This window comes from Neolamprologus multifasciatus, chromosome 1 (assembly GCF_963576455.1).
Source record: "Neolamprologus multifasciatus chromosome 1, fNeoMul1.2, whole genome shotgun sequence".
NCBI classification, from domain to species: domain Eukaryota; kingdom Metazoa; phylum Chordata; class Actinopteri; order Cichliformes; family Cichlidae; genus Neolamprologus; species Neolamprologus multifasciatus.
The window spans coordinates 12,901,271-13,465,537 of record NC_140439.1 but is presented as its reverse complement, the minus strand read 5'-3'; the positions used below and the strand labels follow the sequence as shown (position 1 = coordinate 13,465,537).

General features: G+C 40.1%; 31 protein-coding genes and 1 long non-coding RNA gene across 61 annotated transcripts; 11 read left to right on the top strand and 21 right to left on the bottom strand.

The window, feature by feature from the left end:
- The first annotated feature begins 22,124 nt into the window (after window positions 1–22,124).
- On the top strand, window positions 22,125–32,117 carry LOC146525448 (serine protease 23-like). The gene is made up of 2 exons (XM_085156685.1): window positions 22,125–26,279; window positions 27,003–32,117. The coding sequence occupies exons 1-2, from the start codon at window positions 26,251–26,253 to the stop codon at window positions 28,201–28,203; spliced, it is 1,230 nt and encodes a 409-aa protein (XP_085012811.1). The 5' UTR covers window positions 22,125–26,250; the 3' UTR covers window positions 28,204–32,117.
- On the bottom strand, window positions 29,088–44,568 carry tmem39a (transmembrane protein 39A). The gene is made up of 9 exons (XM_085156673.1): window positions 44,260–44,568; window positions 38,916–39,129; window positions 36,938–37,160; window positions 36,618–36,701; window positions 36,335–36,489; window positions 35,329–35,686; window positions 35,039–35,226; window positions 34,820–34,940; window positions 29,088–32,117 (listed from the first exon to the last, which is right to left on the bottom strand). The coding sequence occupies exons 2-9, from the start codon at window positions 39,026–39,028 to the stop codon at window positions 31,878–31,880; spliced, it is 1,482 nt and encodes a 493-aa protein (XP_085012799.1). The 5' UTR covers window positions 39,029–39,129; window positions 44,260–44,568; the 3' UTR covers window positions 29,088–31,877.
- A 1,937-nt stretch (window positions 44,569–46,505) lies between these two features.
- On the bottom strand, window positions 46,506–52,748 carry ildr1a (immunoglobulin-like domain containing receptor 1a). Its single transcript, XM_085156663.1, has 9 exons — window positions 52,462–52,748; window positions 51,667–51,837; window positions 51,060–51,209; window positions 50,575–50,694; window positions 50,270–50,416; window positions 49,809–49,931; window positions 49,513–49,694; window positions 48,188–48,814; window positions 46,506–48,043 (listed from the first exon to the last, which is right to left on the bottom strand). Exons 1-9 carry the CDS (start codon window positions 52,505–52,507, stop codon window positions 48,005–48,007), a joined length of 1,605 nt encoding a protein of 534 aa, XP_085012789.1. The 5' UTR covers window positions 52,508–52,748; the 3' UTR covers window positions 46,506–48,004.
- A 1,735-nt stretch (window positions 52,749–54,483) lies between these two features.
- On the bottom strand, window positions 54,484–58,350 carry LOC146525445 (coiled-coil domain-containing protein 42 homolog). Of its 2 annotated transcripts, XM_085156696.1 has the most exons (7): window positions 57,670–57,886; window positions 57,458–57,563; window positions 55,823–55,915; window positions 55,554–55,745; window positions 54,964–55,185; window positions 54,705–54,863; window positions 54,484–54,609 (listed from the first exon to the last, which is right to left on the bottom strand). In XM_085156696.1, the coding sequence occupies exons 1-7, from the start codon at window positions 57,705–57,707 to the stop codon at window positions 54,490–54,492; spliced, it is 930 nt and encodes a 309-aa protein (XP_085012822.1). In that variant the 5' UTR covers window positions 57,708–57,886; the 3' UTR covers window positions 54,484–54,489. The 2 variants fall into 2 exon arrangements, with proteins under 2 accessions (XP_085012822.1, XP_085012831.1); XM_085156705.1 differs by lacking the exons at window positions 57,458–57,563; window positions 57,670–57,886 and adding an exon at window positions 58,201–58,350.
- Window positions 58,351–59,490: 1,140 nt separating this feature from the next.
- Window positions 59,491–79,269, bottom strand: LOC146525444 (uncharacterized). Of its 4 annotated transcripts, XM_085156633.1 has the most exons (11): window positions 79,068–79,269; window positions 75,635–76,021; window positions 71,990–72,109; window positions 67,684–67,740; window positions 65,686–65,832; window positions 65,379–65,546; window positions 65,023–65,151; window positions 64,343–64,688; window positions 63,542–64,265; window positions 62,531–62,563; window positions 59,491–62,200 (listed from the first exon to the last, which is right to left on the bottom strand). In XM_085156633.1, the coding sequence occupies exons 1-10, from the start codon at window positions 79,111–79,113 to the stop codon at window positions 62,531–62,533; spliced, it is 2,157 nt and encodes a 718-aa protein (XP_085012759.1). In that variant the 5' UTR covers window positions 79,114–79,269; the 3' UTR covers window positions 59,491–62,200. The 4 variants fall into 4 exon arrangements, with proteins under 4 accessions (XP_085012759.1, XP_085012753.1, XP_085012777.1 ...); XM_085156627.1 differs by lacking the exon at window positions 62,531–62,563 and having other exon boundaries at window positions 79,068–79,266; XM_085156651.1 differs by lacking the exons at window positions 62,531–62,563; window positions 65,023–65,151 and having other exon boundaries at window positions 79,068–79,267.
- A 3,205-nt stretch (window positions 79,270–82,474) lies between these two features.
- LOC146525443 (cell surface A33 antigen-like) lies at window positions 82,475–84,117 on the bottom strand. The gene is given in 3 exon segments (XM_085165939.1): window positions 82,475–82,896; window positions 83,179–83,398; window positions 83,510–84,117. Coding segments are annotated over 3 exon segments (579 nt in total). The 5' UTR covers window positions 83,696–84,117; the 3' UTR covers window positions 82,475–82,723.
- Window positions 84,118–90,179: 6,062 nt separating this feature from the next.
- On the bottom strand, window positions 90,180–94,407 carry LOC146525442 (cell surface A33 antigen-like). Of its 2 annotated transcripts, XR_014875025.1 has the most exons (8): window positions 94,211–94,407; window positions 93,568–93,740; window positions 93,253–93,469; window positions 92,896–93,060; window positions 92,150–92,266; window positions 91,864–91,996; window positions 90,434–91,313; window positions 90,180–90,396 (listed from the first exon to the last, which is right to left on the bottom strand). XR_014875025.1 is itself a non-coding variant. In XM_085165920.1 (7 exons), exons 1-7 carry the CDS (start codon window positions 94,248–94,250, stop codon window positions 90,875–90,877), a joined length of 1,284 nt encoding a protein of 427 aa, XP_085022046.1. In that variant the 5' UTR covers window positions 94,251–94,407; the 3' UTR covers window positions 90,180–90,874. The 2 variants fall into 2 exon arrangements, 1 of the variants encoding a protein (XP_085022046.1); XM_085165920.1 differs by having other exon boundaries at window positions 90,180–91,313.
- A 16,542-nt stretch (window positions 94,408–110,949) lies between these two features.
- On the bottom strand, window positions 110,950–116,865 carry LOC146525441 (uncharacterized). Of its 3 annotated transcripts, XM_085164394.1 has the most exons (5): window positions 116,650–116,846; window positions 112,483–113,527; window positions 112,228–112,374; window positions 111,532–111,633; window positions 110,950–111,346 (listed from the first exon to the last, which is right to left on the bottom strand). In XM_085164394.1, the coding sequence occupies exons 2-5, from the start codon at window positions 113,515–113,517 to the stop codon at window positions 111,041–111,043; spliced, it is 1,590 nt and encodes a 529-aa protein (XP_085020520.1). In that variant the 5' UTR covers window positions 113,518–113,527; window positions 116,650–116,846; the 3' UTR covers window positions 110,950–111,040. The 3 variants fall into 3 exon arrangements, with proteins under 3 accessions (XP_085020520.1, XP_085020507.1, XP_085020514.1); XM_085164381.1 differs by having other exon boundaries at window positions 112,228–113,527; window positions 116,650–116,865; XM_085164388.1 differs by lacking the exon at window positions 116,650–116,846 and having other exon boundaries at window positions 112,228–113,761.
- Window positions 116,866–130,640: 13,775 nt separating this feature from the next.
- grpr (gastrin-releasing peptide receptor) lies at window positions 130,641–135,959 on the top strand. Its single transcript, XM_085174893.1, has 4 exons — window positions 130,641–131,217; window positions 132,405–132,756; window positions 133,069–133,182; window positions 133,835–135,959. Exons 1-4 carry the CDS (start codon window positions 130,847–130,849, stop codon window positions 134,096–134,098), a joined length of 1,101 nt encoding a protein of 366 aa, XP_085031019.1. The 5' UTR covers window positions 130,641–130,846; the 3' UTR covers window positions 134,099–135,959.
- A 6,578-nt stretch (window positions 135,960–142,537) lies between these two features.
- vegfd (vascular endothelial growth factor D) lies at window positions 142,538–160,427 on the bottom strand. Its single transcript, XM_085167593.1, has 8 exons — window positions 157,274–160,427; window positions 147,100–147,301; window positions 146,899–147,019; window positions 145,003–145,072; window positions 144,743–144,870; window positions 144,542–144,654; window positions 143,506–143,671; window positions 142,538–142,808 (listed from the first exon to the last, which is right to left on the bottom strand). The coding sequence occupies exons 1-8, from the start codon at window positions 157,385–157,387 to the stop codon at window positions 142,790–142,792; spliced, it is 933 nt and encodes a 310-aa protein (XP_085023719.1). The 5' UTR covers window positions 157,388–160,427; the 3' UTR covers window positions 142,538–142,789.
- A 122-nt stretch (window positions 160,428–160,549) lies between these two features.
- Window positions 160,550–171,194, bottom strand: pir (pirin). Of its 2 annotated transcripts, none has more exons than XM_085167569.1 (10): window positions 171,012–171,194; window positions 169,844–169,962; window positions 169,668–169,760; window positions 168,115–168,195; window positions 165,814–166,020; window positions 163,929–164,013; window positions 163,109–163,153; window positions 161,299–161,381; window positions 160,865–160,931; window positions 160,550–160,731 (listed from the first exon to the last, which is right to left on the bottom strand). In XM_085167569.1, the coding sequence occupies exons 1-10, from the start codon at window positions 171,130–171,132 to the stop codon at window positions 160,613–160,615; spliced, it is 1,020 nt and encodes a 339-aa protein (XP_085023695.1). In that variant the 5' UTR covers window positions 171,133–171,194; the 3' UTR covers window positions 160,550–160,612. The 2 variants fall into 2 exon arrangements, with proteins under 2 accessions (XP_085023695.1, XP_085023705.1); XM_085167579.1 differs by having other exon boundaries at window positions 169,844–169,940; window positions 171,012–171,124.
- A 2,994-nt stretch (window positions 171,195–174,188) lies between these two features.
- On the bottom strand, window positions 174,189–181,288 carry LOC146525437 (uncharacterized). Its single transcript, XM_085167541.1, has 10 exons — window positions 180,192–181,288; window positions 179,648–179,858; window positions 178,833–179,017; window positions 178,534–178,749; window positions 177,216–177,630; window positions 176,851–176,972; window positions 176,516–176,755; window positions 176,121–176,282; window positions 175,882–175,971; window positions 174,189–175,792 (listed from the first exon to the last, which is right to left on the bottom strand). The coding sequence occupies exons 1-10, from the start codon at window positions 180,315–180,317 to the stop codon at window positions 175,622–175,624; spliced, it is 1,938 nt and encodes a 645-aa protein (XP_085023667.1). The 5' UTR covers window positions 180,318–181,288; the 3' UTR covers window positions 174,189–175,621.
- Window positions 181,289–185,493: 4,205 nt separating this feature from the next.
- Window positions 185,494–192,176, top strand: LOC146525436 (uncharacterized). Its single transcript, XM_085167554.1, has 7 exons — window positions 185,494–185,617; window positions 185,730–185,848; window positions 186,810–186,906; window positions 187,162–187,504; window positions 187,985–188,110; window positions 188,278–188,417; window positions 190,265–192,176. Exons 1-7 carry the CDS (start codon window positions 185,606–185,608, stop codon window positions 190,481–190,483), a joined length of 1,056 nt encoding a protein of 351 aa, XP_085023680.1. The 5' UTR covers window positions 185,494–185,605; the 3' UTR covers window positions 190,484–192,176.
- Window positions 191,634–239,272, bottom strand: ace2 (angiotensin I converting enzyme 2). 2 transcript variants are annotated; one of them, XM_085167511.1, is made up of 19 exons: window positions 239,166–239,272; window positions 203,010–203,141; window positions 202,771–202,929; window positions 202,550–202,643; window positions 201,765–201,908; window positions 201,302–201,417; window positions 201,058–201,163; window positions 200,194–200,291; window positions 199,857–200,029; window positions 197,468–197,694; window positions 196,683–196,827; window positions 195,457–195,555; window positions 195,171–195,293; window positions 194,772–194,944; window positions 194,166–194,224; window positions 193,945–194,042; window positions 193,747–193,863; window positions 193,074–193,268; window positions 191,634–192,627 (listed from the first exon to the last, which is right to left on the bottom strand). In XM_085167511.1, exons 2-19 carry the CDS (start codon window positions 203,076–203,078, stop codon window positions 192,531–192,533), a joined length of 2,292 nt encoding a protein of 763 aa, XP_085023637.1. In that variant the 5' UTR covers window positions 203,079–203,141; window positions 239,166–239,272; the 3' UTR covers window positions 191,634–192,530. The 2 variants fall into 2 exon arrangements, with proteins under 2 accessions (XP_085023637.1, XP_085023628.1); XM_085167502.1 differs by lacking the exon at window positions 239,166–239,272 and having other exon boundaries at window positions 203,010–203,342.
- On the top strand, window positions 207,327–268,599 carry nhsb (Nance-Horan syndrome b (congenital cataracts and dental anomalies)). Its single transcript, XM_085167446.1, has 14 exons — window positions 207,327–207,960; window positions 250,641–250,793; window positions 250,879–251,015; window positions 253,230–253,277; window positions 253,509–253,553; window positions 253,679–253,720; window positions 254,072–254,134; window positions 254,949–255,141; window positions 256,214–256,345; window positions 256,699–256,851; window positions 257,131–260,319; window positions 260,557–260,680; window positions 261,770–267,128; window positions 268,432–268,599. The coding sequence occupies exons 1-13, from the start codon at window positions 207,681–207,683 to the stop codon at window positions 262,401–262,403; spliced, it is 5,193 nt and encodes a 1,730-aa protein (XP_085023572.1). The 5' UTR covers window positions 207,327–207,680; the 3' UTR covers window positions 262,404–267,128; window positions 268,432–268,599.
- scml2 (Scm polycomb group protein like 2) lies at window positions 266,643–299,511 on the bottom strand. Of its 3 annotated transcripts, none has more exons than XM_085167519.1 (14): window positions 299,395–299,511; window positions 295,680–295,753; window positions 295,338–295,406; window positions 294,844–294,914; window positions 292,624–292,858; window positions 291,995–292,083; window positions 291,458–291,701; window positions 274,464–274,768; window positions 274,070–274,202; window positions 272,797–273,003; window positions 271,967–272,140; window positions 271,482–271,697; window positions 271,061–271,215; window positions 266,643–270,784 (listed from the first exon to the last, which is right to left on the bottom strand). In XM_085167519.1, the coding sequence occupies exons 2-14, from the start codon at window positions 295,699–295,701 to the stop codon at window positions 270,659–270,661; spliced, it is 2,046 nt and encodes a 681-aa protein (XP_085023645.1). In that variant the 5' UTR covers window positions 295,702–295,753; window positions 299,395–299,511; the 3' UTR covers window positions 266,643–270,658. The 3 variants fall into 3 exon arrangements, with proteins under 3 accessions (XP_085023645.1, XP_085023658.1, XP_085023653.1); XM_085167532.1 differs by having other exon boundaries at window positions 271,061–271,212; XM_085167527.1 differs by having other exon boundaries at window positions 299,391–299,486.
- Window positions 299,512–301,734: 2,223 nt separating this feature from the next.
- Window positions 301,735–343,452, top strand: cdkl5 (cyclin dependent kinase like 5). Of its 5 annotated transcripts, none has more exons than XM_085167464.1 (21): window positions 301,735–302,205; window positions 305,134–305,503; window positions 309,244–309,278; window positions 321,625–321,670; window positions 321,749–321,885; window positions 322,272–322,392; window positions 322,684–322,743; window positions 323,644–323,734; window positions 326,120–326,222; window positions 328,462–328,548; window positions 329,016–329,096; window positions 329,234–329,409; window positions 331,814–332,655; window positions 332,882–333,222; window positions 334,584–334,685; window positions 335,013–335,118; window positions 335,268–335,400; window positions 337,510–337,615; window positions 337,997–338,158; window positions 339,593–339,850; window positions 341,305–343,452. In XM_085167464.1, the coding sequence occupies exons 2-21, from the start codon at window positions 305,467–305,469 to the stop codon at window positions 341,713–341,715; spliced, it is 3,435 nt and encodes a 1,144-aa protein (XP_085023590.1). In that variant the 5' UTR covers window positions 301,735–302,205; window positions 305,134–305,466; the 3' UTR covers window positions 341,716–343,452. The 5 variants fall into 5 exon arrangements, with proteins under 5 accessions (XP_085023590.1, XP_085023598.1, XP_085023584.1 ...); XM_085167472.1 differs by having other exon boundaries at window positions 301,735–302,385; window positions 337,997–338,119; XM_085167458.1 differs by having other exon boundaries at window positions 301,735–302,385.
- A 1,618-nt stretch (window positions 343,453–345,070) lies between these two features.
- Window positions 345,071–350,283, bottom strand: rs1a (retinoschisin 1a). The gene is made up of 6 exons (XM_085167605.1): window positions 350,165–350,283; window positions 349,921–349,946; window positions 349,582–349,702; window positions 347,399–347,540; window positions 346,686–346,881; window positions 345,071–346,227 (listed from the first exon to the last, which is right to left on the bottom strand). The coding sequence occupies exons 1-6, from the start codon at window positions 350,253–350,255 to the stop codon at window positions 346,075–346,077; spliced, it is 729 nt and encodes a 242-aa protein (XP_085023731.1). The 5' UTR covers window positions 350,256–350,283; the 3' UTR covers window positions 345,071–346,074.
- A 565-nt stretch (window positions 350,284–350,848) lies between these two features.
- LOC146525430 (uncharacterized) lies at window positions 350,849–351,777 on the top strand. Its single transcript, XR_014873276.1, has 2 exons — window positions 350,849–351,427; window positions 351,526–351,777. It is a non-coding gene; the product is annotated as an uncharacterized LOC146525430 (long non-coding RNA).
- Window positions 351,778–352,552: 775 nt separating this feature from the next.
- On the top strand, window positions 352,553–366,703 carry ppef1 (protein phosphatase, EF-hand calcium binding domain 1). Of its 4 annotated transcripts, none has more exons than XM_085166670.1 (19): window positions 352,554–352,908; window positions 353,225–353,332; window positions 354,343–354,375; window positions 356,336–356,463; window positions 356,546–356,606; window positions 357,997–358,160; window positions 358,251–358,365; window positions 358,788–358,834; window positions 359,153–359,319; window positions 359,429–359,465; window positions 359,586–359,735; window positions 361,680–361,831; window positions 361,949–362,189; window positions 362,294–362,479; window positions 364,662–364,804; window positions 364,966–365,072; window positions 365,183–365,346; window positions 365,746–365,830; window positions 365,922–366,703. In XM_085166670.1, exons 1-19 carry the CDS (start codon window positions 352,866–352,868, stop codon window positions 366,149–366,151), a joined length of 2,361 nt encoding a protein of 786 aa, XP_085022796.1. In that variant the 5' UTR covers window positions 352,554–352,865; the 3' UTR covers window positions 366,152–366,703. The 4 variants fall into 4 exon arrangements, with proteins under 4 accessions (XP_085022805.1, XP_085022796.1, XP_085022813.1 ...); XM_085166687.1 differs by having other exon boundaries at window positions 353,173–353,332; XM_085166679.1 differs by lacking the exon at window positions 354,343–354,375 and having other exon boundaries at window positions 352,553–352,908.
- A 3,123-nt stretch (window positions 366,704–369,826) lies between these two features.
- On the bottom strand, window positions 369,827–383,773 carry phka2 (phosphorylase kinase, alpha 2 (liver)). 4 transcript variants are annotated; one of them, XM_085166610.1, is made up of 33 exons: window positions 383,470–383,773; window positions 383,269–383,356; window positions 381,418–381,576; window positions 380,575–380,622; window positions 380,228–380,396; window positions 380,000–380,082; window positions 379,540–379,620; window positions 379,340–379,438; window positions 379,108–379,254; window positions 378,950–379,003; window positions 378,678–378,800; window positions 378,469–378,564; window positions 377,013–377,120; window positions 376,725–376,803; window positions 376,176–376,310; window positions 375,974–376,083; window positions 375,721–375,865; window positions 375,446–375,524; window positions 375,208–375,359; window positions 374,945–375,115; window positions 374,196–374,305; window positions 373,959–374,095; window positions 373,704–373,866; window positions 373,147–373,226; window positions 372,986–373,064; window positions 372,772–372,901; window positions 372,551–372,652; window positions 372,214–372,332; window positions 371,991–372,014; window positions 371,481–371,534; window positions 370,423–370,656; window positions 370,146–370,346; window positions 369,827–370,065 (listed from the first exon to the last, which is right to left on the bottom strand). In XM_085166610.1, exons 2-33 carry the CDS (start codon window positions 383,344–383,346, stop codon window positions 369,892–369,894), a joined length of 3,723 nt encoding a protein of 1,240 aa, XP_085022736.1. In that variant the 5' UTR covers window positions 383,347–383,356; window positions 383,470–383,773; the 3' UTR covers window positions 369,827–369,891. The 4 variants fall into 4 exon arrangements, with proteins under 4 accessions (XP_085022736.1, XP_085022755.1, XP_085022745.1 ...); XM_085166629.1 differs by lacking the exon at window positions 371,481–371,534; XM_085166619.1 differs by lacking the exon at window positions 371,991–372,014.
- Window positions 383,774–386,098: 2,325 nt separating this feature from the next.
- Window positions 386,099–390,953, top strand: LOC146525427 (AP-1 complex subunit sigma-2-like). 2 transcript variants are annotated; one of them, XM_085166839.1, is made up of 5 exons: window positions 386,099–386,282; window positions 386,737–386,915; window positions 388,829–388,937; window positions 389,081–389,218; window positions 389,882–390,953. In XM_085166839.1, exons 2-5 carry the CDS (start codon window positions 386,737–386,739, stop codon window positions 389,912–389,914), a joined length of 459 nt encoding a protein of 152 aa, XP_085022965.1. In that variant the 5' UTR covers window positions 386,099–386,282; the 3' UTR covers window positions 389,915–390,953. The 2 variants fall into 2 exon arrangements, with proteins under 2 accessions (XP_085022965.1, XP_085022959.1); XM_085166833.1 differs by having other exon boundaries at window positions 386,100–386,282; window positions 389,907–390,953.
- A 323-nt stretch (window positions 390,954–391,276) lies between these two features.
- On the bottom strand, window positions 391,277–399,091 carry zrsr2 (zinc finger (CCCH type), RNA-binding motif and serine/arginine rich 2). The gene is made up of 11 exons (XM_085166757.1): window positions 398,810–399,091; window positions 398,243–398,322; window positions 398,061–398,148; window positions 397,844–397,952; window positions 396,614–396,700; window positions 396,178–396,216; window positions 394,531–394,661; window positions 393,526–393,739; window positions 393,357–393,412; window positions 393,156–393,265; window positions 391,277–393,071 (listed from the first exon to the last, which is right to left on the bottom strand). Exons 1-11 carry the CDS (start codon window positions 398,851–398,853, stop codon window positions 392,293–392,295), a joined length of 1,737 nt encoding a protein of 578 aa, XP_085022883.1. The 5' UTR covers window positions 398,854–399,091; the 3' UTR covers window positions 391,277–392,292.
- A 100-nt stretch (window positions 399,092–399,191) lies between these two features.
- Window positions 399,192–408,039, bottom strand: LOC146525425 (transmembrane 6 superfamily member 1-like). 2 transcript variants are annotated; one of them, XM_085166799.1, is made up of 10 exons: window positions 407,931–408,039; window positions 405,351–405,454; window positions 405,031–405,132; window positions 404,849–404,948; window positions 404,588–404,670; window positions 404,278–404,396; window positions 403,582–403,686; window positions 403,381–403,473; window positions 403,165–403,284; window positions 399,192–401,094 (listed from the first exon to the last, which is right to left on the bottom strand). In XM_085166799.1, exons 2-10 carry the CDS (start codon window positions 405,388–405,390, stop codon window positions 400,903–400,905), a joined length of 954 nt encoding a protein of 317 aa, XP_085022925.1. In that variant the 5' UTR covers window positions 405,391–405,454; window positions 407,931–408,039; the 3' UTR covers window positions 399,192–400,902. The 2 variants fall into 2 exon arrangements, with proteins under 2 accessions (XP_085022925.1, XP_085022916.1); XM_085166790.1 differs by lacking the exon at window positions 407,931–408,039 and adding an exon at window positions 405,565–407,808.
- Window positions 408,040–408,100: 61 nt separating this feature from the next.
- LOC146525424 (BTB/POZ domain-containing protein 1-like) lies at window positions 408,101–415,051 on the top strand. Of its 2 annotated transcripts, none has more exons than XM_085166778.1 (8): window positions 408,101–408,516; window positions 409,947–410,103; window positions 410,940–411,045; window positions 411,137–411,334; window positions 411,552–411,681; window positions 411,778–411,865; window positions 414,012–414,158; window positions 414,253–415,051. In XM_085166778.1, the coding sequence occupies exons 1-8, from the start codon at window positions 408,101–408,103 to the stop codon at window positions 414,409–414,411; spliced, it is 1,401 nt and encodes a 466-aa protein (XP_085022904.1). In that variant the 3' UTR covers window positions 414,412–415,051. The 2 variants fall into 2 exon arrangements, with proteins under 2 accessions (XP_085022904.1, XP_085022898.1); XM_085166772.1 differs by having other exon boundaries at window positions 411,489–411,681.
- Window positions 415,052–423,506: 8,455 nt separating this feature from the next.
- Window positions 423,507–428,067, bottom strand: LOC146525423 (uncharacterized). 2 transcript variants are annotated; one of them, XM_085166852.1, is made up of 3 exons: window positions 427,940–428,067; window positions 426,943–427,113; window positions 423,507–424,458 (listed from the first exon to the last, which is right to left on the bottom strand). In XM_085166852.1, the coding sequence occupies exons 2-3, from the start codon at window positions 427,110–427,112 to the stop codon at window positions 424,224–424,226; spliced, it is 405 nt and encodes a 134-aa protein (XP_085022978.1). In that variant the 5' UTR covers window position 427,113; window positions 427,940–428,067; the 3' UTR covers window positions 423,507–424,223. The 2 variants fall into 2 exon arrangements, with proteins under 2 accessions (XP_085022978.1, XP_085022971.1); XM_085166845.1 differs by lacking the exon at window positions 427,940–428,067 and adding an exon at window positions 427,321–427,438.
- Window positions 427,527–459,153, top strand: homer2 (homer scaffold protein 2). 2 transcript variants are annotated; one of them, XM_085166820.1, is made up of 9 exons: window positions 427,527–427,655; window positions 440,015–440,171; window positions 449,328–449,459; window positions 450,023–450,115; window positions 450,854–450,996; window positions 453,205–453,361; window positions 453,845–453,955; window positions 455,670–455,750; window positions 457,223–459,153. In XM_085166820.1, coding segments are annotated over exons 1-9 (1,065 nt in total). In that variant the 5' UTR covers window positions 427,527–427,653; the 3' UTR covers window positions 457,412–459,153. The 2 variants fall into 2 exon arrangements, with proteins under 2 accessions (XP_085022946.1, XP_085022939.1); XM_085166813.1 differs by lacking the exon at window positions 427,527–427,655 and adding an exon at window positions 428,176–428,317.
- Window positions 459,154–459,738: 585 nt separating this feature from the next.
- whamm (WASP homolog associated with actin, golgi membranes and microtubules) lies at window positions 459,739–478,673 on the bottom strand. Its single transcript, XM_085166708.1, has 11 exons — window positions 477,997–478,673; window positions 475,618–475,791; window positions 473,776–473,926; window positions 473,307–473,476; window positions 471,465–471,672; window positions 468,786–468,970; window positions 468,172–468,258; window positions 467,991–468,086; window positions 465,426–465,837; window positions 464,864–465,006; window positions 459,739–463,496 (listed from the first exon to the last, which is right to left on the bottom strand). The coding sequence occupies exons 1-11, from the start codon at window positions 478,570–478,572 to the stop codon at window positions 463,341–463,343; spliced, it is 2,358 nt and encodes a 785-aa protein (XP_085022834.1). The 5' UTR covers window positions 478,573–478,673; the 3' UTR covers window positions 459,739–463,340.
- Window positions 478,674–478,757: 84 nt separating this feature from the next.
- On the top strand, window positions 478,758–485,340 carry fsd2 (fibronectin type III and SPRY domain containing 2). Of its 3 annotated transcripts, none has more exons than XM_085166736.1 (13): window positions 478,758–479,183; window positions 479,257–479,482; window positions 479,732–479,827; window positions 480,063–480,296; window positions 480,459–480,481; window positions 481,374–481,495; window positions 481,750–481,914; window positions 482,050–482,184; window positions 482,333–482,486; window positions 483,170–483,303; window positions 483,630–483,762; window positions 483,837–484,013; window positions 484,937–485,340. In XM_085166736.1, the coding sequence occupies exons 2-13, from the start codon at window positions 479,306–479,308 to the stop codon at window positions 485,184–485,186; spliced, it is 1,800 nt and encodes a 599-aa protein (XP_085022862.1). In that variant the 5' UTR covers window positions 478,758–479,183; window positions 479,257–479,305; the 3' UTR covers window positions 485,187–485,340. The 3 variants fall into 3 exon arrangements, with proteins under 3 accessions (XP_085022862.1, XP_085022856.1, XP_085022847.1); XM_085166730.1 differs by having other exon boundaries at window positions 479,251–479,482; XM_085166721.1 differs by having other exon boundaries at window positions 478,758–479,482.
- Window positions 485,341–485,511: 171 nt separating this feature from the next.
- Window positions 485,512–495,629, bottom strand: LOC146525419 (KH homology domain-containing protein 4-like). Its single transcript, XM_085166748.1, has 14 exons — window positions 495,365–495,629; window positions 494,168–494,432; window positions 493,951–494,070; window positions 493,745–493,821; window positions 493,467–493,519; window positions 493,131–493,336; window positions 492,405–492,613; window positions 491,511–491,571; window positions 491,188–491,245; window positions 490,728–490,963; window positions 490,347–490,451; window positions 487,080–487,165; window positions 486,876–486,994; window positions 485,512–486,405 (listed from the first exon to the last, which is right to left on the bottom strand). Exons 1-14 carry the CDS (start codon window positions 495,391–495,393, stop codon window positions 486,275–486,277), a joined length of 1,755 nt encoding a protein of 584 aa, XP_085022874.1. The 5' UTR covers window positions 495,394–495,629; the 3' UTR covers window positions 485,512–486,274.
- Window positions 495,630–496,940: 1,311 nt separating this feature from the next.
- pde8a (phosphodiesterase 8A) lies at window positions 496,941–546,875 on the bottom strand. Of its 2 annotated transcripts, XM_085166649.1 has the most exons (22): window positions 545,328–546,875; window positions 520,938–520,994; window positions 516,785–516,975; window positions 515,658–515,714; window positions 515,458–515,512; window positions 514,539–514,627; window positions 514,242–514,320; window positions 512,620–512,760; window positions 511,988–512,076; window positions 511,798–511,849; window positions 511,671–511,713; window positions 510,047–510,124; window positions 509,749–509,819; window positions 508,009–508,173; window positions 505,462–505,510; window positions 505,099–505,234; window positions 504,780–504,978; window positions 502,673–502,890; window positions 501,741–501,873; window positions 500,836–501,000; window positions 500,585–500,714; window positions 496,941–499,125 (listed from the first exon to the last, which is right to left on the bottom strand). In XM_085166649.1, the coding sequence occupies exons 1-22, from the start codon at window positions 545,478–545,480 to the stop codon at window positions 499,019–499,021; spliced, it is 2,457 nt and encodes an 818-aa protein (XP_085022775.1). In that variant the 5' UTR covers window positions 545,481–546,875; the 3' UTR covers window positions 496,941–499,018. The 2 variants fall into 2 exon arrangements, with proteins under 2 accessions (XP_085022775.1, XP_085022784.1); XM_085166658.1 differs by lacking the exon at window positions 512,620–512,760.
- Window positions 546,876–556,498: 9,623 nt separating this feature from the next.
- On the bottom strand, window positions 556,499–560,766 carry gatm (glycine amidinotransferase (L-arginine:glycine amidinotransferase)). Its single transcript, XM_085157568.1, has 9 exons — window positions 560,588–560,766; window positions 559,503–559,721; window positions 559,205–559,400; window positions 558,895–559,085; window positions 558,532–558,669; window positions 558,176–558,340; window positions 558,014–558,077; window positions 557,798–557,914; window positions 556,499–557,683 (listed from the first exon to the last, which is right to left on the bottom strand). The coding sequence occupies exons 1-9, from the start codon at window positions 560,654–560,656 to the stop codon at window positions 557,571–557,573; spliced, it is 1,272 nt and encodes a 423-aa protein (XP_085013694.1). The 5' UTR covers window positions 560,657–560,766; the 3' UTR covers window positions 556,499–557,570.
- Between the last annotated feature and the right edge of the window lie 3,501 nt (window positions 560,767–564,267).

Sequence of the window (564,267 nt, the reverse complement as noted above, 5' to 3'; positions counted from 1 at the left end):
ATATTTATAACGTGACTTCTGTTACAGCTCACAGGCTTGAGCAGACGATCCACATGCCAAAAGGCTACAGTGCACCCCCCAAAAAACAATGACTAACATGTGTTTGTGAGTTTTTGATTAGAGCCTGAGCAAACTCTAATCACTAATACTTATTACTGAAAATCTCATGGAACAATGTTATCACTCAAACATCTGAACACCCAACGTTTTAATAAACTGCAGCCTTCTGCACTGCGCACAGACTAGACGCTGCACATGTTGTAAAGATTTTATCACCAATTTTCCCACATAGAACAAAAAAAACGTGTGGATTTGTTCAAAACTTTAAGCCTTTCCCAAATTGTAGTCCTGTTGTTTTTTTTTTTGTTGTTGTTTGTTTTAGATTTTCCAGCAATGTGCTGTAAAATATGTTGCACTGTTCATGAAAATGAATGAACAAATATATGTTCAGTGGGTCTCTTTTGGTTTGGTTCAGAAGCCCATTGTTAATAAGAGAGCTTCCACTGCATTCAGAATTCATAACAGCACTCGTGTTCATGTCCAGTCTAGAAAAATAATAGGCAATATTTGCTGTTTCTCAGTGCTAGTCTTTTCTCTCTGCATTCCCTGAACCCCAACTACTTGAGGCAGATGGCCATGGAGGTTTTTCTCTTAAAGTTTTTCTCTTAAAGTTTTTATCTTTTAAAGTTTTTTTGTTTGTTTGTTTGTTTTTTAAACACTTGTTACTACGTTACTATGTAAAATACCCAAATATGACTAATGCTGTGATTTGGTGCTATGTAAGTGCAACAAAGTAGAATAACACTGACTGTAAAAAAAGGAAGTAAATAAAGGAGGCGTAAATAAGCAGATCTAAACACTGAACGTGGGGTTCGTCAGTGCAGCTCAGCAGTCAGATGACTAATGAAGCCGTCTGTGGGGAAGTCCCTTCTACTGTGATGTAGCTATCCCACATGTGCTCCTCAGCACAGGTGTGTGACTCAGAATGCACAGAAAACATTACAAAATGATGAAAAGCAAGAGGCCCCAAGTTTGTGACGACTGTGTGGATGGAAATAGAAAATACAAACCATTAGGAATAGCTATGGATTTTTTCCATCCATCATTAATGTAAAAACAAATTGAAGCAAAGATAAAAGTGAGGAAAATGGAGCAAGATGATGATAAACCGTTTCTTCGGTATGGGAGGATGTGTTCTGGCAGTGGGGAGTTTTTATAGCTGATAAATGTTGTGTTGCAGGATTGTAACAACAGTCTTCTGGCTGGAGTTGCAGTTTTCCGATTATCCAAAACTCCCTTGATTAGCTCATGAAGGGTTTCTGAAAGGTTTAAAACACAGCTGTAAAAAACTGGCCACACATTCTGCATGAGAGTTTACTAAACAGCAAACTGCACTGTTTTATAGGAAAAAAGACTTGTAAAAGCAAGTTTCTTTGTTTGTTTTTTGTACTTAATCTATCCTCTGCCCTAAGTGTTTATCTCTCAGTGTTTGTACTTGCTGCACTCTCAGAGAGTTTTCGTGAGTTAAGTCTGTTAAGTGTGCTGGAAACCCCTGAAGTCGACCACTGATGTCAATAACTATCATGGACTCTTTTCTTACAGTGATAAAAGGTTCGAAGAGAATAAATCCCACTGACTCTCCTGACCTCATTTCGGTTTTCTCTGGTTTTATTGAAACGTGGTGACACATATTGGATATTTTTATGACTTTTAGACCAGATAGCAATGCAGAAGATAGAAGCCTGTTCAGTGATGATCACTAATGTCGCCTTAGGGCATTTGTTGCTTTCTGTGAAATGTAAACTATAAGTTTGCTTCATTTTGATTGTTCTGCCTTGTACCTAATACTACTGGGCCTTGTACATTTTTGTCAGTACAATATGCACTTTGACCCAGAACAGGAAGTCAGACATGTCATCTATTCTATTCAATTCAGTATTATTTATACAGCACCAGATCACAACAACAGTCGCCTCAAAGCGCTTTATATTGTAAGGTAACCCCACAATAACACATAGAGAGATAAACCCAAACAATCATATGACCCCCTATGAGCAAGGCCTTTGGCAACAGTGAGAAGGAAAAACTCCCTTTTAACAGGAAGAAACCTCCAGCAGAACCAGGCTCGGGGAGGGGCGGCCATCTGCTGCGACTGGTTGGGGTGAGAGAAGGAAGACAGGATAAAAGACATGCTGTGGACGAGAAACAGAGATTAATAACAAGTATGATTCAGTGCAGAGAAGTCTGCTAACACGTATTGAGTGAGAAGGGTGACTGAAGAAGAAATACTCAGTGCATCATGGGAGTCCTCCAGCAGCCTACGCTTATTACAGAATAACTAAGGGAGGATTCAGGGTCACTTGATCCAGCCCTAAATATATGCTTCACGTGCGTCACTCTGAGACGTGACATTTCTAATTTTAGAGACATTGTGCAAATGGAAAATTGCTACATATTTGATTAATACGTGCACTTAAGTCAAAAATGACTCAAGGAACCCTCACAGTGTTACTGGAGGACAAGGCAATGCTATCCAGTATCTGGTTAGATACCAAATTTCTAGGATTTTTAGGGCCAAGTACAATAACCTGAGTTTTATCTGAATTTAGAAGCAGAAAATTAGAGATCATCCAGATCTTTATGTCTTTAGACCTGGATGACCTCTAATTTTCTGGGTCAAAGTGTTATCTGGGGTTAGCAGGTGCACACTTCCTGAAGGGTTCCTGTAAGCTTGCAGCATAGGAAAAAAAAAAGTAAAGCCCAATATAATCCTGTTTTGAAAAACATGTTTACAATGTTCATGAGGGCTTCTGGAACTACAAACAAGTAAATTACTACTCCTATTATGGTGTATTATTAATGTTCAAATCATGGCTGTATCTTTGTAAAATATTTAAAATGTATTTGTTTGTTTCTTTATTTGTGTGAAATATGAGATACTGATCCACCACACAGAGGAAAATAGCATACCTTCTCAGATTCCCCAAAACAGCAAGCAGGAACAGGAAATCTTTCTTTTGAAACCAGTGGAATTATTTACTCATCTGCACTGCTGACCTGGGTGACAGCGTAGCAGCCTTCCCCTCATTTGATAAACGGTCATTCTCAAAGAGAAAAAGAAAGCCTGTGATTCCACAATAGTTCTTTTCATGATCCCGATTTCAACCCGGACTTGTGTGCTGGACTTTTCCATATGGACATCTTTCATTGCCATCTTTTGTGGAGGGCACTGCCTCATGGGACATCTTTCCTCCCCTTTGTGAGAACACAGCAGGAGAGCAAGTGACGACATACTTAATGCACTTTTCCTCCCACGTGACGATTGATGGCGGGTGGAAGGGGTTATGTGAGGCTGAGCAGTTTTGTTCTGCACAAGCACAAATATGTAAGCAACATAACTGGTTCAAATGTGATCACAGTGCCTGTGGAACAAATCTGTGAAATGTCTGAAATTATAGAAACACAAAACATATGAAGACTCTCTACTCTCTGTTCTCCCAGCTGTGCATGCGTGCGCATGTGTTTGTGTATTTTGCCATTTCCAGATTCCAAGGGATAGTAGATCAAATGGCTAATGGACAGTCATTATAGTTTTACTGGCATGCATGTAGTAGTTGGGTTCCTGACAGCAAGTGTCCAGCTCCACTTCGTATCCAGAAGTTCCCACCCTGCCTGCAAACCACATTTACCACAAGTACAATTTCCACAAAGCAAGCAAATCGTGAGTGGAGGGAACTGCTGTGTGACTGAGCAACAGCCAGAGCAATAATGGATAGAATCAGTGTTTGCAGGGGGAAACCATGTGAAACATTGTTATTAAACACTACAAATTGTCTCAAGATCATTTGTGACGTGATTTTTGTCAGAATTGTTGATCTCTGGTGTTCACAAATTGAGTTTAGCATTTAGCTCAGTAAAGACTGATGCTCTGTGTTTGCTATGTGGATAAATACTCAAAAGATCTAACATTCATTTCAAATGTTATCAAGCAATTTGACATGTTAATCTGACAGTAGAGCTTTTATCTGTGTAGTCCAGAATGTGCACAATTAGTGTTGTTATTGATGAGGCTGACCCAGATATAAAGTATAACTCATCTAAGATTCATCTGGCCCACTCGAGTGGGTAATATAAGATGATTGGAGAAGAAAACTGTAATCAGCATCAAAAGTGAGCTCTGTTATTGATTAGAGTCGTTTGCAGGACATCTGAGAACCAAAAGCTGGAGTCCAGAAAAACCACACCTGCTCCCTCGGCCTCTGAACAGCACGTCCTACATGGTAACATGTGAGAATGCTCACACTCAAAGGTGCACACAGTCTCCATCTTCATATGTCACGCAAACAATGAACTCACAAAGTCACACACACGCACACAGTGAGGGCATCACATGTCACACGCTCTGCACTGCAAGAAATGCCATTTCCTGAGAAAAATAGGATGTGCTGTTCTGATGAAGCCTCCTCCTTTCCTGTTCCCCTCATAACTGTAACACACACCCTAATGTTTCACACTTAACCTCAGTCTTGTTGCCTAAGAGCTGCTGTGACAAAACCTGGACAAAAACAACCTCATATTTTGGGCTTTCAGTTTTCATTCCCTTCCTCACTTCCTTTGCTTCCAACCTCAGAGTTCCCCAAATTTATCTGCATTTCGCTGCTTCTCTGACCAGCTAAGAGTGCAGGCGCCTTGAGGTTTTTCTCCTCCTCTTGTTTCCTTTTTTCTCCTTTTCTTCCTTTGCTTTTAAACTTTGATTAATGATCTCTTCTGAGACTTCAATTCGCCGACCAGCACCTCACCTTCCCTTCATGAATGTCCTCATGCATAGATCCATGTTAAATCTGCTTGTTGCTCAGATTCAGCTGTTCCTCATGCCTGTTTATGGTCAAGCTATGCTAAGAGGGTCGCTCAAAACACAGCCAGAGGGCATGGGAACAAGTAGAGAGAGTAACTGAGTGTGCAGACACAGAAAGAGGGAGGAACAGAGGATACTTGATTTACAAATGTATAAAATTAAATAAGAAGCCCCCATTACTAACAAATTTGACAGTAATTTTGTGTTCTGACATAAGTTCAACTTAGTATTTTACACACAAAGCAGCAGCAGGCATGATATCCACAAAATTTAATCGATAGTTAGATGAATGGATGATAGATAGATTGATAGTGTCACGAATAACTGTGTGACGCAGGCAGCATAGGACCAAACACAGACTCAAGGAGGCAAAAATAAACTCAAAACTCAGCTTTATTGCTGGTCCAGAGAAAATATAAACTAAACTGGGAAATTACTAAACATAGCAGGAGACACAGTCATGAGGGATGAGATCCCAACAACAGACAGAGTAAAACAGAGGCCTTAAATACACAAGGAATCATGGGGGAAGGAGAAACAGGAGGGAAACACAGCTGGGGCTAATCAGACACAACGAGACAGGAAACAGAACTGAACATAACACACCTTCAGAGTAAGACAGGAAGTGACATGCACAGTGAGAGCCAGACAAAGACGTAAGCTCGACAATGGCACACGCAGGCATGAACACATATGACAGACTGGGGAGACGAGATGGAGCACAAGGAGAGAAACACGGGAACACGTAAGGGAGACGAAACAGAGACACCGCTAAGAGGGTAAGGGCGAGCGAGAGGGGAACACAAAGGCAAGGGTGAGAGAGAACATGAAAGAGCAGGAGAGAGAGGCATAACAGGCTGGGGGAACATGGGCAAACATGACAGACAGGGGAGGCATGGAATAAATGCGAGGAGAGGAACATTCCTAAATGGGGAAAACCCCACGTAAATAAACAGAGACACACAGAGAGGAACACAGAGGACAAAGACACAAGGGGCGCCTAAATTTACAAGAAACCAACATAGATTAAACTCAGGACTAGTAAATGAACCTTAAATAATAAACCATAATACAAAATGACATCAAAATACCAGAAACTCAGAATGCTGCGTAAAAATAACCCATAACCATGACAGATACATTACTTTGATAAATGTAAGCACATTCACACCTTGTGTTAAGTGACCTGGCACATCGCTGAGCACATGAAGACAAAATGAATATCAACCCATCATAAAAAAAAACCCTGTAAGTGAAGAAATTGGGTAGTCCCCTAAAAAATGTGATTCTTTTCTAGTGGGATGACTGGTTGCAATGTGACAGAATTTTCCAGTAGCTATTCCTCACATGTTTCCTGAAAAAAGGGACTCTGTAATATTAGATCTGATAAATAATGTCCTAACCCCTCCTTCTTGCATACACAAACACTTCATGGTACTGCACGCGGGTACTGCATGTCATCACCTGTTAATCTGCTGCAGTTCGTGTCCTCATGTCTCTCTGCACTTGCTCTGTATTCTTTAATAACCGGGCGTCTCCTGACATTTAGATGTAAAGGCTCCCAGTGAGCTGCAGTAACAGGCCGTGTCTGACACAACAATCCTTAATGCGTCACTTCGGCAGAAAAGAAGCCTTCAGAGAATTCAGTGTAATTCTCTATGTGTGGTTGTTTTAAAATAATGTGTGCCTCATTATCTAGGATACAGAGATATAGTACTGGAAGAGTACTTACCCCTCCTCCATTACACCGCAAGAGGGAGCATCTCCTAAAATGAGCAGCTGTAGTGGGAGTAAACCTGCCAGGCCACTCACTCTAGCAGTGTGCCTAGCAAAAGCCTAGAGACTGTGTACAAGTGTGTAACGGTTACTATGTCTATATATTTGCAGGTAAGCAGATAAAAAATAGTAAATAAGTTGACTTTGGCCTAAGGATAGTTCACAGGTTTGCAGACAATGTGGGAAAGTTGGCTGTTAATCCTCGTTGTGTATGTTTATTGTGTATTTATCGGTTAGCGGTGTAGATTAGCCTTGAAGCTAGCAATTAGCAGCTAGAGCTAATTGACTAGGCGGCTTGCAGACCTCATGAGGCTGTATTTATACACGTACCTGTCTGTAGTTACTGTCAATTAAGACTGAGAAGTGTTTGCATGTGTGTGTGTCATTCTGTTCTAAATATGATAATGCTGGATGTTTTGGTTAGATTGTGATAATGTCATGTTCTCTCCAATCAGGAAATGATACTGGTACATGGGGATTTTAAATATCACATTATTTTGCATCCAAATATGACCTGTGATCTTTTACATTTCACATCTGCCTTTCTTTCAAGTTGACCCCAAAATGTGTTATTTTTCACTGCACTACAAACTTACAGTACTTAATGTAATGCTGGCAAGCCCTGACTAACTCCCTTTCTATTTTTTCTGCTTTTTTCTATTTTGTTCACAGAATTATTCATCAGTGTCACGGCCAGGGTAGCAGTGTGTGGTGTTTGTAGAAAAAGGATCCAATATGCAGGAAACGACTAGATGCAGGTGAGCGTTTATTTACAAAGTGGAAAACAGGAAATGAGGCACAAGAAACCACTAACAACCTAAACTGGGAACACTAATGAGGAGACCTGAAATAATAAAAAAGCGGGATGTAGAGCAGAGAGATGCAGGATGAATGAAGAGAACATCATGAAACCGATGAGGAGCAGAGGTAGACGCACACTATAAATACACACACAAGGTAATCAGGAAATAACACTCAGGAGGAAAACACAGCTGAAACTAATGAGCAAGACGAGACACAGACATTTAATGTAAAATATGAAATTCACAGACTGTTTTACCAACACAGAGACACGAACAGAGCACTGGAGGAGGACACAGGTAGGAATAACAGAACATTAAACACAAAACATCATGTCGTTAGACTCAGGACCATGACAATCGGATCTTTCAAATACATGGTTTTGTGTGATGAAGGAGTAAGCATACACTAGCAGTTTACAATAATGACATTGGATGAAGTAAGATACTTACTGTAATAAGCTGCAACAGCTTCCTCCACTGTGGACTCATTGGCCTCCTATCATATCAGACATTGTTTCACTGCCAGCTCAGAAATGAAACAGACTAATGAGCAGTGTTGGGTAAGTTACTTTAAAATAGTAACTTAGTTACATTACTAGTTACTTCTATCAAAAGTAACTCAGTTACTTCAAGTTACTCGTTACTTTCAAAGTAACTAGTTACTAGGGAAAGTAACTTTGGTTTTACTCAGAATTCTCTTGTTAATGTGTTGCTTCCGTAACTTTGCCAGTCTTCTAGCTTGCTTACTTGCCACAAGTGCACTGTGCCACCTACCAATAGAAAGGAAAAGATAATGTGCATATTTCCACAAGAGAAATCCCACGCCTGGACCGTCATTGACTGCTGCCATGATTCTAGCCTAGGTCACAGCGTCATGTGCGCCTTTTACATCCAACACGAAAACTGCAGTCGTGGTGCTTTGATTGTACTCAGAACTCGGAAATTCTGCCTTCTGAATAGGAAGATGTAGGTAACACCAGACTGCAGATGAGCTGCATACAGGGCTGGACTGGGACAAAAAATTGGCCCGGGCATTTTGACTAGAGACTGGCCCACCATTATAGGAAAAATCATAAAGCCTTTGAATGAAAGCAAACGCTGTTGTGACAGTGATGTTCACTGTTTGATGGTATATATGCATCAATCTATCAATCCTTTGTTGTAAGATTCAGATAATTATTTTTTAAAAGCTAGACATTTTAAATGAGAATATGAAAGAAAAGTACTTCTTTGTGCCCCCCTCTCCCTGTTAATGCCCTACCTGGCCCCCCTGGCAAAACTTTGCTAGATCCACACCTGCACAGTTACCAGCTGTCAGCTACCTAAAAAGGATCCTGGGGTTATCTGTCTCTCAGAAACAGTTCATAACTTCCCTTCAACTCATTCATGTCACCTAAAAGGTAAACCTGTTTCTCCATCACCTGTTCAGCTCTGATTCAGTAAGGACATCTCCTGGTTTCATCTTCATGTTTCCCTCTCACCAGATAACCAAACCGACACCATGACCAGCAGCTATACAGCTGTGGCTCCAGCAAACATCAACTGATACTAGAAATTAATATTAAATAAATGCTAACAACAGCTGATCAAGCTTAAACGTGCTGCTGTTGTTTAACGCGACATGGTTTCCTCTTTCTGGCGCAAAGTGGGCGATAAACAAACAAGAGAGCCGATCAGCTGATCATTGATGAGTTTTCATGATTGAAGTAGAAATGGGAGAGGGAGGGGGGAGAATGAAAGAAGAAGAGGCAGCTGTGCAGCAAAGACAGAATAACTCCAGCTTTGTGTCTTTTTCATTGTAGCTGAATTACGGGACAAACTGTTCCTTTTCACCTCAATAAGAAACGCATAATATTTTCTGTGAATACCAGACGGGACGGTTGGCAACTCTAATAACTTATGAACAAAATAAAGTTCAACATCATTAACTTCATAGCACCCACCCAGCTGTATAGAAACTCCGTCATGCTAGCTAGTACGCAGTATGGAAAAAGTCAGAATAACGAAAATAAACTCCACCTAAACGTGGTTTATATCTGACCCAGATAGACTGCAGGTCATAACTTCTTACCTGAAGTTCAGTTCACACTTGGACCGGCGGCCACCTCGGGTCTCTTTTCCTTCTGCGTCCCCTTTCCCTCATCCACCTGCTGGCCTCCACCACTTGCTAATGTTACTGAATCGGTGGAAGCTCCGCGATAGCCACCACACGAAGTAACGAGTAACGACCCTATCTAAATCCCAGTAACGACTAACGCGTTCCTGATTTTGGCATAATAACTAGTTACCGTGCTCGTTACCACAATAATAACGTAGTTACTGTAACGCGTTACTTAATAACGCGTTAGTCCCAACACTGCTAATGAGTAATATTGACTTTACTGTGAAATTTCACTGTGTGTGTGTCCAGTGTTACAACACTTGAACTGCAGCTTGATAGATTACAGTGAAAAACAAGAGAACTGCAATCAGTTTCATAAATATTACAGGAAGGGATCCCAGGAGGAGCTGCTGGAGGTCACGTAAATTCTACTGAGACAAACTGCAACACGTCCATCCATCTTAATCAAAAACGTCTTGTTCAGATCCTCTTTTTAAAACTGGATTAGTTTTACAAGCTGTGTCTACAAATCTGTGTGTAAAAAACCAAAATACAGAATGATAAAGTTATTTTTTAACAGAATGAAGATGTCAAAATACCGATGACATGACAGGTAACGATCGCGTGAATAAGTAAAGTTAGGACCATAAAATAGGGCTGCAGTCACCCATTTCCTAATAACTCTGGGAAAATTACACTTAGTTCGTTCTGACTCATTTTGATATGCGGAAATATTTCACAGCTATCGCACACAATGGATGCAATAAAACGGGCCGGATGGAGCGAACCGGCTGTAGGAACTAACAGAGTAACACTGGAACAATATTCCCATTGTCATAAAAACAAGGAAAACCCCTTTGTTGGCAGAATGACGCAGAGGACTCCCTCCTGCTGTGAGTGCACCTCTTCCCACACGGAAGCTCTCATTAACCCAAAATGCACCACTCTTCCTGCTGGTTGGTAATTGTGACCTGGGTAACAGCTCACTATGGAAACTCTTCTTATTTTTGTGGAGACAAATGAGCGAGGTTTAATGATGGCTGCAGAAACAAAGACTGAAGTGCAGTGAAGTAACTGACCTGTTCCTCTAACAAATTCTAAAAAAAAAAAGCTGCAGTAAAAAAAAGAAAATCTGTAAAAACAGACATAATGTGCCTACTTGTAATGCACAGGAACATAACAGGAAGCTTTCTGCTGGACAAAAATGAGTGTACTGATGGGTATAGCAGGTCCCTGCAACACAGTAGAAAACAGCTGTCCTTAAAAACGCATCGCACTTAATCTTTGTGCTTTAGCACATTAAGCTACATGAAGGCTCCCTGCAGACCTTACTTTGAAAAAAACAACAACAACAATTGTCTTCTGGAAGCAGTACAATACTTCCAATGCACTGTCACAGCAAACACGTCATCAGATTGACGTTATCTGTGTTGCTATACATAACAGCAACCAGCAAAAAGCAGCTTCTGCTGTTTACCAAGTACAAAGCATGAAATATAAGAATTTAAGCTCATCATGGACTACACTTATATAACCGTTTCTACTCTTAAGGACCAGACACTTCATGTAGCATGCATCCAGTATTTCTTTTTCCTGTTTTGTTGTTTTTATTTTTTATTTGCTCTTTAAGTGGTTTATTTACAATAAAACATTTAAAAAAATAAATAAATGAATAACAAAACAGTCGAATGATGCTTATTACAACTCAACAAACCCTGTAAGAGAAGGCTTTCTTTCCACACTCTTGTAAGAGGCTGTAGAGTGTTTGTGGGAGTGGTGGTAGTTTTCCAGCCCTCGGGCCCAATATTGTTCTGGGGGCCTCTCGCACTAAACTTGCACGCCTGCTTTTGGGTCACTCCAGGGAAACAGTGACTCAGTGATGACCTCAGACCCTCAGAATCAGTTATTTTTTATACATTAGCTTAACGTATGTATTACTTGACCATCGTGGGTCCAAGTTAAAGGCCCTAAAAGTACAGTCAATACATTTAACTCGCACTCAAGTGTCATTAAAGCCACATTTTTTTCTGTAACAGTGTTTGAGCATCAGTGTTGTAAGGTGTGCTAGGTTTTAATGCCAAAGTTTACCTATATTTTTAAACGAGGATCATAACCTTGCAAGTGGAGAAACTAGATTAGTGTTTAGTCTAAGGAGCCTGGAAAGAAAAGCGTCTGGACTTCTTTAAGTTGCTTGAGATTAGTGTTTACGTGCTTCATATAATAGTTCGGATACGTCACATCAATTAACAACTTTAGGCACTAAATATGTTTGTTTGTTTTTTTAAATCTGCCATCTAAGCATGCAGAAAGGGCCTGAATTACAGAGGGTCTCAGAACAAATCAGTTTGCAATTTGTTGCTTTATTGCTTGTTCAGCTTGTGACAATTTTCTTTTGGCAAAAATGTAAACTTTTAAGGGATCTGTTTGTTGATTTTGGCCCATGTCCTTGGTTAACTAGCTTTCATAGCATAAAGCTAAAATATTGCACTCCTTCAAATATACTAAAGCTGTTGTAAAAAGTAATAATAATCTGCTCATTCTGAGGAGGTCAGATGGGAGCTCTTCTCAGATTTGATTGATTTCATAAAGAATGAGCTTTGTGAGGCTACAGGGAGAAGAAAATTCAACTAATAATTTGGACCAGAGTTTAACAACTCCGTCATTTGCTTATAAAAAATCACCTGTGAGATTTTCAACAAAAGATTTGCACCCAGAGAACTGCCGCCTACTGACAAGCAGCAGTTGAATTACACCACCTTGGTTGAGGTACTAACCTTAAAGCACTCAGCTGTAAGGCCTTTTAGAGCTGGTAATGTGACAGCTGACTGCCTTTCTTCTAACTTCTGTTTTTTGGGGAAAACAAAGGTCAAGAGAAAGCAGCAATAATTCAATTCAGTTTTATTTATATAGCGACAAATGACAACAATAGTCACATCAAGGTAAAGCAAGCATTCAGGGTCACCTGCTCAGCTCTTACTGTACACTTTACGTCAAGTCTAAAAGCCCACTTAAACATGAACACATCCTTGTACACAGTCAGTTTACCAAAAGAGCAGAAGAGTTTACAGGTCAAGGATCTGGAACTGACTGAGAAGTCACTAACCCCATCATCAGCATTCCTAAGGCCTCCCACATGGAAGCACAGAAAGGAAAACTGAGTCTGGAGCAGAGAAATGGAGATTATTTCATCATCAAAAGTGCAAAAGGAGCCGATCACAATCTCCTGAATGTTTTCTATGGTCAGCAGTGACTTTACTGGAAGGCTGACTGAAATAATAACTTGTGTTATGTGCTCACATTATGTCTCATGGCTGGAGGAGTTTACCCTCTGACCTTCAGCACTCATTTAATCAGAAATAAAGAGTAGTGACTTGAGGGAAAAGAGGTTTTAGAATAACAGGAAAGCTAATGCTGAAAATGTTATTGTTCTGATGGTATTTGGGTTATCTGAGTCACACTGTAAAAGGTTTATGTGACTTACATGAATGGTTCCTGCAGCTCTGCAGGGATTAACAGCGCCTCCTGCACAGCAGATCCTAATTTTGCATTGTACCTCATACTCTACCACTTGTTGCTGTCTAAAAAAGTCCACATGCTCACACATGTGCAGATTTAGGTGCTCTGAGAATGAGACAATTTCTGGTTAAAAGCCCTGGAGTGTCCTTTGAGTTCCAAGAAGGATTTGATTCACAGGCATTCCTGATATGCGGGGGTCCATATGGTTTACATGCTGCCACTTTTCCTCAGTATGGGATTTCTCTCTCAGGGATGGGTGGATACTCAGTGTGACTCAGAAGATCTGATCGCCACTAAATAATATTTTGTGCCAGAGAGCCAACAAAATAAATAAATACATTTTAAAGCGTTGAACAGTCACATTAAGGTTTGCCAGTTGTCCACTTGCTATTAGGAAGTGGAAGTGGAAGGGGTGTCAATAGCCTGACGTTCCAGCATCTCAGCAGTGTACTCACTTCCATCTGGACCTCTACTCCACCGCAGAATGGGGTATTATATGTGGTGCACCACTGCACTCATCCATCCAACCATTTTTTAACTGCTTTTCAAAATGAAGCATGATGCATAAATTCAGCGAGGAAGATCTGTAGTCGCATATCTGTTTGCTTCCAATGTGTTTGTGGCAAATCTAAGCTTTACATCATTTCCACTTCCCCACACTGTCAAGCTGATTGTGGCATCACTGGTCTAGTCCAATCATCTATCTGATGAATAATCATTTCCACCACCAGCATCTAGACTCCGGTTTGGTCCTGCTCTAATCCCTGTCACCGCTGGGTTCTCTTTTCCTGTGCTGGGCCATCGGAATCTAACTGCCAGAGTTTTGGTTCCTGTATTGGCTTCTTGCTTACTCTGGTAATTAGTTTTAGTTCCCTATAATGGGGAAGGGATAGCTCAATAGGTAGAGTGGGGCCCCGTCAGGGGTTCGAATCATCCTACTCTAAGGTACCCCTGAGCAAGGTACCGTCCCTACACACTGCTCCCCAGGCACCCAATGGCTGCCCACTGCTTCACTGAGAGAATGAGTTAAATGGAGAGAGGAATTTCCCCACGGGGATCAATAAAGTATACATTATTATTGATATTACATGTTTTCAGTTTCTGCTGTGGTGGTATTTTTATATTTTCTCTTGCTTCTAGTGTTTTTCTAGTTACTTCTTCGGTTTTGTGTCAGTGTTGGTGATGTGTCGTTTGTCGATTTGGACAACAGAAGATCAGAAAAATGTTGCCTGATCTGATGAAACTCAATATTTGAGAAATTGGTCACAATTTCGTGTAAACAATATAAAATCAGTTATGACCACAGCCTACACATCTTCTGATGGCTGCTTCCAGCAGGATAACACACCATTTCGCAAAACTTGGATAATCTCAAACATGGCAATGTGTTCATTGTACTCAAATGACCTCCACAGTCACCAGATCTTATTCCAATACAGCAGCGGTGGGATGTGGTGGAACAGGAGATTTGCATTAGGCTCCATTTTATCTTAAGGATCTCAAAGTACCATATCAACCAAGTGGAGCACTTTGCTCTTAAGCTGCTGGCTTGCTTGTGATTTGGGAGACAGACATGCTCTCTGGTTTTAATATTAGGCTTAAAACTTTCTTTATGATAAAACTTATAGTTAGGGCTAAATCAGGAGACCCTGAATCCTCCCTTAGTTGTGCTGCAATAAGCCTAGGCTGCTTTAGACTTTCCATAATGAAGTGTTTCTTGTTTACTCACCTTTTTCCCTAAGTGAATCCAGGTTGTATTTGACTGAACCTTGATTAATACTGACAGGTATATGACTGAGTCACAATGAAAAATCTTTTCATATGAGTTATTCTAAGCACATCTGTAACCTCTCACCGCAGCTCCTTAGGTGTCCTCCTAAAACTGCATCCTTCATGATTTAGTTGGAATCAAGTTTCAAAGTATATTGCATAAAACATGACGGTATGAAATAATTAACTTGGAAATGAACTAGCCCAAACCGGGAAACTATTGCAACAAAATCCAACTTTTGCTTTCACATTTGTATTACCTAGAAAGCTTACAGAGATTTTACAGATAGCAAGATGACAAGGCTGGAAAGGAGAAAGAGCATGAAACAGCAAAGAAGGGAGATCAAAGCAATCTCAGGAGAGGGCAATATATTTAGAAAAATAAAAACATTGAGCGGCTCCTTCTCGTGATTCCTTCGCCGTCTGTGCTGTCAGATGACGAGTGATTAAACTGCACCCATGACCAGCATTCCTGTTTCCGAAGGGTAAATACCACCGATCTTTTGCATTATGTGGATATAATGGATGTTTTGATCAAGTTACCCTGTGATCTGATTACAAGCATTGGCCTTGTGAGTGAAAATGACTTCAGAGGAAAGGAGAGTTCAACATAGACTTTACCTACCACATGAACCAAATTAAGTTTGCAAGGACATCAAATCATATCAAACACAAAACCAAAGAACCAGAAACAAAACCACAACTCCTGAAGGATGTCATACATGGTTTGAAATACCTATCACAAGGATATGAGTCATTTTCCTAAAGCTAGAATATCACATGCCTTGCCAGATAACTGTGCTCATCCATAGTAACGGTGCAAAACTGAATGTCCCTTTAAAAAAAACACAAAGCTGTTATTGGAAGAAAAAAAAGAATCCCTTGCATCACATTTCTGGCACGTCACATTTCCCAGTTTGTATTCTGTTTAGCTTATAGGCTGAAAGCACGATGAGCTGAGCCACACTCAAAATCCTGTGGAGGATGATCACTGCCCTCTATGGTCAAATCTCAAGAAACAACGAGTTTGCTGTGTTCAGAAATGTGTTCTGTTGCATTGAATGTGGAAACAGGGCATGACCCACTCCCATAAAATCTCAAATTCTGCATTCGTAAATTCTGACTTGCAATTTTTATGTATTATTTACAACAAAGTAACTCAAAGAGAAAATTTTAAAAGCTTATCAAAAAAAGGTATAAATTACAGTTTTCACATTATTTAAAGGAGTACTGTGGAGTACTAAAGGAGTACTGCGTACTGTGCTGTAGAGAAGTCGGCTGAAGTAAGCATGCTATCTGTAGACAGACCCTTGAGAGAACATGAGAAAATGAAGACACGCCCATGTTGTAGTAATACACAGCTGTACTTCAGAACTGCGCAGTGATAAGGTGTGGTTACAGGTACAAATATCTGTAGGAGAGATTTTCAGCCTGGTGTTAAGAAACTCTTTAAAAGGTTTACATTTAAAAGGTTTACATTTTGACTGCTAACAGCTATTTGGAAGCACAGCTTTGATGGGAGGATACCTGAGAGAGATGCCACAAAGGAAGCCAGGCTTTCTCTGTGTTAGTTGCCTCTATGAAACTGAAAAAAACAGTCAGTTTTAACAGGTATGACATCGGTGTGACGTCTTTAGGTTCTATGTGTGCTCACATAAAAAGTTGTCTATGTAGATCATCAGTCATCCAGGTTATGGTAGTCTAACAAAGAAAGCCACTGGACTGCTCTAAGTTTCATAAAGACTCATCCATGAGGCTTCTTCAGTTCTAAACTAAAGAAGCCTCATGGATGAGACGGGGAACTTCACTAAAATTAAAAAAGTCCAGCTCTGATTCATGACTTTTGCACAAAGTGATCCCATTATGAGTACCTCTTCTCCAATCAGAGACTTATCTGATGATGATGATAAAAAATTGACAAAAATCTATAAGTAAAAAGAAGTAAAATGCAACAGGGCTGCAAATGAGATGATTTTAATGCTGCAGAGAATCATAGCTCTTGGAATTTAATGTACAGAGCACTAAAATAAATCTTTATAAAATTAGTTAATCGTTTTACTGCTGTGCTGCTGTTAATTTCTAAGGTGAACTGAAGACATTTAAATATAAAATGCTACTATGTGCCACAGCCTGATAAAAGAGATGGAGAAATCACTTCAGCTTGTAATAATGAATTTGATTGATTAAACAGCTTTTCATGTATGCTCTGTGTTCTAGTGGCTGCAGTTCCAGCAGTGTAAAAGAAAACATCATTCACATAGAAAATGTATCCCCCAACAGACACGCTATGTGCATTACACTTAAAACATGCTTCAATAAAAAAAAAAAAGTGAAATGTTTCCATTCCCAGATGATTATAAATGAAAACTGTCATTATAACTGGCTCCTGACCAGAGGGGTGCACTGTGAAGCGAGAGTGGTGGGTTAGCAAGCTATGTCAAGCTTAAAGTCAGAGTTTTCTGTGTCATGTTCTTAGTTTTAGTTTAAAATCATGTGCGTATAAAATCATCCGCGAAGTAGCCATCTTTATTTGGTGCAGTTATTATAGATGTTTTAAGGCTGGAAACCCCACACTACACACTTTATACACTTTTCTCAGACAGGCATGAACTTTTTCAGACTCTTGTCTCTTGTTTAAACACTCTCAAAGGTAAAGGTCTAGAACATGGGAATAGAGCAGCTGCGAGACAATTCAACATTAGTGACTCAATGGTACAGAAGTAGAGGAAGCAAGAAGAATGAGTTGAGAGCTTTCTCTGACAAATTCAAGTGTTCAACCATAAATTAAACAATTAGAAGAGTGAGTAGTTGAAAGGAATTGTTTTTAGTCAACTGAAAGATTTTATAGATGATAATGGCATCTTTGAGGTTTTTCAATCAGGTTTTAAAACCCTTCACAGCACAGAATCTGCATTATTAAGGGTTTTTAATGACATCCTTCTGGCATGTGATTCTGGTAACCATGTTGTTCTTGTCTTGCTTGACCTAACTGCTGCCTTTGACACCGTAGACCACAATATTCTAATTTCTCGATTACATGATGTAGTGGGTATTGGTGGAACTGCACTTAATTGGTTTAGGTCTTATTTGTCAGATAGAACTTTCTCTGTCAGCCTTCTCGGTTACGAATCGTCTTCTGCTCCTCTGTCATGCGGCGTCCCACAGGGCTCAATTTTAGGGCCACTGCTCTTTTCACTGTATCTATTGCCTCTGGGTTCTATCCTTAGAAGGCATGGGATCTCATTTCATTGTTATGCCGATGACTGCCAAATTTATTTGCCACTAAAACACAAGGATGGCATCTCCATAAAACCTCTCTTGACATGTCTAGATGAAATTAAAGCTTGGTTGGCTCTAAACTTTTTAAATTTTAATGAAAAGAAAACAGAAGTGTTGGTGTTTGGACCCAGTGGTCCCTGTGAGTCCTCCTCTGTTGTTTTAGGATCCCTGGAAGTCTATTTTAAACCTGTTGTTACTGACCTTGGTTTTAAGTTGGACAGTGATTTTAAATTGGACAACCAAATCAGAGCAGTGGTGAAGTCCAGTTTTTATCATTTAAGGCGACTGGCAAGAGTAAAATCTTTTCTTTCGAGGCAGCATCTTGAAACAGTGATCCATGCTTTTATTTCTTCCCGCCTGGACTACTGTAACTCACTTTATGTGGGGGTCAGTCAGTCATTGCTCTCACGTCTGCAGCTGGTTCAAAATGCGGCTGCACGACTCCTAACAGGAACTCGAAAAAGAGAGCATATAACCCCCGTGCTCGCCTCTCTGCACTGGCTGCCTGTGTCTTTTAGAGTTAATTTTAAACTTCTTATGTTTGTTTTTAAATGCCTTCATAGTCTTGCCCCGCCTTACCTCTCTGAGCTTCTTCATCCCCACACACCCTGTCGGTCTCTCAGGTCAGCTGACCAGCTGCTCCTGGAGGTACCGAGATCCAGGAGGAAGCTCAGAGGGGACAGGGCCTTCTCTATTGTGGCTCCAAAATTATGGAATAATTTGCCCATGCACGTTAGAGAGGCCCCTTCACTGTCCACTTTTAAATCACGTCTTAAAACCCACTTTTATTCCTTGGCTTTTAACCTCAGCGAGACTTAGTTTCTCTTTTAATTGAAGTAGTTATTTAATGATTTCACTCTTATTTTATTTGGTTTTTACTTATATCTTATGTAATTTTATTTTACAGTTCAAATGTACAGCACTTTGTGTCAGCTGTGGTTGTTTTTAAAGTGCTTTATAAATAAAGTTGATGATGATGATGATGAGTAAAGTTTGACTTATCCTACTGCTTTGTTTCGCTTAATGTGCCTTATGGTCCCAAAAATATGGTAACATCTACCTTCCTTTAGCATGTCCAGAAGAACTTTTTGTGCGATGGTTAGCATCTTCCTCTGCCTTTTGGGTGTCCTTGACGGTGCAAAACGTTTTGTCGACATTGTTGTGTTTGTTGGGGAGAAAACATACAAACATACAGTACAGCACTTCAGAGTCACACCGGTAGCGATCAAAGATTTATGTAAATTTGACAAGCTGAACGCATTCTGTACTGTACAGGAGACACGGCATGGAGGGGATTGATTGACAATGGTCTACAGCCGATTAGGACGCAGACCACAATGCGCTGTAAGAAAAGAAAAGCACACAAAATTGCACAAACAAAATCCGCGAAACTGCGAGGCCGTGAAAGGTGAACCGTACTGTAGCGAGGGACCACTGTAAATGAAAACTGTCATTATATCTGGCTCCTGACCAGAGGGGTGCGCTGTGAAGCGAGAGTGGTGGGTTAGCAAGCTATGTCGAGCTTAAAGTCAGAGTTTTCTGTGTCATGTTCTTAGTTTTAGTTTAAAATCATGTGGAAGCACCACATTTTCACTGATTATTTAATTCACAGCATGCTTAAAATGCAATATAGATTCTATAGTGGTGGAATACGTTCTAGGCTTCGTGGACAATTTGTTAAGGCATAGCTGCCAGACTAAAACAACTGAATAAACCACTGCATTGTCACTGGCATACCTGTTCAGTCAGTCATTTCTAATCCATTCCACTTTAATCTGATCCAAAAAAAACCCCAAAATGATTTCATGTCTCCTGTTTTTTGCCACATGGAGCAAAAATGTTTCATGTTTAAATGTAGCCAGTTTAAAGTTTCAGAGCTCTGATGTGCAGCTGCATCTTTATTGTCTGATAACATCTCTGGCTGGAGTTGGTGGCGCTCATAGGAATCATTTTATGTGGAAGAAGAGTCACATGATCCATAAAATACCCATATTCTTGTGAGCACACAGAGATCCTGAGAACCTAGTTTAACAGAGAAAGACACCTGTTAGCCACACTTGAGGTTTTAGGTTTTCTTGAGCCAGCTTGTCCAAAGAAAGCCTGAGTGTGTTGAACTTTGTTTCTTATTTTACCCCTCAGGTTATGTATTCAGTATAAGTTACCACAGTGATTCAGCCAGGTAAAAAGGGAGCCATTAATTTCACTTTGTAGCACATCTCTTCAGATTATTTGTAGTTTGTGCTCTGCATTCTGCACAATTATTTGTTATTCTGTTGATTGAAAGTTGGTGGAAGTTATGCACCAACTCACTCTTTTTTAAAATGTATGCACCTATATCACTTTATAAATGTATCCTTTTTTGATTTCACAATAATAACATCTCATCTATCTTCACAAAAGCTGAATTATGCATAATGTACTATTACAGCGTGATTGTGTTGTCTAGCAATCAACTAGCAGTAGATTAAAATTCCCATTTTGTGCACTAAAAAAACATCTTTTTATTGTTTTCAGTGTGATTAAATCTTTTTGCCGAAGCAAAAATAGACCAAACAATACACCCACATGGTCACTAGTTATATTTACTATATATGTTTTGAAGTGAGAAATAATAGCACCACCACTTTTCCATTATAGTATCACTTCATTACCGTGTTGTATGAACAAATTTAATTTTTAACTTAACCTATTATGCTCGTCCTTACTTTTTCTCATATATGTCCTGTTACAGTGGTGGATGCATCATGATTATATATGAACCAGTGATCACGATGAGCAATATTTTCCAACTGCTTTTTTTCCCTATTATTGGCTCTATGTGATGTCACTGAGAGCATATATCCTTAATTTTGTCACCTTAGGAACACAGCAGCTCCCCACTCTGTACTGTGGAAAGCTTTTGTTTGTGAGGGGTAACCAATCAGAAGAAAGCTGGCTTAAAGCGAGTGGGACAGGAACTGGAATGGATGAACTGGGGAGCTGCACTAAAGCTCAGTATACAGCAAGTAAGACTGTGACTGGGAAACATATAAAACTATTATTGCAATGTCCAAGAAAAGGGGATATAGGGCCCCTTTAAATAACTTACAGGCAGGATCCCATCAACCCAGCTGTGTCTACACAGTTGATTTCCCAGTGTCGACATTATAGTGCATGAGAGCGAGTTCCCTATTTTATATAGTTTGCTTTCAGTATGTGGAATGTTCACCATGATTTCAGGGCCAGCAGGCTGAGACCACTTTAGGAATAAAGTTGCTCTATTGGCACTGCTTTTCAAACACAATAATTGTGGTTTTTCTGAAAGCAAAGACTCCAAGCAGGAAATTAGAAGTCTTCATCAGAAAATAACTGGAATGCACTTGGTGTGAACAATGGAGCTGTCTATTAGCTGCAGCTGAGCACGCCAGTTTTTATCATCTTTTATAAGAAGGAATTATAAATTATGTTTCAAATCTTCTTGCCAACAGTCACATTATCTCCTTTTTGGCTTTGCCTTGAGTTTTACATGTCTTAAACTCACCCCAAGATTTCACAGTGAATAATTTCTCAAAGAACCTCTGTGGTTCTGATCTCATTTTGCCAAACAGCTGTTCCGTGGCCACGAGGGACGAGTGAGAGAAGAGGTCCAGGAAGGGAGAGATTATTCAAACTCGAGAGGCTCGGAGACGGGAAAATACAAAGAGCGTACAGAGTAAACAGAAAGAGACATGAGGACATGAAGGGACAGAATTCAGACTTGCGAGTCTGTCCACACTTGCTTGATTGTGTCTGTCAGAAGCGAGAGGAGGACAGTGGGAGGAATAAAACAATTAATATGAACAGTACTCTGGGGAATGTTCGTTTCCTTGACAACAGCAGGCACAGCCAAACAAACGGGCACTTTCATAACCATTCAAAACAAACAGAAACTTTATTAGCAACCTTGCATTAGTTTTTTTGGGGGTTTTTTTAAAAAAAAGAGGTGTCCCTTTCTGTCATCCTGGAGACGGAATTCATACATTTTGCCAAATTGAATTCAGCTCCCGTGCTCCTTATTTCAAGTCGTTTAATGTGGATTTGCACAGTTTTGAAAATGTAGTCTTGCATTCATGTGAAAGTGTGAGAAACAAGCCGAGCCTAGAAAGGCTATGGAGCTGATTAGAGGTAAGTGGGAGGAGGATGAGACCCCGCTGTTCCAGACAGTGTTCCACAGAGAGACGGAGAGAGGGAAAGAGACGTACAGCAGGGTGAGAAACCAAAATGAAAAACCTGAACCCTTGATCCATACAGTGAGGGGATTCTGTGTGTCTGTAATGCATTTCCCTGGCTTGGCCTGGATCTGGTCTGGAGTGATAGCCTTTTCTGTCTTAATGAGAAGAATCCACATCCATAGTGAACTATGAGTCAAGTGAACGGTATGATAATGTGATTCTATGCCACAGTCACCAGATTTCAGACGACTGAAACTCCTACAGGGGAGGTTTGCACGGGTGTGTTAGACCGTGCTTTCATCACCAAAGGAGGAATGCTGTTTTTAGAGTTTCAGAGAGTTGGAAGATTGATGCCAACACCCTCTGAAGCTGGTCTAATACCACATAGTTGCCCAACAGCCTTTCTAAGACCCCTTTTTGGATTTTTCCCCTTGAACTTGTTGCCTCGTCTGTATGTGTGTGCCTTTTCTTCGCAAATTTGTGTTGCTGGATGGGCGCGGTTATTGTTACTCAGAGAAGTTTTATGATGAGACAGCCAGTACACCCTGTTTCTTGGCAAAGGTGATGCGCTTTAATCAGCTGCAGGATATCTTCAACAATGGCTCAGCATTTTCTTTCTTTTCTTGCATTGGGTAAGAAGTGAACACAAACTGCAAAGCAAACACACAACTACAGTCAACAGCTGAGCATATGGTAGCACGTGGTATAAGGTAAACCCTCAAAGCATAACCTGCTTTATTCTCACTCATTCAGACACAGTTTGCAAATCAAAGACATTCTGTATTCAATAAGCCCTGAAACTGTTGACTTGAAACATAAACTCATGGGAAAAGTGTTTATTGAGGTCATAGATCAAGTGAGCAGCTTTTTTTTTTTTTTACCACAGGCTTCAATACAATCTGCCTTCTTTACTTTTCATTATAAACCTCCTAATTCAGACCAAGAGGAAGAAGATGATGAAGAAGAAAAACAGGATGAGTTTATATGGAACATAAAAGGTGAGGTTCTGAGGTCTTTTTTTGTTGTTCTCCAGAAACAGAAACTAACCTCACTCTCATGACTAACACAGATGTGTTTTGACTGATTTTAATTACAAAGTGAAGGCTCTGCACAACAGACAGGGATGGGTGGAGGTTGGTTAGAGAAGCACTAATCCCACCATTTACCCTCTAGTTATGTTCTTTCTTTCTCCAAGTCTTTCTGGTGGCTCTCACTCCAAATGAAGTCATAACATGTACTAACAGCTTGCACATTCAGCATGGGTGGTTTAAATATCAAGCAGGCTTCCAACATTTGCATTAGGAGCAGTTTCTTCCCACTAGATTCATTCCTCTGAGTCATCAGTGACAATGGACGGAGGTTTATAAACATACAGCAAATGTCAGTTTTTCACAGAGAAAAAAGAATAAAAAAATCACAGCTGCAAGATGTGAAACACAACTTTTATTGTGAAATAAACACCTTTCCCCGAAGCTGGCTGTTGCCAAGAGTCACGAGATTGATCACCGCAGTTCAACATATCTGAGAGTTTGTTTAGGCAAAACACTGATGTATGCGTGTTACATAGTTATCTAATGAGGCTTTTGACAAGTGTTTGTGGATGTACTTGAGTTTGATACAGGAAAGAAGAGAGGAGAAGGAATCTGGCCGTGTTGACCTAGCTAAACAATGGATGTGGGTCAGTGTTTGTGTGAGTCTGTTGAGGTATGCGCAGTATCTCAGTATCTCAACAAACATACACTCTTCAGTTTCCTCTGTCATAATCCTCTCTGCAAGTTTTCCGTCTCTCTGTCTCTTTATGACAAGCGACTTGGTTCAGGTGGGCCAATTTTAAGGTTTTCATTAGTAGTATTTGATGAGTATTAGCACAAATATAAGTTCTACTTCTTCTACAAAGTGGATAAGTTTGTGTAATTGCTTTTTTGGGGGAGTAGTTTTGCCCCTGTACATCACCCAGATTGCTTTTAAACCAAACAATCAATGTGTTTTTACTGAATATGCAGACTTTCAGTTTTGATTTTAAGAGATTTAACAAAACTTTTGCATTAAGTGTTTAAAAATGAAAGCCATTTTTATACATTTATACTTTTTTAGAGGTTCAATTAATGAGGTAATGTAAGATCATTTAAAATATGGGGGGTTTTGATAGTTGGATGAAAGTAATTTTCAGTCAATAACAGAAGAATATAATTTCTTTGCCTTAAGAAACTCTTGGGTTGCTTTTGTGGTATATTTTGGTTCATTATCCATTTTCACTGTGATCAGGTTTTCATCATGTGGCTGAATCAGAGCAGAGATTAAACAACATCACACAATTCAATGTGCTGGTTGTAGCAGCGGCCACATCATCATTAACCACTGACTCACATCCACTGGCAGCCGTGAAATTGCCTCCACATGTTTGACAGGTAATGTGATAGTTTCATCTTGGTTTCATCTGTGGGGAAGTTTATTTTTCATTTCCAGAACTGTGCTGGCTCTTTTAGACGCTTTCTGGTAAACGCTAAATGGTTTTGCACATTTCCATTCATAAAGGCATCTCTTGATCTTCACAATCACACCTTCCTCCCACAGAGTGCTCTTGGCTTTGTTAGATGTTTTGAAGTTGTTTTTCTTAGCCAAGGAAGTAATTCTATCATTATGCACTTCAGATGTCTTCTGTGTCTTTTCAGGCATTTTTGTTGTTGCTGAGCTTGTCAGTGCATTCCTTCTTTTTAACAATGCACCAGATTGTTGATCCAGCCACTCCTAAAGTTTCTGCTATCTTACAGATTTATTTTGGCCTCACTCATCACTTTGGATCTCAAATTTAAAATGACAGCGAAAAGCTCTAAATTCAGTACTTTGAATCAACGTCTGCGTCAAAACTAAAAAAAGAAATGGTGTCTTTGTTCAACAAATTATAAACCTAAGTGTAGTCAGTTTGCCTGTGGCCAGATTTTACCGATGTGATAGAATTGCAACCACGCACATGACTTTACATTTGGATATCAGACATTACTTTGTAGGCACCACGATAGATGTTGTAAGACAGATGGTCTCAACACCAAAAACAAAATAATATAAGTGAATGAGGGGAATAGATAGTTAGATTCATTTTTAATAAAATGTGTAATAAAGAAAAAATCTTTAGTGTGATTAAAGTTCAAACTCTTGAGGTGATCTCAACTGCACACCTGCTGAAGTAGGCAAAACTCTACAGTCTCTTTAGCAGACCATCTTCAGCAGCAGTTTGCATTTTGAGATCTTTATCATTTCAACAGCATTGCACTTATTTGCCAGATAGTTTTCCTCATAAGCAATTATTGATCAGAAACATTTTAATTGCTCATTCTTTGCATCTTGTTTTAAAGGGTGAAAATCCACGTTATACTCTTTGGGAGCACGTGCGTGTTTCATGAAAATGTCATTGTGTCACAGACTGTCTGTCTTTTTCTCTGTTTGATCATCGCTGCCAGAAATTCTAAATAATAAAATCGAGCTATTGATTATACTGAATCCAGCTGCAGAAACGACGTGTGATACAAAAATACAGCACACACGCTTTTTTTGGATTTGATTTTACGCGCAGCAGAAAGTTCGTAACGGTAACCCGCACCTGTGATAGAAAAAGTCACGTGACCGGGTGGTTACACTCCATCCGCATCGGATGTGACTGCTTGACTCCAGACAGGCAGGCAGGAGACCTGCCCCTCCTCCTGCAGCAGCAGCAGCAGCAGCGCGCAATGATTCAACGCGTCCGCTGTCGACTCCTTTTTGGATTCACGGCTCAGCAGCTGAGGTCTGCAGTTCCTGAGTGAAGAGCTGAGAGAAGAGCTGAGAGAAGAGCTGGTTTGCTTTCGCAGCAGGAGTTCTTCACCGCTTCACAGCTTCCATCGAGGGCGCTGTCTGCTCTGGTTTGAGGGGTTTTGTCCCTCTGTCGGTGTTCAGCCAACAGCTCACCTGCAGAGACTCCTGACAATGCCTCGCTCCCGGGCGGAGCTCCCCCGGTAAGCCACATCTATGGCAGGTTTCACCCAGTTTATAGGAGGGTAGGGGGGCTGGGTGTGAACCGTGAAAAATCTCCATAGGGCGAGGTTGTAAAATAACGAAATAAACCTGTAAAGAAGAAGAATTACCGCCGGCAATTAGAAAACCAGTGCTGAAAATAGATATTTAGCCTTCTGATTTTATGAGTTAAAAAATTTTTTTTTTTTAATCCAAGAGGCAGATATGGATTTTTTTTTTTTCTATCACCGTTCCTGACAGCAGTGTATCAAGTAGTTGATCTGACAGAGGGCAGAGAAAGGTCTGAGCGTATTTAAAATACAAAATTGAGGCTTTTGTCACCCTAACCTATTTACAAGCAACAGAGCCTGTATTTAGTGCAGTAACAATGTTATTCCACCACTCTGGCAGGCTTAAGCCAATCCCTCAGGCCACTTTAGGAATTTTCCATCCGAGCATAGTACAGCCTGATCTTTGCCCTTGTTCATGGTATCGGCTGCATTTTTTTAAGTGGAAGATTGTGGCTGCCAGATTTCAGTGGAGTTAAAAATTCTTCAAGTTGAAAAAAAAGAAACTCTCCCGGCTGTAGTGATGTAATCTGAAATGCATTCTAGATGTTGTTTTTAGTTATGTTTGCTGAGGGGTCCAAACGTCCGGTCACGATATGATGAATTTTATCTTTTCAGTGCTGCTGTTCACTCACCTTTCCTGCCTCTTATCCGCAGGTTGACCGGCCTCCTTGTTCTCCTTTTTCTTCTACCTGTTTTCCCGTTTTCCTCATCATCCTCCTCCTCCTCTCACCCTCAGTGGGTCCTCCAGCGTATCCCTGTGGTCATCCCCCAGCACACGGAGGCTCGACCGGCCCCTCATTTTCTGTCTCAGGCCCGCTTGGATGTCACCTCAACCTGTGACCCCGAATGCCACAAGAAGGCCCCTCATCCAAGCTACTGGGACCTGCGGAGTCTCCTGGCATATGAGACTCTCCACTCTAATGGTCAGCTCACTGAGACTGCCATTAGGATCTATGGCTACAACCCCAACTCTAACACCAGCCCAGCCTACTTAACTGGGTCCTCAGGCAAGGCTGAGAGGTCACATGTTAGAAGAAAGCGCCAGATCTTTGGCCACGATGGGCGATTTAGTATTGCTGGGCAGGACTTCTTGCTTAAATATCCATTCTCAGTGGCTGTCAAACTGTCCACTGGGTGTTCTGGTACACTGGTGGGAGACCGTCATGTTCTCACAGCTGCTCATTGTGTTCACGATGGTAAAAACTATGTGAAAGGAGCTCAGAGGCTCCGAGTTGGCTTTTTAAAACCTAAGCAACGAGACACACAACAGTCTTCCTTCCACCTTCTCTCCAACTTCACCAACCATGTTGAAGGAGGTCCGAGTCCCTACGCACCACCTACCAGTGACATAATGAAGTTCCAGTGGATCAGAGCCAAGCGCACCCACGTTCCCAAAGGCTGGATAAAAGGGAATGCTAATGACATAGGAATGGACTATGACTATGCTTTGCTTGAACTCAAGAAACCCCACAAACGGCGCCACATGAAGCTGGGAGTCAGCCCCCCCGCTCAGGGACTGCCTGGTCGCCGAGTCCACTTCTCAGGATTCGATAACGACCGGCCAGGACAGCTGGTGTATCGGTTCTGTCGTGCCGGCGAGGAGACTTCAGACCTGTTGTACCAGCACTGCGACGCTCAACCCGGGGCTAGCGGCTCGGGAGTCTACGCGCGGATGTGGGATGGTCGGCGCCGACGCTGGGAGCGGAAGGTGATAGGTGTGTTTTCCGGGCATCAGTGGGTGGAGCGACAAGGTGCGTCCCAGGAATTTAATGTAGCGGTGAGAATCACGCCTCTGAAATATGCTCAGATCTGCTACTGGATAAAAGGAAACTTCATGGACTGTAGGGAGGGGTAAAAGCAAAAACATGAGGACCACACAAGGGATGTAAAACCACAGCCACAAATCCTTTTGGCATAACAGGAGCCACACTTTTCAACCCCACTGCCCGCAGCACTGATATGTTAACATAAATATGCCAATATCTACACGCAGACGAGACTCCGATCCAGTAATGACATGACAAATGGGCCACTTTAATTTGTGCCTTTGCTTAGTTTTTGATCATCACTCACATTTCTAAGATATCAAGAAAGTCTTTTTCTCCCTTTTAGAACATTTATCAGGATAACCAAGTTTTATTTGGACTCATTTAATCTGAAACATGGACTGATGGGGTGGGACCAGAGAAACTGTTTATCTAGACACTGCAGCATTTAAACTGAGCTAATACTAAAGATTGCACTGTTTTCTCTACTGAAATTTATATTTGTGAACGAATGTACAAGTCAGCTACCAAAGTTGCCAACTGTTTCCTTCCAAACCTCTCAGTGGAAACAGTAGTTATCTACAAGCATAGCATGCTTTATTTACAGTGGGAGGCGGGGTGGAAGCATTTTGCAGAGGTTGATATTTCAGGACTTTTGCAAGTCTGCAGATTACTTGGTAAATGAAGCAGTTTGTGGAGTGTTGTTTCTTATTGCCAAGCGCCATCTGCTGGCCACATAAGAACACTGCAGGTGTCCACATGAACATGATGGCAACCCAAGTTAGTTTAGGCCTACATAAGCACTTTTTACTTATTTGTGACGTTTCTAAAGAAACCAGAAAACTGGCAGATTTAATGAAATATATGCTTTGAAATAAGGCAAGTGTCTTCTATTTTTTCCCAGTCCACTCACAAGACACATTAAAACAAACACAACGTTGGTTTGACAAGTTGTTTTTATTTCCAATTTCAAAAAAAAAAAAAAAAAAAAAAAAAAATCAGAAATGCTGTGGGGAACCTGAACACTGTAAAAAGCCGAAATATGAGGACCAGCTCCTTTGACTTCTCCAGCACTGACATACTCAACGGGTTCAACATTGACTCTGAATGTGGAAACGTGGATATGTCATGTTTTTTTAAAACTATTTGAAGTAAATGAGCAACAACTTGACTAAAATCGAGAGGGTAGAGCAGTAATAAATTTAGAATCTATTCATATCTCAATTCTTCAGCTTTTATTCAAAGCAGACTCTCCACAGAAGCGGGAGTTACAGAGTTAAATTGTGTCATTTCAGAATTATCCTGGGCAAATTAAAAGATGAGAGCCATTCAAAACTCATTTCAGCAATGGCGCTCAACTGAAGGCAACAGCACGGAGAAAGAAAAAAACAAAATACCGATTCACATCAACAGCACAATTCAGCTGCAAGACTTTGCTACATTCAAGTGTAAAGTGACCACAAAGTATAAGCACCAAAGAAAGGGGAGACGTTTGCAGACAAACTAGAACATGTATGACATGTGAATTAGAGGATCTGTCAAACATGTGTGCTCCACATGTACACTGGTTCATCTCAAAGGTAGTTTCCTCAACTATTTAACACTCAACCTGAAAGCAGATGGTAGCAATGTGAAAAAAAATCCACTTTGTCAAACTAAAGTTTAATACTGCCTGAAGTTACGCACTGGCTGCAGAGTGACGCTGGTGATGGAGAGGTGGAGGAACATAAAGGCAAAACTACTGACGGGTAAGGTGATGATCGCAAAGTGTAGCTACACAGAAAGGCAACAACAATGGCAAGGCAACCTGTTCCGGTAACTGAGAATACATGAAGTGGCATTGAGGTGGCTGTCTTTCCACACCCTGTGATTACACATTCAGTCCCCACTGAAGTGTCACTATTAAACACCCTCTGCATTCAAACCTAAATGAGAGCATGGTGACAGTGACTTATTTGCAGTGGGTCAAGGGTGATGATGAAGGATGTTCCAGTCCACAACAGACACAGACCTGATGTGATACAGTCCTATATCCCATCATACTTGAAACATTCAAGTGACTGGATGAACATTAAGTAACATGGTGTATTGTAGCCAGATTTCAGTGTGTGAAAGTGTGCTCAGGCATCACCCTCTCACAGCAGCAGCCTTTCTCTCTTTAAGTACTGCACTTGGACTTTCATGAGTGCGCAGTGAGTTTAAGGAAGCCAGACAAAAGATTTTCTGTCTGACGCTTGTGAGGTTGTTTCGAGACTGGTGCTGTTACTCCACCCTCCAGTTAGCCAGTGATACGAAGCAAGCAGATACTAACTGTGAAAACATGGTTAGAAGCTGAATGAGAAGAACACGGCATTGTCTGCGGAGGCCGCGGATTGGAGTACCAACTTTGTTTTTCTTCCAGACTGCTCTCGAGTCAGTTTGCATGAACAGTTTATTGGACTTTGAGTAAAAAATAACAGACTGAGACTTTGCTTAAAGGAATACTTACTCTCAGGAAATGTTCTCATCCTTTTACATTTCGATAATAAGATTCATATCACACTCTTGCCTCGATCGTAGCTTCAGCTGACTTTTTAACGTAGGTTTAAGTATTTATACAGTGGAACAGCCAATCCTGTACAAACCAAAAATCACTAAAATTACCTACAACGACCCCTAAAGCTCATTAATATGAACATGTTTCACATGTACCGACTGGACAGATTTATTTTTACCCTTTGACTTTTGTTTCAATTAAATAAATAAATATTTTTAAAAAAAGTTTCACTCACAGGGAATCAGATTCTGCCATTATGTCAAAGCCATCTCAGAGATATAAACAAAAAGATGTCCTTTAGGGTCACTACAGAGGTTGCAGCAGTGGAAACAGTGATATATCTAACACGGACGCCTGTACAGCAGCCCTTGGTATTTAAATTTAAACACACTGGGAACCTTTAAGTGTTGCTTTTCTTTAGAGAGCTAACTTTGCAAAGGGACATTTAACCCAAATCATGAAAAATGGCCAATCCCCAAGTAAATAAAAACAAAAGGGGGAAGGACAAAACACAAGCAGTCTACTAATGTGCATCTTTGTGACGGCAGAGACTTGTAGCAGAACAGCAGGATTTGACTCCCAGGTATGAAAAGGTACGGTAATCATTTGTCAGACTAGCTATTTTTCTTGCATTTGCTAATGTTAACAGATTGAGTGTCTAACTTTGATCAAAAGACAATAAGCACATTTCCCAAAAATCTCAAATGATTCCTTTTAGAGACGAAGAGGTGCACCAATACTGAAATGAAGAAATCGTGCTGATGCCCCCAAAAACGACTGGTTCCAGATTTAAGACTGAAGCAGAATAAAGGACAATCAGGACCCAAGCATGAAACCTCCCTCTGCTCTGAATCGAACGCCTGTTTTAACCGACTGTCAAAGGCAAAGTCTGTGCCATCATTGGCCGCCTGCACTTAAAATATCTTTGGTGAAAAGTCACTTCCTGGCATTCCCTGACTTCCCTGTCACCTAGCAACAACATAACACAACATGCTAATGACATGAGCGTCGTAATGCCCGGTGTAACTCGAAATAGTATACAAAATAAAAATATTCTTTTAAATAGGTCTATATATAAACACTGCATTAAAAATTGAACCGTATCAAAACACAATTATGAGTTCACAGTCTGTCCCTTAATCTCCAAGTGCCTTCCACTTCCATCAGGCCTCCATCCGTCTCGCCTCCGCGTCCAGAGTTTGTAGGAGAGGTCTCGCCGTGTAGTCTTTACTGCGACTTGAGCCCCAAACTGTTGGAGGACAGAGGGTAGGAATAGGCTTTGCCCAGCACGATGCGGTCTCGGAGTAGTTTGAAGAGGACATAGTAGTTGCAGAAGAGAATAAGGCCCAGAGACAATGTGTGGTTCCAGCGCTCAGAGCGCAGCAGAGAGTATAACTGGTACAAAACCACGCTGGACTCGATCCAGATCAGCAGGTTCAAGATCCGCAGCGGCTTGTGGAACAGGAACTGGAAGCCAAACAGACACAAAGAACGGGGGGGGGAAAATGACAGTGTGTCATAGATTTAAAAATAAAATAAAATAAAAAATTCAATATGTGCAGTGGTTAGCGCTGCTGCCTCACAGCAAGAAAGTTCTGGAAACCTGCTGATGGGCTGGAGCCTTTCTGGTTGGAGTTCCCCTGTTAACACCGTGCCTGCACAGGTTTCCTCCCACACTCCAAAGACAGTTTAAAGACAATTTAAACTGGCTGCTCATGTGAATGTGAGAGAGTGTGGGTTTCTGTCAAAGTGTCCAGGATTGGCTATAGCTTTGTGGGGTGGGAAAGCCAAAAAAAAAAAAAAAAAAAAAAAAAAAGACTGAATAGAGTACACATGTATGGACACTTAGCAGGTTAGGGTGGCAGACAACTTGACCTGCTGTGGACTGTGGGAGACAGCCAGGGCACTCAGAGGGGGCAGCGGTAAATAAATACTCAGAAATGTTGGGCGCAACAGGCCTTCCTAATCACTTCACCGCTGTGTGAATCCAGCTGTTTCAGGGAATCCCATTAAAGATCTTACTGCATGTTTTTCTTCTCCAATATCTGTTTAAAGACAATATCTGTGGTTGAGCAGCCACACAAATTTTGCCGCTGTGCTTGACCACAGGCTGATGATTTTTTGAAGCTCGGCTTCAGAGTCAGCGAAAAGTAAAGATGCTAGCTCAACTCTATCAATGAGTGAGAAGTGCCAGACATCAGCGCTTCTGTACCGGCAGTCTGAACACGGTGCATTAGCCTCTGAGGAAACTCGTACTTTACTCACTTTATTCACTTGTTGCAGTAGTTTGTGTTTAGAAATGGGCCACGTGGAGCTCTGTTCTAAACATCTGGGGTGCAGACTCAGTGAAGAGCTACATGATGGACGCAGCAGTGATGCCAAATCTTGTTTTTGCTGACAGGTAAGAGCCCAAACCATCATTAGTGTTACTGTGGACCCTTCTGTCCAAACCATTCAAACAGCTTGATTTTCAAACCCCAGCCCAAACATTCATACCAGGGCTCGGTAATTATTTTTTAAAAGTCAGGTCAAGCCTCAAAAAGCCCAAAGGCAATATATCTGTTGTGAGCCACCACCCTTATATATAAGGGTGGTGGCTCACAACAGTTTTTCTTTGCTACATTGATCATTTTAGTTCAGTTTTCCTTTTGTTATATTTCTGTAAAAGTTCAAAATGTGTTAATTACATAAATAAGATATAATTTTCTCTGTAGCACTTCATGGATTTCATAAGCAACACGCTTTAGTTGTTCACACAAAGCAGTGTTTTCTTTCGCGTGGAAATTGGGTCCAAATGGCTCTTTGGGTGTTAAAGGTTGCAGACCCCTGATTCATACTATGATCCCAACATGCTATATGGGCCTCTTATATACCATCTTATAATTTTCTCTAAAGCAGTGATTTGTATTTTCTGGAACAGTGGGACGACTTTAAAGAGGAGAGATTGCTGCTTTCCGGTTTTCCCGTCCTGTTTTGTCCTTGAATCCAGTATTTTGTGTTAATGATCTTTTTTTTCAACTAAGTGCAAAAGTCTGTTAAAACCCCAAAAAATAAAAATACATGTAATACCGTCTCTATTGTTTGTTTGTTTTGTGCAACTTAAAATGTGGCACAAGTAATTTCTACCTGATGGATTGACTAAAAGAGTTTGTCATTATAATTTATTCAGGTCTACTGTATTAAACAAACAGTTTCTAGAATATCGCTCTTAAATTCAGGACAATTGTGAGAACACGGCATCTCCTCAGGAGAAAATGTTGGTTTCAACAGCAAAAACAAACACAAATCTAATTTCGTCCACTCGGCAGAAACAAGTAGGAAAATCTCATTTTAATTGGTAAAGCTCTAATGTCCCGTTTCAATAAAGGCAGCATGAGGTTGTGCTTAGTTTATGAGTACTGTGACCCGTCCTTTCTCTTATTTCCCAATCAGCTGATCAGAATTAAGGTCAGTTCATGCTCACACAAATACACAGAAAATAGCTCCAATACGGTAATTTACCTTGGCAACATGTAAATAAAGTGCTTGAATTCACTGGAGCTGAAAACGTTATACACACCAGTTATGTTTCTCCTAAAAGACATTGACTGAGTTAACACTAGACTAACCTGCTGAATGTTGATCATAATCACAGATCAAACAGAAGTCTGCAAAAAATAATCACCAAGCAAACAATAACTGAAAAATTAGAGTTGAACCAATTTCAGATCTTCTCTTTGATCTATAACATGAAGTTTTGTACAAGAAATCAACACAAGTCAAAGTTTTTGTGAGGAAAGCGCCACCTCTTGGTGACACTCTGCAACTGAATTTTCATAATCAAACGCCTCAGTAGGAGGGAGGAGGTTTCCCAGGGATCATGAAAAGGCTTGGGTGTGTCTGTACCTAAACCTGCCTTCAGTGGCGATAAGCTAGTACTCTTGTAATGCTTGCAAGTAATCAAATACTGCTGCAAGAGGGACACTGCTGAACAGCACAGAGCAGTGACTACATAATAAGGAAGGCAGTTCCACCAGAGCTGATGTTTTTTGTTTGTTTTTTCCTCATTTCTGAACACATTTGAAAAACATTTTATTAGAGACCAGAAGGGAATAAGGACCAAAACTACAGATAATCTGAAAAATGGTGAACATCAGTGTAGTTAATATAGGAAATTCACAGGTACTCACATAAAATCTTGCATGAGAAACATCAGAGGGGAGAGCCACATTATAGGGACCGACCGCCTTATACAGACTTCGACTATGTCGTACTAACACCCCCTGAGGCCAAATGGTGCTTTCTGACCACCTGCAAAACATTAACACCACAGTTATACATAACCTATTAAATAGACATTTCTAAACTTCTCTAAGTACACCTAGGTGTGCGCACACTGGGCCACTCACATGTGTTGAGGTGCGTTACTGTATGAGCCGTGCTCCAGCTTCTGCCAGCGGCCGAGGTGAGCCGCCGAGCGATGAAGCAGGTCGCAGTAACTGGGGGGCAGCAGCTGGCTCATCAGCATCACGAATGCATTGATCCACACCATGATGAGATGCTCACATGACCAGCGCATGTCATAGTACTGGGTGCTCTGTAGGAGTAAGAAGAACGAGTAAGAAACCAGAAGCAACCCTACGCAACACGAAAGGTCGGGAATTTATGACAGAGAAAGAGACGCAAGTGAAACACCCACCTCAACAAAGCAGAGGGGCAGAAAGGCTACGTAGTAAGCGCTGAAGAGCGAGTTGAAAAGCACTTCCTTGATTCGCCGGTTGAAGTCGCTCTTCAGCTCCTCCACCTCTGCTCGAATCAGCTCTGGTGTGTGAGAGTGTGTGGGTGGCGGGCAGGTGTGTGTGGGCATGTGTGGGGGGCTGGAAAACTGCTCTCTGAGGTTCTCTCGTAACAGGAAGAGGAAGTCGCGTGGTCGGAAGAAGGGGGTTTCTGTTAGGTCGGTCTGCTGGTGGTCAGCTGTGTAATCGCAGTCGGCTGGTGCCGCCTGGCTTTTCCCTCCCTCTTGATGGAAACAGCAGAGTGGGACATAAACACCGAATCTGGGGATGAAAAATAAATAAACGACACAAAAGCATTTTTTACCTTCAGATGAGGATGGAATGAAAATTGAGATGGTAAATACAATGTCTACATGAACTTAAAGCTATCTGCACCATTTCTGGTTAATGGCTAGAAAATGTGTAGTAGCTAAATTATTCCTTTTTCAATATTTAGGATTTTTTCCCACTGCTGCAGCCATAAACCGTGTATGTGAGCAAGGTTTTTACTTTTACACAGTCCCATCAGAAAAATGTCTTTTAGAATTTGATGCCACAGCAAGCAGGAAAAAAAAAGACAATTTAAGTCCTGCTGACAGATGTTCATTTGACAGTTGTGGCAACCATTTGTGGGAAGCACTTCAGATAAAGCGCTTATCAGATCACCACACAACCTGTGCACATATATTTACAATACTTCATTCAGGAGCTGCACAGCCCAGTTTCTGTTATTTCTTATAAAGCAACTGACTCTTATTCCAAATATAAAAATTATCCCCATTTTTTACAATTTGCATGCATTGCGCCTCTGATAGCAGACTTTGACTGCTTCACTCCAGATAATTCAAAACACTTAGAAATACTTAGCTTTGAGACAAATTATTCAGTGGTAGACTGGCCTTTAGAGAGTGAAGTGGACCAAACACTCACGGATATCCCAGGAAGAGGAGGTTAAGAACAGAGTTTTCCTTGTAGAGGTTGACCAGCGTCCAGCACAGCACCCAGCCGCACAGGGTCAGCAGGCTGAGTCGAGCTGCGATTAGAAGCACGTAGCGCAGCAGAGACCCCCCGCTGCACTGAGACACCTGTGCGAGACAGAAGCAGAACAACACGCCGTTATGAGAGAGAGCACGGCAGCAACACTGACATCATGAGGGATCAGGTCCCTACAGTGTGCTTGCTGACTGCTTACAGAGATAGAATCTGTGTTTACCTCAGAAACAATTGTCCAAACGAGCCTCCTGGCCAGCATTACTGTGATGAAGATAGCCAGGTGGTAGTCCATTAAATGAAAGTTCTGTTGTGGGAAGATAAAAAGATAGGGGTTTTTTTTTCTCCACAGAGAAATTGTTGCTTATTAGATTAAACCTCTTAATAAGAAAGTGGTATGTTATGAGTTGTGGAAAGACAGCAACATATTGATGCAGTTTTATTTACAGTTTTAAAACTGTGATAACAGAAAACTGAAATGATGACCTTTTTTTAGGACTACTGAGGGAACTGGTGGGAAAAGAGTGTGTTAAGTGTTCTTACGAGCGAGGTAGAGGCAGCAGGGTGGCTGTATGGGTACCACCACACTGTCCTGTAGATGTTTATGTACTGGACAAACAAGGCCACCAGCAAATAGAGAAAAAGCAGGAACTCAAACAGCAGACTGCTGTCCAATGGCAGCTCGGGGATCCTCGAGTGACGCACCGGCTCCGGAGTAATGAGGGCTGAGATGGGTGGAGCAGATAGACCCAGCGTGTTACTGCTCCTGGAGGGAAAAAGAGAAAAAAGAAAGCACGCAACACAGGGAGAGAGAGAGAGAGAGAAATATAAATACTCAAACACATCTGGGTGTGTGTTTAAAAATGTGACACCTACTGCAAGGTGTGTATGCAAATAAAGTGGGATGTGGAGACTAGTCTACAACACCCTGGCAACAAGTGGTTGCTTTTTTTCCTTTCCTTGTAACCTCCTTGTGATCACCAACTAGTCGGGGGTAGGGATGGGTATCGAAAACCGGTTCTTGTTGAGAACCGGTTCCCACTGTTTCAATTCCTTGGAATTGTTTGCCATTTTTGCAAACGATTCCCTTATTGATTCCAGTCGCCCCGAATGACGTCACCACATTGCAGAGCGTCATTTACCTGGCAGGAAACATGGCGCCTAAGCGGCTCAAACGCTTAAAAGTTTGATTATACTTTACGAGAATGGATGACAACAGGGCAACTTGCAATACTTGCAAAGCAGATATTTCATTTAAGGCAGGAAACACTACGAACATGCAAAAGCATTTGCTCACAAAACACACGATGACCTTAAATGAATGTCGTGTTTTTAATTCCGCTCCAGACTCGTGAATCTCAACCCAGCAGCAGCGGTAACGTTTGCACGTCCTCTCCCGTTAATGCGGCAGGTAAATAATCAACTAACAGTGCATATTATGTTAGCGCGATCTGCCTTATTACAAAACCTGCCATTACTGTGCATTTAGGTGACCATGATGAGAGAGACAGACAGAGTCTGGCTCAGATGCTGGCAGTTCTCGCTGCAGTCTACCGGTAGCGTCTCCTTTAAGGCCAGGATAGACGAATGTCACCGAGCAGTGCCTAAGTTTGTGGTCAAAGGCTTGCACCCATTTGCCACAGCAGATGCCCCGATTTTCGGTAAGTGAATGTGTTTAATTGTAGGCAGGGACATTACTGGATATTCTTGTGTAATTGCTACAGAATAATTTATGTTATACTTTGTTATTGCTACAGAAGAATATTTATTTTATTATTTTACATTTACAATTTTTTTCCCCGGGGACCCTGTGACACCCCATTGAAGAGCCGTAGGCTGTGGATCTCTTAAGATCTCACTGTTGGGTTTGTAAGGCCATGTTACTCCTAAATTTCTATCTTGTTCAAAGAGAAGATATAAAACAAGGTTCTAAGCTAATCGACCTTAGTGTTCTCCTTTTTTAAAAAGAATCAATAAGAGAATCAATAAAGAATCGAATTGTTAAACAGAATCAAAAATGGAATCAGAATCGTGAAAATCTTATCAATACCCATCCCTAGTCGGGGGGCAACAATCCAAGATCCTTTAAGTTGATCGTTGGTTTGTCTACATTACAACAAATGTTTTGCTCAAAGCACAATAATAGCAAATGTACAAAAATAACAGTTGCAGTGAATTTCTGAATCTAAATTTGACCTTCAAAATTATTCTTTAGTGGCCTTGTAAAGAAGCATGTTCATGTGCATCACAGCTTAAAAGACAGTGTGATGATTCATAATAAATGTCTCATTTAGATGAAAATGATTCAGAAATCTTGATGACACATGAATCATGCATCATCAAGATTTCTGACTTTCACCTCACACAGAAAGTTGACATAATACAAGAAAAAAAAAAGTTCTATATTGTGAATTGGCTCAGAATTTCTCAATCAGTCCATTCCTGCTTTAAATACATTAATGAATCAAAACCTCTTTATTACTGCATCTTGACAGCACTGAGAGGCTCTCTGTGTGCATACCTGTTCCTGAGGCCTGTACCATTCCCGACGTTTCCTCCGACCAGAGTCTGCAGGGACGGCAGAGCGGAGCGACTTAGCTGCTGTCTGCTGGGACCCCTGCGACCTCCTGGCATGGTCGCCTATTACTGTGGCAACCAAGGGCAGAGCCCACCAACCAAAAGCCACTGGGACTTCCCCCTTCCTCCTCAGTGAGCCACCATGTACTGCCAGGCCACTGTGAACCGAACCAAAAGAGAAGACAACGTTTCATAAGACAAGACAGATTATGAAAAACCCACAGCACCCCATTCAAACTGAACTGACAAAAACCCAAAGCCCTCTACTCGGCGAGAACGGAGCTTTGTCATTTTTTTTGTTAAATCATTTTAATTGTATGTAACTGTTTTCAGAATGAAAGGCAACATCAACAAGAGTTTACAAGCTTGTCAAAGCTGCTGTGTTTGATACAACTAGCACATTACTATGTAATGTCAATCATATTTGAACTATACTTGAAATAATCTGTTAAAGCCTAAGAGGGATAATAAACAAGGTTGTCTTCATTCACATATAAAACACTTACAGGTCCTCTGAACCATCTTTTCTACAATAAGCGGAATTTCTTTGGAATGTTGTGAGGATAGTTTCTAGCTGCTCTTTTAACTCACAACCTTATGTCAATGACAGAAATGGAACAGATAAATTATCTGACACACTTTCGATTACAACACAGTGAAAGTTCCACCACAAACTACAGCCACTCAAATGAGCTCACAATTTTTTTATTGAATGATAAAAAAAAAGTCAAACAGAGGTTAAGACTTATAGTAGGGCTGCTGAATTGCTTTAACCTTGGTTTGCCTAATATACTAATATACACACATACAGAGTCATCTGCACAGAAAACAGCACACATGCTCTGCAGTCTGCAACTCTTGTCGGCACTACCTAGTAGTGAAAATGGAAATGTCTTACTCAGCTGGATAAGCCTTCAAAGGGAGTTTAACTAGTGCAAAGTCTGTGTGAGGTCCCACTGATCATCCATGTGAGGACAGAGCAAGTAAAAGTCCTGTGAATCCACAGCAAGTGTCCTCCTGCATGTTCTACTTACATGCTTTGTGTAGGATGTGGGAAAAAACAAAAAAAACTTTAGAAGACTTCTCGATTCGAGTTTTGAGATGCTGCCCATTTCATCTCCAGTCTATGTAAAAGCGGCTATAGAAATAGACACAGAGACCCCCTTTATCTTTTCAGAGGCTACACTCTCCTGTCAAACTCCCTGTTAAGCAAGGCAAAAAGACCCGTCACTGCTCTCCGACTGCACAGACAAGAAAACCTGAACGTAAGCAGTTGGGCATGCTTACGCTGATTTTGGGAAACAAAGGCCCACAGGCATTTACAGAGGGATTTTTAAGTGTCTTCATGCCAAAGAATTCAAATGCTAACACACCTCTGAGGGTGTGTGCAAACGTGTTTAGTGAGACTGATATACACAGAAAATGACAACCTGCCAGACAAAACCTGCTCTCTGCTCCTTTAGAGAACACAAACAAATGTCCCCGTGCTTACTCATATCTGGCCTAATTCACAGACTGTTACTCATTACACCTGAGCTTTTTCTATCAAGGTGCCCAATGAGCTGTGGTAATAGGTCAGCTAGCTGATCCTCTGCAGCACACATTTATAAAATAGAAGTCCACAGATACACAGCTTTTTTTAAATTTAAAGTTTAAACGGTTCCATATTTAAAGGATTAAAATCTGAAGTGGGAGCACGCAAGAGTCACTTTTTGTTTTGTTTGTCTGATTTTTTTTTTTTTTTCACGTGCGTGTGCACGAGTGTGTGTGTTTTAAAAACAATTTCGCAATTGTTTTCCACAAATCTCCAAGATCTCTGAAGTCATGTCAACCAAAGAATAGTAATCTTACAGATATTCAGTTTATGGCACAATTAAAACAGTAAACAGGTCACATACAAAGAGTTGTAACTGGTTCATTTTTATAAATATTAAATAAATATTTGAATACTCTTCTGTTTAACTAGCAATTAGGTGACTGGATGATTAACAAGTATAAGTGAGGGATTTTTTTGTTGTTGTTTTTTAAATCAGTGCATTGCTGAGCTTACTGGTCAGGTAAACACAATAACTTTGATTTCTCAAATGTGCTTTATTTTCATTGTAAATTAATTATTCTAACCTTTCTGTGCTTGCTCAAAAAATACTGATGCAATGAGACAATTTTTAAAAATCTGATCATTTTATTTCATGGTTTTAACACTGATTGTGTTAATCGGACATTGGGTCTTTATCTGAGCTGGAGGTCGAGCTAAACGATTCTAATAGCAACTCTTGGGCTGTTCGATATAACGATACATATCGGATGACGATATAAAAACATCTATCGTTTCATTTTACGCTGTCGTTTGTTTCGTGGTGTCGCAAAATAAACTGTTTACGGCAATATTTTTTCATCGTTCTGATGGTCACTGTAGTGGCTATATTAATTTCTCTCTTTCTCTTATATGTAATATAACCACACTACTGACGGACAAGCGCCTGTTTTTATGCGTTGTCGTTAGCAACAGCTACAGTAACACCTTCGCGTGTCCGCTTGTTTATGTTCCACATAAACCTTTCACAATAAAGCTCGAGATCCTGTTGAGACTTTTCAAAATAAACTGAATCACGTGAAAGAGCAGATTATTTACGGATGAGAAGTAAAAAAGAGCCGCCAGGTGCTAAAAAATAAACCTTAGACTCAAACGTTAGAACAGGCAACCCGCAGCACGCCGTGTAATAAATACAAAGAAAACGGCGGCATTACAACTTATGTCTAAAAATGTATAGCTTCATGCATCGGTTAAAACACTCGACTCCGGGTAAAGGACGCACAGCTGGAAACACTTCACGCAAGTCGAGCTGAGATTCACAAAATTTACAGAAAATGTTACATTTTTGTGATTTATATCGTTATCGGGACGATAGAATTCTTATATCGGGATATGAGATTTTGGTCATATCGCACAGCTCTACATGTACACGTTTTTGGACAGCAGCCAGTTGAATAAAGTAAATTTAGTTCAGTCGGACGTCTGAAAATATCAAACTATGGGAGTTTAGAGTTGAAACGATGACAGGTTTTTACAGACCGGATGCATAAAAACTGTGCAAAAGTGTCCTGTGTTACAAATACTTTTCAGACTCACCTATTCTTAATGGAGACGTTCACACTAACCAACAGTAGCAATTTATATGTAGTAAAGTGCAATAAGTGCAATAAAATCATGTATATTATATAAAAGAAAAGGGGGAATTCAATGTAAGACACTTTTAACAGCTCAATAATTGAAATAATTTGTAGTCAGTTCCAGATTTTTAAGAATTTGCTGCTGTTTTATCTCGTGATTACTAGTCACTTTATTAGGTACACCTTACTAGCACTGGGTTGGACACTCCTTTGTCTTCACAACTGACATAATTCTTCGTGGCACAGATTGAACAAGGTGCTGGAGACCCTATTCAGATTTGACATGACAGCATCACATAGCTGCTGCAGATTTGTCTGCTGAACATCCGTAATGCAAATCTTCCTTTCTGCTACGTTCCAACAATGCTCGACTGGACTGAGATTTGGAGACTGTGGAGATCATTTGTGCACAGTGAACTCAATGTGATCAGAAGATGGCCAAACTGTGATCATAAAGGCATACACAAGTTCAGCAACAATACTCAGCTGGTTCTAAAAGGCCCGAAGTACAGCAAGCAAATACCCTACACACCATTACACATCAGTTTCCTGTTTTTAGCTGACAGAAACAGCACCTAGTGTGGTATTCTGCCACCATAGCCCATCTGCTTCAAGGTTGGAGGTGTTCAGAGATGCTCTTCTGCACATCTTGGTTGGAGCAAGCTGTTGTTTTAAGTTACTGTTGCCTTCCTATCAGCTCAAAGCAGTTTGGCCATTCTCCACTCTTGGCATCTTTCACAAGAAAACTGCCACTCACTAGAAAGTTTCTATTCTTCTGACCATTTTCTGTAAACCATAGAGATGGTTATGAGGGAAAATCCCAGTAGATTAGCAGTTTCTCCATTGCTGTCTGGCACAACCATGCTACTTTCATCATCACCTTTGTTCCTCATTCTGATGGTTTGAACTTCAGCAGGTCGTCTCGATCATATCTACACAACTAAATGCACAGAGTTACGACCCTGTGACTGACTGCTTAGATTTTTTGATTAAATATCTGAGTGATTAGATATTTCTGTCGACAAGAAGTTGTACAGGTGTTCCTAATGAAGCGGCCAGTGAGAGCATACATATGATTCTGAGGGTTTCAGCGTTTTGGTTTTCCTTCTTCTGTCAAAGGTATGGTGGCATTTATGAGTAGAAAACAGGCTGGGTATATGTGTGAGCCTGTTCACTCACCATTATAGATATACTGTAAAATATGAAACGCATACTAAAAACTAAAATAATGATACCCTACAATAAAAAGAGACACTTGAGACTTTTTCCCCATTATTCTCTTGTTTGCTTGTTGCAGGGCTGCAAACAACAGAACATACAAACCCCCAGGAAGTGTAGCTACAACTCAAATCCTTGTCACTCTCATTATATAGATTCTTATGATTACCCAGTGACTTAAAACACACACACACACCAAGAACGTAGACCCGCTTTTTCTCATCAACCAGTGACAGACTTCTAAACGAAACATAAACCAGAGCCAGATAAGCAGCAGCCTCTATGTATACCAACATTTCCTTTATGCTGATGGAGCTTGTGAAACATGATGGAAAAGATAAAACAGCTTGCTCACAGGCCACTGTGCGGCATCAATATCGAGCACTGGAGCTGACTGTACAAACAGGAAACCGACGTTAACTCACGCACACGCGACTCAAACAGAGCGCAGGGACGGAAGATGACAACTCGGAAAAAAAGAAGCCAAAAGTGAAAACGGGAACTGAGGCGTACAGAAATGAACTACAATGAAGGGATTGCAGGATGGTGTTTAGCAATTTTGTGGAAGTGCAACGTGTTTCTTACTTTAAGCGCGACTCCTTATAATTGTGAAATGCTTTTGTTGCACTCTGCAGAACATTTTGAGAGACGGTGTTTTGGGTTTTTATTTTTTTGTTCTTCTTGGGGGTGGTTAAGGGGGGGTGTTAGACTTGCTAAGACGTGCACTGAAAGCTGCTCGTCTGGATCATGACATCAGGCGGCGTTGTCATTTTTTTAAGACTGCGGAAACTTGGGAGCGCACTTTAAAAAGAGCGCTAAAAACGGACACACACAATAGCTTTTAGCTCGGTGGCAAACGTGGACAGTTTGAAAGCTGTGTAAAAGCCGTCGTTACTCACAAAACATCGACAACATGCGGGCGGCTGAGCTGGACGAGGATGCATCAGTCAGTTGTGCGGCGAGTCCGGGCAGTACCGAGCATTTCTCCGCCTTTCAGCTTCAATTCCCTGGACTGAGCTCCTGTGGCGACGGGCTACAGCGGCGAGGGCGACACTGGGGGGGTCGCCTTTTCTCGGGGGGAGAGCACTAAACGCCTCAAAAAGTTAGCCCTGGGCTGGAAGAGCAACAGTGTAAATGCGTTGCACAGAGACCGACGTGGCAAACCCGCACCGCCTCTGCGCGTGTCGTCATCAGCGCGCGACTAAAGCAAGCTGCACAGTCGCAGTTTGATTAAAAAAAAACTTACAAAAAAAGCTGATCTGGAGTCAGTGCATCGTTTTTTCATCTTTTATTCTTAGTGATCATCTCAATGCTGCACTTCACTCTTGTACTGTACTATCAGAACATTTTGCATGCACGGTTTTACTGCCCATAATGTTGTTTGTAGTGACAAACTATTCAGCTTTGCCCCTAAGCCCACAGTCTCTCCTACTGCCCCACAATGGTAAAATACATAAATAACAATAATAATAATAAATTATGGAATTGCGATTGAAGATAAAATTTCAAAAGAGAAAAAGAAAGAAAAAAAAATCGAGATTAAATATCATATCTTTCTAAGAATGTAATTCATATTCACCATAATAAAAGTAATTTAAGTGACTTTGAACAAGACGTCTTTTTGCTGGCACCACATTACTTTTTAATGTTTTTTGCATAATTATGTGTGTGCAATTTCTTTAGTGCAGTATTTCAGAAACTGCTTATCTACTGGGGTTTGCCCACACAAACATCTCAAGGGTTTACAGAGAGTGGTTTCAAAAAAGAGAAAATATCCAGTGACCAGCAGTTCTCTGGGTGAAAATGCCTTGTTGATGTCAGAGGATAATGGCCAGACTGCTTTGAGGAAGCAACAATGGTTGAAAGAGCCAGTTGTTCCAACCAAGGTATGCAGAAGAGCATCTCTGCATCACCAGGTGTGGTCTTCTGCCTGTACACAGCAGTAGAAAATCACACCTGGTACCACCCCTGTCAGCTAAGAACAGGTAATTGAGGCTACAGTTCACTAAGGCTCACCAAAACTGGACAAGAGAAGATTGTAAAATTGTTGCCTGGTCTGAAGTTTTTGTTTTGAATTTCTGCAGAGACAACTAAATGTTAGGAGAATTTAGCATAAACAACATGAAACATAAATCCATCCTGCCTTGCATCAGTGCTTCAGTGGTGTAGGATATTTTCTTGGCACACTTTGGACCCCTTGGACATTGTTTAAATACTACAGCTTGCCTGAGTATTGTTTGTGACCATGTTCATTCTTTTATGACCCCACAGTGCCCATCTTCTAATGGCTGTTTGCAGCAGGACAACATGTCATGTCACAAAGTTCAAATCATCTGAAATTAGTTTACTGAACATGAAAATGAGTTATCTGTACTCCTTCACAGTCAAAAGATCCCAATCCAGTAGAGCACCTGTTGGAGGGGGTAGAACAAAAGAGTCTCATCTTAGATGAGCAGCTAACAAATCTGCAGCAACTGTGTGATCCTGTCATGTCAGTATGGAGCAAAATCTCAGAAGAACGTTTCCAGCTCCTTTCTGAATATATGCTATGAAGAATTAAGTCAGCTCTGAAGTCACAAGGGGATTCAACCCATTACTAGCCAGATGTAACTGGTAAATTGGCTGGTAAGTGTACAACAAGAGCATCAAGTGATAAACAATATTTGAGAAACCACTGTGTGGCTGCATTAGGGCATGCTGCTGAAACAGTGATAATGATAATGCATTCAGAAGTGCTGTTTGTGTTTGCCTCATTAACAGAAGCAGGTATAATTAGCATCTGGTTTCTCAGTTCAGCTTCATCATGTGCACTTTCAACAAAGACAGTGTAAACAGGAAACGGGAAAAAAAAAAAAAAACCTCATGCACTTTTAAATCTGAGAAAAATACATATTATTTTACATTTAACTTTGCTACTGTCCTTTTTGCCAAATAACCTAATTAGCTGTTCTTCCAGTTGTTTCTTTTTAGTGCGAGTTACTTTCAGTTTTTTGTTGCCCCTGTCCCAGGACTTCTGAGATTAAACTGCTGCCATCAAATTGAGAATGAGCTCATGTTTTCCATGAAATGGTGAAGTCTCCTATTTAAACATTTCACATTTTCTGTGTTCGGTTTTGAATAAAATAAAACTTTTGAGATTTCCAAATTCTTACATTCTCATTTTTATTTACATTTTACACAGGTTCCCAATTTTTGGGAAGTAGGTTTGTACAATGACTTTACAGAAAACAGTTTCATTTAAAAAAATTAAAAAATAAAAGCACCATATAACAGAAAAAGAAAAAACCCAGCTGAAAATTACATTAAGACAATAAAAAGAAAGAAAGAAAATCGACATTAAAGCGCAAAACCAACTGACTTTGCCAGTATGTAAAAAGCCCACAAACAAACAAAAAACACCCCAAAACTATAATTCCCCTGCAACACCTTCACCTTTACATAAACCGTCCTGCCATCAGCTTTAATTTGCATCATATTTAGGCTTTTAGAAGTTTTACAGTTCTACTGTGAATTGTTTTGGGGTTTGGGGTGTATAGTCGATGTCTGATAATTTATAGGTTTTGGATACATACTTTGATATTGCTTTTGCATTTTAGGCTATATTTAGATATGCAAATAGTTCAGAATATTAAAAACTATGGCTGTCAAGAAAACAGTGGCAGTGTGATAAGATATGGCAACCTACTTTGATGATTTCTCTCTACATGTGGAACATCGCAAAGATTTGAAGCCCTTATCGACACAACATGTGCGACTATCAAGTTGCTCAAAGGTCAAACAGGAAGAAGAGCAACTCACAGGTATGTTGTACCCCAGATGTCAAAGACTTATTGAAGTACTATGACAAAGTGACTGTACAGTTTTTTAAAAAGAGAAAAAACAGCTTGTAATAATAGTGAATGAATCAAAAAGGTCCGTCACTCCATTGACTGTATGACTAATTTACTCCTAGTATCTCCTAGATACAAGTTATGTACACATGCATTTTCTAACCATAGCCAAGTAATGTATGCATTTTCTTTTAAAATATAGTAAATACAAAAGACACAAAAGACATTATGGAGATGTGAAAGCAATATTTTGTGATTTAACAAAAGCATAAAATGTAATCATATTGATGTGGTTTAAACTATAAATTATAACATAACAAAAACAAAAATGCTTACTCACCCTGAGAGACTTTTGTTTTGCACCTTGTAGCGTTTGTTTTATGACTTTATCCCTTATAAGAATTAACTACCAAATAAATAGATCTTCAGCACAAAAAAAATAAAAAAATAAAAAAAACCGCAAAAAGCTTTTAGTCCAAATTTCCTTCTGAATAATTTCTTTAGACTAACTAACCAGCTGAGGGGAGTATTACCACAAGGGTTAGGGTTAGGTTAAGGTTTCCCTTCTCTCATGAGCCATTTGACCTCTATCCACCTGTAAGAGGGGAAAGCATGACGAATATCTGGATTTTTCAATCTCAGAGTTTATGTCCTTCATCAGATGTACAAAGAGTTAATCATTTCACAGATTTAAAAAAAGAAATAAAATAAAATATATATGGGCATATAAAGGGTTTACCCAGAGCCAGACAACAGGCTAATGAGTTGGCTTGCTCTCTGAAACAGAAGTCAGTGTGTTTCGCAGATGGAGGGCTCAGATGACGATGCTGTTCCCACTGCGAGACGCCTTGTCCTGAGAGAGACATACTAACTTTAGATTCACTGCACTAGCAAACAGAGGTTTTATTTATAATAGTGACTGCATGTTTGAGAAATGTGTGATACAAGTGCATTGGTGTACTTGCAAGTTTGCAAACTAAAGCAAAGTATTCCTTACAGAGTAATAATCATTTCTTCGTGCTCCTGGTTTCTGTCCCGGCTCGTACTCTGTGTAACTGGGAGGTTTATCAGACCAGCCTCCACCTCCTCTCCTTGCACCTCCCACCGCCCCTCTTCTGCTGCTTCCCTCATCTGAGCTCCAGGACCCTCCCCTCGAGTGTCGTGCTGCTGGGGGAGAGTAATTCCCTCTGGACCTGCTGTCAAACAAGTCATCCCTGGAACGGGATCGAGGGCGGTCCATGCCTTCTCGTGCCCGGCTGCGACCCCGCCCATCCAGTGACTCCTCGCTGTAGCTCCGGGGAATACCTCTAGATCTGGTAGGTGACGGGTAACGTCTGCCCGCTCCCCCTTGCTCGTCGCGACGAGTGTAGCCACTGCGGCTGCTTTCACTGGAACTCGGTGGCCGGGTCTTGGGCGCAGGAGGTGGAACTCTGCCTAACTGCGACTCCCTTATTGGCGGAAGCGTAATGACACGACGCTCTGCTGGGCCATCGTTGAGGGCAGAGATCATGCTGGGGGGGCCTGGTGAAAATGGGACATTGACAGGCATGTGGTGGGAAGGAGGCGCGTATTGCTGGGCAGGAGGTGCATAGTGCTGGGCGTGAGATGGGGGGGCTGGCTGGGACTGAAAGAAGAGAGAGATAAGAAGAAATAAATATAACTAAAACTTAAAAACAAAACTAAAACTGTGCCCAGGTTCAATGCTACAAATAGAGAATATACTGTTATGGTAATTGCATCATTAAAATAAATAAATAAATATCAGGGACTTATCGTCAATCAGTCAATATGATAAGCCTCAGAAATGAAGTGAACCACTACAGGGAACTTCAGGTTTAGAAAAGCAGAAAATGTTCCACCATTTTAAGAATTTTTGTTTCCTGAGGAAACTAAAATTACGAGGTTGAAGACACCAAGTCAGTTGTGACCTTCTAAAGTGTAATATTTAATTTTCTAACACAATGCTGTGATTAACATGTTGTGTCAAGTCTGGATGTCTCCAACTATGCATTCTTAACATATAACGTGAAAGACGTGTTTAAAACTAAGCAAAAAGCTCTCTCTTCACTGTGGGTTTGATGAGCCCGTCTGAAACGGTCACACTTTAATTTTCCGATGACATCAGTCAGACATAAGTCATAAAAAGTCGGCGCAACTGACTTGTGTTAGCTCAAAAAACAATACAGAAAGCAAAAGTATTCAAACAAGTGCAACGTCCATGACGTAGTAGGCCATGAAGCATAGGAGCCATTACAATTCACAGATTGTTGCTGTAAACCAATAAATGTGTTTTTGTTTACATTAAAAGTCGTGGGAACATACCTGTAGAAGAGGACTGGTCATGTCCAACCCCCTCACTTGGTTCTCCAGGTAGTCGAGCATGTGATTGTTATTGGCTGGTGTGCGGTTACCTTGGACACTGGGAGGGGGCATGCTGTAAGCTGAAGACTGAGGAGGAGGGAGAGGCATAGTCTTTAAAGGGATGTTGCTCCCTGCAACAGACGCTGAAGACAAAAAAGAAAAGAAAAAAAAAGCATTTAGAAAATTTAAGGAAACAGCAAATTAAAACCTATTTAAGTCTGTCACTTTAATATGTGCAGATTAATGTGTGCATGTACCAGCGTAGAGCATTGGGTTCATCTGGCTGGAGGCGTGGCTCAGTGGTGCATATATTGGTTGTCCTCCTAACCAAGGATTCATGGCATTCTGAGCCTGCTTCACCATACGATGCTGCATCACAGCTAAAACATGAGAACAACAATTTCTAGTATGTACAGATTCAGTGAGGCTATTTCAAAGTATATGGGCTTTTTATTTGCAGCATGATAAGGTCACATGTTTGATTTCACTAAGGCTATTAGCAATAGATACTTTCAAACACAAATGAAGGCCTGCAGAAAGGATCTGTTAATGACCAAACTGAGTGGAGCAATGGAAACAGCAATCAAACATTCACTAGATATACAGGCAATGAAATATTCTCCCTTCCTTCATGCTTGTTTTTTTTTCCTCCTCAACTCCCAAGCTGCCTTATTCCTTGACTTCTGTTGTTGAAGCGCCCTTAAATGAAAGCTTTTACCTTTCTCAGGACAGCAGCACCTCTGTGGGCAGCAGGGACAGCGGACATAGCAGCAGCATATCTGAGGGCAGCACTGGCAGCAGCAGATGCATAAGAGCATGATGAGAAGGAGGGCACCGATGATGATGAGCAACGCAGTCAACCAGTCTGTAGGAAGACGAAGAAAAAGGGAGACGCTCTGTGTTCTGTGTCTTAAGAAGCAGACTAGGTTTTTGCGTATGTTACAGCATTAATAACATTAACAGAAGCTGCAGCGCACACAATTATTTGTGTTTAATCCTATGCATTCATATTTTCTTTCTTACTGTAGACAATGAGTTTGACTTCTTTGGAAGTGATCCCACTGGTGTCTCCAGGAGCATTAACATTGCAGACATACATCCCGTTGTCCCACCACATCACCTCATTGATCACCAGATCTGCCACTGTCCAGACAATGCAAACATACATGATTAAATTCAACTTCCTCTGTTGTGCCCTCATTTCAGAAGCTCAAAGAACTGGACAGCATTCGTCAATTCACTTCCATCTCTACAAATTAAAAGGCCATCGGGATAACATACTATTAATCTTTTATTTCTGCAAAAATGATCACATAATGAAAATGAAGGAAGAACAACCAAAAAAGAAAAGTTCTCACAGTTATTTGAACAAAACTACCAATTCATATTGTACCAAGCATCTATTTAAAAGATTTATACAGGTGCTTCAGCTTACAAACAAAACAAAACAAAACAAAACAAAACAAAAAAACCCAAATCACATTTAGGCTCATCTTTGGTGAACTCACGGTTTTGGACGGAAATCTTCCGTTCCTGGTACTCTGTTCCCAGTATAGGCTGGTTGCTTCCTGTTTTCTGGACCACAGTGCGTATTGTCCGGTCTCGGTCTGGACAGTCATTTGATGGATCTTGTCCCAACTGTAGTTGAGCCTGGTATGCTGCAAAACCAGACGTAAAAGCTTAATAATGCAAAGACTGACAACTGGCCAAAACATGTTACTGGCTGTTTGGGATAAAACTGGTGGTTCACAAAAGACAAGATCATCAGGTACAACCCACAAATGATCATAGATGAAATTATTATTCTTATTGTTATTGTTCATTGCAGCCTTGGGAATAGCAAAAATGAAACGTGTGCAGTAGGAAGCACCACACCAAGTGAGGTGAGAGTAAAAAAAAAAAAATAAAATAAAATAAATAACTGATTGAAAAAAAAAAACAAGAATTAGATCAAATTAATGCAGAAATGCAAAGAAATGTATATGCATTTAAATCTACATAGATTTCTATCTTTGTCACCATTGCCAAAAGTTTTTTGGCACTTTAATCCCACTCTGTGGCGGCACCCCCCCCCCCCCTCTCCCCCCACCCCTCAGGTGACAGTTGCTTTTGTACCTGTGGAGTAATACTGCAGTACAGGGTCCATGCAGAAAGACTTGAAAGTCCATGTGAGAATAACGTTTTGGGGGTTTGCAGAGGTGGAGTAGTCGCAGCGGAGGACCACTTTGGCAAACAAAAGCGTGCTGTACTGCGTGTAGGGAACGATCACCTGAACGCATACTGACACTGCAGAAAGACAACAAACAGAGAGTTAACCACATATAGTACTATACAATGATCCATTAGGTTACATTATTTATCAGCAAAAGTCCATGAGGAAGAATAGTGGAAAGGAGACAACGAGTGAGCGCTACTATGAGCCAAGGAGTTAATGTCAAAGTAGCAGGACCAGAAAAACAGGTGGCACAGACAAAGACACAGGAAGTGGCCTACTGTGAAACTACCAAGCAAACACTGAAAAGGTGGAATGAAACCCGATGAGTTCATCTAAGTGTGGGCATAGCGCAGTGACTCTTTCCAGAGTGGAAATAAAGAAAATCGTTGGTTTAACTTTAAAGAGTGACTCAATGGGTCCCAAGTATCTCTAAAGTGACCCAAATATTAATAATCTCCGACAGACAAATGTTTAAATTAATTAATAATTAAATTAATTATTAAATTTGCTTAACCAACTATGAAACAAGACGGTCATGTTTGATTGCTTCATGTAAACACCTGTGTCATGTGACCGATACTTAAACTTATGTTCATTTTTGTAAGTGTTTTTTTTTTTTAACATTTACTTGATAAACTGGTTTAGTACACTTGTTTTTACACAAACATGAAGCTAACATGTAAAAAAAAAAATACCTTTCAGAAGCGACAGCAGTACGACAGCGACAGGAAGTCTCTCCATGATTACCAAAGGGTACAAACCCCCTCACCCCAAAAAAACCTTCGGCTCCAAATACAAACAGAGAGGCAACACTCCCAAGATTAAAAAAAAAAAAATAACCACAAAAAACTCCACAAAACACGAGTTTCTATCTTCACTTTGGCCTAACCACAACTGCTCATTGTTTCCGCCTACGAGTGCCACTGAAGAGTAGCCAATGTTTGTAGCTGATCCCTGAGACTGAGCTCATCTGTGGCTCCACCCCGAAACAGGTGAGCTTTCCTGTGGCGTAGGCGGGTGTAAAGCAGGAAAATGCCACGATTATTTGCAAGCGCATAAACAGATACTACCTGTAACATCTCACTGGTCTTATCTGATTTTCTCTGGCTGTAGGAGTATTTTGTTTGTATGACACTGTGACAAATGTGTTCTGAACTCTAGATTCAATCTTTTGACTGGGCTGGAGAGAAACCATCACTGGATTAGGAAAAAAAATATGTTCAGCTTATTCATATTAAGCAAATATTTGCTCTTCCAGGTGTTAGGAAATGTTTTTCGAAATCCCTTCAAAACAGCTGTGTGACTCATGAATGAATAATACAGGAGAGGGAAAAACTGAAGCTGGGCTTTGCTCTTCATGCCTTTGTTTCCTAGACTAATCAAAGTCTTTTCTAAGTCTTTCATAAAAACCTCAGCAATAATAATCTGTGTTTTAGTGAAAACAAATTACACTCATATAACCACACACAGATCCAACCTCTTTGGTATGTTCATATTCAAGTGTACTTACCAACTGCGCTTGTGTAAAACTATTGTAGCTTAACTGTTCTGAATGATCAGCATCATCATTTCTTCTATTCCAACTTCCAAGTGGAAACAGCTCTAATTAACCAAGTAAGTAAAACTGGAACAATTCACTGGGTTCATGAGTTGTGCACTGACATGTTTATTAGTAGGCGTCAGGGATTAAACAAGTGTCATTATTCCCAAGTTACAAGTTAACTAATGATTTGCACTGGCTCCCTGTCAAATACCATATTGAATTTAAAATATTGCTGCTTACCTTTAAAATCATAAACAATATAGCACCTAGCTATCTCATTGAACTCCGTAGACCATACACCCCTGGGAGAGCCCTCAGATCATCAGCCCAATTACTCTTGGTACAGCCTAGATCTCGGCTTAAGACCAGAGGTGACCGTGCATTTGCCCTGGTTGCTCCTCCTAACAACCTTCCCATTGCTATTTGTGCGTCCGACTACATCCAAACATTTAAATCATGAGTAAAAACTCACTTGCTTTTCCAGTTAGTTAATACTCCTATACCATCTTCATTTTACGTGCTTACCATTATATATATCTCTTCACTTGATGTCCATGTGTTTCTATTGATTGTGATTTGATATTTACTCTTTGTTTAACTGTTATTCTTGCCCAATTAGTGTCATTGACCCGCTAGCATAGCGGGTTATTCATAATTATTCATGTTTTAATCTGCTGTACTATTGTGAAGCACTTTGGTGTACCCTTGGTCTTTAAGTGTGCTAAATAAATAAAGTTGTCGTTGTTAATTTATTGGATTAAGATCACATAAGAAGCTAAATGACTGTCGTACTGACCAATTAACTCATTATGTGTGCACTACAAGTGTTTGTTGTGTATTTGTAGTTAGATGGAAAGTTGCTCAGTTCTGGCACATGCCTGCTAGTTTTATGCGCTCCCTTATTACTTTAATCCTGACAGTACATAAATATACGGTAAACGCAAAGCAGCTGCTGATTGCAGTTCATGTTCATCAGTGTTTGCTGAATTCATTTCTGAAGATGAGTCAGCGAATTAAATTTTAAAGCCGTAAGCACTTATATATACACACATTACAGTACTTATTTCATCTTCAGTTAATTCATTTAAATCATAAACACACAAATGAACTTTACTATAAAAATAGTAATAACAATATTTAAACAGATCCAGTGTACAAATAATTTCATAAGACAGTTTGTTCACATTTCTTTATTTGTGGGTTTTTTGCTTTTCTGTCTTCCCTGATCGTTGTTACGCCTTTGTGAGTGAGGCTGATATTGTTGCACTATGTCCGTCTGGTCCTCGAAGAACTGCTTGACCTAAGGAAAAGACAGTAGGGAGGTGTGTGTTACAATCTTCATTTTAATGTTTCACTGTCAGCTGCTCACCATCTCTGCTCTGTGAAGGTACACACCTGCTCCAGCTGTTTCTCAGTGTCATTCACATCCACACCTTCCTCTCCTCCTTCCTGGCCACCAGTCATTTCATACAGATTTAAAATTGACATCTTAATCTGTCCCAGCTTCAGTGTTTTCCTGGCAGCCGTTTCCTGTATGTTATTCCATTTCTTCTCCTGCATGAACAGGACAACCAGAGTTCATTCAGAAGACGCCAACATCTAAGGCCGTCTTAGCACTGAAGCTGGGATTTTGATCCAGGATTATGTGTCATACCCATATTAGACCTTCAGAGTGAGTTTTCTCCAGCTTTGTCTGGAGCTGAGACAGCTGGTTGTTCCTATGCAGCAACAGCAGGTTGTGCTGTTGCTCCAGTGTCAGCAGTGCTTTTCTCTGCTCGTCAGCCTGCTCCTGTGCCTTACTCTCCCTCTCAGAGAGCTGGCATCTGAAGTGGAGGAGACTCTCTAAATGATCCGTGAGCGCCGCCACATCTTTAAACTGCAACACAATTACACTCTCATTGTAGCCCGAAAAGCAAATTAACATCTATTTCAAACATGCCAGAGTTTGCCTGCGATCTGAAACAAATCCACTGCTATCATCAGCAATCGTTACCCCAAATCCCAAAAAAGATGGGACGCTCTGTAAAATGCAAATACAAACTGAATGCAGTGATTTGCAAATTCCATAAATCCATATCCATATCCATCACATTCAAATTGAGCTGATATTTTTTATGAGACAGTCAAATATCTCACTTTAACCATATATGTTAAAAACAGGCATTAAAGCATCAGATGATGTACTGAATTCAGAATAATATTTGTCACATTTATTGTAATACTTGCATTCAAAAGCTACAGTACCTTAGTTATTTTGAGCAGCTGCTCCATGAGATCTCTGTACACAGAGTGTCTCTTCAGCTGATGCTCGAGCTCCTGTTTCTCCTCAGTCAGTTTGGCAAACTGCTCCTTCAGCCTCTCTATCTCTGCCTCTTTTTGAAGCACCCTTTGTCTCTCCTGCTCTGCTTTCTCGATTGCTCGATTAGCTTCTTCATCCTAGAAGCAGATTGAGGGCCTTACTTTTTTTTTCCTCCCATAACATTTATAGCATGTAACGTGATCGCCTGTCGTACCTTGTGATACATGTCAAAGCTTAAATGCAGGTCCTGTATTTCCTTTATCTTCTTGTGCAACTCCTCTTCACGCTGTTGCAAACTCTCCAACACCTACATAAACCCACATAATAGGGTTAAAAATAAATTAATTATGCCAAAATTTGTATGAGACTTTTGCTACAAGAAGACAAGCATGTCGCAGTTCTGGGCTGTAATGAAAGTACAGTTTAGAGATACTTATATTTTACTTGCAATTCTGAATTCTTATGCTGTCCTACTCTTCTTCTTCCCTCTGAAATTATGAGCATGGGTAGCAAAATTAAGATATTTGTATACAAAACATATCAAGTGCTTATAAAACTAGTTGCTGTACATTAAGTTGCACTGTTTAAAACAATTAAGAGAAACATTTGATCATTACAGTAAAACACAAACTTAACGATCTCCATCTGTCCAGTTAGGAAGCATAAACCAATGTGAATCAATTTCACCTGCTTTAGCCCAAATGAAAGTGACAACAGGTACACTGGAGAGGCACAAATAAGACATGTCTCCAAAAAGGGAATGGTTTTGCAGGTGGTGACCACAGACCTCTGTTCTTGTCAGGAAACACCAAAACTGGCACTGATTCACACTGAGCATATTTAACACACGTTAAAGAGTCTGGAGACACTATGGCAAATGTTATGCTGCCTGCAACATCAACCAGCATGACTGGTTTGGCAGTGGGTGCATGATAGTGTGAAGATGCCTTCATATTCTTTGTGAATTTCAATCCAGTTGGTCCCCCTAAACGAGGTGGGTCCCTCATGCCTCCCTCATGGAGTCTGATTCTGATAGTTTGTTCAGAAACATGCACGAGTAGCGTACTGGAGGTCAAGTGCAGATGCTGGTGCCCAGCTGGGTTGATGCCCTTCTACAGCCCTCTGGTATAGCCAATCTCCTATTATCTCTACTACTAAGACTGTGCTGGGAGGAACAACAGGCTTCTTCTTTTTTTTTTTTTTTTTTTTTGGGGGGGGGGGGCGCGGCGGCGGCACATACAGCTCCTCCAACATGTGTAATCCTGGAGGAGCTGCTCAACCAGTGAAACCTCAATGGGCTGAAGGAACCATCTCATGCAACCACTACTGACAAGGACACTAGCAAAAACTAAATGTACAGAAAAATCTCTCAGGAATAAAGAGAGAGCAATGGCCTGTGACCACCACCTGCAAGCTGCATAGTCGTTTAAATTCATTAGTGTTGTACTGCAATGAACGATCCCTTAATTCTTTTAAAGATTATGGCATTTATATGAATAGTTCCTGATATATCATATAATATAGTCATACACTTTTACAGCAAATAGATTTTATTTATTATTTAGAGTTTATTGTTAACAACACTGAATGATGGGACAGCCCTGCCACTGCCTTTAAGTGGCAGATAACTGTCTGTTTAGATAATTGTTTATAATGAATAGATGCTCCCAATAAAGTGCTCTTAATTCGTTTGATGAAACTTAAATACATTTGTTCGTTTTTAAGATAAGAAATACTTAAACATTCAGTATTGTTACAGTGCGTTGGTAAAGTTCACGCTACCCTTCAGACTGATCATTCAGCTATCGCGAGAAGTGACTGCCTCGCGTCTCGAGAAATAATTCCGCACCTGTTTGCTTTCCTCGTACTTAGCTTTGAGCGCTTCCTGCTCTCGCTGTAATACTTGTAGCTCTACGAGGACATAGCTACTGTCGCGTCCCGCTGCTGTCCACATCCTGTTCACACACAAGCAGCGGCAGAAAGTTAGCAGCACTGACCGCTCAGATTGATGTTGGCTGGGCTTCACTCGCTCGGACGGAAAGAAGCAGCACACAAACTCACCGTGAAGCCGACTCCTCAGGCGTTAGCTGCGAGAACATGACTTTATGTGTTGTCTTTTCAAATTTCAGCCAGAGTAAACCGTACGGTCTCCAAGTTTTACTGTCCTTCCTGCAGAAGACTACATTCGAAACTTTCTAACGACGCACGACTCTGTAGCGTTTCTATGGTAACAGTGCTGGGAACCTTTAAAGGCGCAGGTCTCCGCGGCAGCGGCTAAAGTTGGTGCTGTCAGCCGAGACCCGTAGAAAACTGCACCATTTTGGTGCATTTCATTTTATATCATACAGATGGAAACCTGCAATCATTTACATTGAATACTCAAACATTTGTAATTAAATTGTTGACTAAATAACTGAAATGCTATTGATTAAACAGGTAGATTTCTAGGTGTTTACCACTTGTTTAACCTACATCTGCAGTTTAATCAGAATTAACTGATTAACTGACTGTTTGACAGTAACCAAACAGTCCACTGATTGCCATAAGATTTTTGACCAGAAACAGTTGGTAGCTAATTACTTCCATCCACACCAAACCTTTAAGATCCATCCGTGGCGTATGTTGATATCATATTCCTTTGCAGCCATGTTTCATTACAGATGAGAGTTGCTCAACAGCATTCCTGACATTTCACAAGCTGTGAGTGGTCACTGAACCCTCCCATCACAAGCATGCAGTGAAGGAGCTCACATAAACTCACAGAATAATAGCTCAAAAAGTGAATTATTTCCTTCCTATTAATATCTTAAGTAATTACAAATTGTATCCAAATCTTTCACTTGGGTAAAAGTGCAACAGTAACGTGAACATGCTACATCACGGCCATGTTTAAGTAAGTATTAAGTCTTTATCAGAAAAAATTAGACATGAAAGGGAACATTTCATTCTTTGGCCCAGAGTAGTTCTACTGTTCAGTTCTTATTTATTTATTTGTACCGAACCTTTATGCAGCAATCACAGTGTTATGGGAACATTATGGTTCAGTGGTGGCAGTCTGTGGGCAGAAAGTCAAACTGCATCAAAAATATGTGGTACAACCAGTCAGTGGGCTAATCTTGCTTGTGCTGTTGTTGGTCCATCAGCCACCCATGGTGAAGAATGAAGTTATACAACAAGTGAAAAGTGTCTACAGCAGCCGCTGCTTGTACCCTTCATGTTCTATTTTTTTTGGTCTTTGATGGTCTTTTTGTGCTTCATCTAGATGTGCAGCTGGGATTTTGGAGGACTCCACGGGAACATACCTGCAGTGGTTGAAAGCCCCTCTCTGTAGGCAAATACTAATGCAAACGGACACAAGTGTAATAGTGCAAACTAAGCATAATTCTACCTGTTTTGGATCTCCAAGGCTGCCCCTCCTTAAAAGCCACCTTTGTTTTGACTGGCTGCTCCTCACCTGCTAAACCCTCCCTTTGGAGGAGTGGCCAGATAACAGAAATCGCAACAAACTGATGTCGGCTTGGCACGCAAACAAAAATAAACCCCAAAAAAGAAAGAAAAAGCTTCCAATTAAAGTATTTCTTATGCAGGATTATAGATTTGATGATGTGTTGATTAGTATGGAAACAAATAAATGGCTATTATTGGTTTGTTTACACAGACATGTTTTTAGATGGACAACATTTTATAATCTCAACGTTCTGGTTAAGGTTTAAAATATTTATCCACAAAAGTAAGTAGAAACTACAATTACACAGTAAAGGCAGTAAAGTTTGCATACCGACGCAACAGAAATACTGAGCAGCATGAAAGAGAAACACCCTCATTCCACTGATGTCTCTGCAGTTTAAAACAAATAATCTGAACTTTCAATAAACCCTGGAGTTTTATTTCTGCTGACTTTATTTTGCTGCGTAGTCAAACACTGCTGGCCTTAATGTTTGCCACCCTGCAAGTAGGCACTTCAGCAACCTATTATCTGCAATTGTAACAAATGTGGTATGTCGGCGACAAACAGGGACAATATCTGCGGCTTAGCTGGAAGACCCGATATGTGAGTGTCGAGCCAGCTGTGTAGTCAAGACAGGCAGTCTGTGATTAAAACAATGAACAAAGACATGAGTCATACGCAATCACACATTGTCTCCTTAACAGAAAAATAAAGAGTCATCTCTCTCATTCCTGCTAACTCCCGCACACAGAGTTGTCTGTACCAAACACAAGAGAAAACAAAGGGAGAATTTTTCACCAACCATTAAAAAAATAATTACACAGGTGTCACCAACATGGGAGCGATGAATTACTGGACAGTGTAATATTAGAACAAAATATTTGATATGACTGTTCCATAAAGCACGCTTAGTGTGTGGCTGCTGATAACACTGAGTTGGTTTAAGTGCTCACTCAACAGTGATAAGCAATGGCTGAATTATGGTGATAGAAATACAGACTTCATCTTATGTACGCACTTGAGTGCTTACACACACAAGATCATTTACAAATTTTAAACACAAACACACCACGTGCACAAACAGTTCCGTACAAAAGTGTAGTACAAAAATCTTTCAAAGGCAAATTGCAGTTCAATACCTTTAAATGTTTACAGACAATACAAAATGTAACTTTTAGTTATACATTGTAACATGTTTTTATTAGAGGAGGGAAAGCTCCACAAAGTAATGTTACTGTTGCATAATAATCTTGACCTATGATTAAATCTCTAAAACTAATATGGGGGGAATTTCCAATGGGATTCATATAGTGAAAAAAAAGTTGTTGTTGTCGTTTTTCTTTGCGAGGGGAGGGGGTCATTAACAATTCCCTCATTTTTCACTAATTTCATACAGTTTCAGTTTGTCATGTACTGTTGTATATTAAAATATTGTGATGGGAATCATGTTTTAGCATGTATCATGTAAATATATACCCGTCATTAGTGATAATGTTACAAAACTGCACTGGGGTTAACTGCATCACCGCTGCTAATGCTACAGCAAATGTGGGTCATATTTGGGTCAGAGGTCAGCATAGGTTAGTCCACACCTTCATCACTTTAGTGCTGCGTCAGTGCAGCTTTATGAGTTATGACTGATTTTCAAAACCATTTCTTATTTCTCACCATCAAAATATACTTTTGCTGTTTGGGAACAGATTATTAGGCCTCTTCTGGTGCTTCTACTTCTTTTCTGGGTGTTTCGTTCACACAGTGATGAAAAATCATTGTCTTTTTAATACAGTTTTTTTTATCCAGACTTAACAGGTATTTTAAAATGTTTAAAAATGCATAGATTTCTGTCATATTAGGTCATTTACAGATTATATACAGACAGCTTAATGCTCACATTTGTAACCATCTACAAGAGGCCCATTCTGAGGTATCCTGTTGCTATAAACTTTTAATAATAGACATACAAAACTAAATCAATTCAGACGTTTCTAGCTGATACATGTTGCTACATGGAATTAAACCTTATATTACAAACCTCATTTGTATAAGTGACTATATCAGTCGAAGTTACCACAAGTTACCATTTATTTAGAGTTGTGTTTTTACCCAAATAAGGAATTTATGTTAGATATTCTTCTCGTGTAGCTCTGCTTTGTTCCTCTCTGACTTTTGAGAACCTCCACTATGTCCACCATCTAATCACTAACTGTGCCTCTAAGTGATTTGGTGCTGAACAGTGTGTTTATCCCCGGTCTGATGAGAGGGAAGCTAAAGCGTTTAAAGAATTTGTTAGTCAGCATCACTTTTGCATTCGATCTACTAAGGGGGAACTTGTTGACAGTCTTTAATTGTTTGTGTTGTTTCAGATTGCTGGTGCCGTGTCATATTGTCAGCACTGTCTTATTTCTCCTATTTTTATCCTTATTTTAAGTAGAAAAAGCTTTACCTCCTTTGGTCATTTTAGTTGTATTCAGATGATGGATCCACAATAGCTGTTGAGCTCTGACACATAAACACTGTTGTTTCATTAATGTCCACTGTCCCATAAAATAAATAAGCGTAAACATTTGGTAATACTGATTACTGCTGCAGAAGCTTTCTGACTAAGGTGCCTTAGTCCCTGAATATACTACAGAATGACACAGCGGTCCTTTACAATAACTGTGCTGTCATACCGTTGTCATGCTACAGAAGTTCTTTTTCATTCACGTAACTCATCAGATGGAAATGAATGCATGCATTGTGCTGAAAGTGTAACGTAAATCTCTCTGCTTCAGAGCCTTTTCTGACAGGAACAAGGGGAGACCAACAGCACACTGCTCGCAGGAACGGTCCAGGTCATACTCCCTGCACGCATTAGCTCAGTCTTAGTCCACATAACACACAGCCAGTGACTTCACCATGACATCACAAGCAGCTGAGTAACAATCTCGGGTGCCTCTGCTGTCCTTGTCTTCACTCATCAGTACTGATTCAGCTCTCCCACAGTCTGCTGTCCTTGACGTTATCTTTATGAATCCACGTTTGTCATCTTTTATCAGCTGACAAGCAGTTCCTGTAGAGCATCAAGGCTGCACAACGCTTTCAGTCTGTACTGAAGACTGAAGTCCATCAGACGATAAGGGAGTCTCGGCTGAGGAGAGTGCTCTGATGAGGACAAAAAAAAGTGTAAATGATCAAAGCAACAACACAGCTTATCTTATTGAACAGTGTGAGGCAGTAAAGAGAGAGTGGACATTAGCCAAACATGGTTATTCTGGTGAAGTGGAACCTGGGACAAAGTGCCTTCAACTCTTTTGTGACTTGAAGATTCGTTTCAAGACCTTACTTGAGGTCAAAACACTGACTCTTCTTAATCGATGTGTTTTGTAGAAGACGTCTTTGACACGATATAACATTTTGACCCAGGTTTGTGAGTAAGGAGACAACCAGTTATTATTGTTATAGTGGAGTTGGAGATAGAACAGAATCTTCTACCTAGTTTTCATTCTGGTAGCATCTGAACCTGACCTGCCAAAGGTACAACAACAACACTTACTACAGGCCTACAAACCTTTTTTCAACTCTTCCCCAGCCAGTTCCCTGAAGAAGACATTTTAATATGAGGTATTTTCAATTATAAAATACATTAGCTTTTGTGTATAATTCAGCTAGAGCTTTCTTCAAGTTCAGGTCACACGGAAACTTTGAGGCCTAAAAAGTTGCAAGTCCACATTAGCAATTTCTGCATATTTTAGACACTGTTGGCTTTATTTCAGGTGCAGAAATCGACCAGCCAGGGACCGGAGTCAGACAGTGTGTCTCATTTCAAGACTTTCTGCAAATGCAACAGGCGCACAGCAGGGTGAATAAATAGTTGGTAGCATACTCCGAGCCATATGCTATGAGCAGCCAAACTTTGCTAGCATGGGGTTGTGGCTATTAGTGAGTTCTTCATTGTGAGCGAAGACACAAAGTTTCCCAAAGTAAACCGTGGGGACAACCACCATGAAAACGTTTGTAACAACAAACCGAATGAGACACCCTCACTTTTACCAAGCTGAAAATGTTAAAGATGCTAACCAAAGATAAGCAGCTAAAGCTATAGCTACAGAATGAAGCTCTGCTTAGCTCTGCCCACTTTTTCTAGAAACTGAAAAGAACTTTAACCTAATCTGTAAAACCAGAATGATCAATTATTTCTTTATTTATAGAATGAAGTGGCTGCTGTGTTCGACTGCCCTTGTTAACGTGACACTTTGTCCTCAAACTATTGTACAGGATCTCTAAGCTCATGAGTTCCTCAACAGTTTTGTGGGCTCCTAGCCAAGTGCACTTTATTGGAAACACTGGGTGTTTAGTGATTTGAAGCTAGCCTAGTGTTATCATTTTTCTAGTCTGTATCTTCATTAATTACACACCAGTACCAAGAAAATATATTGAATATATACTCTATACTTTAAATCCTTAAATTTGCATACAATCCCAGTAATTCACGATGTTACTCACCACTTTCCTGGACTTGTTTCTGGGATCCTCTCTGTGACTCGCTAAGGAATGAATGGGCGGCTGAGGGGAGTGAGTGTTTCCTGGTGACGACCTGTCAGTTCTTACTCGCTCTGTCTCCGTGTGAGGAGGCAGCAAATCTGTGTCGGGCCTGTTACTAGGTGAGCGACTGCAGTGCCGACTGGATTCCCCGCTGCTCTTTTTCAGGCTGCTCTTCGAGGGTGTGTCTGAATCTTCATCACCCCGGGCCCCAGTCCTCCCCTGGGTAACCCCTCGCAACTTAGCTTTACGGTCCAGCAGGCTGTTGAGGAAGGTAGCATCATAGTCCTTCTCTTGAGAAGAAGTTGAAGGTGGACCTGCTGTGGGAGGAGGTGGGACGGCGCGCTCCCTGTCTGACGTGTCCCTCCTCTTTTTGGGTGAAGGTAGTGGGCTGATGTCATGTCTGTTTTTCTTGATCCGCCTGGGTTGCTCTTCGCGGTCGCTGATGTCCTCAACCTCATTTTCATTACTGTGATAATGCTGAGGTGGGGCATCTCGGTGAGAAGGGTATCGGCTGTACTCCAGATGCTCCATCTCATACTCTCGCTGTTCTTCGTCCCTCCTCTCTGCCCCTCTGCCTCCTCTCTGCTTGTAACAAGCAGCAAACTCCTCCAGCTCGTCCAGTGAGCCGGTTCGCCCTGCAGTTCGGTATGTTTTTCTGTGAAGATGTTCAGAGCGAGGGTTCCACCTGTAAAATATGACATGAGTTAAGTGTACACCTGTATCTCTGCATAAGGCATTCTGTGTATTCAGACAGTCCTCCACCTGTTGTGGTTTTCCTCATTGTTGTGGTTTTGCTGCCGCTGATTTCGTCCGGGCCTGCGCGACTGAGACGAAGATGGAGGGTCATCGCTGTATCGCCGCGGAGGAAGAGGCTCGTCCCGTACGTGGCGAGGCTCTGGGTCAGGGTCATCATGATAATGGTGGGGAGATGGGGGATTATCGCGGTAACTCTCTGGCTCCGGACTGCGGTTTTCACGGTAGCGCTGAGGTTCAGGCTGAGTGTCGTGATCGGGGATGGCTGGCAGAGCGTTCTTCTGGATGTTGCGATATGTTTGGCGGAAGCCACTTTCTCCCTCATGGAGGGAGCTCAGTTCAGACAGGGCACAGGCTAGATAGAACAAAATTAATGAATTAATCAAATAAGTAACACCTGCCAAAAAATGAATTAAAAGAGCCCTTCTCCCAGAACAAGACCCTGCAGATGAAGAATATCAAGGTTTTAAAGAAGCTGCCTTAAGTGTGAAGTGAGAGTCATTAAAAAAAATACACTTTCAGGGAAGTAGGCATGCAAAACGGCAACTAGATAACATCCAGACTACAGGAAATTCAGGAGGTCATGCCAAGAGAAGAGAAAACAAATAAAAGACACTACCAAAGCTGCAGACAGCATCAGAACACTTTAGTAGTACAGTAAAGCCACAGAGCAGGTTTATGAGGCTTACACTGGTGGCTGGTGGACCTGGCAGGGTTGAAGTGAGCCAGCTGTTTCTCTACATACTGCAGCACCCTGAGAGAATCCTGATCCTGAGGTGAAGGCACGCGGTAGGGAACCCCTACAGCGTGCATGGGCACTGCAGATACACACTCGAGTCATCAGAAAGGGAACTTGGATGTGTGTTTTATTAGTTTGAGGACCATACTGGTGTTTTTCTACTTTACCATAAACTGAATAAATCACAAATAGTTTATCACAGGGACATTCGGGCTGACTACATTTCTTTTAACCTTTTTTTCTAGCTCAAATGACAAAAAATATAGTTAACAAATGGCAATCAGGTAATCAGGAGTAAGTCCCCACCTGCTGTGAGTAGGGTCCCATCTGAGCCAGGGACTGAAGATATCTTGTCCACCAGAGAGGGAGGAGCAATTGGGACCATGGTTGGGACACCAGAGACGAAATACGGTGGGTAGGGAGGTGTCTGAGGTGAGGAGGTGGTTGTCTTTATACCTTTTCCTGCCTCATACACTTAAAGAAAGAAAAGAAGAAGAAGAAGAAGAAGAAGAAGAAGAAGAAGAAGAAGAAAAGCAAAATATAATCTCATTCAGACATGCGTCAGTTCTCCGAGCACAAACTTGTGCATTTCTGAGTGTATGTTCATACTCACAGTGTCTGGGGCAGCAGCACGTGTCGGGGCAGCACCAGCAGCTGACGTAGCAGCAGCAGGAGTGAGGGCAACACTGACACCAACAAACTCCAATCAAGAGCAGGAATAACACACTGCCAAGTGCCACTGCCACCACAAACACCCACTCTGCAAGCACACACAGCACAAAATCCTGCACATAAATAAATACGTATGTCCTACTCAGCACACTGATACAGGATCAGGTTCATTTGATCATTCTGGAGCCATACTGTATTCTGAGAATGCCACGTGAAAAATAATGAGTAAAAACAAAACACAAAAAACCTTTGAAAATGAAAAAGTCGTGTAAAACAGTTCAAGCAACCTGCTCATAAACACAATGGCCGTAAAATGTAATGCTGAGAGAAACTGAAGGCTAAAAATGTTATTATCAGCAGCAACCTTTATTCTTCATCCGTGTTTATATAATCTCTAAAGCAGGGCTGTCAAAAAAGGTAGGGACTAAAATTGGCTCAGCACAGGCTCCAATCCAGCCCCAGTGCATGGCTTTGGTAAATGTGAAAGAGAGCATACATATTGGACTTTCAACTGTTTTCTTAGCTCAGCTTTGGCCACGTTCATACTTCAGCAAAGCAACTAAGTAACAGAAAAACAATTAAATGACAGAAAGGGTTTTGTTTTTTTAGTATCTACTTACTTTGTATCTAGAAATGGCAGGGGAGGTTTGTTTGGTAAGACAAAAACATTTGTTGTGAATTAACAGAACTCTGTTTTATAATTACAGGACAGTCTGACCAGTGAGCTACCAGAAGATTCAAAACTTTTATTTTATTTAACACTTTTATTCATCACAACTGCAGCCCAAGGAGTCATGCTAACAGATTTATTTTAATCACTAAAGCAGCATTTCTCTATAAGGTAAAACACTGACATCTATGACTTTGTGTGTAGCCTGATTTAATTCTACCATTTTTTTAATGTGATGTATTTCCTGTCAAAGCAGGAAAAAGGAAAAGTGAACTGGAGCGCACTGGGACATCACAAAGGAACAAAAGGCTGGAAAGCTGCAAGTTTATGTCCCCTCGTAGATTTCGTAGATTTTCTTGCACTTATTAACCTTGTCGGGTTGTTTTTGGAGAGGAAAATGGGAACAAATGACATCTTAGTTGGAATATGAGTTACAGGAAAAAGGAATGATTGTACAAACTGTTATTAAATACCACAGCTTTGGAGAGAAGGATAAAGTGAGTACAAGAGATAACCTACATGTATCTGTCTGGGGGGAAGGCAAAGGAAAGGGAAGGCGAGCGCAGATAAGGAAGTCTTTAACAATATAAAACTAAAGATGTTTTCTCTCATACAAACAGACTAAAGGACACCAGAAGAAAACACACACTCATGTGCAGGAAACCTGTTTTTGCTACAGGAAGGAAAAGGACAGTTTACTGAACGCTTGGCTGTTACCACCAAATTGCTTGTTATGTGATATCGTTTGGAACCGTAATGACTCCTTAACACACGCACAGATACACACACGCACACTGTGGGAGTCATCGTGGACAGCAAGTCATGCTGGGAGTTGCTTCCATACAATCTGCACATTTATACATTTATATAAAAGAATCCGATACATCATGTGTTTTTGACTGGATATTATCCAAATGGTGTGGGAATAGTTGCTGACCACAACCACAAATAACTTTAATGACCATAATAGCTGTTTTCCAGAGCAGCTCATCTTAGTGGGAGCAATGACCAGCTCATTACTTGATGGGTGTGGATGAGTCTCTGAGTTAAAAGAAGGTGAATCACCAGTACTTGCTGTATTATTAGATGTTGTGGGTGAAGAACAGGTTAGACAGTGTTACAGGCAGTATTAGCACAGGAACCACTGAACATGGTGTAAAAAGTGATCTTTTTTTATTCATAGTTCCTATTTTCATAGTCCGAGAGGTAAGTAGTGTTAGTATGAATGAAAGAAAGCAGGTGCAGGGGGGGAATGCACTAAGCCCCTACCTGGCATTATCTTCAAATCAAAGTCTGGCAGGAGGTCTTCAGGAACACCTGAGAAACCTGGAGAGAGAGCACAGTGGACGAGAGGAGATTGGAAAAGAGAGAGGAGAGGCAATGGAGTTGATATAAACTGAAATGACTGATTCAAAGAAAGTTATTGCAGTAGCGGCATGCATGCATTAAAAGTGATTTAAGAGAAAGACAGAGCAAAATACAAAGAAGGAATGAAAAAAGACAGATAAACAGCATGCATGAGAGGACATTGTGGTTTTTCACTGGAACAGGGGTGTCCAAACATAAGGCCTAGGGGTCTGAATTGGTCTGGCAAAGACAACAATCCAGTCCACGAGGCAACTTTCGAAAATAGGAAGGAAGATCCAAATCTTTTACTTTAAACTGTATTTTTAATGTTTTACAGCTTCTATTAGTGATAAAAACCTTCCCCACGGCTTTTCATATCACACCAAAGTAGCAAAGATAAACAATTAAGTGACAGAAAAGAGCTACCAGAGCTTAAACTTTGTTACACATCACCAGCATTTATTGTTATGGTGAAAAGCTGAGATTTACTATTAAAATTACATGTCTTTTTCTTATATCTCAGGGATTAAATATGTAGTTAAACATCTTTACACTGACAGAAATGGAAGTTTTACTGATCTGACACACTTAAGATCAAAGTGGGCTGTATGTGGCCCTCGACGTACGGTTTATGGTCCCTGCTCTAGAAACATTTCAAATCGACTGATTAGAAGATTGATTGTCTGACTGCTGAAAAAAAACGAAAACAGACTGGAGTTTGAACGAGTCTCATGAAGATAACTGCCAAGTCAATGAGACTTTGTTTTTATAGAAGACGACAAATGTTCCTGAGAAAGTTCAAGTGTATCACGTAGCTTTTAGCTTCAAGAACTATAAATATCTTCATTCATAGTGCTGAAAGATGCACCTGAAATATTGAAGTATTTCCTGAAATGCCAAACTACTCCAACTATTCAGGTCAACCAAATGGTGAAGATTGGCTGTTGAGGTCGCTGCTACAGCAAAAAACACTAAAAATGTCGGCTAAAATCAGAACTCCAGATGGCTCTTCTTTTACTGATTCCTATTTATACAGTTACTTTTCTTATGCTGCTTGTAACATTTTGGAAACAATTTACCTATTAAGCAAAAGTTTTCTTCCAAGAACTTAATAATTACATTAATCCCAAGCCAGCTTTATTGGGGTGAAATAAAGACACATGTTAGATACCTAACTGCACAATTTTACACTTCATTTAATTTAATGTTTTCCACTAAAATGGCAGTGTGCCTGGTGATGCATGTTAAGGCTGATGTGTTGTCGATAATATTACATATAGAGTTTGTGCCTTTTGTCTTCCTCCCCTCACCCCCAACCAGTCACAGCAGATGGCTGCCTCTCACTGAGCCTGGTCCCACTGGTGTTTTCTTCCTGTTAAAAGGGTTTTTTTCTTCCCACTGTTGCCAAGTACTTGCTCATAAGGGGTCATTTGAGGTGGGTTTCTCTTCAATTTATTGTAGGGGTCTTACAATGTAAAGCACCTTGTCATGTCTATTGTTGTGATTTGGTGCTATACAAATAAAACTGAATTGTACTGAATCAATTTTAGATAATACTTTTAGTTTAGGGTTAGACAGATTAAAGTCATATCAAGATAAAAAAAAAAAATACTAGTTTACTAGTTGTTTTTTAAATTTCTCAAATGTTCCTTAACACATCTTTAAAGAAGAAGTCAAACAAATGTCTGAATAAAACATGTTACATGAGCGGAACTGTGTCACGAGCTGGTGCAGAAATGTGTGTGAATGTGTTTGGTTTGGGTGCGCAAGTGAAAAAGCCAGCATATGAGTGTGTGATACAAACAAACACTGGTATTTTGCTGCTGAGTGTGTCATTCTGGCAAAGAGAGGAAAGGAGTGGTAAGTATAAAAAAACAGTTTGGAAAGGGTGCAAGCTGGACTACTTTGGCCTGATTCTAGCTGACAGTGCACATACCTTATTTTATATCTTTCTAGTAGGCTATACATGTTCTTTGCTGGATTTGAAAACAGAAAAAACCTATTAAGGTTATTGCATTTAAAAACGATGTCGACATTTATATTGCTTTACTTCAGACCGCTGCAATTTTGTTTGTATCTGCTGCTGTGTCTTCTGTGATTCTCATGCTGTTGAAGGATAACACTTGTCCAGCTTCTATTAAATCCAGAATTTGCCCGAAGGCTGGTGATAAACCAAGGTTTTCTTTCAGATATGCAGGGATTGCATACTTGACCCTACATGCGATCCCAAAGGGTGACGTTTAACAAAGCCATTTATACATCTCCTTCAGAGATTAAATGTATGGGGAAAGTGAGACTATATGTTGGGGCTGTTTTCACACACTAAAACCAGACAATATTGAGCCCTTCCTTCCTGTAGGCTTATAGTCAGGGTTAAATCAAACTTGTCTAAACAGTTTCAAGAGATCAGTCTATCACACTAACCATGTATCTAGAATTTTCCATTAATATGTATAAACTAGATACAATAAAGTGTATCAGATCTTTGCATTTTAGGCCATTAAACATGTATCAATAAGTATTAGGACCAGATTAAGAAAAATAAATACATTACCGACCATCTTTTCAATGTCCTTATACTGATCATCACACTGTGTTTATGAGGTAAAAGATAAATTCTTTCCTTCCTTTTACTGAAACCAATTCTGAAGTACGATTTCACTAAGTCAGCGGGTATAGCAACCGCAGCAGTTTGTCTTGAAACAACAACTGTAATCTTCACATCTCGACTTTTTTCTCAAAATAGATTTTCCTTTTATTTTTTCTAATGTGACCTAAAATCTCCATTGTAAATGTGCACTACGAATTACTTGCTATGCTATTTTTGTAAATATCCAGATAGACTGTATACAGTGGCTTGCAAAAGTATTTGGCCCCCTTGAACTTTTCCACATTTTGTCACATCACAGCCACAAACATGAATCAATTTTATTGGAATTTCATGTGAAAGACCAATACAAAGTGGTGTACACGTACACGTAGATCTGAAAACTGCTGTTCACAAACGCTGTCCATCTAATCTGACTGAGCTGGAGCTGTTTTGCAAAGAAGAATGGGCAATAATTTCAGTCTCTAGATGTGCAAAACTGGTAGAGACATACCCTTAAAGACTGGCAGCTGTAATTGCAGCAAAATGTGGTTCTACAAAGTATTGACTCAGGGGGCTGAATAATTACGCACACCCCACTTTTCAGTTATTTATTTGTAAAAAATGTTGGAATCATATATGATTTTCCTTCCACTGAAAAATGAGTCAAAGTCCCAAAAGAGACCACATGAGAAACGTGGACTGGCAGAGCTTGACCAAAAGAGGGAAGTCTAGCTGACCCAGAAAAGCAGCAGAAAATTGTTGAATTATTTTCTCTATGTGCATTTTGTTTTTTAATGAAAATTTTGTATCAGAAGCATATCGTTTCTGACTGTAAATTTAAAACCAGACTGTTTGGCTGCAGGATTGAGCTCTCAAAGGCCCACATTAGCATCGCCCTCATCTATTGTCTATCACTGTGCTCTGCCGACCCTCCTCCACATCATTAAATCTTCCCTGTCTTCTTTGCTGTGAACCCATTTGCTCAAAAGACAAAAGATCCCCTCAGCCATTCACTGTGGCCTCAACTGTTGTTATGGAGACACAAGAAGCGCTTCACATGCCATATTAGCTACACTAAAACCAGAAAATATAGCATTTTAGCACCATGGTGGATTTATCACATCAGGGTGAAAACTCACAGTTATGGAACCTGTAACACAACTATGGAGTGGAACTCACTCTGTCAAGAGGAAACTGTAAAAGCTTACTGCTGATTACCTCTGTGTATGTGTGAGAGAGACTGTGTCCTTTCGTGCATACACATAAGTCTTTGAGTGTCAGCCTAACAAAAGTTCAGCCTGAGTGTTTTAAGGCACCAAGAGCTACATAGCCTCTCAACAGTTTCTCTGGTAACATGTAAGTGAACAAAGACAAGTACACTGTTACTGTAACACAACACCCTACTGATACATTCAAAATACACACGTGTGCAGACACACAGTGACGCTGAAGGACTTAGTTTTCAAGTCTAACATCGTACAGATTTCTGTGAAATCAATGACTTTTAACACAGTGTTTCAGTTGATTTACAAGCTACATATATTTGCAGGTTACATCAATAATTATGACACTTCTTAGTTTTGACTGCAAGTTCTTATCTTTCATTTAAAAATGAAATGTAAATTACAAGCAACTCACCAAGAACCAAAAGCTCCACAGATGCTTCGTTCTGTCCCTCCAGGTCATCAGATATGACCACTTTGCAGATGTATACTCCACTGTCTCCCCACTGGACCTCTCCTATCCTCAGGTCAGCCTCTGAATTGGAGGAGTTAAAATAAAAACAAGTGTCTTACAATTTTTGGCACTCTGGAATCAAAAAGAATTAAAAAAAAAAAAAAAAAAGCATGACTTTCAAAATCAGGTTTATGATGCATGGTTGGAATTATTACCCTGAATATTTCTTCCCTGTTTGTTTGCATTTCTACAAAGTTCAAAGACTCAGATACAAAGTACTACACACATTACACTGCCAAACATCTCATTAAATACCACAAGCATTAATTAGGCTAACTGCCATTGTGGAAAAGCTTTCAATAAGATCTCAGAGCCTGGCAGCAGGTTTGTTTCCTTTCAGCCACTTAATAGTCCCTTAGTGAAGTGGCCACTGATGTTGGGCAATAAGGCCGGTCTCACAGTCTGCGTAGCAAAGTAGTTCAGGGATATGTGTAGGCTAGTTAGGTTTTTCAGTATATTGTCTGTGAGCTCAGGATAATGTATGAAGTCATTTGTTTTTATTTTTTCATGACTGTGAAAGGATTCAGAAAAATGTCATTTAGCATATTTGAAAATCCCTGACACATTAAAAGAGCAAAATACAGTTAGGATTTAAAGGTCCAAGCTAATCGTCTACACTCACTAGCCACTTTATTTTGTAGAACTGTTAAACTTCTTGTTACAAAACTAAGAAATCAGCCAATAACACGGCAGCAGCTCAGTGCATTTAGGTATGAAGACATCTCAGTGGGAAAGAAAGGTGATTTATTTGTCTTGATGCATGCTCAATGATCCAGGTAAGGAAATCCCAAAAAGTTGATTCTGTTCATTTGGACGTAGCATTTTCAGTTGAACAGTAAGATTGGAAAAACATTGCTTATTGTCAATTTCTCTACCACATTCAGATGGTAGCAATCACAATTTGGCATAAACAACATTGCTGCATGGCTGCATCCTGCATTGCATCAACAGTAGAATAGAATAGAATAGAATAGAATAGAATAGAATTCAACTTTGTTGTCATTGCACATGTCACAGGTGCAAGGCAACAAAATGCAGTTTGCATCCATCCAGAAGCTTTAGCCATACTATAGATATATCACAAATATATATTAGCAATAATATAGGTATATAGATATCTATAATACTGTATATATAGATATATTACAGTACAGGTTGGTGGTAATGGTATAATGATATGGGGGTGTTTTCTTGGCACACTTTGGGCCCCTTAGTACCACCCAAGCATTATTTAAACCCCACAGCCAACATGAGTATTGCTGCTGACCATTTATGACTACAATGTACCCATCTTCTGATGGCTATTTCCCGCAGGATGATGTACCATGTCAACAAGCTCAAATATATAATATATAATTCTTAAACATGACAATGGCCTCCACAGTCACCAGATCTCAATTCAGTGGAATGGGAGATGTTTCTAGAAACCTGCTGAATCTATGCCACAAAGAATTAAGGCAAAGTGGGTCCAACCCAGCACAGCAATGTGTACCTAATAAAAAAACAAACAGTGATTATATGTTACATATAGAAATCTAGTGATAAAAGGAACATGTTGTCATGGTCCTGGGTCGGTGACCCAGCGCTTTGAGTTTGTTATTAGTGTTTTCTAGTTTATTTCTGATCTTGTATTGGTTGTTGGTGTTTGGTTGTGTTTATCTTCCCTACCTGCGTCTCCCTCGGTGCTCTGTTCATGTCCTCGTGTTATGTAAAACAGTCTGTGTGTTTCCTGTTTTACTTTGTAGGGTTGTGTCTCGTTATGTCCATTAGTTCCAGCTGTGTCCCCTCCTGTGTGCCATTTCCTGATTACCTGGTGTGTGTATTTATAGTGGGTGTCGGTCTGTGTTCGTTGTCGGCTCGTCTGTGTTTCATGGTGTCTGTTCCTCGTCTGTGTCTCTCTGCCTCCCACCCCATTTGTATGATCCGGTTTGTCATTTAGCTCACCCAGTTTAGGTTATGTTCTGTCCTGCTTTCAGTTCTGTTATTTGTATACTGTAAATAAACCCTCACACTCATCATCTTATCGGCTGTCTGCATTTTGGGTCCTCCGTTTCCTCCACACCACACGGCTCACCCCGCCAGCCGTGACACATGTCATTGTCACAGTTGAGGAAAATCACAGAGCTTAGCTAGAACACCAAATAAGAGGGTGGGTTTGGTGTAAGATGTAATATGATGGTGATATGATGTAAAGAGGGAGAGCCATGTGCATAAACATGACTAGCTTGCAGACTTTGCTCAATTTGGCTCAGGAGTCAAAATAAAAGACAATGTTGGTCCAATGATTCTATTGTGAGGAGGTTGACATATAAATACAGACAGGAAATGGGTTGTATAATTCACTTCCTTTTCCTGCTAACTGAGGAAGGGGAGGAGAGACAAGCTGCCACCAGTCTGGAATACAATCTACTTTTACTACTTAATACTACTTTTTTCATTTAAAACTACATCTCCTTTTGTTTTCTTTTGATTCTTGCTGTCTTCAGAGTATGTTATAATTTCCTTTAAACTGTGTGCGTACCATGTACGCCATTTAGTTAGCAGAACACCCCCCCTACCCAGTGCATGCTGGCACAGACTCCAACCTCCCTGTGACCCTGAATAGGATTACATGGGAATGGATGACTGGGCGTCTCCAAAGGCAACAAGGTTGAAATTTTTCACTTTTTTTTGTCCATTTACAACACTGACCTGTTTCGTGATAGGAGGTGGAGTGGGGACAGAAAGAGGCAAGAAGAGAAGGAGAAAATAGGAACTCAAAGAGCCTTACACTGAGAGAAGTGACTGTTGGTAGGGTGGGATGTCCAGTGATCAAGAGAGTGAAACTAAAAGCGGGACATTGAGGTACATCAGAGGGAGGAGTCAGAGGTCAGAGTGAATAAGTGAACAGCGTGAAAACCATTTCTTTTGTCTGCAGCCCTGGCTGGTGAAGAGAAGGCCAGTTCTTCAAGAAGCTCCATAAATCTGAGGCTGGCACACAAGACTACCTCTCTGTATTCAACAAGAACACACACATACAGGCACACACAACTACACACAATCCTGTATACACCGCGTTCAGATATTTATATACATATTTTACGTCTCTGTTGGTCTCTGAAAAGATGGTTTTGAAAAAGTATTCACACTCAGAACAACTGAAAGTGTTAAAAAGTATGCCGATTTTAGCAACAGGTTAATAGACTCCACATGTTGCAGCATCTGACTTGTTCCTTTTGGATATTTAAGTATTAAGGAATCTGGGAGAAAGGTGAGCCTGTGCCCAGGCTGTGGGTTTTATGAACCTTGCCAGGCTTGGCAAAACAAGAAAGAAGAACATAAGACTGAATCAATGCACTGAGGGAAATCTTTGATGCTGAAAATATTGTTCAGACATTATTTTATCTTTGCAGCCCTTGCCAATTGGAAGCAAGCGTGCTGTAATTCCTTTTATAATGCTGGTGAGCTCAATTTCAGCCTGTTATGCCACAAAAAAGTGCTGCTGTATGACCTGAATGTATCTTAGAAAAATAAAACACAACCAGAGGTAGTGCCACAGACGCTTACTGTTAATGATGGAGATGTCTCTGTTCTTGTAGTACTCTGACAATGTGACTGAGGAACCAGAGATGGAAGCCACAGTTCGGACGGTCCGACTGTTGTCAGAGCAGTCGAGGTAGCTGGCTGTCATCCCCTTCTCGTACCCTCTGCTGATTCCTCCCGTTCCGCTTGTCAGCCCTCCCCCACCCAGGCTTCCGCCCAAGTTGTCGGAAAAGCTAAATGAATCCCTGGTGCGGTCACGACAGTACGACTTGTAGACCCACTGCACCACGGCGGTTTGGTAGGACACGGTGGTGTACTGGCACGGCAGAACCACTGACTGGAACAGCACAGCATACTTCTTCTCATCTCTCACAAACACTTGGACGCCGGAGCTGGATGGAGGGAAGACACCTGTGGGAGAAGATGATGAAGGCTTAGTAAAGTGTGAGAGATGTTCTTCAAACAATCCAGTGACAGCTCTCTGGATTCAGAAGGAAGACACTCCCTCTGCTTTTAAGATTAGACTGAAACATTTCCTTTGTGGTTAAGCTTACAGTTAGGCTGTAGTGTGGGAATTCACGTGAGACCACTAAGCACTTCTTCTCCACTCACCTCGTTTCACTCCCCCAGTGTGCTACTACAATGTTGTTACATTTTGTCCAATTTACTCTGTCAGCCATGGCAAATTGAACCCTGAGCCTGGGTCTGCTAGAAGATTCTTCTGTTTAAGATAGTTTTTCCTCCTCACTATTTTAGGAATACCACTGCAGACAGCAACACAATGATTCAGATACTGAATAGAGCCCTGAAGAGACACCTGCTCCTGTTTTCAAAGTTTAAAAATATCTGAAAAACATGCTACCAGAGGATGGTGAATGACGTCATCTAGATATACCTTAAAAGACTTAAAAGAATTTCCAAGAATTCTTTCCTCCTTTAGCTGTAATGAAATGAAGCAGCGTGTGTGTTGGTTTGAGTTGCTTCAGCTCAGTGAAATCTGACTCTGAGCTGACCTGATGTTGCTGTGGGGCATCTGAAGCTGTGCTACTCAGGGTCACATGATGAAGGTGGGCCTGGGATCGACAGTCCACTAACAACATTACACAGGAGAGGTAGTCATGTGAAATAAAACACACACACACACGCCCAGGAACATATGTGCGGATTTGTGTATATGTGTCAAGCCAAGCTGTGGGAGGACTGGAACAGCGAAGAAGGGCAGAGGTAGGAATGAAGAGGGAGGGGACTTGGCTTAATCAAGACCAGACCCTTTTATTTTCATTCTGTTACTGAGAATGAAGCACACCCGCTCCTGAGGGAGAGAGCTGAGTAAATTTATCCAAAATGCAACAAGCTACAGCAAGGGCAAGCACAGTGTTGTGTTTACTAGCGGTGTAACAACTGCAACAGAAACACTACACAAATGTTCATATTATACCAGAGTTCCAACATACCCACATATATCTTTTGAAGCTCAATTAAAGCATACCACCCTTGTGAAAGCTGTTGTGTGTAAAGATCGCTCAGTTTGGAAGAGAATACAACAGAATAATCTATTAGTACTGCGCAAAATTTTAGGCAGGTGTGAAAAAATGCTGTAAACAAAGAATGCTTTCAGAAATATACATTTTTGTTCATTGGCCCCAAATGTATTCTGCAGCAGGACAACGACCTCAAACATTCAGCCAAAGTCATTAAGAACTATCTTCAGCGTCAAGAAGAACAAGAAGTGCTGGAAATGATGGTATGGCCCCTTCAGAGCCCTGATCTCAACACCATCGAGTGTGTCTGGGATTACATGAAGAGACGGAAGGATGTCTCTTCATTTATCTGCATCCACAGAAGATCTGTGGTTAGTTCTCCAAAATGTTTGGAACAACCTACCAGCCAAGTTCCTTCAAAAACTGTGTGCAAGTGTACGTAGAACTGATGCTGTTTTAAAGGCAAAGGGTGGTCACACCAAATATTGATATGATTTATCTACTGTGGTTTTGGAGAACTTTTAGATTTCTAATGTTAAACAATGGCTTAGTACAATTTATTTACATTATTTTCATTACTTTACATTATTTAGTACAACAGGAACAATTAGTCAGCTGACTGATGTGGACTTTTTTGGATTCGGAAGTTCAGCATGCTGCAAAATGCTTGGGGACCACTTGGTTAGCTGATCAACCAAAAATCAAATGACATATTATTTACATGTATTTACCATTAATTCAATTATGCGAAAGATATTCTGGTTTATCAGATTTAAAATGATTATTTTCTTTGTTTTAAATACCTGTACGCTGAATATTTGAAGTTGTCCTCTAATTTATTTTTATTATTAGTATCATCAGCTCATATTTTCAGGTAAAAGTCTTAGGTTTTTAAATAAATGAAGCAATGAATTGACTCAAACTAAAGTCTGCTGAAACATAAATTCATCAGGTGGGAACCTCACTCTGATTTCTAAGAACTGGAGCCCAAAAACAAACAAACCCACAAGTCAGCTCTTTCTGGGATCACAGACTGTGGGGTCATCCTGGCTTTATTAAGTTTTCAGAGCCGCTCTTGTTCCAGATGAGAAAATAAAAGTCAGAGGAGGGGCTCTGTGTTTTGGATATTAGTACTGAGGAGATGGGAGTGGCTAGCAAATGTTTTTTCCTGCTGTCGGTCAAACGTGTTGTCTTCATGTGAAAAGAATCAGATGAAAACATGTGGCACTTAAAAATCTGTAAATCTGCTTCTTAAATGATTTGCCATTACTTTTTCAGAGCTGTTCTCCAGTCATAGTCAATAATGTTGGTACCCCTAATTAATATAATTAATATATATGTCGGTTTGATTAAAGATAGCACTTTAAAAAACAACTTTAAAGCACATAACATTTACTTATAGCTGGCAGCTCCAGTGTGTCTATATAGTACTATAAATTTCGTAAACATGTTACATAAACTGTAACAAAGAATGTAGGTGTTTTATGGAATATTCCACATACTCCTGATTACAGTCACTTTGCATGGATCAGGACATAAATAAAAATGATGAACTGCAGTTTTCTAGTTTTACTTGTCATTTGTAAACATTTTTACTTGTTGTTGTTTTTTTTTACCCAGTAAACGTGTCTGATGTTAGACCTCCTAATCCACAGCCTCCTTTAAAGCTTTTGGTCGGATCATTCACACATGACTGAAGCCCACAAACAGTCGACTGCAGCTCAGCGGACCTACAAGCATTAAAACCCAAGTTAAAGGTTAACTGATGTGACTATTAACGTGAGGGGGAAATGTTTGCATCTAAATGCTTAATTCTCCCCCACTACATCCAGTCATTATCCCACAAAGTAGGCAGGGCACCTTACTTATCCACAAAGACTACGTTACCGTTACTCCAATCTCAGTTTAACAACCTGTTGCAGCGCTGTACACGCACGGGAATCACATTGGAATTTTTAAATGCTCCTCTTTCTTACCTGCCAGAAAAACAGTAACAATCCAGCACTTATGGGAGGACAACATATTCCAAATCTTGGAGTTGAATTTCGTAACTGTTTTCTGGCCAGTGCCGCCTTCTCTTCGCCTCCTTCTCGCCCCTGATCCGTATCCAAGCTCCAGTTAACTGGCACTTAACGGGACGGCGTCTCCACAAAAGCGGGACCTCCGGCAAGTTTATCAAAATAAGACGACTTCCGGAAACTGCTTTCGAAAAATAAAAGCCCAGATAAACCAACATTTTTCGGTATTGTATTTATTTTAGTTTACTCAGGGTGTCATGGGGAGCATTCTATAAGACTATATAAATACAAATTTACATTACATTAACTAAATGATAACTTTAGACAAGATTTTCAGTTCATTATACATTTATTAACCGACTGCAGACGAAGTTCCAAACTCCACTCAGTATTTAGGTTATATAAAAATAATAATAAATATTCAAAATATTCAGTAGTAACCACCTTTTTCAAAATATATTATTCTGGTGTTGTATTGTAATCACTCAATATTTTTAATATGTAATATCCTGTAACAGTTTTATATTGTGACATTTTGAAGTAATACGTGTTGAGATAAAAAAGCAGATCACCTCCATGGCTTCTCAGATGTTACTGAGGGAAGATTTTCACCACTGACCGATTGTAATTTTATTCTGAAGTTCAAATGTTGCCATATTCACAATCAGTTGTGCAGCTTTACACAGGCTCCCAGTTGTACCTTCCAGCGTCTGCAACAACGGATGGCGGCAGTGAAGTCTTAACCAAGGTGAGGAAAATAAAATTAAAGTTGCTGTTGAAAATATGTCACCCTTTCCACCCTTAGTTAAAAGCTCAGTAATCACTTTAATGATAACAACGGAAGTGCAGGTTATTTTGGTTATTAGCTGATGAACACAGCTTTTTGGGAGGTTCTATGTTGCCATCTAGTGTTTAGAAATCAAAGATATTGTTTTATTAATTAACGTATTCATCCTACTACAGCGCTCCATGTGTGTTTCTCTCGCCCCTTTCACCCTTCAAACTACCCAACTTTGTTATCGCTGATATATTTTAATTACTGTTAACACTACATAGGGAGATAAACTACTCAGCTGGTTTATATTGTACTTTTAAATCCTTTAATTAATTAACACATTAATTAAAATGAATTAAAAACAAGAAATTCATTAACACCTCCCTTGGTACAGGTGTGTCCTGTCATGTTTTAAGTAGTATAGTTCTCTTCTTAAAAACACAGCCTGGACCCAACTGTTCTGACTAATTACAGGCCAGTTTCGAAACCCCCCTTTCTCTCAAAAGTTCTGGAGAAAGTGATCTATTTACAGTTGCAGGCCCACCTTGATCTTAATCAAGATTGATTAATCACCTTGTTGCATCTTCAAAAAATAAAAATAAAATAACTGAGGCTTACAATGGAGTACGGTTGCAACTTGTTTACTGAACCGTCTTGTCGGTTCATGTTCAGAACATCAGTGTCCATTTTTACTGCCTCCTACAGGACACTCTCTTCTCCCACTTTCTTACAACATAAATGTAACACAGAACCTATACTGCCTCTCCTGGCATTACCATTGTAACGACACACTCATTCTGTTTCTTTCAGATGAATAACAGGAACTTAGGATGTAGGTATCTATGAATAATAGCTATTATGCATACTCATATATTTATATAACCAACTAATTTCTTGCGATACCACACACCTTGATCTCTGAAAAGCTTCAGTCTGGTTCTAAATCACTACACAGCACCGAGACAGCACTTTTAAGGGTTTTTAATTATTTTCTCTTAACTCTGGATTCTGGCAGCTCTGCTGCCCTCTTGTTGTTGGCCCTGACAGCAGCCTCTGACATGATCGACCATGATATCCTGCTATCATGGCTGGAGTATGCTAGGCTAAAAGGGTCTGCTCTCCAGGGGTTTTGGCCCTACTTATCTGGAAGGACTTTTTATGACAACATGGGCCTCCACAGCTCCAAAATAGCCCCTCTTAATCATGGTCCTGCCCTGTTTGCACTGTATATGTTGCCTCTGGGCTCTATTTTTTCATGGTACAACCTTTCATTTCACTGTTTTGCAGATGACTTGCAGGTCTATCTGACTTTAAAAGCAGGGACAGACCCACTTCAGCTGTTATTACGTTGCCTTGATGACTTTAAACATTGGATGGCTTTACATTTTTTTTAAATGAATTAAAAACAAAACAGAAGTTGTCATTTTTGGCAACATTGTTAATAAACACAGTGACAGTGCTCTGGGCCCCTTATCTTCCTACTGTAAGTCAAATGTAAAAAACCTCAGTGCGTACCTCGAAGGTTCTTTTAAACTGTGTAGGCAGCTGAACCTAATCCAATCCAGCTTTTTTCATGTGAGACAGCTAGCCAAGGTTATGCCATACCTTCCAGCTAATGTCTTTGAACATGTTATTCATCTTTTTATTACTTGCAGACTGGACTACTGCAATTCTCTATATTTTTGGTTTGAACCAGGCTTCTATCTATCGTCTCCAGTTGATCCAAAATGCAACTGTTCATCTGCTAGCTGGTACAAAACAGAAGGAGCATATTATCCCAGTTTTGGCCTGTCTACACTGGCTGCCAGTTTCTTACAGGATCCAATTTAAAAATTTTCATTTTGTTTTTAAATCACTAAACAGTCTGAGCTCCTTTTTATTTACGCTCCAGATAGAACCATGAGGTTCTGGTTAAAACTAACCTTATCTATTCCACAGACTAAACCTAAATCTTGTGGCGACAGAGCCTTCTCTGTCCCAGATTCTGGAATAGTCTGCCTCTTAATATTAGATCTGCACAAATGCTCGAACATTTTAAATTGTTACTAGAGACACATTTTCATGGTGTGCCTTTTAGCACACATCAACCTGAATATTTTGGTTTTAACAACCTTAGCTTTTGTTGCTGTTTTAATACTTGTTTCTTGACTTGTTGTATTTTTTCTCTTCTATATTTTACTACAACATTGTTGTGCATTTTATTTGTTAAGCACATCACTCCATGTGCTCACAGTGGGATGTCTTCATGTCAAACACAGGATCACCAGCAGATTGTGCTACGAGTGCACCAGGCATAGGTCACTGCTCTGTCACCAAGGGAAAGTTAGCTTACTGTATTTATAAGTGATCAGTAGATGCTGAAGTGCATGCTTATCTTTTATGAGTCTGTATATAGTTTTATATAAGATACAGCCATGTGTTTGTATTCATGTGTGATTAGAAATGTATTTCAGTTTAGTTTCACTTTTATTTGTCATATGCAAGTTAGGGTCAACACTGCAATGAAGACAGTCACTCAGCAGTATAGTGCAAAATATTTATAAAATATAGTACAACCCCCCCCCCCCCCCCCCCCAAAAAAAAAAAACTAAACTAAACTAAACTAAAATACATACAGTAACAGTAACATACAGATTAAGCATAACTGCAAAACAGGATTTTGATGCCTTAGTGCTGACCATAATCAGATTCTTAAATCAATGAGATTGCACAAATTTACATGGACTTACAGATAATGGCTGTGAAACAAAAGTAAAGCTCACTTTTACACCAAGCGTAGTGTCGCTCTGATCATGTCCACATTTGTTCTTGTTAGCAAAGATTTTAAAGGATCAAAGTGTCACTTACTGTCAGTGGTTTGGGGGTCTTGAGGAACTGGCTGATTATGCTCACAATAACGTTTCCAGCTATAAGTGGGCGTTGGAGATCCTTCTGCAGATGCACAGGTTAAGGTGATATTCTGGCCATACTGTGCTGTTCCCTGGATCTTACAGACGGGTGTAGAGGGGGCCACTAAAAGAAGGCAAATATAAATGTAGTGTGTTTACTTTAGTAATGGAATGCAAGGTGTACAGGAGATGGACTCAGCAACAGTCATATCTCTGAACAGCAGGAGGAAGCCCACAATCATTATGACCATTAAAAACATACATATACAGGATACAGTAAGTGTTGAAACATGCACAGACACTCTTTTAGATAAGAATAACCAACATATCAGAACATATAAAGGTTAAACATCAGAGTGTAACATCTTATGATATATAAATGCGGAAACGACAGCCGACATATTACCTAGAACCACCAAGTTTATGATGGCAGTTTGTTTGCCCGTCTTGTCACCTGGGGTCTGCACACGACACTCAAAATTTCTATTGTCAGCTAGTGAGATGGAGGAAAGCTTCAGGTTAGCCTTTCCCTGAGTGACATCTACATCCAGGGACACCCGACCTTCATAGTCAGTGTCTATGTCAGTAGCTGGGGAAGGGCCATGATAGTAGGTGATGATCCGGGTCTGTTAGAAAATGACAGGATTAGAAGAAGAATAAAAAACACAAGGACGTGTTTGCATCTCAGGATTTTAATATTTATTTCGAGAGATTCATAAAGACAGGTAGATGCCAACCTCTTCAATGGGTGTTTGCTGACTAAAAACAGACCAGGTGATGATGACTAATGTCTGGGAGTTTATGGGAGCTGTAGTTGTAAAGGAGCAGGGCAGTGTGATGTTGTCCCCTCAGGCGTACTCATACTGACTTTGGGGGATGGTAACAACAATGGCACTGACACCTGACAGCACTGTGATGGACATAAAAACAAAATCAAACAGATCATTATGCACTTATTATTATACACTTGCAGTTATAAACACAGTAAGTTCTGATATTTAATCATTTGTCTTTGTAGCTCTCTTCGCGACAACACAGACACAGGTCGGTTCTTTGAAACGGGCGTTTATTACTTGGGCTTTCTCTCCTCAGCTTCATCATCACCAGCACGCCGATACGCCAATACGCCGTGAGAACTGGTCAGTGAGTGAACAGTACAAACCAATTAGCAACTTTACAGTACACATATTAAGTTCAAACACAAATAAAACCATTTCTCAAATGTCCTGAAAAGAAGTCCTTAAGTCCTTGGGCCATTTGCTAGAAATGGTTCAGCAGAAACTCAGACCTGACCAGAAAATCACTGCTCCACCCTCCACCACCCGCCCACTAAATAAACATCTGTGTAGTTTATAAATCAAGAATGAATAGTTCAGACGCTAGTTATTGTTTCAAAGTAAACTGGATTTATTTTTGATTTTGGGAAACAAAACCATTAAAACCTCCCCTGCTGACCGTGGAATATTATGATGAGCATTTTATTTTTGACTTTACTATTTTCATTACCCAACAAAAGAGAGAAAAATGCCCAGTAGTAAAAATAACTCCATAAGTGGTCACTCCATAAGTGGTCGCATGTTTTTGCGACCACTTATGGAGCAAAAACATGTTACAAAATCCTGAAGGTGAATTTCACAACAGTTTCCTAATACACAAGCTAAGGGTGCAGATCAGTCTAAATATCATTAGTATTGATACTAAATGGTTATACTGGTATCAGAACAATGCTAGCGTAATAGGATCGATGCCTTAGTTCATGGATGTCAAAGTCATATTACATCGCAGGCCACATACAACCCAATTTGATCCTAAGTGGGCCAGACCAGATAAACTCACTGTTCTTCAGTCTAAGGATGTGTAACTACACATTAACTACCCGGATTAAAAACGAGGAATTAGATAGGAAAGTTCCAGGGTTTTCACTATCATGTAATTGTTTTGGTGTAGTACGATAGGCATGGGGGAGGTCTTTATTAGCTGGAAAAGTTTAAAAACCTGTGAAAATACAGTCAAAAGTCCAATGTTTTCCAATGCCATTCAGTGGGCCGGATTGAAGTCCCTGCCGGGCCAATTCTGGCTGTCGGGCTTAGTGTTTGACACCCCTGCTTAAGTTTGTTTGTCTTGTGTAAGTTCAGTGTGATGCTCCCGTTCATCAGAAATGAAACATGTCACTGCAAACAGCGCTCCTCTCATGCATCCACACTTTGCACTGACCTTTCCTCCCTGCTCTGCTGTGTTTAGCTGCCATGCAGTCACATGACTCTGAACCATGGCCAGGGAAAACAAAAACAAAAGTCCCAGTTGGAAATAAGCCAGCCCCTTCCACCATATCACTGGCCCTGTAGCTCGTTTATCAGCGGATACACTTCTGGTTCTGTGCTACCACCTAGTGTTTATAAATCAGAGATACACTTTATTACATGCATGATATTTAATGTGATCTTACCGCAATATAACTCCACAGCGGTCCATTTGTGTGTTTGTGTCTCCCATGACTTCTTAATGCACATCATCTCACTCTTCAAGCTCCTACACATTGTTTGCGACGCTGTCTTTGCTTATATTTTGTTATCACGGAGACATTTTAATTAATGTCGCACATAGAGGAACTACTTCTCTGTTACCAAGGCAGCTAAGGAGGTGTGCCACATAAAGGCGACCATGAAAACATGTGTATTAGGGTTAACTTATGTATTTATCAGTGCTCAGTAGACGCTCAGTTTTTGAAATACATTTATGTGAGATACTGGCTACATTTCTGAATTTGATTTTTTTTTCCGGGTGCTTCTACATTCAGTTGTTCAAAATGTAAAAATTATTGTAACTCACTATTACGTAACTGTTTTGCTGTTATTCATGCATGATTAGAAATGTAATTCAGCAACATAGAGATTTTTTATTACTATTAAACAAAGCTGTGGCTCCTTCCAGAAATCTCTTTAACATTTGAACTTCAGCTTCTCAAATCTCCCTGAACAAAATTAAACATGTTAAAAAATTATTGAATAGTGCTGGCAGGTAGGGCTGCGCCGGTTTGAACACACAGCAGACCCTCAAATGCAGTCTGAGAATTAATTCATGATGCAGCATTTGTGCAGCAAAATTATAAACTTCTGTAGGAGCATCAGTAGGAGTGACAGTGTGAGTATTGTCTGAAAGTAAATGAACAAGGAAATAACAATTACATTAACAAAATACAATATGCAGATAATTATGAATATAACATCCCCGGTTAATTAAAGAAATGTTAACATCAGTATTATTCTAGAGATGTGTCTTTAAACCAAATTTCCTTGCTCTATGGAAATTAGGGCATTCACATTCAAATTCGTCCAACAGTGCCATCTAGTGGCCATAGCGGCCATACGCGAGATAGACATGCCCTCACATGCCCCCTCCACAAACAAGTTATCGAGCTACTAGTTTGCCCCTAGTTTACACGTAATGTAAACATTACATACAAGGCATAATAAAGTTCAGCTACGTTCCTAAAGTCCAACAGACTACACAAGTGGTTACAGCTTTGATAAAACACACTGCAACATACATCACAAACCTGATGACAAGCTTCACATCTCATAAACTGCAACAGCAGCAATGCTGTAACAAGAAAACCCCTTCGATAAATTAAAAACGTTGCTCGAAAATCCTGCTTCCTGATTTTTACAATTACAGCAATATCAGTGTCACTTACATTGTATGTGTGTGTGGCATTAAAGCAGTGTAAGCTGCTTGCATTATTTAAGTTATTTTTTCGATAACTTGATATTGTTTTTTAATAGTAAGATTTTGATGCATTTGTGAACATACTGCACCACAATTTTGGTTGATATAATAAAAGAGATATAGTTAAAATAAATCTGCTGTGATGAATAAGCGTGAGTCCTTGATGTGTTTATTAAAGTCTAAAGAACAATAAGATATGAGACACACTTCCACATACAGCAGACTGTTCAGCTCCTGAGCCAAGGTGCAGTATTCCAGGTACACACCTTTGTGGGCCCATCCATCAACTGCAGCTAGTTTTAGATGACAGAGAATGAAAGACATAATACTGAGTCGCTGCTGCTTTACTTCTATTAGCCATAACGAGGATTATATAATGAAATGCCACTACTACAGTTAACCTGGAAAATCTAATGCAGTGAATCCCATTAAAACCACAGTGTTGGTTTTACATCAATAACTAATTGTTGTTGTGAACAAGTAGAACAATTACACTGTAGTTATGTTTTTTTAAATTTAGCCCACACTCGAACTCACCTTTCCTGTGATGGTATGGGAGTTCATATCATTTTTAGCTGTACTTAAGAGATTAACAAAGGCAAACTTTCTGTGCACCAGCTTTTCAAGAATGAAGACTTGCTGTGTGTCACCCTGTAACTGTAAACAGAAAAACTCTGAGCACTAGGTGTCTCTGTTTTTGGTTTTGGATTGTGGTGCAGGTACTGACCTAAATGTGCTCACCTGTAGGAGCTCCCTCCCTCTTTCACTGTGTACGTTACTTCTCTTGCTCTGCCATATATAAGCTGTGTCCCAATCCAGCGACCGCACGCTTATGAGTACGCACAGTTCGCGTACAATGTACTAGGAAGTACGAGAAGTGCGGAAGTGAGAGGCGTGTGAAATGAGACGGTCTAGCCGTCGTCGCGCTGCTTAGGCTGCCTAGCAACCATGATACTAACCGCGAGAAACTTTTCATACAGCATTGTGTGACAGAAATGAAGGATAAAAAATGTTTTGTTGTTCATTCATGTTTTATGACATCACTTTGATTAGTTGAGTATCTGAGGTTGAGACCACGGGACTGTAAAACATGATTGTTGGGCTTCATTTTTGTACTGAGCAGTCATTTCAAGATTAGCTAGTAAATAACAATTAGCTAATGTTGTTCATGAGACTAAAATCATCTCACTTTGGTAATGTAAATATAATATGGCCAATATTATAGTTATTGTCAGATTATTATGATATATATTATATATATATTACAGGATATATTACAGCAGTGAGCCTGAACTCTGTCAAATACTGAGCTTCAGTAAAGATTCAAGTTAAATTTCCAATCACCTTAAATCTTCACTCAAAGACAAGTATCTTTTACAGTGTATATATAGATGTATTATATATATGAGACAAATATTGTTCTTTTAATATGTTGGCATTACTAAATTTGGCTCAATGCTTACATATATGTGTAAAAGAAAATGTACGAGCTGTGATAACTGTTTCTGATCGAATGAAGAGTACTGATATATTAAGTATTCCTTTATTGGGTGAGAAAATCAGACCATGTCATAACTGCTTTAAGTCATACAGAATAGATATCAGAGCCTTTAATCTGTCTGACTTCTGCTAAATGGGTCAAACTGGGCAGAAGGTATACAAACACATAACATCCTTATAGAATATGATGTAACACTATAGATCAACTTACCTCACAATATATAAAGCATATAAACAATTACAGCAATATGATGCATCAAACACAGCAGTACTACTAATCCAAAATACTCAAAGCTTCATAGAACTGAAACAAACATTTATTTTTAGGTCCATTCTGCTGCTGATACATACTTTAGGTTTCTGAATATTAAACTTGTTTCTGCCTTTCATAGTGTGTAACTTGAAGGCCCTGAGTACTTTCTCCCACACTGAAAACACTGGGATGATCAAATTATTTGAACATTACCTAATAAGACTGATTCAGGACAGACAATTAGTTATGTTAAACTTTCCTAGCAGTCCGTCACAAACAGGGAACAGTCTGTCTATTCTCTCCATCTGTCAGCTGCTGCTGGCTCTTCCTCCTCCTCTTCCTCACACACTGCTGAGTTTGTCCTGGTGGATCATCAGGGGTGCAAAGCCTCACAGATGATGTGCAGCAGTGGGTCCCTCAGTCTGTCCTCACTCTGGACACTTGCAGTTGTCACACATGGAAATCAAATGTGTGATAAGCTGCAGGATTCAAACACAAGTGTAACTTATAAATACATGTTCATACTTTTATTCCACAATCAGAGAGAAAGAAAGAGAGAGAGAGTGCAGGACAGAGTTCCCAGATGGTAAAGTGGACACATGTGTGACTCCTGTGATTAAAGCATCTTTCTTTCAGCTTAACGAATGAACCGTCAGCTCGTTCAAACACACGTTAAAGTCCGTTTGGCTCGACACCACCGAACAGAGGCAGCAATATAACATAGCTAACATTAACAGTGCAGTGACTCCTGCTTGTGCCGTGATATTCAGGACTGCAAACCGAGCAGCATCACTGACTTTCTGCTTGTTGTGTTTGTGGATATATGACTGACTTTAATTATCCATAAAATCATCACATTCTCTGTAAGATTAAGGTCAACTATATATATATTTAGAAGTAGAGGCTTTAAAACCAAGTTAACGCTGCAAGTACAAACATTACTAATATCACACAACTTTGCTGACATGTGGCCAACAGTAATGTTTTAATGTTCTTAGTTATTACACATTCGCACATAAATAAGTTACATAATATTCAGTACTTACTTTTGACAGTTTACTCTTCGGCAGCTCCCTTCTGCCTTCTGCCGTATTTTGCTGCAAAATTATCCACACCCACCGCCGCGCTATGAATTGTGGGATATATGGGACCACGAAGCGTGCACCGGACCTCGCTTGATATTTGAGGAACAACGGCACATTTGGAGTATGCATTGGAAGTACACTTCGAATTGGGACAGCCGTCGTCGCGTGGCGGTGACGTAATCGCACTTAATATTGCGTACTTCAAGCGTGCAGACCCTGAATTGGGACACAGCCATACTTGTTTTACACCGCTGCCTTATGAATACTCCACCTTTTATGTTTCTGTTTCCTGCTTTCTAAGTTATCATCTTATGTTTTCTCCCAATCCTTGTCACAGTATTTGATCCGGGCTGTGACACTGTCTTAAATATGTGTTGAAAGGCACCATTTATATCTATATGCCATTAAAAGAGTCATCAAACAATCAAAAACTATAAACTTCTGTAAAATGTAACGCACTAAAAATTCAATCTACAAAAACAATGTGGCCACGTCATTGGAAAACCTGCTCAGCAATGCAGTTTCCTAATCAACTGATTATGTAATGACCACACAGACATATTAAGAGGTTTAGTTGTTGAGAGCAAATATGGAACTGAACATAAAGCAACAGAGCTCTGGTGTCACATGCCGAAAACTAAGCCCAGTCAACTTCATCTTTTTTAAGAGCATTTTTCACACAACAGGTTTAAAAAGATTTTGATGATTATCATTTATAGTCATAACATCGCCAATGCAAAATATGTACAAAACAGCATCTATGTAATTATACAGCATAACAAAAAGAATGTTTGAATTTGATAAAAAGTAGTCAATGTTCTAGTTCCACATTTTGTGAGTTTATTTTATTTTTTAAAGATACGGAAACTGAAAGCACTCAATAGAAAATTAAAAGTAAATGTTCTGAGTCTATACAACTGTATACAAAAACATTTGAGTAATTGCTAATAACTCTTTGGATTGGAAAAAGAAAACTACCCCCAGCGATGCTAATAAAGAAGTTACATTAAATTGTATTGTAAACAGCAAGAGAGACAAAATGTATTTGATTAACTGAAAACTTAAGCAACAATAACACTTGTGACAGCATGTTTTGCCTGTGTTTGTGTGTCAAGCCATGACACATTACCAGACCATTCAAACTCCCACAATTCACAGGAAACATGACGCATGCATGGAAATATTACAGACAAAAACTTAAAACGTGTCACACAGTAGAAATAAATTCTTTATTTACACATAAAACTGGCAGTACACAGAGAGACAAGCGTTTCACTGTTCCCTGACTGTACGACACACAAAAAGTAACATAGGACAAATATATCAGATATATAAAATCTGAAAAATTACTTTAAAAGACCTAAAAATCTAAGACACAAAACTATTCCTCCCAAACAAATTATTACATATTATTCTTTCAGCTCTAATTTTGCAGTTTCCTGGCGATCCATTATGTAACAGCTTGGCCACCATTTGATAACCTGGTTGTATGTAAGAAAAAACAACAACAACAGAAACTGGTTTACAGGTTGGAGGCTTTAGTCATGGTAGTCCTTCCTTGTGGGCTTATTGTTGGGCACCGGTGGTCTATCACGGTCCCGATCATCGTAGCGGTTGTCATCACGACGACGGTCTTGGTAGCGGCGATCATCATCGTAGCGCTCACGACGGTCGTCGTAGTCGCGGCGGCGATCGTCGTAGTCGCTGCGGCGGTCGTGGTAGTCGCTGCGGCGGTCGTGGTAGTCGCTGCGGCGGTCGTCGTAGTCGCTGCGGCGGTCGTCGTAGTCGCTGCGGCGGTCGTCGTAGTCGCTGCGGCGGTCGTCGTAGTCGCGGCGATCCGGATCCCTTCTTTCCTCATTGCGTTCAGTCCTCTTTACACTCGAGTCCTCATAACTGTCCTTCCCCTGGACTTCAACACGTCGACCCTCACCGTTTCTATCCGGCTCCTTGTCGTGGTACTCCTCCCCCTCATGAACTCTAGAAAGTGGAAACAACACCCGCACACAATCAGTGCAGTCAAAAGCATCCAATGAACAGATAATATTCACTCACAGAAAAAAAAAAAAAAAAAAAAAAAATCACAAAAGTTCTGTGAATGTACTTGTCTAACGAACGGAAGTTGGTTTTTTTCTGACGCTCAGATGAAGAAATCATATGGACTTTGAATTCAAAATTCATATGGCACAGTGCAAAAAAACAAAAACAAAAAAAACAAAAAACAGGCACCCCCCTTTGTCTCCTCTCCATTTCGTTAGAGTTCGTTCTTGTCATCATTAATTAACTATGAAGTTAATTTAAAAACACAAAGGGAGTTTTTTGTCCCCTGCATGCTCAGGAATAATGGCAATTTCCTTTGATTACAGCCATACGAATAGGTCCCTTTACACCACAGACATGTTATGTGCACATTTTATTCTTTTTTTCATGAAAAAAGATTGTATTCTTAAAATCCCACAAAATATTCAGTTCTGTCAGCATGAGTGCCTCTGTGTTGATTGCTTGTATTAATAAGAGGATGGAACGTTACCCCATTTCATATTCATCATCTTTGTTCTTCTTCCTGCAACAGCAGCAACAGATGATGATGATGAGGATGAGTAGAATCAAGCCACCGACAGCTGCACCAATTATTGCTGGAGTGGAAGCAATGTTCATGGATGCTGCAGGGTTGAAGACAGACATGTTAGGAGGGGGAACAACACCGGGGTGTGCGTCATAATTTGAGTAAAGATTTATTTACTTAAAAAAGACAAATAACAAGAACAACAACAATAAAAAAGAAAAGCCTTTTCTCTATTAAATGTTTCTCTTACGTGGCATGACCGCAAGGGTGAGGTTGCAGGTAGCAAAGCGGATCTTGTTTCGTGAAGTGCAGATGTAGTATCCTGATGTATCTTTGGAGATATTATAGAGAGACAGGATGCCGTCCTCTGAAACACAAAGAATTAGTCACATATACTGAAGGTACATATAACCGCTCCATGCTTCTTCTTTTTTTAAATTTCATATGCAGAAAAAATTAAATCCTGAGTTTTCTGAATAGTATGTTCAATAATCAATAATTGCAGGGTGTGACGTCAGATGTGCAGTAAGTCTGCTAGTATCATTGTGTAACTGCCTTTCCTCTCTGTCACTTCCTAAAAACAAAATAGTCCCTAGCAAGTCTCGCTTTATAAATGAGACCAGACTGCGGCAGAGAGTAAATATTTATAAAACAATTCTGAAACTGTGGTGGCTTGTGTTGCTAGTGCAAAAAAAAGAAAGAAAGAAAGAATGAAAACTTAAAAAGTTACAGTGAATGAAAATATTCAAATGTTCTACTATGAAACACAGCTGCCACTGTTGTAGTAGTTCAAGTAAAAGTCCTGATTTGGGAGCATCAAACAGCACCATGTGGTTCAATATTAAACCCCTAATGGCTATGTGACAAAAGGTAAGGTCACTCGTACCGTTAAGTGTGGAGCATCACTCTGATAGCCACAGTGGTTCTTGCAATGATTAGTAAAACTTTATGTACTCATATGTGACATTAATTTTTCAGGATCAATGTGTCACTTACTGTCAGTGGTTTTGGGGGGTTGAGGAACAGACTGATTTTGCACGTTACGACGTTCCCAGCTATAGGTAGGTGGTGGAGATCCTTCTGCTGACAAACAGCTTAGGGTGATATCCTGGCCGTACTGTGCTGTTCCCTGGATCTTACAGACGGGCGTAGAGGGAGCCACTAAAAAAAGAGAAATATAAATATAGTGTGATTTCTCTTTGACTGAATTGCTATAAAACTCCTAAGTAGTAATGGATAAAAAGGCAAGTCACACCCTGCGCAGGGTTGACATGTAGCAGATAGACTTTCCAGTTAACTTAACAGTCACATCTCTGAACAGTAGGAGGAAGCCCACAACAGGTGATATATTACCTAGAACCACCAAGCGTGCGGAGGCAGCTTGGTTGCCTTCTTCGTCATCTGGGATCTGCACATGACACTCAAAGTCTTTGTTGTCAGCTAGTGAGATGGAGGAAAGCTTTAGGTTAGCCTTTCCATTCAGGACATCCACGTCCAGGGACACCCGACCTTTATAGGCGGGTGTGATGCCAGTTTTCTTTATAGGATAGTAGTAAGTGAGGATCGTAGCCTGTTAGAAAATTACAGGATTAGAAGAGTAATAAAAACACAAAGACATGTTCTCATGATTTTTGATCACAAATACAAAGATTAAAGGTAGATACCAACATCTTTGACATTTGCTTCCAAAGCCAAAGCCGTCCATGTGATGACAACTGCTTCGGCAGTGTTTATGTTAATTGCAGATTTAAAGGAGCAGGGCAGTGTGATGTTGTCACCTCTGGCGAACTCATACTGAGTTTGGGGCATGGTAACGTCAATGGCACGAACACCTGTCAGCACTGTCATGGACATAAAAACAAAATCAAAGAGATCAGTATTATTCACTTGCAGTTATAAACACAGTAAGTTCTGATATCTAACCATTTGTATTCTTTGGGTCCAACCCACTCCCCTGCTGACTGTAGGAAATTGTCTTGAACATTTGTGTTTAAAAAAAAAACATAGGGTGTGTTACAACTACTTCCTGAGTGTCAGCTCAACTTTGGAGCCAGTTTCATATGCAAATGATAAACGAAAAAGACAGAGAAAGAGATATATTCTGTGTGGTTTCCAAATCCCATTTCTACTTTATTTGATCGCAGTTAAATATAGTACTTTAAAAGACATTCAGCAATAATAATGATGACTACGGGCTTCTTGGGCCCGCTCCTCTTTTTTAATACGCGACCCTGACGGTGCACAAACAGGTGTGGCAGGTCGGTGAGGCCCAGAGGAAAGAAATGTTTATTAAAAGAAAAAAAATACTCACCCATACACAGAATCGTCCAGTACAAAATCCTCTTCTCCATGGCAAACACTTACTGTTCAAACTAACCCCCACCGACGGCTCAGTATCTACTTATTTCCTTTATAAGAAAAATGAGAAACCAACACACACACACACCCGACAGCCCCGTAAAGAATGATCCGCCAGCAGCCCAACCTTGACTGGTAGCGCTCCCTGCCAATCGCGTCGCCTTTGGAGGTTCAGATGACGTTTCTGTTCCGCCCACCTAACGAGTTTTAGCTTGTCCTTTGCTCCAGCATACCTGCCTTTTCGGGGATATTTCATTAATTAGATTCGGCTTTTCAGGATTTAAGAACAAGTTTATTCCCACCGCAGGTCTCATTTTAAAATTAAACATGCCAAATTTTGACATTTGGACCTCGAAATCTTTAGTTCATCTTGTGGAGGGCACAAAAAATGAAAAGAATCACATTTTACTTAATATTTAAGTATCTCTTTTATTTAGCTTGGTTTCTTTTGGAACATTCGCTTTTATTTCGTAAGAATGAGAAAAACGAGGTACGTTTAAAACGACAGAGAATAGCAAACACAAGACAGTCTGACTAGGCGGGGCGGGTGTGTGTTCCCAAGGAAAAAGCAACCATTAACACCACCAGTGGTTGTTTCCTTGTCAGACTGGTTTGACGAGGTGCTATCACCTAAACACACACGCAAAGGCGCAACGCAGAAACTGAAGCTAAGGGTGTTGTCATCTTAAAATGTCCGATTTTAAGATATTAATGCCCATACGGTAAAAAAAATACATTTTTCCTGGCCAAAATATATTTCAAATATATGGTAAATATATGTTGTATTTGTGATGCTCAAAATATCAAAATATATTTTGGAATTTGAAAATATATTTTTTTCAAACCAAAATGCATTTCAAAAGATATTTCAGAGTGAAGAAAATACATTTTCAACCTTACAGTAGAATGTATATCAAAGTATCCTTTATTTAAAATGTATTTAGTGCAATAATGATGATGAAATAATAATAATAATACTAAAAGTAACAACATGTTTTATGTACATCTGCAAAAAACAGTTGGATTCAAACAAAACAGAGTCAAAGGTTTAGCAAAAATTTGGTTGTTTATTCATTTGCTTACAGTATTTCACATTACACAATATCTCACTATAATGTAGCGTTCGCTTGACTTTGAAATTATCTGTCAGTGATACAGTAGACAAGATACAACAACTGCTATGTACACTTTAGTTTTTGACAATATATACAATATAGTACTTAAAGGAACACACTCCACTTTTTTTGGAAATAGGCTCATTCTCCATCTCCCTCAGAGTTAAAAATGCAGCTTCTTCTTTCTAGATCTTTACGTTAATAGGGCTCTGGAGCGTGATCTTACTGGATGGGGCGTAGCCAGGATTTTTCATTTAGGCGCCATATTAGCAGGCCAAACAAATGCTTGCTGTGTGGTTGGTTGTAATGTTAGATTGCACTACCGGCAAAGGAATAAGCTTGAAAATGGGCTCTCTTTTCATTGTTTCCTCACCTGGAAGCATCATGAGGGAGCTTATGTGTTGGATGTTATCAAAAGAAGGCCTCTATCCTGGATAGCAGCTGTGAGACGAGCTGATATTCAGTTCTCTACCATCCACAGATATCTGTTGGTGTGCTGCTGACTCCAAAGGAGTTGAGTTTCCTAAGGAGGTATAGCCATTGGTGGCACCTCCTGAGAATCTCCTCCATGTTGGCAGAGAATTTCAGGAGGTTGTCAAAGATAGTTCCCAGGTATTTGTACTCCTCAACTACCTCCACTAGATTCCTGTGGATGATGGTGATGACTGAAGCAGCCAGATCCCTCTGCCTACTGGAGAAGGTCACCACCATCTCTTTGGTTTTGCTCATGTTCAGTTCAAGTTTGGAGCTGTCACGCCACTCTACAAACTCCTGAAGAGTGGGCCCGTGGTGTTGTGAGGGGCCTGACAGCAGTGACAGGAGAACTCTGTCGTCAGCATATTTCACCAGGTGACAGTTGGGCTGTGTGGATCTGCAGTCATCCGTGTAGAGGATGAAGAGCAGGGGGGAGAGCACACAGCCCTGGGGGGAGCCAGTGGAGGTGGAACGTAGACCGGAAAGAGAGTTGTTGACCAAAACTTTCTGAGTCCTGTTGGTCAAAACGTCCAATATCCACAGGATTAGCTGATCATCCAGGTGAAATCAGGTGGAAAGTTTAGTGGCCAGGATCGGAGGCTGCAGCGTGTTGAACTCTGATGAGAAATTAGCAAACAGAAGTCTGGCAGAGGAGTCAGGGAGTTCTAGATGACTTTTTGTCAGCCTGGCTACAGTGCTGAAGAGAAACCTAGGGTTGTTCTTGTTTTCTTCAATCAGTGATGAACAGTAAGATATTCTGGCTTTGCGGAGGGCTTTCTTACAAAGCAGCAAAGTGTAACTCCAGGCTAAATGATGATCTTCTAAATTTGTGACACGCCATTTCCAGCTTACGAGTTATCTGCTTTAGGCTGCGTGTTTGAGAATTATACCACGGAGTCAGGTACTTCTGATTTGAAGCCTTATTTTTCACAGGAGCTACAGTATCCAGTGTCATATGCGGTGAAGAGGCAAAATCAGTTCACCTATATATTGTGTATTGTGTCTTTTTTTTTTTTTTTTTTTTTTTTTTTTTTTGCCTGTCCCGTTTGGTTCTTTTGCCATCAGAATTATTGTCTAAAGGCGAAGAAAGATGCCCAACGGATTTTCTTTACCAAATTGACCATCCCAGCTTTGCCGTAATGGTCCATTTGATTCACCTTTTATTCTTTATTTTATTTTCACTTGCTGAATACGGGACAGACTTGACTGGGGGAAAGAAAAGGGAGAAAGAAAGAGGGGAAGAAAAACAGTTGAGAAGAGGGACGGGGGAGAAGGGCAAAAAACAAAAACCAACAGAATAAGCAGAAGAAAAAAAAAAAAAAAAAAAAAAAAATACATATGTCGATCACCTGGATCACCTGTTGAGAAAGAAAAAAGAAAACAAGCAGAAGAAAACGAGAGTAATACAATAAACCACATCACAATGATATATGGGAATATGACAGTAAATACTAAATATTAAACATTATTGTGCAGCACGTAAGATCGACAGCACAGTGTGCATTGAGGTAGGAGCCAAAAAGGGTGTAGTTTGTGTGTGTGATCACCCGTGTGTACACCTGTGAGCATGGACGCGCTTGTTTTCTTAAAAGGTTCCCTCATGTAATGATCTGCTAGAGGGTGTGGGGGGCCACTGCCCCGTCCTCCAGGGCATGAAGCAGGTATGGAGGAGATCAAAACCCCAGACATCCAGAGGCCCCCAGAACACAAGAGACCAAGGAAGACCAACAGAGGGGCAGCCGCGCCACTGTCCCAGAAAGAGCTGAGGAGAGTCCCAGATGAGGGGTCACCCAGCAGCCACGGAGCAGAAGCCAGGGGGGGCTGCAGTGACGTGCCCGTGAGCTCCGCCGGCAGCCAGCTGTGCCTGAGTGACCGAGCCCCAGGCCGAGAGGCCGGGGGCACCCCACCTCCGAAGTGGCCCAAGCGAGCCCCAGGCTCCAGGCCCCGATAAGCAGCCGCCAAGGAGTGAGCCGGTGTGTACCCGGACGCCCACCCCCGGACACAAAGAACCACCAACGCACCGACGTCTGAGGGAGTCCGCCCCCGGCAGGGGAAGTGGTGGGGGGAGATAGGCCTCCAAACCTTGGAGGGCCTGAGCTGTCCTCAGAGAGGTGGCATCTGATACCCAACCTGACATACAGACACAGACATACAGGCACACACAGATACAAACATCCATTCCCACCCTCATGCTCTCATATGCACTTACTCCACACTCAACCAACGTGGAGACAGACATAAAGAGACGCTGTACACACAATCACACTCCCCAAGCGTACTCTACGAACCGGGTCTAGGTACCCTTGCCCCTGGAGGGGGGAACTGCACCCAGACCCAGGTTGTGTTACCCTTTTCCCTGCAGTGGGGAGAAGCAGACCGCCCCGACTCCGCAGCAGCAGGGAGGCCCCACACTCCGGACCCCAGTCGGACGGCCAACTCCTCCTCCTAGCCCCCCTGCTCCAGCAGAAAGCAGAGAACGAGGGTGAGAGAAGACTCCTAACCTCCCTCCACCCGCTCATTGTAGTGTTGATGTATGTGTGTTCTAAGGTGCGTTTAAAACCCAGGAGGGCATGGAGCTACCTGCCAGAGAGCAGCAGGTAAGCGCATAGTCCCTCCTGCTAGCCCTCAATGTCTACGTGTATTTAAAATTGAGAGGTGGGCAACGACGCCGGGGGTGAGGTGTACACCCTGATGGTAATTGGGATTCCGTGTAGCGTGCCCACCCCCAAGATCCTATATTTATGTGTAATGAGAATGTGAGTAATGTGAATGTCTAAGTTGCGGGATAAAATTGAGGCAGAGGCAGCCAGAAGGGGACAGAGGGGGGGGGGTTACCTCCTCTGCACCCTGGTGACACACCCCCACTCCAAGGCCCTGCATGTGTGGGTGGTTGTGGTGGAGCGGGAAGAGGGAGGCAGCTGGAGATGGGGAGGGAAGGAAGGGAGGAGCAAGTGACCCCTCCCTGGGGCCAGCTCCCCCGCTGACCCCAGTAGGCACCCCCATACTCCGCGACCCACCAGGGAAGGGGGGCCCAGGCCCATCCGAACCGGGGCCCAGCGCAGCGGCGCCGCCCGGCCCCACAGAGCCCGGGGCAGTCCACTCAACCCCACAACAGAGAAAACTGCACCCACCCCATCATCCACTCATCTTCCAGACTACATAAGACAATAGACGCCCAGGCTGAGATCTTCCTCCACCTCTCCTGTATCTCCCCCTCTTGCAGAGAGAGTTCCTGAGAGAGGAAAGCCCCTGCAAGATGTGACAACCCCCCCCCCACCAGTTGAAGAGCCCCCCAGCTGGCTCGGCGCACCGGCGGCACCCTGCGCCAGTGGCGGGCCCCCATATACCCACCGGCCCACAACCCCGGCAACACACCAACCAGGACCCAGGCCCCCGAGGCCCGGCCAGGGCCCCAGGCCAGAGCCGGAGCGCCCCCAGAACCTCACGCCCGTCCCGGACCCACCCAGGGGCAGCCAGGCTACCAGGTCAGTAACCCCCGTCCGTCAGCACAGACCCTCCCCTAGCCCCGCTGCACGTAGCCACGAGGAAGCCGTCACCTAAGAGCCAACAGAGCCCCTAATTGGCCATGACCGCTACCCCGGGTTGAGCCCCCCAAGGAAGATGCTCCTGGGGAACCCCCCGACGCCCAAGCCTGACCCTACCCCCACACCAATCACAACAGTGAAGGCGAGACCAAAATATGACCCCCCACCCCCACTAGGTGATGGAGCTGATCAGAGGAGCCCAGAGCGATTGATCTGATGTGGTGGCAGAGGCTGTATCAAGACTAATGTAATCTAATAGATAATTTCTATATTGGTTAGAATTAAGATTGTTTTTATTTTTCCAGTTCATGAGGACTGTTTTCTTGGCTATGCATAGAGCAGTGAAAACCATATGGGCTATATTCTTTTCTGAAGTGACATTATCTAAGCTGCCCAACAAACACACTAAGGGGGAAGTTGGAATGTTACATTTCAGACACTTTGATAAGTCTTCACATATCTCGCGCCAAAACTTCTGAACTGGTGGACAGAACCAAAGAGCGTGGATATAATTGTCCGGTGAATTGGTTTGGCAGTGTGAGCAGTTGTTGGTAGATGCAAAGCCCATCTTGAACATCCGATGACCTGTATAGTGCACTCTATGTAGTATTTTGTATTGAATTAATTGAAGACTGGGATTTCTGATTAGATGAAAGGTTTTTAAGCAAATCTGAGACCAGAAGTTTTGGTCTAAGTTAACTGATAAATCCGCTTCCCATTTTGCAATAGGAAGTGATATTGATTCATCTGTTTTAGAAAGCATTCTGTATATTTTGGATAGTAATTTGGGGGTTTTAAGAGTAAAAAATTGAACCACACTTGGTGGTGTTTGTAGTTCAACTTGACCCAGTTTAAATTTCTTTTTTATTATGGATTTAATTTGTTGATATTCTAAAAATCTTTTCTTGTTGATCCCATATTGTGTAACTAGTCTGTCAAATGAAATAAATTCTGTTCCTTCTAGTATATGTTCTACATATTTGATTCCTTTACCATTCCAATCTGAAAAGTTTATCATATTATTGTTTTGTAATATGTCAGGGTTGTTCCAGATAGGTGTACGTTTGCATGGGATTAATGAAGACTCTGTCAACTTCAGAAACTCCCACCATGCTGTCAGAGAAGAGCTGATGTTGATGCTTTTGAAGCATTCATGTTGTTGGATGTTTGAGCTGATAAATGGTAGATCTGAAATCTCTAGATTATTGCAAAGTGCTTGTTCTACATCTAGCCAAGGTTCATCTAAGAGGGTATGTTTTAGCCATCCTGAGATAAACTGAAGCCTGTTGGCTAAGAAGTAGTGCTGAAAGTTAGGTAGTTCTAATCCTCCTTTATCCTTGGTCTTTTGTAGTGTTTTTAAGCTTATACGTGGGGGCTTATTTTTCCAAAGGAATTTGGACATATATGAATCTAGAGATCTGAACCAATCTTGCGGCGGTTTAGTTGGGATCATTGAGAATAAATAATTTATTTTTGGTAATACCATCATTTTTATAGCAGCAACCCTTCCCATGAGTGATATGGGTAGACATTTCCATCTAGCCAGATCACCTTCTACTTTCTTTAAAAGTGGGGTATGGTTTAATTTAGTTAGATCTGCAAGCTTGGGAGAAATATTAATACCTAAATATTTTATATTTCCCGATTGCAGTGGAGTAGAAGAGGAATTATGGAAGCAGCAATTAATAGGAAGGACTGTAGATTTTGACCAGTTAATTGAGTAATCTGATATTCTTGCAAAAGAGTTTATCAATGTGTATTGTGTCTTAATGAAGTGTTCCCTGGTGTTTCCTAGTTGCAGTGTGTGTTACTATCAGTAAGTTTGGTAGTTCATGAAATAGAAGAGCTTCTGTTCCTGTAATATTGAATGTTGTTTTAAAAGGTGTCCAAAACAGAAAATAAAGTATTTCAAAAGACAAGGAGTATATCACAATGAATATATAATTTGAATTTATACAGTTTAATTAATTCCAGTGTTAGCAGTTAAATGTTATGTATTTAGTACCAAATCACAACAGCAGTCGCCTAATGACACTTTATGTTACTGGGTAAAAACACAACAATAATACAAAGAAAACCCCAACAATTTAATTACCCCGTATGAGCTAACAATTAGTGAGAGTGGGAAGGAAAAACTCCATTTGAAGAGGTAGAAACATCTGGCAGAAACAAGCTCAAGGAGAGACAGCCATCTACTGTGACTGGCTGAGGTTGATGAAAAGGAGACAGGACAACATATACACTGTGCAAGAGAGCAAGAGATACATACTAACTAATGATTAAATGCAGAGAAATGTATAAACACAGAACGAGCAAAGAAGGAAATAATTCATACATCATGGGAAGCCCGCAAGAGCCTAGGCTTATTGCAGCACAAATAAGGGAAGATTCAGGGTCACCTGATCCACTATAACGGTATTATTTGTCAAAACTGAGGGTTTTAAGGCTAATCTCAAAAGCTGAGATGGGTGTTTGTCTTCTGAATTAATATTGTGAGCTGCATCCACAGAAGAGAGGCCTGAGAGATGAAGACTCTGATTCCCGTTCAACCTTAAAATTCTGTAGGAACCACAAGTACACCTAATATTCTAAAATTAAAATCTGGATTTCAAAGCAAGTCAGTGAAGACAAGCAAATATGGCTGAAATATGCTGTCTCTTTATAGTCCCTGTCATGACTTTCTCAGCAGCACTTTTGATCCATTAATATTAAACAATTATTGATGCAGCAGATTGAGATGAAACTTGGCCCAGAGGTACAGTAGGTGTTCCAGAGGAGGAATGTGTTGAAAGTTGGACCTCAACTATTCAGGATGATCTTTAATTAATTTTTCAAAATGTCATAATTCTATTGACTGTATTGCATTGAATACAAGTTTCCTGTAATTTCATAGGAGTATTACAGTGAATCTGGATGAAACTTGACCCAGAGGTACAGTAGGTGTCCCAGAGTAAGAATGTGTTGAAAGTTGGACCTCAACTATTCCGGATGATTTTTAATGAATTTTTGAATATGCGACCAGACTTTGGGCTGTCCCAAAGCAGTGTATGCGTGCATGTCTGAGTCCGCGCGCGTGAATGTGTGAGTGCGTGCGCGCGTGTACTTGTGCGCGGGTATATGCTTTCGATCGGGAAAGAAAGAGAAAAGGCGCTGCCGTAAATGCCGGTGTAGAAGCGCAAGAAAATTAATGCGACTGAAAAGAGGCGGATGGCTTGACTGCGGCTCACAACTGACGGCTCACTTGACCGCGGTGACAACTTGCTACGTTGTCTTTTGTCTTCCTCATACCACCAGACGGTTGCAGCAGATGCCTGAGCCTGGAACTTCCAGGGGTTTTCCTTTCTGCTGTCACTAAGTGCTTACTCACAAGGAATCATCTGACCTGATCTCTATATAGGGTCTTTACATTGCAACATAAAGCATCTTGAGGTGACTGTTTTTGTATTTTGGTGCTATATAAAGAAAATTGAATTGAACTGAATTGACTTTGATAACTACAAATGCATAGTAGTCGAAAAAGGAGGTGTTTGCCACTGAGTGTAATGTGGCAAAACCAAACCTGAAGGAGCGCAAGAGGTAACTGGGAAGCAAAGGAATTAAGGAGCCAGATAGGGGTGCAAAACATTAGGCAAGGTGTTCAACGACTTAAATAAATCAGAGTGTAGAAAAGAAAGGTTCTTGCACATTAGTGATGTGGTGGGTCATTTTCTTCACTCTTAAAATATTGGTGTTCTTTATTTACTATCCCATTAAACTCAGTGTCAGTGCTCACATGTCTGCAGGCCAATCACATATATTACAGAATTAAAACTTAGCATTTTGATTTGACATTTTATTTCTTTCACAGTAGCATCATTTCTGAGATTTCTGAGTCGTATTTAAAAATGTTCACGGTATTTGTTATTCCTTCCCTGGTACTTGGTGACTTCCTGCCTTTCACTTGTGCTTGACTTTTTTTTTTTTTGCTGCCCGACCGTTTACTATCCTAAAAAAAAAAGAAAATTGCAATTAAGAGTTGGTAAATAAAAACAAGCCTCAGTCAGCAACACTGCACAGAAAACCTGCACAGCTGATAAATACAGAAAATCTAAACACGACCGAGGAAGTAGAGCAGATAAAAGTGTATGCCCATGTTTAACTGATGTGTAACACATACTGTGAGAATACTTTCATTATTATCGTCTGCATGTGGTAAAACCAAAGGCACCGTTGCCACTTCCTCTTGATGATGAGTGTCTTTTTTAAACCTTGGTAGGAAGCAACAATAGTTAGGTCAGCACATTAAAAAAGACAAACATTTTTCTCACACTGCTCAGCAAAATACATATTTTTAACTTTCAAAAAGACCCTATTGTAGAATTATTTCCTGCAGTTTTCATAAAGTTGCCATTTTATGCTGTATCACATAACAGGCAAGGAGGTGTGGTAAAAGAGCAGTGTGTATTTTCACTATAATATTATACACTGAATGTCTGCAAAATCATCACCACATTGTTTACTTGCTACTCTATTCCCCAAACTCTTCCCTTTTCTGGCTTCACACACATGTAAACTTGAGTGACATCCCATTCTTAATTTGTAGGGTTTCATTACAGAAATTCAATCTGCACATTTCACGAGTCACAGAAAACCTAACTGGCATACAACGACATGGGTGACTTAACAAAACCTTCAAACCGACAACACTGACTGTACCCGGATTCAGTGTTTCATCTTCAGATTCACACAGTGAGTGACAGCGCATAAAGAAACTGATACAGAAACACTCACGGCATTCCCAGTCTTTTTGAAAGTTTTTTAAATTTAATCTGGGAATGTCATGAGTGTAAGAGTTATTTTGCTGTTTGTCTGTTTTAATGTGCTGAGACCTAACTGTTGTTGCTCCCTAGCAAAGTAAAAAAAGACAAATACACTCCTCATCAAGAGGAAGTGGCAACAGTATCCGTGTTTTTACCACATGCAGATGATAATCATGAAAGTATTCTCACACGATGTTTTACAAATCAGTTAAATATGTACATACACTTTTATCTCACACCCCTACAGTTTCACCAGTAGTCAGCCTGAAAATCCAGAGCCACACCATTGTGTCTCCTTCTTTCTCCACATAGCACTCCACATAGCCACCTATCACTTTCACTCATGACTAGGTTCAGAGGCAAATGAGGAGACTCTACTCATGTAAGTCTTCTGGATCAGATGGGTTGAGTCCCTGCATCCTCAAGGCCTGTGAGCCCCCAGCTTTGTGGAGTCTTTCATAAACTGTTCATGCTGAGTCTGTGTCTCCAGAGGGTCCCAGTGCTGTGGAAGACATCATATCATGCCTTGTCCCTGTACCAAAGATGCCACGTCTCAGTGGCCCCCAGGATTCCCAGTCATCATGAAGACTCTGTAAAGACTCATCCTGGACCAGCTCCGACCCATAGTCAGACCACATCAGGATCCCCTTCAGTTTGCTTATCAGCAACAGCTCAACATGGCAAAGACTAACGAATTGATTGTGGACTTTAGGAAGACCAGGAAAACCTTGTCCCCTGTTTCAATCCAAGGGGTTTATGTGGAAATTGTGGAGGACTATAAATACCTTGGAGTACACATAGACAATAAACTGGACTGGGTTAAAACCACCACTGCATATTACAGGAGGAGCCAGAGTCATCTCTATTTTCTAAGGCGGCTGAAGTCCTTTAACATCTGTTGGGCAATGCTCAGGATTTTCTATGAGTCTGTTGTGGCCAGTGCTATCCTCTATGCTGTTGCATGCTGGGGCAGCAGGTTGAGGGTCGCAGATGCCAACAGGCTAAATAAATTGATCTGCAAGGCCAGTAATGTTGGGGGATGGACCTGGACTCCCTTAGAGTCGTGTCGGAGGGGCAGATGTTGTCCAAGATAAAGACAATGTTGGATAATACCTCCCACTCACTCCATGACATGCTGGCTAGTCACAGGAGCACGTTTAGTGAGAGACCGAGATTCCCAAAAAGCACCACTGAACAACACAGGAAATCATTCCTGCCTGTGGCCATCTCCCTGTATAACTCATCCATCTAATACATTGCAAACACTGCAATAGATACACCCTTTTTTCACACTCTCTTTTCTACTCAGTAATATTCTTGTCAATATTCTTGATATTTATTTCTAATCACCTCTGTCAGTCCTTGATATATATTATTGAGTGATTTGTATACATTGTGCTATTTCTTAACTTTGTAAATCTGTAATGTATTGTATCGTTAAATAGTTTAGTCTGTTACTGTTACTGTATTGGAGCAACTGCAACCCATATAATTTCCCTAGGGATTAATAAAGTATGCTGATTCGGATGATTCATATGATGTCGGTCCACACTTTGCAGCTATAACAGCTTCAATTCTTCTGGGAAGTTGTTCCACAAGGTTTAAAAGTGTTTATGGGAATTTTTGACCATTCTTCCAGAAGCACATTTGTGAGGTTAGACACAGATGTCACACTGAAAGGCCTGACTTGGAGTCTCCACTCTAATTCATCAGGACTCTGTGACCAATCACGTTCTTCCACACCAATTTCACTCATCTATGTCTTTATGGACCTTGCTTTGTGCACTGGTGCAAGGCACTGATGTAAGGCTGTGATGCAGCTGCTCGGCCATGGAAACCCTTTCCTTGGAGCTCTCCGTGCACTGTTCTTGAGCCAATCTGAAGGCCAGTTTGGAGGTCTGTAGTAACTGACTCTGATGGTTGGCGACCTCTGCACATTATGGGCTTCAGCATCTGCTGATCCCACTCTGTGATTTTACATGGTCTGCTGGAATATTTAGCAGTGAGAAAATTTCACAACTGTATCTGTTGCACAGTTTACGTCTATACCGTTCCAGAGTTCACTGTGCTCCTGAGAGTAACCTACTCTTTCAGAAATGTTTGTAGAAGCGTCATGCCTACATGCTTCATCTTATACACCTGTGGGCATGGCAGTGATATGAGCACCTGAATTCAATGATTTGGATGGGTGCGTGAATACTTTTGTCAATGTTGTGTATATGCATGACATTTGAGATTTAATGAGTAACATTTCCTTATAAAATGCTTGGCACAAGAACAGAGGTTTTATAAAGGATAAAAAAAATAGTGAAAATATGAGCTTTTGTTTGCATGAAGTCTGCTTTTTCCACTTGTGCATACGCGTATATGTGTGTTTTTGAAATTTGGCTAGTACATGCCCTCAGCTCCTCCTCCTAATATCCATTTTTCTTGTTTTCTTGACTTTTTTTTCTCACCTCCACATAATGGCTTCAGACCTTGCTGACATCATTTGCTATGTGAGACAATTACAGCATATTAAATTACCCCGCAGTTCTTGAGAGCAACAGGAATGAGATTAGAAATGTTCATTATCCATGTGTTACGACTGTGGTCATAATTATATGTAAATTTGAGTGTGCAGGTGCTCCTCCGTGATTGGTGCATCCAGGGTGGATGGCTCGCACCGATTGGCTAAGGACCGGGAGGCAGCGGATAAGAAGACACTGCTAGGGACTGCCATGTCATTCATCCTCGGCCCAACCCAACCGGCAGACCGTTCACTGTGTCACTATGTTGGTTAATGTAAGAGCATGTAGGGGTGAACCGCCTTTTTGTTTGATCAGTTTTCTCCTGTTTTTGTTAGGCAGGGAGGATAGTGATTGTCGTTTGAGTTAGTTCTTTTGAGTAGGTAAGTTGTGTTTATTCCTGAGATAGGCTACCTTTTGTTTGTTGTTTTGGCCTTGGGTTCACCCTGAAGTTATGATATGCTCCCTTCCTTTGTTTAACTGCACTCATTGTAAATAAATCACTGTCACAAAATATTAAGTGTGTGACGTGCTGCTTGGGGTTGAACGGGGATGAATCACCCTTTATGTTGTGGTCTGGCCGCGCCTAGATGGGCCATCACACATGACACATCCGACCTTGCTGGTTTTTTGGTTGCTTTTTTTAGGGGGTGGGTGGGTGGGGTGGGGGTGTTAGTGTTTTTACCTGTGAAATCTGTGTAGAATAAATGTTACTGTGGATCAACCATAATTGGTCTCTCACAGCTAAACTTTCTGGCTGACTGCTTGCATCCATTGGCTCTTGTTTCTCCCTGATGTCCGTGAAGTTCCTTTATGGTGTGGCAGCTCAGAGTTCATTGAGACATCACTTTCTGCAGGAACCTGCTGGGAAACTGGCAGATTTGAGGCCTCAGGGAAAATCATCTGGTTAGTTGATGAGTGCACAAGATCTCATGTACTTCACAGGAGCATAACGTGGCTCCATCTGATTGTTGTATCTCAACAACTTCTGGACCACACTGGTCATGGTTTAAAATAACTGACTGAAATTTTCTGCAGGTTTAAAAGACATTAGACCGCAGTCTGCAGTGACAAAGGTAATCATCCACACAGCCACTCGGGAGTGCAGATTTAATGACTTTATTAATTATTAATTTTGCATTGCAACATTTGGCACAGTATATGCATTCCTATCACCCTCTGAATGAACCTTAGAAATGTTCCTTATCCATTATGTTTCTGCTATCATCTGCTCTTCACTTACCACTGGAACTGTTCCTGCTTCCCTCAAAATTGCCGCCATCACCCCAATATTGAAAAAAACTGGACTAGATCTAGATTTTTGGCCTATTTCCAATCTACCATTCCTTTCAAAAATTCTTGAGAAAATAGTTGCCACACAACTCCACTCACATTTAACTAATAATAATCTGTATGAACAGTTCCAGTCCCATAGCACTGAAACAGCACTTATAAAAATAACCAATGATCTTCTTATGGCAGCTGACTCCGGTTTACTTTCCATTCTTATTCTCCTCAATCTGAGTGCTGCTTTCGACACTATTTCTCACTCTATACTTCTCAGTAGGCTAGCCTCTATCGGTCTCTCCCATACTCCACTAGCCTGATTTAAATCATACCTGTCTGATCACACTCAGTTCATTCAACTCAAATCCTTTACTTCTCAGCCCTTCCCTCTGACCACTGGCATGCCCCAGGGATCTGTCCTGGGGCCCTTTCTTTTCATTATCTACCTTCTACCGCTTGGACATATTTTCCGTAAATACAATATCCATTTTCACTGTTATGCCGATGACACCCAGCTTTATCTGTCCACTAAACCTGATTCTGCTCTTCCCCCATCCTCCCTTACCCTCTGTTTAGCTGAACTAAATTCATGGTTCTCTTCTAATTTTCTCAAACTCAATAGTAATAAATCCGAGCTCCTCTTGGTAGGCACTAAATCAAAGAAATCCAGAACCAACAGTTTCTCTATTACTATCAATAACTCACCGGTCTTCATTTCTTCCTCTGTGAAAAGTTTGGGTGTCATCCTTGACAGTACTTTATCTTTCAATTCACACATTAATAATGTTACTCGGTCTGCATATTTTCAATTGCGCAACATTAATCGTCTCCGTCCTTTTCTCACCCCACATGCCACTGCCATTCTTCTCCATAGCCTTGTTACTTCCCAGATTGACTATTGTAATTCACTTCTTTTTGGTCTTACTCAAAAATCCATCCACAAGCTCCAACGCATCCACAACTCTGCTGCCCGTATCATCACCAGGACCCCTTCTGTCCACCACATCACTCCTGCCTTGCAGCAGCTTCATTGACTCCCGGTCAAATACCGCATCAATTTCAAAATACTCTTGTACACATTTAAGGCTATTCATCATCTCTCTCCTCCATATCTCTCTGATCTGGTTAAGATCACCGCCCCATCTCGTTGTCTCAGATCTTCTTCTTCCCTTTCACTCTCCGTCCCTTCCCCCCGTCTTGCAACCATGGGGAGCAGGGCTTTCAGCTGCTCTGCTCCACGACTCTGGAATTCCCTACCTCCTAATTTAAGAAATATCTCTTCCTTCTCACTCTTTAAGTCCAAACTCAAATTTTATTTTATTTGTTTATGTCTTATGCTTTTATGATTCTGTAAACTGCTTGCTTTTATGTTGCTTTTATGTTGCTTTTATTCTACTATGTACAGTGACCTTGAGTGTTTTGAAAGGCACTTTCAAATAAAATGTATTATTATGTTGTCATGTAGCACCACCTTCTGACTGAAATTAAAATGTATGACTAATATCCCAAAGGGTCATTCCATCTTAAATCAACAACGGTCTTCTGTCTGAATGGTATACAGCTGCATTTTATGAAAATGCAGAAATAAAACATGTGGATTACTTTTAATGTGAAAATCAAGAAAATGCCATATTTTCATCCAACTTCTATGCACATCACAAGTAGCACCATCCATCCATCCATCCATCCATCCATCCATTCTCTTCCACTTCCACTTACAACCGCCACACCACCATGCTGACCAAGTAGCACCACACTGTAAAAACTGTGACTAGAGGTTACTTAAAAAAGTTATGGCAACAAAGTGACACTTGAAATACTTAAGTAGATTTTAATTTCAAAAGATTTATGTAAAATGTAGAGAAAATGTTAATTAAATTCAAATAGAAAACAAAAGTAGATATTAATAGAATTAAACTGTAAATATGGGTTGGATTTAGGGACAAAATCTCAAACTGAAGGTTGAAATTGCCCAACTTTAACAAAAAAAAAATTGATATGAAATAAGTCTCTGAGAAAAATTACTTTGAATTTACTAACTATCTAGCAAAGGTTTAGTAAAAACTTCCTAAAATATCCATTACAAAGAAATGAATTTTTTTTGTTTTTTCAGTAAAACTCAAATTGGATTCAATAATTTTCCAAATAAACCTTAAAAATAATGACTGAATAATAAGAGAAAATCAAATGAATTTAACTTATTTTCTGAGTAAAATGAATCAATTTCACAAAGAAAACATCAAAACAGTCATTTGTTTTATTGTGGAAAACAAAACACAGTAATTTATAATATAACATTTTTCTGCTTGTATACACTGAATTCTTATCAACAATCTCCTGATCTCCAAAATACATACTGCTGTAAATTTGTTTTAGTGTCATAAACAGTTTTTCACACAGCTTTGTGTACAGAGCAACAGCAACATAAAGGAACTGCATGAATGTAAACCAGTTTTGTAAAAAAGAAATGAATCTTTAGATTAGACTGTAATATCAACATGAACCTGAAATTTGAATATCATTTACTGTTTCCTTTATCTCTGTTACTTATTTATGATTGACTAACAAAAACCTTTTAAAAAAATTGAATCACTCAATATAACTGTAGAACAAAGGTTTTTCACTCATGTACATGGAATATCAATAATGTAAATCAACCTTTTATCCCAATTTGGATGTTTAACCTGAGAAAATCTAAGACACATGTAAGAGGAAGTAACATTTCTACAGCTACAGGACTGCACTTCTGTTAAATTTTAAAGTTGTTTTAAACTAATGTTTTATAGTAACATACACTATAAACAAAGAAAAGCTTCACTAGTGATTCCTCCAATTTGTTGCCTTTCAAACAGAATATTCCTAAGAAACTTGTAGGTAATAAAAAACAAACATTAAAATGAAGAGCACAAATACAGCCTGACACATTGCAGGTCATTTGGGTAAGATATGAATAAGTTGAAATAAACTTGAAAACTGAAAAAATAGCTGCATCTAACAAAGACAAACCAAAGGTTTTCAGTGAGCTTACTTCCCTTTCATTCTTTCAGAGTCCTCGTTTAAGCCAACAACTTGTTCTTGAGGCTGTTCACTTTTGGTGAGAGCTTAGCACAATCCAGTTCAAGGAAAAGTTTCTGGAATACTTCCAAGGTGTATTTTAGTTCTTTGGGATAGGCAAGATCGACTGCATATGTCAATCCAACCAGCATTGCGCATGCTCTTGGAAAATTACCCAGAGCAGGCATAACTCTCACACCCTCCAGCACAATGCCAATGTCATCCTCCTCAGATCCAACAGCCTTGATTTTGTAGATTTTCATCCTCTGTTCAGAAAGATCTTGTGACACACCATCCTCATCAGCATCCTGAAACAACAAACACGTGGGTTTTCTGACTGTAGTTGCACACGTGAAATATTTCCTGGACACATCCTGTAGCTGAATGACAAATAAAACATGATAATGCCTCAAATTATTTGACACTTGACAAACACATACACAAACACATATAAATAACAAAAACACAATAATGTTTCTACTTCAACACTTACACTGTACTCTTTGATCAGTTGATCAATGGACTCCCCAAGGTACACCATCAAGCACTGAATAACCAGATTTCTGGTTATGTTATTGCTAGGATTGCTTGGTGACTGAAAATGAGCAAGAATTCCAAAAATTACCATCAGATAAGTGACCATTTATTAAGACAAAACTGTGAGAATTGACAGTATTAAAAAAAAACTGTTAAATATCAAATTATCATCACATGGAACATTATGTGCGATAATTAGCTGATGTTAATGCACATGCCTGGGTGCTGACAGTGAACACAAAGGTATTGTCAACATTGTATAGGTAAAGACAATTCCAAGTTGTATGCTTCAACAAGTTGTATGCTTGTAAGCTTCAATCTTTAAATGTGTAGTTTTAGTAAATTACATTAATTAAGTCATTTAGTTTTTTATCTAATTTAGTTTATGTTTGTCAGAAAGGGACAGCAATACCTGTACTTGTGGGGTTTTGTTTTGTTTTTTTACTAAGAAGAGACATGTATTTAAAATACAATTAAAACATGAAACCCATAATTGTGTTGTTAATTATATCAGTGATGTCCTGACGTCCCCTTGCACTGACAAAAACATGCAAACAAGTTAGTGAAGCTATGCACCATGCAAATGACTCTTGAAATTTGACAAAAAAATTCTTTAAATAAAATTCCAAGCTGAAATGTCTGTGGAAAATACCTTGGCTATGATAGCCTGCAACTTCAATCCCATGGCTCCCCCCTTGGAATGGAAAAGGGCCAACAGTTTGGGAGTGTACTCATCCAGCATGGACATGAATTTGGGTTCAAGGTGTACCAGGGTGATCCTGTAGAACTCATCCTGCAGCTGAATGACAAATAAAACACGATAAAGCCTCAAATTATTTGAAGTTTGAAAGATTACATTAAAAAAAAAAAAAAAAAAAAGCCTACCCAAAATGAATTTGGAACTCACATGAGATGCCTCAAACAAAGCTGGCCATCTGGCTTTGATGTCTTCAATGCTGGGGGACAGGTTGACAATTTCATGTCGTCTATGTGCAAATGTTTTAGCCATTTTTTCTTTTATCACTTTGTTGTTGTCTCTTTTCTTGACTTCAGTAAGCAACTGAATTCTCTCTTCTTCTTGACTGTCCTCATCTTCACCTGCTGGATATAGTGGAAGGTAATTTACCTCTGCTTTCCGAGGCTTTTTCACTTTATTTGCAGACTTCTGGTCACCTGGACTCTTGTGTTTCATGGCATTGCATGTCAACTCAGGAACACCAAACCCTCTAAGTTTTGTACGATAATTGGCCATCTTGTATTTGATGCTTTGTTGCCAACCATAATAACCTGAGAAAGAGCCAGGTTCCTTGAGACAAGGGTATTTTGTCACAAGTGCCTCAGCAACATAACTAACCTGTGCACTTGAAGGATAGGCCGTAAATGTAAATATAGTTTCAGCCAACTTCTCAAGAATATCAGTCTTTACTTTGGAGGTGGGCAGAAGATTTCCATTCTTTTTATACTCCTCAGAGGCTCTTTCCAGGTACATCTCAGTTTCATATGCAAACTGTGGAATGGGAAACTGTTTCGGCCAGGGCTCACAACGTTCTGTGGTCTTCTGCCTTTTGAAAATAATGGTGTCCTGAGAAGAAGTAGTTGCAGCAGAGTCTGCATTGGATACAACTGACTCAGCATATGAGGAGTCATAGTCAGACAGTTGGCCAGAGGGGCTGCCAAAACTGTCATCAACCGGAGTCAAGCTTAGCATGACCGGGGTGATGCCAACAACCTTCACAGTGTCTTTGTCTTTTATCTGGTCAGCTCTGTGAAGAGTGAAGTAGTCCTGAAATTCTGGGTCAAAATACTGAAGACTGAAGTCATTTGAAATCCCAAAAGTATCCTTCACAACACTCTGCAGCTCCTCCAATGTTGGTGGGATCCCTGATGGAAGAACCAACTTCTCGATTCGGTCGTCAATAATTACACGAAGCTTTGCCTCCATCTTGTTCAACCTAGAATAAAATGTAAATGGGCAGAGTTAAATTTCCCTTCAATTAAATAAAATTAGTTATTACTTTTCATTTATACAATAGTTGAGATATAAAACTATAAAACTAAAAGCACACTTCAACACACCAAATGTTGCAAATAACAAATACTTGGGAGATGTACATGTTATCAAGTTCTTGTTGTTGTCGTTTTGTTTTTTGGTTTTTTTACATATTATTCACAGCAGATGTAACGTTTCAGGGTTACCAAGCATTTTCTTCCCACATTGTAAGAAGCCAAGGGCCACATGTCACCAAGTTTCTGCTGCTCCAAAAGACTGATCTTGCCAGTGTCCTCCAGTTGAAAAGATCTCAGATGCTCTACATACCATGCAGCAAGTAACTTCACAATGAAATATACACAATTGTCCAAAACGACTATCTGTATTATCTCAGCAAAGTCTGGTAGTCCACATGTTGAACCATTAGACAGGATCATCCCAGCAGTGTATCTTGTTCCACTGTAGGTGACAGTGGTGGCAAGCTGCACACAAGTCAGAGATGGTGATCTTGCTCTTAAATCTGCCTGTATGTCTGGATGCAGCACATCTACAGGCATTCTGGATATTTTTGTGACAAGCAGGGCAGGTTTCACCTCTTTTGATTGCATGTGGTATGCCATCATCATTTGATGCCTTGTAGAAAGGGTCAGCAACACATTTTTGAAATTGTTAGTGTGTCTCACAACTTGCTTGAAGAATCTGTGTTTCGCCTCAAAGCGCATTGTCCATACTCCAACCAATGGCCCATATTTTTCTATTAAAGCAGGGTAGTGCTCCAAAAAATGGTGTTTTGGTGTGAGCCTTTGATCAGGAAAAACTTCCAAATATCTGACACGATGTTCAGATATTTTAAATTCAAGGTAGGCAATACTTTGTGTTGTGTGAACAGGGGCAACCACTAACTCAACAATGTCCTTCAAAGTCAGAAGAAGTTGCCAAACAAGATCATCTTCAGGTACACGTAAACCAACAAGGAGAGGCAACAAACATATTAGGGCCCAATTTTCATGAGCATTTCCTCCTATAGTTTTGCGACCAGCAAAATTTGAAGGGATTGCTTGTGGACTGTTCAATTTGTCTGAGCCCTTATATGGAAAACATGTGATTATATTATTCAGTTCAGTCAAACTGAAGTAGTGCTTCTTCAAAAAAACTTGAAAACACAATGCTAACTCTCGTGGCACTATTCCCTCAAAAAGGTCATGAAGGACATCTGGTGGGTATCCAGACACAAAGTGAAAATTATTAAGTTGATCAGTTAATGGACATGACCGCTTTAAGCCAAAATGAGGCACTAAATTTGGATTTTCTTTGACAGCTTGTACGTGTAAAACATAGTCATCCTTTTTTCGAAGTGGGAAGACCCCAGACCGTACTTCATATGTCTGGTACTCTGAAGAATGTCCAAGGCAGAATCTACAAACATATGGCCCGTTAAAACTTTCAACAAGTCCACTAATTGCATGAGCACCAAGGTTATCAGCTACAACACAGTGTAGGGCGCCTTTAATATTTCTCCCTAAACATGAAATAAAAACCCCCTCCTGTTCAAGAGTGACAAGATCTTTCAAAAGTGGATCCAATACTACTTTGTATTCAAACTGTTTCACATCAACAGATTTGCAAAGTAAAGCTAGTTGTATTGATGTTAAGGCAGACTGTAATCTCAATGGCAAATTGGCCAAAACCCAATAAACTGCAGTTATTTTATGTTTTTTTCGAGAGGTTACTAATGGGTTACAGACCTCAAATTCATCAACATAAATTATTATAGAGAGTCTTGTTTCTTCTACAGCATAAAAGTCATTGTCCTTAAAACACGTACCATCAAAAATGGACTCAAAATGCCCAGTGCTACTTGAGCACCTCGAAAAGGCTTCCACTGCAATATCTTTGTTCTTCAGTACTTCTTGCAAAGTCTTTAGAACTGGTACATATTGAAAGCTCTTTTTTTGTTGAGCATCAAGAATATACTCAATAGGATCCACAAACTGGAAATGCTCCTTAAAATACTTATTTCTCTTAAAAGCTGAACCAAGTGGCCTGCCTGCTCCAAGAGCTCTGCTAATGGGATGAGAGCTGCACAACTGTTCAGCCAAGTCCTTTATGATAGTGTGGTCAACTGTGCATTTGTTAGATTTCAGTGCTGAATCAATTATATTTTTAACCGCCTCCACAGATGCTGAAGAAGAAATATAGAAGAGATCTTCAACCAAAGCATTAATGCACCTCACTGAAACATTATAAGTGCTTTCTAACTTGAGTAGAAGTAAGCCAAGTCCTTGAAGAACAGTACAAGATGCACTTTCTGGATCAACATCACTAGAGCATTCATCACTGTTGAGTTCAGGGACATCAGAATGGTCAGTGTTCTGACTAGGATGACTTTCCAAGACTTCTTTCTTAAAATCAGTTAAGGAACAACATGTATGTCTCCTGCCTTTGTGCTTTAGAAATGTATTGTATATATTTGTGCGAAAGTCACATCCATTAAAAACGCAAAATACAGTTTCGTGTCTCTTCAAGTGATTTCCTATATGCTGAAAATAGTCCTTCTGAGTAGAGCAAAAAGCAGTGCAAGCCAAACACTTAAATGCAGTGATCACTCCAGGCCTTGGACTCTCTTCAGCGGCATGGTATCTGGACAAATGTGTGCGAAGGGCTCCTTGTGTTTTAAATGTGCAAGGACAACTGCCATACAGACATGGCTGGTGCTGTCCACGACCAAATGTTGCGTGTTGTAATCTGTAATGACGTAGTAGATTCCCCTTTGTAGTAGAAAAAGATTTGCATATCTTACACTGCCATCCCATTTGCCAGGTCCTAAAGTGATGGAAAAATATATATCTAAGAATCTAAATAGTTTTTCATGACAAATGTAAGAGCATGGGTATCTATACACATTTGATGTTGAGATTATAGAGAAGAAGAAAAAAATCCTACAAATAATAAGCAATTATTTTCTACTTATTATTTTTACAAAAACAAATAAGTTAGATTAAGTGGGGTCAACTTGGTAATTTTCTGCCGCTTCAATTTCAAAACCATTAGTTTAATTTAATATAACATGTTATCACAACTTACTTTATAATGCACAGTCTACATGCTGATCAGGTGAATTTAAGTTGAGGGATCTTCCATTACCTGAAAGGAAAGCAACATTATCATTAATAGCAGTCTCCAAAATAAAAAAATTTACACAAACACACGCAGATTGTTAAAGACATGTTTAAATTAATGCGAAAATTTTAAAGGTCAGGTTCCTATTTAACACAAGGAAACTCTTTATTAGATTAAAAAGGGGATAGGCCCTGGTTTCTGTAGCAATTTGGTGACAGATCACAACATGAAATATCTCCCCCCCCCCCCCCCCTACAATCTATATATAAGTCTAGATATCACAGATTTGTTAAACAGTAATAGGTAAAGTAATAAAATCTCTGACTAAAGATGTTTAAGATAATTCTTCCCCCTTTTTTCAAAATTGCAAATGTGATATGCAGTCATTCCAATAGATTAACACATTTCAAAACATATAAGGATGTTTACTGTTATTTTCTAATAATGATTCTACAAATTTTCTGGTGAGATATTTACTCTTAACAGTAAATATAAATTCACTGACACTGACTTAACGCCTCTAAACGAACACAAAACATTAGAGCACTTAAAAGTTGATTTTGTGACCCAGAAAGAGTAATATTTCAAACTCCGCCACTCTGGTCGTGTCCAAATTCATGGGCTGCATCCTCCTGAGGACCCGGCCTTCGCGGTCTACGTGGGCCGGGTCCTCATAAGGTCGGGTAGGCTGGAAGTAAACGGTGTTGTGCCAAAAAGTGATTGTCTGCCAAAAAGTGATTTCCGGTATTTGCCAAAAACTGATTGCTCGTATTTAAACTGCTATAAGTAACTTGTTGGGCTATAATATGTGAAACATATGTTAAATGCATCCCTCATGGATGACATAAAGTCATATTGAGCCACAAACAATATTCGTGTAACAAGGTAGAAGCCGCAATCAGTTTTTGGCAGTGACTTTTATATAACCTTTATTTATGCAGTTAAAAAAAATCTCATTAACATTAAAAATGTCTTTTGTAAGAGTAAGTTGGCCAAGAGAACAGCAGAAATGGCAGCAAATATGACAATAGTTCTGTAAAAATATTTTAAACAAGGATAAAGGACCGGATTGGTTATAATGTAAGTACAATAACACAGAGCTGTAAAGATACTTGAAAAACAGATAATTTTTTAATTCTATGAATAACCCCTTTGTAAACGCTGTTCATCGAAGTCTATTTACCAACATACACAAAGATATTACACATAAAAAAAATACACGGAAACATTGGAAATCGGTTTTTGGCAGGCAATCACTTTTTGGCACAACAACAACGGCTAGGGAAATTGAACGGTCTAGCCTTCTGATTAGCGTCACCGCTGTCTAGGTGGAGTTTAATAAACTCGGCCGTCTGCTCCTTGCTATCTAAAATATAACAGGACACTGGCGTAAATTCTCGACCGTCTCACAATTTTGTTTAATCGGTTTTCTTTTTGACGTTTATTCAGCTGTGTGAAAATCCCGGAGGATTAATAAAGTTTTATTTTATCTAATCTAATAACTTTAATCTCAGCCAAACCGATTTACTCACAAACAAATAAAACACTGAAAAAAGCCCAACAATAACATTTTTAGGTTGTCTAAGTGACTTATATATTACGTTTAACCTGAGTAGCGAAACTCCGCGGTGATCTGAAAATGATGTGCCGGGTGTTGTGCCGTTCTCAGCGGCTTCAGTGACGCTCGAGCTCCCGGCTTGCTATCGAGCTGGTGGGTAGCAGATGCTCCGAAAACGTCGAAGCACTTTTGCAAATATGCAAAATAAATACTTATTTAAAATTTAAATACTTATTTTCCACCCTGATTTACGAATAAATTCTTTACAAATCCTACCATGTGAATTCATGGATTTTTTTTTCACATTCTGTCTCTCACAGTTGAAGTGTACCTCTGGTGCAAATTACTGACCTCTGTCATCATTTTAAGTGGGGAAACTTGCACAATCGGTGGCTGACTAAATACTTTTTTGCCCCACTGTATATATTGTGTATTGTGTCTTAATGAAGTGTTCCCTGGTGTTTCCTAGTTGCAGTGTGTGTTACTATCAGTAAGTTTGGTAGTTCATGAAATAGAAGAGCTTCTGTTCCTGTAATATTGAATGTTGTTTTAAAAGGTGTCCAAAACAGAAAATAAAGTATTTCAAAAGACAAGGAGTATATCACAATGAATATATAATTTGAATTTATACAATTTAATTAATTCCAGTGTTAGCAGTTAAATGTTATGTATTTAGTACCAAATCACAACAGCAGTCGCCTAATGACACTTTATGTTACTGGGTAAAAACACAACAATAATACAAAGAAAACCCCAACAATTTAATTACCCCGTATGAGCTAACAATTAGGATTGTTAGCTATTATGGAAAAACTCCATTTGAAGAGGTAGAAACATCTGGCAGAAACAAGCTCAAGGAGAGACAGCCATCTACTGTGACTGGCTGAGGTTGATGAAAAGGAGACAGGACAACATATACACTGTGCAAGAGAGCAAGAGATACATACTAACTAATGATTAAATGCAGAGAAATGTATAAACACAGAACGAGCAAAGAAGGAAATAATTCATACATCATGGGAAGCCCGCAAGAGCCTAGGCTTATTGCAGCACAAATAAGGGAAGATTCAGGGTCACCTGATCCACTATAACTGTATTATTTGTCAAAACTGAGGGTTTTAAGGCTAATCTCAAAAGCTGAGATGGGTGTTTGTCTTCTGAATTAATATTGTGAGCTGCATCCACAGAAGAGAGGCCTGAGAGATGAAGACTCTGATTCCCGTTCAACCTTAAAATTCTGTAGGAACCACAAGTACACCTAATATTCTAAAATTAAAATCTGGATTTCAAAGCAAGTCAGTGAAGACAAGCAAATATGGCTGAAATATGCTGTCTCTTTATAGTCCCTGTCATGACTTTCTCAGCAGCACTTTTGATCCATTAATATTAAACAATTATTGATGCAGCAGATTGAGATGAAACTTGGCCCAGAGGTACAGTAGGTGTCCCAGAGGAGGAATGTGTTGAAAGTTGGACCTCAACTATTCAGGATGATCTTTAATTAATTTTTCAAAATGTCATAATTCTATTGACTGTATTGCATTGAATACAAGTTTCCTGTAATTTCATAGGCGTATTACAGTGAATCTGGATGAAACTTGACCCAGAGGTACAGTAGGTGTCCCAGAGTAAGAATGTGTTGAAAGTTGGACCTCAACTATTCCGGATGATTTTTAATGAATTTTTGAATATGCGACCAGACTTTGGGCTGTCCCAAAGCAGTGTATGCGTGCATGTCTGAGTCCGCGCGCGTGAATGTGTGAATGCGTGCGCGCGTGTACTTGACTGCGGCTCACAACTGACGTTGTCTTTTGTCTTCCCCATACCACCAGACGGTTGCAGCAGATGCCTGAGCCTGGAACTTCCAGCGGTTTTCCTTTCTGCTGTCACTAAGTGCTTACTCACAAGGAATCATCTGACCTGATCTCTATATAGGGTCTTTACATTGCAACATAAAGCATCTTGAGGTGACTGTTATTGTATTTTGGTGCTATATAAAGAAAACTGAATTGAACTGAATTGACTTTGATAACTACAAATGCATAGTAGTCGAAAAAGGAGGTGTTTGCCACTGAGTGTAATGTGGCAAAACCAAACCTGAAGGAGCTCAAGAGGTAACTGGGAAAGAAAATATTGAGGATCCAGACTAAGGGTGAAACCTGCAGGCTGTGGAAATAAAGGGGTGGAGAAGGCCTCAGATGAACATTCAGATAGACTCCCCCCCCCCCCCCCCCCCCCCACAAACAAACAAACAAGCAAACAAACAAAAAACCCAAAGAACAAAACAAAAAACACTCCCTACAGCAAGCAAGCACTCTGGGAAGCAAAGGAATTAAGGAGCCAGATAGGGGTGCAAAACATTAGGCAAGGTGTTCAACGACTTAAGTAAATCAGAGTGTAGAAAAGAAAGGTTCTTGCACATTAGTGATGTGGTGGGTCATTTTCTTCACTCTTAAAATATTGGTGTTCTTTATTTACTATCCCATTAAACTCAGTGTCAGTGCTCACATGTCTGCGGGCCAATCACATATATTACAGAATTAAAACTTAGCATTTTGATTTGACATTTTATTTCTTTCACAGTAGCATCATTTCTGAGATTCCTGAGTCGTATTTAAAAATGTTCACGGTATTTGTTATTCCTTCCCTGGTACTTGGTGACTTCCTTCCTTTCACTTGTGCTTGACTTTTTTTTTTTTTGCTGCCCGACCGTTTACTATCCTAAAAAAAAAAGAAAATTGCAATTAAGAGTTGGTAAATAAAAGCAAGCCTCAGTCAGCAACACTGCACAGAAAACCTGCACAGCTGATAAATACAGAAAATCTAAACACGACCGAGGAAGTAGAGCAGATAAAAGTGTATGCCCATGTTTAACTGATGTGTAACACATACTGTGAGAATACTTTCATTATTATCGTCTGCATGTGGTAAAACCAAAGGCACCGTTGCCACTTCCTCTTGATGATGAGTGTCTTTTTTAATCCTTGGTAGGAAGCAACAATAGTTAGGTCAGCACATTAAAAAAGACAAACATTTTTCTCACACTGCTCAGCAAAATACATATTTTTAACTTTCAAAAAGACCCTATTGTAGAATTATTTCCTGCAGTTTTCATAAAGTTGCCATTTTATGCTGTATCACATAACAGGCAAGAAGGTGTGGTAAAAGAGCAGTGTGTATTTTCACTATAATATTATACACTGAATGTCTGCAAAATCATCACCACATTGTTTACTTGCTACTCTATTCCCCAAACTCTTCCCTTTTCTGGCTTCACACACATGTAAATTTGAGTGACATCCCATTCTTAATTTGTAGGGTTTCATTACAGAAATTCAATCTGCACATTTCACGAGTCACAGAAAACCTAACTGGCATACAACGACATGGGTGACTTAACAAAACCTTCAAACCGACAACACTGACTGTACCCGGATTCAGTGTTTCATCTTCAGATTCACACAGTGAGTGACAGCGCATAAAGAAACTGATACAGAAACACTCACGGCATTCCCAGTCTTTTTGAAAGTTTTTTAAATTTAATCTGGGAATGTCATGAGTGTAAGAGTTATTTTGCTGTTTGTCTGTTTTAATGTGCTGAGACCTAACTGTTGTTGCTCCCTAGCAAAGTAAAAAAAGACAAATACACTCCTCATCAAGAGGAAGTGGCAACAGTATCCGTGTTTTTACCACATGCAGATGATAATCATGAAAGTATTCTCACACGATGTTTTACAAATCAGTTAAATATGTACATACACTTTTATCTCACACCCCTACAGTTTCACCAGTAGTCAGCCTGAAAATCCAGAGCCACACCATTGTGTCTCCTTCTTTCTCCACATAGCACTCCACATAGCCACCTATCACTTTCACTCATGACTAGGTTCAGAGGCAAATGAGGAGACTCTACTCATGTAAGTCTTCTGGATCAGATGGGTTGAGTCCCTGCATCCTCAAGGCCTGTGAGCCCCAGCTTTGTGGAGTCTTTCATAAACTGTTCATGCTGAGTCTGTGTCTCCAGAGGGTCCCAGTGCTGTGGAAGACATCATATCATGCCTTGTCCCTGTACCAAAGATGCCACGTCTCAGTGGCCCCCAGGATTCCCAGTCATCACGAAGACTCTGTAAAGACTCATCCTGGACCAGCTCCGACCCATAGTCAGACCACATCAGGATCCCCTTCAGTTTGCTTATCAGCAACAGCTCAACATGGCAAAGACTAACGAATTGATTGTGGACTTTAGGAAGACCAGGAAAACCTTGTCCCCTGTTTCAATCCAAGGGGTTTATGTGGAAATTGTGGAGGACTATAAATACCTTGGAGTACACATAGACAATAAACTGGACTGGGTTAAAACCACCACTGCATATTACAGGAGGAGCCAGAGTCATCTCTATTTTCTAAGGCGGCTGAAGTCCTTTAACATCTGTTGGGCAATGCTCAGGATTTTCTATGAGTCTGTTGTGGCCAGTGCTATCCTCTATGCTGTTGCATGCTGGGGCAGCAGGTTGAGGGTCGCAGATGCCAACAGGCTAAATAAATTGATCTGCAAGGCCAGTAATGTTGGGGGGATGGACCTGGACTCCCTTAGAGTCGTGTCGGAGGGGCAGATGTTGTCCAAGATAAAGACAATGTTGGATAATACCTCCCACTCACTCCATGACATGCTGGCTAGTCACAGGAGCACGTTTAGTGAGAGACCGAGATTCCCAAAAAGCACCACTGAACAACACAGGAAATCATTCCTGCCTGTGGCCATCTCCCTGTATAACTCATCCATCTAATACATTGCAAACACTGCAATAGATACACCCTTTTTTCACACTCTCTTTTCTACTCAGTAATATTCTTGTCAATATTCTTGATATTTATTTCTAATCACCTCTGTCAGTCCTTGATATATATTATTGAGTGATTTGTATACATTGTGCTATTTCTTAACTTTGTAAATCTGTAATGTATTGTATCGTTAAATAGTTTAGTCTGTTACTGTTACTGTATTGGAGCAACTGCAACCCATATAATTTCCCTAGGGATTAATAAAGTATGCTGATTCGGATGATTCATATGATGTCGGTCCACACTTTGCAGCTATAACAGCTTCAATTCTTCTGGGAAGTTGTTCCACAAGGTTTAAAAGTGTTTATGGGAATTTTTGACCATTCTTCCAGAAGCACATTTGTGAGGTTAGACACAGATGTCACACTGAAAGGCCTGACTTGGAGTCTCCACTCTAATTCATCAGGACTCTGTGACCAATCACGTTCTTCCACACCAATTTCACTCATCTATGTCTTTATGGACCTTGCTTTGTGCACTGGTGCAAAGCACTGATGTAAGGCTGTGATGCAGCTGCTCGGCCATGGAAACCCTTTCCTTGGAGCTCTCCGTGCACTGTTCTTGAGCCAATCTGAAGGCCAGTTTGGAGGTCTGTAGTAACTGACTCTGCTGGTTGGCGACCTCTGCACATTATGGGCTTCAGCATCTGCTGATCCCACTCTGTGATTTTACATGGTCTGCTGGAATATTTAGCAGTGAGAAAATTTCACAACTGTATCTGTTGCACAGGTTACGTCTATACCGTTCAAGAGTTCACTGTGCTCCTGAGAGTAACCTACTCTTTCAGAAATGTTTGTAGAAGCGTCATGCCTACATGCTTCATCTTATACACCTGTGGGCATGGCAGTGATATGAGCACCTGAATTCAATGATTTGGATGGGTGCGTGAATATTTTTGTCAATGTTGTGTATATGCATGACATTTGAGATTTAATGAGTAACATTTCCTTATAAAATGCTTGGCACAAGAACAGAGGTTTTATAAAGGATAAAAAAAATAGTGAAAATATGAGCTTTTGTTTGCATGAAGTCTGCTTTTTCCACTTGTGCATACGTGTATATGTGTGTTTTTGAAATTTGGCTAGTACATGCCCTCAGCTCCTCCTCCTAATATCCATTTTTCTTGTTTTCTTGACTTTTTTTTCTCACCTCCACATAATGGCTTCAGACCTCGCTGACATCATTTGCTATGTGAGACAATTACAGCATATTAAATTACCCCGCAGTTCTTGAGAGCAACAGGAATGAGATTAGAAATGTTCATTATCCATGTGTTACGACTGTGGTCGTAATTATATGTAAATTTGAGTGTGCAGGTGCTCCTCCGCGATTGGTGCATCCAGGGTGGATGGCTCGCACCGATTGGCTAAGGACCGGGAGGCAGCGGATAAGAAGACACCGCTAGGCACTGCCATGTCATTCATCCTCGGCCCAACCCAACCGGCAGACCGTTCACTGTGTCACTATGTTGGTTAATGTAAGAGCATGTAGGGGTGAACCGCCTTTTTGTTTGATCAGTTTTCTCCTGTTTTTGTTAGGCAGGGAGGATAGTGATTGTCGTTTGAGTTAGTTCTTTTGAGTAGGCAAGTTGTGTTTATTCCTGAGATAGGCTACCTTTTGTTTGTTGTTTTGGCCTTGGGTTCACCCTGAAGTTATGATATGCTCCCTTCCTTTGTTTAACTGCACTCATTGTAAATAAATCACTGTCACAAAATATTAAGTGTGTGACGTGCTGCTTGGGGTTGAACGGGGATGAATCACCCTTTATGTTGTGGTCTGGCCGCGCCTAGATGGGCCATCACACATGACACATCCGACCTTGCTGGTTTTTTGGTTGCTTTTTTTAGGGGGTGGGTGGGTGGGGTGGGGGTGTTAGTGTTTTTACCTGTGAAATCTGTGTAGAATAAATGTTACTGTGGATCAACCATAATTGGTCTCTCACGGCTAAACTTTCTGGCTGACTGCTTGCATCCATTGGCTCTTTTTTCTCCCTGATGTCCGTGAAGTTCCTTTATGGTGTGGCAGCTCAGAGTTCATTGAGACATCACTTTCTGCAGGAACCTGCTGGGAAACTGGCAGATTTGAGGCCTCAGGGAAAATCATCTGGTTAGTTGATGAGTGCACAAGATCTCATGTACTTCACAGGAGTATAACGTGGTTCACTCTGATTGTTGTATCTCAGCAACTTCTGGACCACACTGGTGATGGTTTAAAATAACTGACTGAAATTTTCTGCAGGTTTAAAAGACATTAGACCGCAGTCTGCAGTGACAAAGGTAATCACCCACACAGCCACTCGGCAGTGCAGATTTAATGACTTTATTAATTATTAATTTTGCATTGCAACATTTAGCACAGTATATGCATTCCTATCACCCTCTAAATGAACCTTAGAAATGTTCCTTATCCATTATGTTTCTGCTATCATCTGCTCTGCACTTACCACTGGAACCGTTCCTGCTTCCCTCAAAATTGCCGCCATCACCCCAATATTGAAAAAAACTGGACTAGAGCCCAATAATTTTGAGATTTTTTGGCCTATTTCCAATCTACCATTCCTTTCGAAAATTCTTGAGAAAATAGTTGCCACACAACTCCACTCACATTTAACTAATAATAATCTGTATGAACAGTTCCAGTCCCATAGCACTGAAACAGCACTTATAAAAATAACCAATGATCTTCTTATGGCAGCTGACTCCGGTTTACTTTCCATTCTTATTCTCCTCAATCTGAGTGCTGCTTTCGACACTATTTCTCACTCTATACTTCTCAGTAGGCTAGCCTCTATCGGTCTCTCCCATACTCCACTAGCCTGATTTAAATCCTTCCCTCTGACCACTGGCATGCCCCAGGGATCTGTCCTGGGGCCCTTTCTTTTCATTATCTACCTTCTACCGCTTGGACATATTTTCCGTAAATACAATATCCATTTTCACTGTTATGCCGATGACACCCAGCTTTATCTGTCCACTAAACCTGATTCTGCTCTTCCCCCATCCTCCCTTACCCTCTGTTTAGCTGAACTAAATTCATGGTTCTCTTCTAATTTTCTCAAACTCAATAGTAATAAATCCGAGCTCCTCTTGGTAGGCACTAAATCAACATTATCCAGAACCAACAGTTTCTCTATTACTATCGATAACTCATTTCTTCCTCTGTGAAAAGTTTGGGTGTCATCCTCGACAGCACTTTATCTTTCAATTCACACATTAATAATGTTACTCGGTCTGCATATTTTCAATTGCGCAACATTAATCGTCTCCGTCCTTTTCTCACCCCACATGCCACTGCCATTCTTGTCCATAGCCTTGTTACTTCCCAGATTGACTATTGTAATTCACTTCTTTTTGGTCTTACTCAAAAATCCATCCACAAGCTCCAACGCATCCAGAACTCTGCTGCCCGTATCATCACCAGGACCCCTTCTGTCCACCACATCACTCCTGCCTTGCAGCAGCTTCACTGGCTCCCGGTCAAATACCGCATCAATTTCAAAATACTCTTGTACACATTTAAGGCTATTCATCATCTCTCTCCTCCATATCTCTCTGATCTGGTTAAGATCACCGCCCCATCTCGTTGTCTCAGATCTTCTTCTTCCCTTTCACTCTCCGTCCCTTCCCCCCGTCTTGCAACCATGGGGAGCAGGGCTTTCAGCTGCTCTGCTCCACGACTCTGGAATTCCCTACCTCCTAATTTAAGAAATATCTCTTCCTTCTCACTCTTTAAGTCCAAACTCAAAACCCACTTGTACAAAATAGCTTATCCCACATAACCTCTCCACTCTGCTATTTTATTTGTTTATGTCTTATGCTTTTATGATTCTGTAAACTGCTTGCTTTTATGTTGCTTTTATGTTGCTTTTAATCTACTATGTACAGTGACCTTGAGCGTTTTGAAAGGCGCTTTCAAATAAAATGTATTATTATGTTGTCATGTAGCGCCACCTTCTGACTGAAATTAAAATTTTATGACTAATATCCCAAAGGGTCATTCCATCTTAAATCAACAACGGTCTTCTGTCTGAATGGTATACAGCTGCATTTTATGAAAATGCAGAAATAAAACATGTGGATTACTTTTAATGTGAAAATCAAGAAAATGCCATATTTTCATCCAACTTCTATGCACATCACAAGTAGCGCCATCCATCCATCCATCCATCCATTCTCTTCCACTTCCACTTACAACCGCCACACCACCATGCTGACCAAGTAGCACCAGAAAAACAAAAACATCAGTAGACAGTGTAATCTGAATAGAACAAAACTCTGGAGCGTCCAGATGGTCCGATTATAACTGTGTATTGTGATCCATCATAGATCACAATACACGCAAGCAGTTTGAAATACACAAGTGCAAATAGTTTTGCTATATTAATAGTCCCATATACTGTAGGCTAAAAGCACAGCATTTGAAGAACCTCCTCACTTTGTGTTTTTAGTGACTGTTATTAATGCAGCCTTCCATTAGGCGTCGCATTACTATCAAGACATACACAATAAGGTGGAACTGCAAATCAGGCAACACTTAAAAACTTGCAAAATATTTTCAAAATAAACTCAGCAAATGGCTACATGTGTTCAGTAGAAGATATATGGAGATGAAACAGAGAAGATATAGAAGATATAAATTAATTTCTGTAATTCTGAATGATTTTCAAGATTTTCACTTAGCCTTTATATGAAAACAACGAGACCAAATGTTTAATTTTTATATAGTGCCCTCTTGAAATGGATGAATCTTGTAATGTAAGAGTACCTTCCATATAAAGCATCAGTATCTATATGTGTCATCACTCAATGGGGGGTTTTGATTACAGTCTGACAGATAGACACAGACTTCATAAATCCCACACTGGGGAAATTCATTTCCCAAGTAAATAAGAAAAACATTTTGTAAATACTATACAGATACTATACACACTGTTGTGGTTTTAAAGGTTTTTGTCCGTCAGTTAGATTTCCCATGACTCTTGTGAAACCTGTAGACCGAATTTCTGTAAATCCTGCAGAATTATGTGCAGTTTCATAAAGTTCAGCACAGCGTTTCATGCTGTATCACATAACTGGCAGGGAGCTATGGTAAAAGGTTATTGAGCTGTCTACCTCCACTGTAAAATTACACACAGTGAATCTCTGTAAGAGCATCACAATATTGCTTCCTTGATATTTACATGACATTTAAGGCTTTGTGTAACCTTTTCCTCGTGAAATGATTAATGATTTTACAAGGTCAAAGTCATTTTTATAAAGAGTGAAAAGTAATCAAACAGTTTTGGGTTGCATAAATGTGTTTTCTGTTGTGAAGTGTAAATGTCTCTGTGCTTTCAAATTTAGACCAGATCATCCTTTCAGCTCCAGGTTTTCTCTCCAGGCTCTAATCCCCCTTTTTCCTTGTTCTCTTGACTTTATCTCGCCTTCACATAATGGCTCAAGACCTCACTGCCATCATTTGCTATTACAGTTGAACCATATTAACTTACACGTCTCCACACACACACACACACACACACACACACACACACACACACACACACACACACACACACACACACACACACACACACACACACACAAACAGGGATTAGATTAGATATGTTCTTTATCAGTGACACATTGGATGCTCGCTGGGTTCTTTGTTATTGTTCTGTGAAATCGGTGTTGAATAAATGTTTCAGTGGATCAGCAGTAATCAGTCTCTCACAGACCATTTTTTCTACTTGAGTGTGTGCCTTGGTTTTTCTCTCTGATGCCCGAGAAGTTCCATTATGTTGTGGCAGCTGAGAGTCCATTGAGACATCACTTTCTACTGAAACCTGCTGGGTAATTGTCAGATTTAAGGCCTCCAGGAGATCAGGAAAAATCACCCAAGCAGCTAATCTGTGAGCACACAGCATCTGCTTAAAGAAGCAGAAGAAAGCCTTCCTAATAGAGTTCAGGCTACACTGAAGGATAGAGGTGGTCATACCATACATTGACTTTCAAGCTTGTTAGAACTGTACAAACTCTATTTTTGCCTTATTTCTATGTATGTATGCATATGCTTCAACTGATTTTCAGTCCCTCCCTTAAGGTTCTGATTTCCAAGCTCCTTAGATTACCATGACCTGGATGACTGAGAACCGACTGAGAGATTTCTGATGAGGCTTCGTGAATAGTGGATGAATCAACTGAACAGCCTGATGCAGCTCGATGCTGGATTTTCTTTTTTTAGACCTGCCACCTTTCTCCTCCACTTGTCCAATTTCTTCATTCTTTTTAAGCACAGACTGCACACCATGTCAAGTTGTCAGGTTTTTTAGCTGATCTTTTGTTGGTACCAAAATACATTTTTATGCCTGTCAAACAGTTATCTTTGGCTGTATGACATTTCTCCCTCTCTCCCGATCTATCTATCTATATATGCACACAGTGGTGGGAAAATGTGTTTGCCCACTTCCTGATTTCCTTTTTTCTATATTTGTCACACTTAAATGTTTCTGATTATCAAGAAAAATGTAAATATTAGACAAAGATAACACAAGTAAACACAATATGCTGTTTCTAAATGAAAATGTTTAGGGAGAAAAAAAAATCCAAACCTAAATATCCCTGCGTGAAAAAATGATTTCCCCATAAACCTAATAAATGGTTGAGCCACCTTTGGCAGCAAGACCTGCAATCAAGTGTTTGCAATAACTGGCAGTGTTCTGGCAGTGCTTTATAGTGCTGTGGAGGAATTTTGGCCCACTCATCTTTATAGAATTGTTGTAATTCAGCCACATTGGAGGGTTTTCAAGTATGAGCCACCTTTTTAAGGCTGTGCTACAGCATCTTAATCTGATTCAGTGCAGGACTTTAACTAGGCCACTCCAACATCTTCATTTTGTTTTTCTTAAGCTATTCAGAGGTGGCCTTGCTGGTGTGTTTGGGATCATTGTCCCTCTGCAGAACCCAAGTGCGCTTCAGCTTGAGGTCAAAAACCTCTTAGATGAGTAGTTGATGGAGCAATTTTGGTTGGCCATCCAGTCATGGGAAGGTCCACCGCTGTTCCAGGATTTCTCCATGTATGGATAATGGCCCTCACTGTGGTTCGCTGGAGTCCCAGCTGGCTTTATAACCTTTTCAAGAGGGAAAGATCTGAGTTACTTTGTTTCTCACTTGTTCCTGACAAGTGTCTGGCTTTTGCAGATTTTTTGGTCAACTCTACTTTCCAGGCAGGTCCTATTTAATGTTTTCTTGTTTGAACAGGTGTGGCAGTTATCAGGCCTGGGTGTGGCTAAAGAAATTAAACTCAGCTTTCCAAAGATGTGATATAGTGTAAAAACAGACTTAATATGACCTTTGTTTACATGTTTTCTACAGTACATACCCTCCGTGTTTCATAAAGTAAATACATAGACAAGACTATTTTAGTGATACTTAAAGTTATACAATTATAAAACGTCTTTCTATTTTGATCCACCTTTAGAGAAAAATGTAACTGTAAAATAATAGATTTTTTTTGCTTCTTTTGTGTGTTTCATTTTCAGGCTTTCTGTCTAAAATCAAATACCACTGACGCACTTATTGATTGCTCTTTATTGGTGCGCTTTGAGTTCCACTAAGCGCACCGGGTGGCCGCTTGAGACCTGCACACGTCATCAAAATATCACGATAACTTCTCCAGTTCTTTTATTTTTTGGAAACCCTGAAAGGACGTGTTGTCATATCTCAGAGTTTAGACATTTATCCCAAATTATCTCTGGAACAGTCCGTTGGTTTGACGGTGGGGGAGATGGAGCATCAGCATACAAACGCGTCGCGCAGCCTCATTTCTCCTCCAACCCCGGCGCAGACGATGTTGTACACCGGTGTAGCCATCGCTTCTATTTACGGTGTAATCATTGTGTTGGGGCTAATCGGCAACATCACACTCATCAAGACGTTTTGCTCTGCCAAATCCGTCCGAAATGTGCCGAATCTCTTCATGTCGAGTCTTGCGCTCGGGGATGTTTTACTGCTGGTGACCTGCGCTCCGGTGGATGCCAGCCGCTACCTGTCAGAGGAGTGGCTGTTCGGCAGACTGGGCTGTAAAGTCATCCCCTTCATCCAGCTCACCTCGGTTGGGGTTTCTGTGTTCACTCTCACAGCCCTGTCCGCTGACAGGTAGGTTTTTACCAGTGTACCTCACCATAACTAAGGATAACTTAGAGCAGCGTCCATAAAGAAGTTAAACGACTGTATGTCTTCTATTGAAACCACAGGACGTAAAAACTTAAAGTGTAAGTAGATATTTACCTGTGTATCGATCCTCGGAAAATTACGCATGACAGAGCTTCTGCTCTGGTCTGTTGCCACGTGTAAAGCTATAAATGCAATCAATAGCTACACAATCATAATTATCTGCTATAAATGTATTAGTTAGTATTAGGAAACTATTGCTATTATATATAACAGTCACTGGTACAGCTTCGTAAAGGAATTAAAAGATGTTCTAAGTTTTGGTGAAAAACATAAATGCTGCACCTATATTGTTCCTGTGCATCCTGTGTTTCAAGAGTTTGTTATCTGAATAGGGGTTAGGGGTTAGGGTTTTTATTATCTTTGACAATAAACACGATTGTTTACATGTTTGAATGTAAGTATGCGAGGACAATCAATTCATTTTGCTGCACATTTCCTAGACATCTTTTCTCCACTCCTCTCTAAATAAAGAATGTTAAAGGATTTTACATAGAAAGTTTGTTCACGCTGCATTTTTCAGAAAGAGAAATCACAGCTTTAAAGATGGTAATGTCACATCTGCACTTGTGTGCAAGAGCAGGCTGATATCTATGGTGCTGATGATGATAATGCCCATCGAATGTACTGGTATAGCATCTGAAGCAGGTGTCTCAAACCATTGAGAGCATAAACAGTCAAAGACAAGAGATTCATTCACAGTATGCAAATATGCAAATAACAAGAAAAAAAAGCTGCTGACCTCTGAGTTTTCCCAGCTCCAGACTGTTAATGGGACAGGAACACACCTTTGAAAACAACAGAAGCTGTAGATTCCAAACTAGTCTGAGTCAGTCACTATTAAGCTAGCTTCCAGGAACACTGGCCAATGAGATGGAAATAATGTGAAACGTACTTTGATGGAAACAGGCAATGGGAGATCCTTTATGGGACAAAACCCTGTTTTAGATGCAAGGATGTGGTAGGTTTAATTAATGTCTACTTTTAGATTTCACTTAGAAAGCACTCACTGCCTTGCATTCCTCTACAGAACACACAAGGTCTCTTTGTCTCTTTGTCTAACTGCGCGTGCATGTGTGTGTGTTTAATTTACCTCTGTCTGTGTCTTTTAGGTACAGGGCCATTGTAAGACCCTTGGATGTTCAAACATCAACCTCCACTACTAGCATTGTCCTGCAAGCATTGCTTATCTGGGTCTTGTCCCTGATCCTGGCAATACCTGAGGCTGTGTTCTCTGACCTCCACACCTTCAACATCACCTCCACTAATGAGAGTTTTGTTACCTGTGCTCCTTATCCCCATGGAGTTGAACTGCATCCTCAGATTCACTCCATGGCCTCTTTCCTCATTTTCTACATAATACCACTGCTGGTCATATCTGTGTACTACAGTTTCATCGCTCAGAGCCTGATGAGGAGCACCTGCAACCTGCCAGTGGAGGGAAATGTGCATGCAAGACGACAGGCTAGTGTTAAATTTGTTACTTGGCAGGCTATAGATCAGTTTGGGTTATTCTTATGACATGAATCCCCACTAGAAATTTACTGTCAACTTAAAAATGATCGTTGCTTGTCTGTTGTCTTTATTACGCTACCAAGGAAACAAAAACAGTCAAAACAAAAAATTAGGGGAATAATTCTCCATACTGGATAAAAATGTATTTCCACCATGTTTGTAGTCTTTTAAAATGTACCATATATTTCCCCTGTAAATGTTTGTAATGGTCCTCAAAATCTGAATTAATCTAAACATTTTGTTTTTGTATGTGAACAGCAGATTGAATCAAGAAAACGCTTGGCCAAGACAGTGCTGGTGTTTGTTGGTCTGTTTGCACTATGCTGGCTACCCAGTCACGTTATATACTTATACCGCTCCTATCACTACTCCCAGGTAGGCAAATATATATATATATTTTTATCAGAATCAGAATACTTTATTGATCCCTAGGAGAAATATTGTGGGTTACAGTCATCCAGTACAAACAGTAACAATAGACAATACAAGAAGTAAGAAATAGCCCAATATCTATCTATCTATCTATCTATCTATCTATCTATCTATCTATCTATCTATCTATCTATCTATCTATCTATCTATCTATCTAAGTATCAAAGTCACTTACTAATAAATATCTGAATATCAAAGAAGAGCATGTGCAAAACGGGTGCAGCTATTGCAGTATTTGCACTGTTACAACTCATCCATCTAACACACTGTGTGTTAGGTGGATGAGTTGTAACAGTGCAAATCAGTTGATTTGTTTTTGTCTTTTTGTGTATTGTAAGTGTAAGTTATCTGATATATCCATTGATTTATTAATATTGGTTCCATCCCTTTTTTGAAAATGCCATCAGCGCTTTTTGATTTAAAATATGCTATTTAAATAGAAATTGTTGTTTTGGAGTGTATGAGAAATCTGTTCCTGTTGGCTCACATAAAATAGATCTTTTTAAAAAGAGTCAAGTCAGATGAATTTAGGTTTTTTAAAAAATATTTTTAGATACCTCAAATCTAATCTTTTAATCTCTTTCTCGCCTGCCAGGTGGACACCTCGTTGCTTCATTTCGTCTGCAGCGTTGTAGCTCGTATCCTGGCCTTCACCAACTCCTGCCTGAACCCCTTTGCCCTCTATCTGCTGAGCAAGTCCTTCAAGAAGCAGTTCAACCAGCACCTGTGCTGTTGCTGTCGCATCATCATCAAACACTCACAGAGCCCGATACATTACAGTACACGTGTGACTTCTGTCCGCAGCTCAAATCACTCTATGACCGTCATTAGGCAGCTCGGTCAGGAGGACTGTGTGTGAGCGTGAAAGTGAACTGCATCATGCATGTAACATATGTTTGTGTGGTTTTCTTGTGGCTTCAGTTCTCCACATGATACAATAAGCCCAAATAGTGATGTCTTCTCAAAAGACATTACACATCTACACAGTCAATTCAATCAATGTTTTGTTGATGTCCTTGAATCTTTTGCGGTGTGTAATATTTGTCTTTGTTAACTGTTAACTGTCACACAAAACACAACAGAAATAGGAAAAAACACAAGGAAAGTGTTTCTGGGGAGACAATAAACCGACGGACCAGTTGCAGGAACCCAAAACATGGTAGGTGTGTTTTATCATGATTCATATAATACTGATGACAGATTTTTAGGCTAATAGTTAGGCTAACACACTTACCTCTCATCTTTTCTTTCCTCACAAAACTGATAAATCCTTCACTTCTTTTAAGTGTTTCCCAGTGCAATTCTTAGCATATTTTGGTTCCTGCAACTGGTCTGTTGGGTTATTGTCTCCCCAGAAACACTTCCCTTGTGCTTTTGGAAATCAGTTTTTTCCTATTTCCGTTGTTGTTTTTCCTATTTCCGTTGTGTTTTGTGTGCTTTTGCAGCGTATTTCTTATTGTTGGTGTTTTCTTAAGTTGCAGTCCGTTTGGCCTCTCAGGGCCACCGTAGGATAATCATTTTCCTTAAATAAGAAATTTACACAATATATTAATGTTTTCTATAACTGTTATAGGAAGCGAACAGTTATTCAGTGCAACTCAGTTTGAATTTTACAGGGCCAATTCACAACAGTACAACACTTCAAAGCGGTTTGCATTGCTGGGTAACGACCCTGCAATACTAGAAGGAAAACCCCAACAATCAGTTTAGCTCCTGTGAGCAAACACTTGGTGACAGTGGAAATTAAAAACTGAAAAGGAGAATACGTGGGCAAAGTTAGCTTAAAGACACCAGAATTCAACAAAAGCAAATCTTGAACTAATAATTCAACAGTATCCTGTTCTTTTAATGACAAAGAAACGGTCCCTAGTGAAAATGTGACCTTTTCATTTCCTACAGACTTAGTGGACTTGCTTTTTTATATAGAGGAGAGTTTTTTCTCTCTCTCTCTCTTATTTTCCTTGTCTCATGTTGCTGTGTCATCAGCAACATGACTGATTAGTTGGCCAATCATTTTAATTAATATGATGAATTAGAAACAACACCAGCACTGTGTAATTGGATATATCTGGTACTTTTGTCTTCTGCCTTATTTCCCAAAGGGAAATACCACAAGAGGGTGAGAAAAACCTCAAGCCTGGATAAATGGTCTGCTTCTTGAGAAATATCTCAAGCTTTAATTCCCAAAGGGAATGAAGCAGACCATGTATCCAGGCTTGAGTCTGGTAGTAGAAGTATACTAGCTTGTGACTCCCTGAGGTTGTTTGCGTCTCCTCCTGGTTTGAACCAGGGGTCTTTTGTGTGTTAGCTACATATTTTAACTACTGTACCACAAATAGGAAAACAGCTATTGAAACGTTGACACATTAAACAGTATTGTATGCATTTGCTATTATTTTGTTTTTAAAAATAAGCTTATCCTATGTAATCCATATGCAGCCCCATTGATTGAACAAAACCAAATACAGCTGTGATGCTCACCCTCAGAAATGTATTTTGAATATTAACTGCCTCAGTTGGCATCGTGAGTAGTAAACAGTGAATGTAAATCCACACCTGTGGTATTTGGCAGCACAATCCACAGCGATATTTTTGTTGTGTAATTTTGCATTTAAATGCATTTCTTGGGCAAGTTAAATTTTGAAAATGTCATATAATTTGTCAGACTATTGTGTATTGATCACTTTTCTCTTACAATAGGATAAAACTCATTTAAAACCAGAGCCACATATATGCCACATATTTTCTACACCAGTGTGCTCACTACCCATGATTATTCTGTACTGTCACATAATTAGATTTACCATCAGCATGTCACATCCCAATGTCCTAATTTGGTGTTTCACAGGGGGAGAAGATGTTGCCTGTAGTGTTTGTTTAGTTGTGGTTTGAGGACTTTGCCAAATTTCTGTCCTGCATGGTCTTAACCCCCTACTTAACATGTCATCTGTACAGACAGGCTCATTCGGTGAAGAGTCTCAAATGTAAATAGGTTATAAACTTTAACAGTTAAATAATGGAGAAAGTCCGATACAGACCAAATCCGGACACACACTTTCTTTTGCGATCTGGAGGCTCCCCTAAAAAGCTCTCGGGTTATTTATTGTATGTTAAATGTTCTGCCAAATGGTGAGATGTCCACTTAGCATATCCTCCTGTTCCTCTGTTGCTGTTTGACTTGCTGCTTCTGTAAGCAGTGAAATTATCAATAAATTCCAGTGTGTCTGTTCCATTTGCAGCTGTATACAATGTGTCCAAAGTGTAAATAGACCACCATGTTTGGTAGATAAGGAGGCATGGTCTGGGCCATGAACTGTTCCTGTTCCTGTTTTTTTTTCCTGCAGTTTTTACTCTCTGTTAGCTTTGTTTCTGTTGATTGTTCATCTGGAAATGTACATCTAAATCCTGCAGAACAGCCTGCATCTTAATGAGCTGTGCAGTCTTACAAGGGGGTTTCTTCACCATCAAAATGATTTCTGTTCATTTTTTAGTTACCGCTGCGCTCTGGTTAAATTTAAGTAGTGCAATTCAATTAACTTGGTACAAATTTTAACTGTAATTCAACCACCAGCTCTCACTCCTGTTCTCACTGAATGTAGAAAAACTGGGTTTACAAGCTTAAAAAAATCTAACTGCAGTTAAATTTCCACGGTGGTTTTTTCAAGCCTGAAAATATGAATCTTGGTGTTTTAGTGTGCATGGCTCTCCCAAGATGCTGACCACATTGAGACATACTTTAATAAACAGTTTATAATAGTTTAGTGAAAAGTTTATTTTGGCAAATTAACCACCTCTGAAAGCTCTTTTTGTCATCTGCACGGTCACGTCTGTCCTCCTCATACATGCCTGTGCAAAAGTCTAAACCCCCCTCTCATTGCCTTATATTTTGCTCTCAAAGAGTCACACTTTCTCGCAGCTTTTTAAAAAATGATCCCGAGCAATCGTTCTCTAGGCTTTCGGAAAGTCTTTCGAAGTTTTGGCTGATTTTTCACTCATTTTAATTCTCGTCCTTGTATATGACTGAAGGTTTTGTTGTTTGTTTCTTAAGCCACTTAACATCGACCTATGAATTATTCAAGCATAAAAAGGCATCTAAGTGCTATTAGCTGAAGACTTGGCATATCCCATCATAGCTTGCAGCATGTTCATAAAAACTTTAAGGAAATAGGCAAATGGAGGGGAAAAGAAGAATTGTAAGGCCTGAAAAACTATCTGCAGCAGATGGACGGTATCTGAAAGTCATGTCCTTAAGAAATAGGAAAAGACAAAGGAGAGATGCATCTGCTTATTCATCTACTCTTTACTGAAGTCTCATCAGAGTATCAGTGGTAACAGGTCTGATGTAGTGTTTGCGCACTACTACTGTGATCTAGTGACAACTCATTCTCAAGCTAACTTTTTTTTTTTTTCATTTTTCATCTTCCTCTTCTTCTTTTGTTTTAAGAGCGTCGATTTATGAACAGAGCCTGAAGAACACTTTGAGTTCTCCTGAACTCGTCACACTTTTCACTCAGCTTCAAGGTCTGCGTTTGTGTAGGTGTGACATCCGTTCACTGAAATCTGTATCGATTTATGTGGCTGGCCACCTTGTTATAGTTAGGTGTTAGAAGACAAGCACATGTGAAAACTGTCAAATGTCACCATGTTTCCTTTTTGTCTGACTTGATGTCAGTATCCTTTAACATGAACTGTGTCTGTAAAATCAGTAAAATTCAAAATTGATGAACTCACTCCTTTAGTCCTTCTGTAACAAAAGAGTGACACATTTTCAAATTCCATGTACATTTTTACCTGATAGTTGACTGATCGATCAGTGACACAAATCCAGTAACCAATCTTTAAAATGTGACTTAACTTTTAAAATATCACAATGTCTACTGCTCACCTCTGTACTGTATCGGACCCAGTAAATTAATGAAAAGGTTAAAGAAATGAAGAAATACTGTGATGCTCCGACTCTCTGAAAGAAAGATCATTCATGCAGAAGCAAAAACCTTTCTCTGTTCAACAATGTGCTGCACTGTAACAAAATTACAGATTATTTCCAAACACTTAATGCACCGTATCTTGAATCTTGAATCTTTTAAACAACAGCGCTTTATTTAGTTATTTTCACTTTGTTCACCTCAGGGAGTCAATGATGTAGCGCCAATCCCTTCTTTTGGCCCGGTGATGTGAGTCTTATATATGGCTGAACACCTTGAGCTTCAGGTAAGATAAGAGATTGAATAAACTGACATCCCTAGAATGAATAAGTTGATCTAACTTAGTCACCTTAGGCAAATTGTACTTAGTTTTTCAAAGGCAACGAGAATAAAATTAGATTTTGCAGTGCACCTGTTTCTGACCAGCTAACACGTTTTTCTCCTTAGACCCTAAATTTAGTTTTTTTTTAAAATAAATTTTATTTGAGTTTAAAAGTTAATTTTAGGTATAATTGAAATGAGTATGTATATAGAATACTGTAGTTCTGCATTGCTACAATGAATACTTACATATTGAATCTTTTACATAAGTGGTTGTTGTGCCCAAAATGTTGGACAGGATTGGAAGAACACAGAATAGAAGTTTGAATTAGTTCAATAACTGAAAGATAAAATAATGCATAATAATGTCACACAAAATATTCACATCATTTTAGTCGAAATGAAATCATCACTGTCATTTTTTCAGTGTTGTAGCTTTAAGTTCATCATGATATGAAATTTCTACACTTCTCTCATATCCATTTAATATTTTCGAGAAGTAAGAATGAATGGATTTTAATGGATTCAGTTAGAAGGAAATTAGTGAATTAATGCTTGCTTGTAAAAATGCAAAAATAGCTGTTTCCAATTATGTTTCTCTGCAATTAAAACAGATGAGTGAGGAAAAAGTCATCACTCAAATTCTGCAGCAAGGGGGAGACAAAACTCTGTGTAGCTGAACTGACCTTTATGAATTCGTTTCCCTGAACTGTGAGACGCGATGACATTCAAACATCGTGGCATTTTGACTCTTTGTGATGAGTGCAAAATCAATTCTGACGCTGCCTAAAACATGTAGGAGACAAAACTGGTGTGCACGACTGAAAATCAATACATCTGCTGAACAACAACAGTAACACATAAATAACCACATTTACAAATGAGAAGTTGTGTTTGTTTTCTGTCTGATTAATTTAAACACTGTTAGAGATGATGGAGGTTATCTGGATGCACATATATAGGATGTCAGATAACACAAAAACAGAGATGTTTATTTATATGACAGCAATGGAAAAATGGACGTCAGGGGTAAATTTCTACAAAGTTATCTAAATTAAAGACAAAAATACAATACACAATTATTATTATTTTTTGCAGTTAAATTCACTTTCCCCAAACCAGCATTCAGTAGATGCAGCAGTTTCAGTCTCGAGTGAGGACAGGCCTCTAACACACAGCACATGTGCAATAACCTCATTCTTTGCTAAATTGATTAAGCTGTCAGTTTGCATTGGGGTTGTGAATGAACAATCTTTTTTCAAGTGCAGTTATTGAGCTGTTGTCTCAGCAGCTGCTCAAGGACACAAAAAAGCTGTTTTGAAGTGAAGTTCTTGTTCTTGCTTCGTTAGGAAACAAGCTTCAGGTTTCCTGGAGACAGCATTGGGTTTTCTTTCTAGAAACGCCCTTTAATACATTCATTCTGACCTCTAAGTCAGTGTATCCCAACTACTGTGCTGTGGAACATAGGTGCGCCGTGGAAGATTATCTGGATCCACCTGGTTAGTACTCTAAGCAATCAGCATAACGGGTAGAACAATTACATTCTTTTCCACTAGAGGGCAGGACAACTACATGCTTTAATTAAATGGTTTGCCAACTTCCAGTAAAAAAGAAGATGATAAAGAAGAAATTACATAATAGTCATACTGTGTTACAAAACCTATTAGCAATAGATAAACATTTGAAAAGAAAAAGTAGTCAGTCTGAGCTGGATCCTGGAGAAAACTCAGACCCAGATGAAGGCCCTAGCATAGTGGTCAGAAGAAAGCAAAAAAGGTATACTGGGGACAAACCGAGCCAATTCCACTATGTCTGGTGTGTGGGGAAAAATTATCAATTCGTTTTTTGTGACATTTTGGTTTGGTGGTGTGCCTTTTGATTTTTCTAATGTGAAATATGTGCTGTGGCTCTAAATGGTCTTACTGCTCTAAGCAGTGGCACAGCATGTCATATGCAGATTCTGATTATGTCATGTTTCATCCGTGCAAATGCTTCAAGAGAGTCCGATGTACGCTGTAGAGTAATTTAACATGTTTGCCAGGTACCAAGAAGAAGAACCAGGACCAGGAAGTCTTCATTCACAATGAAGACTTCATTATCAAGTTAAATTCTCCTGCTTGGGACATGTTTGTGCTGCAGTCAAATATTTTGTTCATCACTTCATGCAGATAGGGTACTTTCTCACCTTTTGCCCACAGCTCAACTTATTGAAATCTCCATAGCTGACAATGCAAGAGTACTCTTTCCAGTAGAAAAGGGGAGATCTTATCTTTAAAATCAGTATGACTCACTTACCTCCTTAAAACATGCTGCACCTTTCACAGTTAAATGCACTAATTAAAGCATAAACTCACCATCAATGGCTCTGTGCACCAAAGTGTTTCCTGAATTTTACAGTGTCTCTATCTGATGGGATTAAATACAATGTAATATGGGCAGCACATCATAAAACCTCAAAAGATCTGCAAACAGCCAAACAGGGCACAGCACTGCTTAAATGAAATGACTACTGGATTACACGCTGTTGCTCTGTGCTTGACAGAATCTGCGATTTTAATAAGGAGGGAAACACCTGCTTTTTATCAGGGCTGGGTGAAGCACAGCTCCCAGTTTTAGCACTAGCAGGTGTCTTTGAATCTGTACGTCTGCTGCCACTGATGTTCCTGGGAATATTGCTTTCTTTTTTTCAGTTGCAGTTTTCTTTTTTTGAGCCTGACCTTTGTGTTTATATTCAACTACTCCTCAGAAGCTTGTCTTTTGTATGAATGTGCATTTTGCTGTTGTGGGCAGGTCCATATAAACCCCAATCCACCATTCTGCTTTAATGTCTTGAACTTAATCGATATATTTACACGAGTTATTGGCAAATGAATAGCATAAGTCCTTGAACTCGGAGCAGCAGACTTGGCTGTCAGAGGAGTATAACCAAGGGCTCATTCAAAAATGCATTTGCAAAAACATAAACTCCTGATATAATCCTCACTGTATGATGTCAAACTGGCAAGATATGTTATAGCAGTGGTTCCCAAACCTTTTTTGCTAGGCCCCCCACATCCTCCAACAACACACACCCATATTTTGTTTTCAAACTCCATAGCAGTTTATTCCACACCTCAAACCTTTTGTAAACAATTAAAAAAAAAAAAGTTAACTGCAATAGAGTACAGGTTGCAATTAAATAAACCACTACCTTTTTTGAAAAAGCAGAAAAACAAACATCTTTAATTATTTTACGTATAGTTGTTTTTGTTTTGTTTTGTTTTTACTGTGTAAGAATATTCAACATTGCTCTCAATATATTTTTCAAAAAATGTCTCTCTGTGCAAAATGGGTTTAAAAACAACCGTGGGATACTGTTTGTCTGTGATTTGAACTGAGCGAACAAATATTGGCAGGATCAGTGTTTTGCCAAGGTGGATCTGGTTTACTCCACCTCCATTACAGACAATTAGACGTGCAAGTAGTGATGTTTTTGGGAACCACTGTGTTATAGCAGTCAAGAGAAGGGCTTTTGAACTCGCAAGCCAAACATATTCATGTGCGTTTAAGTTTGAAACTTCTTGGGTCATCATGCAGGAGCCCTGCATTTAACTAATTACAGGGTTCAGCAGTCACAGTTTACATTTCCCACACTATATGACAAATGCTTTCTGTTTTATTTTACAGATTAATATATGGCTAAGCTGACATTAAAAGAAAAAATTAACACAAAATATTTTTTTAATTAATTATTTTTGACTGAATATTTAAAAATATTTAAAAACATGAACTAAAGTCAAAGGAACAAGATAGTCGGGATTTAAACATATATCTGAAATAACAACCCTTGACTCAGTGGGTGTTGCTGACTGTATGACTGCATTTTTTTAAGAGTGACATGTTTAGAAAACATTTCAAATAGATATCTAAGACAAGCTGAGGTTGTCTTATTTCGCAGGGGCAACTTGTAATTCCTGGTTATATCAGTCTTTATTTTCAATAGGGAAAATTAACCAGTACCTAAAAGGAACAAAACACTTTTTAGTTACTTATGAAACAGTCCAAACATTAAGTTCAAATTATAAAAATAGTCTTTTAATATAAACTATTCAGTGCATAAAACAAATGTACAAATCTTCAATTTTACACATTGATTAAAACAAAATTAAGCATGTTAAACATCAATTAACATGGTCATGTGAGCTAATATAATTAGTTAAAGTGACCTGCATAAATAGGACTGTAAATAAATTATAAGTCTTTTTTCTCTCCCGCCTATACATCCTTGGAGGGAAGGTCGTTGTAGTTTATTCCACAGTGGACGTCTACTTGGGCCATCTGCATCTGTGAAGACAAGAGGAGTCATTTAGTTCACGCCTCCTTCACCCTGCATGAACCTGCACTCAGCAGGAGTGGATGTTGACATTCATCCTGCATAAATAGCTGCTAGGAATAACATTATTTTACTTTATACAGCATCTCTCTTGTGTTTTAGTCATCTTCATCTCAAAATTTCAGTATTTTCTGTTTGAAGACTGGCTTCTTATATGTGTAATGATACTTTCCATTGCAGATTAGTATATCTGAAAAACCCATCATTAGTCAGACAAGCCTTGGAGACATGTGCCATCATTTCAGCTCAAACAAACTCTCACCCATCTTTGCCCATACTGGGCTAATCACTGTGGCAGTGATAAAGATGGCTGCTGCCGATGTGAATCTGCTCGCTTGCCAAAAAGTGGGGGGATATTTTTTGCTGAACAGAAGCATTTTGGTTAGCGGTAAGTACATTTGCCCTCAAGGTTTTCTGTAAGCAATTCCCAATAAGATCTAATCAAACGGGCCATTTTAAACCAAACCATAATCATTCCCCAAACCAATTATTTTTATTGCCTGAACCCAAGGAAACCGTGACTGAAATGTAAAATTATTATCCAATGAAGCTTTCTGGGAGGCTAAATTCTCCCACGAGTGCCTGTTGATAACTTCCCTTATAGATAAAAACTTTTATGCATACTGTTAAGGTCCCTCCCTGGTCTACCTGCATGATGCCTCGTCAAAGCGTTGATGCTTGTGGGCACAGATAGAGGAGTTCACTTGACAGCGATGGGTGGTTCTTGACTGGAGCGTTGGCTCAGTTCTAGGAAGACAGTCACAACGTTCCACGTCTATCTCACAATCTGGCATCCACGAACTGAGCGGAAGCTCTAAGAAAGACAAAATAATGAGGTAATTTTAGAGCACAACCAAAGTACGACACGATTAGCTTAATCACTGTATTGTCACAAGGTTATACTTTGATAATCACCTTGCTGAAAAATGAATTTACAACTTTGATTAAAAAAAATGGAATTATGTGTAAAATGTAAATAAAATCTTAATAATAAATAACCCAGATTTTATTCACAAAAGAGCACAGAAAACATATCAAATATTTAAACTGGGAAAATGAGTTATTTTAAGAAAATATTTGCTAATCCATCCGGATTGTTATCAGTGCTCATTTCAAAAGCCTCCTTCTCTGCTGGTGTATCTGTGCATTAGTGCCTCAGGAATTGTCAGTTTGCACATCTGGAAGGCTGAAATGTACTTTTAAGAACCACATATGCTCCCATTGACATCCTTCCTCTCCCAAATATCCATCAGTTGAACTCATCACTTTAATGACCTTTACAGACTGTTGTTAAAAGAAGAGTGGACGCTAAACAGACATGGTTGTGTTCCCATTTTTTTGTGATGTGCTACTGCATCAATTTCAAAATAATTTACATTTTTTATGTATTTATGTATTTTATGTATGTTTAAAAGTTGTTCTCAGTTTAAACATTTGATAGGTTGTCTGTGCTGTGAAAATATGGGTTTAGAAAATTTGCAAATCATCACATTCTGCTTTTATTTGCATTTTACGCAGTGTCCCGAGTTTTTTAGATTCGCTGTTGAAGTACTAGTTCACACAAACAGAATTAGACCTTGTTAGGTGGGATCTCATGCCAGTCCCGTCTGTTGCTCACAGCTACACATTTGATCCTAACAATGGAACTATTTGAAATGACAGGAACATCTTTGCATACACGCACCCGGTGTACTGGAAGGGTAAGGTATGCATCTTTCAGATGAACAGTCCCAAATGAATCCACTGGCACACAGTCTCTTGGAGTCCTCTGCCTGTGACAGCTGGCCCAAAGCACAGCTGCCAACAAACAAAATCACTTGAAAAAGAGGAAAACAAAAGATCAAACAGATTCAGCTGAGAAACACGAGTGGGGTTTGGGACTCACCCATTGCCCCTGTGAGGTTGAGCGTTCCGTCGTATTATTGCAGGCTCCAAACACTTGCACTCTGTATGGTTCGCAACTTTTACTAGCACAGGTTCTGGTACAAACTTGAATGGGATTACACTGAGGACCTAATAATATAAAAATACACACACATAATCACAAATATGCAGGTTTCACTGACTGACTGATGACAAATCGTGGTGTAATTAAAGGATAACTGAAAAGAAAATCTCTTAGTCTTCTGAGATGTGATCACTTACAGTTTTATTGACATATTCAGTAGTTGTGTTTCTGCAGGTGACACCCTCTTGATTGCAGCAGCCACTACATCTGTCAGCAGCAGCAAAACAAGTAAAGTGAAATGTATGCACCTCCAAGTACGCGGACTGAGCACCAATCATTTTTCTTGTTTTAAGATAGTTCTTCATGTCTAAATGATCATAAAATATAACAGATATGGAGGACCAAAACTGCCAAAATGAAATGGATGTGCTAGTAAATGCATCAGAACATCAGCAATGTTCTTGGAGAAACAACTGTTGGTGTCCATCAGTCTGGGAAAGTTTATACAGCCATTTCCAAACAATCTGACGTCTGCCATTCTACAGCTAGAAAGATTATTCGCAAGTGGAAAACATTCAAGATTGTTGCCAATCCTTCCAGGAGTGGATGTCTCAGGAAACTGAGTCCGAGGGCAGTTACTGTAACGCACGGAGGCATTTTTGCAGAAATGGAGTCTAATTAACTCCTCTCTATACAGTGTTGGGGAGTAACAGAATACATGTACCGGCGTTACGTATTTAAAATACAAAATATGTACAAAAAAAATACAAAATAAAAACTGTATTCCTTTACAGTTACCATTTAAAAAGGTGGTATTCAGAATACAGTTAATTGTTGAAATAAATGGATTACATGGCGGTCTTCTATTTTTGGTAATTCCACGCTGGTGGAAACCCAAACAAAACACTCATTGAGAGGCTCTAATGCCTGTGACTCAATCTCGCAGCCCATGTCACCTCTACTTGCGGCCGCATAATGACGTGAAGAAATATTTTTAAAAATTATTATTAAAAAAATTATTTAATATGAAGGCAATCGGCAGAGTATTACAGGCATCGCCCTAAAGCATGTAGCCTCATGGGCAGTGTAGTCCGTGCTGCAGGGAGAATGGACTGCCATACCCGTTATGTGTCTGTGAGCGAGGGAGGGAGAAAAAGGAGAGTCGAAACGGAGCAGAAACGGGAGCTGGAAGCATGTAAATATAATAACTACTGCAGCCAAAAAGAGTGTCTGACGAGCCCAGTTGTAAGTAAGCTATTAAGACTCGACTGTACACTGTGTTCGTGTTTTCCTCCGAAACAATAAGTTCAGTTAGAGCAGCCTTTCAACGCCTCTCTGTCTCTTGTTAGCAAAGCTGACCCAGATAACAAAGTAAAGCTAGTTTTCAGCTACGAGCCCGACACAGTACCCGACGTATTAGCCAGAGGTCCCTTTACTACGGTTCGGAGCCGCGGACCTGTTTTATATACACGCAGAATAGTTTTCTATACGAGATCGCTGCAAAAAGTGCAGCCTTACCTAATGTCCACCCTACTGTTACTCATTTTATATTAAGATTTAAAAATATAGTTGCTATTGGTATGGCGAATAACCTTCAGTAATAGTAATAAATCACACAGCAATAGTACATTCATGTAGTTGTAAAATACTAATATAATGATAATATATTAAGTAATCTAAAGTATTCAGAATACTCTCATTAAGTAACGTAACAGTATACATTACAAAATACATTTTGGGGCATGTATTCTGTAATCTGTAGTGGAATACATTTTAAAAGTAACTTTCCCAACACTGTCTCTGTATTAAAGTATAGAGATTTGAATGTGAAGCAATCTGTCCAACATCTAAAAGTTGGATCAAAAAGGGTTATGCAACAGGACAATGATCACAAGCACAACTCTATAACAGAAAGGCTGAAAAAGAAAAGACTCAAAGTGTTGCAGTCAAAGTCCAGACCTTAACCTGATTGAAATGCTATGATGAGAACTACACAAGTCCTGTGAAAACCTTTCAGTTTTTTCAGTGTATACGGTGATGATCCCTTTTGTTACTGGTGTAATTTCTGGATTCATGCTCCATCTTAAACAAACCTGTGGACAGACACACAAGGTGGCTTGAAGAACACTGAGTGGTCGGTGCCCAGCTCCTTAGCCACGTCAACACAGGTTTCCCTGGGCATGCACTGTGTACGCTGCCACTCTTCGTCTATGGCTTAATAGGAAAAATGCAATGATTCAATGCAAATAAAACACAAAGCCTTGCACATTACATGAAATATGTAGATATCCAACCTGTAAGAATCTCCAAGCTGTAGGATTCAGCAGCAAAGCGTGTGGAACGGTGTGACCCCACTGAGAGAGGAGAAGTGAGGGTCTCTGGCTGCTGTAATCTAAGTCGACACTTCCACAGTTTCCAGTCAGGAAAGTCTGCGAGTCGTAGCAGCTCATCCAGGCTCGAGGACGACCGCACCTTCCTTTCCCACTGTTGCACTCGCTGCAATGACAGAAATTCTATCTGAGATCTTTGGTTGTTTTGGGATGGAGGTTTTAAATCGATCCAATACTGGGCATTTCTATAGCTTAAATAGGTACACTAGATCTATTAGGAGGAGCGCACAAGTATGATTAGAGCCACCTCAGTGATAAATGGAATTTCTTATTCAGCAACTTTAATTAAGACATCATGCTTTAAAAGATAAAATACAGGTAGCTCCTTAATTTTGTTTTTATTTCTTTTTTTATTAAAATTTTTCTCATTTTTGCCTCACTAGCGCCACAAATGTGTTTGAAGTGCAGACTTGGAGCATCACTTTAAGGGGTTTGACAAAAGTTTTGGAGTAACTGCTTGAGGCTTACAACCATTTTTAGAGGCTCAAAACTAAAGTACTAGAATTTAAGGATTGAGTTTAATACTTGGATGGAAATCCTTTGCAGTGTAGAGGAATTTCTTTCACTAAGGTATTAATCACATTATTTCATTGTTTTAACATGTCTGACACTCATACTTAAGACAAATGGTAGGGGGTGTAGCAAAGATGTTGGGGGGAAAACAGGAACTCCAGAGGACCAGTCTTTTGTCTCTTGAGGACTCTGGGAAGTAGCAAGGGAGTGTGAAACAGCTGTGTACTGCCTTTTGTTCCTGGAGAAGGTATTTAACTGAGAGGTTGACTTTGGCTCAGTGAGACTCTGCTGACCCTGCCCCGTGGTCATGCAGGGGCTTCACAAGCTTGTTTGTATGTTCTTTGTGTGTGCTTGGAAATAAAAGAATGTTAGCTACCGCTCACCGCTCGTCTGCAGGCTTTATTTAAGTGGGAAACTTCCACAACAAAATGGCGCTGCGAGCAGGGTGGTCCGTGTGGTCGCTGAACAACGGTTCCGTGAACGGGCTGATCACCCCTGAGGGAAAAGGTACCTTTGTCCTACCAGCTGTTGAAGCGAAGGAAATGGAGGAGTCACGGAGCCGTGTGTTTCAGTCACCACCGAGATCATCGATTTTGAGGGGACTTCTGCAGATGGGTGAGTTGTAGCTAACTTGTATACAGTCATGGAGAGTTTTTTGTCTGGCCGAGGGGGGGAACGCTGGCCGACCCCGGAGTTCGAGTCTCCGGGAGGAAAACCTGGTGGTTTGAGGCCCCAGGCTTGTGTTGGGTACGGCTCATCACAAGGACAGTGGCTCGCGCACGTTGTTGGGGAGAAGCCGGCCCAGACCTGTGTTCGGTCCAAGTACGTCACAGGAACGGCGGTTCGGGTACACTGTCGGGATCCATCTCTGTGTACTATAGTGCACGGAGTGGCGGTGTTCGTTCCTTGGTCCGTAGAAGGCAAGGGCCTCACGGGGGACGCCTCGTGTAGTAAAATGGGATCTAGATCCAGTAGATCGGCAGACCTTCCACCAGGCGGCCAGAGACAAAACTCAATACGTGACTGTGGTAAGAATTGAGTAAATGTGTAGTGTGTAAGATTGCAGAGAATGGTTGTGTGGGAAACGTTGATGTGTGTGTAAAAAACAGTGAGAAACGGGGTTACAAAATGTTGAAGATGGGGAACAAAAACAAAAAAAAAAAAAAAAGAGAGAGGAGTGTAGAAATGTGTGTAACAGTTGTTTCCAACTAGAGGGAGAAGGTGGTACTGCAGGCCACCAGCTCCCCTAGGGTGGACACACACGAATTTTTTTTTTTTAGCAGAATTGTTGATAAAATAAGCAAAATAGGAAGAGGGTTTGGTTGTTTTTCAACGTAGAACAACTACAATCTCTCTGGGTTTTTAAGAAAGGGGAATTCAGAACCAGAGAGGGAGATGTGTTGTTTTAAGCAATGAGAAGAATGATCAAAATGTTTCAGTGTGTCACTTGCAGGTGAAGAGCAGACCTGGATCAATTTTCCACGTGCAGCAGTCGGAAGAAAATTATAGGTTAACACCATTAGAAACACTCAAGCCAAGTTTTGGCTAAATTGTTTTACAGCTTAACTTCCATGTGTTTGTCACCCTGAGAACACAAGCTCCAAGAATCTCTCCCTGAAGACAAGAAATGCAGTTCCAGAACAACGAGATGGATCTCAAGAGCTCACAGCAACATCCTGAGCAGTGAAGAAAAGGTCCAGCAGCAGCAGCTGTGCAAGACAGCGACAGCAAGGAGAAAATGGCATCATCATGACTGGATGGATGGATGTGCATTTCCAACGAGCTGCACCTTCACTGTGTGTGAATGGACTTTTGAAAAGACTGCTTGAGTTGGACATTTGCCACTTTCGGCGCAAAAATGGCAAAATGAGACCGTGGAAAACAGGACAAAGCTGAAAGACAACTGACTCTCACTGGACTGCTGCAAGGGGGAGAGATGAGATGAGACCACAGTCAAAGGAGAAGGGGACAACATGGAGGAAGGCTGTTGTAGTGTGGGAATAAAATTTGGGTTTAGGAAAACTGGGAAGGAAAAAACGACTGCCTTGCGTGGAGAATTGAAAAGTGTCTGGAGCACCGCAAAAAGGAGAGGTACACAAAAATTACACAAACAGAAAATGCATTAATCCTACTAACACAAACACACATGCAATGAAGCTCATGAAGACCAAATAGCATCTTAAGCATGCATTTCTGTTACCATCATCTTGTCCAGTTCACTTAGTGGGTTAAGCAGTGATACATAGACTAGTGAACTAGTATTATTTTTGGGGAAGGATGATTGAATCATTGCAGGGGTGAACAGAATGCTGCGGGAGGGTCAGATGAGTGGGGACTAATAGATTATTGAGTTTCTGGTTTCTGATGTGTGAGGGAAGTCTTATCGTGACACACATCTGGGTACATGGGGAAAACAAAAACTCATTTTCTAATAGAATATTGCTGTTGTGTGAGGTGTGGGTGACTGGTGGATGAAAGTTTTGGGGATTTACTGATGCATTTTCTTTTGGTACCACTTTGAACCTGCCAATTAGTTTTTTTGTTTTTTTTATCATTCTAAGGGAGTACGCTTAGACAACTTCTAAAAGAGGCCTTCATGTTTTTTTATTTTTAACAGTGCACTGAGATTTTTGTTTGGCAATTTTCTCTTTTTCAAGCAGGCCTGCAAGATCAGAAATGAAAGCGCTATACAACATGTTGATCAATCGCAAGTGAGCTTCTCCAAAATTAAAATGGGCTCGGGAGAAAGCCACTTATTTGGGACAATCAGAAAACAAGTCCCTGTCAAAAAGGATTCAGCGAGGTAATCCAGTCTAAATTCTTTTTTATTTTTTGAACTGACGTCATTGCTGGCAGTAGAAACTTATTGCGACACAAGAGGTTCTGCTATCAGCAATAAACACGGGGATTGACTGGACTGACAAAAAATTGACTGACTTGACACCAATATGCAAGATTGCACCTCCACCCAGAGAGACAAAAGGGTGGATGTATATATGTATGTTTCTTTTACAGGAGCAGAAAGGTGACAGCAACATCCTGGGTTGCATGGGCTTTTGAGCCGTGCTGACTTAACCTTTTAATTGCCACTTTCTGTGTCTTTGTGAATTTACCAGCGGTGTGTTATTCATGACCTTGTATTGTTTACAGTGCAGAGGTCACTGTGAGAAAGTGTGCATACAGACGCGCTGCGCTAACATCTATATCACTTTTTCCACAGCAGAGGGCTAATCATATGATCTAATCACATGATTTACAGCAGGACACACCACTGGCTAATGTTTTTTTTTCTTACAACAGGGCCTGGAGTGAAGCTACTCCAGGGGAGAAGCCCTGAGAATTTTTAAGAGACAATGCACAACTTCATTGTGCATGTCTAATTGTGCTAAGCTAACATAGGGCAAAAGAGGGTTTTTTTCCGGGGAAGTTTTCATTTTTAAATTGCAGGAACCATGACATGAGGGATATGGAAGGATTGACTGAGGCGCAGATGCAAACTGTGACTAGGAGAGAACGCTTCAAGTGGACCAGTGAGAAGCAGGGACCATCTGCAGGACAACAGACAAACGACAGTGGGCTTCCAAAGGATTATCACGAGGAGATTTTGAACAGCAAAATCTTAAAAATAAAATGAAAGAGTTTCGACGTTGACGCTGAGGAAGACAACTAAGGTGTACGACGTGCTCTGCCTTAAATCTACAGCTGCGTTGGAACAGAAATCGAGGGATGGAGAGAGCGTGCTAAGCTCCAAAAGTGACAGCGCAAGGAAGATCAGCGTTGGAGTTATGACTCTGTAAATGGCACAGACGCCAGGAGCCATGACTGTGACAGAGAATGACCACCTAATGCTGTTTCACTTTGCCATGCAAAGTACTTTGACACTCTGGAGAAGACCTTTCCTCTGTATCATTGTTGTTTCCATTTGCATGTGAGAGCTTAGATTGTGGGGAAGATTAAAGATGAACAAAGGGTGGTGGGAGAACAGTGAAGTGAGGATACACAGTGTGAAACTCCTTTAAGTGTACAATAATGTTGATGTAATATGCAGAATGTCAGGAAAGAAATTCTGGTTTAATGTGATTCTTGATTTTAGAATCAAAGGGTGGGATTGTAGAGGAATTTCTTTCACTAAGGTATTAATCACATTATTTCATTGTTTTAACATGTCTGACACTCATACTTAAGACAAATGGTAGGGGGTGTAGCAAAGATGTTGGGGGGAAAACAGGAACTCCAGAGGACCAGTCTTTTGTCTCTTGAGGACTCTGGGAAGTAGCAAGGGAGTGTGAAACAGCTGTGTACTGCCTTTTGTTCCTGGAGAAGGTATTTAACTGAGAGGTTGACTTTGGCTCAGTGAGACTCTGCTGACCCTGCCCCGTGGTCATGCAGGGGCTTCACAAGCTTGTTTGTATGTTCTTTGTGTGTGCTTGGAAATAAAAGAATGTTAGCTACCGCTCACCGCTCGTCTGCAGGCTTTATTTAAGTGGGAAACTTCCACAACAGCAGTCAATGAATGCTTTAAGACTGGACCCTGTGAACATCATCATGTGCTGCATTAGGTCTTTACTGCAGCCACCTTCAGTTTCTCCCTGTTTTGGGGTCTTTCTGCCTTCAGTTTTGACTTTCCTAAATGCCAACCAGATGGTTGACTAGGCCACTGAAGAAAATCCAATTTTCCCATTATCCTTAGTTAATCTTGGTTTCATCTGTCTAAAGAATTTTGCTTCAACCAGAACTGATCAGGCTCTTGTAGATGTTTTTGTCAGGGATCCTGGGTCGGTGACCCAGTGTTTTCAGTTTTGTCACATTTAGGTTATGTTGCCACATCAATGCTTTCACTTCCTGTTTTTCCCCGTGTCAGCTTGTCTCTCGTGTCATTAGTCAGATTATGTTCAGCCCTGTACTCACTTGTTTCCAATCATTGTCATCATTCAACCTGTGTATTTAAGTTCCTTGGTTTCACCAATTCTCTGTCGTGTCATTGATGTTATGTTGTCGTTTCCGCCTTCGTTCAGTCAGCCAGCCAGTCAGTCCTTCAGTCAGTCATCCAGCCAGCCATTTCCTTCCTCTGTTCTGTTTGTTAACTCCATCCACGAGTCCCGCGTTTGGGTCACTTCCTCGCCTCCACTCAGCAACCCCTGACAGAATGGCACGACCCGTGCCACGAAGACACGTTTTCGGCCCAGCGGACTCAGATCTGTTCGAGCGGCAGGAGGCAGCGCTCTCCATTTGGGCGGAGAAGCTTAAGGAGAAACAGCGGGTCTTCGCGGAGCGAGAGCACATCTTCGAGGGAACTCGCCTGGCTCTGGGCGGACCTCGGAGACACCGCGTTCTCCCACCTGCTGCCTCACCTGCACCGGAGCATTTGCCGCGGAGGGTGGGCGTTTCACGCCGCGCTTCGGCCGCTCCCTCTCTCGCCGCTCCGCTCCTCGCTCATACACCCGCCGCCTCATTCGCCGGACCTTCCACTTCGCCACGGCACAGCGGCTATGCCTCCAACTTCGGCTCAGAGGCGCCCGCGCCGGAGGCTCGGCTGTGTACCCCGCCCGCTTCCTCTTCCCGGAAAAAGCGGCGCACACGCCGCCATAACATGGACTATTTACAGCAACTCCCGGTGGTGAGTTCCACTGACTATTTTCCACCCTCCTCATTTGATTCTCCACCTAAAATAACTAATAGACTCATCCCCGATTCATGGGGAGTTTCCCTTCTGGACGACGATGTAGACTGGGAGGATTTTTTTCTGCTCTGCTCCCCCAAAGACTGTAAATAGTGGTGGCAGAAAGACCAGACCAATCCCCAATAAGCCTACACCCAAACCTGTGCCAGCTCCCAGGACGAGGGCAGCTGTGACCCAGTCTACCTCCACACCCGCTCCTGTTTCTCGGGTGGGGGTGACTGGTGTCCAGCCACCTCCCGTGCCTGTCCCAGTGCCCAGGCTGAGGGCAGCCTCAACCCAGCCTGACCTCCCTGGAGGCTTGGAAGAGCTAACCGGTCCACCTACTACTCCACCTCCTGATCCAGCTTTTCACGCCCTTGCACTATCACTGGTTAGGCTAGCTGAGGTGTCCCCTGCTCAGGCACCAGCCTTATTAGCCCAGGCTGCAGCTTTGTCCCCTTCAGTAACCCAGTCATTAGCTCAGCCATTAGCCTCGCCCACCTCTGTTCATCCCTTAGCTTCCCCACTCCAGTCAGTTCCCTCGCCTGCTGTTCAGCTTCCAGCCCCGTCAGTTCACTCGCCTGCTCTCCAGTCTGCTCCTGTAGTCCAGTCTCCTCCTGCTCTCCAGTCTGTTGTAGTTCAGTCCCCTGTCCTCCAGCCGCCCCCTGTCCTCCAGCCGCCCCCTGCCTCCCGGTCGCCCGTCCTCCAGTCTGTCCAGTCTTCTGTAGTTCAGTCACTCATCCACCACCCTGTTCAGTTCCCGGACCTGCAGCCACAGCACCCAGAGCCAGCTGTGGGCCCTGCCTGTCTCCAGCCAGGGGCTTCCGTGCCCGCTGGCCCTAAAGCTGTGGCTCCGTCACCCCCGGCTCCCGTGCTGTCGCCTGGTCCAGACTCAGCCTCAGCTTCTGCTTCGCCTGGGCCAGCCTCAGCGTCAGCTTCTGCTTCGCCTGGTCCTGCGGCTGCCGCGCCGTCGCCCCAGCCACATTCTGGACATCATCGCCGGCGTGGCAGTCTTCCTCGCGGCCGCCCTCCGGACCTGCTCAGTGGCCGCCGCCGCCGTCTTCCTCGCGGCCGCCCTCCGGACCTGCTCAGTGGCCGCCGCCGTCTTCCTCGCGGCCGCCCACCTGTACTGTCTCGTCTCGGCCACGGGCCACGCGGCCGCCCACCTGTACTGTCTCGTCTCGGCCACGTGGCCCACCTGAACTGTCTCTGTGTGGACTCCGTCCCTCCGTCCTGGGCCCCCTCCGCCTGCCCTGTTCTGGTCTTTTTCTCTTTTGGCCGTCGGGTGCCGGCCTTTGAAGGGGGGGGGGGGGGTACTGTCAGGGTTCCTGGGTCGGTGACCCAGTGTTTTCAGTTTTGTCACATTTAGGTTATGTTGCCACATCAATGCTTTCACTTCCTGTTTTTCCCCGTGTCAGCTTGTCTCTCGTGTCATTAGTCAGATTATGTTCAGCCCTGTACTCACCTGTTTCCAATCATTGTCATCATTCAACCTGTGTATTTAAGTTCCTCGGTTTCACCAGTTCTCTGTCGTGTCATTGATGTTATGTTGTCGTTTCCGCCTTCGTTCAGTCAGCCAGCCATTCAGTCCGTCAGTCAGTCAGTCAGTCATCCAGCCAGCCATTTCCTTCCTCTGTTCTGTTTGTTAACTCCATCGATAATAAAACACCAACCTTCACCGAACTATCCACGAGTCCTGCGTTTGGGTCACTTCCTCGCCTCCACTCAGCAACCCCTGACAGTTTTAAGGCAAATTGTGTATTTGATGTGACCAGTGGTTTGCATCACATTGTATTCACTCTGCAGTTACATTTATGAGTCTATTGATTGTGGACTTTTTTCCTATTCAAGTAACTTCAAGGTTAACCTTGGGTTTTTTGTATTACAAAGGTAGCTCAGTGTTAGACACCATGGTAATTTATGCGGCAAATCTAGATTAGAGATCAACAAGTATGGATTATTCAGTCACCACTTACTGATTCGGTTTTTCAGAGAAAGCTGATACTACAGCTGACCTCTGTGCATGAATAGTAGGAGGGTCTACAGTAATTCCTTAGTGTCAAATGTCTGTGTTTCCCTGGTGATCGGTAAGAAACATATATTAGATGAAAGTTACCAACTTGGTTTTTTCCCGCCGTTTGCAAACAATTTTACAACAACTCATGTTGTTCTACTAGAAGAAATCTATTATCTTAAACAGAGCACCTATTTGCAACCTACTTGCTGAATTTATACGAAATGCATATGTAGATTAAGCCTACATTTGAATTTTATTTTTATAATTTATTCTGTACTCCAACACTAAGCCTGCCGCGACAAAGTCAGTCAATTATTCAGTTATGTTTTAGCCTCTTAAAATGGGGAACTATTCATAAATATGTCTGTTAATTAGGAAAGTTTTGTAAAATTCCTTGAATTAAAGGTGACAGTCTGCACATCTTGATCCTTTGATTTAAAATCCCCTGTAGTGGTATACGGGTGCAAAACTGCAACAAAAATGAATCTTTGCCAATAAATTACAGGAGTAACTTAATTCTTTTCACTTCATGTTAGGCAAAGTGTCATACTTTCAACGTCCGACATCTTGACAGTCACATGGGGGTATAAGCAACTTTTAGTGAACAATGAAGGATTTCCTGGGAAAATCCCATATGCTAATCATTAGCATGTTAGCCGTTTCACCATTAGCATTTTACAAAAACACTGCCTATCCTGTATGCACATCCTTCGAGAGCTGCTAGTGTGGCGTCAGACTCACTGGATTAAAAAAAAACAACCAAATGGAGCATAAAACTAAATTCAGTAACAGCTGCTACAGAATACTTGTTTGTTACATTTCCCTGCCTCTGAAGACTGCTTAAAGTTTCCTAACTGTGCTTCCTGTAAGCGGTTTCCTTGTTCACCATTTAAGCCCATGTTGGCCAACACGCATATGCCAGACTTACATGAACACTGTTTTTGTTTGAAACTCCATAAACAACTGTGACTCAAAACCAAAACGCTGTACGTCATGCCACCGCAGAAGTGATGATGTTGACAGAAAAATTGAAAATACAATGAATAAGACATGTGAGTAACCTTTTATGAAACACAACCAAGTTTTTTACTCACTCCTCGCACGAAATCCGTGCGAAAGGATTACAATGTTTAGTGCTCTGTTGTTATGTTGACATGCTAAAATAGAGTAAAACACTAAAGAGCAGAGGATGTGAACTACCCAAGCAGGAGAAAGGAGAGAGTTGAGTTAAAATTTTGGAATTCCCAGTCCCATTTTTTGTGGGGTGTAAGTCAAAGCGTGACACCAGATGGTAGGTCTATAACAGGGGTGGCGGCACGGCAGGATGGATGGTCACGGGCTCCACAGTGCTCGGTTTATTTCCTCTGGACAGCTATATGGATCGAAACCCTCTGATGGGATCAGAGTGTTACAAAAGAGGAGGGTGGGGCAGGTTTGATTCTACTTAAATGTGAAAGACGTCAACAAAAAAACGGGAAGGGACAGAGAAGAAAGTTGGGAACCTAAAAGAGGTTGCATTTTTTGGTGTGGAAATGACTGGTGATGAAGGAAATTATGTAAAAAAAGAATGAGTTAAATTCTTTTTTAAAAATCCCTCAAATGTAACTACCATGTTGATGTACATTACATCTTTCAGCCGCACATTTACAATTGTGGTTTCAGCTGCAAATAAACATGTTCACATGTGAATTTAATGTGATCGCAGTAACTGTGGCAGTATAAGTTTGTAAGGCAAAAACAAGGACGAAAGAAGGAAAGAAGCAGCAACAAATGAAATGGCTCACTTCAATCAGCTGAAGTTACAGATCAACTTGCACTTTTTCTCACAGACATTTTACATGTTTTCATAGTTTAGACAGAACATAAACGTACAAACGAGCCACACTCACCCTGTTTGCTCCCTCCCTGTGTGCGCTGTGGCCCACATGTATCCAGCTGAGCTCCACCACTAGAGTCACCAAGCAAGAAATTCTCCACAGAGTCCGTTTCATCTTCATCATCATCCTTTGACTCTCGCTGTTCTTTCTGAGGAAGCAATATGATCTTGGTTCCTTCTGCTGCTGGCAGAGAGCACTTAGAGCTGGCTGCCTCTCTGACTCGGTTTCCCAGACCAGCTGAGTTCTTCAGACCACACACAAACACAAAGTCCTCTCAGACCAGGTATGTCCAAAACAAACTCTTGGTCTTACAGACGAAAACTAGTGTGTGTGAGCCAGGCGTAACCTGTCACGGCCACCCAGACACCCTCAAGCCAAATGGAGAAATGGGGTGTTTAAAACAAGCACCTCTTCCTGTTGAAGCTTTAATAAGAAGCTGAGACGTCCAGTTAAATGCTGAGGCTATTACAAGTTAAACGTTGCAAATTACCTCAGACAAAACGAAAATGAAGGTTATCCTGAAGACTTCTTATCAACACACTCTGTTTTAAATTCAAGGCCGATGATATGCTTAAAGGCCTGTGGCTGGATAAACTAAACAAAAACCTCTGTGTTCAGACTTCTAGGTTCCTCGTAACTGCTATGTTACAGTATCCCTATTGCAAATTCACCACTATCTGTCTTCATTTCTTCCTGCTGTGGTGTTTCGATGCCTCTTGAGTTCCAGGAGGCTTGAATGCCTGTCTTTCTTTCACTGCTGCCGGTCTTGCAGCCTCAAAGTGCAGCTTTTTATGTTCCTCGTGTTCCCGTTTTCCCTTTTTTAATGTCCGTCTGTCAAGTGATCAAGTCCCCTGCCTGTTAAATCCCCCTACCAATTTCCTTTCTTCTGAAGCTGCCAAACCACACACAGCCAAAGAGCAATACCATGTGTTTTAAATGTGATCCAGACCGCTATAACATGTAAGGGGAAACAAGATGCCGGCACCACCCCTGTCTCACAGACACCACACCCACACACCCCTCCAAGCCCATTTGTCTTTGAATGTAATCCACTAGCAACATGTGTGCTGTGAGGACATATAAATAAAATCAATTATTTGTATGACTGTGGATTGCTTTAAAGACTTTTATGTGGTTTATTAGGTTTTAACTGGGCACACACCAGTACATTTAAAGAATCTCACTTTACTTTTGTTAAATTATTCCCTTATAAAAGCAGTGATTCTAAGACAAAAGCACATGTTAAGTTTCCCCCAAATTATCATGTTATATTATGCTAAAACTTTTATTTGTGATGTTGAGAGGGAGGAGAAGGCAGAGCAAACTGGGAAATGAAAATGTGTTTAGATGTTTGTGGAAAATGAATCTCAGACGCTGGCTGAGAAGAGACAGCAAGAAGGGGAGAGAAGTAGGAGCACAAGGCTTGCAATTATGTACATTTTATTTAGCATAGAAACTTTTATTGTGGCTAAATTTGGACAGAAATGCTGACAAACCAGTGTGTAAAATAACACGGATGATTCTTATAGTGGTTATTGATCAAACCTTAAATCTTTCACTTTCATTTCCGGCACCAAAGAAAGCATGAGTACATCTGAGAAGTGCATTTACACATGGCATCTAGTCTATTAATCTGCTATGACTATGCAGAAGTCACCACTCATGTCTTTATATTTTGCCAGGAAAATGGGAAATAGGTGCAACAATTTACTGAAACATATTTATACATACATGGAAATACAGTATAAGGCAAATCTAACAAGTTTGAAGGTCAATTTGTGCTTTAAAGCTAGAGATAAACCAAAGATAGATCAAATGAAAGGTCAGATACATCTCTAAGGTCCTGTGTCAGGTTTTTCTCCTATTTCTTAAGAACAGATAAAAGAAGTAGATACTTTTTCCGGCTTTGTTCTTTTGTCCTCCATTTCTCCTGTCCAGTTTCCACAGTTTGTTTTAAGGACACACTGCACATCATGCTGACACCTCTTCAGAAATCACCTTGCTGGTACATAATTACTAATTTCTGTCTGTCAAACTATGTTTTCTTTGGCATTTTTCAGAGATTCAGCTACAAAAATGGTAATAAATTGTGTATTTTTGTGAGAGGCTGCTAGTAACAAAGTGCCAATTTAAAATATGTTCTTTGTTAAGTTGCCTGTTATGTGTAACAACAACACTGGCTTATCTCTTGAATGATTAACTGGTCAGTATTAAATGGCTTTACAAAAAATAAAACAGTCAAGAAAGTCTGGAGAATTGTTGGTTCAGACTTTGGAAGCAAAATATAAAGAAATGAGGTGTGGCTCAAGACTTTTGCACAGTGCTGCAACTCTCACATAAATGATAATGATTGTCCCCCGATTGAAACAGCTCCACAGGTTGTTTGTGCAAACAGCAACCCTTTGAAACACTTTGTTGACAGTGACCTGTAGTGGCCATAATAACTCTGTATTAGGAGTTGGTGGGGTTTCTCTGGTGTGGTGTCACGGGGTCTGCTTCTGTTTTCAGCACAGGTAGGCGGGGTGGTGTGTCACGGGATGCTGACACACCGGTGGTGCATCAGACGTCATTTGATGAAGCGTTACTTAGGAGCAGCGCGACTGACGTCTGGTGTTGGAGTATTGCCACCTCTTCGAGTGCCGGATCCATCACCCGCTTACCTGTCAGCTGTTTGTGAAGCCGCATTTCCGGGATCACTACGGAGATCAATCACAGCGTTTCTCCCACATCCCGCCTGTACAGCCAGTGTGACAAGTCCACCCTGCGTGCGCGGGTAACCCCTTTCCCTCCGAATGCGTGTCAGCCCCCTCCCCTGGTTTCCTTCTGTTTATTCATCAGCATACTTATCTCATCCCGTGTAAATAAGTTTGACACAGTAAATAAAGAGCACTCCCTGCATTTTCTGCGCTTCTGTGTGTTCTGCCATAGAGTCCGTTCACTCAGCATAACACTCTGGGAGTGTTATAGAGTTACTCTCAGTTGAGTGAGGAGGTCAGGGTAGTCTATCCATTTCCTGTTTCAAACTGATAGCCAGTGTCTCTTCTTACCATGGCCACTGCATTACCATAACCTTAACTTCATGTTAAATGCAGGTCCTCTCCTTTGATTCAAACCCTGCTACTTTGTACCAAAACACAACGAAGTTCTTACAAGCATATTTCCTGCTGTGGTCATTTCATGTAACAAGTTTAATTTAATCACACATAAATCAAAGATTAATAAATAAAAACAAGTTCTCAAAAACTAAACTTTTCCCATCTTTATATGATTATCCCAAACTAAAACCACCTTATGTTTTTTCTGTAGTAACAAATGTTTTCTGAGGGGTAAAAGAGTGTCAGAATATGGTGGTCAAACAGAATCCCTGATCTTGGATCTCCAGTTTGGAGCCCTCTCAAAGCCATTTCTGCCATTCTGGTAGTCTCTGAAAGCTTCTCTGATCTCGTCCTCTGTGGTCATGACAAATGGACCTGAACAGCAGACACAACACGAGTGTTACATCAAAGCTGTGTTACATCAACTATACCCTAAAAGCACAGAGCATCTTTTTTTGTCTGTCAGTGACCTTGTGCCGGCATGGAGGAAAGGACACCAATGACTTACCGTGTTGTACCACAGGCTCGTTGATTGGTTGTCCAGCGATCAGCACAAAATGGGAAACCTCGGAGCCCTAAGGAAAAAAACACAAGAATAATATTTGTTTGAATTTAAAGTGGACAGACTAATGTTTTTCATGAACAATTCAAAGTCAGTAGCTCCCCGCTTAGAGATAGGGACTAAAGACATGTTCACCATTTGGTAAATGTACTGGTGCTTAAATAGCACTTTTACTACAAGTCTCATTTACAAGGCACTTTATTCTAAAGCTTTAAGTGCTTTCTACCAATCACACTGCATGAGGAAAGATCTAGGGTTCAGCATCTTGCATCTTGACAGTTCACACTAAAAACACCTCACAAAGGCAGAAAAATCACCACTAGATGACATGAGCTGGAAAATTCCCATAGCATACTACTGGTGAAAGACATTTTTCTAACCTTGTTTTCAAATTTGACACAGTCTCCATCCCCAAACACCACAGTGTGATGAGGCTCCACCTGCTGCTGCTCCTCATCTGGGCCTTGAAAAGAAAGGGAAGTCCAATATTCCAGGCATGATATTTGTGAGCGAGTAAAAGCAAAGCACAAGTTCAGCTGCGTAGATCTCACGTTTTATACTGACATCTGTTTATATATTTTTTTGCTTTGAGTAAAGTTATTCATACTTGTTTTAAGATGCCATAAATTATCTCAAACATATTATAAGTTTGACATATTGATAATGATAATAATAATATTTGTTAAATTCTTCATTTATATTTCTAAATGTGACAGTTTCCCAGCATTTTGTCACATTTGCCCATTTTTTCTTATGACGAATGAAACTGAGTACACATTTCATCCATAGAATTGTACTTCGTCATAAATCATGTACAGAGCAACACAAAATACAAATATAAGTGATTAAGTTTGTGGCTTGTGAGTCGAAATAAGCATCATTAGCAACAAAGAGTAAATTTGCCACCTCCACGTTTCAGCCATTTACACTTTCAACCTGCTTGAGCAGTTTGTTCGCAACACCAACACTAAATGCTGAGAAACACAGCCAATCCCACTTGTGTTGGATTCATTCATCAAAGCCAGCTGGTGCTGATTTGGGAGGACTGCCTGTAGAGTTAGAGACTTTAAAATCAAATAACTTCTTTACTTAACGCCCACTCACATCCTGGGCCATCTGACCTCAGGAATTTGCATGATAAGGTGGGGCCAGGTTTCACAATGAGCTCACCCAAAACCCTGGCTGATTGGGACCCACACCCAGTTTCACACCTTGGCTCAGGCGATTAGAGGATCATCAGGGGGTCCTTTTGTCCCTCTTTGGGGGGATACTCCCACTAGGTTTAAATCTGGGACTCCCCACCATTTGTCCTTAGAACTGAAGAAGCCTCTCGGATGAGAGGTGAAACGTCTTCAAGCAACTTAAAGAAGTCCAGACGCTTTTCTTTGTAAGCTCCTTTGGCTACGATGACCTGGATGACTGAGAACCTTCACAGACAACTTCTTTAATCTTAGCAGTCATTTTCATCCTCTCGTGTCATCAAACATCTGCTCGAAATTACAGCCAGTCTGAGAGACCCTGCAGTGTAACAATGGAGCAACTGAATCATAATGAAGGATATTAAAAGGGAAATTCTGACAGAACACAACAGGTTTCAACAAACTAACAAAGCCTCTGAAAATGAGTTCATTCTCTGAGAGAGCTTGTTCGCATGTGAGGGGAATTCCCTGATCACACCATGCTGTTCAATAAGCATGAAACAATCTAGTTCACAGACCAAACAGGAACACTGACGCAGCATACTGAATTATAACATGAACATAAGCTCACTGATAAGAAGCCAAGCAGTGAGATGGTGGTATTTTACACAAAGGTGCACTATTATATTTCCACAGATGCTGGATCATCTGCAGTGATCTAGTCTAAAGAGATCATAGCTGAGTGACAGTCGATATCCATCAAGCTGAAAGGAAGACGCAGCTGGACTGAGATCACACACATTTTTGTAACGTTGATAAGGCCCCAGGAGGAGCAAGGAGGGAAACCAGTGCACAAATCCAAACAGAGCACTACCCTCGAAAGGCTGTCTGCCTGCCGGCAAGCTCACACAAAAATGACCAGATCAACTTTCAGAAGAATTCAGGTGGAGCACAACCAATCTCCTTACATTAATCTGAGCTGTTAAACAATAAGAAACAATAAAATAGGTATTAGGAAAGTAATAATTAGTCAAATAAAGAAGAAACTTACCAACATGAGTGGATCCTGATAGTGTGTAGATGAACGTGGTCCAACCTGTCAAGCGCAGAAACATCATATCTTAAGTACAGGCGTAATAACAAAATAGGTCAATCGTTTTAAAAGACAGTTCACCTCCAGCTGAATTTATTGTGTTTTTGGACATTTGTAGGCATCAGAAATAATTTTAATTCACAACTTCTCAGTTTTAACATTTGACAGGTCATTTATGTTTTAATGAAATAAAGCCTTAGAATTATTTGCAGATGCATTTTGCTATTTACATTTTGTGCTGTGATCTAGGATTTTTATTTATTCATTTATTGGAAAAAGGAACATATGAAAATTTGAAGATTATAGAATACCAAGTCTCAAAGTAACTAACTAAGAGAATAATTTATATTTCGCAGTCACAGTCATCACCAGTAACATTTATCCTTTCTTATGCAATCCAACATGGATAGAAACAAGAGGCTTTATTAATCATGGATTCAACCTCATTTTTATTCTAAAAAGTCTTATTTTAAAAGCCAAACATTTGCTTTGAGTTTGTTTTTCTGTTGCTTTAGAAAAAAGTAGGTTGAAACACTTCTTATATCCAGAAGCATTAGTCATTGTTCTGTCTCTTTTACAAATATGCCAATATTCAACACAACCTGTGGAGAACACAGTCCCCTCCTGGCAACAACACTGGAGAACCAATAGTTCAGTAACAGACGGCGTCAGTCCCAGAGTGACCACAAGATGTTTATGTAACCATCATCAAAGACATGATTAAGAATTTTATTATTATCAACTCATGTTAGAGAAACTAGTTTCTAATTTTTCCTACCTTGAGGGACAGGCTGCACATGCGTGGCCCCTGCCTGCAATTTGAAGTCCAGGTATAACGTCGGAGTTCTCGTGTAGATCTTGGACTAAACAAAAGCAAAAGGAAACAGAAAAAGAAAACAAGAGCGAGCAAGACAGCAACAAGGAGAGTTACAGAATTATTCTTCTGTTTGAAGATATAAAATATTTGAGTATATTTGAGTAATTGTTAACTACTACTAGTCTTAATTTACCATAGCTGACTCCACATCGCACTCCACCAGACACCTGTGTAACACGTACCGGTGCAATACTCGCAAATATAATTTCTTACAGCACATGACTGAAAACACAGTTTTGGATTTCACAGTTTTTATGAGTTTTGTATTACAGTTTATCAGCTGCATAGCTAACTGCTGCATATTCTCTTTCTCCATTGTTGTTATCTGTAACAGGCCGTTGTTTTCAACAGAAAAGAGCGCTACGCCTCCTGCTCAACATCAAACAGCAAGCAGACGTTTTTAACAAATAGCTGGTGAAGCATGTGAGGATATAAGATTCACGCATTTCCCTCAGACGTTAGTAGAGACCAAGAATATTGCCAAAAGCAAGCAAATACTGGTCAGTTAACCAGAAAAACAATTCCACTGTAATAATTATGTTAGTCTATAGTTCAGACACATGATTAGTGCTTTGACATAAATGCATTAAGATAAGGAAAAAAGTCTGCTTCAAATGTGAATGTCATCACATTCATGTAGTACTTGGTTTACTTATGTCTTACTTTGAGGGACTCAGTAACAGTCATAGGCTACATTTTTTCCACTTTGGTCTCTTTATTTTTGTTCCAGATGTGTATTGTGACATGTTTGCTGTCCCAAGAAGACTGTACTGTAAACAGCAATTAAAAGTGTTTTGTGAAAACATTTACAAAGTGTGGGAATAAAACTGGGCACAATTAAATTTAAACTAACTTGCCGGTTTAAAAAATAGATATGATGGCAGGAGACCAAAGTGATGAGCTTAACCAATAAATGTAATGTTGGTGTCATTTGAGGCTTTTAATGCTTTCTTTGAACTGTTCTTTTTACACAGCACACAACAGTAACCTTGTTCATTACACACACACACACACACACACACACACACACACACACACACACACACACACACACACATACAAGTATATCACAAGCAGCAAACTGTTTCCAAGTCCTTTTACTATGGACTTGGGAACTTTGATCATTTCTCACTATACAATCCCTCACTGTACAAGTGTGTAATATATTGTATTATTTAATTTAGTTTGTTTAGTTACTTTTCTTACTGTCGTGAGGAACACTGACAACATGTCTTCTGGTATTAATAAAACATTCTGATTGTCGGTATATTAGAGTCCACATACATGGATGAAGACAAACACATACTTCAAACAACAAGTTGCATCAGTTTCCTTCACTTTCAGTCTTACATTTAACCTAAAATGTGTCAATAGTGCCCACTTCCTTAAACAACCTCCACATCAACTTCCACCGATGTTCACAAAAGTATTAGAACAAGCACAAAGGCAAACCACAACTAACTAACAAGTCAACCCTCACAGCGCCGAACAATCTGCTTCTTATTTGTAGTTTCCTCTTTTCAGACACTCACTCTGGTCAAACAGTGCAGTAACGGGCTCCTTCCCCTATCCTAGATGCACACACACCCACATACTGTTTGTAGGTTTTTCATTTTTGCCTCAAGCATCCAGCAAATGAGCAATCATCATGAGATCAGCAGCTAACAGGAAACTAAACACCATGCCCAGTTTTAGAGTGCTAGTCTGATAGACTTGGTAGGACAAAGGTTTTAGTGATATCAGATCCCTGTAGATGAATTATAAAAACAAACACAAATGCACACACCTTTGCTCCTAAAGCTTCTCCAGATATCACAGTGACTGCAACTCCTCCCTGGCTGGGTTTGGGGATATCTGAGCCTTTAAGCTCCTGGTATGCAGGTTCCACCATCTTTTCTTGCCTTGACAGGTTAACCCACAACTGTAAGCCCACTACCGGCTCCTCTGACATGGGCATCTCAGCATGGACCACCCCCCGTCCTGCAGTCATCCACTGGTGGACAAGGAGAAATAATTCACATGTACAAAAGACAGTCACAAATGATGTGCAAGCATGTGTATGATAGGACTAATGAAAAAAAATTACAGTTTATTATTGTCTGTTTGAATTTTGTGTTTGGATTAGAGGTGGGCTGCATACTATTTGCATTGCAATGGTTTGGTGTAGGGCCTAACACGTGTGGATGGTGGTGATCAGCGACTGGTTCATCACTTTGGAAAAAACAGCTTTGAAAAGCTGACAGTGGATGTTGAAATTTTGTACAGACATGAATCTCCCTGAGAGGATGTGTTGAAACCTTGGTGATCCCCTCATTTTTGGTCTGGTGTCACCAGTATGCCAATGTGTGTTTTTTAGATAGAAGAGATAGAAGGCAGGCAAGCAAACACTTCCATTGAGTGTGTATGTACACAAATAATGAAATATAACTTAAACTAAGTGCAACTATATTTATTGGGCTCTTCCAGGCGGGTGTCCTGTAATACTGTTTGACAGCCACCTAAAAAAAACCAAAAAAAAAAACCCCACACACAGCACAGCCTAGAAGCAACTAGAACCACTGATAGTCTTTGAAATTTGAGCTCCCAACCTTGTTTAACTATATCTGCCCACTTATCATTTATCTAAGAGTGTTCATCATGCAGGTTTTTATTCATCAGTTACTTGATGTAAACTGGAAAATTAAAGATGTATAAATGTAGCAGAAAATTAGTACAAACCCTTAGGAAATCCCAGAGAATAAAATTTGAAAATAATTTCGAAATACCTGTTATCATTAAATAGGCATGAAATATCTGTAACTTAGAACAAAGCTTCTGGTTTGGATTTAAAAAATGAGTCACCATCTAAAATCATTACGACGCTCCATCATATCTGAACTTAACCCAAGAACATTCTCAAACATTTTCTTTGCTGATCGCTTCTTCACCTCTTCCTCTAATGAAAACCTTCTTTCATCTACATCGTCTAGATTTTCAGTTAGGACAGGCAGGCGTCTGTTTGAGCATTTGCAGCTCCCACAAGAGCCAACTGAGGGTGCACGGGGTGGGTTAGAACAAATCCAGCTGAACTGACTGAACCTCTGCTGCACACTGAAGCTGAGTCAGTGGGCTGTGTTTGTGTGAATATTGCTTTACTACTTTAAAACAGAGGAAACATCCCAGAGGGCACAATATCCAATTAGTGTGAGTGCACAACATTGTAATGCATATGTAATGAGTTTTGTGGGGATTCATATGCTCTCATAAACTTAAGTCTTGTTCTACTGTTGAAGCCTTACTGAATCCAAATATGAGGCTATAGTCAATAGTGGCTTAGCGTAAACACTGGATATACTGGGAACAGCTTGGTTCAAAATCCACATATCAGTGCCAACTGGCAGCCTCTGGGACTGAAAAATTAAGCCACTGTGGAAGTGAAAAAAAAAGAACAGCTACCTGAATGACCACTTGAGGCTGTCTTGAAGAGTGAATGAATCCATAAAATCTTCAGATTTATAAGGGCTATATCCAAGTTTGGGTTTGGTCTCTAAAACTAATTTCCCTTTTTAAGACAACTATAGAGTGTTGATTTTTTCACACTCTTGTTTAAATTGTGATCAAAATATTGAAGTTACCAAATGGAGTCAGCTAAAGTCTTAGTTGTCTCTTAAAACTTCGGCATTGCTCATTCAAATGGCTGAAATGTACCATGTTTGGCATTGGTGGAACATTTTAGTTGAATCATCTGAATTTTAGCATTTTCTTTGACTGTTGCACTAATTAGCTGGTATGTCATATATGGAGGTACCTTGCTAGCCAAGCTTAGCTGGTAACTTATGAACTCTGGCTAACTTTCTAGTCGAAGTCGAGTTACAAAAACGCGGCATACAAATTAAAGGGTGACATCATGATGGCTCTTTCCATCTTTTATGTACAGTGTATGATTTGTTGAACAAGGTCTGAGGTTTTAGCTCAGAGGGAATACTCCTGCCAGTGCAGAACTCCTTATTTGAAACTTTAACCTTGTTTAATATGAGCATCCACCATTTTAACAGTATACTGTATACATAGGAAAAATTATTAGAAGTCCCCTTGTAGAAAGTCATACTTGCAGATCTCCAGATTTCAGTCGTCCTGAATGGCCGCAAAAGTCTTCATGAGCTATGCTCCCCTCTAAAAGATATGTTACCTGAAAGACACATATAAACAGCATAATCACCCACTATCAGTATTTAGTCACAGTTAAAATTTAAAAAAGGCATGATTAGAGTTTTTCCCTTTTATGGCACCTTTACTAAACAGGTTTTTGGCAAAATCCTTTATAAAACATAAACATTTTTTCATTAACTCTACCATTGATTTATTTGCTTCATTAACACAAAAAGGCTTGTTTTCACTTATTTTTAAGCAGGAACTTTTAAAAATATGGATTTTTTTTTTCAGAGTGGTCAGAGTAGACAGGAAGAGAAGTACTGACAGTAAGGCCAAAAGCTCAAAGGTGAACATCTGTGTAAGAGAGGAACGCTTGGGCTCCCGCAGTGAACTGCATGCGATCTGTCTCCACAGCTGTGTGATTTCAAAAGTCATGTAAGTGTGTACAAACACACCTGCTGAAAGGCATGCTGGGAGTGAAGCCTAGTCCTGTCCACCCACACCAGGAGATTTAAGTCGCATCTGCCAAATCAAATAAAGTTGGGGGAAGTCCGGCAATCTAAGGACAACGTCTGGGTTTTCAAGACTATGAAGACACAAGTCAAGCCTGCCACACTTCATTGATTCATAGCTATGGTAGCAGCTTTGCTGATGTTTTGTGTAAATTGTGATGTCCATTCTAGAAAGAGCTTTGGCTACTTCATATTTAATTTGTGTGATCCATAAAACGATTAATGAGTAAAATGCAAAAGGTGAAGACAACATCACCTTTTAAAAAATAATTTGCTTTAAAAAAAAATCACATTTAGAAGCTTCAAGCTTTTATTGGATCACAAATTCAGTAAAAATATGCACAGATATTTGGCATTTATTTTAAAATAACCTCTCCCACAAAAGTAAAGCTGCTCCACTAATAGCTGGGGCATTTGGTCATTTCAAAATAGGGGATTTTTTTTTCTTCATTTAATTCTTTGCACGTTTCCTTGCAAAGCATTCTGGGTAAAAGGTGAGTTTATGCAAACTTTACAGTGGCATGAAATATTAGTGTTTCTTCTACCTTGGACTTTATCTATGTTTTAAAAAGGTCAATCAACCTGAAATAATGCTTGTATAAATGAATGTGGTACGTTTATCTCCTGGCCCTTGTCCTGATGTCACCATCTAGTGACGAAAGGAGGAATTTCACCCGCTGGTGATGTACTAGTTAAACTGTGTGACAACGTTTAGTTGAAAGGCTGACAACTGCAGTACTTTCACCCTCCTTTGCAACCTGTTGCAGTGTTGCAGATTTTGATTTTAAAAATGTAAATTTGAAATCTTTTCTTTTTTTGTCTATTAAGTGTTGTAAAACACGGAAAGAATTCTCATAATTTTCTAAAGGAAAAATACAAAACTGATTGCTTTTTCCCCCCAACGGAAAGACCAAAAGCAGGAAGGAAGAGCAGCAAATTCCCAAACTTGAGAATCTGGAACTTGTTAATCTTTGGTCACACACTCACACAGCCTCACCGTCTCAAATCCTCTGTGAGGATGGTCTGGAAATCCCGCTGGCTTGCTCACTCTAAACTCATCCAGCATCAAAAAAGGATCCAGGTTCCTCAGCTGGAAATAAAATATGCAGCATATGTTTGAGGAGTGCTGTTGAGTGCATTTTCAGCAAGTAGCATGACAGCTGAAGAGCGTACCTCCTTTCTCCCAATGCTCCTGCGGACCTGAGCGCCGAGCCCCTCTTGCTGTTCCACACTCAGAACTGTCTTTTGCACTCTCCTCACATTCATCGTTCTGGGGAAGATTTCGGTAGTCACTACAACGTATACAACATATACATAAACATTCAAAACAATGATATAAAACAATACACAACATACCTCAGCATTCACTAAAAAAAAAAAAAAAGGATAATAATAAGAAGAAAATCTTTATTTTACCCGTGACATGCCTTTTTTATTTGTTGATTTGCTACTTGTAATAACTTTTGTGAATAACTTTCATTTTATATCTATTACTCAGATTTCAACTCTCCATCTTTATCTATTAAAGCACTTCCTTACTCTTAAAATGCACCAGTGTAAGTTTCAGTTCACCTCTCTTTTCTAAAAAAAAAATCTGTATTTATTGACTGTAGTGTCTCAAATGACTTAGAAGTCTCAAAGTAAAAACACTTTTTTAAAATTAATTTTTATTAATTATTTTATCCTAAAGAAAAAACCTCAACTCTGCTGTAGGCGACTATTCTGAAATAAAATACTGTAAAATACCAAGATATGACAAAATAGCCCCTATTTCATTCCCCGATTTCTAAACACTTGATTGGGCGAACTGGAGGATCTCAGCTGATCTGGCGCCACTGCGAAAAGCTCATAGAGTCTGACGGCAGTGATCAGCTGATCGGTCAGCTGATCATCAGTTCTCGCTGTCGGCTCGGTCCTGTAACTTTCATTGTATTCATTTAATACTTCTTCAGACCTTGTTAGGCCTACGCCGTCTCTTTTCGCTCCCGGCTCTATTGTGTGATCACTTCCTGAAACGATGTCCGTTGATGATATAGCGTTGAAGCCGATTTGCAGTCTGGTCTGGTGATCACGTGACCAGCAGTCCCTTCTTTTCTGTTTAGTGAACAACTTTAACCACACTGCGTCATTTTCTAGGAAATAAAGGCGCACTGCATTACCTGCCATGAAAAACCCTTTCGACAATGTTTAAATGCGACTCGAGAATGACGTTTACAGAAAAAAAGCATACCACGGTAAAGAAGAAGCCCGTTCTCACTCTGTGTAGAAACACTAGCCGTCTACTTCTTTTTAGAGGCTATATCCAGCTCACACAAGCTTGTTATCTTGTAGTTACACTCACCTGCCGGACAGGAGCTAGTTTTTTTCTGGAACTTCACCTGCTCAGATTGCAGCCTACTATAACAAGCCAGGGGCGGAGGCGTGTGTATGTTTGTGTTTTGGGCGGAGGGATGACTAATCATTTTTCAGCCTTATGCCGCAACGGTTGTGTACCTAGGCGCAGGTATTTGCCCACTGCGGGCACACGGGGCGCGGTTTTTTAACCTCTTTAAACCGTTTCTATCGCCCCCTGCCATCTGGCTACAGTATAGGTCATAAACTTAGAAGCCACAGTCATTGCTTCAAACCTGCTCTCCTGCAATCCTCCAAAATCCCAACAGCTAGGGCTTGAGCAGTTTCGTGAAATATACTGTCCTCCCATAGCAGATATTTATGTTAAAGAATTCTCATATTAACATATCAATATTTTAGTAATTTTGGCAAATTTGGAATTTATCAGCAGTGTTGGTCAAGTTACTTGAAAAAAGTAATAGGTAATTTTTAAATAATTTGTACAATTACACTCCAACATTTGCTTTCAAGACGCACACATTTGCATGGGATGATAGTTATTATTGGTAATCGGTAATTAACTAATTACCGATTACTTCCCCCCAAAAGTAATCCCGTTACTTTACTGATTACTTATTTTCAAAAGTAATTAATTACTTAGTTACTTTTTAAAAACACGATTTACAACCTGAATAGGTGATAAAGCGATAGATCTTTCAGCCCAATTCTACTTTTTCTGCATAATCCATCATACAAAATGTAATCAAATGGAAAAGTCTCTTTTTAAAACTTGTTTCATTAGTTTTAACCTTTTAACTTTATGCATCAAGCAAAAATGTAATTATATGCAACATTCTCTGACTGGAAGAAATTTGTTTAAACTTATTTTCTGCACATTCCAGCACATAAAATATTTTTTTTGTGTGTTTACACTCACTCTTTCAAATAGATGCAAGTAAAACACAGCAGAAAATAAATAACATCAAAGACTAGCGGTCCTGTTGCTCTATTTTCACCTGTAAAGCAGGAGTGGCGTAGGCGGAGGTGTGCCCTGGTGCAGGTGTGCTGCAGCGGTCAGTTGAAGAATCCGCGAGTTTCTCTGTGAGTTTCCCATTACGTGGTAGCGCACTCCCGGTGCTTGCTTGGAAGTTTAGGGGGTTTTTTTCGCTGTAAAAAGAAGTTTTCTTCCCACGCACAACGGACACTAATGTTTTTGTCACTTTTTATGGAATCAAACTCAAAATAAGGTCAGTGCTTCCACGCTTTAAACGCTGCATGCTCATACTCTCTCCCGCACTCGATATATGATCCATTGTTGATCTGCACACAGCTGTTGTCAAGAACATGGCACTTGCTTACATCACTGTCATGAGACATTCTCGTGAAAAATCCCGGTTTTAGTAACGCAGTAACGCAGCGTTCCTACGGGAAAGTAACGTTAATCTAATTACCGTTTTTGCAATAGTAATCCCTTACTATACTCGTTACCTGAAAAAAGTAATCAGATTACAGTAACGCGTTACTGCCCATCTCTGTTTATCAGTAACATGAACAAAATAGAAAGTAATTAGGAATGGTAGGAACTAGAGCTGGGCGATAGAACGATAACGATATGTATTACGAAATAACTTTTTCTCGATAGAAAAGTTAAACTGTTGCGATAGGCCTCATCTCGCTTGTCCTCTTAAAAAAAAAAAAGAAGAAGAACAGCCAATCCAAATTAACTAGCGCAGAGCCGAACCAATCACAGCTGTAGCATCACGTGCCAAGCCGCACACGTGTATTTGTTTGGGAAGCAGCCAGCCGCCATGCCGCCGGGTAATGGAGGAAATGAGTGTGCCGACTACAGAAAAATCAACCGAGAGCGTGACCGAAGGTTACTGAAGAGAAAACCGATGATGGTTCCAATGCCGGAGAGATTGTCGAACGGAAGAGCCATAGAAGTTCCGTAGTGTGAAGGTATTTCGGCTATTTCAAGTCTGACAAAAACAGAGTAGCGCACTGTAAATTGTGCCGAAAGCAAGTCTGGAAATACAATAAATCGCTTTCTGACTGAAAGTGCTAATTCAGACTAAAGTAACTGTTAAAACTGTTTGAAAAGCTAAGCTATACAACAAGGAGAGATTGAGAATTTCCTTTTAGTTCTCAGTTCATTTGATATTGACAAAAGTTAGTCAATTTTGTCTGTTCTTCTGTAAAACAAACTAAGATTTATTTTTAGAATTAATATTTTGTTTCTAAGTGGAATTGACAATTTAGTAGCCTGTTTCGTTTGTTCTATTTTTAAACTTAAACGCTTTAGCGGCTGCCTTTTGTGTAGTTTGCAATATTTGCCTTTATTTATCTGAAAAAGTCTCATGTTCCTTAAGTACATCTACCCTGTTGAACTTATTATGGGAAATAAATATTTAAATCAAAACAAGCTGCTGATTATTTCACATTTTACTTGTGAGCAACGGCACATTTAAATCTTACAAATATAGTTATTTGGCTTATATCGTGATATATATTGTTATCGGCTGAAATGAAAAAACATATCGTGATATGAAAAAATCTTATATCGCCCATCTCTAGTAGGAACTACTTCTCCCCCCCTTTGTCGTGATCCAAAAATGGATCGTGATCCATTTATACAGCCGTATAAATTTATACAGGCTCAGGCGTGTTTGCTCATTTAATTAGTCTTAAGTGGAGTCGTGTAAACAGCCAAGATACAGTCTGTGACATATGCGGCAAGACCACAAACCTTATCAAACACAAAAAAGTAAATTATAACACAGAATATGATGATAAATTTATGATGGACAGGCGCTGCTAGCGCGAGACAGACATCGCTTGCGCTCACTTTGTTTCAGGCAGGCACTATCGAGTACAGAGGGAGAAGGTGGAGCTGTTGGCGGACGTGTAGTATAAATATGGATGTGAAATTAGTAATGAAATAAATACATGCTACAAAAATATATGTATGAGTTTAGCTTGGAGTAATATGTGTCTCTGAAATCACCTCACATCAGTTCAGTTGGCCTGATTCTGACAGTAAGGTTGTAGAGCAATTAAAGTGACTTATATAGGGTAGGTCCCATTAAAATATACAGCATACTTGAAGTAAAACAGTTACTGTGGGCTTTAAAAATAAAAATGCAACTCAAAATATTTCATACATAAAACAGGAAGACAGAACTTGAGAAAATCTTTCTCAGCTTTATTATTATTTTCAATCAGTCACATTTGTTTTGAATGATTGTTAATTGAATATTCTAAAATGTGGGTATTGATGTTTCAGGTTTTTTCTTGTAGGATAATTCTTCATAATTAGACAATACAACAAGTAGTCTGATGTCTTGCATTTATTAAGTATTGCTATCAGTATCGTATTTGTATCATCAAGCCTAAAGTAAGTAAGAGAGGTGGTGGATTGGCCAGATGCTGGCCGGTGTGTAAAAATAACTCAGTTGTTTGGTATGGCGTAGCTTCCACAGATTCAGTAACATTTGCAAGTGGTGGAGGCCAGCAGGTGGATGAGGGAAAGGGGAGGCAAGAGGAGAGACCCGAGGCCGGTCTGAGTGTCAGGTGAACTGAACTTCAGGTAAGACGTTATGACCTGCAGCCTGTCTGGGTCAGATATAAACCAAGTTTAGATGCAGTTTATTTTCGTTGTGCTAACTTTTTACAATCAGTTCCAATAACTCCTGCGTACTAGCTAGCATGACGGAGTTTCTATACAGCTGGGTGGGTGCTATGATGTTACTGATAGTGAACTTTATTGTATTCCTAAGGTTAGTTAGTAGAGTTGCCAACCATCCCGTAAAAAGACGGAATCGTCCCGTATTCAGAGAAAATATTACGCGTTTCGTATTGAGCTGAGAAGGAACACAGTTTGTCCTGGACTTCAGCTAGAATGGAAAAAGACACAAAGCTGGAGTTATTCTGTCGTTACGCTGCACAGCTGCTGCTTCTGCTTCTTCTGCTCTCATTCTCTCCCCCTCCCTCTCCTGTTGCTACTTCAATCATGTGACTGACCTGCTCTGCCACCTGAGCTACAGCCAGGGAGCATTTTGAGTTGATTTTTGGTCAGTCGGGTGGGTTTGCCAGCTTTCAGTTCTTGTTTGTTTTTGTTTTGTGTGTTTATTTTTTCATCTTAAAATGTGAAAAACTTAAAATGTCAGAAATCTGCTTTTCATAATATAAATATCCTTATATAACTTAAGAAACACTTCCATTTGACTTAAATTTAATATTTAAAAATATGCATTTTTAAAATAATCTTAAAATGTTATTCTACAAAATGCGCAACAATTTAATTTTTTTATTCTTTTTAGCTGATTGTCTGTGGGACCCAGGAAGACGGTATACCTGCATCTCTACACTTTCTGCACTCCAGCGTCTTCTGTTCCATGTGAGAGGATTTTCTCTGAGGCAGGAGAAACTATCTCCAAGAAAAGAAACTCGGCCATCACAAAGTGGAACAAATTCTCCCATAAATAAAATACCCATAAAAATCAAAGTCCACATTTATTATTCTCCAAGTACACCTTGACCAGGATAACCAGGAAGAGATGACTTCTATTTTTGAGCAATGGCTAGCAGCTATTTTTGACTTTCTCAGGCTAAGTGGTCATTTTACAGCCACAACAGACCTCGCATCTGTTGAATGTATTCTTCAGTTTTTGGTTTTTGTCCACTTAGTTCAAGAGCCTGCCCACCCTTCTGCTGATGACGGCCTATAATGTCCTTGGCAATCCTCATGCTGGCAGCCTGTCCTCCAGCGAGGTTTACTGCATGAGGTCCAACCTATGTGAGAAATTGGGGGGAAAGGCACAGACAGCCTGTAATATAACTAAAAAGAAAAAATCACTTCAAATACAATTTGTAAAACTTACCTGAAGAGCTGCGTACTGCCCCATCAGGTAGAGTGGGCATTCTTCTGTCCACTGTAAGCTTTCCATTATGCACGGCCATCCGTCTATCACCTAAAGAACACAAAACACATGTCATCAATAATCTATTTTTATATCCAGAGACTGATTGCAGAAAAAACTACATGAAAACATAAAAAAAATTCCTCATCATCCAAGTAATTTCCAAAACTTTACACTACACATTTCTCTACATAACACACCTGAATTGGGAATTCCTTCATCACTTCAGAAAGTAATGGGTCCTGTTTCACATCAAGCTTGCAGCCGGTGGCGATCCAAATCTTATCTCCAGTCCAGTGCTCCCCGGTGGTGAGGGAAAGGCTCCAGACCTGGTTTCTGTAGCACCAGCTGGCTTCACTCACCTAGACGGTGTGAGATTCAGGTTCGGATTCTTTATCTCCCTGTTCATTATAGGCCTTATTTGACATACAATGCACACATTGTCAAGCCAGTGAGGTAACTGCATTGTGCAACTCCAACATGGGTGACATGTCCACATTAGGATGCTGGAAAGGTAGTAGAACTCAGAAGTTTGTCATTACTTGGTGGGTCATATCTCATTTTACTCTTGGGACCTTCTACACTGAATACAAACCTGACAGTACGTCTTCACATCCACCTTTCCGTTCACTATGAATGGCTGCAGTTGAATGTAGGCCTCCGGGGTGACGGCCCCTCCCTTCCTTGCCTGATGAATCATTGCAAGGCGTTTGTGGAGACTCCTCTCATTGTAGAACTGCCGTAGGTAGGCTTGGCCATCCATCTTGATGCCGTGCTCCACGTGAGAGTAACGACCCACCAAACTCTCAACATCACCCACGTCAAACTGTTTCAGCTGTGAAAGAAAGCAACACAAGCTAAAATGTGTACTCGAGTTGGACAGAATTATTATTAATTTTTGGTTCATGTGCCATTTTACAGTCTCTAAACCTGGAGGTGTTTTCTCATAACCCATGTCACATGGCTGGCACCTTGTTGCAGTGCAACTGAGATGACGTGAGCGCTGGTCAGACCTCCACCAATGACCATTACTCTCTGGCCGGGCTCACAGACTACATACAATGACAGAAACACACAAGCACACAGTATTTGCACAGGGAGGAGCAGGTGTGAGGATAGGTGCCAAATGGCCAATGAAGTCTGCAGAAGCAAAGACATTTATCAGAAAGCAAAGGTTATAACATTCTAGGAAATGTGCAAACAACTCACAAAGTGGAGTTTTACTTTAAGGTACTGGGGCACTAAAGCTTTAATGTTTATGTAATCAAATTATTTCTAAAAGAAATATCACATACCTTGAGGAGCGAAAGTATCTTTGTCTCTCACACAATTTGCTTCTCGAGGTTTATGCTTAGAATTCGGCAGATGATGCATGAGATGAACTGTATGCAGTAAACGCTCCTCTGGGTAGCTTTCACCAATGCTTTTCACCCACGATGGGATGTTCGCCATCTGGGCACGGGTTGGACCTGTTGCCATGACGACCTGGTAGGCTCTTAGGATGGTGCCATCTTCAAGTTGGACTTGAAAATATTTAGCTCTCTTCCCCGCCCCATTTCTCTTTGCATCAGACACCTTGAAGACGTCACTCTGATTTTCCTCCTCCTGTTTCAAGTTCTCGTCTTTCATCTCTGTCTCATCTTCCTTCACAGGGGTGATGTGCTCCACTGTTCCCTTCAGCAGCACTTTGTCCAACTTGTATCTCTCCACCTGTGTTTTAACTGAAATAGCTAAGGAAACAGCAATTCTCAAATTTTGGTGCTCATGCTGCTTAAATTTGGCAGGATAAGTGGTAGCAATTAGCAATTTATTGTTGCCGTTGGTCTTTTGGTGATTTTCTCGAAGCAGCAGAAGATGTCATGCAACATTAGTTACATTGTTGCAAAGTTTTTTTAATAGTGAAAACTAAACTCAAACCTAAAAGTAGGTGTGAAAAAAATATTTTAGTTGACCAAAATAAAAGATAAAAACTACAACTGTTAAAAACAAATATAACATTGAAACTAACTAAACTAATTTTGTGAAGTTGTAAAACCAACTAAAATAAAATATGGAGGATATAAAATTAGTTGGATTATTTCTTAAATTATAAGAATAAGGTTTGATGAGTCTTTGATGGATGTCTAGAAGACCACGAGTCAATTGTTTTCAAATATTGATGTTCTTATTGTATTAGCTTGCTGGTTTTCTTACATTCTTAAATCTTGCCTCTGGCATATGTCCTCCATACATTAAAAATTAAAAAGACTTAACTATGAAGCTAATAAAAACTAAAACTAGACATCTTCAAAATAATAAAAGCTGACAAGAAATCCCACTGTTTGAACAAGCTGAATCTAAAAACAAAATAAAATCCTAAAGCACAGCTCTGTTCCAAACTTTGATGCTCCCCCAACAGCAACAGGTAGAGAAGAAATCACATTGTCTAAAAGAAATGTCTCATTTTAGGATTCAAAGTTTATATTCTGTTTTGCATGCAAACTTCTCTTATTCAGTAACACAAATGTGGTGTTAAAAGAGCAGCAATCAAAGCTTACAAAGTGTACCAATCAATGCAGTGCACCTTCAAACAAGACAAGCACTCATGCTATTTACACGCACAGCTGCTCTCACCTGCTCCTTGAAGAAATCCACACTTAGTTTTGCTCCTGGCAGACTGAAGGACAAACTCTTCTTTAGCCCAGAGCTGATGTTTAGACGTTTCCTCTCTTTCTTGCCGAGCCTCATGTCGTTAAAGAACGCATTTTCATCCAGAATATAAACCTGCTCTGGGAGGCTATGAAGCTCTGCCGAGCGCTCGCACCTTAAAGCAAATTCCTGCAGCGCTTTCTGTCAGGACAAATATTCACACGTTAACACCGTTCTTATTCGTACCTCATTTCCACAGTAGGGGAAGTCGATTGTGCTTCTACCTTATTAAGAGGGTCTGTGTGCACCAGCGAGTGTGAGCGCAGATGAGGGATGTTCAGAGCTGTGAACTGGCTCTCCCACAGAGCAGTCCACTCTCCATAGGTGTCCACCACTCTGAGACTTAGTGGGGAACAAACTGTCCTCTCCGATGTGGTTAACTTTGCATGTTGCACCTCCATCGCCTGGCCTGCAGAATATTTAATTAGTCAACAAAGAGAACAGAGAGATCTGTTCATTCTTATTTACAGCATCAGTGGATATCAAAATAAGTGCATCTTCAGTCTCATTATCATGTTCATATAAAACTCAGTTATGTCTGAAAAATCGGCGAATTACAAAAGCCGGCTTTTTTTTTTTAAACAGTCAATTTAAAAACTATCCAGAAAAAGTCAAAATGACTAAAAAAAAATCTAAATTATCTGGTTCAGTTTGTGTGGATACTTGAATTTTATTTATTCGTAATAAGATACTTTAGATTTTTATCATTTGTGGTTTAGTTAACAAAATATTACAAAACTATGAAAAACTCCCAGTTTCTCATCAGTTCTACTTCTTCAATCTACTTGTTTTGTCTGACCAACAGCGAAATAATATTCTCTGCTTTTTAAAATAAAGTGCAAGCCCTCACGCTTTATAAACAGATCTACATTACATCTGGCATTTCTGCTTAAAACGGTTCAAACAATCTGTCTTCAGTTCATTTTGCCTGGACAGTTTGGTTAATTGCCTGAAAATGTTTCCCTGTGAACACTCAGATTCTCAGTAACAATCCTAACATCTACCCAGTTTTGAGAAAGTAAAGCTAAGCACACCATACCATCTGTTACCCTCTTCTTCCTCTTCATCTTGCTAGTATTGGGCTTGTTGCTGGATGTTTCTGTGCTTGGCTGAGACTTGGTGGTGGAGGTGGAGAGCAGCGAGTCATGTCTAAGGTCTGATTTTGGGTCCCAGTCATTGCTACATAGCAAGCTAGCCAGGGTTAGGGCATGAGGGCCACTTCCTATTATTAACACATCATGTATCACCATCTGAAACACACATACAGTAATGATGTCAAACAGTACAACTCTTATATTGCTGATTTCATTAAAGACAACACCGAGAAAGTTGATATGAGTTTCTGAAAAGCAATTTAGGAAACTTCAAACAACACAGTTTGTCAAAGTTCACTCGAAAATGCAAATACAGACTTAAGCCATCTTGTTTTCTTGCCAAGATTTAAGCAGATAAAATGCTACATACTTATCAATACAGTAAGAGTCTTTAAAACTTTCCCAGGTAGAGATTTAAAAAAAATTTCAGGAGGCAGACACACACTTTCATGCACAATTTCTCATTGTATGTTTAGTATGTCACAGTACCTGTTTGGATTTATTCATCAGCTTATTTTGGCTTCTGAGATGGTGAAAAACTGGCCAGTACACTGGATGGAGGGTCCACCGTGTGCCGCTGTTACCAATGTTGCGACACTGGAGTGGGCTTCTCATGTAATTCAATCCACCTGAACATCTACGGATTTAGCTGGATGTCAGTGGCTCCACAGGCCACACTGGAAATAACTGCAGAATGTGTGGTTGCTTGTTTGTGTGTGTGTGTGTGCTTGTATAAATTTAGTAACAACTCATCATAGCAGCAAAGCATCAAAGTCACTGCATAACAGATATGTTTGCAGTCATACAGTTATGTGAAAAAGAAAGTTTTTACAGGCTTCTAGCCCTGCGGACAGCGCTGATATTATCTGGAGGCTTTAAAACAGGTGTGTCAAACATAAAGCCCAGGGGCCAGAATTGTCCCAACAAAGACTAATAATAAGTGAAGGAGGGTATACATTTTTATGAGTTTTACTGTCATGGTCCTGAGTCTGAGGACTCAGTGTTTTGTGTTTCTTTATATTCTTCTATATTCTTGTTTATTCTGCCTTGTCTTTTGTTTAGGTTTGCTATGTGTTAGTGTGTTTGTTTCATGCCTGCCTGTGTCCCTCTGTCTGTCCATGGTGTCACTGTGTCTGCTCATGAGTCTGCCTGCCAAGTTCAGTGTCCGTTCTGGTTCTCTGTGTCTGTTAGTTTCCTGTTTTATTCTGAAAGTTCATGTCTCATGTCAACGTGTTCAGTTTTACCTTTCTCCTGTCTCGTTAGCCTAATTTCTCCCAGCTGTGTCTCCCTCCTGTTGCCCATTTCCTAATTACTCCCCTGTGTATTTAAGCCCTGTGTTTTCCTGTGCTCCCTGTCGCGTCGTACCCGCAACTTGCTGTGTGTTCATGATTTCCAGTCCTCCTGCACCTCAGTTTAGAATTTTGTTTGCTTTTGTGAGTTTTATTTTATGTTGAAGTTTTGTTCCAGCAATAAAGCTGCATTTTCAGTTGAAACCTCGTTTCCTAAGAGTCCTGCATTTTGGGTCCACCACTCCTGCCTGCCTGCCACACAGCCAGCCATGACATTTACAGACTTTCTTATTGATGAAGACCTCCCCCAAGGCTATTTATACAGCACTAAAGTAATTAAGTAACAGATAAATAATTAAATGAGAAAAAAAAAATTTCACTGCAAGAAATTTGTTTGTGTGTTTTTTTTGTTTTGTTTGGAGAAAAACAATAAATGAAGACAAAAAGAAGGACATTTTCTGTGAATTAACAAAACTTTCTGTTTCATAATTACAGGACAGTCTGCCCAATGAGCCGCCATGTCACAAACTGTCTCACTGACCATTATTTTTGTTGAATTACTAGGTTTGGGTCCAGGTGACCTTCATCTTTACAATAAAGCAATGTTCACACAGTCGCTTACAGACAGTAATATATATTCACTCCTGGCCTCTGGGCCTGGGGCTCGGTCCTCTCTGCCACAGCTGGCTGCCGGCAGAGCCCGCAGGCACGTCACTGCAACCCCCTCTGGCCTCTGTTCCGTGGCTGCAGGGTGACCTCTCGTTTGGGGCTCTCCTCAGCTCTTCCCAGGAGGGTGGCACGGTTGCCCCTGTGGTGTTCCTTCTTGGGTCCTCGTACTCTGGGGCCTCTGGATGTCTGGGGCCTGGATCTCCTCCATACCTGCTTCATGCCCTGGGGGACGGGGCTATGGCTCCCCACTCTCCCTAACAGATCGTTACATAGAGAAACCTTTTGAATAGAAGTGTGCTGATCCACACAGGTGTACACACGGGTGTTCACAGACACAAACTACACCTTTCTTGGCTGCTACCTAAAAGCACATTGTGCGCTGTCGATCTTGCGTGCTGCACAATAACATTTAATATACTGTTATCTGCTGTTAGCTAGTTTATTGTGATGGTGTAACGCGGTTGAAGGACCAGGGCGCCTGACTGCAGCTATATAGACAATGAGCTTTCAGAAGTAGTCTCGACTATGGAGCCTGAGTGTGCGAAGAAAACACAGGAAACCAAAAGTAGAGCTCAAAAATATATATATATTGTGTTTGTTATGATAAATATAGAGACAGATATACAAAAAAAATATATGTATAATATATCACAAACAAAATAATGCTAACAATACAAAACAGCTTATTATGTTCCAAAAGGAGGTGGGATGAGGTTTAGTCCAGTATGAGATTTGGTTCAGTTCCATGGACCTGTGATAGGTCATGTGACAACAGTTTTTGTAATTCAGTCCATAGGTTTATGATTCCTACCGCAACATAGCGGTGGTCGGGTGGCTCGCCATCCTGCGCTGATCAGGGCTGATCGCGGGGAAAAAAAACCTGACCTAAACAAGGTCAAAAACATAAATTATCATTCACAGAAGAAAATGAAACGGCATTCTACTGCTGTGACAAAATAAATACGTAACTCCATAAACAACAAAGTCAAGTAATTAATGCCATGTGTCATACAACAATCAATAAACCATCTTCTCTTATAATGAATCTCATTCAAAATACTATTATAGAAAAACATTATCATGGGTCCCATCAAAGTATATCAGCAATAAAGCTAATAAACATTATCCAACATTATCATAACATTATCAAAAATGTTGTATTTATTGTGTTGCTCTTTTTGGTTTGTTTTCTCTTCTGTTTTTTCTTATCTCCGTACAGGTGATCCAGGTGTTTTGTTTGTTTTTCTTTTTTTCTTCCCCCCTTTCTCACCGTCTCTTCTCCCCTCTATTTTTCTTTCTCTCCATCTCTTTCTTTTATTCTTTCCCCCTGTCCTATCCCCCAGTCATGTCTGTCCCGTCTGTAACAACCGAAAATCAAATCAAATAAATACATAATTATAATAAAGGTCAATTAAATAGACCAATATGGCAAGGCCATGATGATCCAATTGGTAAAGTAAATCCACTTGGCATCTTTTTTGGCCTTCGGACAACAATTCTGATGGCTAAAGATCCAAAAGGGACAGGTGAAATAAATAAATTAATTAATTAAAAAGAAAATGCCCAAAAAGAAAAGAAAAGAAAAGACATTTATCAATAACATGTTTATCAATAACATCAAGATCCAAAGAGGGATAAGAAAATCTATTAAATATTCTAAAACCATAATTTAAAATGAGTTCATATCAATTGTTAATACTTTCTTTCATCCATTTGGTGATGATGTGCAGTGTTAAAAGAATGAAAAACAGCGTTATGATTTATTCAAATAATAAATCAAACAATGATCCACATAATCTATGGAACGCCAGGACTGCCATAATGAATTAATTAAATACACCATTAAATAATTAATTAAATGTGTCAATAATTAATTAAAATGGGAAATAATTAATTAAATAAATAGTTATGACACATGTAATTAATTAATTATTGACACATTTAATTAATTATTGACACATTTAATTAATTATTTAATGGTGTATTTAATTAATTCATTATGGCAGTCCTGGCGTTCCATAATAATCAGGCTCTTGTGGAAAATTTCAAAATTACTTTAAATAGGAGTTCAGCATTCAGTGCTGTAAAGTAAATATTCAGAAACCCTCTCTTCTCTTCTCTAATAAATCATGGTGTCCTCCACTAGGTGGTGCTGGAACACAAAATTGTGAGGACACTGAGCCTCCCGAGGCGTAACATCCCGACGTTTTTGTTGCGACACTATATCACATTTCATGTCAATAAAGTGGGCTAAAACACTGTAATTCAACACAAATAATGATAAGCAATACACTGTGTGGAGGTCAAATTATAAATATATATATACAATTTAAGCTCAGAGATTTGTGCTGACTTCTTTTTTTTATAATAAGATAGTAATTAAATGTGTATTAAAATGACAACCCTGCTTTAAATCCATCTCTCTCAGTTGGGTAGCCATGGTTGCTGGTAGCATGGACGCATCACAAAAATCACTTAAAATAAACTTAACTCATGATAGGTTGACCTTTTTTGAGCAAGAATATGAAATATGTACTGTACAGCAAGGGGGGCATCCAGAATTTTTTCATAGGGGTGGCCTTATAGGGGCCACTAAAAATATGGGGGGGGGGCCACACCAAAAACTGAATTTCCAGTTTTAGTATGCTGTCATCAAATATAGGTTACTTGAAAAACATGCCCTATATGAGACTGAAGAAGTTACTTGGATGAGTGACGTGATGTTTCTCCCACTGAAAAAAGTCCAGATGAACAGAATCCACTTTTTGGGAGTTGTATGCCTGGTTAATTCCCCGCTATTAAAGTTGATGTGACATAAAATAGGTACATATGAAAATCAAAAAAGATTTGGAAGTCCATGTTAATCTGTTTTAATTGACTGGAAGTCCCAACCATCACTTTAATGATTGTCAGCAGAAGCAGCTTAAGATTCACTTTCTCAGAGTGGAGTTAACTTTAGGAGCAAACTTGTTCAGGAAAGAAAAATAAGCATTCGATCATGTTGCCTGTCTCTGTGTTGTCCCTGAGATGCACCAGCGATCTGTCCAGGGATTGGCACCAGCTTTTCTGCACCATTTTTACATTATTAGGACAGTTTTGCCAGGGGGTTGGCCAGGGCCCCCCGGCCCCCCGTTGGTAGCGCCTCTGTTTAAAGCAGTGAAATGTACAAATTAAGAAGTGGCATCTTTTTACTTTTTAAGTGTTAAATTAATAGTGAACGCTGTACTTATGGTTTTAAATGGAGGAATTTTACTTGCATTTACTTGATGTTCACAATCTGGTACTGTGTTTTTTCTAATGTACAGGCAGACACGGGTAAAAATGAACTGATATTTAGTTACATTATATATTTCCATCATAACGGTCACAGGGAAGAGATTTCTTTTCCAACAGCTTACATGTGATCTGTGATACACTGTAAGTCTGACTGTTGGGATTTATATTTGAAGCTTTTCAGGTTTTCATGCTAATTTTTTAATCCTTATTATTGGTGTTTTTAAGGAAGTTTAAACGCAGTGAAAGAAAAAAAGGGATGTTATCTGAGTAATATTATATAGTAATACTATGTGATACTATTTTAGTCTCTATCAGTTTTGAAAAGGGAAGTGTGTGACTTATCAAAGCACTGTATTTGTTGCTATTGAAAATATATTTTACAGTTAAATCATAACCTTCTTCTTCCACATGCTTCACAAGTTCTGCTTTCAAACAAACCATACACTGTGTCCACTTTTCATCATAAATGTTCTAATCTTCTCTTACTTCCTTTTTTGACAGCAGTTCCCCATCCACGACAGTGTCAGTGTTTTCTCACTCACAGTTCCCTTTTTTGTTCTATAATAAGTTGAAGCACAGACACACTGGAAGACTTAAAAACTGCCACTTTCACCGGAGTCAGTTTCAGTCAGTGGTATTACGCTATCTAGAGCGGACATCGGTGCCACCATGGACATGAAGGTAGGTGACAACGCTTAACGGTCCCCTAACAATAAGCACTACATGTAGTGAGATACACTTAAAAGATAATTTTTAGTCAAGTTAAAGTTTGTGTTCTTTTTGTACATTTTAGGATTCTCTGGTTATGGGCGGTGTGCTGATTGCACACAAGATCCATGAGGGAAAGCATCAATATGTAGTGGAAAATGTGGTGAAGTACAAAATGGAGAATGAAGGAAAACTTTATGTCAGGTATAATTTGCTCTCTGTTTAGCGGATTCTTTCTCTTCAACTATTTTCTGGGTACTACTATGGAAGAAGTTAATACACTTTTACTGTAGAGCCTCAAAAGTTGTAGTCATATAACGTTGCACGGACATCCAACCTCATGTTATGGATTTTTTTTTTTAGGAAGACCATGTTTTTGGTAAAAACATGTTGTTATTTATATTTACATTGAGGTTTTCTCTCCAGCTTACATGTTGAGCCTTCTATTTTCACCCTCATTAAACATGAAGCAGTGATGAAAGATGTTTATTTATTCCAATAATTCATTCTTAAGGAATAAACTGAAATAAACTTGGTATAAAATGAACATATACCAGTCAAGTACATTGACATTCAACCAGATCCCATTAAATGTAACATTTTACATCGTAAAATGTAACAAAATTACAAAATTTAAATGTGATAAAATTACTTAAAGTCAGCATTTTGTGCAGAATTTCTTTTTCTCTTCTTTCTTTCTTTGAGCATGAGTTCAGTTTGGAGTATCTTGGTTTGTTGCATACCCAATTATGTAATCCTGTTTTTTCTCTTATTTTCACTGTTTTCAAATTCTACCACTTAATCGTTTCAACATGATGCCAGAAAAGTTTGAAACTGTGAAATATTATAGGTGAATTGAGCAAATGAACTAAGATGTATTATATAATTCTGTCGCCTTATTTTGTAATTTTATTCCAATTTTGGATTGGACTGTTTTCTTAACTGCTAAGAAATGTCTGAAGATCATTTTTTTGTGTTCATCTCTAGCTCAGTGTACTCACGAGACCTTCTGTAGTGGAAAAAATAACCCCTTTAAAGAGTAAAACTAGTAAATTATTATTTATGAACACACGCTAACTCCTTTTATTACATCTGCCAAACACAAAAGGGCTCAGTAAAGCACATTGCATATTTATTTGATTTATTTACTGTTTATTTTTATCAGAAAAGGAGACAAGCTTCTGCAGATAAATGGCATGGACGCGAATGATCTTACACCTGAGGAGGTGGCAAACATGATAGCTGAGGGGAGTCCAATGCTGGTGAGTTGACGACTTCTAGTTTAGAGATATTATTTCAGATACAGTCTTAGAAGATTAAAAATAAAATAAAATAAACAATTCATTGTGTTTCACTTTATATATGTAAACATTATGAAATTGTGTAATGTGATTCAAATTTCTGTGCTTATGTTCTTCATAATCTTGGTAAATGCTAACTGCGAACATCTTTTTTCTGTGTTTATTTTGGTTTTTGGGGGTATTTTATATTATCCTGTTTCTCTTCGTTCTCTTCAGACAATGTGCAAACCAGCCAAGGAAGAGGACCACACTGAGCAGACATCCCTGACTGAAGACACTTTACAACCAGTCTCTAAAGAGCCCACACTCCTCAGCTTTAGCTGGGAGATGACAAGGGAGGATGACCCGGAGGGAACTGTAGTGGAGCCGCAGGAAGAAGAAAAGGAGACGGGGAATATTGAAGAGGATCTTTGCCAAGCGAAAACTGAGGAGAATGAGATGTTTGTTGTTGAGATGACAAAAACTAGCATCTCTCTGGTGAGAGGCAGGGGCTGTGATGCGACAGGATGTACCTTTAATGACATCATCATGGTGGCAGAATCCAGCACGGTGTCGCTTGGTGAGTAAAAGCAGTTTTACTCTCCTGCCTTTTCTCCCAGATTTTCTTCTTTTCTCATAATTAACTTTGCTAACAGCAATATTTACACTATTTAATGAATTAAAGTGTTTGAATGTTGTGAGGCAACTAGGTATTTCTTTTGCTTCTGTATATTTGTGGTTATCTAAAGAGGAAGCTACTGAGAATGGTCGCATGTTTACACCCATAAACCAAAATGTGTCCTGGCAGCTGTTATGACCTTGACTAGGCAGTTTTTCTGCAGACCCCTATTGATCACTTATGTGTTGTACAACTGCCTTCAACTGGCAACATTAAATCTCATAAAGGAAAAATGAAACCTGTGAAAGTCGAGATCAATGTAAAGAACACAAGACCACTACTGTGAAATCACAGTTTGAAAACAGTCAGTGGAGTCACCTTTGTTTTTAAAACGGGATCTGACTTATAAACAAGGGCCCTTGTTCCCATTCTTACTTTCAGTTCCGAGAGGAGGCGGCAGTTTCCGGCAGGAAAAGTTGTCGAATGTTTTAATTGAAAATCTGGCCACTCGCCAATACCTCCGAGGTATCTGTTCTGAGAGGATCGTCTATGCTTCTCCAAATCCAGGTTTGTCTTTCAGAGCAGGACACATCAACATGGCACTCGTGGTTTTCAGATGAGTTTTTACTGAAGCTGTCATCATTCACATTTTCTCCAGTGTTAGGTAGAGTAAGAAAATACTCTGTTCTGATAGAGAAACTGCTCTCATTGTTTTGGTTTCCTTTTGTGCTCAGAGAAAATTACTATCTACTACTACAAGTCAAGCGGTTTCAGAAGGGGTTCCAGTGGGATGCCAGTGGTGCTAAACCTCACCGATTCCAACTGCTTCCTCATGTGCTGCAAGCAAGCGGACAGAGTGCTCCTAAAAGTGGAGGTAATAAGTGTACGCTCTTGATTTTGACTGAATCATGGCAGTGAAGAAAAAAAAGGCTTGATAAACATTTGTTTCTCTGGACTAAGCCATCATTGTTCAGGGGATGAAAGCATTGCATGCCAGTTTCTGTCCTTTGTTCTATGTGGATACACTTCTCACTTTAAAAGATTTGCTTAGACAGAGTTATGTTACAAAAAATGTATAATGGCAGAATAATTAGCATCTCAAATTAGTAGTAATATCAAAATTGTTTAAATATACACAGATTAGGCATAACATTATGACCACCTGCCTAATATTGTGTTGGTCCCAAAATTAGCCTTCCCCACTGAGGCATGGACTGTGGTATCAGGCACCAAGATGTTAGCAACAGATCCCTTTAGTTATGAGGTGAGACCTTCATGGGTCAGACTTTTTGTCCAGCACATCCTAGAGATGCTCAATTGGATTTAGATCTGGGGCAATTTGGAGACCAAGTCAATACCTCAACCTGAAGATATGCTCCTCAAACCATTGCTGATACATTTTTGCTTTGTGGAAGAGCATTTTATCCTGTTGAAAGAGGCCACAGTCATTTCTATTAAAGGGTGTACATGGTCTGCAACAACACTTAGGAGCTGGAGTCCTCCAATCAACCATTCTGGTCAGCTGTTCTGAGGAGGGCAGGTTTGGCCTGTTTCCACAGATGGCAGGGGCATACATCATGCTGAACAGAAAGAGCTGTGAACAAAGGAGGCTGGTAACCAAGAGACACTTCAAAGGGAGACAGGGACAAGAGAAACTGTTCAAATGGAGCAGGAAATTAAGTACATATTCTTTAAAATTTTTGTCAATTTTTGGCCATTAAACAGAGTGTCTGAAGAATGAGACTGTGTAATTAGTGGCAGGAACCGGCCACTTGGTTACTGCTCTAATTTTCTCCATGTTAGCTGCACATTCTCGAGAATATAGCACAGAACGGGCTAAAAGCATGAAAATTACATTTCTCTGCATTCATATGCAACCGAAATAATGGCCTAATGAGAATGGCAGAAATAAAGAGAAAGCGGTTACAGAGAGGAGAGAGAAGGAGAAAAAAAATCCACATGCCTGCCAGAACCAAAACAGTACAAAAATTGCTACTTTAGAGCTCACACTAATCTAATACCAGTTAAATATTAGATTTATCTTGTTAATATTATGTTGGAGCCCTTTTATTTTCAAAATTGCCTAAATTTTTGTGGCACAGATTCAACAGCCCTCTGGAAGCATTCCTCAGAGATTTTATTATCATTGACATGATAGCTTCAGACAGACGCAGCAGATTTGTCAGCTGCTCCATGATGAGACTCTCCTGCTCCACCACATCTCAAAGGTCCTGCAGTGGATTAAGATCTTGTGACTGTGGAGGTCGTTTGAGTCACTGTCGTGTTGAACAAACCAGTTTGAGATGATTTGAGACCTGGCACATTATTCTGTTGGAAGCAGCCATCAGAGTACACTGTATAGTCTTGATGAATTGACAAGGTCAGCAGTAATACTCGAGTAGACCGTGGTGTTTAAATGATGCACAGCTGGTACTCCTAAAGGGTGTTCAAAATATGTCCATTACACCACCAAGCTGAACTATTGATACAAGGCAGGATGGATGCATCCTTTCATGCTTATGCCAAAGTCTGATCCTACCTTCCAAATGTAGCAGCAGAAATCAAGCCTTATCGGACCAAACAATGGCTTTCCAATCTTCTGTTGTACTGTGTGAACTGTAGCCTCACTGCTTGTTCTTAGCTGACAGTAGTGGAACCTGGTGTAGTCTTCTGCCAAATTGCCATTTTCAAGCAAACTAATCCACGCTTTCATCCCTTTAGACATGTGAGAAGCAGAGGCTGAAGCAGATCTCCAAGAGTGATGAGAGTACCCTCTCCTTTGTGTTTTACATGAAGGGTGACTCAGCGAGACGACGGAGATTTGAGTCAGCATTGTATAGCGGTTGGTTCATCAACGTTTGCAACACAGACACAGTGGGCGTGGCAACCCTGGATGGACGTACAGTGGATCAGTCCTTCCTCTTCATTATTCAAAAGTGATGGAGAGTCATTTTCTTCTGCATTTTCAGGACTCAGAAAAGTCAGTTACATTTTTAAAAAAAATCTTGTAAATATTTCGTGTGTCCTGGTTTAACAACACAAACCAACATCCATGTTTCAAATTCTGCTGCTGCAGAAATCCATAGTTCTCCATCTCAATAAGGCTATGCCTTTGCACAGCTGTCATTCCGCATGTCCCTACCTGAGAGATGACGTGGAAAATGATCTCAGACACCAACTTTAGTGTTACGCTTTCGTTTTTTACTTGCCTCAGTGACCTTACCCCAAGTGATGCATGGGTCATCCTTCTTGTACCCAGGCTCTACTTCCTCTACAGAAGGTAAGTCTGTGGGATTGAGGAGATCCTCAAAGTATTCCTTCCGCCATCCGACTTACATCCTCAGTTGAAACTGGCAGCACCCGTACCACACACCGCAAGTTTCTGAGTTGCCTGAAGATTTGCTAGAATCACTTTGAGGCTGACTGAAAGTCTTAATGCTCTCACCAAACACATTCAAGTTTTTGCTTCAGAGCCACACTCCACCTGGCCCTACCAAGAAAGGCACCACCCACATTGTAGCCGCAGCTCATTGCAGCAACCTCAACAATGGAGGTTGGGAACATCGTCAAGGGGCCTCACTGTTCCCTATTTCCCTCACAATGTTGTCAAATTTCTGCTGGAAGTGTGAATGTGACATTTCACAGACCAGAGCTTCTACCCAACACTCCCAGCACACCTTCACTCTGTGTTTAGATATGCCACGCCCATCCAGCATCCTCTCCCACCACCTGATCCAGCTCACCACCAGGCGAACGTGGCGATCAGGTGTTCCTTGGTGTTGGGAATATATGGCAGCAGTTCCAATGATACGATTACAAAATCAATCATTGGCCTGCGATCTAGGATGTCTGATGTGTACCGTGTACTGATATGTAAACAAAACTGGGGTCCGTTGTTGTTTAAAGTCTTTCAAGCTGAATTTTTTTGTTTGTTTGTTTTCTTTTTTGAACTCATATTGTATAATCTATATGTTTGATACAACAATACGGTTTCCAATATATTATAAGACATTGTAAGGAAAAATGACACATTACATGAACGATAAATAATGGCCCAATGAATTAACACAACCAAACTAAAGTGCACATATTTAGAATTCTTTTTTTAATAACACATCTCAGACGTCCTGGAAATCACACCTTTAGGCTTTGATTGTATAATATCAACTCATACAAATGTACCATTCTCCTTTTCGCTTAATGGTCACTCACTGCTTACGAAAGAAATGTCTTTTTTTGTACACATGCGCAGCTGACAAGTAAAAAAAAGTTCCATTGGTAAACTGTGTTGCAGAATTTTTTAATGCAACATTCATGTTTTTATTTTATCATTTTTCTTTAGCATCTAGGTGTATAATGACAAGATTTGATACTTTAGGAAATCTCTCAGGTTTGATATGAAAACACAGTAAACTAGACTAAAACTAAATGTGTGCTGTGATTGAAGTGTGCATTTTGACACGTAGGTGGCATCATCATAAATGTGACTTGAATTTGCCTAACTTTTTCAATTATGAACTTTGTTTTTAAAATTATACTTTAAACCGATGATGATGATGATGATGATGATTATTATTATTATTATTATTACCAAAACAGTTAAATATACATAATTGCACAGGTAAGTAAAAAGGGTTTCAAAAAGGGAGGTAAGGCAGTGTGTTAAACTTGTTACTTATCATAACACAAAATACTGTATAATAACACTTTAATGACATTCACATGGAAGTATACTATGTAAATGGCAATTAAGGATACTGTTCATTAACAGGGTTATTCACTGTTGCCAATTAACAACCTTCAGCATAATGCTTCACATTTAGCACTGTTAATGTTAATGTTCTGTTATTGTTGATTGGAGGCCATGCAGCACTGATGAAAGAAGAAGAGAACTTTTAAAGCTTTACTTTCCCATTTCTGAGAAGGCTATGAGATTACTGGACACAAGTACTGATCTTCCCTCTGATCTACTACGACAGCAGTAGACTCAGAATCCAGTTTGCTCATTGTCACTGTCATCATAGGCTTTGTTGCTTTGTCCATCAGTGGATGACTCATAGGGGTTCTCCACACCAGGCTTTTTCCTATAAACACAGAAAACAACATTCCTTAACATTATGCACATAATTAATTTAATTGGAATATTTTTTACTCATTTAGTCACCGAGTCTATGTGAAGTCAAGATATAATTTGTGAAAAGGGGCAGACTAAAGCTCTGATGGTAAAAACATACAGCTGCATAGACAGACTTGTAATATCTACATATAATTAAAACACACATACACAACTCGTCCTGTTAAACCTGCAGCTCGAAGTCTTCTCTTCACAGTTGAAACTGAGACTTGCAGAACAGCTTTAAATTTTAACCCATTTTATGTTCCCTGAAAAAGGCTTTTTTGTATAATTCTGAAATGTACATTATTTTTCAGTTATCAAGCTATTCATTGGACTTGAATGACTTGAATTGCAGTAAATAACTGGAAAAATTGAGCAGTATATTACTAGTAGTGTATATTTTGGTCTACTCACTTCCTGCGCTCCTTGACACCAGAGACAACAAGGTAGACGCCGGCTACCACCACAATGCTCATAAGCACACCAAATACCACCAGCCACACCTGCACAGGTTGCTCAGTGGGTGAGGCCAGTGTTGGTAGGATACCGGCAAACTCCAGAGTATTATCACCTAACTTGAAGGCGTCATTGATCCGGCCTCGAGCTAACCTGGAATAGATTTTAAATGACTTTACTATTGCTTTACAACTCATAAACAGGCACAGGCGACATTACTACCAGGTTGGTTATTTCAGGTGTAGCAGGAGGCAGTTAAATTACAACTCTTATAATAAAAAAAATAAAAAGAATATGTTATAAATGCATGCTGTTGTTATAGCTGTACCAAGACATTTTTAAAAATATTTTAAAGAGTTTACAATTCATTTCATAAGAAAAAGGTTTGAGCCATAGATCACCAAAGACACCTGCGACTAATCCTGTAAAGACCATGGATGTGTGAATAAAACAGCAATTTGATGGCAATTTGTGCCATGTTACTGAAGTTCAACATTTCCATCCAGCTAAAAACTGCAACTAAAAAGATTTTAAATAAATGAATTAGCTTGGCTACTGCAGCTACCTTAGGATGCTGAGCTCAGTGCTTTGGGATATTCTGTATTTAGCCACTCACGCACTTGATCCTCACCTGATGGCTTCCTTCAGCTCATTCTTTGGGATGAATTCAGTGGGTGTATTTGGGTTTTTGGCGACAACGTAGAAAGAGATTCTGGGAGTCTCCTTATAGGTGATGACATTAGTTGTTCTGCATGTGCAAACAGAGAAAACTCAAACCAAACAATTTTTTTGTTTCGCTTAAAGCACAAAATATCAACCGCATACTGACGTGAAAGAAAGAGTCTTGTTCTTCTGGCTGTAGTACTGCCTCAAGGCATAAGCAATGTTGGCCCGGAACAGGTAAAGCTCATTGTCATTCCAGGGGTACTGAAACACATAAGAGATTAAAAAACAACAACAATGGGCATGACGTTAAACAGACAGTATTTCACTTCATAAGTGCAGAATTCCTGCAAAATTTTTGTCTCAATGACAATTTTTAGTACTCACAGCATCATCGCCCATTGCAGAATTTAAACTTAGTCTCACTTTAATTGAATATTCTGGATCTGTAATGGGAACAACAATCAGTTAAAGACATTTTAAAGATGTATACCTGTATGATAAATGTGCTCCAGCATATTACGTTAACTAGCATAAAGTCTAGAAATAAGGAAGAACAGATAGCTGTAGGGGTGAGGACCCAAAAGCAGACTTTTGATTTTAAGATTTTAAGAATCGATGAAAGCTTAAAGGCTAACAGGACCAGAAAATGTGTGAGAAGAGTGGTGATAAATTAAGGACATATGGTTGGGAACAGAAGACTGTGACACTAATTAAAATGTTGTCTTCTTTGAGTATAAAAAGCAAATTGTAAAAAAAAAAAAAAACGGCATTTTGAAAGCTGTATTATGCTGGACGATGACAACTAGATTCAAGTAAATTAGTCAGTTCTAAAGTTTGTGTACAAATCATTCAATGCACTTTACACGTGCAAGTACAGACTACAGAGAGTTTCCTTCCCACGTTCAGTCTTTTATCAAGTAGTGGCATCAGGAAGAGCGGTATCAATAATATAATAGTATAATTTTCATTTTGGGTATCTTTTGTACTTACATGGATCTTCACTCCAGCCTACAACCAGGTTGCGTTTCTTGTTATGTGCCTGCAACCACTCATAAAGTTTATGGAAATAGTCCAGCAGAGGTTGGGCATCCATCTTTGTGTCACCAGATATTGCTTGCAAAGCCCTGGTCCAAGACTTAGACCTTCCAAGTTCTAACATATTCCTAGAAGAAAACAATGAGGATGATGATGATGATAAATTATTCCAGCACTTTTAGACGTGAAGAACAAAAAAGTAATACGATGTGCTAGAGCAAAATTGAAATCCTGCACCATTTATGCTGTAATTTCAAATAGCTAGATGGACTTCCTAGAAAACATAAACACACTGCTGTGATAAGAAAATCAAGCGAGTGAGGTTAAAAATGAAGAAAGGGAAGTTGCATGCACCTTAGCTTGGTTCCTGCTTCGGTAGAATTAGTGATGTCACATGCAGACAGGTCGCCTGTGTGACCGGCCGCATCGCAGAGCGCTTTTTGGAACTGAAACTGGTAGATGGTTCGTGTGAAGTACCTGGATCGAAAGCAGTAACAAATGGACACACACACACAGGTTCAGTTTAAAGTGAACTGAGAACTGCACCAAATGGTCATAACTGCTATGATTTAAGAATTAAGTCAATCCACAATCTGTAGTGTTATTTACACAAAATGCAGCTTTAGATTGGGATTGTTACCTGATGAATGAATAGTCTCCAGACACATGGAACAGAGCGGGTGGGTCACAGTAAGTCTCATCTCTTGGCACTGGCTCCATCACCCCAACCATCTCTCTCCTATTAAAACAACACAGAATCAATAATACAAGCTGTCAGGCCTGCAGTGAAGCAGCTGCTAAACTGCACAAAATGAAGACCTTTTTTTATTTCTCCAGTTTTTAAGTCACTTCCCTACAGTTATGCCCGCTTTGTAACATTTCTGTTGTGTTTTTGTTGTAATTTTGCATGGCTGCCAGCAGAACCAATCCACAATGGATTTTAACTTGAACAATTAAGATGTGGTTGAAGTGCTGACTTTAATTCGAAGGATTAACTACGGTTTTGCATTTACAGTTTAAGAGTTAGAGACAAAGACAGAGACAAACTTTTAAATTTAAGGACTGTTATTAAAACTTGGATTAAAAACTCCATTGTTCTTGGTGGCTGCTTGAAGTCTAAAACCCATGGACATCAAAAACCGTGTCTTCACTTAGAATGTTCTCACAGGCCTTTATTGCATCAATATTCAGTTGCTGCATTGCATTTAATAACTACAAAGAAGGCTCTGTTGTGCTGAGATTAGGTGACTTGTTTGCACCTTGTTGTAAACTTTTTGCATTTCCAGTCAAGAAGGCACATCTACGTTATAGACTTCCATAATGGTACAATGACCTTCTTGAAAGTGTTGTGATGTTGTGGAGGAAACATTTTTGCCATGATCTCCTTTAGTTGTCTTCTGTGCTCTTTTAAGCCTTTTGGTGTTATCGAGCTGGCCTGTGCATTAATTCTTTTTAATAACTTTGATTTGGTCACTCCTATTTTTTTAACAGGTTTATGTTGGTTTATTCAGCATAATTTGGCCTACTTTACTTTAAGTCTTTGAACATCAAATTGAGATTCTAGTGAAAAGCAGACAAATTTAAATGCAACACTTCAAATGAACTCTAAATCTTTGGATTAATTTTTCATGGAATTGAATTCATCTTTTAAAAATGGCTGTAATCCCTAAGTTTGCATGCAGTTTGCATGAACAGTTTGCATTAAGTACAAGAAATTCTGCTCCTCATTTGCATTTTGTTTGATTTTAAAATCTCTATAGGGGTGCACAGATGCAAAAAAAAATAGTTAAAAAAAAGTATGAACCTAACTGTGATCTGATGACATTGAAGTAAACTTTATACTAAATATTGCATAACTCTACTCACTTCATCTGCCACCAGCGTTGCATCCATTCATCCTTGGTGATGTTCCCTGCAAACACCTGCCACCTCCATTCCTCCAGCATGTAGGTGAAAGGCAGGGTGGCCACAATAGTCAGTGCCTGTTTCAGCAGAAAGTTGATCTCTGTGTCTGTAAAGCATTAAACACAAAGACAGTTTATGATTCACAGTGAGAACGTAATTAAATTTTACAAATGCTTTGTTTTTATGTTTATGGCCTCTTTATCAGAGACTGTAAATCGATGACAGTTTGAATACCAGTTAGCATAAGGCTGCAGGTCATCTTATCCTGATATCGCATGTAGTGCTTAAGTTATCTTAACCCTACATTTAATAATCCAGACACATTACAAAATTAAATCTGCAATAAATACATATTTTTTTTGCTACGCAGAGGCAATAAAAACAAGGTCAACGTGTTCATAATATCTAGGTTCATGTTGAGGGGGCAAGCATCAGGACAGAAAAATCAAGCCAGAAACAGCACTTCCTCAGGTTGTCATTTGAGGTTGTCTGTAGAAGTGAGACACCAGCAATTGCGACTACCTGAGTTCTAATGTTGGGTATATATTGAATGCTCCTGTAAAATTGAGGGGACAGAAAACTAAAACAATTAGCTGAATGAAGTTAAAATGCTGCATAAAAAAACTGCAGAGTTAGGTGATTGCTCTCTGTAGCTTACTCATTCACCTGTTTCTTGTTATTATAAATCTATTGATTAAAGCAGCTTTAATGTTTTGAAGCACCAGTGCTGCCCACAACGGCTGTACCTTGATCATAAACAAAGTCAGCAGGCAGGAGATTCAGGCTCTGTAGGTGTTTGGGTGTTGCAGCAGAGAGGGACATGATTTCTCCAACAGCCTCGTGGAAACCCTCATTGGCTCCGTCCCTCAGAAGGTGGGACAGGTTGCGGTAAGCCATCTGGTACTGGTTGTGTCCCATTTCATGGTGTGCTGTGAGGTAGTTGTCCATGTTAACCTGGGTACACATCTTGATCCTGAAGATATCACAGGAGAAATGGTGATATCAGCAATTATATTGTGTGACAGAGACACTTCATACTACTGTGACCAGTGACCAGTAAAAGAGCAATAGTGAACTCAGTGAACTCCAAGCACTAAAAGCAGAATAACTAATTAAAAAGACAGGTAGAGGACTTCAGTTTTACATGCAAATTCTTTTCCTGTAATTTTAAACCAAACTGACACACGAGTAACTATAAAATTATTTTGCTTATTTTGCATTTTGAGAAACTTTGTTATTCTAGGCAGTGTTGGGGAAATTATATTAATATTTTACAACCTAGACTTTGGTTATCTTTATCAGCAAAGGATGATTCAGCGATTAAATAGCATCACAACATCAGTGTTCCAATAGGTTTATTTTTATGGCTATCATAATTCCCAGCTGCCAACTTGCTTTAACAAAAGTCGAACCTAGATAGACAGATGGACAGATGGATAGATAAAGCAAAAGTTATGAGCCACCTCTTGTTCTTCATGTCTTGCTAAGTTTTGCTAAGACAATGGGAAATAAGAGCATTAAATTACTGAAGTATGCAGGCTTGGAAATACAGTATAAAAGGCAAACACAGAGTTTGTACAATTCGAAGGAGCTTGAAAGTCGACATCTTGTATATACACCTTTTTTCCTCTTGCCTAGAAGAGCTTGAACTCTCTTAACAAGCTTTCTGTCATTTCTGTCAAGGACCCCTTGCCGCCTTTCTTCCTGGCACTGTTAGCAACTTAGGTGTTCTCTTTGCCAGCTCCTTTAAGTTTGACAAGCAAGTATCCACTATAGTTAAATCTAGTTTCTACCAATTGCGTCAAATCTCCAAGGCCAAGCACTACATACCGCACAAGGACATTGAGAAACTAATCCATGCTTTTGTGACCTCTAGATTAGACTACTGTAATTCCCTTTACTTTGGTCTCCACTCCACCCTTCTTCATAGATTGCAGGTTGTCCAGCCTTCTGACTGGAACCGCAAGGTTTGCCTCTATCACTCCAGTCCTTGCTGACCTGCATTGGCGCCCTGTCAAATACCGAATTGAGTTTAAAATTCTGTTGCTTACCGTTAAAATCATAAACAATACTGCACCGTGCTACCTCACCGAACTCCTTAGTCCATATACCCCTAGGAGAGCCCTAAGATCATCAGGACAATTACTCTTAGTGCAGCTTAGATCCCAGCTACAGACCAGAGGTGACCGTGCTTCTGCCTTGGCAGCCCCGAGCCTCTGGAACAATCTTCCTGCTGCTATTTGTGCTTCTAAAATCTCAGATTTAAATCTCTGCATTTAAATCTCAGTTAAAAACGTACTTGTTTGACCGAGCATTTTCAGTTAGTTAGTGCACTTCCCCCATATTTTACCCTTATGTTACTTATCTTCCTACTAATGTCCCACTGCATAAATACCCCCACCTTATATTTATGAATACCCTGTAATTTTATCTTCTAAACCATGCTCTAATGTTTTACTTCTTATTCTGTCTGTACCTTTGGGGGTTTTTGTACTCTGTTATAGCCTTTTATCTTTTATCTTATGTTTTAACCTTGTTGTGAAGCACTTTGGTGTAGCTTTGGTTTTAAATGTGCTATATAAATAAAGTTGTATTGTATTGTATTTCTTTGTGAAGTCTTCAGGAATAGTTCTCCAGGCATCTTGGAGGACATTCAAAGCTCTTCTTTGGATGTTGGCTGCTTTTTGTTCTGTTCTCTAAGGTGATCTCACACTGCTTCAATAATGTTAAGGTCCGGGCTCAGGGGGGACCAAACCATCACTGATAGTGTTCCATTGTGTGCTTTTCCATCCGGTACGCTTTTACTTTATCCGAAGTGTGTTTGGGATCATTGTTGTTGCCAACCAGACAATTACCACATCCCACCGTGGATCAAAATCAGAGTCTCACTGTACCTCTCTCCCGACCTCCTCTTTATATTTTGATACTGATTTGAACCAGAAAATTCACATATGGATTCATCGCTGCGTGAGATCTGCTAACACTGAGTTTCAATTTTACAAGGTGCCTTAAGAAATTTAAGTTTTGTTCTTTGCTAAGTTGTTAGTTGTTTGTAGATACAAAACTGGTTAACTCATAAAGAAATGACAGGTGTCTTAAGACTGTTGCACAGTAGTGTAGCTGTGTATACTCTACCTAAAGTCCTTTCTGTTTCCCATGTCCCAGGCTGTGGGGTGACAGACCACATTGCGTCCATCATCGGGATGTACAAACATAGAGTGAGTCCAGAAGTTGTCAAACATCTTGTAGAGGCCCACAGACATGAAGAACTTCTCAGCTTCTTGGAAAAGCTGAAGCTTGGTCCAACCCTGAAATTTAAGATAACAGGTAGGGAATTTCTGAGTATACATATTTATTTTCCATCCATCCACTCTATCTACCATAGGACAAGACACAGGGTACACCCTGGACAGATAACCCCGTGTCACAGGGCTGTCTGTTTTTTTAATATAAATAAAAAGTTCTGCAATACCTTGTCCACCATAGACTGACTGACATCGATATCCGGTTTGTCAGGATATGGCACTGTTAGAGAATAAAGGTTGGTCCAGAATCTTCCCCACATGTCACCTGAACAACCAACAAATAAGAAAATTATTTTTTCATACATTTTCTCCGTCTACAGCAGACTGTAGCTTTTTATACGTGCACAATGCATGTGGGTGGATCAGTTATTTCCAGCTAAAAGCCACATATACAATATAATAAGTCTGTTGGCATTATTTTTCTGTAGCACAGAGAGGTAGTGATAATACATGAACAGCAGAGGGAAACACACTTTCAGTTCTGAACTTATGAGACCTTGCCTGAACTATCTGCTCTGTCAACAACATTTTTGTTGTCACGGTTTACAGATTACAGTTATATGTTGTCAATTACTCTTTTTTTGTCGTCAGGTATCCCACAAGCCCCATGAACAAAGACTCTACACTTAAACCAAGGATCAAATAAGAAAATATTACAGAAAGTGCAGACATGAGGGAGCGATGATGGGGGAATCAAATGTAATACCCCCCCCCCCCCCCCCCACACACACACACACACACACTTAGACGTTTTCTTTAAAAGTTATTTGTAGCCTGATAATCATAGAGGACAGGAAGTGAAGATCTTAATTTTCTGTATATGACGAAACAGATTTGAATCTTGACTCTTTCATGATAATAAAGCTCCTGATGCCGCTCTCAAATTTGTTTCGCAACTGTGCTGAATTTATGCCAAAAACACTAACTCTGTAAAATTAAAGCATATAAAAATGTAATTATGAGAGTAGTAGGTGGATATTTCACATTCAGTGTCTTTGGTTTCATTATTAGTTTTGAAACCAGAAACATACCCAGCAAGTGGGCTGGGAGAAATCCATCTGAATCAATATGCCCTGGATAGACCTCCATAAGCTTGGCTCTCACATAGGCATGCAGCTCCTTGTATAAAGGCAGGATCTGTGGAAAAAAAACAAACAATTATTATAAATAATTTATGTTAATTACGTTACAGTCAATAACCAACTGCACATTCTAACTGTCTTTAACACAGAGGCACTGAAGCGTGAAGCATGCGTCACACAGACATGGACGTACCTGTTTGTATATTACACGGACATCTTCCATTAACTCATCGCCTGTGTAATGGTACATGATGTCGTCCTCAAGAGTCTCATAGTTGTATCTCCAGTAAGCGCCATAGTCTTCAAAACCTGCACGCAGTAAGCGTTTGTGTCAGAGATCAAGAAAAAACACCAAATTAAATGCTTTTTTTTACATTTTTTGGTGTGTTTAGCATTGGTGGTAATCACACTTAATAAGCATAATGTAAGATATGACACTACTAGTGTTACATGAGCGAGATGCTGCCAAAGCAAAATTAGACCTCAGTGGTGGAGGAGTGGTCATGATCGCTGAACACTATCAGCTCTTGTCTCACTATCTTCACTGAGAATCAGTTTATATCTCTACAGGTCCCTGATAAAGTTAGAGCCTGCATCAGGACACACCGCAATGAAACTTGTCTGTTATTCATTATTTTTTCATATCAGTTCCTCACCATTTAGCTTGGCAGCTTCATTCTTCAGATCCACGTAGTCTTCGTAGAGAGGTCTCATCCTCTTTCCTGCTTCTTTCCTCCAGCCCTCCCACACATGGAGACGTTCGTCATAGTTTCGACTAGTGGCCATTATTTCGTCCAGTCCTGTAAACAAGTAAAGACACAGAGCGGTGTCAGGGCAGACTCACACTGAAGTGAGAAAACAGAAAAATGCCTATATTCTCCCCCCAAAAAACTAAACTAAACAAAAACAAAAAAAAGTAAAGTTGGGTTTGTTCCTGTATCCATTCTGACACTGATCAAGAACAGGTGTGTGCCTTGGGCAAGTAGGCAGTCCATTATAGGCTTTAAAAAGACAGACAACCATCCACACTCACATTAACACCTACGTCAAATTTAAAATCGCAAATGCATCTAACAGGGAATTCTATTGGATCACGGGAAGAAAGTCAAGAACCCGGATAAAAGCTGTGCAGGGCAAACAGAAAGACCCTCACCAGGACAAAACATTCAAACCCAGAGCCTTCTGACTGTGAGGAGATAGCGATGAATTAGTGCTATTTTATTATTTTATGATGATTTCATTTACTAATCACACGTGGAGCTGCCCGCTGCTGCGATCCCTTGTGACGAAAGTGGCTTTACTGCAACAAATACAAACTTTTGTCCCAAACAGACATATTTTCATCTTCTTAGCGAGCGTGATAATAATAAACTGCTCTGCCTGTCTTTGACAGCAGCAGGCAGCCACTTCACTACAACAGGTCCTAATAAGGAGAGCTTACCTGGCTCCAATGTCAGACAGTTAAGCGGGTTGTCAAGCATACACACTGTGGCTGTGCTGTAGATTGTACTCATCTCACTCATGACTTTATTCAGCTACAGGAAGATATGAAAGAATACACAGGGATAAAATGTTTAATTTGATGTGGAAGACTACTATATCTGTGCAGTTTGTCCAAATGAAAATTTGCCAAAGTTGAATTTAATATTTAAATAGTCTTACATGTGCAGCTTTATCTGCGGACAAAGCACCAGAGCCTTTGTCTTGTAGGGAAATGAGCTGTAATTTGATTTCCAGGTCGTTGACCTGGTCGATGGGGTATTTCTGGGACTCTTCAGACATTCTGTTGTAAAACGTGCCCCAGATCGCTCCCTGTTCTGCCTGTGGAGAATGACTTCAGGTTTTATAACTCAGTAACAAAATAACCACATTTTAAAGTAAGTGTTTTTACAAGTGCTGACCTCTTTGTCTGCGTTCTCCTGTGTGATGTTGGTGTTGTAGGCCCATGATGCCAGCGAGTACTGGTACATAAGGTCACTCGCCTCCTTGTCAAACCTGTCCAGGAACTCCCTCGCCTGGCTCTCCACGTCTGACTGAGCAGAAACAGCACAGGACACGGCCAGGAGCGTTACAAGAATCCTCGGAGACATGCTGGCTGCTTCAGCTCCACGCAGACAAACTCTCAGAGGGAAGGACTCTGTTATACAGTTTCATTAACCTTCTGTGCTGCCTTGGCCTTTGGACAGTAGAGCCATAACGGAGGGTGTATCTGAGTTTTCATTTACAGATACAATGTTTCAGAGAAGCAGCAAACATCAGTGGGCCGTCTTCACAAGAGGGGAAGTCTTAGATTCGCTTTGATAATTATCAAGAAGCTGTACAATTAGTTACATGTGCACAAAATGTGCTGTTTTGATGGGGCCACTTCCTCAAAGGTTTTATATACTTTGGCTGGAAGTGAAAGGGTTGTTGTTATGAACAAGACATCAGTCTTATCTTAATTTTGTATACTTCATTTTGTTTTACTTCATTATTTATCATTATCATTTGCTTTATTGCTTCTCCTTTTTGGCTTCTTTCTTGTGTCTTTAATAAGTTTATTAAGTTCATGTTGTTTATTTTACTTCCCATTTGGAAAAGAAATAGAAAAAACTAATAAAAAACTTGCATCAGCTTTAGCTTGCTTCATATTATATAAGGCTTATATGATTTACTCATCAAAGTGGCCACTTTCTCATTACTTTCATATATTGTTTTAGGAAGTATTCAAAACATACAAGTTTCATTTATATAATTTTTCAAGGCATCTTATATCTGCTTTCACTCGTGTATGCTTTTCATACAAGTTCAACACAAGAGAGATACAAACTTTATAAGATTTATATATATCTTTTCCGTATGGGATTCTTGTTGCTTTATGTGCTCTTTTAATCTCAGAACCCCAAAATGCAATTATTTGCTGAGGTAATTTTACATGTAAAGCAGAAAAACAGAACACAGTAGCTTTAGATGAGCCTGAAACCACTTTATCAGTTGGTGACGAATTTCCAAGCACTAGATAAAATTGCAAGTCATGCACTGTTAGGCCCTAAATACTGATAAGTAATCAGCCATAAGGACAAAGTTTATGCCATATTTATTTTTATTACTAACACCAAAGATTATTTAATACTTCCTGGCTTTCTCTGCTACAAACCAATCAATAATTGACTAAAACATCGGTAAAATAACAAGATAAAGGCCGTCTGAATTGTTACAGCAGCAAATTCGACTTTCAAAAGACTTTCTGGTTGAGACTTGGGGTATTCTGAGGAAAGCTTGATTTTGAATGTTACCTTTGTTATTTACTTCTGCTATTAAAGTGGCAGTTTCCAAATATATGTTTCTACCTTAGCAGTAATTTGAAACACTGGTGAAACAGTGCCCTCCTATGGAAACTAGCGGCATTACAGTACTTTCAGCACTATTTAGATCCTCATGAACCCTAAAAATCTGAGGCTTTATTGGTACTTCCTCTTGTCTACACTCTGAGGGAATCTATTCTATCAACAATTTAGACATAAAAATGTTTTGTTCCGTGTAAAAAGTACAGCCAGGACGATGTGAACCGTTTGTTTCATTATTACACCACCAAACCTTATTTATTTATTTAGGACACGCAGTCTGTGGAAGTACAAAATGGGAATTTGGGACAATAAAGCTACAAACCAATGCTGTGCAGGATGTAAAGATTTGCAATTCACTTTGACAATGTTTTCACACACACACACACACACACAACCAGGAACTTTTTTTAATGACTGGGAAAAAATACTTGTGGAAACCTGTAAAGTTCTGTAACTGTATCTCAGGTAGCTGCAAAACCATCATGTGGACAAACCTGCCAAAGTTCTTGAACATGCTTTTTGTGCTGGTTCTCAACATTTTAGACGTCTCCAGGAAAGCATTTCTCCGTGATGACACAAAAATTCAGACCACGGACTGTACATAGGGTTTATGTTCGGACACAGTAAAACTACCCTATTCCAGGTGATAATCAAATCATAAGAAAGACTTGTTAGGGTCAGATATCATCTAATCTAGTTATCAATTTTATGACAGAGTTAAGTGACTTCAACTGATAAACTAGCTGACTGCAGATGTGTGAGTTCACTCTCACACATATCCCTGTCTTAATACTTCTCAAATGTCTAATTGATTGAATTGATCTCCATGACAAAAACTGTCTCATTATAAATAATAATAAAGGATATAATGCATAACTGTATAGGGAACAATTGTAGCATTCTTGTCTTCTTGGCAGTTCGGAGAGAGGCCTGTGACAGGTCCCTGTTAATCTGCACTGCCTCAAATTTGCTGCAACAGCAAGTTTACTGCACACGTCCATATACAGACTGAGCCTAGAGGCTATAGGCTAATCACTGTGAATGAAACAGACAACGGGCAGGCTTAGCATCCTGGAAACAGAAATTCAGCAAAAAAAGAAAAAAAATAGGTTGACAGAGGATCTGCTGTAGTTAAACTTTTTGGAGAGGTGTACAGGGTTAACAGTTTATGAATTTGGAGCCTCAGTGCATCATGAGAAGATACTGTGCAGTGACGTGTGCATTGCAACATGGTCACACAATTTAATTTTGTAGTTTGTGAGTTTATATTCATTACCTACTGTGTCCACATTATCTATAATTGTGGTTTTCAGTCTTTGCATGCATTTTTTTCTTGGGGGACGGGTATCAGAAAAACAAAGCTTAACTGTAACATGTTTAAACAACAACTCCAGATTACAATGACATAACAAAACACCATGTTCTTTGTTCAATAGGAAATATAGTTTGATACTAATTTAAGACACAAGCTAGCAGTCTACAAAGAGACACCCAGACCTTTCTATAGGTGCACCCACCTCCTTTGGCTATTCTGGGGGGACACGAAGCTGGTCCCACACTAGCTGAGAGGTATAACCTCTGCACAAAGGTCTTCTTGTGATAGGATATCCCAAAACACCTCAATTTAGAGGCGCATGCACCACGTCTGCCGGCTCCTTTCCATTTGTAGGAATTGCAGCTCTAGCGCCTCCTCACAAAAAGGAAGCTCATTTCCGCAGCTTGCATCCACAATCTTATTCTTTCTGCCAACATCTAACACCAGTGGCCACAGGCAAACATGGCAGAGCCATGGCCTCAGAACTGGTGCTAATTCTCCCCCCAGCCGCTCCACACTCAGCTGCCAAGTGCCCCAGTGTGAGCTGGAGTTCACTACCTAATGGCGCCAAAAGACAATTATATTCCAGCTATATTTAGGGTTTAGAGAGTTGTGAGAAACATTGTGTTAAAAATCAAACACAGCTAAAGTGCTGAACACACCTCAGTCAGAGGAGCTCCATCCAAGCTTCAATTTTACCACCACCTTCAGTGTCAGATCCTAAATCCTATCACCACTGAGATTCTTCTCTGCCATGATGGGTCATCAGAGTCTAATTGCCAAATACATTAATTTCTCTATCTCAATAAATCGTGTTCAATTCTTCCAAGTGATCTCTCCTTATTGAAATGCTTTTGGCCCGTTTAATGACACTGTATGTAAATGAAACTGTTTGCTCAGTACAGTATAGATACTTAATTAGTTATTTAAGTTTGTAAGATATTCTCATAAAATTAGAAAAAAGCTGTTTTCATGAATAATTTTTTTCAGTACACTGAAAATTTTATTAATTAAAATGAGTTTAGAAATTATATCAACTTGTGTCCCCAGCTCCGAACATCCCCTTCAAGAAGTTTTGGATGCTGAAAACGATCTGTTTTCCCCAGACTTACCTGATCACCTGCATTTAGGCCAAGTAAGACATTAATATTTTTCAGAATTATCATCTTTCAGTGTCTGCTGACATGCACGACTGTCACGACCATTCCCCATCTACTCATATCTGCATCTCCGGGTTTTACCTCAGCCTTCTCCCTCATCTTCTCTGCCTGCACATACTTCAGGCCACGGAGCCAGGTTGCATCAAATACCAGAAGAATTACCGCAATGTGGGCGGAAAAACAAGGGAAGGCCTAAAAAATAAAAGCTCCAAACGCGGAGATCGGTTATGAAGTAACCTTTGTGTATTTAAAAACAGGGCTTTGCAAGACATGTTTTCACTTTTTGTCGTATCCACCTCTGTATCCTCCACCTCTGTAAATTAATTGCCATTAATTTTGACGACACCTTTTCAGTGATTTTCTATTACCTTCGTTGTCCCAGATTCTTATTTTGAAACCTTATAGCGGCATTTCCTTTTCGCTCTGGCTGATTTGACGCTGGACGGAGGCAACCCATGATCGCAGACTCAACACGCATCCTCACACCACTGACCTGGGCTTAGCTGTGTCCTGCATGTGTGTGCATGTGTGTGCGTGTGTGAGCGGGAGTGTGAATGATCCCCAGAAACCAGCAGCAGGATGGAGGATCTCAAGGAGAATCTGGGAACTTTGGATTGACGCCCGGGGATAACGCGCAGACGGCCTGAACCTCATCGGGCTTCTCGTGGATTTATATATTTGGATGTTGTCCGTTTTACCCTTTTACCTTTTACTTCTAGGCAGCGGGATTTTACGCTTGGCTTACAACCCTTATCATCTTTGGCGTGCAAAATGCCATTCGCCAAAAGGATTGTGGAGCCGCAGCTTCTGTGCAGACACCCGATCCCCAATGATGATGGTCTGCTTTTCGAGGACCTGTGTGCCATCAGCAATGTGGTTCTTTCCCGGACCTTGCGACAGCTCTCCGACCTGGCCCGACACGCCTGCTCCTTATTTCAGGAGCTGGAAAACGACATCATTAGCACCAACCAACGGGTCTGGGTCCTTCAGAATAAAATAGGCCAGATACAGCAGACTGCCAGTGCCCTAGACCCCAAAAAGGAGGCTGTGCGTAAGTAGACGAACACATGTGCATACCCCCATATTATGGGGAGATATTGCTCCATGATTTACACCTGAGCGTTTTGGCTTTGGTTTCCATACATTAACATCCCTCATGTGTCCCCTAATGCTTCTTAGTGTCCCTTCCTCAAAAAAATAAAATAAAATAAATATATATTTATATATATTTTTAACACAGCTGCACGCGCGCCCGCCGTAGACTCGGCCGCGCTCGCACCCCCACCTTCATTGAAATGTGTCACACGAGTGCGTTTGCACATTTGCCCATCCAGATGCATGTTTCACAACGCAAGATGTGTTGACTGCACATTTATGTGGCGTTGGAGACTCGGATGCGCGCGTCTCTGTGTGTGTGTCCTTCGACGTGGAGGGGAATCTGTGTGTGTGTGTGTGTGTTTTGACAAGCAGGCAGCGAGAAGCGGAGCGGAGGGGCGTGTGTTGCCGCTGCATTGGCTCAGCATCGCAGTCTCGCTACTGCGGGAAGCGCACACCTGAAGCATGTTCAGGCCGTGTTTCCCGGGTCCCCCAACAAGGCCTCCTTCTCTCAGAGAGGGTGTGAACAGGCCGGTCTGCATGAAGTTAAGGTTCGAGTATCTGTTTAAAAAAAAAAGGGGGGGGGGATACGTGTGTGTTTGTCTGTGCTTTTCTATCTGTGTGTGTGTTAGAAAGAGAGAGAGATGGGTTTTTCGTAGACGACTCCCCGTGCGCCAAACCCACCCTTTCCACATGCAGCGGCACCAACACAGCATCAATAATGAATCCAGATGTCCATGTTGCAGGGTAAATGTGGAGCGATCGCGCCTATATGTTTAGGCGTCGCATTAATTTCCAGCTTCCGCGGATCTCACAAGGAAAAAAAAAACAGAAAACAGAAAGAAATTCTGTTTTTTCGTTACTGTTTTTTCTCATCGCTGATTGGCAGCGATGAGAGAGCCTGCAACTGACTGTAACAGAGCGTTCTGTGCAGCAGCTACATATTATTTATGTTCTCTGCAGTGCCGTCAGTATACGTCTTGAGATTTTAGAGGTTCGTTTCAGAGATTTTAGGGCAGTTCTCTACGCTGGGACTCATCACTGCTGCATGTTATCATAGTGTGGGGACAATAAGAGCTTCTTGGGGGTGGGTGGGGGTCTGATTGTAGGAACATAAGCACCCCTCTTCAGATATAACCCCCTCAACACACATCTCTGAGCGTGTGGTACGGCGGCCATGTCTGTATTACATGGGAATCTGTTCTGCTGTGTTGTTTTTGTTAATAAGGCTTGGTTGTCTCACATTCAGCAAGACAGAAAATATGTTCAGTTGTGCCACATGATTAAACAGTAAACTCATCTCTCCATAATGGAAACTCTTCAGACCTGACACAAGCAGCACTAAACCCAGAAACCTGTCACATACTTGATGGGCACAGAAGACTGATTTGTTTAGTGGATTGGGCTTTTTTTTTTTTTATCCCCCTATCCAGTCAAGACATCAAACACAAGTTGTTGTTTTTTAAACATGCACCACCGTCAGAGTTTTGAAAAGTCTTTACACTCATGCTGTCAACTAGAAATTTTCTATTGTGAAATGCTGTTTTACCCTTTCTGGCCCTTTAATGTTCTTTAAATCTGACAACCTGAGATGTTGACATAAACTTTTTACATGCTGCAATTTTAGGCGTCCAAGAGAAAAAACGAAATTGCTGCTCATATGTGCATACACTATAATAAAAATATAACTTAAGCTCCTCTTCTCCATTTGAATTGTTGTTGTTTGAGAATTCCAGTGCAATGTGGCCAACTTTGGCAAAACAGGTGAATGATGCCATGCCGTATTCTATTTTTTCTTTAACTGTCCCTCGTACAGTGTTACATGCCTACAAATCTATCACACAATTAAAATGTTAAAGATATCTTGTCCAGTTATATACACTGTAAAACATTTTCCCCTTTCTGATCCTTAGATATTTAATTTCCCACAAGAGTATTGTTTTGAACTTACCAGTCACTGGCATCATTTATGATTATATTCTTATTATGCAGAGATTATGCAAAGAAGTGGCTCCATGGTCTGAAAACTCCCCCCGGTTTAGAACTGGGAGGAGACACAAATCTACCTTCTGGGTGTCACAAGCTACTCTTAGTGCTGGTCCTAAGCCTGGATAAATGGGAGGATTGGATCAGGAAGGGCAAAATATGCGCCAAATTAAACATGCAGACTCATTTGCTGTGGTTAACCCTTGGGAAATAAGGGAGCAGCTGAAAGCACCTTCTAATATGGATATGGAAATAAAACTTTGCTTTTTACGGTGTCTTATAATGCAAAAACACTTAGTGCTGGAATATCCTGTGAGTGGTGGGGATAGAGTTAATGAGGCACATTTTGAAGACAACTGACAAAATGCTCTTTGACTTCAGATTGGTTGCAGGGAGAGTCTGACTTCTCTTTGGAGAATGCTCATTGGATGAACACCAAAAATGTTGCTATTTTTATTCAGCTATCAAAAGGGCTATTATCTTCCTGTGTGCTGATAAACAGAAGCAATAACCCTGAGAATGTAAAAGTCACTGTTTAAACACAGACGGAGATTCAGTGTCGCTGACAACAGTTTCCCCACCTGATGGTGGAGCGTATCAAGATTCCAGGGAGTCAATATGGTGCTAACTTGGATTGATCCTGAACATAGCAGTGGGCAGTCTTCAGACGGCGTTCAGACCACCTGTGTTGTGTGAGACGCTGATCAAAACATAATTAAACAGTCTGTACTTGTTGTCATCTGTTGGCACTAGCACGTGGTGTTAACTTGCAAATGTACAACTTTCTTTTGTCTGATAATGCGTAACGAAAAGCAGGTGACCTACAGCTCAGTGCTGCTTTTCCGCACTGATAGAGGACTGAAACTCCCGCTGCTCTGATAATGCGCTTATGATACTCCTTCTCTGTACATATGGACTGAGGGATAAGCCAATCATGCAGGGGAATCTCATGGCAAATGTATGAATATCATAGAGGAGGAAACCAGTGGAGATGTGACAACCAGAGATAACAGATTGTTGTGAAATTTGAGGATTTGTAGCAATAACAGGACAAACAATAGCTAGTGATGGGAAATGGGCACTTATCACTTATTTAACTTTGAGGTGAGCAAAACTAGGCGTGAGAACTACTGTTGACTGACATGTGACAGGCTGTGAAATATACCAGAGGGTTACGTAAGCACCCACGCCTGGAATATCCAGTAGCAACTAGATGTCAGCAACAAAAGGGATATCACTTTATATGGGAACACGGCTTAAGGCTGAGGGATATTTTTACTGTTGGCCATCAGGATGTCAGATTGGAGTAACGGCTGTCTGTACTTTCCTGGGACTCAGGGTGCCAGATTTAAGTATCTCACTGGCAGCCCAAGGCTCAGTGATACTCAGTGAAACTCAGATACAAACAAATAAACACACACACACACACACACCTCTTTGTGACTGCTTTCGTCAGTAGCGGATTGATGTAGTCACCTGTAGTTTGTATGGAAGACACTGCAATCACTTGGCAGATAAGTCTGAGTGAAACTGAAAACTCCAACACAAACAAGAGATGGCAGGCACTGGTTGCAGCGCTAACGCACAACTTTTACTTTGAAGGCGAATTCTCTTATTTCTGGGTTGTGTCTCATTTTTTAAAGCTTTAATAATCTTTGGCTGGTAGTTACTAAGTGTTTACAGACAAATCGGTGTCTTCCATAGGAATTTATAGGTGACTACAGCAATCTGCTACAAAGGACAAGGCAATTCATGGTGCAGCACCCTCTTTGCAATTGATTTCACCTAGTGACAACCAGCAGCCTCCAGGAACCCCATTTTGCCCCCATGATCAGTGGCTGTATCTGATCTAATATGCCAGACAGCTTTTGAAAAATGTGCACATGATGTCATGTGAGAAGCCAATATAAATTAAGTCCCCTTTCCTATACATTTTTATCCTATACATCTTACACTTGTCACACGTTTTTTAATACACCTTTTTTGGGGGGGTGGCAGGGTAAGGGTCTTTACTGGCATGATCGTTCAGCAACTATATTCTGTTGACCGAATATAGACTACCTTTAATTACCAGTTAGCAATAGCATAGTAATTATACAACAAGGGTCATCGAAATATCAAAATATACTGGTCGAGTAGCTAAAGAAGTATTTCCTGTCTTAGTCCAAAAAACACTAACACATTGTTTGTATATTGCCTTTTACAAATCAGTTATAATTCCTTGGTAACCTCCCAAGCAAAACACACTTCCATATCCCATATCTAACTCTGCCTTTCTGCAGTAGTTGTCTTCTACTTTCTTTGGTACTTGTGGGCTTTAATCTTGTTCTTCTTCAGTATGTAAGGATAGAACTCTTTTAGTGTGGAAGAACTGCTGCCTTGATACATATGCTGCCTGATATAAAAAAAAATACAGTTACTGTTGCATTTTTCTATTAAACGGTACTGTAAGCATTGGCTATGGTGACATCTCTATATACAGCAGGTTGATTATTTCCCTCAGTGATCACCTTCTCCTACATTTTGATGCCAAACGGTGTTATCAGTCAACCAATGACGCTCTCTGTGGATATATATCACAATAAACAAGATGTGTTAGCTGATGCCTGCAATGGTGCTTCAACAGTTGAATTTCCCTCAGTTTTCAACAATTTCAAGCAAAGCAACGGATCCTTAATTCACTTCAGCATTGCGAGACATCCCCCCTTTTAAAGTGAATGAGAAGCAAAAAAAGTCAAAGCCCAAAATGCTTTTGTGTGAATCCTCCCTAAGACAGTCTTATCTGTCTAGCGTAATGATAGTGTACTTCAGGTATATTGTTTATCACTCATCAAAGCTTCCCCAATCAAATTTTCACATTAAAAAAATAACTCAAATGTCCGTGTGAAATCGCTCACAGCTCCACAGCCAGCTGAGCAGCTTCTGGACCTCTTGTATATAATTTTTCAGATACTTCTGTTAAATAATTCTGTATGGTACAACAGTCTTACTCTGATTAGCCCCATTTACAGTACAGCAGGTGAAGCAAAAGGCACTGAAACTCTTTAAAACTGTAATGTAAATCACCTGCCCAGCACACAGCATCAGACTTAATCAGTTATTAAGAACTAATATAACTGGTCAGAAAAGTGATATTAAGAACAGACAGCATCTATACAGTATTTTCAGTTAATGGACTATTTGACAAAATCTGTTTTAAAAAATAACAAATTCCAAATTAATATTTACATATTTGATACAAGTACAAGCATTCGGGGTAAATAATGGAATAATGTGTGAATGCTGGCAGACCAGACTTATGTATTATGTACATTAATTAAATAATGCTGTGAGAATTACAGTTAAGTGCAGTTCACCTCTGTAAGGCTCACATACCCTGACTGGTTTGGATTCAGGATCTTCTGTTAAGTAGTAATCTACACCATACACTCTCCACTGAACACACACACACACACACACACACACACACACACACACACTTACACACAAGATGGAAGGGATTTTAATGTGAGCATATTGGACTGTGGGGACTGTGGCAAATATATTGTACTGCTCTGGCAACACTAGTTTCTTTGTGGTTTGCCATTAAAGCAAATTTGACTTTGAGTTTCAGAGCGTATGGCCTGTGGCAGCGGGAGGCTGCTCTATCTCTCGCTAGTCTGCATAGTAACAGAGGACAGAGAGGGAGGCCTGCTTTAACCTTTCAGCTGAGTCAGTCCCTTTCTCTCTAATGCGTGTCGTACATTTTAAGTCGCTAGTCGTTCTAACAACTAAAACTAGGATCGCTTCTGAAGCAAACAGCATCTCTTTGTTTGAGATAAATTGAGGAGAGCGACTGACAGAGAAAGAGACTGAGAGCCTGGCATTACACAGTAATTCTCAGTGGTTTGAATGTGTATTTATTATTAACCAACTCATAAACAAACTAGCAGAATGAACTATTATCTATGGAGGAAAACATAACCACTCTAGGAGAGGTACGTCTTAGTACGATTGGATGAGTTCTCAGCAGGGCTCAACATTGATTGGGTCAACATGGAAAAAATGCCATTTTTGAAAACAAGCAATCTATCAGAAGCTAGATGATAAAAACTGAAAACTTGGCTCCATTCTCTTGTTTGCTGATGTTGTTGTGGTCTAACAGATCTATGGTTACAATCATGCACTGTTTTGAGATGCATCATGGTTGAAACCTTTCTTAAAGCTATCGTCACCCCACAAGTCCGGTGGCCTGAATTCCTACAATGGAAAATCACCTACTTAGAGATATTGACCAACGTCATAGGGTGCTACTGGTTTACAGGCTTAATCCATTCAGTGTGTGGTTCTCGGAGCAGTGCAGGTATTTGGTTTCAAACACGCATTGCACATCAGAATACTCTGCGTCTAGGCACCGTTTGTCTACCTCACACCTTACCACAAACAACCCAAGTCAGATGCATTGATTCAGATGTTCCCAGTTCAATATGTGTGATGATTTGTGTGCAAAGCTTTTAGTGACTGTCTCCCTGCCTCTCTCATTCCTTTTTTTTCTGTCCTCCATCTTTTCTTGTCTGTATCCATTCTCATCCCCCTTCTTCTCCTTTGCTTTCTCCACTCCATCTATACCTCTTTCCTCACTGCCCTACTTTCACCATCATCGGCAGCATGGAGAGTCTTCTGCCTCTTGACAGCATATTTAATGTTTAATGCACTTTGATTTTCACGCAGACACTTACAAGCCGGAGAGGAGAGGAGAGGAGAGAGTTTGATAGCTAAAAGGAGAGATGAGGAGAAATCAAAGAAAATGATGACAAATTCTTAATAGTATTAATAAAGAGTGTCCACAAAAATGGGAGACATGAGTGGTGTAAAGTTATTAAAGTCACACTTTTATTATGGAAGTATGCTTGTATTGACAATGTCGGCATGTTTATGAGAATAATTTCTAGCATATTCAAAATCTGGTGGTTAAGTCAGAGATAAGCTACAGTTGGAAGCTGGCACATTGTAAGAAGAGGGTACTGAAGATGCTGTCCAGTTGCTTGAATGAAAATTGTTTTCCTGTTCCTTGGTTTGCATCTATGTTGCAAGATCCACTACAAGTGTGCTTTAGCGTGTCGGCCTTCTACCCTAGCCAGTCCAGCTAGGGTCCAAATATTTTTCATACAAAATTCAAGTCCTTAGAAGCAGAGTTTATTTATGGGGCAAGCGTAGTGTAGCATTAACTGTTTAAACTAAGATTGTGACATTAAAAAATGTCATTTTCACAGTCAAACCAATTACTGCCAATATGCATTCAAAAGAGATTATTCTGGGAGAGCATCCAATCAGTGCAGCAGAAAGACAATGATCTGTATGTGCGTTGGGTAAGCAGCTTCAGCTGAAACAAACAGGCCTACTTCTGTAATGTTTAAGAGTTGCATTTGAGCGTGCATATGAAAATAGTTCATCCCTCTCGTTTAATGCACATTAAACGAGAATCACTGTGCTCGTTTAATGTGAATTAGTGACACAGAACCTACAGAAAGCTCATTTTTTTTACACATGGACACGTTCATTTCAATTATCAGTGCGAGGACAGGTAGAAACATAAAAGATCTTAAGTGAAAAGGAGGCTTCGGAGAGGGAGGACTTCATAAAATTACTAATACTGTTAGATAAAGACCTTACAGCACCTTACAGAAAACCCCAACAGTTATGTGACCTATGAGCAAGTGCTTTGGCCTCAGTGGGAAAGAAAAATTCAGTTTTGACAGGAAGAAACCTCCAGCTGTCCATCAGCCACGACCTCTTGGGACTGAGGGGAGGAAGACAGGATACACACACGCTGCGGAAGAGAGCCAGAGATTAATATTAACTAATGATTAAATACAGAGTAGTATATAAACACATGGTGCGTGAGAATAAAAGGTGAGTGAGATAGGAAGAACTAAGAAAGAGAGTCAGAGATACAGACGAGCTACAACAAGTAAACCAAAGCATATGGTCAGCATATGTCCACTTATGTTGCCACAGAAACATGTGGACACGACATGTGGGGAAAGCACGAGAAAGGGATGTGACGCCATACTGTGTTGTTATTACTATCTGCACAAGACAACAGAGCGCCCGGCTGTCCTCGACTTACACACGCACACACAGACACACACCACACACACATACACACACAATGTATTTTATTCAACTCCTCAGAGTCTCTTATGTCATGGAGAGTAAAATCACCACTGCACATTTTCTGTTCTCGTGGCCCAATTACCTCTATGCTAATTTTGGCTGGAGTGATTCCGTTGCCTCGCGCACAGTAGCACACAAACACACACAGACATCTGTCACAGTTTTGCCTTCCTATGCTAGCTGGTAAACACGCACATACAGCTGCATACAAAAATAAGCACAATTAAACATGAAAATACATGCACACTCTCTCTCACATGCACACACACTGGCATAACATACACACCTGACCTGCTGAACTCTGAAAGCCTCATCGTTTTCCCCTCATGTTATCATTTAAAATTCTGCTTTAAGTGCCTGTGGCTCTGTCGCCATTGCAGCCGGCGATAAAACATGTATGTAGGACTTCTAGGTCTATACAACCCAGGAGTCAGCCAAGTGGATTCCTGGCATGCCGACTTCATGAAGGTGATTCTTCACATGTGCACACTGATCTCTGGCATATTCATGTTATCACAGCTGAGCGGTTATGCCTGAATGTGGACATGAATGGTTGTTTATCTTCATGTGTTATCCCTGCAACAGACTAGCAACCTGTCTAGGATATACCCCACCTCTCACTGGGATAGGTAAGGGTTGGATGGATGGATGGAAGGATGGATGGATGGATGGATGGATGGATAAATGGAAGGATGGATGGATTTATTCACAGATATTGCACATAGAGCTTGGACTGTAGGGTAGAATGTAGAGTAAAAATGTGACCCAAGCTAGAATATTTTTTGCAGAAAATAGAACTATTTCCCCAAGTGAGCAGACACTATACTAACTTGATGCCATTAGTTATCAGTCAAAGTAAATGTTAATAATGTCCCAGCATGATTTAAATCAGATCAGCTTAACCAGTTTCCTTCAACAAATGACAACTGAAACCTCAAAGGACTGTTTTCTTTTTTAAAAAATGTTAAAGCGATCAGTATACCTAAATAATAAAACTGCATTCTCCTTCATTCTTTTAGCACTATGCTCTAACCGTGCTGGCACCTGCCATTGTTTTCATTGCTTTGCATTATGTGTGTGAGTTTATTATGATAGCAGCCACATTTGTCCAGCAGAGACCTGCCATAGCAAAAGCTGCCACGGCAGCTGTTTTAATTGTGTTGTATCTAAAAGTCTATTTACGACAGAGGCGGTCAGCATGGCAGCGTCACGCTCTGCAAGGTGGATTCACAAAACTTTACAGTAGTTTGATATGAAAATGAAGGATTACTTTAAAGATCAGTACTCACGAGTACTGAGTACTAGTATAATAATGTAGTAATGACAGCATCATTAATGGATGAGCATTACAGCTGATATGCCACGTTGCAAAATCTGCTAAACTGAACCTCTTTGCATGATTATTTTGTCATAAAGTATAGTGATGGCAAATGCTGTCGTAGAGACAGCCCGTGTGTAACAGACAGCAATTGTGGCAATCTCATGTCATTGCAGCTCAGTCAAAAAAACTCGCCTGTGTGTATCCAGTAGCTCTGCCCATGCATAACTCTGATGTGTGTATGTGTGCCAGTCTCCTAAACTGAACTGTGCTGACCTGTTGTCATCTCTGTCTGGAGACCCCATCATCATCACCATTCACCCAAAATCTTCGAAAGATGGCCGGGGACCAAAAAAACAAACAAACAAAAAAACAACATCGTCAGCAATCACTCTCTGCTCTGTGTGTGTGTGTGTGTGTGTGTGTGTGTGTGTGAGGGAGAGAGAGGGAGAGAGAGAGAGAGAGAGAGAGAGAGTGAGGGAGCACACCGAGAGGACATCTCTGTAATCTAGCATTTCCAGCTGATAACCATACAAACACCTTTTCTTTGTTTTTCTAAATTTTAAAAACTCTCGTTTTGTACAAAGAAAACCAAGATAAATCTTAATTTAAAGCATGATTTAGAGTGTTTAAACTATTTACCTTGCTCTCTTTGAACATTTAATAAGTAAAAATAAATGGTGAAACACAAAGGATAAACAGGAAGTGGTATCCTCATATTTGTCAACAAAGCTAAAATAAGTGGACACGCATATCTACCAATGACAAACCTTTATTTTTGTGTAACATATAAAACTGAAGTCAGAGAAATTTTCAGAACAATCAGATGTTAAAGTGTTAAATTAAAAGTTTTTTGCTACAGAAGGCAGGAAAATTTTACATGAAATATATATTATTTTCTTATAAACACTGTAAATAGACCTGTGATAATCACTGGGTTTCTTTTCTGAATTTAAATATTTTCTGGCATCCTTGCTCTTATACCACTGCGAACAGAATTTCTTGACACTCGACAAATTTCAGTAGGTGCTTGTTGACATCTTACCAACCAATGAGCCATCATAATGGTAATATGTAAAATGATATTGAAATAATTTGTGATCAAATTAATCAGCAAGAATGTGAAAGGGATAAAGTCTCTGTTTAAAGCGTATTAAATCTGGTCTTGTTTTTTGTTTTACACCACAGAAAATTTTGTTTTATTAGTATTCAATGGGAAGAGAAAAGTATTTCCATAGATATAACATCAGCAACATAATGTTTAATATTTTATCTGCTTTTAAAATAAAATAACAGTGATCGTTTCATTGTAATGGCTCCGATCCAACAGAGGAAAAGTAGGACAGCAATCTCCTTGCGACTAGCAAGCAACCAGGTGGTCACCCAGAAGTTAAGCATGCAATACCTTTAACCTCTAAGCAACCACTTTCAGTTGCAAGGCAACAGGCCCGATCGCCTTGCAGGAAGACTGACTGACTAACTGACTGACTCTCTGGTGTAGGTTTGCAAATGATCACCATCTGATTTATAAATTCAGACAGACTGTCAATGTAGCAATCAATCTGAATGAGTCTGCACCAGTGAGTGAAACTCCTCTGCGTTATATCTCGTTGCAATAGACCATTTGACTCATCTGGATGCCAACTGGTTGTATTCTGGTTTTATTCCTGTTTAAAAGAAATGTTGCTGGAACATTCGCCATTTTGATGGGGGTGGCTGCAGCTCAGGTGGCAGAGCAGGTCAGCCACTAATCAGAAGGTCGGTGGTTCGATCCCAGGCTGCCTCCTGGCTGCATGCCCTTGGGCAAGATACTAACCCCATGTTTGCCTACTGGTGGTGGTCAGAGGGCTCGGTGGCGCCAGTGTCCGGCAGCCTCGCCTCTGTCAGTGCGCCCCAGGGCAGCTGTGGCTACAATGTAGCTTGCGTGAAAGCGCTTTGGGGTCCTTAGGGACTGAGTAAAGCGCTATACAAATGCAGGCCATGATGTTATGCAGCATCTTTTTCACTTTTTGTGAAGAAATTTCTGTTTCACATGTATGAGATTCTGGTGGATTCACTGGTGTCACTGTTACATTAAAGATTTCTCTACATGCTGTTGCAGATCATTTGTTCAATTAACGTCAGTAAAGGTGTTTGAATTTGGAGATCTTTTTAGTGTTTTAGAGATAGAGTCAGTTATTGCAGAGCTTGTGAAACTCTTTCCTTGTCTGCACCATGCTTTTCTATGCCGGGGCTCTTACAAACAGGTGTGGTATTGGGTTGGGGTGTTACTGGAGGAGCTGCCATGTTATGACACAGAAATAAAACGATAGCTGGTGAAGAGATTGGGGAATATGAGACTATGTGGGGGAAATTTGTTAATAATGAATGAGCAGAGTTGAGGGTTGTTCAATTATCCAGAATGCTCTTATGATGAGAATTGTTAAACTGAGCTTGTTTCATGTATACTGCTACTTTCACCTACAAGTTTTGGAGAGTCCCCAAAAGAGACTTGGTTATTCCTTCCTTAGCTCAGTGGGGCTGTTAATACTACTACAGCTCCAGTGATCAGAGCTGTCAGTTGTTGTAGTCTTGTATTATCAGATGGCAAAAAATAGGATGGGAAGACAATTATATCAATAATGTTGTGACCATGTGCTTTACTCATGCTCAGAATATGGACAACAGAGATTATGGGTATCAACTTGGGATTTAGGGGCAAAGCATGGCAGATGATTTTCAAAGGAAAAACTTCTGGAGAGACTTAGTTGAATATCAGCATAAAAATAGAAACAGATGGAGTCAGAAAAAGCTTAGTAGAGGTTGCCTGGTGCTTGTTTTAAGGACTGATCTGCTCTTAAGGAGCTCCCTAGAAACAGATTGTCTCTGTAAGAACCTTAGCACACTGTAAAGAGGAACCAGCCTAATTGGACTATAAGGAACCCCTGCCTTGAAGTCAACATGCTTAGCTTCCTGCGTGCATGCTCATGTATGTGTGTGAGATGTGGAGCAAGCATTAGCACGACAGGTAACGTCACTGAAATATGCAGAGAAAATTTTAAAACGCGTCTAGAAAGAAATCTGTGCTCTGTGAAACAAACTTGCTTTTGGTCAAATTCCGCAGCCAATGCGGTCCAATAGGGTAAGTTAAATTAATCCAATTTCACAGCGGGCTGGTGAGAGGTGAGGACAGCCCAGCCATAGCTGCACTAATTAGCCGTGTATCTGTCACTATCAATTGTATCAGAGACAATACCAAAGCCTACCGTTTTGCAAACACATGCTTATCTGTATGCAAAAAAGTGCAGTCCCTCACAAAGTGCTACTTGTGTTCCTTCACAGATGAGTTCTCGTGTTGTTTAATTTTTAAGGAGTCTGTGATATTTCATGTAACATTGAAAGAAAAAGTCACCCTATAAGCATAAGAAGTTCTTGTAGGTTTTGCATGCACGTTGTGTGTTCTGTGGCTTGCTCGATGAGTGTGCTAATGTACCTCTGGATGACAGGCCAGAGATGCGTTAGCTCAACGCTGCAGGCAAGCACAGCTGTTACAAGGGAGAGGAGAGCAGAGGAGACGTGAGTAGAGGAGATACGGGAGAAGGAAGATGGACTGCTGCTGAGCATTGAGTAATGTAATAAGATAAAGAGACTGCGCACACAATACCTTCTCTGTAACGTCCTACTCTACTTTTATCATCTTTTGTAGCATACTTAACAAAAAGTACAGCTAAAGAAAATATGTCAAATCAGATTATTTAATTGGTGCGGTTACATAAAAAGTTGAACACTGACCAAAATTGTTACAGTTAATCCTGAGTGGAACTCTAATCTTTGAAGTAACAGTTGTAGTGTATTCAAAACATGTCACCCAATTATCCATGTTTTAATATCCTGAGAGGAGACATTAAGTCACCAAAGCCAATGGGATCCATCTTTAGGGAATCATTAATGCCCGTACCAAATTTCACAACGATCGATCCAGCAGTTGTTGAGCTATTTCAGTCTGGGCCAAGTGTTGGACCACCTATCAGACAGAAGCACTGTCACAGGGAGAAATATACAATAGGAAGGAAAATTTATGTTGTTTATCCTTTTTTTTTCCAGTAATAATACTCCACATACAATATGTGAAAAATAATTACAGTACGCTGACAGAATCTGCTCCCTGTAATTATCACCACACAGTCAAATAATTACAGTGGCAAGAAATTACAATTAACCAATTGTTTGACTTACAGGGGACTCCTCACGACTGGTGTGTGTGTGTGTGTGTGTGTGTGTGTGTGTGTGTGTGAGAGAGAGAGAGAGAGAGAGAGAGCCAGAGAGAGTGATTGAGCCTTACCCAGAAGATTACTCCAGTGAGGCCAAGTCCCTACAGATGAATTGTGATAGCAGATTAATAGCCTGTTAACATGTTAAAGCCACATTTCTTATTATTTTCCTTTGTATCAGCACCTAATCAATTATGCTACACTAACACTATGGAACACAGACATTGGAGACTTTGGCATGAACACAATTATTCTGACCAATTAAGGTCCAGTGAACTTGTGTGTTGCTGCCTTAGAAATGGTTCCTTCGAGCACGGGGACCAGGCCTCTGACCACTCGCAGTCAGACGCCGTCTTCGAGTATGATGACTTTGATGCGATACTTCAGCATCTAGCTAGCCATAAAGCATAAAGGGAGAATATTTTTGTCAGGTAATTTCAAATCCAAACTGTTTGTGTGCAGTTAGTCGCACAGTGTGTTGCTAGCTAAAGATCCAGCTGCTGTATTTCACAAGTAGAGAAAAGAAAGAGAGCTAACTTCACTCAGAGATGAAGAAAGATAAGAGACGGAAGAGAAGGAAGACAGGTTAGATTTAAAGGAAAAAACTGCTCAGTGGTGTTTGATAAACTAAAAATGTAAAGGTTACATGTAAGTCCTCTTGTTTTCAAATCACATATTGGGTCGGTACATGTGACATTATGTTGTTTTTTTTCATATTGTAAGACATGCTACAAAGCAAACTGAGGTAGACTAACTGTTATTTAGAAGCTGCATGAAAATAATCTGCAGGATAAACAGGTTAGTTTGCTGCACTGTGATGGATTTAAAGCAAAGAACAGTGTGTGACTGGTGCACTGTGGCTGAGGTTTACATCAAGTGTAGCAGAGATTCATATGAAGTTAAACTAATAATGCTGAGATTCATTCGCTGAATACCACCTTCATACCATCTAGCAAATGAAACAGCACAAACAGTGTGTACTGTCAGTGTAGAGGATGGAAATAAGCCAGGACAACTCGTGAAACATCTGCTGACATCTGGTTGAATTCAGGTTTGTAAATCCACAAAGAGCAGCAGGTCAGCTGATCACATCCTGTACACAAAGGAAATCTATCTGATTCTTTTCCCCACACTGAGCCACTACAAGTGATTTTTAGGGTTCCCCACCTGCTGAATCCCACTTTAACCGTTCATTCATTTTCCTGTTTAGACACAAAGTCACCCTCTACAATGTAGGCAACAGAAACAAGCTATTTTTTCTCTGCTTATGTTCTACTTAACTGATTCAAGCTGAGTAATTTTATCAGAACTAAAATGTTTAGACTAAAATCAATTTGAATTTCTGTCTACTAATATTATTTTATTATTACATTAAACACAACGTTCAGTTAGCTTTGCATAAAAGTAGGTAGTAGAAATGTTCTTAATTACTTTTCCTTTCTTACTTTGAGTACTTTCAGAGCATGTACTTTTTCATTTTTACTTGAGTAAAGAAGTTGAATCAGTACTTTAACTTTTACTGGAATATTTAATATCTGTACTTGAACTTAAGAACAGATTGTCTGTACTTTTGCCACCTCTGCATTTAATCCATGCGTGTTAAAGTGAAGCAGAGCCATATGGTTTGCAGTGGATCACAATCACAGTGATCCTGAGGATGAGACTGACCCAGCTGAACCTTTGTAGAGATCATTTACACAATCAGTGTTTATGATTGCCACATGGTCACTGATGAACAGCTCTGATGTCACACAATCACACTGCTTGATACTACAAGCAGGAAGCATGTCATGCATGTAGCTGAGGCTCTGTCAAAGATTTCACCAGCAAGAAAACATGAAACTAGCCTAGGCAAGTAATGTGCTTTTCCTTGTTTACTAGTTTTAGAGTTAGTCTCTTTTTCTTTCTGCTGCATAGATTCTCTTCTTAAAAAATACCAGATGCTTTCTTCTCAGTCACAAGCATGCAGATAAAACATTAAAATGCAAATACACTTTAAATTAACACATCCACATACGGAGAAATGCCTGTATAAAACATTAGACAAGCACACGTGCACGAATCCATGACCAACACTTGGATGTCCCACAGAAACTGTCCCTCCTCTCATCATCAGGATAAAAAGGGAGATAATGCATTATACATTTTCTCCTCTTTTAACAACTCATTACGGTACTCATTTAGAGCCTTTGCCTAAAAACAGGCCGTTCCTAACGAGACAAGGTTCGCTATGTAAACCCGCCATTTTTATTCAAGTGTCGTGCTTGTTCTGGCATCAAACTGTTACTGTTCAGCTGCAATGACCAAATAGTTTATTGTATTATTCGTATTTGTAACCATTAACAACAGTGAGCACATTATTTGTTAACACATTGAGCTAAGTCTATGGACTTCCTTCTTGTTCCTTAAAATCCACTGGTGAGGTGAATCTAGGTGAATGCTAATAACTCGCAGTAAATCCATAGACATCAGCAAAGTCGCTGAATGAGGGATGGATTTTTTTTTTTTTTTTGCTTTAAGATTATGTTAATGTAGATTATGCAAAAGCACAGACGATTAATTTTTTGTAACAATCTTGTGCTTTAAATTTGAATTTTTTATAAGAGAACTGCAATCTGGACTGAGTTCTCAAAGTTGTTTAATGTCTGATATCTCTAAATCCAGCTAATCTGAAACCTTGGAGTTCAAAGTTTTAGGTCTATAGATAAATGACAGAGATTTATTAGAGGTTTGTTTGGTACTAAAATTTTTTGGTGTTTTTTCAAGTTCATTCATCTGTGAAATTGTCTGAACAAAGTCTCCTTGGCAGCATGGTCAGGATATGTTAAAGGGGTATTTTTTAATGAACATGGAAAAATAGCACCTTCAGCAATTAAAGTGGTTGCCTGTAAATTATTCTGTAATTGCTGCCACCAAGCTGGAATTTTCCCACGCAAAATCAGATTTGCTTTACAGCAAAAAGGAAAGGAAACTGCACAAACAAGTGCTTAGCAGCTAGCTGCTAACGATTAAGATAAGATAAGATATGATAAAATAAGATCATCTTTATTAGTCCCACTCGTGGGAGATTTGTTTTGTCACAGCAGTGGACAGTGCAAAGTTGCATAGAAAAATTATGCTTCAGAGATACATTACATGAACAGTTACTGAAACGCAACCATCCTCCCCCCAAAAAAGAGCTGCTTTATGGAAGGAAGTGAAGCAAAAAATAAGAAGATATTTTCACAGTTTCTTAGTGTTTTTTTCTATTAGCATTAGATATGCCAGCTAATGCGACCATGAGGTTACCGTTTTACTGATCCCTCTATGTGGTGAATAGGGATGGGTATCGTTTAGGTTTTATCCGATACCAGTACCAAACCGGTACTTTTGAAACGGTGCCGGTGCTTAAACGGCGCCCAAACCGGTGCTTAAAGAATGGAGAACACAAAATTGGTCCAAAAACCTCTCATGTTCAGCTGTTTTTTTGTAAAAAAGATAACAATGTTAGCCTTTTCTGCAGCTATAGGGCATATATGGTATCACTCTTGACTGGAAGCAGTGCTTAAACAATGGAAAAAACACCAACTTTGTCCAAAAACCTCTCATGTTTTGCTGTTTTCCACTTTTTCTTTGGTCATTTTAGCCTTTTTGGCCAGGGTGAAGGGAGTATCTGCCATCAAACAAGAAGACAGCCACATGTAACTACGACTGTGTTTGCTAGTTCACCTTACATGCATTAATGTAATAACGTGGTTAGCCTACTTAGCGTAAATTACACACGAACAACATTAAGCGACTAACGCAGAGAAGAACGGCTGCTGCTGCCATCATCATCGTCATCATTTCTGCTGCACTGGCAGGGCTAGGGGCCAGGACTCTCCTCTTCGGGTTTTTGGGGGATGTTGCTAACTCCGGTCCGATAACAGGCACCACACCCGCAGGAGATGCGCTCGGTGTGAGGTCTAGCAGCAAGCTATCAAATACGGCGCATTTCTCGGCTTTAAAAAAAGCGCTACGCGTCGCCAGGTGTTTCATCGGATTTGAGGTGTTACCTCCTTTGCACAGTATCACAGTATCAGCTTAAAGCACTTGTTGCAGGCTGCTGAGTTTGCATCTTTGGTGTGAAGTACAGCCAGACTTTTGACCACTTCGCCTTGGGCATTTTTAATCTGTAGCTCTGCTCTAAAAGAACGTAGGTACCTGGACCCGCCTACTATCCTTGGAAACGTAAAATGATTGGCTAGAATCTAAAGTGTATCACAGCTCAGGAAAAAAAAGCACCGAAATAAAGCACCGAAATAAAGCACCGAAATGTGCGCTGCTTTTCGGTCTGGTTACTAGTGATGTGTGATACCACTGATTTCCTTTCCGATCTGATACCAAGTAATATTCAGGGTGGTGTCAACGATACTGATCCGATACCGATACTTTATTTTATTTATTGGATCTCAAGTTATAGCGTCATAATGATTACAGGACATCAGATTTCTTGTTCTTATCACTTAATAATGCAGAGTTCATCATACAGAAATAAAAAAAAAAAAACTGAAGTTGTGCGCTATTTGAACACCTTGCCAGCCTGCATCACTAAAGGATTCCGTGAGAGAAGTCACCTGTCCCTCTCCTCCTCTTCAGTTCGTCTCAACATACACTCGTCATATTCTGTGATATGATTTACTTTGAGGTGTTTGACGAGGTTAGTGATGTTGCCACAACCATACATGCCAACCCTCCTGATTTTTCCGGGAGAATCCTGAATTTCAGTGCCCCTCCCGAAAATCTCCCGGAGCCACCATTCTCCCGAATTTGTCCCGATTTTCCACCCGGACAACAAAATTGAAAAACCATGTCGCAGAATTCATAATTCAGCCCAGCCAATTCCAGTTTCCAGATAGTTTTAATATTACTCTTATTTCTCTTTCTGGGTCACAAAAAATCTTTTAACATATGTTCAGGTGAGAATGTAGCTGTGTAAACTTCAAATATCTGAGCCGACCGACACATCGTTTTCAAACCCCCGAGGTCTTTCACTACTCGGGTTAAACATGATATATAAGTCACTTTGATAACTTAAAATGTTATTGTTTGGGCTTTTTCAGTGTTTTATTTGTTCGCGAGTAAATCGGTTTGGCTGAGAATAAAGTTATTAGATTAGATTAAATTAAATTTAACTTTATTAATCCCTCGGGAGGGTTCCTCCGGGGTTTTCACACAGCTGAATAAACGTCAAACAGAAAATGATTAAACAGAAGAGTTTACGTCAGCGCCCGGTTATATTTTAGATAGCAAGGAGCAGACGGCAGTTTCACTCCACCAAGGGAGCTCGTGCCGTATTACCCGGCTTTCTTTAGACCGCGAAGGCCGGGTCCTCAGGTGGTAGCAGCCTCTGAATTTGGACACCTCCGCGGTATCCGGTCGGCCAATAATAACGGTGACATTTAACGTATTTTATCCGATAAATAAACACTGTAAAATTTATTTATCGACCCCCCCCCAACAGCCTTTTTGAATGTCTCCCTAATTCTGAGGTCTCAAGGTTGGCAATTATGGCCACAACACCTCACTTTTTGCCACATATATCGCAAACCACGTCTCGGCTGTTTGTGGATGTAAAATATGTCCGCAAATTACTCCAATTACGCTCAGCCATTGTTGTGAGTGCGCAAGCCAGCAGCTGCGAGACATTTATACAGCCATATTTCGCACATGACTATGAAAGGCGGAAGAGGAAGTAGTTCCTTTGAATGTAGACAATCCGAATGTTATAGTTTCTTTCCACTGTGTTCCTGTTAATGATGAACTACAAATTTACCCTAAACTACTAAAATATCGATATTTTAATGTGAGAATCGATTCTAGAACATAAATGATCGGAGGAATCGATATTTCAGGATCGATCGGCACATCACTACTGGTTACTACCATTTATGTCAGAACCGGTGCCATCATGGCACCGGATACCGGTACCCATCCCTAGTGGTGAACATAGATAATTCCTGTGTGCTAATCATTCAGTGTGCTCTGTTGATAGTTGTGGCTAGGTTAATACACACACACACACACAAACACACACACACACACACACAAACAAAACAGGAAAGTGATGTGTTATGGTGCAACACTACATGCTGTAACATCATTTAGAGGGCCAAAGATGATCTATTATAGGTCATAGCTTCTTTTTCTATGATAAACTAAAAAACATGCGAAGGGTCATATTAAGGTTTCTCATCGCATTTAGATTTCCTCAAGATTTGTCTGCCATATTGACTGAGGCACAACCACCTATTACTGGGGAAAATATGTGTACAGTCAGCAGCTAGGAGTGGTTAACATCACATGATTAGTGGTCATTTTCCATTTGATAATGGAATGCTTTTAATTTAAGCTGCACAGAAGCAGGTTATTACCGAATATGACCGAGTATTCTTTCTAACAAAATACCCAGTTTTGCACTACAATATCTACGTGCAGTGACTTCAACAATATCAGACTTTTTATGATTAGGTTTCAGCAATTGCCGTTCTTAAACACAAGAAAATGCATTGTGATGTTTTCCTGATGTCATCCAAGTTGTTTAAAAATAACCTTTGATGGGACTTTATATGTGAACCTGTCTGCCCTTCATATACCTGCTATCCATCCCAACCATGCATTCAAAAGGTTGCCTCTAAGTGCAAAATGTATATGCCATCAGTTACCCTCTAAATATACCCTGCAACTTGGAAAAACTATGGTATAAGCAAAAATAAAGACACGGTGAAGTACTGGTTCTTAAAGGCACAGTAATGTATAACAAGGCTACAGCTTCAAAGCCTTTAAACAGATTTAGACAGTAAATACCTCTCTTAACCCCATGGTAAAGAGATAGATTGGATACGACTAAAACTGATCTTGTTATCTCGTGTCCTGCTGTAGCAGATGAAGCTCCATGAAAGTCTATTGTGGGAAGTCTAGATTTTTAATTTGGAGAAATAGCAGTCAAAATGTTTTGGGGTTTTTTTTCATATATTTTCTTATTTAAACTCTTAGAAGAAAGGAACACAAATTCTAATTTATACTAATAATTTATTCCTATGCAACAAATGGTACCTATTTTAATATATAACTCTACCATTCTATAATAATGATTTTTTAAATGATGTAATTTGTGCTATATGTTTTACTAAATGATGCCCAAAAATGCATAGAAACCGATCCATCAGATTACGGACAGAAAATTATTTAGGAGTTTCTCTCTCACAGGTCTGTGTTTACACACCAATATGCTCACTCTTGAGTCCAACACTGACATGATCTCTCACTTGCTGCTTGTAGCAGCTTGCTGGCCGTCACTAGGTAAAATCAATCACAGACCTTTTTGCTTTGGTTTCCATTTTTATCAGTTTGGATTAAAGTTTCCTGACTTGTCTGCAAAAAACTCACCATTTACTCTCCAAGCGATAGGTGAAACTTGAACTGGGAAAAACAGAGTGCTCACCTTCAAAATAAAGATTGCACCTTCTTTTCCACTGCAGCCAACGTATTTCAAAAGGCACACCATGTGCTTTGGAGGTCTCAGTCTCCATTTGTGATTTCTGTAGCACTTTCACTGTTTCACTACAGCTAGCCAAGTCATTTGGAAGTGTTTGCAGGCAAGTCAGACATCTTCCTTGCAAACTACTGCTGGGACCGTAGAAATTTATTATTAACCAAAGCAATCACAAGAAGGTTGCTGTACCGCACCATGTACCTTTTATATACAGAATACAAAGATTGTCCCTAGCAACCTGTTGTTTCTCGATGGTCGCTGACTGGTCTCTAGTCCTACATGACTGGCGCCTAACATGCTACTGATCAAAATGTAAGCATAAAAGCCTTACACAACGTCAGATCTTGTAAAGTCTTTGGGCACAGGAGATGAACAAATAATTCTTAAGTGGGCCATGATAAAGACATTCTAAACTATGGCATGTATGGCAAGTGAGAACACTATGAAGACAATGCCTGAGACTTTTAGGCGATTTCTAAATTTATGCATTTAAGCAGTTTAATAGCCTCAAATGTTTTATCAAAAAATTTCAAGCAGACAGCAGATGAAGACGGTTATAAAAAGAAGTATTTCACTATAAATACACAACACAAATTAACTGATAAAATAAGAGATGCCCGCCCTGTGATGCTCGTGTGCTTTCTTTTTTATTTATATGAATCACCGTGAATATTGACATATACACCTAACCTGGGAAATACTTATTTATAAAGCAGTTTCACCACTGAGTCTGTTTAGTAGCTGTACAAAGCTTTTAGTTGTATGTTCCTCAGCAGATTGATTTTGCTCAGAAGTCCTGAAAGTTGTTGGAAAAAACTGAAAACTAAGTTGAAAAGTTAAGGCAAAAATTCGGCTGATATTTTGGATTGTTCCTAAGCAGAAAAAAACTGTTTTGTTTTTGTGAGTGGTGTATGTCTGAGTCAAGCATGTGCTGCTTTTTCCTCATTGTAACACCCCGACAGTTTGAGAATTCTGTGAGGAGCTTTGGTGAGACTTGGCTGAGATGGGCTATTTCAAACACGAACAGTAAGAGCCACAGAGTTTATTTGTTATATATTATATTTGTTATATATTGTTATATTTGTTTTATGTGACCGAAAGAACGAGATCGCGGATACAAGCGGCAGAAATGAGCTTCCTCCGAAGGGTGGCTGGCCTCTCCCTTAGAGATAGGGTGAGAAGTTCGGCCATCCGGGAGGGGCTCAGAGTAGAGCCGCTGCTGCTCCACATCGAAAGGAGCCAGCTGAGGTGGTTCGGGCATCTGACAAGTATGCCTCCTGGGCGCCTCCTAGGTGAGGTGTTCCAGGCATGTCCCACCGGGAGGAGGCCCCGAGGCAGACCCAGGACACGCTGGAGAGATTACATCTCTCGGCTGGCCTGGGAACGTCGCCTTGGTGTTCGCCCGGATAAGCTGGAGGAGGTGGCTGGGGAGAGGGAGGTCTGGGCCTCTCTGCTTAGGCTGCTGCCCCCGCGACCCGGCCTCGGATAAAGCGGATGAAGATGGATGGATGGATGGATGTTTTATGTTCAGTTTATTTTAAGAGTTGGGACCTGCAGACAGTGTAAAGTTTTCGGTAAAGCCAACATACTCATTAGAAAGTCAAAATCTTAAATTTAGTGACAGCATGCTAAAAAAAATAATAGCATTTTAAATAAAAGCTCCACCACAGTCTGCTTAAACTCTGAGGGGATTAAATGCAAGCACAATCCCCCACTGGGGGGTTAAAATCTGTGTGAGTATCTCCTCAATCCGCTGCCATCTCTTCCCAGACTCAAACTGCTTTATTTTCTTTTCAGCTCAGAAAAGTTGTGTTCTCTGCATAAAACAGCGAAACCTTTTAAAAACTTGCCAAATAAGATCTGACACAGATGAGGTATTAATGTTTAGTACTTTGAAATTATTACTAAAAAATGATAATTTTTTAGGGATTATGTACTTTTTACTGAATTTGTCATTATATTATTGTTGTCTTTTTTCTGTTTCACTTGTTTTTAATAGCCAGAGAGATATATTTGCTAAAAAGCCTGTTAGCCCAGTAACTTGCAGAACACAGCTGCGAAGCTTATGCTTCTAATAACTTTCTGTACACCTTAATCTTTATTAACAAGCACACATGGCTATGTATGTGATCACTTCATCAGTCGTGATGTGTGTTCTGACTTGACACACACCTCCTTAAGACTAGAAATTTGCATCAGGCCTAGAGCAACTGCAGAGATACTGCATGGACACCACGAGACATCCATTGTTGTTTGCATTGCTAACACCAGGATCTCCACTGCAAACAATGATTCTCTGTCACAACAAGTGATGAAAGAAAGCTCAAATATAATTACAAAGACTTCACTGTAGTAGTATCTCATTCATAGGAAAGAAATAAACTACAGTCATGCAAACAATTTTCACAGAACTCTACACGCCATGATTCAATACCCCCTTTTAACAGCAATAACTTGAACTAATCGTTTTCTGTATGGCTTTATCTGTCTCTCGTATTATTGGTCCACTCTTCTTTGCCACATTGCTTCAGTTTATTGAGGTCTGAGGGCTTCTGTTTGTCTGCACAGCTCTCCTGAGGTCCACAGCATTTCGATCAGGATAAGGTCTAGACCTGGTTTTTCGCAAAATCTTAATTGCTTTCTTTTTCGGCAATTCTGTACATAAGCAGATGGCTTCACACTTGAGTCTAGAATATTTTGGTATACAGAGGAGTTCATGAGCAAATCAGTGACTACATGGTGCCCAAGTCCTGTGTCTGCACACAGCCATGCGTTGTACAGTTGTTTTCTTATTGAACTGTCATGAATTTGAGCTAACTGAGATCTGTAAACTCTGGCATGTAACGCTGGTATTTTTAAAAAAAAATTATTTGCAGTTCCTGTGAGCATTGCTGACATAGTTTGCTTAGTTTTTCACAGGATTGTGCAGGGTCTTGTGAAAAAACGATGGAAAACGTCCAGAAATGCTTTCCCTGGAAGAAACAGTCACTGTGGTCAGTGGTCACAGAGTCAAAAGGACTGTTTTTGAGATTTCGTATTTAATTTTTTTTCATATTATTCTTAAATCCTGCAAGATCTCCAGATGCATTTCACCTTTACCTAGATGAAAGAGGAAATCTCCAAGACAGATCTCTCATAAGAAGTCAGCTGAAAAATCCACAGAGTTAACATCAGCATCATCAGCATCGTTTATTTGTATAGCACTTTAAAAACACACCAGGCCGACCAAAGTGCTGAACAACACAGATTATGCTAGTAAAGACATAAGAAAAAGCCAAACAGTAGCTCCTGGTATTTCTGGTACTGTTCTGTAGTTTACTTGTGCCGGCCGACATTTATTCTAGACATTGCTCCAATCAAATTTTCCATTTTTTTTTTATTTCTTTCATAATAATTATGAATCAAATGGCAACATAATTTTCACCTTAATCTTCAGCTTCTCATGGCTTTACAGAGCTATACAGTTGCAGATTTCCCTATATGCAGATTACAACGTAACTCCAAATTATTCGTGAAAAATTTGCTTATGCACTGATTTTTTCATAGACCATATCTAAAATATTTGCAAATTATTTTTATTAGGATGATAGTATGAGATATATTTGGTGTTTTTAGCATTTTTAGGGGGGGTCTCAGGTATTTCAGCTAATACCAAGGGTCATCTGTATTGTGAATTTAACCTGATTGTTAAACTATCAGTGTCTGTTTGGCTGCTGCAAGCAGCTGTTTTCAAAGGAAAAATCCCCAAAAGACACTACCTGCACAGCAGCAAACATCAGACACACAGTCTTCCACTAATGCATATGGCTGAGTCGAGCCTTCCACAAACAGCTGTAAATAAAGACTAAAGTAGAGTTGTAAGATTGCCGAATGATTTGATTTCCATTCATTAGGTGGACAAACTCAAATTCTATATGAATGCTTATTCAATAAAGACATCCTTATGGTGCAAATAATCATGTAGCCAGTGATTTAATCTGCAATTCTGAGGCCAATGGGTGCTTTGTGTCTTTTAACATGAACGCTAGTTGTTCTCTGTAAGCCCTGGATCACTGCCCCGAAGTGCACAAAAACGAATTAAAAGGTTTCTATAGAGCTTTCTTAATCTGTTAATCATTTTTGTTTTTGCTTGCTTAGTGATCAATGTGTGCATGAAGAACAATCTCTGTCATTACATGATCACATATTTTTATAAAACCAGAGCTAGTGCCATTCCCTGACAGCTCACAGCTTCAGAAACTGGACTTATAATATCAATACTGTAATAACTTCTGCATTTCTACATGGAGTGTTCCTCCTGTTTGAATTTGAAGTAAAAGTTGTGATAGTTTAGATGCTGAATGGCTGATAGTGACCAGTATGTAGTCAGCGGAGAACATAGAGCTGTGAGCCTGTGATAACTAAAGCTAGCTTCCAAGATTCAACTGTGAAGGAATAACGGGGGGAAAAAAGACGACAGATGGAGGGAGAAGGAAAGAAATCTGTAGTCATTGTACAATGTTGTATATGCGTGTGTTTGACAGTGAGAGACAGAGTATGTCATGTGTGTGAAGGGACAGCGTGGAAGAGAAGAGCAATAAGGCCAAGCTTCTTCGAGGAGACTCACTCTCACTGTCACATCGATCAGACTACGGCATCGTACACTCTCATGCAGCCGACACCCTGCTCTTCTTGCACTCTTATTGGTGGAAATACAACATGGAAGTAAAGACAGGATTTTCTTATTTATGTAGATGTACTAGTCTAGTGAATAATAGCTATAAATCATTTATATACCTATAAATTATAGGTATAAAAGCTGCAGATTTTATTTACTAAACATCAAAACTATAACCTTGCAGCTAGTTGGTTTCAAGCAGGGTAAAAAAAAAAAAGGTAGCCTTGTGTCAGCAGGAAGCAGGATCTTTAACATATCTGCCTGGTGGACTTCATGTGGTTGCAGAGATGTAATCAGCTCTGGAAAGTTCCAGTACAACACTTACTCTAGGAAATATATCTACATAGATGTAGTGCAGTCTGCCTCCTCAACGAACTGCTGTAATCACATAAAACTTTAATTTAATTATGCCAACTTATATTAATATTTGATTCATTTATGAATATTTTAAGCATTATTCTGTACATAGTGATGCATTTCAACAATGTACTTAGGTCCTGTAGACAAAAAGTACACATATTGGCCACAGATACCAGACACTGAAGGGATAGTTAAAACAAAAATCCTTCACAAATAAATTGCATTAGCAAAAATAACGTCCTCATGTCACCTTTGCCATGATGTGTGGGTATATGATTTTATTTTTTTGACACTACTCTCAGTGTAAAAAATAATGTAAAACCACAAATTCATTCAGATCGAACCCGTTATTAATTAGCTTGCTGCTGAGATGTGCTGGCAAGTAGATTTTGTTGCTTTTGCACAGAGCCAGGCTATTTGTTTCCCACTGTTTACAGAGAAAAGTTGAGCTATGCAGCTCCTGGCGGTATCATTATTCTCAACTACCTCGCATCAAGGTAACAAATAAGTGTACATATACAAAATGACCCTGGAAGGCAAAGTAATCTGGCAGGCTAAAGTCAACAGAATTAGAGCAAGTAAATGAAGAAATAAGTGCATCAAATTTAAAGACGCACACAGGTACACGGGCTTATAGAAAAGCTGCAGAGGCTCTCTGTGTGCCTGCTCTCTTACTCCCGGTGCCCTTATTGGTTCTTGCCCAATCTGGCCATCCAATCGCAACAAGCGGAGCGATTCTGTGCACAGACTTGCAAATAATCTGCAGTTTTACACACAGCTCTCCACAAGCACCACAATTATCTTTGTTTTTTCCAATATTCATGGCTCATTCTGTTACCCTGCAGAAAGTGATGAACGTCACGTGATGAATGCAAATTACCTGCCAAGTTCCACTTCTCACAGCGACAAGTTACTTACATCTTTTGCCAATCCCTTTCCAAACTATTTATACTTCCTTTAATACAGTAGTTCCTATACTACACACGTTATTCTATTTATGTGGCTTTCCAAAACACATCTGTGAAAACTGCCTTTTTTTTTCCTGAGTCTGTTGTTTAGTTGAGTAGAGGCTTATGAAGCTGTAGTGAATTATTAAGCAGGGTGAATTATGGGGCTGGAGTGAGTGAACAAGAGAGAGAAAGGGAGAGAGAGAGCGAGGTCTGGACAAAAATAGGTCAACCTAGCAGTGGCAACCCAGGGAAGTAGAAATGATTCGTTCTCTGAGGAGGAGCTTTGTGTGTATGTGTGTGTGTGTGTGTGTGTGCAAGTGTGTGTGTCAGAGATGCTGTATATTTGTCAGCCGCTCGTGGTGTGATTCTAATTCATATTCTACAACAAAGCAGCTTAAAAGAAAAGGTTCACCCCTTGAGCCATGAAAGGGAGCCAAATGTCAATTCACATGTGAATCTGGAAAAAAATAGTGGGAAGTATCAGTTGACACAAATAATTTAAGGTGGGATACAATTATATAGTATTTTTTTTTCTTTTTGGGGGGGGCGGGGGGCTGTGATGGAAAATAAGCAGTCAGAACATTTCTATAGCTGCCTGACATGATTTAGTTTCAGATTTTTAAAAGCAAAGTAAATGAGGCTGATTGTTAAAATTTCACCAGCTCCCTCCACCTACCACCACCAGCACCACCTCTTTGCTACCTTATTCAACAACACTGTCTTGCTGTGGCTCTTTGTTTCATGTCAGATGAGTAACTTCCCCTCTAGACATAGCTCTTCATTCAACAACTGACAACTTGTAAATCAAATCCTCTGCTGAGATGTGAAAACAAAAGTCAAAAATATGAATACACTTCTTTGTAGCACAGCTTTTTTTCTTCTCTTCCTCATGTTTTTTGTTTCTTTAATGTCTTTTTAATCATTACACAGTCCATCACATTCCTCTTCTGAACCTTGAAAGAAATCCAATCCCAGGGTCGTGAACCACTTGCTCTGACAGTCTGTGCATAAACGTATTCATTCATTAGCAGATGCTACAAACATTTTAATAATACCATACCTATTGATATGTGATTTGCACATGTCATTACTCTTTCATCCATTTTTGGCTTATATGTCCCTCCATCTGTATGACTCATGCACATCCATATGTATTTGTGTCCATCTACCTATCTCTTGAGGGAAATTCCTTCAAATACAGCTCAGACTTTCAGTTGAAGCGATGGACTAATCAGATCTTGAAAGTCAAAGGTCAGTGATGAAGGTCACTGTGCATGCTTGTAAATGCCATATCTCAAACACACCTGTTGTTCAAAGGTTACCATTACCCCTGAAATTAACTTTTGGCCATTACTCTAAAAATTCACGTGTCAGTTATTGCAAGATTTCACACACATTTTTGCTAAGTAGGATGAAATGATGACAATGATAAATGATGAGATTTTAGTGCAAAAGGTCAAGAACATAAAATTGTGCTGCAGAAACACATTTCTTGCCATTTTGCAGCAGCTTAGCTCGGGAAACGAATGGGAGATGTGGCCACGTTATTATTAGTCTAAACAACAAACACGAGTCTGGACAGGCAATGCAAGGCATGCAACTTCAAGTTGGTCGATATGTTCATGACTACTTTACATTACAGATTCATTCTTTTAAAAGGTTTTGTTTTTTGTTGTTAAGGTGGGTGATGTTGCACTGTGGGGATGCAACAGCAATGCACATCACTATTCCGGGATTTAAACAATTTGATTTCTTTAATATGACACACAGCTATTGCATTATTTCCTAAATCCATTCAGACTGCTCAGTTTAGGGCTCTGATTAGTGCCTGGTATAATCTGCGGACTCCTACCGCTGCTCTTGACTTTAAAATCCTGCTTGTGTTATACAGACAGAAGCAGTTCAGCAAGAGTTCAGGATAATGTAAGTTTAATCGTTTGGCTTTTATTATCAGTGGAAAAATTTAGGTTTAGATGGATCTGGGCATCTTATGAAGTTTTCATCCTGTAGGGAAGAAACCCACCAGTTATTAACAGACAACCAAGAGCATTACCACCGAGCACAGCGTCACCCTGCCTCCAGTGAAAACCCACGAGAGTGTTGGGATGAATTCTGCATGTTTGCATTAGTGAATGTACGAGTATGAACACCTTTGTGTGTCGCTGGCGCTGTGTGCGTGTCTACTTATGTGATGAAAATACACATTTATCTATTTCCTGTGTATGTGTTCATCGTGTATGTGTTCATGTGTGAAGGGGTGAAGAGGTTCATGTGTGTGGAAAGGTAAGAGAGAGGGAGGGAGAGAGACAGAGAAAGAGAGAAGCATGACCTACATTTGGCAAAGCTCATCGTATGAAACTGCCTAACATCACCCCAGAGCTCCTCAACGCAGAGCCACACGATTGGCTGCTTTTAGCTCCAGCCTGACAACAGCACTGGCATCACCCAGGGGGAGGGGGAAGGGAGAGAGAGGGTAAGAGAGGGAGAGGAGGACATGGGGAGGATTCACATACATTAAATCCAAAAGAAGAATCAAATTGATGTAGTAATAGAAAGAGACAGAGAGTGAGGAAAACACTCTAATTACAGACAGTGATATTATTAAAGTTTGTGTGTGTGTGCATGTGTTTTCTTCTATTATTTAAGAGTATATTTGACATGGTTAGTGACAGTGTGATGGTCTATTTCATAGACGGACAAATATTTTTTTCTGAAAAACTCCATAAATAGGGTTAGTAATTTGGTTGTAGTGGACCTTTAAATAGCCCAGGAAGCCCCAAATCCCACAACACAATAACACTTTAATAATTTTCTGCCACAAACTGATATATCTATGTAGGTTTTCATTCGGTCAGGTCATGGTAGCCTTAAGCACTTGAGCTAAAGGCAATTGGACTTCTTTTTTTGGTTCTTGAAAACATTTATTTACTTATCCTCGAGGCCTTGGTCTTTGATGCTGACAAAAATGTATCATTTTATGTTCAATTTCAGTAATACTAACATTTCTGCCAATATAATGACAATTTATGTAGCTATATTGTTTTCAAAAATTCCTGCAAAAATACTCCAGCAATAAAATAAAGTAGAGTAATAAAGTAAATTACCTACCAGTATGACCAAATACTTCTGTAATACAAATAAGCAGCTTAAATTTAAAGGAAGATTCAATTCAAACAATTTTTAAATCTTGTATGATTAAAGGGGCTATAAGCAGTAACAAAGTGTACAGTGAAACACAAGTCTCTTTGTGTTTGTGAAATTTCAATGCCAGACAGGCATTTTAAAACATTAGGAAACGATGACAAAACACTGGAAAAGTGATCTCTAAAAGCACTCCAGGTGGAATATCTCAGAGCTTATCAGTTTAACTGGGCAGCAATGAATTAGTATAAATAGGAACTCATTTTCCATAAAACTGGACTAAGAGCGATGTTACGAGGTTACTAGGTTGGACTTATAATATTTACATAGTAATTTCACTTACAGCACCGCTAGCTCTAAAAGTGAGTCACTCTCTTCCTTCCCTTTCTCTTTTCCTTTCCTTGAGATCCCCAGGCACAAGGCATTATGGGAATCACTCTGGCACAGCTCTCACTCTTCGCAGCTTTAATCTTTAAGTTGTTTCCATAGAAACAACTAAATTCACTCAGCTGATAACTGTTGGATCATTTCTAAAGCCATAAATGAATGTCTTCATCTAACATAAAGTGCCTATACAGCCCAATAGCACAGGAATGTCTTAGTCACTGTTATTCACTGATTATAAGGAACAGAGAGTCAGTGCTGATGACGGTGTGTAGGACAAAAAGAAGTCCAGTTGTTAAGGGTTTTTTTGTTTTGTTTTCTTGTGTCTTTTGGGGAGATTTTTTTCAACATTTCCCAGTATGACCACTGCCATATTTTTGGAATTGGCGAACCCACTTCCTTAGATTTGGTTATTTCAGGTTAACATAGCTGCAGCAGAATCCCACCTGTCGTCTTCTACAGCATGTTGGTGTTTCTTCAGTCACCTCAGAAGCCCTTTCCTCTCCCCCTCAGTATCTGCCTGTCTCTCTTTGGTCTCTTCTTCTGTCACACTCTTAGACTTGGCATGTCATTAGAATTACAGACAGACAGAAGACTAAAAAGAAAAAGAAAAACATAGCCCATTAGTGTGATTGGAATAAAGACCAGTTGAAAACAGACTCAGACAGACACACACACTTGCGCATGCATGCACACAGACACATACCCATTCACGCTGTGACCAGGGTAGGAGTCTTCCTCGGCACGTGCACAGCAGGAGATCACCCACTCCTTGCAAATGTGCCGGTTTCCATGGAGACACACAGTTAAAAATAACATGGGCGATGGCTTGTCTTGTGCCATCCCACTAACATGGCTGAAGCGCTCACACACACACACACACACACACACACACATACACACACACACACACACACACACACAGACATGTTGGCAGCAGTGTGTCTGACAAGCACACAGAGAACAATATGAAATCACACACACATACGGCCACAGTTCTTACAGTATGATAGTGGCATTTATTCCCACCCTCCTGCCGCTGGCCTATACAGAGGTGATCTCTGATATTTTTGGAGAGAAACAAAGACACACTTAACTATGGTTACTGTATAAAGCGGATGGTATGAGTACACCATTATAGTATATAAATCTACCTTTACATTAACAGTTAACTTGAATTCTTTGGGGAAAAGTGTTACTCATCCAGCAGATACACACCAACATAAGTGTTTATTGTTTCTTATTACTTGAGGAATCTCCAGTATTTGATCACTTTTTAGAGAAATGTGACTTTGTACCTAATGACACACGGTGCTAACAGTGTGTGTCTCCCACTTGGTAATGTGCAGGTACTTTATTAAACATTTATAAGAACTTTTCTCAAGTTAAGCAGTTGCCTGCTTTGCCAAAAAAAAAAAAAGATCTATGTATAATTTTCTCTTGATAATTCTCTATACATGTCACATCAGGTAATTTCTCCTAAAATTAAACTACCTGTAATTGAAGCGTTACAATTGTTTTTTTACAGTTATAACGAACGTTTTTGTCCCTAGTCTGGTTAGGGATGCATTAAGGTATCATGGATCACTAGACACAGTGATGGAAGATGGAACAACAGACAGCATTAAGACAGGAATATGAAACTAGGATACTAAACAGCATCAGTATAAAATGACCATCTTTATTCATAAAAGTCTTTATAAAAACATGCAGATAACATTTTAAGTATGTCAGGTGTTTGGTAGAAAAAATACAAAACGTGTATTTACTTATATATTTACTGAGGCACCGTGTAGACTGCCATGTGATAATTGCCAACATTAAGAAACAAAGCGTACTTGCCGTCTGGTATAGAAATCCTTTGATGACATATAGCTTTTTTATGCCTTTATAACAATTGTACATGAAGTGAATGTTTGTACAATGCACCCCAGTAATAAACTCACTGTAACCATAATTACAAATACACAACATTGGCTCTCACTCTATGTAGTGTTCATGCAGTACCACTAAGGGGCAGCACAGGAGCTTTCCACTGGTGTCTGTTAATACTGAGCAAACAGCAAGTACAGAGCCAGGAAATAATCCCTTGAACATTTAACCTGCTGTTATATTGTTGATATTTTCTCTGGCTCGTCTGACCCATTGTGACGTAGTGGATGCTATAAATAAGCCTACGCCTGTATTGACAGATGCTCTGCCTCATCTCTGTTTGCCATTACGGCCAAGTCCCACAGCCTTATAGAAATGGGCATGTAGCTATGATAACATGAATGTTGTGCAGGAGGGAAAGAACAGAGGGACTGAGGAGGGGGGAGACTGAACAATGGCGCAGGTGTGCAGCTTTCGAAATAGGAACAGAAACAGAGAACAGCAGTAAATGTAATGATTTGAGAAGATACACACTCGAAGCAAGTCACATTATATGCCAGCGCATTGAGATAAATTACACTACAATTCCATCAAAATTTTTAAAAATCTAGCTTTAGAAATCTTATCAGGGACTGATAATTCAATTTCAAAGCATTTTGTGAAGTCCAATAAATTCTGAACTAGCAACCTTTACTATTTTGTTGTAAATTCAGTGAAAGGATCTTAAACGTCTACCGAGCAAGATGGTTCTTCGAACATAAATGTTCAGCACTTTTGCCTTTGCAAATGACTTTGGACATGGAAGAATTATGACATACAACATGAAGTCACTGCAAAGTGGTTTATTCTTAACCTCCTAGGACTTCACATTTTGGGTTGTCTAGACCAAAATATATATATTTTTTCTCAGAAACAAAAATCAGGTAAAAAAAAAAAATCTGTTTTTACATTCATCAGGTCCCAATCAGCCCAAATAGCAAAGAGAAATAAAAAATACATGCATGTCTTAGGAGGTTAAAGGTAGCAAGTACATTAGTGAAAGGTCTGTAGTGCTTACTGTTTTATTTTAAATTTCAGCTTTAAAGAACTTTTAGCAACATGACGTTGCTGCTGTTGATCATACATTATATTAGCAGGTCAGTCTCAAAAACAGTGTGTATCTTTTGACAAAAATATATACAGAAGTAGTCATTTATATGGTATCACAGTTACAATCATAATCATCAAACTAAGAAAATGCAAGAGAAAAATACCGAGCGTGATCCCTCCATTAAAACAAGTCTGTAAAAGCTTGTTTTAAGTGACTTAAAAGATGAGACTGATAAAAGTGATTTGGTTAAGCTTCTCAGGCAGAGCAACCCATTAGGGTCCTATCTGAGAAGCTCAGGTTACGAAGCAGTTAATATGTGGTTGAAAGGTCTCTGATCTTGCACTGATGTTTCATAGATCACTCAGTACCACAGCCCCTGACAAACAACCCCAGGGACGCCAAGCTATTAAAGACTTCCCAGCAGTCCTGTTTAGGAAATGTGCTGTAAATAACTGAGGCAACCCACGAGCAATGTCTGTACATTTAATATTCGGAGCCATGTGCTCTCTTTGTCTGCATATTGACCACTGCGGGGAAGCGTGCGGGGACACGTGATGGCTTTAGATGTGAGTTCAAATATTGCTGGTGTGTCTCCCGGGCATGGCAGGAGGCTGAAAGCTCCTTGATCAGACTGCCAGCTCCACCAGCTCTTCTCCAAAGTCAGAGCTCCAGATTACAGCAGATTACCAGGCGGGGTGCGCTTACACTCTCTCTTTCTGTGAGTGCGTGCTGTTTATTTTACACCCACATGGGGATCATGACCCTGATAGTCAGTTCCGACAAAGACAAAGTTTCTCTAAAGAGGACACTGCATTATTGAAAAAAAAGCAAAAAAAAAAAAAAAAAGCACCATTGAGCTCAGCTTTTCAAACTGTAGACTCAATTTTCTCCCCTCTTGTTCAGTGTTGGAAGGTTCTTCAAATATTTGACTGCATCAATGAGAGATGTTATAACCGCACAGCATGTCTTTTAGATCACGGTCATACATATTCCCAGCATGTGGTGGATTAATACATTAATACTTTGACGCTGAAGCCTCCTTCCACATATTACCGCATCATAAAGAGATTATGGTCAGGGACAGGCCATGCCCAGGCCAGAATCTACCATCTGATACGGGCACATGGGGGTGAATCACAGGGACAACAGGGATGGCATACAGACGTGTAGTCCTGTCACTCTTTGTTAGTGTCATGAGGCTGTCAGGAAAGCCAAAGTGGAACATCCACATATTCTGTGGACAAGAACGAAATACTCCTTTATAGTGATATGTTGGGTCAGCTGAAGGGAGGAGAAAGCAGGGATAGCAGGTGGGTGGGTGATGAGGAGGAGGAGGAGGAGGGAGAGGTCTGTGTATGCAGATGTTGTTAGTTGTTGTTGGATGTTGGGCTTGCACAGGAATGGTTTAGAAAGGTCTGTAGCTTTAAATAAGGTGTTATTACTGAGAAACAGATGATAAGGAGTCTAAAAGAGAAAGGAGGACCAACAGACGAAGACACAGAGGGAGAAAAGAAAAAGAGGAACTATACAGCTGCTGACTATGGCTTTGGCTTGTCTTGGTCTAGGGTGCGTCCCTGTGCGATCCAGAGGTACTATCTCCAACATCAAGTGTATCTTAAACTTCTTTCTTCCTGTTTAGTCCCTATTTTGATTGTCTAAAATGTTCATTGGATTTTTATTAGGACAGGACCATTCTCCTGTGTTGATTTTATATCATTTGTAGAATCAATGTAGAATATTGCCGTATCCATATTTTTGGGAGGGAGTGGTGTGTTAGGCTGTATATATACAGTGCTCAAGCACAGATATCCATTTAGTGTTAATAAACCTTTAAACCTTTTGTGTATGCTGTATTCGCAAATTAATTTATCTGCCTTCAAATTCATATAAATTTGAGTGACATCCCATTCTTAATCCAAAGGGTTTAATAGGATGTCGGCCTGATCTTTGCAGCTATATCAGCTGCAACTCTTCTAGGAAGGTTAATTCAAAAGGTTTAGGAGTGAGCTTAAGGGAATTCTTGACCATTCTTTCAGACACTGATGTTGGATGAGAAGGCCTGGCTTGCGGTCTCCACTCTAATTCATCCCAAAGGTGTTCTATCAGTTTAAGATCAGGGCTCTGTGCATGCCAGTCAAGTTCTTCCACACCAAACTTATTCATCCATGTCTTTATGGACTTTGCTTTGTGCAAAGTCTGTGTTGCACAGTCATGTTGGAACAGGAAGGGGCCGTCCCCAGAATGTTCCCATAAAGTTTGGAGCATGAAATTATCCAACATGTCTTGGTATTCTGAAGAATTAAGAGTTCCATTTCTTCTGGAACTAAAGGACCCACCCCAACTCCTGAAAGAGAAACCCACACCATAATTCCCCCTCCATCAAACTTTACACTTGACACAATACATTCAGACAAGTACTGTTCTCCTGGCAACTGCCAAACCGAGACTCGTCCATCGCATTGCCAGATGGAGAAGTGTGATTCGTTCCTCCAGTGCTCTAGAGTCCAGTGGCGGCGTGCTTTACACCACTGCATCCAACGCTTTCCATTGCACTTTCATATAATGTGATGTAAGGCTTGGATGCAACTGCTCAAACATGGAAACCCATTCCATGAAACTCTTTAAGCACTATTCTTGAGCTAATATGAAGTTTACATAAGGTTTGGAAGTCTGCAGCAACTGACTCTGCAGAAAGTTGGGAATTTCGATGCGCTATGCACCTCAGCATCTGCTGACCATGCGCTGCAATTTTACGTGGCCAACCACTTTGTGGTTCATTTGCTGTCACTCGCAAACGCTTCCACTTTGTTATATACCATTAACAGCTGACTGTGGAATATTTAATAGTGAGGAAATTTCACGACTGGACCTATTGCACAGGTGGCATTGTATCACGGTACTATGCTGGAATTCACTAAGTTCCTGAAAGTGATTCATTCTTTCACTCATGTTTGTAGAAGCGGTCTCCATGCTTGATTTTATAAACCTGTATTGTCTACCAAGCATGTTGTCACATAGTGATGCAGTGGTAGTACTGTTGTTTTGTAGCAAGAAGGCTGGATTCAAATCCATCAACTGGTTGGGGACTTCCTACATAGATGTTCTCCTTGTGGGATAAATGGCAGAAAATCTATGCATGTGGTTAGAAAAAAAAGAATTAAGTCCTTTTCAGTTGTCAAGATCAGGGAAACTAGCGATTAGAGAACCAGGAAGAGATAAAAGCTTTTTTTTTTTTTGTGCCAAGGTATGTTTATTTCTGCCATGAGGGACTGGCTTTTAAGCACTTCCATGTTGGTATCTAAGTTGCCACTTTGTATAAACGTTTAGTTGATTGAGTTTTGTACTGTTGGTCAAGTTTAAAAATATATATTGTATGCCATTGTATATTGTATAGATTAATAGACATTAATCAATAAATCAACCTAAAGATTAACTGATTAAATTAATTCTGATTAAATAAAAAAAATAATTTAATTTATTTTTTTTAAATTTTCTTTTCTTTGTTTTATCTGAGCACATACGTGTGTGTATGTACACAGAGTAAATGCAAGTATGTGTACTTGTGTATATATTGTTTTTTTGTATATGTCTGAAAATTCTTAGTTTTTATAACAATAAGCCTTGTACAGCAAACGATTATACTGCCATTTTTATAGGGCTTGGAAAAAACTGATACTGCATATATAAGTACATTTTGTCTGGCAATATTGTATTGATACAGTCACACAAAATATTGATATTTTATTATAATAAATTAAAATACTCCAGGAATACTACAAACAAAAAGGCCCATCTTGCCAATCTCTCAGAGAGATTGTCAAAGGTTGGCAAATAATTGGTACCTCATTTATAAATGTGGACAGACCGCCAACATGTTGACTAAGTATTTGTAAAATGAGCACAACTTGAGGGAACAGGGAGGTTGCTTTGAGTAAATGTTAAAATTAAAGGTGAATTTTTGTCTATGTAGACAGCAACAGATATGTGATTTTTGACGATTAATCACTGTTATTTGCTGTATTATCAGAAGCTGATTTAATTTAACTGCAAACTTGATCCCATTCAATCGCAGACTGGCAGTCTTATGACAACATTTACGGGACCTTTTAGTGACAAAGAGATATGGAAAGTTTAAATTGAAGGACATCATTTTCCCCAAAAAAAGTTTGATAAATTGCAATATATGTTAATGCAATAATCATATAGAATATTGCAAAATGTTCAAAATTGCAATAATATTGTATCGGGAGCAGTGCTGGGGTAAAGACTCAAGAAAAATAATGTATTATACAATACTTGTTATTTAAGTAATACATTTAAGTTAAGCAGTATGTTACTTGGTTACTCACCACAGAAAGTGATTCATTACACTACTTATTATTGTATCATTACTCTATAAAATTACCTGAAATTATTACATCATTACCAGTTAACAATATAAACCTATAGGCTACAGTCCCACACACCAACACAAATCCCTACCCTAACGGTGACACACATAGGATCTTTCTTTAGTATTTGCACATGAAAACACAGCCGGCAACACAAAGCAAAGATGAAAAGCAGCCCAAAGAGACTTTAAAGCAATCGTCACAGTGATTCTACTTTAGAAACATGAAAAGGTAGAAACGGAGCCTACAAGTCTGAGTTCTCATTCAATTCAATTCCATTTTATTTACATACAGCGCAAAATCACAACAACGTTCAACTCAAGGCGCTTTATACTGTAAGGCAGAGAGCCTTCAATAATAGAAATCACTCCCTTTGCTACCTGGTGAAGATCAGGGTCTGGCTGCTGGGCAGGAGACAGCAAACACAGCTATAAAGTCACTCTGGATTCTTTGCTAGCTTTGTGTTAGCATGCTGTCTGTGCAGCTGCTTGCAAAGGGCTAAAGTTGTATGAGCAGCATAATGTAGCTGGATGCCACTTCAACTTTACCATCGCACTCTCATCCTATTGTGCAATAAAAATTAAAGTAATTTCCATATCTCCACTCCCCAGAAGCTCTATTGCTGTACCACTGTGCCATTTTTCTCTTTCCACACATGAAATAAAATCATCTGATTGTAGCTTGTAATTGTAATTGTAATGTAAATACAGTAACGCTTTACATTACTGTGTTACTGAAAAATATCATGTAATCACAGTGACGTGTTACACCCAGCAAAGATCCTGAGTGAAGTATTGTGATAATATCATATCGTGGGGTGTCTGACGATTCACACCATTTACATCTTTATAGTCATTTGTGCTTACACTGACCACTCAAAATACTTTAATACAGTACACTATTCCATGCATGAGCATATTATCTACCTCACATTCACAAGGAGACCATACAAATTCCACAGAAAAAAGCAACAGTGGACCAGGAGGAGATACAAAACCAGAATCTCAGAAAATATGAGATGTTGCACCGTTTGAGTAGCCATACGCTCACAGTGCAATTTTCCTCAGCAGAACTGGCTGGCTTGTGTTTCTTATATAACAGCTGTCTACTATGACAAGATTCTGCAGCTACTGCCTAGGGAGTATACTGCCTGACCCAGATACACCCTAATACATTCTACTAATGACTTACATTCACTCACATCTGCACAAGAGAGATTGAAAGAGATTTTAAAAAAAGAGATACAAAATCTGTATATATATATATAACTATATATAAATATAGCTGGACCAGTAATAGAAAAGTTAATGCTAAATCTGGGACATGTGTAGTTGTCACAGATGATTATGTCTGGTTGTAGTCCTGCTTCATACAACCTTGATACAAGTATAGTTGTGACACTGTGTAAAATGGTAATAAAAATACATTTTTAGATCATTTAGCACATATTGAATCAAAAGTAGCACAAAAAACAACTTATAAAATGTGGATTATTTTTGACAGATATATTGAATTTGCTGGTAAAAACTCTTAAATGAAATAGTGATATAAAGGCAACAAACAGTTTTGCAGTTCTTAAAAAAACACCTGGTGAGACATCTCACAACTAGTCATCAATAAAGCTCTATTAATAACATGACTGAGTCTAAAAAGAGCATCCCAAATAGGCATGGCATCCTCTTTCCATCCCTTTTGTTTCACAGATTACGAATACTATTGCCAAATCTTTGATCAAATCTATCAGAAGTGGGAATTATTTATGATGAGGTTAAACATCTGAAGTTTACATCAAGCAAAACTGGGAAGAAAGAAAGATCTTTTTTCAAATACTGTAAAGCAGCTATGAAACAGAGTGCTGTTAAAAAATGATGCAACACTGAGGTAAACATGACTTGAATGAAACTTGTTGCCAGTATCAGATTTATAAGCATGTATTTCAAAAAGTTAAGTTTCATGATTTCTAGATTAATAAGCTCTGTTTGTTCGATTTTCATTTGAATTCTATTCATTTTTTTAATTTACTAGGATTATTTATATTTAGAGTTTTATATATATATATATATATATATATATAATATATATATATATTATATCATTTTTCATAGAACCATGAATTTCTTTTCATAGAGAAACTATTTTGGAGTGTGCCCAAGCTGTTATAAGTGCCACCAGTCCTCCTGCAGATATTCAGCACACCCAACATGGCGAGAGAAAGGAAACTGCATGTGGCAAAACTGTGTTCATCCAACACTGTCAGTGTAATAAAAGCAGCTGCTTGACATATAGGTGCTTCAATTTGCTGTTAATTGCAGTGTTACAGCATTGCAATTAATTTTGGGGTTGTAACATCTGAACACACAATAATTGTCCAGTTGAAACAAACTGACATTTTTCTGCCTTTAAACTTAGATAAACATACTGTTGATCTAAGAGTTGATACAACATAAAATGCTATCTTTTTCTCATCTGTTTGTTTTCTCTGTTTCTCATCAACACTTTTTTTTTTTGGGGGGGGGGGGGGGGGGGGGTGGGGGAGTTATTGAAGTTGTTCAGCAAATCGTTTTGAGATCTCTCTTTACTGTCTGCATGCATTTATCACAAAATTTGGTTTGATATTCCCAGGCATTTACTCTCTTTTGCACTCTACTTTTTTCTTTCATACTTCCCCCTCTCTTGTCATTAATGGTGTTTTATGCAATTCTTGGCAACAATGTTGCAAGTTGCTGACACTGCATCTGCAAATATCACAGTTTGGGGAAACAGAGACTTAGACGTAGAGTAAAAAACAGAGCAATGATGGATAAAAGAGAGAAAGTTGGCAAGAGACGGGACTTTAAATCAGCATTCATGCAGGCACTGCTTTCAGTTTGTTCAGTTTAATCTGACTTGATTAAGATCATACCACACTTTATGAGTACTCATATAGAAATGCTGGTTGTACTAAACAGCAACAATGTACCAATTTAATGGACATAATGTGTCAGCAATGTACAGACACTAAACTTTTCTTCCAGCTTTGATCAATATATTTTGCTTGTCTGTCCTACTTGTAAACTAAAATATATCTCAGTTTCTCTTAAAAAAGTTCAAGTTCTTTTCTTCGGCTGTGTGAAGTCTTGTTATATCTTCAAAAACATTATCTTTATGAATTATACAGATGTGAAATCTAAAAAAGTGACTTTGTCTGTAACTGTAATTTGTAATGGTTTGTTTGATGTCACTGAAGTGACTCTGTGTTTTTTAACCTTGTAGTTTACATAAGCCAAATGCTGTCTGATTATAATTGGATGCAGGCACATATAAGGAAGGTTGTGTGGCTACTGACATACAGTGTGGCTTCCAAGGATACAAGTGCATTTTGAATTATGAGTTATAAGACAATTGATTGCATAAGCTAAAGAGCTTAACAGCACGTATCGGTCATTCTTTCACTTCTTGTGTGAACATCAACTTTGAGAATTATATGCAAATGATATATATATATATATATATATATATATATATATATATATATATATATATATATATATATATGTATATCATTTATGATGGGAGAAATTTTTCTTTGCTGAAATCTTTGTTGCAATAAAAACATGAAGGACTGAGAAATTTACAGTGGTCTGTTGGTATGTTCAGAGTTTAAGGTGTGGGTTTAGCTGCCACCTGCTGGTGTGTCAGGGCTTTGTCTCGTGTTTTCATCCCACAAGACATACAGACTAGAGACTGACAAATTCTGTCTGTAAACAGATTTGAAGAAGGTTCACTGGCTGAAGTCTTTCAGTGTGGAGCCTGCATGTTCTCTCTGTGCCTGCGTAGGATCTCTTCAGGCACGCCAGCTTCCCCCTGCAAGCATGTCTAAAGACATACTTGTTAGGTTAACTGGTGATTTTAATTGGTCAAAGGTGTGAAGGTAGGAGTGAATGCTTGTCTTTCTGTCTGTGTTAGTCCTCTGACGGCTGGAATAGGCTCGAGCCTCCTAGTGACCCTGAACTGAACAAATAGTTAAGAATATGGATCGAAGGATATACTTGTATGTGTGTGCGCAAAGCACTCTGCAAAAGCCCTTTGTTCTAAAAGTAAATAGAGATTGCCTTCAAAACTATTTAAAATTCCAAAAGTGAAGTTATTTATGAATTAATGTCATATTAAATTAATGAAAACTACATTATATCTACATTTATTGTGCTGGCCTTCAGCACAACAGCAGCTTTCCTAATTTTATGCTAAAGCATTTGATGGGCAGGTTATTCAAGCATCTTGAGGAGCTTGTCATAATCTTTCTGTGAATTTAGTGCATCTCTCTCCTGTTTCTTCACATGGTTCTCGATGATGTTGATCGCTTTTCCTTCTTCTCCTCATCATCAATTCATAGCATTGTTGTTTTGCTTCAAATTTTTTTGGAGACAATTTTGATTTCTGCGCGTCCTGTTTATTTATGATGTAGAAACCATATTTTAGTTTTTGACTGGACACGCAAACTCAAGAGTCCCAAGTTAAAACTTAAACATGGATAGTCATATCAAAGATTCTATTTAAGAGAATTAATTGTCTCTCTCCTCTCATCTTAGCGGTGTCAAACCTCGACATAGAGAGCAAGCTGTCGGTTCACTATCAGGCTCCATGGCACCAGCAGCACAATGTATTTCATCCTTGCACCCGACCGCCGTGTCTGGAGGAGCTGCACAGAAATGCTCAGCTCAGTCTCAGAGCTCTGCACCGAGGTGAGAGAGGCAAAATCAGGGGCAAAGTTGCATTATGTACAAAGTATGGATTGGAAATTTGTACTCGTGTGTTCGGTTTTCACAGATGAACAACATCGGGAGCGGTCCACGAGTCGGGAGAGAAACAGGGTGACCATCTCTATCTCAGTGGCGCCCCCCATGCCCACCTTCCCTTCGCCCCACACCATCCGGCGACAACAGAGGAGTCGCCTGGCAAGAGCGGTAAGAATGACTCACTGAGAGTAACATGAACTAAGAGTATGTTACGTTTAACAAACAGGGTGGAGTTAAGATGCGGTTCACTGTAAATGACAGCAACTACACCAGGTACTTCCCTTGCTTCATAAATCCTTGTTTAGGACTGTGCATCTTATCAGTGGTCAGTTAATATCTGTAGCAAAAGTTGTGATAAAATTTGGTATCTCCAAAATTCTTCTTCAGTCAAATGCATGTATTTTGATATTGCACCTTAACACTTATTGTTGACTCCTGTAAAACAAAATAAAAGGAGATAATATTTTCATACGGACATCTTACGGTGTCAGAGTTCCACCTCCCTCCACCCATATTTTGATTGCGATTCCTATGCAACACAAGTGATCAAACACACAATAAAGAAAGTTAGAGATTAATTTGATTGATATAATTTTTGCTGCAATCACATATTTTTATAGCCTGATAAAATTATCATTGTGAGTTATTTTGGCCATGATAGTTGTGTAAACCCGTCTTAAAACAATTCTGCCGTGTGGCTTCAAGAAGGAGAAACTACTCCATGCTCTGAACCAATATAATGTTTGCATTTGTGAATGTTGTGTGTGGAGCTCAGATGCAACAGATCCACTTGTCAAATCAGTAACAGTTTTGACAATTTTGAAAACATAGCTTTTAAGGGAACTAAAAATACTCCTAATAGAACTCTCAGGTCAGCTGATAAGTCTAGTTGTCCCTAGAAGCAGGCTAAAAACCAGAGGAGATCGGGCCTTTGCGATCGCTGCACCCAAACTTTGGAACAATCTGCCTCTTGAAACTAGGATCTCTTCAACACTTGACATTTTTAAAAAGCCGTTTAAAAACACATAATTTAATTGTGACTGAGTTTTGTTCTTTGTGTGTGTGTGTTTGATCTACTTTTTACTTTTTTGTCATGACAAAAAAAAAACCAGACATGGTTAGGAATGTATTCCTAGGAATGTAATGTTAGGAATGTAATGGGCGATCGTGGCTCAAGAGTTGGGAGTTCGCCTTGTAATCGGAAGGTTGCCGGTTCGAGCCCCGGTTCGGACAGTCTCGGTCGTTGTGTCCTTGGGCAAGACACTTCACCTACCGCCTACTGGTGATGGCCAGAAGGGCCGATGGCGCGATATGGCAGCCTCGCTTCTGTCAGTCTGCCCCAGGGCAGCTGTGGCTACAACTGTAGCTTGCCTCCACCAGTGTGTGAATGTGAGAGTGAATGGGTGGATGACTGGACGTGTAAAAGCGCTTTGGGGTCCCTAGGCGGGACTAGTAAAAGCGCTATACAAATACAGGCCATTTACCATTTACCATTCCAAGCTGCTTTATTCTTTTAAATAAATAAAACAAACAGTGGTAAGTGTAATCAGTACCATCAGTAGTGTGTGAAGGAATGAATGAGTGGAAGATGATGCATCTAATAGTGTCAAAAGTAAAACACCAAACCTAACGCAGCCAAAGTCCAACCTGGTGTCTCGGAGCCAACCAAAACTATGCCCTAAAGGCTTTTTATATAGAGTCCTGGCACACTGGCCCAGGTGTTGCCAGTGTCACTGATTGTAAACGGGAACTCTGCCTGTCCAGTGCCTGCAAACAAGACACACATGAGCCAAAAGGAAGGCAGGGTGCAGTGGGTCGCCACAACTATGTACAGCACTTTGGTCAACCTGTATTGTTTTTAAATGTGCTTATAAATGGTAAATGGCCTGTATTTATATAGCGCTTTACTTAGTCCCTAAGGACCCCAAAGCACTTTACACTACATTCATTCACCCATTCACACACACGTGATGGAAAGCTACACTGTAGCCACAGCTGCCCTGGGGCGCACTGACAGAGGCGAGGCTGCCGGACACTGGTGCCACCGGGCCCTCTGACCACCACCAGTAGGCAACGGGTGAAGTGTCTTCCCCAAGGGCACAACAACGAGACTGTTGTTCCGATTATGAAGACGAACTGCCAACTCTTGAGCCACGATTGCCCACATAAATATTTATAAATAAATTGATTCAGAAAATTGCTTACTTTGAATTCTGTGTACAGGTGACAATAAGCTGCTTAGATAAGCTTAAAGTGTTTCCTTAACTGGTTCGAATTGCCGTGTGGTGCTGTTGGCACAACTTTTTGTTGGTTTTTATGAAATCTGTACTTCGTGTCTTCCAATAAAATTATAAAATATCTTATTCTAACTTTTGCATGCAGCAAGAGAGAGCAGAAAGGGAGCGAGACTTAGACTATCAACCCAGGAAGGTAAAACAGAAATTTGTTTGTGATTTTTCTATTGACACATGCTAATGTGAAATTTATGTTGTATGCACATTTGTGCACAGTTAAGGCTGTGTGTCTGGAACTATATGTTATCATGCTACATCTTTTATACCACTTCTATTTTTTTTAATTGCTTTGGAACATTTTTGTGTAGAGGTTGTGTGTTTTTAATTACACTCGCTCTACTCTTTCTTGTTTCGAAAACTCTTGAAGGAGAGGCCTGTGAAAGAATCAGAAATCCAGACCATACAGAGAAAAGTAAGAAAGAACATTTAAACTTGGCCAAAAATTGATCATTTTCAGTCCTGACAGACTTTACAACATTTGCCTGTGTGTGTAAAAAAAAATGCTTGCTTTTATGTGCGTGTTTCTTTCTACTAAAGGAGAGGCCAAGAGAAGCAGATGTTCAGACGATCCAAAGAAAGGTAAGAAAGATGTGATGTGACTTACCTGACATCTGATGTCAAATATTTGTACACCTTTTTTCCTTTTTTTTTTTTACAGCTTTTATGTTAGGAGATAAATGCAGGATTGTCACTATATAACATATGTTAAAAAATTTCCTGGGTTGTGGGTTGAAGAACGGGAACATGTAGCAGCATCGATTAAATATCTGTTGGGGAGAAAAGGTTGAAAAGAGTGCACTGCCTTGTTCAGTTGTCACCTTTTGATTTTCCTTTAATCTTTTTATTTGGAATTATTTTAAATCTTTTGGATTTCACATGTCACTTCATCGACTTAATTAATTTATTTTTTGTTATATTTTGTGTTCTTAGTTTGAGTGCTTTTACTCACTTCACCCTATTGAAAGTTGCATCTTCATTCCATGGAATAGAAAGGTACCAAGCTTTTTCATTTTGATTTCTTTAATTTTCCTATCATATTACTTGTTTAGTAGTTTGAGTCATTCAGCTACAGCTTTCAGTGTGGAGTACTTTGAATTAGACTTAGCTATTGCATAGATTCATTGGACACTTCATTACGTACGCCTTACTAGTACTGGATTGGACACTTTTTCCCTCAATTCTTCATATCATAGATTCAACATGGTGCTGAAAACATTCTTCAGAGGTTTTGGTCTGACAAGATAAACTCACAGTTGCTACAGATTTGTCAGCTACATATTCAGGATGTAAATCTCCTGTGCCACCACCACATCCCAAAGGTGATCTATTAGAATGAGATCTGATGACTGTGGAGGTCATTTGAGTACAGTGAACTCACTGTCATGTTCAAAAAGCCAGTTTGAGATGATTGGCGCTTTGTGACATGATATGTTTTCATGCTCAAAGCAGCCACCAGAAGATGGGTACACTTCTGTCACCAACAACCATACCACATTCAAAATCACTTCCCCATTCTGATTCTTGAATTTCATCTCTGTTGGGTAATTTTGTCAATGTCTACAAACCTAAATATCTTGAGTTGCTGGCATGTGATTGGCCGAATAGATATTTGTGTCATTCATTATTTGAATAAAGTGTACCTAATGAAGTGCCCATGAGTGTATATGATATTGTTAGAGAAATTGTAAAAAAAAAAAAAAAAAAAGATTCACCTCACCAATGTAAGTAGTTACTGTTAATCTGTAACTTTCTTAAATTAAATCCTAACGCACATTTAATGCTACCAATCTCTGCCTGTTTCTTACAGGCTACCTCTACAGGGGAAGGTGAAGGCGGTGAGGTCTTGGGAAGCAACAGAGCCCAGGCCTCAGCTCCCAGTGCACCTTCAACCCAGGATAAGCAGACAAACTGGTCAAAGGAAAACGTCCCACCATCAGATCACAAGTCATCTGGCGATTCTCATGCTATCTCTTCCTGTATCATCCCGATCAATGTCACAGGTAAGTTAAAGAAGAAAGAGAAAATAAAGTTGAAAAATAAACAACATTTAAATCAGTTGATAATCTGAAACATATAATGCACAGGCCTTATTCGGTATGTGCTACAGCTCATTCATGGGCTGTTACTGTTAAACATATCTGTTCTGTTATTTGTAAATGCTGAAATCATAAGCTTTAATAGCTTAAGCTCTATTTAAGAACTACATACAGACTACATAGTTACTAGTAAATATGATTTTCTACACTGATTTAAAGTACACGTTTGCACAGTCACTAAAAGAGGAAAGGGTGGTACTTTTACCATTTGCAATAGGTCAACTGCTTTAAACCGCACATTAATAGCAATAATAGGAACTTTTAATTGTAAACACAGAAATTAAGATGCAACTGAAGTGGCAAAGAAATATATTGCTTCAAAGGAAAGAACAGCCACACCTGCTGTTTGCAGCAACTACTTGCGGCCTTTTACAACTATCACGGTTCTTTGGCCATACCATGCACATGTCTGGAAAGATTCCCCTTACTCTGCAATCTTTTGTGACCATCGTTCACCCATAGTTAATGGTGTAGAATCATACCGGATAGAAAATAAAAACTTGACAATTCTTATGGCTTAAACCCTATGGTGACTATTAAAACGCATGTGTAAGGAGCATATGAGCATATGAACGTGCAAATGTTAGATTATATTTACATGCATAGAAAAGGTGTAACTGGCCTTGATTGTGCAGTTTCTATATACACATACACAGAAAAAGAAACAGTACATTTTATTTGAAGTAAATATTCTAATCAATTGCCATATAGATGCTGTGAATCTTGGTACCCTAGGCAGTTTATAGGGTAAGTTTAATCAAGATTGAACCAGTCATCTTGGAGGACTTCAGGAACAAACATACAGCCTACGCTAAAATCATTATAGCACGATGATGATGATGACTTTGACTGGCCTTTGTCAGGACCCAAACAGAAACTTACTCATCTAGATATTCCCAAACCTGGGATCATACCAGATAGTTTCTTTAAAAAGATTATTAAACAACATTTTATATATACATTGTTGTTATTACAGGAGTTGGGTTTGACAGGGAAGCAAGTGCTCGATGCTCTCTAGTCCATTCTCAGTCAGTTCTTCAGAGGAGAAGGAAGCTAAGGAGGAGGAAAACCATAACAGGAATACCCAAAAGAGTACAGCACGATATGGGTATGTTATAATAAAATCCTTCTCACATAGTATTTTACTATACTATGTATTTTTGTACTTTTGGCAATAAAAAAGATGACATGTATTCTTTTGCAAACAGCTAATTTGGTTCTCCATTTTTAAAGAGGCTTAAATGTGAATTATTTTGATCATGAGTTAAAAAACTTCACAATTATGTGTAAAGTTTAAAGATGCGAGCCAAAAGGATATTAAAAAACAAAGTTGTTGTTTATTTAAGGGTTCGTCTTCCTGCGGGGTTGTTTGTGGATATCACGTTCTGAAGAAAAACTCAGATGAAAAAATTAGCGCAGGATATTTCCGAAAGTAAAGACACTTTGATTCTTTGCTTTCAGATTCCGATGAATCACCTGTGGCAAGAGAGCGCACAGTGATTATCCATGCCAATCCACATCAACTCTCGCTCTGTCAGGAAGAACTCTCAGTCAGTGGTCGCCTCCATCACACTCGTGACTCTGGCTGCCAGACAGATGATTTTCTTATAGCATGTAAGTTTCTGATACTGGAGGAGGTTCTTTAGGGTGAGCACTTTTACCACACATTACAGCACGGTTCCTCCTTGATTAATCTACTCTGTTTTCAAAGACCCTCTAGATCCCATTGCATGAAAATGATCTCGAAGCTGCTTATCTACTTTCATCCCTAAACTTGATTAATTGATCTGGAATTATAATTAATTCTTTTTTGCAGTTACAATCTACAGGCCACATGCATTAAGAAATATCTCCATCTGTTCCCCTCTCTCTTTTCTGTTTTTTCATTTTCAGGTACAGCTGCTCCCTCCAGAAGGCGTATTAGAGCTCAGCGAGGCCATCAGGGAATTCCTGCGTCTTTGTCCCATTCAACAGGAAATATTTCTTCTCTTGGTGACCAGTCAGACTCAACATACACCACAGCTACATCCCATGGTGGGCGATTGCGCTCCCGTAGCCTTCCACGAGAGGGTGGACGTCTGATGGATAGTGATGAGGATGACGATGACAATTATGACGATGATGATGAGGATGAAGAATTGTCACCTTACGAAGCAGAGGACTTTATTCCAGCTGGCCCCAGTCCAAGAATGAAGATGATGATGATGAAGGATGAAGAGGAGAGCACAGATGACCAAGCAGCTCCAGAGCCGCTACAACTTGGAAGCCTAAAAAGGCTGCAGCGAACTGGGGAGAGAGACAGAGGAGGTGGAGGAGGTGGAAGCCCAGAGCATAGCTGGATGGAGAGGGGTCGTTCACGGTTACCACGCAAGGCTGACATGGGCAGCTGTGAGATCTCGTCAAGCTCAGATACTTTTAGTAGCCCTATTCATTCAGTGTCTACAACAGGAGTCTTAGGCAGCCATGTGGATCACAAAGAAGACCACCAGTCATCCAGCGGGAACTGGAGTGGTTCTAGTTCTACCTGCCCCTCACAAACATCTGAAACCATCCCGCCACCCTCTTCTCCACCATTGACAGGCTCATCCCACTGTGATTCAGAGCTGTCACTCAACACCGTGCCCAATGCTATTGATGAGGGATTCTCCCTCGATCCCTCATATCACTCTGACCTCAGACCCCAAGGCCAGGGTCACAGATCAAGCTCATTCACATCCTCAGCCACAGACCAGCTGGATGATGCAGGGGTCAGTACAGCCAGTGAAGGAGAGTGGACATACCCTCCAGACCAAGATCAGACTGACCAAGATCAAGACCCTGACCAGACCCAAAACCTGAGCAAGAGCCATGGGGTAACCCAAGAGTACAGCTCTAAACATAGCCTTGAAGACCAAGCTGGCTTCAGTGACAAAACGAGCAACACTGAAACAGAGCCTGGCTCTCATTACCCATCTGATACAGAAGGTTTCTATTCCTCCTCTGTGCATATCAGAGAGTGTAATCAGAGTTATAGAGGATACATGTATAACTATGCAGACCAAGGGCCTGACTGTGGTCAGTCCAACACTGTGGCAGCACCACTATCACATGGAGTTTACCCTGAGCCCTCTGCTGACTTCAGAGCAGGCACTCTAACCCTGGGGAGGACATCTCGTTCATTGAGGAAACCGAAAGTAAAACCTCCACCACCCAAACGAACCTCCTCACTAAAGGAACCCAGTGGTAGTGTTGATGTTGGAACGGACACACAGGCAGATCAGGATCAACCAAAGATGGTTATTGAGCAGGAGCTTACTTTGTCTTCCACAGATATGAAGCTGGAACTGGACCTAGAGCTTGGAGTTGCTCCAGAACCATTACAGACATCCTGTTTAGTGGCAGAGCCTTTGGGAACATGGGGAATGGGACTGGGGGAAACCGTGGACATAGTAGAGCCCATGTCTTTCAGCTCTGCAGATACACACTCATTTAAAGATGAAGGTGCTGTGCAATCTGACTATGCAGACCTTTGGCTTCATAACAGTGAACTGAAGTCCAACAATGGTGAGTACACATCCATGTCCAACTCAAGCACTGCCACAGGCACTACTGTCATGGAGTGTATCAAGTCACCAGACAGCTCTTCCTCTTCCACAGAAACCCAAACCCAGGCCCCTACCCAGGCTTCAGACACTGTGGCAACTAGTTCACCACTCCCACCTGAAGACTTCAAACTAGGGTCTCCTGAGAAACTGGCTGGTCTGGCTTCACCATCAAGTGGTTATTCCAGCCAATCAGAAACACCTACATCAACCCTGCCCACATCTTCGGCAGCATTTTTCCCTGGACCATTGTCTCCTTCAACTGGCAAGAGGAAGCCCAAAGTGCCAGAGAGGAAGTCTTCTCTCGCTTCCCTGCAGCATTTCCCCAGAGATGGAGCTTCCATTTCCTCTTGCTATAAGAGAGACCCAGACTTTCCACCTCCACCTTCTCAGCTGGATCTCAGTATCCTTCATGGTGGCTATGTCAGACACACGTTATCCCACCGGACTTACCACATGCACACATTGCACCATAGCAAACACAGAGCTGCAAATGTTTTAGCCACTGGCACAAAGATGTTGGCTCCTGAAGCATCAAATACCAACCCACCACCAAGTTCAAACTCTACATTAACAATTCCTAGTTCAAATCTGTCAGCGATAACACCGTCTGCTCTTCGATCAGTGCAGCTTCATTCTGTTAGCCAATCTGCAGATCCACAAATTACTTACACTACAGACCAGGAAACACCAAGTGTAACAGAAACTGCTACAAGACCCAAATGTCCTCCTAGTGCTTCTACTCTGGCTCCGCCACCTCCTAACACTAGGCCTCTCCCTCCTCGCAGACCTCCTCCTAGACCACCAGGTCACGAGCACACCTCCTCCCCTGAGCATGCACAACCAACACCTCCTGGCCGTCATCCTGATGGGCCTCCATCTTATGAAAGCCTGCTACTTAGACAGGACCGCTATGGACCTGGAACTTTCTGGGCTATGACTGCCTTCCGAACCCGAATGGACCCATCATCAGACCTCTCTGAGGACAGCTCACCTGTGCATCGACCTGTCCCACGTGCTCCCCATCCATCTCCTGTGGATCTACACACACATATCCATTCTCATAGAGAGTTCAGAGGGCTCACCCACTCATCTCGTGCACATCCTGAGTTTAGGGTTTTAGGAGAACGCTCCTTCTCCCAGGATGATGATGATGATGAAGATGAAGAGGAGGAAGAGGAAGAGCACGTGAAAGAACCCCCTAGACCTGTATGTCCCAGAGGAGGTATCCGATCAGATCATCCTCCACCCCCAGCATATGAGTTTGCTGGGGGATCCCACTCAGACTCAGGGCCCTGGGCTAGTCCAATCAAAGTGCCTGGTACCACAATGGAGACATTGCATTCTTACCTAATCAGTGACCCAAGAAATAGAGGACACGAAGAACAGGAAGAAGAGGAGGAAGTGACATCAGGTGCTACCAGAAGTGCCCAGCAACAACAGCCACAGGAAAGCAAAGATGACTCCACAACTCCTGACACTGAGGATTACTTCAGTAAAGGTATGTTTCTAAACAAAATACCACTTCCAGAAGAAGTAGGGTATTATTTTGTAAAGAAATAAAGAAAATCTCACAAAATGCCATGATGTTTATTGATATTAAGCTGTTTTATCACAAAACAACATTAAAATTCTAAAAAAAAAAAAAAAGGTAGTTTAAGGGATGGCTATTTCATCGACTGCATACTAAGTGATCAGACAGCCAGATGACATGTGTTAGGGATGTTGTGTGCTACAGATTCCACACCCAGTGATAATTCGCTTTCCCCTCTGATGGATGACACCAAAGTGGATGATGACATCATTATCACGTCACCCAATAAGACCCGGACAACTGAGGACCTGTTTGCCATGATACACAGGTACTGGTCAATATATTTAATTACAATGGTCGTGTCTAAATTCATGGGCTGCATCCTCCTGAGGACCCGGCCTTCGCGGTCTACATGGGCTGGGTCCTCAGAAGATCGGGTAGGCCGGAAGTAAACGGCTGGGTGAATTGGACGGACTAGCCTTCTGATTAGCGTCAGCGCTGTCTCGGTGGAGTTTAATAAACTCAGCCGTCTGCTCCTTGCTATCTAAAATATAACAGGACACTGGCATAAATTCTCGACCGTCTCATACTTCTGTTTAATCAGTTTTCTGTTTGACGTTTAGTCAGCTGTGTAAAAACCAAGGAGGAACCCACCTGGGGGATTAATAAATTTTTATTTTATCTAATCTAATCTAATAACTTTAATCTCAGCCAAACCAATTTACTCACAAACAAATAAAACACTGAAAAAAGCCCAACAACAACATTTTTAGGTTGTCTAAGTGACTTATATATTACGTTTAACCTGAGTAGCGAAAGTCCGCGGTGATCTGAAAATGATGTGCCGGGAGTTGTGCCGTTCTCGGCGGCATCAGTGACCCTCGAGCTCCCGGCTAGCTATCAAGCTGGTGGGTAGCAGACGTCTCTGAAAACGTCGAAGCACTTTTGCAAATATGCAATATCTTGATAAACCGAGCAGATATTTGATGTTTACACAGCTACTTTCTTACCTGAAAATATGTTAAAAGTTTATTTTGTGACCCAGAAAGATTAGTATGATTAATTTTAAAACTTAGTAGCGGCCGCCATTGTTGGAAACTGGAGTCTGGCTGGGCCGCGCTATGAATTCTGGGATATGGTAGGCCACGAAGGACACACCCGACCCATCCTTCAAATTCGGGGAAAAGGAGGGCGCATTTGTCGGCTGCATTCGTAGGAGTCTACGAATTTGGACAGCCTTCGGCGCGTCGCTGTGATGTAATCGGTCTACAAATGCGGCCTCAGGAGGATGCAGCCCATGAATTTGGACACGACCAAAGTCTATGCAGTGTTTGTAATATATCTATTTTCTGTTGTGTTTTCTGTTTATTCCTTGTCTGGACTTTAATTGTGACTGTATTGTGATTTCCTTATTTAGATCCAAGAGAAAGGTCCTGGGTCGTAAAGATTCTGGCGACTTAAATGCTAAGTCTCGTCTCTGCCCTCCAGTACCAGTGACCCCCAGCAACGTGTCCACCGTCATTATCCCTCCAGCACCTCCTCTCAACATTCCAGCTACCTTAGCCACTGCTGTTGGGTCACAACGAGCCCCTGTGCCAATCTATCGCAGCGCCAAGAAATCAAGTACGTCGAATGAGGAATTTAAACTCTTGTTGCTAAAAAAAGGAAGCAGGACTGATTCCAGCTATCGCATGTCAGCTACAGAGATTCTGAAAAGCCCTATTACCCCTAAAACACCAGGGGAGTCTGTCCAGGAAGGCCCCATTAGACAGGGAGAGGAGCCACCCTCTACGCTCCAGGAGACCCCCATTTCTGGCCTCGACCCAATCCAGATACCAGGTCTTTTTCCCAGGGCCAACTCTGAGAGTTTTGCATCGAAAACCCTGCCTATGTCGGCTGCATCTCGACAAGGACGTTCTCGGATACCCCCTGTAGCCAACAGTAGTCGCTACAGTACACGCAGTCGCCTCTACACAGCCCCCATGCAAGCCATTTCTGAAGGGGAGACCGAGAACTCAGATGGGAGCCCCCATGATGACAGATCATCCTAAAGCCACCCGATGCGTGATGTCCTCTATTCCCTGTGCCCTGCATTTCAAACGGCCCCTTCTACTTTTCTTGGATGGCTGTGTCATCGAGGCCAATGGTGTAATTCTTACGACACACAAAATCTGACTGTTGCAGAAATAAATCCGGTTGTGGATATTTTATTCTATAAAAAGGTGTCAAACTGTTGTGAGGATTTGAACTATAAAGGTTATGAAAAACTATGAAAAAATAGTGTATTAAATAAATAATTCCCTCATCGAAAAAAAAAAATGCAAGACTTATTTTGATTGAACTATCTTTTTAAAAAAAATAACGAAAGAAAGAAATAACGAGTTCAAAATGTTTGAAAAATTATAAAAAGAAATTTTGTGGAGTGTAGACAAGGTGCGTTTGTGTTTGCATGAGCAAGCACATGCAACATCCACTGATATTTCTACTTCTTGTGTTGTGAATGATGTGGGTGTGTGTATGTCATTGAGGAACTGCTTTCTTATTCAATTTAAAAATTCTTATGACAATTAATATTCTTTTAACTTGTGGTGCCCAAAGCATCAACTTCCTAGACTCCATATTCAATATTCCTGCCAACCAGCAAGGTTTGTCTCATTGTGGAAGTTATCTCTCAAAACAGCATTGACTTATTAGACTGGATTTCCATCTGCAGACCTGGCATAGAGAGTATATCACACAGAGCCAATCATATATTTCTTCACATAAATTATATCCAAAAAGATGACATGATGCATGTATTTTTGTAAAATTGCTTCTCAGAACATGATGATAAAGTTTCACCATGTTGCATGAACCTATATGGAAACATCCCCTGGATCCTGGTTTCTGTTGACATTTTTGTGGTTCTTTTGTATTATATGAATCTTTCTCTGCAGAAAGATTTGGTTGACATTTGTACCACATTGCCGGTGATCTAAACTGATTCGTCTTGGATTTGAGTGTTTAATAAGAAGGAGCAAGGGCTTGCGCCTATTTGTCTAAGATACATGCTAATTCTGGACAATCGCACAGTGGCCTTTCTCTACCAGAGGTGGTTTTAAGCAGGGAATTTGTAAATCTCTGCATGTATACATGGAGCTGTGCCATGTTTCACCAAAAGTCAACCATGAACCCAACCCTGAAATCTAGTATGCTTAGACTGATTAAAGATTTTCCAGCTGCTGGCCAGTCTTGCTGTGCTGACTTAAGTGGAAAAAAGGTACATTTCAACCAGATTTAAATACACCACTGAGTGCAGATGGTGAAAATGCTTTAGATGGTTCTCAATCGGTTTGACTAGAGGTTCATTTGGAAAGGTATCAACTTCGCTTTTGCACTTCATGATTATTCAAGAATATTCCTTGAAAAGAAAATATATCTTATAGTGAAATGCATATGTATATTTGTACTGAATATAAAGAAAACTCATATCTATATAAAATGACAAACAGAAATTTTATAAGGAATCAATCTGAGTGTAGCAAAGAACAGGTCTCACTGAAAACATAACACATAAATCTTAGCAATGTACACTGTTCTCCTCTCCTTGTTGCCTCTCCTTCATTTGCACTGACCCAGTGTAGCATTAGACAGGTGAAAGCTCAACCCAGTGTCAGGTGTACACCATTTTGTCTTGCACTCCAAACCTCATATATTTCAAAATCTGAACGAGAGGAGGCAAGAGGAGGAAAGGACTGCATACATCCAGTGTTCAACAGTCAGCAGGGTACCGATTGCCTCGCTGCAGCCTTTTCTCTCCCACACCCGGTTTCGAGTGTGCTGTGAACTCTCTCTCATCCTTCAAATAAACATTACACAGTGTTTTACAAAAGCAAACTATCATCAGTGGAAAGCTTGAACTCTCACCTGCCTACCACAGCAAACGCAACACATACACGTCTTACATTCAGAGACCGTACTTCAATTGAAACCACTCACTGTATTCTGTGAATACCTCAGCAAGCATATTACTGTTTTATTGTAAATGATAGATAGATAGATAGATAGATAGATAGATAGATAGATAGATAGATAGATAGATAGATAGATAGATAGATAGATAGATAGATAGATAGATAGATAGCAAACCACAACTGTTTGATACTCAGCGAATATCAATTGCAGAACTGACACTGTGTAAGATGGAGAGAGTAAAAAGCTGTGAACTGATTACTTTGACATTTATCATACTCATACTGCTGAAGCGCACCTGTTCCTGTTCACTGTTTTATTTGTTGTGTTTTCTGTCGCATGCAATAAGCAACAGTGGGGGTGGGGGGGGGGGGGGGGTGGGGGGGGGATGGGCGAGGGAGAAGAAAAGAAAAGGACACCGCCAAATCATTATTTTTATCTGAGGGATGTCTCCATGAGAAGAGATTTTTGTATTTTCTGTTCAAACGTCAAGTTCAATAGTGTGTTCTATAGATGTACAAACTGTCTGGCTAATTCTGTTCTGTATAGTCGTGATCACAAACAGGGGTTTATCTTGTACTGTATATCTACTCACTGGACAATCATAGGTTATTAGAGACTGTAAAGAAAATTATCTAGAATCTGCTGGGAGGGAGAAATCTGAACACTTTCGGTGCTGGGTCCTAGTCCTGGTGGAGCTGTGGAAGTGAGAGAAATATTTTCCAGGAGAAACTGCTGATTATGTTTAAAGTGCATATGTGTACACGCCAGTTTCAATACAATGTACAAATAAAGAGTAAGCAAGGAAAAACATGAATTCGTAAATACAAAAAACTAGTTTGGATGTGATCAGAGTGTCACCATCTTCTTTTGACTAATAGCTAAATATTTTGTTTCCCACTAATATTATTACTGAATAACTGAAATAAAATCATTTGTAGGGCTGTAACAGTATTACATGAAAAATGCAACGTGACTGTGAATTGCCATGTGAAATTCTCCAAACACTCAGTATTTGACCAGTTAAGTATTTGGCCTTTAGTTTAGTTTGTGATTTTTCCGTACTGTACCTGGCACTGACGCCTTAAAGGTATTCCAAGACTGTTTCTTTTATTTGTAAGGAGTGGACAGAGGGGTTGACACATTTTGTAAGAAAGAGAAACTCTTGAGGTTGCCATGCAGACTCTAGTTTAACACTCTTTTCGCCCTCTAAAACCTAAGTCCTCAGCAGCTTGGGAATACAACAAAACAAGAATCTGTAACCTTTATGGATTTTTTTTTTTCAATCTGTTTCCAATATCTGCACGCAAGGGGAAGTTTGATGACAACCACTTGATATTTTTATTCAGAAGTGTACAGTATGGAATAACACTAAACAGACTTTTAAAAAAAAAGTGACATAGAGGAGAAAAAATAAACACTGAAAACAAACTGTAAGTATTTAAAAGATGCTCCATGCTTAAAACTAGCTAGGACTTATCAGATTTGAATCACTTTTGTATTTTTGTATAAAAATGTAAATAAGTTTTTAAAGAAAAAAAATGTTGCAAATTCTTTCTTTTGTAAAATAAACAAATAAAAAAATTAAAAACAAAGAAAGTTTTTTTTTTCAAAGTTTACATGATTATTTCCAAGCCTTTGTATATTATGGAGCTGTGCAACACCTTCAGTCTTGTATTTATTTTGGGGGGCTTGGGGGTCGGGAGGTGGTTACAACATTGTGAAAATTCCATTACTCTATATCTAATTCATTTTAACAGCTCATCAGGCTGCTTAGTAACTGTGCGTAGAAAAAAAGCCAATAAATGTGATTGCAATGAAATGAAAGGCCTATTGTGTGACACTTCATTTCATCCCCGTCAGATCCAAAAGCACTGACAGACTCTTCCCACTAGATGGTAGTGTTTTAACGTTCAGGCTCCTAGCTGCTATTCAGATTTTTCATGAGAAGGACCCAGCATTAACTAACTTTCCTTCACTATGGTTGGACCTCATGCTTGAATCCAGTCGTACTAAATTAAGTACTGATACTTAGACAGTCTTCATTTTAAAATGTAAGGAGTAAAAAAAAGAAAAGAAAGAAAAGAAACATTGCCATATCTGTTCTGACCAGTAAACCTGACCACACTTTCCATACAACAGATCTTGAATATTTAGTTACTAACCCAATGCAATAAACCGGCAGTCTCAGTCTCGAGTCTGCAAATGACTATTAACACAGCCATGAAGAAAAATATTAAGAATCTTAGACTAAAGGTGATGTACACAAGCTGAGATCATTTAATCAAAATTTGCACTTGTTCAAAAGATTTTGAAAGAGTAACTTAATACATTTACTGTATTTTTCGTTTGTTTGCTGGTTTGTTTTTCGGGGTATATAATTCTACATTGCCACGTCTCAAAATCTACCAGTTGTTGCCTACTGTCCATATTTACAGTGTCTCTGGTTATAAAGAAATACATGCATTATGTTATTTTATTTATCTGTTTTAAAAAGCTTTTATTTTCTCCAGGGTTTTTTTTTGTTTTGTTTGTTTGTTTGTCTTCTATCCCTGGTCCACAAATAGCCTGCTAATTATTGAATAAATAATTAATATCTTATCTCTCTCTCACTCAGACTCCATATATTACCCCTTTTCAGTCCCTCCAGCTGCTGTCCTCCTTTCACATTTATGAAGCCGTTAATAACTAATCGTGATGTCTTTATGTAGCTATGGTTACGATAGCTTAGCTATCTGACAACTACAAAGAAAGTTTGAAAAAACAAACTGTGGCCTTGGAAGGGGTATTACCACCTTTATATATTTACAATTACTGTTTCAAAGGTAAATATTATAGTTTTACTTTCACAACGAGTTATAGTTGCTTCTAAATCTCATACTACAGCACATTTTGTCAGTGAGTGCAGTGTGAACTGAACTTTCTCTTAGGGACCCAAGTGTCAAACAGCTCTTTGTTTACATATCTTGAAGCTAGCTGTTAGCCTCTGAAGTTAGCTAATGGTTAACTACCCATGTGCTCCTTCATAACCAACCCCCGCTGTTACGTTGTGTGCTTAACAATTTTCCGTTTACACAAAAAAAAATGAAATAAGATGATTTAAACTTTTTTAAAAAAACTACCAGTATTGACGAGAACTATACACTGACTACTTCAGCCCAACTGAATTAGACGGTAACATAAAAAATAAATACATGCATAAAAACACTCGGTATAATTAATGTTCTCAGTCTGATTTATGAATGTTACGTGATTACTAACACGCAAAACAGACACGTCACCTGTCGGGCGCTGTTTGGTTCAATTTGAGTGTAGGAACGCTCGACGTCGTCAGGACTAAGCATTCCCATTTTAGCGACCATGTTCAGCATATGCGTGTATTTCTGTTTTCAGTTTCCAGCAGCGATGTGAATTGAATGTGACTAATTCAATTGGCACTAAATAAAGAAAAATTGAAGTGTTACTGAATATTTTGAAGTCAATTTATTTGAGTAAACACTGTTCATATTTATGATCTCTGTAATTATGAAACCTATTACATTTATCTTCAGTGAATTATTTGCCCCAAGCCAAGGGCATTTGTTTTGGGGGTTTGTTTTGTTTTATTTTTAAAACCTTCCTCCACAAATAGCCTGCATATCTGTTTGATTCACTTTAGGGAGCAAAGTGCTCTCTGAGGGCAGTAATTTAGCTCTATTGCTCATTTTTAACCATTGTTACTTCATATTAAATATATTGGCTGATTTCCCCAGATAGTCATGAGAAGAATATGTGTGTGTTTTTGTTTTTAAAGATTGTTTCTCACATAAATAACTGTGAATGTGAGACTGTAGCCTCCATAGTGGGTCATTGGACTCTGAGCACACAACCAGGAAGCAGCACAACTCCTAAAGAAAGAGTACTGCTGTTGAGCTATTTGAATTTCTTGATCTTTTTAACAATAACTCTTATTGAACTGTCACTTTGCCTAAACGAGACATCCATGACCATTTGACCCTTAAATCACACTGCTTGCTAGAAAGACACATAAACACAACCAACCAAACCTAAAAATGTTTCCATGCTGTTTGGTGTTTTCAGTTATGGATTATTTTTTCTGTCTCTTTATTCCCCACATTTTTATTGCAGGAAGCAGCTGAACTTACTTGGCCATTGGTTGAAAATATGAAGGTCAGAACACGCTGCAGTTCCACATGAGGAAAGTGCAGGGCTGCAGGATGATTAACAAGATGGGAGCAGGAAAATGCTGATATCCTACACAACAATTAAAAAAATGTTGCTTTTCCTGATGAATTATTGACAGTCTTCTATGCAAAGTGATTCAGAAAACAAAACTAAAGATCTCTTGGAACTGCTGGTCAGGAACCACCAAACTAGAAGATTTAATAAACCTGTGCTTGTAACTGCCCTGCAGGCCTTGTGCTCAGACCTCAAACACTAAGATGATGTAAACAAATGTTTAATCGTGTGAATACATATCAAACATATTTAACAAACATCTTTTGTTGAACATACAGTAAAAAGTCGTGTATATATCTATATATATATATATACATATGAAATGCTGCAAAGCGAGATGACAAGGCATAGAAAATATACATGGTTGTTGTGCAGTCCCTCTATGCTTTAGCAATGAACACAAAATTCTAATGATGTAAAACATCTAAGAAGAAACAAACCTTACTAAAAACCTGAGTTTCACATTAAAGCAAGAACGGTTTCAAGTATCAACTTGTTACCACTACAGGAGAGCAACAGTGTGAAATGCAGCTACAAAAGACATGATTTGGTTCGAAAATTGTTCTGAAATGTTCAGAAAATGAGGATTTCTGCCATCAGTAACAGATAAATACTTTGAGACTTGTGAATAATTACTCAGACACAATATCTTCCCGTACGTAGTTATTTGACAGTGCACACACACACACACACACAGGAAAAAATAAAAAACAACAACAAAAACTGTCAGGCAGAAAGAAATGATTACACTTACGCTTGATACACTTTGTTACAGTACAAAAATCATATTTTAAAAATCAACTTTTTAGCTCAACTTTATACAAAACAGTTTCTCCATCTTGTGCTCCACCAGGAAAGAGCACTTTTGACTTCCTGTACAGCGCTCAAGCTTGACCTGCTTGCATTTCTATGCCAAAACACTTACAGCCTTCCAGTCATTGTATGTCTTTTGTGTATTTAATGGGTTTGACTGTCCAAGCATAATACAATCATATAAACACATCAGTGTTCAAGCTGAGACTAACTAGCTTGAATGTCCTGCCGCATACTGACAAACACAAATGAGAGAGAACTAACTCCTCGGTAACCGTTTCGTCTTAATCTACAGCCTGCGCTGTAAAAAATGAGAGTCATCATTTAAATAGGAAGTGTACCCGCTCTGCAAAAATGATATTGTTACCTAAAAGATTATAAATGAGGTGTTTAATGACTTCAGAAAACTGGGCTTCTCCAATATTTCCACGTTAATTTACATAAACTAACTGGGGCGCCCCTGTTGCTCAGTACCCATCAATAATGCTCATGTCTTCCTACATTCACTACTGGCATGCACAAAACTAAACCCAACAGTCTGTAAGAGATGCAGTCATTCAGAAGCTTTTATTGCCTTGTTAGAAATTACGCAGCGAGACGTTCACTGCCAGTACCTGAACTAACCTTCCACGTCTTTTGTGCAGAGCAGCCACCCTGAAAACCTGACCAGGGAAAGGAAAAAAATAAGCCAGACAGTAAATAATAAAATAAAATAAAAACAAAACCTATAGTGTACATCAGTGTGTATCTGTAGAGGTAAGTTAATAAAGACTGACAAATTATGGCATCCAGTTATTCAAAATAAGGCAAAAAGGACATAAACATAAACACAATGACCTATGATCAGATATCTGACACTAATTACAGCTATGTAAATGTTGACTTCATGTACTAAGATTAACTTCATGTACTTTAAACAGATGTCTGTCATTTAAAGAAGAGCCAATTTCAAGTTAAACAGTCCACTGGGGGAGTTTCACTACGATTCAGAATTGCTTAGTTTTTTTTATCATTTTTCCTTTAAGTGTTTAGACTTCTGCTAAAAATTTCCCCCAAATTCACAGCCGCTCAAATGCTGCTTCAAAGTGTTTTCCACAAATCCTGAAGTTCTGACGGTGAAATCCTCGGCACTTCCATTTTTCAGGTTTCTAAAAACGCCTCAGAATTCACAAGACGTAAGGCTAACATGATCTCAGTGTCCTCGTTAGTAGCTACAACCGTGGCTCGTGTGGACTCCACTGCATCCTATCACTGCAGAATAATGCTTGTTTGTGTGTGTTTGGTTGACAGTGATCAACATCCTCTACTGCTTGGTCTGCTTCAGCTTCTCGATGTGATGACAGAGCTTTAGCGCAGGGCCCAGCTTCAGACCCATGTACTTCATAATGACGTCACTGCGCAGCAGCATCAGTGCCTTCCCATCAATCTCCTGTAGGGATAAGAGGATGTTTTCAGCTTGGTACGTACTTCATACTTTCTCTAAAACCATCTAATAAAAATCTAAATGACTTTAACCAGACAACTTCCTTTAGCACAGCAAAGTAACGTATTGTGTATACTACTGTAGACCACAAGAGGAAGATTAGAGGTCGTCTTCGTCCATAATGTATGTTACTTAACATTTCAGTGCATGGCCGTTTGTTGAATTAAAATAAAATGATTTTTTATAAAAAAAGAGTGAGGTTAATTTAAATGAAATACTCACGTGTTTCCTGAACAGTTCCACATGCGGCCCGAGAGTGTGGGGATCGGCTTCTTGGACAAACCGTATGACATCATCAACCGACCAGGAGGAAGCGCTGTTTCCGGAAGCATCTTTGTCCTGTTTCATGTGGTCTGGACCTGTTGTTGAGCTAGCTGCTGCGAAATATGAGGGCAAAAGGAAGGAAAGACAAATGAAGAATTATCAGAAAGGAAAGAAATGATCCCTGCAATAGTTTGATGTTAGGGTGAGCTGTTAACACGGCCTTGATATTTGTCTCAAAATTTGTAAAAAATAAAATAAAATAAAAATTGGGTTCACAATAAAGGTAAAAGGGGAAACAAAACCCATGAGGCGAATATTTGTCTGTGTAGTGGTTAAAGAAAAACCTGGTGTGTCTGTGACTGTGTGTAATTAATCCTACCCTCCACTCGTCTGTGTGCACACACTGGGCCAGGTTCAGTGGGGTTGGAGCTGACTCGTCGGAGAGGCGGCGGCGTCTGTGCGTGCCCAGGGTAATACGGACGCTCCCTCTTGGCTGCTCTGTAGTCTGGCGTGTTGTGAAGAGGGCGGGGGCTCGGAGTGGGATCCTTAGAGGGATCGTTGTTAGGCAGGCCGTTCTCAGCAACACACAGTGGTTCTGTTTCAATAAAGAAAGAGGAGGAGATTAAGACTTCATGAGTGCAAGAAGAAAACTGGGGGGAAAAAGCACGATGTACACAATGACACGTTGACAGACTCATTAAACAGCAGCGTGTCGAAAACTTTACACTACAACACACCACACTCCATCAAAGCTTGTAATAAATTTGAAAGCTTAAAAGCTCACAACCTTTAATCTTTCTCTTAAAAAAAAAGAAATTAAAGCTCTTCACTTTTACAGTCAGTACATGCACACATTTCCCCCACCTGACTTGGCCCTATTGTAGAAGCGAGTGTTGTTGCTGTAGGGGCTGAAAGGCTGCGAGCTGAAGAGACTGTCACTCTCCAGATGTTGGCACATGTTCTCCAGGAACCGCAACACAGAAGAAGCACTAGAGGCAGAGGGCAGCTTCACATAGCGGATACCATGCTCTGACCGCACTGGAGGCAAAACATGGCAGCTATTAGTTTGCATCTGAGTGTGCGCTCACACACACACACACACACCACACAATATGCATTCACAGCTAAAGAAAACAGCAGATGGTTTTGGGTTAGCAGCACTCTCCATTTATAAACCTGCATATTTCACCCCATCCCACACGGCACAACACCCTCCCATCCAAGCCAAGTCTGCACAAATCCACAAATTAAAACCCCTCTCCCCACCCAACCTCTCCCATAGCCTTCCCGATCTGACCCCCCGAGGGAGACTCAATCCCAGAATCCCAAACCAGGTTAGACACACATGTCACTTCTTATTACAGACACAGTGCTCACATCAGCTGCTGCCACAGGCACCATCTTTTATTCCACCTCTCTCCTGCCTCTCTCTCTCACACACACACACACACACACACACACACACACACACAGTACATTCACATGTGTTTAAACCAACTTCACTGGGCTGATTGCCCATCTAGGACGCACAGTGTTGGAAACCCGACATTTTTTGTCACTTTTTGTAACAATTACAGACAAAGAACAAAGCATTTTACTCAAATGCATGTTAGATGTGTCATCAACCTTCATTGATATAGATTATTAGATATTATATTGTTCACATATTATTCCATGGTGTTCTCCTGATTTACCTCTAATGACTTCTCCTCCTGTATGGGACTGGCTCTGCAGAAATGACAGCAGTACAGAGGGCTGGTATGTGCAGTCGACGCAGGCCTGAACAGCCTGCTGAAGCACTGCATTGACTGGAGCTGGACCGAAGTGGTCTGGGAGTTGCTGCACCAGTTTTCGATCAAGATGTGGGCCGTAGTCACCATGCTTGTTCACATAGACGCACACTGAGATGGCACAAATACAGGAGACATTTGCAAAGAACACAAAAGAATTAGACTTAAAAAAAAACTGATAGCAGAATACAAATTTTAATTGGAGTTTGATCGAGGTTGTTGGAGTTAATAAAACTTAAATTGACAATTTATATATAGACTTTAATTTAAAACAGACACATTCATTTACACTCCGTAGCACATTATGATTGGCATGTTTTGACAATCTGCAGTCTCTCATGTACACAATCCTTGATTTAGTCATTTGTAGGAACCCATTTGAGTATTCTTGGTTAAAGCTCTACACGTACAAACTGCAGACAGACATGCCCCAAAGCTGCTTTAGCATTGCATTAGTTGAAGGCTCAAGGGCATTGTAATCCTGAAAAGTGAACCACTGATTCACTCTGTTTTTTCCAAGAATTTCTCTGTATTTGGTTGGATTTTCCTTCCCTTAGTTCCATAGTCCCCTCTTAGCATGCTGAAGCATGCTTCCTCTGAAGGGATGGTAACCAGATTAACCAGGTGATGAGTAATGGCTATGGTTTGTAGAAACAGAGAAGAGGTTTTTGGCAAAACTTCATAATATTCAAGGTGCATGGCGAAGGAGCATAAAGTCTGAAGTGGTTCTGTTGTATAAAGAACAACGTGACTACCTTCATCAGGGCCAAATAATTTTTCCATTGGTGCCTCATCAGAGAATACTCTTCCTCTTACTTACATCTTCCTCTTCTTTGTTATGTCCTTTTAGTGCCATTTGGTCCAACTTAAAAAATCACGAGAATAGATAATTCATGCTACAATCCGTCAAAACCCCAACATACTCTAATCTCTGTAAACAGAGTAAATGTAATCAGTTCTGCTCATTTCAAGCTCCTTCCATTTCGCACAAACCAGGTTAGACCCATTTCGGGTTTCTGTTAGAAGTATGATAGGGAAAGAAAAACAATCACAATTTCATCTAATTCATGTTTACGTCTACCAAAATAAAGCACACAAAATCATTTGATCAACTTTCCTATAAATATTTAGTATTGAGGCATTAAAATCTGTTTTGGTTTGTTTTTTTTTTTTTTACCTGTGCAAACTACATTTGTGCTGTTGTTAAGGTTGTTGTTGTCCGCTGAGACGTGGCTGATACTCAATCTGGTCTCTGGAGGTGGAGCTGTAACAGATGACGCCCCCAGGGACTGTACCACCCGAGGCTTCTTCTGAACCAAAAAACAAACAAAGCCTTTCTCAGTAAATCTCAGTAACCTACAAAGGCTGTTAGATAACCATTTATTAACTGTCTCTTTTAACTCTTCTTCACATGGATGGCACTGCATACAGTGGCTTTTAAAGTAAGGACATTTTTACTTATACTTTCTTTTTTTATCAGTAATCAACTTTGGACTATTTTCTCTTTCTCTAAACCATTTCTGAATGGCAGAGTCACTGACCAAGAGACTGTGGCTCTGGTGACATCTCACCTTGTTCTTAGGCTTAGGTCCTCTCTTCTTGTGTGGTCTGGGGGCCAGTTGAGTCTCAGTGCTAGTTCTGGCCGGGCTTTGTGACGCTCCATTTACCGCTGCTGCTGCTGCAGCTTCTGCCGCCGCTTTCAATAAAGCGATAGTCTGGGATTTGGGACGACGACCGCGGACACCCTTGCGTACAGGGAGGGGAGGCAAGGGGTTGGGCAGTCGGTACGAGGTCTGCATGGAGGAGGAGTTAAAAGACGAGCGACGTGTAGATGAGGTGGAAGAAACAGGGGCAAGCAGGGCACCAGGGAGGGTAACTGGAATCAAAGAGGATATGGAGAGACAGAATAAGTACATGGAAAAGATCTGAGAGATATAAGAAATCAAGATACTTCTCATTACTAAAAAGATGACATTCTTGGGCTGCAATTGGCTGCATCTCTTTCAGTTAACCTTTAACCCCGTAAAGCCTGAAACATGAAATAATTACTAGAATATTCTAACTTTTTAAAATTGTGTTTATTGAACCTTCTGACCTTTGAAAAAAATGAAGTGAAATATTAATCAGCATATGTGACTTTTTGTGCACATTTTTGTGCAATTCATTGCTTATAGTAGTTCATGTCTCTTATTGGATGCGTCAGGTTTTTAAAGGGGAAAGAAAAAAATCACACTGATGATGTAGAGGTGTCAAAAACTCATCTATCAGATGAGCTCCGTTTGGAATTACAAGGTTAACAAAGTCATCTTTATTCAGATTACTTGTGAAAAAAAGGAAAAGCATCAAATAAGAAGCTAGAACCAGCAGATTTACGGATTTTGTTTGTTGCTTAATTAAAATGATTATTTAATTATCAAAATATTTGCAGATTGGCTTTTATTCAGCTGGCCAGCTAATTATTCAATAACTGATGGTGCTTTACACACAGCGGCGCCCTAATCATATTTACTCTCCACCCATAAGAGGCTTTAAATTAAGACGTGCAGAGAATCCACTTTGCTGTAGGTCGCTGAGCCAAAGCGTGGAAAGCAAAAGTTAAAAGAAACACAAAAGCCGCGGGAAATGAATAACTGAGTCCTGCAGAGGAGATTTGTTTTGATTTTTCAGAGTCCCCTGGGATTGACAGGTCCTTTGTCTTCAGCTCCTCCCCGTTCTGAAATCAAAGTCAAAAGTCACGAGTCCCCAGAGAATCGCTTTGAGTTTCCATTTTCATTTCAGTTTCACTTTTCAAACAAACAGAGAATTGTATGATTCTTTGTTATTTTGTGAGTTGGGACCATAATGTTTTGGCTACTTTCTTAAAGAAAGGAAAAAACAAACAAAAATAACAAACACAACGATACATCTAACCTATATCTGAAATATTAACCTTAGGGGAAAAATAATTAGCAAAGAATACTATATTAATAAAAATAAGACATATATAAATATACAGTTGTAATGTTTAAGGTTTTCAATGGCATTTCTTATTACTTAAGGATGTTGTCAGATGTTGTGTAAACTGTAAAAACTAGTCACTGACATCAGTATTGTCAAATGTTAGTGCTGCACACAGGCTGACATCCAGCAGTGTGGGGTAAGCTGGGGTCACATATACGTGCTTCCCCAGGACAGAGACTCATGATCTGTCCTTCATCCCTTATGTCAAAATAAAAGACTCCACCTCCTCCAACCCAAAACATATGATAAAGATATGTTGAAAAACAATCTTAACAACTCACATACAATTTCCAACTTAAAACGCTTTATTTGAATATACCCGAAGGAAATAACAGGTACTGTAAATTCCAATCAGCAGGTGTTAAAATAGTAATAAAGTGACAAGGAAGTGAGAGGAAAGGTAACAGCCCCTGGTACACAAAAATATGACTATGCAGTGGCACCAGCAGCCCTTTTTCATTTTTCATTAGCCTCAGCATGACACTGTGATAAAATCATATAATTATCAGAGTAAATGTGTGAAAGAAATGTAGCCAGATAACACAAAAAGAAAGAAAGAAAGAAAGAAAGAAAGAAAGAAAGAAAGAAAGAAAGAAAGAAAGAAAGAAAGAAAGAAAGAAAGAAAGAAAGAAAGAAGAAAGAAAGAAAGAAAGAAAGAAAGAAAGAAAGAAGAAAGAAAGAAAGAAAGAAAGAAAGAAAGAAAGAAAGAAAGAAAGAAAGAAAGAAAGAAAGAAAGAAAGAAAGAAAGAAAGAAAGAAAGAACATCCGCTATTTCAATACAAATGTATAGCTTAGTGAGAGCAGGGGCTTGAGAGTGCATGTTAAAGCTCTCAAGGGGCAAAAGCTTTCATTAGAGCCCTTCACTAAAGCAATATGGAGCGACTATGGAAGGTCTACGGTATTCTCTGAGGGGCCAGTCTGGGCGCCCTGAAAGCTGCTTAATTGGGAAATGACTGAAAGTGGGCGTAGAAGAGAGCAGTGTCTTATTTCAGGGGGCGAAGGCTCACTTGCTCACCAGGAGCGGTCACACAAAGCGAGCTCAGAGAGCGGCGGTGATGCCAACCTGCACGCACAGCGGTACGCTCATTCACACTGAACTCAGAGTATAAACCCTACAAAGGCAGATCAAAATATCTTTGCAGGGTACCAGTCAGTATCAGCGGGTTTAATTCACCGTAGGGAATCTCGGTTGGGGCTCTTCTCTGATCTTTCCCCGCTGCAAAAAAACATAATCCGGTCACATATGTGACAGCTACCGACGCCACACGTAACATTTCCACACTAGTGATTCATGTCATATCCTAACACATACTGGTTTTGCTGTCACATTAAAAAAATGATTGAGCTTTTCAAAAAAAAATAAAAATCTGCTTATGAAGTACTTTCATTTAATGCTGTCACTGTGGCAGTATCGCATCATACTGGCTGTCTCAGCCTGCTCCAGCTGCACGGTGAAGCTATATGTTTACACTGAGCAAAGCTAACCCGATACCCTCACACTGAAGGTCATTTCACACCCTGTGGATTTGAAGTTTCACTGCACAGACTTAATGATGCTTCAAATTTAGGAGGCTGCATGTAAAAAAGGCTTAAACAGTAACTGCTGTATGTCCACATGTGAAGACAATTCAGTGCTGTGCTGGGAAGCTGTGGGTCCCCGCCTTTATTCGGATTTAACTTTGACTCGAGCAACTCACGTAAAATCAGGAAGGAGTCAACAGATTACGATAATTAGCCCAAGTTATTCACCTAACCCCAAAGTCTCCCAGCTCAAAAGCCCAACCCACAAAACTCAGACGACTCAATGAGCCAAACTATAAACACTACAGGACACCACCAGAGGTCAGAGCTGTTTGGGTGATCCACACAATATTAGGCACGTGATCTTGAGGCTAATCTGTGCTGTTAATGCATCACAAATAAACAATCTATCAGATGTGTCTGTAACAAAGCACTGTTCCTAGATCCAGCAATCACATTACAGCCACTAATCGCACATAATCACATCTCCTGCATTACACCAGTTCTTTAAATATCTGCATAGCAATTAAAAAAAAAATCAGTGTACCTTTTCATGTGCAATCAAAATGCCTTTATCTGGGTTTGTGTACATGTTGTAAGTGTGTAGATTTGTATATTTTCTCAAATTTGTTCCAAAAAGAGACAAGAAGATTTTCATAATATAGTTCCCTATTTAGTGGTCTCATAGTGGGCATGTGCAAGGGTAAAATTATACTGTTAGTTGAGTTTTACACCTTAGCCAGTGATGCAAAGCAACACAAAGCGTAATACAAGAAGTAGTGTCACGGGTTAAATATGTAAAATAGCACTTTTTTCATTTGTTGTGTATGAATACATTAAAAAAACCTGGGACTGGTAAAAGTCTGGTTATTCTAAGGTAACAAATCTTAATGAGACAAGGAAAAACCTTTTTTTAATTTGTTGTTTTGGGTTTTCTTTGTATTGTTTCTGTATTGTATGAAAATCAGTAAATAATAAATACATAAAAAGGCAGGGACAAAAAAAGCAGCGTGGCTTGCACAATGGCTAAAAGGGATTTAAAAATAAGACCAATAATAATTTTGGTTAAAAAACAAAGGCAAAACATCAATTTCAACAAACAGAAACAATAACAACAAGCAAAAATAAATAATCCCAAGTTTTCCAAAAGAAAAAAGCAACAATTCTTTTTAAGATGTCTGAGCAACACATGACTAGCATGTATACAGTGTAACCAAACCGAGCCATATGGTACTGATCATGACTATATAAGTCCAGCTCGACCCACTGACCTGTGTAAGAAACCGCCTGAGGAAACACGCATGTATAGCGAGAGTGTGTGTGTGTGTGTGTGTGTGTGTGCGTTCATGCACGCATTAGAACGGCATCACGGAGCGAGAAGTGTGTCTGCTGTCTGGGGGGTGGGGGAAGGGGCCCCACAGAGTTCCCTCTCATCTAATTACAACACAGACACACACACACACTTACATGTAGAGCACCTTCAAAGCAAACAGTCCATTCACACACGCACACACACACACACTTACAGGCTTTTCCTTTGAGTGAATTTATTGCAGTGTAAAACTCATCGGCTGCAGATTTAACTGTGATACTGTGTGTAGAAAGCAGAAGGGGAAGTTGGTTGTGTGTGTGTGTGTGTGTGTATAGTCCCAGAGTCTTTGTCCACAGACACACAAAGTCTTCATCTTCAAAACACACAATATAAAACAATAAAATGAACTGACTGCATGATTACAAAAGTCAAAGACAAGTGCACATATAACAGATCTGATGTGCACTAATCGTTCCCGGAGCCTTCTGCAAACGAAATCCTGATGCCTCGCACACAGAAAGACATGATCAAAAACACATGGAGCTCTAAACTTAATTACAGCCAACAATACTCTTAAATCCTCAGACTCTTAGTCAGTCTGTCTGGCAGCAGTCACTGGTCTCTAACAATGAATGTGAATGAATGCAAAAAGACTCAAAAAGTCATCAAGCTAAACAAAGAAAGCAGCTTGAACCCCTCACACCAAACAAGTCCTCTACACTTGTGAAACAACTTTTCTGTGAAATGTAGGATCACTTTTCACTTCCTTTTTTTTAGCTTTCGATACAGCAACACCATAAAGGAAATCGGGAGTTTTCTAGTAAACTACACAATCATTTCAATTATATTAACAAGAAATTATATAAACGCACTTCTACTACCACTACTTCCTGTTTTGAGAAAATTCATGATTGTGTCCAGCATTGTTAATTTGTTAGATTCTCAGACATGTTTCAATTAGAAAACAGCAGATTTGTGAAACACAGTGAAGCACAGCCCACTCAGAAACATGTTACTGCTCCAAAATCAGACAGCAGATCACTATGTGTGTGAAACTGCAGCTCCCATCAACCTCACAAGAAGTTTTTCTTTCATTTGCACAAGCGCAAAAAGAATATTAACTTGATAAACAAAGGCGACTCACCAGGAAATCCTCGGCAGGGAAACGAAGAGCTTCACTTCTGCAGTTGTGGCTTTCGTAGTAGTAGCAGTATTAGTAATACTGGAAGTTAAGGCAGCCGCTAGCCGATAGTAACAGTAGTGTGTATAACAATACTAGTGAGTGAGAACAGTTGCTTCCTGGTTCTCTCTTTGAAGCAACTCTTTATTCTTTCAGCCTGTTGTTGATTTCTCTCCCAGCCTGTTATTTCCTCTTCATAACTTTCTCTGATATCCTGTCTTCATCTGTACTTTGTCTATTTTTTGCGCCTCTATCAGCTGCTTTCTCAGTTTGCCTCCGTGGGTCTTTCCTCTCTCCGTCTCTCTAGCTTTCTCCCGGCAGAAGCCCACAACAAAGCCCACGCTGCTCCTGCTTTTGCCATTGGTCGAAGCCGCTGCAAAGCTTCCCTCCCAATGAATGAGCAGGCGGGGTGAGGGGTGAGGGAGGGGTGGTAAGATTTGCATAGGGGTTTTGGGAGGAGTAAAGAAAAGGAGGGAGGGAAGGAAGAGTGGGTGTGTGGAGGGAACTGAGTTGAGCCCTTTATTAGTGTTATCTGTAGGCTATATCGACAGTCTACATCAGTCACCTGCTTCTAAGCAAGCCACTCGGGGAGGGGGGAGATGAGGGAGGGGACAGGGGTTAATGGTGGGGCTGTGGGGGCGGATGGGGGATGGGAAAGTAGGGGTTGTAGGGGGGGGGAGAGAGGTTAACCTGGATCAGAAGAGTCCTGATTGAGACGGGTGAAAAGGGGCAAACTCTTGGAGTTGGCGCACACACAAGCAAGCTCACACTCAACATAGAAACACACACACACACACATACACTGTCGCAACCAAGGAGCACCCACACCCCCCACCAGTGTAACCCTAGCCTATTCAGACATTCCCTGATGAAAGATGGCCAGGTCCAGCATCAGGAAGCAGTGGCATAGTCGGATAGCACCCTCACTCTGGAACAATGCGGAACAGAGCAGCCAGAGGAAGCCAGCATGGGAAAAGTCCCTTCAGAGACAACTTAATCTGTTTCTAAAGGGAAAAAAGGAGTGCTGATGTTGCAGATTCAAGAAAAAAATATTGTCTTAACTCTACAGCACTAATAGACCTATGTTCATTTGATAACATCATTGTTTTTTTATGTCTGCTTTTGCAAGAATGCTTTCTTTCCTTTGCACTGATTGCTACTGAATGTCTAAGTCAAATATCTTCCTGCTTGTGTGCCCATTAAGTATACTGCGGGTATAAAGTGAGACTTAGAAATAATTAAAGATGTGTAAATCCTGTGCATAAGAATCTAAGACGACGAGAAGTATTAATTTGCCTCAAAACAAACAAAAGATGACTGCCGTGTGTCAACATGTGCTAACATGGCGACGAGCTCTACCCTTCATCCATTATTCAGAGAGAAGAGACAAATAAACTAACACAAAGACGCATCACACCAAAAGTTAAAAAAAAAAAAAACAGGCATAATGACAAATACTTACAGTACAAAAAGGAAAATAATTACACCCAATCTTGGCGTCCTCTGTAGCTTCTTTCAAAAGTATGTAGCGGGGTTGCAACAGGAGAATTTTGATGAAAGCTAATGAGAATTTTTAAACGTAGTAGTAATTACAGAGTCTCTCACTCCAGTTCGCACATGCACAGATAATTATCAGCTCATTAACACCTCAACCAAGCCCTACTTATTCACTTATTCACATCCAAACATGGTAGCTGTCTAGTGGTTTACATTATTCTTTTTTCTCCCCCTCTTCAGAGTGCACACAAAGGGAAAAAAACCTCACGCGCACACAGTCTTGGAGATAGTTTCACAAAGAAAGGCTGTGACTCTGGTTTTGATCACACTAAAAACAGATGTTCAAAGCAGACGTTTTCTCTCTAAATACCTTTTTTTTTGTTTTTTAGTTTTTTAGTTTTTGTTCTTAACTTCTGTTTTCATTCATTTTTCTAGCATATCCTGTTCTATTTTAGTCGCTGGTTTAGATTGTTTGTGTGGGCTTGTTAGTGTCACTGTAGCAGCGTTTTACCATAAAAAAAAGCAGCACTAATTCACTACAAACCGTGAGTAAATCAGGAGCTTAAACAATGGCTGGCGGAGCAGCACTGTTAAATCACTCAGCTGTATTCATTTCAGATGGAAAAAAGAAAAAGTCATCTGGAAGAATTCAGGAGTTACAATGACATTTCACTGGAAGAATGCACAAAGTCTGCAGATGAGGCTTTCTCTGTCCTTCTGTTAACCCGTCTGTCACACTCAAAATTGCTTCCAAATGAAATAACTAACAATGGCCTCATTGCTGTAAAACTGAAGGGGACTGCTGCATGTTCACTCACTTGCTTAAACACACTAAACCACATAATAAAAAGCCAGGTTTTGTCAGTTTGGGGGGAGGGGGGGGTCACTTTTTTGTCACTTTCTGCAACTTGTCAGAGTTCATATAAATCAAGACGATTGCACACTGGCTGTTTGAATTCAGTTCAATTCAATTCAATTCAATTAGCATCACTGTCAATGCCACAAGAACGACGAGACAGCGCAGCATCTCCATAAATTACAGCAGCAGTTAGGTGTAATATTCACACCTAAGAGTTCACGTTATAGTTTCCAGTTTTCTGAAGGTTTTTTTAAGTCTTTGGACATTGGCCGCTTTTCACTCATTTTACATCTAGTCCTTCTACCTGACCATTTTCACATTTATGTTTCTTTTGCCATTGTTTAGTCACTTAATACTAACCAGTGAATCATTCAAGCACCCAACTCAAGGGATGAACCAGTTTATGTTATGTGAACTGTGAACTGTGAACTGTGCTCCCCCAATTCTTTGTGCTGTGGTGTATCGACCCCCAAAATCTGTTAAGGATTTTATTTTTCAGTTTGCTGAACTACTAGGGAGCCTGTTTTTATGCTACGATCGTGTTTTAATTGTTGGTGATTTTAATATACAGTGGGGCAAAAAAGTATTTAGTCAGCCACCGATTGTGCAAGTTCCCCCACTTAAAATGATGACAGAGGTCAGTAATTTGCACCAGAGGTACACTTCAACTGTGAGAGACAGAATGTGAAAAAAAAATCCATGAATTCACATGGTAGGATTTGTAAAGAATTTATTCGTAAATCAGGGTGGAAAATAAGTATTTGGTCACCTCAAACAAGGAAAATCCCTGGCTCTCACAGACCTGTAACGTCTTCTGTAAGAAGCTTTTCTGTCCCCCACTCGTTACCTGTATGAATGGCACCTGTTTGACCTCATCATCTGTATAAAAGACACCTGTCCACAGCCTCAACCAGTCAGACTCCAAACTCCGCCATGGCCAAGACCAAAGAGCTTTCGAAGGACACCAGGAAAAGAATTGTAGACCTGCACCAGACTGGGAAGAGTGAATCTACAATAGGCAAGCAGCTTGGTGTGAAAAAATCAACTGTGGGAGCAATCATCAGAAAATGGAAGACATACAAGACCACTGATAATCTCCCTCGATCTGGGGCTCCACGCAAGATCTCATCCCGTGGGGTCAAAATGATCATGAGAACGGTGAGCAAAGATCCCAGAACCACACGGGGGGACCTGGTGAATGACCTGCAGAGAGCTGGGACCAAAGTAACAAAGGTCACCATCAGTAACACACTACAACGGCAGGGAATCAAATCCCGCAGTGCCAGACGTGTTCCGCTGCTGAAGCCAGTGCATGTCCAGGCCCGTCTGAAGTTTGCCAGAGAGCACATGGATGATACAGCAGAGGATTGGGAGAATGTCATGTGGTCAGATGAAACCAAAGTAGAACTTTTTGGTATAAACTCAACTCGTCGTGTTTGGAGGAAGAAGAATACTGAGTTGCATCCCAAGAACACCATACCTACTGTGAAGCATGGGGGTGGAAACATCATGCTATGGGGCTGTTTTTCTGCCAAGGGGACAGGACGACTGATCCGTGTTAAGGACAGAATGAATGGGGCCAAGTATCGTGAGATTTTGAGCCAAAACCTCCTTCCATCAGTGAGAACTTTGAAGATGAAACGAGGCTGGGTCTTCCAACATGACAATGATCCAAAACACACCGCCCGGGCAACAAAGGAGTGGCTCCGTAAGAAGCATTTGAAAGTCCTGGAGTGGCCTAGCCAGTCTCCAGACCTCAACCCCATAGAAAATCTGTGGCGGGAGTTGAAAGTCCGTGTTGCTCGGCGACAGCCCCAAAACATCACTGCTCTTGAGAAGATCTGCATGGAGGAATGGGCCAAAATACCAGCTACTGTGTGTGCAAACCTGGTAAAGACCTATAGTAAACGTTTGACCTCTGTTATTGCCAACAAAGGTTATGTTACAAAGTATTGAGTTGTATTTTTGTTATTGACCAAATACTTATTTTCCACCCTGATTTACGAATAAATTCTTTACAAATCCTACCATGTGAATTCATGGATTTTTTTTTCACATTCTGTCTCTCACAGTTGAAGTGTACCTCTGGTGCAAATTACTGACCTCTGTCATCATTTTAAGTGGGGGAACTTGCACAATGCGGTGAGCTACGCCAAAGAAACTGCCGGATCAAAAAGTCTAGATCTTTGAAATACTTATCTGGAATGTGTAATGGAATATTAGATAAAATATAAAAGATCATGGGTGTAGTCATCATCTTAATACAACTAATTTTACCCCATATTGTGAGACGCACTCTGGACCATCTACCAAATTCCATTTTTATTCTTTCAAACATTGGCTCCATATTTGCTCGAACCATCTTAGTGTAATCCGAGGTAATTTGTATCCCCAAATACCTCCAACCATTCACGGACCACCGAAACTCCCACTGTTTAAATAAAGTATGGGGGCAGTGTCCTGACATAGGCATTGCCTCTGATTTATCCCAGTTGACGCGATACCCTGAAAGCAGCGTAAAGCTTTCTATACATTCTAATAAGGCTGGAATTGACTTCCCAGGCTGGGTCATTAGTAGCAACATATCATCTGCATATAATAGAAGCTTATGTTGACTATTACCCATCGAAATTCCAAATATATTTACATTATTTCTCAGTTTTTGTGCCAGAGGCTCTATAGCAATTACAAAAAGACCGGGGCTAAGGGGACAACCCTGTCTTGTGGATCTCTGTAAAAGGAATAGGTCTGATATGAGCCCATTCGTCAATACTCGCGCTGAAGGCGAATCATATAATATCTTTATCCACCTAATAAAATTATCACCAAAACCAAACTTTTCTAATGTCTTAAACAGATAATCCCACTCAACACAATCAAAAGCTTTTGCAGCATCCAGCGATAGGGCCACTGTTGGATATACTGAATCATATACATAATTTTGCAAATTAACCAAACGCCTAATATTATCTGAACCATAGTGGTTTGGAACAAAACCAGATTGGTCTGCATGAATTATTTTCGCCATTACTGCTTTTAATCGACCCGCTAAGACCTTTGCCAAGATTTTTTGGTCAGAATTCAGCAAAGATATAGGGCGGTAACCACTTGGGTCTAAAGGGTCTTTCCCAGTTTTAAGAATAAATGTTATAAGTCCAGAGTGCATTGACTGAGGTAATGAGCCTACTTTGAACGCCTCATTACAAACATCAAGCAACAGGGGACTTAACATATCCTCAAATGCTCTATAGAAGTCCAATGGTAACCCATCTAATCCTGGAGCTTTATAAAGTGGCATACTGTTAATTGCACGGGTAATCTCCTCCACTGTAATTGGAGCATCTATAATCTGCTGGTCAGTAGTAGAAAGCTGTGGCAGGTTTAAATCAGTAAAGAATGCTTCGAATTTCTGTTCATCTAAACTACCTTGTGTAGAATAAAGATTATTGTAAAAGGCCCTGAATCCATCATTTATATGTCTAATAGAAGTTGAAATAACCCCATCTGATTGTCGTATGGTAAATGGTAAATGGCCTGTATTTATATAGCGCTTTACTAGTCCCTAAGGACCCCAAAGCGCTTTACATATCCAGTCATCCACCCATTCACACACACATTCACACACTGGTGATGGCAAGCTACATTGTAGCCACAGCCACCCTGGGGCGCACTGACAGAGGCGAGGCTGCCATGCAGCTTGTGGGGATAGGTTAATTGGATAATCCAAATTGTCACTAGGTGTGAATGTGCGAATGAATGTGAGTGTGAATGGTTGTCTGTCCCTGTGTGTTGGCCCTGCGACAGACTGGCGACCTGTCCAGGGTGTACCCCGCCTCTCGCCCTATGACAGTTGGGATAGGCTCCAGCGCCCCCCGCGACCCTGAAAAGGATAAGTGGAAGCGAATGGATGGATGGATGGATGGTTTCTATGTTTGTCTCGTCTTGCGTTGTATTTGTCTTATTTTATTTATTTTTTATTTGTGAAGCACTTTGATCAAAACTGTTGTTTGTAAATGTGCTATATAAATAAATTTTGATTGATTGATTGATGTGTTTTTCTACACATAACATAAAACTTAATCTAATTTAACAAGTTTTCTGTTATGTGTAGACATAAGACAGGTGTGTTGTGGTTATTGTAGGTACTTTGTTACTAGCAGGCTTTTATTTTTAAAAAAAATCCCCCATTTCTTTGGTTAAATTAATGAAAACTGCCAAAGATAACACAGTTTGACAGGAATAAAATAGCATTTTTGGGCAATCAAAGTGATTCCCGAATAAATTTTGACTGAACATGTTGCATATCTAAGCATGGTGTGCAGTGTGTCCTTAAAAAAATTGAGGAAACTGTTCAATTATAGGACAAAAGAAGATGTGGTAGGCCTAAAAACTACCTACAGCAGATAAACAATATTTGAAAGTCATGTCATTAAGACATAGGAAACAATCCAGCAAAGACTTCTGGCTCTTCAGTTGATCCGTCCAGAAATGGTTTCAAGAGTGGCTGCCAAAGAAACCGTTATTAAAGAAAGGAAACAGGGAGAAAACAATGAGGTATGCCAAATTACACAAGAACTGGACTGAAAATCATCTGCAGCAGATCTGAAATTTGATGGTAATTCCATGGTTCTGCCATGGTGTGGCTCTGTATTTCAGCCTGTGGTATTGGAAAGCTTAACAAAATTGACAGAATTACGCACACAGCCAAGCACCACCAGATTCTGATCCACCACTCAATACCATCTGGAAAGCATCTGATTGGCAAAAGCAGCTGGCATCCAAGAGCATCAAAGGTCTGGAAATCTCCTTCAAGAAACCTGGAGAACTATTCCTGAAGACTAAGAAATGACAAGCTTGCCTAAGAGAGTTGGACAATAAAGGTGATCATACCAAATATTGAATTTCAAGCAGATATAGAATTGTACAGACGCTGTTTTTGCCTTATATACTGTATTTTCATTAACGTCTACACACATTTCAATAAATTGCTGTGCCCATTTCACACTTTTGTAGCAAACTATGAAGAAATGAGGGGGTGGCTTTCCCCAGAAATAAAGACTGTGGAAAACTCACATCGAGAACGTTACGTAACAATGCCATTTCTCACCATTAGTGATTAATATTTTGCCAGCTTGAGTGTAATTCACAGAGCTACAGTGGGATTTAATATCTTTTTAGTGGACAGAAACACAAACAAGCTGCAAACTTCCCTGCCCCAGGACTGCAAACATGCTCTGACATGGCACATAACTGTTGTCATCCATCAGTTATGTAGAGGACCCACAAAAAGACAAAAAAGAAAAAGACACACACATGCACACACCTCCCTATTAATCAAGATTCTTGCTTTATTCAGTACCACAAGCTTCTTCAAACAGGGAACACCAACAATTGGCTAAAGGCGAGGAAACTGCTAGATAGGAGCTGATGACCTTAACAGCAAACATGGGGAGGATTGATATTTATTACACCTGCTAAACTTTGTTTAGAAACCCCAGTTTCAGAGTCAACAGACTACCTCAAGAGCCATTCGTCAACGTGATTTTGATGGATGGCAAGTGTCTAAATAGCAGCCAAAGAAACTAAACAGCTGAACTCTGAGCATTTTGCACTGGATAAAATCACATGGAAACATGCTACGTAACTGCTGAGTGTAATTAGCACATAATGCACACTGATTGATAGTTAATAGCTCAGTGCTGCCCTCACACTAATAATAGGAACGGAAGCTTGAATTCCCACAGACTCACACTAGGACTGTTTTGTCCCACATGCCTCCACAGAAAAACGACACAGTACTTAAAGAAGCAGCACGGTGTTTTTCTGTCTTTAGATGTTTCACACAAGCACGCGCATTTGACAAATCTTCAGATAGTTGGCGAAGCATTTATAAATATTTAAAGTATTTTAACAGATGAATTTCTTGCCAAACTTTCCACATCATTAGACCAGTCTGAAACTTTGGTCTATGCCTCTCACTATCTCGTGGCCATGTCTACTTTGCAAAAATGTCACAGGGACTTACAGTACTGGATTAAATGCAAATGTTTTCAGATTTAATCAAACAAGCTTTCTAAAAAGCTCCCAGCAATTGAAAAAGCATTTTTTAAATAAGAATAAAGACTACACAAGTACTGAAAACTCATTAACAACAAAAATTAAAAAAAAAAAAAGCTACAAATCCACAAGATAGATCTTTAGTTTAAGTGGACAATTAAAGACACATAATTATTCAAACAAAATTATGTTTTGATAAAGATCTTCAACATTAACGATCTTTATGTTGTCATCTACTGTGATATTTTTCCTGTCCAGTGTCCAGAGACATAAGCTCAATTTTCTCCACATACGCTGCACTAGCATTTAAGGCATTAGGTCTCATTGTACATACTTAATTCAGCAAAACAGGACAAATAAGTTCCCCCACATACAAAATGTTTCAGAGGATTATAAACTCAAATGTGTTCTTTCCGAGCGTACGTGACCAAAACTGTATCTCCGTGGAAAAAAAAATAAATGATTGCCGTTTTGCTCTAGCTGCCACACAACTTTGTCACGTCTTCAAAAGGGCAAGAAGGAGGAAAGAGCAGACCGAGCTACCGCACATTAAAACAGCCTGCAGTTATGGAAAGCAGCGCTAATGTATGATAAAAAGATCAGAAACTGGAATCTGCTTAAGCTGAGTCTTCAGGGAATTCTGTAGACTTTGTGTGGAGGTCAGAGCGGTGGGTCATAACCCCGCCAACCGAGCCAAGTCAGCACACACAAAGAACAAATACAACTGAAGCCTTGACATTCCTAAACTGGTTAGCTTTATAGATTTTTTGCACTTTTGTTAAACAACCTTGACTATGGACCAAGACAGTCCATTGTCTGAAAAGCTTCTGGTGCTGCATAAACTATATTGATTACATTCTTATATTTATTTATTACAGTTTAATACATTATTTCCAACTCCTGATGCTTGGAGCTGACTAAAATAATTATTGTGAAAAGGCTCTGCAAGCACCGCCTGCTATATGATTTCAGACAAAGAAACAATCTTGAAATATTTGACCTGTTATAAAAACTAAATGAGCAACAAAGGGAGCAGTGATTATGACATCATTTACTGGTAATAACATCATCATGATAGTGATACTTAATCTGAGTATTTACATTTTATTTTATTTCAGTTATTTTTATAATCTCAATACACTTTAACTACAACTTAATCACACCATATGAGGCTAAAGCTTCACTTCAACTGGCTCATTAAAACTAATAATAGCTGATTAATAATGAATTAACTTAAACCATTTTGCTCATAATGCTTGTGTGAAGTTACTAGATTAGGAAATATAAATATCGGACTGCTTTAAATGAGGTTTTGTTGTTTGTTTTTGTGAAGTATCTGAATATCCTTATCATTATATAAAACACTGTAACATCCTTAATGTAAATAATCAACCCACTGAAGGGAGAAGTTTTTTTTGTGATTGTTCTTAACTTCTGTTTTCAGTCATTGTGCTTCTCATATCCTGTCCTGTTTTAGTCACTGTTTCCGACTGTTTGCGTTGGTTCATTTGTCTGTGTTTATTTTACTGTTAGCCTCACTGTTTTACCATAAAAGCCTAACCGGGGGCAACATCTACAAACTTGTGGCTACAAATCCTACGTAGCCTACATAGCACAGGTCCATTTATTTTCTTGCTGCTTATCCGACCAGGAGTGCAGCGGGACTGCAGTCTATCCATGCTGACACTGGACAAAAGGCATAATTCATAATTCCCTTATATGGTTTGCAACATTTGAGCATTTGAGAGAATAAATAATAAGACACACACACACAGAAATGTATATTAGCTGTAATACAATCAGCACAAAATGCATCTATTCCTCACAGAGCTGAAGCTGACGGACCAGCTCACTCTAAACATTCACACCACAACAAATTGAGTAACTGAATAAACGCAGTTAATTTCACTTAATCAAGTAAACGACTCGTTGCAAATGCTTCCACTGTTACATTTGCAAACTTAGCACCCTCACAGTTTGCCACAGATGATTTTTTATTCAAGATAATCTTGTTTGCGTCCCTCTGCACGTCTATGTAAATTCAGGGTACAGTTTCTGTTGTACACAGTGAATCTCTTACTAACAAATAAATAAAATGTTAGCAGAAATATGAAGAGAATATGACGCTAATCTGACTGATAGAGTTTCAAATGTTTTCTGATGCAAAGTAAAAACTGAAGCTCTGACAGAAAAATAAGGCACTCCTATTTTAAGACAAAGCCTGTCTGTCTTTAAAATGGCGAGAGCGAGACTCGTGCTTCTTCTCTCTATTTAAGCGAAGTAAAAACCTCAAGCCTATTTAAAGAGAAGTGAAAGCACACAACAACTAGGTCAATACTTTGGTTTTTACAACCATGTTTCACGCACAGTTATCTCTGCCACTCTGATCTCAATGTAATGCCACAGCTCCGACACACGGCAGCATTTATGCTCTGCTGCTCTCTAGAGGCCAAAACGTGTAGTGCCCGAGATCTGACCAAGATTACCAACCAGGAATAAATAATAGAAGGCTTGGTAATTAAATTTGAGCCAAACTTCTCACATAGGAACCTTCTGTTCCAAGATAACATGAATCCCATTGCTAAGATAAAATGACTGAACACAACAAACCTCTGCCTGAGTTTGTTTTTGTTTTGTTTTTTTAATTTCACAAAAAATATATATAGTGTAAGTAGACTGTGAGACTGTTCAAAACATCTGGAAACCGCCCATCTGAGGACCATTCACAGAGAGACAATTTATGGTGGGAAGCCAGGGGACACAAAGACACTGAAAGCTTCAGCGATCCAGTGGCTTTGAAACCAAGACCTTCTCGCTGTGAACTGTCAGCTCCCCCCCCCCCCCCCCCCCCTAGTAGATACACCCATGGTATCAATTTCAAAATCCTACGTAGCCTTGTTCTAAAGTTATCGCATTCACAAGATTTTCAGGAAAATCAACCTCTGACCTCGAGGTCGAGGTCGCTGGCATTCAAACTTATCAGAGGATTTAGTAGATATACTTATGGTATCAGATTGAATATCCCATGTCACCTCATTCTCGAGTTATTTATTTTAACTGTTTATTCACATAAACAGACTTTTTAAAAAGCCCTAAAAATGCATGAGAAAAAAAACATATGAACCAAAGAAGCACTCACAGAAGTTTCCGGGTGGCTGCAGGTTGTGTTTCGTCAGGGCACACCAGCCGACAGGAAAGATGTCTCTGGAGTCGAAGGGGCACCAGTAGTCAAAGGCGCCTCGCCAGCCGTCGAACATGACAAAAATCTCCTGACCTCTGACCTCACCCACTGTGGCGGGACAAATCAGGTAAGGGTTCTTCCTGTCCACTGCCTCTAGCTTCATACCAGGCTGAAAGTAGTTTTTGGCAGGGCTGGCAGGTTCCTAAAGAAACACGTAAATATACATGCAAATAAAATGAATCCTGCAAATCTAATGGAGCTTTATTTTAATGGCAGATAAACTGTGCAGAAGGTGAAAGTGAACCACGGAGCCCACGTACAGAGTAAGATTTCATTGTGTGATTAAAATGGACAAAATTAACTTAGTAAAGGCCGTGCTGTTGTTTGAACATATAAAAAAAATCCCTAAAAAACTGTTTACTATTACAAATTTCTATCCAGTTTTTAAACATTATTTTCACTAAACATAGCTGCCCTCTTATTTTTTGTTATTACCTTCTTAAAAGCCGAAGCTGGGGCCATCTCTGCACCGCTGAGCGTCCGTAAGAGAAACATGGGCCAGGAGGAGGCATTCATCCTGAAACCTGTACACAAAACAATTCAGTTTAACCTGATTGTTAATGCTGCAAATTACTGACCAGGACTTCTTTATGTTCACACTGGATTTCTACATGGTTCTTCCACAAATATGATGAAGTACCTTTAAGTGCAGGATATTTTTGTTCTGTTTATTTTAGAATAGGACTCAATGTCACCAAACTGCACTTAAAGACGAAAACATTTTCAAGGAACACTTGTGCTTTTCCTACTATTTCAAGTCGAAACACACATACAACATAACATACACCCTTTTCCAACATACAGTCACTGGGAGAGTTCAATTAGGCAAATTAAGTACAAAATTATTTTGTGTATGCTCTAAAACCAAATAATACCGATCATAATGTTATGTTTTCAATGCATTATGTACATGCTTATCATATTTTGTTAAATATATTTGAGTAAGTTTTTAGTTTCTAGGAACTGTAATCATTCAGATATTTCAATTTACAAACAAACACTGAACGTTACATGGAAGTCTTAATAATCCAAATTGTTCCCGGTAACAGCAGGAAGGCACCCACCGAGCGGCGGCTGCAGCATGTCTCCGTTCCTCTCGCAGGTTCCTATTGGCTGGATGTCCAACGAGTCGACCAGCCGCCAGAAATCGTTGGTGTTGTCGCTGCCATCCAGACGCAGGCGTAGCCGAGTGCCCATCATCCCCATCACCGTTGCGATGCACACGGAGTTAGAGTTGCGAGGGTCCCGTGCTTCAAGTTTCATACCTGCCTTGAAGTCGTTGGAGGGGGGGACTCTGGACTGCAGAGGGATACCAACAGACCTTCAGTCATCGCTCCTTGTTCGAGGGGCCGATACAGTGATAGACGTTAGAGTAGTGTGTACACTCAGCTTCAAATACAGAACATGAAAGATGAGTCTGCTAATGTTTCTCGAATGTGTACTGGCAATAACAACTACAAGAAAAACAGTTGTTAGTAACTGTCTCAGTTTTTTGTGACTTTCGCAGCCTGTGGTATTCAGCCCATCTGATTATATTTGACGCGGTGCCAGAGAACCACTTTATGTCGTTTAGTATACAGTACTGTGCAAAAGTCTTGAGCCACTTCCATTTCTTTTATTTTTCCCGGAAAACGGGAAAGAGGTGTAGCAATTTTTTGAAACATGTGCACACACACAAATGGAAACACAGTATATAAGACAAAAACTGAGCTTTTACAATTCTACCAAGCTGGAAAGTAAATAATTGGTATGACCACCTTTATTCTTCAGTACAGCCTGAACTCACTCAGGCAGCTTGTCATTTCTTTAAGTCGTCTTCAGGAATAGGTCTCCGGGTTTCTTGAAAGCTCTTCGTTGGATGTTGGCTGCCTTTTGTTCTGTTCTCTGGGTAAGGCAATCCATGACTGATGACTGAAACACTCATTGTTGTACCTCTCTGCTGAACTCGTCTGTACATGCTGTAAATGAGACTGTTGCCACTGATTTTCAGTCCACTTCATGAGTAGTTTGGCATACCTTCTCCCTGTTTCCCTATATTAAGAATGGCTTAACAGCCATTGGATCATCTGAAGGCTCAAGTCCATCTCTCAGGCTCTGTGTCAGGTCCAGAATACAAAGAAATGAGGGGCAGAGGGCTCAGGAACAATCCTGTTGCACAAATCCAGGTGATATGGATTGTGTGTTGCATGTAGATTGTGGTGTTTTGATCCTCAGTGACGTTGCTGCTGCTGCCACAGCGCTCTTTGATATTAATGCATGTAATGTTTGTAACTGTGATGTCTTTTTAATTATGGATGTATTTACTGACAGCTGAGGAAAAACACACAGAAAACTTTCAAAAAGGATAACAAATGTTACAAACTGAGGAAATATTTAAGGTAAAAAGCCAGAATTAACTATTACGGTTCTCATTACAAATTGTGCTCATATGTTTGGGAGCCAGTCAAGGTTTTTCTTACAGTTATGTCTGGAAGGTTACTTTCGAGATGTAATACTTGACTAGTTTTTCATTTTTCTCAGAATTTTACTTATTAGATTTTGATAACTTTTTATTAATTTTCTAACAATTTAAACTGATGACATAAAGCTGAAAAATTCTTAAACCAGTGGGGTAAAGCTCATAAAAATGGGAGTTGTGCAAAATTCAGCTCTTTACTGGAAACCAATTCACTTGTCATGCATACGGCACCTTAACATTACATTTCGAACAATTCTATACTTTTAACTTTGTGGGAACAGTCTGGAGAAGGCCCTTTTCTTTTCCAGTATGACTGAGCCCCATTTGCACAAACAAAGGCCTTTAAAGGCATCGGTTGAAGTTTGGTTTGGAAGAACTTGAATGACCCTGACCTTAACCGCATCAAACACCTTTGGGATGAACTAGAACAGCCAGGCCCTTTTGCCAAACATCAGTGTCTGACCTCAAAAATGCTCTTTTGGATGAATGGCACAAAGTTCCCACAAAACACTCCAAAATCTTGTAGAAAGCCAGAAGAGTGGAAACTCTGCAAACAGGGACCAACTCCATATTAATGCCTATGCTTACTTCACAACACTGTGGATCATTGTATATGAAACAAACTCCACTCACAACAACCGTGTTGACTGAAATGTTTCTTGTAAACAAATACTATATTTTTTTTTTTTTTTAAATAAACCAATCAGGAAGTACCTCTTTTGTCTGAAATCATCACAGAATGTTTTTGTGCCAGGAAAGAAGCAATATGCTGAAAAGGGAAATTAATGATATGGCATCTTAAAAAAGCTTCTTAATGATCAAGTACCTGTTTGAAGCAAGAGGGTGACGCTGCAGTGGAGGACGTTTCTCTCAGATATTCCTCCCAGCTGAACGGTTCTGGCACAGAGGACGGAAACAAAACACAGATCAGTCAGAAACAGAACGGGTCAAAAAAGTGTAAAAAAAATCACGTGTTAAAATAAAACCAATCAACAAAAAAACCCTTGTAATAACACTAAGGCTAATTTAAGTGAAAGGAAAAGAAGCAATCCCCACTTTATATTTATAAAAGCAAAGTAAAGCTTAGTCTGCGCAGGATGTCACAAATACATAAAAGAATGTGAGTAATGCTGTTAGAAAAGCAGGGGTGCTTTTGTTAACCTACCCCGGAAACTTACTAAAAAAAGAGATAATGAGTTACTAACTGTGGAAGTGGTGACACTGCAGTGGCTGGATTAATAAAAAAAAACGTTTTAAATTAGACTGATAATGAGAGGGTTAACAAAGAGGAGTGACAAGGCAGAGATCTGCACAGCTAACCATTAGACTTGTCGAGAGCAGAGCCTGCTGTGATGCTGCTCCGTCTCTCCTTCTTCTCCTCCTTTTGATCTGAAATCAAAGCGGTGATTGAACGGCTCATCAGAATTATGGAGTTTCTGATATACAGACTTTAATTACTGTGAGAATGAAGGCATTGTAACAGTTCTCAAACTACCTCAAACATACCAAACATAAAAGACTCCAATCGTGTCTTTGTTTAAAAAAAAAACAAAAGAAAGAAAAAACAAAAGAAAATCAGCGAGGATTTTGATCGTTTTGGGATGTACCTTCTTGTTTGGGGTTTTTGGATCAAATTGGCACAAAGGCACTGTGCAGGCTTACCTCTGTGTGGCGTTCGGCCCATGATGACTGTGCTTCTTCGGGTCAAGTCAGGCAGGCAGCTACCCAAACAGATGCTAGAAATAACACAGTCAAAAGAGTTCATCTCAGTAGAGATCAAATGTAACCACTTAATAGCGCAAGCAATTTCCGTTGAGGGTTTTCATGTAACATAAACTTATACTTACGACAACATTAGAAATTTGATTATTTCAGATAATTAAATGGAAAATACTCTGTACTAAGCCCACATAACAACATTAACAGATTATAAACTTATTTTAAAAATGTGTCCACTTTTTTTTCCACTTAGAAAGCTGACGTTCCTCTAGTTTCCAGAAGATTTACGCGTCCATGTTGGAGAATTTACTTTGGAATACTACTGCAGCTTTATAAAGCACTAAATAGTTTAGAGCTAAATTACATTTCAGATCTGCTGCTACATTATGAAATGTCCAGACCTCTCAGATTGTCTGGAACATGTCTGTTTGCTGTCCACAAGATTAAAACTATACACCGCAAGGCAACATTCAGTTTCTACGAATTACAAACTGGGGGAAAAAAAGCTTTTTTTATTAAATTTTCTGTCCGTGTAGTAGTCCACTCTAATGTGTAATTTCCTGTTTAGTCTGTTTTATTTTATCTTGCACTCTGTTTCGTCTAAATCTTGTTGAAATGTCTTTTTAAGTCGTCTTTTGCCTTTTCTGTCATCTGTAAAGTGCACCCATTTACCTCGTTGTTTAAAATTGCTTCGCATATAAGTCTGCTTGACCTTTTTCAAAAATGCTGTGATATTTTGCTCACTCTCAACAAATCTCAGGGAAAAAGACCAAAAATGAAAAATGACTCTATCCAACTGTGTAGCCAAAGCCTACTAACTTACTACTGTTATTTTGAATTACCTAAAAGCATAGTGAGCCGTGCTTTTGCACCAGGCGACCATTTGTAACCATTACTTTGAGTCAAGTGCTTCTACAACCAATTGAATCCAAACATGGCTAAAAATAGTATCTACCAAACATAGCGTCCACACTTGTTTGAGTGCCACTTGTGGCACAATACAGACAAGTTAGGGAAGTACTGACAGAGCTGGATTAACATGTTTTAGTCATTTTATAGGATGAAAATCAGCCATTTCTCAAAGCCCTCTGTGTTATTTTTCTAATTGTGACCTGTAATTTACCTAAACTTTCCACATTTAAATTTCAGGGGTCGTAGGGGATGCACAAGAGCTGTTCATTGTGCAAAACAAATAATGAACTTCAAGCAGAGGCAAAGAGGTAACTAAAACATGTCCAACAAATGCTCACTACCACTCATTTTAACTAGTTCAGTTCCATGTGAACTCATCTGCTAGCAGCTTTTCAACCATTATTAATTTTCAAGAAAATCAAACTGTTACCACACTGCTTAAGCTCCGAATCTGGACCAAAACCGAGGATCAATTTTAAGAAAAACGTCAGCGCAGTGCCACTCCATGCAAATTCTGTACATAGCTACAGCTCAAACTGAAGAGAAGAAAAAAGAATAATCCACAGCACACAAAAGAGACAAAAATACAAATTAAATCCACAAATCCAAAGGTTAAGATGTCTTCAGAAGCCTCACAATGTCTCCTTTCTTTGTGCTTCAAAGTTTTAGCATCTGCAATGTATTGTGGCCGACCCTCCCTCTGAAACCCCCCTCTCTCTAACCCCCCCCCGCAATGAATCCCACTGAGTCAGAAGAAGCCATAAAGATTCCAAGCTGCCATAAAAAGCCATTAAGACGTGTGGAAGTGGGACGTCTGCTGGCAGACATGAAAAGGATTCCAGCTCCAGACCGGTTCAGTGTTTGCATTGGTTTGTCCGCCTTCCTCAAGAGGGTCAGACAAAACTGCCCCGCAGACCAGGAAGCACTTAATTTTTACAATCTCCAATTCCACTCATGCAGCCACTGATCTGGGATTAGTGCGACGTTCACACAACGGAACAGTGAGAAGACGTGAAAAAGCTGTAACTCTCACTCAACAGGAGCTGTCAAAGTGTTTGTCACTGATTTTATTTTTATTTTTTTTATAAGGCACACATGTTTAAATTTTTAAAAAAAAAATCTTTCTTATACTACAAACTGATTTTTGACTGTGTTATGTTCACTGGTCACTAAATTATTAGGATTTCCAGTTGTGGAAGAAAGCTAGTAAAGCAATAACAGAGGAACACAGAAAGTTTGTTTTGTTTCTTGATCAAAGATAAAGGCGGCCAATAAAACAAATCTCAGTCATCTTCCCCCAAAAGCTTTTTCTGACTCTTAATTAAGAGTCAAAGATACCTTGTTTATTTCTATTAATAATTAATCTAAGTTCTTTTTTTATTATTAATAATTTTGTTGTTCTTTTTAGTTTGGGAGTGAAAATGTGGAAAAAATGCTAAAAAAAACAAACAAACAAAAAGTTTAAAACCAAAGAGTAATGTGGCGTAAAGGTTTGGGTTCTTATTATTATTTTACTTTTATTTTTTAAATAAAATTTTAAGCATCACAAAAGATAAAGAAGAGAAATAAACGTGAGAGCAAAAACATAGTGGATTACAGTGCAGTACAGTAACGCTGCACGTTCTTAACTGTAAACTGAGCATCTCGTAGTTTTGAATGGTTTTCATTATTTCAGTTTTAACTGCATTTCAGAGACAAACAGAAAAAAAATAAAGTGAGAAATTATGAAGAATGAAGACGGTTGCTCCACGCAACTGACTCTCAACGACCAAATGGGGGAAGGTGACTTGCTGATTATTAGATAACATAATAACACCTTTACTCAACTGTTGAACAATAACTTGTTTTTTTAATTATGATGGATGTTTATTTACGCTACATTACTGTCTTCGCTTTTTTTTCTTCAATAAAATGTTCCAAGAGTGAGACGAGCTTCCAAAACCGGATTTGAAACCACGCTCTCGGACTGGCCTGGTGTTTCCTCTGTGCGGCAGGACAGTTGGGAGACAGGACGGTGAAGGGATCACGTTACTGCTGCTGGGAGGCTGAGGGGTGTGTGAGCCGCTGCAGGGCGTCACCTCCGCGATCATAACTTGGGATATCCTTTCGGACCCCATAACTTTAACAGCAAAATATTTATTTTCTTCTTTTTTTTCCAAGTCAAACTGTTTTCGCAGCACCAGAACTAAAGATGAGTCGCATAAAAGCTTTGAAATGGAACAGCATGCAGGTTTAGAGGAAACAATAAATAAAAAAATAAATAAACGTGCATTGCTCTTTTTTTAAATTTGCAGCCTGTGAGGAGGGAGGAAGTTAAATAAGGTGAAGGTAGAAATTTAAATGTGAAGAAAAGTCTGTGACGCATTTTCATTTGGGTTATGGTCACATTTAGTGGGCGGGACAGTGCTCCTCACACGGGCTAAACACTGCTAACGATACACTGTATCCACAGTGGTGTTACTACAAGGCTGCAGGATCGCGCTAAACGGGTGTTTTTCTTTTCCTCCTCAGTTGCAGAGCAATCCTCTGCATTCGTCCAGTAAACAGAAAGCAAAGGGAAAGCTGCAGAGTTCTATGTAGCTACTGTAGGCAGCACCGAGCTGCCCGTCTGCACAGACTACAGTATAAACACGCTCCGCTCTCCGACACTGCGTGCGCTAATAGTAGGAAAGCTGAGCGCTTTTGACCGCAGCACGGAAAACAAAACAACACACGAGACTAATAAAGAGGGATGAGCCGTACCAACCGTGTCAACTGGGTATTTTGATGCGAGACTCCTCACTTTCTATCAGATGCAAGCCGCCATATTCGCTGCAGCTTCGCGCATGTCCACCGCGCAGTGCTGTAATTCATTTTTTTCTTTTTTTTTTCTTCTTGCACAGGAGGTTAAAAAATAACCAGGTTAGAGCAGGGGAAATATTAATTAGGCCTTATATTAAGAAAGTATTGATTCATGTTGGGTATTTATATTAAACAGCATGTCACGTGGAAACGAAAATTTTTTTCTTTATGTGTATTTTTGTTATTGTGGCATGCTAATTATCACACAGGGGGTGATGAGAATAGAGATGACATGCAATGTAAGTGACGGAAGGTAAGCTGTGTTAATAATTAAAAAATGTTTTTAATCAATAAATTAAATTAACTGAAAAAACAGACACGTAATCTGTGTTACAGTAACAACAGAGCAGTTACATTCAAAATGTACAATTTTGAATTTTGAATAATTTATTAATGTAAAACTATAGATGCGCTTTCGCGAAAATCATGCATTTTAAATAGTAAAATCAGCAAATGACAATGATGTGATTTGTGGTATATTATCAAAGCTGATATAATCATGGCTGGTTGAGAAGGAGTTCATTTTGTTTGCTTTGTCACTTCAGTTGTAACAACGTGTCTGTTTCAAACAGTTCAGTTTTCTAAAATTGCATTTTAATTGATTGTAACCAATATAATTAGGTAACATTTTGTATGTTGTATTTTTTTGTGTGTGAAAAGTATTTCTAATAATGCTAATTGAACATTTGTCACTTTTTTGTTTTGCTTTTTTAATTTCATGGGTATAAAAACGCCTTTTGGGTTAATTCTGGTATATTTTCCCCTTTTTTTTCTCTTTCTCCATTTATTTATTCAGTGACTATAACAGCACCATACTATATAGGAGTAATGAATGAACTGTTTCCACCTGAAATGTAATGGAATAAACATCCACAGTAGTATAGAGTAACAGAAATACTCAACTAAGGTTCCTCAAGTATGTTTTGTGTACAGTATTTCAGTTAAATGCATTAGTTATGTAAGACAGCTACAGATTTAAAAGATAGCTACATAATAGTCTAGAAATATTGTCACATGGCAGTAGTTTATAAGTTAAGATCCTTATCCAGTTGTGACAATGTGGCAGAAAACAAACTCTTTCAAATCTCAGTATATGAACAGTAATTACTTTTCTCTCTCATAGTAATTGTGGTATGAAATCCAAGTGGCAAAGTGTTTTTTTTTCCTTTGTAAAATGGTTATGCACATTCACCAACCAAATGACACCACACAACACGTAACGTAATAGTCAGTTGGCTACTGTCCATTAAAACGTTTATAAAACTGTGCTGTTTGAAACTGACACTTTGTCACATATCAAGCAACAAAGTAATTCAAATGTCATCTTTCTCCACAGTAATGAAGCCCATGTTAATGACTGGGGTTACTAATCCAGTCATAATGTGCTAAAACAAAGTAATGTGTTAAACCAACATATAAGGTGCTGCTGTAGCAAACTGCAGGGCTGGCATTTAAAATTGATTTCATGTTTGCACTTTTACTTCTTTGTGTAGCAAATGAAATGAGCTGTCCATTTACCTGGATGCTATTATGTATTCAGATTTAGTTTAGACATTACAGTACAGAGAAACCTGTTTGTTTGTTTTAGTTTAATAGTTTATTGTAATATCTTTTTCTTTGACATAAATTTAGAAATAATCTCAAGCCTTGTGCTATAATTATTGTGGTATCTTGTTGCATTGGGAATTACTTTAATAGGTTTAGATTTTAATAAACAATCACCTCACACGCTGTGATGCACTGGCAGACAAAATGATCCAATACAGGCACAGGTAGAGCTCTCAGTCTGAAAAAGGACAACTGGGGTTTATAAGTCATTAACTTTTAGTATAACAAATGTTGCTCAGACAAAAAGGTAAGTAATTTTTTAAAGTACATTTAGCCTGTATTTGCTGATATTTGCTACAGTATTTACATAAAGACACGCCTTAATGGCATTTCTCTTTCTCCATAAACTATTCTCCACCTCATGGCTGCTGGACGGAAACTGAAAAAAAATATTTATCTTATGAACACGTTAAACACATTACCTCAGAAAAGATAAATCACACCTGCCAAAATGAACTCGAGAAGGTCAAACCGAGACCAGAGGGAGGTGTGTGTGTGTGTGTGTGTGTGTGTGTGTGTGTGAGGGGGGGGGGGTCACACACAAACAAAATAATGCAGCATTTAATGTGCACCATCTTTCTAACACCTGCTCTCATTACGAAGCAGGTCGATGCAGTGTCCGTGAGTCCAGTGGATTCACACCGATTTCGCCAATTAGTGCATTGGTGGAGGGGAGGTGTAGGTGAGAGCGAGTGGAGAGGAGCTGCAGGAAGATTTTTAATCAGTGACACAACATGGGTTGACCAAAGGGGAGGGGAGGGAGGCAGCAGCAGTAATTAACAGTGTAAAAATCTGCGTGCTGCTGGAAGGAGACGATCACCGGGCTTATCAAACGCTCAGCAAACAGTGAGCTGGACTGCATTTCCATCCCAAAGTTTTATTTTATCTCGACTCGCTGTGGATCTTAAACCACTGCTGGAACGCGCAGACGTCCGTGTTTCTATTGGCTGTGCGCAGCGTCGCTCAGAGGAATGACGATTTTGCTGCTATAACCAGCTGATGCTGAGGCTATGAACGCGGAGCCTCTGAAGAACTGTTGACGGTACATTGACACCCCGTCATCGGCGTTATGCCTGCGGATTCGGTCTCCCGTCCGTCCAAAGACTGAGTGAGTAGGACATTTGATCGTGTCACGACGCACAGGCCCGGGTTTCCCCCCTCCTCCATCTCCTGTCGCTCCACATGATGTTTCTTCGTCTTCCCACATCATCATTTTCATGGGCATGATGCTCCGTGCTTCACAGATTGAGCTTTCTCACCTCGTACAGGCGTCACATCGCATCTGCAGGTAAACCTTCGCGTGGTTTAAACGGTGGATGGGCTACGAGGTTTTTCGCTCGTTATCTCGTAGGATTTGATTTGATTTAATTTTTGGTATGTGTTGGGAATGATGTCTTACCACGGGTTCATGAGTGAAGGCTTTTTTTCTTCTTGAATTGTGGATGTTGTTGTGCAACATTGTCGTGAACGTGGACCGTTATAATGTATGCACTGGTTGCTGTGTAGGCTGAGAATCGCGTGGACAGCGATGGAATGGTGGTGCGCTCTGCAACGCAGCGACGAAAGAGACGCAGTTTCGGTGCAGAGAGAGCAGCATTACTATCCTCCCCCCCCACCCCCTCTCTCACCTCACGCAAACACACATAGTCTCGTGCACGCGGACGCACGCACCTGCCTATTAAATTTACACTCCCAAACTCACTTATTGCCGAGGTTTCTTTGCATGCAGACTCCAACGAGCCTCAGTTGCAGTGTCGTGCTGCCGTCCATTCTATATTCATTCAGTATTTTCTGGACCTTCACGGTGATGTTTTCACCTTGTTTCCATTTCGTTTTGCAAGGAGAGGAAGCAGCTTATCAATAAACCGAATGTATGCTGTATCCATTTTATTTCCTCCCTAAAGTATGAGCTCTAATGTCTCATAGGTCACTCTTGTCGCTGGCGTATACCTATTAAAATGTGCACTACGAATTAATTCACTACCCACTGTCCTTAAATGACAAGCCATGGGTGGCCTTAACGTCCACCTTATCTCTTCCCCTGGAAAGACTTAGCTGTGTGGAGCGTACACTGCATAGGAAAACGCCCACACAGGCACATGAGCCAAGTCAACATTAAAGTGTTTTGTTTTGTTTTTTGTACTGCTGAATAAATCAAGTGTTATACAAATGAAGTTGGACTGATACTGTGAGAAGCTTTGATGGTTCCAGTCCAACAGCATTCACATTACAAAAGAGGCATTTAATATTCGTGGTCAGTTTTTGGATGTGTGACAAGAGACAGTCTGCCTTTAGATGTAATTGTTCTGGGTTTTTTTTTTACTTTGCTTTGCTTAAACAAAATAATAACAATATTACTTGTACATAGATGTATAATAACCTCACAAAAGACTGAGGGGTAAATATAAGCAAAGAGGGAGAATGTTAAATCTTCACATCAACCATCTCGGCTTGACAGATTCAGAGTTCTGCAGAGACAGCGGTCACTTCACAAAGTGTAACTGTTGCTGATGTGAGAGGGGTTTTGGAAAGTAAAACAACTGTTTTTGACCTAATAATCCTTTAGCTTAAAACCCAAAAGGTCACCGGGATTGTTCTAAATCCTCCTGACGCAGACGTGAATTTACACATCCGCTTTCCTAGGCAGCCCGTTTGATTGAATTTCAACTAATAATTCTTCAGATGATCTGGGTGTTGTCACGCTGTGTGATCGAGTGCTCGGAGCTAAGTTCAAGTCTGACGCCACACCTGAGAGGGTATTGCTGAGGTGTAGCTTGTAATGATGACCCAATTCTTACCCTAATGCTATAGTTTGGAGAAAGACAAAGCAGAGCTATTTGAGGAACAAATGAGAATAGATTTTGATGTTTGTCATTTAGAATGATTATTTTCTTTGTTCTGTAATTGCTAAAACTGGGAGAACAACTTATTAAAAAACATTCCTTTTGCTTGTTTGGGTTGTGATGACTTAGACCTCAGAGGGTTAACTTGCTAATACCAAGAATGTGTCATTTTTACTGTGTTCAACATCCAGTTTACCTTGTTAACACTTCCTTGTTAGCCCAAACACAAAAACTGTTAATAGTTTTGCAATATTTAGGTGTTATGTAAAATATCTTGATGCATGCTCAATCATCCAGGTAAGGAAATCCCAGAAAGCTTGATCATGTTCACCTGGACGTCGTGTTTACAGTGGGAGAAACGTTTAATCACTCATCCAAGTGACTTCTTCAGTCTCACTCACTTGGATGAGTGACAAAACATTTCTCCCACCAAGATGATGAACACAATCAGCTTTCTGGGATTAGATAAAGTACTTGACAAATTTTTTTGGAGCCGACGACAGGAAACACGAGTGACGACACAGAATGTGATGGTTAATCAAGTAGAGACCTGTCACTGAAAACCACAAACATCACTCAGCTGGTGTCTCCAGAGGGAAAGTCAGGCCGAAATCTGTGGGCTATATCATGCATCACTGTTTGTTACCAAAATTGTGCCAACCCATTTAGTAAGTGCGGAGATGTTTTATCGGATAAGTGAAAACTTTGACCTGCTGATGGTTGCCAAGTGCTGTAGGCAAATTAAAGAGGATTCATTCTCCTCGCACAATGGATAGTAAAGCACTCCATCCAATGGCTGTCAATAACTTTATTGAATAGCAAAAATCCCTTTTTTTTGTAGTGACAGTAGAGAAAACGGTAGGGGATCACTCAGAGGAATCCTCTTCTGAGGATCTTCTGAGCACCTATGTTGTTGACATGCTTCCTGCAGCATCCTCCATGTTGATGTATAGCTAATTACAATAGATGGGATCTGTGTGGAAGTCATGCTTAAGCCATGAATTATTTAAACATGTCCTCAAGGAAATATTGCCTTTCTGTATATCTACATGTCCTACTTATTCACTGTCTGTGTCAGGAAGACTAAGAGCATGCAACTCCCCGTGCAAGGAATGATGGGATATTTGGACCTTCAGAGAGACCCTTTGACAACATATTTAATTGCATCTTTGTTTTTGTCTCTGGTCTTCCAGGTTTGCCGGCATGCAATGTTGGATGGAAGTATAAGAAGGACATCAGCACATGGAATAAAGGGAGCGCAAAGGACATCTGAATACACTCGACTCAGATACCTAATATTTACAATAATAATAGATATTTTTAAAAAGTCCAGAAAAGAGGCAGAGAGAGAGAAAGAGAGAAGCTATGGTGTAAAGGGAGTGAAGATGGGCCGTGATCAGACGCTGGCAATGTTCCTCCTGGAGTCCACAGTTCACTCCACCGGCTGGTCAAAGCAGGAGTCTCCTCGCTAAAAACCCGAGCAGCTCATTTCACCCGCTGGAGGAGCCCTCACTCTCGGTGATGTAATGAATAAGTTTGAAGTCCTTGGCATTGTGGGCGAAGGTGGGTGGATTTTACACGGCAGATTTCACTGCATGCTTTAAAACTTGAAGACGTTATGTACTGTTGCTGGTAACACTGGGGTCATAACCAGTGTACATTTTAATGGGATTCAGGTGTCTTACACTGCACAGCTGAAACCTACACACATAGCTGTTGACAGAGAGTATATATCCTACTTTAGCATTTTTGAGCACAGGCAGATTTTAAAGGGGCGTATGAGCCTCAGAGTTTGGTGAAGTCTCCCATGGAGTAATGTCTAATTCGTTGTAATAATAGCTTTGGTCATTAGGTCGCCATATTTATCTTAAAACAAAATTGTGAAATAGGGGGTGGTTTTTTTGTTGTTTTGTTTTGGGGTTTTTTGTTTGCATGTATGCCTGTTTGATAAGAATACCTTTAAAGGTTTTTTATGAATCCTCGCTCTTTCCCGTTTTGCAAATTGAAAACATCCCCTGCATATACCTGTTGTTTGGATCCTTTCCACAGCACTAATTTAATCAGTATGTTAACAGTCAAGCATGCTCACCCCTCCGCTGCTCAGTTTATCTTCTCTAACAGTCTCTGTTTTTATTCCTTAATCACGTTCAGTTGCTTCTATTCTGTGTGATTATCATCATCATCAGTGCAGTCCAACCCTTCTTGGTCTTGGTGCAGCAAACAAAAATATGAGTATGAATATGCAGAATCTGCAGGCACGGGGACAAGATTTTTGTTTAGACCAAACATGTTTAAGAAGGTGTTGTTTGCATACAGGTAAAAAGCCAGTCCAAAGAATTGCACATTTTTATTCAATTAGATATTTTTTTGTTTTTTTGAATTTGTCTGCATTGCTAAACAATAACTTTCATGTGGGATAGGAAGTCTGGCTACTCCGGAAGCCCCAAAATGTTATCAGATGATAGCCAATGGGTTCCCATGCCTAAAGCCTTTAGTTCAAAGGGTAGGATCAGCCCCTTCCTGGCCAGAAAGAAGTGCTGAGTTTGATAAGAACTGCTTAGAAAATCTAGTTTCAATTAAAATTACTTATTGAATTAAAAGACACTCCAAACTCAAGAGCAAGAACAGATTTGTAGTGCTGATGAAACTGATATTGCTTCAATCTATAAAATGCTGAATTTGCCATGTACAGGTAGTTCTAACTTTCAATGTTACTCTAGCCTTACTTTGTTCATGGTTAGTATGAGATGATTTAATATAATCACTTGTTTTACTGTTTAGGATAAAATTAGCAGTGCCTGTCTGACAAAGACATCCTGCTTATAGATGAGAAAAGCACTGTATATGGTTTTGGTTGGAAGTGTTTAGCTTGGAGGATGTAAAATGCCTTATTAAGAAATCATAGAAACCACACATTTTTCAGCACCATATGAGTATTGCTGAAATGTTGAATATGCATGTAAGTAATTCTTGCAAATCAACTTTGTGAAATTTTCAACAGCATAAATTTGTCTTGGTTCTTCTGAAAAGCTCATCCTTAATTCTGCTATTTTTATTCCTAATCGTACTTTTCTTTAAGGTTTATATAAATCAAATAAATAAAATTGCACTTTTAGCTGTGAGTGACTCTTAAGTGAGCCACACAAACGCCCTTTAATTAGCAATCCGTGTGGCTTCTGCTTCTTGTAGCCAGCAGCATGATTTGCAGCTGATTTGACTGAGCTGGATCGACATGTATTCCTGCTTTACTCTAATGTGAGAAGACAGAGTAGCCAAGTGTTTATTCTGCTGTTGCTAATTCTCGCAAACTGTGATCTACACCAGCACTCGTTACTACATCTATCAAAAAGTTATGTACACAACGAACCGCAATAACAGTTTTCACACAGTTTTCTGTTTTTTTTTTCTCATGTTAAAAGCTCTGTGTGTACACATTTTTCATACTTTACACAGAGTATATTTTATATATACAGTGTAACCCTGGCGGCATATATTAAAGTTAACTGTTGTCTCTGGGAACTCGCTTTTTTATTGTATTGCCATTTTTCTTCAACATTGACACAGATGGGTTTGCTGTATTTTAAATGTATGCTATCACTAAAAATTGTTTCATCTTTTTCTTCCAGTGAAATTGTGTCTTTTTTTTCTCTAAATACATCCTAATACCAATGTATGTAAACTTCAGTCAGCAAAACTATAAAGAAGATTTTTTGTCATACTCATGAATCAGAGGTAAAGCAACTTCAGAACATTTTGTTCTTTGTAGACAAAACTCCTTCACAGTTGCTACATGTTTTTCAAACGTTACAGAGAATTTAAAAAAATGATCCGATTAAATAGCTACTGCATTTTTAGGTTCTAATATTTTTTAAGTGTTTCCTTTTAGCATGCAGTTAGCTAAACAGGAAGTTTGAATGTTGTAAGGATCTTTCTTAAGAATCTACAAAAGTTGATTCTGTTCATCTGGACGTAGCGTTTTGTGGGAGAAACGTTTCGTCACTCATCCAAGTGACTTTTTCAGTCTCAGCTGACTGCAGGTTTCCCCGATCTTATAAACAGTACATTTGCATAATGACTGAAACCAGCCCAGTGAAGGAACAATGGGTTTAAGAATGTTATTTAGGAGTCACCATTCTCTCCTTACTGCTTATTTACACATTCATGTTCCTGTGATTTATCAAAGAAACACATTTGTACGTGTACTCGTAATACTGCTGGGACATTCAATACTCTAACTAGCTCCACTCACCTATCGTTGTCCATGGAAAAAGTAAGAAAGGAAGAAAGGAATTATGAAACAACTTAAGTGGGTTTTTGAAATTCCCATAATCATGTAACTCATGAAGACGCTGGTGAGAGGTCTGTGCCATTTATTGTCAGCAATTTATGTGTATTGATAAAATGTAAATCAACTTTGTAAAACTCTGAAACTGCATAAATGTTACCACAGAGACGATTTCTACAGTTTTTCTGTAAAGACAAACTATATTTCTACAGGCTTCCCTTCATATCTGCACCTCTTTCTGCCCCTATAGCAAACAGATAAATATTTGAATGAATCAAAAATCTTATGATAAGAAATATCATTATAAAAAAATAGGTTTTAACTGTTGTTGTTTTTAATTTCCTTTCACAAAAAAAAAGAAAAACAAGAAAAAAATAAACGCTGAAAGTAACTCCGAAAGCAAGCTAAGTGACAGATGGTGTCAAGGCAAAAGGGCATCATTCTCCGTAAGACTGAAGCTATAAAAATCTCTAAAACTCTGCACAGAAATCAGGCCATTGCCACAAAAACAGACCGATTCTGGCAGAAAGACAAGCAGCATTACCTAACCCATTACGTTGCATATGTGATCTGAACAGCAACAAGAGCAGTTTGGAAAGACGTGGAAAACAATTAACTTCACCAAATGCGAGTCCAGCTGACATCCTTGAAGGGACAGAGCCAGAGACTCGACTTCTGAAATATCAGTCATCATCCCAGTCTTGTTAAACTGACACAATCATATGTCTTAGTAAAGACAGGAACAGGGACACGGTGTGTGTGTGTGTGTGTTACTTGTGAAAGGTATAGCTGTGAGTGTGTGTTGAGTGTGTGGGAGAGCGAGTATGCATGCCTCCGCCTCACCTATTAACGGCTGTTTCTCTGGTGGTTCTCACCTACCTACCTTCTTTTTCATGAACCTGTTTGTTTGAGGTTTGGAGGTCAAAGCATAATTAAGATGTCAAAACTTTAACACCACATCTGAGTCTCACTTCTTTATTGAACGTTTGCATCTTTCTCTCCATTTCTTGTTGTCCAGGAGCATATGGAGTGGTGCTCAAGTGCAGGCATAAGGTAAGATAGTATTTCTGATTTCTCAGAGTCTTACAGTATGTCTGGTTTGTTTTATTGTGATGTAAAGTGTTTGGATGGTGGCAAACTTTCACTGAGAAGAATGGTACGGTGATGAAGATTGAAACAAATGTGACTGGTATGATGGTTAAAATACTCAGAAAACTACAATGTCAACAGTGACGTTTCATCCCTATTTCATCCCTGAAATGTTAGCTAGCGTGTTTTAACCCATTGTAAAAGCATACAGTAATGGAGGAAATCCTTTGCTTGGCCCTAAGTCGATATACTATGTAGACAGAAGTGCTGAGCCACCAACACATTATCAAGAGTAGCTGCTCAGTAATGGAAACGGATACCCTGAAGCTCCCGGCTCACAGTTTTGTGCAGATGTTAATGCCAGAGAAGGTTTGGATGTCTGCAGAGCACTAGCAACTTTTACATACTATGCATGTCAGCATTCAGTGACCCCGCTCTGTAACTCCAGTGGTCTGACCCTTTGTCGCTGAGTTGCAGTGGTTCTTAGACACTTTGCAATGTTATCATTTACAGTTGAGGGAGGGAAGAAATGAGAACCAGTGAGCTCTGTAGAACAAATCATTCTTTCACAAATGGTTGTAAAGCCAGACTGCATGGCTATGTGCTGGATTTTATACATCTGTGGCAATGGGACTGAAAACAGCTGAAAGATTAAAAGACTGTGTGGCCCACATATAAAGCGTATGTCTGGTCTGTATTTTAACAACCATATTTCTGTAGCTTACAGTAGGGAGACAAGCTGTATAAGCACAGCTTAGACTTACAGGTCTAATTCATTTAATAAGGAACAGATCTGCTGTTTTCATAGAGAACATTTATTGATGGCTTAGTTTTGAAGATTCTGCTATTGCACAAAATCGACCAGCGAGCAATTATAATGCAAAGCGAAATAAAGTTCATTTCGCTTTTCTAACACACCCACAGTTGGTCCATTTGTTTTGCAGACAATGTGCGTGGTCACAAATTTTGAGCTACAGACCACTGTGCTCATTGGCAGATGGCAAAATTTACCTCATGCACACCAACATTTGCAGCCTCACCAAAAGCACATCTCAAAGCTGTGAGGCTATTTATGCTAGGGTACGTATACTTGCAATGCCAAGCAAGTGTTTATCATGCAAGTTATTATCATTTGCCAATTGTTATAAAACACACGGTAAAGCTGAGGCAGATGGAACCGTTAGTATTGCATTTATGTCCTAAAAAATAGTGGAGAAAGTGGTTCATTTATCCGATGATGGGATGGATGAATAGACAGGGAATCCCTTCAGAGTGAAAGAATGGTTACAGCCACCTTAAAGGTAGATTAGAAACTTTAATGTCACCACTTGCACATGTGCACCCTCATATGAATCACTTACTTGGTGCTTACTCACCGTGTCACGCTGTAAGCATGAATCTGAATGTTCTCTGACAGACATTGTTAGATCACGTTGGATTTTAGCGGTGATTCTTAAAACAAAGTTATTAAATGTGAGCCATTAATGTACTTTGTATGCATGAATGAAAGGGCTGAAGGTGTGACTCATCCAGCTGTGTCTTACTTAGTATAACTGTGCGGTTTCAAGCTTATTTGTTATATGGTCCTATTACTTGTTTCTCTGCAGTCTGTTTATAAAGTAAATGAATTTTCTCAACATGTGAGAACTTTCCAGATCAAAATGATTAAATTACATTGTTTGTCTTTTTGACTCGTAATGATTGGGAATTCTCAAACAAAGCTCAAAGACCTTTTTTACCCTGTTGAAATTTTGGACTTTAGTCCAAATTTATTAAAACTGCTCTGCGAAACAGTAGTGCACATGCAACCAAAGACCGCCTGCAGCTGAAGGACAAATTTTCACAGTGTGACTTCTAATAAGGCTCGCATGTGCATACCAACCAGTCAAAAGGAAATAAGGCAAAATACAAAGGGCCAGTTTTGTAATATTTGAATAAATGTTAGGAATAAAACATTTCCTTCCCAACCACGTCAAATCTCTCATTTTTCTCTTACTGCCATCATGTGTTTAGACTCTCTGCATGGGCTTGTGGGCCAAACAGAAGAGTTGTGCAGTTGGATATGAGGGCAAGCTAGCTCACATATGCCTTTTAACCCTGATCCGTAAAAGGCTGACTGGGTATTTTGTCGCCATGTCAGGTGGGCGGCATACACACCTAAGTTTGTGAATGTGATGACTCGAGAACGAGGCGACATGGGATTTTGAAAGTGATACCACAGGGGTGTCTGCTCGTAGGCTTGGGGGTAGCACTAGTGGTTGCCAGTATATTTTTTAATTAATGCCACAATTCACTGGAATATACGACATGCCTCAGGAGGATATTGTCTAATAGATTTTATTGGACCCATCCTACACAATGTAACATTAGGTAAACTTGCATGATGATTGCTGCTACGCTGTTGAAAGTTATCTGCAAAATAAGTAGTAAGCTAACACACTCATTCAGTTAGCACCTTTTATCTCTACTGGTCATGTTAAACGTGTGCAGTCAGTTATCTTTATTAGAGTTTTTATATTGTCAAATCTGAAAGGCTCCCACGTAGTTCTGTGGTTTGGCATCATGCATATCCATTCAGCATTGTTTGTGTTGTTTTCTATTAGCGCCAAGAACAAGTATAGCCTAATGGTCAAGAAGCGTGAGCAGGTCACAGTGACAGCACAGCACGCTGCTACCTGTGCATGTTGCTTATATGCTGTGAATTTTGAGGGTAAAAAAATGTAACAAATTTACCAGACATATTTAATACCTTATTAATTCAGTTAGTAGGAAGTAGACTGTTATTTCATCTTTCAGAAATAACAAGTCTTTTTGCTACGTGATCATAATTAGCAGCTAAATGTGCTTAAACTTACAGAAGGTAGTTGTGTAGATTAACCCCCTTCTAATGAAATTCTGTCCATTTTTGCAAAGTAATATGTAGCTATAGCTTTCAAATCAACGTAGAGTTGTTGTCCGAAGTTTACACACATGGACATAGAAGTCATGGTAACTTTTAGATTTGAATGATTTCTTTAATTTATTTTTTTTTCAGGGTGAATGATTGTTGTTGCTGTATGCTTAATGACTTTAAAAAACAATTTAAACTTTCTCTAATTGGCTGAAGGACAAAAGTATACATACAGGCTGAACTATGGGTTTCTGAGTCATTTCTAAACAACAACAGAGTCCAAGAAATTCAGTTCAAACAGTTTACATAAGTACAACTTATTTGGATGTGTCAACACTTCGCCAGGGTCTGAAAAAGGAACCAGACTTTTACCCTCCAAAACAACCCAGGAACTACTGAGTCTCAAGGCTGCTATGAACTGGAAACTGCTGAAACACCAGTGTCGCTGTCTACAGTAAAGCCAACGAAGAAAGAAGCTGCCCAAATGGACAAACCAAATACCTTCTGAAGAAAATTTTATGGTCACACAAGACAAAGACTAAGATTTTTGGACACAGTGACAAGAGTAAAGGTGAGTATCTCAGGCCTAAGAAGACTGTAGCAACTATCAAGCATGGTGGTGGTAACATCATGCTTTGCGGGAACAGTGGATGGAATAATAAAGGCAGACTACCTCCAAATTTTTAAACTTCAACCCAAATCAAGAACTAGATGGTTGAAACTTGGACATAGTTGTATGTTCCAACAGGAGGACAATGATCCCAAACACATTAAAAAGGGTTCTGGAATTAATAAATCATTCACGTTAACATAGGCTTCTGGAATGACTTTCCCAAAGCTCTGACTTCAGCTCTACTGAGAATGTTTAGAATATAACCAACTAACTGTGCCAAGAAGAGTGGTCAAATATCCAGCCAAAATTATGCAGAATTATTGAAGGTAGTTTATGGCTACCAACGCATCTGCTTGACTTACAACTTGCTAAAGGATATTTAACCAAATATTAATGTGAGTGTATCCATATATATGTGAGCCTGTATGTATACTTATAACCCTTTGTGGATGAGAGGAAATGCAAAAAAAATTCAAACTGCACTCAATTTCTTTTTCTTTCCTTTTTTTTTTTTTTGGTGAATGTGGTGACTGTGAATGTATGACTGCAGCTGTAGTTAACGAAAAAAGTGCAATATTTGCCTCTTAAATAAAGCAGTACTTAATGTAAAAGCAAATTTTGCTACTGTTAATTCAAATGATTACGGTAATTTCTTATGAATGACAATTGTGTTACATAGTACTTTGTTCACAACCACTAGTTATTCATTAATAAAAACGGCACCTAATGTCTAACCCAACTTTGTCTAAAGTGCTTGTCGAGAAAGTGGAAACAAAAATCCCTTAAATGGTTTTAAGAAAATGTCTTTTATTTGTCTAAGACTGATGAGCTTGATGTTCAGAAAACATGATTTTCAGTCAGTGGTTTTAATTAGTTTTAGTTAGTGTGATTGTTTATTTACTATTTTTATTTATTAAACCTTTAAATTCACAATATAGTCTTCTCCTATAAATCTCACCTCTTTTCACATGGCGCAGTACAATAACCAGACAGCCCATGTGAAAGTACGATACAGACACAGTGGTTTGGATTGATAGTCAAGTATTTTCCATTCGTCTTTTCAGATTTTTTGTATTTTATGTGTTCATTGATCAGGCTTATTTAGGGCTTTTCCAGGCTTTGGAATCAGTCTTTGGCAAGTTGACTGCTGGTATGCCGAGTGGAGCACTGATGTTTTAGAAAGCAGGAATAATGCTGTCAGCTACAAACAATGCAGCTCTTCAAGCACATTAGTCAATAAACTTGGAAGCAATCTTGGGATATAAAAACATCTGTGGATGAATCAGCATGTTACAACTGAACACAAACACACACACATTGGTATCCTGGCTTGGTCAGAGAGGAATGGGGTTAATGGCGGATTACAGCAAATATTATGAGCACCTGCATTCAGACATTCATTAATAAATGGACATTAACGAAGAGTTTAATTACACTGAAACTAACAAAGGGGGCCCTTTTTGATCAGCACTGATGTGGTTTACATGTGAAACAGATTGCTCCACGCTGTGCCTGTTGAAATAAATTTTCTGGGCTTTCTTTAATATAAACACTAAAGCAAATTTAAAGATTAAAGAAGCTAAATTGCACATTGTTTTTAAAGACACTTTACCCTTAGATTTGCAGAAACATTGAAATTGCCATCTGTTTAGTGACAGTTTAAAGTTACTTGACCTCCTTATGTGTTTGGATTCTATGTGTGTATAATTTGTACTTTTTTGATATTGTCAGTGCACACAGAATAGTTTTGTGGCTATTTTGTGATTTTTTTTAAATCGTCCTCAATGTTTCGGTTGTTTTTAACAGACAGATAATTTAATGTTTTTGATAACTGAATGTTTAAAGGCAGACTTAGCATTGAGTACTCAGGATTGGTTGGTGTTTTCCCTGTAGTCCATTTTCCTACATACCATACAGTCTGGGCATGTTTCATCCAATATAAGTCCTGTGATTATGACGTCCTTTCTTTGCTGTGCTTCATAAAACTTTCAAAAAAGCCATAAATTATACATATTGAGTGACATTCTGAATATGCACATACTTGCATTCTGAGAACATGAACAAAATGACACTGTAAGTAGAACACAGTGGTTAGGCAGGAAGTTGAAATTCAAAGAGGGACAGATAAAAGAGAAGCTAGAAGAAAAATCTGGGAACCAGATGTATTAACATGCAGGATGCAGCTGAATGTAAATTTGGACAGCGCCTCATCTCTTAAACATATTGGCCTGTTGTGGAGGAAGGTTTAGTTCTTTGGCTCTTTGTACTGTCTTTGTGCTCTAAAGGTAAACCCTGCATTTGTGAGAGAAATGTTTGTCTACCCGTTATGGCTACGGTCACAGAATCCTAATATGTCTAAGACACACAGAGAAATGCCAAAGCATAGTAAATCCCAGTCAAATTAAAATAAATCTTTTTGGTGGCTGTAGCTAAAGAGGTAAAGCAGGTAATCTACTAATCAGAAGGTGACTGCTTCAGTCCGCATGCCAAATATTTTTGAGCAAGATACTAACCCCAAGTTGCTCTGATGCATCCATCAGAGTGTGAATGTTAGAAAGAAAGCACTTACGTATAGAAAAAAGTGGTTGGGTGAATGAGCCGAGTTGTATAAATGTGCTTTGAGTGCTTCAGTAGAGTAGAAAAGCACTGCATACAGTAAGAACCAGTCCATTTACCATTTACCAGTAAATTACTTTCCACTGGTTATTGGTACTGTTTGTATTATTGTATGCACTTTAGTCAGACACAGAGTGAGAGACAGAGCAGGAGAGCAAAATACCACTAGAGCATAACCATTACTCTCCAAGGTTTATTGTACTGTATTGATTACTCCATAAAACCATTCTGAGTCATTAACTTTTAATTAAATTTGATGTGCATAAAATATCTGAGGGACTAGTGAGTGATAATAGTAGGGATGGGTATCGTTTAGGTTTTATCCGATACCGGTGCCAAACCGGTACTTTTGAAACGGTGCCGGTGCTTAAACGGTGCTCAAACCGGTGCTTAAAGAATGGAAAACACAAAAGTGGTCCAAAAACCTCTCATGTTCAGCTGTTTTTTTGTAAAAAGATAACAATGTTAGCCTTTTCTGCAGCTATGGGGCATATATGGTATCATTCTTGGCTGGAAGCAGTGCTTAAACAATGGAAAAAAACACAAACTTTGTCCAAAAACCTCTCATGTTTAACTGTTTTCCACTTTTTCTTTGGTCATTTTAGCCTTTTTGGCCAGGGTGAAGGGAGTATCTGCCATCAAACAAGAAGACAGCTGCATGTAGCTATGATGGTGTTTGCTGTTCACCTTACATGCATTAATGTAATAACGTGGTTAGCCTACTCAACGTAAATTACACACGAACAACATTAAGCTACTCACGCAGAGAAGAACGGCTGCTGCTGCCATCATCATCCGTCATCATTTCTGCTACACTGGCAGGGCTAGAGGCCAGGACTCTCCTCTTCGGGTTTTTGGGGGATGTTGCTAATTCCGGGTCCGATAACAGGCAACCCACAAGCAGTAGATGTGCTCGGTGTGAGGTCTCGCAGCAAGCTATCAAATACGGCGCATTTCTCGGCTTTAAAAAAAAACACTATGCGTCGCCAGGTGTTTCATCAGATTTGAGGTGTTACCTTCTTTGACAGTATCACAGTATCAGCTTAAAGCACTTGTTGCAGCTGCTGACTTTGCATCTTTTGCTGTGAAGTACAGCCAGACTTTTGACCGCTTCGCCTTGGACATTTTTAATCTGTAGCTCTGCTCTAAAAGAACGTACGTACCTGGACCCGCCTACTATTCTCGGAAACTTAAAATGATTGGCTAGAATCTAAAGTGTATCATTCCATACCAGTTGGTGGCGGTAATGCACCTTTCAGTTGTTTGCCAACCGCCAATACAAATGTAAGGAAGAAGAAAGTGTACCACAGCTCAGGAAAAAAAAAGCACCGAAATAAAGCACCGAAATGTGCGCTGATTTTCGGTCTGGTTACTACCGTTTATGTCAGAACCGGTACCCATCCCTAGATAATAGTGACTTTTAAATTCCAAGCGTTCTATATGCATTTTTTTGGTGGTAGAAAACAAGATATGAGCTTAACAGTAAAGGTGACCCTAACTTAATGCACAGAGGTGAAAATACCACCTAACTTAGCTAATATTTTAGCTTTACCATCAGCGTACTCGTTCTGCTGTCGAGTCTCATTGGCAGGCTTGTTCAGTATCAGAGCTCACCTCACAGTATGCCTGCCTACATAGGCTATGACAATGTTCAGTCTTTATATTAATTTATTATAGCCATGATTTTAAAAGATGACCTTTCTTTACACCGTGAATTGTGCGTGTGTGTGTGTGTGTGTGTGTGTGTAGCTCACAAAGTCGACTCTGGCACAAGAACAGTTAATATTTCCATGCTTGCATAGAACAGTTAATAACATAGCATATCTTTAAAATTCAGTATTTTTCTGTCACAGACTTTTTTTTCTTTCTTTCTCTGGACCACAGATTTGTTGTTTTCAGCAAATCTCCATTTCATAAGAAATTAAATACCAGCTGTCAAAGTGTGGGTATGTTAAACTGGGTATTGCTTCCCTTCCTCTGGGTTACTAAGAAGTGACATGTGACATGTTTCTCATTTATATAACAGTGTAGGGATTCATTTTCACACACACTTGGAGCCAAAGATTCAGACCATTGCAATAAAAGCTTTTTAGCTTTGCTGCAAGAGAGCAGTTATTTTTACTTTTCTCAGCTGGAAGCAGGGCAAAAGAGAAAAGGATAGCTGAGGGAGAGAGACAGAGAAGCAATGTGTGAATGTGTGTGCGTGCATGATGGAGAGAAGGAGATGCAGAGGGATGTATCGAACAGGGGACTACGCTGATGGTAAATGGGTCACCCTGTTAGGAGTCTACAGCAGACCTGCGTGTAGTTAAGAGAATCATGCCTGCAGGCTGTGTGTGCTGGGCTAAAACCTTACCCGGTGACACGGTAACTGTACAAGGAAGGAATTAAATGCATTTTAAATGTATATTCATGTGTAAATTATATATGCTTCACCTCACGGTATGCATTTGATGGCACATATAATTAGTCTAGTGAACGTGCGCCAGCGTTTGTGCAATGTTCCGCCACTTTATGCAAGTGTTTTTATTAGCGTATGTGGGTGTGTGCATAGAAGCTTGTGTTATCTTGAATTTGTGTTTTTGGAGTGACAATAGCACAACCTACACAGCCAGTGTTTCCTGGTGCCTATACAGTATTTCAGTGCAGTGCTGGAGGGCTGAGAGGACTTGTTAATTAATTACTGGTAGGCGACCAGCAGAAAATTCATCAGTGACTCTTTGATAATTGATTACTTGTTTAAGTGGTTTGTCACATTACAGTCCCATTCATTTACTGGTTATAGATTCTCACACGGGTTTTACTTGAATTTCTCCATTTAAAATCTTTGTGATCAGAACCTGATGTGTTAATTTCACTTTTCAATGCAAGTATTTTGAAAGCATAATAATAATTGTAAGAAAAAGAAAAAGCTAGAAAACTAGAAAACAAAAAGACATACATTTCTCAGGAAATTTTGAGTGTCCCAATGCACCAGCTGGCCATGAAGACGTCACTACAAGTAAGAGCTAACCAAATAATAGCTTTGGGGAAGCTGTAAGACATTTTAAGGTCAAGAATTAGGTAACCAAACATAAATAAATAAATGAATGAATAAATAACCGTGGATTAAAAAAAGAAACAGGTGTGGAATGGTCATTAGAATATGAAAGGAATTTTATTCTGAAAGTCTAAATCTTTTGCAGGCATCCTGTTTTCACAGTAGTAGTCATAATTGAAAGAATAAAACCCACTATCCTTTTCAGCCCTGAAAAGAAGCTTTACTATTTGCAAGCTTTTATTTTGACAGTCTAGTAATGAGAAATGAGAAATGAGAGACAAAGTGTAGACATTGTTCATCAACACCCCCCCCCCCCCCCCCACCCACCCCCCGTCATGTCCAAATGTGAAGGAGACAGGAAAGAAGCGTATTAAAATGGAATTTGGTTATTGAGTAGGTCTTATTTTGAAAGGCCACATTTTTTTAAACATATCCTGCTTAAACCACTATGGCATCCACACAATAGTCCATTATATTCATGCATTACTGTAGCGAGTTTACGTCACAAAATGAAGTACCTTGAGCCAACTGTTCTTGTGATTTGGTGCTATATAAAAAAAGAATTGAATAGCTCATTATATACAGAAGAGCCAGCATCATTTATGAGCCCCAGCAATTGGCTGCAATATTTGTTGTTTGCAAGCTTTTATTATGAAGGACACACTTTGCTTAGAGTCTGATTTTGAAGGTGAATCAAAATTTAGACAATCTAGATCATCTTCCCTCTCTTTGCCATCCTTACAGCAACACTTATTCAGTCCAAATGACATCCTGATGTCCTTGCTGTAGATCCTGATGAGATATATCAGTGAGTCAATGTCTCACTTGCTCCTGGCATACAGCTTGATGCCATCCATGTACAGGAGGTGGCAGATGGTCATTCAACTCCTGAATGTGTTTCTATAACCACTTGCTGTGATGAGCTGGCTGAGGGTGTTGAGGCCTATACAGCACAGCAGCGGGAACAGTGTATCACCTTGATATAATCTGAACTTTGATGGTGACTTGTGCAGTTGGCATGGAGTTGTTGTCTTCCAGAGATTCATTCAGTACCTGATGAAGGCTATTAGTACGCCATTAATCTTTTATAGCACCAAACACTCCAGTAGTCCATGTAAGGCACAGGCTTTCTTGTAGTCAGTCCAGGCAGTGCTCAGGTTGGTCTGCCTGGTCTTAGAGTCTCTGGCTCTATCGGTGAAAGGGTCTTTGGAGAGCAGGCCGTTTGTTCTTTTGAACTCTACCTCTCTGCTTTATCTCTTCAGACTAGTAGCCAGATGTGTGAGACTCTGTTTGGCAGTTTTGAGAGCCTCAGTTACGGAAATTTTGTACTTATCCATGGGCTGCTGGCAGTGGGGATAGTAACTATGGCGGTGTTAACATCGTCAGATAGGATTTTGCCCCAGATGTTGTACAACTGTCTTGAGTCTGGCTAGTCTCGACTTGAGTTGTCTCCTCGGGATCCTCAGCTCACTAACTCACTCACTGCTTCCTTCTTTTGACGGTAAAGCACTGAGCTATCGGCTGCTTCTTGGTCAGCATGACCTTCTGCTCATCCATAGGTTGTACATCTTGGGTCAGGGGGGCATTTAAGCTTTGCTTTTTTATGTACTTTGTGTGACTTGTTTAAATCAGCAGCAGCAAATTAGCAAAGGTGAGGCTATTTTGGAATGTGCTGACATATCTGTGGTTTCAAAGGTAAATCAGTGCAGGTCAAAGAGCCCACACATGAGCACAAGTATCATCAGCGCTTTAGATATTGCTACCACAGAGCTTGAAATGTCCCATATGGTGCATGGCTGCTGGTGTGTGTGTTTTTGTCTGTCTAGTAAACACTGTAAAGCTCCCAGTTTGCTCTTCAGATTTTTCCCCCCCTTGGCTAAAATCTCTAACTTTACTCAGAGGATTAAGTGCTGTCAGAGCTGTAAATCCTTGTTGTTTCATTTCATTTGCCTCTCATGTAAAAATCTCTAAACAGACAACTTTGTACTGAAAAAACACACAGGCAGTGTTTGTGTGAGCAAAAGCACTACAAATGACGCGTAGCTCATCATCACGCTGGCTTTTCCCCACACTGAGGCCAATTCTGTTGCCTATTCCACAGAAAACAAAAGAACAATAGCAGGACACAAGAGCGGCCAAGGACACTGCCCAGTATGTTGTAATTCTCATAGAGCCTCTGGGTATAGCATCAACACCAAATAGACAAACAATGTCATGTTGACTGCAACAAGACGTTTTGCTTTATGTTGTGACATGCACAACATTTGCTTTGTATCATTTTATTTGAGGTAACACATGTTGAGAGACACCGTATCACTAGTAGTTTAGCTTCAACACAGACGCTAAATAGAACAATTAATGCATGCAGCGAGAAGGACTGTGCTAGAGTCATGGAGATTCCACTTAGGCCTGGTGTTTGATTTTCAGTGAAAAAAGTCAGGCTGTTGCATTATATGACTGCAATATTATTGTATGTAGGGGAAATGTAATCACCTAGCATCAAACAAGCTGGCGCACATGTAAATCACTGCGTTTACCTCTGAAAAATCATGCATTTTCCGTCCAATAGCCTGCCCCATCCATACAGTGCAGAGTCAAACAAAAAGGAGTTCCTATGGTATAGACTGAGGGTCCATCCTTTTGCAGTAGTTGCTAAGAGGCTTTTTAAAGTGTGCTGCTGCTGGGCCATGGCAGTCTAGCAGCAGCAAAAATCTCTGCGCTTGTGTTGTAAAAATTCAGCAAGGTCAATCAAGCAACCTGCAAGAAGCTGATGGAGGCCTAAGAGCGTTTTAGCTATGCCAAAGAAGTGCTGTTTTGTCTATCCGTGTGTATGTGCGCACTTGTGTGCATGTGTGTGAGAGAGAGATAGCCCTGAGTAAAATAACTGAAATGAGAGCACCAGCATCGCTTTTGTTTTGGCACTGCCACGGCAACTTTTCCTTCTTAATGTTAGGAGTGGGCAGGAGTGGAATTTAAATGTCCTCTCTCTTTCTTTTTACCTTTTTTTGTCGTTGTTGTTCTGCAGATACTTTCTATTTCTTACTTCTTCTTTGATCTTAATGGTCTTGTGTCATATAGGTCTGGTTGTTGAGGTGTTTGTCTTTGGCTTGGTAAGTGGTTTTATTTGACTTTTATCCTCATGTCTTCACAGGAAACCAATGAGCTGGTGGCGATTAAGAAGTTCAAAGACAGTGAAGGTGAGTGGAGTGAGCCAGGAAGTTAGGAGAGGAGAGAGGAGCTGCTGTCTAATTTCTGCTTCTTTAATTTCCGAACAGAAAATGAGGAGGTCAAAGAGACCACTCTTCGGGAGCTGAAGATGCTTCGGACACTGAAGCAGGACAACATCGTCGAGCTGAAGGAGGCTTTTCGGAGGCGGGGGAAGCTCTACCTCGTCTTCGAATATGTTGAGAGGGTCAGTTCAGCGACTGCGTCGTTATCATTTGACTTCACACACGTTCCTCCTCTCTGCTCTGCCGTATCTAGATTCCTAGCCCACTTCTAAGTTTCAGGATGTTGAGACTGCTCACTTAAGCATTAAAAAGTGTCGCCATGGCAACATATGAACTATGCTGTTGGTGAGTAATGGTATTCCCCACTGTGTTGCCAGGGTACCCGGCCAAGTGTTTATTTTATGACAGGTTTTATTTTCATGCTGTACTCTAGTCATTTAGAATGGTGTCCCCTCTCACCCCCTGTCAGGGCTAAAATACAAAAAAGAAACAAAAAAGAAATTAAAGGTTAACATCATTTATATTTTTAGAGCACACTTTCTAACAGGGAATTTCTTGCACCTTGCAGAATATGCTGGAGCTACTAGAGGAAATGCCCAACGGTGCTCCGCCTGACAAAGTCCGCAGCTATATTTACCAGCTCATCAAAGCCATCAACTGGTGTCACAAGAATGAGATTGTGCACAGAGGTGAGGAAGTGTCACCCGGTCTAATGTCACATCTGAAAATCACACTTTTGTGATTCAATAATGATTCAAAAAAGGAGGAATTCAGTTCAAATTATGCTGTTTTACACGAGCATGTTGGTTGAGCCTTTCCACACATCAAGAATAGTTTTCTAAGACAAAGTACTGTCATAGGAGGGAAACTGAACCTGAAGTAGACCTTCAGCTCTCTGCAAAAAATGTATATTGTTGTCTTGTATTCATGTAGTAGGACAGCATTTGAAGCATATTGTTAATGCCTCATTTTTCTTCCAGATATTAAACCAGAGAACCTCCTTATCAGCTCCGAGGATGTTCTCAAACTTTGTGACTTTGGTGAGTCTTCTTCGGTTTTTTACAGCAGCCAGCCATGTGTCACGGTGCTGTAAGGATTTAGAATCTGTGTGCAAGGCAGTAAAAACTCCCAGACCACACACATTTTGCTGCTCGAGTGATGATAACTGCTTTTAAAATCAAGCAAACTCTTTAACGCAGTAAATCGCTTTCAGCTGCCGAATGATTGTGATTATTTGAGTTTTTGCAGTTATCTCTGTGATTGCATTGTGCCCAGTTTGGTTTCTTGGGCTTAGTTCGGTGTGAAAAATCCCACCATTAATATGTCACCTTATAAGTTGTATATCAGAAGGATCAATTCTGCCATTTGGGAAGCAGCCAAGCAGCATTATAAAGTGCAGCCTGCTGGGTTTTAACACAATTAATCCGCCAAAGAAGTCCAATTAGTGAAGCACCTATTTTCTCTGTAAAACACTAATAAAGTGCATTGATATGACACGTCTTTGCCATTTTACTGTTTTCCAGGTGCGTGTTTTACATTAGCGTCAATATCAGCAGGGTCACATGGTTAGTTAGCATTGCATAATTGGCTAATGCAATGCTATTTAGTCAGCTGGGGTGAGATTTGTTTGTTATTCACTGTTGGAGCTGGCGTTCTGTTTATTGTGACTTTTTTATGATTAAAATGGACTCTCTGTATGACACTTTTCCAAAGCACAGTCTCCAACTGCCTGCAGTGACATAACTAATTAGTTTGATCACATGGGAAGTCCGTGTTGTTACTAAGCTGTCCAAATTACTTGAACACTGAGAGTCCTTTTTTGTTTTTAATTGATCTTTGAAAGAGTCTAAATTGTATATTATCACACTTCAATGTGATGGCTGTGTAACATATAGAATCAGGTGTACGGGATTTATTGAATATCTGTTACTCTGGCTCAGGTTTTGCTCGTAACCTGTCTGAAGGAACAGATGCCAACTACACTGAGTATGTCGCCACAAGGTGGTACCGCTCACCTGAGCTGCTGCTGGGGTGAGTTCCTGTGTGTGCATCTGCGTGTGCATGTCTGTGCATACATGTATATATATGCAGGAGCTGAAGTGAGAAACATGAAGCGAAGGAAAGAGCACAGAGCACAAGATATGTTTCTGTGTTTTTCCACAGAGGGTATCAGAAGTTTTTCTCTTGTGATACCACCATACCTTAAACAAAATAACACAGTACTGGTCTCATTTTCTCAGCTAATACTCATTCCTTTTTGCATTATATGTTTAATGTATCAGCTCGTGCCTACAGCCTGACACGAATAAATGAAAGCAAGTTATAGCAGAAATCTTATTATATCAAAGCAGCTTTAAACAGAGATCTCATCTCATTACAAACTGAGGCCAAACTTTCCAAAGATCCCAAAAATGTCCAGCTGCATTTTCTGGAACGAAGAAGAAGAAATGAACACGATTTTAATCTGTTTAAACAGGAGGCCAGTAAAAATAGACTTAAAGTGTCTGGGCTAATGTGAGACTTATTTTATTGCATATGTACCAGCATGCATTCATCAGCATGAATAAAATGTACCAAGAAAATATCCCCGACACCATTAACAGGTGGGAAGGATCCATGCTTTCATGATGTTTATGTCAAAATACTACAATCTGAATGTTGCAAATCAATCTTCTGTTCTAGTGAGTTCATGTGAACTGTAGCCTACTTTTCTTGTTCTCAATGACAACCAGTGTGGTCTTCTTCAAGATTCAGCATATTGTGAGATGTTCCTCTGCATACGTTGTTTGTGGTTATTTAAGTTACTATCAGCTCTAAGCAGCCTTGCCGTTCTCCTCTGGTATAAACAAGGGGGTTTTTGGTGAGAGAGCTGCTGCTCAGCATTTTTGGACCACTCTGTAAACCCCAGAGATGTTTGTGTGGCAAAATCCCAGAAGATCAACAGTTCCTTAAACATTTTTCCCTCATTCTGATGCTCAGTTTGAAATTCTGCAGCTCGCCTTGACCATGTCGACGTGCATAATTGCTTTGAGTTTCTGCCATGCGATTGGCTGATTAGATATTTACATTAACAAGCAGTTGAATAATTTTTTTCCTAACAAAGTGGCTGATGAGTATGTGTAAAAGACACTGGAACTATAGATTTTTTTCCTTTTAGAGTGAATCAATTGTCCAAGCAGCAGGCAAATCAATAAATATAAAAATCTTGTAAAATTACTCTTAAAAGAAAACTATTAATGGATGTTCAGAAATGAAGTCTGTGCTTTCACTGTGTCTGCAAATAGGCTGTTTTTGTTTCCTTGTAAAACGCGGGCTCTCTCTCAAACAGCTCAAAAACTGTACTGAACACGATTTCATCTTTTTAATTCGTCCTATATTCTTTTATAATTTAATGAAAATTGACAAACCAATTTCATTTTTAATTAGTTCACTACTGAAAGCAATGTATTCATTCCGTTCAGTCTAAGAGACCTCAGCTGTAAAAGCTAGTTAAATATGATTCGACATGCTCTATATCTGGACTTTTACATGACACAAACACTCCCAATTCCCCAGTAAGTCTAACTGGATTGTGTTTATTTGGGTTTTATTACATCTGGGCAAATATAATAAACATTACTGCATTATGCTGAATAAAAGTTGACAAAACACAAAAGTTGACTGATTGTTGCCTGTATGATAAATGTCACCTACTTAGTGAGCTCTAACTGCATCTCTGTGTGTTTTTGAGCACGAAATTAAGCTAACAAACCATTTTTTTTAATGTAATTTCACTGCTAAAATTTTTCATTTCATTTCTTTAATTCAGATGGCTGAAAAAACAGTCAGTGATTCATCTGCTGCATTATGACATGAGCCACCATGCGCACACCATACCCACAGATCAAATTTCACTTTCCTCGTGGACTTCTCTTGCCGATGTTGTTTTGGTGCTTTTGCTGCATTTAATGTCCATTCTAGCTTGGAGACAGCTGAACGTCATCTAGCCTCGGTTCTGTAGCCTGATTTAGTAAATGCCCTGGAACATTTATTGAGACAGCGTTTGAATGCCGCCCACTCAAATACTCTCTCCCTCCAACACCACCTCTCCTCTGCTTCTCTGCTGCCAGATCTCTCACCATTTCTCACCAGACTTCTCAGCTCTGTTCCCTCAGAAATGACCATCTTCTTTATGAGCTTCTCCATCAGAAAACACAACATCGATCGTTTTATTTTAATTGCACCACCTCCGTGAATTCTGTCACCCCCGCCCCGCTGTCATCCCTCTCATAATCGTCTCCTCTTCATTCGGGGACTTGGTTTTTACCCTTTTTCCTCGCCATTTTCATTTCCTCTCTCATTATTATCACCCTACCATCTAATTAACGAGGTCTTTTTGCTGATGATTACATATTTGTCTGTTTTTCTCCGTCTCAGGGCTCCTTATGGAAAGGCGGTGGACATGTGGTCGGTGGGGTGTATCCTCGGGGAGCTGAGTGATGGACAGCCCTTGTTTCCAGGGGAAAGTGAGATTGATCAGGTTGGTGAGCCGAAACAAGGGTGAAGCGTATAGCTAATTAAACAGGCTGACTGAAAAACGGAAATAGCTTTTGATGTAAATAAATCAAAATCTCACATTCAAAGTCCTACTGTGTGATGTTTAAGGTGGGCTGACAGGTTTTATCTATTTATTTCAGATTGTTATTAAGGGAACGGGCATTCATAATCTTTCATTGACGCTTATGCACCTGACAGAATGCCCACTTTGGTTTCTTCTCTGATATAATAAAACAAAAGAAGAATTACTGAGAGTCCTCTTGTAAAAATTACAGTTACAGGGGCTTTTTTGGACTTCACACCTGGGCAAGAGAAATTTCTATTGTGTTGTCGGAAATAAAGCAACTGGGAGACAACAGAGCGAGCGGGTGGAGATCTCAGAGATGGTGATGAGCGCTAATTTTGGAAATTTAATAGCAAGTCAAATTAAATTTTATTCATCCCCAAATCACAAGTTTGTCCATCAGAGCTCTGAGATCTGTGCACCAGAAGAAACGGTCTCTCTGTTAGCTTGCACACAACCCATCAATATATCGAAGAAAGAAAATGTATTAACACAAATAATCTGTCTCAGGCCTGCCCTCAAACACTTTATGGATTATGTGTCCAATTTGCCTTTCCAACAAGTTTAGTAGGAAATTTATGGAAACAATGTGCATCACTTTCAGGTCAGTGCACCTGGGCTGGTGCTCTCATTTAAAGCACTTTCGTTGATTGGACAGCATGCTGTGTTTAACCATCTAACAACAGGTGTATCATTTATGATACTGTGGTTTTGAGTTTTTGTAACCTCTGATGAAGATCTAAATAAATTGTACACTATATTTCTAAGCAATAACACCCAGAAAGAATTATAAATATATATACATATATATGAAGTGTTATACTGAGTGAAATTGAGACAGATATAAAACAACAGATGATCATGTCTTAATGATAAATTTAAATCACCAAAAATGAAACACGGACTTCTTGAACAGGTTGTTCCAGCCAGTGTGTTTTATAGTTTATGCAATAGTTCCATTGCTCCGAAAGGCACCAACACCACAAACATGGTCAACAGGTCAAGTTTGGTGAGTTGAATTATCAAAGGTGAGGCTTAGCAGAACGCTATCAGCTGCAGCTGTTGCCTATATTAGCAAAACAGCTATCATTTATAAAGTGAAGACGGTATTTTATCCAGCTCCTTTATTCACCGTAACCTGACACAACCATAAAGGGATTTGTCTCCTTCCAGGATTGAACTGGGAAACTGTGCTTATTAGACAAATGTGTCTATTATTATACCACTAAATATTTACCACACACAGTTTTTAAGAAAAAGCATTTTTTATATCAGGGTGTCAACATACTTTTTTAAAAATTGCTGTTAAATTGAGTTTTTACCCAGGACTGAAGAGAAACTAAGGGGCAAGGGGCAGGAAGAAGAATCACCAGCACCATTATAGTCTGGGAACACGGGGCTCAGGGGCCCAAAGTTTAATCAGAGCCCAGAGTGTCCCAGCAGATCATCATATGCGTCAAGATGATCAAAATGATTCAAATCACCTGTCAGCTGTATTGCGGTTGAGCAGTGTGTCGTTTATATGTATGATACTGTAAAATATAAATCCATGATATATGGCTTTAGTGTTTCCTGTCGGTTTGATTTTACAACTCACATCTTTAACATTTCGCTTTCACCGCTCACGTGAACATTATTTTACTGGGCAGAAAGCAGCTGCTGAAGATTGTGCTGAATCAGGTTGACGAAGAGTGTGATTGGTTTAGCAGACGTTCACCCCTCCAGAGAAACGAAAACGTTCCTCCTTGTCTAAAATGTGCACATCGTCAGATTTGTTAGGTAATAAAACATCGCTGTTGGAAATGTGTAACAATAAAAAACTATAATGGAGAACAAAATGAGCTCATCATCTGTTCCCTAGTTGTGCTGCCACCTTCGATCGTGTTACATGATCTTCATCGGTTTGCCCGGCTGTCACAGAAATGTGCTGTAGATGCTCTGCACTGTTTTTTGAAGCTTTGGAAACTCCTTGTCCACAAATACATCTTGAAGTGAGATTATTTGTGTGGGATTAACTGCTGTTTACAAAGTCAAGAATGAACTTTGATGCTTGAGATCTGCATATATCTTTTACAGACTTGCGTAAATATTAAAAGAAAAAGAATCATTTATGGTAGGTGGTGTTTTTAATGATATTTCTCTCTTTTTTTGTCGCCAGCTTTTTACCATTCAGAAGGTTTTGGGGCCACTTCCTGCAGAACAGATGAAACTCTTCTACAACAACCCTCGATTTCATGGAATCAGGGTACAAAATACTAACTGTGCTTGAATTCTTCTCTACTTTTTCATCTCCTTTCTCCTCGCCCTCCTCTTCTGTTTTTTTTTTTTTTTTACCTCCTTTCCTTCTATCTCAGCTTTGTGTCAAATCTCTCTCTCTCTTTTGTGGCAGTGTTCCCAGCACCATGACTGAGTGGATTGCTATGACTCATGAGATAGGTGGTTGGTGTTCAGTTTAGCAGCAAAAGAAAATGCCCCAGAGGGACGATCAGGACTTGTGTGTGTGCTTGTGTGTATGCGCACGCTTTGTAGTTTGTTCAGCGTGATCCGCTGATAGATTTCTGTGTGATTTGAAGTGAGAGCTCCTTTTTGTTTTTTTTTACTGGCAGCTACATAAACTGTGCATTGGAAATCGTAATAGTAGTCTTTAATGCACAGAAAGTTTGCGTTGGTTATGAATTTGATCCAGTGTTTGTGTCTTTGTGCTTCTGCCAGTTTCCATCAGTTACTCATCCTCAGACTTTGGAGAGACGTTACCAAGGCATCTTGAGTGGTTTGATGTTGGATTTGATGAAGGTAAAATGCCAAGAAACATTCCAACTCTCACACAAGAATAAGAATTATTGATTAGACTGCTCTATCGTATATGAAACCTGAGACAGGGGTCACTAAAATGCATCATTCCCTTTACGTGCATGTCTTTTTCCAATCAGAATCTGTTGCTGCTCAACCCTACTGAGCGTTACCTAACAGAGCAGAGTTTGAACCATCCAGCCTTCCAGCCTCTGAGGCAGGCAGAGAGAGAGAGGCCTCCGCCTGCTTCTCCCAACCCGCCACGCTCCTCCAAGAGAAAAACACACCATCATGGAGAGAACACGGTTCCTACAAGGTTAGACAGCAATCCTTTACTTCAGGCTTCTGTCTACATGCGGTCATCTTACAAAGCCCCGTTTGGATGTCTCTGTGTTAACACTGGAACTAATGCTGTGTTATAGTGATGGACTTTTCATCACATCTAATGTCAGATACTGTATCTGTATCTTGATGTATCTGATTACATCAAGATTTAGTGTTTCTTTGTTTTTTTAAAACCAATGCTGTTTTAGTGGAGGGTTTTTTTTGTTTGTTTATTCTTTTCTTTTTTTATCCCAGCCCAAGTTGAAAGCTGAAAACCCAGTTTAGCTCACTGAGTTGAGCAGGCAACCACATGCCATATGGATGAGAGTGGCCAGCCTGGGTTCGAGTCTGACCTGCAGCACTTTGCTGCATATTTTCCTCCTCTCTCTCCCTCTGCTTTCCTGTCATTTCTTCCCTGTATCTGTCAATAAAGGCCAAAAATAAGAAATTGATCAGAACCACTGACAGAAACTGCAGTGTTAATTTATGCACAACTCTCTTTAGTTTCTGCATTCCCTTTTCAGCCATTCTGCTGAAGATTTGCTGCTGTGCTTGTGGTTGTTGTCATGTTGGTTGACCAGGTTTGCATCGGGCTATCAGACCTCAGGTTTGACTCCTGATTACTTTAGTATACAGAGGAGTTCATGGTTGTTAAGACTGTAAAACAAGCTCAACAAGCACAAATCATCACCACTACACCACCGTGCTTGACAGTTAGCATAAAGTGTGTTTGGTTTTCTTCAAATGTGGCGTTGTGCATAACGACTAAACATCTCCAATTCGTTCTTCTCTGTCCAAAGGACAGCTTCAGAGGTCTTTGTTTAGATGCGACTTTTCAAAGCAAAGCTGTGCTGTCGTGTTATTTTTCGAGACAGGAACCTCAATCTTGGCACCATTTCCTATTCAGTCAACTATTCAGTCTGTCTAATTGTAGTGTCGTGAACTTTAACCTGCTCACAGAGGGCTGTAGAGTCTAAGATGCAGCTCTTGGGTTTTCTTGAAATTCTCTGAGAACTGCACAGTCTGACCTTAGAGTGAGTTTGCTGGGATGTCCACTCTTGGCAGCTATCTGAAATGTTTTACACTTGTGAGTAATCTTTCCCACTGTATAGTGATGAAATTCAATTAGTTTGGAAATGGCCTTATAAACCTTCCAATACTGATGGCCAGAAACTGTTGTTACTCTAAAATAACGCTTAAATGCTCGCACCTTCTGATGTTCAGTTAATCAAGTGCATTTCATTAGACCCCGGCTGCTACTTACCCTACGAATTCCTATGGAAGCAGTTTGAGTGTATTTGGCTTTTTGAACACTGTATCTGCATTTTTATTTAGTTTTTCTTAAACAGATAATGACACAGTGTCATAGGCCACATGTTCTAGTTCATCTGGGGTTGTATTTATCTAATTTTAGATATTTTTTGCTGTCATTTTAATATGTTTGTCGGAAACACGTCTCTCTCGTAAATGAGACATTGAGTCTCAACCTGTGTTCATAAAAGTTAAATTAAATAAGTAAATAAACCTGTCCTGATATATAACACTTCACTGGCTTTCATTTTCACACGACTGTATTTTATAACTATATAAACAATGCTTTTGTGAGATAACAGAATATTTTCTTTCAACGCATCTGCTCAGATTCTTTCCTCGTTGTTCTCTTCTGCTTCTTTTTTTGCTTTTTTTTTCATTTGGGACTCAAAAAGATACATCAAAAATAAGTTATTATCATTATTTTGACTCACTTGTAGATGTGGAACTGAAAAATATTAAACAAGCTCTTCGCCTCAAATTGTATATTTTAGATTAAAATGCTCATCTAAGGCTTGATAAGCTCGTAACATTTTAATGAAAGAAAGGATAACAAACAGAATCAGAGTTTGCAAGAATAGTTGTACTTTACATAGACTACTTTGGTTCTGACACCATGCTGACAGGAAAATCATATAGATTGATTTAATAAGATGCTTTTTCTGGTGCTTGAAAGTTACACTTTTAGTTCTCTGACCAAGATACAGCTCTCGATGATGGATCATCAAGGCATATAAAACTACATCAAACTAATAAGCCACGAATCAAGGTCTTAGAAACCGGACAGATCAGTGTTGTTTTTTGTTTTGTTTTGTTTTGGGGGAGGGGGGGGGGTTGGGGGGGGGGGGTTTGGGGGGGGGGGTGAAAACATTTTTTTTTATATATTTTTAAAGTAAAATACTATAACTTTTTGTAATGTCATATAGGAAATGCTTCCACAAGCACTTTAATAAACGGTTGTAATATTTGTATAAGAGATTATTTTCAATTTAAAAACATAGACTGTCATATCCAGATGGTGTTTTTGGTTTACAGCAGTAAATATTAGAACGCCATGCTAAACGGCCCTCCCTCTGCTCCTACAGGAGTCACACTAAGAGTTCAAGCCGTCGTTCCAATAGCAAAGAATGTTCCAGCCTCCCTCGCCACGGAGACCTCCATCACCTCGGGAATGAGAGTTTTCTCAACGGCAACAAACCGGCACCATCCAGTTTAAGTCCGACTCTGCACCCCAAGGGCCAGTACATGTCCCAGACTCTTAATCGTTCTATCTCCTCCAGCAAAGATCTGGTTAACAACAACCTGCCACACCTGCTCAGCCCCAAAGAATCCAAAAGCAAAACAGAGTTTGATTTCAACTTGGGGCCCTCCCCGAAGTTGCCGGACCAGGGACATGGGGTAAAGTATGGCCACGGCAAACCCAGCTCCTCTCGCTCTCAGCAGCAACAGCAGCAGCAGCAGCAGCAGGTCAGTCGGCACACTTTCCTGGAAAACAAAACTAACACCCTACAGTCTGGGGCAGAAAAACAACACAGTCGACACGCCCACAGTATGGCCGACTCTGCCCACGGATCCATGTCCTCATCCTCTAAGAGCTCAGCGTCCTATCTCAGTCTGTCCAAGAGCCACAGCGGACTGAGCGATGCCAAATCTGTGGGGAATCTCAGCGACGGTCGACTCCACCTGGATGACCCAAACTCTAACACGACAGCTGGGGTGGGACCCAGTGCCCGCTTCTTCCCTGCCAGCTGTTTAGACCTCAACACCCCTTCAGGTCCTTCTGGGCCTCCTGGCAGCCCCTCTACTCGACACAGTGATCGATCTGGACACAGCCCTGCCTCTCGTAGCAGCGGCAATGCCCGCATGGAGAGCAGCACGCTGGACTCTTCATCCAGGCACAAATCCAGACATAAATCTTTAGTGCCAGGTAGGTTTCATTCAAGTCTATTCATTTTACACTTTAAAAGCTTTCAAAAAAAAAAAAAAAAAACGAAACACATCATCACAGTGGATTCCAGCAAGAAAAACAAACAAGGAAATTAAAAAAGATTAGCCTGATCACTTCAATTAGTTTGGTCAGTTAAATAGTAGAACACTTGTAACTGTTCACTTCTTATCGCTCTGCTAACTTTGACTTCTTTTCTCATCTCCAGAGGACGCTGGTGCTCCGGAGCTCTTGGACCCAGGAGGACCTGGGATGCCCTCCACTCACACTCTGCCTTCCCCTCACGAGTCTTATCATTACGGCCTCGGCTATACCTCGCCTTTCTCCTCTCAGCAGCGGCCACAGCGCCACTCCATGTACGTGAGAAGGGAACGCCACCGACCACACGGAGTGGAGACGGCGATGGCGGGCTTGCCTCCGCCGGGGCAGGCGATACCAACACGAGCCAGTAGCCTGCAGCTCCTCTCCCCACAGCTGCAGCACAGGACCACCCTCGCTGGACACTCAGTGAGTTCTTCGAGGGAGGACTGCACGGACGACATGACGAGGGTTAGTGGCAGAAAGTGCCTCGAACGTGGTGGGATTGAGTCTAAAATAGCAACAGACACACAATGAAAAGCTTAAATTAGGGTGCATTATGTTGAATGGTGACAGCAGTTTTTGTAGTTCCCCACACACTTCCCCACCAATCTGTAAAACCAACACCAGTCATCGCTCATAAGGATTTCTAAACACATTGCCATTCTTTATGCCAGAATTATCTGACCAGGATCTCTCCACATTTTAACGACCCAGTCCAGAGTCCTCCAAAATTAAAAAGAACTAAAATTGCTGTTTGCTGCCCCACTTTTAAACACATTTGTCCTAATGCTAGTACAATTAATTAAACAGCAAACCACAAACAAGGTTAAATGGTGCATTTCAATGACATGAATTAGTTCAGAAAGCACCTTTCAGACACTAAGCTTTGATAACACTAAAATGGGTGAAGTGCAAGAACTATTCACCCCGATATATTTGTCAAGAAGGGACAATAAATAAGCCGTATGAATATTTCAAAAGAGCTTTGTGTCAGACTGTCAGCATGCTTATTCCTGCTGTAAACCTGGGTATTTAATAGGAGCCTCTGTGGGGGTTGACTCACTTTTGGAGTCCGATCCAAGTGGCCATTCGAGGAACTGTTTTTGGTGTTTCCAAACAGGCTGCCGCTTACTCATGTACAATAGAAATAAGTCCTAAACACAAGTAAAATTGCCCAAAACACACAAAATTTCAACCTCCACAGCAATAGTGGCACAATAACGCATAAATGATGTGTCAAAAATTGTTTTAAAAGGGATGTTGACAGTGATTGGAAAGCACTAAGGTCAGCAGAAAAGGCAGGTGAGGTGTTGCTCATTCGTAAAAGACTTTGACATTTTAACTTAACTTCTCGTGAGATAATGGGAGGTGGGTGCAGCGTCAATGTTTTAACTTTTCAGTAAGTGCTTGAAAACCTTTTTCTGTTTCCCAAACACGATCACTAAAGCTCTGCGTCTGCAGTTTAAAAGCCCGTCTGAAGGCAATAATAACTGGGGCTGTTTTCTTGGAATTGTTCTAAGTTACAGAAAGATGATGGAGGATGAAGCAGGTTGGTGAAAAATCACACAGAGACAAAATTACAGTTCCTGAAATGTATGAAAGCTCATCCGCGGAAGATATTAAACAATGGAAGCGGAACAAAGGGTGAAATGTTCCTTTGTTATGTGCACTGACTGTCTGTGCGCGTGTGTGTGTTTATGAGTATGGGTGTTTCATGATTTGATGTGCGTGTGTGTGTAGGAAGTGTCACTGTCTCGCATTATCATTGCCACTGCTTCATGCTGCTTCTCCAGTCTGCTTTGACCTGCAGCTGTCCGTCTTCTCAACAGAGTGAGCAGTCCCCTAAAGACATGAGCCACCCTTGTGCCCCCATCAAAGACTCTACGCGGGACAACACTGCTGCTTTTCTTACACAGCGCTCTAAAAACGAGGTCCGACCCCCCGACTCCTCCCTGTCTCCAGCCAGTTCAGCAAACACAGAGAGTAGCTCTTCTGACTGCTTTTCTTTTTGTGTTCCTACTTAAGCCAACAGCTTCACTGCACGTTGTCGCTGGTATAAATGTAGCCTCACTGAAAAGCGCTAAGATGTCCTGAATGTTTGTGTTGTAAGCCAGAAAAGACTGTGATAGCTAATGATAAGGGATGAAGTGAGATTAAACAGGAATGTCGCTTAAAACGAAAAAGGCTGAGAAAAAAAATTGTATGTTCCTGTTTCCCTGTGTGTGTTCGTGGGTCTGCACGATGTGTGCACTCTTTAGGTTGGCATGTACCACGACCCTCATGTTGAGGACGGAGCTTCCTCCAAGGAGAACCGGATGATCTTCACTGAGTCCATGCCTCGGAGAGTAGGGAGCTTTTATCGAGGTAAGGAGCAAGAAATAACAGTAAAACCTGTATGGTTCCTCTTTCTTTTGTTTATTATTTTTTTGACACAAAGCAGATCAAAGATCACACATTTATCATATTTAAATGATCAAAAACAGTCATTTCCACCTCTCGTTGTTTCGCCTCAGTCCCTTCTCCCAGGCCAGATAACTCCTCTTTCCACGACGGCGTCGGCCAGAGTCGAGGGCCAGTCGTACCCATTGTACCCGGAGACCCTGTCGCCATGGCCAACCACTCCAAACGCCAGACTGCTTTTGACTGGTGAGAGTTCATTTGTAGTCTTTATGTGGCATGTTGACGCAGCAGTGCAGTAACTGTAGGAACAACAGTGGATTAAAGAAACATGAACAACTTTTAAATTGTTAAGCCTGCTGTTAGAATTGTGCACGTCCAGTACAGAGTGTGTCAGACGTGCAGGACATTAATGGATGAAAACGTTTTGTTTTGGTTTTTTCTTCTTTATAGTTTCCTTCCCCGATCTGAACATCATCCCTGCTGTTAAAGTGTCTGACTTTTTTTTTCTCGCTGTTACATGACAGTGTGTCATTAACACCAATTAAGATCTATTGTTCAGACTCTGTGCTGCTGCACTGAATACATATAAACTCTTTATATATATGATGGGTTATTCCATGAGATTGTCACATTTATTGAGTTGGGTTTTTTTTAAGATAACTAATTCACTAATAAAATCTGTACTTGCAGGTGTTCTATATACACTTACCAGTCACTCTGTTTAGCTGCTCATTAATACAAACATAAAATCAGCCAATCACATAGCACCTTAGTGAATTTAGGCATGTAGATATGATCTGCTTAAGTTCAAACTGAGCATCAAAGTGAGGAAAAAAGAGGATTTAAGTAACGTTGAATGCTGTATGGTTTTTTTTTTGAGCATTTCAGAAACTGCTGATCTACTCTGATTTTCCCACACTGTCATCTCAAGGGTTTGCATAGATCCAAAAAAGAGAAAATATCCAGTGACCAGCAGCCTCTGGGTGAAAGAGCCTTATTTGTGTAAGAGGTCAAACAGCTTCAAGGTTACTGGAAAGCAACAGTAAATCCAAAAAACACGCATTACAACCAAGGCATGCAGAAGAGCATTTCTGACGCTTGAAGCAGATGGACTACAGAAGCAGAATACCACACTGGGTGCCACTCCTCCCAGCTAAGAACAGGAAACTGATGCTAGAGTTTTCATAGCCTTACAGTTGAAGAGTGGAAAACGCTGCCTGGTTTGATGAGTCTTAGTTTCTGCTGCAACCTTTGAATTTTAGGGTCAAACTTTGGCATAAAAAGATGAAAGTGTGGCTCTATCCTGCCTGTCAATGGTTATGGCTGCTCATACTGGTGTAGAGATATTTTCTTGGGACCCTCTGGGACCCTTATTACCCTCAACAAAGCATTGTTCAAATGCCACAGCCTATCTGAGTAGACCATTTCCATCCCTTTATGACCACAGTGTACTCATCTTCTGATGGCTACTTCCAGCAGGGTAATGTGCCGTGTCACAAAGCTCAAAAAATCACAAACTGGTTTCTTTTGATATACCTTTATTAGTCCCACAAGGGGAAATTTCATAAGGCTGCCGACCTATTGCACGCAATGGCGACGCCATCTTACCCTCCGACCATACATACATTACACAAAACATCACATGGGGAAGACAGGTCAGAGAGGTATAACAATGGAAAATGCGCCACACGAGGAAAGATAAGGAGAAAAAAATAACTCCCCCCAGACTGAGCTCCAACAGGGAGATCAGTTTGAGAACAGAAAAAAACACCTCTGCACATAGCACATGGGAAAAAAACTCTTAATACACCAAAGAAGAGTTCTTAAATATGACACTGAGCTCATTGTACTTAAATGGCCTGCACAGTCACCCAATCTCAGTCCAATAGAGCATATTTGGGATGTAGTGGAACCATAGATTCTTATAATGTGCAACCAATGAACCTGTGATGCTATCATGTCAACATGGACCAAAATCACAAAACTGGGTTTTGCTTTGTTTATTCTTCAAGTGGGTTGTTTGTGGTGGCAGTGGCTACAGAAGAAGCCTGAGTTCCTCAGAAAGAGTATATTGTTTTTTACGTAATGACTATTTTATTCAGATTCCTTATTACAACATATTTTTTTAGATTTTCTGTTTCAAAGCATGAATAATTTGATTAAGTGTTTCCGTTTTCACATGCAGCTGGTTTGAAATTGTAAATCGTGAGGATTATTAAGTTAGACTCCTTTACTGTGCTGCATGTGTTATTTCATACTGTATAGTTTCTATGTATTACTGTATTATGTATTTTGTTTGCTCCCATGCACGTTATAATCCAAGTTATATGAAACGTTTCCACATTTGCCATGCAGGACTACTGCAGAAGCAATGGTCATGAATCCTCCAGAGCCTGCCAAAGAGAAGGAAAAGCAAGGCTTCTTCAGAGCCATTAAAAAGAAAAAGAAGAAGTCACAAATAGTAAGATTATTAATGACTTTTTATTAATAAGATTATTCTTGTCACCTGGTTTTTCAAATCAAATATTTGTATTTTGGTTCCATTGTGCTGTGCGCCTTTTGAGTTTAGCACGTACTGATTGTAAGGCAGAATCTGCAGTGTCAATATTTTCTTGCAAAAATGTTTCATATGAGCTTAACACTGACATCTAGGAAGATTAAAGGGAAATTCAAATTTATTAGAAAGCTCTTAAAATATCTTAAAGCAAAAGTTGCTCTGAAGTTTCACCGTCTCTTTTTTGCTTCCTGTTTATCACATATTCCTCCTACTCTGCAGTTATTCTTCTCTTGGATGTCAGAGATTTGTGTTTAGAGTTGTGGCTGTGCATCTTCTGCTCCACAGACCGACATGGAGGACGGGAGGAATCCCAGCATCAAGAAAAGCCTTTTTCCCCTCTTTAGCTCTAAAAATAGCTTAAAGCACAACTCAGCTGTCAAAGTCCTACCTGTAGTCGCCTCGCCTATGGTACAACACCAGCCTGCCGCGCCCTACCCTGCCTCACCAGTAATCTAACCCCGACGCTGTGGCTGCATGTTGACTTATTTTGCACTCACTGGAATGACCCAGTTTGAAATCCTCTCAGTTGACTGATTGATTGGCTAAAGAAATTTTTTTGCTGACAGGATTTCAAACACAAACATATATATATATATATATATTTAATGCTGCACGCTGTTTTCACATCCATTTTGTCTTGCTATAACGTTTGTCAAATGCATTCACGTTGCACTCACATTGCATCGTGAGACATTTCAACGTGCAGTGTGCTGTTTGTCAGGCCAGCGTAAGGCATCATTTTATCATGAGAGGGTCACGAACATGTTCAGCACACGAACACACACTCCTGCTGTAGAAATTACTGGTCTCTTTGCTATGTTGTGTAATAATGCTGAAATCATGAATAGTTATTTCATAAAATGTGCTCATTTAGCTCCTTTCTGAGAGCTAGATTAGGCTAACTAGCTAGCTTAGCAAGGCTGGAAACAGGGAAAATGGCAGATAATTCAACTTATCAGCACTTCCTAAAGGGAGCTGATTATTCTTTTCCTTATTTTCTGTTTCTTTACTTGTAGTGCACCCGGTTACATTTTCTGATAATGATGCTACTATGTGCAAATAATCCCTATGAGGTAAAAGCTTAGGCTAAACTTATAAATACAAATACTTATAGAATGGGTTTTTTTTTTTTAATTCTTTGATCTGTTCTTCTTAGTATGGTCAACTCAGCTAGACAGATATGGCGGTAAGCACAATAGCCCCACCCATTTTTTTAAGACTATTTGTTTGTAAAGGGCGACCAATCAGATGAAAGTTGTATTAAACTGAGGCGGAGTTAAAGAAGGAGGAGCTAAAACAGATTGTTTCAGACAGTGGATGAATAGAAGGGCTGCATGAGTGTACAATATACAATCAAATATTTTGAAGTAACAGTGCAAAACTACTCCTTATATAGTCCAAAAAATACAGAACTGTAATAAGGAAAAGAAGTACACTTTAAGTAGTTCTTATGTAGCCAACTGGTACATGAAGCTGAGTAATTCTGTATAAAGCGAAAAGAAAAAAGGCCAAAGATTTACTAGTTTCATTTTACCAACAGTAAGAATTTGCTGTTTGTCGCTGGTTTGTATCATTTTTCTTTTTGACCTTTTATGCAAACAAATGACCAACTATCAAACTGCCCAGTGATGAAATTAATTATTAGTTGCATCTCCAGTTTATATTAAAGCTTATCTAAACACACTCAGACACCAGAGCAGAGAGTTAAGCATTTTTTCATAGGACAATCATCATCGCCACTTTCTCGTCTTATGTCTGTTTCTGCCAGAGCAGTGCATGAAGGGCTTCACCGGGATTTTAGTGAGATGTGCAATCATCATTTTTATGTATTTGTTTTGGATTAAAAATAACACTTCCATATTTCTATTTCTGGAACGTCAGGTTCCTGGGAACGGACAGGATCACTTGTCCCTGCAGAGGAGCTCCAAGTCGTCCTCTCACCACAGCAGCCGGCGGAAAAACCGCGAGCGATCCCGAGACAGAGATCGAGACCGGGAACAGAGCCGGGACAGAGACCGAGACAGGGAGAGGGAACGGGAGCGAGAACGAGAGAGAGAAAGGGAGAGAGAGAGGGAGAGAGGGAGGGAGAGAGAGAGAGTCACTGACTGGCCGGACAAACAAGTGGACTCACACTCTCAGGTATGTGCCTACTTTAATCTTCAGTTTAGATTTATCTGCAGATCACAACCCAGTTTGAGTCTTTCATCTGATTTTTTTTATTCGATTTTTAAAAAGAACAATACTTTATCTTGTCATACATACTTAAGTTTTCCTATAAATTATATACTGAAGTCACGAAACTAGAATATATAGCGCCATGCTCATAAAAAGTGTCACAATAAAGCTCCCAAGACTCAAGGCCCAAAGAAAGGGAAACTGTATAATCTATAAAAGGTCAAAGGTTTTTATTAAAACTGAACCTTAAGAAGAACCTTAAGAATGAAAAAAAAAAAACAGGCCTTGTAGAAGCACATTTAGTATTAATGCCATTCTCGCATTATTCCTACATTTACTTTCATGCTTTTAGGAGTACGAAGGAGGAAGTTATTTCCACACATGCAGTGCAGACCTGAACTTTTCCAGACATTACCCAGCAGTAGGGCGCCCAGGTGTCCCACTTTATGTAGGACAGCACAGTGTTTTATCCTCCGTTCCCCCAACCCACATAGTGAGACAATGCCCCACATTCTGATTTAGTGGAGTCAACACGTGTTAGTCTCAAAGGAAGCAAGTGGTTTACTCAAACCCAAAGATGATTAGCAGGGAGAACAGCAGCTGGAATAACCATTAAGGTTTAAATGTTATTGGGACAGAAAGGGAATAAATGAGTGAAAGAAAACTATTCAACAAAATCAAACCTTAAGCTAGAATTTATTTTTATTGCATTTATTTATAATGGAACTTAAAATGTTACAATTTGCAATTTGTTCTTCACAAACCACTAATTAAAATCAAAGTAACCGAAACATTAGTAGCATTTCCTGCCTTGTGCCACATAAACATACTGTTTGACCCACAGTTAGCTTTTGGGATCTGGTCACCCTACCTAACAAAAGATATATTAAAACACAAATGTCTGATATTAAAATCAGTTTTATCCTGCCAGCTATTTACTATTAAAGCAACTGTTTAATTTAAGAATATAGCTGGTAATGTTGCTGAGAAAGACAATCTCCTGCTTTATAGTGCATGTGAGACTGACCTAGATTCTCCCAACAGTGTGTGAGACTGGCTTTAGTACTCGGCAGACAGAAAACATCGTTTTCACCCATCAACTCCAGACAATGTCACGAGAATCAGGTCGGGGTTTTGTCTGAAGTTGACCTTTGTTTCATGTGGCACACAGCAGGAGATAGTCCTCCTCAGGTCCATGCTCACTAATCGAAATGCACATTTTAGGCAAGATAGCTACCTGGGGATAGCATCCTTGAGCCAATGTGAATTCAACAGACAGTTACCTGCACTACTGTCACATGGCCTCAGCAGATGTGACACACTGTTGGGCTTGGTCATGAGATTTGTAAACAATAACAAAAATATAGTCTTATTTTTTAAGATAATTCATCAGTGGTGTCTCTTTCCCCCCCTGCCAGAGCCAACCACTCAAGTCACTACGTAGGCTCCTTCACCTCTCCCCTTCTTCCTCAAATCAAGGACAGGCTCCCCCTCCACCTCCTCCTCAAGACCTGCGCTTCCAAGCCCCCATGCCCAACCCTCCTCAGCCCTCCTCCAAAGCAGGCTACCCCGAGGGTCGAGGTCATGCCGACAGCAGGGGGCACACTGGGGTGAGCAGCTCCACCCAGGCTAAGAGCCGCAAGGCCAGCTACCCCCTGCCGGGACAGATAGAGTCCAGCTGGCACGTATCTGCTTTACAGCGGGCAGAGGGCGCTCAGTTCACCCCTGAACAGCTGGGCATCAAACCGGGTCAGAATGGACCCACTTTTACCCGAGCCTCCCGCACCAGGATGCCAAACCTCAACGACCTGAAGGAGACCGCCCTCTAAAACCTCTCAACCACACCACCTCCAATGCAGCTCCATCCCGGAAGCACCTGCCAGAATGCAGACATCGTGGTACTGCAGTAAAGGTCTACACAAGAGCCTTTTTCACTGGATCAAGTCCTAATTCAGAAATGTAGTAATCTGTCGATGCTCATGCCTCTGAAATCTAAAAGCCTAGACGTTGACCGGCCAAACACCTGGGACAGTGTGGTTTAGGGAAGCAAAGATAGGGAAGGGCCCATCCTTTCTTGAGATGCCAGTACTGTATCAGCTCTATATTATTGTCTGCCTCTACTTGCAAGGTTACATCAGAATAAGCTGATCATCCCTGTCAAGGAGACACTGCCCATGTGGCCTCTTTGCTGCCATCTTCTGCTCACAGGACGCTACTGCAACACATTAGACGGCCGCTGTCATAGCAGTGGCCAATAAACTCAAATGTTTTTCAAGCTCTGATATTTGATAAGAACATAAAAAATGATTTATATTAACATTATTTATGAAATATTTATTTGTTTTAAATTCAAGGATATAAGCTATAAATGACACAGTATGTAGGTTATATGGGAATATTATAAGGTAATATAGAATTAAATGTGTAATTGCAAGAGCTTTAGTTTCGACACAAAGAAATGCATAGATATTTATGTGTTGATAATACAATATGTCACAAGGAATATTTAATAATGGTGAATGTCTTTTTTTTTTGTTTGTTTGTTTGATTTGATATGTTATTAGCAGATTATCATGTTATGTTGTTTTTACCCTTTTTTCTGATTGTTTCATCAAAATGTAAAAAGAAATACTGACAAATATATAAAATATCTGATATTACAAATAGTGCAAATCTGCCCATCACCCTCATGACATCAGTTTTGACGTTTTGTGACAAGTTGGGCTATTTGTTAGCAGGGTTTGGTAGCAGAACAGCCAGAGTGAGACTGTTAGGCTCTGTGCTTCACATATTGTAATTGTCAGGTCATTTTATCTTACATTCCCATTTATCGCAGTTTTCAAATTTGCCCATTTTTCAGTCCCTCAGTTCGTTTAGTGACAAACAGCTTTCCAGCATCTTGTTGCTGCCATGTTGGTTTTGTCCACAGCCTTAAAAACCATTTAACGGGCATCTTCGCCCACATCACCACGCAGCTCTAGTGAGGGAGGTTTAACTAACATGACATTGAAAATTTAAAGTGTTTTGAGACGGCAGGGAAGCTCTCTGCAAAAAGGCATACCTCACCTGCAACCTTTAAGATCTTAAAGGATAAGTCTGGTAATACTTTATCTTTATCCATTTATTTATTTTGTCAGAAATTCCAAATGCATTGTCTGTGCAGCCAAAGTGGGGTGTATGTGCTCTAAAAGTCTTTAGATTCATTTTAATTTGTTATTGAAATTTCTTATTGACTAAAGTAGAGAATATGCTCATTTTAATATAGTAAGTACAGTACTTGAGTGAATGTGGTTTCTTACATTCCCCCACTGGCTGGGTGTGGGCTTTTCATAGGACTTTGCTGACGTCATGAATTATATGAAATAACACCAGACTTATCCTATAATATGTGTTTACATTTCCTGTGTGCATTTTAAAAGCTTGTGTTATCAAGAATTTTGTAAAAGTCTTTTGTAAATCTGAATTTGATTTTCCAATTTGCATTACTATTAACATTAACAGTCATAATCAGGGATGATTTTACTTAACTTGATTGTTCATTAAAGCATTTACTAATTGTCTTCTGATCTGTGGGCAATGTAAAGCTGAGGTGTGTAGAATGAAAAACATTTTGTGGCCTAGGGGAAGTATACAGCATTGTTTTTCCCCAGTTTTTCCATTATTCTTCATTCTGTCCTCCTTAATAGAAAACAGTATTAAGGCCGCTGGGGAGGGGGGGACCAAAAACAAAAAAAACAGTCTTGTTACATTATTCTCAGAATTCTGATTTTAATTTGAGAATTCTGACTTTTTCTCAAAAATCTGACTTCAGTTGCATAATTCTTTAATCTGACAATTCTGACTATTTTTCCAGACATTTTGCTCAAACTTCTGACTTGTTCTCAAAAGTCTGTCTTTAATCTAAGAATTCTAACATTCTCCACAAAAATCTGAATTCAGTTGGGAAATTCTGACTTTTTTTGTTTTTCTAAAAATTCTGATTTTAGCAATTCAGGCTTTTTCCCAAAATTCGGACTTTTTCTCTAAATTCTGGATGTAATCTAAGAACTGTGACCTTTTCCTCAAAAATCTGACTTCAGTTGCAAATTTCTGACTTTTTTTGTTTTTCTCAAAATTCTGATTTTAGCAATTCATGCTTTTTCTCAAAAGTCTGTCTTTAATCTAAGAATTCTGACCTTTTCCTCAAAAATCTGACTTCAGTTTTCTCAATGTCTGTCTTTTCTTCAAAACTCTGAATTTTCCTCAAAATTATGATTAACTCTCAAACAAATCTCTCTCTCAGAGAATTCTTAGTTTAAAGTTAGACTTAAGATTTTGTTTTTCTCAGGATTTTGAAGGGGAAAAAAGTCATGACCTCAAATTTTTTTCTTCAGTGGCCTTAATTCCCTTTCATACCTTTGTGATTTGAAAGCATAAAGCAAAAATGCCATCACAGACAAAAGGAACAAAGAAAAGAAAAATGGTCCATGAAAAGTTTGGATCCTCATTTGGTGAAAATAAGAATCAATCACAGTAACTTGATGGTTGACTGAAAGCAATAACACTCATAAAAAGACTCGGAGTGATGCAGATTGTATTAGCCAAATCAGCAGCTAGATGGATTTGAGCCAAATATAGCACAAAGAAGGATTTCCTGCAGGAGACTGTGATTACAGCAAGTGTTGGCAACTGTTGGTATGTGACATCACATCATTCTGCAATACATTTTTTAAATTTTTCTTAAGTTTATCCCACAGAAGGTAAAACTGTCTCATGTTGTGCGCTTGTGTACAAAATCCTCATTGCTAATGATTGTAGATGACTGCTGACATGGGTTTGTTTATATCACTAATGGGACAAAGTGATGATGAAGTTTACCTTGCTAGTGACCCGAAGCCTTACGTTAGTTTATCGACTCAACGCGTCAGATGGAAATGAAGGCTTCAACCCTCAGCAGGTCGCACACGCTGAAAACTGAGATGAGAAGAAGACTTTTTGTTCAGAAATATGAATGTGTTTCCTATAACATCAATTCTCTTTTTTTGTCATTAAGCTGTTTCCCACTTCTGACAGGGTGTAAATAAAAAATAACAGAGTATCTATACTGACCGTTCTACTTTAAAAATGATAGGGTCTCATAATAAATGCCAACTGTACATTTTTGAATGTCTCGGAGTTTGTTTTGGAGCACAGACGCAACATAAAAACAGACACATATTTGTTTATTCAAGGACATGGTTTAAAAATACAATAAAGAGAACATCTTCAGAGCAATTCAACTCTGCAATGTATTCCTAAGTGTAACGGGAAATTCAAATATAACATTAAAGAAAGCAATCAGGAATTTTTAACAACAGCACCAAACGACAACAAAAAAATCAAACAAGAAAACAGTGACTCAAATGAGGCAATAAGACCAAAAAAAAAAATCCGTACTAACAAATTCATTGAAAAGACTAAAGACAGCAGTCTGTTACACCTATCCGATTATCTAACAGCTGTGCACAACATCTGGTGGTAACTGGTGTTTAAGCTGCACAATAATATGCATTTGTTCTAATTTGACCCACCAGATGATAAATTATGTATATATGACTGTTTACTATATATTATATTTGGACAAATAATTAATTAGAAATGTAAAAAAGCAAAACAAACATTCAAAATTAAATAAATAAAATCTGAATTTAAAAAAATGCTGTAAATGCAAACAGTAATTGTAATTAGGATGACCTTGTTGTTGTTTTCGGTCTTTTCATGGGATTTGCTGAAAATATGAAAAATGCAGACTACTACCACACCGATTCATTAAGGTAAATAAGGAGGGGAGACTTAAGACTGTGTAAATTCCCAGCTACGCTCAGATTATCAGGAGAAGCAGACAGAATTTTATTGACCTATCACAGAACGATTTGGATTTCTAACATGAGCGCAGATTCAACCGCCATAGCAACGCTACCTCTCCCTCTCCATGCCTAATTACTGCTTTCAGTTTATGCCTTTTCATTGCAAATGCTATTGAGAACTCCCCAAATTGAAGTCCCCATAGTGAGACTGGTTTAATACAGACAATGCAGAGTGGAGTGAATGAGAGCTCATTGTACATATCAAACAAACCTGTTTTAATGCATTTATGTAAGTGTGTTTTAGCTGTTTTGTTTGTATTTTTTAAAGGGGGTGGGGGTTGGGGGAAGTGGGGGGTGGGGGGGTTACATGCATTTGTTCATGCAGAGCAGCAGCTCCAGGCGCAGAGCGATGCGTGTGTGCCATCCCAGAGGGAGGATGCGAATGTAGCGAGCAACAATGGGCGGCCGCAGAAGGTTCTGCACAGACGAGGACCGGTCAGAGTTCCCATAAAACACCTGAGGAAAAACAGAAAAGCAAGATTAAGGTGTAGATTAGTAGATTAGTTAAAACCGGCCATAAGTGGCAGGTGTATGTGTGTGTGTGTGTGTGTGGGGGGGGGGGGGGGGGGGGGGGTACATTGAATACATAGAAAAAATATATTTAAAAAATGTTGGCAGCAATTAAATTCGCTGACATAAATGTCTTTTGAATTAGGTTACTGTTATATTGATTCCTCTGTTTATGTATGTTCCATTTAATTTAGTATTTTATTTAACTGTCAAATACTGCATAAATACATAAACAAAAAAGATGAAAAAATAAAAGGAACTATAGGTCAATTAATACAGACTCCTTATTTTTTTATATTATATTTTCATACATTTCATGTCATATTATTTATTAATTTAGGCACTTTCAGGCCTCCATACTTGAAGTGTTGAACGTCAGTGTATCCAAAGTGCACTTAACTGACCCTGTTGTTTCCAGTCTGGTCTTTGTAATAGATCCAGTTGAGCTTCTCATCTGTTCTGTACTGAACACTGTACTTGGTAATCCACTCATCGGCATCACAGCGGCCCTGAGTGAGAATCCCTGACACCACCGTCACTTCCCTTAAGTCAATCTGCAGCCACTGACTGCTGTCCTGGAACTTAGACAGCCAGGCGCAGCTGGAGGAGAAAGAAAAACATTTAATATCAGCACTGATTTATACAACAAATATCACAGTTGGTCACGAGAGTTTAGCACAAAGCAGGACAGAGAAATTTACTGCTGTTTTTACAATATCTTCTCTAAAGATAAAATCCTGTTGTTTTGTGTTCTGAGGAAACTGACAGTTTTTAACATGCGATATGATGTTTTGATTTCGGAAAGAGAGGAAATGAAAGAAAGGAATCAACTTAATGCTTAAAAAATACAATATTTAGCATTTTTAAAAAGTCCTACTAGATTCTGTATGGTTTCTTACAGTATGTTTTTTTTTCCCATTTTGTCTCATCTATATGGTTTTTTAAGCAAGAGCATTTTGGTGTGTTTAAGTAACAAAATATACATAAGGAGTGTGTTTACTACACTTTTCCTCACAGATGGTAAGAGTCATGATCTTTTTTTTAAAGAGACACAACAGTTGGCTGTGTGGTGCTGGCCTATATATATATATATATATATATATATATATATACCTACCCAAAGCCCTGGCTGTTGAGTCGCGCCTTACTCGGTACCCATGAGGAGAACCAGCCAGTGTACTGGTCCTGGTTGGAGCAGGTAATCTGTTCTTGACTCACTGATCCAGCCTCAAAGCCAAGAGGTCTGTGGTAGGGACACTCTGCAAAGGAGATCGAAGACAACTTAATATGAACGCTCTTAGTTTCAGGTAATATGTCTTCTTTCGCTGAAAGTTCTCGTGGCCATGAGATTTTAATATTGTCACCCTGAGAGAAGAGAATACAAATGGCTAGCTTAAGCCAAGCAGTGCATCACAAATATATATAGATATATATATATAGATATATATATATAAAGACCATCAAACCACTAAGCCTCTCTTTAATTCTCCATTTCGCCATCCTTTCCTCTCTCCTAACCCCGCAGATTCCCATAATCACACCCTCTCGCTCCCGTGGCCCCCACTGTTAGGAGCCTCTGTGTGACCCATATCCCATCCTAAAATCCTGCAGTTTAATTCTCCGTGGTGAGAGATCAGTGATGTCCATTAGGGCAGCAGACAGACAGATGGCCATGTTCTGCTCTCCGTGGCTTTGGCTCCGTGTTGTTCTCTCGCTTCCTTTAAAATCGCACGAGAGCCACTCCTTTACTTGGTAAATAAAGCCTTTAAATATGTGAATGAGAGAGAGAGACGGTGGTACATGAGTGAGAAAAACATCAGCTGTGGACACATGGAACAGAAACTGTAGTAGAAGTAGCCTGCTGCTCTTTTGTTTACTACTGGCTTAAGCCTATCTGGCACAGGGTTGCATCCTGTCTAATCCCAGTATTACAACACACCCGGCAGAAGCGTCTGTGTGAGTCAGGAGATAAGTGTTTACATAACAGTAATGCAAATGCCTCTGTAGTCCTCCCTAATGTGTTTCCTGACTAAAACAACACATATTCAGATGGCTGAATCAACAGGCAAACTGCGAGGTGAGACTCCGTGGATTGAGGAACTCTGCGAACCCTGACGCAGAGCGGGCAGGAAAGTCTTTCTCACTCATCAGTTCTCATCCACGTAGCAGTAATTGCTGGTTTCTGTAATTGTGAGATCAGCATGGTCTATTATGAGCCCCGTAATCTCCGAATCATGGTCTAATATAATGATAGTCGGCAGAACGTCTTCCTCCTATCTGTTTCTGGTTGCCATGTGATTTGCGGCTCAGCTCAAACACACTGATTCACTCGTTTGTCAGCTCCTCTCCTCATCGAGTCAGACGTGATTCAGATCTGATCTTTAGCTCTCAGGCTCACGTGAGGCTGTCAGAAGACCTTTTTTGTAGTTTCTTTGTAGGAGGTCCAAAAAAATAGGAAAACAAAACAGGTTTACAGATTTCACTGGGATTTAGTTTAAAAGCTAAATCCCAGGCTAAGTTGGCAAAGTGAGAGAGCATCAGAGAGAGAGCGTTCAGTTTGAGGATGAATATGGTACGATTGAAAACTCAAGATCAGCTATTATTGGGCGCTGCAGTGAGATTATTTTTTGAGTGTTTCTCAAAACATCCAAATGCAGATTTCCTGTAACTGAAATGGGAATTCTGGAGGACTGTGCAGTGTTATCACAGGTAGCTTCTGTTTCTTCACATGCCCCCCCCCCCCCCCCCCCCTCTTCCCTTTCTCCAAGGATGTCCAGTGAAGCATGTCCATCCACCCTGCGGCGTCAAATCTGGAGCCTAATGCACTCATTGCATGAACACGAACTATAGACACACAATTGCGCACACACTGAAACTGTCCATCTACTTGTATCAGCAGCGATAATCGTTTGAGCAATTTTCAAGCAAGAGTCCCAGAAAATTAAAGCGTTCAGCTCCTCAAATATGAAGATTTGCAGTCTTACTTTGTCTTCAGTTCACTTCAATTCTCTGATTGTGCAGCAGATTAATCAGTAATAAAAATCACTGTTAAGTACAGACAGGTTAAACAACAGTTAATTCTTGTTCTAACACACCCTTCCCTTCTCCTTTTAAGAACTATTATCACTTTAGTGGTGCAATTGTAGATCAGCAAAAGTCACGTAATAAATCTCATTAGTAAATAAGTCTTGACACAGAGGGTTAAAGCGCATTGATGTTATGAATAAATTAAGTAGTGATTGAGATTTAAGCTACTTATATGATTCATGTCCACTCAGAGTGACGTTTAATGGCTCTCACCCGGCATGCAGTCCACTCCTCGCACCAAAGATGAGCCAGACCCAATGGAGTAAACCTCCGTCTGTGATTCGCCTCCATCACAATCACATTTGCAGGACTTGTTAGTCCACGCCCCAGGGTTCTTATGCAGACACACATAAACAACGTTTATCAGCTGAAAATTGACATAGAGCTCATTTACAAATGATAAAAGGAGAATAATTTAACATAATAACTCTGGTGTTATCTGTGTTTTGCTGTTGATGTTGTTTTTCTTTCTTTTTCTTTACAAGCAAATCCTAACACTGTGACAGTTAAATCATCTGTGACATTTTGCTGGGTTGCTGAGATTTTTCATACCTCCTGAGCATAAATACTGATGAACACTGTTCAGCCAGATGGACAGGAGGGAAAAAAGCCAGTTGATGAGGCACAGAAGAAGAAGAAAAAAACAGGACTGTTAGGACATCATAGTCACCCTTTCTGGATACTAAAATCTGTGAATCAATCTGTTAGTTTAACCACATTAAGAAAAGGTAAATAAACACAACACACACTGGTAATAAAATATAATATCAGTGCAAGTGTAAGAGTGAAACTGTACCGTTTGTTCCCAGGAGAAGGAGGCCCAGCAGGAAATGTTGTATGATGAGAGCCATCTTCCAACCCGCTCCAAACCAGACCAGACTGACCATAGACTGAGCATTCAAGCTAGTAGTGATAGGAAGGCTGGATTACAATAATCCACGGGACACTAATGGCCTTATCTAATGCCATCCTTATCTAACAAAGCCCCTCCTACAGCTATTCACCCATCACCATTAATGCCATTATACCTGGAAAATCTCCATGTGGTCACAGAGGTCAAGTCAAAAATCCTGCATTAAAAAAAAAGAAGACACCAGCGCACCCAATTGCCACACTAGAGTTGTGTGTGTGTGTGTGTGTACAAGAGTGAAAGCAAGAGAGATGGATGCTGGTGGCTGATGCTGGGCCTAGTGATCCATATGATTGGACAGAAGGACCTGCAGTTGGATGTCATCCTCAAATGTTTGCAGTTCTCTTCTATCACGTCAGGTTTGAAGGAAGGAATGAAGGAACCTGGTTTTTAATACTTGGTTCTTTGCTGTGATGTAACTAGAGTGACATAAAATTGTATCGTATTTATTGTTTAACTTTATTTTTATTTAAAAAATGTTTAAAAAAATAAAAAAACAAATTTAAATTAAGAAAATTTAAAAAAAAAAAGAATTCAATTAAGAGTCTAAGTACATAGATGATATTACTATTTCACAAATGTATCAATGTACTATTTTTTATTTATAAACCATTTTTCTGAAGGTAAAAGTCTCTCATAAACGTAAAATGAATGCATGCATTGTATATATTGCTTCTAGATCTATTTTATTTCATGTTATTTAGTTATTTTGTTTTTGAGGGGATTTGAAATGCTGCAGGTGACAAGCACGTGGATAATTATCAACAGAAGCAACTTTTAAAAACAAAATAAGCGAGTGTCCTGTTCCTGTGTTTGTTTGAGCATGGCATTTCTCCCTCCTCCCACTGAGGGTTTTAAAGCCAGGTGGGTAAAAATAATTAAGCCTAATCAAGCAAAGCTGTTTCCAATTTGTGCTGATTAGAGCACGAGTTTCACTCCCTGCGCGCCCTTTTGCTTTCACCAGTGGCCTTATAAAAGAGATTCTGCATGTTTCACTAGGTGATTTCTCTTCATGACATTTTTTTCCCCTTCTAGGAACTTGACACAGCAAACATGAAGGCGGCTGTTCATGGAACGCGTAGGATCCCTCCACGCACCAAAAAGAGGATTCATACTTACTCCACTCTCATCTACAGAGCTCATAAAGAGGTCAGAATGCACACTGTAATTGTCTGGCCTGTACATGTTCCTATGTGATGAGGGACTGGTTTCACGTGCACTTCTTTCGTTGTATTCTTCTTCTGCAGGTTAGTCCTGTTGGACTAAGAAGTCCTGAGTTTCTGACCAGGAGGCATGGTGTCCCCAGACCGGTCCTGCTCAGGCTTGTAGGCTTAGAGGCTTCTCGGCTGTCCAAGTCAAACAGGTTGAAAGTCATCACTCGGAGAGAGCTCAGTGCTGCTGTTGCACACGTACAACGGAGGATTCATGCAAGAGCTGCTGCATGAAGATATAGACTTTAAAACAAAATTTTATTTTTATTATTAAAGGATTTATTTTAATCTTTGCCTCTTTATTGAAGTAAAACTATTAGGTAATTAACCCTAACAGCTGGTAGATGAAAGACTAGGACTGACAGGAAGTGTGTACGCTCAGATTTATGGTTGGAAATGTGGTATGTCAGGGGTGGGCAACTCCAGGCCTCGAGGGCCAGTGTCCTGCAGGTTTTAGGTGTGTCCTTGATCCAACGCAGCTGATCCAAATGGCTAAATGACCTCAACATGTCTTGAAGTTCTCCAGAGGCCTGGTAATGAAAACATCATTTGATTCAGGTGTGTTGACCCAGGGTGAGATCTAAAACCTGCAGGACACCAGGCCTCGAGGCCTGGAGTTGCTCACCCTGTGGTATGTGGCGAGATCACTATAACACTATTAGTGTTAACGGGCTTCAAGATCACTGACTACAAAAACAAAATGATACTGTTTTGTATGAATATCCTCACACTGAAGCGGCTTAGAAACACTGAAGTAGATTTTTACAGCTGCTTTCTCAGTCCAATCTGAAGTTTCAGGAGAGGCTGGCTGATTCAACAATATGGTTCAAACATCAGTAAACTTAAAAGGAAAAATCCATCCTTTGAAATGGCGAAGTCATGACCTTAACCCTGGGGAAATGGTGTGGCATGACCTTAAGTGCAAGTGTGTCTTGGTGGGGGGGATTTTTCCAGGCTCCCCCCAAATAAAGGCTCTCTTGTCATAACTAGGATGAAAACCAGACTATTTTGAGTTAATGTTAAGTGGGTTTTTTTTGTTTTTTTTCCCAGGAGGACAGAAGTTAGAATACACACTGTTTTCTTATCATACTTGGTTAACAAGCTAATTAAACTGCATCTGAAAACTTAAAACGCTGTCAAAGGAAAAACGAGACTTCCCACTCGTCAAACACCGGCCCCTCCCGGGTTGAGGTTTCACTCCACCTGATGCCTCCGCCTCTTCTGTGAGCTCTCCTCCTGCACCAGTAGCTCCTGTTGCATGTAAAGCTGCTCCGGAAACGCTCCAGAGTCCTCATATCGACCCGTTTTTACGCTAAAATCGATTCCATAAGCTAATAAGGGAATATAGCGCGCAACCGTATTTTATTATTATTGGTATGAATGAACTGCATGACCCTGTCGCGCGGATAAGAGCTACAGGTAGGTTTGAACTGATGATTTTTGCCTAACAAACACCTCTTTGGAATACGATGCTGTCCTAAAAGGTAACGCACAGTAAGACAATGAGCAGCGTTTTTATTTTATTTTGGTATGATTTAACTCTATTAACTAGCAGGATAATTCTTACTGTTGCTTTTTTTGTATTGTTTTATTTTTGTAAGTTGAAGCCAATCCTGCACTGTTTGAATACATTGAAGGCAACGTGATAATCGAGTACTGCTTTAACGATGTGTCTCTATAAAGGGAGCACGTTCTCATATCAATCAGTGTCATGTCACCAAATACCACCAAACAGCTTTGGAAGAAGCGGCTAATGTGAGCCCTTCTGGACCCTCTCTGTTAGCCATCATGGGATGTGGCACCTCTGTCGCCACAGAAAAGCAAGGAGAAACACTGGAGCAGGGTAAGCATGTGTAGGTGGTTTAATGCTGAAGTACACTGGATATTGGGATTTTTATTGTCTCCCCACCCCCCTCCTCCAAAATATACTGTCCCCAGAGAGATTTGTTCCTCCTGTGAAAGGTGGGAAAAACCCACATGCAAAGACGTCACACACACAAAACACCCCCTAGGTGTTAAACACTAATTGGAAAGCAAAGCTCACGTGATGTTAAACAGCATATTTATTCGTGCTGTGTAATACTGCAAATTTTAGTATAGATCCGATACTAAGTAAATACACTGCCAATGTTACCAATACCAATACTTTTAACTTATAAAGAACTTATGTAGGGAAAAGCAGCGACTTAGCAAATGATTAACATAATTCAGTGAGCTACATACTGAACAAAGAAGATTAAAGCAAAGTATCGATCCCATCGTGTTTGTACCAATACGGATACCAGTGATAATATCGATATTTTTTTAATGTATCCGCCCACCTCTACTGTTTCTGGGCCCTTACAGAGACTTTTATTTCCCATTACTCAAGTACAGGATAGTTTAATAAATGATTACACATCAGACACATACAGTTGCCCCTTATTAAAAATGACTGCAGTCAGTTCACCTAAATTGCAGGGTGTACTCCAGGTGTTACTGAGTGCTTGTGTTTATGCAAAGGCATTTTGTAATTCTATGCTTTAGTAAGTTACTAACCTGTTCTGCTGCAGCAAGGTGATGATAGCTATTTTTTTGCTGCAGTAAATGTGCCTCTGATTTTGACAGATGATGCTTTCCCTCCTTTGCAGTCTGTCTTTTCTTCTCTTTAATGAGTGCTGCTGCTCCCAGAAGCTTGTTTAATTTGCTTAGTTTTCCCAATCCCACTGTTGCACACGACCTCCCTTGTGTCTTGTTATCTCTCATATTGTGTGTGTGTGTGTGTGTGTGTGTGTGTGTATGCTCATTTTCACAGTTTTATTCAATTACACGTTTCACGTTTTCTCGCTGAATTGTAGTTTTCCCTTCATGCAGATGAACCAGTTAAGACTCCCAGCCCGGCTCTGAGTAAGACCCCGCTCATCCTTAACTGCCAGGCTTTTACTCATGTGGCATGTGTATCTGTGTTTGTGTGCTTGTCTGTCTGCATTTTTACATTTTGCAAGAGTAACGGAGGATTTCTGTGGCCTGTGGAGTTCTGTAGAACTAAAAAGAAAACAATGGGTAAATAACAGCTGAAGAGTCATAGGCATCTGAGGTATGAGTTGTTGAAGCAAGGTTTAGCAGTAGTATGGTTTCACGCTATGAGTGAGCGCTACAAATGGGATGTTTGCTTTGAGTGTGCTGGTGGAGATGTATGGGGAGGTCAGAAGGAGCTTCACTTTCTCTTTGTGGATCTAGAGAGGGACTGTATGAGGAAGTAAGGAGAGGCAGAGAAGTATGTGAGGACGGTGAGATGTGGAGTAGGAGTGACACAAGGGTTCAAGGTAGGGGTGGGATTATATCAGCGGTCAGCTCTGAGCCCCTTTTTGTTCAAAGCGGTGATGGACTCGCTGAGAGATGAAGCTCAGACAGGAGTCTGCATACATTATGATGTTCACTGACATTATGATCTGTAATGAGAGGAGGGAGCAGGTGGAGCCTGGAGCAATGGAGGCATGCACTGGAGAGAAGAGGAGGGGAAGTAGGTAGAAGCAAGACAATACGTGTGTGAATGAGAGGAAGAAAGGTGTAACAGTGAAGCTGCAAGGAGTACAGGTAGTAAAGACGCACAAGTTTAAACATTTGGGTTCAGCCATGCAAAGCAATGGACAGCGCACAATGTCAGGAGTGATTTGTGGCCTGCTATGATGTATGGTTTGGAGACGGTGGTGCTGACAAAATGACAAGAGGTGGAACTGGACATGGCAAAGTTGAAGATGCTAAAAATTTTATTAAGAGTGACAAGAATGGACAAGATTAGAAATGAGTACATCAGAGGGACAGCTCAGGTTGAGTAGAGACAAGGTTAGAGGCGAGGATGAGATAGTTCAGACAAGTTCATAGGAGGGATGGTGGATATATTGGATAAAGTTGAGTATGGAGCTGCCAGGCAGTAGGAAAGAGGAAGACCACAGAAGGGTCATGTGTGTAGTGAAGGAGGGTCCAGAGGGTTGGTGTGATGGAGGACGATGCTAGAGATGGGGTGAGATGGAGACAGCTAAAAAAGACGTTTTCATTTTCATCTGTTTTCATCTTTGTTTGCTACTACATACACTCACTGGGCACTTTATTAGGTACGCCTTTTGCCCTCAGAACTGCCTTAGTTCTTCATGCCATAGGTTTAACAAGGTGCTGGAAACCTTGCTCAGAGATTTGATCCATACTGAGATGATAGCATCACACAGTACCTGCAGATTCATCTGCTACACATCCATGATGTGACATTTCTGTTCCACCACATCCCAAGGGAGCTGGGATTTGAGCATTGTGGTATGGTGCGTTGTCTTCCTGGAAGCAGCCATCACAAGGGTACTAATTTTAGCCGTACAATTTGAATGTTTCAGCATGTAGCATGTTGCTATCATACAATTTTTGTGATCCTTGAATTGTAGCCTCAGCCTTCCTGTTCCTAACTGACAGGAATGCCACCTGTAGCCCGTCTATTTCAGAGATGCTCTTCTCCATACTTCGATTGTAACCAGTGGTTATTTGAGTTACTGTTGCCATCCTATCAGCTCAAAGCAGTCTGGCCATTGTCCTCTGAGCTCTGGCATCACCCAGAGATCAACAGTTTCTTAAATACTCAAACCAGCCCGTCTGTCACCAACACCCATGCCATGTTACTTACATCACCTCTCTTCTCTATTCTGATGCTCAGTTTGAACTTTATCAGGTCATCTTGACCTAAATGCACTAAGTTGCTGCTATTTGATTGGTTGATTAGATATTTGTGTTAATGAGCAGTTGAAGAGGCGTACCTAATAGAGTGGCTGGTATTTTCGCACATGTTTAGCCTGTAAATAAAAAATACAACATTTTGTTGCAGCTATGAAGGCAGCTGTTTTGATCCAGCGATGGTACCGGCGCTACATGGCCCGTCTTGAGATGAGACGCAGGTACACTTGGAACATCTTTCAGTCTATTGAATACGCCGGGGAACAAGACCAGCTACAGGTGTCTCTCACTACAGGCATCTATTTTGCAAATTTCAGAAGTATCATAAAGCTTAAACATGTGTTTCTTTTTGGTTTTTCAGCTCTCTAGTTTCTTCACTTTCATGCTGGACAACTTCACTCAGCTGAATGGGAATGGGCCAGGTTAGGGGAGAAAATTCTCATATCTACAGCGTAAAAGGGTGTATCATTATTATTATTATTATTATTATTATTATTATTTTGCATGTCTAAAACTTAGATTTTTGCCTATAATATTTGGAACTGCTGAAGTAATGTTTGCTTCCTTTTGAAATAAAATATAATTTCCTAGTCCTGCTATGTAGACAGGATCTCACTGGGTTTTAATGTATGCAGAAACGACAAACTTATCACACTGTAGCAGCTAAATAAATGTGCCTAATTTTAAGAAACATTCGTTTTCTTATCAGTTGGTGTTTAATGATTGTTCTTTTTAACTTTTCCAACACCCCCGTTGTTTAAATTAACACCATTTTGTTTGTTATGCCACTGTACTTTAGATATTTTGATCTAGACGAGGAAACCCATTGCATATACCCTGTTGCTTAGCAACTACTGTGAATGCGGAGGCCAATGTGTCGGTGTGGTGCACTGAAACAGCTGTGGCTTAAGTGTGTATTGACCCGCTCTTCCAGCTCAAAAGCATAATGTTTCATTGACAAGCTAATCCTCAGGGAAACCCTTTTTTGCTCATCATCTCCTGAACATCCTCTTCATGGGTTTTACGTTAAGTCTACATAAGGGATGCAAAGAGGCCAGACTCTGCTGTCTCGGTTTACTAGGTACAGGATCTGTGTTTTTATATTTGTTTGTCAGAGACACTATAGAGGAAATAACACAATAGGAGAGGGATATGGGCCTCTGGGTAGACATCTGTCCCAGCACTGCTTGTTTGCATAATTTAAAGGCTGTCGGGATTTGTTTTTATATTTGAAACTTCAGTGAGGTCTCAAATATGAGAAGAATATTTAGTATATCCTATATTACCTGTATATGAGATTATAGTATAGCACCTGTATATGAGAGAGAGGGGGGGAAGCAACAATACACTCCCAGTACAGACAAAATAGAAATTGTTGATGACAAGCTTATCATTGATTAAGTCAGAAAAAGAAGAGCTGTGTGGTGGGTGGGTTGCAAAGCAGCTTGCAGATGTGCTGCACCTATAGTCATGTTAAAGCAGGTTAAAAAGCGCCACCTAGAAAACATTTTGCACTGGGGTGCTTAGAAGGGCATCAGCTAAGCCATCATCTCTCGTGAGCTGGCATTAACAACAGTGGATTTACCAGGATTGATAGCTGAGGTTTTTTAAGCTGTTATATAATTTTTTCATATAACCAAATATTGCGCATTCCTGTTTTTGATTTAAAGGATGTAAAGGTGAGGATAGAGGAAAACGTACAAGATATATACCATTTACTCATTTTTTTTCTTGAGAAAGATAAGATTTCATGTTTGTGTACATCTAGCTTTCATTTTAAATAAATTATATGATATGTAAATTGCGTTTCAGACTTGATCTCCCAGCTGCTGGATCCAGTGGTGGACCCATGGTTAGACAGAGAAACCTGCTACAACTTGATCCATGTTCCAGAGTCCTACACCGGACCTAGATTATCATTTCCTCTCTCCGTCGCTGATACAAATGCGCTCCTGAGTGCGTTTAAGGATCAGCAGGTACCAAATATGAGCCTTTCACTTTGTCTCTTAAACATCTGATTGTCTGGTGGTTTAGATTTGGGGTGCTCACTGCTTTTTTCCACACAGACTCTCCATGCCAGATATGTTCTCCAGCTGCTGTATGAGACCAAAAAGCTCCTCAAACAGATGCCAAACATAGTCCACTTGTCGACATCCTACTACAAAGAGATCACTATATGTGGTGGGTCTCAGTGTCTCTTGTTAATTTAAGATTCAAAATTATACGTTTTGAGGACAATAAAAAATATCTATTTTAATATCAGTGAAGCACAGACCAAATGAATGATCTCTGTAGTTTTTAAATGAGAGATGGTGTTGTTTAAAAACAGTTGATTGTATCTTACTGGCAGCTTCCCAAGAAAGGTAAGTCCTACTTATTTGCACACTGATCAGCCACTTGACTCCTCTTGCACAGCTTTCCTCCCCCTACCTTTGCATGTCATTAAACTCAAGAATACTTGAGTAACAAAAATGAAAACACACACTCATAAGGCTGAGGTGGAGCAATCCTTATGATTAGGGAGTTTTAGACCACTTCTGTAAACCCATAAAGCAACAGGACTTTAGTTTCTTGATTGCAGTGACTTTTTTCTTTTGGTACAGGTGATCTGCACGGACGACTTGATGACTTACTACTTATATTTTATAAGGTAAGGCTGCCCGTACAACAGCTTTCTTAAGCATCATTCGTGCATCATCTACCTCATAGCAATATCAGATTTCATGTAGATATTTTATAAATAAAAGACCATCTGCAGTTAAACCCTAAGCAGTCACTATATGTAATTTTTATTTTTTTAATAAATTCTTCTGCCCGTCAGAGAGCAAAGAACAACTAACTGACACGCATCAGTCATTTTTTAGACTGTAGGGTCATTGCAGGGGGAGTTTCTATGACAACAAACCTCAGATGGTTAAATAAGTAAAAGCTGAAGGTCTGACTGTTTTCATGTTTTTGTTTTTCTCAGAATGGCCTTCCCTCTGCAGAGACACTGTACGTGTTTAATGGGGACTTTGTGGACCGTGGAAAAAAGTCAGTTGAAGTGGTTATCCTGCTGTTTGCCTTCCTTTTGCTTTACCCAGACTACATGCACCTGAACCGAGGAAACCATGAAGACCACATAATGAACCTCAGGCAAGTTTAGAAAAGGGTGAAGTAAAAAATATTTACCTGTCTAGGTTCACCATGAACACGGGGAGAATAGAGTATCAGGGTTTAAAGGTTTGTGGTTTTCTTTTTTCAGATACGGGTTCACAAAGGAAGTCATGCAGAAGTACAAGGTAAAGTCCAAATTCATGCCGTCAGTCTGATTTTATGTCCACAACTCAGTAAGCACTTTGCAGCTTGGTGACTGTCACAGCTGATTTTTATTTTAAATTACTGTTCTCGCCTGTTTGCAGACTCATGGCCGTGAGATCCTTCAGCTGTTTCAGGATGTTTTCAGCCTCCTGCCCATCGCAACAGTTATAGACGAAAAGATTCTGATCGTTCACGGAGGGATTTCAGACCAGACTGACTTAGACTTCCTGAGCTCCATAGAGAGACACAAGGTCAGCGGAATCAATCAGCTTTGGCCACCAGGGGTCAGAAAAAACAACTTTTTACATGCTGACGCACTCATACCCACCACACAACAATGTAGCTGTGTGCAGCGTGGAAAAAAGTGGTTTGTAGTTTTATCCAGCAACAGGAGTCAGATTCCTGAGACGCATATTGAGACATGTTGTAGAGTTGGTTCAGCAGCTTCTCGGTAACAGCTGCAAGGCTCCGTTATTAGAGTTATTCGAGTAGCTTCTTTCTAGGCCAGCTACTGTGTGAATAGGGGTTAAAATGGGATTTGGCAGGTGGGGAGACCCTAAGGTTGGGTGTCGGAGTGCGGTGTGGAGAAAGGCATCACTTTCCTTACTTCCCTGTAGGGGTGGCTGTAGGTCAGGTGGTGAAATGGGACTTTTACCCACTGGAAAGGTAGCGGATCGATCCCGGACTCCTCCGGTCTGTGTGCCGAAGCATCCTTAGCAAGATGCTAAACCCTGAGTAGTGTGATTCTGTGTGTGATGTGTATGATAGATATCAGTCACATAAGCTCTAGTTAAATTTTATTTGTCTGCTACCTATAATCAGCTGGCCTCTGCTGCTGTTCCAATATTCACTGCTCCTTGTGGATTTAGCCAACTGAATTCATCAAGATCTAAGCAGATGTTTGTGAGCTGGTTGGCTGATTTCCAACCCCTCGACAACATAAAGCTGGTAAAAAGTAGAAGTTAAAAAAAGTGGAATTTGGTGAGTGAATCTAATCAGCACCATAAATCTGGTGTCCTTGATGAAACCAAACACTGAAAACAAAAGCAAAGTGTGCTTTGCAGTCCAACATACAGCATCATTGTAAAGTTCACCTGTTTGTGTGTTTGTTAAACTGTTTGAAAAGTTGCATTTGAAATTCCCTGCATGATTACTCTGTTTATGCTCACTCCTCCTCTATAGCGCTGATTAGATTCTGAATTAGGCCATCATGAACAAACTATAGTCACATCTGCACCTTGAACACATCACAGAGATGAGAGGTAAAAAGGGATGTGTTGATGGTGTAAGCAGACACATTTAATTGCTCATTAATCTAAAGTGCCTCAGTTCCTTTCCAGACACTTCCAGCCCACCTTAACCCCAGTTTGTGGGCTTTTATTATGGTATCAATCTGCATTCAAGATTGCTACTCCAAGTCCGATTAATGGACTCCTGCTTGATAAAAAAACAAAATATTTAGCCTGACAAATTTTGAAGGTTTCTGTGACATTGCAGTGTTTCACGGTAGGATTAGCTGAATAATGAAGCAGCAAACCGGAGGCTAGGTTTCCAGCAGAAGGGTTAAAAAAGTAGGAAATTCATGCACAGGGATTAAGAGACACAATTTGTGAGAGTTCACCTTATTTTGCAGGACCAATACAAAGTAGTTTGACTTTGCTTCACTGTTTGGTGCTCAGGTGACGTTCACGAAGTTTCCATTTCACAGAGCTTTTCTTCTGGCGTGTCTCAGACAATTGCAAAAAGATGTTTAAATGCTTCTAATATGGCAACCTTCAACACTGTCCTGTACCTATGCTATTTTATTGTTTTATTATTATTTATTATTTGTTTTTATTTTGAATGATGGACTTGGTTTTGAAAGAAAATGACACAAAAATAAAATTGTATTTGAATAAATTATTGCATTTATTCTCTTAAAATGCAGAAAGCACAGAGCATGAATGGTCATCACAGGTATTTCAGAGAATGCTTTAATATGTATGAAAGTTATCATTAAGGTGGATTTTATTGATTTATTTGTTTATTTTTTACATTAAAATACTCCTTTAGTATTTGCTAAGCACTGCACTAAAGATGTGTATATACCTTTTTTTTTCACCCTTTTTTTATGTTACTTTTCTGTCTTCACGTTTTGCTGTTTGTCAGCACGTTGTTTCCACCTCACTGCTACCTCCCATTCCTTCCTCTTGTAGGTGAAATCAGCCCTGAGATTTCCCAGGTGCAGTTTGGAGCACCTGGACATCAGTCAGTCCTGCAGACAGACCAAAAGAACGAGATCCACAGACAGCTCTCGTCCCAGCAGCAGTCGCAGTCAAAACAAGAACCAAAGGACACCCAACACGAGGTGTGACCGCAGCCCACAGACACTCACATGTGTTTTTATGTAGTAAGGTCCGTGTGCAGTTAGCTCCTGTTAACAGCTACAGGGCCTCTTTTCTACCGCCATTTGTTTTTTCTCTAGGAAGAAGCGGTGCAGGCTCAGCCGACAAGACAGCGCCGCCTCCACCTCTTCCTCCTCCTCATCTTCCTCGTCATCCTCTTCACTCTGCTCTCCTCGAACCCCATCCTGCCTCTCCCCGCATGCTTTTCCATCTTCTCCTTGCATGCCTTACTCTGTTAACGTCCTCCAAGTGCCTTTCCTGGACTCTCTGTCCTCCGTTCCCCTCCCGTCACCTTCGCAGCATGAGCAGGAATGGAAGCAGGTGAGAGGAGCAGAGAACACATTAACACTGTTTAATAATCTGCTCATTTGATGAGCTCCTTCTTTGTCTTGGTCAACACTTTCATCTGCTTTACTCTGGAGCAGATAGTGGATATATTGTGGAGTGACCCTAAAATCCAAGATGGCTGCAGTCCCAACACCTTTAGAGGTGGAGGCTGCTACTTTGGCCCTGATGTCACCCAGAGACTACTGCTCCAACACGGACTCCAGCTGCTCATCCGCTCACATGAGTGCAAACAAGAAGGATACGAGTTCTGTCACAATGGAAAGGTACACAAGGTGCAATCATTTCATTTAAAAGTGTCACTAACACTTTAAAATACAGCCTAGACTAAGGGCTTAATTCCCCTCTAATTAAATGGAATTTCACTGTAATTATAATTACAGTTAAGTGTAGGTACCCTCGGGTAAGAGGGTACTCTAAGCAAATATAAGTACTCTTTAAATAATTATAATGAATGTCTAAGTAATTTTAAATAGCGCATGAGGAACTTTAAACTTTGTATAACGTAAGGTATTTTATATTAAAGCAATAATTACAATGTAATTACATTTAAGTATTGCATAAGTAATTTTAGTCGTGCCTAAATTCTAGATATAGTACAGGAAAGGACTGTATGTCATTTTAAGTACTTCTAAAGTAATTTTGTACTGCATCATTTCTTTAATTTTGCTGAAAAACAAACAGTATTTGTATACATTGTACAATTTAGGGGGACCAGCCGTGTTATGGAGTGGCTTAACTCTGGCTCCATCATAAGGTCACATAGGCCTGAGAATTTTCCTTGTAAGTCGTTAAGGCGGAACAGTCATTTCATTTATATTGGAAAAGTAAAAGGACAGTTTAATAATAAAACATTCATCATGAGCATCAACATTATGAATACTTCGTAAAGATGTAAAAAGACGAGATTAATCCACTTCATAATACCGCCAACACCATGAAAAATACAACATATTTACAATGTAAGATGAGGAAATATTGTTTGTTTTTCAGATAAATTTCACAGTACTTAAATTTGCTCACAGTATAGTAATTTCCTCTGAAGCACTGACTTGTTACCTCTTATTCTAGTGTGCCTACCTTTAGGTATTTGTAGGTAAATATAATTACATTATAATTTCAAATAAAGTACATTGAAATTCCAAAAAATTTAAAAAGAAATTCTGAAAAATTCTAAAAAATGTTGTTCACTGTCTAAAGCATGGCTATTCAACTACGAAGTTAGTTGGGCCAGATTTTCAAACCGAGGAATTTATCTGGGCCAGATATTTTTTTTTAAGCCAGTAAGCAGCAGATCATGATCAATTTCAAATCCACACAACTGTATTGAAAAACAAGTATTTTTTTTATTCTTTTTCCCCTGTAAATCTGGTGACCTCTCACAAATGCACACCAAAAGATCCATTTAAAAAAAAAAAGGGAGCTATAACTAAACTATTTTTTGCACATTTGAAATAATAATAATAATAACAAAAAAACATTTTGATAATTCCCTTTCAAATTAAAATAAATATTTCACTGACCACTCACTTTTCCTGCCATGGATGGAGCCCCATCCGTCACAAGTATACAGACACGCATCATATCCAGACTACTTTCCTCAAAAAGAGCTGAAATCTTCTCAAACATTATTTCGCCAGCTGTGTGTCCCTCTAACGGTAGTAAGCCGAGCAATTTCCCATCCAAAAAACGGACATATACACACAACTGTGCATTATCAGTTCTGTCTGTGATCTCCTGCTATAGACATTACATCAGTTTTCTTCAGGTCATCTAACAGCATTTCAAACTCGTCTGACGCCAGAACTTCTACTCTACGAATATTTGAACTGTCCTACAGGGGTACGTTTTTAATAGCAGATGTCACACTTACTTTAATTTTTTCATCACTTTTCACCGCATCCACCATGGCCAGCATGCAGTATTTCACTGTTTCAGAATCTGTCAAAGGCCTTTTCTTCTTCGCCAAGAAGTAAACACGAAGGGAAGCTGCTGCAGCTCTCTCTTGGGCTGTACAGGACCCTCATCATGGTAGTACAACTCCGGTTGTAAGATTATTAAACTCGGTATTTGTAATTTGTCGGTCCAGGCAGGGTTAAACCGACAGGAGTGAGAAAGACATGCTGTTGTCGCATCATATATTACGATGATTGTTTAATATGTTTACATCACGGTGCATTGTGGGTTAAATATTGCTAGGCTACTAGGAGTGTTGCATTCACAGTCTACACTACGCTGTAGGAATTTTTAATTTTTTAATTTTTTTTTTAAATCAATTAATGAATAAATTTTTGCGTTTTCTCTGTGTTTCTGCCAGGACCACAGGCAGGGCCACTCGCAGGGCCGGCCAAATGCGGCCACTTCTGGGCCGCATTTGGCCCGCGGGCCGCCATTTGAATAGGCTTGGTCTAAAGGTTTTGCCTTGTTGAGTCTATTTCCATATTGTAGGTGATCACCATCTTCTCTGCGTCCAATTATTACGAGGAGGGAAGCAACCGAGGAGCCTATGTCAAACTGGGGCGAGAGCTGGTGCCCCGCTTCTACCAGTACCAAGTCAGCCGGACTACTCGCAAACTTACTCTGACACAGAGGTAACACGGGTGTCTGGTGTGTCTGTGTGTACTGTGGGGGCGATGAAGCAATGCTCAGGGTAGTAGCACTGAAACTAATCATGACAAAATCTTGTGCATAATTTTATAATTCTATTAAATGTGTAAGAAAGGTTGGTCTAGGTTAACGTTTGTGTCTGCAGAGTGCGAGCCGCTGAGGGCTCTGCTCTCAGAGCCTTAAAGGAGAAGCTGTTTGCTCACCGCTCCGAGCTGATGGCCGGCTTCCAGCAGTACGACCAGAATAACACAGGTGCTCTCTTCTCACTCCATTTTCTTATAAATGTCATGTTGTTTTAATATTCAGGTTTGATTCCCAGGCTGACATGGAGAGTTTTTACATTTGCACACGCCTTGCTTCAGGTCGTGTGTCGGTCTGCGAGTGGGCTCTGGTTCTGGAGTCTGTACTGAGACTGGACCTGCCGTGGAGGACGCTTCGTCCACACTTAGCCCGTCTGGCACCGGATGGCAGCCTGGAGTATCAGTCCTGCTTCGAGGATATGGGACCAGGCATTCCTCTGCCGCAGGTCAGAAACGAAGGGGTACAAAAGAAACACGTGCATTCGCTCGAGAAATGACCTTAAAGGAAAAAGGAGATGAAGGAAAACCCTGTTTTCATCTGAAGTTATACGCTTAATATAAACATCCCTTTGTCTTATTATACAATACTCCAGTCACAAACATCCAGATTATCGAAAGGCTCTTCACAGCATTTTTTTTTTTACATAGCAGTTCTTTCTCATTTGCACTTTTAAAACGAGTCCATTTTACTCCTGATCCTGTTCTTTTGTCTACAATGTCGAACTTGTATCTGCGAGGAGGGATTTTGCCCCCAGTGGTACAGTTACTTCTAGCTTCGCAGTACATATTCCCAGCACTACTGCTGTTAAACACAGCTGGAAGGACTCCTGTTTTTTATCTTTCAGGTCACTTCAAATTTGGCTGAAACTCTGTTCAGATACAGGACAGACATTGAGATAATATTCAACATCATAGACAAAGATCATTCAGGTAAATAAAAAGCAAAAAATCTTTTTCGAGATAATGTTTCAAATAAGCCAAAACTGACTTGTACGTGAGTGATGTTTGTTTTAACCTGTAGGTCTGATTTCCATTGAGGAGTTTCGTCAAACTTGGCGTCTTTTTAGCGCTCACTTGGGAGTTGCCATCGACGACAGTGCCATTGATGACCTGGCCCGGAGTATTGACTTTAATAAGGATGGCAGTATAGACTTCACTGAGTTCCTAGAGGCATTTAGAGTGGTACACAAACTGGACAGCAAAGATCAGCAACTGCATGAAAAGATGGATGGAGAGAAGAGGACAGGCTGAATACTAAACTGTGGAAGTACCAATGTAGGATACTGTAGGATATAACAAAGGACAGCATATACATCTCAGAATATTTGAAGACAATACCACTGGAAGTGATTAGGTCATGATTCATTAGCAGATTTCTCAATTGTGGTGTGTGGGTTAGGGTTAGGAGGGGTATGGCTCTGGGAATGCCGATATCTAAGGCTGATTTAAATAAAGTGATATATCCCTAATTTTATTATGTCTTTTATTGCACCACCAGCTTTTTAGAGGGGCTGACTGTGGAGAAAAAAAACGTCTTAACAACTGCTGGTCCTAGTAAAATGAATATTTCAAAGAACAGCACAATAGAGTGAAAAACCTTTACAGTGAGCTGATTAAAAAAAATCAGCTACAAAATCAGAAGAACCTCTCGAGGTGTTGTGTACTTCAGGCACTGTTTGATTTACTTTTATTCATTTTCTTCCACAGAAATTGAACTGAAAAATATGGTGCAATTGAAAACGATTGTACAGCTGTACCTAATAAAGTTGACTGAATGTAGGTTTACAAGTATTGGTGTAAAAGATGCTTTTTTTTAATTAAAATTTTTTATTTAAAAATTTTTTATTATTTTATTTTATTTTATTTTAATTTTATTATTATTTCTTAAATTGTAAAATATAAGTGTCCAGTGGGAGGTCCCTAAATTATTTGTCCAAAACTATAAGATGTTTAGTTAAATGTATTCTTGTCTCCACCAGAGTCCAGAGATGGAGAGTACGTTAGAAACTGCTTTGGCATCAGTTGTATACACACATTTTCTCTTCATTTACTAGTTGGTCTAAATAACTATTGTTGGGTTTATCTAGACACAAACCCCGCTGGAAGATGAGACACTCAATAACTGCACGACAAAACAAGGCAAGACAGAGCTCTTTTGTCTTTGTGGCTCGCGAGGGAAGTCAGCCCAGGCCTTCACCTGTCCTTAGCCAACTTCGACTGATTCCTCCGCTACAGCCCTTTTTATTGTCAACAAGCAATCATTCATGAATATGCAATTACAAATACATGTGACATTCTTAAGCAGTCATATCTGAACAACATCAGTGTCTGTATTCTGTGTGTGTAGGTGCACGTGTGTGTGTGTGTGTGTGTTTCCTGCCATACCATACATAGACATACGACCTTTCAATGAACTTAAACTGTGTGTACGAGGTATGCAGAAAAGCAGACGTAAGCGTCTTGCTAAACATAAAAACAGGGACTTGCAATAGGTCATATCTCAAAGGAACTCTTAAAGGTGTGAAGTCTTGCACCTCAAGAAACAGAACATGGTCCATTCCAAATGTATAACATAGCTCGTCTCTGCACTAAGCTGCACTCTAAATAAAGAAAGCACATTTTGTCAGCACAGACACAGTAAATGTGTCTGTGCTGTAAAGGTTGAAAATAAATCCTCTGACTGCCCGGCCTTTACTTCATAATGATAGCCATATTAGGACACATAAAGGCAATGATTATATATCTATATATTTTAGCACAAATGACAATATAAGAAATATCAATTCCAACAAGTATAATTATAGAAAAAATAAGGAGTGTGTATTTTTATCATCATAATTATAATTATAATACATTATTATTATTATTATACTTGCTTAAATTTGAAGCAATTATATGATAAAAGGAGAGCGCTTGAACGCACCACGGTAATTTGACAGATTTTACACACAGTATTGAAAGCAGCACAACTGTGTCGATAGAGCAGCGTTCAACTGCATTTTAGAAGCGAACAACACACAAAAAAGCTAATGTTGGTGAAGAAGAACAGGGACACAGGCCATAGATCTTTTCAGATACCAGTGATATGGGATTTGTAGTGTGCTTATCAGACCAGTGCTTATCAGACCAGTCTCTGGTAGCAGTTAGCGAAAACCTTTACATCACAGTAGCACTTTATGCTGCCATCTTTCGGGGAAATTCTGTCATTACACCGGTATGAGGTTGGGTATAGGTGGATTTGTTTTTTTGCTCGTGAGTTTTTGCAAACAGTCAGAAATGTCCACGAGCTGCACTGAGTTAACTGTTAACTCACTGCAGCTGAGTGAGTTAACTGTTTCTGAATGTGAATAGGACCAAAGGACAACTGTGCGACCCGTTCCTGGGAAAGGATGTTGATGTGGGGAAGGAGTAAAGTCCCAGGGTACTGTTGTGGTGAGCACAGCTGTGGACTAAATAAAGTATTTTTCATCTTATTTCATGATCATGTCATGCAAAAATTCAAACTGTAGACAACTGTGAGTTGGTTTTTATAGTAGTGAGTTGGTTCAAAGCGATTGTACTTCACTTCTTGATAAAGTCACAGCAATGTGCAGAAGTCCTATTTTGCATCCAATGAGCCACACTGTCTTGTGATTTTTAAAGTGGTCTTGAGAAATAGTTCTCCGGGCTTTCTGAAGATCTTTCCATTTTTCTTTGGACATTAGCTGCTTTTTCACATTAACCTGACCACTTTCAGAGGAATGCTTTTTTTTTAATTTAAGGTATTTAACAATCATCTATGAATCACTAAAGCATAAAAAAGGCACCTAACTGAATTAACAAACCGGTGTTGTATTTACACATAATAGAGAAATTAGCAAACAACCTATTTTAAATTGTATCTCGAAAAGAAATAGTGACACTGAGCCATCATTAACTGCACATGTGGTTACTCTACTGCGCTACTATTGCAGATAGAAATGTCAGCAAAAAGAGGCCTACTATAATTTCAGCAGCTGGGAAAACAGACTAGACACCCACTGCTAGTCTATGCCAAGGAAAACACCTGGCCAACTTCCACCTGTTGGGTAGTCGTTAACTTACTTTTGCTGTAAATTAATTACTACATTGCAGTCCTTTCTGTGAAACAGGAAAATGGATGTGCATATTAAAAAAGACACATGAAAGCTTTTTTTTTCTTTCTTTATTTCACACTAAATGAACAAACCTTTAGTATATGTTGAGGTAATGTTGACCAGACGTATCAGTAGCATAACCCTGGAGATTTGCAGAAATAGACTGATTTTTATTCTTTATACACACAACACACAGATTTTTTTTAAAAACTGTTCCCAAACAGAGTATTGTTAGTACTAAAACATATTTGGCTGCAATGAAAACAAAATAATAAAGAACATGGAAACTATCACACTTAAAAATAACTGTTGTTATGTTGTTATGAACGTGGTCATGTGTGAGTGAAAAGCTAATCTGGGGGCACAAGTTGTAAATTTTACTCGTTTTTCCCACATATCTGGGGAATTATCTCATTAATTACAGCAGAACAATAAATTACGATGTTACTAAGTAAAAAAATAGATATTAACAGCAGAAATGGATTTGATTTATGAGGAATAAGTAGTGCACATATGATTGACATTCCTCTGGTAAATGCTGAGCCTGAATAGAACTGTAACATACAATAAATTACAAGACAGACAACAGAGTAAGATTGTAAGTGTCATAAACATACGTCTGAGCAGCACGTTCACAAAATAAATAGGTTTACAGTCTAGACTCACAAAGACAAAATACACTGAAATACAGAGGTCTGCACTGGCAGCTAAGGCTACGATGTTAGATCAGTTATATGAGCGCTACACAGCTTATTAAAGAGTATACTTACAAGCACCGCATGAACAGTATGAGGTGATAACGGGAAGTTAGTTTTATGAAACATGCCTCTTCAGGTGTTTATAGAGTCTGTTAGTAAAACACACCAGTCTGCCTATTCACTGCATCAGGCAGCTGGAACTTGGCAGGAAGTCCTGGACGTAAGTGACTGCTGCTTTGGAGAGATAGGTCATGGTGCCATAGCTACCACTAGGAGCGCTGTCGTAGAAAAAGTTGCAGATTCCGGTTGCTGGGTCCTTCTCAAGGAAATACTCACTGGCGCCGTGGGATTTCTAAAGATGAAGAGGCAACGCAGAGTGAAGCCCAGTGAACGAATACTTGCAACAAACCAAAAACCTTTCTCTGTTAGTACCTGGTCACTGAGGAAAAGGTCATTGGCCAAATGCAAGACGCGATCCACGTGGATGATGCCGCCGATGTTGTCCACGTCTACGTCCGCTATCAGGCCCAAAACCATCACAGTCTCCACTAGCAGCTGCCGGTACTCTGGCTGAGGGACGTGGTTCAGCACAGATTCAACCTGCACTGCAAACTTAATCTCTCCTGCTGTCATCTAAACAGAAAACACAGAATTTAAACACACACATATGCAGGAAGTCCAAATCTGCAGCAGGTCTGCGAGTATCTACCTCTCTTGTGGTAGAAGAGGGTAACACGTATCCGTCGATGGACAGACCGTGGCACTTCTGCAGGATCTTCCACACCTTTTGGTAGAAACCCATAGGTACTCTGTTGATGGCACCATCTAGCCTACGTCTCCTCAGCCACTGGCCTTGCCTCTCCTCCCAGTGCAGCTGGGCGTCTCCTGGACAAGTGCTCACCGGGGACAGCATTCCACTGGGAGTGGAAGGGCTACTGCACCGCTGTGGCGAGCCAAAACATGTAAAAAAGGTTGAAATATTGGAGCACTTTTTTTTTCGGCTCACCAGACCACAAAATGACAGCTTTTCCACCTTTCATGCAGTTATCCATGCATACTGACACTCCATCAAACTTGGCAAAAAAGCACTTTAGTATATATGCTGAAGGACAAGGCTGCTATTATTATATTATTGGTGTTAATGATAAATACTCTAAAGAGCTTACTAACTAGTGTTGCAGCCGTAGGAACAGCCTGATATAACTTGTGCCTTCACTAATTATCTTCCAACCAGAAATGATACTGTATACTGTTGCAACAGCTGCCATATTGCTTCATTATGATAAAAACACCCAGGGTTATTTTTGTCAAGCTATTATAACTGCAGACGTCTCCCAGACCCAGAGATTTATGATCACAAGCTACCCTAGGCTTCGGCCACAGTAGAGCCCGTGCTGATATGACATCAAATAAAAACGTTGTTTTAACGTTGTTTTTAACATAATGCAAAGAATTGGAATCTTGTCTTGATATGTACTGTTTCATCATTTATAAATAGATGAAAGTTATCAATTGAGCTCTAACACACTATACTTGTTAGTTGGGTACATTTGTGAGCGATTGTGTTCTCATTAAAACCGTTGTTAATAATAATAGATTACAAAATAACAGCATCCTCATCCTTAAATAATTAAAGCCACGAGTAAACTGTAAGATATCTACATAAACTATGAAATCCGAATGGAGTTTGCTTGGTCTACACATGCTTCCTATTGCAACCTTAAAACAAATAAGGTGACATGAAGCAGGTGAGGTGAAATGGTTTACCGTAGAGCGAGGCGATGTGACATTGCTACTCAAGGAAAAACCGCCACTGAAGATCTACACATGGATATGGATGACAGATGACAGAGAACAGTTTGAGATGGTTCACACGGCTGTCGCACTGCAAATATGATGGCGCTGAAGCCACACAGAGCAAGGGCATGGGTAAAAATTACAACAGAGCTGCGAAAATCAGCACACGAGAAAGACTGCTGTAAGCAAAACGATAGCTGGACAGGGCTGATCACAACAGAAATCCTTTAACAAACAAACCATGCCAATCCATGACCAAATGCTATAACAAGATGGGTTATGGAGGTGGGGGGAAAACAGCTTAATGAATGTCTGGACTGGTTCATCAAACTGCAGAAAAGTTATCTGAAGTCCAAGTCTTGTTCTCCTACTGTCATGGGATGGGATGAGAGTCACTCCAGCTATGGATTTAGACTGATTTAGTCATTTAGACCAAGGTCAGAAAAAGTCACATGCTAGATATTATTAAAGCCAACCCACACTTGTAGGGCGAGAGTCATCCAGCTGCAAAAAGAGAAGAACAGTGTCATTATATTCACAGATAGATAGATAGATAGATAGATAGATAGATAGATAGATAGATAGATAGATAGATAGATAGATAGATAGATAGATAGATAGATAGATAAAAAGGCACTTGAAGCAGATGAAATATATATACTTAAATTACAATACTTAGAATTCTATGTCCTATTATTCCCACCTGCTTTATCTCACTCTTTAGCTTGTGTATTCCTGTGCGTTCAGTCTTTGTAGCTCCTGTGTGACCTAGTTCGTGGATGGATATCGCAGGGCTAGTGGCTGCAGACTGGATTGGGCGCACTGATGGAAAAAAACAAGAGTCACAGATCAAAGATTCAGGATTGTTTTAGGGGAAGTCAAATACATTTTTTTCCTGATAAGTAACAAGGTTCCTGATCTGGTGTAGAATACATAGACTCTGTGTGAGAGCAACAAAATATATGACCATGATTATTACAAAGGTGTTCAGCTGTTCCTGAGGTATGAGGGATGGATGCATAGGGAACAACAAAACTCACTGCTTCTCTCCACCCCAAATTCTTTGCCACTGAGGATGTGATGCAGTAGGTTCTTCATGCCAAATGGACTCAGGCTCATCAAACTCTCTGACGCCTCCTCCCCTACAAAGACATTTCAAGCTTTTCATATTGCACACTCTGCAGACTTAATTCCTTTGCTCAACCACTCGGTTATGCGTGCATGTGCATGTGTACGTTGTGTTTGGGTGTTTTTTTCCTACCAGAACAGTGCAGGCTGCGAGCTAACTCAGTGGCCATCACTTGCATGATGAGTCCTATCCTGAGTCTGAGCATGTCCCCGAACAAAGCGGGCTGGGAGCGCACATACATGGCTAGATACACCATGATTTCCTACATGACAGACACACACAGTTCAAGGCTGTAAGATTGGTGTGTGAAAAAATTATCAGACAGTCCAAACGGTGACTGATTTACCTGAGTGACCACTGCTACACTGATGTCCTGACCACTGGCTTCGTAGATGAGGTTGTTTAACTCATCTGGCGGAAGAGGGCTGAAAAGAATCAGGACAGAGACCTTGGATTATTATTGGAACATTTCTTCAGCCACACTGTTTTACTGCGATAACGGCTTACACTGTGATCACTCTTTCCCTGGGTTGAGGAGGTAGACCTACAGTCAGCTGCTTGTGATGGGAAATCAGATCTGTGCAGGCCTGCAGAAAGGACAAATACATGTGGAATGAATTATTAATAAATGGCCATGGACACTGTTGATCCTGTTCAAAACACACCTATTAGGAACTTCCTAAATCTTACTTGCAGCATGAGTGAGTGACTGAAGCTGTTTGTTGCAAGAGGAATAGGGTAGGTCAACAAACAGACAGCAATGATTCAACAACACTGGATCAGAACAGAGTCCAGATATCTGATCACAGTGACTGATCCACGTGGAAGATACCAATGACATGGCTAAAGACTGAATATATAAGTATACATGATTTATGATATATGTTTGTAAGGTCAATTTGTGGCTACATGTGGAATGGCATCATCATGCTATTGGTGGTAGTGCTGTCTTACTACTTAGGTGTCCAAGTCAAGCACATAATCTCTGCTGCAAGTTGCTGACACACTTTGTTTAAAATAATCTCTAACCAGGTGCTAAACCACCTTTTTCCTAAGACACTGACCTCAGCGAGGACCTCCACCCTCTTGCGCAGTATTCCAGAGATGTACCTAATGAGCCCCCACTCTTTGCAGGCTCCGGCTTCTACGTACAGCTCCTCCAACAGTGATCGCACACTGACCCCACCCTGCCCAGGACCTGACAACTCCACCAGCCAATCAGCTCCTCTGCTCAAGAGAACAACAACACACGATGGGCAATTACAAAAGCAGCATTTTTTAATCAAACGTTTGCTCTACTTTTGTCTTGATGATCATACTTCATCACATAGAGAATGTAGAGGATGTCAGCCTGGTCCTGAAGAGTGGGGCATTCTTTTAGCTGCCTGACCAATGCTGCAAAGTCTGTGTTGCCCTGAGAGTCTCGAGGCAGATGAAGATCAGCAGCAGAGTGTGGCTAGTAAAGGAAAAGTGCCAGGGTTAGACAAATGTACTCATAGCAATACTGAAGTCATGAGAGAAATGAGTTTGCTGGTGGAAGGATGTGCTGTTCCTACCTTGTGCTGTTTCGCCTGTGGGCCGTGCTGAGGATGAGGAACATCAAGAAGGTTGAGAGATTTGCGATGTTTGCTCTTGACCAGAGTCACAGGCAGATACATGGAAGACTCTGAAAATACGTGTCATTAAAACAGAGCATTAAAAAGAGCGTCTCTGCTTTTTAACACACTGGCAGCTTATTACACAAAAATGCCTTTTAAGGTCTCTGCTTTGCTGTTAAACAGGGAGGACGCCTTTGATTATTACTGGATTATTATTAGAAAATTCCTTCAATCACAGTTTTTACTGCAGTAACAGCTTGCACTGTGATGACTCGTCCCTTGGGTTCAGGAGGTAGACCAGACCTGTGCAGGTTTGACAGGCTTGACAATGGCTTAGTGTTTTGACAAGATTTGTTACTTTGATGTCAAAAAAATCTAACATCAGTCTTATTATATCATTACAGACTCCTTATAAAAGATGGCTGTGCTAGGAGGGTGAAGCCAGTGCTCGAGTGCCATAAACCTGCCTGTCCTTCTAATGGCCAGCAAGGGGTGAAAGTCCTTGCTTAACGTGTGACCTCAGCAAACATTTTCAGTCACACTGACACCATGCTTGTCTCGAAACAACCAAAATGCTCAGGACAAGGCTTCACAAAACAATTGGTGGCATTGTGGTGACCACACCCATCTTTTAAATACACACTATGGTTAGTGTATCTGCACTAGCATGAAAACTAGCATGGTCATAACATTGTTGAGAGACTCACTGGGAACGTTCAGGCCCTGGACCTGCGCCATAAAAGACAGGATGTCTCTTGTGGTATGTTCTGGACTGAAGACATGGTGCTGCCCCCTCTGGATGGGAGGAAGATGGCACTTGGTAGTGGTGCTGTGAAGGAGCTGGGTGAGGTACTGGTCAAATACATCTTCTGAGTCCTCTAGAGTTAAATCGAATTGAACCATGTTTACACACAGGACAAATTAATCGTGCCACTCAACTGCTGTACAGTCTTGGACAATAAGTAATTACCCGAGGGACGACAGATATTATACTCCTCTCCATATCCATCATCATCATCGCCTCCATCCTCAAGCAATATGTCATCATTCTCTTCATCCAGGAAGCTGAGACGAGTGTGAAAAGAAGTGGTCTGGACACTGGAGACGTCTGACATCTGCACCCTGTAGTGGTCAGCCAAAGTACTCAGACACAAACTTTATACAAAAGTCACATCATCTGTTGTTTTAAGCTATAGAGGGAAACAAACCTCGCTCCAGCAAAATAGCCATCCTGTAGTTTCCTTAGAGTTGACAGGATACATGAATCAATTGTTTCTCCATCTTCATCTAGACAGAAAAAAGATGGACATTCATCAGGTAAAAAATTAGGAGCTACTCACAGTTCATGTGTTCAGCAGTGTCATCTCCTGTTTGAACATGCAGTCTAAACATCTAAGTTTATTTTTTATATTAGCTAAAAATACAGTACATTATTAATTATATTATGTAGAACAATTACAGACTGATATACTTTGGTTATTACCCAGCATGCTACGGGTGACTGGGAATGTGAGCGTGGGCCGTCCTGTCATCCTCCAGCAACAAGAGAGATAGGCCAGTTCGGTCCGTAACATCTCCACAATCATCTGGTTGTCCAGAGCCAGATAGAAATGGTGCAGATCCAGGAACTGAACAAAGGGGGCCCAAGCAGAAATAAAGAAATTCAAATATTCATGGCTCAATTATTAATGTTAATGTGGCTAACATAACAAGGTCACAACATGCCCTAGTTTTACCTGAGGGGTGAATATGTAAGAGCGATTTCGGATCTCGTAGAATTTGGATGTTCCCAGGACACCAATGTGTCTGTACGGCCGCCCACTCAGATTCAGCTTCTTGCTGTTCCCTGTGGCAGAGACACCAGATGGTACTCTTATTTATTTTAATATGATCTCACATGCACAGCTGTACACTGTAAGGAAAAGAGTGCTCGTTTACCCAGTCTAACATAGACATGGCTCAGGATGCGAGCTGGCATGACCCTGATGGGCAGAACTTCTGCCATCGTCTGTACCTCGATCCCCAGATCTCTTAACAACTCCTGGATCTCCTCCGACTCTGCTAGAACACAAACTAAAAAAAAACAAACATAGAAAAAGCAATTTAGATATTTAAAGATTTTTAAAAGATATTAAAAATATTGGTAGTTCAATATCTGGCTGCTCCAGTCTGGATGCCAAATATCCTGAGGCAAGTTACTAAACCAAAGTTGCCCATTTATTGGAGTGTGAGTGTTAGATAAAAAGCATTTAAGCATAAAAAAGTGCTTGTATGAATTGGTGTGCACATTGGTGCATTGGTGTGTAAAAAAATATGCTGACTTTAGAACATCAGAAATGACTAATTTCAGAAATGTGACATTGGTTACTGAAGCTGAAAGTCTCCAAGCCTCTATTTTCAAAGCAGTGTTTAGTTAATATCTTACTTAATGTATCAGACTTTAACTCTCAGCCCATATCAGTTGTTTCTTACAAATTAATCACCAACCTTGTACTACAACATCTGGTTTGAAGCTTGTAGAGAATCTCCTGTTGAGCGGATCTATCTCTCCTGGTGCTAAAAAACCCTTAATCCGAAAAGAAAAGGTAAGACGAAGCAGAAGATTTATAACATTCGTTGAATGCTTATACGTATAAAAAGTGAGGTGGTTTTTGTGTATTGAATGTCTGTTAGAATACTGCATTATTCCCAATTTGTCTGCCATACACACAATGATAACAAACAGTTGCCTTGTGGCTAGCTAACATTTAAGCTAGTGTGTAGCTCAGGACCTACCTCAGCCAGAAGGCACCCCAAGATGTAGAGTGACTGTCCCCACATGTGTGGCAGCTGACCCTTGGCTACCCTGTCTACTGAGTGAGGATTGCTATACTCCTCCTCAACCTGCAAGAGGTACATATTTTTTGGTATCTTAATAAACAGATATATACACTGAAACAGTCCCTGTCTTTGTCACAACAGGTAAACAGAACAGCAGGCGCAGACAGAGTCTGGAGCTAATATTTCTACCCAACAGACTGACAATGTATGAGTAAAATTAGCAAAAATAACCCTTAGGTGAACAAAACTACAACTTTATAGAATATAGATGATGACAAAAACAGGGAAAAGAGTATTAACCGCAGCAATTAGCTAATTAGCAAATGCTAGTATGCTAATGTTCTCTAATTAGTGCTAAACCATCATTAGTTAGCAAATTTTTCACTTGTCTAAAATTTGTCATTAAACAAAGTTTAATGACTTCTACAAACTATTTATTGAAATGAGAATAAAACAAATAGTAAATATATAAATAATAAATAAAACATTTTTTTGGCACAACCATTTTTTTACCTTTTGATTTTTAGAGGACAATGCAACTAATTATGGTTAAACTTGATACTGAAAAAATATAAAATAATACACGACAATAGCATTGCACATGTAAAAGCTGCTCCTATGGTATATGTGTCATATTACAACAGACATTTTAAAAGTATTCTTCATGAAAGACTCAATTTTGTATCTTCGATTAAGTTTCTTTAGACTAATTTACAGCACAATCTTGAGTCCCCCATCATTTTGTATATTTCACTAGGAAAATGGGAAATAGGTGCAGTGATTTAATTGAAATATATGCCAAAGAAATGTAGTAGACAAAAAAAAAAAGAGTTTGTACATTTCTAATAAGCTTCTTTCATCCTCCCCAGATAGTAACAAAATGCTTCAAGATATAATTTATCTTTTTTTTTGCCAAGTTGTCTGTTATGTGTTGATACAACACAGGTTCATCCCTTGAGTTATTTGCCTTTTTATGCCAGAACGATTCACAGGTCAGTAACAACAAACCATAAAAAGCATTTCTCTGAAAATGGTCAGGTATGAGGACTGGACTGAAAAAGAGGATGCCAATGACCAAAGACAAACTTCGAAAGATCTTCAGAAAGCTTAGAGAATTACTGCTCAAGACCGCTTTAAAAAATTACCAGTCTAACAAAACAAAGCAATGAAAGGTGGATTAAGTCAGACCATGACACAATAATGTAGCCCTTACTATGAGAACGGGTGCATATATCTGTCAAAATGTGGGACCATGTTTAAAAATGGCTGTAATTCCTACATAGCTAATGCAATACTTTTGTTAATACTCTTAAAACACACATTCATTTTAAAATATAACCCATACTATGGTGGTGTACAGAGGTACTAACTGCACTAACTGTATGTTGTGCTCTCCGTGAGTCTAGGATACCTTGTCAGGAGGAACAGAATAAAGTTCAGGCACCAACTTAATGCCATTCTTCCCTCTGATTAAAACACCCTCCAGTGCTTCACGGTACTCTTGCACCTGTGCAAAAGCAAATTTGTTGTTAATGTTAAAAAAGCCATATCCAAAGTGACTCAATGATTGTGTGAGTACAGCAGAAAGTGCATATGAACCAGTGTCTTTGGTTGCTTTACCTGAACTTGATCACCAGCAAAAATACCATCCAGGATGAGGTAAGTCCAAAACACAGGCCACTCACACTCGATATTCTCAAATAGCTTCAGCTCAGCAGGATCATAATGCAGCCGAGATGGATCCTAGAGAGAAAGATCAGGAGCTTACATAAGCTTTCCTGCAAAAAAACATAAACATCTATACTCTTCACTAAAAAAGAGCACCTCCTCCCTGGGTTCACTGCTGTAATGCATTTACATGTCCCATGAGCCTTAATACTAGAATATATCACCTCTTTGGGACATCGATATCCATCCCTGATAAAGCGACAGCAGCCATAGCGACCCTGAAATAAAGCAAAGAGTAGAATTTAAAGAGCGCAGGTCAAAATACCAAACTATATACTTTTCCTTGGCAGAAATGTCCAGCTTGCTTATGCTTTGACTTCACCTGCAGTTTGCTTATGATCTCTGATTTCGTCACGGCCACCAGGTCAGCATCCTCCACAGCAAACGCAGGGAAAGAAGTAATGGACAGAAGACCAGCATCTATTTCCTTTGAAGTTGAAGCTCTTGGCAGCATGGAGCACAGAATAGACTGAAGGGGAAAAACAGCACGCTGAATACAAGAAAGACAAACAGAGGTGATGCTACCATAGCTAAAGGCTAATTAAAAATGATACCTGACAGTGTTCGACTTCATCAGGCAACACATGGATTACTGACTTCGGCCCTCCGTGAGCACCAAACAGATCCAGCTCATCTATAGCCTCAAGCGCTGCCTGCAACGTGCATACGCAGATGAATCTCCCTATATCCATGAATGGACGGTGCAGTGTATCATAAATGCTGATAATTATTAAATAACACATATCCTTTGTACCTTAGCCATTCCTACAGAGCTGGCATTGAGCTCAGGAATGCCCTGGTTAGTCTTGTCACCTCGTTCCCACATTCCATAGTCCTGCAGTGGTAAAAATGGTCATGGCTTCATTTCTTTATAGCAACTCTCCAGTACTGAAACTCATCATGGCACTGAAAAGCCTATTCCACTAATTTATCATTAAACTATTATAACAGAAACAAAAACAAACAAACAAACCTCTGACTTTTTACTACTTATTCTTCTTTCATTCATTGTTTCAAAAACCTGTGGTTAAACTACCCTGAAGTCAGTCCAAAACCCAGAAGTGTTTCCAAACATCTGGACGTGTTACAGTAGAAGTCTCGACATGCACATACTTTGGGAGCAGCTTTTATTCTGTGTCTTTTCATTTAACTACTCATATGTCACCCTCCAGACATCACATACCCAAACAAGACCTCTAAAAAACATTACCCACCGCTACTTTGTAGGCAGCCTCTATGTAGAAGACCAAGTTTTGGATGAAGGCTACCTCATCTAGGTTGGAAATGATACGAAGACCTGCGGGATAAGATAACAACTATGTTCAGTTCTGTTTGAACAAAGGAAAACTCATTCTTTAATGACACGATGTTACAACACCAAGGCAAAGAAAAGGCAAAAATTATATATATACATAAAAAAGCAGCCTGCATCACTATTGTACCTGAGGCTGTCATCTGTGCCAGCATCAGCAGGTAAATCGAGGTGGCGTCCACCTGGAGATGACCCCACTGATCATCCCTGACCACTGTGGCACAAGTGGGAGTATCATATTTGGCATGCAAGCAATCTTTTGTACTCTGGGTGTGTTTGAACTTCTCCACCTTGGCCACCTGGAAATACATAACCAAAGACTCATTGTTTTTTGTCTAAAGCTTTAGCTAAGTTTATAATGAGTTTCTTCATAAGCTAATCAGCAACGTCAATAATTTCACAGTACAAAGCGACGTGATCAAGTTGTTTGTTTTGTTTGCCCGGCAGTCCAATACTCAAACCCAGGGTATATCTTACCTGTCTCATCATGCACTGCAGAAGCCCCTGCATCAGTTTCACCACACTCTGCCAGCAAACAAAAACAGCTCTATCAGTAAACGGCAAAAATCTCACCGTGATGAGCAAGCTAGAAAGGAAACAGCTACAATCATCTCTTGTGGCTCTGTGTATTTATTCTCACATTTCCCACAAGAACTCGTGGAGGGGGGCTGAGACTTTTGCAATGTGCTGTATTGTATCAAACAGGTTAGCAAATTTATCAGCTTGGACTATTAAGCACTGACTCAAAGTTACAAGAGCTAAAAATGTACTTAAAAATTTCTAACAGAACTATGAATTTTTTTTTTTTTCATACACGTAAGATGATTTTTTTATTAATTCTTTTAGTGAATCTCAATCAGGAACTTTTATCATTGCTGGCCTGATTTTAAAGTTAGACATTATAACACCACCTATAATTAGGGGCAGAGTGCTACTTGTTGATTGATGGCACTCAGTACATGCACTGTAGGTTGTATGTATGGGTGAAAGCCTGTGCATGTTCAGTATGTGCACTATGTTATGTCAGAGTGAAATAATCCTTTCCTCTTTCTTTAATCCTCTTCTTTCTAAAGCCTACTAAAACGTTATGATCGTAGTGCTGACCAAAACAAATGTGATTCTTTTATATTCCCTTTCACTTCAAGCTATTTAAGAGTAAAACAATATTTTATGTTGAGCTAATGTGATACTTTAGCTGAACTAAAGCCCACATTCATTAAAGTTTTACTAAGTATTGCTATCCTCAAATATTTAACCCGTCATAACTGAAAGAATGCACAGGGCCCTTTTTCACTCGCTCTATTTATGTTGCAAACACACCTGCTCCAGTTCATAAGCTTTGGCCTTGTCTTCATCGCGGTCTGCATTCTTCCGGTAGGCCATTCCCAGCCCCCACACCGCCAGGACACTGTAAACATTATCCCTCACCCAGGCATCCTTCTTCTGCGCACTGGCAGGAAGAAGTCCTGTCACTGGATTCTGAAACCAAGACACATGTGACATGTTGACTAATAGTAAAGACAGGGGTGGTATGAAGGATACAGTTGTGGTCAATAGTTTACCTGCACTCATCATGAGCCTGAATGTGATCATAATTGTGATTTAGGGTTTTGTTTTGTTTTTTCAGAGTTGAATGATTGTACCACAAACACAAATCTTTAACATTTCTGAGGTCAGGGCTTTGGGAAGGCCTTTACAGAAGCTCCATTCCAAAACCAATTCTGGTGTGTTTGGGATCATTGTCCCATTGGAAAACCCAACTGTGTCCAAGTTTCAACTTTCTAGCTGTTGATCTGACGTGAAGCTGAAAAATTTGAAGATAGTCATCCTTCATTATTCCATCCACTTTGTGCAATGTACCAGTATCATAAGCAGCATTGCAGCTACAGAGCATGATGCTACCACCACCATGCTTGACAGTTTGTAAAGTGTTCTTAGGTTTGAAAGCCTCAGCTTTACTCTCCCAAACATACATCTTGCCATTGCGTCCAAACAGCTCAATGTTTGTCTCATCTGACCATAACATTTTTCTCCAGAGAGTATTTGACTTATCCATGTGGGCTGGTGCAAATTTCGGTCAAGCTTGAAGGAGCAGGAGCTTTTTTCTATAATCCATGTGTGAAAGATCCACGACAAGACACACAGCTGCAGCTTTTTAGCTAGCTGCTGAACACTCCACCAAACACTACAATGCACAGACAGGACCCAATACACACTTTAAGCCGAGGAGGCGTGATTCTTCTTTGGCTATCACAGATTCATAGCTATTATTCTTATATGTGTTATTGTGATCTCCTATGAGCAGAGCTGAAAATGAATGAAAGCATGGTCCCACTGATTACAATTCAAACTGAAATTGTTAAAAAGTATCAAAGTCCTTTGACTGAAAGTTACTGAAAGTTAATGTGTGCCCAATAATAATAATAATACAGCAGTTGCAGTTTATATTTGGAGGAGCCTGAGACATCATTGTGTCACCCCTCCTCTCTCACTAAACATATACCCCAACATGTCAGTATATGCTATGCGTGGAAAGCTGATGCTGTTTCCTATCAGCTGAGTACTCTCTGGGTCACAGTTTAGCATAGACAGCTGTTGATGGTGCCTCAATGTGAGCTCAAGAGCCAGTAGATAACAGTACATAGCTTTCCAGTCCTAAGCATGTTCCAGTGCCTGAACTTTGCCCACACTTTGTTTATTTCTGTGCAGCTCACTTTTGGCTGAACTCTAACCTATATGGGCTACAAAACATGTCCATACCTAGCATGCTTCTGAAGGAGAAATCAAGGATATGTGCATAACTGAAATCCATAACACTGGGTCCTGGTGTTGTCTCGTTTAAAGTTTACATGACTTAAACGTTCAAATGGACTATAGTGTCTGAAATAATGTATGAAAGTATTTCATATACAACCACGTACATTCTGCAATATCTAAACTAGTACACAGGTAGTAACGCATCAATAACTGTAATCACAGTACATACTTCATTTTGAAATAAGTGCTTCCACATTTAGAGCTTGAATTATTGCTTCATTCAAACGTTTCTCAGTAACATTGCGCAAAAAGGGGCCCTTACTCCCTTTTCCTGCCTATAAACGTAAATCCACCTTTGCGGAAGTGCTCCAGCTTTACTGCGCTGCCTCGTCTCTGGTGTATGTCTGGACTCACCTGATGGCACAGGATAGTCTCCTGGACAAGCCGGGCATAGCCGTCCAGCCGCACTCCTGAGTTACTGCGACTCCTCATCCTCTGATCACTGCACACACAACGTCAGTTTAAGTCTCAGCGACCGCTTAAAGCTCGGCATTTACTTCTTTGTAAACGAAGCAGCACCGGCTCTCGCTTAATAACTTAGGTAGGCTGTCTTACCAGGCAGCGACCCATCCTCCCACTCCTGTTTTGCCGACTCGATCCCCGCAGAGGCTGCTCTGCTAGCGCTCGCTAGCCGGGTAGCATCCAGCTGTTTTTTGACGATATCAACATGTAACATTAAGCTTGCAGCATGATTTTTTTAGGCACACAGGACCACACGGCCCGGTCAAAGCGCCTGATAAGACGAGTCAGGGCTTGCAGAAGACCGGACGTAAGGTCTCACAAACACAGAGAGGCTGGAGGGCAGAAACGTCTGTGAGCGACTGTACATCCAATCTGTAAAAAAAAAAAATACATTATGTTCTTGTTGTTTCCCTGCTCGACGACAGGGGGCGCCAGATCACTTTCGTTCCTTCCACTCCAAGGCTTTAAGCCTTAAGCGTATTCATTTTATTTAGAAATGGGGAAAACTGACCGAGTATCCTGCTAGTTTATATGCCTCGTTTCACAAACAATAGATTTATTACATGTACTGTTGGGTTTTGGGGGGGTTATATTTTATATACAAAATGTAAATAGTGTAAGTATCTAGCTATTAAATGCATTCAGCTAGAGTTTCCCTTTATTTCCCTTTCCCTTTATAAAGCAGCATTAAAGGAAAACACTCGTTGAGTACCACAGAACTGTACTTTTGCACATTACTTAAAATGTAATTCATGCATTGTTCTTTGCCCTTAAAGTCATCATCACTGTAAAGAATATACAGTTGGTGTATTGTGTAAATGTTGACAGTATAGACGACTTTTTACGTATAATCTGAGAAAGATATATCAGCAGAAAAAAACACAAACAGACATAAACTTCCCTTGTTGTTTATTATTTATGTATACCAGGACTATATTACAGTGCTGTAGTGCAGATTCAGTATTTTAGTCCAGTACTCAAGTAAATGTATCTCCAGTATATCTTGATTTCAAAATCAGGGAAAGTAAAGAACAGTTAAAAGTAGCATTTAATTTAAATATACATAGTTAAATGCATAAAAATATGTGGTCAAAAGATTTCATGGTAATTTGAGGCTTTTTATGATTTCTTCAAATCATAAAAAGTTGTTTTTCCAGGAATGATTGCATAGTGTATGTCTCTAATGGCTGTTAAAGAAAAAAAGAAAAAAAAGAATTGGGTGCACAAGTTCATAATTATTTTGGATTTTCTGGGGGGACTGGAGTCTATCCCATCTGCCACAAGGCAAGGTGGAGTACACCCTGGACAGCTCACCCATCTGATACACAGAGACAGAAAACCATTCACACACACACATAACACCTGTAGGCAATTTAGAATAACCTATCAACTTAAGCCACTAATTTGCAAGCCAGCGTACCCAGAACTCACGCAAACACCAGGATAACATGCAAACTCCACATAGAAAGACCGAGACAGATGATGGATTTGAACCCCTTTCAAACATGTTTTACAGAAAACTGCTCCAACTGTCAAGCATGGTGGTGGTAGCATCATACTCTGAAGCTATTTTGGAATAATGAAGAAGGACTACTTCCAACTTCATCAACTTCACCTCAATTGGAGATAAATTTATCTGAATTTCAGGACTGGGACCACATCTCCATACACCTCCCTTCTGGATCTCTGTCTAAATATGACCCCCAGACACTACAAGCTGCATTTTGTGTGCCTGACCCTCCCTTCCTTTTTCAATTTATATACTTGTCATTAGTACATGGAGATCTGCCTGGCTCAGGAGCCACCACCAGTTCCCTCTGAGGCAAAACAGTTCCCCAAACTGCAGCCTCAATTCGCAAGCCATCTGCCATTATCTATTAGAAATGCTGTCAAAACTAAAAAGAGGATGTAGTCACAGATAGTGAAATCAATAGCTAGACACAACTGGGTATTCCAACAGGACAATTACCCAAACACACATAAAAACTGGCTTTGAAATGAATAATGCAAGCTAACATTATCCTTTTAGAGCGGTCTTCCCAAAGCTGTGACTTCAACCCCTTTGAAAATTTGTGGACTATGCTTAAAAGCTGGATCCATGACAGGAAACCAACCAATTTAAATTAACTCCACTATTTCAGCCGAGAAGAGTGGTCAAATATCGAGCCAAAATAATGCCACATTGTTGAAGCTTGTTAATGGCAACCAAACGCATCTGGTCAAGCTGCAACTGGCAAATGGATAACCAGATATTAGTGGGAGTGTAAGTATGTATGTGAACATGTATGTATACTTTCCACCCTGTGTGGAATTGAGAAATTCAAAATAAATTCAAACTTGTGCACCAGTTCTAGTTTTTTAAAGTAATAAAAGATGTACGCCGTACAATCATTAAACCCTGGAAAAAGAAAATTTCAAAGAAATCATCAAAAATTAAAAATGTAAAAATTACACCGGATAGCAACTATGTTTAGAGTTGCGGTCTCACACACACACACACACACACACACACACACACACACACACACACACACACATATCGTGAAACCAGTTACTTGGATTAATATACGCTCTTTACTGAACAAGAAGAAGTCAATTTGACTGAGTGGTCACTTTACACCCACAGGCAGCCATTGCTGTTTCCTTGTAATAACGTAACGAATAACGGAATCTTTAATCCAATCAAATTTCAGAGCTGTGGCTTTTTAAACCAATCACAGCGCAGCCGTCTCAATCGCTACTTACCATCGACCACTACCCGCTAGCTAGTTTAGCACCAAGCTGGGTGAGGGGCTAAACCGCAGATACACAGAAGCAGCTTCTTCACTCGGTTTGTTTGTGTATTTCGCTGGGACATAGTGAAGTTAGCAGTCATCCAAGTGATTATCTTCACGTTTTGGTCGAAGGTAAAGACTGGTGTTTACTTCTTGTGCATGCTTTAGCTAGATAACCCTTCGCAGGATGGGGCGCAAATGACACGAGACGCGTTGTTGATGTTATTATGTGGCCATCAATTAAGATTAGCTGATATTAGCTAATGCAACTTTGTATTAAAACCTCTTCAGCGTAAAATAATAAGTTGGACACATTCTTAACGGGCGGCTAGGCGGTCGTGTTATCATTGTCAAGAATGTGTGTATTTCCTGTTTGGACGTCTCTCCTTATTGTTGTGACTAAGTCAACTGGGTGATTCAAAGTTTCATACCATGCCAACGTGTTATTCAGTAGTTGCCACAGGCTTGCTGATTGCACCCCCTCCTCTAGCTATTTTAATTTCTCCTCATCTTTCTCTCTCTTCTTAAAATAACTCTTTCAGTCGGTGTTTATCTCACTCTTGTATAACTGGACTTCCTCCCGCAGATGCAGTTCATGCTGCTGTTCAGCCGGCAGGGAAAGCTGCGGCTGCAGAAGTGGTATGTTCCTCTGTCAGACAAGGAGAGAAAGAAGATCTCCAGGGATCTGGTCCAGACTATACTGGCCAGGAAGCCCAAAATGTGCAGCTTCTTGGAGTGGCGAGACCTGAAGATTGTGTACAAAAGGTAGGTGTATAATGCAAGTTTAAATACTGGGTTGTGATACCGCTGCAGGCTCTCCCTTTCTATCACAGGTGGCATTTGCGCTCAGCTTTTGGTGCAGTAGGTAAGAGTAGATCAGATTCTCAAATGCAACAGCACAATATTGCCCTTAAAGATTAAGTAATGCTTAACATTTGTTTTCTACAAAGTAACTTGTATTGGTTCACTTGAGTTGAGAAACGGTCAAAAAAATTATTTATTGGGATTTTGTTTTTTAGTGTGCCAGTCGTCGGTTCTCCTCAGGAGGGAGGAGAGTAGTGAGAGGAATTAAGGCAAGATGCGTGCTTCTCTAAATCCCCAACTGGTGGGAGCAAACTCCCACTCCCTTCCAGTGCTTCTTCCCTTAGGTTGTGGATTCCAACACACTACACCTAAAGGAGAGAGAGTAATTCCCAACATTAATTACCTGTGTTAATTAGACTCCCTCTCGCTTCTCCCCTGCTGCCTCAAGCAGCACCAGACTACCTGTTGCCATATTTTGAAGCGGTAATCCGTGCACTACAAGTTGTGACTTAAATAAACAGGAAAAAAAGTAAATTCGGTGTGAAAAAATATTTGTGGCTTACACAAAAAATGAAATAGAAATTCATTAGGGAAGTCAAGATTGAGTGCTTTGCCAAGAGATGTCTATATTGGCACATGTGGGATGGGGACAGTTCTTCCAGGGTGAAACAGTGGTGCCTGAAATGTGGACTCTGACAGGCCTGTCAGCGCGTTCCTGCTCGCTGTATCATAGCTGATCAAGTGTACTGTTCATGTCAGGCCAAAATGGCTCTCGTCTGACGGCTCCTGAATGGTTGTCCCTCCTTATTAGCAATATAATAAGGGCTGGTACTGGTGAAGTGCCAGTTTCCAGGTGCACATACTGGTTTGTTTGTTTTTTTTCATTGTTTCAGTTTGCGTCTCAGCAGCAGATGGAGTTGGCTCATGGAGAGGTGTTTTAACTTGTATAAAACACTGTTCACATGACAACAGAAGTTTATAAGGAAGAGAACTGCGTAGTTTCAGTTCCCAAATTCATGATGACTGTGGTGTGGTTGAAACCTTCAAAAACCATTAGGAAGAGGATCGTTGACTTCAGGCTTTTATGTTTAACCTGTAAATGGCCCAGATAAGCTTCACTCCAACTGTTGTGTAATTTCTTTAAGTCAGGGTGTGATCTTATCAGTAGGATGTGTTAACGTTTGGTTCGTTGCATCACTGGTAAATCTGTGGTGGTTTGTTGGGGTGGTTAATGGGAGCTGGTGATTCAGTGATTATTTTGTCAGGCACTGAGATTTCTGGCATCTAGAGCTCACCTTCTGGTGTGTCGTGGAAGCCAAAAACACCTCTTTTTCAAATAATAACTGCCAAAAAATGGAGTACAGAGTAGATGGGGAGATTGCCTGATTTGTCATGAACATATGACTGCTAAGTAATGTAAATGTCCACTTTATCAAGGCAAAACAAACAAACAGTTCAGCCACATGATAGTGCAGTATTATACACACACATGCAGTTCAATACACAGGCCTAAATGTGTTGTATTCATAACATGTAATTGTCTGATCAGATATTTGCACGACGGAGCATTTGAACAAGTGTATCAAAAGAAAAGATTGTGAGTGTATTATCTCAGCATTAACTTCCTGCCCATTTTTAAATGCCCTGCAGACACTTGCTGGGTTGTGATATCACTGCATGCTCTCTTTCTATCACATTCTGGACCAGACATTAGACCTTTTAGCTTGGTGTCTATGCTTCTTTTTTTTTTTTTCCTTTCTTTCTTTTTTTTGTGACTGACTTTTATTACCAAATATACACTTAACAGTAATAATGCATTACTTAATAATGCACAAATATTGATGCTTTGCATATCTTCTTTCTTCGTGTACTAGATATGCAAGCCTGTATTTCTGCTGTGCCGTCGAGGATCAGGATAATGAGCTGATCACACTCGAGATCATCCACAGATACGTGGAGCTGCTGGACAAATATTTTGGCAGCGTAAGTCGTGTCAACATCACACACATAACATGCTGATCGATGGTATCAGAAGGGGAAATCTGTTAAAATGTTACTGCAAGGATTTTTAGTAGGGACAGTGTCTCCTCTGATCTGCTGCTATTTGTTGTTTTGTGGACTCTCAGGTGTGCGAGCTGGATATCATCTTCAACTTTGAGAAGGCTTACTTCATCCTGGATGAGTTCCTGCTGGGCGGAGAGGCCCAGGAAACATCCAAGAAGAATGTGCTGAAGGCCATCGAGCAGGCTGACCTGCTGCAGGAGGTACGCTCAGTTCTTCTTCAGCAGATAAATAAATCCATTTGAGCTGTAACTATGAACAGGGGGTTGCAATGACGAAGTGTTGATAAACCTATCATGTTTGTTTGTTTTTTGTGGGGGATTTTTTGTTTTCTTTACTGCCAAGTAAGACAAGGAAAGCTAGCAGTTCTTCACATTTGATAAGCTGAAACAAAAACAGACATAAATCCTTTCAAAATGAAACATTTGCCAAAATTCAGTAACTTTCTGTTGGATGCTGGAGCACTGACTTTGTGGAAATAGAATTAATTTTACTCAATAATTCAAGTGTTGATCCAAACAGAAAGCTGGCTTTCTCCACCTTACACTCACCTGCACCTGCTATCATGTTTATTCTTAGGCTGCAGGACTTGATTAATACCTCTTTCTATCTCTTGTGCCAGTGCACTAAAGAACATTCTGCCTAGGTGGCTGTTTCCAGTGGACAGATTCAGTGCTCTTTGATTTATTTAAAGCAAAGCATGCAGTACTATTGTTATAACAGAAGGAGTGGCTGTGCATGCCTGTAACTCATTGTCAAGCCCCTCTGTTCCCATCTTAGATTCAGCAGCTAGCAATTATGACTCATGCACTATTAATTATGTTTTGTAAGGGGTACTTAAAGAACCTGACATAACAGCTTTAAAGAGCACTTGTCTGTCTTCTTCTGCAGGAGGCTGAGGCACCACGGAGCGTTTTAGAAGAGATTGGGCTGACATAGATCAACGTGTTTCTGCCTTGTTTGATTCTCACCTCCGTGTGTCGACCAAGTCCTCTCCTGTTTACCGTGTCAGTGTTGTGTGTGTGGTCACCATCTATGTACTGTATTATTCTGTACTGTACTATCCTGTATTGTCCTTTCAGTGTAGTGCCAACTGTGGTTCTGATGTGTTCCCTATGTGCAAGCTCCCTCACTGTATTCAGCAGCACTCAGCGTACTTCACTCCTTTAACTTAAAACTCCACAGAGAACAATGTAGCACCGACATGAACTCCAGCATCATTAGATAATCCATCATCACCCACTGCAGAGCTGTACATGTTTGGCCTCAAGTGCTTGTTAAGGTGTTGTCTGCAGCTGGTGCTTCTCATGTTTTACCATCACATAGCAAAGAATCATGAAAATACAGCACTGCAAAAAATCTTGAGCTACCCCTCATTTCTTTATGCTTTGCTAGGAAAATTGAATATGGGTGCAGTGGTTTATTGAAACATGTAAAAACATATGTGGAAATACAGCCTGAAAAATTCTGTTTGGTCTAATCATCTTGAGTCTGCAGCCTGAACTCTCTTAAACCAGCTTGTAAGAAACTAGTGTTCAGGAATAGTTCTGAAAGGACATTTAAAGCTCTTCTTCAGACGTTGCTGTAAATCGTTTTGTCCAGTTTACTCAGTTTTAAGGCTCCACTGCACACCACACCAAGATAACAGCTCTTTGGGAATTGACTTGTTGCTGCCAAAATGCAGTTTTCTGTACTTCAGGCTGTTATTTTTGAGATTCAACTGAAGAAATGGCGAAAAAAAAATTTTTTTTTTTTGTTTGTTTGTTTTTTTACAGGGTAACAGGCTCCTAGTGCTTAAAGATAAAATTTGAAATTGGTCCTTTGCATAGTTTTGTGTTACATGTGGAGATGATGCTGGTTCATCCCATGATACCTTTTTATGCCTAATTGTCTCACAGTCGGTGTTAAGTGGCTTAACAAGTTAAAAAAAAAAAAACACATTCATCTGAAAATGTTCAGGTACAAGGGTTGGACTGAATGAGTGAACAAGCAACCAGTGTTCCTATCTTGCATGCTCATATGTAATGGCAATGCATCAAAGCCACCAGCTGGGGCCAGTGCTGTTAAGGGAACCACAGACACTGTTACAATCACTTACTCATGGCTAAACTGAACCCAGTAACTAAAATTACACATTTAATAATCATTGTCTGTGTTAACGCTTAATACAGGTTTATTTTCTGTGATTCTTCTCTTCAAATGAATCATTTCATATTCACATTTCCAGACTAATTGTTTGCTATATGTGGGTGGTTTCTGTGTAACTAGTGTCACGTTTGCTATACTGTATTTCTGTAGTGTTTTTGACCATCGACTTATTGTCCTTACAAAAAAAAAAAAAATAACACTGAGGTTTGTAAAAGCCTCTGAAAGTATATCTTAGGTCCAGTTCCTCCCTTAGTGCTGAATTAGGTTAGGATAGTGACCCAGATAAAACCACTATTTTGTGTATTATATAGCTCTGGCTTACTCTTAAAGACTAACATATGACCAAAGAACACTGTGTTTTACCTTCTCAGTGGTGTCTATAGGAGGCTAAAACAGCAGAAAAAAAGGGATTTATAACTGCAGGTTGATGTCACTGGATGTGGGAATTATTTGGCTACAATAAACCAGTATTATGGAATTACTCCAGTCTACCCAGACATGTTGATCATGACTTTCTTCATGGAGTGGGAACATAAAAACATGAACTGCAGATATCAGGTATATCATTGTAATGTGCAAGGAAACAACTTCTAAATAGTTACTCATCTCAAACTGTATGGAAGTCTTTTTTTTTTCTTATCAAGATCAAAACTGTTGTCGTTGAACACTCGTATTATCAAACTTTGATTTGTGCAAAAGAAATCAGTTTTTGTATTAAACACTGACAACACATGTTTCTTATATTTGAAAGATATTAAAAATAAATGTATTCAAAAAGCAAGGGTTTTTTTGTTTTTATATTTTTACGTAACATGTAGTGCCACAATGAGCATTTTGAAAATATTCACATATGTACACAAAAGGTGTTGACAAGTGCCAATGTTGACTACATTAAAATTATTGCATTTTAAACTGGATTAACGCATCAGAATACAGTGATCTCAGGACTCACAAACTGCAATGCATCCCTTTTTATTCATTTAAAATCCAGATCGGTAAGGCGGAGGCGTATCGCAGTGTGCACACATTTCTAGAAGTTATTTTTAAGAAAATCTGATTTGTAGATTTTAAAATGTGTGCGCTACAAAGAGAACATATTTTCAGTGAGGTCACCTCACATTTCCTCGGACTATTCACTTTCACTGTTTTTCTGCATTCGCTCCATCTCATTTCTCTCTCCACCGGGACTTGATGTTGAAAGATTTTCCACCGTCTCCTCCCCTGACTCCTCTTTTTCTGACTCTCCCGATGAAGCTGTCTCTTCAGGCAAATGGCTTTTCTTCTTGTGCTTCTTCTTGCTCTTCTTCTTGCTCTTTTTGGAGTGTTTGTGGCGACGATGTGTGCTGCTGTCATCATTAGACTTTTTCTTACTTTTATCAGGTGACTTGGGGCTTCTTTCTTTACTTCTCGACTTTTCTCTCGTTCCCATGTGAGCGACGTCATTCGTTCCTCTACCGTCTCTCTCTTGATCTCTACCCCTATGCTCCTTCTCTCTGTCCCTACTTCTGTTTCTCCGCCTGTCTTGCTCGTCGTCTCTACTTCTGCTCCTTGACCTGCCTCTACTTCTGCTCCTTCGCCTGTCTTTCCACCTGTCACTGTGTCTGGATCTGGACAACCGTGTGTCCTCTCTGTTGTGGTATGACGGCCTCCTCTCTCTGCTCCTGCTCCTTCGCCTGTCTTCGTCTCGTCTCCTTTCAGATCTCTCCGATCTCACCGGGCTCCTGCTGTAATGACGCTGCCTCCATGATCGGCTCGAATGCCACCCGTCTCTGTGACTGCCCCTTACACTGCGGTCAGGGGACATGTGCAGGTCCCTGTCAGCCTCCCAGAATTCATTCCCAGGGTTTCGAAATACATGCAGAAAGTTGCAGTGCTTCCCTTTAGGGCACTTGTGTCTGTCAAACAATCCTGAGAAGATAAACAAACAAGCTAAACACTGTGGGAATGTCTTCAAGTGAAACTGCATGTCGTCAGCATTAAAAAGTAGCTCACCACATATGGCATTCTTCCACCGTGTAACAGGTGATATCTCACAGTGAAGCTGCCGGCCTGCATACCACCTCCCATTGAATTTGATGAAGGCCTCTTTGCATTGCTCCTCTCTGGAGAGACAACAAGTCAAAGAATGATGCGTTTTCTCTGAAGTGTTACTTCAATTGCAAAGAGACGGGAAGTGGCTGAGTAACTTCTTACGTGTCAAACTGAACATAAACGTTTCCTCTCAGGTGTGGTTCATAGTTACAGCTGACCTATTAGAGGAGAGGAATAGGTGAAATCTATAAATGTTTTTAAGGGGAATAAGTGAGTCTGTTTTACAACACAGACAGGATGACGGGAGGAAAGCTTCTTGATGTCATCTCACCTTAAACTGCAACACTTTGCCGACGCTCTTGAACTCTGGCAGAACATCGTGGTAGAACTCGAGGAAGGACTCCTGCATCTCCTCCTCGCTGTGCTCCAAACAAGCATCGATGTCATAGTCATCACGGCGCGACTCTTCCATACCGAATGTTCTAAACATTCCGCGGATCATCAGCGTTGGACTGGTTGCAGGATACGTATGTTTTCGAGAACATCTGGATTCATAGAGAGAAGACATTCAAATACGTGGGGAAAGGCCACTTTAGTGTTATCATGTAATTTAACCTAACATAACATTCTTCTTGACAGACTAGCTCCTATTGAAATCACTGGACGCACTCTGTTCATTCAACTGAAAAATTCAAATTCCATCAATTTCCAGTTATTACTGGAGTCTCCCAGGTATCTGTCCTGAGCCGCCTTTTTTTTCCTCATCTCCTTCCTCTTGGTCAAATCTTCCATAAATCAGTTTCCATTGTTATCCTGATGACACCCAGCTCTACCCACATGCCAAACTACCAGCACCTCCCACTCACTGCCCTCTGTGTTTGCCTCCAGGAAATTAAATCCTGGTTCTACTGCAACCTTCTCAAACTACAGTGATAAAACAGAGGTTCTTCTCACTGTGCAAACGTAACAGCTATTCATTCCCTGTTGACAACTCCTTAGTTTCTCCCTCGCCTCAGGTTAAGAGTCTGGGGGTCATCCTTGCCAGGACACTTTCTTTTCAAGGGCATATAAGTGGCATGTCAAAACGCACCTCTTTAAACTAGTTTATTCACTCTGATTGCCTTCCACTTCTCACATAAATCCTCTGTTCTCGAGGATCTTTAACTATTGTAACTTTGCTTTTAATTTTATAGGATTTTTTGTCTATTCCTATTGTTCTTAACTCTTCTGGGTGAGGTGACCTTGAGTGTTTTGAAAGACACCTAAAAAGAAATGTATTATTATTATTATAATTATTATTATTAACAAGTCAGAAGAAACCAAAACCCATCAGTACCTGTCTCCAAATCGACACGCTCCAGTCTTGAGGAAGAACGGACAGTTGGCTACGTCACGCTCCGTTCCAAAGTTCTCAGAGTTCACTGTCACAGGAGCCTCAGGGTTCATCCACGGGCCACCATTATCCAGCTGTAAGACAGGCCATGAGCAATATTTAAACTGTCTTAGTTTTCAGTCTTTTATTAGATTTAGAGATGTTTGTAATGACACCAAAGTGCAGTGACACTAGTTAGAGTAAACTGAATTGAAAGAATTTAAATGCGTCTCTAGGTATAAACAAGTGAAATTAAAAATTTCAGAGCTTCTAAATACCACTTTGAGTAAAATTTAAAGCCAACCTTGTGACAGAAAAGCCCATCAAAAGTCATCAAAATGAACAGTAGGCTCAAATGAAAGTATCTGGCTGAGTTTAAAAACATTGGACAACAAGGCCTAAAGCTTTTATTTGTACACTGCCAATACAAATACTAACATTTAACAATATTAAAATAATATTTTGTCATTAAACCAAGTCTGTTCCAAATCTCTTTATTTGGTTAAACAGAAAAAGAAAAAAATATCACACTCCCTGGTGATTTGATAGAAAAGCAATTTTTTTAAATAAAGAAATATATTTTCCATTTCCTGAGAAGTAACTGCAAGTCTTACTGCTAGGGCTGTGCGATGTGACCAAAATCTCATATCCCGATATAAGACATCTATCGTCTGATAACGATATAAATCACAAAAATGTAACATTTTCTGTAAATTCTGTGAATCTCGGGCAGCTCGACTTGCGTGAAGTGTTTCCAGCTGCGCGTCCTTTACCCGGAGTCGAGTGTTTTAGCGATGTATGAAACTATACATTTTTAGACATAAGTTGTAACGGCCGCCGTTTTCTTTGTAAGTATTTATTACACAGCGTGCTGCGGGGAAAAGCCTGTGCTAACATTTGAGTCTATGGTTTATTTTTTAGCACCTGACGGCTCTTTTTTGCTTCTCATCCGTTAAAACTCTGCATACTATTTCACGTGATTCAGTTTATTTTGAAAAGTCTCAACAAGATCTTGAGCTTTATTGGGAAAGGTTTATGTGGAACATAAACAAGCGGACACGCAGTGCTGTTACAGTCGTTGTTGCTAACCACAACGCATAAAAACAGGAGCTTGTCCGTCCGTAGTGTGGTTATATAAAATATAAGAGAAAGAGAGAACTTTAAGAAATTAATATAGCCACTACAGTGACCATCAAAACGATGAAAAAATATTGCCGTAAACAGTTTATTTTTTGCGACACCACGAAACAAACGATAGCGTAAAATGAAACGAGACGTTTTTATATCGTCATCCAATATGTATCGTTATATCGAACAGCCCTACTTACTGCTAATCTGCAGACACATATACAAAATACAATATACTGGAAATGACTTACTATCATTCTGCGTCTCATTTATTTTCAAAGTTTATTTCTGAAGTCATGATGGCTCGGGAGAATTTCCACTGTTAGTGTATGACATTTAACTGAAGTTTATTTAACTGATTCAAGTAAAGTCCCATTAAAAGACGAATACCAGTAGTATATATGTACTATATGATACTTTTGGGGGGGGAGGGGGTTGTGGCTAAGACAGACAATTTTTACTCGTGTTTGTGTGTGTGAATACCTGATTTTCAGCTTCATCCAACATTTTCTGAACAGCCTCCTACAAATGGTGTAAAGACACGGCTGGTGAAAATGTGTAGAAGTCAATATAACTGCAGCATATCTGTTTTCTGTGGGTTAAGACCACGTTCACAGAGACTGAGAGGCACAAAAAAAGTTGTTAATGGGAGGTATCCTTTCAACACTAGTGGAGCGATTTCACAGCTTTCACACAATATAAAAGATACATCCTTGTTGTGAGAGCTGAGGGTTTTCTCTTTGAGTGTATCTCAGTTAAGGAGTAAAATGGTTCAGTCAAGGAAAAGTTGCACAAACACGTTACAAAAGAAACAATCAGTGGGTGAGACATTAAGCCGGTTCATTAGCTTAATCTCAAGATTATGTAGAAGAGGATATATATGTCTTTTTTGTTTCTATCCTCCTGGAGCCCATATCACCTCTCTGTCTCGCTTCTCCTGCTGCTTCTGCTCTTTTTCTTCATGTTCTCGCCTCTGCTGCGCTTCCCATTCCTCCTTTATCATCCGCTACAGACACAAAAAGACATAAAGACAGTTATTTGGAATTCTTATTGCAAATAATTTCCACTGATTCCACTGTGCTGTTATTTCCATTCATTTTGGTGCCATGAAATGCTTTTTTCCCCTTTTTTTCATTTCACCACAAATGCAGCTCTTTTAAATCAAGCATGTATGGCCATCATGCCTGGACTGTCTTTATCCAGTTAGCTGTACTGGGCTTTTATCCCATACAACAGCGAAATGAAATATAATGTGTTTTTAAATGTAAATAATTAAAAATGCTCAGTAAAATTCTGATGTGAACTGCAGTTTGTAAAAGCCATTACTCAAACAGAACAATGGATCTGTTGGGGTCTCCAGTCAATATTTACAGCAGCAGGATGCTGTGCGCTGGACTGAGCTAGACTAAACTGGTCATGTTCACCAGAATAATGACTGAATAAAACAAGCAAGATCAGGCTTCTGTTAAACGGGAAATAGCTGTATCTATCAGAACACGTTCTTTGAGGCTTTGGTGGGTCAATGGGAACTGTTGAAAATAGGAAAACAAACCAGAGTATTTTTATAATGATCTTTCTAATCCTCTCTGACTCATTATAAAACAGTCATGTTGTGTGTTCGCTGTAAACTCCTTAATCAGCTAACCACTGCACCAGTAAGGAACCAGGAACATCTGCTGTCAACGTGGTTAATTATTACGTTTCTTGAATTGTTCTTATGAGGCAGTGGGCCTTTCTGGGGGGGGAGGGGGTCCAACACGTGCAGAGCTTTGATCATAACAAAGGGGAGAAATGCCTACCACACAGTTAATTTGCACTACTGTAATGTCTTTGGTACGCTGCTTAGCGACGGTGGCAACTCTCGAGGGGAAGCTTACAGCACAGCACAAGCAACGTAAAACTTCTCCAGGTCATGTTGATTGTAATATGTTAGCGCCATACTGTATGAATAATCTCCATCTCGTATTAACATTTAGTTGACAAGGTCTGGCTCAGAGGCTCTCTCATATACCTTTAGCTACATCTGTACTACATTTTATTCTCTAACTCAATGAGAATTGATTAGAGAATCGATAAGGAATTAAATCCATAATTGATATTGATAACGGAATAAGTAACGCTAAATTCCTGTCAATTCCCATCCCTATACCTCCTCCTCCTCTTTTCTTTTCCTGGCTGTCTCCTCCTTCTCCAACCGCAGTCTGAATTCCTCTTGGGCAATCCGCTCTCTTTCCAGCCACTCTTCATGAAGACGCTGTCTAAAGGTAAATAAATACAAAATCAAACACATCCAGCATGTGCAGCAAAATTGTCTGTGCTGGTATCAATGAATGAGAAGCTTCAGAGCACCGTCAGTATGGCCCTACCTTTCTTCCTCTGCAACATCGTCATCCTCACCGTCTTCATTTACTTCGTCTTCTTCTCCAGGAGTAGGGCTTGCTCCATTTTTTAAATCTGTAACAGAGAAAAGGTGGTGAAGAGTTTGCTTAACAACTGCAACTAGACAAATGAGAACAACACAACCTGGACTCATACATCTATCACATACCTCGTTCTCTAGCATGGGCGAGAGCCTGGCGTTTCAGTTTCCTCCTCTTTTTCCTCAGAGCAGCCCTGCGTTGCTTCTGACTGAAGTGAAAGAGATTGAAAACAATAATCACAACAGAGGAGCAAAAGGTAGATGGGAGACTAAGCCGGGGCTTGCACAGCTCTTACAAGAGAGTGCACCTTAAACAATAAAAGCCAATGTTCACAGCAGAGTTCACAGCAGACCCTGTGCCCTGTCACACATAATGATCACTGAACTCTTCCCATCACTGGTGCTTCTGAAGAAGACAGACTTCATGTGCTATTTGCTTCGGTTAGCCATATTACACCACCTTCTGCCTTTCCCAATACTGAAAAATCTCACTATCTGCAAAGAAAAGGCTCAGGTATTCAAATCGGTTTCTTTAATACCACCACACTCATAAAAATGTATCTAACCTAAGGCTAAATTTGTACGATTATTGCGTTTATTTAACAACACTTTAAATGCAGGCAGACGCCACGGTTTTCTACGTGTCTCAAAATCATTAAATAAATACGTTCAAAAGACCTACAAAGAAACACAGACCTTAATACAGGAGCTGAAATCACTGGAGGAGTGGACGCTGCCATTGCAGCTAATGGGAGCTAGCTGGTTAGCTTCTTTGGCTAACCCTAGCTGCCCAGTGTAATTCTGCCCGCGTTGTTTGTTCTCGCCTGCATGTAATTAGAAACCTTAGAGAAAATCTTCTCTGCTCATACGAAATATTTCCCAGGTGGAATAATCTGTCAGGTTAGAGGCACAACTAAAAAATGTTTATTGTAAATGTTAGCTACATGCGGAGTTGTTTTGCCTTCTTTATCTCCTTCTTTGTGGATTTCCGGCAGGCAGGACGCAACGCAGGCGTATTGCTGCCCTCCTCAGGTACTTCCTAAATGTACATCAAGGATTAAATCCTTACGAGTAGTCCATTTGGGTGCAGAACTTTAGATAAAAGAAAACCTTTAAAACTTCCTAATGATACAAGTCGATTACTGATTTTAGGAGAAAAGGCTTAATGTTCATAATATTTGTCTCAATAAAATAGCTGGAGCAGTCCACCAAAACATGCTTAACAGTTTCCATTTCTTCACATGTGCAATTTCCACAATCTGACCTCCTCCACCCACTGCAGTACCCATACCATAGCTATAAATTCTGCCTTGTGCACAGAAAACCCATCAGTCAGTTGTCTAAGCTTAACTGTGCTACACATCTATTACCAACTAAATTAGCTTTTGCTCTTTTGTTTTCCTAAATCCTTAAATGAGGTCTTGGTCTAAACCATGGTGCTATGGCTATCCTGTGGAACTGGGGGCTAACCCCACTTTCTCCACTCACAACTTCTCCACCTTCTTACTTAATACTGAAAACAAAACTGGCCTCTGGTTTAAAATGAAAAATTTTGATTTTTAAAAAGGAATAAAAGGTCTGCTCTCTATTCAGTATAATCTTTTTTTTTTAGTTTGTGTACAAAAAAGGTCTGTCTACAACTTTATTAACTATCATCAGAGATCAATTTATAGAGCATCTTGATTAACAAATAACAAAATACAGGCCAAATATAATAACACAGCATGTAGCACACAAGAGGATTATAAAAGACGCAACGGATGAAATAAAGAGGCGGTGCAATGGCAGTACAAGGGCAGGTTTTTTTCCATAACTATTATTTCATTTCAGTGCTATGCTTTTCTTCATCACAATTAATCCCATTAAGATGAAAGCAGGATTGTATGAGGGCTAGAGAGCGCCTAAAAGTGGGATGGTGGTGGTGTCAAATATAACGGATTTAACTGTTTAATGCAGGGAGACAGTGCTTGTGAATTAGAACTAGATGTTAAAAAAAACAACAACAAACAAACCCAATTTTAGTTAACAAAATAAAAAAAAAAAAACTAGACCAAAAAATGAAATTAAATGATTTTGTGAACTTGGAAAAGAAAAAAATTAATAGAAAATATCCTTAATTTTAGTATTTGTTAGTTTGTTACAGATTTCATTGCATTGGCTGTAAGGGTTTTCCTAAATTTTGCCCCTGGCATACAATAATAATTAAAATGTAATTAAGGAAACTCAGACTAACAAGGAAACTACTAAGACAATTAAAACTAAACTGAATCAAGGGAACCCACTCTGCAAACGGACTGAAACCACACTGAATAAAAAAACAAAAAGTTAAAAGAAATTTTAAAAAATTGCTATTAGCTAATAAATACTGTGAAAGGCACAGACACATTCATTTATTTGCCAAGAAGGCACTGTGCAGAAATCTCAGCGACAAACTACAGTTTTGTTTTTATACCAAACAATGATTATTGTGAGTCATATCAATCTGTTACACAACTCTAACGCACCATTGCCTGCAGTGTAACATTGTGCGTGCCTTATGTGGATGCTGCTGCTTTACACACAGAGATTTTCAATAAAAAGCGGCAGATCAAAAACAGTAGATGGCACAATTTCCATTTTTGTCCATTTCTAGCACCTCATAGCCCCATGAAGTTTACAGGTGGCAGTTTCCTCTCTAAAATAGCAACCGCTAATAACTGCAAACACAGCAGGAATTTGCGAGTTCTTCGGGCCTTTATTTTAGGCATCTTTGGCATCTGTGGCACTCTCTCTGTCCCCCCGACAGTCTGTCATTCATTTTTCTTCTCTGGCGCTGTCCTGAGGAAGAAGGCGGGCTGTGTGCAGCAGCGGTAGCACAGAGCCTGAGGCACCAGCATGTACAGCACATTGACCAGCAAGAAGACAGGCTGGCTGTCCACAGGTACTCTGTATGAAAACGGTGTCCGTGTGTGAAGAGATGCACCGATGTGGGAGAACTGGGCCTGTGAAACGCAGCAGAGAGGGATAATAAGCATGTGCTTCACAGCTGGTATGTTCACCAAGATTCTTTTATAACCACTACATGGACAAAGATCTTAAGTCACCTACATATTACATCTGCAGGAGCTTGTTTGACATCCCACTGTGAATTCATAGGCATTACTATGGAGTTGGTCCCTGTTTACAGCTATAGCTTCCACTCTTCTGGCTTTCTACAAGATTTTGAATGGTGCTTGTAGAAATATTTGCCCTTTCACCCAGAAGGGTATTTGCAAGGCCTGACACTGATGTTGGACAAGAGGGGTTGGCTCACAACTTCCATTCTGGTTGATCCCAAAGGTGGTAAATAGTGTTAAGGTCAGGGCTGTGTCAAGTCAAGTTCTTCCACTCTACTCATTTGACCAAACCTTCATGGGCCTTGCTTTATGGCATGGTGCACAGAGATGCTGGGAACGAAAAAGGCCCTTCCCTAAACTGTTAATAGTCAAAAATGTCTTTGTAACCTGAAGCTTTAAGAGTCCCCTCCACTGGAACTAAAGTGTACAGGCCAGAAACACAAGCCCCAAAGCATTATCTATCTAGGAGGGAAGAAATTTCAGACACTGACTTGCTGCACTCAAATTCAGTGAGCTGTTTAGAAGGACAAATGTTTATAAAGGGTGGCTGCACAGCTCAATACTGAACAAAACACCTGAATTCAGTCACTAAAAGGTGCTGCCCAATACTTTTGTCCATACCGTGTATCTTGGTCTTAAATATCTCTTACATTTTTAACAATATTTTGAGCTCATGATGTAAAAAAAATGATAGAATTTTTTTTTGTAATTTAACAACCAAATCACTGCAAGAATTATGAATTTTAGAAAACAAGATAGAATTAGATGTCAGCACCAGGGTTAATATAGTTAACTAAAACCAAACTAAAAGTAGAAGAAATGTTAGTTAACAGAAATAAAAACTAAATTAAAAAAAAAAACTGAAATTGTTTTGTGAAGTTGGAAAACTAACAAAAATAAAATAAGAATATAGCAGAAATATCCTAACTGAAACTAAACTGAATTTAAAAAAAATCAAAACAGAAAATAATAGAAAATAAAAAACTATAATAACTAAGATTTTTAGTTGTTGTTTTGTCCCACAGAATCTCAGTGGTCTGGGATAGTGAGAAATTTGGGCACATTATTGTCTTATTATCATGTATTAGTAGATTAAACATCAGTTCAAAGTCATAAATCTTATAGGAAATCCTGTGATGCTAAAGCCCACATTTTCTTGCTGGAAGCAATGATCTATCTACAATAACAGAGCAAAAAGGGCTTACACAGGAAACCCATTTGAAGCATACAAAAACAAAGTAACAGCTGTTTTGGAGTGAATTATTCCTTTACTGGACTGACGATGCCTGCATTCTGGCACCACCACTGATCCTCATATGATTTTCAATCTAATACACTTCTATCATTTACCTTTTCGTAGAAAGCTGCTGACACATGACATGTTTCATAGCAACCAAGGCTGCCAGAGGATCAACCTTCCTATTTATATCCTGGCTGAACAGCTGACATTTAAGTGAATACCACCAATACCACCATTCCTCTTGGTCTGAAGTCAGCTTCTGCCCTTATCCTGCCGATGAGTGACGCGCCAGCCTGCAGCTCAAACACAATGGCTGCATTGTGCAGTGGAGATGTGATCAGCGCGATAGCCGCTCCCACAACTCTTCACTTTCCATCTTTAGATGTAAATAGAGCCACTGGAGTCTGTCAGCTCTGAAGAGTACGCTAAACAAAGACCAACTTGCAATCACTACAGAGGAAAAAGTTTACCGAAGTGGCCAGAAGCCGGCTCTCAGTCTCTGTGTAACATTACATAATCTACCTGGATCTATGATGTCATGTGGGAAAACAAAAGACTGTAAACGACTCTTTCACATGACCTTCATTTTTAAAACCTGGCAACCCTTTCATCACTTACACATTTGGTTTCCAGATATTCGGAACAAGTTAGAGACGTTAGGTGTCTAATGTAAATCATACCTGGGGCCCCTCGCTGTATACGGAGATCAACAGTACCTGTGCCAATGCTCCCGAGTGTACAAGAGTCAGGTCTGGCATCCAGTCACATCCTGGGACCAACAGCCCATACAGAGTAATGATGTAGTAGGGCCCAGAATACAGCATGCTCACCAGCATCTGTCAAACAGTGACACAGTTTACTTTTTTAGATATGTGGCTTAACATTACAGCATTAGAGTGACGTTTTTGGAGTGTTTACTGTCACCGTGTTACCTGTACTTTAGGGTAGGCTGAAGGGTCTTTGAGGTATGGCTCATACTGTTGTGTGTAGTCTTGGCACCATTTGCTGGAACAGTCAAGAACAACCTCGAACACATAACATAACAGTTTGATATGTGAGAGACACCCAACGCTAAGATAGTAATCTAGAGTTGCGTGCGTGCTGGGCAAGCAGATCACCATGAGGTTTCTTACCAGGCCTCTGAACACACAGAAAGCCAGCGCTGGAATGAGGTAGATGATGAATACCAAGTCCACAGGTCTGTGGAGCAAGCCTGCCCTCTGAGCCTTCTCGATGTCCTGAGAACACAACAGCAACACTAACATTTGCAGATGCAAAGTATGGATGTGTTTCCAGCAGATAAGACACTTTAACCTAGGGGTCCCCAATCCCAGTCCACGAGGGCTGGTGTTCCTGCAGGTTTTAGATATCACCCTGGGTCAACACACCTGAATCACGTGAATAGTTCATTACCAGGCCTCTGGTTGTGTTGTCATTTTATGTCTTTATCCCTCAGTTCTTTATGTAAAGCGACTTATCAGCTCAACATGTATCAGTCTTTGCTGAAGAAAAAATTCACCTCAAGGATATAAAACAAAACAGAGTAATTACATATTATACTTTACCGAGAAAGGCTCTGCCAGTTTTAATTATTACTCATGGGAGTAAACACTTTTGATGAATGTGTCGTCATTTTGTGCCAATGACAATAAAAGTATGATTCTGAGAAATGTGCCCATACATTTTTTTTTTTTTGCACTGTTTCTGTGGTGGTAATTACTCATCAGAATAATCTCACAGACACCTGAGACGGACTCACTGATGGATTGGACTAAGGGCAATAAAAGTAGGTGTTTTCTCTGTGAGAGGGGCGGCGGTCAGGTTCTTACTGATAGCTCAACGTCCTGTGCAGAAGGCTGACAAAAGATGCGGAAGCAAGCCCACACCGACACTGAGATGTACAACAAATGGAGGATGAAGAGAGGGCCAACGTGAGTCCCATACTTTCCTGGGGAAAAATGAGGGAAAAACTAGATCAGAAATGATCTAGTTTAAATCCCTGTAAGCAAATGGGATATAAAAGTTTGTGTGTGTGTGTGTGTGTGTGTGTGTGTTTTTTGTTTTTTTTTTGGGGGGGGGGGGGGGGGGTTACCCTACACAGGCCATCTAAAAGCATCCCATTATTTTTAGTGTACTTACCCACAGCATTCCCAAGAATGTAGACCATTGCACGCATGAGAAAAGATCCCACCCAGTAGAGTCCAATAGCTCTGTAATTGTCCCTGCCCAAACCATGTAACAAAGCCAGATATATTGTAGTTTCAAAGAATTAGGTATATAAATACATTATCAAGATTATCTTATCAAACAGTATAATATGGATGGGATTAAGTGGCAGATATTTTCCTTACTTAGTGATGCAGCTGTGGTGAATAACATTGGAAACAAGACAGCTCTTACCCCCAAGTTATTGCAGCAATCATGAGCAGATACATGAGATAGTGCACGCAGCCATCCCAGTAGGATATCATGTGCCCATGTGCTGTGTTGACATGTGGATCTGCCTGAAACACGATGTAGATTTATCAGTAAAACTGTGAGGAAGTGGGGGCATTCATAATCTGGACACAATAGAGCAACACTTGCCTCTTTGAGGTAAAATGTCACAAATCCGTCAATGATGTTGTCTTGCTCCAGTCCAATGATCAGATTCACCACACTGAGGAATGCATGCACTGCATACACTTCACAGATGTATATTTGATATATTAATTTCTAATTAAAGACAGGACAACTTGCAAACATTACGTGCTGCTTTAAATATCACTGCTTTTTAAATACTGCAACAGGTTTTTATAGGTACAATATGCAGAAAGTCCTAGCTCGAGCTTTGATCTGTAATGAACACTAACCTCGCTCGCTTGTTGGTCAAAGCAAGAAACGTGCATTTGAGAAATCCTACCATAAAAAAGTGGATCTACTGGAGTCTTCTTTTTAAGCATAAAACGAGCTGAAATGGCCAGAATAAGAACTGTTGTGCACCAAGCGAAGAAGAAAGCTTCAGCACTGCATGGGGGGAAAAAAACAGATAAATGATTCTCAGAGTAGTTACTCCTCGCTGCTGATGGTGGAAGTCGGAAGTCCAACAGTTAATATGTGAACCAGTTTCCACGTACCTGTTGCTGTAAATGAGAGAATTGAATAAATAGCAGATGGGGATAGACATCAGGGAGAGCAGGAACACTCCCGTTCCCGCAGACGCGCTCATTGCGCACCGACTATGAGCGATTTGTCTGAGCGAGAACTTAAAATTTTAAATTAAATGAATCAGCCCCAGAAAATGTTCATGCTTAGCTTGCGAGTCACATTTCACAGGATGGGAGGAAAGTCAGAGTGTTGCCGGAAAAAAATGAATCTTTGAGCTCGGCTCCCGCATGCATGCTCAATCTTGTCTGGTCTGTCGGCCTGCTCTCCTCTCTCTCTTTCTGTTTACCTACACATGCACGACACCCAAACGAGCTTCAGCTTTCAGATGGTGGGGGCGGGCCCTCACCTGGAAAAAAACGTCAAAAAAACGACTTTCTGCAGAACTTAATGTAGTAAATTAACAATTCTCGTGCCTTTCTCTTCTTCTTCTTTTTGAAACATTTTTTTGCTCTTTTTTTTTTATCTCTGATTTGATGGAAGTTGCGATTTTTTTCATTCATTCATATTATTCTATACATCCAAATACTAAGCTGGAGGGAATAGTAAAATAATACATATAGGGGCTGTGCAAATGAATTTATATGATAGTCCATGAAAAATACAAAAAATTACAAAATAACAAAATAGGACAGGGACGCCACAACTTTATATTCGTCCTAAATGAGAAATTAAGATGTTTGTTCTCGGGCAGCTTCATTGTGCTTAACAAAAATATATATTTTACCATCTGCGAAAAAAAAAAAGGTTTTGTTTGTTTGTTTGTTTGTTTTTAACGAAGAGACACTGACACCCAGCGGTCAACTGGAAAACTTCAAGCAAGGATGAGGAGGTTTATAATAGGAGAATAAAGAAAAGTGGATAAAACAAAAAACAGCACAAAATACTAAAACATAAATTTGGTGTGTAAATTACTTTTGTTCTGAGACTAAATTTGAACCCAGTTGTTGAAAACAATTATCCAAAGATATTATTCTTGAGAAAACCTAAATTGCATTTTTCACTTTGGCCAGTTTCTTGAAAACTAAATACATGTCAAATATACGATTTGAAATAAGTTATAAATCCGCCATTTTGTTTTGCAGCGTCTCTTGTGATTTTTAAACCAATTTATTAAACATTGACATATTTTAAAGAAGAATCTAACAGTCCTGTTACTGAAACCTATTCGACCTGACAAAAGAATAGACAAGCAGTGAGACCATGAGACAACATGACAAAGATGAAGTGGCACTTTCATCCATGTGTTGATAGCTACCACTGGTCGACAAAACGTCAGTCTTCTTTGACATATTTAGCATTTTCTAATCTTTTCTGACTGGATTAAGTGTTTCACTAGCCAAAAGAAGACAATTAAATTTCAGCGTTTTATTTCTTTATTAGTACACCTGCATTTATTAATTCACAGTCTATTGCAATTCACAGCTGAATCTTTTTTCTAAGAAAACACTAATCGTAGCACCGATTTGTAACACTGTTACCATGCATATAGAAGTATTACAAACATGTGTTAAAAGCATATAAAATATTATTAATCAGTATTTTGGTGGTCCTGAGTATTTATTTATGTCATTTATGTCATGAGCTACAAATAAAAGTAAGATACCCCTTCAACCATATTACTCCAATTTCAACCCTTCTGCCATAACATTTTTAATAAAGTAAGCATAAATGATTCTCTTAGTTCACAGAGGGTTGATCTATATGCTTTGTAATTGTTTGAATTACTATAGTGAATAGGGTATTCAAGCCAATATTTGCCAATAAATACTGAATGAGTATTCAGTATGAGAGACAATTTTTAACTTTATGGTTAATAATTAAAATAGGTTTTTAAAAAATTATAGCACACAGCAGCTAATATCTGATAAAAAGTTTACAATTGATGCCTGACCTTTATAAATCAGTTTTTGATGGCTTATTATTTGTTTTTATAAATTACACATGTATTTATTTATTTGTTTACATTTTTAAGTTTGAATTAATGCGCCAATTGTGTAATGATCAAAAAATATTAAAAAAAAAAATTAAAAAATAGAGTGTAGTGCCTCTTGCTCACACGTCCGTCCACGTTTGAATGTATAAACCATTGACTGTTTTCTACAGTCAATGGTATAAACGCTGCTTTTAATAAGAATTTTATTATTTTAATTTTATTCTATTTAACATATTTGCCGATTGTATTGTGCCCAAAACGGTCACATAGATAAAAAGAAAAAAATCTGTATGTTAAGACACTGTTCAAGTTTTTTCTTTGTTCGTTTTTTTTTTTTTCATCTAGAAGTGAACAATAAAGTTTCAGGACAAACAAAAAGTATTTTGGAGGAAGTATACTCACGCCACTTCCGGAGACTCTGTAGCTAGCAGGTAGCTAGTGATGAGTGATGGCGTCTGCTGCGATGGATACCACGTAAATGAATAACAACAAAAACATTACGGCGAGTGCGTGTCTGCGTGCAAATAACGAGGCCGTTTCTGTGGAAGTACACTTAAAAACAGTGTGTCGTTATGGCGACCGGGAGCAGTGGTGGCGGATTGCCGTCAAACCATGACGGTCAGGAGGCAGCATCCAACTCGGCTCATTGCGGAGCACCAGCAGCGCTCTCCAACGTCCCAGCCTCCGCTCCTACCCCGTCCGGCTCCCCGCCCGTCCTCGGCCTTCACCGGGAGCCCATGTACAACTGGCAGGCGACGAAGAGGTCCCTAAAGGAGCGCTTCGCCTTCCTCTTCAACAACGAGCTTCTCAGCGACGTCAGGTTCATAGTCGGGAAAGGAAGACAGGCCCAGAGGATACCGGCCCATAAGTTCGTCCTGGCCGCTGGCAGTGCCGTTTTTGATGCCATGTTTAACGGTGGGATGGCCACGACCTCTGCTGAAATCGAGCTGCCTGATGTGGAGCCGGCCGCCTTCCTCGCGCTGCTCAGGTAGGACAGGTGAACCCCAAGCCCTGCCTGCATTCGAGACCACCTAGTACCACACTATTTCCGGGTGGTAAAAACCTCATGCATACCTCATGATCAAAGTGTACATAAACATCAAAAACAGCATTTAAAAGTTAATCAAAGTCAAGGCGCTTATGTGGTGATATAAAGTTTACGTTCTGAGCTGTTGTTGATACAAAGAAGGTAACCAATTATAGGCCTAATGAAAAATACGAAACCTCGCTCTAACGTACTCTATTAAAAACAGTTTATCACTTATTAATTTGACTACCTCATTTTAGAGGTCTCACAGCAAAGTGACCTTCAGACCTTTTCTTTTTAATTAAAAAATTTGAAAGGTAAAAACTCAAATACCAACTGCTAAGAAACTAATAATTATAAGGGGTGGGTGGGGGAGGGTATATTGATACAGTACAGTTTCACGATATTGTATCGACGCAGGGACACCAAATATCGATATTTTATTAGATGAATGAAAATAAACAGATAAATAATAAGTACATGAAAACACCCTGTAATACTACTCTACTAAGAAGAGGGCTCATCTCCTGCACCACCATCCTAAATTAGAATTCTGATTCTGATTTAGGATGGTGGTGCAGGAAAAGATAATGCTAGCCAAGCAAACTTACAATACATGGGCTCAACTGAAAAAAAAAACTATCACCACAAATGATGGACACACTCAGCTGGACTCAACTTGACCCCATTCAATCACAGTCTGATAGCTCACCCACTCCATCTTATGGCAACATTGATGGATGATTTTAGTGACATTATTGTTATGCTTGACAATCTCATTTTTTCAACAGAAAAATAACTGAAGCACATAACTTTATGTTATTGGATAAAACAGATACTTTGATGACATATTTAGGTAATAAATAACTGTATATGTTATTGAAATACTCAGCTTATTGCAAAATGGTAAAAAATTACAATTATAGCAAATCATGAGGGAAATATTGTGATAGTATCGTATCTCAGGGTGTCTGGTGATTCAAGCTAATAATGAGTAAAAAACTGTTGTGATTATCTAGAGGACCATTTCAGTTTATGCCAAATGAGTAGTGATGTTTGTATGAACTTGTTCCTGCCATTGGAAATAAAAAAATCTCAGGCACAGCTAAATCAAAATTTGGGGTTATTATCTCAAAATCAAACCCTTCAGTTATTAAGCTAAAAAGGTGGCATCACTGATGGTTAGGGTGTGCCTTGTTTACTATGGAATTTGCAATTTGTACATCTGGAAAGGTACCACCACAGCCGAAAATTATATAGAGGTTTATTTGTTTATGTTTATGTTGAGGCACCTCCAACTTAGCATGGCCTACAAATATTCAGAATTTACGTAGAATAACTATGAAAATGTAATTGTTCCCTTTGTTCTGGTGCCTGTTTCCTCTCTACAGGTTCCTCTATTCTGACGAGGTCCACATTGGTCCCGAGACGGTGATGACGACTCTGTACACGGCTAAGAAGTATGCGGTCCCTGCTCTGGAGGGGCACTGCGTGGAGTTCCTCACCAAACATCTCAGAGCTGACAACGCGTTTATGCTTCTCACTCAGGTTACTTTCACTCTCCTCGACTATAGTGCATCCTTTACGTTAAAACTGAGAGATCCAGATGGCCTGGATTGTACTTTCGGTTTGTCAATTTTTTAATGTTGAAATATTCTTTTTAATTCTGCAAGTTAACTTGCTTGGTTTTGAATTATCCTTCCTCGATGGCACTAGATATAGATAGTCAGATTTATGTAGTCTACAAAGAGTCAGATTTCTTTAATGGTGGGCATGAATAGGGTTTTAATATCAGCTGTGTGTATTTTTTTAATGCATTTTCCAGGCAATATGTTAAAAAAATCTAATGAAAATCTGGCATTGCTCATACCATCTGTTCAACAGCAGCTCTTAAAGTTAGAGATAAACTGTATTTCTTTTAAGTGTGTGTGTGTGTGTGTGTGTGTGTGTCTGTCAGCACCAGACCAACTCCCAGCCATCGCTGGCAGGACTTTTACAACATTAGCTGTTCTATTTTTAGTTTATGCTGCCGTTTGTTTGGGTTCAGCATTCTGTTCAGTGGCTGGCTGCTGTGCCCTCAGGCTGCTACTGAATCTGATTGGGGGGTAGAAAAGGTCTCAGCAGCAACTAGAACAAAACTATAAACAATACTGTAAATCAGCTAAAGCAACCATATTCTGAGCAGTGTTTTCTTTATTAGCAGTGGTGGTTTGGGAGATTTATTCATTAGCATTATGAAGTTCCACCCAACTTAGATTGTTTTAGTGTTTGCATTAAACTTTCAGTTTTGTTTTTGCTTGTTCTAACGTGTTTGGGGTAAATTCGATACCCTCCTTTGGTGCGTTCAAGACACTTACACGGATACTTTTGTGGTCTCGTTACAGGCCAGGTTATTTGATGAGCCTCAGCTCGCCAGTCTCTGCTTAGACACCATCGACAAAAGCACAGCAGATGCAATAAATGCAGAGGGATTTACAGATATTGACCTTGGTATGTGAGCGTTTATGATCAGGTGTTTTCTTGTCCACGGTTTGCATGCGAGTTGTTAAATATTAAGACTTTTGTGTATTTGCATGTGTAGACACTCTTTGCGCGGTGCTTGAAAGAGACACACTAAGCATCAGGGAGAACCGTCTGTTTGGAGCGGTGGTCCGCTGGGCGGAGGCTGAGTGTTACAGGCAACAGCTTCCTCTGACCGCGGAGAACAAACAGAAGGTTCTGGGGAAAGCCCTCCCGCTCATCCGCTTCCCGCTCATGACTGTTGAGGAGTTTGCTGCCGGTAAGTGAATCACAGAAATATGAGTTTATTTGCAATGCTGTGATGTTTGCAACACTCTTCTTACCAGTTCAGCCATCACTAAGCATATCCATCATGTTCGTCATGTACAACTCAAACCACAGAAACCAGTTTGATATTCTTTCTTGTGCAACAGGGCCTGCCCAGTCTGGAATATTGTTCGATCGGGAGGTGGTAAATCTGTTTTTACACTTTACAGTAAACCCCAAACCGCGGGTCGACTACATCGACAGGCCTCGCTGCTGCCTCAGGGGGGAGGAGTGCAGCATTAATAGATTCCAGCAGGTTGAGAGTCGATGGGGGTACAGTGGTACCAGCGACAGGATCAGGTGAGCGGAGACTTGATGGTTGTTTATTTTGTTTTTTAATTATTAACACTTGATTTTTTTCTCATTTTCGTTCCATCTCTTTCTCTCTCTCTGCAGATTCAATGTTAACAGAAGAATATCCATAGTGGGCTTTGGCTTGTATGGTTCCATACATGGACCCACTGACTATCAGGTCAACATACAGGTAACTTCTGGCACGGAGACATAATCAGGTTCAAGAAAAAATACTTACACTGCTGATGAGTGGGTTTATAACTTTTTAGTAGAACTCGGTGTCATTTCATTTTTATATTATTGCCAGCAAGTAAAAAACAAAACAACAACTTTGAAATATTAAATTGAATTTTTTAAAAAACCCCACAAGAAAAACAACCTTTTCTAAAATACAGATTTGTGGTAACACAAGCATCAATCCTCACTTTAATATATCTTAGCTTTAAACTATAAATTAAGTGCTCAGTGTGTAAAATCCCTCCAAATTATTCCTCAAGGCTTTAACTAAACTGCAGCCAGGTCTCTGTAGCATATGCTCAAACTAAGAGCTAGCATTGGCCAAAATAATGATGAGATATACATAAGACTGTCCTGCAGCTTTGTATACTGTGTGTCATGTCCAAAGAAATTGGGATGGAGAGTGAAATGTAAACAAAAACGGAATACAGTGCAAATCTCAAACATGTAATTTATTCCCAGAAAAACAGAGAAAAATGTCACATGTTTAAAATAAGAAATTTTTACCACTGAATGAAAAACATCAGCTCCTTCTGAATTTGAAGGCAGCAACACCTGTCAAAAGATTGGGACAAGGGAAACAAAAGAATGGAAAAATAAGCGCTACTGAGTTCAGTAACAGCAGAGGCAGAGTTTCACTGTTTTGCAAAAAACTGCAAATCTACAAATTATGGGACAATTTCAGAATAATGTTCTTCAGTGTAAAAGCAAGCGAGACACCAGTGTATAATCTGTATGCCTCAGTTCCTTATACCAGTATAATACTTATAGTGAGCTAACTGAACCCTGACATTACCCTTGGGTATTCCTGTTATTTATTACTGTTATTTATGCATCAAAGCTTTTATTCTATAATTACAGGCTAAAGTCAGCATCGTTTTATATAATACACACATAATACATTAGTTACTGTTATTAATCCTCTTAGCTTTAGAGTCAATCTAGCCAGCTAGTGTTTCTAGTCACATCAGATTTTGCTAGCAGTACCATTAGCAGGAAGGAAAGCATACATTAGAAATTAGTGGACTCCATTTCCAATCTAAAATAGCCAGTATTGCTCAGTGTTGGTGCTGTAGAGGAATGGAAGAAAGAGACAAAGGCAAGGCGTTAAGGAGCGGGCAACTCATCTGAGTCCCTCACATTAAGGTTACTGCACAGGCTGCTTGGAGGTAACCCAGAGATGGAAAAGATCTTATTTTTTAAGTAACGTTACAGTCCGCTCACACATTGGCAATAAAGATAAAAACATTGCTTTTATGAAAAAAGCTGAAATAATGTTAAAAAAAATACCGGTAAGTGGGGAAATTAGAAATTTGAACACAGAAACCAGTAGTAATATCCTTTCCAAAATATGCAATAAAGATACCAAAAAAGGGTGTGCTGTCTAGATCTGCTTTATGGTAAACTCACTCTCTTTTATTGTGTAATTTATAATTCCTCTTTATATGACGTTTTTCTCTGTTTCCTGCTTGAACACAAGCTTTAAGATAAAACGTGCGATTGCTAAAAGCGAGTGTTCAGTAGCTGACCTTTTATCTCTGTCAAACACCAAGCCCTGACACGTGTTTGCCTTTCAGTTATTTTACTAAAAATGTGCCATCAAATGCCAACTGACTTGTTCAGTTCCCTGTATTTGTTAAAAAGTCTAACAGAAGCTTCTGCACACCAGTGAACAGCCCAGGTTCTTACAGTGTTTGGTAGATGTTCTGATTACAATCTGTGATGTAAAGGTCCAATATTTGCATCATCCCTGCATTTCAAATTATAACCTGGGGCCCTTTATGCGTGTGATCCCTCCTATCGCTGCTGCTCATCTAAACTAAACTAAAACCCCAGTCACACAGGCGTAAACGATTGACGACTGAATTCAGCAGTTTAGTGGTCACAGGCTGGTCGCTGTCCCTGATAACTTTAGTCCCCAGTAAGAAGAGACATAGCTGAATATGTGCTGTGTCACAGTTTATTTCAGGGGGCTTCCACATTTGTTACAGCTACAGAAATCCACCAGTAAACAGATGTGACACTGATGCTGCCAGCTGTGTAAAAAGTTGATTTTGTTGTTGTACATTCAGTGAAGACCTTCTCCTGTTCCTCTGTAGATCATAGAGAGCGACAAACGCATCACACTGGGACAGAACGAGACAGGTTTCAGCTGCGATGGCACAGCAAACACGTTCCGAGTGATGTTCAAAGAGCCCGTGGAAATCCTACCCAACGTCAGCTACACTGCTTGCGCCACCTTAAAGGTCAGCCCGAGGTCGCTGTATTTGAAAACTGAATTGAAAGAATGATTGAAAATTAGCTTAATTTAACGTCTGTCTTTTTAATTTTATTACTCAGGGCCCCGACTCGCATTATGGCACTAAAGGGTTAAAGAAAGTGACCCAGGAATTGGCATCGGGGGCCAAGACAACATTTTTCTTTTTTAGTTCACCTGGAAATAACAACGGCACATCCGTGGAGGACGGGCAGATACCAGAAATCATCTACTACAGCTGAACTCGCTGCAGTGTCATTCAGGTACACTGAAACAAGGAGACCTCGGACTGCTGGGAAGACTGGACTGTTCTTAGTGCCTCATGAGCCCATGGAATAACGAATGTGAGTGTGTATGTGTGCTGTATGTGTGTATTTGTCTATACGATGTTGGTGTACAGGCATGATCAGCAATGTGGAAACAGCCTGAGTTGTGGAAAAATCACAGCTCTGTTGTCAAAAAAAAGAAGAAAAAAAGCTTTTCGGGGGACAAAGTGTATCATCGGCTATGAATGATCTAAATACAGACACATCCTGGGGACAGGCCTGAGAGCTGTCTGTCTGTTAACATGTGAATCTGAGCTGCACGTCAGACTGCAGACGGTTACAATCTGTTTTGCTGATGCATTTATCCAAAGTACAATATTTACATTTTTTATTATTTTTTTATTGTGCACTGTTTATCATGTATTCAACATGTGTCTGTTCAAGTACTTTGTTTTGGCATTGTAATCACGCTCCGTGTGTGTATGTTGTGTAACTTTGCCAGTGGTACATGCTGTTATTTATGACTTCATGTTTGCTTAGAGTTAAAATGAAAAAAGAAGAAGGAAAAAAAACCAGCAACAACAAAATAAACGTTCCAGTTTTATGGGGAAATAAATGTTTTGGTTTTTTTAATATGGCTTAAAAAGTGAGATTTTTTTTTTTTTTTCCTGTTCCAAACGCTGTGGTAAATATTTATGCACAGTTTATATCATTCCTCTTTGTGTCACTAGGTGATGCCAAATCCTCTACATGCATTCAGATACTACAAAACAGATTAGAGGAGGGGGTTGTGAGACGATCAAGGGAAGTAATCGGCGTCGTGGTTACAGTGTCGTCCTTAATCCTGACGCACATCTCAATAATGCCCAATTATTCTTTGCTGGATGTGCTCTGTTCTTACTCTGCCAGTGAAAAGAAGGCTGTCCTCTGAAAGCTGCGTCTACAGCTCAAAAGATGAAGTGCTCTTAAATTGCATAATCTGCACATTCATATGAAACAGGCGGTGCAAACAAGGCCACTTTAGACGGCTGTGAGTGGGCTTTGACGAGGAGAGTGATCCACGAAGGCTGTCAGGTGAGTCACCGGGACCTGAGAGCTTCTGCTGCCTGCCCACTTAGACGGCTCTCATAAGAGAAAGAACCAAGAAAATCAGTTTGAGGCAGCTTTTTTTTTCTTTTTTTCACCACCCACGACACAAAACACTCAAGAACCAGGAGGACAAATAGTCCACAGCACTACCAGTCCTCTAATTTTTACCTGTACTTTGTTAAAAAAAAACATATTTTAAAGTCTTCAAAGCACTTAATAAAGGCTTCCTGTTACGTTTTACAAACAGGCCAACATGGAGCTTATTGGGAATAACTCAGTCACAAGGATGATTTCTTGCACTTATTAGATTACAAATCCATGACAGGGATTTGTGGTTTCTCTGATGTGTGCGCTTGTCTTTCTAGGTGTGTGGGTGGTTAGATGGCAGATGAATGGGCCGTCTTTCACAGAGTGAGCCTGAACATGAACACTGATGACAGGAGAGGGGATTTTTCCCTCTGCTGTTTTTTGACAACAAGTGACACATGACTGTACAGGACTAAATGGTTTATGTGGTGCTGAAGCATGATTATAATCAAGACCCCCACTTTTAGTACTCAGCCTAGAAATGGTTCCTCTAATTAGTGTGGCTGCAAAAATGTTGTGCAGCAAAACTCTCACAGTACCAAAAAATTATACTGACATATGAGCAGGTAGTATTACCTGCATGGGGTTCTTCTGTTGTGAAGGAAGTGAAGTGAAGCAAGGTCTTTACTCTCTTTTCTGGTTTTTAGCATTTTTATAAAAGCACATTTTCGTGTTTGCCAAAGACATGCATCATATGTGTATGATGTGTCTGTGGTTACAGTGTGTATTTGTCATCTACATTATGTACCCAGATGTATTTGTGGTAATGTAACACACCTACGCGCTCCCCTTTTTATCTGAAGACACAAAGCGACAACAGCAAAAATCACATCAGTGTTGAAACTGAATCAGGAAAACCTGAAATATTGTATTTTTCTTTTGGTCAAAAGCTGAGTGTGATAAGTGTTACACCAGGCAATTTTTAGACTACATCAGTTAAGCCAATTTCCCAGACTTCACGCAGCTTTCTCTACACACGAAATACAAAAGGTTTTACACACCTTTGTTTTCACATTTGTGGCAATAGTCCCTGGGCTCTTTTTGGATTTCCCTACAGGAAATTCAGTTCAGTGATTTGTTTACTCCTATTGCGTCCTGACGATTGTGTTGATTAACTGAAACCACACAAAGTCATTTTTAAGGCTACATTTAGATGCTGATCCTAAAATGTTACCTGGGTCAGTCCAGTTCCCCACTTAGTCATTCATCCTGGATTTTAGCTTTATTGCATGTGCAGCCTATCCTTGTTTGTCAGTGTACTGCATCTTAGCACCTACATTTATTTAAATATTCCCGTCAAACAGGATGACACATCCTCAGTGAAGGTACACTGAATGTACCGTGTTCTGGTACAAGATTCAGCTTTCTGTGTACGTGTGTGTGTGTGTCTGTCACGACTTAACCTGCAGGCAGGATGGATAGTGTGTGAGTGTGTGTGTTTGTGTTCACCTACTTGTCCAGCTGGTGGGAGTTATGTAATTTGTATTCCAGTGTTGTGAGACAGTTGGATAATTAATTATCATATATATATATATATATATATATATATATATGACTGTGTGGTGAGCATCACTGAAATGATCCTGCTAAGTTGCGATGCCTCTCACTTCATATTCTATTATACTGTACGCAGTGCAAGTTTTAAAGAAGTCTGAATTTGATGGAGAATACATGTCTGTGTGATTAGAGTGACAGTAGAGCGATCAGGCCGTGCAGTCCTGATAGAGAGATGCTGAAGAGGAAAAGAGAAAACGAAATGACACACAACAGCCCAATTTATGATTTTTATATAAAAACTGTTATAAAAACTAAAATCAACATTTCATTTATTTTGAAAATTACATTATAGGGCGTGTTTTTTTTTTTTAACTTAACAGAAATAGATACAATTTTTTTTTGCTATTTGTAATTCAAATACTTTTGGCTATTATCTCAAAATTTAACTTTTTAAAAGTTTTTTTTGCAGAATTTTTTCTCAACAATTCAAGTTTCTAAGTCCCAGACAACCCAAATATTTGCATCATTTAGAGGGTACCTCACAAATATTGGAGCTATTAACCCAAATGTTTGACTTATCGATGAAAATGGAAGAAAAAAAACTGTCATAGGCATGTGCCTTCACTTGTGGTGCTAAAAAAACAGTTAGTTCTAACAGTGAGTACTGAAAGTAAAAAATTTACACAAAACTCTCAATTTCACAAATTCATTCTGGCATCTCCACCATTCTTGCCTTCATTTCGGACTTGTCGCCTTCATCATCGTATAAGCATGCATTTGTCAGATTTTTCTTGAAATTTTATGTTAAGTCTTTTCCCTTTGCATATTCAACAGTAGAGGAAAATTAAGAGTGTCACTCATAAGAATAAAGATGACACCCTTTTATTTACGTAGCTAAAATGATGGAGTGCAGCAGCATGCACAACACCAAGAATCAGAGACTGAAGTAGCTCGATAAAATAAATCCAGATTTATTTATTTATTTATAACTGTGCATTTCTACCATGGCTTTTAAAATTTTGACTCATTTTATAAGTATTTCATTCACAGTCAATCGGGAAAAGGATAAACAAAGGCAAATTTCTTTCATTTAGCTGTTTGGGCAACTGGTTTCTCTATTCACAGAAAACCTGCACCTTTCCCTCTTGAATGTGACTTTTATTAATATTCAACAATGTAAATTATCAACAGTGGTTCGATGTGCTGCTCTGCAGGACGCCGATGGTTGTCATCTTGAAGTGTAATTGCAGCCTAGATGGCAGTAAGCACAGAGCAGGTTGAAGAATGAGGGAAAATTGTTCCCATTTCACACACTGCTGAATCTGAGAATGTCCTTACCCTGAATGAGACGAGAAAAACAGATGGCTCAGATGTTGCATTTTTGATAAACATCAATTACAAACCAGCATCTTTACTGCAATGAAAAGGCTTTCGGTGTAGTTCTGTGTGTCAGCCTGTCCCTCGGCCAATCACTGGTTTGTATGAGGAAGACACAGATGGACTGAGCGGAGCATCTAAGGTATTGGAAGATGGAGCCATCTTTGGTAACAAGAGAAAAGCCATTTCTGTCTGTATTACCATGAGAGAAGAAATACATTGAATTGTCATGACCTGCATTTTATTTATAACATGGGAATTTACAATTTGGCCTTTCTACTACATATGCTGAATTTGATAATAACAGCGTCAGCTTTTAATTCATGAGAAACCTTTTTGGCTTATGGTTGCTTGCAAAAAGTGGCACCAAAGCTGCTTCTTGTTGTGTTTCAGATCCACTACTGAATACATCTCTCACCAGGTTAGTAAAGGATCAGGTCTGAATGCTTCTTCCACCAAGTATTCCTAGAGCTGTCTATGTGTGCCACTAGAGTACCACCTGATATAATCAGACTAACAAGCGCTCCTCTGCACCACAGTCCACCGTCTTCACATGGATGACCTGGGCAGCTGCATGATTAAGTTACAGAGTGTGCATTCGGATGAGCAAAGCGCCGGGGTGCATTCAAACCTCACTTTGTGCGACCTATTCTTAATTGTTAATTAAGTGCATATATGATCACGTGGCTTCTAGCTGAACGTGTGCTCGTGCACACAAGGTGCACTTGTGCACAGTGTTGTTTGAAAGCTGGAGGCATTCATTTCAACACAAAAGAGCAGAGCAGGAGCGCTTTGCCATTTACACACGCCACTCGCTACGCGAACACTCTGCACTGTCTGCTGGGGGCTGGCTGGCCCGGACCAACCTTAGCCCCTGCACTCTCCAACACCAGATGTAGGTCGCCGAGTGCTCCGGGGGCTGGGGGATCCTGCGTGTTTGTGTGTGTTTCCGGGGAGGCTGTAGTGTATTGTGCACACAAGCGCATGTGTGCATGCTCTTCCAAGAGGAGGGGGGGCAGAGTGATGATTGTAGTGGATGAGTTCATCATCAAGGACATGGCCCCCAGCGCACTGTCTCCATTGCTGTCACATTGCATCGTCACAAACAGGCCACATGAAGCCTGACAGCAAGGCAGACCACACCGAGGGCATACTCTTGTCGGTCCCTCACTGTGGCTCTCTCTATTGTTTTCCTTTTCTTACAATCTCCAAGTCTCATCCTGCATTACCAGCATAATAATTGCAATTAAAACATGATGGGATTGATTAGAGGGGGATTCAAAAGGTCTCCACCTGGTAGTCAAAGAAATAACAGTAAGCAGCACATTTATTTTCTTAATGTGGCAAAAACTGCTTAACCAGATGCTTTATGCTGCATTTAGAGATGAGTGCAATGAATGTGTTGGCTAAGGGATAGTACAGTCAACACTCTGTGTCACACAAAGGACCGGATTAAAATGCTGACCTTTGGATTAATCTTTCTAGCTGTGTGAACTTTATGTAGAGTCTAGTTTCTGAGGATTTCAAAGGGGATGTCAGTTCATCTCAATCTGACAGGCAGTCCTTCTGATGTGATGTGTTAATATCAGCACCAAATTCTATACTACGTAAGCTAAACACATTCAAAGCAGGATTTGAGCACGAAGACCCACTTTTTTGACAATCCGTGAAAAGCAAAAACTATCATTAGTGTTAGAGAAGGAAAGGTCAGGGGAAAATTCTGTATCATATATCCTCTATAAAATGCAGGCACTATCCATCCAGACTGATGACAGAGTGAACAACACTGTATGGGTCCTTATAGAGTCTTTGCCAGCAATGCCATCCAGAGAGTTGTGCTATTAGCAGGGACAAACCATAAGAAATACAACTTTAGCTTACTCTTGTAATAACTTCAGACACTGGGAAATGTTTGTTCACTGTGACCATAGTAAATGTCAGTAGTACCAGTTTAAAAAGTACATCAATTAATGAGCTATATGTGTTGTATGCTCCTTTCATTTTCAAAGCTGTACAGTGGGTCAAACTGGCGTCTCTGGAGAGCCAAATTTTGGCAACTGGGCCTTATGTTTGACACCTATGCTTTAACACTTTAACACTTTCAAGATTATTGAAATTGTGAAAACTCTGTTTCGACCTTCCGAAATGGTCAAGACAGCCGGCTGCTGCCTGAATTTAGTTCTGCCTGAAGTTTCATAGTCCCCACTGTTTGCCAAGTGCTTGCTGAGTGGTGATGTGGGTGGGTTTCTCTTTATAATATTGCATATAATTCAATATAATGTTTTTGTCATATATACTGTGTTTCCATGTATGATTGCACGTATCCCAATTTTCTAGAATTTTCTAGTAGAATATAAAGAAATGAGGGTGGCTTAAACCTTTTCCACAGTAGTTTACCTTCACTGACTGGAACATAAAATACTGTATAAAGCTCTTAATGACTAATCACTATCAGAAAATTTTAGAGTACTCTGTTGTCTTAGCACAGCACTTGACTTGTTGATTTCCAGTAGAACGGGAGGCAGATCCTTCAGCTATCAGGCTCTTCTCCCGAGGAACCAGTTCCCAGTTTGAGTTCAGAAGACATACAGCACCTGTTTTTTCAAGAGTAGGCTTAAAACTTTCCTTTTTGATGAAAACCTATAATAAGAGGTGGTTCCCTGAAAAATCCTTTTTTATGATGCTATAGGCCCTTCTTTTGTGGGACCTCCCACAGTGCACCTATCATCTTGGCTTTGCTCTCTTCTCGTTCAATGTAAATTAATTTTATTGACGACTATTGCAGGTTGGATAGTTTTTGCATTGTCCCCTCTCTTTCCAGAGCCTGTGCGTCTCGGTCTGGAGCTGTGTGTTCTTGATCTTTTGTTTACTGGCACCACCAATCTGCTCAGTGTTTATTGTTTTTCAGCGCTCATCCTTTCTCTCTCCGCTCACCCCAAATGGTCAAGACAGCCGGCCGCCCAGCCCGAATTTAGTTATGACTGAAGTTTCTTACTGCCCACTGTTTCCCAAGTGCTTGCTGGGTGGTGATGTGTTGGGTTTCTCTTTATAATACTGCATATAAATCTGCTGACCTTAATTTGTAAACTCTCCTCAGATTATACTTTTATGATTTGCCAAAGCACTGATAGCAAAGAAAGTGAAATAACCGTGAAAGATGGGAATATCTACACTCCTTCCCTGTGCCACGTAAACACAAGTCTAGAATGTTTTAGATATTTCTCTGTAAATAAACCCCTACTTTACTTACTGATCTACTCTGCACAAGACATCGCTGTGCTGTGAAGACACAGCAGTCTCGGGTGACAACTCTCTAATCTAAACTGATTACAGTGGTGATGGCAGCGTTCTCCACAGTGTGCCAGTTTCAGCACATCCCCCACGCACTTACGGCCTAACCTCCTTCCTCCCTCCCTCGCTTATCATCACAGCTGATTGCACTGCTGAAGTCCAAATGAACTGTTAACTCTGTCTTTACCAGGTCCATAAATAGAAAGCACAGAACTGAATCCAGGCAATTATGAAACAGTGCATCGGTTTGCTTGCTGCTTCGCTGGAGAGACGGTGAACGTGTCCAAAGTTGCTCTTTGTCCCTGAACTGGGATCTGCAGTAAATGCACTGGGAAACACAAGTGCTGACATCTTTAGGCAATGAGGTACATACGCCATAGCCAATGATGCATATAGCAAGAATGCATTAATAATGCACATTAATATTTTAGATGCTCTTTCACAATATGAACTGTTGGTGTTTAGCTGCTTCTGAGCTATGAATGCTGCTTTTTCCCCCTCCACAGTTGTTCAGGCCATCTGGTTTAATGTGTCATCCAGTACTCCGACATTAAATCTGGTGAAGAGTTTCTGAGCATGTGGGGTGAGACATTCATAGTTATAACTTCTATGAGAGAATTTGTTGATTCATTTAAAGACGAGTTTAGGATTAGGACATTTCAGGAGAGCTTTTATCTGAGCTAAGATTCTGTATTTGTCGCGGCCGATTGAAATGTAAATCAAAAATAAAGCCATCTCAATAGTGGTTTAGCAAGTTCACAGTGGTCCCCAAATCAAAATTCCTGGAATATACTGATTGGGTTATTCTGAAATGTGTTTGAATACAATAAAGATATAAGCCTGGACCACTTATTGAGGAATTTTGCAGTAAGGTTCAGCTTATTTAGTGTTAAAATGTGAGCTAATCTTTAACAAAAGTCATAAACCCAGCATGAACCCATTACTTTCTGATTATCCTACACTGGGTTGCTCATTTGTTTCAGAACTGATAAAAAGATTTGTCCGTTGGACTATTGAAGACTGGAAGATAGTATTATGGACTGATGAATCAAAATGTGAAATCTTTGGGTCATCATGCAGGATCTTTGTATGCTGTCGGGTAGGAGAAAGGATGTGTTGCATCAACTGTCAAACATGGAGAATGACGTGTGATGGCTTGGGGCTGTTTTGCTGGATCCAGGGTCAGTCACTTGTACGAAGCGAGAGGCACCCTGAACCAAAACTGCTACCATGTCATTTTGCAGCACCATGCAATGTCCTGTGGTATGCACCTAGTTGGTTATGGGTTCCTCCCACAGCAAGATAATGACCCAAAACATAAGTCCAAGCTACAACACAACTACCTCAGGAAAAACGAACAAGATGGTCCTCACTAAGATAGCTGAACGGGTGTGTGCGTGTATACGCACATTATGCAAAACTACTATTTATATGCTATGTAACACAAGGTCAGTGATTCTTTGGTGTTACAACCTGAATCAGCTTAGTGCGACTAAATGAAAGAAAGAAAATAACAAAATAGCATACAGTAGAAAAAGGAAATATGTTTAATGCGAACAGACCAAAGGCCAATATCTGATCTTATCAATTTTTGAACTTTTAGACGCATCCCTACAAATTATCTCCAATAAATTATTAGCAGCTATGTTTCTGCTGGGAACAAGACTCTTTATGAAAACATTAAAAAAAAAATCATCAAACTACATAACTCAATCCAGAAATCTCTTGGGTTTTTTTATTTTATTTTATTATTACAAGTTTACTGACAGCAGATTAGTTCTTAAGTCTACATGTCCTTGCATAACATTCTGACACAGAAAACTGAACCTGTGTTGCTTACACGTTTTCTCTGCAAATTCTGGTCTAGTGTTTGTTACAACACTGTACCACACAATTTTATACCAAAGCATATAAAACAGTAGCAGAAAATAAACAAAACAATGCTCCTGTGAAATTTCAGAGCAATAATGTGCTAATGAAATTATACGGCAGCCCACAAACCCGAGAGAAACAGTCATATTCAGTGTCAGTGTGACCTCCACTGCAGAATACTGCAAATCTATCTCCTGTTAAGACATCCAAATATGACAACAGGGCTGAGCAGTGTGAAATAACATGGGAAAACATTACTGTGGTTAGGTATGACGAAGTTGCGGGGGGGGAAAAAAAAGGGCTAAGTGGAAGTCCAACAGAAAAGCAGCAGATTTACACAGTCCCATTTACCTGCCAGGAATTTTAATTTGGAGAGTAAAAATCAGTGCATCAAAAATAAAATGATAAACACAAAAGACTTTTTAGTTTATACATTGCTCATCCTGGCTTATATATGCATCTTGAATCACTGAAAGAAATATTAGTTGCACACTCCTGCATGTAGTACTACAATGTGAGCTGAAAGACTACAAATACTTTAAACACTTGTAACACCTGAGAGATTACAAAAGAGATCAGTAGCGATCATGATGTGGTCTCTGATGGGAGAAGTTGTATCCCTGGTTGGAGCTTGGCCGCCCTGAATAAGACCCACTTCCATGACCCCAGTGCCGGTCTCTGTCTCGCTCTCTGTCTCGGTTTCTGTCGTGCCAATGTTGCTGTCCACGATCATCTCGTCTCCAACCGCGGTCTCCTCCCCATCCACGGTCTCCTCCCCATCCACGTCCTCTGTGACCACGGTCATGGTACCTTGATGATGACATACAATTAACAAACAACAGGCAGTGATTGATAGACATTAGCTTAAGTTGTCCTCATAAACTACTATGGTATTGCGAGTCGTGCTCACTGGGTTTCTCTAATCTCTCATCACAATTTAAAAATAGATTTCTCATTTACAAGAAGGTAAACTACCAGGAAACTTCAGTGTTAATGCTGGGATTTCAGTTTTATGAAGGCAGTTCACTTCTTACTGGGGTACATCGCCATGGCAACTTATTCTACCAACCTAACCTGCAGGCTATGATTAGATATTAACAGGTCCAAAATTACCACCTATGGATTAATCTGTTCTCTGGAAAATAGCGTCAACATTCCTGGAAGATCCCTCTGACCTCTGTGGGCAGACTGTATTGGGGCCAAGTTTTCTTAAGAGCATAACAAACACAGATTTTGAGATCTAGCCTTATTCCTTGATTTTTTAGTGCGTGCCATTTTCTACAAATATTGGAGAATTTCAGTACACAATTATTAATGGGGTCACACAACACATTTATGAACCTTACATCAAATTTGCTTACAGAAAAAGCTTGCATCTGAATTACAAACAAAACCATCTTACAGACACTACATTAATTTCATTGCATAACAATTGTAATCCATCAGATGTATTCGTTACAGCAGACTTATAACTTACAGAGTCCTCATTTTCATCAGCATTCTTTCGTGGCTCCTGGAGGAGTTTAAACAGATATCCCCAAACCTCCCTTTTTTTTTTTTTAAGTCACCTCCTCTAGCCCTTGTGCTGCGACACCGAGGTGTTCCCAAGCCACCTGAGAGACAAAGTCTTGAAATGACTAAAGAAATTACTTGTCCTGGGTTGGCCCTGGAAACTCCTCTGTAGGACATGCTCTATTCACCTCACCTAGGAGGGAAACTAGTCAGATGGTTGAATCACCACAACTGGCTCCTTTTGATATGTGTGAAAGTAGCGGCTTTATTCTAAGCACCACCTGAATAATCGAGCTTTCATCCTCTCTCTCAGGATGGAGGAAGTTCTTTTTCACCACTCCACAAATCACCACCTTATAACCAGTGTTGGGGAGTAACGGAATACATGTACCGCCGTTACGTATTTAAAATACAAAATATGAGTAACTGTATTCCGTTACAGTTACTGTTTAAAAAGGTGGTATTTAGAATACAGTTACTTTGTTGAAATAAATGGATTACACGGCGGTACTTCCCTGTTTCATATTGTGGCGGGTCAGGACTGTTTCGGTTTTGTTTGACAGCTACGTTCTGTTGTTCCAGGCGGCAGCGTTACGGTTGCCATGGTTACAGGGTGACGCTCTCTCTCTACGTGTTTCCTGGGTGAGAGAGCGCCTGTTGTTGTTGTGCTAAGCTAATAGGCAGAATGCTACCGGTATAGCTCTAAAGAATGTAGCATCATAGGCAGTGTAGTCCGTGCTGCAGGGAGAATGGACTGTCATACACGTTATGTGTCTGTGAGCGAGGGAGGGAGAAAAAGGAAAAGTATGAGCTGTCGAGCAAAAACAGGAGCTGGAAGCATGTAAATATAATAATAACCACTGCAGCCAAGAAGACAGCCTGAGGAGCCCAGTTGTAAGTAAGCTATTAAGACTCGACTGTACACCGTGTTCGTGTTTTCCTCCAAAAACAATAAGTTCCGTTGGAGGAGCCTTTCAACGCCTCTCTCTGTCTCTCGCTAGCAAAGTTGACCCAGACAACAAAGCTAGTTTTCGGCTACGAGCCTGACACAGAACCCACCGTATTAGCCAGAGGTCCCTTTACTAGGGTTCGGAGCCGCGGACCTTCAGTAACAGTAATAAATCACAGCAATTGTACATTCATGTAGTTGTAAACAGCATGATAATATATTAAGTAATCCAAAGTATTCAGAATACGGTACTCTCATTGAGTAACGTAACGGAATACGTTACAGAATACATTCTGGGGCATGTATTCTGTATTCTGTAATGGAATACATTTTAAAAGTAACCTTCCCAACACTGCTTATAACAGGGGAGGAGTTTGTGTGCTGTCTCAAGTAATCTGTTCCAAGTGGCAAACTGGTGAAGGGCAGAATAAATGTGTGGCTTGTGACTGGGTAGATGCTGCCAGTGCCATGACTTTCAAAATATATCAGCGGTATCTCGAACGTACTTCATAGTACACTGTCCAGATCAATGGTATAGTGGAATACTGATCTTTAAGGATAGTTTCACCCCTCTGACTATCTTGCTGTCATTTTTCAGTGGAAAACTGCCTTACTTAATGAGAAGTCTTTTGCATTCTTCTTTACTGGTTCAGAGCATCTAAACAGAATCTCTCATTCCTTACTGATATCCCAGCTACACGATGGTTAGGGGAATTCTCCTTAATATTTCCTAACGCTTATCACGTACATTACAGCGGTGTTTCTATCATTATCACTTCTCTCAATCGTTAGCAGTTTCGCAATGACAAAGTGAAATCAACAAGCAGCCCTACCTGTTATCTCTGCCCCTCTGGTTTCCTCCCCCACGACTCCTCCAGTCCTCCACGATGGGAGGGCGGTCTGCAGGACGGTTTAGGTACTCCTGGTACTCCTGATCCTCCGAGGAGAACCTGTGTGCGAACATCTCCTCGTAGTTCTGCTGGTTTTCCGCAGTTTCGGTCATTCTGTGAGCACACAAATTATTGAAATACTTAATATCACAGAAAAGCTGCTATCGCGGCGTCGTGTTTGTATTCCCTCTTGGTCTTGCTAAACCGCGTGTTCCCAATAAGATAACTATTCTGGACAGTAATAGTAGTTATCCAACATATAGACAACGAAAAATGAAACTAGATTAAAAACAGTTACATCTCTGGCTTTGAAAAAAATACCTTAACGTGACAAGTACGTCGTTAGCTTTAGCGACACTTTCCACTTCTGAAATTTCAGTGTCGTACGTCGCTGAAATCCTTCCCCCCCGGAACAAACCTCTACAAATTTTAATGGTTCTGGGAGCGCGCGCACCTGCCAGAGATTAATGAACGTTACCTGGCAGTTAAGGGATAGAAGAAAAAAGTCCAACAATCATTATGAAAAGATTCAAGACCTATTAATTGACACAATTAGATGCTAATAAGTGGCGTAGCGAAGTTTGCTTTAACAGTTATTCCGCTTAATTTGGGAGAAAGGGCAAACTGGTGGAAGCCAGCACAGTGAATGTAAACATGTAAGTGCATCAGATTTTTTATTTAAAAAACCGTCGGGTTTAACTGAAAATTATTATTATTTTTTTGTTTATGACTAAAAAACTCCAGTCTGGCCTGAAAGTCCATCTAAAACAGCAGACGCCACCACAGATATGATAGGTTTAGGAAACAGTGGGTGGCTGAAAGGAGAAAGCAGGTGGAAGCCACCCCGTGTCGCTGCTGCTGCCGTTGATATGAAACAGCCCCGTAGTGGAGGAAGAAGCTCAGCGTATAGCAGCGAAATGCAAACATTAACTTAACTCACCAGCGCCGATTGTTTGAAGGCGGCGAGGGAGAAGCCACGCCAAGGTGGGATTCACACCCGCCCATGTGAACAGGAAAAACAAAGGAGGAGAGGAGGAAAAAACTTCCTGAATTGAACGGGTTTCTGTGAGACTGAGCTTGACAGCCCGATGAGTCGAGTTTGCGAAGAACTGCTCTCTCTCTCTCCCATATCTCAGCTGTCTCTCAGCGGCAAGAGGACTTGTTCGGAGCTGGCACACGGGGTTATGAACTCTTTGGACCGCTAATCATCTACGGACTGCGCTTTTGAAACATTATTTTTCCTCTCAACCCAGCCAATACATAACCTTCAGATTAAAGAAAAAAAGAAGGAGTTGTTCCTCAAGTCCGCGGCAATGGGGTGAGTAATCCAGAAAGCGCTGCCCTTCAGAGCGCCTCTCATGACACCTGCGCTGACTAAAAATGTGTTTGTGCGGCGAAAAGACGGCAAATATGCCCCCAGAGCTGCCCGTTTCACCTGTCAGCCCTCAAATACATTTAATTCTAAATATTGCTGATTTCAAGCGCCAGGTTTTGAGAAGATCGCCTCTGTTTTATTGCCAGATTGTGTTGCAATGTGGGGAAATTAATGAGGTGACTCTTGTTGGACTGTCAGAGAGACTATTCAGATGTGTGTGTGTGTGTGTATATGTGTGTGTGGTGGGGGGTTGGGGGTTGATGCCATATTTATAATTATGGATTTATGTTTTATTTATGAGCAGAATTTCAAAAGGATCATTCTTGAGTGCTCTGCTTCTTCCTTTTCTTCAGGATAGGAATATGGTTTGGAGAGGGTTATGATATGGAGGTGTCAGAGTCAACACTGCCCACTAATGAGGAGAGATGGTGGTACTTGTGGAAGTGTGTATTTGTACGTATGTGTGTTGTCCACAGTACTGGAGGTAGTGGCGTGTACTCCCACAGTAGTTTTACATGGTACCGTACAGTATTTTACCTCTATACTGTGGTATGAATGTTGATTCTGTGGCTCACTGCCACAGTTATGCAATCACCATCTCTCCCTCTTTCTTCACATCTACATATATTCCTGTCTATGCTTTCCAAGCAGCTGGATTGTATTTAATTTCACACAAAAAAGGGAAAACTTTTCAGACCTAAACCTCATTCTAGGTCATTTATTTATTCATTTATTTATTTTAGGAATTCTTCCACTTGTAACACACAAAACTTGGATTTATGGAAACTATGATGTGAGGCGTGAATCACTAGCTGCATAAATGCTCAATTATGTAATGAGTACCACCCCATACCAAAGTGATTGCTTTTCCTCAGTATTTTAATGCGTAAGAAACCAGTTCAACAGTCCTGACTTCCTTTCGCCAGTTTGGTGTACTCACCCAGCCGGTTTCAAAGGACTCAGCTGTGTTGTGTCATGAAACTGACCCATGCAGTGGATCTGTGACAAGCATGACAGCCAGGACAAAGCAGGAGTTCCCACCTACTCACAGGCACAAAAGTTCCCTTTTTCTACATTCACTCAGTGCTAAGCAGTGGTGTCACTTGTCAGCTAAATACCTTTTTAAGAAGGAGGGCACAAATGGCTTCTATGAAATTTCATCCCACAGGACTTCCTTGAAACTACATTGGCTGCCTTTGTCATTCCAATTAGTTTCGGGGTAATAAAATGTTGCTTGTATAAAAAAAAATCTTAAAATTCCTTTTCGCAATACCTGAGCAGCAGTGAAAAATCAAAACTATGAAAGTCTGATAAATCCAGTCTCCTACACTTCTGATTCAGTATTGTTGCTTTGATGCATTTGAATCAGCAGCTATTACAGCAGTGGTTGAATCAGCATGTTGTGACTGTGTTAGATTGTCTGACCAGGAGTCCAAATCACAACTAATGAAATTTACTCTCATAGAAGGCAAACAAAATATTTATTAATAGTAATAGCGAATCAAATGTGAGAACTGAAACTGGAAACTTTTTCCTTAAGAAATAACATAATGAATGTTGCTCATTACGCTGCAACTGAATGATGGAGATTACTGATGAATCTGCAGTTTTCTTGTGTGTTTGTGTAAAAGAAGACCCAAAAAACAATGCCTATCACATCTTAAACCTTGAAGTAACTGGACTAAATTAAAGAAAGGGAAGGGGAATTATTTTGTTCGCCTTCCAATAATTAGCAGATGTGTTGCTAATTCTGCAGTGTATATATTACTACCTGAGCACACCTGCTAATGATGCAATGTGTTTTGCACGAAGCAGCAAACCAACAGATAAGAATGAGTCTGTGTTTGGTGGAGGGAGCTGTAGATCATTTGTCGTGTGTGTGTGTGCCTTTGTCCCTGAAGCTCCTGTCTCCTAAATGAAGTTATAGATTAACTATAAGTCAGACAACACACACATTAACACCCTCGATTTCTATCTTTACGTGTCTCTTTATTACCATATTTCTTTGAGCAAATGATCTATCAGTACCCTCTTGACCCTGAGACACTTTCTATTGTTCATGCCATTTCCACACGATTTATTGAGTATATACTGTTACATATTGGTCCAAATTGTAGCATTGTATGTGTGCATGTGTATGTGTACGCCATGTGCGGCATGTCCTAAAAAAGAATAAATCAAGCCTATGTAATTAAAGACTGGTGAATTGGAGAGGGGGAGGAAATTCAGACGGTAGCACTGGGAAAGAAAGCGATGAGAATTCTGTTTCTAAGTACAGTTTTGCAGCTTAAGGGCTGCATCTCTGGAATTATTCCAACATAAAGCTTAGATTGCCTGAAAGCCCTTACTGAATAGGCAGCCACACAGACAGCAATGCAATCAGCATATTGCTATTTAAAGTAAGCCATGCTGGGAGCAGGCCTAACACAGGGATAGATGATAATCTCCTGGCTGGCCACAGAATGGCATATAAAGGTTTAACACTCATTGATTAGGCTCTGTGACATGTGACGTGGCAGTGGGTCCTTTGGCTGCCCTGACAGGAGAGTGGACTGTAAGCTTAATCTGAGGCTATGTTCTCCATCTGTGTCCGAAGGCTGGAGGGGATGGCTGTAGAGGTGCAGTTGGGGAATAGGAGCAGGTCTTACTGTTAAAGAATCATGTGTAAATGAAAGGGGACAGGCTGATGGCGGATTGGACGTCTCCTCACCAGATGGTTGAAGCCTAGGAGGCCATCTGCTGCCATGCTGTGCTTCTGTGGAGACTTCCTCACTTCCTTTTCCTTGGAGCGCTCACATTACGTTGGGCTCTGTGTCCTGCCGCCTCAGTGTGGTGGAGGGAGACCTGCTGTGGTGGCTTGTTTGATTCTGGCCTGCTGCCTGTGTTGCATGGGACACTCAATGATGCCAGACCTGGCATTGATTATGAAGGTCATTGGTAAAATGAATAAAACAAAGTTTACCACAGTCATGCCTAAGACAGAATGTTTTCTACAAAATTAAAATATCCTGCATTAAAGCAATATGTAAAGATTATTTTACTATTTTTCCAGCTGTTTTCCAATTTGCCAAAATGAGAAACAACCCGATTACTAAAGTTATAATGTTTCGGCCCTCAGAGCCTGATCATGATCTATGGAAGGAGTGGGACAAAATATTAACAAGTGTTTTATCTTGAGATCATCAATCGTCGATAGCGTGGAGTCAATTATAGATACTTCTATTGAATATGTAGGTGGACTAAACTGATTTCCCTGACAAAGGTGGACTGTGTATTAAAGCAAGAGAGCTACCATAATTAACTGATTTTAATGCTAGTAAACAAACCAAGTAGCATAACAGCAGCATTTACTCCTCTTCAGTTGCACAAATGTCTTGATGTATGTTTGGATAATTGCCTCGCAACGCATCAAGCGTTGTATGCCTAATTGTGGATACCATATTGCAGTACTGAGTTACAATAGGCACGGGAGTTAAATAGTGTGTCTCATGTATATCTAATTTTTACTATAGATTTATAGAGATTGGAAATTCTGGTAATACGGTAATTTTTTTAGTAAAATAGAAATGCTTGTAATTAGTCAGTTTATGAGCAGTAGTGTTGAATTTGGGCTTATTTTGCTCTTCCCTCCTAACGGTTGTTTCTTCCTGCACTGGATAGTGTAGTGCAGAAGAGATGCCATAAAATAACCTTTAACAGTGACTTAATGTGAGTGGTTTTAAGCTGAGACATCGTGCTCCTGTTTTGTAAATGTCAGGAGAAAGAAAATAAAAGCATAATATAGAGCTGTAGTTCTCTGCTAACTATTAAATCCATTATTTGCCTCACTCAGCGGGGACCTTGAAGTCTGTTATTGCATACAGTATATATATACAGTGGCCTCCTTTGACCTGTTGACATCATTAGTTGAGCAGAGTGTTTGTTGCAGGGAAAGCCCAGGTGGTTTAGTAGTAATGAACCCAGAGAGAATTTCCTCCGCTGCTTACTTTGCTCATTCACACAGACAACACGCCGCTCTCGCTAATAAGGCAGCGCCGCTCTCCATCAGGACTCGCAGATAGAATATAACACCATGCCTCAGCGGTGCTCACCTAACATGCAAAAAAAAGGATAATGAGAATCCAAGTTGATGATTTCTAGTGTTTTATGCTTAGCAAATTAGTACACTCATTTCTAATTTTCCATATTCATGTTGCCACATTTGAACAGTACACCTTGTGACACAGAGTTTTTTTCATATGGGAAAAGATGTCTGTTTGTTACTGTGCTGCACTCTAAAGCCTCTTGCAATGTGGAGTGCTACTGACAGCACCAGCAGAGAAAGGGAGAAAGGATAACTGCTCCCAGTGAGTGTTTCTGCAACTTCACCGTGGATATTTGACAAGTGAATAATGCCCCATTTGTCACTAAAGTTCTTCAAGCAGGCAGCAAAATCTGCATATATATATTTTTTCAGACCACATAGGGACAAGGACAGCACTTTATACTTACTCTATGAGTGATATAATGAGCTTAAGTAACTGGGGTAGCCTGGTGATTGTCCTGCTTTAGTGCCCGTTTCATCAAGAAAACTTTCACTGTGGTGAAATTGTCTCTAAAGGGATAAAAAAAAATAATGGAGTAAAAGACCAAACAAAGTTTGACTTCCTAATGTTGGATTTTTCTTTTTATTAGTGAGATGGTTTCACAGTTTGTGCTCACATCAGGCAGCTGACAGTAATGTGGTCCAGTCTCTAGAGGATTCAAAGGGAATGAAATATGAAGTCTCACTGGCAAAGAGACTAAAGAGGTTATCTTATATTGTAGGTTACTATTCTCAAACATATTCTTATGCCTCTGGAAATGCACCCATGTAAAAGTGACTACTTTATTCATTTCTTGCACATTTAATGCCCCAGACATGGTGCAAACCCAGATACCGTGTGGCGATGCCATCTCTCTAACCTATTTAGTGAGCGATCTGACACCTTTGTAACGGTACTGAGTCAGGCCTTACTGTCACAAGTGATCAACTTTTCTTTTTTTAAGATGTGAAAAATTACCCAAATATGTTTTTACATAACCACCCTTGGCTCCCTTGGCTTTAATTTTCAAACATTACCGCCTTGTGAGGTTAAACTGTCACACAGGTTTACTGCAATGATACGAGCTTCCTTGTGTTTAGTGAGACGCATTAACTTTCTGTAGGGATGTAAAGAATGCAGTTCGCATAGCTGAAGCTGCTGACGCAGCAGATTTCTGTTAAACCAGCTTCAAAGCCTGTTTGAGTGACGTTAAATGCTTTAGTGTTTAACCTCAGATTTCTAAATCCTCTATCAGACCGAGAGCTCGATGAGCAAAGTTTGTCTGTGGGTGGGGTAAGCCCGGAGTGGATTCCTATACTCAGGAATCTGGACAAAGCTGTTTGTCTTTGTTACTGAAAGAAAAACATGTCTGATCTGCACAGATGTAGCAGCACACAAGTGCAACGTGACTGCAAGCGCTCGCATGAAAATCACCATCCCAGGCTCCTGTTCAAAGATAGAAGCTGTCTGCTGTTTATTCACACTTCCTCTCAGAACACCATGCCATCCTGTATCATCTTAAAATGTCTTTTTTAAGCTGCATGATAATCCTTCTTAGCTGTGTATGGTGTTAGACTAATCGCTACCTACCTAAGTTATCATAACTTTTTGTGAGTTATTACTCTCAAGACAAGATTGTTTTTAACCCTTTCATGCCTGAATTATGACAATCTCAATCAGGATTTTTATTCATCTTTAGGCATGAAAAAAAGATTTTTGAGCTTCATTTTTTTTTAAACATGTACTTTGCAAAGAGTGTTTTTTTTTTTGTTGTTGTTTTTTTAACTTGTCCACTTATGTGGACAACATCACCTTTTGGAGTGGGTGGCAGGGTATGGAGTGACACATCAGTGTCCAATGTAGTGGTTTATGTGCAAGTATACCATCAACACTGACACTGTGAAAGGCTGATACAAGAAAACAGCCTTTGAATAGCTGTCTACTGTAGTGACCACTATGTGTGAAAGGGTTAAAAATGCATGTATTTATAGGTGGGGTACTCTGAGTAGACGGATCTGTCTGTCAGCTCACTTTAAATTTTTTTGCTGGTACACAACAAACACGATTGCTGCGTTATCAGTGTGTACAGTTCTGAGGTGCGTGTGTAGGTGTATGTAAGCAAAGACAGTGCAGTCTAACTCAGACCTGCACCCCCACATAGAAACACACACACCTGTAAATTATTCAAAGCACCAGATGGGACAGAGAACGCCTGACAGGCAGCGGGACAAAGTATCCAGCGGTCGTAGAGTCTCAAATGTTGTCGTCTTTTTTTTCTTTTCTTTTTTTCCTCATTTATTTTTTTTATATCTAGTAAAATCAATCAACCTAATGCTTTTTATCTGAGAAAAGCAGATCAGACAAATCCATTAAACAGTTGTGTGAGTGCATCCATGTGTTCAGCAGCGGCCTTTCACTCCTCCTTCCCTTGCCAGTCTGAGCTGGCTCGAGACACTGGCACTGCAAAGGTCAGCGCGTGTGGCTATGTAAAGCGACAACAGTGATCTGTATAATGGGTTTTGTTGTTCCCAAAGCAGATGAAGACAGAGATTAGGCTTAAAGGGGACAGTGAATTTATTAGGCTTTCATTTCTGTGAGAACCATAATCCCAATGGAAGTAAAAGCTTTATTAGCTCATGAATATGTGCTGCCTGCCAGCTTGTCTGCCTGACATTATTTTCACCGGCAATTCATAACAGTGCATTAAAGTATTTCTGTCCACGAGACATGTCACTTTGCCCGTTGCAGTGAAGCTTTGCAACAAGGAAGGAAGATACCAGCCCAAGAAAATGAATTTAATGAAACGGTAAAAAGGGTTATAACAAAGAAAATATAATGCAGTAGAAAAAATTGTGTGGTTCTGTTGCTGTGGTGGCTCAATCCCAACTGCTCCAGTTTGGTTTGGGCAAGATATTGAATTTAAGTTTTCCCCGATGTGTCCATAAGATTGTGAATGCAAGTCCTTGTTTGAATGAATGTGTGATTGGGTGAATGCAGCTTGTAATAAAAAGTGCTTTGAGTGCTCAGAGTAGAAAAGTGCCATAAAAGTCCAAGTCCAAGTGATAAGATTTTGTGGAGGCAGATAAGTGATATGTAAACAATGTTTTAGAAGCACATTTGGGATTTTACAGAGAATAAAATTATTGTTAAATCATCACTAATTATCAGAGGACAGAACGACTTTTATAGATGCTTATAAGATGGAAATGGTGGTATTTTGATCTTTTTTTTTTTTTTCAAACTGGCCATGACTGTGTTTGGGTGAGCTAATGCTTGTGCTGGCTAGCTAGACTGGTTATCTGGATTCAACTCTACTCATTTTGATATTAAGAGGAGATGCTAATTTAAGCAAAAACACTATATAAAATCTACTAACCAGAAACACTAACAGCTAACTCCTTTTTGTCTTTTACTACCTGACACTGATTAAGAGAAATCCGCCCGTGACTCAATGCTGCCAGTCCCACGAAGCCTCAGCACAATTTAAACTGATGTGTTTTTAAAAATAAATTCACTCTGTGCAGTGGTCACAAACAGGTGGATTTACTATAGAGACAAAAAAAACGGACAGCCTGAAGAGACACGTTTCGGCTGTAAAGTTGAGTATTTTAACCTGGGATTCTGTGGGGGTGGAGTGGCTTTTAGAGGTATCCTGAAGTGCCCATTTGAGGAAATGACAACTTAATTTTTCTGCCCTGGAGTTTGATGTTGGCTTAAGATATGACGTAACATCATCCTTGAGGGCTGTTCATACATCACAGCATCCAAATTTCTGACTCAAAAGGGCTGTTTTACTATCGTTGCAGTCATTCGAGTTCAGCGTTTAGTGCATTTTAGCCAGGTCTTGGCTTTAGATGGAGAATTGAAGGTGAAATCCAAAACGAAAGACTAGAATCTACAGTATGGGCTTGTGTAAATGTGTGGGTCCGACACACTATGGACCGCAGCAAAATACATGTAATACCAGCAAACATTTTGTTCTCCCTGTTTTCCAGGAACGTGGGAACGAACTGCACTGTGCAGTGCTTGTACTGTAGCTCACTACTCAAGGCATCAATATGCTTCCACTGAAGTGCTCTTCAGATGGCTGAACAGCATGTGAAAGCCCACTTACTCCCCGATGTCAGCACTGAGGGGGGGCTGCATCCAACATTTTCTTTATTTTCCTAAAGCGACAGTCACAAGAACACCCATTTCATACAACTAATGATCAGCTGTAGATTTGTTTTTATTTTTTCCCCAGAGGCTTTATCCTCCTTCTTGACACAATTACGTATGTCACTTTCTGTTTCTATAACCATGTGCAATGTGTTGGATGCCTTTGAGGAAGGATTGTTCAGGAGTGTGTTATGCATGTTTGCACGGTTCATTGCATTTCACTCCTCTGTGAAGGCACAGTTTTCACAATGCATTTGACTGTGCCTTGTGGGACAGAAGCACTTTTGGTGTCAGTTGGAGGGCCCTTGGAATTAAAGAAAGGATAACAAAATGATCAGTATGTGCTCAGAGCAAGCTACTAAAATATACTGCAGTCAGAATAACAAAGCATTGACAACAGTCAAGTTATTTGTACCAAGCAGTGGCATCTTTCTAATCTATATTTTGTCTCTGAAAGTATTTTTTAATTCACATTTTGATTTCCAACAAGTACTTCGAATCTGTCTCCCCACATTCTTCAGCTTGTATCCATTATTAAGTTCTTCAGGTGTCCTATGATCCCTCTCATCTCAGCCACTCCACTTAATTATTCCTCACTCTTGGAACGTTATAGAGGAGTATTTCAACCACCTGCACTCGCCTTTTGAAATGAGAACCTCCAGTGGAAATTTTAACCCTCCCGAGTCCAGTCCTTTTAAAGCACTATCATTAAAGAGAAGGCAGACTGGTTTTTTTTATTACTTTTTTGCTTCTAGCGGCAGTGCTCTTTCAGTCTTAGGTTTCTGCATAGTTGCCTTGAAACACTAAAAATGGATAGTATGCTTTCAGATGGAGTTTTTTTTTTAATATTTATTTATTTTTAACCACAAGCTTTGAAAATGTGTAATAGTGTAGTAGATACCGACGTGTTCTTTTTACTGAACCCAGCGATCACAATGGCTTGAAATTTAATTGATTTACAGAGTCATATCTGTTTTAATACAGTGTCACTTGAAGATCACTCAGTGTTGATTTTCTCTGCATTCTTTAAATCGGGGAGTGTCAAACATACGGTCTGGGGCCCAAAATTGGCCCACCAAAGACTTTGGAAAATGTGAAAAGGGGCATACATTTTGGACTTTTAACTAGTTTTAAAGTTTTTACATTTTTACATCTTACCGTACTGATTTAAAAACCTCTGGGTCATTCATACTACACCAAAATATTAAGTAATAGATGAACATTTAAATGACAGTTTCTGATTTTTCGCAATCTACAAATAGAAGGTGTGTGTGTGTGTGTGTGTGTGTGTGTGTGTGTTGTTGTTGTTGGTGTTGGTTTTTGTGTTGTTGTTTTGTTTTTTGTTGTTGTGTTGTTGTTGGTGTTGTTGTTGGTGTTGTTGTTGTTTTTTTTGTTGTTTTTTGTTTTTTTGTTTGTTTTTTCTTAAATAGTGCACTTTCTTTTAAAGCTTCTTTTTTTCCTTTTTTGTTCGTTGAAAGTATCAAACAACTTCTTCAGTCCTTTGTCAGCTCTGTTCCAATTTTTCTGAAATTCATACAAATCAAAATGAATTTTTTTTTACATAATGATCTTCGGGGAGATCGTGGCTCAAGAGTTGGCAGTTCGTCTTGTAATCGGAAGGTTGCCGGTTCGAGCCCCGGCTTGGACATTCTCGGTCATTGTGTCCTTGGGCAAGACACTTCACCCGTTGCCTACTGGTGGTGGTCAGAGGGCCCGGTGGCGCCAGTGTCCGGCAGCCTCGCCTCTGTCAGTGCGCCCCAGGGCAACTGTGGCTACAATGTAGCTTGCCATCACGGATGGGTGAATGACTGAATGTAGTGTAAAGTGCTTTGGGGTCCTTAGGGACTAAGTAAAGCGCTATACAAATACAAGCCATTAATTTTGGTTTCATTTCATGTGTTTTCTTTGTACTGTTTTTATTTCAGCGTGGGGTTCAAATTATTTGCTAAAGGTTAGGGTTTTTTTCTCTTCTCTTTCTCCTCTGTTGAAAGCTGTGAAAGCTGAAAATCCACTTCTTGTCTTACTGAGTCAAGCTATGTTTCCAGGTAACAGCAGGACTGTCATCGGAATCATAAAGGTGTGTCTGTGGATGTCATTGAGAGGAGGAGCATTTGTTTTTAGTCTGCGGTCATTCAAGTTTAACAGGCACCTTGATCCTGCTCCTCATGCTGATGCTCTTCTGAATCACAAGGGCGGTGTGCAGCTCATGGCTGAGAGGCAGATTACTTCACTCTCACGGATAGATGACATGATTTTGAACTTTTCTCCATCACATTTATTGCTGACTTGGTTTTTATACTTTTTTTTTAAGTCGAGTGTGGTTTCACCTTTTCACTTAAAAATGATTAAACTATAATGAGGCTATAAGAGATTGAAAATGGAGAGAGAACTACTTGAGTATAATGACAGAGACGTGGCAGTAAAACTGGGCTGGACAAAAGCTTAACTTGAATCAGCTTGCAAATACTTTCTAAAAGTGGACACTGAAATGAGTCAGAGACGGGCTCAGCAGAGCTTTTATCTACTTCTAATTCCCGTGATGAGTGGAATCCATTTTACCGATGTTTCCCAGTACAGTCGTTTGCCGATAAATCCTGAGAATCCCCATTAGTTTTATTATAGGTTTAATATCGGTGTTTTATGGATAACGTGCTACCATTCGAGCTAAGCGAAGTAATACAACGCAGTTTTCTTTGATTATAAAAGATGACTCATGATGATGGCAAATGTATGCAAAATCATAATTAGGAATTAATCCAACTGATGTTTAATTCAGTGCCTTGTGCTGTGCAATATATAAACTGTTCAATAAAACAAAAACTGCTTTTGGATGTGGGTAATTGCAAATGTGACATGATAATAACATACTAAGAAAATGGGCAAGCATTATGTGCATTATCAGAGTGACATGTTGCCATTAGCACTGTGCATGATTAGTGTAAAACTTCTGTTTTGACAATGTGATCACTTGTTTAGATTAACATTGCACATCCAGTAGTAGGCAGCTGGTGTGAGAAAAGTCAATGCTGTGGTGCACTAGAACAATATTTCTCTTAACACACAAACGTGCACATCCAAACATCTAGTGTGTTACTGACACCTATGAGAGGGAAGGGGGTGTTAATGTGCTAATGGCTTTGGGTTGCCATGAGAATTAAGGGTTTGTGTTACATTATCACCTGCCTGTCCACACTAAGACTCTCAGGACTCTGCATTTCTGAACACAAAGCACATGGTCTCTGCAGACTTTATGTGATAAAGCTTTTATTCACCCTATAGCTCTGTTTGTGTGTGTTGTGTGTGTGAGAGAGATTTGGCTCGTTTATCAGTGGATGTTATCTTGAGCTGTAGTTCCATGTTGTGTCTTATCTCAATCGCCCTCTAATATCGTCCCTCTGCTCTGTCTTCTGCTCTTTAGGGAGCAGCCGATCTACACCACCAGGGCCCATGTCTTCCAAATCGACCCAACTACGAAGAAGAACTGGGTTCCTGCCAGCAAGCAGGCTGTCACTGTCTCCTATTTTTATGACAGCACGCGTAACAGCTACCGCATTATCAGTGTGGATGGATCCAAGGTATGTGTGTGCATATTCTGTATCTTTGTGTAACAATATCAATATCAATAACTGCCCTCGGGAGACATGGAACGAGAGAAACACTTAATAGTATTGAACAAAAGGTGCTGCCAACCATGTCAGTATTGCATTTGCTGCTCTCACTGATTAGCATTAGTCCAACATGGCAATGTTTAAGGTTTCCCGCAACTCCTCTGCGTTTGTCTGAATAATTTGATATTAAATTTATTGCACAATGACAAAGAAAAAGATGACATCAGCTCTATTTGAGGTCACAATATTTAGCAGTTAGAAGTGTTGTATGATTAACTCTTTACACCTTGAAAGCCTACTTACTGGGAGCAGCCCTAGTAACAGGAGGCTTGAGGTCAAACTTCATCTTTATGGGGAATGCGTCAAAGTTTAGTCTACTCATGTAGTGTTAAGCTGAAATAACTGTCTAACTGGACTGGCTGACACCTGCAGTTAGGTCCATAAGTGTCAGACAGTGACACAGTTTTTCTAGGTTTGTCTCTGTGCATCACCACGGTGGATTTTAATGATCAAATGATCAAGATGTGATTGAAGTACAAACTTTTAGCTTAAAAAAGGGGTTTGACAAAACCATTGCATTAGTAATTGCATTCAGTAATTAGTCATTTTATGCACAGTCCCCATTTTGCAGAGTTTCAAAAGTAACAGTTGACTGACAAGTTGTTTCATGTTTTGTCAGGCTTGTTCACCATTTATTCCATGACAAATTAAGCATTCTGGAGTTGATTCAAGTATTGAACTTGCATTCAGTTCACTGGAACTGTCTATGTGTGAGTTGTTGATGCAACTGAAAGAAACCAGATTAGACCTCGCTGGAAGATCTCCAAACGTGTTGGCGTAATTCTGAAATAAAAATCTTTAGACAGATGAAGACATGTTTAACCCCTACCTGAATGATAGGAAGAGAAATCTATGAGGTAAGGAGAGAAACATAATCTGACGCACAACACTTATTCTGTCAACACACTGTTATAGTATGGGCATGTATGGCTGCCAGTGGAACTGGTTCAGCAGTATTTATTAATTATCTGACTGCTGATAGAAGTAGCAGGATGAACTCTGTGGTGTACATGGCTGTACTCTCTGCTCAGATCAAAACTGATCCCACGGTGCTTTACAGTGCACAAGGATAATGGCCCAAAGCATACAGTGAAAGCAACCCAAGAGTTTCTCAAGGGAAGGAAATTTTATATTTTTCAATGTGCACGTTGGTCACCTGATCTCAGACCATCAGAGCACACTTTGGAGTTACTGAAGACAAAACTGAAGGCAGAGACACCCACAAACAAGTGAAAGTCGAGGCCTGGCAGAGCGCATACACAGCATGTGGTGACGAGCATGGGTTCTAGGCTTCAAGTAATCATTGACTGCAAAGGATTTTCATCACCATGTTAAAGACTTTTAAAAGTTATTTTAGTTTGTCCAATTACTTTTGAGCCTGTGGAAATGAGGTCATGTAAAGGTTGGCTGTAGTTTAAATATAATAAATAGACTACATTGAAACAGACTTTCTATACTGTCGCTGGATTTAGTTTAAACTGTGTATACTTGTTATAGCAATGTTAATTGGAGACCTTAAAATTCAGAATTTCCCATTAAACAGTTGTACTTTCCATTAACTGTATAAAGATACATCTAATAAAATATTTTTAAAATTAATGCAGTGTTACAGTTCATAAAATAAAAATGCTCGTGTTGACTGTCCAATTAAGGGAGGAAAAAAAAGTGTGAGCTCTGCATTTTTATTTTCCAGCTGTTTCCGTGGATTTAATGTATTTAAAAGCACACACAGCACATAAAAATATGAATATGGGACACACATTGATGATTTCTGTGCTTACCTAGGATCTGCTGCCTAGTTAAACTGTTTCCAGACATGGAGCTTTGCAAAACAAATATGTTAATCATAACATTAACTTGAATAACTGCCATGTAAGTTGAAATATTAGCAAGCTTCCCCTCTAATAGATTAACAAGAGTATCAAAGAGCTGCCAACCTGTGGAGTCACAATTAAACTCAATTATCTGTAATTTCATGTCATCAACAAAAAGCCAACAGTCGTCATACTCTGAGGGTGGTAGAGTTTTTAAAGACTGGCCACACTGTAGGGGGAAAGTGTCAACTTTTGCGTGTGTTATAGTGATTTTCTTGTAGTTGTGAGCATGGTGCTAAGATTAAATAATACAAGTGATGATGGACACCACTTGAATTTGTCTACATCCCATATTCACACAGGCTTCCTCTGCTCGCTGAAAAAGTACATTATGCGTTTCCATGGCGATCTGTTTTCTGTCTGTGTAGAAAGCTAGAGGAGCCTCAGGACAGCGATATTCCTCTGTTGACACTGTTAGGCAACCACATTTCAGAGTCTTAAATCACACAGTTTACCTGCAGAGCCACTTTAGGGTGGATGTGTTGACAGATGTTTGGATTGGTTGATAGTTTCACTACTCTGCTTTGGTGAAAGGATTGAGGAGTTAAGATTACCAGCAGGCGATAAGTGGCTTTCTCACAGGAAGTCGGCATATCGGTGTTGAGTTTTTTGCACAGCAAGCATGTTCTGCTGTCTTCTTAGTGCAAAGCATGTTTTTTTTGTTGTTTTTGTTTTTTCTTTTTGTATGTTTTTTGACCATCTGGCTCTACTGTAAAGAGCTCGTGTTCATTCTTAGAATTTTAGTTTTCAGTTTAAGCCTTACAGCACAATTTTAAGTAAAAGAAGCATCGGTTCTCTTCTCCAGCAAAGCATTGTTGAGTCAAGCTCTGCTAGCTTCAAAGCTTTCAAAGCTTTCTTCCTACAGCTACAGAGGCAAGACTTTAATGTGTTATGTCATCAGCCAGCACTTATGGATCTGCAGGGATGACAACAGCTGACAATAGATTACTAAAGATAAACTATATCTACTACTTCATGTCTGTTTTATTTGTGAGAAAGATAATGGGACTATTATTTATTCATGTCTAAAAGCATCAATATTTTGTCCTCTATTTCCTCAAGGCCATGAGTGCTCTCTCTCTTCTCTCCCTCTCCTGTCATCTTTGTTGTTGTCCTCCTCCTCCCTCCTCTGTAACCTTAACAGAACATTATGTGTCATAAAATCTCTGCAGGGAACCGCTGTACGCGAGGTATGGGGAAAGGGAATTTCTCAAATGTTATCGCAATTTAAAAGGAGCACACTCCTGCTGATTTTAATTTTATCCTCCTATCCATTTAATTTAAGTGAGTCAAAGTGATGTCGATATGAGCAAAGTAACCAAAAGCGAAGAAACGTTGAGTCATGTCAAATAGATGTTAAATATAGTTTCTAGTTTGCAAAGTTGCTGCAAGGGAGACAGGTCTGTCTAGGAGAATGGTCTGTGCTTTTGCACGCACTAACTATGACAGACCATCAGCTTGTATTCATCAACCTATGATATCTGGGCAACTGGCTGATGATGATGATATGGCAAGTAGAGGAGCGCATCAGCACTTTTGACTGTTGCTCAGCCTGCATCGTGCTTCTCATGCGACGATGTACCAAGTGCTGCGACAACACAGCGAGGACACATCTAGCTGTACTTTAGAAATAATTCCCAGTATGATAACTTTGTGAGGTAATGCCTAAAACACTCAGCTCTTTTTAGATTTATCTTTCTGACACTTCATTAAGTATCTTCTTTTTTTTTTTTGCCACAGCCAATTTCTAGCACTAACATTAAAGCTCATGAGCTTATGAGCTTGGTTTGTAGGCTAAAAGACATGTCTCCGCCAGTAATAAGAATTCAAATGAGCGTTTTATTCATCAAATGCATATTTTAGGGAGAACATTTGACTATTTTACACCTTGTGTAATTTAGTCATTTCATTGTATTCATTCACTTTGTCTGCTTATTACAATGTCTGTTAAGCCAGGGCAATCTTTGTTGCATGGCATACCCTCCTTTCTCTTCGCTGTTCCTGTCAATCGTCACTTTTGACTGTTAAATACAAAACTGTCAAACAAATATATATTCTGCTACCTAGCCAGAGCTCATTAATGTACTGGGAAATGTTGGCATTCAGCTGCTTTGCCCATACCAGGGAAGAAAGGAGTAAAAAAGAAATTTCTAAAACCTGAAGGTTCTGAAATAATTATTTTATTAAGTGCTAAGTATTCTTGGTGCAGTGCTACCAGTGACATGTTGTTTGTGAAAGTGGAAAAATAAGGGTTAATTGTGGTGGAACATAAACAAGATGATCAGGTTTATTCATTCTTTTTAAAGTTGTTTTGGTCTTGCTAAACAGCATAGTTTGTATCAAACTATCAAAAAGTCAAGTTTTCCTGTTATCATCAATCTGCTCATAAAGAGTACACTAAGTTTTTTTTTTTTTTTTTAAATTTTACTTTTTTTTAAAAGTTGTGAGCCATAAATGTTTGTTTCCATCCAAGAACAAGAAAACAAAAAACTAACATCCTCCCTGATAAACCTGGGGATCTAGGGGACATGCACACTCCACCTTTCAGTGTCTGGTACGTCAAGCTAGTTGATTGGATATTGTGCTGTATGCCCAGCTGTCATCAGAGAGAATGCACTGGGCTGTTATCAGTCCCAGCACAATTATCCATAAGGATTATGGCACAGTTGCACCAACCTTTTATAGTGTGAAGTCCCAGCATCAGCAAATTCTGTATTGTAAACAAAGCTGCAGATCAGTGACTCTTTCAACAGGGGAAACAAACAAGGACAGGAAATATCAAAAATAAATAAATAAATCTAAGAGCACGCATTTGAACTTTTGCCAGTGAATAAGCTGCACTTCATCAGACAACTGTCAAGACTTGAAGCATAAATACACAGAAGTGTTGTATTTATTGTGACTCAAGGTACAAATACACCCTCTATTCAGGCAACACCTGGATTTATAGGTCTGCAAAGACCTTGTGAAGGTCTTGGCTTTCTCAGAGATCAAAAGCTACATTCGGGATGTTGAACTAGCAGACTTATTAATTCAACTTTCTGCTAAAATGTGTCATAAACATCAGTAGATGTACAAAACAAATATAATTCACACAAAAACTGTAAAAAAAAAAATACATTATGCTAAGTTGAGTTAAAAGTGGTGTTAGGTAACCAAACTTGCGTCATCACCACCGAGGAACAGTGTTTTTGGGGTTTTTTTTGCAGTTCTTAATATAAATGCATCAGGACATTAAAGCAGTTGGCAGACATACAGAAATACTGAACATTTCTTCATCTGCATCACACCTCTACCTGATGAGCAATCGCAATTTTTCCCACTTTGCTTTCTGGTTTAATGACAGGACACGGCAGACTTTGTCTCGCCTATCATTGGCTGTGTTTCAGGTATACCACAGCATCATAATGACTATCCTCACTGCACATTTGTCACCATAATTCAGATTTTTATTTTTTTATTTTTTTGTATGTCCTTTTAAGATAAAAGATTCCTTCCTGTTCGTCCTAATTATCAGTAGATAACTTCAGCTGGTATTTTTATTTTCTTTCCAACCATGAAAAGGTCATCTGGTATTTGGTGCTTGATAACTGATCTCTCATGTTCTACATCTCCTTTCCTAATCACTGACTCTGCAGATTCTGTGCACTCTGCAGACACCTAATCGGCTGAGGAAGCTTTCCTTTATAACCTCCTGGCTGTCTCTGAGTTTCTAGCTGACCCTCAGGCCATTAGCTTGCCGAGCTTCACTCTGTGCCTCCTGTGCCACTTGATCCACAGCCCAGCTCACCATCCACACAGCTGCCAGCGTCACTCTGCACACCCTCCCTTTCCTCCGTCACACCCTCCCACTCTTGCTTGCTCACTGGGTCGTTTACATATGCGTGCCAAACATACAGTCACAGGTCTCGTGGGGGTAACTTTGTATCCCATGTTACATTACAGATGATACTGTAAATGCAATGTCTGAGCCTTTCTCTGCAGATACTTTTAGTTTAGTAGGTATCTAGTTACAGGTATGTAGATTAATTAGTCTCAGTGTTTTTCTTTATTAATATATAGTATAAAACAGCAATGAGATGTATTCAAGATGGCAGAAAATAATGGAATAGTTTGACATTGCTTTGTTGTTTGGTTTAAAAAAAAAAAAAAACGGGGAGAAATAAACCCCTCTTGCCTTCAGAAATGCCTCAGTTCTTTGCAGCATAGATTCAACAAGGTGCTGGAAACATTCATCAGAGATTTTGGTCTGTAACTGACATGCTAGCATCATGCAATTGCTGCAGATTCCTAGGCTGCAGGTGATGATAATCTCCTGTTCCAGGACATCCCAAAAGTTCTCAGTGGGTTTACCACACAATTACACCACCACCAGCAACCTGAACCAAGGCTGGATGGCTTTCATGTTTACACCAAATACTCACCCTACCATCTGAATGTTGAAGCGGAAGTCAAGACTCATCAGATTTGGTGACATTTATCGATCTATTGTCCAACTTTGCTGAGGCCAAGCAAATTATAGCCTCAGTTTCCTGTTCTTGGCTGACAGTAGTGGTATCCGGTGTAGTCTGTAGCCCATCTGCTTCAAGGGTCGATTTGTTGTACTTTCACAGATGTTTTTTTGCTTATCTTGATTATAACAAGTGGTTATTGATATTGTCTTCACCTCAAAGCAGTCTACATTTTCACCCAGAGAACTGCCGATTACTCGCAATTTAAGAGTCCACATGCCGATTGTACATTTAATTATGAAATAATTTTATGGTAATGAAGTTTTTAAGAAAACTTAGCAGAGAGCAAAATGTTTGAGAAGCACTGACTGCGTGTTCAGGTCTTTGTACCTGTAGTGTGTAGCTTCAGTGGTATAAAAGTCATCATGCTGTGTTTCAGATCTTATAGCAAGAGTTATCTTGCATTATGTTTAATAAAATTCAATTTAGTGGAAAAAAATGTTTCTACCTCTTAAAAAACAAAACAAACCGAATTTCTCCTAATTATTTTGAGAATTATCTGAAACCATTCATCACACACGAGATAAAAAAGAGAGGATTATTATTCCAAAGGAAATTCACATTTTATACTCTGGTTGTTGAGCTGCTGGTTGCAGACATTTACTGCGTGTTTACCTAACTCCTTCCTTTTTTCGCTTTATTCCACAGCAGCACTCCACTTTTTCCACAATGATCATTAAAGTTTCATTTTATCTTAACACTTCTCTTTGAGCCAGAGTTATGAGCCCTGTTAAATATTCACTTCACTGCTAGAGATGAGACGTAGGAGTGTTGTTCAGGCTTTACCCAGGTTCCACTTCAGGGGAAATTGGGTCACCTTTGTTTTGAAGAAGCCTCTGAAAGAGTGATGATTTTTAAGATCAGATGAGCAGTGCCTTGGTAAATTGCCAGTCTCCTTATAAACCCTTGATGTGGGAATGATGCCTGCATCAAAGATTGCAGTTGTAATCTTTAGCTGTGTTGCCTGATGGTCGTCTTCTTTTTTTTTTTTTTTTGTTCACCTGTTGTGATCTTTCTCCCTAGGTGCCATTAGCATTGATCTAAATAGAGGACAAACATTAATTGCGTACTAATGATCCTTATTCCGCTCGCTCAAGCTCCTCTGCTTTTTTGGCTCGCTGTGTCCAGTAATGATGTGGTATAAAGAGTTTTAACACCTCAGCCACTAAAAAGATGGAGAGGGAGACAGTGGGGGCGTAGAATGGGACACGAGTCTGTCAGCAGTTTAAATCCTCAGATCCTGTATTCAGAGCCATGTTGCTATGAAACAAGGGCTGCTCTGCCATTAGACTGTCTTCTATTGTTTCTTAATCGTTGGGATAATTTGTGTGTGCTGGTTTTAAGTTCTGTTATATCTCTGTAGTGAGACTGGGTTTGTGTGCATGCAGCAATAAATCAAAGCTGCTTGTGTTTACATGCACACCTAGCATCACAGAGGATCAGAGTTGCCTATATGAACTGTGATGCGGTATACAAATCGGTGAAGTCAGGCTGACATGGTGTTTAGACACGTGTTGCTTTCTTCACTGACACATGCACCCGTTACAATTTTAGACTGCAGCAGATGTTTTCTGGCATCTGAGTTGCGGCATGGCTACAACAGGTGAATGGATACCATGGCAAATATAGAGACTGTACTCCAACTGCTTAGAGGTTAGCGGGTCAGCAGTCAGTGTTTTTCCATTTGTGTGTGCTTTTTACATTTGCATGTAAATTATTTAGTGAACAAAACTTTATTTGTAATTGGGGAATAAAACGAGTGAGTTGAGAGAGGCAGCGGTCTGCAACTATTTTATTTAAATCAGTATCACAAAGTAGTGGAGGTCTTTTGCGTGGAGCTGAATATGCAATAAAGACTTTTGCAAATAGCTCAACCCTATTGCTGGCAGGTTTGGTTAAATCCTTAACCAAACCTGATGTTAATAAGCTTTAGGATAATTAATCCTGGATAAATGGGAGTGTTGCATCAGGAAGGTCATCCTGTGTGAAATCTTTGCCGAATCAAAGGTGCAAATCCATCTTCTGTTGCGACCCTTTAAACATTAAGGGAACACATGAATGTCCCACACAGGTTATTAGAGTGTATTAAAAATGGTACGTTTGATTCAGGCGACAATGTCGAAACTTTAAAACTCTGGGTTGACAAAGTGTTTGCTATTCAGCATCCTAAATTATAAATGTGGAAACCTTGTACGCCCTCTGGTTTAACAATAGTAAAGATTAGTACTCTTTAAGAAAGCATTTTTTTTCTGTGAACACATAACTGCTATATATTTCAGAGACATGCTTAAATCTGCTTTTTATATGATTGGATCATTTTAAAAGAAATAATAAATATGCCGTGTGTGGGCACTGGCATACAGCCGTCAGCATATTACAGGTGTAGTCTGGTGTGAATGGAGCTACAATAGAGGATTGTCCTTTATTAAATTGGTGGGCCTATTTATTATGTGAATGCAGCTGCTGGAACAGCTTCTGTAATATGTCTTGGCTGAATGAGACGCACAATTTTCTAACCTCTGTACTGCTGAAATCCAACATCAGTTATTTTTATGAGGAGTGTCAGAAAGACCTGAGAACTATGCTGGGAGGATTACACATGACTCTAACTGTACTCTGTATTGATAACAGTATGGTCTCTTATAGGCTTAGAAAATCTGTGTGTTATTTCCCAACAGGTCATCATCAACAGCACAATCACACCCAACATGACGTTCACCAAGACATCACAGAAGTTTGGCCAGTGGGCCGACAGCAGGGCCAACACAGTGTTTGGATTGGGCTTTGCTTCAGAGCAGCAGCTCACAAAGGTGAGAGGTTTTTGTAGCAGATCCTTCATAAAGCTGATGGATGGCTCATTTCCCCTTTCGTTGATTCTCTTTGCTGGTTTAAAGTTAAATCGAGAATCAATTTAAAATGTTGTATAGTTAACCTGCTGAGCCCTTATTCTAACGGTCAGCCTCTCTGACATTATGATTAGGGGCTCTTAACTGTTTTCAAGAGGGGATCATGCTTTGGAGGTTGAAGGGCTTAAACTGTTAAACCGTTTAAAACAAAGCTAACCATTTGTTTTAAACGGTTAGCTTTTCTTTATTATTACTGTTATTGTTATTGTAGTTGTTAATGTATTATTATCATTATTATTAGTAGTAGTAGTATTGGTAGTAGTAGTAGTAGTAGTAGAATCTGTGGTAAAATCAAAGTGTGGAAAAGTGCAGTTTTGTTATCAGTTAAAATTGGTAGAGAACTGGAATGATCATATATATATTTAAGGGTATCGTGGATCCTCACCATCCTTAGATAATGTTTAAAAATGAACCTCGCCTTGCCACTAATAACCACAGCTTCCTGATATCTCTTCTTGTACTTTCAGTTTGCTGAGAAGTTCCAGGAGGTAAAAGAACAGGCTAAGCTAGCAAGGGACAAATCTCAAGAGAAGGTGGAGACGTTGAGTAATCACTCCCAGGTAAATAATATCTCTGTGCCGTCTGAAAGTCTGATTCATTTCATCTCCTCGGCTTTCCACCCGTTTCATCTACAGTCAGTGTGTTGGCTTCCAGGAAGCTTCCAGGGCCACAGAGAAAATGAGAAATGATTTCACAAACACCAAATTATACACTTTCTGTGTTTAGAAATGGCTTCTGGCATAATTATGTATGTAAATATGTTCAAATATTAATGGATCTCGTGTTTAAATATTGCAACGGAATCGTGGAGTAGTGTGAGCCATCATGAATAAGAGGTCAAAGATCGTCCTTACTACCTTGCAGGCACAACAGAAACTTAGAGGATAAGGAAGCTATAAACAGTGACAGTAAATTTGCTCAGATCTACATAAATGATTCAAATCTGAAATGCTATCATTACGTTAGTGGTTCATGTCACAGTCACCCACAACTAACATGCCTGCTTTCTACTCGCTCTGGCTCCAGGTGCTAAGGATCAGACCTGAAGCACACAAAGCTTCTGGCCCATGTGACATGATAGATACTGGCAAGCATTTACCCTCAACCCTTGGCTGTCATAGCTGACGTCTTCAGGGTGTTTTGCCAAAAGAAGCCTAGGGCCATTTTTCAGAGTGAGAGCAGGATTTCTGAGATAGATTTCTGTCTTTTAACCCATGAGACCCTTTTAGGTGGCTGCATGTTAACCACAGGCCTCCTTAAAACCTGCTTTGAAACACAAGTTTCCCTCAATTTCTCAGTCGGAATCTGGTCGTGATACACCCTCAACCAACCAGGCATCTAGCATTAATGGGACAGATGATGAGAAAATCTCTCACGTCGGTCCGGAGGCTGCTCTCCTACAGAGTGAGAATGAACGTCTCAAGAGTGCAGTAGAGCAGAGGTAAGATTTTTATTTCATCAGAAGAACTTAATGTGAAATCATATGTGATTAAATCCTGTTTTAAATCTGCCAAATATTAGTCTCAAGATTCAAATCCCGGGCTGCATCAAAGTGCTCATATTTAAATTTGTATTCACCAAATGAAAACACATTTTCCAAAAATTTTCTTTTTTCAGTTTTTAAAAAAAGAATAAAAATCGAAAAATCGAAATGGAAACAGCTGGTTCACACAAGAACTTTCGTACTGTGTGATGATGCAGACCAACTAAAACACATACTTTATAACTGGTTTTACTTCTCTGCAACTGTTTCATCAAAACCAAATAAATAAAAAGTAATAAAAATTCACACACTGCTTGGCCTGCAGCTGCTGCTGCTGATGCAAGTGCTGTATAAACTTTTCTTGTGGCATCAAACAGAAACCACACAGGTGTTTGAAATCTGGCTGTTTGAATGTAAAATAAGCAGATTGGACACACTTCAGTGAGACAGGTACTGCATAATTATGGCATGACACTCGTCCAATCGAACAGCTTGCTCAATATTTATTATATTATACATATACACTACTATATTACAAGCATGCAAGTGTGTAAACCCAATGCAGATCATATCAGCTCTTGATCACACTCATGCATATTAAACTAAACTGTGCTCCTATGTTCTCTCTCTTTATTTTATTGCTGTTACTTAAAGCAGTAATGACTCCAAAAGGGCTCAGAAACCATATAATCTAAAGAGTGATACTCCTCCACTCCACCGTTTGGTTATTTGGTCTTTATAATCCAGATGTAGAGTGTACAAATTGGTAATTGCATGAAATGCCAGATGGGATTCCAGATGGGATTAAAATGACCCCGGGCCATCAGAGTCAATTAAAACCACAGTGAGGAAATTGGGGGAAAAAATAATAATAAAATAAAATCCCATATCATATTGGATTTATTTGATCCAGATGTGCGGGTGGAGTGGAGGGGATTGCAAATTTTCACTGGCAGCAACAGACCCATAAAAATGTAAGAACTACATTAACATTTGCATGATAACAATTCATTTTACAGATCTTGTAGTTCTCATTAATTTCCCTAGAAAGAAACTGACAAAGTTGAAAAAGTCACTGCAAGTTGGTACTAATTACACAGAGGCCACGGCAGCCTTTCCTGCTTAACCTGCCTAACCAGCTGAGCTATAGCGGTGCCGTTCTTATCATATATGTTTGCTTTGTAACAAATGTTTGTACTTATGCTAAATCGTTAAGATGAAACTATAAAATAATTCTAAAAAATTAAAGTAAATGCATGCCCGGGGATTATTATTTTCAGACTTGTTTTGTTTCTTTTTAATGTTTTTTTTTCCTTACTTCCTTTTGTTTTCCCCCAAAGCACCAGCTGAAAACAACAACCACACTGCATAAATGTCACTCTACAGTGCTTCCTTTGTATATCTAAAGAATCTGAGGTTATCTTGACCAGTTCACTTATTAAAATTCCTTTGGTAAGCTAATAAAGTCCAAATTTTGATTGCAGAGCTCTTTTCAGGAATTATCCTAATAAACAAACCTACAAAATCAAAAAGTCATAATTGAGAATTTAATACAACACTGATATGAAACAGTTGCTGAAGGAGCACTTCACTTCATATAAGGGCATCTAAATATCTCCAGCTTCTGGATGTAAAATTGTCTCTCTGTGGGCATTTTCCCATGCATTCACGGAACTGTTGGATTTTGTTTTTGTTGGAGAGTGTCACAGCAGTGAAACAGCAGAGGACTGCAGAATGCTGCGATGCCAGTCTGTCCACATTTGATGATAGAGCAAAACACTTCAACGCAGCCATGCATAAGGAAGTGGGGACAGTGATGCATACTATACATCACATATCTCCCCATCCTTATTGATAAGATAGGAATACACTCGCTGTGATATGAAAGATAACAAATCACATGCTGGTGCCACAGTTTGTTGGATTTTGGGGGGAATTTTATCCACTTCTACCTTAAATTTTAGTTTCTTTTTTATTGTGATCTAAACATCTCTCACCGCGTAATGTGCAGCAATACTAATTAAGTAGATGTGTCTGGAAGGAGTTTGTAGAAATATGTTCCGTGTTGGCACTCACAAGCTTTTCAAAACAGAGTGGTTGAAATAAAATTTTACTTCCATTAATAACTCTCCTGCTGGATCTCTTTCTGTCGCTCCTGTCTGACAGCAACACCAATGCCAAGAAGTGGGAAACAGAGCTTCAGACTTTAAGAGAAAATAATGCCAGGCTGGTGGATGCACTGCAGGAGTCTTCAGCTAATGTAGAGAGCTGGAAGAAACAGCTTAGTGCCTGCAAGGAGGAGAGTGACACGCTCAGGAACAAGGTAATACACTCCTGCACTCCTACGGGGAAGTTGAACAATGTAGACTAGCCCATTGATCGAGGAAAAAGTGACAGGTTTCATAAACCGTTTCTGCTGCTTTAAAAGAAGAAAACTCTATCACAAACTGCACACACAGACTTCTCTGCCACGGGTTTGGTCAAAATCTGTACAGAGCAAAACACTGTAGGTACTGTACATTTCATTAGCTTCTGTGTTGCCTGCAGTCTCAGTCTGCTAAAAATAGAATCATTTTAGTTTCATAATCAACGTGGGCTGTTTCTGCAGCTGGGCTGGTGTGGTACCAGTGTTATTCTCTAACCCTTTCTTTTTTAATTGTTGGTATCAGTTTTCAAATTGTCATTATACTCTACAACAAATCCAGGCTTCCGCTTAACAAGGAGGAATATGTTAAAAAAAATCTGATTAGCTTAAAAAAAAGGCCCAATTTTTCTTTTAACTTTTTCCCCCCATTCTGCATTTTAGATTGCTGAACTAGAAGCCCAGTGCAATGAAGCCAATCAGGAGAGGCAGAAAAACGCTCAGCTGACTGTGAGGGTAAAGGAGCTGGAGGCTGAGCTACAGGACAAGGAGCAGGTGAGATGTGCATCACAATGGTCGGTCTGCAGAGCTGCAATGGAGAGTTTGTTTTACAAACTAGTTCTAGTGCCTTTTATTTCCCCGAGGAAGTGATTAGGCCTCAATAGGAAATGTTAGATTGTGCTTTGGGTTTTGTGTGGATTGATTTTTTTTCTTTCTTTCAATTTTAATCCCAGACAGCTCTTTATATTGCCCCTTTGTCTCAATTTGATTGATCAAACTGTGTTGGGGTTTTTTGTTTTTTTTTGTACTGTTAAAAAAATTAAAAATTAATCCACTCTAGTCAAACCTGAAAGAAACCACCTTATGTCTCCTACATTAATCATCCGTAATCCAAACTAGCCGACTGTCAGCTCAGCACGGCCTAATGGCGCTGTTCTTTCTAATGAGGATGAACTCTGTGCGACCACGCGGCATTTTAACCTTTGCTTATTGCTGGTTAGATGCCGTTTTCTGACCACAGACAAATTAGAACTGACTTCTGCCAATCTAAGAGTCTTGCTGCCCTTTTCAGCAGCGACTGCGTCTCCCTGTCGACGCCAAGAAAGGGAGACGCAATCAGTAACGTGTGAAAACCATAAGTAGGATATGTATGCATTTTTATATACTTCTGGTTTGGGGTCATCTATGCATCTGTCTCATATAGTGCAATGCCCTCTCTTTCAATTCAGTGGCAATAACAGCTTTACTGTGTCCCATTCAGATCGCCTGAGGTAAAGAGTGTCTGGGATATTCTAGTTTACCACATGGCGGCCAGAGTATTAATAGAACGTATAAATCATTCCTTCGAAGGCGGTATATATTTTACACAACAAGAGGAAGGGAAGTAGTTCAAAGAACTGGAGCTGAATTTGAAAGATGATGAGCAAAGAATGGCATCCTTTGGGAGCTCGGCTTTGCCTTTCTTGTGTATCCTCCATAACGCTGTGAACACCAACCATGGGGTCTGCAGAGAAAGTCTCCTTGTGTGCACAACATTGCTGCCGCAGGCGGCCCACAGAGGCTCACCTGCACAGTGACTCACCCCCTCCCTGTCTAGAAATCCACATCCTCATCGCCTCAAACTTAAAAGTGTGCCTATGAATTATTAAGAGTTGACTGCTGTGACCCCTGTGCTGGCCAGCGGTGAACTAACAGAACAAAGCCGCTGCAGGTAACTACAAAGACTCAAGCAATTATTACTTGGCGAAGATGTGCTCGAAGCGGTAACAGATGCCATGAAGCCGCATAGTGTTTTGCTTAAAGCAGGGAGGAGGTTTTCAGAGCAGTAGCTGAGATGTTTACCTGAGAAGGACATGGAGGCGTGATCACAAGGCTGTCTCTTGATCTTGATGTCCTTTTTGCCTTCTTTGTACCACTTTGACCTTTTTTCATTTTTCATAGTTGGCTTATTTACAAAGGATGGTGCACCTTAATTAACACTGACATAAAATCATGACTGTAATTATGTTCCAGGGTTTGTGCAGGGCATCACACTTTTTTTTTTTCTTCTTTTTTGGCAAGCAGTTAATTACTGGCTTAAATGTCCTATTTTATCTGGGTGCTGTTCTTGTCAGTCTATCTACATACTTTTATACAAAAAAGCAATTAAGAATGATTTATTTTAAATTTCAAAGGTCCTTCAGCTAAATAACTTAGATTGTTCCTAAGACCCTGACTGACATCGGAATCGCTGGATTTTACATTTTTTTATTATTAACATTATTCCCAGGAGCTGGAGAACTTGAGGAAGCAGGCAGAGATAATCCCTCAGCTCATGTCGGAGTGTGAGAGCATCACTTCGAAACTGCAGGTACGTTCAAAAGCACCCGGCACAAGCCCTAATTTTTAAAACCCCCCCCCCCTCAGGTGTGATTTACTGCAGAGTACAGAGACCAGGCTATCACAGCGAGCTAACTCTTGGGCTCTGAGGCGTAAGCAGCGCTTTCAGATGGAGGTAGACAATAAGAGTTGCTATTCATCATTCTGCCTGAGGGCTGGTGACACAACATTCCTATCACGTGTCTCACTAACGCACATTGTCGTCATTACTGTATCTAATAATAAAGGTCCATCCCCAGTACAACGCAGAGAGGATTATTGCCTCTTTGAAAAGGGTTCTTTTTTTCCCCCTCTTCAGTGGAACAGAGATATGTCTCTGTCACAGCTTATTAGTTTCCTGCTGGTGCAGATTTGATCTGTTTTTGCTATAAAAACAGCTGAAGTAGTTTGAGAGCTCTGCTCAAAGCTTTAATGATCAGCTCTTATAACATTTCTGTAGGTGTGTGGGTTGTGCCTGTGAGAAGCCTCACGTCTTCTTTGTAACAAAGGGCACCTGTTCTTCAAAGCTGACTCCTCGCTGAATAATATCAGACTTTCTGTAGAACTAGAAGAGCCAGGCTCTTTGGATCACCGTGTGTCCTGTTAGTGCCAAGTCTGACATGAGCTGCATTGATACTGACGCTCATGTCGCCCTGTGCTGACTGACTCAGATCGGGATTTTTATCGTCCAAGCTGTCAGTGCATGTGCTGCCATTTCAATCTGGGCATGGAGTGATGAATAAAACCAACAGTGGCATGCCTGAAGTTCTTGTGCTTTACAACGCTCGACGGCATGGTTTGTCTCTGCAGCAGCCAGCTGGGTGAAAGACAGCAAAAATGGCTCAAGCCGGAGTTTATCTAACCTGTTATCCAAACTGAGAAGAGGCATAGACGAAGGGGTTTTTCCAATACATTTAGACAGAAATGCTGTAAAAAATGATCTTTGCTGGTGCAGAGTTGATGCTTTTTAAAAAGAAAAAAAAAGTCTACCTATTCTAGCCCTGTGTTTGTGGTTACGGTGCCCTCTATTTAAAGATGACAGCCCTCATGGTGATCAGGTTTCAGGAGTCAGCTGGAACATAGGCATGCAGCCGCAACACCCTTTTAGCACTCCTATTTTAAATCCCTCCCTTCATTGCTATCTTCAGCATTATTAAGTGTGTCACTTGTGTTGCCTGTTAGTCTGAAAGATTCACTTTCATGTCCCATTCACACATGCAAACACGTTTCTGTCACATAAATATGTTTTCCCATCGCTTTGTCCCAACCTACAGCAAGTGGATCTCTCTCTTTGTGTAACTGTACCTGCACATGCAACATGGGAAGGCTTTTGTTTGTTACGTGTTAAGTGTTACGTGTTAAGTGAAAAAGCTCTTGCTCATTTTGGCTCAAACACACACAACAAACCAGCTGTGCTGATACATCAAATGTTAACGTTAATGTTTTCCCGACATCTTTCCACAGGCTGCAGAGACAAGAAACAAGGAACTGGAGGGGAGAATAGAGGGTCTTCAGCTGGACATAGACGACAGCCAACAAAAGCAAGGAAACATGAAGATCGAGCTGAAGAAGTTTATGGATGTTCTAGATGGAAAGCTAGATGAGCTGCAAGAGTTCAGGCAGGGGCTCTCTAAGCTGGGTGCTGATAACTGAGTAAAAGTAGCACTGAGCTAAAAGGGTCGGAGGTCAGGTACGAAGGATTCACTACAGGGCAGAAACTGTGTGGCACCTATTCCCCCAAGGTGACGTCCACACAGACACAATTCAGCTTTGGCTTCTAATAAACACTACCTTGTGAGAAAGAGATGTTTTTGAGAGAGGGAGAGAGAGACTGGCAGACTAAAAGGAGGGAGGAAGGCCAGTGCACTCCACCAAATGGCTCGATTTCGTGTGCTGGCATTGCAAAACTAAATCAAGAGTCACACTTTGAGCTTACTTAACCGTTTCTGTGGGGGAAAACAGGTTTTAAAAGCCGGTGGTGGGTTCTTAGATTCTGTCCATCTGTCTTTCTTCTGTTTTGTTTTTTTTCCTGAAGGCAGCACTTCTGCACAAGGAAGTCTGAGCTTAGAGTAGAGGAGGGGACTTAAAGGGCTAAAATGAACAACAGAGACAATGCTGCTCAGCATCACTCAAGTAATAATTGGTGTTAATCTTTGTGTCCCGCTCGAAAATTAAAGGTGAAATCTTTGTACAGGCTGTCCTCGCTGTTGCCTCTCTCCTATCTCAGGTGTGTTCGAAGACAGTTTGTACTTATTAGATTATATGCACATATGTGACAAATGGCCGTGACACAAAGTGCCTCCAGGTGAGCTTAAACCTACCTGGTGAGGAGAACTGGCCAATCGATGACCATCACCATAATAACAACTTTTCTTTCTTTTTGTTGTTGTTGAGAAAACCTGAAGATACATTAAAATTCTTGCTAATAAACTGAGATGAAAAAGGAGACAAGCATCCACACCCCGAGGGTGTTAATGAGATGAGAAACGTAAATGATGAAAGCCACGTTTAAAAATAAATAAATAAAATAAAAATAAGAGCCCTCAGCTGACTTTATCAACTCTCTTTTATGTAAACACTTTTTTTGATTAGATTAAAGAAGGAAAACACTTCTCCCGGGAGCTTTCCTTCCAGAACATCCAGTATAATATTGGGAACCCCGTATAGCCATGAGTGTAGTGTTTAAAGGACTTTGTGTGTGCGCGCAGTAGTATTGCTCATTTGCAGAACAAAGATGTCTCCAAGGCTCTCGATGTGCTTCCTACACACTCGGTTTTTGTTATGGTGGTGGTTATTTTTGGGTGAGGGGACTCGGTGCTGCTCGATGGGTGGATGATGTGAAAGTGTACTTCACTTTAGATGGCATGGGGCTTTTCACTAAAAACCTGACAAAATTTTGTTTTGTTTTGTTTTTTGCAAGGGGAGAGGGATGTTTTATGCATTTATTTATTTTTGGTGCCTCTCTACAACGACCATTTCTAGAACGTAAGAAGTAAATCAACCTTAACCTAATGTCTCCACGGGTGTACGATAACATATTAAAGAAGTCAGGAGGTTTTCAGGATGGTGCCACAGCTGCTTCTAGGAAGTCCATCTTGAAACTTGCTCCATTTGAAATCAAAGGCACATGTTGTAGTGACATATTTACTCTGTAATACTAAGTCTTTATTTTTCATCACTGTTTCAATCTTGTCTTAAAGTTGAGATATCCAATGAAGGGATTTTTTTTTTCTCGCTTTTTTCTTTCTGTTTTGCCCTCCTGTTTGTAACTCACCTGAATCTGGATAACACGATGTATGATCCTTCCTTTTGAACCGATGCCTCTTGTGCACTTTTGTGATTCCTGTTCAATATTGTACAGTAGAACTGACAATTGGTAAAATTTAGTTTAATTATACTGCTGAGTTAGTGTCTTTTCTGTAGGGGGATACATTTTTGGAAAGGGCTCCACAGAGAGAAGATGGAAGGTTTCCCTAATACCTACTTAGCTGCATATTAGTGCTGTGGGTTCTGTGTAGGAAACTTAAAAAAAAAAAAAAAAAAAGCTTACAAACACGCTGCCTGACATTTTATAAGTCTTGAGGCATTTTTCCTGGACAGAAGCACAGAGGAGGTGGAATGAACCTACAGTGCCAGAGCTGAGTCCCGTCGAGCACAGAAGCTCCGCCACCGCACGATTTACATACCACTAAATATAGCTGTAATCCACGCATAAGCAAAGCAGATGAGGTGGGATTCAATCAGTCAATGATGTATCAATTTCTGAGATTAGAACAAATAAAGCACATAAAGATAAAAGCTGGTTTGAGGAATGATGGAAAACACCTTAAACGTCCTCCGAGCTCAGAGAAAATAACTGCAGTATGGATCAGAAGACAGGTTGCCTTGGTAACTTAATCCTACTGACTTTTTCTTGTGTAAATAACTGTGTGAATGATGGACTGAGGGATGTACCAGTTTTACTTGGTTGATTTAAAAACAAAAAAACAATCAGACCCTTGGAAACTGGACTCCCATTTAGAGTCTAATTTGTTTTCACCTTCAGAGATCAGCTGGTTTACAAGGGGGAAATTAATCAATACGCAGTTTAAGCACCAATTTAGTGTTAAAATGATGGGATAATTGACCAATTAATTCAGTCAATTGGAAATTAACTGCTGTAGGAATGCAGCTATGATTTTCACTGCAAATTACTCGGACTTTTTTGATGAATCACTTTGTTTATTATATGAAATGTAAAAGGAAAAAGTCAAATCTGAGACGTTTTGAAAAGACGTCTTTTGTGCAGCCAACAGTGCAAAATCCAAAGACATTTGATCTAGAGTGATTCAAAAAAGAGAAAACTGCTACAACTGAATAACAACCAACAATGACATTATTTAAATGAGAGACTCCGATATGGAGACTCCTCGTTTTTAGAATTGTTTTTGGTTCAGAGTTTAGTAAAGTTCAGACAGCTGTGGAAACACCGTAACGGACACGTTACAAGGTTGGACCTTCAAAACTGGCTTCATTCTTCATGGAACAGATTCAACAAGGTACTGGAAACATTCCTCAGATATTTTGCTGCATATTGAGTCGACACCATCACACAGTTGTGCAGATTTGCCGGCTGCACATCCATGATGTTCCACAACATCCCAACGGTGCTCTGCTGGAGCAAAATCTGGTGACTGTGGAGGCCATTCGGGCACAGTAAACTCATTTTGTTCAAAAACCCAGTTTGAGATGATTTGCGCTTGTTGATATGGCACATTATCCTGCTAGAAGTAGCCATCAGAAGATGGGTACACAATGTTCATCTGGTACTGAGGGATTTACACCACTACCTTGACCCACTGATACGAGGCAAGGTGAATCTTTTTTCCATGTTTGTTAAATTCAGACTCCGTGTGAATTTTGCTGCAGAAATCGAGACTCATCGGAACAAGCAACATTTTTCTAATTTCCTGTCGTCCAGTTTTAGTGACCCTGTGTGAACTGTAGCCTCTGTTTCTGTTCTCAGCTGGTAGTTGTTGCGCCTGGTGTGGTCTTCAGCTGCTGAGGCATTTTTGCCAAGAGAACTGTCGCTCATGATTTCAGCACTTTCTTTTTTTTTTTACACCATCCTCTGTAAACCCGAGAGATGGCCGTACAAGAGTGCTACTTTCAAAGTCACTTTCTTCTTCATTCTGAGGCTCAGAGTGAACTTCACCAGGCCGCCCTGGCCATGTCTGGATGTCTAAAGGCTTTGAGCTGCTACCATGCGACTGGCCAATTAGATTACAGTATTTGTAATAATGAGCAGTTGAACAGGTGTACCTAACAAAGTGGTCAGCAAATGTATATTAAGTTAAACAAAAAAAAATGGTGTGGTGAACATTTCTTACTATTTTACTAATTTTATGAACAATTTATTTTTTAATTAATGTCACATGAATACGCATGAATGTCCTTGAGGTCAGCAGATGGGTTCCCAGACTGTTTGCAGCCTTACTGAACACTGTCAGCCAGAGTAACAAACTACACAATGGACCGCCATGAAAGTAGGAAATCTGGGTAGATATTCATGCCCACCTTAGGATGAACCCTTCTCACCTAAGTCACCCTTTTGTCTTTTTGTCTGGGCCTACCAGCAGGTCGCCATTTTGACCATATATCTGACACGCATACTGATAATGATCTGCTAAATGTCAGCACTGCTTTAAAGTTTCAACTCTGGATCTCATTACACACAATTAGGGCTTAAATACCAATTTGAAAAAAAAAATTGTACTTCTGCCCCTCAACTTTCAGCCTCACTCCCAATTGATACTGGTAGAGCAGAAACGGCCTCTCGTTCTCTCTGCTGTTCATCGCTGTCTGACTCTCCGGTCTCATTGTGTGACTGGTGACGAGTGGGCGAGTTGGTGAAACGTCATTAATAGACTATGCTGCTCTGTACATGTGAGCGAGAGAGCGATATGGCACTGCAGGCCACTACCGCTGACACTTCTTGTTGCCATAGTAACAGGCTGCTGAAATTTCTGTTTATACTGGATGGAGGTGTTCGTCTAAATACCCCCGAGGTGCGTGACCCGTCTCCACCTGAATCGCGTGGATGTTGCCAACAGATTGCACACAGAGACTGACAGCAGCCCTGCAAAAACGGTCGCTTCTCTTAGGTACGCAGAGCTGAGTAAACTCAATCACAGCTGGCTGGGGATGTCTGAGCTGTCACTGCAGGAGACCGATGTGTGAGAGCGAGCGCTGCCAGGATGGATATTACTTCGTGACTCATCACTGTGGGCTTCATCCACCAAAGCCCACTCGCCAGGGGTTCACCGGTGCAGGTCTGATGTGACTTTGTTTAAAGAATGAGGGCCTGGGCACAGGTAAAACTTTGGGGAACAGCGTGAGCAAAGCAAGTGGCAAAGAGCTCAGATGAATGTATTTGAATGCAAGTGGAGGGAAAAAGGAACGCCAACGTTTGATGACGACCTGATGTCTCTTAGTTTATTATTAAAACACAGCAGTGCCGGTGTCGGCCTCGAACATCATTAACTCATAAAACTAAAATTGAATTCATCCTGTAAAGCATTTAATGCTGCTATCACACAGTTTAACTGTTTGACAGGTTCAGGTAAGGAACACTTGTAAAGATTGAGGAGGGAAAAATCCCCAAAACAATGTGCTGTCACAGGTTGAAAGGTCAATTTGCCTTAATCAACAGGAACCTTTCCCCCGTTTTCTTTTTCTTTAGATCACACAGCGATTACAGATTGGGATGTGTAATTAATTACGGAACTTTTTTTTTAATCCATTACTTAAATTAAAGCCTAATATTCTCAATTTGTCTTTGTGTATTTCATTTCGAAAGTGCCCTTTGATTAATCCTAAAGCGTTCCCAAAATTCTGACATGAAAAGGGGAAAATTGCGGGCAGCGCGAGACGGCCTGCAACGCAAACAACGACAAAGACTTCAGACACGCAGGCTTTGAATAATTAACAGCTCTGCCTTCACGTGGGTGTAGCCTTACTGGGGTTAGGTTAAATAAACAATTGTTCAAATTTAATTACATTCAAAATGATGAGATCAGACAGGGCGGTGCGAGCGAAACGACAATTTGCGTAGTGTTGTCTTCACCGCCCGCAGCACAAGCTCCCACCCCACTCCCCCCCCCTGCTGTGTGACACTGTCACAAAAGGCCTTCGGGCTCAGATTTGGTAGAAATTCAATAATTAGAGGAGCGTTAAAAACAAAGCGGCTCATTCGCTCTCACTGGGATTTCTGAAAATTGGAAAGTGTTTTAGAGGAGACAGTCCTGATTCTGCCGCTCGCTAGTTAGTTGCAGTGTTGGATGTATTACAGCGTTTCAGAGCTACAAAACAGAAGCACATACACGTACACACACAAAAGGGATTAAATGTGCAACAACTTCAACAAACTGCAACGTTTAAGTCTGAGGAGGCGTAATCCTGTTCTTGTCAAACAAGCAGCTTTTTTTCTTCTTGTTTTCCGATGGAAAATTGGCAACAATGAGCTGAAGCTCATAACTGTGAGGAAGACTGAGCGGGGCTAACATAAGACGGCAGCTTCATCGGCGTGAGTGCGCACGCATTCTCAGCTATCCCAGTCTGCACTGCGTCCCTCTTCGTCCCCTCTGTCGTCCTCATCCGAATCAGCCGCCACCTTCTTCATCCTCATCATGGCGGCCTTGATGCTGCGCTCCAGCTCGTTGTCTCCGCCGCTTGGGACTTCTGCTCGTGCAGGAACCACCTACACAACGGCAAAGAAATACAGTTCACATTTTAAGTTACTGCCTGCTGTGAAATCTGTAATCAGTACCAAAAAAGTAGCTAATAACATTATAGTAGAGAGCTACATAGCAATGACCCCGTTGGGATAACAACGACCCTGGAACTAGAACAGCTAAATGTTTTCTAGTCTGTTATAGCCTAGGTTTTTACATATGCATAACTGTGGCTCCACGGTGCAGCAGTTTAGCACATTTGTCTAATATGTGAAAGATCCCTGGGTCGAGACCAGAAGGAGACACAGATCCAGCCTCAGGGGGTCACAAGCGAGTGTACTCCCTGTGCTGGACCCAAGCCTGGATAAATGGAAGGATTGCATCAGGAAGGGCGTGTGGTGTAAAATCTGTGCCAAATCAAATATGTGGCTCCATCCGCTGTGGTGGCTCCTCGGGAAATAAGGGAAGAGCCCAAAGTATGTTGCATGTATACTTGTGAAAGTTGATTCTGCTGATCTGCATTGTAGGGTTTGCAGTGGGTGAAGCGCTGAAGAGGTCACTTGGGTAACATCATCCACATCCACAGAATCAACTTTCCGGGCTTATAAAGGAGACGTCTGCATTCTCATAAAATAAAAAAGGAATTTACACGCACAACCTGTGAACAGCTTCATCGACCATTCCTTTAAAATTAGAAGCAAAATACCCAATTTTAAATTTACTAGCACTGTTCAATAATTCACTCCTTTGCTGCGCTAAAAAAGAATCCACACGGGGGAGCTGTTTGTTGTGCACAAGAGTGCACTCAAAGTTCCCATACAGCATGTCTCCTATCAAAAATTAGGACGTGAACGGCTTTTTGTGACAGCTCCTATAGCTTAACTACCTCACGAACGTGTTCTTCACCATTAATAGTTGGTCAGTAAAAAGAAATATTGTACACTGAGAACGAACGAGGTTTAATTTATGTGATCCACGTCCACAGCAAACGGCTCATAGCAAAAACACCAGTGGTCCTTAGTGAAAATGAAACTCCTTAAAACGTGTCACATTTACCTAAACACCGATGATCGCATATTACACAAACACAAATAAATTGTGCATTTGTTAGGTAGCATTTTCACATGCAGATTAATTCTTTAGTAAAGACTGATATTTGATATTTGGAAGTTTTTTTGCGGGGGAGGGATTGACACAAACTGAGCCACACTGGCTTTTTTCCACAGGTGAATAACCAACTTAGAAAGCCAGTGCTCTCTGGATAAACCTTTCTGTTGAAATCACTCAGTGTGACTTCTCTGTTCAGAAATGTCATCATATTTTTACCAAGTGACACATGCAGTGATGCAATCGTTCTGCAGTAAGCTAGCCGATCAACGTATCAACATCTCACCTTCTTCAGGGTGACTCCCTGTCGGATGGCAGACATCAGACTGCTCCTTGCGTCCCCAGTGGGGCTCGGCGTGCTGGCCGCGGGGACCTTTCGAAGATTAATCTGTCCACGCTGTAGTGAAGCCAACACTTCGTCCATGGTTCCTACAAAAATACCAAAGTTAAAGGAGAAACACTGTTAAAGTGTAGGGGAAGAAGCTACACTGCTGATGAGCTGGTTCTTCCCAGTTCTTAGCTCGCTGTAAGAAACATTATTGAAACAGTTTCGTTGAGTGTGCTCCGTTTCACATGAGCTTATGAAAATGAAGCGCCGCTGGACGTTAGAGTCTCCTTGGAGCAGACAGCGTATATAACCAGGACCACTACTGCAGGTAAAATGCCTCCTCTGGCCCTGTGAGAGAAGTTAGGAATTTAGGACAGAACACTATGTGCAGACACACACACACACACACAACCTTCCCAGCAGCCAAACAAAAATCACGTATCCTGCTCCATTCTTTTATTCTTCGTTGGTTTTGTTGGACATGAAGATCTGAATGATACTGCACGTATTTCACCCTCACCTATATTTTGTTTGAGCGTGTTCTTGGCTGGAAAAGGAGGGCCCTCTTTTTCACTCAGAGGCATCGGGGTATCCTCTGATGAGGGCGACACTCGGGGGGGAGGCAGCAGTGGCAGTGGCGGCGGTGGTGGTGGCGGAGGAGGAGGAGGAGGGGGTGGGGCTGTTGGGGGAGGGGGGATGGCCGTTGGAGGAGGTGGCGCAGCGTAGATTTGGACAGGGATGTCTTTCAGCTGCTGCTTTTTGGCTGGTTTCTTGCGCCTTGGTGCGGGTCGGATGGAGGGAGGGGGTCCTTGAGAAGAGGGAGCAGGGCTGAGGCTGATGATGGACATTGGCTGCGAGGGGCACAGGCTTTCTGGAGAAGACGACGAAGGCCTGGACTGGGGCGCTTTCAGGATGTACTGGCCTGGTCGCTTCTGGAAAAAAAAAAAAGAAAAAAAAAAGAAAACATCATTAGCTGAAGCTCATGCATTAATGTTTTGTTTTACACAGGCACAACAACTACATGAGATTAAAAAAAGTGACGGCAGATGTGCATCAAAGCCCCGCACAGTTAAACACGGACGTAAAAGCTGATCGTTTAAATCAGGAATGTCAAACTCATTTTATAATGTTGGCCACATACTTTGATCCTAAGTGGGCTGGACCTCCACTTTCTGTCAATGTAAAGTTAAACTACACATTTAATTTCTCATGTATTTTTATATAAGAAAAATAAGTGTAATTTCGGGGGTGCGTCAGTTTTTCTACATAATTAAGAAATACTGCTGTAAATAAATGAAAGAAAACGTTGGGTTACTTAACGTAATCCCTGGTTCTTTGATAACAGAGTGAGGTGTTTCACTATGGGAATCGCCTCGACGTGACGCGATTCCCATAGTGAAACACCGAGCAAAGTTAGAAAAAGAACTGGCAGCATGACTCCATAGGCTTAAATGATATATAATGGGACAAAAAATATGAGAAATAAATGTGTAAAATTAAATGAAAACATCTGTTAGTGCAAACTGTCCTGTGATTAAAACATTTTTTGTTAATTGACTGAATGTCTTTTTTTTTTTTTACAGATTTTCTTAGCAGATAGATTCATCTATTTCTTATTTACCTTAGTGTCTGTATAAATGGCTATGGTGGAGGTCTTTATTAGTTTATTAGTTAGTTCTCCTTCATATTTTCCAAAGCTGTCCAATGGGCCACATTGCAGTCTTTGGCAGGACGATTCTGGCCCTCGGGCCTTATGATGACACCCCTGGTTTAAACAAAATAGTCTCACCACAAAGGCTTCTCAGTTCTGGCTTAAAAAGGACCAATTTCGACTGAAATACATAATAATTGGTTTGATTTTCCTGCTCACTATGGAATATACAGATATACTGTCAACAGTGAGCAGAGCATGTAGACGCTCATTAACAAGAGGACACAAGGGAGTGATTTTAAACACAAGAATCAGCCGTCTGAAATCTTGTGGGTGTATTTTCGTGCAGGTGGAACGACATCACAGTGTTGGACTTTCTGTGTGTGTTGCAGAGAGAGAATTTCCAGGGGCCAAAAACTTGTTTTGTAGTGACCTTTGACCACCGAGATCCAACATCATTGTTACATCTGGTTGCCATGACGCCCTGACGCAACCACAAATGGGATTTGAGCACATTTATTAACCACTACACTATGGAGGCATTAAAAAAATACCAAGAAAGTGTTAATGTTTTGTTTTAAATAAGCAGGACCATTCATTCAGACACATGAATCAATGGAATGATTTCTAGTAGTTTCTGACCACTCAAAGTGCTTTAAACTACAAGCCCCCATCTTCTTTTTCATACATATTCATCCTGTGCACATGAGCGCTGCATCTACCGATTTAGAATCATCAGTTAATCTAACATGCATGTCTTTGGACTGCTGGAGGAAGACGGATAACCCCAGGAGGTTTGAATCCTTAATCGCCCGTCTGGCTTTTTTCTCGCTGTGAGGCAACGCAACGCCAGCCACTGCACCCCTGTGCCGCCAAATGATGTAGTCATCATCATTACCCAGTCATTATTACTGATGCAGGGCTCTCTTCCTGGGCTCGCAGCTATTCTAGCAGCACTGAGGTTGCTTCAGCTGAATACTAATGCCATTCTTGATTAGGTGTTGACAATGGCATTGCTAACATGCTAGTTTAAGGTAGCGTCTAAGTCTTTTTTAGCAATCAGCACACTGTAAAGGAGAAGCTGATGGAAATGTCATTAGTTATATTTGTATTTAAAGTTAAAACAGAGTCTGACTGCCACACTGAAAATGTCACTGGGTCACTGAAGTTATAAGCCAACAGAGCGCAGTCGTCCACGCACAGTTTGAAGCTCTGGTGTAAGACAGCTCATTACTAACAAGCCCGTCCACAGCCATAGCGCGCCGTCATCAGGACTTCCTCCGATGCGAGGAGTCGAGTGGCTAATAACTGAGCTTTTAGTTTTTGAGGTGAACTATTGCATTAAGAGGGTACGATGCAGCATCCCCCCCGGGTTTTATTAACTCGGAGAGAGCTGCAGGCGAAGGCAGAGCAGAACGAGTGAGAGCGCCTGACCTCTCTGAAGGATCGTAATCGGCTCAGAGTTTTCTCCCGCTCCTTGTCCACCCACTCTTTCCTCCTCTGCTCCTCCTCCTTCTTCTTCTCTCGTTTCTGCAGACAACAGAGGGAGACACTGAGAGGCGCAGGAGAGAAACAGCGGCTTTCATTTGTGGCTCCAACAACCTGGCTGACTTACGAGGTGGACCTGGTGATGCTGGTTGAAGACTATGGAGCTCTGTTTTTCCGCCAGGTGTTTCTGCTCATGTGCATCCGTGCACTGATCCTAAAGAGAGACAAAACATATTACTTAATCGCTCGAAAATACATTTTAGTCTGTCAGAAATTAGCGACTGTCTGAGCAAACGGTTAAAAAACTTTGAGAAAATGCAACTGCAACACATCCGGATTTTATTCGGAGTCCATTATTTGTAATTTTCCAATGCCCCTATTTTTTTTAACTGCATTCCCTCCCTGTGAATTACTGGAAGTAACTATCGAGAGTCTTTAACCAGGCTGCCTTTCCCATTTTTTTGCTCTGAGTAATACTTTTTTTTTTTTTTTAAACCAAATAAGCAAGCAGCCAACAAAAGAGGAAAACATGCCAAGTGCTTCAATTACTATGTCAGCTAAAAATAAACCAATGTAGTAAAAATATTTTAAAAACCCAGCATTTGGCACACGAGGCAGGCGGAGATGTTGCCTTTGAAGGATCGATACATTTTTTCTTGGATGCTTGAAAAATACAACTTTTTTTTTTTAAAAGGACCACAGAATATGAAATGATTTCATGTCAGCAGCACTCGCACACACCTTTTTGTTACGCAGGTAAGCTCGGCGGGCACAGATGTTGCCCCTCTTGGTTTCCAGGGTCTGTAGGCGTCTTTTGAGCTGACTGACAGCTGGAGGGTCTGCTTGATGAATACCTGTGTGGACCATGCTCTGCAGCTCCTCCGGATCCTCGCACACATCGTAGTACACCACCTCCTCCTTCAGCTCTGAAACACAAACGCAGCCCAGTCACTCCTACATGTCTTCTGTTTATATGGCATCCTCTCCAGCCGTACGTCAGCTGTCGCATCCCATCAGACAACCTAAATAACCAGTGTCATGCCCACTGCTCACGAGCAGCACAGTTAGTTGTCACAGGTAGTGCCAAGGTTACTTTTGTGCCAACTGTAGTTATGCAGCTTACGTGAAGTTAAGAAATCTGTTTACTTCCTGTTTAGGTAGCAAACTTACATCTGATTAAGTGTAAGCGGCTTAACGTTGGTAAAATTACTGCTAAATTATAAAAGCATCTCCTCAGCTGCTTATGAAACGTTCTGGGTCTCCTTGGCAACTGTACTAATTACAGTATTTGCATTGCAGTAGCTTTCTCCTTATTTACAGAACATCATATCTTCCTCAGTCCTCCAACTTTATGTTCACGAATAACAAATGACAGAGGGCGCGCTGCTGTTTCTTAGCTAGAAAACTACACCTGAGAGCTGTAAAGGTAAATATGCCCACAGCCAAAGTCACCACAGACACAGACAGCAAGATGCACACACAAACACCTTGGAAGCAAACATGCCCCCTCCCTCGAGGAACAATTAGAGAAACATTTACACGAACAAAATACAGCATTTCCCAGAAGGCACCTCTTTTCCACAACACACTGGCTGACAATCCAACACATTATAATGCAGCGGGGAGGGGTGTATTGTGTAATGTGTCATTTTAATCATAACTGACAGAGAGTCTGAAGGGTGCTGAATCAGCGCTGTGGGAATTGTAGTGTTGGGATATATCGTAAGATGCGTTTAGAATATTGGACTCAAACAGGTGAGAGAAATATTAGAGACACACAATCAAGGACGATTATAAACACTTCATGCATTAAAACAAGCGGCACGCTTTTTTATGGGCCAGTTCACCAAATGAAATAAGGAAAAATACCAATGTGCCAGAGGTTTGCAACATTTTCAGGAAGTTGGAGGAAAATTGCACAGCTGGTAAAGCTAGTATTTAATGTGGCGCTTTTAAAACAAAAAGCCGTTATTAGCATTAGTATATGGGGCTGTGCGATATGACCAAAATCTCATATCCCGATATAAGAATTCTATCGTCAGATAACGATATAAATCACAAAAATGTAACATTTTCTGTAAATTCTGTGAATCTCGGGCAGCTCGACTTGCGTGAAGTGTTTCCAGCTGCGCGTCCTTTACCCGGAGTCGAGTGTTTTAACCGATGCATGAAACTATACATTTTTAGACACAAGTTGTAACGGCCGCCGTTTTCTTTGTGAGTATTTATTACACGGCGTGTTGCGGGGAAAAGCCTGTTCTAACGTTTGAGTCTATGGTTTATTTTTTAGCACTTGGCGGCTCTTTTTTACTTCTCATCCGTAAATAATCTACTCTTTCACGTGATTCAGTTTATTTTGAAAAGTCTCAACAGGATCCTAAGCTTTATTGTGAAAGGTTTATGTGGAACATAAACAAGCGGACACGCGATGCTGTTACCGTCGTTGTTGCTAACCACAACGCATAAAAACAGGAGCTTGTTCATCCTTAGTGTGGTTATATTAAATATAAGAGAAATAGAGAACTTTAAAAAATTAATATAGCCATTACAGTGACCATCAAAATGATGAAAAAATATTGCCCTAAACAGTTTATTTTGTGACATCACGAAACAAACGACAGCGTAAAATGAAACTATAGACGTTTTTATATCATCATCTATCGAACAGCCCTATTAGTATACTTCCATCTGAAATCCATGGAATATCCTCGAAGACCTTTAAATCTCAGTTAAAGGTTCAATGAGGCATGCCGTATAAAGCTGTTTGAGCACTCAGGGAGAGTAGACAAGTACTATATAAGAATCAGACCATTTACCAGGTGCCTTTTTAAAGATGGAATTATTCATTATTATTGAATTATTCATTCAGAAAATTAAGTAGTTTAGCAGGCAAACAAAGAAACAAACAAAAAAAGTTCTGAAAATGTTCGGGTACAAGGACCAGACTGAAAATGAGTGAAAAACAGCCGGTAACCAAAGAAAACCTTTATCCTCCTAAGACCCGAACTCTTCCATGGCATGCATTTTTAATTTCTCTTTGATATTTGTGCATATTGGGACCCGATGAATGTAAAATCTTTTCTTTTGACCTTTTTTTGTTTCTGAGAAAAATTGCATCCACATATGAATATATTTGTTTAAAATTTCGATAGTACAGTGGCAGTATAATGTCCTCGTAAGTGGATATCAGGCCCTTGTAGAGCAAAATTCTGTATTTTGGTCTAGACAACTCAAAATGTGATGTCCACATATGTGGACGCCAGGTCCTAGGAGGAAGACCTTGAGAAAGCCTGGTTGCTCAAGACTGCTTCAAAAACAAGAAACTCTGGCACCGTGGAGGCTCAAGACCTTTGCAAAACACGTGTATATATACCCAAAATAAATCTGCTGTACAGCACAGCTATGTAAATGTGAGGATACCTTTAATCTGTCGTCTCAAGGTGTCTATCTGAGCCACCAGGAGCTGCTCTTCATTTTTCAGGATTTCAAACTTGGCGTCGTAGAGTTCTAGCTGGGTTTCGTAGAACTGCAGTTCCAGCTGGTCCACAGTGTCCTGCTTCTGGCCGTCCTCAAACGCAGACCTTAAATCGGCCCTCTGGCCTTGGGCTCTCACAGAGAGGTTCTCCAGCTGCAAGGCAACGGCAGAAAAATGTTACATCAGCCCCGCTGAAAGGATCATAACGGTCGTTTGTGGGGAGAAAAAAAAAAACAGTCGTTTGTATGCATACAGTGAATACTTTGTGAGGCAAGTGCTACTTTTTGACAGCTCGCTACTTGTCCTTGAACATTATGATCAAAATAGGCTTTGCTTTTAGCCAAGCTACTGGCAAACGCAAACACACACACACACACACAAGATAAATCTGACAATAAAAAAAATTAAGCATTTGTGATGGACTGCCTATCTGAAGACAGTTTAATCTCTGCAAGCTTTCATGCTGTGATGAAATGAGCTGAAACCAGCAGCTACCTGCAGCATGTGCCATGCATGAGCTTTTGCATTCAATGCATTCACAATACAGCCTTAAAATGCTCTTAATTATGTCGAACACAAATACACACACTGCTGGAATGTGACACAGCTGCCACAGAGACTGAAGCGGCACACTCACGCAAACATCTGGGATATCCGCAGGCATACTGGCACGCTCTAAAGAGTCACCGAGCTGTGTTGCCACCAGCGCAAGAGTTTGCGTAGGTGTAGCTCGCTGATCTCGTTATGAACACTCGCACACAGCTGCAGATGTAAAGGCTCGGGTTGATTTTACAGTGACGGATGACGCCAGCGTCCTCAAACCTGACTTTTTTTTTTATTATTTAAAAAGCTTAATGGGATGGGAATGCAGCCGTGTGACGGTAAAGGTGTTGCGGTTGTTCTCTTTGCTCTTTTCAAGAGCTCAAACGCACAGCATGACCCCCGTGAAGCAGCAAGTGATCCGGTGCCGTACCATCCCGAAAAATGCCGTGATCCTGACATGAGAAACATCCTCCCAGTGCAGTCACACATTTGTGTGTAGCTGGCACATTTTGAGTATGCATATATGCACCCAGACACGCTCACTTATTCATGCGTGGAGGGGGTTTTTTGTGATTGGGATGGGGGTGTATTGAGGGGATTCTCTAGGTTTTCAGAGAAGCTTTATAAATAGATCAAAAGGAACAGAGCAGCCACAGACTCACATCAGACTGGAATACCAAGTGAATGATACATGAGAGCGAGTAGGCACCGTGTCACATCTCTACTGACTTACAACCACTACAAAAGCAGCGTTGGCCTTGGCACGGAAATAAAGACATGAATGATAACTAAAGCCTTACAACTCACTCACTATGTATTAATAGACCTCTCTGCATTGCATCATATCTGTTATTAACCTCTGTCTCTCTTCCACAGCATGTCTTTTATCCTGTCTTCCTTCTCTCACCCCAACCGGTCGCAGCAGATGGCCGCCCCTCCCTGAGCCTGGTTCTGCCGGAGGTTTCTTCCTGTTAAAAGGGAGTTTTTCCTTCCCACTGTCGCCAAAGTGCTTGCTCATAGGGGGTCATATGATTGTTGGGTTTTTCTCTGTATCTATGAAGCGCCTTGAGGCGACTTTTGTTGTGATTTGGCGCTATATAAATAAAATTGAATTGAATTGAATTGAACTGCGCCACATTCTAGTGAGATGTTACCGAATGTGCTGAGTAATTACAGAACCACTGGAAAAGCAGCTGATACTAATGAAAAAGAAAGAAAGAACAAAAGATAAAATGGACACGCACCCTCTCCTTGATGCTGTCTTTCTTGCGGCTGAGGCACATCTCGGTGGCTCTCATGTGCTGCAGGGTTTCTTTGGCCAATAGGAAGCGGAGTTTTTCCAGCCTGGGAGCCGCTGACGCCCAGGCAGCGGGTCCAAAACGACACTTATCCTCCTCCATCTGTTTCACCATACCTGGAAATGTGCACAAGGAGCTGTCATGTATATATAAAGGTTATAATTGTTTCCTTACAACTGTGAAATGAATCCATCCATCCATTCACTTCCGCTTATCCTTTTCAGGGTCGCGGGGGGCGCTGGAGCCTATCCCAGCTGTCATAGGGCGAGTGTGAAATGAATCCCGTAGCGTAATCATGAAGGCTTTTCTTTTAAAACCATTTCCTCTGAAAACAATCTTTTTGGAGGTTTTGATCATTTACACATTTCATAATTAACCGAAACATCCACACAGATATAAACACAGCGACTTATACCAGCCAGAGCCTTTGAAGTCTGTGCAAAGTAGGTGACAGTGATGTCCTGAATCGAGGCGACTGCATCCTCTGCTTTTTTTCTCCACTCCTCCGCCTCCTTTTCCAGAGCTGCAATTCTCTTAGGACCCAGTTCCTCAAACTCCAAAGACTTCTGCAGACAACCGCAGCAAGCAAAACGGTCTTTACTCAAGGGCTTACCTGTCCGTAAGAAGTATGTATTAACTGTGCATTCATGGGAGCTTTATTCATATTTGGATGAGTGTAAAAACAAATTCTGACCTCTGTTTTCCCTCTAAGTGGACATAAATATTTTCCCTACACCACGCTCACTTTTTCCATGTCATTCCCCTTGCTTTCTCCCTAATTTCCTGATACTCTTTACTGTCCTATCAAAAATAAAGGCTAAAAATTCCCTTTAAAAAAATAATGTTCTTTAACCTACATCACAGAGTTTGAGAACCACATTGGACATAGTGATGCAACAGGTCAGTCTATTCATGAGTGCTGTGTGTGGCTCAGCAATAACAAATAAACTAGTTAAGAGTGAAAGAGACCTTTATGTAATCACTAAAGGACGTATAGGTCAGTGCCGTGCAAAAGTCTTGAGCCAACTCTCATTTCTTTATGTGCTTCCAAGGAGTCAGACTTAGAGAAGACACCTAACAATGCCGCATGAATTACTGAAGCATGGACCAGTGTTTACACAGAAGAGACAACTTAGTAAAAGAACATTTTATTCATTGTGCTATTAGCTGAAGACTTAGCAGCAGCTCAGCATCACGTACAGTGTGTCCTTAAAAAGACTGGGTAAGTGGAGGACAAAAGAAGAAGTGGCAGGTCTAAAATCTGTCTACAGCAGCTAAACAGCATGTGGAAGTCATGTCTTTAAGAAACAGGAATACATCCAGCAAAGTCCTGACACAGGACCTGAGAGAACCTTGTGATGTTTTAGTTGATCCATCTATTGGTCAATGAAGTAAAGAAGCGATTCTTAAGGAAGGGAAACAGGGAGAAAGGGCTGAGGTGTGCCAAACTACAGAAGAACTACTGACAAATCACTGACAACAGATCTTATGGAGTGATGAACCCAAATTTGATATTTTTTGGTTCAAATCACTGTCAGTGAGTGTTTACAGCCATCTGTAAAACACGGTGGAGGCTCCATCATGGTTAGGGGCTACGATTCATTCAGGGGTGTTGTCAAAACTGCTGGAATTATGAACACAGAAAAGTACCATCACATTTTGGTCCATGTTATCAAGAAAGCACCTAATTGGCAACGCCTTCATTTCTCATCATAACAATGATCCCAAACAAACTGTGAGTGCAGTAAAAGTATACCTGGATAGAGAAACACATAATAAAACACCATCAGTCACAGACTGGCCTCCCCAGAGCCTGGACCTCAACTTTACTGAAGCAGTGCGGGATCAGCTTGACAGACAACAGAACAAAAGGCAGCCAACATCCAAAGAAAAGTTTTGAATGTCCTTAAAGAAGCCTGGAGAATTATTCCTGAAGACTACTTAAAGAAATTACGAGATTGTTCAGGCTGTGTTGAAGAAATTGTGTACAATTCTAACAAGCTTAAAAGTCAATCTCTGTTTTTGCCTCACATACTGTATATTTTAGCTATGTTTATATGTTTTGATAAATCACTGCAATATTTCACATTTTCCTAGCAAAATATAAAGAAATGAGGGGGTGGCTGAAGACTTTTGCATACTATTCTAAAATCCTCCCATTTTTTGTTTTCATCAAAATCGTAACTTTCTGATATTAACACTAAGTACATCCCCTGCATATAATCGTGTACAACATTCTAACAACGTGTGTATTTACAAGGATGTCCATCTTGTAAAGGCAGGCCAGCTCTCTCATGTCCCTGAAAGGCTGCAGCAGGTACTGGAAGAAAGTCGTGGCGACAGTCGCCAGGTCCTGGTAGGCCTCGTCTTCTTCCTCATAGATGCTGAGCAGCATGACCATCCTGTCAGCACCGCTGTGACTTTGTAGCAGCTGTGGAGACAAAAAAAAACATAAACACCATGATCTGGGTTTACCCTGAGCCCACAGCTTAGTTTTGCTCTGCATGACTTTTCATACTCAGAATGAACCAATCCAATCCGTGCCAGCTAACATAAGAGTCGATAACTAGGCCTTTCAGAAAACAACTTGGGTGGGCTGAAGGTAGACTTGTGAAGACACTTCAAGATGAGGTTAGTGGTTGAACACCACGGGGATTCTTGGACCTGGTTCTCCGGTGTTGACCGCTGAAGTCAAACAAATTCAGGTATTAAAAAACATTTTATGTGAGAGTGATGAAATATTTGGAACTGAGACTTTTTTTTTTGAGAGTGAGATCTTGGTTAAGAAAATGTTAAATCGCTTGGATTCAAAATATGTAAATAGTTGGAAAATCAAGCGTTATCTATGCCCTGACATCTTCCAGCATACAAAGGGAACAATGTTTGCTTTAGCCATTTACAAGAATCAACGCAGCACCACAAACCTGCATCTGAGACAGCATAAGCAAAAGCTGGATAAGATGTCATAAAGGTATCATTTACAGCAGAACCGTAACAGTGGTTTATGTAGACATAATACCGGTGTTGTGCCAAAAAGTGATTGCCTGCCAAAAACTGATTTCCAATGTTTCTGTGTATTTTTTATGTGTAATATCTTTACATATGTTGATAAATAGACTTTGGTGGACAGGGTTTACAAAGGGGTTATAAAAAATTATCTGTTTTTTCAAGTATCTTTACAACTCTGTGTTATTGTACTTACATTATAACCAATCCGGTCCTTTATCCCCACTTAAAATATTTTTACAGAATTATTGTAATATTTGCTGCCATTTCTGCTGTCCTCCTGGCCAACTTACTCTTACAAAAGACATTTTTAATGTTAATGACATTTTTTAACTGCATAAATAAAGGTTATATAAAAGTCGCTGCCAAAAACTGATTGCGCCTTCTACCTTGTTACACGAAATGTTGTTTGTGGCTCAAGATGACTTTATGTCATCCATGAGGGATGCATTTGACATATGTTTCACATATTATAGCCCAACAACTTACTTATAGCAGTTTAAATACGAGCAATCACTTTTTGGCAAATACCGGAAATCAGTTTTTGGCAGACAATCGCTTTTTGGCACAACACCGACACTGAGTACAGATTCTGATACATTTATTCTACTCGTAGCGGTGCCATCAACAGTTTTTCTTACAGGTCCACTTGCTCATTGTTTCTGTTACCAATTCTTGATCAGAACCTTACATCTGTGTAAGGAAACAAACCAGCACAACAAGCACATTTTCAGCTCAGCAGGCTACATCATGATGTTTTTGGAAACAGGTACAGTGTGGGCATGTAAAAACTCAGCTACCATAACTCAGACCACATTATTTTGATAAAAGGACATGATAAGCTTGGAGGCATGCATTCCAGCGATCTCCAGTGGATCTCGAATGGAACTAGATTTTTGTTTCGATGTCAACCTGACGTATTATGCTCTTCAAATGCTTCATTGGTCTATTGGCTGTCATTTTACTGCTTTTACTTCCATTTGCATGTGAAACAAACTAAACAGAGCTAAAGGGTCAGATTGCAGGTTAAAGCAGCAAACAAAGACCAGTTCTGGTGGTGTTGCAACATCTAGAGCCTTGGCTGGAGCAGCAGCTGTGGTTTGCTGTGTCATGGTAGACCTGATTTAGGCTCACACCACCACTTAGAGGCGCTAATATGGCAGACTAGACCTTTAAACTTCTTGGGATTAGAGAGCATGCAGTCTTTCTCAGACTTCAGGGACTCATGTTTTTAAGTGCTTCTAAGGTGTTGTAAGACTTCTATCATAGATGGGGCACCAAACACATACAGGGCCAGTGTTGCCGATACCGATGCCAATACTTTTGCCCTATAAAATGTAGATTACAAAGACGAGAGCAGTGTGCCATGATTACTGATTGATTCATCATTAATTTACACATTCTGAACACATTTTAATGACCACTAAATCACTGTGATTTTTACTTTCCACATTAATTAATTAACACAAGGTGTTTGGAAACTGATTTTCTGGAGACCTGGAATGTAAATGTGCCTGCCTCTAAAACACATTTATTTAACAAAATCCAGTGGGCATACTGCACTTAGGGAATCTCAGTCCTATCGCGCTGGTATCGATATTAGATCGATCCGCCCACCTCTACGCCTCACCTGTCTCAGGTGACCCTTGGCCCTTGACATCTCCTCCTGCAAGCTTTTCTTTTTGAACTCCTGTAAATTCTCAAAGTACTCCTCGACATCTCGGTCATCCTGTGCGAACAAGGTGTCGAGAACGATCTTCCGTCCGCAGAGGTCAATAGCGGTGCTAAAATACTTCTCGAGTTTCCTACACGGGGTGTCATAGTCCCTGTCCTCGTCATTGTCTGGACCTGATCTCCTATTCAGGAAGAGCAAGTCCCAAATGTTGCCCTCTTCAAACTCCGTCAAATCCGGGAAGCAGCCTCCCAGGACGTCGGCCACGCAGGTGAACTGCTGGTGGACGTGCTTCAGATCGCTGACGGAGAAGAGTCCTGCCCAGCTCATCTGAGGGTCGTCGGCGGCAGGCTCGGATTTGCGCTTCTGCCGCTGTAACGTCCGGTTGTGGCAGGTGACGGCGAACTTACACTCGATGACGTTCCACTGTACGATGAAGCCCAGTTTAAACGCCTCATCTTCCTCAAATATGTTGCTTTTAACGGCCACCCACCCCTCCAGACTGTCTAGCCGCTCACACTCTATGCTGTTCATCTTAAAAAGAGATATTTCACCCTGGCCGAGAAGCTGCTGGCTCTGTTTACAACGTCCGCCATTTGTTTGACGTCAGTTGCCTTCACCAGTCCCGGAAGTTATCGGTCAATATGAGCTAACGGTTTTACTAACACAGATACCTACCTTTTAAAGAATACGCTGTTTTGACATAGAATGGTAACCACGAAAAACCCAGACTGGGTCACTAAGAGCAGGCGGGTCCCGATACAGAAATGTCTAATCCAATGTGTTTGATATGTCTTAAACTAAGGTTTCCGAGGAACCTTGAATGCACCATAAGCCTCTGGTACTGCCTTGAACTTTGACCTTTAAATCACATGTTCGGGGATTTCCAAATTCTAAAAATTAAAGCATTTAACTTTTAGTTGTTGTTCCTTTAGAATGTCAGCAAATCTCAGACCTCTGCAGACTTTCGACCACGTTTAATGAATCTATTTCATTACTAACGAACTTCCTGCTTAGATGTTTGCCATGCCTGTGAAATGTGAGCAAACACAGTCCCATCTATTTCTGTCACTGCTGTCCTGCCGGATACTGCTGCTGGCCTGAAAAGGTTGTTTAAGAACCAAACGGCTCCCTTAAATTTCCAGGTAAATTTGTTATCAGCTGCTTGCTCACTATAGCAGTTCTGCTTTGTTAAATTCTCCTCCGATGCAGTTTCAGGACACTAACGGGTATTTAAGCCTCAGTCCTCGCCTGAGTCCTTGTCATCATGGACTTGTATGAGATCAGAGGAGACAGGCTGGGTGTGATTGCAGAGGAAGCCGAGCTCCAGGAGTTAAGCAGAGAGTCTACTGCTATGGACAATGTAGGCTCACCTCCATCTCCCACTGGAGCAGAAGATGGAAGTGATGGTGAGGAGGATGCTTTTAAGGAGGGAGAAACTGAGGTGAGGACACTAACTAACTACCTCTGTTCAGCCACAGTCGTCTCATTGCATTTAATCACTTCTCTGAGAGAACGCCAGCACAATACTGAAGAGTGAAATGAATAGCTGAGTGAGGGGAAACATCTGATTAAGCTACACTCATAGTAAACAGCAACATAAACTCTTAACTGTTACCCCTCATTGTAGTCTGTGTTGCAGGTTTGAATTAAATGTGAAAAGAGCTCAAGCTTGCGTTATGACTGCTTTCAGGGGGAGATCATCTTGATTCGCGATCAGCTGCAAGAGAAGGTTGCAGAGATGGAGAGCTTTGCTGGTCATCTGGAAGAGATCTTCCTTACAGTGGAGGTACTACTCAAGCGTCCAGTCTGATCTCCTTTGTTTTGACATAATTTTACTGTTTTATTATCATATGAATATGCAGAGATGCTTTTTTCCTTTTTTTTTCTTTTTTTTTACACATAGACAGTAATAAAGTCGTCACAAGCCCATTTTATTACATCAAATTGTTGTTTTGTTATTTGTTCTTTCCTGTAAAACAAATGTGTTACCCTCTAACTCTCTCATATTATTGCACGTACAGGAGAATTTTGGCCGTCAAGAGCAGCACTTGGAGCAGCACTACAATGACGTGCTGCAGACACTGTCTCAGCGACAGGATGAGAGCGCGGCAAGGTTGGAGGAGGAGAAGAAGAGTAAGCTGGAAGCCCTGTACGGTCAGCTGCTGGCCTGTGGTCAGGCACTCGATGCCTCCAAGGAGCTCATCGAGACAGCGCAGGAGGTCTACCGCAGCCAGGACAAGAGGCTTTTTTTGAAGGTGATAAATGATTCCACTGGATCATATTTGCAGATGGCCCCAAAAATAAATAAATAATTAAAACATGGCCAGCTAATGCAATTGTGGATATGAAGCATTGATTAGCTTTTATTCATTTATTTATTTTGCTATTGAAATGATTTCTTTGGATTTTATTGACAGACAGTTATGCCCACAATTAAAAGGTAAGCATGAGGCTGCACAGTGAGTCTGCACAGTGTGACACTGCAAGTGTGATATTAAGAGATCGAGCATCAATAACATGTGAGATTTGTCTTCCCTTTAGTTTTATTTAACTTGATATATTTTAAAATCCCAGTTGAAGGTCCACTTACTGAACTTAGCAAATGAAAACAAATAAAGAACCTTGAACCTTGAACCTAGCACAAAAAGTAAGGAAATTTGTATTTGGTCAATTATTTTATTTATTTATTTATTTTTTGTAAGGTTGCTTCCTGCCAATAAACCTATACGTTGGAAAGCCTGTTTATTTCCCCTTAAATGTAGCCACATTTATTAGGGAAAATGCATTTGTGGGCTGAGCAGCAGAGTTGAGTATGTGGGTCGCGCCCTTGAAACACTTGCCAAATTTCCTCTTCCAATACCAGTCAGCTTATTCTGCTACTGACTCTTGTTTGGTGTAGTTTACTGGACTGGATGATTAAAGTCTGAAGAAACAATTTATTCATTTAACAAACAGAGCCCTGAGTAGCACGTGGAAGATCCACACACAACCACAACAGCCTGGCACCTCCTCCTCATGCTGGTCACCAGCTTGGTCACACACTGCTGTGGGACGGCATCTCAATATGGTTGTGTTGGCTGACTTGCGACAAATGCTGTTAAACTGACAATATGTCTTATTTCTTCAGACTTCAATCATTCATATTCATTCATGGGAACAACCCACAGACACAACTCTGCTGAACAAACTCCATCCACTGTACAAAACATGCTTGCATGCTTGATGAAAAGCACGTAAAGTATTTATTTTATGGTCAAACTTTGAACATTAGCCTGATAGCGCACTGCACGCTTTTTAAAATCAGGGCTTTTTTTTGTTCTGTACCACACTAGAATCGAGGAGTTCGCCAAAGACGAGGTTGACCTCACGCTGTCTACATGTCTTGAATTCAACACGCCGCTCGCTGACCTGTCGGATGTCAAAACCTTGATGGACTCGATCAACGTTGTTCCAGGTCTGAATCTACAAATCGCCTCCTCTGGTTCACTTTCCGCCTCCTTCTCCGTCACTTGTAAAATACAAATCTAGGAACACGCCGTGTCTTGCGTCACTGAAAATGAGAATCCTAATAATAGGAATCACACAGAGGTGTCAGTGTTGAGCTTCAACCAGAACAGAGCTGTCTTAACATTTAGATTTTTGTACTTTAAAAAGACTTCTTGATAACTGTGCTGAATTTACAGTGAATCTCTGTCAAACAACCCCCAGCTCCATCTGCCCCAGTAATCAATCCCCAGATGCCCAACTCTGCCACTCAGACATCCCTGCGTGTGTGCTGGAGCTTGTTCTCTGATGACACTGTGGAGTACTACGAGCTTTACTACAGGCTGGTGCTGGAGGATACACCAGCAGACAGCGCCTTCACACCGCAAGGTATAAACCAGAGACGCTCCCTGCAGATGTGCACTGCATGATAATGTCACCATCTGCTGCTCAACTTGTATCTACTGATCTCCCTGAAAATATTGTGATCTAAAGGTGTGCTCATCTTTTTGTTTTTTATTTAAGTGAGCAAGGTAACCTTGAAGGAGACGCACTGCACCGTTGCAGATTTGCTGCCCAATGCTCAGTACGAGCTCTGGGTGACAGCTACCAATACCACAGGCATCAGCCCAGCCAGCGAGAAGGCCTTATACATGACGGGTAACAAATGTCACTCTCCAGCTGCGTGAGGAGTTCTTAAACTTGTGGCAGTTTAAAATAATAATAGTTCTGCCACTTTCCTCAGCTTTGCAATCACTCCAGAGTGGCGTGTTGGTGGGAATAAAAGTCTAAATCCTCTCTGCCCTAGTGCCATCACCTCCAGTGATTAAGCAGAGGGAGTGCAGTAGCTGTCCAGAGGCTGCTCTGATCCGCTGGGAGTCAGGAAACACCAACCCCGTAGACTCCTACACGGTGGAGCTCAGGGAGATGGGTGCAGACGGCACAGAGAGCAGCATTACCGAGTAAGAGGTGTTATTAACGAGACCGATTTGGCAAGCTCAAAATTTAACCGTGCTCTCTCCTTGAAATCTGTCACTTTGAAAAGGCCGCGCCTAGAGTTAAAGTTAAAATAGCTCGGTAAAAATAGAAGCGCTTCGCTGGAAACGCAGAGCTTCAAAGACGCAGTACCCCGTGATATTAGGCTCCACTGGCTTTTTCCTTTGATAAGGCTTTTGCTTCAAAATAAACAAGCTGGTGTTAGTGCTTGCCTGGGAAGTTTTGTTTTTTTGAGGTCCCATGGATATAGAGCTGCTGAATCAAGATGCACTCTGTCCTAGAAAATCTATTCTTAGCTTCAGCCCTTGCAGTGCTGTTGGCCTCAGCTAGAATGCTGTGCCCACATTTGGGGTCATTTTCATTTCTTATCCAGTCGCTCTGAAGAACACTTTAACACTGTGCAGTAAACTATCTTTTTATTATGATTTATTTTCAAGGCAGACTTAAACTAAAGAAAATTCAATTCAATTATCAGTATATACAAATATAAGTTTCTGTTTAACCGCCAGAATTTCAAGGTGATCTTTCAGTGATTTGTGTTTTGGTAACCATACACAATAAAATACAGTTCACAAAGTGATCACTGTTCTGCATTTACTATATATTTAAAGGAAGACGCGTGACCCTCGTGTCTCAATTACAACCCCAGGTCTATTGTAGCAGTGCCCACCTGTCAGTGTCTGATCCAGCTGCAGCCAGGACAACGTTACCTCATCTCTGTGAGAGCAGTCAACATCGGAGGACCCAGTGACAGGAGTGAACCAATTACTATCACCACGACAGGTGAGAAACAACTGGGATCAGCGTTTTCATTATGCTTTTGGCTCACTCATAGGCGGTATGGACCTTATCTTATAAAGCAGGACAGTTATGTCTGTTTGTAACTTTTAGCATCTACTTGTTGATCATCCCCATCATGTTTGAGACTCCTTTCGCTCAGAAAGAGCATATAAGTTTATTCATTGTTAGCCTTGTATAAACAGAGGTTGCACGATTAGAATAAATCAATCTGATGTCCTGTGTTTTAGCCGTAGCTTAAATATACCTTCTTACTACATACATGGATTCAGGCAGAGTCTTTGCAATCAAACACTCAATTACCTGTGCAGGTACGTTTTTCTATCTCCTGGAGGACACTGCCCATCCTTGCCTGTCCATCTCTGAAGACGGCTTCACAATCTTTTATGGAGATGAAGAACTACCCATAAGTGCCATGGCCTTAGATGACAACACCTTTACCAGGTGCGAATAATGGGAACCTTGACTTGTAATGACTCTATACACTTGCAGATGTTTAAATGTCAGTATCTTTACAGATGTGTAGCTGTCCTTGGGGATCTGATTCCAGTGCGAGGAAGGCATTACTGGGAAGTTGAGGTGGATGATGGGACAGAGTTCCGGATCGGCGTTGCCTATGAGGACACAGAGAGGAACTCGTATCTTGGGGCCAACAGTACCTCGTGGTGTATGAGACACATCCTGAGTCCATCCAGGTAGCAGTCAGTACCAGCCAGGGTTCTTTCATCAGCTTCACTGCTGAACACCCTGTGATGTCCTGTCAGTACTCTTTACACATTAGTACTCCTCCAAAATAACTGCACACCAGGGATCCTATAGGTAAACTATGCCTGTGAACAACAGTTTAGCAAATATACAAAAGCACAACTGCTGAACCGCAAAATACTTGTATCTGATTGCTGTAAGAAAGTCCCCATATATTTAATCTTAATCATCTCAGTTTGAACAGTGTCTGAAGAAATCTCTTTAATTATACTGAAAGTTTTCAAGACAAGTGCTGTAGTAGCTTTGGTTTTCTGCTCAGTCATTTTTCTTAAATATACTTGTTCCCTGAAAAGAAGCAGACATTTTCACAGGACTACACAGACCTAATAGATGCAGACTTTTCCACCAATCTGATAGCAGAATTAACATGCTGATCCTCTGAGGGCCTACTATTGCAGTTCTCAGAAACTGGGCCAAGACTTTATTTTTAGCATTCAGAAATTTTCCCTTTCCTAAGCAAAAAAAAAAAAAAAAGTGCATCCGTTCTGTGAAACTAAGCCCATTGAAGGGAGAAAAGCCCACAGCTAAATATGTTACTTTATAATAGTTTCTATGGCAACTCTTCTTGGAACAAAGCAGGACAGATGAATTATCACATTTAGCGAGTCATTCGCAGCAGCATATCACACGAACCCTGAATATGGCTCCCATTGTGGGCATCTTCTTGTTGATTCTGCCTACGCACAATTTAACAAGCACATTTTTCATTTTCTTTAAGCTGCAGCCATTTGAAATCCTGCTGTTGGCTCATTATTCAGCATCTGCTTTCCTAATGGCTGACAGAGCGGGAAAATCATCAACAGTATGAATAAAATTGCTTTTTGACACTCAATAATGCTTCTCTTTTTGTTAGGCATAAATACGAGTTTCTGCACAACGGCTGGAGTCCTGACTTGAGGATCACTGTCAACCCCGTACGGATTGGAGTGGCACTCGACTACGACAGAGGGACTCTGTCTTTCTTTAACGTAAATCTGGAACAACACCTGCACACCTTCCACTGTCACTTCCGAAATTACGTCCACCCCTGCTTTAGCCTGGACAACCCGGGAGCGCTTACCGTACACAACGGCATAGAAGCTCCTGAATACACATTCATCTGACATCAGATGTATCAACAAGAAATAAAAAACCCAGGCAACAAGGACAAAACAATTATCGTTTTTAATACTTACCAAAGTGCTCGGTGACATCGAACAAAACCAATGTTTGTAACGTCAATCTCCATTAAAAACTGAACTTTCTCACTGAAGACAACACACTGCTTTCAAATGTTTTTATTATAGTATTCCATGGGAACAGGCATACACCATTTTCCAAGATAAGAAAAGGTTTCGCTAGATTGTACAATATTTAAACCACCTGTGACTGCAGCAGACTTGAGTGTTTAAGTCCAAAGGGGGAAATAAGGAGCTATCTTTTCTTTGCGCCCCCACCCAAAAAAAAATGCATTGGAGAAAAAAAATGAAATAAAGGGGGAAAAAAACCCAATTGAAATTATAATACAGCTATATTCACATATGTAGAAGGAAAGTCCACCCAGAATACTTCCACACACTGTATAAAGTGGCTAATGATGTGTTTGAATTTGCAATCAGATAACTATTTCATAAAAAAATAAAATAAAAAACCCACAAATGTAGCCCAAAGAGGTGTGACATTTTAACATAAATCCACACTGACGCTGAAATAGTTTGCATCTAGACTTCTATATTTACATTTTCTACACAGGCAGCAGAAAGTTTGTATACGCTCACCCTCACTTTACCCCCCCCCCCAAAAAACCCCTCTATTTCCACATGTGTCCTTTTTTTTTAAAAATCATGTTACGACTGCTGTATGAAGACCGATGGGCTTTGAAGGTTGGCTACCTGATCTAAAAGGTATGTCAAAAGTAAAAGGGGTACACAAACTTTCAAAGAACTGTCTCCAAGATCCTGACAGAGCTTAAAATTAAAAATGCATCTGTTCTGAAAAACCGAAGAATAAAAAGGACTCTCCCCTGCTTTGTGCAAAGGCAGTTGTCAGCAAATATATTTGTCTTTGTAGTAAATGTGGTGTAACATGCCAGAACAGTGTATGATACAAGGGTGGACTTTTCCTTTGATGCGGTTTGAGTTTGTGAAACTTGCTGATCTACTGAATGTGGTCTATGAATGTCCTGGACAGTGGGGATGGGACGGGGCAGAGGTTATGAGTTATCTGTCTTACTGCTGCGGCTCCTCTCCTCCTCTTCATCGGAGGAATCCCCTCCGTAGGGCACTAACCCTGATGTATCACTGAACACTTTAGGCTTCTTCTCGCACACCTCGTCTTGAACACCTGCAAGAGCACAATAAAGGAAAAAAAGAAAAATGGAGAGAGAGAGAGAGAAGTAGAAGAAAGGTGGGAGATATGAGCAAGAGAAAAAGAGAAAAGAGAAGGGGGAGACAAAGCAGGAGAAGAAAACAAAAAGGAAACCCATTGAGGAGCCCCATATTAGCGGTGGTTTTTGAGTTCGTTTGATCCACAGCCAGGGGAGGGAAGATATCAAATGAAACGGCAGCAGATCACACATCCATAACAGGCAGGTCCAGGGACACATGTTGAGAGAGAAAACAAGGGAAAGACAAAAAACATATACAAGAAGAGCATGTTAGTGAGTTTCACCAGCGGAAGGTTTCACACAGGTCTCCACTCCTCCCCCATTGCTCCACGGGGGGGAGATGCCATTTCATGTAACAGACAACACCACAGAAGAAATATCTGAGTACTCAGGCTCTCAGAGTATTAGGAAATAAAGAACAGCATACCCAATGACGCGGTGCTGCTGGGCAGACTCGCTGGATCATCCGTCACGGCATCTCTTGGCCTTTTGCGTGCAACAGCGGCGGGAGCCACGCAGGGAGGTGGCGGGGGAGGCATCAGAAACCTGAACAGAGAAAAATATGAATATCTACGCTACACAAGACTCACGAAGAACATACAAAGGGAAAAATGATGATCTATGAGCAGACCTTTCTACTTCTTTCTCCTCACCAACACTGGGAGCAGGAAGGGTGGACTCCTGATGAGCTGGACCCTCTGGAGAGATGGCGTAGGGCTAAAAAGACAAATACAGAACATTCAAGCCTTTTTACAAACTTTCAAAAGAAAAAGCTTGTCTCAAAAGAAAATTATTTTAGCATGTGAAAACCTTGGAAGACACTCAGAGCTTCCCATTCGCTTCAAGTTATTTTGATACTCAGCTAAGGCTGCAACAAGATCCAGCAAGTTTGCTCACTTACAAAGAAATGAACAGTTGCTAATTTTTATGGTAGTTCCAATGTAATGGAGAGAAACCAGGAAAAAAAAACAATTCAGATTTTTCAAGTTATAGACTATCCCCTAAAACCCAGATCCCACAGATCTGGGTTTTACACACAGACAAATAATTACTCCTGATCTCATTCAACTCATTATGTGTATCAAGCAAACCTGTCCACCATCATGAGCAAGACCAAACAACAATGCAAACATGGTGACAAACTACAAAGACACATCTTATTACTGTCAAGCTATACTTGGAGATCAAATATTCATTTCACTCATCTACATGTAAATCATTTCAGAACTTTTATGCCGTTTCTAAGTGAGCCAGCTAACAAATTCAAGCGGGGGATCAAATTAATATTTCTCCCGCTGTATAACACAGACCTCTTGCATGCACTAAGGCATTAAAATCTTTAATATTGTTTTTTAAAATATCTGAATTTAAAGGCAGATCTATAGTAGGGAGCAACTAGAGAGAAATCTGCAGCTTCACTGCACTACAGCTTCAATAAAGTTTGTTTTTGAACTGAGCACTGATAAAACATGATCCGATTTTCATCTAAGCCAAATGCAATCAAAAAAACAAAAACAAAAAAAAAAACCCAAAACCCCCAAAACAAACCCGTTGTGCTTTTCACATCTTTACTGAACAGTAATTACTTAAAAATCTAATGTTATCTTCCTAATTGGAACATGTTGTTAGTACAATACAATACAGTTTTATTTATATAGCACATTTAAAAACCCGAAGGCACACCAAAGTGCTTCACAGTAATATGGAGAGTCAGCATAAGTCAATAACAGGGCACAAATCGGGCCCTAGCACAGACAGGATAGAGGCACTAACAGACCAGAAGAGTTAGATAAATACAAAATCCGCTAAGAAGACAAAAACAGCAGTAAATTTAATAATAAAATAATTTTATAAAATTTAATAAAAGATTTAAAAGGGTAAAATTTAAAAGATTTAAAAGGGTAAAATTTAAAAGATTTAAAAGGGTAAAATTTAAAAGATTTAAAAGGGTAAAATTTAAAAGATTTAAAAGGGTAAAATTTAAAAGATTTAAAAGGGTATTAACTGGTCAGGAAAGCCAAGTCAAATAGGTATGCTTTCAATCTTGATTTAAAGGATTGGATAGAGTCAAATAGAAGCAGGGAGGCTGTTTCAAAGGTTGTGTTCAGCTGAAGCAAAGGCACGATCGCCTCTAGTCCTTCAGTCTAAACTTAGGTTGGGCCAGGAGTAATTGACCTGATGATCTTAATGCACGACAAGGAGTGTACAGATTGAGGAGGTCAGTGAGGTAGCTGGGCGCAATGTTATTCAGGATTTCAAAAGTGAGTAGCAAGATTTTAAACTCAATGCGATATTTGATTGGTAACCAGTGTAGATCAACAAGAGTCCGAGTAATAGTAATAATAATTTTCTAGTTCCAGTAAGAAGGTGAGCCGCAGCATTCTGAACGAGTTGCAGCCTTCGAAGAGAGAAGGCTTGGAGACCACAGTAGAGAGAATTACAATAATCTAACTTGGAGGTCACAAAAGCGTGGATAAGTTTTTCCAGGTCCCTGTGTGGTATATAATGCTTAGCTTTAGAGATCTGGCGCAGTTGAAAAAAAAAACAAAACAGATTTAACTACAGATGATACTTGCTTATCAAGCTTAAAGGAGCTATCCAAATAGACACCCAGGTTACGCATAGAATCAGAGAGAGAGTTAGCTAGGGGCCCCAGCAGGGCAACAAGCTGGTCTCGAGGAATATGGCTGTCGAACACCATAACTTCAGTTTTTTTCTCATTTAAAATGAGAGAATTATCTGACAGCCAATCTTTAACCTCTCTCAGGCAATCGTACAGGGAGTTCAATGATGCTGACAAATCATCAGTCAGTTGACAATAGATTTGAATGTCATCAGCATAAAAGTGATAAGAAATACTGTATTTTTCAAATATGGAGCCCAAGGGTAGCATATACAATAATAATAAAGGACCCAATACAGATCCCTGGAGCACACCACAAGAGAGAGGGGCAACAGAGGAAGAGTATCCTCCCATCACAACAGAGAAGGATCTGTCTGTGAGGTAAGAATTAAACCAGTTAAGGGCAGAACCCTTGACGCCTACAACATGCTCTAGCCTTCTCAAGAGTATATTATGATCAACCATGTCAAAGGCTGAAGACAGATCCAAAAAACTAAAACGGCAGGGCGACCAGAGTCAGCAAATACAAGAAGATCATTATAGACTCTTAGCAGGGCCGTTTCAGTGCTATGGTGTGGCTTAAAGCCAGACTGGTATTTGTCAGTAATATTATTTGCAACTAAGTAAGCCTGTATTTGGAGAAAGACGGCTTTCTCTAAAATTTCTGATAAAAACTGAAGTTTCGAGATTGGCCTATAATAGGACATACTTTAACACATACTTTTTCCAGCATGGGCTCTAAATGATCATGCACATGTAGAGTGGAACTGCTGGTGTTTTATTAGCACAATAGTGATTGCCTACATTTCTGACACCATTGAAAATCCGAAAACATAAATAGCAATGGCAGATGTCACAGATCCCCTCCCCGTATTAATCTTTTTTTTTTTTTTAAATTAACACAGTGATACAGATGAAACTCATGTCTGTGATTAAAAAACACTCCTTAGCTCAGTTTGATGGTCATTTGTATTACAGACAATAACTTTCAGCTTAAACACTTGTGTAACTTGGTAAACAACTCAGAAAACAGAAAGCAAAGAGACTGTCAGTATTAATGCTGAACAAACTGAAACTAATATTTTCATACAATAATTTCATTAGCTATAATTATGTGTAATTCTGTCCAATGTTGGTTGTTTAGCAGTGATGCCTGAAGCTTCTCTGTTTAAAACCAGACGGACTAATCAGCTGCAATTCAGACAGGTTTATCGGTGAGTAAAATGGGCAGAATTATCTATTAGTGATATGTACAGGTGTTACTCTTCAGCTAACCTTTTCATCCTTAGCCCCCTCCTGGAATTGATGCTTGGGACTTCCTGAGTCAGGGGAGGTATTTAAAGATCCTTCAGGCTCCACTGTCTCACTGCTGCTTGGATCCTTGGGTAGGGCATAAACCAACACATACACATTGATGCTGCCACAGGACTTTAAGAGAACTAAAACTCCTCCTAAAGACCTCGACAACTTTCATGTCTTATTGCACTTCTAGTGCACTGAAACTGGAAACTGATTAATCTATTCAGTGGTTTTAGCTATATGATGTCACAGTTTTTGATGGCTCTTCCAACAAGCAATTAAAAATGTAGCACTCTAAATCAGCTGACTAATAAATGGGAACTTTAAGTAGTAACAGCTTTAGACTTTTATAATTACCTGAACAAGATAGGGATGCGGTTTCCTAGGACACACCGGATACTGAACCATTGCCTGAGAAGATGGAGGGTTTGTCGACAAGTTAGAATGACTTGGGGGACCATTTGCCTTACTCCAATAACCAGTGGCTCCTGGATACGCTGAATAGCCGCCAGCATACCCATTTGCTGGGTAGTTATACCAGGACCCCTGGCTAGAGTAATTGCTATTAGGTGGAAATCCATGTACTGCGTATGCTGAAATGAAAGTATAGAACCCTGAGTTAATAGCACATATCACATGGATCAATAACAGGGTGTTTTGACAACTGTGACCTACTATTTCAAGCAATTGCTGAGCCACTAAAGACGTCACGGGAGGATTAATTACCACAAGGAAAACGAAGTTAGTCAGTACCTTACATTTGGTCACCCTGTTGGAATTTGCCTGTTTAGTTACAAGACTTAAGAAGAATACTCACACTGTGTCGAGCCCGTGGCTGTGTATATCGACACCATACGTGCATGCTCAGCTCTCACCTAAAGAATGAAAGAAACATTAAAATGATGTAATGAACCAGACAAAACTGCAGCTCTATAATCAGAAAGTTTTGTGGGTAGGTGCAGAGCACTCAAAACCTATCTCTGGAGATCAGGTGGTTCACACTACCACTTTCACTTTTGGAGGTGGGTATCAGTGAAAACTATACGCTTTAGTAGCTTCACTTTCTTACACCTCCTGTAAGACTTGCATGCAATAGAAATCCCCTCTGACACGATTACAGTCATAACAGTGTGTACTTACAGTTTCCAGGAGACTCTCTGTGAGTTTCTTTGCCGATTCCAATCCAGCTGCATTTGGGTGGCTGTAACAAAGGTCCATTGTTAAACAGGAGGTAACAGACTTAGTAAAGGACTAAAGCCACATATTATCATTACATAGACCAACTGTGAAGCCAACACTGTGCCATAACCTTTAAAACTTGTGCTTAATACGTACTAGCTCGACTCACTGGCAAAGAAAAAACAAAAATAAGCTGCTACACTGTTGGAATAGCAATAGGAAAGGTAATTTACAGGATTTACGTCATTAAAACTGTTTTTCCAGTTTCTACAGAAAGTTTTGTCTTTTCAAAAAGCAGAAATCTCCTTGGATGAGTTCTGTGCCTCTGGATCTCTCCCACATCAATGGTCTGAAGAGACACAACTCTGGCCTACACCTGAACCATTTAGCACAGCGGTCCCCAACCTTTTTTGCGCCACGGACCGGTTTATGCCCGACAATATTTTCACAGACCGGCCTTTAGGGTGTCGCGGATAAATACAACAAAATAAAACTAGTACCGGTACCGAAAAAAGAAGATTTATTCATAACACACGTGGAAAGACCCAGGAAAACAGAGTTAACGATAAAAACGATAACAAAATAACACTGAAAACCATACATTTCACACCTGAGCCTCAACTCTCGTGGCCTGGTACCAAACGACTCACGGACCGGTACTGGTCCGAGGCCCGGGGACCGCTGATTTAGCACATGCTGCAGATGCGCAGTGTTCATCAGGTTAGTAAAACTAGCAAAAGCCATGCAGCAAACGACCATTCACCTGCAAGCAAGGCTCTAACACTGAAACCACACAGCACATACCGAATGTGTGTATATGTCATTTAACGACTCTTCCGATTAGAATGAACATACCTGATGTAGACATAAAGAGGTTCAAAGGACTCTCGTTTCGATGCTTGTTCTATGTAGCCAGAACCTTTTCCTCTGAGGAAGACTCGAGCTCCCGTCTCTGTCTGGATGTGACTCAGGTACGAACCTGCTGGACCCTCAACCTTTTCTTTCACGTTGAATGAAGGCAACGCTTGGTCCAGACCCACAAAAATCTTTGTGTGCACAAAACTCTGAAGAGAAATAAAGACATGGTTACCTTACCAATACCATGTACCTTATGGCTGTTTAGTGAAATCATGCTTGACATTAGGAAGAAGTGCTTTGTAAGCAGATGCAGTAATCCAAGGCTTTTCACTGTAGACCAGGGACGTTCTCTCTGCTGCTTAATTTTGGAGGCAGGTATCAGTGAAAGCAACATAGTCTCCACTTGCTTCACCTTCTTTACCTCCACTCCCAATAACCTAGTCTGCATAATTAATTTTATATTTCATAACCCTAACTTTATCTAAGATTTTGAGTAATGTAGCATTGTTATACACCCAAATAAACAATCCTACTACTGAGTGTCCCTCAGTTTACTGCCTGACTACAGAATCTTTCTGACTAAGCACTGTTAGTCTTGAACCTTTGGTTACAATGTACAGCTTATCTGTCTTTGTCCAATACTTAAATTAAAGATCAAGTTGTTGATATTTAGGGTGTGATGAGTTCATACAAATTTGACTTTATTTTTAATCATCTGCCTACCCCTAAATGAGGAGCTGCTGGTCGATGACCCTGGGCTGGCACTGAAGTGGTATTGGGCATCCGTGGCACAGTAGGAGGAACGACAGGTCGAGGCGGCTGAGGGTAGAGAGTGAGCGGTGGAATTACAGGCACCTGCTGTCCCCCCGAGGCTGCTGAGGTCCTCATCACATCCTCAGAGATGATCTCCTTTATCCTGATTACAGCCTCTAATGTTGCAAAGAAAAGTGACCGATATTTGAGCATCTGCCACATCAATTGTTACATGCTGTGACATTTGTGAATTACATTAGATGATGTCAGCCTCAGCATATTAAGCCAATAAAATTTGATACTTACTGTTGACTTGTTCTTGGGTCTTTCCCTGAACGTGCAAATACAAAGGTCTTTGTCTAAAGGAAAGAAAATCAGTCAAGGACAACATTTTACACTCCTCTTTATCACTGGAAAACTCATTAATTCAAGTTTGTCTGTTTACTTTTATTAGATGAACTTCACTATTCTAGTAAATAATTAATGTAGATTTTCTTAAGACACAATATGCAAATGGGTGGGAAGGGGGTGGGGGGGGGGGTCTACTTTTGCAGAAACAAAGTATTAAGACTTGAAACACATACCCTCCTGCTATTCCCTTTTCAGCTTCTGTCATGAAATGACCTTTTGTTGAAACGATGGCTCCACTAAACTGACGAATCTGAAAAAGGTAAAAGAAGATTTTAAAAAAGAAAAAAAAAAAGATATTTTAAGAGACAACTTGTTTTAAAAGTTCTTAAAGTGTGACGAAAGTGTTAATGGAACACTGCTATGGTCACTTTCCACCAACCTCCTCCTGTGTTTTGCCTTTAGTAAGAAGGTCCCTGCAGTTGAGTGGTACATCATTTATGTCGACTTCAGTGACCACCATCTCTTCTGTAACAGTTGGCACAGGCACACTTGGAAGAGTCTAAAATATATGAAATAACACAGAAAACTTTAACTCCATTAATAACCACAAAAACATACATGATACAGTTATTCAAAGCAGCTCTCTAACTGCACACCTTTGCAAGTAATGGTGGAGGAGTCAACAGCTTTCCTTTTGCCATCAACATAGCATTTATTTTAGCAGCCATTGCTGCAGCCATTTCAACTCCTCCCTGAGGAGATTTTCCTCCCGTTTCTGGTGCCTGGGAAACTGTGCTGTTCGGTCCAGAAACGACTCCTGACAATGAGATAGGGTGGGCTGCATTTTCACTGCTCTTCTGCGGCTGTATGTCTACACTCTGTTTAGGCTGGGCTGGCTTATCCCAACGGCTGGTTAGGCACCTGAAAAAAAGATATACTATAACATATAACATACTATAACTATAATACTATAACAATCCAAGTTTATCAAATTATTTATTGACAGTATTCCTATACCTAACGCTTTTTCATCTTTATTTCTTCCTAAATGTTTTCCATTATGTCTTGGGAAATACTTTACTTTGTTTTGACACGTGTTACGCAAATAAAGTTATAATTATTATTATTTGACTAAAATAAATATAAACAAAAAACAACTCCGTGACGTCAAATAAAAGGGGACTAGGTATTTTAACGTAAGGACAGCCTGAGAAATACTACATGAGCACCCATATTACCACTGTCCAAACCAGTCATTGGAATTTAAAGTATCGGCACAACATTTTGACTGTGCTATAATGATCTGTTTAGATACACTAATACATTGTGGTATCACAGGAAAAATTGCCCAACACTTCGCTGATGATGCTAAACAGTAAACGTGGTGAATAGCTATTTATTTTAGCCAATCGTATTCCGCGTTACTAGACATCTCTGTCATACCGGTGCATTTCAATGTTTTAACAATCGTTCGTGTGTAAAATCTGTGGATTCTGGTAACGGTAGAAGCTGTTAGCTAGCAAATAAGACGGCGTTAGTCATTGCTAAGCTATCAGACGTCGAGAGCTAAGCTAGCTAGCTATCAAGTTACGATACTGTTTCACGAGTTTTTTCAATGAAATATAATTTTGGTGTACGCTGAACACATAAACTCAGAGTAACCCATGTATGTTGTTGGATTTTTTTAGCGTCAAATAACACCCTGCAATCTAACTTTTACTAACAGGCCATGGTAGTGCTGGCAGTTAGCAGATTAAGCTAACAAACACTAGCTTACTGTTCGGTGAACTCTGCAGTGTGGCGTTAGCTTGTGTAACGACTACTCAGTTCTAACAAACTAAACAGACACTCACGGTGTTTGCCCCGTCATTCCTGAAGACATAGCACAACTCCACTAAATAGATAGTAAATTTATACTAGTTTTCGGATACAGTACAAAAGCTACACGGCCTTAGCCATCGGTCTTCTTTCTCTCCTGCTCCGGCGATTTCTTCTGACGACTTGTCGCAAAGTCTGAATTGGCGGAAGCGCAGCTGTCCTCATGTTCTGGAAGAGTCTCTCTCACTTTCAGTACGCTTCATAACAAATCAAGGCTCACCTGGTTAACGTAGCGTTATGCTAGTAGTGACCCGAGATTTTTCAGCCTGTTGATTTAAAATAAAGTAAAAGAAAAGAAACACTTTAAAAAGTTTATTTTTTTCTCCCCCCAGCATCTTAAACCGAAGACAGCGCGAACACAAAGCGCTTATTTTCCCATTTTGCGTGCAATCTCAGGCCGAAAGCATCAAATGCAACATATTTGTCTTTTTGTACAGTTCCGCATTTTCTCGCGTTGCGTACCTTATTGTGTCTAGACATTATACAAAATTAGTGCCATATTCCTGCTGCCAATATTACCATGCACAAACCGTCATGTCATTGTATGTATGCTTGTACCTGCAGCTCAATGTTTAGTGCCTGTATATAGTAACCAGCGCAATACATCCGTCAGACAGGCTATATATGGGTCAGTTTTGTTAAAAACAGACAGCTAGTATGACTGTACTTTAGGCACAGACAGTAAGAACTGGCAGCCTTCATGCATTTCCTTTAAGGACTTGGAGACTATGTTCAATGTAGCCAAAAAAAAAACAAACATCCCACACATATTCACCTGTTCACACAAACAGCATGGATTAAGTGTGTGTTATGAGCAGTTTCTATAGAAATTAACAGTTTGTAACACTCTGTTAAAGAGGAAGAGGATGAACTTTAAATGACCCGTGTTTATATTTAGCTGACAAGGATCTCTAGCAGCAGCAGTGTGACTTATTGACTCCCATGTGCTGGAAAAGAAGTTGGAAGTTGAACTACATTGTCTGTAGCAAGGCAAAACCTTGAAGGGAGGAGGTTGTGGTGGATATATGGGTCGGCTAAGTGATGTAAACACTGAAGACTGTTGTTTATTTTCCATTTCCTACCAACCAGTAAGACCGTGTTCTTTCTCCAATACCTCAATGAAGCAGCTTTAAAAAAAATAATTAAGGAGTATGTACTTTGAACCAGAGTTAAAAAGTCCTGTTTTAATCATATGTGGGAGGATCAAAAAGAAAATGAAAATAAGAATCTTACATGTGTCTTATTTTTCCTTGAGGTTTGTAGATTAAAAAGAAAGTGCTACAGAAAAAAAGTAGCCTCAGTCACATTTTACTGTGTTTGTTTTTTCACTATTTTATAGTATATTGAAGTGTGTCACACGGGGTGTTATCCGGCTGCCATGTAGTTTGAGATGCTTCACAAATGTTGAAAACATTTTATTTAAACTAAGTCAAAAGAAAATAATAAACTAATGGAAGTAACCTGAAGAGGCAGACAGAGAGTCTTACTGCGGGCGTGAAATAAATGAGCAAGTCAAAAAGAAAAAAGGCATTGAATCATAGACATTAAATATATAATTGACATTATTTTATTTTTCATTGAATAGTTTCTAATTTTTTTCCGTGCCTTCAGACCAATGTGTATCAGAAGGAACAAACAAATCCCCTGATTGCGTGTACATTTCTGTCATTTGAGAGAAACAACAATAATCGTGGTCAGCGCATCTTGTTAACCACCATTTGCTTAGCTGTTATGGCATTTAATATACTGTTTAAAGAGGAAATATTCTTAATAAGCGACAATCTTTAACATATATTAGTATCCTAATCTGAATCCAACCTTGAACAAAAAGCTGTTCCCTGGGTCTGTGCAGAAGGATGTTGGACAAGTGGCCAAAATAGAATGATGTTTGATCCAAAAAGAAAGAAGAAGAAGAAGAAAAGAAAATCAATACAAGCTGGCCTCCAGGAGACTGCTTCAAGACAGTGATAGACAACTCTGCGATCCACATCCTTCTTAACCATTTAGTTCTCTGTATACATGCTCTGCGTGACCATCCCATTCAAAAGTATTCAGATAGCTATAATGGTTGATCTCTTTTGCTGCAAATCCAGTGTAAAATTCATTGTCTATAAAAATATTGAGATTTCCTTGAACATAACCTTCTGACTATGTCATAATAAAAACTCCAGATGTCTGTTGCAGTTGCACAGTGGGATGTACTGTATAAATATTGTATAAAATAAGGCAGTCTTTTCAGTAGGATAAACCAGATACAAAAATTTCTGGGAGACAAAATTTTTCAAGTCCAAAATGTTTTCACATATTTCTGCTGTTGTCAAATGTCGAGCGGTTTACAGCATTAAACCAAGAGCAAGGGATTGTTGCAACAATGAATACACCCACGCACTCGCAGCAACAACCAAAACACACCCACACACGCACGCACGCGCACACACACGCACGCACGCAAACTCCCGATGATCAACAATAACAGCTTATTCTCCAATGCAACATCCCATCCCTGGACAAATCACTGAGACGTAGACATTTCTAATATTGTTTACAGTGCAATACAAAAGTGTTCATTCAAACTGGTACTGTACTTTTGATAAAAAAAAAAAAAAAAAAAAAGTTTAATATGGTAATGTTTCATATGAATAATAATTGTGAATTTTCGAGAGTTATAGTAGTATTTGTCTTCATTAGCTTTGGCTTTTCTCGCTCTTCATAAATTCATTTTGTTCTCGTCAACTAATTCATTTAGGAATTTTTATATAGAAAATATGGAACATCTTAAGAAAAATGTACACACCAAATCATCTGCAGTTAGATACCTACGATTGTGATGTTGAGGTTTTTGTCTCTCAGCGGTGGCCTAAGAGAAAGGTCCACCGCCCCCGACCCATAAAGAAAGCATCTCCTCTCACATGTCTGCTAAGACAGCTATGTGTCAACTTGGTTGGGTTTCTCTTGGACACGTGTGAATATTGCCCCAAAACAAAAACAAACAAACAAACAAAAAAAAAACAAAACAAAGAAAAGCAGTGGAGTGTTCTTTCATGGTGTGACCTCCAGGGGGTTGAAAGAGCAGTCCTGCCTTGCTGCAAGCACAGGAATGGAGGTCAAAAGTGATTTCACGGCCTGGTTTGAAAAGATACCTTTTTTCATCCAGACCACGCTTCCATCGAGTCTTTTCAGTAAACAAGCAGTTTTTACTCAAACAGCAACTTCACAGGCAGACAGGAGTGCCCATGTGGCGATCGGGGAGGGACGGATGCTTCGCCAGAAGACTGGTAACGACCCTCTTTCAGTCATGTCACTTGACCAGCTACACTGCGATTGCCTGAGAGGCACAAGAAGTTTGTAAGGATGCTGCGTGTCCGTGTCTGTTTGTCACAGTTCGCGTACGACAGGCTTGTAAAGCCCGCAGCATTACAGCTGCAACTGCCTGTCAGGAAGGAAGTCCTTCTGTGGTTCTCTGTATGGATGGACATGTGGACGCTCGGTGTGCTACGGAAGCAGGAGAGTGAAGGCGAGGAAGCCCCTTGGCTGGCTGGGCTGGCAGGGAGAGAGACCCCCCCCAGCCAAGAGAGAGAGAGGAGGTCTGCCTCAGATTACAGAGTCCCAGGGCACAAACCCTGCAGCACCTACTCGGGAGGTGGTCGCAGGCTGTGCAGCTTCCTCTCATCCAGGCCTTTCCAATACTTGAAGTTGTTGTCCAAGTGCTGCATAAGATTGGGGAGGTCTGCAAAAGCTGGGGAGAAGAAAAACCAAGATGAGGCTTAAAGATTACATTTTGTTTCAAAGATAGTACGACACATTTATATTTAATAAACATCTCTATCTCACTGTCACAGTATAAAAACAAGCAGCAGCATCTGGTGCTGAAAAATGAAGACAGCGGAACGTGACAAAAACTGCAGTTCCTCCGACGGCCACTTTGGTTCTACCAATGGCCGAATACCCAATAAAAGTGATGGATCAAATCAATATTATTATTATTATGAGAGTCATAATAAATTGAATCTGCCAATACAGACATGTCTGTGTGTGCATGGGCACACAGAAAAAAAAACAGAAAAGAGAATGAAACCTCTTCAGCTGTCATCCCTCCACTCACATGCATGCCAACTAATTACAGGGGGATAAATCAGTTAGCGTTGTATGTCGGCACCAACTTTAATTAGATAGCGCGGGTCGTAAACCAGTCGGAAGGTCGGTGGATTGATTCCCCGGCTACTTTTCTCTGAACATCGAAGTATCCTCGGGCAAGATACTGAACTCAAAGTTGCCCCTGATGCATGCACTGGAGTGTGAGTGTATGCATGAATGTTAGACAAAGCACTTAGGTGGAGGGAAAAACAAGTGCTTTTATGACAGGGTGAATGAGGCTTGTAGAAAAGCACTTTATAAGTAATAATTTACCATTACAGAAAGTGAGGAATAAACTCCTTTTTTTTGTCCCCTGTATGTTTGGGGCACATTATGGTGAATTAATAACCTCCTCTGCCCCCAATGGTGTGTCGGCCGTCGGCTTTGACACGGAGAAAAGAGCACGATTGGACTTTAGGAGCAACCTAATTGCCACTTGAGAGTGGTTCTAAACAATTGAAGCATCACAGCCCACCCCAAGTGAATAACCTCTTGGTTATACAAGCAGATATAGAGCACGGCTACTGCTACAGCAGCCAATGCAAGCTGTATCACCAACTGAAGTCACTGAACTAGTCTTCTCAACTGTGTTTGTGGTTTTGGTGCCTTTTGCAGCATTTTTTTAATGATTATCTGATAATAACATGGCTGTGTGAAAATGTAGGACTATTTCATTTGTGAGTTAGCACTAATTAGAAGACATCTATGTGCATGTGATGCTCCCTAACAGTCTACGGGCGTGCCATTCCATCCAAGCTAGACGACACTAGCAAGCTTACCAGGATGATAACATCTATAGTGTATCTGCCTACAGTATGAGCCTTTGGATTAATTTCTTTACAAGGCAACAAAAGGCCATGTTTGATGGCACCAAACACCGAGTATGCTTGCTGTGATCTAATAACACTGAGAATTTTATTACGACAGTGAAAGACAAATGCCACCTAATCACATTACAGCGAATAACTGAACCTCCTACGAATATTGGTCCTGTGCATGCATAGGAATTGACACAAATATAGATATAAAAGTACTTTTTATGTCATGCTGTGCAGACTTACCGTCCCATGCATCAAACATGTCTGTAATGAAGTAGTCTATGAAGGAAATCTGGGACTTTGGGATGCTACAAGTGTTTCTGTCAAACACAGGCATGACCACCGGTAGACCTTGTCTCTTCTCCTCGTCAGTCTGCATCAGAGATAAGAGCGCAAGGAGTCATCAATCCCAGTAAACACATTACAGCTGCTTCCTGCTGGATCCATTTCCACACGCATTCAACACTATGTTATTTTTTGCCCCTTCTAATCACCTGTGCAAAATACTCCTCTGAGATTCGTCCAGCCCATTCTATACAGAGCTCCTGAGGCCTACATGGATTGGATATGTCTGCACATTTAATCAGCATCCGCTTGACAAGGATGCGATTCTCGGGGGATGTCAAGACACTTTTTACAGATTCCTCATCGTTGTTTCCCTGTATATAAGGAAAGAAGAAAAGAAAAAGCAAACATTTACCACAAAATAAACTCAAATTCAAGTTTTTAGTTAAAATCAACAACACCTTACAAGTGAACTACTTCACGAATTACCTGATATGTCTTTACAAAGAGCAGCCCTGGCAGCTGATAGGGTTTAGTCTTCTAGTCGTTTAATTATGAGTTACACTTCCATGTAAATGAGCACAGCAATCTTCATGAAGTCACATGATATGGGTTTACTTTATGTTACAAGACTGAATTCACTGAGAGTAATGTTAAACCAACCTGCAGAAGAAGATCTGTTTCCCCTAGCAGAGTTATTTTATTCCCGATCTTTGTGTTTTGTTTTACAGTCAAACGATATTATGTTTTTCCCTCAAGGCACTCTTTTATTAACCAAACCTGACCTTCATCACATTTTACATCAGACACAAACGCACAAGCCCTCTAAAAATCCTACACTTAAAAAAGCAATACAGCTTTTAAATGTCTGTGTTGCGCATTCCACACAGGGATGAGAAAGATGGTACCAAGTTGCAAAACTCTCCCCCCACAAAGACATCTGTACCACAGCAAACACCAGTATCATCTCTTAAGACACTGTGGCTCGCTTACTGTTGGTGTATCATTATCTGGTTTATTTACGGGGAAAAGGGGAAAAATGAAAATTATATTTCCTCACAGGTATAAAATCTATATTAAAAATCATTTAAGAGTGTTTCGATTTCATTCTCACCCCATTCTCCTCCAGAGCAGCCAGTGGTTTGTTGATGCTGTTGACAAACTTGTTGACATGCTCAAAGTGTTTGGTCATCTCAGTTGCGAGCACCATGTCAATGATGGCCTGTCGTAATGTTCGATATTCATTCCTTGAGAGAAAGTGTGGACGGGAATCACGAGGGTAAGGGAGAGAAAGACGGGGAGAAGAGAAAACAGAGTGAGATGACAGTGTGGTAAATAGCCTGGAAACCCGTGTGAACAGTTTTCCCCTTCACTACAGTGACAGTGGCCATGAATGAATGCTTTGTTCACCTTCCCCCTTGGAGGGGACCAGCAAATGTGAGCTATTCTGTTTTGGGACTCAAATCACATTACTACCCTGCTGCTGTCAGCACACACAAACACACAGTATCACTTTCATCAGTGCGTAAGGAGACTTAAGTCCTACGATACTTCAGATCATGTGCGTGTCTCAAAGTGCTTCCATATGTTAAATATAATGAGCCTGACCTTACATGTTGCAAAATCTAAAGATTGTGTAGAGCGCGCAAAAAAAACATAAAATAAAATACCTGGAATCATGGTTTATCTGATCAAAAGTCAGCAAATTCACTTAAACCGAAAGAAATAATTAATCCCAAAATAGAAATTTAGTAATCAGTTTTCCAACTCTGTGCAAGCAAAGGCTGTGTGGCAAATATTAGTCCTTTGAGCACACAGTGACAGCAGATTATACTAGACATCAAGCTGTCTAAACGATAACTAATTTAGGCCTTGAGGCTTCAAATGTAGCTACATCCTAAAAATTCTTCCTCTTAACTCAGTTATTAGGGAAAAAGCTTAAAGTCTGGACACCTAATACATTTATGTTTGGGGAACTTGTGGTGTTTTACAGAGCTGCTGGCAGTAAAAGCAAGTGCACAGACGGCCACATCATAAATCTCCTACCTTTCTATGTTTTTGAAGATGTTGCACTTATCATCTCTCGTGGTGATCTGGAAGGCCAGTGCGGCATGGTGACTCTCTAATACAGCTGTGTCATTATAGAGGATGGCCAGCTCGCTTCCTGCATTGCAAAGGAAGCTGTTGGTACGGCCTGGGTGGTCCACATCGTGCACGGTAGCAGCAATCAGGGCAGCCACCTCATCAATGGGATCCAGACTTTGCTGTTGGTAGAAGCCAATGAAGTTAAAGGTTGGCATTTGAATAGCCTAATCGTTATCAGGTGAATGATAAGCTATACTAACAGTTGGCACAGTATAACCTTCTACTATTATAACATTTATATAACAAACTTTTCCATCTTTGTTCAGTTCTCTGTCAAGATGATCCCACACTGCTTTAACAATGTTGAGATCCGGGGTCTGGGGAGTCCAATCCACGACTGATATTGTTCCACTCTGCGTTCTTCTATCCAGGTTTGCTTTTACTGCACTGGCAGTGTGCTAAAACTGAAGCCAATGTTTCCAGCTGGTTTTGCATAGTAGATCTGAAAGCATTTTCAGATTTTATAATTCCATCAGTTTTTTTATATTCCCAACAACATTTGTTGAGATTCAGCCCCAAACCATGAGAGAACCTCCATCGTGTTTTATAGATGGCTGCTCACACTCATTGTTGTACCTCTCTCGTGACCTCCTCCGTACACACAACAACAATTTGAACCAAACTTTTCCAATTTGGATTCATCATTTATTAAAACCTGTGGTCACTGATTTTCATTTCAGTTCTGGTGTAATTTTCTCCCCGTTTCCCTTCCTTAAGAAAAGCTTTCTTGACAGCCAACCTTCCACTGAGACCATTTCTGATGAGACTTCAGCAGGAAATGAATCAGCTGAGGATTCAGATTTATCTCTCAGATCGTTTGCTGGATTTGTTCCTCTTTCCTAAAGACATGACTTTCAAAAACTCTTCATCTATATAGTGTTTTTAGGGCTGTCATTTCTTCTTTTGCCCCCCCCATTTGTCCAATTTCCTCACATTTTTTAAGAACATGTACTGCACCATGCTGAATAAATAAATAAAGTTTCAGCAAAACGTTCTTTGGGAATCATCGTATTGGTGAGAAAAAGCTATATGTCCATCAAACTGAGATATCTTTGATATTTTTCATAGATTCGACTGAAAAAGTGGGAAAAAATATTGTTTTTGTGACAGACTGCTTGCTGACTTGTCTGTTACGTGTGGACACAACGCTGGTTCATTGCTTGAGCTGGATGCATTTTTATGCTGGGCTGAGTCAAAGGTCAGTGTTAAGTGGAGTAAAACATGGCCGCTGTAAAAATATAAATAAAATAATAATGATAAAAATAATAACACAAGAAAGTCTGACTCCTTGGAAGCATAACAGAAAGAAACAAGGAGTGGCTCAAGACTTTTGCACAGTATTCTTTTATCATAATACACATTTCATGTCTAATGCTAGCCAGAAACCGAAAATCATTTAGTCTTTAAAGCACTTGTTTTTTTTTCTACTTTTGATTTGAGGTATATTTAATACATTTAAAGAGTATGCTATACAACAGTACATAACAGATTTTAAACCTGCTAACCCTGCAGATTTCAAGGGATTTATTAACCCTGGTGATATAACTACACAGTTTATGGGCTAAGCCAATGAAAGATCACTCCACTGAGTTCAGAAATAGACGGTTTGGTAAGAAGCTTTAGCCACTGCACATCACCCAACAGTTACTGAGCTACTGACACACTTGGACAAAACCAAGACTTTTTAGGTTAAAGTAGACTCAGACAAGACAAGTGACACCCAAGACTGTGCTGAGACTTCTGTCTGGCTGTGTTACCTTCCAGCATTTAGTTACTTGTAGAGGTCTGGGTCCAAAAATCAGAAATGGTGAACTCTTGCAAACAAAAGTAGGGCAGGCTGCTGAAGCTTTAAATAACTATTTTATCCATCTATAACATCTGGTTCTGACCTAAGATAATTCAAATAAACCATAAGTGAACATTGTTTTTAATTCTAAATGATACAAGTAATTAGGAAATATGAGCTTAATTTGTAATATACTTTTTAAAACTAACATTATTAATTTACCTTGACCCTCTCCTTGCAGAGAAAATAGGCCGTTGCATGCAGGACATCAGCTGCATGGGTAGAGTTGTGGTAGGAGTTACTCGAGTGGTAGTTCGCTTCAATGACTTGTAGCCAGGAGCGCAAAGTGGCTTCAGGGCAGTTTAGGAACTCACAGACCCCAAAGCGGGAGAAGATCTTCAGGCCCAAGTAGGTCAGAGGCCTGTAGGATGATTGAACATGAAACTTTAACACAAGCTGTCATCGCGAGTCTTCTTTTTATTTCCCCCCCCAAAAAAAACACACAAATCAATCCTGCAGCATTAAACAGGTTCAGCCTCACCGTTTCAGGGTCGCCGCCTCCAAGTTGAAAATGTCAAAGTCCCAAGAGTCCTCATTCTCCATGGTCTGGGCGATTCGAGGGGGGATGTCATTTAACGACAGAGGAGTTGTCAGGTGACTGGGGAGATGGTGGGGCTCTGTGAGGAAAAGGAAGACACGACAAAGGAGGAATTCAAATGAAGAGGAAAGGGAAGAAGGGAACTAGGATGTTTTCTATTTAAAAAGATGCAGGCAGTTGAACAATTAATGATACAAAATACACAAAATGTACAAAAATATATAATATACACCCAAGCTGGAAAGAAAATGTAATGAGAAATCTGTACTCTGTGTCAAAATTGCATTATGCATTTTGTAAACTCACGTTTGGTGGAAAAGATGTATTCATTTCCTGACAACCTGCGTAAACCATCCTGTAGACCAGAAACAAAGAGCTTTAGGGATTGCAGGTGGAGAGAAAGAGATGAAAAAAAATGCATGCACAGAATGAATAAATCCATCCTTTAGCTTTCTTCAAAGTGCCACATGAAGACTTCAGCTCATTGTCAGGGGCACCAGCATCACCTCTATAATAAATCCTGCGGCGTACTGTCCAAATTATCTGGAGAGTGAAACTCTTTGGATGCTCTGAGTTTACGCTTGCATTAGATGTTATATAAAAGTTATCTTTGGAAAATTAAGCCATTTGGAACACACACACAACCAGAAACATCAGCTTGGACTTTAAAGAAATCTGTGCCAGATCAGCCTGAACATCTGGATTCAGCCATCACAGATGTTTTTAGCGACTCACAAAACAGCATGAATGACATATGAATGAGCCACAAGTCAGGAGGAATCTCCATGCCAATAGTAAATTAAAACAAATAATTAAAAATGTAATATTATCTACACACAACCTATGAGTCGTTTTAATTTGGTAGTTAAAGAGCCAATAAATCATTAAACCAAAACAGCAGTCCCAGTAACGCATGTTCAAAAGATGAACGTCAGCTATCACCTGCGTTTAATGTGATTTAAATAAGAAGCAGGTGGTTGGATTTTGGATTTGTCTCAACAGTTCTTTAAGGAAGTGCAAAAAAGAAAAAAGAAAAAATGACAAATGTAGAAATAGACCTGTTGTTCCTGCCTTTATGAGTGTTCTTCCATCTGTGCTGCGGTGACACAATGTTTTAAAGGCCATGTTAAGCCGACAGTTCGCGCCACTTTCCCCACTTGCACAAAGAGGGATGACATGGCCAAATTGAGCTTATTAATGACACCAATACACAGTCAGAAGAGAAACATATTTCTGAACTGACCGAGTCAGAAATAACACTGTGATAAGTAATGTTCGCAGGTCAGATAATCTGCATCGAATGATTTCATCAGGACATTTGTCTTCCTCTGGGCATTGATGCATGCTGTGATAGCAAATGGAGCTTATCAGTGGGGTAACACTTCATCACCCAAATAATCAAACACGTGGTGAGAAGCGTAATGATCCAGCTCTGTTAGGACTGTGATTTGTACCAGCTGTGCTGAACACACTGTGTGTTAAGAAGTTGAAAGGTAATTTACAAATATTATAAATAGCTCTTGAATGGACTGCCATGACATTTTGGACACAATGCGGATCAGCTGGCTTTCCCTGCTCGTTAACAGGACAGCCATGCAACTCAAAGCAAAGCCTGAGTCGCCATAGCACCTTGAGCCCTATCTACATATAAAGCCGTTCACCTGTTGCCCATCACTTTGTAGCAGATAGTTGGTCTCCTGTCTCTGCTCAACTATATTTCAAATTTCACAAGTCAGCCAAAGTCAGCATGTCCAACAAAGGCACAATCGACACATTGATAGAAAATAATAATAATAAAAAATAAAAAATAGAATTCACCTATAACATTATGAACATCAACTTTCAAGTTCTTTCTCCAATTCGCCAGCAATGAAAATTACAGACTTCTATCATCCAGTCATTCTCATGCTAGATATATCTACTGGGTGTTGGTGAGTCCATGGGTGTGTGTCACACAGTGAAATGTTTACTTCACAAGTGAAAAAGGAAGAGGAGACTGGCTCATCTTTGACCCCAGCATTGTCTCATGGTGGCGTTGCCTCTGCTACATGCTGGCTATTTTAAGACTTCTTCACCCAGAAAGATGACAGCTCCTCTCTTAATGTTCACTGGGCAGTTTAAGTTCAGAGCCAGCATCCCGTTCACCGTAACAAACTGGACACCTATCGTTTCAGCAAAGCACAAATTCAGCTAGGCACCTCATAAACCAGTACGATTGTGTATAAATAATCTTCTAATCACAGACACCTCATGGCTTTCGGATTCCATTAGCTTTATCACCTATGCAGAATAAATCTTTCTGGCGAAGGACCAACACCTCTATGCTTTTGTGTTTCCGCAGTGGACATATATAAGTAAAGCCATGCTTATTCATCGGATCCAAAGAACAGGATGTTTCCAGGCCTGTGGAGTCGAGAGGAAAAGGTTCATGTGTGCAGCGAGGGAGAGAGAGAGAGAGAGAGAGGGAGGGAGCGGGGGGAGAAAGAAAGGGTGGGGTGGGCTTTCCTCTCCAGCCTACAGGAGCACAAAGGACAATCTAACACTTCCTCTGGGGTTGTTGCCAAGACTGCCAACTTGGCACTCTTTCTACTTCTGTTCTTCACCATTGCTGTCTGTGAGTCGCTTTTTGCCTCCCGCTCTCTTACCGTCTTCCAAAATACAAATTGATATATTTGCAAAAATACGAGGGCCACATTCAAGGACGTTCCCAAAATGCTTGCTTTTACGTTACCACATCGTGGGCATTCATAGTGCAGGCATCCTGGCTATTCAAGAGTCGTCATATAGGAAACGATTCATTGGCAGATGGAGGAAACAGGTTGTTTCAAACTTCTTAAAGGATCTGCAACTTACCGTCATCAGACCGCCTACAAGGTCATTTGTGTGGGGATCTTCATCCTTGGTTCCCAGCTGTGGAGAGTAGAGCTCAGTGGTCCTTAGGATCTCCAGTACCCGATCCAAGGCCTCAGCAACAGGCATAGGACTGCTTTCCTGTGCTGCATTAATGATGTTGATTACCTGTGTAAAGAAATATTATAAGTATTATCATCATCATCGTCATTATTATTATTATTATTATTATTGTCATTATTATTATTAGTAGTAGTAGTAGTAGTAGTAGTAGTAGTAGTAGTAGTATGATGATGTAGTATATACAGGAGGAGAGGTAAAAAGTAAAAGTCCCCTGTAAACATGATGATTATTAATGACATGATGATTATTAATGACATGATGATTATTAATGACATGTACGTTGAACCAAGTACAAATAAAATAAAGAAATTCTTTCAAAATAATCATAAATTCTCCAATAAATGTGTTTCATACAATGCACATTAAACTAGCATCACTTTATTTGGGCCATTTGAAAGCCTCTGGGGCCAGACTAAAAAGGCTCTGTCCCTTGTAGTTTCAGGCATACACATGTGTAAACTGGAAAGAAAAAAAGGTCACAAATACAGCTAGATGACTCTTTGGAAATGTACAAATTTTGTTTATTTGTGAAAAGTAAAAGTATCCTTTGTAAAAAATAAAACAACAACAATAAAAACCAAACAAACATCAGTTTTGCAGATTACCAGCGCACTCCTCTAGCTACAATACACAATGTAGCGTCACAGCAGCAACAATTGCTTCTCTACAATCACTGCGGATGTCTTTCATCAGTGGCACACCTGAATGCTCCAGACCAGTGAACCGCCAAAACTGGGACTTCAATCTTCCTGTGTAAGAAGTAAGCATGCATGTAGGTTTTCTTTTGTTTTGTTTTTCACATGCAACCTTCTGCATTTTGGCTTAGTTTTTGTTAAATGAATACTGCTACCGTCTAATATGTCGCGTTTTGTTTTCCATCTGGGGTTGTGTTTGCCAAATTTCAAAACCTGCTGAGGAACAGATAATTCTTTATCTCCTGATACATACAGCCTCTGTCAAGGTTGTACTTTCTTTTTCATATGTCTGTATGACCTGCTCTTGCTCAGTAACTAATAACAGTACAATATCAAAATGTTTCTTTAAGTAAATTAGTATTTAAATAGGAGCTCAAAAGCAGAGATATTTTCATTTCTACTCAGAAGGCTGAGGCGGCTTTAGCAATGGGCACCTATGGGCGAGGTCAGCAAACATGTGCAAGAACAGAAGTTCCAGTTAATTCGCTTATACACACATATAAACACACAGTACCCGCAGTTCTATCAGCGCTTTATTCTGGTGAGGATGACGCCTACAGGGACTGACTACACAGTCAAATGATACAGCAGAGGAACAGCAGTGTGTCATATGACCCATCCCTGGGGACTTTTTCTGTTCCGACTATCCAGCCTGCAAACGGCATAAACCAGTAAAACAGCAGGTCATTCTCGTCCAACATGCTTTAGTGTCTTGTGCATAAAATCTGGTATTTTATCAGCTTGTCTACTCTTAACATAGTGTGTTTGACCTCTACACTCAGTGCTGGTAGCTCTTCAAAAAGTGCTCATGGCAGTCATGGCAATTTTTATAATCCAAGAGTTCAGTCATGAGATCCAAAACATCAAAACAAAGTGCTAATCATATGATGGAGGCTGAGAGGGACGAGGAAGGAAATGTACCCACCTTAGTGATGGGAGCCTCTATAGTCATGGAGTGGATACGAGCCATTGACGAGTGCCTTCGCTGTGAGCTCCCTGGAAGAAGAAGAGAAAAAAAAAATCACATTGATTTTCAGCAAACTGTGAAAGTTGTGTAGTTCAAGCACAAGTTAGGTAGGCAGCAGTTTTCCCCAACCACTTTTTAATTAGTGTGTTTGTGTGTGTATTCAATCAACAATTGATGTAAACAGACAATAGGGAATGTTTCATAAGCTGACACGAAACGCCCAGAGTTTCCATCATCTGTCTCCTTTCACGCTCACCATCGCTCCCTCGAGATGTTGTGGATCTTACATCCAGAGAGCCTTTCCTCCGGTCTTTGTGCTTACTGGATTGTATGTCTGGGGAGAAGAAAACACCTTTCATTAGCAAATGCAGGCAGACAAAATTGAGATGTGGCAGAAATATGACTTGACTGATCTTTGGCTAGAGGAAGAAATTTCTCAGTATGTAGAAATCTGTACTTTTATCCATTTTTTTTTCTTTTTTTTGCCTGTCCCATTTGGTTCTTTAGCCGTCAGAATTGTTGTCTGAAGACCAACAAGGATACCCAATGGATTTATTTTGCCAAATGGATCATCATGGCATTGCCGTATTGGTCCATTTGATCGACATATTCAAATGGTTTCCCCATGTAATGGTCTGCAAGAGGATGTAGAGAGCCATAGCCCTGTCCCCCAAGGCATGAAGCAGACATGGAGGAGATCCAGGCCCCAGACATCCAGAGGCCCCAGAGTGCAAGAGCCCAAGGAGGTCCACCGGAGGGGCATCCGTGCCACCCTCATGGGAAGGGCTGAGGATCCCCAGACAAGGGGTCACCCAGTAGCCACCGGACAGAAGCTAGAGGGGGCTGCACCGGCATGCCCGCCGGCAGCCAGCTGTGCCAGAGTGAACCGAGCTGCAGGCCCGGAGGCCCGAGGGCCCCCCGCACCCCAGAAGAGGCCTGACCGAGCAACAGGCGCCAGGCCCCGCCAAGTTTTATCCATTTTAAAAAAGATTTTATTTCGAACATGCAAATATAATTGAAATAACAACAGAAAACAGAAGTGTGTTTTTAAGGCAATGAAGAAAATTTCCACCCAGTGTTATGGTGTTGATGGGGTTGTAAACTGTTTTAGATCAACAGTAGTCTATCAGGGGAAAAGATCTCATCATGTTTTAGCTACACAGAAAGTGCTTTTGGATAGCACCCTCTTGTTTGTTTATTTCATTAATTATCATTGAATTTTATTTGAATTTATCAACAGTAGGAACTTTCCCCCCGTTTGTCTGTATGCTAAATGTCACTTGCACTTTCCAGTAATCTGAAAGAGTTAACCAGCTTTTACTTGTAGCTGTAAGGCTTCCCAGACAAGAAGGAAGATTTTCAAAATCAATTTTTCGCAGTGAGCTGGTGACGCCAGCACAGGAACGATATGATCCCCGTTTTGTTTGCCTGTCAGAAATCAAGCTGCTGCATTTTGATATCAGTTGCAGCTGTGAATTGGCCTTACACTTCAGTCCACAATACAACGAGAAACAATAGTCCAGTTGAGAGAAAGTGAAAATATGAATGACCTTTTCAAGGTAAACAAAAAGACAGAATTCATTCCTCGTGTGATATTTCTCAGCTAGATAAAGCAGGACTGCACACTCTGTTAATCTAAGGTTTAAAGTTTGGGTTGTAATTATAGAAAGCAATAATTTTTGCTGGCATGGTGCAATATATTTGCTAAAATATTTCCAAAGTCTGACTTCACAAAGCTCCCAAAATAAAAAAAAAATCACTTTATGTTGATCTTTCTAATGTCCAGCAGCTTGGCCGTCAAATCATCGAACCTTGTGTGACTTCTGGCACAAATTTTAACTGGACGGAGGATATGGTCAGCATTTATTAATGGATCTCACCTGTCTGAGACTCTGCCTGCACACGTTCACTGGATTTATCAGTCTGCGTGGACAAAGTGGAAAAGCAACATGATGAAAAGCAAAAAGCTCACATCTTTCTTCATTAACAACTAGAAACACATCTCACCTTATTATTATCATTTAAAGGCCTGTTGATAGACACATAGTGTCTGATTTTTCTGTGAAAGACAAAAGCATATTAACACAAAAGAGAAACCTAAACTGAATAATCATTACAGTGTAATCATTCTGTTGCTGAACAGGTCATTTACATTAAATCCAACTACAGGAGCAAGATTTCCAAAACATCCACTCACCCTCCCTGCCCAATTACAGGTGTGATCTTCACATTTTGCTGAATGCTGTCTCCATTCTTCTTTTTGGCATAGTAGATCCCCTGCCATTCCTGGAAAACATAAAAACAAGTCATGTGACCAATTATTTAACCATTTATCACAAAAACTGAAAATATAAGACTTGAAAACATCCGATAAATAGGTGTGGAGCTCGGTTGGTGTTTGCGCTGCAGATTGGGGGGGGCAGCCACATGCTTTAATGGGGAAGGGACACGCTCCTGGAGTCCAGTGCTCTTGTTTCATGTCCCCCCCCCCCACCCCCCCACAGACTACCTTAGTTGCTTGAAAAGACCCTTCCTGCTGTTAGCCTGTCTGCGACTGACCTTCGCTCTCTGTGTAGTGAGATTACAGCACAGGCATCAACCGCTGCTCTTATGCACATGAAACAGAGGTACTGGATGACCGGTGGTGCAGACTTACAGCACACACATGACATGCCAAAACTGTATATGTATAACCAATCAGAAAAAAAGCTCCTCACATATTGCCTGATGAAATTAAGTCTGTGATGAAGTAAACTACATTTTAAAAAAATGTGTATGACCTGAAATGTGAGATGCGAACGATAAAACGATTTGATAAATGCACTTTACCTTTCCTTTGCGTATGCAGGAGTTTATCGTTTCAAGGAGATCAGGCTTATTCTTCTCACTTTTAGGCACTTCTATTATTTCCTTCCCTATTAGCTCGCCTTGTTGGTAGCCCATAATGGACTCGTAGGCAGGATTCACATACTGTCAAGGAGAGGCAACAAGAGACTGTTGTCTGCTGTTTAAAAGATGGACCATGAGTTAAGACCACTACCTCTACTGATACAAGATACAAAAGTCTTGAGCAACCTCAATTTCTTTATATTTTGCAAGGAAAAAGTGAAACAGGTGGAGCAATTTATTGAAACCTGTGCAAACATACATGGAAACACAGTATATAAAGGGAAAAACAAAGTTTATACAGTTCTAATGAGGCTGAAAGTCAATATTTAGTATGACCACCTTTTATCCTTCAACGCAATCTGAACTCTTAGGCAAACTTTCTTGACATTTCTTTAAATAGTCTTCAGAAATAGTTCTACAGGCTTCTTGAAGGACATTCCAAGCTCTTCTTTGAACGTTGGCTCCCTTTGGATCCAATGTTGAGATCTGGGCTCTGGGGAGACCAATCCATGACTGATAGCGCTCCATTCTGTTTTTCTATCCAGGTATGCTTTTACTACACTGGTAGTGTGTTTGGCATCATTGTCATTATTCACCGTGACAGACCATGGCAGATGATATGGTACGGTGGAACAAAATCTAGCAAGTCTAACAAGAATCCCAACACCACCGACTGAAATGGCTGTAGTCACAGACTGTTGTACCTCCTGACATCCTCCACCCATACTGACGTTGAATCAAAGATGTCACATTTTGAGTGATCACTCTATAAACACCGATTTTCAGTCCAGTTCTTGGTTATTTTTTCCCCTCCCATTTCCCTCCTTTAAGAATGGCCTTTTATAATCATAATTATAATATGTTTATTTATGACTTATTATTACCCCCTTGAAAAATAGATTTTGTCTTTGCCTTATCTAAAGGACATGAGCTTTAGATACTGTCCATCTGCTGTAGCCTTTTCTTTTAGGCCTGCTTCTTTCTCCTCTACTTATTGAGTTTCTTCAGTTTTTCTAAGGAAACACTGCACACCATGCCAAGGTAAGCCAAATCTTTGGTTTATAGGTCTTTGGGAATCACCCTGTTAGTGCAAAAATAATGTCTGTCAAATGATGTAATCTTTAGCATTTTTCATAGATTAATTTAAAGAAACTGGAACAAATTATCTATTTTTTGCAACAGGCTGCAAGTAACAAAGTTCCTATAGACATAATTTCATTTTTTTAGATGTTGAGTTGTCCAGTATGTGTATCCAAAACTTTCAAAAACCCTGAAGAATTACTGCTCAAGAGCACTTAAAAAATACAAGAAAGTCTGGATTCTTGGAATTAAAATATAAACAAATGAGGGGTAGCTCGAGACCTTCACACATACTACACATACTACTGTATTTGTAAATATGAGAACACAGGCTATAGTATTATGGGTCATTCAGATGAAAGGAATGGAAACAGGATCTTAAACAGGAGCGATTGTGAAAGGAAGAAACAGGAGGGGAAGTTCAGGGAAAGAGAGAGAGAGACAAAAATTGAGCTAGAAGCCAAAGTTTATCAAAAGCCCACCTGAATAACTTGATCTTCAGAAGTGATCTCTATGGCCTCTTGGCTTTGTTCTAGAGCTGTGAAAATAGCATTGCCAGCCCTTGTGTAGAGACACAACAGCAGCAGAATTATTGTTAAGAAATGCAAAAGTAGCTTAACATTTACCAACTTTCAAGAAAAATGTAGCAGGAGTTAAAACTGGGATTGAAAGTCAGCATGTTCTTTCCGATGCCTTGCTCTCAGTGCACGAGCATTTAAATAAGGGCACTGTGTATTTAACTACAACACAGGACATCACACCGATGCGGCGTGACTCACCTCAATTTGAACTGTGCCCGCACCTCTCCATGCTCCAACTGTAGCAGCTCATTGTAGCAGGCCATCATATTGGCATTTTCCACATATCTCTGAGAGTCAGAGCAACACAGGTAAAAGGCAAAAAAATAAATCCCACTTGCAATTCATGCACAGTCCAAATCTGGACTCCGGCCTTATATACCGATAGATTAAAACATATCAGTACATCAATGCTGTGATGGCTGCAACTACAGCCCCACAGTGGTAATACCCACCATGTTTGTAGAGGCTTATAAGTAACATAACATTCACATTTGTCTTTCTTTAAATATAGGCATTAGTTTACAGGATAATAAATAACTGGTTTTTGTTTAAAGTTAATTCACATATCCACATGACACTGTATTCTAAAATAAGTGCGCACATTTTAGTTTACACTGTTATGTATGATTAATCTTTTGTTTTCCGAGTTACCTTAGTTGCAGCTGCTCCAGTCCCTTGATTGAGGAGCCAAGAGGTGGAAAAGGGGCGGAGCGAGTTTTAAAGGAACAATACAAATTGGTTCATGCCATAATTCGGGACCATGGGGGGGAATTGGAGTTCATTATGTTTGGTTTAGTTAGGTTTTGTGTATTTTACCCCTTTTTCTGTTTTTGTGGGCTGATCAGCCACTATTTAAGTTTCCCCTTTGTCTTGTTAAGTTAGGTCAGTTTGTTTGAGTTATCAGTACTTTGAGTAGAGTTTTGTTATTTTGACCTCTTTTATGGGCCCAAGATTTTGATTCTTTTGTCATGATTTAACTAATTATGTTTTTTTGGGTTAAATAAAAAATCATTTTTTTGGACGTTAACCTGTGCCTAATTTTTCCTTCACTGCTCGGTCCATCACAAATGCGCACGCATTTGGCAGAAGACACACATTTAAAGACAGAGTCACTCACCCTATTAAAGCCAGCATTGATCAGTGGCATCACAGAGGCTTCCTCTCTGTCTGGCCTTAAAAGGAGAGCACGTGTAAACACCGAAACATCGACAAGACAAACAGTTGTTTAAAGAACATCAGAGGGTTACACGGACCTGCTCCAAGCCAAGCATTTTCAATCATTTCAAACAGTGACGAAAAGGAAGAAAGATTACATACCTTTTCACAACGGCGACTATCACAGTGTTTTCTGAAGAGTTTACTGCTCTAATTGACCTGAATGTAAACAGAGGGAGCCTTTTAGCTGGCAAGCAGGCTGGTGGAAAAGCCCATGGCATCAAATCAATGTATTTTTCAGTTTTTCACGCTCCGATTCTCGCAGGCAGGCAGAGCCCACTGGTGGAGCTCTATGAGCGGGCAGAGGCCTCTGAAAGAATGCAGTGTACAGGGCCACTCATCCGCCTGTGGTTTTCCCCAGCCAGTGGTCATAAAGGCCCTTTAGTTCCCATGTACACCGAACATATGGATCGGCCAAAATGAATAGGGTTAACATACACGCTGGGCAGGGCAAATGAATGTTTGTCAATGTGTTTTTGGTTTGAGCAGAGGCTAAAGATAGAGAGTGGTATAGGCAGTCACCGCTCATTTCTCAGTGACATGACTCCACTAGGTAGCATGCAGTGGTAGCCGGGGAACCCAAAGTGAGCTGGCCATTTACCCCCACACAGAGTCATAATCACCAGTGCTGTACCAAATGCACTGTAACACATGAAAAGTAGTTCCATAATTGTTCAGTCACAGCCCTTAGAGGACAGCCACTAACAAATTCACTTCAGCTGTGCTGGTTAAAACAAAAAATCACAGCGTGATTAAGTAAATTTATATGCACAACTTTATCTCGCTCTAAGGTCCTATGCTCTAGAGTGCATAAAAACAATTTACAAAGCATGTCTAAACAGTCTGCAAAAAAGTAATGGAAAAAGTCGATAAAAAAGAGGTAAATGATGTGAAGCTAGTGGAAACTGGGTATAAACTGTTAAAATAGCAATAAGTCAGGGGCTCAGAAAGTAATGGCCCGAACAAATGGTCACAGCTTACGAGGTAGTGATATTTGAATGCAAACTCAACTCCTGACTGGTCAATCACTGATAGCTCAGCTTAAAAGTATCAATGTTCATATCACCAATAATGCTAAATGACATCCAGCTTTAAAAAAAAATGGCAAGAGGAATAGATACTTGACCATCTGCAAATAGCTGTGCGGGTATACTGGACAAAACAAAGCTGCAGATCACTACACCGCATCACTCAAAGAAACGGCACAGATGATGGGAGAGCTTGCTTACCGGCATAGTGCTTCAGCGTCAAAGTGTCTGGAATGTCTGTGGTCAATGATGACGAGGTCATGATGCTTCTCCAAGAAGCATTCAAGAGCCGACTCCGGCGTTCGCGCCATGCTGCACCTGAAGTTGGCCTTCTCGCATGCCCAGCAGAAGCCATTACTCTGACTATCCTCTTTGGCAAAAACTAAAAGTACCTGCAAAAGAGACACGGCTAAGCACATATCGTAATATAAAAGACATCTATTAGTACCACAGTTAATATTCCAGTGGAATAATAAATGAGGAGGGGTAAAAACGAACACATAAAAAAAAAAAAAGATTCTCCTAAGTAAGAAATGATGTATGCAAACAGATTTTACACTCGGTTTGCTAGCATGGACAACAAAGACAAAAGCACGCAAGTGGCAACCTTCGGTGGGTAAATGATAAGTCTACATTAAAGTGCCGGACACTTATTAAAGATCTCTGCTGTGTAAAATCCATCGTGGCTTACATTTACGAAACATTAAGGACCGAGAAGTGGCTGTCAGTCCTGGTTCTAAAAGTAAGGTGGTGCCAGCCATAGTGCCACCCTCAAGGTTTTGGAACAGAACTTCAAAAACCATTGAGTGACGCCATGATGGATTCAAATATTATTGGGTTTTGTTTGTTTTTTACTAGTAATTGATATTATCCAAATAGTAAGGGAGTAATTAGGACAATACCATTATATAAAGTCTATGGACTAAATCTACTGTGGCACTCAAACATCTGACCTAAAGAATTGTGATAATGATTCTGTTGATTCATATAATCAGTCTTTTTTTTTTTTTTTTTTTTTTTAACAAAGTGAGTCTATGAAATTATGCTCTACTGGTTGGATGTGTGACAACTACAGAGTAGCTGCATTATTAAAAGGAATCTGAAAATATTTATTGCACAACCCTGGAGAACTCCCGTGCAAATCGTTCTGAAGTTGTGATTCCATTAAGGAAATTAGATTAATCCCAAATGATGTACCCTGTTCCTATATCATCAGTTCTGTAGCAAATGGCTACAGGGATTGTCAAAACATCACTGTCGCATTTGTGGTCATTTGCATGTGTCATTCTAATCAGCCTGCAGTGTGACCTCAGGTCTCCAGTGGGTAGGCCCTGATTGATCAGCTTGTACTCAGATGCATGAGATTTTCTTGTCTGCTGCCATGAGCTATAGCACAATTAATCCTGGTGGCCTTCACTGGCTGTGGGCCCCTCCACCAGTCTGCCAAGGCTGTGGCCCAACGAGCTGCTGCTGCTATCGTCAAACCTGAGAATAGGCTCTCTCTCTCTCTCTGCCACCATACTTTCAAATAACCCCATTACATGCGCAAATACTGGACCAGAGCTTTAGGCCTGCCTCCAAGAGCAGTGCCGCACTAAGAGTAGATTCATGAGTCACCCTCTCAAACAGACGTCATCTCCAACTGTTGGCAGGGAGCAGTGTGAACGTAAAGAAAAGAAAGCTTGTTCTGCAGTTTTAAGTTTGCATCACACCTGTAAGGTTGAGTTAGGATACAAAGACCTGATTTTGCTGAGAAAAGTAGAAGCTCTGTCCTCCACACAATGAGGGGATAGAGGATTGGCTGTTTGGACAGTTGTCTTTCTGATTCATGCTGACAATTGGCATGGCATTATTTAAGTAGCAAAACATAGCCTCAGGCTCGAAGCACCGAGTCCTTATGTCTGAGAGAGGTGTTGCCAATCCAAGCCATATTTCTCATGTGAGCATTTTTCCTACAAGCGGCATTAAGTGTCCGGGTCATAAATACATCACTTCTGAATCCTAGAGCTATGTTCGGTACGCACAGGGAATTAGATCAGAATTCCACATTGGGATGTTGGTAGAAAAGTCAACATTCCTGCAGAGCTGGAGGAACGGGGCAATATAGGCCACTATAAGGTCTGCTTAGGGGATTCTTGCTGGGCCTAGACAGATATGCCTTGCTTATAATAACAAAACCAGTTACAGCTAATAGGGAAAAATAAAATCTATAATCTTAAAGGACATTTAAAGAAAAACATTTCTGAAAATCAGGATACCCTGCTCATGCTCCAAAGAGTCAGATGTACCAGAAAGAGAAAGTAGCAGACAGACAATGACATCCAGAGGGGAAAAAAATAGTTTGAAGGGGTAGTGAGCAGTTTGGCAGAGTTTGATCACTCAGTCTAGAAAACATCATTGTTGAAAACAGAGGGCCCGGCCAGATCCTGTGGACCGCGAGAAAAGAGGAGGAGCAGAGAGGAGGAGGGAATGACAGGATCAGCTGTGAGTGACAAAAACAGGAAGGGGATATCTCTCTACCTCGCTTTCCTACTGTGGTCACTGTGGAGCGCATCAGACAATGAAGCAGTCTGTGCACTTATATATGTCATTACAATGCATGACTTCTAATATATCCAGCACCTTCAAACCATCACTGTTATGAGAATTTGTTGCAATTTTATTTTTGTAAAAATGCACCATGTTACATGCTATGCCCCAGCTGTGCAACTAGTCTATTTTCAATCATGCGGTATGTCTGAGGCTCTGACATGAGTCCTTTGTCATCTCAATTTTGGCCTTTTAAAAGAGGGTGTGACAAGCACAGGGTGACTCTGACTAAGAAGCCCGGGGACAATGCAGGTTCACTGTGATCTTGTAGCCACACCCTAAAACATACATAGCTAAACCTTGTATTCTTTTGTATGCAGAGCCATGATTTACTAGCAACTGAGAATATCATTTCATTATTTCATCAATACATTTTTTGAGCGCTTTCTTATAGAGATTTCCTGCATGGCATCATTGCAACCAACAGTTACAGGGGAAAAAAATATGTATTCCCTAACGCTTTGGCAAGTGGTTTCCTTAAATGTTGCTAGGTAAACTTAGTTGCATCTTAGGTGCCGCACCAAAAACCTTTGGCTGTTAGCAGATTTCTGTGATCACCTGTAGTTTGCATAAAAGATGCAGACTTATTTGCAAACACTTGCTAACCACTAGCAGAGCAGTAGCAAAAAATAGAAACCTGAAATGGCAAATATTTGCCTTCATATTAAAAATAGTGCCTCAGCGCTGCAGCAAACATGTTTCAAAGGTTTGTGTCACACTTTTCAGTTTCACTACTGCCTGAAGAGTAGTTGGCAAGTGTTTGCAGACAAATCAGTGTCTTCCATGCAAACTATTGCAACATGCTAGCAACCAAAGCAATCATAGGTAGTTCTTCGCCAACTGGCAAACATAAATTATTCCCTAGCTTTCCGCCATCAGGGGGTCACGATCAGTCTCTAGGCCCATGTGGCTGGAGATCCTACACTGTCATACGTCCAAGATGGCAGACAGATATACATCATGCGACTGTAAAACCTTCTATACAACTGTACAATTACTTTTTGGGACCAGATGAGTTGCCCCCTGCTAGCTACTAGCAAAAATGCAGTTTTAAGGCATTTCTGCAGCCACTTCACTTTATCCTCTTTTCATAATCCGTGTATGTTCTACTGGGTAGAACAACAGTAAATTCTTATTTCTGTTTAAAAAAAATCTAATAAAAACAATAAAATAAATGTCAAAGCCCCTGAAAAAACAAAAACAAACAAAAAGACCACGCCACACTGCGTAAATGGCTGAAAGCTTGACGTTTCTGAGGTTTTATACAACAGCAGCGACGCATGGCGAAGGAACGCACACGAACTGTATAATGACCCACTGAACATCTGAGAATGTCTGCAGCGATGAAACCGGTCCATGGACCCTCTGTGCAGCTGTTCCATAATGTGCATTGTTCATTATGGTATGCTCTTCGTCACAAATGTTTGGCCTTGTTGCCTTGACAACCCAGGGGTGTACTGCACACAATACGCCCATTAACAGTTTTAATCCCCATCTCTCCTCTTTTCGAATCTTTGCATGGGACATGCTGTGGGGTCTTTAAGAATTTCCACCAAACTCCAAGCAAAAGTTTTTGAATACTAAAATGCAAAAAACAACTCCACCAAATATTCACAGTCACACCAAGTTTTGCTTTACAACTTAGCTAAAAGCTTCTCAATGAATGGACATGAATATTTCCCTGGAGCACTCGTGTTGTTCGCGGAAGGCCTTCAAACACTCAAGCACAGGAGCGTCAGTCATGTTAGTTATTGTTTTACGATACCTGAAGTGGGTCTTTAAATAACTTCATTGGTCCGAATTGCACCTCTGTTAATGTGGTCTGAAAGAAACAAAAAGAATACAGGCATTAGAAGAATATCAGAAAAAAAGCATTTCACTCGTTCAGTTTAAAATGGTTCCATAGATCCCAGTAATTTCCTAGAAATAAGAAAGTTAAGCAAAATGTCACCCCTTTATCTTTTCTTCTGACCTTAATATTGCAGGAAAGCACTGACATAAGTAACTATATTAATTGCTACAAGTTGACCATGCATATTTAACCAAGATAAAAAAAAAAATGCTGTAATGCCAAAGGAATGTATCACATATTATATGTAAATATTATTTTTTATTGATTCACAGACAAAGAAATACACTGCAAGTGATCCTAAATGGTGATTTCACTTATATTTTGGCTCATGAATAAAAAAATCATTCGCTGATACTTTTTCATATGAAAACAACAGATCAGGAGCTTAGCCTGTTTAAAAAACAAAACAACAGTAACTCATTTTTCTGAACCACATTCTCATCAGTTTAAAATTTTTATAAGGAAATCTAACAAAATTTCTAAAAGGTATTAAAGTCTGAGCTATTAAATATAACAGATATGGCAACATGTTAAAATGTACTTATCTGACATCTCATTAAAGACAGCAGTGAAATATAAACAAGTATTTTCTCAATAACATTTTCAGTTGACGCTACATTTTACTTCTGTTCAACTAGAAATATCACACAACCTCTAACCCATTCACACTATATTTTTTAACCAATTTTGATTTTTCTTAATTAATAATCAAGATACTTTTTAAAAGAAAAAAAAAAGTCCTTTATTCTATAACCCAGGCCTGTCTATTGTTTCACACACATTTATTTCCTTTTTGCACTCCAAAATTTTAAATTGCATAACCTTGTCTTGTGTTTCTACATAACTGGTATTACATACCTGCATACTTCTCTCATCACCAACTCAATTAAAACAAATGTTTGAAATTTAGTCATCCAATTTCTCCTAAACAGGAGACTTGAAAGAACTTTTTTTTAAAGGGCAAATATCACACTGACAGGTTTTTCACTCATTACACTTTCCTTACATGAGCTTTCTTATTTCTGTCTGCAAATAATTTAGCTTCCTTCCTGCTAAATGGAACCCAGCTCAGGGGTTAGTAACCATAGCAACCAAGCCCCTTGCGGACCGCCATCCCTCTAGAATTCCTCTTCTCCGTAAACAATCTACACATGTGAGGAGGAATACAGAGAGGAATTTCAGAGTGTGCTGGGCTGCAGTAAATCACTTCTTGCTAAATTGTAAGCCTTCTGAAAGCTCCATGAAACAACAAAGAGGGGGTGGGGGGGGGAGAGAGAGAGAGAGAAGCTGATTAGCCCTGGGTTGTAGCCAAACTGACGTCATCATGACACTAGGCTGTTTGTTGTAGCTGACCACAAACAAGAAGTATGGGACCAGAAAGGCTACAAGCTCTGTGATGCTCTGTGATCATCTGATCTTTCACATGAACTAGGATCTGGTAGCAAAATAGCCTGATGTGGTATGCGCACACACAAAGAAGTGTCCAGCTACATTTTTGCACAGTCATATAGAAACATCATAAACCCATGCTCTTCTAGAAGGGTTTAGCTCAACAACATCTAGTTTATTTTGTTGCTAGATTTCTTTGCCCTCATGCCAGATCAAATGACATGCAAATAACATCTTCAATCATTTCATTTTGCCATGAGAATGAAACAAAACTCTCTCTCTCTCGTTTTGATTGCAGCTGGGTAAATGACACCGAGATGCATGTAAAGTACACAGTACAGCGCAAAAATTACCCCTCATTTCTTTACATTTTGTTTTCAAGAAGCCAGATTTTCTTGTAATTTTGAAAGTAATTTTAAAGTGGTCTCGAGCAATAGTTCTCCAGACTTTCTGAAGGTCTTTCAAAGTTTTTCTTTGGACACTGGCAGCTTTTTCACTTATTTCCAGTCCAGTCTTTGTACCTGACCATTTTCAGGGGAATGATTTTTTTTGTTTTTGAAGCAGTTTAGCACTGGTCTATGAATTAAAAAGACATCTAACTCAAGCAATAAAGCAGTGCTAGGTCTACACATAACAGGCAACCTAGGTTAGAAATAATATACAGAATTTGTTCCCATTCCTTTAGTTGAATCTGTCAAAAAATTTGACAGCCATAAAATACAATTTTTCAACAACAAGTGAGCGATTAGCTGAAAACATGGTGTGTAGTATAGCCGTAAAAGAGGAAACTGGGAAACTGGACAAGTCTCATCAGAAATGGTCTCAGTGGAGGGATGGCTGTCAAGTGGTCATTCTCGAGGAAGGGAAACATGGAGTCTGAAAAGTCTCAGGTATGCCAAATTACACAAGAACTGAACTGAAAATAAGTGCCAACAGTTCTTATGGAGTGATGAATCCACATTAGAAATTTTTGGTTCAAATTGACATCAGCATGTATAGAGAAGGTCAGGAGAGAGGAATAACAGTACATGAGTGTACACTGTAAATATAGTTTGAGGCCACATTTCAGTCAGTGGTGTTGGAGATTTTGTCAGAACTGATTGAATTATGAATGAAGAACATTCAGATTTTGATCCAACACCCAACAGTATATGGAAAGATTTTGATTGGCAACATTTTAACTTTTCAGCATGACACTGATCCCTAAAACACTGCCAATACAGTAAAAGTATACCTGGATAGAAAAACACAATTTAACACTGTCAGTCATTGATTGGCCTCCCCAGGGCGCAGACCTCAACATTATTGAAGCAGTGTGGGATCATCTTGACAGACAAGAGAACAAAAGGCAGCCAACATCCAAAGAGGAGCTTTGAATGTCCTTCAGAGAGCGTGGAGAACTATTCCTGACAACTACTTAAAGAAATGACAAGAAAGCTCCCTAAGAGAGTTCAGGCTGACTTTCAATCTCATTAGAATTGTACAAACTAAATTTCTGCCTCATTTGCTATATTTCAATAAATCATACAGTACTATATACAACTCATTTAGTGTGTAGCATTTGGCTATAAAGTATCCAGCTAGCCGAGACGTAGCACACAAGCAGTAACACACCAGAGTCTCACCATCCCAGGAGACTTGTCTTCAACTGACAATGATACAACAAATACAACTGCAGCTGAGATTGTGTAACTCACAGAGCCAGCCCTTGTCTCTCTCTCTCTCACACACACACACACACACACACACACACACACACACACCTGAACCAGTCTGCCAGCCTCTTCAGGCAACATACTTCTCCTGTACAGTACACAAACGCACACATAAACGCACACACTGCAATGAATCATTCAGACAAGCATTTGCATCCCGCAAACATCATGTTGGCCCTCAACCAGGAGCAAACAAAACAGGGGAAGTGAGTGAGCATGTAGGCCAGGCAGCCTGGCAGTACAGACACAGTGTGCGCGCCCAGGTAAGCAATGTCCCGCCCTATATGCTGCCGCGTTATACCAGTCACACTGGGAAATCTGTGTTTGTGTCAGAGTCTGTGCCTGCATGTGTGTGCGTGCACGCATGTGTACACAGGGCCTTCATGATGATATTATCATGTCATCTCTCTACAAATCTTAATACAAATTCCTGCTGACTGATTCAGAGACACAGTTATTAGACAAAAAAACAAAAACTAAGTGAATGGTTCAAGTGTTTCTTTCACATAAATATTGTTTATTAATATAAAAAAGTTCTCATTATAATCAAATGTTAGAGAATATTTTTTTTAATTACCAATAAGTAATTATTTTGCAGTAATCTGAGAAAATTCTATTTAGGATTTACACTAAATAAGAGATGTTATATTAAAGAATAGGTAATGGGTTTTTTGTCCATAAACACAAAAACAAAGTGAACTATCCTTGAAAGCTGTCACGATTTGTGCTTTATTGAAGTATAAACCACAACTAAATAAACACATAAATAAGCCGTTATTTTAGTTTTAAGCACCATGATCAAATCTTATCCCTCAATATTTTCAGTATGTATGGCAATCTGTAAAGTTATTGGAGTAATTTTTCAGCCAGGCACGCAGTGGTACCAAACACTGAGTCAGCAGCACACAGTGACTAAAGCAGCTCAGTACAGACGCTGAATTAATGTAGATCAGTAACATCATGGCCAAAATCTGATACACTCAGCCCGGGTCACATTATGTCGATAAACGAGCATGAGCAAAATCAAATTACAACACACCAGTTGGCACATGGTGAACTTGGAGTCTTCAGGCCCTCTAACCCACTTTGACAAGTTCCTAAAAAAAAATTTCACTAAAATTCACAGAACTGCGTCTGTTTTTTCATTCACTGAGAAGCCATTTTGCAGGCTGGCCACTTCAAAGAAAGTTATATCGTGTGATATCACACTTTTTGTTTGTTTGGGCCAATATGACCAAACATGAGAGCTACTAGGCATCTGCAGTTATCTAGAAAAGTATTTAAGACAGTCTGCAATACCCCTGATTTTTAGTTTGTTTTAATCTATGGGTAAACCTACACTGCAAGAAAAATATACAATGAATAAAACACATTTTCAAAAACCACCCCACCACTGTGACCATTTATACCCAAATCCTTTAAAACTGACTTCAGATCAGTGTATACGCAAGCACCTACTGTGAGTTGTTTTTAATAACCGTTCAGCTGTCAACCATAGACAGCTACTCAGACAGCTACCATGATTTCACCCACTGGCACCCGAAATCCTGTTTTGAAGCTTTGATGTCATAGGTATATAAAAGCAGGGTCCAAAAAATTATGCCATAGCATAAAGAGAAACGCATAAGTGCCTTAAACCTATATTTTATCTGAAGACCACCAGATGGCTGTAGCTGTGGTTGCTAAAAGAAATCTACGGAAAACTGGCTTTCTGTCTCAACTTGTGCCAAACATTTCCTGATGAGTTTATGGGCTCAGGTTCTTGGTAAAAGGTAAAATAAATAAAATCATACTTATTTTGACAATCTCGGTCGCACTAAAAGTGAGGATCATCCATGCTATAAGTTGTTAGCCAATGAGCAAACAGTTTTCACAGTCACACATGCCCCCCCCCCTCCCCCTTTGCCACTTTTTTTGAGATGAGCATCTTTGGCCTTATCATCCTGGGGTTTTGAAACCTGATGTATTCACTGAGGATTCATGCACGCGTTAGCTAATAACCTATTACTCCAATTCATTAGCCATTGAGAATATGCTAGATAAGTCTCCTTTCTTGGATTGAACAAAATAAATGACTGAGGCCATACACTCATGACAAATGTGTTTATGAAGATGAAATCCAAGGGCTATTTTCCCATAGACTTTGAAACATTTTTAGTGTAGCGCTGAGCACCAAAGGGTGCATATTCTTAGTTTCCAATTTGCGTAAAGGTCTTTTTAAGTTTTATTTCAGCTCAGCTATTAGCCAGTAAGCAAGCAACTTAGCATCTTCTATGCAAACTACGGGAGACTACAGCAATCTGCTAGTGACTAAAGCAATTACAAGGTATTTTGCAGTACAGGATTCTCTCTGTGACCAATTTCACCCAGCATCAGCCAGCAACCACTCACTAACTAGTCTCTGGGCTTATATGACTAAGTTAACCTATCCAAAATGAAATACAAAAACTGAAAAACCTGAACACCCTCAGTCTTAGGAATGCTGAAAACTAGGAAGCCTTTGGTGTAGCTAGTGATGTTGTTAGCTAAATCTAAATACATGGCTAGCTAACCTATATTTACCTAAGTCAATTCACAATTTGCCCATAGTCAAAACTAGTTTATTTTATATTATTTACTGATTCTTTTAATGTGAAAACCTACACATTTCCTGATTTAATAGCATTTAATGGACTACAAAGTGAAACCATAGGAAGCTGTTGTTTTACCAAAGCTAAAAAAAGAACCTGTAGGTGGTCATGATGGGTATAAAACAGAATATCCATCACATGATTAGATAAACCATCTGTCTCATAACATGTAACACATGGCTAACCCTATTGGCCAGTAGTTCCTAATAGCTCACCAACTTATCTCACCGAGTGCCTACCAGAGCATAGCATGAAGCCTGGCATGGACCCTCTCATGATTGTGATCTTGAAATATTACAAGAATCTAGCTATTTCACAAGGCAAGTCCCGCTGCCACTTTCTTTTGATACACCTCATGTATTTACGTAGTGGAGCTGCTTCTGACCCTATATCCTACTTCCAGTGTATCCGGCCCTATAGATCTCCTCCTCTCCTCCAGACCACCAGCTCTTCTGTCTCAGACACACACACACACATACACACTCACAGACTAGACCATACACACTGGGAGAGTGGCTTTCCACTAAAGTGAAAAACAGGAAATTGGATGACATTGTTCGGTGCGCCGACGTCAGCAGTGAGAGATACTGTAGAAAGAGTAAACAGCTTCCTCCACCCCAGAGCTGGGACCAGGATGCAGGGAATCTTGGGATGCCTGCCCTGCTCGTACTTCTTAGGAAAACGGCTACTCCATATTCTCCAGATCCCTCACTTTGACAAGCCCTCTCCAGCTAACGTGCAGCTAACACTCTCTCTTCGTTTCACCGCTCCCTCAAACCACTTCATCAGTTCAGGAGTTTATTCCTTTTAAAAACTTCTCTACATGTGGTTAAGTAGAATATGATAAGCCTAGCTGATGGCACAGTAACATAGGATGAGATCAGATTTCTTCCTTAGAAGTGTTGGGCCTCACAACTAGTGGTGGGGTGTCATGCGTGTGTTTGTGTATGTGTACGTGCATGTTCCTGTCTAAAAGTGTGAATCAAATGGAGATGAATCAATGTACTTGATTAGGACTGATTAAGGGCAGCAGTCCCAGCCACAGGTGTGGATGCACACTATGTACCAGACAGACACACAGTCAGACACACCGACCCTGACACACACTCAGCTAAGTGATGGGCTAAATGGCACCGCCTGACACATCAACCTCACCACATGCTGAGCCACTCAGATAGTATTGCTAGCTGCCCATGCTGGGTGTGTTACCTCAAAGAGAATAATTCACTTTCATGTGTGGCCACTGCCTATAGATCTGCCCCGAAACTAAGAATAACAGAGGAGTTTCAAACTTGTGACCATATCCAGCTGAGATGAATCGACTACCAAGCCGATATTTAAAACCTTTAACAAATTCAGCTGAACTAAATCGAAATTTCTTTAAGTAAAGTACCAATGCACAAAATATGTAATAACAACCAGTCTGGTCTTAAGGAAAAGGACGTAAAACACATTAGTTTATATCTCATTCCAGCAGCATATCTTTTATTAAGAATGGTGGTCGACCAATCTAAGGTAACTAGGGTCTCTTAAATAAATAATGAGTGATTTATCACCACATCCTGTCTCCTACTGCACACTTTGTTACGCTGTCAAAATAAAAGTGGTACAATTCGTATGATTTTTCAGTAATGAATAGATACAGTTTCATCACTATTTCACAAGCTGTCATATAAAATTTTATGAGAAATTCACCTAATGCCTTCAGTGTGTGGCTCAGTGTAATTGGTGTCCATGAACACAAATTCACTTATTTTGTGACTATTTCAAAGACTTTCTTGAGACTGACATGTTAGGCAAATTAATAGCTTTACTTATTCGTGTACTTTAACAGTATCCATTCATATAGTTCCCACTGATATGACATCTGAGGCCTATCAGTCACACAGGTCTAAATACCGGTCAGCAACCACAAACGTGTAATCTCCAGTTTGATGAGTGCTTGATAGCTGAAATCAGTTGCAAAAAGGGTACTGGACCAAAAACCTCCTTATGATTGTTTATGAGCGTACAAAATTAGAGAAATGCTTTCAAAGTAAAAGTTCTGCTGCAACCAAAACATTGTAAAGTAAAAACCTTTACTTTGAAGACAAACGGTCTTGTGTTGCACTTTTTTACAGTTTCACTACAGCTTGGGGAGTACTGCGTGAGTGTTCGTAGCAAAGTTGGCGCCTTGTGAACAAACTACAAACGACAGATCAGAAAAGTGTCAGATGACTCATCAATTCTTTTCTCACAACAACAAACCCGAATACACAACCACAACCAGCCATAAACAATAAACTTCCACAACAAGCTGCACCTATACTACTTCAGAAAACTGGGAAACACACCGTGGTGGAGAAAAAAAAAAAAAAGAAAATTATGATATATAATCTTCAAAATTCGTCAAAAGCCTTCAGTACTGGTATGATATTATAACTTCCACTCTTTAATTTTTCTGAAAATTTCAGAGCAAACAAATTTTAATATTAGACAAATATAACCCAAGTAAATGCAAAACGCATTTTTAAGTGATGTTTTCAAATTTATCCAAACCTACCTGGCCCTGTGTGAAAAAGTAACTACCCCCAAAACCTGATAACTGGTGGTTCTGCCCTTTGCAGAAAGAACTGCAGTCAAGCATTTGCGATAACTGGCAGTGAGTCTTTCACATCACGTTGGAGGAATTTTGACCCACTCTTCTTTGCAGAACTTGTTTTTATTGAGACATTCAGAGGTGGGTTTGCTGGTATGCTTTTGAAGTCCTTTAGATGTTGTTTTGAGTCGATGAGCTCTTAGAGGTTAATCCGTTAATTCATGATTCATGGGCACAATTTCTTTTCACGTAAGCCCAGGGGAATTTGGTTAGCCCCCTCCCCATAATAAATGAAATCAAAATTTATAAATGCATTTTATATTTATATTTACTCAGGTTATCATTGTCTAAAAAAAAAAAATTGTTGTATGATCTGAAACAGTTGAGTGTGACATATTTCATAGAAATTAGGAAGGAGACAAATACTTTTGGTACATGCAGAGGTTAACAGATAAAAACGGTCCACAGTGTGAATTCTTTTGTTGCCTTAGTGCAAAGGGATGGCACATGGATCCATCCCTTTGCACTCTAGGATAAAATTGTGTGTTGAAAGCAGTTTGGAAATCAGTCTAGCTTAATCCGACATTACATCTCAAATAAAAGACAAATGAATTTTTCAATTCATCCATCTGGGCCTTCATTGCCTTATTATGCTCAAAAAGTAATAAAATAACTACTGAATAAGATAAAAAGGACAAATAATAAAACCACAAATGCAATTAATGTGCTAATGTAATTACAGTTCATCCTCTCTGAAAAATAACTACGTCGATGTGTATTCTGGCTCTGTCCACATGTTTTATCCACAGTGACCAACCCCACAGTCAGCCAGGCAGAAGACTTTAGTTGAGTCGCTGGCATGAGTGAGGGAAACTAGGCCACTGTGGATCGGTTTGTCCCAGAACATCCATGCTTTCTCTCTGTCTCTTTCTCAGTCTGGCAGAACACACACGGAGGAAAGACCAATCGCCTGAAACAAAAACTATGTCCAGCAAAGCACACAGACACACACACAGACACACACTACATGAAATGAACAATCACATTCAACTAACTTTCTTTCCATTCTTTAGATATATGACGGTGTGACTCACATGCAATGTTGAGATTAACAATGCAAGTATCTTGCATTTACTATGCAAATTGTTCAGTTATGTGTTCATGACAGGGCAGAATAAGCTGCCACAGTGAATGAATATAAATTTTACATTAACTGATTTATTTTTTATCTCTCTTTTTTTTATTCTTCTCTAGCTTAGCTACGAAACTGATGATAGTTCTCACTATTCCTACCTTTGAATGGAAACCAATTTAAGGTCATCCTTCAACTAATAATTAGTATTCATTAATTGGCTCTTGGTGAATTTTAAGAATAAATCTGTTTGCAGGAAAATAAAGAAAAACAGAGAAAAAAAAAGGGTTCACATGTACATCACAGTGAAATGTAATGTGAGTCAAACCATGCTATTTGGACAAACGGATAACTATTAAACATCTTTCCATTAAAAAAAAAAAAAAATCATTAATAGGTTATCATGAACAGATTAATGTAGTTCTTTCAACTGCAAACTGTTTAAAAATCTTAATTACACCATTATCTGCGAATACCATTACATTCAAGATTATAAAAAATGAGAAAAAGAGAAATTACAGAAGCTTGTGGTTAAGCTAACAACAGAATTGTACCCTTAGAGTAGATATGTAAATTAAAAACACGACATGATGTTAAAAACACTGGAGGACCAAGTAAATTGCATTGATATTCTCATTAAAATGCAAAGTTCTGCTGGAAAATCTTGGATCCTTGGGTTGATATGGATGTTACTTTGACATGAACCTAAATGTTACTGCAGGCCAAGCGCACCCTCCATCTCAGTGGCCTTCCCAGTGGCTGCTCAGTGATCTGCACCACATTAAACCAGAGCTTCAGTGACGTAGCAGCTTATTTGCCTCACAATCTATCACAATTCACAGACTGCAAAACCACAATTTTGCAGAATTTGGGTGATGACCCATTAGATGATCAATACAACAGGGAGATTAGCTGTTCTTGTGAATTGTGGGCAGGTATGACTTCACTGTCTTTTTTGGCCAGATGAGCTAAAGACAACTTAGCAACTACTTGTAGACTACAACTTTTACCCAGCCTCCAAACTCTCAAGATCTTTAAGCACTCAAGGGATAGGGCTGATCCACAGAACCCAAATGAAGCTGCCGGTGAGACAGTAGACAGCGGTGAGGAGGGCTGTGCGAGTGCATCGCAAAAACACATAAATATGCCTGACACCCGCAAACGAAGCAGCATCTGGCTGCAGTTTAAAGACTTTTTTGTCTCGGTCTCGTCTCGACTTTGGTCTTGGTCTTGTTCTCGATACCCTCTGGTCTTGGTATTGTCTTGGTCTTGGTTTAGGCGGTCTTGACTACAAGTCTAATCGACAGTAATCCACAGCTCTGGTCACCACATCACTGCAAATCTATTACAGTATTTCTCAATGGAGGATGTTACCAGAGTCGACAATTATGATAACAGCGTATAGTGCAAGTATAACAGGAAGCATATGAGCCAAGGTTGCAACTCTTCTGGATATTAAGGGTGCAGCTTAAGCCTACAAGTGGTCTAATCTATCCTTACATGCTAAATAACCACAAGCAAAGGAAAAACAACTGCTGCCTTCCATTTGAAGCAGAAGCTTTGATTTCCAACTTAGAAAGGTCACACTGTGTCACAAGGGTGTCACAGTGCCCATAAAACTGTAAAACCTGGAACCTGTGCTTTTGTGCATGTGTGACTCATTAAATAAGCCATACACAGAAATGACCATTGCATTGGACTGCTAGTGACGGATGAATGGCTCTACCTAGCTAGGAGTGAAATAGATCTTGTATTTCTTGCTATTCTGTTTTTACTACTGGAACTGCGTCAGCTTGAGAATGACGTGGCTTCCATCTCTGAATCCAACTCATGATTTAAATGTAATGGAGCATACATGTGGAATATGGCACCCTGACTCATTGATGAGAAGGGAGATGATTTGACTGATTAGCGATTTCCAAAAAAAGCGATATTAAAAACAATGCTATTATGCTTTTCAGACCAAGGGAGGAATGTTTCTAATTCAGCGACACACCGGCATCCAGACCTGTTCAAAGAGGTGAAGGAGTTTCAGTTTGACATCACAGTATTATAAATCCTAAATGGTACCATTTTGTTTGAGACAGCCGACACTGCTGTTGTAAAATAACTATTTTCTGTAAGTTCAGATGCTAGCAGCTGTTAATGTTATACAAATGCTTAAACTTACATCATGTAGCTAACACGTAGCCATCCTCACAATTTAGCCTGCGTCCTGTCAACAAAATATAATGTTAACATTTTAAATAAACTGTCTGCGACCACCATTCTAGTAATTTTTTCATTTACTTAAAATTACTTTCCCATAAATGTTATTATTTTTTATATTTACATGTTTGAAATGACCCCCCCCCCCCCAGTTTAAAATGATCCAATCCTGTCCATCGTAATAAATAAATAAAGGAGTAAAATAATAATGGAATTATTAATTAAGGATTAAGTATTTTATGTTTAAGTATGTGAGATAAATCCCTTAGTTTTGGGAGGGACAGTCATGTAGTTCTAATGATATACAAACGATTACCTTTCTGGTGTTATGACATTCCTCGTGCACACCTCCTACATATTAGGGCCACTCTCCCTATATTTTATGTCAATAATTTGACATCTAGCATCATATATGTCAGAGCATCACTTCTGTTATGCAGCAATCACAATACAAAACAGATTTTTTCACACCCCTTCAAATACCCGAAATTTTGTACCCTTGTCCACTTCAGTATTTCCCCTGTTGCTAACATCTTATTAAAAAGTGGTGAAATAATTTGACAGGAGAGAGTGAGAATAGCTTTTCTTCCTGATCTGTAGTGTTAGCTATTGAAGCTAGCAGCAGCTAGATCATTTCTTTGGTACATTTACAGTAAGTAAAGGTAAGTATTTGCTCTGTGGAGGGAATTCATGATGGCATGAATTTAAAGACTGTGGCCTAAATAAATTCTGAAAATGCTGCTTGACGTCAAGTTTTAAAAACCTGAAACCTGAAATGCTTTTCCTGCAGTGTTGTGAATTACTGCTTACACGTGCTGTCCAAAAAACCTGAAACTTCTAATCACGCACGCACACACATTCATTGTTTTTCGAGCGGGTGCTTTCAGAATACACCCTGACCTTTATTCTGTCTGCAGTGACATCTCTCCTACCTCACCAGATAGTGCGGAAACTCAAGCATACGGGAATGTGCACACAGACACGCACACAAAGGGAAGACACTGAGAAACACACAAGAGACTGAACTTGTCCTGGAATTCAGTCCCAAACGCCTTTGAGTGACGTCTGTGGTTTAAAAATACAGAGTTTGCAGAAAACGGATAGGTTACTGCATCCTTGGTGACCTGTCCCTGTTTCTAACTGGTGTTCCACACATTGCAAGCAATGCTTCAGATTTCCCAGAACCCACCGGGGTTGTGTGAACTGCTGGTCCAGTGCAATGTCTGCCATTTACAGTGTCTTTGCAAAGTCAGAGTGAATGCTGCATTCCCTCATTTCACGACGTGCCCAGGAGTGCCTGCATGCATGCATTCGCTGTATCCATCACAGCCCAAGTTTGTATGTGATCTGTGCAACACAGCGCCAAGGAGAGTAACTGAGGCTTGGCTGAGCAGCAGCTCATTCCGTCAGGCCAAGTGATGAGGGTTGTATGAGGAGCAGAAAAGAGTCGTATTCATGAAACTTGGAGAGAAACACTTCTCATGGATGTTTACTATACTACTGCATGCCAGCAAAGACAGATCACATCAACACAGGTTGACTTTTATGCATCTCCTGTGGCTGGATTTTTCTAAATATGTCCATTTTCCAATCATGTTCCATCATTTCAAATCGCCCGAATAAACGTAAGTTCAAAGTGTGCTCACACTATAACCACACACCATCTGGGTTTTTTTTAGGATCCTACAGAACCACAAGCACAAGTTCTGATCTTTAAAGGCAGCATCGACAAACTAAAGAGGAGAAAATGTATAAGGTCAAAGAGTGAACGTGGTCACTTATTTATATAGGAGATATTTAAAAATAATAATAATTTTTTTAAAAAACAAAACAAAACCTGAGAGTACTTGAAATATTTCAGGTTGTAAAACTCCATATCTCACACAATGGCATATTTGATTACACCTTCCCTGCCTCATAAATAACCACTTCTTTCAAACTGCACAACTCCTGTTAATTTTTTCCAAACATGTTAAATATTATGTTTTTGTATATCTACCACCAGTGCGTGACAATTAATTAAAGACAGACCCACAAGAAGCTGAGCACTTTCTCCAGCGTTCACCTTCAAGGTATTTCTGTCCTTATCCAGATTACCATGAAATCCCTGTAAGACCTGGTCAATCCTAAGCTATCCAGGGCTCTGGAGCAACCAAAACCTCCCCTTCTTCCAGTGGCCTACTTCAACACTAGTACAACTACACCGCAGGCCTGTTTTACCTTCCCTTATGTTCACATCTACTCTTCCTAAATAACGCCTCAATTTTATTACACGTTCTTCCTTTCACCCCGCTATCATTTATCAACTGTAAATCCTCTACTGACAGCACCTGTCATCAGTGTGTTATCTTTACTGTGAACCATGTGCGACTATTGATCAGGTGCGTGTTATTTTTATTCCTCCTTCTCAGCCCAGGTAAAGCCAAAGGCCAGTGAAGCAGAAGCACAGTCTAAGTTGGATGCTGCCCGGTCCAGCGACACTACAGCGTGCTGTAATCTTATCGGGAACCTTTCCACAGCAGTCAGCCCCTCCTCCTTCTGAGTCCAGCCAAATACATGACAACAAGTCCAAACAACAGGCACCACAAATTAGAATCGGGAATCATTAGTGTACAGTAACTTTCGTGCCAGATCCATACCCAACAGTGCAATCTTAATTACCACACCGGCCCCATGGCCTAAAGAGCGGATTAGAATTTGAAAACAAATGCACTCCTGCTCCGTCTGTAACTCTGCCTGACACTAGCCCTCCAAAACAGCTTATATGTTAGTAAAAATATCAGAAGCGGTTCTCCTGGGCTCCTCGGATGGCTGGGAGAGCATTAGATAATCACCGGACCCCCCTCCGTCTTCTTCGCCTGCTAAAACAGGACCACTGATGTCACTGTTGCATGAGGGATTAGAGTGAGCGACATGAGCTGGGGCTTGGCACACAAACTATACTGGAATCGCAGACAAACATACACACAGAGACACGAAACGCTGAATAAGGATGACTGCATGCCAACAGAAACATAAAAGGGAGTTTGTAAGAAACACAAAGACATGCGGCCCAGTGTACTCTTAGAAAATATGCAAATACAGAGAGGGGGAAAAAAAGTTTAAATAGACCGACAGCAACTTCCCATCTGAAGAAAACTAATATTGTTATTGAATTATTTTAGAAATCACGTTTCCCTTTGTGCATATTTTAATTACCACTGTAAGGACCATTAAAAGAAGCTCAACTCCTAATAAAAATCTAAATTATTTGGGTTTCACGCAGGGGCGTAATTTCCAGGGGGGTTAGAGGGGTTATGACCCCCTCAATAATCAGACCCAAACAATATAACCCCCCCAATAAAATTATGAATTATCTTGCATAAATAGGCTGTTGATTTTCTTTACTCATTTCAGGTATTACCAGCAAAATAGTTGCATGTTTAGTCATCTGGGAATTTACCCAGATTTATTTATTTATTTAGACAGAGATATTGACACACCCCCCCCCCCCCCCCCCCCCCCCCAATGTTTAGTACAAAGTTACACTGATGGTTTTATGACCACATCACTGGAAACACTTTCAACTGGTTAATTCTCGAAATTCAGACCTGATCAATTCAGGTGGGTGTCAGATATTTCACTGGTGGTATTTAAATTATAACCATAACTACATGTAGCCATAACTTTTCAGCTGCTTGTATCACTGACGCTGGTGTTTCAACTGCTTTCTTTAGGAGGACATTATAAAAAGGAAAGATTTTAAAATGTTTATACTTACATACACTCAATACCGATTTAAATGGAGAACTGGAGATTGCAATTTAATCTCCAGCATGTCATGATGTCATTTACATTTAGAGAGAATTTAGTACATCTAATGCGCCCTTTTCCATCTTGAAAGTGCATTCTGCACAAAACCCATTTCACCTCATCCAATATTACTGGTAAATAAAAAAAAAAATAAAAAAAGTATTTGTAAATGCATCGTATCATTAAACAGAAACTGTTTAAGACAACACAAGTGTACAGAGAAAATTATTTCTAGCGATTAGCAGGTATTTCTAGGGCTTGCCATTTTCCTACGCACCCAAGATGACTGATAGTAGGTAATGAGTGATGTGACGCAATATTTAGGTAACCAGTCAAAAAGGTAACACAAAATCTCTCTTAACTTTATGTGATTGATTATTCTTCCCTACACGTTAAGCAGAAATTGGTTTCTTGTACACAAATTGTTGCCACTTAAAGGTAGAAAGGCAGCCTTGCAGCTCTTTAACCTTCCTGACTTTGTTGAAGCAGAAATATCTAGAACAATATTTCACAACTATAAGCAGCTGTTCTTGTTACAATGCACACAGTAATACAGGCAGTCTGTGGAGGAATGTCATTAGGCAGGTGCAACAGGTATGATAAATGGCATGGGTTCTCGTGAACGTCACGCAGGAATGTTTCACTTGTGTCACTTCTATTAGAACCATGCAAACATGCTCTGCTGTCATCAATGACTTTTTTTTATTAGGGTGTGTCCTTTCATAGTTTCCATTGAATCATTTTCTACTCTCCTAAAGCGTCCAACAGGCAGTCTTAGAGGTAGTTTCAGTGACTGTTTTCAAACGCTGTTTTTCTGAAACCAAACTGGTAAGCGCCTGGAGTAATACCGTCTATCTTGAATCAACCTTATCACCTCAAAGCAAAATAATATGAAGCATAAAACCACTGTCAAGTGTTCCAGCAAAGGTTGTGCTTTCTCTGACATGGAAAATTAGATCAACTCAATAGGAGAATCAGAATGGAAAAATTACTTTAATATTTGGGTATATTCATCTTGACCTTTAGGAAGAAAAGGCAGTTTTGACATATCAAAGTTTCCACAACTTAGACTTGAATTTCTCTGGGGTGGGGGTGTTACAGTGGAGCTAACCAATAGTGACTGGCTCACTCCATGTTTTTGAAACTTAGCTACAAATTTTATTTGCATGTCACGGTCGAACGGTCAAATGGTTTGGATTACCACAGCTCTGTTACAATCAAGTAAGACTTTGACAGGATCAGTTAGTCAAAAGAGGGTGCGCTGATTTGAACTTGCCTATAAAAATCAAAAAGTTAGTCGGGCGTTCGGAGTGAATTTCCGCACCAGCCTACATGTGTTGTTACAAGCACGCAATGGACACTGCAAAAACAATGTGCACCATCTGCACTCCGCCCTACTGACACTGTTAGGGCTATTTCAACTGAGGGTACAGTGCATCTCAAGAGCAAAACACAGAGTAGACTCCAGAGAGCTCTGCATCAGAGTTAATGTCCCTTTAAACAAAGGAGGAGGAGAGCAGCGCTACTTTAATGGGGTGCACAGCAGGTGAATGAGTGTCTTGTGTGTTTACCATAAGCTGAAGGCCTTTTTGCCATAAATCTAGTCAGCTCAGCAATTATTTAGTGAAAAAAGGCAGCAGAAAGAAATCAGTGCCTCTGGAGCACTTTGATTGCAAAATTATTTTTATATCAATTGCCAGGTTTTTGCAATAAAATACCCATCAGGTTTACAATTCAATACTAACTCTAACAATTTTTGGTGCTTTGTATATCCTGCACCAGAAGGAAACCTTCCAACAGGCAACATTCCTTCAGTTTCTTCAGTATATTCTGGCAGCGAAGACAGCGGTGTGATGAAGCGTGAAAATGTCCAAAGTACTCCAGTAACCAGTTGCTATTAACATGGCTGTTAGCTTTGTTAAGATGATGTGCTGTGTGTGGTTACATCAGGACACAATCACTACGAAAGGCTCCATTCCAGAGCAGATTCACTCCTGTGGACACGGACGCTGTCCAAGACTGATGACACTGGGGTGAACTTTTCCTTTGGAAGAACAATGATGCTGTGTTTTTACACTGTGTGCTTTTCATAATCGCTCATAGGTGTGGGGGTGGGACTTCAAGAGATTAATGTGTAATATAGAGGGTCACACGTGACAGTAGTGTAGTATCCTAAATATTCATTCACATGAAGAAAAAAAACAAACAAAAAAAAAAAGGTGGTCAAAGCAGAAAATGGTGATAACACTACCAAGCCAACAAATAAACTAGGCAAGATAAGGTTCAAGAAGAGAGTCGGCGCAGAACCTTAAATATACAGAAGAGTATTTCTAATACTGTGACTCTTTAAGGAATCTTTATGGACTAGCTGTTGATGGCTGTAATCAGTCCCCTCACAAACAGCTATTTAGTCAAAATAACATAAAGACAGGCTCTAGCCAGAAGTAGCCCGTCTTCTGGCCGCCCCTCTAAAGCTCAACAGTTAACATGTTGCATTTCAAATAAATGGTAAAGTTGTGTCAATGATCAAAGCCAAGAAATACTCCATCACACAGTCCACAGAACCACAGCTCACAGGTTTGACCCTTTGGTTTTGAATCAAATAAGCAAACAGCATATAATGTGTTAATTTGTAACCTTTAAGGGTGCTGCTAAAGGTTTCTAAAGTGTCAAACCTGTCCTTTAAATCCTTCTAAATGGTTTTCTGTGTGTAAATGTGTAACAAGTTAAAATGCAGCACTCCAATCATTAGGCTCACGTTTGCCACAACATGCAGAAACTATTTCACCTGCCCTGCCATGCCTCAGTGAGGACGAGCATAGATACTTTGTGCATTCAGTATACTGCTATTTTATGTACAGGCGGGAGTGTACTTCACTGACAATATCATATTATTGTGATTTTTAACATTTTGCAATAATGTATACTGTAGTTGGTCATTATCCGTTTTATCATATAACATTATCTCACTTCAGCTTTTTTCTTTTTGTCTTTGCTGCAAAATGAAATTGCCAAGCATATTAACATTGTCGCTAAATCCTGATGGAACTTTTGCCATATGACAAAGTCAGTCTGCTAGCAGTCGGATATCAGTCCAACTGGGGTCAAATTGGTGATTTGCAGTGTAAATGGTCAGAAATCTTCCATTTATTGTCCATCTACATAAACAAAAATTTACATAGAGAAATTTAGCAGAAATTCAAATCGAACTATCATATTTGTGCTCAGCAGCCTTCCTGTTCAATAAAAATATATCCAGAAGACAACCAGCTACCGGCCAGTTGACTCAAGTCCTTTCGAGTTGTGCTCACTGATAAAAATGGATTCTGATGCAAAGATGTTGGAAACCTGCCTGCATTTAAAAATTAAACAACAATTATTTGCACACCTTCAACAATCTCTCTGAGAGTGACTGCAGTCAGTCCAAGTCAGATTGCAACTGTTTTGCAGGAAGGTTGCCTCATACCAGGCCAAATGAGCAATTGCCTTGGGCTCAAAAGCAGTCATGAGAACACCCTGAATCTGCGGACAACCACGGTTGCGGAATGTGAAAAAAAAATTCAACGCAATAAACAGACAGTCACCGATTTTTTTATTATTTTTTTTGTGTAGATGCAAACAGGCTGCTGTCCCATTTCTACTCGTGTGATGGAGCCGTTAACTTTCTCTGAGTTAGGAAGTAGTTTTGTCAAGCTAAGTGTTTCCAGTGTTGGATAGTTTTTCGACAGAGCCGATTTGATCAAAATTTGCTCGGCTAACAACATCTCAGGATGATGACACATAAGACAAGCCCTGTTGTTCATAGTATTCCCAGAGTATTTTAATTTCTTTAATAAATATCTATATTTGATTTACGTGTATCAATGTGATATTGCCACACAAAATATACTGTATCAATTTGTTTCCCCACACCCTTGTCTGACTGCGCAATTATTGTCAAATAACTTGGATTCTGGTATGCTGCACTACGAATATTGGAAAGTTAAGTGTGAAGTGAAAAACAAATGATGACGCCTCATTCTGCTCCATCCCCACGAATAAATATGATCGACCGATCAGGACAAGTGACATCAGTGATAGTTGACACTTAAACAGTCAACAGACCAAAGCAATCCTAAAATAATCTGTTTCCAGCCCAGCCAGGCCTAAAAGTCTGGATGCTTGGAGAACAAGTGGCATGACTGCATAGCCCGAGCAGATGCTCGGACCTTAGAAAGCCCAGAAGCTGGGAGAGGCGCATTCAAGGAGGAGCATGAAAGGCCACCAGCGGACCAGGGCCCACTCACATCTACATTCCTATGAGCTCCTGAAAGCGAACAGAGAGCGCTGCAGCAACATAAACACTTGTAGCGCCTCGTTTTGGAAGAATACCATTTCAGTAATCTCATGAAACTATCACATGACGACCTTATGATACTAAATTCTAAACCTGGAGGGGGAGCAGAACAAGCTTTGAATGTGGCCTTGCTTGTTAAGACCAGTTTAAAAAAAAAACAACAAAACAAGAAAAACAATGGGAGGGTCTGTTTCACGAGTACACGTAACCCAGTATACACCCCACAAGTAAGCAAGTCCTGTGAGATGAAGAGACCCACTGTAGCTACACCTAAGGTGACAAAGAGATTTATCATGTTATCTTAATTTAATTTAACACTCAGGGTGACACTATATGAAGTGTTGTGAGCTGCTTAATGTTCAAGAACAGAGTGGTTGTGGGAATTTAAATGTATGAATACTGTAGTACATTTGGCCCTGAACTCTTGGATATCTAACGCTATGCAAACATGGTTGATAAGCACTAGAGCTCCTATATATCAACCAGAGGAGTGTGGTTGTGCCATGTGCCCCATCTTGCCTCCTCTGAGCTCCTTCTGCTCATGTGCTAGTGGAGATAAATGACATAGCAAAAAAACCAAAAAAAAAAAAATCCTCCCCCTTGCTGCCCCCTTACTGCCCTTGCAGGCACTCCAGACAGGAAGGGAAACACGGGGACACTGCAGCTGACATTTTGTTTGAATAAAAGATAACATAAACTTATTAAAGAAGCTTGCAATCTTCCTTTTTCATGCCAAAGTTTAAAAGAAAAATTACTGCCGAAAAAGAAACGTTAGCTTGACATGTGGGGGAAATACGTATGCGTCCTCGCCTGCCAAGAGCTCAGTTTCATATCGGTCAGTTAAATGTGAAACTACGGTCACAGGCTGGTTGGCTTATCTTGACACAAGGACTGGAAACAGGGAGAAACTGCTCATCCAACTCTGTCCAGATGTAACCAAACCCATTTACCAGCACCTCTAAATCTAACTGATCACCACGTTTGTTTTTGTTTGTTTAAATAATGCTTTATAGCACAAGAACTTTGCCCCAGTGGGATTCAAACGGCCAGCTGTGGCAGCACGCCAGGGGGGAGTGCCATGCTCTGGGCTATAAAAGACCACTGTACATATACGCATGACATCTTTGATAGACACGGATAAACACAATCCATCATTTGATCCATACAGCAGCTGTAAAGACAAAGAAAACAGCGTGAATGCTGAAGTCAACTGAACATAGACGCTTCTGAGGCTGCTCAGAGGGAGACCAGCAACTATTGTGCATTCAGTCGTGTGCGATTGTGGCAATGAAGGCAGTCAGAGAGAATTTGAAGAGTATCACTTAAGAAGTAAAAGGTATATAATTTAAAAAAAAAAAAAAAAAAAAAAAAAAAAGGTCCATGTCTGATAGCCAAAATGAAAGACGGAGAGAAGGAGCCCATATCAGTCTCTTTCCTCTCAGGCAGCAGAAAAAGCACAGTGGATTAATTCATCACCATGCGAAGCCTTTGCCCTCCTCTGGAATAAATTACCCAATGACTCTCAACTTGGACTAAACACACACAAACTTGGCCATAGAGAACTCGCATGGAAACGACAGGAGCGAATACTGACAAATGCAGACAGTGTGCTCAGGTCGGCGGTGGATCAGGTTGGTGTTTCAGATAAGCAGCAGTTAAATGTTTCTCAGCCGACAGGAAAGAAAACCCCGTGTGCCCGGTCGCCCGCGGGGATGGGAGGGTTAAATGACAAGGGGGGAGTCTGAGGTATAGCCTGAGTGATACCACTTATGCTAATGCACGCAGAGGCTGGAATCAGGCAGTAAGCAGGATGGCATTGCTTTCCACACACACACACTTGTAAGCTTAGCACCCTTTACTGCCCTTTTTCATTCATACTAAGAGGTAACCGTAAATCTGATTTTACATTTGCTGCTCTGGGAGGGGTGGGGGCTACTTGATTTCCTTGCATGGGGGGGCAATCAGACTGGAAAAATCAAGGCCAGATAAATGATGTTGTGTTTGGCTAAGGCGTCTCTTTCTCTCTGTTTAGGCCAACACACACACACACACACACACACACACACACACACACACACACACACACACACACACACACACCTATCACAGGACCTTGTACTTGAGCCTTATCATCACTAGAGCAGCCCAGATGGTAACGTACCCTTGACAATAACTCACATCACACTCCCAAACTTCTATTGAGTCCTTCTCACGCTGTAGATGCCTGCACATGTTCTGATCCTGCCTCCCTCACTCATATGTAGAAATAAAACAAAGTAAGCAGAGGTACAGCACAGATTTCACATTTGCCTAACACAGTTTTGCAATGAGCTAAACGTGTACACTGCTGCACTTACTGCCAGTTGTGTGTTTATTTGAAAGAATATTATTACGCTTCAGGGCACGAATGCGTGTGTTCTGTTCAGAATCACAGTGATTCAAAGCCGAAGCCCAGAACATATAATAATAAAACAGAAGAAGTATTTGACATTAAATTGTAGTGATTTATATGTCAATCCAATGCACTTATAAAAAAATAAAAAAATAAAATAGGGCTGTATTACATGAAATGATATGAAACATTCATCATCTCAGGGATGTATTTTACAGTGTAAATGCTTTCTTGCTCATTAGGTCTATTTTTCCAAATATTTTCTGAATGAAATGCAAGAAATGAGTGCTTTTCAATGTAATTGCCTGAAAAACTGCTTTATTAAATCAAAGTGCTGCAGGTGTCTGTTATTGGTCTTTTTTTTTTTTTTTTTAAGAGAACCCCCCCCCCACTTAAAAAAAAAAAAAGCTACAACAAGCAGAAGTGGTGTGGATTCCCGAGGCTTGAATGCATCGTGGCGAGCTAACGCATGTGTGGTTCTTAATGAAAAGCAACCATAAAAATACATTGTGGTAAAAATAAATCCGGCTGCTCACTCAGAAAATGCGCGGCGGATCTCGGCAATGACACCTTACAGAGCAGGAATTAACATTTCCAGCACAAGAAGATTTGTATACCATTAGTCTAACTCAATCAGGGAACTAATTCAATCAGATTCACAGTGGGCATTTTGACGTGGGGGCATCTGTCACACAGACTTCTCACTGCATCCTGGGGTGACATTTGGCCACAAAATTCAGCTTGACAGAGGCCCTCAGATAGCCCTCGGCCTGTCGGACAAGCGCACACTTTCCCATAAACACACAGATACACTGCTGCACTACTAAATTCACAACATCCCACCTTCTTCTTCTTTAAACCAACGCTTTGTGCTTACAGACGCCTGCAGATCTACACTAAAACAATACAGCCCAGCTTTGACTGCATCATAAATGTGCCACCAATGGACTCTTCAGAGACACGATGACAGCTTCCAACTCTATATTGCTCAAGTTTTTATGCTGACGAGATTACGCTTTTAATCAGGACAAAAACATAAAAACATGGATCTTTATGTTTCAGTTTGCTGCAGATAGTTACACCTATCTGACCGCAAAACGCACGTCTTAATCTGAATAACAGAAATTGTTATGTGCATGTGTAATCTCTTACACAACAAAAAGGCCAAAAACAATCATCCTGATTAGAAACACCTATTTAGTCCCTGAGTGGAAGCAGGCATGGCCTGTTTTGTTATATTTAGTGTAATTATTATTGGTCCAATACACAAATGGGACTGTTACTTTTTTTTGTCAGTGATGAAGCACTTTCGATGAGAGACTTTCTGGTGTAATCCTACCGCCATCCTTCTCATTACCCACTTTCCCCACTTCTAGCGCAAAGATCCCTCTGCACGGTCAAAGTGGGTACTGATAGCTGTTTGTGTAGGTTTTTGTGCATGAAGTTTAGACAGCAATAAGATTTCGCAAGAGAGGACATCCTACTGAAAAGCATAACTGGTGGAAAGGTGAAACAGAGGCCAGAGCTAAGTCAGCTGAAAACAGCTGAAAGAAGCACGTTTGACAACACATGTTGCTGCCTTGTGCGTAGATTTTTTAGATCTGTCAAGTCCAGCACTTCACAGAGAAGATATTTAAGGACTAAAACACACACACACACACAAAAGAGTGCAACAAATATTTGCGTCATCCTGAAACCTCAAAGAGAACAATACCTCAGGGTAGCGCGAAGGGCTTTCGACCCTATGACCTTCCACTGAGGGTGGCCTATTTCCTCTGAATTCAGAAAAGCAGCAAAATTGCAATGCCCTGCATGGAAATGTGTATTTGCAACAGGTCATATATATATATATATATTGTAGTGACTGTGCCTGTTGGTCTGAAGAGTCAGATTTCTAATGGCTTTGGAGTCATCCCCTCTCCCGTCTCCATGGATTTGTGTGTATTCCTTCTTTAATATTTCTATTCAATAACCTTTTTTAAGTAAATAGACTGTAGTTTATAGGGCAGAGGTTTTTTGTTGAACAGCTTTAGACATGCATATACACAAGCAACTGACTCTCTCACACACATAGATACACACATAGTGGATCTGTGTCTGTGTAAATGTAAATGAATGTAGAGTCCCTCACCTTGCAGCTAGGGGGTTTTAGGGGTAGTCCAGAGGCAGGATTTCCTTGATGCTGAGTGGTATTAGTCTGCTGGGGTGAGTGGGAATCCTCGGACTCTTTTCCACTGTGGTAGACCACCCTATCAGAGATATGAATACTTGAAGCACAGCCCATGCTTCAACCCACTTCAGCCTTTTTTTTTCCTTTTTGCGCAAGTGCTTTACTTTGAGGCTACAAGAGTGTCATTCGCCCTCTTTTTGTAATCTTAAAGTCCACTCTTCCTCCTAAGGTTCATACTTTTTTTTGTTGTTTAAATATAGGCTACATATATATAAATATATATATGTAAATATCATCTAGGCCACAGCAAAGCCGGTTCTGCAATTGCTCTAACACAAGGCATGAATAATATATTTTTCTAACCCCCACCCCCGACCAGGAAGCTGATTTCCTCCCTCTGTTTTTCACATGAAGTTAATTGGAGAGCTTCAATCAAAGCAGCTGTCTTGTCCTCGAAAACTTGGATTCCGTTATTCTTCCGCTGCTGAGATCCCCATGGACGATTTATTTTATTTTTTATTATTATTATCCCTCACTCCGGCTCCTCTTCTCGCCTTCCTCGTACCACATCACCATTTTCTCATTTTTTTTCTCCCCCCCTTCAACTTCAGTGTTATCAAGTAGGCCTAAGACACACCATGCAGTTCCCCCCTCCCCGGCCAGCTTTCATGCAATAGTTTTATCCATTTTTTGCGGCCAAGGTTTCATGTGTAGTCGTCCTCCACCACCTCGGAGCCATCAAAAATGATGCCTTCTCTCTCTCTCCCCCCTGTCCTCTCCTCTCCTTCTCTTCAACAATCCGGTTGCCCACTTCAGCTCAAGACACGGGCCCATAAACCGGTTCTCACGACACTTTGCTCCAGTCCTGAGCGGTTCATCATCAACAGGCTGAAATATTCACACTGCAGAGCGTTATTCTGGCCACTGGCTCCGGTGTCAAACAAGCTTCGTGAAGCATACTGCCCGACACAACACTCCATTTATCAGCCCCAAATCACCAGTTTTAGGACGCGGAGAAATCTTGGTGGATGGCTCGCAATCTCCATTCAGGCATCCGCTGGCCGGCTGAGGATGATCCGACTGATATAAGAGCTCCAAACCCGGGTGCAGTAAAGAGTGTTAGCAGGCTCCGCGATTTTCTGTCATTCTGGAGGAGGAGGGAGAGAAGAAAAAAGGATGTAAAGGCTGTCAGAGAGTAATGTTGTGAGGTACCACCTCTGGAGAATGCGATCGCTCTGAGAGAGAGACACAGAGGGGGAGAGAGAGAGAGAAAAAAATCTTTCCCAAAAAAAAAAAAAAAAAAAAAAGGACCGCTCCGTGTCCACAAGTTTCAGATCCGAAATCGGGCACGGCAGGATTATTTGAGGTTGTCGAGAGCGGAAGTAAGGCAAAATCGAGCTACATAATGCTGATTTAATGTTTGTCTTTTCTCTGCCTTTTCTGGCGTTTGCCCTTCCAATTCTTCAGCACTGCTTGACAGCGGCACATCCAATAAAAGCACCCGCAAGGATTGACCTACAGCCTTTACTGACGTTAATGCAAATGAGCTGCGTGTAGCCAATCAGAGGCGCGCTCGGCGCCGCTGGGCGGTCCTCTGCTTTCCGTGGGAACTTTGAAAAGAGGAAAAAAGAGCCCTGGCCAACCAACGCTGAGCTGGCTGCAGGTAGCCTTACCTTTATTTATTTATTTATTTCATTTCTTTATTCAAAGCACGTAGCACATGCAAACCGCAGATACTGTGGCTGTGGATGAGTATGTCGCCCTGCTGAATCTGGGAAAACACATTTACAATTTTTAATACACAGGAAAACTTTTATTAAAACGCTTGAATGCACATAATGAAGTTGTAGTCTAAGCAAATCTGTCTGAAAACACACGCAAAATACACTAATATATATTTAAATCCATTAAAAGGCTCTGTAATGAGAAATTATCACACTGACGTTGTTGCTGATAATGAAATGTTAAGCGACCATGAGGCGATTTTTTACATTTTTGGTTAATATGATACACATTGTGCCACGTAGTTTATAATAATTTTTTAAAAAGTAAGACCAACTATCACAACTTTAAAGAATTTATTGCGTTGCTTAAAAAAAATCCAAATATGTTTTTATATTTATTCTTTTATTCTCACATTTTACACTTTTGGCAATGTTTGTTCCTGATGAGCTGTTTTATTTTGTGAAACTCATTCGCTCACCTCTTTGGCAAGCTTCACTAACTCAGCAGCACTCCACAAAGCATATTTAGGGACTAAAAAACAAAAAAAATGCAACAAATATCTGCGTCATCCTGAAACCTCAAAGAGAACAATACCTCAGGTTAGCGCGAAAGGCCTGTGACCCCATGACCTCCCACAGAGCGTGACCTAGTTCATTTGAATTCAGAAAAGCAGCAAAATTGCAATGCCCTGCATGGAAATGTGTATTTGCAACAGGTCATATATTGTAGTGACTATGCCTGTTGGTCTGAAAAGTCAGATTTCTAATGGCTTTCAAATTCATTCCCTCTTCTGTCTCTTAGGCTTTGTGTGTATTCCTTCTTTAATATTTCTATTAAATAACTTTAAAATACTCAAGTACTTAAAGGCACCCAACACAAGAATATCATGACCATAATATGGTCTGGTATGCCTAATTATGCTGCCGACATGGTGTATCTGATGCCCTCGTGTTGGCTTTGTTCCTGCGTCCAGGATCAACATCTACTGACCAATCATGCTGTTGTGATGTCATAACTCTGCAGTGTGTGTGTGTGTGTGGGAGAGGGAGTATTTACGTGTTTTCTTTATTTAAAAAAATAAAATAAAATAAATAAATATATATATATATATATATATATATATATATATATATATATATATATATATATATATATATATATATTATCAAGTTAGCCAATTTTAGCTTACCCATGATGGTTTGCTAGTGATCATTTTTTGAGAGCATTAGCTAACCTCTTGGCTGATGCTAACCAAATGCTAAGACAATGTCACTGGTCAGTTACAATGTTGGTAACTAACACTAAGACAGGGATATCAGATGCACTGGGGGCAACTCGTGGTACAGTATCTTACCCAAGGATACTGTGACACATAGGCTAAAGAAGCCGGGGATCAAACCATCGACCTTTCAATTAGCAGACAAGCCCCTTTCCTGTGTTGCCCCTGCAAATCCTAATAATAGCATAAACCCATGATGCTTAATGTTTTTAATCATTATTCAGCTACTGAATAAGGGTATGAAGCTACTGCATAAGGGTATGATATAAAACAGTAAACAGTCTGCCTTGTGTCATAAGCTTTGACTTCAGCTTTTGAGACAGCTCTGAACATACAGCTGTCACCCAGATGTATGGTTCTGGCCAAAAACAGACCTCAGTGCATGCTGGGTGCTCTTCATCAGAGAGATGAGCAGCTAGGGGCTTCTTATAGAATCCACACAGCCTCACTGTTAATCCAGAGTACAGAGTTTTTTACACCCTTTTTATTATTATTTACGTGTTCTGACTCAGTTTTATCATAGCATATGTTTAAACTAATTTTGTCTCAGTTTCAAGGTTTAGCCTTTCTCTTTTATTTTGAAATTCCCTCATCTTTCATCCATATCGTTTTACTTCCTGCCTTTGTGTTTTTCCCTTCAGCTTTCCTTGTTACATGTGTCTTTTATCTAATCAACCCCTTTGTGTATTCATAGTCCCGCTTCTTGCCCTTTGAACTATCTGATCGTCTTTGTGCTTCTGGTGACGACTTTCAGCGCTTCCAGTCTGTGGTATGTTTAGATTTATTTATTTATCTTTTGTTGTACTTTAGTTTCTTTTTGAACTGGAGGCAACCTACTGCTAGCAGCACAAATATGTCCGAAAATACTCTTAAATGGGTACATGGACAGATGGATAAATATGGAACATGTACAATAAAAAAGTGGCACTTTCAAAAATCACTTTTCAGGTGCTTGGATGATTGAATTAATATATCTCATTGCCGGCTTTTTACATCAAACTCTTGCTGAAGTCTGTCAGTAAAAGAGTGAAGACATCTTTTAAGAAAGTGCAAATCTTCTGTGATTGAACAAATACTCACCATTTCTAGTAACTACTACAGCAGTATTAGAGGAACGTTTCTGCCATCTGCATGAAAATGATAACTAAAAGAGGAAGAAGAATGAGGAGGAAGAGCTGTCAGTTAGTGTGTTAGTCTGTCCTCAAAAGCTAAAACATTTTTATATTTAGTTTCTTTGCATTTAATCACCACTGACAACCTCTTGCTTCAGACGGAGGGCCTGCAAAAAAAGAAGAAGAAAAATCATTGTTTACTTATGTGCAGTGTTTATAAGTGGATAGCTAAATTTAGACGAGATGTGCTGCTCTAAATAACAAATGTTTCAGTGCAGATTTGTTGCACGTGAAGACTAAGAAGTAGCCAGAGTCCAATGAACTGACACTGTTCAGCTGAAAAGGAGCAAGACAATAAAAGTATTAGCAGTTGTGCTAAGTTGGTGGGCTCGCAGTACATCATAAGAAGAAGACAACATTTCCTATAAACCACCAATAGCATCCTTTCAGTAGAAACATTTCCCTATACACACCCATCATTTAAACTGGGTGCCTTTCAGTGTGCCGACTGCAGACTTTATTAAAAAATACTCTCAGATAAACTTGGCTTCACACGTGTTTTCTTAGCCTTAGGAAAGGCCCTGACACATACTCATAATAGTCCTCCCCATGACAAGTAAATTGCGTTCTATGTGTAAAATTGGCAGCGTTCCCCTTTAACATAGTTCAGTCTGTGTCTGTGTTGCCTTTGATGACAGTGAGCTTCAACAGGCTAAAAGCTGTCACAGAGCCACAAAATGCTATAATGCTAGAACACGGCTGTTTTACACTCTATCACAGATTCAATATTAAAACCATCAATTGCTTTTTGGAGCTTTTTTTTGTGCAGCATATTATAAGAGTTTGCTCAGTTTCCTTAAGGCATGGCCCACAAACAAAACCCAGCCTCAAATGGTTTACAGCCTCAATAAAAAAAAAAAGGGGGGGAAAAAGCAATGTGAAGAATGTAAGTGTTATATAAATCTATGTCAGAGATTTGACAGGTGAGAGCACATAAATGAATCCGGTGACAGATCATGCTCAGTTCTTTATAAGCTGTCAGTAACAGTGGCTGCATTATTCATGAAGAGATGACATGTTTACTTTACCTTATTTACACTTCTCTTATTTATGCATGTTTGGCTCTCAGTTATCACCATTGTACTTTGTGCTGCCACATGCTTTAGCCGGGACATCGTAGGACAGTGAGGCTGTCATTTGTTTACGTTTGCTTCACTGTTAAACTGCGTGTTTTGTCTACATGCTAAAGTCCTGAGGTCGTCAGTGACTGTGCGTTGCTCAAGGAGCAAAATTCCTTTTTGCATTTTATATCTGTCAAATTAACTCATCTTAGACATCATGTGATTCCATTCAGCGTGGTAGCACACTCACTGGCCACTTTATTAGGCACACCTTGCTAATACCACAGCTCCCCTTTGGGGTCAGAGGTGCTTTCATTCTTCATGCTACAGATTTAACAAAGTGCTGAAAACATTAGTCCACATTAGCATGATAGCATCTCACGTTGCTGCTGATCGAGATCTGGTGACTGTGGAGGCTGTTTGAGCGCAGAGAACTCCTTGTCATGTTTAAGAAACGAGTTTGAGATGATTTGAGCTTGGCGACGTGGTGTGTTATCCTGCTGGAAGCAGCCATCAGAATATGGGTACACTGTGGTGTATAATACTGGCTATACAGTAAAAATGGCATAAATAACATTAGAGGCGGCTCCCGTAAGCAAAAGAAAACAGGCTAAAAAAATAAGTTAAAAACATAGTCTGACACTTATGTTTATCTTTCGAGATAAGTTTAAAGTTGGTCTAGAATACAGATGAATGAAAAGAAATTTCTGTCCAGTCATGTCAGTAATTTGATTATTATGACATAAGATTTATCATTTCACATGGGAAGTGTAGCCTTGCAGAGGTTACTTTTTGGAGGCTTTGTAAAGTGTGTAAAAGACGTTAAAACAGAACTGAGAATTGCTCCATTTGGGCCATATGGGTTTACTGCAACTTATTTCATGCTCGACATTACTTTGTGTAAGTGCCTGATATCTGCTGAAAGGCTGTGCGTTTGACTCTAAAGATTTATTCCACGATTCTTCCACTAGGAGGCGCCAGAATGATAAATTTTTCAGGATAATGTTCATGTTTTCTTAACAAACTATTTTAGTTTTTAGGACATCAAATCAGAATAGGAAGTGAGAATCTCTCCAAACCAGTTATTATGTCACTTTGGGAGTGTAGCACAAATATTTAGATAACGTATTTCAGTTGGCCAACTTTTTACCACAAGTGAAACATTTTTAGGGATCTTTTGGTTGTCTAGAGATTTGGAAAGTGCGCTCTGTTGCTCTCTACTGGCAGCTCCTGTAAAATAAGCATTTAAATGAAACTGGTTAGACTTTTATTTCCTGATGTCAGTAAACTATTAAACATTTCATGCAATTACAGATTTGAAAAAAAAAAATGCCTATAGTGCTAAATACAAAATTATGCATGTTTATTATGTTACATTGGCATAAGTTACACATATAGGTCTGCGTATATAAAATTTTGACCCATACAAGTTCCCAAACAAAGCATGAATATTATATGAATATGAATATTATCAGGCAATAATATTAAAAAGGCAGAGGAATAACGCTCAGCTGCATCATGTCTCTGGTGATTCTGAGACAGCTCGGCGTCTCGGGATGTTCAGATGCTCAGAAAACTGCTTTATCATTTATTGTCTGCACGTGTTGTACTCGCAGAATCTTTGTGATGAAAGTGAAAGAAGTTGTTAAAGCACACCTTTGAAGCAAAAAATCTTTTCTTCTCCAGGTTAAGGACAGTTTTCTGAATGAATCCTGTTCTTTATAGTCCATTTTATAAATTCTCCAGCATATCAAGCAAACCAACTTCCTATATAAAAGAAAATGCAGAGCGATCACAGCTGGCATCCTGAACCATGGCTTAATGATTTACATTATGGGGGACTTCATTTACGTCCCCCAAAAATGGACACGGCCTGATGAAACACATAATCAGGCTCAATGAACAACATGCTTATGTACTTACAGCCGGTTTGCTGGTGCGAGCTCTTTAAGACATTGTTTTGACTTCTTTTCATGTGCAACCTTGAGCCTATATTTAGACTGTGCAGCCAAGGGCTGCTCCTAAAGTGCTTCAGCTTCTCATGGTCACATTTGTCATTCACATGTGAAATTAGGTATAATTCTCTATATTAACATGTTCATCCACGCATTAGTGTTTGGTTGTGTCGGGGCCATCGGATGATGAGAAAAAGTTAAAAGAAGGTAAAGTTAAGTAAAAAGGTGAAAACAGGAGTATGCAACCTTCTTAACAAGCTTTACAACCTTCTCGGTTTGTGCATTAGACAAATAAGGGCCCTTCAGAGCTGAAAACACATTGAAAAAAAAAAGCTGTGCTGGCTGCCACAGAAGTGGATTTCCTTGCAATGCTGTTGTTTTGATTTTCGTCTTTCCTCTTGTCTTCATCTGGTAACGTGTCATGTGAGCCTGATTAAATGCTTTCACAATAAGGTTGTCCAATACACCACTACTACGTGTTGCTGGAGTTTTGACCTTTTTAGACTCTCTCCAGTCTGCAGACACCTTAGAAGCATGTAATCGATGTGTGTGTGTGTTTTCCTGAGCGTGCCACCTGAAAAAGTTACTCTTTACTCAGCCTGACCTCTGCAGTGCTGTCATCCATTATAAGTAAGAGTTATGCATAGTATTTATGGTGATGCAAATGCAAAAAAAAGTACTTTAACCTGTTAAACCTGCTATCGGCAGAGACAAGACACTCAAACCACCACTCAAATGAAGTCTTTTGTATTAAATGTGTGACATGAGATTTGCTGCCTCCCTGTGTTATTTAACACTACTTTTTTCCTCACACTTTACTTTAAAGTCGCTGTTCATGTGGGTGTAATAGTGTTAATACTTATATCTATCCTGATGGACCAAAGATCATTAGAATATATCATATATTCCTGATATTTTGTACTATTTGCACCACTGTGGATACCCCCCCCCCTCCCCCATGCTCCTGAGATATCTTACATTTTCACTGCTTTATGTATTTGATGAGTATAAACTGAGCAGCCGGTTGTTTCTGAGCCTAAACTCTTCCTCAGATAAGAGGAATTGAGGAGGTGAGTGTTGTGCTCCTGCAGACAGTGAAGCCTGATCATTACAACATCCCAATCAATTCTCCTGTTTGGAGACAGTTGCAGTGGCAGCTGCACTGTTGCTCAATTAGGCAGCTGTACAAACAAGCAGCCCATCTGCACGGGTCTACATAGGATCAGAAAAAAAGACACACAGTTGAGCAGCTGCATAGGGAAGTGACTTGGCTCGAAGTAAACCTCTCCTGTTATAAAATGTGTGTGTCTCACCACAGGCACCAGGTCCAGCCCGATAGTTTGATCCAAACCACGTTGAGACAAAGGTGAATCAGTTACGAATCCAACATGATTGACAAAAGAGTAAAGTCAGAAAGCTGGACATGGTCAGGATATGTCTGTGGATGGTAAACAAACTGTTTTTTGTCTTGTCTTTGTTGTCAAACGCAGTCACAGCAGTTCCTAAAAATGTTAACTAGATTGAGGAAATGGAGGATTTAGCCTCCTAACAGCACAATTACATCAACTGCCAAACATCAAAGCGGATTACTTGAAGATCTTTAATGGTGTTAAGGGTCATCATCAAATGACTTCAGATTGAGGTGGTCCGGCCATCTTGCACGAGGTGAGAAGAGCGCAGACATGGAAAAGGCTGCACATGGCATGCTGAAACAAAGACTGAACAGTTTTAAAGTTCGAGAGTAATAAATGTACTTAGATTGAAAGTGAGGGTGTTTTAATCACGAACAGCAGTTGACGACCTGGAAATGGGATCCTGCTGCCGCAGGCTGTTAGAGCCGAGCACCTGATGTTCTTTCTCACTATGTCATCTTCTCGGTGTAAAAGTAATGCCTTAAATATCTTGCATGCTGAGGAAAACAATTTCATTTGCTGAAATTGGCCATTACATATTTAATTCATGACTTGTTCTCCTTTGCGTACAGTGGTATCCATTTAGCTAAGATCTAAAACTTCTTACACAGTAACAGTATTGTTCAGTCCCATAAGAAGAGCGCGGAGAGGTGAACACATTTTAAAACACCGGCTTTTTATTTGAACCCGAGCGAAAAAAGAATAAAAGAAAGGAATGAGTTAATTACAAAGTTTATGCAATATTAAAAGACAAAACTGCAGTTAACAGAAGACAGTGCCAATGTCCACAAACTACAATGTTAATTTAACAATCTCATGGTTATATTCCAAGATTCTGCCTTTTAAATTAAGCTAAATGAATAAATGACTAAAGCAGATATTATCATGTTTTTTTCCTTTACAGTAGTGTGTACGGTTTCTATTGGCAGTAGTCGGGTTTACATAATAATATATGATGCAATGTTCCACTCACTGACAAATCAGCCTGGTTAATGTTTACAGACATAAAGGTGTTACAGTAAATGTGGTGCCACATGCACTGGAAACTGCGTTGCCATTTATCAAACAGATGAAGGGATCCCAGGTTCACGGGTTTGTGTCGCCCTTAGTGGCCCTCTAAGCTAATGTGTGATATCAGCAGTAACAAAGTACGCATGTGCTCCAGTACTGCATGTAACTACAGTACAGTTAAAAGTTTGTTTTTGGAGTTTTAAGTCACTTTATGCTCCAACTATGTTTGAGAATCTAACCGGTTAAAGTTTCAACCCAAAACACAAGAGCACTTTTTAAACTGCTTGTGTGTTTTGTAACATCGTTCAGGACCCTGATGGAGGTGTTTTGGCGGTGACCCTGATGGCATTAAAGCCGCTAACACATTAATGCGTGGTGAACATGTAAAAGGGACCCATAGTACAAGGAGTACTCCATGCTGAGAATAGTCCTATAAATTCACTTATGTAAAAAGATTTTTTTGCAGAACTTTTATTTGCAGTGAGGCATCTTTAACTTACCAACTTACCAACTTTACCAAAATACCAGTCAGCTTTTACAGCATGGACTCTTGACACTGGTGCAGTGGACGGTTGATTAAGATATGCAATACTGCAATACTCACCAGTTTATAATCGGAGGTATATCAAATAAAATATAATGTATAATTAAAATGGAGTTTGCATGTTCTCCCTGTGCCTGCGTGGGACTTTTCTCCCAGTCCCCAAAATATGCTCAAGTTATCTTAATTGGTTATTATCTAAACTGTAGGTGTGAAGTTGTATTTTTACTCAGTTGTAAATAGAATTTGTATTCTATTTTTATCCTATTGTATATTTTATTCTACTGTATATGGTATAGTATAGTAGGGCAGCACGGTGGCACGGTGGTTAGCACTGTTGCCGCACAGCAAGAAGGTCCTGAGTTCAATTCCAATATCAGGCCAGGGTCTTTCTGTGTGGAGTTTGCATGTTCTCCCCGTGTTTGCGTCGGGTACTCCGGCTTCCTCCCACCATCCAAAGACATGCAGCTTGTGGGGATAGGTTAATTGGATAATCCAAATTGTCACAAGGTGTGAATGTGCGAATGAAAGTGAGTGCGAATGGTTGTCTGTCCCTGTGTGTTGGCCCTGCGACAGACTGGCGACCTGTCCAGGGTGTACCCCGTCTTGCGCCCTATGACAGCTGGGATAGGCTCCAGCGCCCCTGAAAAGGATAAGCGGAAGCGAATGGATGGATGTATATAGTATTTATGTATATAGTATTATTTTTATTCTATTCTGTACAGTTGTGTACAGTATTTTATTCTCATTGTATTCAAATTTTTGCTATATAACTTTTGCACTGTCCACTTCCTGCTGTGACAAAACAAATTTCCCACGTGTGGGACTAATAAAGGTTATCTTATCTTATCTTTTTATATCTTGTGTGAGAGTGAATGGTTGTCCAGCTCTCTGTGTTAGCCCTGTTACAGACTGTACCCTCATGATGGATGGATGGATGGATGGATGGAAACACAAATACAGAATCACAGCTGTGTCACACAACTTGCTTTAATTTATTAACATTGCACATTACAAAACACCACTAGCATTCCTCTGCTGAGCCACAATGTCCCTTTAATTTATTGTTTCACAATAAATATCAAGACAGGCTAATGCCTTACATCCCACCCTGTCAGCGGCAAAGGAATCAAAAAACGGAAATCTTCACAAGAAAACATCTTCCATCCTGAAGACACAAAAAGCGGCCAAGCAGTTTTAGTGAGAATGACTACTAGCATATAACTGGCCCAGATTTGCAATAGGAGAAAACAGCAGAGGAAAAAGGTATACAACATCTGATATGGATCACATACTTTCATGCATTTGGGAATTGTTGGGAAAATCCAATAAAGAATACAGAAAATATAAACAGAACATTTTTCCCCTCTTTCAATAAACTGAAGTTAATATTGTTTAATGACCTACATAAAAGTTTTATACATTTATTTAAATAAAAAAAAATGTTTTGGTTTCTTCTTTTTGAAAAAGGTAGGATTGTGGTTTTAAGGTTTCATGAGGAGGCTTCCCTCCTCCTGTGCCCTAGTCTGATGACATTCACATACCAAATTGTACCTTGTCCTCAAAGCTTTGGCGTTTGATGTAAAAGCCATAAAAACTTCAACTTCACAACAGCCAGGCCAGAAATGCAGTTATTATTGAGATCACTGATTCAAGTGATGTTCATTTTTTGCTATTGAGATAATCCAGTATATTCTAATTGTCTCCAAACAAAGCTGTCTGCAAAGGCACTGTGATGTGCAGCAATGTCAAATCAAAACAATCCATAAATAATCGTTTACTATATAAAGACACAATCCGGTGCCACCTGTCTTCGTTATTATTATCCATCATTTGTTTTTGCCAGTTTAAAGAATTAAAACTTTGAGTTTCAGCAGGCGACACCTGAATACACATTTAGAAAAAGATCGCCTTGTTGTTTAGGAAAATTTCGGCCTTCGTTGACTGATGGGTTAAAACTGACTGATAATAAAAAATGGATTATTGCAGTGATTCCGGACTGAGGCTTTATATTCAAAGCTCAATAAAACTGCCTGTTTCTGGCAAGGCTAGTGAAAGTAGGACTGCAGGGTACCACGGCGGCGGACATCGGTTGTCCAGCAGTGGAAGCCACCACCCAAGGAGTTGGCATGGCGAATGTTCACCTTTATGGTCTTGATACCTGCATTTAAACACACACACACAGTTATGGAGCATTTTTTCTTATTTTTTGCTGAAATTGAGTTTACTAAAAATAAATAAGGTGGTGAAGGTGGGGGTGCTTATAGAGGCTCACCGAGGTTCTCAAACATTTTCTGAATGCTGGTTTCATTGGCGTCAACCATGACACGCTTCTCATCCAGCATCAGGACGTTCATGGACAGCCATTTGGAGGACATCCACAGTGGGTGGTCTGCTCAGCAAGAGAGTGGGTTTTTTCAGTAAAAAAAAAATCTAAATATCATCTTTTTTTTGTGAGTGAAAGAAAATAATTTTTAATTTGAGTACCCACCATCGGGAATCAAAGGTATTGGTGGTTTTACAACTGTCCAGCCAGCCTTCTTGAACATGTCTACCTGAAGGAAAAGACAAAGAGCACTGGTAAGTGTGGGCCACTCTGTGGTGGTGGTGTGTACAAGTGTACCCAGAAGAGGGCAGCACAGCACTTCAGTACCTGGCGACATGGGCGATCAGGGTTTGACAGCACGAGTCCTGGCCCGATGATGTTAAACGTGGCATCAATGTGCATGGGGTTTGGGTCTTTGAAGGAGATTATGTGGACCTTGTAGGTTGGTGCCAGATGACGGCGCATCCACTCAATTCCCATGTAGTTTGTAACCTGAATAAAAAGCAGTGTGAAAGGAGAAGTTTCAGGGGCTTATCCAAGCTTCACATTCATATTCAGAGAAACAATGGATAAAAGAGAGATCTATATATGCGTGTGTGGGGGTTTATTTTGCATTTTACTACCATTTCAGCATAAGATATCACCCATAGGATGTTATAAGATAAGCAAAATATCCTTCATACCTGGCTCCTCTGAACAAAGAGGTCCGTCCCAGCTCGAATAAAGTCAGCAGCATCGAAGCAGGGCTCGTGCTCCGTGGTCACAAACTTCCCCTGAGCAGCTAATTTGTGCCTGTCTTCCACTGTGCGGATGGTATAATCCTGAAAGACACACACACAAAAAGGATTTACACCCGTTTTGAGATATAGGAATAGCCTGCTGTCACACTATCATGTACAAAGCAATAAAAAAGTTGATGCAAAGAGGTTTGGTTTGCTATAAAGAACATAGACAGGGTGTTTAGGTGTTAATGCAACTTTGACTTAAGTCCTTGCCTTGAGAAATGACCACCTGGCTATGTTATAGCTCCCAAACTAAGGCCTCACCTTATCATACAGATTGTCAGCCATGGTCGGTTTAGGAGCAGTGGTCCACTTTGCACCTTTTCTGAAGTACTCCTTGATTAAAGGTCTGTAGGCTCGGTACTCAAAGAAACGAGCCCTCCATGCCATAGGAGCCTCGATGATCTCGTTTCCCACCACTAAAAGGATGTCTCTGGGCATGGCCGCATACATTCCTACAAGAGGGTCAACAGCAGAGAATTACTTTACAAAGACTCATTTATAAACTGCAGTGTGATGCATTAACACCTTTATGTCACACATATTTGTCACACACATATTTCTGTCTTTTTACCTGATGAGGTGAAGTCTGGTGTTTTGTATTCCACAGACCAGTCGAGGGGTTCTGGCCTCTTCACCACGACGCCCTCGTGACGCAGAATATTGCACATTTCTTCGATCTCAGCAACTGCTTTTTTCAAGTGGTCCGCAGGAAAAGACCAGCCCCCATACTTCTGGTAGAAGGGCCAATACTTCTCATATGTGTTAGCCTGATGAGAGGTTTGTAGCATAACAACATGGAGTCAATCTGACAGCTGAGAGAAATGACAAGGATGCTTTGAGTCAAAGCATCTTCTGACAGCATTGCTTACTTTCACTTCCACAGTGAAGGGAGGCACGCAGGCATTTTCAGCTCGCCCCACAATCACCTCCTCCAGAGGGTCCCATTCATTGTAGCTGCAGACTGGGCATTCCTGCTGAACCGGCTCAGTAACATGTTCCTCGTCAACTACATGCTGTGGCTGTGCAGCTGCTGCACTTGAAGTGCTTTGCAGGGTCTTCTGCACCCATCCGTTCAACGCCCGGCCAAGCTGATGGAAGTGAAAACACATTAAGATTTTTTTTTTGTATATATATGTTTTGCTGAACAAAAATTTCAGGTACTTTTGCATAAAATCTTTGGATTTAATAGATCTTGTTTTCCCCTTTTGGATCAGTTCAGTACATATTTACACTATGTGCAGTAACAGATCGGTCTACATGAAGTTCCTATTTAGTGGTGTGTTTATTTTTATTTTCATTTCAATGCCCCCAGCTCGCATAGAAAGCGGCTGATCTGTGTGTTAACCGATAACACATTCAGGCTCCTTGGGTTTCAAAGCGAAAAAGCCTCCGTGAGGTTGATTGGTTTGGTGCCAAAGTACACGTTTTATTAAGAAGCCTTATCTCCACAGATAGCCTCTACAGTGTGGCCTCCGCTGGCTCGGGAACAGCTTCAGTGTCACTGAGTTTGAGAGCGCATCTGTGCCAAACAGCTGTTCACTGTCACTCAGGCAACCAGGAAAAAAAAGCTTTGTCAGCAGTTAAGAAAATCACACCAGTCACTGAGGAAGATTTCTTGGAAATAATCGGTGCAATTACGATTTATGCTCAAACAGCACTGGATTAAAAAAAAAAAAAATTCCCTCAGCTTCATTTCTGCAACACAGTCTCCTCCAAACGGGTCATTATGACTGCTTCGGAGCTTCTAGTGTTAAATAGACAAATAACAAATGAACAAAGCAATGAAGTGCAGCGACAGATGTGAAGAGAAATGCCAAATTTAATCATATTTTCACAGTTTATTCACTTTGACTGACTTGTGCTTTATAACAAAAACGCTGCTTAAGAGAAAAGAGAGAGTGAGCGAGCGCGAGAGAGAGAGACACAGAAGACATTAAACCACCGTAATACCAACCATTGCTCCGATCAGATGGGCAGCCTCGGCCCCCCTGCTACCTCCTCTCAGGCATCTTACTCGCAGCATTGTCCAACGTAATAGTGAGTGTGTCAGTGGAATCAAACGGCAGCGCAGGATCCACCTCTCAGTGTGCTCATGAATGAAGACGCCTCAGCTCAAAGCCAACTTTATAGCAGTGGGACTACGTGCCTCTTAGGCTATTGGTCGCTTTTGTGTTGTGGGGCAACGTGACTTGAGGAAAAACGCGTTTCTGAAACACAATCCCTTACGCCAGCACATTCTTATCAGGTGGACCAGCGCCGTTAAAAGTTTCCGAGAACATCTGAAATGCGCTATTTTGACTACAGGCTTGTAGCGGGTTTGTGCGTGATACAAACTTGTTATCTTTAAAAATATAGATTCTCATGTGAGCATTATTATTATGATTTTAAAAAAGAAATGAAAACGATTTTTGGTACTGCAGTGCAGTGGGGTGCATCTTCTTTGCTTAAAAGCAAGCAGCCCACCACTGATTTAAGATTTTATTCAGCTATTAAGCGAAGGTTAAAATGTTTTTCCTTTTAAAGATCTCTTAACCCCGATTATTGTTCCAATTACAAAATAAAGGCACGAATAGTGAAAAGTGTTTTAAATTAAACAAAGTGAAAGCAGTCCTACTCTTAGCGGCTAAGAGGATTAAGTTTGTCGCGCATGCTCTATAAACAGGGCTGCACATAAGTGGTCCGCAGGTGCGCATTCGCTGTCAAAATAAAAGACGCGAACCTGATAAGAAGTTGCAACGCGCGTTTGCGTACATATAAAAGGCACGGTTTTTGTCCGCTGGAGTGGGATTTTCAAGGCATATTCTGCACCACATCTCTGTGCGTTCATCATTAGTTTGAAGCCAGCTTACCCCCTGCAACTTTTCCGAGAATACGCGCTTCTTTTGCGGTTCAGACTCCTCTGACATTTCTTTGGAGGTGGAGTAACACCAAACTAATTACTTAAAGGAGCTCGCTTCTTCGACATCTTTAAGAGTTCTAAACAAATGTCTGTCCTCCTCCAGGAAATTTTATGTACGTGTCACAGTTTGTACTGTGCAATGTGTGCACCCAGGTGCAGACATTCTAAAACTCAAACTTAACTGATGATGAGCTGTTTATTAAGGCAGACAGACCAGTACAACATAAAAGGGCAAAGACTGAATGAGAAGGCCCAGACTAAATACACACAGGAGGCTAATGAGAGAAGTGGGAACACATGGGGGAAACAGCTGACACACATGAACATAACGACGTCCTGGTGGAAGAGGAACACAAGACCTCTTCAAAATAAAACAGGAAACATAAGACGCAGACATGAAACACGTGAAGGGCAAGGGAGACTTAACAGGGGTGGAAGACACAAGGAGAATCTAATAACAAAGAACTAGAACAACCTAGGCATGATAAAAAATGAACCTAGAAAACCTGAAGGGCTTAAACATAAACTAAAACTCAAAACGCTGGGTCAAAAGATCCAGGATCGTGACAGTACGCAAACGCGCATACACTCCTGTCTATAAAAGCAGTAAAATTGCAAGATGCCTGTTGAGATCAGTATCAATCAGTCATTCACAAAGCTCCTAAAAGTGTGAAAACAGGAGATGGCATAATCACAGAGGTTGGCTGGGTCACCACATGCTTCCCTGGACTGTGCTCACAAGAGTTTCACAACCTGGAGACCTCAGTGACCCTGGATATTACCTCGCTCTCTAAAAAAATTTTAAAAAAAATCTCTGGCTGATGCCCAAAGGATATGCTAAGATGATGCCTTCAGATACCCACCCCAATCCCCTCTATCCCTTTGCGACAGCATCATCTACCAGTCTAAAAGAGTCACAGACAATTTTGTGACAAGGTATAGAAATGCATAGGCATGTCAGGCTCCTTTCATGCATACATTATCAAAAAGGTGTGGGAAAGCACGGAACGAAGCAGATAAATACACAGCTGGTGTACAAAGTACATGTAGCGAGTCCCTGAAGTCTGCCTCATGGTTTAAAGGAGAGGTAGTCTAGCACGTACAAACTCAGGAACCTCAGTATGGTCTTTTTGGAGCATGCTGGTTATCTTTAGAAGGCTTTTGTACCTTTGGACAGACCAGCCCGCACACTAGCGTAATACACACCAATCAAGTATTTCTTTTTCTTTTTCCCTGACCTCATTACCCCTTTGTGGTTGTCAGATGTCTGTCTGACCTTGGTACCTTCATGTACACATAATCCCATCATTGATTGCTATTGTACATACTGTTCCACTGTACCTTTCGATCATCAGCACAAACAGACACACTGTCTGTATCTTTGAACTCCTCCAGAAAACACCCCACCTCGATAAACTTCAGAAAATGACTTTGAATTGTTTAGTTGCCAAAAGTATCCAGAAATGTTTCTTTACCAGAGTCCTTAAAAATGTACCAATCCTTAATATCATCCACATTTTCTCTGTGCAGATAAATTGATATGATTATGATAAAAAGACGACCGCAGACTGTAGCCAGCCTAACTAAACAATATATTTTGAATACCCTATTTAAACAAACTGTAATCCTCTGAGGTCGAGGGTTGAGGTTGACGTTTAGGCAAAATGTAAACAGTTTCTAATGTGTTGCCATTTTTTCATCTCCCATGATTAATGATTTACTCATCTTTTACATGTTTACAAATCTGCACAATAGAGCCAAATAAGAGTAACCGGCAGCATAAGAGTGAACATTATTTAATATTCAGTTGTGATTTCAATGTTTATGATGTTTATGAAGGGGGAAAGTAGAGTTATTCCCTACCCAGTTCTGTTTTATATTTTTCTATCTTAAACAAGATGTTGGAAAGTGAAAGGCTTCAGCAGCAGCAGACTGATGACAATGAATGAAATTTGAATGCCAAAAGAGAAAAGAGCGCCACCTGCAGGAATTTTACAACAGTTTGCAAAAATGCTCAGACTAAATAAAGAAAAATCCACAACAGTTACAACACAGACCGACAGAGGGCTGAGGGTTTAAACTTTATATGCATGTGTGTGAGTATTTTTGTATGAATGTGCAATCATTAGCATGCAGCATGTTGGCCACAGGACCAGAGGCAAAGATTAACAAAGTATCAAATATCAGGTTACACATTAGATAAAGTTTCAGATAAGAAATATACCTAATTTCATAATAATACAGCAACTATAAAAGACTAGACTAGTCGTTCCCCAAACGTTTTTTTCTTTTAGCAATGAGCAGTAAATGAGTGTTCCTGTCACAGGCTGTAATAAAAAAGGACGTAGTCACCTGGACCGGAGGTTCAACCAAATACAGGAGTTATTTATACTGGTATTGTTTCTGAAGTATGGAGGATTGTTGGGAAATTAATGCATATATTTAAAAAAAATTACAGTATTTTTTTCAGTTAGACGTACCACCTGGAAACTTCAGAATTTTGAGGTTTTGGTTTAGACCATATACGGGGAGAAACAGATACTTTGTGTTTTGGTGCAGCTATGATATTTGCTCAATCCAGCATAAAAGCTGGTCATTCATGACATATAAATGTTCAAACATTGCCATGAATCAGAGATGGTGAAGGAGACGTCCTGTGTTGATTTGAGATGGAATGACCCAATATTCTGTGAGCAGAACTAGGATTGTGTCACTCATATACTCACTGGCCACTT

Coding starts and splice junctions, on each gene's coding strand:
- LOC146525427 (XM_085166833.1), top strand. CDS start 386,737: ATGCAGTTCATGCTGCTGTTCAGCCGGCAGGGAAAGCTGCGGCTGCAG. Junction 388,938..389,080: donor TGGACAAATATTTTGGCAGC/GTAAGTCGTGTC, acceptor GTGGACTCTCAG/GTGTGCGAGCTGGATATCAT. Junction 389,219..389,906: donor AGGCTGACCTGCTGCAGGAG/GTACGCTCAGTT, acceptor CTTCTTCTGCAG/GAGGCTGAGGCACCACGGAG.
- LOC146525448 (XM_085156685.1), top strand. CDS start 26,251: ATGCCTCGCTCCCGGGCGGAGCTCCCCCG. Junction 26,280..27,002: donor TCCCGGGCGGAGCTCCCCCG/GTAAGCCACATC, acceptor TCTTATCCGCAG/GTTGACCGGCCTCCTTGTTC.
- LOC146525425 (XM_085166790.1), bottom strand. CDS start 405,656: ATGAGCGCGTCTGCGGGAACGGGAGTGTTCCTGCTCTCCCTGATGTCT. Junction 404,949..405,030: donor ATTTTACCTCAAAGAGGCAA/GTGTTGCTCTAT, acceptor TGTTTCAGGCAG/ATCCACATGTCAACACAGCA. Junction 404,397..404,587: donor CATTCTTGGGAATGCTGTGG/GTAAGTACACTA, acceptor ATTTTTCCCCAG/GAAAGTATGGGACTCACGTT.
- LOC146525445 (XM_085156696.1), bottom strand. CDS start 57,707: ATGTTCTCGCAGCTAACGCCTGAGGAGTCGGCTTCACG. Junction 57,564..57,669: donor CCTGAGGAGTCGGCTTCACG/GTGAGTTTGTGT, acceptor GTGTGTGAACAG/GATGTGGACAGCAGCGGGAC. Junction 55,186..55,553: donor AGCTGCTCAAAATAACTAAG/GTACTGTAGCTT, acceptor ATTGTGTTGCAG/TTTAAAGATGTGGCGGCGCT.
- homer2 (XM_085166813.1), top strand. Junction 450,116..450,853: donor CGTTGAGTAATCACTCCCAG/GTAAATAATATC, acceptor TCAATTTCTCAG/TCGGAATCTGGTCGTGATAC. Junction 453,362..453,844: donor GTGACACGCTCAGGAACAAG/GTAATACACTCC, acceptor TCTGCATTTTAG/ATTGCTGAACTAGAAGCCCA.
- LOC146525441 (XM_085164381.1), bottom strand. CDS start 113,517: ATGGAGGCAAAGCTTCGTGTAATTATTGACGACCGAATCGAGAAGTTG. Junction 111,634..112,227: donor TGCAGGCTATCATAGCCAAG/GTATTTTCCACA, acceptor GCTCATTTTCAG/TCACCAAGCAATCCTAGCAA. Junction 111,347..111,531: donor AACTGATCAAAGAGTACAGT/GTAAGTGTTGAA, acceptor TTGTTGTTTCAG/GATGCTGATGAGGATGGTGT.
- pde8a (XM_085166649.1), bottom strand. CDS start 545,480: ATGGGCTGTGCTTCAAGTATTCATATCTCTGATAGGGTGGTCTACCAC. Junction 501,001..501,740: donor CTGCTCTGGAGGAGAATGGG/GTGAGAATGAAA, acceptor CCTTATATACAG/GGAAACAACGATGAGGAATC. Junction 500,715..500,835: donor CAGAGGAGTATTTTGCACAG/GTGATTAGAAGG, acceptor TCTCTGATGCAG/ACTGACGAGGAGAAGAGACA.
- LOC146525444 (XM_085156627.1), bottom strand. CDS start 79,113: ATGTTGTCCTCCCATAAGTGCTGGATTGTTACTGTTTTTCTGGCAG. Junction 67,741..71,989: donor TGTGGAGCTTTTGGTTCTTG/GTGAGTTGCTTG, acceptor CTCTCTCTCCAG/GTTTCTCAGGTGTTCCTGAA. Junction 64,689..65,022: donor CAGGTCCACCAGCCACCAGT/GTAAGCCTCATA, acceptor TGTTCTATCTAG/CCTGTGCCCTGTCTGAACTG.
- scml2 (XM_085167519.1), bottom strand. CDS start 295,701: ATGGGCCGAACGCCACACAGAG. Junction 295,407..295,679: donor GGGCCGAACGCCACACAGAG/GTAAGCCTGCAC, acceptor CTTTGATTTCAG/ATCAAAAGGAGGAGAAGAAG. Junction 270,785..271,060: donor TGGAACTGTTCAGGAAACAC/GTGAGTATTTCA, acceptor TTATCCCTACAG/GAGATTGATGGGAAGGCACT.
- phka2 (XM_085166610.1), bottom strand. CDS start 383,346: ATGAGGAGTCGCAGTAACTCAGGAGTGCGGCTGGACGGCTATGCCCGG. Junction 374,096..374,195: donor CACAGGCGAAACAGCACAAG/GTAGGAACAGCA, acceptor TTCCTTTACTAG/CCACACTCTGCTGCTGATCT. Junction 373,065..373,146: donor AGGGAAAGAGTGATCACAGT/GTAAGCCGTTAT, acceptor GATTCTTTTCAG/CCCTCTTCCGCCAGATGAGT.
- ildr1a (XM_085156663.1), bottom strand. CDS start 52,507: ATGGAGAGACTTCCTGTCGCTGTCGTACTGCTGTCGCTTCTGAAAG. Junction 50,417..50,574: donor AGTCAAACTCATTGTCTACA/GTAAGAAAGAAA, acceptor GTCTTCCTACAG/ACTGGTTGACTGCGTTGCTC. Junction 49,695..49,808: donor GAACCCAATGCTCTACGCTG/GTACATGCACAC, acceptor TTTTGTCTTCAG/CGTCTGTTGCAGGGAGCAAC.
- fsd2 (XM_085166736.1), top strand. CDS start 479,306: ATGGACTTGTATGAGATCAGAGGAGACAGGCTGGGTGTGATTGCAGAG. Junction 483,304..483,629: donor AATTACTATCACCACGACAG/GTGAGAAACAAC, acceptor TTACCTGTGCAG/GTACGTTTTTCTATCTCCTG. Junction 484,014..484,936: donor CACATCCTGAGTCCATCCAG/GTAGCAGTCAGT, acceptor TCTTTTTGTTAG/GCATAAATACGAGTTTCTGC.
- LOC146525442 (XM_085165920.1), bottom strand. CDS start 94,250: ATGGAGAAGAGGATTTTGTACTGGACGATTCTGTGTATGG. Junction 92,267..92,895: donor ACCCCCCAAAACCACTGACA/GTAAGTGACACA, acceptor TTTGTGTTTCAG/AGGACGGCATCCTGTCTCTC. Junction 91,997..92,149: donor CACCCTTGCGGTCATGCCAC/GTAAGAGAAACA, acceptor TCAACCCTGCAG/CATCCATGAACATTGCTTCC.
- tmem39a (XM_085156673.1), bottom strand. CDS start 39,028: ATGCCAGGAGGTCGCAGGGGTCCCAGCAGACAGCAGCTAAGTCGCTCC. Junction 35,687..36,334: donor CTCCTCTTCCTGGGATATCC/GTGAGTGTTTGG, acceptor TTTCATCCCCAG/ATTCGGTGTTTATGTCCCAC. Junction 32,118..34,819: donor TTTCTCATGCAAGATTTTAT/GTGAGTACCTGT, acceptor TTTGGCTTCCAG/TTCCTGTTCCACAAGCCGCT.
- gatm (XM_085157568.1), bottom strand. CDS start 560,656: ATGCTGCGAGTAAGATGCCTGAGAGGAGGTAGCAGGGGGGCCGAGGCT. Junction 558,078..558,175: donor CTGATCGCCCATGTCGCCAG/GTACTGAAGTGC, acceptor CTTTTCCTTCAG/GTAGACATGTTCAAGAAGGC. Junction 557,915..558,013: donor AATACCTTTGATTCCCGATG/GTGGGTACTCAA, acceptor CTTGCTGAGCAG/ACCACCCACTGTGGATGTCC.
- LOC146525436 (XM_085167554.1), top strand. Junction 185,849..186,809: donor GAAGGAAAACTTTATGTCAG/GTATAATTTGCT, acceptor TATTTTTATCAG/AAAAGGAGACAAGCTTCTGC. Junction 188,111..188,277: donor CTATGCTTCTCCAAATCCAG/GTTTGTCTTTCA, acceptor TTTTGTGCTCAG/AGAAAATTACTATCTACTAC.
- pir (XM_085167569.1), bottom strand. CDS start 171,132: ATGATTAGTCATCCCTCCGCCCAAAACACAAACATACACACGCCTCCG. Junction 169,761..169,843: donor GGAGCATTGGGAGAAAGGAG/GTACGCTCTTCA, acceptor TTTTATTTCCAG/CTGAGGAACCTGGATCCTTT. Junction 163,154..163,928: donor TGTGCAGCCTGTCCCTCAAG/GTAGGAAAAATT, acceptor TGCGCTTGACAG/GTTGGACCACGTTCATCTAC.
- ppef1 (XM_085166670.1), top strand. CDS start 352,866: ATGAATGAACTGCATGACCCTGTCGCGCGGATAAGAGCTACAG. Junction 359,466..359,585: donor AAGTCATGCAGAAGTACAAG/GTAAAGTCCAAA, acceptor GCCTGTTTGCAG/ACTCATGGCCGTGAGATCCT. Junction 365,073..365,182: donor GTACGACCAGAATAACACAG/GTGCTCTCTTCT, acceptor GCCTTGCTTCAG/GTCGTGTGTCGGTCTGCGAG.
- nhsb (XM_085167446.1), top strand. CDS start 207,681: ATGCCATTCGCCAAAAGGATTGTGGAGCCGCAGCTTCTGTGCAGACAC. Junction 250,794..250,878: donor TCTCAGAGCTCTGCACCGAG/GTGAGAGAGGCA, acceptor CGGTTTTCACAG/ATGAACAACATCGGGAGCGG. Junction 256,346..256,698: donor AAGAGTACAGCACGATATGG/GTATGTTATAAT, acceptor CTTTGCTTTCAG/ATTCCGATGAATCACCTGTG.
- vegfd (XM_085167593.1), bottom strand. CDS start 157,387: ATGATGATGAAGATGAAACGGACTCTGTGGAGAATTTCTTGCTTGGTG. Junction 144,871..145,002: donor CTGAATATGTCAATAAAACT/GTAAGTGATCAC, acceptor TTATATTATTAG/GTCCTCAGTGTAATCCCATT. Junction 143,672..144,541: donor TTACCCTTCCAGTACACCGG/GTGCGTGTATGC, acceptor TGTCTTTCTTAG/AGCTTCCGCTCAGTTCGTGG.
- LOC146525437 (XM_085167541.1), bottom strand. CDS start 180,317: ATGAGAAGCCCACTCCAGTGTCGCAACATTGGTAACAGCGGCACACGG. Junction 179,018..179,647: donor GAAGAAGAGGGTAACAGATG/GTATGGTGTGCT, acceptor AATATTCTGCAG/GCCAGGCGATGGAGGTGCAA. Junction 178,750..178,832: donor ACACAGACCCTCTTAATAAG/GTAGAAGCACAA, acceptor TTGTCCTGACAG/AAAGCGCTGCAGGAATTTGC.
- LOC146525423 (XM_085166852.1), bottom strand. CDS start 427,112: ATGACCGAAACTGCGGAAAACCAGCAGAACTACGAGGAGATGTTCGCA. Junction 424,459..426,942: donor CAGAGGGGCAGAGATAACAG/GTAGGGCTGCTT, acceptor GTCATCATCAAG/GTACCATGACCGTGGTCACA.
- whamm (XM_085166708.1), bottom strand. CDS start 478,572: ATGAACAGCATAGAGTGTGAGCGGCTAGACAGTCTGGAGGGGTGGGTG. Junction 473,927..475,617: donor TTTACAAGATGGACATCCTT/GTAAATACACAC, acceptor GGTTGTCTGCAG/AAGTCTTTGGAGTTTGAGGA. Junction 471,673..473,306: donor AAGACAGCATCAAGGAGAGG/GTGCGTGTCCAT, acceptor GTTGCCTTGCAG/CTGGAGAACCTCTCTGTGAG.
- cdkl5 (XM_085167464.1), top strand. CDS start 305,467: ATGAATAAGTTTGAAGTCCTTGGCATTGTGGGCGAAG. Junction 305,504..309,243: donor CCTTGGCATTGTGGGCGAAG/GTGGGTGGATTT, acceptor CTTGTTGTCCAG/GAGCATATGGAGTGGTGCTC. Junction 329,410..331,813: donor GAGAACACGGTTCCTACAAG/GTTAGACAGCAA, acceptor CTGCTCCTACAG/GAGTCACACTAAGAGTTCAA.
- LOC146525419 (XM_085166748.1), bottom strand. CDS start 495,393: ATGTCTTCAGGAATGACGGGGCAAACACC. Junction 492,614..493,130: donor CAGCAGCTCCTCATTTAGGG/GTAGGCAGATGA, acceptor ATTTCTCTTCAG/AGTTTTGTGCACACAAAGAT. Junction 490,964..491,187: donor AGCCACGGGCTCGACACAGT/GTGAGTATTCTT, acceptor CTTTCATTTCAG/CATACGCAGTACATGGATTT.
- grpr (XM_085174893.1), top strand. CDS start 130,847: ATGGAGCATCAGCATACAAACGCGTCGCGCAGCCTCATTTCTCCTCCA. Junction 132,757..133,068: donor ATGTGCATGCAAGACGACAG/GCTAGTGTTAAA, acceptor TGTGAACAGCAG/ATTGAATCAAGAAAACGCTT. Junction 133,183..133,834: donor GCTCCTATCACTACTCCCAG/GTAGGCAAATAT, acceptor CTCGCCTGCCAG/GTGGACACCTCGTTGCTTCA.
- LOC146525424 (XM_085166772.1), top strand. CDS start 408,101: ATGGCGACCGGGAGCAGTGGTGGCGGATTGCCGTCAAACCATGACGGT. Junction 411,046..411,136: donor ATTTACAGATATTGACCTTG/GTATGTGAGCGT, acceptor TTGCATGTGTAG/ACACTCTTTGCGCGGTGCTT. Junction 411,682..411,777: donor GGTACCAGCGACAGGATCAG/GTGAGCGGAGAC, acceptor CTCTCTCTGCAG/ATTCAATGTTAACAGAAGAA.
- rs1a (XM_085167605.1), bottom strand. CDS start 350,255: ATGGTCAGTCTGGTCTGGTTTGGAGCGGGTTGGAAGATGGCTCTCATC. Junction 346,882..347,398: donor CTCAACAGCCAGGGCTTTGG/GTAGGTATATAT, acceptor TTTCTCCTCCAG/CTGCGCCTGGCTGTCTAAGT. Junction 346,228..346,685: donor ACCAGACTGGAAACAACAGG/GTCAGTTAAGTG, acceptor GTTTTTCCTCAG/GTGTTTTATGGGAACTCTGA.
- zrsr2 (XM_085166757.1), bottom strand. CDS start 398,853: ATGGCAGCGTCCACTCCTCCAGTGATTTCAGCTCCTGTATTAAG. Junction 398,323..398,809: donor ATTTCAGCTCCTGTATTAAG/GTCTGTGTTTCT, acceptor CTTTCACTTCAG/TCAGAAGCAACGCAGGGCTG. Junction 393,266..393,356: donor GTTTATGTTCAGTTTGACAC/GTAAGAAGTTAC, acceptor TTGTCTCTCCAG/AGAGGAGCAATGCAAAGAGG.
- ace2 (XM_085167502.1), bottom strand. CDS start 203,198: ATGTCTCCGAGGATTCTTGTAACGCTCCTGGCCGTGTCCTGTGCTGTT. Junction 200,030..200,193: donor GTCAGTCTATGGTGGACAAG/GTATTGCAGAAC, acceptor CTTAAATTTCAG/GGTTGGACCAAGCTTCAGCT. Junction 194,043..194,165: donor CTGCAATGGGCGATGATGCT/GTGAGTACTAAA, acceptor TATGTGTTTCAG/TACCCCTGGAATGACAATGA.